General features: G+C 35.2%; 48 protein-coding genes, 2 long non-coding RNA genes, 6 other non-coding genes and 4 pseudogenes across 129 annotated transcripts in view; 36 read left to right on the top strand and 24 right to left on the bottom strand.

Moving 5' to 3' along the window:
* Positions 1-2999, bottom strand: part of LOC102618775 (serine/threonine-protein kinase EDR1) — a 7106-nt gene extending 4107 nt beyond the window's left edge. For both annotated transcript variants that reach the window (XM_006471710.4, XM_006471711.4), the window contains exons 1-4: positions 2430-2999; positions 1357-1779; positions 512-615; positions 1-241 (exon numbers count right to left, since the gene is read on the bottom strand). The exon at positions 1-241 is cut by the window's left edge and continues 889 nt beyond it. In XM_006471710.4, coding sequence (XP_006471773.2) covers positions 1-241; positions 512-615; positions 1357-1779; positions 2430-2831 — 1170 coding nt within the window. In that variant the 5' untranslated portion in view covers positions 2832-2999. The remainder of the gene's footprint in view (positions 242-511; positions 616-1356; positions 1780-2429) is intronic.
* LOC102619574 (probable RNA helicase SDE3) overlaps positions 1-80729 on the top strand; it is a 90884-nt gene extending 10155 nt beyond the window's left edge. The window contains exon 6 of the transcript XR_008054921.1: positions 80660-80729. The gene's annotated coding sequence lies outside the window, so the exon portion shown is untranslated. The remainder of the gene's footprint in view (positions 1-80659) is intronic.
* LOC102618309 (UDP-glycosyltransferase TURAN) lies at positions 6016-27583 on the top strand. 6 transcript variants are annotated; one of them, XR_008054922.1, is made up of 17 exons: positions 6017-6368; positions 6802-6835; positions 7075-7130; positions 7220-7360; positions 7525-7673; positions 7757-7846; positions 7945-8011; positions 8094-8157; positions 8247-8355; positions 8677-8843; positions 8925-9035; positions 9202-9263; positions 9397-9449; positions 9570-9645; positions 9792-9920; positions 10072-10207; positions 25596-27583. XR_008054922.1 is itself a non-coding variant. In XM_052441919.1 (17 exons), the coding sequence occupies exons 1-16, from the start codon at positions 6276-6278 to the stop codon at positions 10160-10162; spliced, it is 1425 nt and encodes a 474-aa protein (XP_052297879.1). In that variant the 5' UTR covers positions 6018-6275; the 3' UTR covers positions 10163-10207; positions 25596-27579. The 6 variants fall into 6 exon arrangements, 4 of the variants coding, with proteins under 4 accessions (XP_024952286.2, XP_052297879.1, XP_024952287.2 ...); XM_052441919.1 differs by having other exon boundaries at positions 6018-6368; positions 10139-10207; positions 25596-27579; XM_025096518.2 differs by lacking the exon at positions 25596-27583 and having other exon boundaries at positions 10072-10456.
* Positions 29885-31852, bottom strand: LOC102618310 (aldehyde oxidase GLOX). The gene has a single exon (XM_006471790.4). The coding sequence runs from the start codon at positions 31556-31558 to the stop codon at positions 29885-29887; it is 1674 nt and encodes a 557-aa protein (XP_006471853.2). The 5' UTR covers positions 31559-31852.
* Positions 32307-34273, bottom strand: LOC102617835 (pre-rRNA-processing protein TSR2). 2 transcript variants are annotated; one of them, XM_006471707.4, is made up of 4 exons: positions 33956-34273; positions 33517-33563; positions 32964-33077; positions 32307-32783 (listed from the first exon to the last, which is right to left on the bottom strand). In XM_006471707.4, the coding sequence occupies exons 1-4, from the start codon at positions 34167-34169 to the stop codon at positions 32583-32585; spliced, it is 576 nt and encodes a 191-aa protein (XP_006471770.2). In that variant the 5' UTR covers positions 34170-34273; the 3' UTR covers positions 32307-32582. The 2 variants fall into 2 exon arrangements, with proteins under 2 accessions (XP_006471770.2, XP_006471769.2); XM_006471706.4 differs by having other exon boundaries at positions 33517-33605; positions 33956-34268.
* On the top strand, positions 35267-38370 carry LOC102618025 (late embryogenesis abundant protein D-34). The gene is made up of 3 exons (XM_006471789.4): positions 35267-35904; positions 37429-37728; positions 38020-38370. The coding sequence occupies exons 1-3, from the start codon at positions 35599-35601 to the stop codon at positions 38182-38184; spliced, it is 771 nt and encodes a 256-aa protein (XP_006471852.2). The 5' UTR covers positions 35267-35598; the 3' UTR covers positions 38185-38370.
* LOC102616955 (uncharacterized) lies at positions 38891-57494 on the bottom strand. 10 transcript variants are annotated; one of them, XM_006471702.4, is made up of 44 exons: positions 57290-57494; positions 56613-56798; positions 56409-56498; positions 55526-55599; positions 55241-55396; positions 54912-55032; positions 54670-54725; positions 54185-54239; positions 54034-54090; positions 53825-53926; positions 53147-53227; positions 52973-53025; positions 51790-51859; positions 51296-51359; positions 50806-50954; positions 50598-50725; positions 50455-50512; positions 50061-50158; positions 49836-49923; positions 49629-49694; positions 49491-49550; positions 48668-48754; positions 48123-48309; positions 47554-47597; positions 47344-47472; positions 47135-47266; positions 46986-47038; positions 46804-46852; positions 46572-46630; positions 45853-45992; positions 45585-45757; positions 45056-45184; positions 44885-44970; positions 44601-44716; positions 44376-44488; positions 44111-44234; positions 43720-43841; positions 42276-42462; positions 41976-42195; positions 41107-41434; positions 40874-41013; positions 40272-40396; positions 39982-40186; positions 38891-39314 (listed from the first exon to the last, which is right to left on the bottom strand). In XM_006471702.4, the coding sequence occupies exons 1-44, from the start codon at positions 57392-57394 to the stop codon at positions 39221-39223; spliced, it is 4959 nt and encodes a 1652-aa protein (XP_006471765.2). In that variant the 5' UTR covers positions 57395-57494; the 3' UTR covers positions 38891-39220. The 10 variants fall into 10 exon arrangements, with proteins under 10 accessions (XP_006471765.2, XP_024951722.2, XP_024951723.2 ...); XM_025095954.2 differs by lacking the exons at positions 47135-47266; positions 47344-47472; XM_025095955.2 differs by lacking the exons at positions 55241-55396; positions 55526-55599; positions 56409-56498; positions 56613-56798; positions 57290-57494 and having other exon boundaries at positions 54920-54992.
* LOC102615302 (cysteine synthase-like) lies at positions 58668-61658 on the bottom strand (annotated as a pseudogene).
* Positions 62386-66123, bottom strand: LOC102612435 (cysteine synthase-like). 10 transcript variants are annotated; one of them, XM_052441920.1, is made up of 12 exons: positions 65816-66123; positions 65054-65140; positions 64848-64957; positions 64671-64728; positions 64159-64422; positions 63944-64081; positions 63797-63848; positions 63440-63604; positions 63270-63349; positions 63064-63123; positions 62867-62947; positions 62386-62746 (listed from the first exon to the last, which is right to left on the bottom strand). In XM_052441920.1, the coding sequence occupies exons 2-12, from the start codon at positions 65090-65092 to the stop codon at positions 62657-62659; spliced, it is 1137 nt and encodes a 378-aa protein (XP_052297880.1). In that variant the 5' UTR covers positions 65093-65140; positions 65816-66123; the 3' UTR covers positions 62386-62656. The 10 variants fall into 10 exon arrangements, 9 of the variants coding, with proteins under 9 accessions (XP_052297880.1, XP_052297882.1, XP_052297883.1 ...); XM_052441922.1 differs by having other exon boundaries at positions 65054-65134; positions 65816-66122; XM_052441923.1 differs by having other exon boundaries at positions 65712-65821.
* LOC102612737 (bifunctional L-3-cyanoalanine synthase/cysteine synthase D2) lies at positions 69608-73025 on the bottom strand. 5 transcript variants are annotated; one of them, XM_006471684.4, is made up of 11 exons: positions 72879-73025; positions 72245-72361; positions 72040-72149; positions 71863-71920; positions 71393-71656; positions 71178-71315; positions 71031-71082; positions 70504-70583; positions 70299-70358; positions 70102-70182; positions 69608-69986 (listed from the first exon to the last, which is right to left on the bottom strand). In XM_006471684.4, the coding sequence occupies exons 2-11, from the start codon at positions 72281-72283 to the stop codon at positions 69897-69899; spliced, it is 972 nt and encodes a 323-aa protein (XP_006471747.1). In that variant the 5' UTR covers positions 72284-72361; positions 72879-73025; the 3' UTR covers positions 69608-69896. The 5 variants fall into 5 exon arrangements, with proteins under 5 accessions (XP_006471747.1, XP_006471748.1, XP_052297892.1 ...); XM_006471685.4 differs by having other exon boundaries at positions 70102-70160; XM_052441932.1 differs by lacking the exon at positions 72879-73025 and adding an exon at positions 72492-72852.
* LOC102611751 (bifunctional L-3-cyanoalanine synthase/cysteine synthase D2-like) lies at positions 76315-80703 on the bottom strand. 7 transcript variants are annotated; one of them, XM_052441931.1, is made up of 11 exons: positions 80576-80703; positions 79177-79257; positions 78977-79086; positions 78828-78885; positions 78274-78537; positions 78061-78198; positions 77909-77960; positions 77642-77721; positions 77293-77352; positions 77111-77191; positions 76315-76951 (listed from the first exon to the last, which is right to left on the bottom strand). In XM_052441931.1, the coding sequence occupies exons 2-11, from the start codon at positions 79213-79215 to the stop codon at positions 76862-76864; spliced, it is 972 nt and encodes a 323-aa protein (XP_052297891.1). In that variant the 5' UTR covers positions 79216-79257; positions 80576-80703; the 3' UTR covers positions 76315-76861. The 7 variants fall into 7 exon arrangements, 6 of the variants coding, with proteins under 6 accessions (XP_052297891.1, XP_052297890.1, XP_006471743.4 ...); XM_052441930.1 differs by lacking the exon at positions 80576-80703 and adding an exon at positions 80019-80546; XM_006471680.4 differs by lacking the exon at positions 80576-80703 and adding an exon at positions 79713-79993.
* LOC112497806 (U1 spliceosomal RNA) lies at positions 80568-80729 on the top strand. Its single transcript, XR_003064788.2, has one exon. It is a non-coding gene; the product is annotated as a U1 spliceosomal RNA (small nuclear RNA).
* A 178-nt stretch (positions 80730-80907) lies between these two features.
* On the bottom strand, positions 80908-83927 carry LOC102611272 (bifunctional L-3-cyanoalanine synthase/cysteine synthase D1-like). Of its 3 annotated transcripts, none has more exons than XM_006471677.4 (11): positions 83691-83923; positions 83462-83529; positions 83221-83330; positions 82829-82886; positions 82456-82719; positions 82225-82362; positions 82030-82081; positions 81753-81832; positions 81542-81601; positions 81337-81417; positions 80908-81154 (listed from the first exon to the last, which is right to left on the bottom strand). In XM_006471677.4, the coding sequence occupies exons 2-11, from the start codon at positions 83525-83527 to the stop codon at positions 81065-81067; spliced, it is 999 nt and encodes a 332-aa protein (XP_006471740.2). In that variant the 5' UTR covers positions 83528-83529; positions 83691-83923; the 3' UTR covers positions 80908-81064. The 3 variants fall into 3 exon arrangements, 2 of the variants coding, with proteins under 2 accessions (XP_006471740.2, XP_006471741.2); XM_006471678.4 differs by having other exon boundaries at positions 83221-83275; positions 83691-83922; XR_008054926.1 differs by lacking the exons at positions 80908-81154; positions 82030-82081 and having other exon boundaries at positions 83691-83927.
* Positions 83928-85404: 1477 nt separating this feature from the next.
* Positions 85405-86190, top strand: LOC127902366 (uncharacterized). The gene has a single exon (XM_052441274.1). The coding sequence runs from the start codon at positions 85405-85407 to the stop codon at positions 86188-86190; it is 786 nt and encodes a 261-aa protein (XP_052297234.1).
* An 8883-nt stretch (positions 86191-95073) lies between these two features.
* LOC127902365 (uncharacterized) lies at positions 95074-97856 on the top strand. Its single transcript, XM_052441273.1, has 4 exons — positions 95074-96180; positions 96286-96804; positions 97505-97566; positions 97625-97856. The coding sequence occupies exons 1-4, from the start codon at positions 95074-95076 to the stop codon at positions 97854-97856; spliced, it is 1920 nt and encodes a 639-aa protein (XP_052297233.1).
* A 6977-nt stretch (positions 97857-104833) lies between these two features.
* On the bottom strand, positions 104834-105977 carry LOC127902364 (putative inactive cysteine synthase 2; annotated as a pseudogene).
* A 987-nt stretch (positions 105978-106964) lies between these two features.
* LOC127902547 (uncharacterized) lies at positions 106965-109961 on the top strand. Its single transcript, XR_008054927.1, has 2 exons — positions 106965-108390; positions 108492-109961. It is a non-coding gene; the product is annotated as an uncharacterized LOC127902547 (long non-coding RNA).
* Positions 107264-107380, top strand: LOC112497788 (U5 spliceosomal RNA). The gene has a single exon (XR_003064770.2). It is a non-coding gene; the product is annotated as a U5 spliceosomal RNA (small nuclear RNA).
* Positions 109800-109961, top strand: LOC112497759 (U1 spliceosomal RNA). Its single transcript, XR_008055562.1, has one exon. It is a non-coding gene; the product is annotated as a U1 spliceosomal RNA (small nuclear RNA).
* Positions 109962-110686: 725 nt separating this feature from the next.
* On the bottom strand, positions 110687-113398 carry LOC102617743 (cysteine synthase-like; annotated as a pseudogene).
* On the top strand, positions 110693-110854 carry LOC112497770 (U1 spliceosomal RNA). Its single transcript, XR_003064753.2, has one exon. It is a non-coding gene; the product is annotated as a U1 spliceosomal RNA (small nuclear RNA).
* LOC112497781 (U1 spliceosomal RNA) lies at positions 113189-113349 on the top strand. The gene has a single exon (XR_003064764.2). It is a non-coding gene; the product is annotated as a U1 spliceosomal RNA (small nuclear RNA).
* Positions 113399-113874: 476 nt separating the features above from the next.
* On the bottom strand, positions 113875-117917 carry LOC102610969 (cysteine synthase). Its single transcript, XM_006471676.3, has 11 exons — positions 117726-117917; positions 117188-117252; positions 116974-117083; positions 116603-116660; positions 116110-116373; positions 115874-116011; positions 115705-115756; positions 115316-115395; positions 114633-114692; positions 114386-114466; positions 113875-114230 (listed from the first exon to the last, which is right to left on the bottom strand). Exons 2-11 carry the CDS (start codon positions 117227-117229, stop codon positions 114138-114140), a joined length of 978 nt encoding a protein of 325 aa, XP_006471739.2. The 5' UTR covers positions 117230-117252; positions 117726-117917; the 3' UTR covers positions 113875-114137.
* A 6076-nt stretch (positions 117918-123993) lies between these two features.
* On the top strand, positions 123994-133301 carry LOC102610368 (5'-3' exoribonuclease 4). The gene is made up of 22 exons (XM_006471675.4): positions 123994-124443; positions 125314-125416; positions 125495-125571; positions 125662-125853; positions 126027-126146; positions 126302-126364; positions 126455-126601; positions 126710-126874; positions 127029-127106; positions 127292-127378; positions 128458-128547; positions 129015-129110; positions 129294-129364; positions 129737-129865; positions 129985-130061; positions 130147-130187; positions 130288-130362; positions 130685-130836; positions 130924-131028; positions 131120-131195; positions 131684-131763; positions 132126-133301. Exons 1-22 carry the CDS (start codon positions 124237-124239, stop codon positions 132772-132774), a joined length of 2880 nt encoding a protein of 959 aa, XP_006471738.2. The 5' UTR covers positions 123994-124236; the 3' UTR covers positions 132775-133301.
* Positions 133302-133982: 681 nt separating this feature from the next.
* On the top strand, positions 133983-135846 carry LOC102610045 (probable transcription factor At3g04930). Its single transcript, XM_006471674.4, has one exon. The coding sequence runs from the start codon at positions 134246-134248 to the stop codon at positions 135506-135508; it is 1263 nt and encodes a 420-aa protein (XP_006471737.2). The 5' UTR covers positions 133983-134245; the 3' UTR covers positions 135509-135846.
* Positions 135847-139428: 3582 nt separating this feature from the next.
* LOC102617454 (plant UBX domain-containing protein 1-like) lies at positions 139429-140676 on the top strand. Its single transcript, XM_025096626.2, has one exon. The coding sequence runs from the start codon at positions 139576-139578 to the stop codon at positions 140278-140280; it is 705 nt and encodes a 234-aa protein (XP_024952394.2). The 5' UTR covers positions 139429-139575; the 3' UTR covers positions 140281-140676.
* A 706-nt stretch (positions 140677-141382) lies between these two features.
* On the top strand, positions 141383-142344 carry LOC102609732 (uncharacterized). The gene has a single exon (XM_006471673.4). The coding sequence runs from the start codon at positions 141572-141574 to the stop codon at positions 142175-142177; it is 606 nt and encodes a 201-aa protein (XP_006471736.2). The 5' UTR covers positions 141383-141571; the 3' UTR covers positions 142178-142344.
* Positions 142345-144801: 2457 nt separating this feature from the next.
* LOC102609457 (protein transport protein Sec24-like At4g32640) lies at positions 144802-158930 on the top strand. 2 transcript variants are annotated; one of them, XM_052440737.1, is made up of 26 exons: positions 144802-144982; positions 145055-145084; positions 145387-146398; positions 147206-147436; positions 147586-147660; positions 147782-147880; positions 148397-148508; positions 149105-149232; positions 149688-149807; positions 150471-150551; positions 151085-151162; positions 151322-151414; positions 151882-151936; positions 152126-152202; positions 153506-153577; positions 153713-153796; positions 154199-154318; positions 154459-154527; positions 154991-155068; positions 155242-155380; positions 155694-155858; positions 156458-156600; positions 156686-156865; positions 157480-157568; positions 157726-157757; positions 158366-158930. In XM_052440737.1, the coding sequence occupies exons 3-26, from the start codon at positions 145463-145465 to the stop codon at positions 158473-158475; spliced, it is 3366 nt and encodes a 1121-aa protein (XP_052296697.1). In that variant the 5' UTR covers positions 144802-144982; positions 145055-145084; positions 145387-145462; the 3' UTR covers positions 158476-158930. The 2 variants fall into 2 exon arrangements, with proteins under 2 accessions (XP_052296697.1, XP_006471735.2); XM_006471672.4 differs by having other exon boundaries at positions 144802-145084.
* Positions 158931-159034: 104 nt separating this feature from the next.
* Positions 159035-161182, bottom strand: LOC102609166 (guanosine deaminase-like). Its single transcript, XM_006471671.4, has 5 exons — positions 161017-161182; positions 160601-160660; positions 160148-160338; positions 159452-159556; positions 159035-159348 (listed from the first exon to the last, which is right to left on the bottom strand). Exons 1-5 carry the CDS (start codon positions 161030-161032, stop codon positions 159160-159162), a joined length of 561 nt encoding a protein of 186 aa, XP_006471734.2. The 5' UTR covers positions 161033-161182; the 3' UTR covers positions 159035-159159.
* Positions 161183-163704: 2522 nt separating this feature from the next.
* On the bottom strand, positions 163705-165801 carry LOC102608879 (40S ribosomal protein S24-1). The gene is made up of 5 exons (XM_006471670.2): positions 165624-165801; positions 165241-165282; positions 164959-165129; positions 164046-164132; positions 163705-163944 (listed from the first exon to the last, which is right to left on the bottom strand). Exons 1-5 carry the CDS (start codon positions 165693-165695, stop codon positions 163912-163914), a joined length of 405 nt encoding a protein of 134 aa, XP_006471733.1. The 5' UTR covers positions 165696-165801; the 3' UTR covers positions 163705-163911.
* Positions 165802-221237: 55436 nt separating this feature from the next.
* On the bottom strand, positions 221238-224085 carry LOC127902040 (putative UPF0481 protein At3g02645). Its single transcript, XM_052440421.1, has 3 exons — positions 223976-224085; positions 223610-223781; positions 221238-222679 (listed from the first exon to the last, which is right to left on the bottom strand). Exons 2-3 carry the CDS (start codon positions 223727-223729, stop codon positions 221384-221386), a joined length of 1416 nt encoding a protein of 471 aa, XP_052296381.1. The 5' UTR covers positions 223730-223781; positions 223976-224085; the 3' UTR covers positions 221238-221383.
* A 10433-nt stretch (positions 224086-234518) lies between these two features.
* LOC127902109 (putative UPF0481 protein At3g02645) lies at positions 234519-235702 on the bottom strand. Its single transcript, XM_052440646.1, has one exon. It carries the CDS (start codon positions 235601-235603, stop codon positions 234665-234667), a length of 939 nt encoding a protein of 312 aa, XP_052296606.1. The 5' UTR covers positions 235604-235702; the 3' UTR covers positions 234519-234664.
* Positions 235703-236810: 1108 nt separating this feature from the next.
* On the top strand, positions 236811-241597 carry LOC102608290 (uncharacterized). Its single transcript, XM_006471669.4, has 6 exons — positions 236811-237610; positions 238233-238335; positions 238425-238480; positions 240177-240341; positions 241028-241141; positions 241227-241597. The coding sequence occupies exons 1-6, from the start codon at positions 236948-236950 to the stop codon at positions 241317-241319; spliced, it is 1194 nt and encodes a 397-aa protein (XP_006471732.2). The 5' UTR covers positions 236811-236947; the 3' UTR covers positions 241320-241597.
* A 3048-nt stretch (positions 241598-244645) lies between these two features.
* LOC102607812 (probable serine/threonine-protein kinase WNK9) lies at positions 244646-248503 on the bottom strand. 2 transcript variants are annotated; one of them, XM_006471668.4, is made up of 8 exons: positions 248357-248503; positions 247853-248017; positions 247715-247752; positions 247287-247514; positions 246928-247148; positions 246576-246733; positions 246048-246486; positions 244646-245936 (listed from the first exon to the last, which is right to left on the bottom strand). In XM_006471668.4, the coding sequence occupies exons 2-8, from the start codon at positions 247925-247927 to the stop codon at positions 244858-244860; spliced, it is 2238 nt and encodes a 745-aa protein (XP_006471731.2). In that variant the 5' UTR covers positions 247928-248017; positions 248357-248503; the 3' UTR covers positions 244646-244857. The 2 variants fall into 2 exon arrangements, with proteins under 2 accessions (XP_006471731.2, XP_052297350.1); XM_052441390.1 differs by lacking the exon at positions 248357-248503 and having other exon boundaries at positions 247853-248350.
* A 10658-nt stretch (positions 248504-259161) lies between these two features.
* LOC102607516 (hypothetical protein) lies at positions 259162-260181 on the top strand. The gene has a single exon (XM_052442004.1). The coding sequence runs from the start codon at positions 259388-259390 to the stop codon at positions 259778-259780; it is 393 nt and encodes a 130-aa protein (XP_052297964.1). The 5' UTR covers positions 259162-259387; the 3' UTR covers positions 259781-260181.
* A 12196-nt stretch (positions 260182-272377) lies between these two features.
* Positions 272378-273406, top strand: LOC107176253 (uncharacterized). Its single transcript, XM_015528410.3, has one exon. The coding sequence runs from the start codon at positions 272378-272380 to the stop codon at positions 273404-273406; it is 1029 nt and encodes a 342-aa protein (XP_015383896.2).
* Positions 273407-274580: 1174 nt separating this feature from the next.
* Positions 274581-278201, bottom strand: LOC102607035 (uncharacterized). Of its 4 annotated transcripts, none has more exons than XM_052442584.1 (8): positions 277851-278201; positions 277582-277698; positions 277430-277495; positions 277180-277262; positions 276475-276521; positions 275211-275329; positions 275042-275136; positions 274581-274936 (listed from the first exon to the last, which is right to left on the bottom strand). In XM_052442584.1, the coding sequence occupies exons 1-8, from the start codon at positions 278038-278040 to the stop codon at positions 274856-274858; spliced, it is 798 nt and encodes a 265-aa protein (XP_052298544.1). In that variant the 5' UTR covers positions 278041-278201; the 3' UTR covers positions 274581-274855. The 4 variants fall into 4 exon arrangements, 3 of the variants coding, with proteins under 3 accessions (XP_052298544.1, XP_052298545.1, XP_024952783.2); XM_052442585.1 differs by having other exon boundaries at positions 277582-277688; positions 277847-278200; XR_008055282.1 differs by having other exon boundaries at positions 274874-274936; positions 275042-275120.
* A 530-nt stretch (positions 278202-278731) lies between these two features.
* On the top strand, positions 278732-279957 carry LOC102631332 (DNA damage-repair/toleration protein DRT102). Its single transcript, XM_006471662.2, has one exon. It carries the CDS (start codon positions 278819-278821, stop codon positions 279746-279748), a length of 930 nt encoding a protein of 309 aa, XP_006471725.2. The 5' UTR covers positions 278732-278818; the 3' UTR covers positions 279749-279957.
* Positions 279958-282469: 2512 nt separating this feature from the next.
* LOC102606738 (DNA damage-repair/toleration protein DRT102) lies at positions 282470-283685 on the top strand. The gene has a single exon (XM_025096767.2). The coding sequence runs from the start codon at positions 282549-282551 to the stop codon at positions 283476-283478; it is 930 nt and encodes a 309-aa protein (XP_024952535.2). The 5' UTR covers positions 282470-282548; the 3' UTR covers positions 283479-283685.
* Positions 283686-287243: 3558 nt separating this feature from the next.
* On the bottom strand, positions 287244-291087 carry LOC102631026 (protein NDL1-like). Of its 2 annotated transcripts, XM_006471661.4 has the most exons (11): positions 290864-291085; positions 290663-290762; positions 290260-290357; positions 290045-290133; positions 289645-289705; positions 289473-289559; positions 289141-289218; positions 289012-289068; positions 288812-288867; positions 288351-288486; positions 287244-287902 (listed from the first exon to the last, which is right to left on the bottom strand). In XM_006471661.4, exons 1-11 carry the CDS (start codon positions 290921-290923, stop codon positions 287663-287665), a joined length of 1062 nt encoding a protein of 353 aa, XP_006471724.2. In that variant the 5' UTR covers positions 290924-291085; the 3' UTR covers positions 287244-287662. The 2 variants fall into 2 exon arrangements, with proteins under 2 accessions (XP_006471724.2, XP_024952860.2); XM_025097092.2 differs by lacking the exon at positions 289141-289218 and having other exon boundaries at positions 290864-291087.
* A 4301-nt stretch (positions 291088-295388) lies between these two features.
* Positions 295389-297308, bottom strand: LOC102630723 (protein phosphatase 1 regulatory subunit INH3). Of its 2 annotated transcripts, none has more exons than XM_025096502.2 (2): positions 297153-297308; positions 295389-295925 (listed from the first exon to the last, which is right to left on the bottom strand). In XM_025096502.2, exon 2 carries the CDS (start codon positions 295901-295903, stop codon positions 295604-295606), a length of 300 nt encoding a protein of 99 aa, XP_024952270.2. In that variant the 5' UTR covers positions 295904-295925; positions 297153-297308; the 3' UTR covers positions 295389-295603. The 2 variants fall into 2 exon arrangements, with proteins under 2 accessions (XP_024952270.2, XP_006471723.2); XM_006471660.4 differs by having other exon boundaries at positions 295389-295972; positions 297153-297302.
* A 2512-nt stretch (positions 297309-299820) lies between these two features.
* LOC102630218 (hypothetical protein) lies at positions 299821-301661 on the bottom strand. 2 transcript variants are annotated; one of them, XM_025096501.2, is made up of 3 exons: positions 301412-301661; positions 301068-301155; positions 299821-300976 (listed from the first exon to the last, which is right to left on the bottom strand). In XM_025096501.2, exon 3 carries the CDS (start codon positions 300902-300904, stop codon positions 300005-300007), a length of 900 nt encoding a protein of 299 aa, XP_024952269.1. In that variant the 5' UTR covers positions 300905-300976; positions 301068-301155; positions 301412-301661; the 3' UTR covers positions 299821-300004. The 2 variants fall into 2 exon arrangements, with proteins under 2 accessions (XP_024952269.1, XP_006471721.1); XM_006471658.4 differs by lacking the exon at positions 301412-301661 and having other exon boundaries at positions 301068-301300.
* Positions 301662-306962: 5301 nt separating this feature from the next.
* Positions 306963-309162, top strand: LOC102629741 (uncharacterized). 2 transcript variants are annotated; one of them, XM_006471656.4, is made up of 5 exons: positions 306963-307440; positions 307729-307863; positions 308343-308407; positions 308667-308722; positions 308937-309162. In XM_006471656.4, the coding sequence occupies exons 1-5, from the start codon at positions 307217-307219 to the stop codon at positions 309057-309059; spliced, it is 603 nt and encodes a 200-aa protein (XP_006471719.2). In that variant the 5' UTR covers positions 306963-307216; the 3' UTR covers positions 309060-309162. The 2 variants fall into 2 exon arrangements, with proteins under 2 accessions (XP_006471719.2, XP_006471720.2); XM_006471657.4 differs by having other exon boundaries at positions 306989-307440; positions 307756-307863.
* A 3022-nt stretch (positions 309163-312184) lies between these two features.
* Positions 312185-329719, top strand: LOC102625339 (probable disease resistance protein At4g27220). Of its 2 annotated transcripts, XM_052442355.1 has the most exons (6): positions 312186-314841; positions 315886-315975; positions 316243-316671; positions 317236-318084; positions 318737-318808; positions 319238-319589. In XM_052442355.1, the coding sequence occupies exons 1-5, from the start codon at positions 312445-312447 to the stop codon at positions 318770-318772; spliced, it is 3801 nt and encodes a 1266-aa protein (XP_052298315.1). In that variant the 5' UTR covers positions 312186-312444; the 3' UTR covers positions 318773-318808; positions 319238-319589. The 2 variants fall into 2 exon arrangements, with proteins under 2 accessions (XP_052298316.1, XP_052298315.1); XM_052442356.1 differs by lacking the exons at positions 318737-318808; positions 319238-319589 and adding an exon at positions 329661-329719 and having other exon boundaries at positions 312185-314841.
* A 2448-nt stretch (positions 329720-332167) lies between these two features.
* LOC107174522 (L10-interacting MYB domain-containing protein-like) lies at positions 332168-335046 on the top strand. The gene is made up of 3 exons (XM_052441272.1): positions 332168-332372; positions 334296-334357; positions 334450-335046. The coding sequence occupies exons 1-3, from the start codon at positions 332168-332170 to the stop codon at positions 335044-335046; spliced, it is 864 nt and encodes a 287-aa protein (XP_052297232.1).
* Positions 335047-335606: 560 nt separating this feature from the next.
* Positions 335607-336553, top strand: LOC127902363 (protein ALP1-like). The gene is made up of 2 exons (XM_052441271.1): positions 335607-336009; positions 336093-336553. Exons 1-2 carry the CDS (start codon positions 335607-335609, stop codon positions 336551-336553), a joined length of 864 nt encoding a protein of 287 aa, XP_052297231.1.
* Positions 336554-336952: 399 nt separating this feature from the next.
* On the top strand, positions 336953-455421 carry LOC102616856 (disease resistance protein At4g27190-like). 9 transcript variants are annotated; one of them, XR_008055231.1, is made up of 6 exons: positions 336953-337581; positions 374994-377222; positions 378285-378374; positions 379078-379521; positions 379899-382170; positions 382270-382674. XR_008055231.1 is itself a non-coding variant. In XM_052442530.1 (5 exons), exons 1-5 carry the CDS (start codon positions 337414-337416, stop codon positions 355129-355131), a joined length of 5187 nt encoding a protein of 1728 aa, XP_052298490.1. In that variant the 5' UTR covers positions 336954-337413; the 3' UTR covers positions 355132-355146. The 9 variants fall into 9 exon arrangements, 2 of the variants coding, with proteins under 2 accessions (XP_052298490.1, XP_052298489.1); XR_008055229.1 differs by lacking the exons at positions 374994-377222; positions 378285-378374; positions 382270-382674 and adding exons at positions 340877-340966; positions 455404-455421 and having other exon boundaries at positions 336954-339810; XR_008055228.1 differs by lacking the exons at positions 374994-377222; positions 378285-378374; positions 382270-382674 and adding exons at positions 340877-340966; positions 442135-442299 and having other exon boundaries at positions 336954-339810.
* LOC112498237 (uncharacterized) lies at positions 397137-399343 on the bottom strand. The gene is made up of 5 exons (XM_052441270.1): positions 399084-399343; positions 398561-398612; positions 397709-398389; positions 397503-397615; positions 397137-397399 (listed from the first exon to the last, which is right to left on the bottom strand). Exons 1-5 carry the CDS (start codon positions 399341-399343, stop codon positions 397396-397398), a joined length of 1110 nt encoding a protein of 369 aa, XP_052297230.1. The 3' UTR covers positions 397137-397395.
* On the top strand, positions 410832-416635 carry LOC127902362 (disease resistance protein At4g27190-like). The gene is made up of 4 exons (XM_052441269.1): positions 410832-413210; positions 414449-414538; positions 415743-416531; positions 416618-416635. The coding sequence occupies exons 1-4, from the start codon at positions 410832-410834 to the stop codon at positions 416633-416635; spliced, it is 3276 nt and encodes a 1091-aa protein (XP_052297229.1).
* LOC127902709 (importin subunit alpha-1a-like) lies at positions 416637-442299 on the top strand. The gene is made up of 3 exons (XM_052442534.1): positions 416637-417276; positions 441313-442035; positions 442135-442299. Exons 1-3 carry the CDS (start codon positions 416652-416654, stop codon positions 442137-442139), a joined length of 1353 nt encoding a protein of 450 aa, XP_052298494.1. The 5' UTR covers positions 416637-416651; the 3' UTR covers positions 442140-442299.
* Positions 438318-544617, top strand: LOC102629151 (importin subunit alpha-1-like). 4 transcript variants are annotated; one of them, XM_052442528.1, is made up of 5 exons: positions 438318-438326; positions 479168-479257; positions 479939-480382; positions 480759-483030; positions 544449-544617. In XM_052442528.1, the coding sequence occupies exons 2-5, from the start codon at positions 479192-479194 to the stop codon at positions 544451-544453; spliced, it is 2787 nt and encodes a 928-aa protein (XP_052298488.1). In that variant the 5' UTR covers positions 438318-438326; positions 479168-479191; the 3' UTR covers positions 544454-544617. The 4 variants fall into 4 exon arrangements, with proteins under 4 accessions (XP_052298488.1, XP_052298487.1, XP_052298485.1 ...); XM_052442527.1 differs by lacking the exon at positions 438318-438326 and adding an exon at positions 460622-460630; XM_052442525.1 differs by lacking the exon at positions 438318-438326 and adding an exon at positions 475246-478108.
* Positions 445300-446882, bottom strand: LOC127902711 (uncharacterized). Its single transcript, XR_008055248.1, has 2 exons — positions 446193-446882; positions 445300-445787 (listed from the first exon to the last, which is right to left on the bottom strand). It is a non-coding gene; the product is annotated as an uncharacterized LOC127902711 (long non-coding RNA).
* On the top strand, positions 458257-463441 carry LOC127902361 (disease resistance protein At4g27190-like). Its single transcript, XM_052441268.1, has 4 exons — positions 458257-458502; positions 458576-460630; positions 462400-462639; positions 463292-463441. Exons 1-4 carry the CDS (start codon positions 458257-458259, stop codon positions 463439-463441), a joined length of 2691 nt encoding a protein of 896 aa, XP_052297228.1.
* LOC127902710 (uncharacterized) lies at positions 492555-495394 on the bottom strand. Its single transcript, XM_052442535.1, has 4 exons — positions 495243-495394; positions 494432-494544; positions 493804-494319; positions 492555-493710 (listed from the first exon to the last, which is right to left on the bottom strand). The coding sequence occupies exons 3-4, from the start codon at positions 494209-494211 to the stop codon at positions 493612-493614; spliced, it is 507 nt and encodes a 168-aa protein (XP_052298495.1). The 5' UTR covers positions 494212-494319; positions 494432-494544; positions 495243-495394; the 3' UTR covers positions 492555-493611.
* On the top strand, positions 516973-518400 carry LOC102609277 (importin subunit alpha-1a-like). The gene has a single exon (XM_052442533.1). It carries the CDS (start codon positions 516988-516990, stop codon positions 518278-518280), a length of 1293 nt encoding a protein of 430 aa, XP_052298493.1. The 5' UTR covers positions 516973-516987; the 3' UTR covers positions 518281-518400.
* Positions 520922-526434, top strand: LOC127902708 (uncharacterized). Of its 16 annotated transcripts, none has more exons than XR_008055243.1 (7): positions 520922-525100; positions 525194-525325; positions 525512-525525; positions 525620-525679; positions 525765-525860; positions 525949-526064; positions 526221-526434. XR_008055243.1 is itself a non-coding variant. In XM_052442531.1 (7 exons), the coding sequence occupies exons 2-6, from the start codon at positions 525060-525062 to the stop codon at positions 526036-526038; spliced, it is 429 nt and encodes a 142-aa protein (XP_052298491.1). In that variant the 5' UTR covers positions 520922-521258; positions 524995-525059; the 3' UTR covers positions 526039-526064; positions 526221-526434. The 16 variants fall into 16 exon arrangements, 2 of the variants coding, with proteins under 2 accessions (XP_052298491.1, XP_052298492.1); XR_008055241.1 differs by having other exon boundaries at positions 525610-525679; XM_052442531.1 differs by lacking the exon at positions 525512-525525 and having other exon boundaries at positions 520922-521258; positions 524995-525100; positions 525610-525679.
* Positions 528631-544363, top strand: LOC127902721 (importin subunit alpha-1a-like; annotated as a pseudogene).
* A 6143-nt stretch (positions 544618-550760) lies between the features above and the next one.
* On the top strand, positions 550761-553174 carry LOC127902360 (disease resistance protein At4g27190-like). Its single transcript, XM_052441267.1, has 2 exons — positions 550761-553055; positions 553103-553174. The coding sequence occupies exons 1-2, from the start codon at positions 551190-551192 to the stop codon at positions 553172-553174; spliced, it is 1938 nt and encodes a 645-aa protein (XP_052297227.1). The 5' UTR covers positions 550761-551189.
* Positions 553175-555863: 2689 nt separating this feature from the next.
* On the top strand, positions 555864-558397 carry LOC127898685 (importin subunit alpha-2-like). The gene is made up of 2 exons (XM_052442186.1): positions 555864-558104; positions 558204-558397. The coding sequence occupies exons 1-2, from the start codon at positions 556454-556456 to the stop codon at positions 558206-558208; spliced, it is 1656 nt and encodes a 551-aa protein (XP_052298146.1). The 5' UTR covers positions 555864-556453; the 3' UTR covers positions 558209-558397.
* A 14853-nt stretch (positions 558398-573250) lies between these two features.
* Positions 573251-573358, top strand: LOC112499401 (small nucleolar RNA R71). Its single transcript, XR_008055570.1, has one exon. It is a non-coding gene; the product is annotated as a small nucleolar RNA R71 (small nucleolar RNA).
* Positions 573359-574644: the final 1286 nt, after the last annotated feature.

Raw genomic sequence — 574644 nt, 5'->3', positions numbered from 1 at the left:
CTTTTCCGAAGTAGATCCTCCATTCAGAGGCAAGCTACCATCTACTGTAGAGTTTTGGCTACTGCCTTCAGCATGTAAAGGCTTTGGTTTGGAGTATACAGCTCCAGAGTCATTAGAGGTCCGGAGAATTGGGATTTTGCTTATTAATGGGTTATAGGGCTTGAAGGCAGTATCCTTTGCACTTAAAATATCTGCAGGAATAAGTGTCCCAGGAGCAGCCATGAGATCAACCAAAAATTCCCTGAAAGCAGAGAAAGTATATATTAGAAATGCACAGAAGAATAACATGGAAACATAAAGCCAAATAGCACATATTCATCTGCATAACTAAATTTAGAGAGGGGTTACATTTCTTATCTGGTAGCAAAGAACAATAAAATTATGTTGATAACATTATTTTACTTTCAAAATACTAAGCACATACCAAAAAGGATAAAAAGGCTTACAGAAATTAAAGAAATTAAAACATATGAATACTAGTTGTTGTATGTCAAGTGTAAGCAAGCAAAACCTTTCCTCCTCCAGCTTTATTATGTTGACAGCATCATCCTCCACACCAGTGTAATGGCTACCTTTTACAAGTCTGCAAGGTAACCTTATACTGTCAGCCAATACCTACATCCAAGTAAACAAATAAGTTAAATATCCAAAGATACGGTACACACATAAATATAGTCTCATAAAATAATAAGATTACCAAATAACCTAAGCAAAACTACCACTCCAGAAGTTCATAAAACAGAACTTAGACAAAATATATGCTTTCAGTGGATAGTTTTAATATCTTCATTCTAAACAGTTCCATACATAGAATGACAAATACTAGAGGAATGAAACGGATATTTACATAAGATATCAGAGCCACATAATATATCAAACCAATATTTTAAGATCTTCCAAATATTTTCAACCTTAAAACTTGTAAATTATCCCTAAACATACACAACATCGTGTTTTCAGATAGTGAAGGGACATTTGAGAGTGCCACACCATGCAAGAAATCCCCAAATCAAGACGAGGGACAATGGCTAGTTCAACACTCAAAGTTTAAAATTTCGAGCTCCTTAGAGGCTCGTCATAAACCCCCCACCCCTTCAAACAATAATAATAAAATAAATAAATAACACAATTTAAATGCTCACACCAAGCAACTGAAACGCCTTGCCACAAGCAACCAAGACATGCATTACTTAAGTAAAAATGGTTCAATAGCTCTGAGTGTTATATGCATTGGAAAATGAAATGATTTAAAAGAATACACATACTATTTTATGTAGATCATAACAATCTTGGCTCAATGAGGATGGCTCAAGAAGCTTGATTAAATTAAATATAACAAGTCAGTAAACAGCCGACCTTGAAAAGCAAAGCACGATGTCGGGAAAGGCCAATATTTATGGACCCAATTGGCAGCACACTTGTCTGAAGAGATCTCCTCAGCTCCGTGCTTCTTTCCATCCACCTGGCCAACATTATATTAGCATCCTTTACTGGCCCACCCATATGCCCGTTGACAAGGTCAGCAAGTTGTTGTACCAAGATACCTACATCGGTAGCAGGCAAATCCAATGCAATACACTGAGCAACTTGAACTAACTCTTCCAAGGCATGATCAATTGTTCGATTAACAATCACAACTTCAAAACCAGAATTCCCTAGATTTGACTCAAGATGTGCAAGAGATGGCAATTTCCCCTGGGTTGATGGATCTGTAGAGAGTCCATATATATCATAAAAACCATCCACAACCCTCTCCTCATAGTCAAGAACGTTGTATTCCTAGTGAAACAAAAAACCAACGGCAAGTCAAGCAATACAGAACTACAAGAGCATTAATCTTATTCCATATCAGCATACACTGGCAGAACACAACCAAGCACTAACACCAAGAAACATTTAAAGATTTTCATGACATCAGGCACTAATATCAGGAAACATTTAAAGAGTTTCATGACATAGGTGCGGCAAAAACTAAATTAACAAACACTTCCAAAAACTAAAACCATGTCAATTTATCATTTTTCCCCTAGTTAACTGTCAATTAAACTCTTAGTTTCAATAATCATCATCAACGTAAAATCAAAAAACTAGAGGCACAAAACCCACATATCCCACAATTCAACATCATTCACTACCTTTCACTGCATGGAGGGCTCAAGAAATTTCAATTGACCATATTGCTTCAAAATGAAAAAGGCAACCTAATTAATATCACTAGCCAATACATCAGCAAATACCGCAAATTCAAATTTATTCCAAACAATTAACAAATTTACCTTATTCAACAATTAATTAAAATGAGCAAAACCCAAGTTAAAAAGAAAAAAAAAAACCTGAATTCAAGTTAATAAGATAAAATGAATCACACTCAATAAAATTGAAAAAGGTAAACAGCTGAATTCACTCAAATTGAGCTCCAAAACTATTACCCAATACTGTCTTGACAAAACCTCAGCTGCCACGTCAGCCTTATCCCTCCCCAAATCACTCCTCCGATTATTCAAACTCAACAGCGTCGCAGCTCGGATCTGGTCCTTCTCTGAAAAATCCTCAGGATTCGACGACGACGCACTGATCGCCATCGCTAGCTGCACTTGAAACTCCTCCTCCGACGTCATGTAGTCTGTCCGACTGCCCGATGACACCACGGGAGCTGGCGATGATGCTGCCGTTGCCGCAGACGCCGACGGACTCGGCGGAGCGGCGTTTGATGACGACGATGAGGTACGGTTGTGATCAGTGGCGCACGAAGTCGTCGAGGCTAGGGTTTCGTTCGTCCGATTCGACTCATGGTTGCTTCCTATGTGTAGCTTCTTGAAAATGTTTCTCATTTCTCAATCTCTCTTTCTCTCTCTATACAGTTCCTCACTCACTGTCACTTCTTCTCTCTACTTTCTCACTGTCTCGCTGATTTTCTCTCACTTTCTCTCGCTCTCTTTCGTTTGGTTTCTGAGAGGTCAAGGGAGAGGAAGCACTAAGGGAGGGAAAAAACTTAACGCGGCCGGTATGAAACTATATAGGATTGACTTCTAACTTAATACCCCTTAAACTTCTTTTAATTATGAAACTACCATCGATGCTGACATGCGCTTGGTTTGATGGTGGACGTATAAACCCACCAATGAAAAGACCCAATGTGGCTGCTGAGGTGGAAGCATGTCGGATACGTGGCGATGGGAGGGTCCTATTGAAAGTGACACGTAGGATTGTTAAGGGCGTGTTTGTGCAGACCCCTTTAAAGTAAAACGTAAAATTAAGTTCGACTCTTGCATGTTTGAAACGTGTAATTAAATTCTTAGACGCGTGTGCTTTGAGAGTTTAATCGGGATTTATATTTATGACACAAGAATTTGTACGTATTGATCGTCGTCTGACATCACGGAAATGCATAATTATGATCTTAAAAAATTAGAAGTTGTTTTTATCTAAATTTGATGCGTTCAATTTATCAAGTATCGCGTTGTACGATAAAGAAATGAAAATTTAAATATGTAACACATGGATTGTAAAAAAAAACACATCATTTCATAACTAAATCGATTTTAATTTCATTGTTTAGAATTTAAATTAAGGTGTTCTCTAAATATTGAAGTGCATCCATAAATTAGATAAGAGTTGAGATAGCCCCACCATATCCAAACATTTTAGAATTTTAATTAACAACTAGGATTTGTTTAATTCTCCACCTAATAGGAAGAAAAGGTTGAAGATTGTCAAATGCAATGATCGTATCAATGAACGAAGAGAATCCTTGTTGCTGCAACGTCACTCTCTAATGATCATATAAATGTAAAACTCTTAATATTTACTGTCACCGCTACATATTTACTTACGGTTACTAATTTACTATTGTTGTTGCCATGACAATATGACATTATTGTTTAAACATTAAACTTATTACTAACACAACAATAATGAGCTATTATTGAAAAATTACAATAACAATAGAGTTTTCAATTACAAAAATTTTCTCTTCACAAGAGGAAAAAGCTTAGGTTACACAACAATAATTGTCAACTAACTAGATCGTAAGTAATTGTAACTAGAATTTTCCGAATTTAAACTCTGTAGGCTTTTACAAAATAAGCAATGAATTTCCATATTTGCATTCAATTCCATGACGACTTAAACCAGTAGAAAATTGAAAATAAGTCTAAATAGATTGAAGACATAAAAAAAAAATCATTTAAAATATTTCAAAGTATTAATTCTTTTGTTATTTATTACAAGGGATTTCATTATTATTATTTTAAAATTTAATGCAGTGTATTTATTATGTAGTGCAATTAATTAAAAAAAATGAAGGTGAGGAATATCACCACCCTAATCAAATTTAGCCCGGTAACTATTATCTTTTCATTAAAAAAAATTAAGCAAAAAATAATTCTTATTTAATAACCGAAGCTTTTTACTTTTGTGAAGAGAAAATTTTATTTTTCTCCCTAAAACATATATTACAAACACCTTAAACCAAAATTATGGTTATGGATAAGGCGGAAACATGGGCAAAAAGAAAAACTTGAAAAAGATAAAGAATAGTAGATGATATTTGGCTATGCAGCATAGATAATTTATGTTTTGGTCCTCTAAAATTTATAGTATAACAACCTATACTTTAATGAGAAAAGAAGGTATGAACCACTTAATCTAAAAGTGGTTGATACTTTTTAATCTATTATATTGTTCAGTGAATAAATGTCACCTCACATATATTTTTATTTTCAAACATTATACGACTGTTAATTTTATCCATTGTCCATTTTATAAATAGAATTTAAACTCAAGACCTCTTATATGAACTTAAAAAATTTTATTAACTGAACTAATGACATTCTCAAATACCTCATCCAATAAATGGGGTTGATATACTATTTAGAAAATATAGTGGTTCAGTTAGTATTATTAATGTTTAATTTCTTCTTTAAATTTGAGTGAACGTAATTTTTTCTCTTTCGAAATATAAGTGGAGTTGGTGTCCTGTGAATATTAGAGATGGTAACAATTTATGGGGTAATGCTATATAAAATTTAATAAAAATTAGTGCTAATAATTATTTGATTGTAAATATCAATTGTAGTCTCATATAATATGATTTAAAAAAAAAGCATTTTTCATTTTGGTGAAAAAGAATTTCAGCCAATGCACATGGAAATCAATTGTTTAAAAAGTTTGATAATGGGCTGCGGGCCTAAGTTTGGGTTTGGTTCTGAGGCCCTACTGACTACCAGACCAGCAGACCCAAGTGAATAGTTTCAAGATCCAAACACCGAACGGCGTCGAATGGCTATGCGGCCCTGCGGGCACGGACTAGAGAGCTACCGGCTGACGGGTGATGAGATGGCACACGCTCATAAGTCTTAACATGTTATCATATCACGCCCCTTCAATCGAACTTCTCCGGTATCCTTACATATTTTGAACGGAATATGTGTTTGACTTAATGGCATATTAAAATTTGTGGATGTGCATTGATATTTTGTCAAAACTTAGTGGTGGCGATGTAAATTGACTATTTTAACAATATTTAAATTAGGCCTTCATTTACTATTGAGGTTAAGAAATTGTAATTTAAAAATTATATCATTAAAATATTTAGTAAGTACTAATTATTATTGTTTGGAAGTTATGTTAAGTTAGTTTTATATTTGGATGTTATAAAACCTATAATATTTTTAATAATTTTATTAAAATTATTATTTAAAAATTAGATTTATTACACGCTATCAATTTTAATTTCGTAGTTATCTCTTTATTTACACAATATCAATTTTAATTTCGTAGTTACCTCTTTGTTTACACAATAATTCTATCTTAAAACTATGTCACGTTAATACCAAATAAGACTTAGGTTAATTTAAAGATTGAATTGAACATTACGTCTTTCGTGTGATGGTTGGGCATGTTTGATGACATGCAGAACCTTATGTGCGTATATCGATATTTATCAAAACTACTGGGCATATTAAAAATTAACCCAAAATTAAGGGAAAAAAAGAAACAAAAAAGAAAAACTAATCGCCAAACTAAACATAACTAACACCCCCACCACCGCACCAGGCCGCCACCACCATCACACCTTCACAGTTAGCGTGGCGATCACGACGACCTCAATCCTCATCGTCACCGTCGTCAGCCCCTTTCTTGAATCGCGACACCACCCGTACGTCACCATCGGTGGTTGCAGCACACTACCGCGCCGCCGCTCAAAACCTCACGCTCTATATTCTGCATTGCATGCAATTGCGGAGAAAGAAGGGCAAAAAAGAGAAACAAAAATGGGAAGACGCGGCAGAGCTTGCGTGGTGGTTCTAGGCGATCTCGGGCGCAGTCCTCGTATGCAGTATCAAGCTCTCTCTCTCGCTCGTCAGGTAATTTTATCACATACACAGATAGATACCATACATACATGTACACGTGTCGAAGATCTGATGGTTGTTATTGTTCTTTCAGTATTTTGTATGCTTAATTCGTTTGATTAAATGTAATTGTTGAATGATAGAGTTTTGCTTATGATATTAAACCCGGAGGAAGCTTCTTGTTCTAGTTCAGTACAACTTGGTCATAATGCTTACTATTTAGCTTATCTTTGATGAGATTCATTTCAGCATTAAGGGTTCAATTTGTAGTCACGTATGTGATTCATGTCCAATTCACTTTGAGCTTATGATTTGATAATACTAGTGAAGTTATTTTATAACGATTTCATGTCTCCTCTATGGCATTTTCTATGTTGTTTTCAGTCTATTACTCAAAGATTTTCGTATGATTGATCTTTGAGTTTTTTTTATTTATATATTGCAGATGTCTCTTGAAGTTGACGTTGTTGCTTATGGAGGTATATATTTCTAAACAAGATAATTTACGTAGAATTTCTTCTTTTCAATTCACCCATGGGCATGATGCAACAACATTACAGATGGTGCACCCTCATGTTTGTAGAATTGTTAATTTTGTTTCATCACTTGCAAGAACTGAATTTGGTTGGTAGATGCTGGGTCGAAGGGCTATTTGTAACTAGTTTATTTCTTTATGAGAGTGATAGAGTGTACTAATGCGATTTGAATTTTCGGATAGGTTCGAAGCCTCATGCTGCTATTCTTGAGCATCCATCTATTCATATTCACACAATGGTACTAACATGGTCAAATCTTGTGAGGATGAGATTTTTGGTTCATTAAATTTTGTATAATTTGTCTTTTCCTTCTAAAATAAATCGCAGACACAGTGGCCAACTATTCCTCGAGGCTTACCAAAGGTGCTTAAACCCGTACTGCTTCTGCTGAAGCCATTGATTCAGTTTTTCATGCTTCTTTGGTTTCTTTGCGTAAAAATTGCATCTCCTGATGTATTTTTGGTGCAGGTGAGCTTTTCATTTACTTAGAGGAAATTTGGTGTTTCTTTTACAATGCAGTTGTGATACTTATGACTGATTCTTTCATCATCTGCCCCTATCCTTGACCTGTCTCATTCCTATTAAGAAAGTCCTTTTTAACTTCTTGTCTTTCATGGTCTTTGCTTATGTAGAATCCCCCTTCTGTTCCAACCTTAGTGGCTGTAAAATGGGCAAGTTCACTTAGACGATCAGCATTTATCGTCGATTGGCATAATTTTGGATATACGTTGCTCAGTTTGTCCCTTGGAAGAAGAAGTCACTTTGTTTCAATATACCGATGGTACCAATATAGTTCACATTTACATATTTCTTTTCTTAATACAACTATCTTTAGCTGCTCTGATGTAGCTTTTCTGTGCTTAGGATTGAGAAGTATTATGGGAAGATGGCAAATGGTTGTCTTTGTGTAACACAAGCAATGCAACATGAATTGGCTCAAAACTGGGGAATTAAGTAAGAGGGTCAGCTCAAAGTCACAATTCTTTTCCACAATATAACTTTTTATGTAGTATTCTGATGATGAATTTTTTCTTTTTGGGTCAAATTGATAGAGCCACTGTATTGTATGATCAGCCTCCTGAATTCTTTCATCCTACATCACTTGAGGAGAAGCATGAGGTAAATTACATGTTTCAAAGCAAAGATCTGATCCAGAATAATTGATCCGAAAAAACATTTATAAATTGTGGATTACTTTTAGTTGTTCTGTAGATTGAACAAGATCCTACATCAGCCTCTGGGTGTTCAAGATTGTGTCAGTAATGGTGAGTTTGATCAACAAGTAATTCTGTATTTCTGTATTTCCCATATTTGATAATGATTAGCAATTCTTTGCTCTATCAATTTTCGCTAGCAGGAATGGAAGGCCAGAAGGCAGATGAGACTATATTCACTAGTCTGGCTGGCATTGATGTTTTCTTGAAGCCAAACAGACCTGCCCTTGTTGTAAGCAGCACAAGTTGGTGAGCTCATCTTTGCAAATTTTTTACTAGTGAAAACACTTGGCAAATGTATATGTTACACATTGCTTTGGTATTTCTTGTCAATGATGTTGATTCTTGCTTGTTGGTGCCTTTTTATTACTACTGCATATTGTGTCTTTATAGTGTCCACGGTTATATAGCATAAATGCCACTTTGTGCATTAGCATATTGGCGGCGATTTTTTTTTCTTCTTCTTATTGAATTTATTCTTCTTATTCACATAAATTCATTACAAATATTCTTCTTATTGAACTTTGGTGAGATTGGTGACTTAGTGTAGGTAATGACCTGTTTTTTCAGGACTCCAGATGAAGATTTTGGTATTCTTTTGGAAGCAGCACTAATGTATGATAGACGTGTTGCTGCAATACTGAATGAAGATGATTCAACTAATGACGAGGCTTTTTTGAAGGAAATTTCTGATGGAAAGCAATACCTATACCCTAGGTTGTTGTTCATAATTACAGGTAATAATTCTTCCGCTTCTTAAGCAATGACAATAACCACAAGGGCAACTATTTACTTTGGATTTGTCTTTCTCCATTAAGGCAAAGGGCCTGACAAGGAAAGGTATGAAGAGAAAATAAGGAGGTTACGCCTCAAACGAGTGGCATTCCGTACCATGTGGCTGTCAGCTGAAGACTATCCATTGCTTCTTGGTAGGTCATTTTCTTCTCACTTGAGTGCTCTTTTCTCTTTTCCATTTCTACTCTCCCCACCCATCCCCTTTCTTGTTCTTGGGTGTTCTCAGTCTGTATCCTGTTTTGCAGTTTCTTTACTTTTTCTTCGAGTAGTTTATTTAATTTATCTTTCCCATATTTATAGGGTCAGCAGACTTAGGAGTTTGTCTGCATACTTCATCATCAGGGCTGGACCTCCCCATGAAAGTGTGTTATTGTTGGCATTCCCGTTATAGCTTGAAGTTGTATGTTCATGTTAAAAAATGAAAAAGGAGTTGCAGCTATAAAAGGAATCTCTCACTTTACACCATTCACTGAAATTTCTGATATTGGCTTCCAGGTTGTGGACATGTTCGGTTGTGGACTGCCTGTTTGTGCTGTTTCTTACTCTTGGTAAATCCTTGTTTCTTATCTCTTCAGTAACTTCTGTATGATGGTCTCTTTAGTGATGCTATATTTTTTTTAATGCTGCATTCTCTTTGGCAATGACATTACTGCATTGACCGTATGCAGCATTGAAGAACTAGTTAAAGTGGAGAAAAATGGCCTTCTCTTTTCATCATCTTCAGAGCTAGCTGATCAACTTTTGGTAAGTTTGTCTGATGTGCACAATGTATGCTAATTCATCAATTTGAGAAATGACAGATTCAAGGTCTGTTACCTTATCATTAAGCCAAGTTCTTAGAAGATTCTTTAGGCTGATATTCTGATCTTTCCACTATTAAATCCGTGCAGATGCTCTTTAAGGGCTTTCCAGATGACTCTGATGTTCTAAAGAAGTTGAGGAATGGTACATTGGAAATGGGCTTGTCTGCAAGGTGGGCTACTGAATGGGAAGAGCATGCCAAGCCGCTGATAACAGAGGTAATTTCATTCTTGTAAGATGTCTGTAATTGTCTCTGTCATTTTTGCATAATGATAGTCATTAGGTCTATATAGGGCTGGCACATACACCATTCACTTATTGTACTATCTCTAATTCCTAGCTTTTTGTCACATCTCTTGCACCTTGAAGTGCCTTGTCTTCTTTTACATTGCATATGCTCGTGAAACTCCTCAACAAAAGGGATTTGAACCTGCAGGTTATTTCTCAATTTGATGATTGACATTGGGTCTTCAGAACAATCTAAAGTCTGATGACAGCAGATTCAGTGAGTTTATTCTGTACTGAATTATAGTAATATACATCACATGAAGTATGCGATAGTTCCCCCAATTTGCAACTGAAATAGTTTGTTTACAAATCATAATGAGTAAGTACTAAGGTGGTGTTTGGTTTGAAGAAAAATAAGGAAATGAGAGGAGAGGAAAGTGGAAGAAAGGAGAGGAAAATATATTGAAATTCTTTTCTTATGTTTGATTTGTTATAAAATTATACAAAGGAAATGTCTTATTTTTTATTTGGACAATTTCACCCTTTAGTGTTAAACTTTCAATATTTATCATAAATATAATTCAAAAAATCAAACAATAAATTTATTGAATATACTATATAAATAACTAATAAAAAAATTATTTTAAATAATATAATTATATTTATAAATAAACTTAATTTTAAAAGTTTATTAACATAATTTTATTTTATAATTAGTTTAATTTAATTTGTTTCTAAATAAATTATGACATAAAACAAACAATTTCTAAATTAATAGATTATAATTTTAAAATTTTGTTTGAAAAACAATAAAAAAAATAATATATATATATATATATATATAAATTATGTTCTCGATTTTTGCCCTAATATCAATAGGATGTCTAAACCTTTGCATGATAGGTTGAAAAAGAATCTTGTCGCATGGTCAGAAGAACATACCAAAGTTGTTAGATTAATAAAGCAATCTGTAAAAAATATTCCATGTTTATTTCTTGCAAATCCTGCATTACCTAAAATTGTTGAAACTGATGCATCTGACATAGGTTATGGAGGTATATTGAAACAAAAAGAAAATGATAAAGAACTGATAGTACAATAGAGCTTCTCTCTCTACTTCTCCCCCTTCTCTCTAAAAAACCTCTCTCTCCGAAGGGTTCCAAAGAAATTTTCTGTTTACACAATAGTTCTATCACAAGAGCTTTGGGTGATCAGACTAGTTCTTTACCTTCAATCTTCCCGTTTTTCAATCTTCCCTTCTGGAAAGATTTGAAAATTTGTAAAAGCCAGAAAGCAAAAATGTATGTTTAAATTCAGTTCTTTAAATTTCAATGTAATTGATACCAGAAGGAAATCGGATCGAAGGATGGATGTGCTTTCGTAGGATTTCAATATTAAAACTCTAATTAAACAATTAATGGATCGGCTTTTCCAAATTTTAAAATAATAAATTACCAGCTTTGATTATGGAGTTCTTTAGGTCATACAGTGATCAAACAAATTTGAACGTGGTTAGTCAGATTTTAATAACTAATTGGTACGTGGCGTTGTTAAACCAGATCGATGCTACACAAAGTGAAGCCTTTGGACCCAGATCTGACTTAGAACAGATCAATAGTCCGCACGTTCGGGTTTCCAGCCGATATACCAACTTAGTTTTATTTTACCAAATAAAGTTAAGCTACTTTAAACGTGGTTGATTCTTTTTATTGGGCTATTATCAGATTTAAATTAGGTTCTTTTAAAGGTTTGGGTACATACACAGTACCAGATCCGGATCCCGGAAATGGTGCTCTGAAGGAATGGAGGAAGAAGAGAAGATTTACAACTGAGGATCGAGATCCGGTCTCTTTGCCTCAGAGGAATGTAGAATTTATATGGCAGATCTGATACAGATCAGTCTGCAAACATGCTTTGAAAAGAAAAATGCTTTAAAATAAATTGCTGAAATTTAAATGTGCATAAAATTAAATTGCAGAAAAGTAAATGCTTTAAAGTAAATTGCAAAAATTTAAATTACATTGAAATTTAAAGAACTGAATTTAAACATACATTTTTGCTTTCTGGCTTTTACAAATTTTCAAATCTTTCCAGAAGGGAAGATTGAAAGACGGGAAGATTGAAGGTAAAGAACTAGTCTGATCACCCAAAGCTCTTGTGATAGAACTATTGTGTAAACAGAAAATTTTTTTGGAACCCTTCAGAGAGAGAGGTTTTTTAGAGAGAAGGGGGAGAAGTAGAGAGAGAAGCTCTGAAAAATGAGAAATGAAAAACCTGAGGAGTCTGAGTCTTCCTCTCGGTTTATATACAAAAATCTTTAAACTGTTCACTGTAGCGGGACTTTAAGTGCACAGTAACATCTGGAACTCTGCACTGTTCACTGTAGCGGGTTTTTAAGTGCACAGTAACAATTGGATCGTATCTTTGAATAGTAGATGCTTTGTACATATACAGAAATACAGACTGACGTACAATACGGGTGAAGAGACATGTGCGCTCTCACTTGTGTCCAGGGGACCACCCGAAAAAAAAAAACTTCTTTTCTTTTTCTTTTCTCTTTTTTTTTTTAAAGTAAATAATCAAATAATTATTTACAATGCTTTATCGGAGAGAAAATGCCAAAACAGTCATCTTCATTATCGTCTCCGAGAGAAATGAAAGGCTCTTCATCATCATCAACATCTTCATCTTCATCTTCAGAGGAATCTGCAGCTGAGGACTTTGATCGTGAGGCGAGGAGCTGTTCCATGGCTTTGAAATACTCATCTTCAGTTTTGGCGCTTGCCAAAAGAGACTGGGCTTTGGATTTTTGGGTTAGGAAGGTCTGTTGGGCTTTAGAGGCATCCAGGGTTGGTTGTAGGAGGTTTTTAGAGGAGAGCCAATCTTTGATCATGTTGACAGTCAATTTGGACTGTTCATCAAATTTTGACCACCATTTGACTTTAAAGGTTCTTTGAAGGATGACTTGGGATTCTTGGGTGTGGAAACGGAGGTTCCACGAACAGACCCATGGTAGGAAGAAATTTGCACAAAAGCAAAGAAAGGGGGGAAATCTTTTTTCTGAGACAGAGGGTAAATAATGGGCTTTGAAGAGGTTTAGGCAATTTGTAGCGTTTGGTGTTAGGATTTGTGGAATTGGGCCAAAAAGATTCCACCAATGCTGAAACCAATTTGGAAGGCTTTGAACGGTTATCTTTGTGTTGAAGAAAAATAACAAAGAATGAGATTTTTTAGGGTTTTGGATCAAAAAAGGTGTTATACCATGCTTGTTGGTAATCCCAGTAGGAAAAAGTCCGACAATGTGGTAAACGGGTTTCAAAATTTAGAGGGAAGGTTTTAAAATTGTGGAGTAGGTCACCCCACTGATTTGGGCTTAATACTTTTAGGATTGTGGCCGTGGAATAAGCCGGTTCTGTATGGGCTTTGTCAAGAAAGAAATGTTTGAATTTAACTGATTCAGTTATTTCCAAAATGCTTTGATAATAAGACTGAGGTTTTGTCAAATCCCATGGTTTGAAAAACCAGCCTTTGGGAAAAAACTTTGAAATACTTTGAAAAGGATCAGAATGGTAAAATCCATCTTCTAGAGAAAGAATGTTTTGAAAATGGGTTTTATCAAACCAATCGGAGGTTTTCTTTGAAGGTGTTGGCTGAGAAAGCACAATTTGGGAGGATGAGCTTTCAGCAGAGACAACAACATTTTGGGAAGAGGGTTTTGTAATTTCAATTTCTTTTTGTGGAGAAATTTGGCTTTGAGAAAGGTTTTGGAGGGCTAGCATGAGCTCAAGTGATTTTGTAATGGAACTCATCCATTGCTTTACTTGGTCATCAGAAGAAATAGATTTGTATTGGGCTCCATGTTCTTCAACCATTTCAATCCAAGATTTAATGGGCATGGCAGAAGAGAGTAGTTTTTCTTTAGAAGGGGTAGACTGGGGTTCTTTAGAAGGTTCTTGAGGACCAGAAACTTTGAGAACTGCTTTACCTTTGTCTTTCTTCTTTGGCGGCATTATCTGTTTTGAAGAAATTCTCTGGTTAGAAAATCAGGAACAAAATTTTTGTCACCTTTAATAAATTCAATATCAAAATCAAAAACACTTAAAATAGCTTGCCATCGTGCAAAAATCTGTTTTGATGCAATGTTTTGAACATCTTTTTCTAAAACATGTTTTGCAGCTTTGCAATCAATTCTAAGTAAAAATTTTTGATTTAGTAAATCACTTTGGAATTTAGATATGCATAAAACAATAGAAAGAATTTCTTTTTTGATAGTAGAATAATTTCTCTGGCAAGCATTCCAATGCGCAGAAACATATTGTACTATCTGTTCTTTATCATTTTCTTTTTGTTTCAATATACCTCCATAACCTATGTCAGATGCATCAGTTTCAATAATTTTAGGTAATGCATGATTTGCAAGAAATAAACATGGAATATTTTTTACAGATTGCTTTATTAATCTAACAACTTTGGTATGTTCTTCTGACCATGCGACAGGATTCTTTTTCAACCTATCATGCAAAGGTTTAGACATCCTATTGATATTAGGGCAAAAATCGAGAACATAATTTAGACTACTAAGAAATCTTTGTAATTGGGTTTTGTCCAAAATCTTGTCTGGGAATTTATCTGCAAACAAAAGAGATCTTTCAATTGGGGTGATAGTTCCTTTGGAAATATGATGACCTAGGAACCGGACTTTTGTTTGAAATAAAGAAATTTTTGAACTAGAAAGGGCTAACCCAGCTTTTTTAGTAACAAGGTGGAAAATCTTTAAATGTTTGAAATGTTGGTCAATACTTTGAGAAAAAATCAATACATCATCAATGTAAACAATGCAAAACTCAGAATAGGGATTATAAATATCGTTCATGATTCTTTGAAATTCTGAGGGTGCATTTTTCAAACCAAAAGGCATTACTGTCCATTCGTATTGTCCAAAAGGAACAGTAAAAGCTGTTTTATAACGATCTTTAGGATGGATTTGTATTTGCCAAAAACCAGACTTCATATCAAATTTAGAAAAAATGAAAGCTGAACAGAGTTTTTGGAGCAAATCTTTTTTATTAGGTATTGGGTACCTAATCCATTTTAAAGCTTTATTCAAAGGTTTGTAATTTATCACAAGTCTAGGAACGCCTCTTTCAATTTCAGAATTTTTGTTGACATAAAAAGCGGCACAAGACCATGGTGATCTGGATTTTACAATGAGTCCTTTATTTTCAAGATCATTAATCTCATCTTTACAATGTTGTTCCAAATCCATGTTCATTTGGATTGGACGTGCTTTGGTGGGTATTTGTTTTTCATCAAAAGAATTTTCATAAGGCAAATCTACCAAATGTTGTTTCCTGTTCCAAAAAGCAGATGGTAAATCAGCACATATTTCTTTTTCAATAAGGCTTTTGAAATCGAGGATTTTTCTTTGTATAAAATCACTTTGTAGTTGTCTTTCAACTCTTTGGAAATTTAAATCCTTTTGTAAACAAAATAAATCATCTTGTTTGGATTTAAGAATGGCATTGATTTTGTTTTGGTAAACAGAACAAGCTTTGACAATGTTTAGATTCCTAGTTTTTGGCTTTTCAATAAACGAGAAAACAAGGTCTCTGGATTTTGCTTTGAAATATATACCATCATAATTGACAGCATATGGGGTTATAAGATTTATAAAAGGGGTTCCTAAAATGATAGCATGGTGTATATCATTTGTAAGAACAAAAGAAGTTTTAAATTCAATTTTATTATTATAAATCGAGGCTTCAACTTTGGAACTAACATTCAATTTTGAATTGTTAGCGGCAGAAAGTCTTTCTTTTGTTTTTTCATGAAATCTTTTGGGGACGATCTCTTCTCTGATGCAATTTAAATCGGCGCCAGTATCAAAAAGGGCAATGGCGTCCATTGCAAAATCATCAGAAAAGATTAAAGTGACTTTAATCAAATACTTTCTTGTGGTGATTTGTTTCAAAACAAATAGGAAATCATTGGGTACTGACTCAATGTTTTCCACTTTTATTTCATCACCATTATCAGGATTAGATTCATTATCTGAATTATCCTGCAAATGTTTTTGTAAAAGAAGTTGGATAGTCTCAGCATCACTTTTTTGTTTTTCTTTTAAATCTCTGATTTCACATTTAATTTCTTTTATCTCTTTCTGAAGATCCTGGATATTAGGAACCATCTTTTTTGTTTTCTTTTTATCCAAAATTTGAGTAAGATCATACGAATTCTTTTTGATAATTGGAACTTTAGAAATCTCAGCAGAGGTTCCGGCTTTGTCGGAATCCATAGTTTTCAAAAGTTTATCAAGATAATCCTTTTGAAGATTTGGATCAGAAATATGCTTTACAAGTTCAAGAAAAATTTCTTGGTCTTTAGTTAAAACATTGATTTTCTTTAAATAGGAATCTGAATCAGAATCGCTGCTGCTAGATGCAGAGGTGTCTGAATCAAATAACTCATCTACTTGGAGGGGGTCACTATCTCCCGTCATGGAAGACTCAGAGTCTGAAGACTCTATAAGGAGGGGGGCTATTTTGGAAAGGATGTCTTCATTGAGGTCAAGCTCTTGGAGTCTTTTGTTCATTCTGCAAAATTTTACAGTATGACCTTTCATGCCACATTTAAAACATGTAGCATCTTTGAAATTGAATGGGGTTTTAGGTTTGGCTTTAAACTCTTTCTTTTTAGAAAAACTATGTTTCTTATAAGGCCTTGAAGGTTTCTTATAAGGAAGTTTCCTAAAATCATGAAAGGATTTCCTATGGCTCTTAGACTTGTAATGTTTCTTATACGGTTTCGAAGAACACTTACCATTACAAGTTTTGGAAGTAGAAGCTTTAAAGGGGTCATAGTTGAATTGCTTACAGAAACTACCTAACTCTTGCTTAGATCTCCTAAGCTCCTGCTTCAGACGTTTCTGTAATTTCAAATCTTGACAGATCTTTAAACCTTCTTTATTGACAAAACTGACTAGTTCACCATAAGTGAGCTCGTCATAAGGAATACGATTGTCATAAAGAGCTTTGATGGAATTCCTAACCTTTTCTCCCAATAGGGTAGGTAAACCTGCAAGGAATTTTTCCTTCCAAGTTACATGATTTGCATCATCCCTAAGGAAGAGTCTAGTAAAGAAAGTTGTTTTGTATTCTTGGAAATCACTGAGTTTTCTACACCTTAAATTGTGTAGTAACTCGGCGTTTTTGTCCCTAAGGTGAGAAGGGTCACCTATGAAATGAAGGGAAATGGTCAAAATCAGGGTGACAACAGCATCCTGAATTGGGTTATTGAATTCGTCAAGAATGGGAGCGCCATTCTCATCGGTTTGGATGGCATTTAAGATGTCTAATTGCTGCAATTTAGTGAGAAGATGATCCCACCATCCTTTAAGTTGACCAGTAAAACCTGCAATTAGGATTTCTGCAATGGCCTTGTCAGAAGTTCCTGATTGGGTTTTATAGGCATTGGCTGCTATGGTCATTTGCTGTAATACACCTAGAATGTTGTATTCAGACATTCCATCTATATTCCACTCATAGACAGAGGATGCATTATATCGAGCTTGATTTAATGCACTAGGCCTGTTGTCTATAGTCAAATCAGGTGGAGATTTGGAAGTAGGGATAGCAAGTTCCCAATGGATTTTATTGGCTTTTGAAACAGGTTCTTCGGTAAAGGCTTCTAAGTCAGAAGAGGCAATAGAAGTTTGGTCATCTTTCTCTAATACTCCAATCTTGCTAGATTGAGGAGTATCAGGGGCTATTTGAACTTTGCTAGATGAGGAAGAAGTAGCTGCTATCCTATCTAATTGTTCTCTGATGGCTTTGGTAAAATCCGATTTTGATTCATTGGCAAGCTTTTGGCTAGTTTTCGAAACCTGAAAGGGTTTGAAAATAGGTTCCTTAAGCTTTTTATCAAAATCTGACTTTAAAGGAATAGGCTTTGGACTAGGAGAAACAAATATGGTTGATTGTTGGAATTGGTTTTCTATCCTAGTCAACTGTTTTCCTATAGTATTTAAGTTAGTATTACAGAAATTATTCTGTTGAATAATACTACTTAAATTACTATCAGTATCATTAGGCTTAGGGATTTTGTAAGGTGAAGCCCTAATTTCTATAGGAGGTTCGCCGTGGTCAACGGTTACACTTCGGAGGGGTGGATGCTCAGAATCGACAGTTCTATTACTTTCGGAGAGTTTCCATTCAGTGGTCTTTTTCCTAATAGTAATAGGGTTTGACTCTTTGAAGGGGTAAGAGATGTTGTTATTAGAAGAATATATCTCGAACCAATCAAAAAACAATATATGAACTTGATGAAGATTCACAAATTCATAATAGGTTTGTTGGATTTCTTTCCTTTGATTTAAAAAGTGTTCGAAAAACCAAAGTCTTTTTTCTTTGTTTAAATCAGAATAAAAATCTTTATGCAGAAAAGCTTTATCCAATTCAAATTCCTTTTTAATGACATTAATTACATTTTCTGTAACGGCAGAAAATGTAGGGGAAGTTGGAGGAGAAGGTTCCTGCTCTTCCTGTCTTTGTTCATGTTGACTACTAGTGTAAATAGGGTGAGGAACACTAGTGGCATAGTCAACAGATCGTATAGAAGTGCTAGGTATATCTGAAGTTGAAAACTTGGGTTGACTTTGAAAAGGAAGATTTATAACGGAAGGGACTTTTGTAAATTTCCTTTCTGATGAAGGAATGCTTGAGCACGATGTTCTATCAGAAAATCTGGATAAGGTGGATCTTCTGAATGACAATTTAACTTTTCCATCGGAATACTGAGTCACATTTTGCAACTCTGTATTAGGCTCAAGTTGTTTTGGAATCGCTGGTGGAGCGGCTCCTTCAAGAATCCACTCTTCTGGAAGATGGACATCTTTCCATTGAATAGGCTTTGGGATGACTGTGTTGGCTCTAGACAAATCAGTCTGCAAGAGAAGAGTCTCATCTCTTTTTGATTGGAATTTATGTTGTGTACTGAATGCAGTGATCATTGCCTTATACGAGATTTTGAAAATTAAGGCAACTGGGATGGATCCCTCAATCATATTATAATTATGAGTTTTGATTTGTAGGATCATGCTTTTCAAAATATTTTTATCTTTAAGTGAAATTGTTATGTTTGGATAACAATCAAATGAAATTGGACATTTACAAAGACTGGATTCGATGCTACTTAGCAAAGAATCATCAAAAGAGATGAATTGCCCATCTCTTAGGACAGCAAGGATAGAAGTATCCAAGCCTTCTTTGGTTAAGGGTTTTATTCCGACTTGAATAAGACCGATGTGAACATAATTGAAATTCTTTTCTTTTAATTTCTTTAAAGAATGCTCAGAAAACAAGTGAATTGTTTCAAATGGATTTGAAAGAGTTATGTCACGTTCTTCAGTCTTTATAATATAATCATTCTTTAAAAAATCAAGCTTTTTTGTTTTGTAAATCTTTTCTTTAGAAATTTTTGGAAGTTCCCAACAATCAATTGCTTTATCAAAGTTCTCAATAAAGAATTCTTCTGAACTCACAACATGCTTTGAAGCACTAGTCTTCCCGGAAGAAGAGCTAGAAAAGGATGATGATCTACAGTGCATAGGGTCCATGAGTAAAAACCTATGGTCTATCTATGATTTTGTCAGGATGGCTACAGGTATGGTTTTACAACCCTAAACGGATGACCTTATCCTATGGTGGGACTTACTACCAGTAAGGATTCACCATACAACAAAACTTCAAAATAAAACACAAGTCTTTAAACACAGAACTATAAACTGTTGAACACTATCCTCCCCTTGGCTCTGATACCAGAAGGAAATAGTTCTGTGTAAAACTGTTGAACACTATTTCCTTCTGGTATCAGAGCCAAGGGGAGGATAGTGTAAAACAGTTTATAGTTATGTGTTTAAAGACTTGTGTTTTATTTTGAAGTTTTGTTGTATGGTGAATCCTTACTGGTAGTAAGTCCCGCCATAGGATAAGGTCATCCGTTTAGGGCTGTAAAACCATACCTGTAGCCATCCTGACAAAATCATAGATAGACCATAGGTTTTTACTCATGGACCCTATGCACTGTAGATCATCATCCTTTTCTAGCTCTTCTTCCGGGAAGACTAGTGCTTCAAAGCATGTTGTGAGTTCAGAAGAATTCTTTATTGAGAACTTTGATAAAGCAATTGATTGTTGGGAACTTCCAAAATTTTCTAAAGAAAAGATTTACAAAACAAAAAAGCTTGATTTTTTAAAGAATGATTATATTATAAAGACTGAAGAACGTGACATAACTCTTTCAAATCCATTTGAAACAATTCACTTGTTTTCTGAGCATTCTTTAAAGAAATTAAAAGAAAAGAATTTCAATTATGTTCACATCGGTCTTATTCAAGTCGGAATAAAACCCTTAACCAAAGAAGGCTTGGATACTTCTATCCTTGCTGTCCTAAGAGATGGGCAATTCATCTCTTTTGATGATTCTTTGCTAAGTAGCATCGAATCCAGTCTTTGTAAATGTCCAATTTCATTTGATTGTTATCCAAACATAACAATTTCACTTAAAGATAAAAATATTTTGAAAAGCATGATCCTACAAATCAAAACTCATAATTATAATATGATTGAGGGATCCATCCCAGTTGCCTTAATTTTCAAAATCTCGTATAAGGCAATGATCACTGCATTCAGTACACAACATAAATTCCAATCAAAAAGAGATGAGACTCTTCTCTTGCAGACTGATTTGTCTAGAGCCAACACAGTCATCCCAAAGCCTATTCAATGGAAAGATGTCCATCTTCCAGAAGAGTGGATTCTTGAAGGAGCCGCTCCACCAGCGATTCCAAAACAACTTGAGCCTAATACAGAGTTGCAAAATGTGACTCAGTATTCCGATGGAAAAGTTAAATTGTCATTCAGAAGATCCACCTTATCCAGATTTTCTGATAGAACATCGTGCTCAAGCATTCCTTCATCAGAAAGGAAATTTACAAAAGTCCCTTCCGTTATAAATCTTCCTTTTCAAAGTCAACCCAAGTTTTCAACTTCAGATATACCTAGCACTTCTATACGATCTGTTGACTATGCCACTAGTGTTCCTCACCCTATTTACACTAGTAGTCAACATGAACAAAGACAGGAAGAGAAGGAACCTTCTCCTCCAACTTCCCCTACATTTTCTGCCGTTACAGAAAATGTAATTAATGTCATTAAAAAGGAATTTGAATTGGATAAAGCTTTTCTGCATAAAGATTTTTATTCTGATTTAAACAAAGAAAAAAGACTTTGGTTTTTCGAACACTTTTTAAATCAAAGGAAAGAAATCCAACAAACCTATTATGAATTTGTGAATCTTCATCAAGTTCATATATTATTTTTTGATTGGTTCGAGATATATTCTTCTAATAACAACATCTCTTACCCCTTCAAAGAGTCAAACCCTATTACTATTAGGAAAAAGACCACTGAATGGAAACTCTCCGAAAGTAATAGAACTGTCGATTCTGAGCATCTACCCCTCCGAAGTGTAACCGTTGACCACGGCGAACCTCCTATAGAAATTAGGGCTTCACCTTACAAAATCCCTAAGCCTAATGATACTGATAGTAATTTAAGTAGTATTATTCAACAGAATAATTTATGTAATACTAACTTAAATACTATAGGAAAACAGTTGGCTAGGATAGAAAACCAATTCCAACAATCAACCATATTTGTTTCTCCTAGTCCAAAGCCTATTCCTTTAAAGTCAGATTTTGATAAAAAGCTTAAGGAACCTATTTTCAAACCCTTTCAGGTTTCGAAAACTAGCCAAAAGCTTGCCAATGAATCAAAATCGGATTTTACCAAAGCCATCAGAGAACAATTAGATAGGATAGCAGCTACTTCTTCCTCATCTAGCAAAGTTCAAATAGCCCCTGATACTCCTCAATCTAGCAAGATTGGAGTATTAGAGAAAGATGACCAAACTTCTATTGCCTCTTCTGACTTAGAAGCCTTTACCGAAGAACCTGTTTCAAAAGCCAATAAAATCCATTGGGAACTTGCTATCCCTACTTCCAAATCTCCACCTGATTTGACTATAGACAACAGGCCTAGTGCATTAAATCAAGCTCGATATAATGCATCCTCTGTCTATGAGTGGAATATAGATGGAATGTCTGAATACAACATTCTAGGTGTATTGCAGCAAATGACCATGGCAGCCAATGCCTATAAAACCCAATCAGGAACTTCTGACAAGGCCATTGCAGAAATCCTAATTGCAGGTTTTACTGGTCAACTTAAAGGATGGTGGGATCATCTTCTCACTAAATTGCAGCAATTAGACATCTTAAATGCCATCCAAACCGATGAGAATGGCGCTCCCATTCTTGACGAATTCAATAACCCAATTCAGGATGCTGTTGTCACCCTGATTTTGACCATTTCCCTTCATTTCATAGGTGACCCTTCTCACCTTAGGGACAAAAACGCCGAGTTACTACACAATTTAAGGTGTAGAAAACTCAGTGATTTCCAAGAATACAAAACCACTTTCTTTACTAGACTCTTCCTTAGGGATGATGCAAATCATGTAACTTGGAAGGAAAAATTCCTTGCAGGTTTACCTACCCTATTGGGAGAAAAGGTTAGGAATTCCATCAAAGCTCTTTATGACAATCGTATTCCTTATGACGAGCTCACTTATGGTGAACTAGTCAGTTTTGTCAATAAAGAAGGTTTAAAGATCTATCAAGATTTGAAATTACAGAAACGTCTGAAGCAGGAGTTTAGGAGATCTAAGCAAGAGTTAGGTAGTTTCTGTAAGCAATTCAACTATGACCCCTTTAAAGCTTCTACTTCCAAAACTTGTAATGGTAAGTGTTCTTCGAAACCGTATAAGAAACATTACAAGTCTAAGAGCCATAGGAAATCCTTTCATGATTTTAGGAAACTTCCTTATAAGAAACCTTCAAGACCTTATAAGAAACATAGTTTTTCTAAAAAGAAAGAGTTTAAAGCCAAACCTAAAACCCCATTCAATTTCAAAGATGCTACATGTTTTAAATGTGGCATGAAAGGTCATACTGTAAAATTTTACAGAATGAACAAAAGACTCCAAGAGCTTGACCTCAATGAAGACATCCTTTCCAAAATAGCCCCCCTCCTTATAGAGTCTTCAGACTCTGAGTCTTCCATGACGGGAGATAGTGACCCCCTCCAAGTAGATGAGTTATTTGATTCAGACACCTCTGCATCTAGCAGCAGCGATTCTGATTTAGATTCCTATTTAAAGAAAATCAATGTTTTGACTAAAGACCAAGAGATTTTTCTTGAACTTGTAAAGCATATTTCTGATCCAAATCTTTAAAAGGATTATCTTGATAAACTTTTGAAAACTATGGATTCCGACAAAGCCGGAACCTCTGCTGAGATTTCTAAAGTTCCAATTATCAAAAAGAATTCGTATGATCTTACTCAAATTTTGGATAAAAAGAAAACAAAAAAGATGGTTCCTAATATCCAGGATCTTCAGAAAGAGATAAAAGAAATTAAATGTGAAATCAGAGATTTAAAAGAAAAACAAAAAAGTGATGCTGAGACTATCCAACTTCTTTTACAAAAACATTTGCAGGATAATTCAGATAATGAATCTAATCCTGATAATGATGATGAAATAAAAGTGGAAAACATTGAGTCAGTACCCAATGATTTCCTATTTGTTTTGAAACAAATCACCACAAGAAAGTATTTGATTAAAGTCACTTTAATCTTTTCTGATGATTTTGCAATGGACGCCATTGCCCTTTTTGATACTGGCGCCGATTTAAATTGCATCAGAGAAGAGATCGTCCCCAAAAGATTTCATGAAAAAACAAAAGAAAGACTTTCTGCCGCTAACAATTCAAAATTGAATGTTAGTTCCAAAGTTGAAGCCTCGATTTATAATAATAAAATTGAATTTAAAACTTCTTTTGTTCTTACAAATGATATACACCATGCTATCATTTTAGGAACCCCTTTTATAAATCTTATAACCCCATATGCTGTCAATTATGATGGTATATATTTCAAAGCAAAATCCAGAGACCTTGTTTTCTCGTTTATTGAAAAGCCAAAAACTAGGAATCTAAACATTGTCAAAGCTTGTTCTGTTTACCAAAACAAAATCAATGCCATTCTTAAATCCAAACAAGATGATTTATTTTGTTTACAAAAGGATTTAAATTTCCAAAGAGTTGAAAGACAACTACAAAGTGATTTTATACAAAGAAAAATCCTCGATTTCAAAAGCCTTATTGAAAAAGAAATATGTGCTGATTTACCATCTGCTTTTTGGAACAGGAAACAACATTTGGTAGATTTGCCTTATGAAAATTCTTTTGATGAAAAACAAATACCCACCAAAGCACGTCCAATCCAAATGAACATGGATTTGGAACAACATTGTAAAGATGAGATTAATGATCTTGAAAATAAAGGACTCATTGTAAAATCCAGATCACCATGGTCTTGTGCCGCTTTTTATGTCAACAAAAATTCTGAAATTGAAAGAGGCGTTCCTAGACTTGTGATAAATTACAAACCTTTGAATAAAGCTTTAAAATGGATTAGGTACCCAATACCTAATAAAAAAGATTTGCTCCAAAAACTCTGTTCAGCTTTCATTTTTTCTAAATTTGATATGAAGTCTGGTTTTTGGCAAATACAAATCCATCCTAAAGATCGTTATAAAACAGCTTTTACTGTTCCCTTTGGACAATACGAATGGACAGTAATGCCTTTTGGTTTGAAAAATGCACCCTCAGAATTTCAAAGAATCATGAACGATATTTATAATCCCTATTCTGAGTTTTGCATTGTTTACATTGATGATGTATTGATTTTTTCTCAAAGTATTGACCAACATTTCAAACATTTAAAGACTTTCCACCTTGTTACTAAAAAAGCTGGGTTAGCCCTTTCTAGTTAAAAAATTTCTTTATTTCAAACAAAAGTCCGGTTCCTAGGTCATCATATTTCTAAAGGAACTATCACCCCAATTGAAAGATCTCTTTTGTTTGCAGATAAATTCCCAGACAAGATTCTGGACAAAACCCAATTACAAAGATTTCTTGGTAGTCTAAATTATGTTCTCGATTTTTGCCCTAATATCAATAGGATGTCTAAACCTTTGCATGATAGGTTGAAAAAGAATCATGTCGCATGGTCAGAAGAACATACCAAAGTTGTTAGATTAATAAAGCAATCTGTAAAAAATATTCCATGTTTATTTCTTGCAAATCCTGCATTACCTAAAATTGTTGAAACTGATGCATCTGACATAGGTTATGGAGGTATATTGAAACAAAAAGAAAATGATAAAGAACAGATAGTACAATATGTTTCTGCGCATTGGAATGATTGCCAGAGAAATTATTCTACTATCAAAAAAGAAATTCTTTCTATTGTTTTATGCATATCTAAATTCCAAAGTGATTTACTAAATCAAAAATTTTTACTTAGAATTGATTGCAAAGCTGCAAAACATGTTTTAGAAAAAGATGTTCAAAACATTGCATCAAAACAGATTTTTGCACGATGGCAAGCTATTTTAAGTGTTTTTGATTTTGATATTGAATTTATTAAAGGTGACAAAAATTCTGTTCCTGATTTTCTAACCAGAGAATTTCTTCAAAACAGATAATGCCGCCAAAGAAGAAAGACAAAGGTAAAGCAGTTCTCAAAGTTTCTGGTCCTCAAGAACCTTCTAAAGAACCCCAGTCTACCCCTTCTAAAGAAAAACTACTCTCTTCTGCCATGCCCATTAAATCTTGGATTGAAATGGTTGAAGAACATGGAGCCCAATACAAATCTATTTCTTCTGATGACCAAGTAAAGCAATGGATGAGTTCTATTACAAAATCACCTGAGCTCATGCTAGCCCTCCAAAACCTTTCTCAAAGCCAAATTTCTCCCCAAAAAGAAATTGAAATTACAAAACCCTCTTCCCAAAATGTTGTTGTCTCTGCTGAAAGCTCATCCTCCCAAATTGTGCTTTCTCAGCCAACACCTTCAAAGGAAACCTCCGATTGGTTTGATAAAACCCATTTTCAAAACATTCTTTCTCTAGAAGATGGATTTTACCATTCTGATCCTTTTCAAAGTATTTCAAAGTTTTTTCCCAAAGGCTGGTTTTTCAAACCATGGGATTTGACAAAACCTCAGTCTTATTATCAAAGCATTTTGGAAATAACTGAATCAGTTAAATTCAAACATTTCTTTCTTGACAAAGCCCATACAGAACCGGCTTATTCCACGGCCACAATCCTAAAAGTATTAAGCCCAAATCAGTGGGGTGACCTATTCCACAATTTTAAAACATTCCCTCTAAATTTTGAAACCCGTTTACCACATTGTCGGACTTTTTCCTACTGGGATTACCAACAAGCATGGTATAACACCTTTTTTGATCCAAAACCCTAAAAAATCCCATTCTTTGTTATTTTTCTTCAACACAAAGATAATCGTTCAAAGCCTTCCAAATTGGTTTCAGCATTGGTGGAATCTTTTTGGCCCAATTCCACAAATCCTAACACCAAACGCTACAAATTGCCTAAACCTCTTCAAAGCCCATTATTTACCCTCTGTCTCAGAAAAAAGATTTCTCCCCTTTCTTTGCTTTTGTGCAAATTTCTTCCTACCATGGGTCTGTTCGTGGAACCTCCGTTTCCACACCCAAGAATCCCAAGTCATCCTTCAAAGAACCTTTAAAGTCAAATGGTGGTCAAAATTTGATGAACAGTCCAAATTGACTGTCAACATGATCAAAGATTGGCTCTCCTCTAAAAACCTCCTACAACCAACCCTGGATGCCTCTAAAGCCCAACAGACCTTCCTAACCCAAAAATCCAAAGCCCAGTCTCTTTTGGCAAGCGCCAAAACTGAAGATGAGTATTTCAAAGCCATGGAACAGCTCCTCGCCTCACGATCAAAGTCCTCAGCTGCAGATTCCTCTGAAGATGAAGATGAAGATGTTGATGATGATGAAGAGCCTTTCATTTCTCTCGGAGACGATAATGAAGATGACTGTTTTGGCATTTTCTCTCCGATAAAGCATTGTAAATAATTATTTGATTATTTACTTTAAAAAAAAAAGAGAAAAGAAAAAGAAAAGAAGTTTTTTTTTTTCGGGTGGTCCCCTGGACACAAGTGAGAGCACACATGTCTCTTCACCCGTATTGTACGTCAGTCTGTATTTCTGTATATGTACAAAGCATCTATTATTCAAAGATACGATCCAATTGTTACTGTGCACTTAAAAACCCGCTACAGTGAATAGTGCAGAGTTCCAGATGTTACTGTGCACTTAAAGTCCCGCTACAGTGAACAGTTTAAAGATTTTTGTATATAAACCGAGAGGAAGACTCAGACTCCTCAGGTTTTTCATTTCTCATTTTTCAGAGCTTCTCTCTCTACTTCTCCCCCTTCTCTCTAAAAAACCTCTCTCTCCGAAGGGTTCCAAAGAAATTTTCTGTTTACACAATAGTTCTATCACAAGAGCTTTGGGTGATCAGACTAGTTCTTTACCTTCAATCTTCCCGTCTTTCAATCTTCCCTTCTGGAAAGATTTGAAAATTTGTAAAAGCCAGAAAGCAAAAATGTATGTTTAAATTCAGTTCTTTAAATTTCAATGTAATTTAAATTTTTGTAATTTACTTTAAAGCATTTACTTTTCTGCAATTTAATTTTATGCACATTTAAATTTCAGCAATTTATTTTAAAGCATTTTTCTTTTCAAAGCATGTTTGCAGACTGATCTGTATCAGATCTGCCATATAAATTCTACATTCCTCTGAGGCAAAGAGACCGGATCTCGATCCTCAGTTGTAAATCTTCTCTTCTTCCTCCATTCCTTCAGAGCACCATTTCCGGGATCCGGATCTGGTACTGTGTATGTACCCAAACCTTTAAAAGAACCTAATTTAAATCTGATAATAGCCCAATAAAAAGAATCAACCACGTTTAAAGTAGCTTAACTTTATTTGGTAAAATAAAACTAAGTTGGTATATCGGCTGGAAACCCGAACGTGCGGACTATTGATCTGTTCTAAGTCAGATCTGGGTCCAAAGGCTTCACTTTGTGTAGCATCGATCTGGTTTAACAACGCCACGTACCAATTAGTTATTAAAATCTGACTAACCACGTTCAAATTTGTTTGATCACTGTATGACCTAAAGAACTCCATAATCAAAGCTGGTAATTTATTATTTTAAAATTTGGAAAAGCCGATCCATTAATTGTTTAATTAGAGTTTTAATATTGAAATCCTACGAAAGCACATCCATCCTTCGATCCTATTTCCTTCTGGTATATATATAGTTGCCGCCATCGCCATTGATGCTACCGTGTCTCGCTGCCGACTACCATTGTACCGTGCTATTTTAACTCAAGAATTATATGAAAATTATCAGAAATTGACGATCTACAGATTAAAAAAAATTATTTGGTTGAAATTCTTGATGTTTGTCCGGATCTGGGAAAGTCAGAAAGTTTTCAAATTTCTTTTAATCGGATTTGAGGAAAATAAATTTATTTTTTCACTTGTATGATAGTATAATGATGTTGCTCATTGGCTGGCGACTCCAACGGTATCAGAGGCGACAGTGGAGGCAGTGGTTCGACAACGACTGCTTAGTTTGTATTTTTATTTTTTTTTAAATTTAATTAAATAAATAAAGTGATTTTATTAAATTATTTAAATCATTGCTTTAACTTTTACTAATGTAAAATTAATTATCTACAATATTAAATTGATAAAATAAAATTATAAATAATAATTATTTGATAACATTAAACAAGTTAATAAAAGATTGAAGGGGCAATTTTGGATATTTTAACTTCCAATAGAAGAGAAATTTAAATTCATCATTTTTTGGTGTGAAATATAAATTTTACATTATGATGTATATTAAATTTTAATGAAAATTAAATTTTTATAAATTATGATCAATTAAACAAAGGAAATAAGAAATGAATTTAAAATATTTTCCTTTCCCCTTCATCTCTTTCCAATTCATCACCACCTGAAGGAAGTTTTGATTACTGATAACAGTCGGTGAAAAAATTGCAAATTTTCATTTCTAATTATAGTTTGACGTCGACTGCTGAAATGTACAGTGAATCATCATCTGATCTCATGGGAAGTGCAAAAAGTTATCCAATGAAAATAGTTTTTGTTCAAGAAAATTTTCATCAAGTGACGGAGAGAATAAGTGACACAAATTGTAAGTTCAAACTTCTTGAACTACATTGAGATTAAAAATGAAGGTAGAGAGAGAGAGATGGAGAAGGAGGCAAAGTAACAGGATCATAAGTTTGCTATCTAGTTCAAAATCAACCAATCATTCAACCTGATGAAATTATCCAAACTAATTTTCAAAGCAATATCCTGCGGATGAACACTGTAAAAGATGAGTGAAAAATGTTGAAATGAGGGTTTCGTCTCTTCTATATGATTTAATTCAAAATCGTTACTCAACGCACTCTTAGGACAGAAACATTTCCAATTTTATCCTTTTAGGTCTTATTTAGTATTGAGGTGCTATAACTTTTTAAATTATATCTGTTGTGAAAAAAATTATAAATAATATATAATAAATATAATTTTTAAATAATAACTTTAACCAAATTAGTAAAGATATAACAAATGTTTTTGTCATAGAAGTGTAGAATTAAATTAACTTAGTTTTTAAATTACAACAATTAATGTTTATTAAATACTTTAGTGTTGCTCAAACGTTACCGTAATATCCCAGTCCTTATTTATTTATTTTCTTAAAATCTTTCGTTCTATTGGATAATCATCCCAAATTTGTGAGTATAATAGTACCTACCGTACTACATAAAATAAGTCAATGGAACTAAAACGATACTATAACCCACAACAAATATCACCCAATCTTTACTCACGTACCAGAAACTTGAAATCTCACTCCATCTTCACCCACATTCCAGAACTTGGTATCTCAGCATGCACAACAAACAGCAAATAGTACCCTGGAGGAGCAATCTCAGCTGTTGACGGCGCAACAGCGGCCAGATGATACACATAAGAAGTTACATGTGAAACCTCAAGGATCTTCAGCACCACCATTTTCTGATTCATTCCAAAAGAATGAGTCGTAAATGATGGTGCAATGAGTCTCACTGACACAACGCCCGCTGAAAGATACTCCTCTACCGAGAATCGCACCTGAAACGTTGCCTTGTATCCGATTGTTTCATTCAAAGACAGGATTTTTGGCCGTACTGTTGCATACTCGGCTGATAAATATGGCGGCGAGTAGGCCTCCAGGCTTAAGTCTGTTGGGTACACAACGTTTGTAAAGTTGTAATATATGTGAGGATTGCTGCCACCTATTAGTACACGGCCATCAGTTAACAAAATAGCAGATGAATGATACATTCTTGGCCTTGTTGATGGTTCCATTACCGAGAATCTGCGGCTAGTTTGTTCCGATGGACGGTAGATGATCGGCCGGGTCATTGGGCCCCGAGCTAGCTCCCATCCAGCAGTGCCCAATTGTGCCCCGTTGATGATGATCACGTCCCCGTTGGGGAGAAGAATCATGTCACCCATTACTCTAGGTAGTGGCATTTCTTCCATGACCCAGCTAGGGTTTGCATGGGAAACTACGAGCCTTCCGCATGTAGAAATTGCACGTATAAAGACTCCTTGTGTGGCTAGTGCAAATGAGGCGTTTTGCGCACCCCCACAGATCATGATCTCAGCTTGAACGCTGGTGCTGCCGTTTCTTTCATCTAATGGAAGCAGAACTGATGAGCCTGTGCTTGGGTAGTTACGTGGATCAGCCCCGGGGATTTCAGGATACTCTTTCAACACTTTGTTTTGCTTGTAATCAAACAATATTGATCTTGTATTAGCAAAAATGAACAAGTTCCCGTCCGGTAAAAGGTGTACAAATGGGTACAAATTATTTTCTGCATAATCTCTAGTCTCCAATAAGAAATGTAGCATGAAAGTTTGAGGAAAAGATAAATCTTCATCACTTTTTGGGTAAAATTCATAATTGAACTGTCTTCTTCCCCCAATAATAATTATGCGACCATCGGGTAAGATTTGGTTAGTAGCATACCATCTACGTTCTGATAAATGCTGTGGTAATTCGATCCAGTCGCATTGATCATCATCACATGGGGTGAATGTACGAACAACATGGTCTCCGTCATTGTACCCGCCGGATTGGACTAGGGTTCCATTGGGAAGAACCGAGCCAGAAGAGCACCAAGTGTCAGTTTGAACCATAAGAGGCCGATATGCGTTGGTCGCAACGTCATAGAGGATGGAGTGGGCGGTGCAATCAGTGTGGAGGACGGTGTCGTAAGGGTCGAAACGGCAACGGCCACCGGAGAGGGAGAGATTAGACTGGCCGAAGTCGGTACGGTCAAACATGATGACTCTGTTGTCATGTAGGAGTTGCATGTGCATGGCTGAAATGCCAATGCTTTCGTGTAAAAGGTTCCATTCACCTTGGCTGCCAGCGTATGGAGGAAGGACTTGGGATGGAATTAAAGGAACGAAAATGAAGTGGAATGAGAGTTGAAGGAAGAGACATTTGATGCAGAGGAAATTGATGAGCATGGTGGGTAGAGGAAAATAGAGATTTTGGAGGGCTGTAGTTGAATTACTAGGTTGCGCTGGTTGTAAGAGATGGGGTTGGTGGAAAGTGAGAGTTGATAATTAACATGAACTATATATTAGCTAATAATGATAATATTATAATTAGGAAAGCTTGGAGGAAACAGCTGGTGTTAATCTTGGAAATGTAGCCAAAATAGAAGGCTGCAGCAATTCTTGAGTGCATCAGAAGCTCAAGATTATGATAGAGATGCATGCCCCTTTTCAAGCTGACACATACATAGCAAGGTTTATGGCTTCTCCGCAATTAGGAAGCTTTAACGAAAGGGAAAGTAGGGGCAAGAAAAAAGAGTTATCTTACATAAGAGCTAAGAAGTAGTACATGCCCTTTAAGTTTGGTTTTCCTTTTTCATTTTCCCCGAATTTTTGGCCTGCAAATTAGACTCCATTGTTGGAAACAGCCAACGTATGTAAAAAATTCTCATTGACAAGGTCGTTTTATGGGCAAAATTTATTGCAATAGTAATGTTTGAATATTTTGCTCAGAACTTCCACAAGACAGCATGATTTCCCTGTAAACTTGATACCAGCACCAACTAACGATTTTATGAATTCACCATTTGCTCACTAGCAAGAAGTCTAAATATCATTATGGTTCTGAGATAGCTGCATTCAATAGCGATGATTTAATTAGGTCCAACTAGACCTGCCCCTAATCCTAAATGAAATGTAATGATGTAAGAGGCCCATGTAAACATAATAGGCTCGAATGGCCATTTCTTACAATGAGAATATATTTAATCCCTGGTCCAACAATATGGAACAAACTTACAATCATGGAATCAACTCGAACATCATAGTACACTCACCAAAATTTTTTAACAAAAATTTTTAATAGAAAGGTAAGGAAGACATAAATTAGGAGCAGAACAAAAATGGCCTAAGAAATATACAACAGATGAAAAGAGCAAGTTAAAAGAATTAAGTAAAAAAATCCCACGGTAGAGACTGGAAAGAGAGGTTCAATCTAATTCCTTTTACCCTTTCTTTTAGATGAAACTACCGTCCACCCATCTTCTGCTTCCGCCGCCACACTCGGCCTCACCTCACTGGCTTGAACATTAACTGAATTTGACTGCGAATTCGATTCTGGTGTATCCACCATCATGTTGGATGATTCATCATCGTCATCTGTGCTATCATCATCATCATTGTCACCGTTCACACTCTGGCATGTAGAAAAGATCCGAAACAAGAAAGGAGTAAGAAATTCTTCTGAAAATCCTGTTTGATTCATGTTAAAGTCGATACAGAGACTGCTTTCACTTGGAAGAGCAAAAATACATAACAAAATGAAATTTACTAAGCAGAAAAAAGGCTTTCATAAAAGGGACATGACAAAGCTTACCTGTCTGATATGTGAACCAGCAACTGCCTGCGGACGAGTTTCCCTCAGTTTTATAATAGACTCATAATTACCTTCCAAAAATTCTTCATGCATGACCATTAATCTTTCAGCCACCTGCAGAGATCCAGAGAAAACGCAACATCAAAAAAATCAATGGCAAAGCCTGCCTAGAAAAACAAACACACTACAAATGATTAGGGGAATAACATCTGCACGAACATGGTCATTGCAGAATAGATACTTAAGAGGTACAAGATCAATATAGTGCTAAAACAACAGAGCAATTGAGTAATCAGCTTGTCCCAGCATAAATGTGACTGGATATCACTAGCATTATTCACACTCAGAAAGTAACAATTTTGACCCAACTACCCCTACATAATTCATGGAGGAGCTACAAGGACTTGAATGAAGATTCATTGAAAAATTTCAAATACATTCACATAGAGGCATAGATGCAGCCCAAAATAATTACTACTGAATTTGACATACTACACATCCAACAAATGGGATTAGCTAATTGGGAATAAATGACAAGAGCAGGTCGGCATACCTCCTCAATACTTCCATCCTCAATCATTGCGTTGAGAGAAAGCATACCTTCATCGAGAATGTTCTCTAGATCATCAATATAAAGAGTCTCTGAAGGAAGAAAAAGAGACCAAAATAATAATAATAATAATAATAATAAATAAATAAATAAATAAACAGAAAATCAACAGTAACCCTATCTAAGATATTATTCAATGAATATCAATACTAAACATGTGAAATCTCAAAACCAATGTAAAAAAACTTAATTTCATCATAACAATCACAAAAGGGGGGAAAAATAAAAATCCCTTTCTAATAGCGTCATATAAACTATAAAAATCGAAACTTTAACTCAAATTTGCAATTTATATCAAAAACCAAGTCAGCTAATCAACCAAATTATCAAATTTCAATCACAAATTCTCTTAGCGCCAGAAATCAAACAATTTTCAATTTACCTTTAGACTGAGTGAACCAGGCGAAAATATCGGAGCCGAGCTGTTCGGCTAAGGCGCGAGAGCCGCGACCGCCCCACTCGTTCTTGATGGCCATCTGAAGAGCCGACCACCGGGAGAGAACTAAAGATATGCCTTCACTGAACAGGGGCGCCGATTCTGGAGATAACTGCGGCGGGGGCCCCTGTGCTCCAGCACTTGTGTTTGCGTTGGCCATTATTGTTGTCTTTATTCAAGCTCTTTGAGTGCTGGTCTCAATCATCAGTTGTCTGTAAAACCCTAGTGAGTGCGTTTGGTGATATAAGAGAAGGGACGTGTTTGGCTTCGTGGATTAGTGTATTCGAGAGTATGGGGAAAAAGATTCTATGCGACTAAATTTGTGAAAAGTACCCTATATTTGATAAAATTGTTTTAAATAACAAATATTTACATATTATGCACTTCAGTCCCATTGGTTTTTATTATACAATTATTCGTGTGGGGGAGCATGGACAGGCATGGGTTGGTAAATTATACTCCCATTATAAGCGAGATCTATCCTACCTTTATAAATATTTATCAGAGAGGGATTAATAGATAAAAAAAAATTAGAATTTGTAGCTTTCAAAATAGAGGTAGTGACTAGTGTTTCACTATTTTGTCAATAATTTGGGTGACTTCATTATCTTATTTATCTATTTTATCATGTGTTGGAAATTTTTTTGACAATATACCAAAAATTTAAGCTCTATTTTTTTTTAACATTCGTCATTTGAGAAATGAGATCCCTAGTTTTAAAATCCGTATTTTACTGTAATGAGATTTTTAGATTTAGATTTATTGACTTTTTTTTTTTTGCTTTATCCCATAGTTTTGATGGATTGGTTTTTGAAATAATTGATTTAGGTTTTACTCACCTCATTTTTTTTTTAAACAAATCATTATGCTTATCCTTTAATTTGCCTTTAGAGAAATTATACATATTTACATAAAATAATAATTGCAAATAATATGAGGTATAAAAAGCTTTTATATCCATAAACACACATATAAAAATGTTGTATATCCAAATTTATTATATAACAATCAATCAAACAATGACATTCGCATGCTTAGTAGTTTTTTTTAAACATTATACGAGTGATACTTTTATTGTACCAGTTAACCAATCACACATCAAAATGTTACATATGTTGAGACTTGTGCTTACTTATTTATAAACATAAATAACTTGTATTTAATAATAATGGTCATCCCCTAACTAAATTTTGTCCTTCAAAATGTTATTTTTTCAATTAATGAAACATTACACAAAAATGACCACAAATTTACAAGCTTAACTAGACCGAGTCCACAATCGATCTTCATGCGGAAAAACCGACCCGTCTTTTATCTTCATCCAAGAAGCTCTTTTGTGGATACAACAAAATCAACATATTATGGAGCCCAACGCAATCTGCCACGTGTCATAATGTGCTATAACTGGCTCACTGGGTTCGCGCCACGTTTCACTCTGTAAACTAACGTGTCCAAATATTGCATGTCCCATGCACGTATAATAACCCCCAAACTTTTCTTCTTCACGATTGAACAAATTAAAAAACACCAAATCTTTGTCCTAATTAATTAAATATAAACTAAATACCAAAAAGAAAAAAAAGGAAAAAATGAGCCAGGAACAACCACGAAGGCCGATCAAGTACGGTGATGTGTTCTCGGTTGAAGGTGAGATTGCGGAGATGGCGGTGGCGCCGAGAGACGCGGCATTGATGCAGACGGCGGAAAACGCGATGCTAGGGCAGATACAGAAGGGAACTGCAGCGTCGATGATGCAGTCGGCGGCTGAGAGGAATGAGAAGGGAGGCTTTGTGGGCCATGACGACATGGCTGATGTGGCTGCCGGTCAAGGTGTTAGCATCACCGAGACTAATCTTCCTGGAAGAAGAATTATTACTGAGGAAATTGGTGGACAGGTAGGCGCGCGCGCATATATATATATATAGCCCTTTTGTTGAGTGTGGGTGTTCCCATATATATTTTTTATTCATACGCACGATATAGTTTTGTCGTTTAATAAAGTATTTTTTAGTATTATTAAATCGTATAATTTTTATAATGTATTAAAAATTAATTTTATTAAGTCTATGGTTGGTAAATTGTGGGTTTAGAACGGGCTTTTTCAAACTGAGGCCTAAATCTACATTACTGAAAATAAGCCTAGGCTCCTAAAAAATCCAAATCAAATTTGGATGGCCCGAGGCGGTCTGGACCGGTTTGTGTTTTTTATTAATTATGAAATAATTTTTAATAAAAAAAATATTTAAATTAAAGATAATTATCTAATATATAATAAAATAATAACTCAAATACATAAAATATTAGTAACACAATATAATAAATCATAAATATTTGTATGAAAAAATCATATTATTTTTAAATTTTAAGTTTATTTATTTATTTAAAATTGATTTATTTTTTATTTATAAATTAAAAAAAAATATGGGCTCCTAAGTCTTTATCCAAGTTCAATTTATGTGAACTTTACATTTTTCGATCCATATCCAAGTCTAATTTATGCAGGCTGGACTTCAGACTCGCGATCTTGGAGCTTTTTTGCCAATCTTAATTAAGCCATCCATCTTATTAGTGATCCATCTTATTAGTGTGTCCACATTAGAAAATTTTGAGTGCATCCATACCTGAGGATGCTTTTATACACATATATAACACACACATATAGTGTTTCTTAGCTAGTATCTGATAATTGTTTTATTTTTAAAATAGTGTTTTTGGAGATGAAGAATCTAGCTTTTGAAACAGAATATGTATCTCATTTGCTATTATTTTTTAATAGTGCACGAGTCGACACCTAGTTAGGAATTTAGTTTAGGAGGCAGATAACCTCAAAATTTTAATAAATCATAAGTTTATCGAGAGTACTTAAAAAATTTAAAAATAATATCTGATTTAAAAAATTAAGAAATCAAATACATGCATTTGAAGTTGGACTGAGTTCTGATTTTATTTATGCTTGTTCATAATCCTCTATAATTAAAATCTAATTACCTATAAATATTATCAAAAAAGAAAAATAAAATAAAATAAAATCAGCAGCGAATGACATTTGGTTCTTTAGATGTCTCAAATGGGACATTTTGGTCTAATGTGGCTACCTCTTGAACTGAAAACCGTTACTCAATTGTTTGGTATTGTTTTCTAAAATAGATAAAATTAGAACTTTTAGAAACATTATTATTTTTTTTTGGATATTGGCCAATTAAATACGTTTTTTTTTTTTTTTGGTTCTTCCTGTTGTGAAGAGTTAAAGAATAGAAATAGATGACGAGAGCAGGCGCTCGAATTTATGCGGTGTTCTTTATTACCATTTTTGGTTCCTCTAACACTGTTTCCCAAAACAGAACCGAAGAATCATTTTTTTTTAATTTCTGAAAAGGGTTTCCACTTGATTTCCGTTCGTTATTGTCGAAAATTAACAGGTTGTTGGGCAGTATAGCCAACCGTCGTCGCTGCAGTCCTTGGCACCGCCATCTTCGCACGGAGAAGTTAAAGGTGGTGGAATCACAATTGGTGAGGCTCTTGAAGCGACGGCCCTTACAGCCGGAAAGAAGCCGGTTGAGTGGAGCGACGCCGCCGCCATTCAAGCAGCCGAAGTGAGAGCCACGGGCCGGATCAACATAACCCCCGGTGGCGTCGCCGCTGCGGCCCAGTCAGCTGCAACCATCAATGCAAGAACGACTCGAGATGAGGACAAGACAAAGCTTGCTGACATTTTAACAGTAATCACATTTCATCTATGAATAGAAGCAAAGCGATGCATATAGATGAAAAATTCACTATTGTTTGTATTCCATATATTATCTATCATTTAAAAAGAAAAATACTCTTACGTAACTTGAAAGAAGTTCTTTTGTGTAGAAGCACATTTAGGGCGATATTTTTGTTTGATAAATGACTGGTGAGAAGCGCTTTTAAAGTTGATTTTTCACTTCTTTTGTTACAAAAACATTGTTGGGGGTATGAAAGAAAAGAGAGCTGAGGTTCATTATTTAACATGAGTTTTGATCCAGGATGCCACGGCGAAGTTACCGGCGGACAAGCAAGTGACACGGAAGGATGCAGAAGGGGTGGCGGCCGCCGAGATGAGGAATGATCCGATGCTGACTACACACCCTGCCGGTGTGGCAGCGTCCGTGGCTGCGGCAGCTAGGCTCAACCAGAGTAATAAAAACTAAGTAGCCACCTTTGGCTACCAGTTTTTGGAAGTTGGCCACGTTCCTTTTTTTTTTTTTTTTTGGCCTTTTCCTTGGGGTTTTGCAATATTGCTACGTAACACACTATTTTTCCCAGCTTGTGATCACCTTTTGTATGTAATGAATAAGTTGGCAGTTTATTTAGAGTGCCTCTTCTTTCACATCGTTTCGCAATTTGGAGTTAAAATTTTCGTTGGCTTCTTTCAACATTACGCATGGGTATTTAGTTTCTTTGAGGAATAGTAGAAGAGAGAAATGAACCGCAACTTACAAGTAACACGAATTTTAGCATGCAATTTATAATAATTTTGTAAGGCTCCGGCTACAGGGAAAAGAATGAGGAGATGTAAATCTAGTATAGTGTTAAAAATTTAGCTCTTTTAACAAAATTTCTTTTTAACGTCCAAAAGCTGTCTGTTTGCAACCAATGGAATTAAAACCTAACCCTTCAGCTTCTCTTTTTGCATGTAAAGCATCTACTTCTTGTTTGGATATAGTAATGGATGCATCACGCACCCGTATTTTCTATTGATTAACAAAACTTGAAGTGCTTTGAAATTGATTTCCACACTCAAAAATTGCAATAAGTTAAGATTTTAGTCTCAAATAATCATTTCACAAGTCTGCGCACAGTCCTACCCCTACTGTCCAACAGGCTATTTATCTTAGTTGGATCACAACCAACTGGTGAACCAACACTCAAGAATATACTTTATATTCCGCTGAAATGAAATCTTATACATTGTTACATGACACGGCAGCAACAAGTCCAGTAAAAACTGGCATAAGCTCATGATTCACAAACTTGACGTGCAGAATCATGTTATGAATACAACAAGGATGATATTTTCCTATGATGTACAGCTACTAAAGAATATGACAGAAAAATGGACAGGAAGTACGAAGCAGGGGAGGGGAAAAAAAAGAGAAAAAAAAGAAACCTCCGCGCCTGAGACTTCCACAAAAAAGGGACAATTCGAAGGATATTAGTAAACTGATGTTGTCAAGAAGCATTACTCTATCGACCACCAGCCATGCTAGCCTTTTCAAGTGCTAGTTCTTTGGTGATAAGTCTCAGTAAAACTTGCACTAGCTCTCTTACTCTAGCTTCCCTGGCCATCAGAAGAATCAGGGTGTCAATATTTTATCAAGAAAGCAAACAATCTTCTGTAATTTTGTTTCTTTCACCTTTCTTCAAAAGTTGCACGATAAAATTAAAAAAAAAAAAAAATTCCACCACCATCCTGCTATTGATCAAGTAGTACCATTATTGAGGGTGATTTGAGGAGCAGTTCTCTCCTTTAATTTCCTCTCACACAAACCTTGGAAGAGGAAGGAGAGGGTGGGGTTTGGTGGTACCTAGTATACTGAAGAGAATATCTTATAGCTTCCGCATGCTTTTTGAGCCTACCAATTTATCCAACTAGTGCATATAATTTGAAGAATATCAAATTCTTAATGAAAGTAGAATGTCACTTGTATATTTCATATATGAAGCGCACCAATTCCAGTTGTTGCTTCAAACTTCTAATTATAGCATCATTATGTTGTGTTGCAACACAGGGATCCCCATTGGTCTCATTATTATACATCTCTTCAGTATTTGTGTACTTTCTGACACATTGCATACTTACTGACACATTGCCTGCTTCCAAGCATTAAATGAAGCAAACAATGGCTATACAACAACATAGAAAAAGTAACTGACTGTCCTATCCATCCTGCATGATTCAGTTTAAAAGAACAAACTGAAAGCACCCAAAAGTCTTATCACCTCACCTTGATATGACAAGTTCACAGAAGGAAGGGAATAGAACAAGAAGATGCGGACGCTTGTCACTGTTCTCGTCCATTGCTAGGCCACTTTTCAAAACAGGATGTAGTGGCAAAGCAGATGCGGTGTCCGGGTGAATTTTTAGACGGGCCAATTCTTGAAGAATAAAAATTATTTCTTCAAGCCTTGCAGCTGGGAAATTACGTTCACCTGCAGAAACAATCAGAGAGTTCAAAAATACAACATTTAACGTTGAATAGCAGTGATAAAATATTGGTAGAAAATAGAAACATACCCAAGTCATTCTCATCAATCAGAAACCTGTTCAAGATGTATTCACATCTGCCCATAAGTACTGTGATTGAAATCTTGCTGACTTCAGCTCTTGTCAAGTTCCATTTGCTGGCTTCATTGTCAGAACTGGAGAAAATGTCACTCGTATGTCAATTGTCAAATCTTTGAATTAACAGGTTTGCATAAACAGTTACAAAAGAATGTATACATCTCAAAATGAAGGTGGTTGCACAATTGCAGTTTCACAACAAATTTGATCATATTCTCCTAGAAAATTAGGAGTTCCTAGATTGACAGCTTTTCTAGTATTGGTATATACCATACCGATTATCATGTAGAACTACTTATACAAGTTGCAGCTTAAACATTCGGGCTTGATGTCTTCGTATGGTATTGCAGACCAAAAAGGTTATATTTATAACAGTTGAACTGTCAACCTAACAGCTTAAACTTCTAAGTGGCATTCTTTGAAATTTATAAGAATTTGATCAAGTTCTCTCCATTTCTAGGCATACATTGGAATACTGAAGATAGGGAACACAATTCTAAGAGTTAAAGCAAGAGCATACATGATCTGGAAAAAGATATGAAATAATTTATTACCTGCTCAGGGAAAATAATTTATGCAAGCACGCCAAGGAAAATTTGCTACAGTGGGCAGGCATTAGTTCCACTGTCTCAACGGGCAAAGAGCATGTGCGTGATGCACAACGGTCTATGGTGGAAATTAGCCGTTGCAGAACCTGTTAAATATTAGTAACACCAATAGAAAAATATCAAAATGAGTCTTCTTTAGGCAAGGGATGCTAGTTTGAACAATTTAGTCCATGGCTTACATCAAAAGGCGCATCAATTGGTGACTTGAGAATTTTATCACCAAGAATGTCTAATATGGACATCTCCAGTGACTCATCAGCACCACTAAGAGCTACAGCAGAGAGTGAATTGGAAGGTAGAGCACGGCCACAATAACCCACAAGGAATATTTCATAGACATCTGCGACTTCTTTCCAAACTCGTAATCTTGCAGGCCTACTAATTTTCATGTCTTGCCAAAAGTTCGCAGCTAATTTGGTGACATCATCAACGAGAATGTGGTTGAAGCCTTCAACGGCTAATCTCCAAAGAGAACTATCTGGATTGTCTCTTCTTGTTGTCATGCACCTGGACAATTAACTTGATTATTTTATTTCTGCCCTAAATAATTTCAACTCATAAAAACATAATTCCCAACATATGATTCAGTGATGACAAGAAGGTGCAAGAAAACATATTTTCTCTGCATGATTACATTACATCAAATTCTATTAAATATTGAACAGTGCACATAGCATCATGCACAATACAGAAATTACAAACAGGAAGAAATGTTGCCCTGTTTATCTATTAGAATCTTCTGCCACACATGATAAACAATGCCGTCCTTCTTGTGGAAAGATATCAGATATCCAAATCCCTCCCTCTTGTAGGCAGTGTTTAATTGTGACTACATTTTTTTTTATTATTATTATAACCTCATGCACGCATTGAAGCTCGGACCATGCAAAATGCGGAACATAACTTATTGTTTCCAGCATCTAACAACACAATGAATAGCATATTATAATCGGGCATTTGTCCTAGCAGATTGATATCTGATATAATTCTTTTAAATTGATTGCGGAGCATAATATATATTGCCAAAGAAAACTAAAGAAATCTGTACCTTCCAAGGTTTTGAATAATTTCTGGAAAGATGATACACTTTTCAACAGCTGGTGCCTTCAGGAAAAGATCAACCACTACAGGAATGAGCTTTTCTGCAAACAAATGGTTTGGGATGGCTGTTGTGACCGATCCAGAACTCTCAGATAAAGCGCTGGCATCTTTTGGGGTTGTGGGGGCAGTACCATTAGGCTTGTCATACTTCGTCCTCACATGAACGTCTATGAAATGACAGAAATTTCAAGCTTCTTGCTTCTTTAAGATACAATAAAAAAATGGGTGAAATGATACAATGGAGTACCATGAATATTGTCACTAGTGCTAGGTGGCTCTTCCTCATCTTCCTTCTTTTGCAGAGGAGAATCTGATCTTGGAAGATATTGCAAAATTTCCCTAAGGAGGACAAGCCACATTGAAGAAAGTTGCTCGGTTGGACTTAGAAGAGGAAGGATCTCCAGTATAGTTCGTAGCACTGGTGGAACATGTCCCTAGAGGAAGCAACATAAGTGTTATTCCAAAAGAAGTGAACTAGAAAATATAAATTGTTGGTATTGAATTCAGAAAATATTCATCAAAATTGCAATCCCCATGCCTAAAGGGTGCTCTGGGCTTCAATGTCTAAAGAGTACCAGGGTTAATCTTTTCTCTTCGTTCATCTAAACTGGGAGGGGGGTTTTGAGATAGTGTTAAAATTGGCATAGCATTATATGGGAGTGGTTAGGTATACTTTTATATAGCAGAAGAAGCTTTTCTTTTTTGCTTGCTTAGTGAACAGCTAGTCCACTCTCTGTTCTGATTTTTCTCCATTAATACATTTTTGAGTTTCATATATATAAATTAAAAAAAAAAAAATCCGATCCCCATGCCAACTGAAAAAGACAAAATGTTTATCTTCCATGATTTGCAAAAACGCACAATAATCGAAGAACCATATAAACTATGATACGAAAAGACAGAAAGAAGTGCTTGTAACAACTTATTGATGCTCCAAAATTGCAATCATGGCAAAATCTTGGTTTATTTAATCATTAGGGACTGCCAAGCAAACAAATTCCGCAGAAAGCGAGAATTAACCACATAATAATGCATCTACCCCTCTTCATCGACATTGCTTTTTTGACCGGAAGGCAGTAGACATTAGCAATTCCAAGGTAATTAAGGTAAGTGACAAGAGCTTTCTTGGAAGAGGCTGACTTGAAATCATGTCACTTTAGAATTCATTCATACCAATGACATAACGCCACATTTATTATTTTAACTTCTCTTCTGCTGGGAACACCAAATTAATTATATAATGATATCATGTGCCTTCTCTAAATTAACTATTATAATACTTAACACCAAATAAACAGTGGTGACTACCATTTAGACAGAAGATTTCTTTCTTTTTGGAAAATAGGAAAATAAAAATGCTACTTTGCTCAAATGGATAATATTAACAAAATTCCCAAAATTAGAAAAGATTTAATGCCCTCACATTTATTGCATGTTACTTATTCAATTTTGGGGGCATCTTTGGTCTTTTACGTCTGTAATAAATGCTAAAGAAAAAAGTGACGAGTGATTTAACTTTTTGTCTAGTTGTAATAGGACAAAAGGGTGTCTCAGTATTTTCCAGTGTTTGATAATCTCGGTGATATCTATTTTGGGGGCAAATTAGACTTACTCTTCGTTTCACAAAAAAAAAAAAAAAAGAATTACTCTTCGGAAAAATAAATAGGAAGAGAGTTCAATAACAAACTTACAAATTCAATTTCATAGTTATCATGGGTTATCATCGTCTGCCTAACAGCCAAGTCAATGATTGCTAGCAACTGTCCGTACATGCGATCATCAAACATCTTTTGAGCTTGTACGTATAGTTCTCCTGCAAGTGCCAACAGAAACAAAACATAAGTTCGCCAGAAAGGAGTTTCATTATTTCAAAAGCAGTAGCATTATAATATACAGCATTGATCAGCTTGCCATCAATCAAAACATAAAATTACCAAGCAATAGATGCTAATTTCTGGCAATTACAACTAGGCATCAAGGATGGTTATCTTAATCAATATTCTGTCATTTGGACACATTCATGTTTGCTAGTACACTCTCAAAATCTCATAAATAAAACGTATCTTGAACTAAATGCATTACCAAGACCATGCAAAATCTCCTGCTTCACCTTCCCAGCTGCATTATCACTATAGTTAGGTGATTTTTGAAGAGCATACTCATAAACATCAAGTACTGAATTGAGGTAAGCCACTGGCAAGTTTCCCTGTTTCATTAAATCATTTTAGAAGTTAGAAGATAACTATTAAATATGATAAGTGTTGATTATGACTTAATTCTATGGTTTCATTAGAACAATCATTTTAAATAAGTATAAATGTTATTGAACACAAGATGTGATTATTACCTTGGTACTATGAGATAGAACAGTTGTCTGCAGACAATTTATAGCAGCAAGAGAAACTTCTTTACTACCATTTAAAATACTATTCTTTACAAAATGAAGCAAAGATTCCCATCCTGCATCACAGGACATTATATAACACTCATATAGGTCCACAAGATGATAATAAGAAGATTTTTTTTTTAAAAAAAAAAGTTCAGACACATCAATATCCAATTTAGGGCCCACCTGTCCAGAAATTGCTTAAGTTTGCAAGGAATGGGAAGAAGGAGCGTAATAAACGGGCTATTCCACCAAGGACGAGTACTAGTGTCTCATCCCACTGTTTTTGAGCTGTGTTACGACTGCAATTTCATTATGAAAATGAGAATGGATGCACCAAGAAAAGGCAAAAAATTCAAAGGGAAAAAAAGTCAGAAGGAAAAAGAAAAAAAAAAACAACAAATGGAGGAAAGCACAGACATAGAAAGAGAGAGAGAGAGAGAGAGAGAGAGAGAGAGAGAAGAAAACACCTATGGTGTATAAGCATGTGAACTGCTTTTCCTCCTCGAGTACCAAGTTCTTTCCCTTGCCATTCATCTTTTGAGGAAGTCGCAGCCTAAATGCACATATTTCAAAGTCAATGAAAATAGGCCTGAAAGAAAAAAAAGGATCTTGATGCCTGCACGGTTGCTTATCCATACCATGTGTGAAGCACAATCTAGCATAGGGAAAACATAATTCCAAAGACAATCCTCCCACATGCTTTCTGAAAGTTTCTGCCCATGACTTCCAAGAGTTTGAAAGAGTGTTCGAATGGCTGAATTCCTTACCTGAAATACAGATTAGAGTTAGAAGTCTTTACAGTGGTCAAGGTTATTTAACACAATACAAGAGTTCCAAAATTAAGAAGGTGAACAGTAAGAATGGAACAAAAAGGAATCTCCCTGGCAGAAAACAAAGGATGTGACTAGCATTACATCAGATGATATCTTTACCAACCAATAGCTTAACCATAGTTTATCATCTAGATTTCAAGTATGAGCAAAAAAATGTATCATTTATCTACATGTCCACAAGCATCACCTTATCCTGAATAGGCTACATGTTCCAAAAGGAAAGAGCATAATTGGAAACTCCAAATGAAAAAGCATAATTGGGATGACGTTTGCCAGAAAGTAGTTCACATGAACTGGAAATAGGGAATTCCATCCAAAAAGCAAGCTATTATACCTCTGGCCTCTCATCAGCACCAAGCTTTTTAAGTAATGAGAAAACAGCAAATAGTAACTTGTCGCGATCCACCATGCTTATTGAGTGATTTTGATCATCCAAATTACTTAATGTCTTTTCTTCTCTCTTTTCACCATCCATTTGTTTTGGGACAGAACACAAATCCTGATTTGCTGTGGTGTCATAGAAAAGATAAAATATTACTTAGTTGCAAGAGTTCACTATTTTGATATTTAATGAGCTACTAGATCTGAAATGGCAATTTAACCTGCTTCCTTTTCCTCTGAAATGCCGTGGACAAGCCCCTTGGCAATAAAATCAGTGGTAGTCCACAAGAGGCCCACTGCTGTCAGGCTTATATTCAACTCAGTCTTCTGACTACTGTATGCTCCAGTAACATCCACACATCTGTAAAAGTCGTCTCATTAGTGGCACGAACCAACATAAGCAGTGGTGAAGATAGTCTTCTGTTGCAATTATGAACTCCACAAATACTAGGCTGAGAATTACTTATCAGGATGCCATCAGCCAAACATGCAAGAACTTATTACACAGTAACAACAGGAGGAGCCTTTTGTTAATTCTTTTAAGATCTACCCTAATTTCAAGGTCTACCTTTGTTTAGTTGTTAGCAAAATTAGAGGCACTTTGACAGAGAATTAACCACATCTTATTTTCCTTTTCCTACAACAAAATATCAAAACAAACTAAACATTCTCCGTCATCCATGATAAATGCATGCTTCAGGCTATTTATGAGATCAAATGGCAACATCATTTAGCATACTAAATTTCCATTTTTTACATGTATAATTGATAAATTGAATCTTCATTTAAATGAACCAGGAAAAGCTCGTGATTAAGAAAACTGTATCATATGTTCATACATGATAGACGGTATGCACATGGATGGTTAGAGAAGTAGAATATTACACAGCATGATTTGATAATTAGTTACCAAAAAAATTGCTGAATTTTGAGATCTTACTCATGGATGCAGTCTGTGGGTATGCTGGAAAGTCCATCATTCATAATGAAACGGAGGCTCTACAAGAAAACAGAGAAGTTAAAATGGGTTTGCAATACAAATCCAACCATTGTTCATATAACATACATGCAAGAATTTTTGCATATCAAAGAGCAGGGAAAATTAAAAAAGATACAAAAGTACGGTATGCATTTCCCTCGAAACAGAAAATCTTGCTAAGGTCTTCGCTGACCTGGAATCCCAAGGTGATGAGATCCTTCTCTGATGCATCTGCTACAGACCTAAATGGAAAAGAAAGTATGGACAAAAAAATCACACCACCAGAAAATAGTCATCCTTAAACTACTCTTCCCCTCTATGGTCCCAATACAAGTACTTACAAATGGCGAAAATACAAGCACGTGCACAGCATACCTCAACAATTCAAGTATACTTGGCCAACTATAATGCAATTTTTCTCCACATCTCTGCAGGGAAACATTGTGAGGAATATTATAAGTAAAGAGCAAAGGCAGTTAAAAAAGAAATTGATTTATGATCAGTTTCCATCAGTGACATATTACCTCTAAAACATGCAGAAGAATTTTCAAGGTTCCAGCACGAACATCAGTGCTTTGGGTAGAAAAATAAAGAACCCTTAGAGGGGATATAACAGCACATTCAATTGATCTCAAATCTCCATGCCTAGATTCAACCTAGAGATAGAATAATCAGTTTCTATTTTCCATAGGATATGGGTTATATTATCAATAAACCATGTTAAAATTCTCACTTCATCAGAGGTGCCACGTTGCCTAGATGCGCTATCCTGGAACTTTTCTGACCCTAAAACAGCACATATTGATTGATCTAATGCATCAAGTGCTATATTTCTTAAATGCTGATTAGAATTATCAGCAAGCTGCAAAAGAAACTGTAATGGTAAGAAAAAGCAATACATAGATAGCATAAGCATTATGCACAACATTTAAATCATGATCACCTCAAGAAAGTGGCCGACGACTTGGTCCCAGAGTGGCTCTACCCCTGTAATAGTAGATGATGGAGATTGAGGTAAAAGGAAAAAAGCTTAATTCAAAACACAAACAATATGCATACGTCCTACCTTTAGCAAAAGGTCTATCAGAGAGAAATAATATGTTAATGCTCGATTCCATATCAATATGATCCAAAAGCCATATTCTTGTGGAATTCCTACTATTTATTCCTTCTTTTTTAACATAGGTTTCTTGGTTTCCTAAAAGAATAAGAATAACTAAATAAAATGCAAGTCTATCAGGGACCACTTTTATAGTGGAGCTTAGGCTTTGGTGATATTATGGGGAAAAGTATATAAAAGACAGAATTCACCAAGCGTAACTCAAAGATATCAAATGACTTGTCCAAACCAAGGAAAACGGGAGATGGCAAAGGGTTAGTGGGTGTACAAAAACAACATCCATCATTAAATTTATTTTGTATTGAACTACTAAATAACATAGTAATAACTTAACAACACTGAACTCTATACAATTTATATTTTAACATCTGCAAAAAATTGACATTACGTACTATGAAGATTATTGACAAGGATAGATATCATTCTTTCCACTGAAAAGCTGATACTTCCTATTTTCTGACTTGATGTTGGTCCAAAACTACTTGAAGTCCCAATCATGCATTGATGTGATAGCTGATGTAGTGCAGAAAGCAGTGATTTAACAGCGGATATATGCATCAATGCTGAGCTCTCAAACAGCTATGCAGACAGAAAATACTAGGTTAGAACATGAAGCTTCTGTTGGAGTATAAAACACTCACGCACACATTAGAGAAAATAAAATGTTCTGCTAAGGAACTTCTCCATAGCAACCATAAAAACTGTTTAAAATGGTTCTGAAGAACAGAAAACATAAAAATTAAAAATTGGTAAGTTCTTACAAATTTCTATTCAGAAAGGTCAGAAAATTAGTCAATTTCAGAACACCATGGTATAAAATTCTTTATTCGTCCAAGGGGAATCGTAAATGTATGATATTTAGCTTTTTCCAGAGAGGAATTTCCACAGATACAGAAATCTAGTATTTGTTTGACACTAACCAAAAAACAAAGTTTACCTGAGAATTCAAGGAAGATAGAACATTGAAGTCGCTGTACTGGCCAGAAGATTCTCTTGCAAGCTTTGAGGAAGCTGTGGAGACCTCCTTTAGATACAAAACGGTATACTTGTAGCGTTATATGATGACTGATAATAAACAACTTTCTAAGATATTCATTTATTTTCCCACAAGAAACTGAGAAATTTAGAATAGGAAGAATAGTAAAGAGTTGCATCTGTGATGTCAATCAGTTGTCCAAAGGGTCATCCAAAAAGAGTTCCTCAAATATTTATTTAGAACATGAAGAAGCAAGATATGCAGAAAGCATCTATTTTAGCAAAGCTACATTTGTAGTGTTTTTCTTTTTATTACTTCAATAAGTTTACTTGTTTAGCACACAAACACACAAACACACAAACAGTCAAACACACAAAGCTAACCAGCTAAAACCAGAGGGTGACAAAATGATTTTGGCCAATTTCAAAACCACAATGTCTTGTAGTCTATCATTTTCCAGTGACTTAGAACCGTAGTACAAGTGATATCAGCTCTGCAATCAGGAAGTTTTAAATTCTGAATAAAATTGCCGGCAAAAAGATGTTTTTACTTGTGATTCGCTTAAATCCAAATATTGTGCAAGGGCAACTACATTTTAATCCCATGGATTTAAAAAATATATCCCACTCCTAGAGTTACACCATCAAATTCTTTTGGGCCACGACTTTCAACCCACTTCTGTTACCTGCTCAGGGACTGCTACCGAATTCTATCCTCACTTGCTACAATGATTTAAATCTCACAGGGAGGATATTGTATGCAGAGATGCTTTTTAAAAGGTTACCTGTGTGGTGGCATGAGGAGAATGGATAGCCCGGTCCAGAGCAGCCAAAGTTTCCAATACCTACATTCATTTGCGATAAAAATTATAAGGTATGAACTTTGTCTATTTCGGAACATAGGTAAAAGCAGATAAACATACCAACACCCAGGACGGGCCTAACACATTGTGCAGTCGATGAGCAATATTGAAGAGAGTCCTTAATGCCTAATGTGAAAGACGAATTGAATTAAAGGCATTTAATAGTTAGAAAACTAGATGTCCAAAATAAATGTGCAGGAAAATAATACCCAGTTAGGTTAAAAATATGAACTGAATCTAACAAACTCACTAAACCAAACACAATACCTGCACATTCTTGGGAGTAAGGACAATGTTATCCTTCTGATCAACTAAAGATTCGGATCGTTTTGAACCAGGAGACTGTAACACAGCACTGAAATATCAACTTTCGGTCAGGATTTCAGCATTGCCAGAGCTATATTTTCAAGTTTTAAAATAAGACAATTAAATGAGGCAAATCCATTTTAGAGACAGCCAAGAAAAAATTGTTAATCGATAGCAAAGAGTTACCTTCTTCTATCAGATTCATTGGGAATGTTGATAGTAAATTTGCAAAGGGACGCTAAAAACGAGTTTAAAGGTTCTACAGCATGAAGAACTCCACATGCCTGACAAAAACAAATAGATACCATAATCATCTATGCCATGTAAATAACATTAAATGTCATAAAATTGACAGCTAATATGGTAGAATTCTTGATTCTGTCACTGTAAGGCAACAGATAATAGAATATTTATTTATATAGGCCTTTTTTCATTAAAGAGAGAGAGAGAAAGAGAGAGGCCAACCATAAAATAGCTAAATCAACAGGCATGTTATCTCTTAGTAAAGTCAAGTGAAGTGACATAAAACCACCATAAGTTGCACTATAGTAGTATGATTCAGATTCAAAAATATTATTACCTGAGTGAATGCCTGATATCCCTTTAAAATCTCCAATATAATAGCCTCTCCATGTGACCTTTCAAAATAAATCTAGGTCAGATATACATATCCTCTTCTTTAACCTATCGCTTTTGAACACTACAACAGAAAATCTTACACACCTTGACAAAATAAGGGACAACGCGTCAAGTATGGTCAACCACAAAGAATCAACCATAGAGATGCAAAGAACTGCAGTTTCTCCCATGCATTTTGGCAAAGGATCATAGTCACATCTAGGAGATTCAAGCTAGAATAAAAAGATGTGATTTAGTAAGTACAAGCATCAAAGAAATGGAAATTCAAAAATATATATATATATATAACTACCTCCCCAACATCCACTGCTTCATCTGTCAACGTGGCTACAGTAAAGACAACACCTAATAAACCTTCAATTGCCAAAGTTATTGAATGGGCTTCACTAGCAACCAAGACTGCAGCATTGGATGCATCATTATCAAGAATCCACTCAATTCCTGCAGAAATTACAAGCTTTAAATTTCTGGGGTCATCAATACATGAGAATATGAAATGATTGTGTCCCTTCTTTAACAAAACTTCATTCCTTTTCAATCGAAAGGATAAAAGGTTAAGGATGTTTCCAACAAGAAGAAGATTCACAGAGTCAGAACAAGTTGTCAAATTAGACAAAAAAACAATAATTTTCATTTTCCCTTTTCCCATCCAAGGATGTCAAGAAAACCACAGCCTGTTGTAAATAAGTAATTTTAGACACATCATGATTTAAAATTACAAGACGACAAACACAAAGCCGCCGATTTCTTATCAAAGGTATAATTAATCAAAAAGTCATCACCTTTGGCTTTGCTGCTAAACATCCCAGCAACAGCTGAAAGGCTCTCCTCACTGGTCTCTTGAAACTAATGAATTAAACATTATATCAGATAAAGAAATAAAGTCAGGCTCAAATATATCTTGCTAAATTACAAATTTTTAATCAACTCTAAAAAACGATATCCACTTAGTAATTCAGTGTGGAAGGTAGAAATTGAACAAAAATTGGGGTAGTAAGGTACAGTAACTTCTGTAGTCTGGTTGAGACAACTGAAAATGATGGCATTGTATAGAATAACCTTAATGTTTTTATTAAGAATAACCTTGACATTCTTATCAAAAAAGAATGTCTTGATATAATTTTTTCACAAATCGATTTAAGGAACTATGGCCAGAGGGTAGTCTTGCTATAATCAAGACAATGGAAACTATATCAACTTTCTCCAGGACATACACAGATATAAACAATAAGGCTAATAGAAATGAATAGAGGATAAATTGAAAACATTCCTTCACCTGTACACTCGAAACAACTCGAGCAAGAGCTTTAACCATACCCTCCACAACATTTGTATTCTTGGGATTCCTGCAAGGCAGATATGAAGCAAATTTAAACATATTACAACCCAAAAGTTTATTTCATTTGTGGACAAAAGACAAAAGAACAAAAGGAAAAAGGTTATTCACCGAGAATAAACATTTTCTACAAAAATACCAAATTCTCGATTAACTACCAATGATGTATCAATCACACATCCATATTGTACTTTGCCATGAACGACTAGAGCCTAATATGAGAAGAGAATTGATTGGACCTCAATCAACAAACTACATTTTTAACTACTGAAATTTAGTCAAGGGTTTATCCCACTGCTAATCTCTTGAAATATGTTTAGTTAAAAAAACCAACTTCACAATCACAAAAACAACTTCATTTCGACAAGGTAAAAAGATATTATATCATTTCCACATGACAAAACGATATTATATACTGATTTATTGATTAGCACAAATGTGGCAGCCACCATAAGTAGTATTACCATAAATATCAAATAATTATTTTCTATAGTTGCATGTTTTCAATGCTTACTGATTTTTCCGTTGGAAGTGCAACACATTAAGAAAGTCATTGACAGATTTCAGAATGTTTAAGTTGCTCCTGAAGCCTCTAATTTGTACCATGCTAGGGTTACAGCTCAAGAATAATAGAAATTGATTTCTCTTCCACATGGCTACTGAACTAAAGGCCTTTGCAGCTGGTAAAATGGCTCTTGAATTTCAATTAGACGTAAATTAAAAGGCCTGAAAACTGCATTATCAAGATGACAGTGGTGTTGTGTACGCTAGAAAGATTGAATGGTCCTGAGCAACCCCTCCACAAATACAGCTCTCATGTTTATGTTCATTACATATCAGATTGGCCATTTCTCAAGCAACATTGCACCTTTGTACAAGCTGGTTGATTGCTATTAAGGACTACAGTTCTCTTTCCACACTGACCTCATTAAATATCATTAAAAGCAGAATGGTGCCAACTAAAAGGCCATAAATCCCTGAACTGGCTCGACTTAGTGTGTCATAATTAGCAAATATTCGAAATGAATTATGTGTGAACATCGTATCTCTTTCAGTTTTGTATACTATACGTGTACAACATACGCGCGGAAAGAAAATGTTCATCCAGAGCTATATAGCTTACATATCAAAGTTCTGGAAAAGAAGTCGCAATGTCCGTGCCTCCACGCAAAAACCCTGTCAAATTCCACCACCTCTTATTTCAGATAAAAGTTAGAAGCAACTAAGTAATCAGTCATTGTTTTATGTATATATTTAGGAATAAATACTGTAGCAACATCTAAGTTGTCGAGATTACCCTCAGGATCTCAAGAACCAGAATGCGATGCCACAGAGGCAGATCAAGAAATGTAACCTTCACCAACATACTAAGAAATACCTGCATATGAAAATAACTGTTGTTGAATCAGTAATAGAAAACTAACATATACAGAACAATGTGATGGCCGGGCATATAAGGGAAAAAGAGCGCTGAGAAATATGACTCAATTCAAAACCTTAAGACAACTCATGGGTGAGCATAAATGAAAGGTAAGAATAGAGCTTTTACTTTAACCTGTCATTTGAAAAAAAATATATATATATATATAGATACAGCACTTCTTTAAGTGGTCCACGTTGATGAACAATCATTCATAACATCCTCCTCAAAGGAAAGAAGTAAAACGTGGCATTACAACAAGGAAAACAGCATGTTTCCAAGCAATTTTAGTTAAATAGCATTCAAACAACAATTCACAAGCTGGTAAACTCCACATGGATTTGCATTTCAACTTTCTTTTGGCATTTTTAGAATTGAAAAGCAGAATTAGAGGCTTGCACGCTCAAAGCTAGAATATTGGAGCAAGATCATATTAATCAAAATAAGCAATTAACCACTCTAAAAACAGATTAGAAACTAAGGTCATGTGTTTACTTTTTCTATGATCTTTTCATGCCGATTGAAGTAAAAAAGTAAAATAAAAATTAGGCATACCTCACATTCAGTAATAAGCGATGAACTGTACAGCCTGATAATATGAGCAACTGACCGCAAGACCAAACGACGAAAATAAGGCTCCCCAGTCTCACCTTCATTCTGAATAAAATTAAACACAATAGAGAATGTTAAAACACCACAAGAAATAATGATTGACATAGTTAAAGAGGAAGTTTATTAAGTTACATATTTTCAAGAACAGATACCTCAACATTGGTGCGTAGTGAAGTCATTAAAAGGGAACAAATCTGGTGACGCAAAACCTGCTCCACAGATACTTTTCAACTACAAAAGTTTTACTAGCATGCTAACACAAAAGATAGATGAATGTTCTTACTCACTAATTTTTATAATCACCTGCTCATATGACACTAACATCCTGAAAAGAGAAACATGATTGGACAGAATGAACCTGCAACATGCAAGCATCAACAATTTTGTAAAACATACATAAGAACGACACAGTTGAATTCACTAGCAGAATACTTCTTACAAAGAACACAGACATCCTAGAAAATTTCATTGCTCCTGCCATGGCAGTGATAACAGAAAAATAGACTCTCATAGCCTTAAAAGTTGTTCTATAGCTGTTCTTTATCTAAAAGTACAAGTGTAAACCAGCCAATAAGTTTATGCAAGCCTTTCTATTGAATAATGAAGATATTGGAAGGAGCTGATATATTTGGATGAGTTAAAAACCTAGATTTAAAATTCCATAAGATGATTTTGTGTTGACTACACAGAGAAAAAATGAAGTTGGATCAGTAAGTGTTCAGGTCCTCTTGCATCAGCAGATCAAAGATAAACTAGAAATAAAGTCTTATGGTAGGCAGAGTTCTTACTCAAGAATATCAAGTACGAATGTCCGCTGAAGAGTATTGACGTGTAGCCAAGATGCCTGTAAGGTAAAAGCAATATATATCTGCCTTAACAAAGGGAAAAATAACAACTGAAAGCCATTCAATAAACTCTGAAAACTCAAAGTAACATTCGGCTAATAATGCCATTTGGTAGAAATTTTTTTTTTTTAATTTTTCTCCCCTTTTTCTTTGAAAAAATTTGGTAGTTTCAATCTAGCACATACAGATCCACCTGCAGCAAGAGCTGTCAGGTCTTCAAGCAACTGAAGCCCAAGCTTTCCTGCTTTAGTTAGAGTCTCCCTCCTTAATGATGGACCTTCAGAAGCAAATTCATGCTCCAATGACCTGTTCGTGCATAAGTTAGATAAGGGGAAGTACTAGAGTGCACATTTATGAGGCCTACAAATTTACACATATGATATTACATACTACTAACAATACAGATATACACAAAGGTAACATACATATAGGAAGGCAAATGTCAGTATACAAAATTATTTACCAGATTCACTGGTGCACAAAGTTTTGAGTGGATAAATCAACGAAAACATACTCTGAATGATTGATACTGCGACTGACATCACCAGTAACTGAATTGGTTCTAGTAATGTGAGCTCCAGAACCAAACTTCCCCATAGGAAGGGACTCAGCACGAACAACATGATCAAAGATCAGGGCTACTGCTTGTCTGAAGGTAGCTGCAGCAGTACTAGAACAGATTTACATGAAAGCAATCAGAGAAGGGTAACATCTCCAGAACAGAGTCAGAGTTGGTGAAGAACACAAGACTAAAAGAAGTTGGCGGTTAATAATGCTCTTGGCCGATGAGGTAACTTACTTCCTCACACTGTCAGAAGATCTGTTGTTCTCAAGAAGCCGAAGACAGATACCAAGAGCTTGGGCCATATTGTCCTGAAATTAATAAAAAGTAACAAAACTCAAAGCAAGAAATGTAAATTGTACAAAAGGGATGCAATGAATGGAATGTGTGCTTTAATAATCCTGGGCAGATATCTAATCAAAAAGTAGCTCTCATTCATACCATCAGGTGCACAAACAAAATGGGAACTTTTAAATGTTAATTAAGCATGTTTAATCACTTCTCCCAAGATGTCAATAACATGGTAAAGAATAAATTCATTAAGATGGCAATGCGATGTAAAATCAGGGGACGTATCATTATCTAGCAACGCTAATCTATGATTAGTTGTCTGAGCAATGAAATGAATTACAAAGGTATCATAAATAAGCAGGCTCCTGATTACTTTTCCTCAAATATATCAAACAATTATTTAAACCCAAGCAAATCCTATGGAAAAGACTAAGATAGATATGTATGATCTAGATTCAAAATAAATTAGTAAATCCCCAGAGTTTTCAGTTGTTATTGAAATAAATAAAAATTTCAGGGAAATATTTGTGAGGGAAGTAACTCTGCTTCTAATCAGGAGAATTTATATGCACTCCCAACTGGTAAACCTGATAACTAATTTCATGAATATGACTATCAAAAAGCAGAATGGAACCAGTGTTTGCTAGGTGAACCAAGAAATTTTTGACAGAATATTTTGAACTTGTGTTTTTCAGTAAAAATATTCTAGGTTAGAAACTGGAATCCAATATGTATATTGGGCTCTCTGCATTGATAATACATCCTGAAACCAATGGCCATTGCTTGCAAGCAAATAATAGGAATATAAGCTTCTAAAATGAATTGGCACCTCATTCTCAGGATGTAAACGTGACTGAAATATTATCAATATAGTCTGCAAGGTCTTCAGCTGAACACTCTCATCTGCCATGTCAGCATGCTGCAAGCAGTAAAAATAGCATAATTAGAATTATGAAGCAAATATTGTTCTAATGTATCAATGAAAATTTTTAGCAAAAAGCACATCGACATGCCAAATCAGGTGATCACTTACATTTTTTAACATAGAAAATATCTCCTTTAGTGCTGATGGAGCAACTGCATCATGAGATATAAGCTTTTGTATACATGAAAGTCCAATAACACTAAGTTTCACAGTTCTAACTTCACAAGCCATCAAAAATATCCGTAGTATGTCTTCACTCTGTCCAAGTTCACTTGGACTCGACAGCGATCGAAGCTGCAGTGATTACAAATCCATGTCAAATTGACATTAATTTACCAACTTCATAACTCATCAACATTGGCTATAATCATGCCAAAATTTCACCAATTTACAATAGTCTAGTTCAACATACTCTTAGCAACCGCAAAGATACAACAATTCTTTTCAAAACCTAACAGGCAACCAATTCCAATAACGTGAGTACGTGACTGTATCAAGCTGAGTCAGTAGAAAGTAATACTATCTAATCCAAAGCTTTCTTATTAACTAAACAAAAAAGACCACTGTTTTCCAAAACCGAAAAAGCAACTGAATAAAGTCAGGTGACTGTATCGAGCTAAGTCAATATTTGATAATTCAATGTAATTCACCAGTTTTTCAGTTTGCAACAAGATGCAGTGACTTTCTCAGATTTCTAAAACGCCGAATTTAATTTAAATACGAAAAAAAATAGCAGCATTTACTTTGTATTTCATTTAAAAACAAAAACAAGTGAGAATTGCGACCTTCAAGATCGCGTGCTCAGCTCCGTCCTTGACGGCGGGATAGCGACGGCGAGCTTCAGCTGAGAGAGCTCGAAGATCGGATTCTAATACGGCCATTAAAGCCATATTCCGAAGCTCTCTTAGATCCGTGCGTGTTTGGGTAAGAAACGGAAATGGAAATGGAATGTTGAGCCCTGTGCGCGCGAGAGGGAGATCTGTTGTGAGAGAAATTTGTCACTTGCCGTGCCACGTGTGAAGGAGAGGAAGCAGTTTTGTGGGCTCAGGCTCGGCCCCGTCCGCCAAAGTTGAGCCCGTGCTTGGAGTTGCCAATCCGACCCAGGCCCATTTTAAATCCCAGCCGTGGTATGTCTGCGAATGCTTGTATCAATAGGCTTTTTCAAGTTAAACAAAAACACTTCTGCAGAAGCATTTTTTTGTGAAACATGTGATCCTTTTTTGGAAAGCACTTCCAAGTATTTTTATACGGGTAATTTTTAAAAATTTCCCCTAAGGTTTGGGCTTGTTGCAAGTAGATGGCGAGAATTGATTTATTTGTAAAAAACCCCCTACCGTCAGTTAAGTTTAACATTGACCGTTAGTTGACCATGCAAAGACAATATTACCCTTAACAATAGTTTGTAAACGAAAATAACTAAAAAAAAACCAAAATTATTGGTGCAAAAAGCACAAACCCTATTTTTTGACAATTTTATCCTTGTCAATTCTAAAAATTTACAATATCATAGGTAAAGATTATGACTATTTCATTTTTAAATTTTTAATTTTATCTTTCTTGTAGGAATTTTAAGGAAATATCAATAATTTAAAAAGAATTTTTTAATTTTAACTTTTTTATAGGAACTTTAAGAAAATATCAATAATTTAAAAAGGGTAAAATAGCTAATAATTTTGGTTTTTTTTTTAGTTATTTTCGTTTATAAACTATTGTTAAGGGTAATATTGTCTTTGCACGGTCAACTAACGGTCAATGTTAAACTTAACTGACGGTAGGGGGTTTTTTACAAATAAATCAATTCTCACCATCTACTTGCAACAAACTCAAACCTCAGGGGAGGTTTTTAAAAATTACCCATTTTTATACTAAAAAAAGTGCTTTTCTACAATAACTGCAGGTGGTTTTTTGGACCCGGTAAAATCTTTTTTTATTTTTCTTGTCTTGTAAACACTACAAAACCAGTATAAAAGTGTCTTTAATTATTTTAAAATATGTTTGATGGTACTGAAAATTGGCAAATGCTAAGTTACAATAATTGTAACATACATCTCTCATGTGAACCACACAAATTATAGGTCCTACAATTTTGTGTGGTTCACATGAGAGATGTATGGTACAATTATTATAACTTAGAGGCTCCCCTGAAAATTAGCAAGCTGTAGCTATCGGTCAAATTTACTGATTTGATTAACATAGTTCAAGAAATGCATCACATTAAATGGAACCAACCAAATTGTCAATTGTGCATTAGAATTACAAACGCAGAAGCAAACACATCCTCTTTTTCACTGCAACTACTATTACAACTCAGGAGCATAACTTTATTTTGAGAGCATATTGGTTCCACTTGAGGTCTGAAACTCAAACATTAGGCAATATTTGAGACATAAGCCATGTTTTCAGCTGCCTGCCTCTCAGCATCAAACATCTCAGATGACAGATACCGCTCTCCTGAGCTCGGAAAGATCACCTGCAATGATTGAGAGAAGCAGTTGTTGAACTGAGTCAATGATGTTTATCTCAACAATGCTGAAGTTTGGAGTGGCATGATAAGGGCTTGTTAAATCATGTTGCAAAGTTGATTAAGAAAATGTTAGTTGATATAAGGATTATATAACAGCTAAATTTATGCTTTCTATGCGTCAAATTCAGTGGCTGTCCAAATGAACATGTCAAACATGTTAAGTAGGCAATATGAAATGAAAATGAATGCAACCAGCTCAAAGAATTTGAATGAGCTTACGACAATGAGTTTTCCAGCATTTTCAGCCCTTTTGGCTATCTTAATTGCAGCAGCTGCTGCAGCACCAGATGATATCCCTACCTGCAATATTTATAAACACAAACATCATCATCAATTAGATGCCATCATAAGCCTACGTCACAGCAGAACATATATTTAAGCTTACGTACTCGGAAAGTAATTTATTTCCTCAATTTTTTCCTAATGGTGATTTTACAGAGGGAGAAAGTACTAGAAATGCCTGGAAGATTGCACATACCAGCAAACCTTCTTTTGCGCCAAGAAGCTTAGCTGTTTGAATGGCTTCATTGCTTGTTACCTTAAAGATATGAAAGATTATCAGTCTGAAAGGCTAAGTAGAAAAAAGCATGAAAAAATACATAGAAGAAAATGGGCAGGCACAATGCTGTTATTATGTCAGAAATGGGAAATTTGTAATCAGAATCAGAATTACTATATGTGAACAAACACTTATTCTTCCAAATGTACTTTTCTTAACGAGCAAGTCAATTTACAAGGGTTCGGAAGCTTACTCAAACAACTTCATCAAGAATGCTGACATCTAAAACACTGGGGACAAACCCAACGCCGATTCCTTGAATCTTATGATGACCTATAACCACATTACAGTATGTTAAAATCAGTTTTGAACTGAAGTTGCTGCGGCACATTGATGCTGCCATGCATACAGGAAGACCAAGATCTTAGCATATTATTGATGCTGCAATATAACATTTCCAAAAAAATTGAATGAAATGAGTTTTCAGAACTCACCAGCCTTTCCACCATTCAGAATTGCACTTTCAGCCGGTTCAACGCCATAAACCTTAAGGCAGAACAAAAATCAAAACAAAAAGAAAGAATTCAAAATCAGGAACAGTTGCTTACACAAGAAAAGGTAATTCAACTATTTCAAAACTCAAGCATAAATAATACTACCTTGATCTCCGGATTTTTCTTTTTAAGGAAATTGCCAACACCAGATACTGTACCCCCAGTCCCTATTCCAGAAACAAAAATATCAACTTGCCCTCTTGTGCCTTCCCAGATTTCCGGGCCAGTAGTTTCATAATGAGTCTGCATAAACCGCTGATTAGTATATTTTATCAGTAGCCTTATGGCCAAGCAAAGCATACATACCTTTGGATTGGCAGGATTTTTGAATTGGTGGGGATTAAAACTGTTAGGTATCTTATTCAATAACTCTTCAACAATACGAAATTCCTCATCAATACCCATCTCTGCATTTGTGAGAATCAACTGAGCTCCATATGCTTGGAGAATTATTCTCTTCTCAAGGCTCATGAAAGCAGGCATGACAAGAATGAGCTTGTAACCCTCAGCTGCTGCAAAGCATGCCATCCCTATGCCGGTATTTCCACTTGTACATTCAATGAGGACAGTCTTTATTCATTCACGTGGAAAATTGATTAATCCCAAAACTACTTCCCAGTTCATTTTCATTCCAGTATGCTTACAAATCACAATAACTCTTAAAGAGACTTATGTTGATATTTTCTTGATAGACTTATGTTGATATTTTCTTGATAGAAGAAAAAACGAAAGTTAACAACCTTCCCTGGTGTGATAAGGCCCTTCTCTTCAGCATCTTTGATCATACTAAATGCAATCCTGCATATCAGTGATTGAAGCCAACTTGTATGAAGTGAACCCAAAAAATTTGGAGAAATAACAAAAATGAAAATTAGTACAAAGATAATTTTCAATATCAATTACTACTAAGATGTGCCAAAAAGAAAGATCAACAGAAGATTAAGGATAGGTTTCAAGTATTACCTGTCTTTGACACTAGAACAGGGTTCCATCATCTCTAGCTTAGCAGCAATACGTGCCTTGCAACCATCCACAATATTGTTGAGGTAAACCATTGGGGTATTGCCAATCAACTGATAATAAAATATGCAACAAAATGAGAAAATCTCAGAGCATATGAAAGGAAAAAAATGAAAAATCAGAATTAGATGAAGGCATTTTACTTCGGTTATATCGTTTGCAATGGCACACTTCTCTGATCCCATATTGCCCTCAGCTGAAAAAAGAGTTAAAGAGTGTTAGAAGTCAAAAGATTAATAAGCATAAAGTGGGGAAGTGAATTCAGTATTTGAAGAAACCGATCAAAGAATTCCAAACTTGGATTCAAGAAGGGTATAAGGTACCAAGAAATTACATGAATCATATGAGTAAGCCTGGGAAGAAAATTATAAACTAGTAACTTGAAATAATATACATCAGTAGAACAAAAATTAAATCAAACACAAAGAAAAGCTTCAAGTACCCGAATACAATGGCTTCAACAACTCAAGAACACTGAACGGTCAAATTTATGCAGCAATCACAGCTATTTATAGCTGACAAGCTAAAGAATAGGTGGCAGGTGACATGGAATCATTATTAATATGGCCTTAAAATTAAATGTAGGTGCATTAGATTTAATTAACGCACTGGCTTTTTGTCTATACTGCAGGAATTACTAAAAAGGAAGATAAAATGGCTTTTTGTCTATTCTGCAGGAGTTGCTAAGAGAGGAAGAAAATGTTGCTTATTTAGACAGTTAGAACAGAAGTTAGTAAAATGCTTTCTCAGAAATTAGTCAGATAAAGTTGGCAAGAGACAATTGTTTCTAGTGATGACAAAAGTCTCTAACTCAACCAAAAGCTTAAGCTTATAGGTAACGGCTAAACAATAGTATTTATTATACTCTTAACAATTTCATGCAGAAACAGTACAAAAGCTTTCGATCATTTTATATACATTAACTTCGTTTTGCAGAGCGATGGCATGATATGACCTGCCCAGTAATCGGTTCTCCGATTCTATTATCCGCATAAATTCTGCCGCGTCACTGAAGAAAGAGAGAGTGAAACTAGTTACTTGAGAATGCATTAACTGCTAACTTCTAGTTATGGAACTAAAACTGGTTGTTAATGCATAATAAATCCCCTGTATAATTATGGACTAATTAAAGTGCTTGAACAACTCATTTTACTTAGAACTGTCTTTAGTGATCATAAATGTTTCATTTGGTTTTCAAATTTTGGTATATTTAAGGTTTAATTTTCATTGCAGAATTAGGTTAGTTGGAAACAACAACAACTATCTGTCAAACTTATCCAAAACTTGAAAACAAAAGCAAGCAAATTTGAGATTATTTTACAATACATTGCTTCATTAACAGATTGATTATCTAAATTGCAATTGTACATACAGAATACATTGAATCTTCTTCTGTTGAAGGCTTAGTTCCATTCTCTAGAATCTAACCGTCACAGCTTCAGAAGAACTAAAATACGGTCGGATAATGGATAGGCGAACATAGGCTGGCTCGTGTGGAAAATACAGGGATGTTTGTCCTAAATTCAGGCAGCTGCTTCCTAAACTTTGTGACGTCTTAATCAATGGACATATTTTGCACTTCATTTCTAATGGATCCAAACAATGCTGTGGATAGATAACGCTCTCCAGCACTGGGGAAAATCACCTGCAAAGGAAGCCATAGAAATGGCATGGTTAATATAGTTTAGTACAAATTACGTAGTTAAAAACAAATTACACTCTGTGGAGTACAGTTTATATATGAAGCAAAGAAAATCTAACTTACAACAATGAGTTTCCCAGCATTTTCTGGCCTCTTTGCTACTCGTATGGCAGCGGCTGCTGCTGCACCAGAAGATATTCCAACCTGCCAAAAAATTGTCCAACAGTTAGCAACCTAAGGGACAAAATCTGGGACGGAAATTATAGAATGCAAAAGATGGAGCGTAAGAACTAAAAGCAATATTTAAATCACAAACACACCAGCAAACCTTCCTTCAGGGCAAGCAGCTTACTAGTTTCAATAGCTTCCTCACTTGATACCTGAAAAAGGATTTTTAAGGTCAATTATGAGTAAGTTTGTTTAAAATGTGAGAAAAAATGACAGAAATCTAGCACTGGAAAATAAATTTTACATGCCAATCACCCAAGCCAAAGTAACTAACCCACAATTGGATTTTAAGACTTACAGTTATAACTTCATCAAGCAAGGAAACGTCCAAAACAGGAAGGACAATACCAGCACCAATACCCTGGATCAGATGCTTCCCTATTACATGTTACAGCATGCAAAGCACGCCAATCAGGAAATGATACTCATCCCAGAAAGGTGTAGAAGAAAATATATGCAGCAACTTACCTAGAAAGTATTCATATGAAGTCTTCAAAACAGAACTTTGAATAAAAAAGGAAAAACAAGAATGTTCAATGAACCTTTCATATTCACGAAGAAAATACTGCCGAAAGTTTCTAGTCTTGTCAAATATGATAAGAGTCGTAAGACTGCTGGTGTTCCGACGAAATTCTGATACCAATGAAATTCTAAAAATGTGCAATTGCACAACGTGTTGATGCAATCACTCAGCTTTAAACCACACAAAATCTTTGAAATGTGAAATTATGCAATGTGGATACAAAAGAACATAAAGAGCAAAATATGGCATGAAATAAATAAATGATATTATATATACTCAAAGAAAAATTAAAAAATACTAACCAGGTTGTCCACCATTCAAAATTGCACTTTCAGATGGTTCTATACCATATACCTATAAAACAAAGCATTAGAATGAATAATCAGAACCTCTTTTTCTATCTTTTCCAGTCATGCTTGCACATACTCAAACAATACCCTCAAGGTAACCTTAATATTTGGGTTCTTTTCTTTAAGGAATCTCCCCGCACCAGTTACAGTACCACCAGTTCCTATCCCTGCTATAAAAGCAGCAACCTTCCCTCCTGAGTCATTCCATATCTCTGGGCCAGTTGTCTCGTAATGAATCTACACATTTGACAATAAACAGATTAATAAACCCTTTAAAATGCAGACCTGTATTGTAATATCAACGAAAAGAGTACCTCCGGATTCGCGGGATTTTCAAATTGTCCAAGAATATAACCATTAGGTGTTCTGTTTAGTATCTCCTCACCCTTTTTAACAAGCCCCTCAAAGCCCACTGCTGGGTCTGCAAGATAAACCTCAGCTCCCAAAGCTCTGAGAATTATTCTTCTCTCAATACTATATGTTGATGGCATTATAATGATAAGTTTGTAACCCCTTGATGCTGCAATGAAGGCCAATCCAATACCGGTGTTTCCACTAGTTATCTCAATGAGGACAGTCTTTAACCATCAACATTCCAACATATCCAGACGGCAAATTTGTTAGTTAACATGTTTATCAATCAGTTTGAGCAGTGTAAACCCAGTTTGAGCAGAAGTCTTGGAAAACACAAGAGACTCTTAAAATTTTAAGAAGCAGGATGGGCTTGGTTGAAGTTATTAACGTTGACTGAAAACAAAAACACTGAGTTCATAGCATAATTTTTATGATTAATCAACTTTAGAATTGGAGAGTTTCCATTGAATACCTTCCCTGGGGTTATTAAGCCCTTATCCTCTGCATCTTTGATCATACTATATGCAATTCTGCATGTCAAAACATTGAAAACCAAATCCATGACTTCCAATATAATATTAGCATCATACGCCCGCATACGCCAACAAATACAATCAATTAGTGATTAACGAATGAGAAAGTTGTTAACCTGTCTTTGACACTAGAGCAAGGTTGCATCATTTCTAGCTTGGCAGCAATACGTGCTACACAGCCATCCACAACATTATTGAGATACACCATCGGTGTATGGCCTATCAACTGAACAAGCCAAAATACAGCCAACCTGTAAGCAAGATCACAGTAACCAAAGACAGAAGGCAAGTTCAAAAGCATGAGCTGTGCAAAGAAAATTACTTCGGTAACATCTTTCTTAATTTCACACTTGTCCTCCATGGAGCTACTTCATCAAACACTTTCAAAAATCAAGCAGCAAGCCTAGCACTTGGCAGAACAACAGCAATGTTAATGTCTTTGAACGGAGAATGGAGAAACCAGTTGCCAAAGATCAAGATAGAGCAGAACTCAGTAGCAAATTCAGTTTCATTTATCATTTGCCTTTCAAGAGTAACACTATTCTTGCTCTTCAAAGATCTCAAGGCAAATTAAATTCTGTCAGGTAGCAGAATACTTTAAAGGAGCTAACCTAATCCCAAGCACCTTATATCTCCAACAGGTAAGGAGCGGATTCACAAAATTTACAATCCCAATTAAGGAATCGATTCCAAAATGTGCTATATTCTTGAGAAACTTGCCAATTGCTGAAAAAACCCATTTGGGAAATATGTCTCATATTTATAACCAAGATTGTAAATTAAGCACAGAACAGAGAAAAACTGTTGTGAGAAACTTGTATGTCTCAAGCAAGAATCAAAATAATGAACTTTTGATTACCCAGTACTGTTTCTGACTAGAATTTAAAGCAGCCTATACTAGAAACACTGAAAAATACAAAACTATATGCATGTCATCCAAAGAATGAACATAATCAGTACTTCAACCTAAAATAGAGTACCATCTGACAATCATGGACTGCAAGAAACAATCTAGAAATCCAGTATTGGTTCATTGGGAAATTCCCAGAGGAGAGAAACTATATAATTGGACCATTTTGCTTACCTGGTAATGTAACTTTTTCACTGCAATATTGTTATATACAATATATATAACACACTCGGAAGTAAACAAACATGAAAAATGAAAATATTTTATATATTAGAAAGTGGTCGTTGTCAGGTTAAGCTTTTACAAGATTGTCCTTAGTGATGAATAGAACCTGAACTTTCCCTTGACTGCGGAAATTAACATTATGACACCATTGAATGCTCAAAGTTTTTGGGAGGTAAAATCGTCAAACAAAACTTTTTAGATGTTACTTCATTATCTAAAGTTAGGGGCTCGTTTCTTTTGTGTTTTATTAATTCTTCTCAATTGCAAGTCTAACAACACCTAATTAATATTATTTTAATTGGAGCGTTTGATCAATGTGAGGGTTGTAGGACTTTGAAGAGAGAATTCAATAGGGAAGAGATGAAGAAGTAAGAATTTATAGAGAAAAGAGAAAAATAAATATGTGTTGGAATTAATTTTATTAATATCTACTCAAAAATAAAATGAGAACCACCTATTTATATTAGCTCAACACAATCTAAATTCTAATTTAATTAGAATCCTAAATTATAAAACTTAATTTTAGGGATGGTAATGGTACCTGCAAACTCATTCGTTGTAGATAATTTTATAAGTTGCAGATAGGTTTGGTATTACAAATCAAAATACGCACTAAGTGCTGGTGGGTATGATATTTATTAAATATTCAATGAATACTCACATGAGTATCCGCCAAACCTATATTTTTTTCAAATATTTTTTAAAAATTTTAATTAAAAATATGTAGACCTAAAAATATATAAAATGCGTAAACGTGCGCGCAGCTACAACGTGTAACCCATAAAGTCCATCTACTTCTTTAGTCGATCTCTCATCTAAAGTAAACTAAAGGAAACCGATTTGTCATTTACATTCAGTCGTGACCATGAGTCGCACACTACCCTGCTACCTAACTCCCTTCTCAATCCAAATAGCCAGTGCCCAACTCTCTTCTTTACTGACAATAGCACCATACTGTTGCAGCTATTGTAAGGGCTGTTAATTCTGTAGCCGCCGCTATCATTGATTTGGTAGCTATTTGTTGTTGTTGATGCCTCTACCGGTGATTCTAGAGCTACTGTCGTTGCTGAATATGTAGCCATTGTTGCTGCCTTTGCCATTGTTGTGTTTTTTTTTAATTAATTGAAAGCACTTTTGAATTTTAATGGACTTATGCATTTCATACTTAAATTTGATTTATTGTTGGATTTATGTTGAAATTTTCTTTTTTTTCATTTACATTGATTAAATTTAAAATTAAGTATTTTATGTTTAATTTTACTATTTCAGGTTATTGTTATAATTTTACACGTTGAACATTTGTAATTCTAAATATGAGAACCTGTAAAAAATATGTTCGGTGTCATTATTGGTTTGATAATAATCAAAATTTGCAGTAGGTGGTCTTTCTTAAAAAAAAATTAAAACTCACAGTGAATTGCGGTTAGGTTTAATAATTTAAATTTTGTACTGGTACGAGGTTTAGTATTACAAACCGATAGCAAGTAGTGCCTATTGTCATCCTAACCCTAATAGAAAAGAAATAAAAATAAACTATTAGGGTGGTAACATTTCCCATGCAAGCCTTCTGGCCAAGATCAATAACCAACTTTTTTCAATTCAAATAGTCGTTAGTGGCTTCCAATCGAAAAGTGTGCTGACAGAATGAAAACCACTGAGGTATTAGACTGATGATAAATGGAGACATCAGCTGCTAAAGGCAATAGTTGAAGTTGTTTGCAATAATGCTCCGGCTTAAGTTGCTCATCACAATTAAAACAAACCTCTGTAGAATGTCTCTCAGCTTGTATAGATGTTGATAAATGTTTGGGTAATGCAGAGGGTATTGGTCCCAATAAAGAAAGGACTGGCGGAGTGGGTGTCGGTTCTAGTCCAGGGTTGCGGAGGGCTAGAATTCAAGAGTGTGAATCCTTGATGAGAACATGAATTGTCTCCTCTCTGGAATGGTCACAATGCTGGCAAATAAAGAGTTTCGTGGAGTCCCTGCATTCTAACATGTGTGGACGAGGAGATGGTTGTGTTGCCTTGCACACAACTGGCCTAATCCTTTAAGAATGTCTTGTGGAAGTGCCTTGAGAGCGTTATTTTGAGCAGCTAAGACTCTAAATTTTTCATCAATTTGATATGGTTGCACTATTTTTTCTTTAAGTACGGTAAAGATAATGATGTCTAAAAAGAATTATCAAGAAAATTCGGGGTTGTGGTGTTGCTGGCTGATAGTTGATGGGTGGAGTCCCTGCATTCTAACATGCCAACTTCATGTGGACTTAGGAGATAGTTATGCTGCCTTGCACAACTGGCCTTCAAGAATGTCCCATAGAAGTACCTTGAGAGCGTTATTCTGGGCAGCTAAGGCTCTATTTAGTATTATTTTTCAAATGTTGTTTTTATGAAACAAAAATGAAAGTGAAAATGTTATTTTTAAAATTTAAAAATATGTTCGGTATTATTTTTAAAAATAATCTTGAAAATGAAAAAAACGTAAAATATGTTCGGTAGGAATATTTTAAAGAATTATTATTGAAATAATTTGCATAAACTTAAAATTAAGTAATGAATAATTATTTTTATTATTTAATCGGTTTGATTATTTTAATTTTAAGAATAAATTAGGCGATCTTATTGATCTCGTTAATTTTTTATTTAAAGAAAAATGATAAACTCTGCATATTTGATTTAATTAATATATGAAAACATAAATATTATAATGTATATAAAAAGAAAAGATTATTGTGAGGGAAATTGATTTTTTGGAAGAAATAATAATAATAATGATGATGATGATGATGATGATGATGATGATGATGATGATGATGTTATTATTATTTTGTGAGGTGATGGAAGAAAATTGTTCATTTTGAAACTTAATACTATATTAGAAAATAAGAAAAATAAGAAAAAGTTGTTTTCTTCTTTTGTTAAAAATGTAGAATGAATTTTATATTTTAAAAAACGAGCTACTGAACACGTATTTAGTGTTTTTTAAATTCAAAAAATAAAAAATAAAATTTGAAAACAATACCAAACACACTCTAAGACTGCAAATTTTTTACCAATTTGTGACGGTTGCGCAACATTTTCTTTACGGTAACGATCATGATGTCTAAAAAAATTATCAAGAAATTCGGTGTTGTGCTGTTGCTGGTCGACGGTTGATGATGGCAGTAGTTTAGGTGTGGTTGCTGGAGCTTGTTGAGGCTAATGGTGGGTCGGTTGATGGCTTATGGCCGTAACTCATAAAAGTCAAAATTAGTTGGTGGAATAAACTTGATTAAAGCAAGTAATTGACTTACGAAAAGGTAATAATAAAAATGAAGGGATATGTTCTGATGCCAGATGTTAGGGGAGAGAAGATTTTTTTAGTTGAACAGAAAAAGAAAAATTGGTGGCTGGGAAAAATATGTTCTGATGCCAGATGTTAGGGGAGAGAAGAGATAAAGAATTCAAAAATTTAGAAGGAAAAGAGAAAAATTAATATGGGTTGGAATTAATTTTATTACTATTTACTAAGACACATGTTAATAACCACTTATTTATAATAGTTCAACACAATCTTAATTCTAATAGAATTAGAACCCTAAATTGATAGAAAAATCTAATCGTAATGGGAAAGAAATTAAACTAAACTAAATTGTCATTAGTGATCATAATTGTTTCATTTGGTTTTCAAATTTAGGTGCGTTTAAAGTTTAATTTCATTGCAGAATTTAAGTTGCTTGCAAATAACAACAAACAACTATCTGTCAAACTTGTCCAAACCTTGCTAGCAAAGGGAAGCAAATTTGAGATTATTTTACAATGCATTGCTTTCTTAGCAGATTGGTTGTCTAAATTGCAATTTTACATACAAAATTTATTGAATCTTCTTGTGCTGAAGGCTTAGTTCCATTCTCTAGAATCTAGCCGTCACAGCATCAGAAGAACTAAAATACAGTCGATAAAGAGTAAGTAAATATAGGCTGGCACATACGGAAAATGCAGGGATGTTTGTCCCAAATTCAGGCAGCTGCTTACTAAACTTGGTGACGTCTTAATCAATGGGCATATTTTCCACTTCGTGTCTAATGGATTCGAACAATGCTGTGGATAGATAACGCTCTCCAGCACTGGGGAAAATCACCTGCACAGGAAGCCGAAGAAATGGCACGGTTAGTATAGTTTAGTACAAATTACAAAATTGTAAACTGTTTACACTAAGGACAGTTTATATATTTAGCAAAGAAAATCAAACTTACAACAATGAGTTTCCCTGCATTTTCAGGCCTCTTTGCTACTCGTATAGCAGCTGCCGCTGCTGCACCAGAAGATATTCCAACCTGTCAACGAATTGACTGACGGCTAGCAATCAAAGGGACAAAATCTGGAATAGAAATTATAGAATGGAAAAGATGGAGCATAAGAACTAAAAGCAATATTTAAAACATAAACGCACCAGCAAACCTTCCTTCAGGGCAAGCAGCTTACTAGTTTCAATAGCTTCCTCACTTGATACCTGAAAAGTATTTTTACAGTCAATTATGAGTAAGTTTATTTAAAATGCGAGAACAAATGACAGAAATCTAGCACTGCAAAATAAATTTTACGTGCCAATCACCCAATCTGAAGTAACTAACCCAAAATTGTATTTTAATACTTACTGTAATAACTTCATCGAGCATGGCAACGTCCAAAACAGGAGGGATGACACCAGCACCAATACCCTGGATCAGATGCTTCCCTATAACATGTTGCAGCATGCGATGTACACCAATCAGGAAATGATACTAATCTCAGAAATGTGTAGAAGAAAATATATGCAGCAGCTCAGGTGAAAGTATTCATATGAAGTCTTCAAAACAGAACTTGGAATAAAACAGGAAAAACAAGAATATTCAATGAACCTTTCGTATTCACAAAGAAAATACTGCCCAAAAGTTTCTAATCTTGTCAAATATGATAAGAGTCATAAGGCTGCTGGTGTTCTGACAAAATTCTGACACCAATGAGATTCTAAAAATGTGCTATCGCCCAATGTGCTGATGCAAGCACTCAGCTTTAAACCACATAAAATCTTTCAAATGTAAAATTATGCAATGTGGATACGAAAGAAAATAAACAACAAAATATGGCATGAAACAAATAAATGATATTATATATCTTAAAGAAAAGAAAAAGAGAAACTAACCAGGTTGTCCTCCATTCAAGACTGCACTTTCAGATGGTTCTATACCATATACCTAGAAAAGAAAGCATTAGAATGAATAATCAGAACCTCTTTTTCTATCTTTCCCAGTCATGCTTGCACATACTCAAACAATACCCTCAAGGTAACCTTAATATTTGGGTTCTTTTCTTTAAGGAATCTCCCCGCACCAGTTACAGTACCACCAGTTCCTATCCCTGCTATAAAAGCATCAACCTTCCCTCCTGAGTCGTTCCATATCTCTGGGCCAGTTGTCTCGTAATGAATCTACACATTTGACAATAAACAGATTAATAAACCCTTTAAAATGCAGGCCTATGTTGTAATATCAACGAAAAGAGTACCTCCGGATTCGCGGGATTTTCAAATTGTCCAAGAATATAACCATTAGGTGTTCTGTTTAGTATCTCCTCACCCTTTTTAACAAACCCCTCAAAGCCCACTGCTGGATCTGCAAGATAAACCTCAGCTCCCAAAGCTCTGAGAATTATTCTTCTCTCAATACTGTATGTTGATGGCATTATAATGATAAGTTTGTAACCCCTTGATGCTGCAATGAAGGCCAATCCAATGCCGGTGTTTCCACTAGTTAGCTCAATGAGGACAGTCTTTAACCATCAACATTCCAACATATCCAGACGGCAAATTTGTTAGTTAACAGAAGTCTTGGAAAACACAAGAGACTCTTAAAATTTTAAGAAGCAGGATGGGCTTGGTTGAAGTTATTAACGTTGACTGAAAACAAAAAAACTGAGTTCATAGCATAATTTTTATGATTAATCAACTTTAGAATTGGAGAATTTCCATCGAATACCTTCCCTGGGGTTATTAAGCCCTTATCCTCTGCATCTTTGATCATACTATATGCAATTCTGCATGTCAAAACATTGAAAACTAAATCTATGACTTCCAATATAATATTAGCATCATATGGCCACATATGCCAACAAATACAACCAATTAGCGATTAACAAATGAGAATGTTGTTAACCTGTCTTTGACGCTAGAGCAAGGTTGCATCATTTCTAGCTTGGCAGCAATACGGGCGACACAACCATCCACAACATTATTGAGATACACCATCGGTGTATGGCCTATTAACTGAACGAGCAAAATACAGCCAAATCGTAAGCAAGATCACAGTAATCACAGACAAAAGGCGAGATCAAAAGCATGAGTTATGTGAAGAAAATTACTTCCGTAACGTCTTTCTTAATTTCACACTTGTCCTCCATGGAGCTACTTCACCAAAAACTTTCAAAAAATCAAGCAGCCAGCCTAGCACTTGGCAGTTTGAATGGAGATACCAGTTCCTAAAGATCAAGATAGAGCAGAACTCAGCTGCAAATACAGTTTCAATCTCCATTTTCCTTTCAAGAGTACCACTATTCTTGCTCTTTAAAGGTCTTGAGGCAAATTAAATTTTGTCAAGTAGCCCAATACCTCAAAGGAGCTAACCGGATTCCAAGCACCTTATACCTCAAAATGGGTATTTAATATCGATAACCAAGATTATAAATTGAGCACCGAACAGAGAAAATATATTGTGAGAAACTTGTATGTCCCAAGCAAGAATCAAAATGCAGAACCATACCTTAAAACTTCTAATTACAAGAATTTAAAGCAGCCTATACTAGAAACACTAAAAAAAAAACAAAAAAACAAAAAAAAATGCAAACAATCCAAATAATGAACATAATCAGTACTTCAACCTAAAATAAAGTAAAATTTGAAAGTCATGGACTGCAAGAAACAATCTGGAAATCCAGTTTTGGTTCATAGGGAAATTCCCAGAGGAGAGAACATGTATAATTAGACCAGTTTACTTACCTGGTGTAATTTTTTCTCTGAAATACATTATGCATCAGACATTGAAGATAAACATATATACATATCCACACACACACACCCGGAAGAAAACAAACATGAAAAACAAAAAATTTTAAATATTAGAAAGTATTTGTTGTCTGGTTAGGCTTTTACAAGATTGTCCTCGGTGTCGAATGGAACCTGAACTTCCTCTTGACTGCAGAAGTTAACAACGTGACACACGGTGAAGGGTCAAAAGTTTAAGACTGTCTAACAAAACTTGTTGCGTGTCGCTTCATTATCTAATCTAAAGTCAGCCGAGACTCATTTGTTGCGTGTTTTATTTCATTCTTCTGAATTGCAAGTGTGACAACACCTTGTTAGCATTTAAAAAAAAAAAAAAATTATGGTTTCATTCATGCATTCAATTCAGATGATGTCATAATGGGGTAACAAGCATTTATATTTATTGATATTTTTATACAGAGTCTTTAGTAGACTTTGACCTTGTACTCACTGATGTTGAATACTAGGAATTAGACTTAATAAGGTGGAGGGTATAATTTAAATATTACTATTCAAAAGTTGAAATCTTTGGTAAAATATAGATTTTTTTTTTGAATACTTGATGGATAAAGTTGACAAGTTAATAGTAAGATTCTAATTTGTATCGTTTAAAAAAAAAAACTTATTGTCTTTTCATTTTTTATTTTAAAAAAAATCTCTCAAGTTTGTCAAGTGTCAAAAATTCAATAAAATATAAACTTTGAAATACACAGCCCCACAATTCAATTAATATTATTTATTTCAAAATCACCCTTATTAAAAAATAAAAGTAATTAAAAAATAAATATTTTTTCTTTCTTAAACTATCAATGGATTAACATCTCATATCTCACATCTCTCTCTCTCTCTTTTTAATTGATTCATAATTTGAATCAAAATATTAACTCTTAATCAAAACTCAAATTGGAATTAAACAAAATGTTAAGTTATTGCGCAAAATCAAAACCAATATCATCAATAATAGTAAAACTCACCACTCAGGTTTGGTACCATTTTGGAGCTAGTAGTGGCTAAGCCCTGGCTTGACTTTTGAAAATTTTTGAACCAATTTTGATATTTGTCAATTTTTAACTTGATTTACTATAAAAGCCCTTGCTAAATTTCAAAAATATAAAAAAAATATGAGATATTAAAGTTTAAAGACACGTTTTGGTTTGACTTTCTTTTCTTACAGCAACTCCATTCTATTATTTCCACTAACGACTTGCTTGTTGTTCGTTCCATGTTTTCTAATTGAAATTTTTAGGGTACCCAAAATAAATTGGATAAGTAAAACACATTTTATTTTTTCAAATAATATATTGTATAAAACAACATGTATTTAACGCCTTAAAATTTAATTGAATAAAGTATTTGAAATGAATGTAGTGAATGAATTGATATTCTAATCGGATGGGAGATAAGTGATTTAATGGTAGTATAACTATATAAATAAAAAATAATGCATTTTGTAGTGTTGATAATAAGATTATCCTTCAGCATTTTCAACGCATGCAAAATACTTTGTTGGCAATTGTAAATATATTGAATAAAATATTTTAATAAATATTGATTTTGATACTTGTTATTTATTGAAAATTTTTAAAATTATATTATGTTTGAACTAAGTTCTACTACATTTGAATTTCTAACACCGCCACTTCAACACCACTTATTTAAATTAAATTGAAACTCGATCATTTTTTGATGGTAGTAATGATGGTAATGAACTTCTTGTTGATAGAAATAGATGGTGAAGGTGATGCTTATGTTAGAAAGAGGGAAGAAGGAGTAAAATATAGTAAAAAATAATAATAATTTTTTTATTTTTAATAAGAGTAAGTTTTAAAAATAATAAAATAAATTGAAATTTGGGGCTAGGGAGACAATTTGAGGGGTATGAAGACTCAAATATAAAAAATAAAATTCTTTTCTCACCAAATTGTATTGGTTTAGTCATGACACAATTCATTCATACATAAAATTTTGGACAGATTTTATCATTCATGTTGTTTGGGTTGGATTTTATGGTAGTGTCTCGAAATATAGTCGATCCTAATCTACTCAGAATTTATTACTATTGAGCTAACCTCATAAGTACAACCTGGAGCCTATGTTGGTGACCTAGTTTACAAGTATGATATGAGGTCTATGTGAATGACCTAGTTTAAGAATACAACCTCAAGGCTATATGAGTGACTGAGAAATTTATTTGTCCGATCTGAAAGTAAAGTAATCAGACCTCAAAATTTTTTGTCCGACCTGAGAATTAGCTTGACATGGAAAATTGCTAGTCAAGAGAACATAGCCTAATTTCTAGGGAAGTTATGTGCCACGAAATATTTAAACCACCTCCAAACTGACAATCACTTGCAACTGCTGAAGAAAGTGAGCTGAAGTTAAGGAGGTAACTGTTCAGGACCAAAAGCCTATTTAAATTGAAGAGCGCATCAGGTGAAGGGGTTAGCAAAATCAACCAAAGCTTCTACAAGATTTTCAACCTCTCTACTGGAAAATTACTTGACTTTAACTCGTTCATAATTCTTCATTCTCATTTTTTTCTCCCTTTATACATAATTTATGACTTAAGCATTAGAGGGTTTACGTCGGAATATTCTAACCGTGTTTTCTGGTTGGCAGGTATAGAAAGTTGTGATCAGACTTGCGTTTGAGCTTAGATTTGCGCTGTAATTCCCAAAAAAAAAACAAATTCAGATGTTGAGTGTTGAGGTTGTTTTTCGACATCAACGCATGTAAATTCCAAAACATCACACATGACTGAAAGAAATAAATAAATTTTCTTTTTCTAAGATTTTGTATCCATAATGTACTGCACGCCACATTTTTTTTCCTCATTCCATATCATTTTTTTCTCTGATATTTCAATTTTAGTAAAAATTAAAATGAAAATATAAGATATTAGAGGAAACCAATAAAAAAATTTATTATTTCTTGGTGGTTTTGTTATCACGCTGTCTACATATTTATTTCGGGGCCAAAATGTCATATGATGCAAGGTGATTAAAGTAATGATTAATGTGTTACCATTGTGAGGAAAGATGTGATTATAAATATGAGGAACGACGTGAAAGATACCCATTTCCGGTAATCAAAAGGAGATGGTTTCTTTTTATTGAGCTAAACAGCAGGAAACCGTTAAAAATTTTAGAGGATATAATTATATTTGGATTCATTAATTTAAAAAAAAACAACAAATAAACACCTCCCTGTTTCTCATTGATGATACTCGCTTACGCAACCTGTTTAGTTAATAAATTAAATTAGCACTCTCAGGCAAGGTTGGGATCTATTAGTTGCTAACAGGAAAACTAATTCCAAAATTTAGTTGCAATCAGTAACTGAACAGCTATTAGATTTCATTTAAACTATCTAGTAACTATATACAAAGAGATTTAAAACATTAGCAAATAAATTTCAGTCACTTGTTCATTATCATTAACTCGGCATCAAGGCTATTGGCCCCAATACAGCTTTGGCTGGCTAATGAAAATAAAAAAACAATCAGCAAGATTCTATACACAGAGAACAACAAATTCAAAAGCAGCCATAAGCTAGCAAAACCCGCATTGTCAAACAGCAGTTGGTGGAATCTAATTCAAACAAATTTGAGGTTGGTTGCTGGTTGCTGGTTTAATTGTGTATGGCAGAACTGTTTCCACTATTTGGACATTACTGAAAAGATATTGGGAATGACCTTTTGGCAAGCTGTATAACTAAATATACTCAAAAGGAGAGGAAATGAGTAACCATAAGAAACAAACTAGTGTGAATGGATGGCTACAAAGACCATACACAATTTTTTTTATCAAAACACGTTCTAAACCTTAATCAGATTAAGCTTTCATTCCTAGTGCATTTTAAATAAACTTGCTTGATATCTCAGGTGGCAAAAGAGCATAAAGATATGCATTGCATTTTAAATAAACTTGCTTGATATCTCAATCAATGGACATGTTTTCTGCCTCATGTCTGATGGATTTAAACAGTGCTGTGGATAGATAACGCTCTCCAGCACTAGGGAAGATCACCTGCACAGGGAGCCAAAGACATGACATGGTTAATTTGGTTTAGATCAGATTATGAATTGAATAATATTTAAATTTAGAAAACTTTGCTGTTATAGAATCGAAGTCAAGTACAATATGGTTTCTAAGTATATGTAGCAACTAAAAGGAAATCAAACTTACAACAATGAGTTTCCCAGCCATTTGAGGCCTCTTTGCTAATCGTATAGCAGCTGCTGCTGCTGCACCGGAAGATATTCCAACCTGCCAAGTAATTATGCTTTAATGAGCTCTAGAGGCCCTAAAAGGATAGCAAAAGAGGGAGTGTAAGAACTTACGAGCAATCTTTAAGTTTTTGAACATACCAGCAAACCTTCTTTCAAGGCAAGCAGCCTAGCAGTTTCAATAGCTTCCTCACTTGATACCTGGAAATAATTTTTAGTGGCAGTGTAGCCGGTGAAAAAGAATTTAATTGTCTGGGAGCCTTATTTGCCCTCTTCACACCCAGAACTTGTTTATTTATCCCGATGTTGTCAGTGTCAAAGACAGAACTCAAGACAACGGTAGCAGGAAAAGCTCTTTAGTACTAGTCCTTTATAATTACTTCCCATTTTACAATGTAACCCCATTATAAGTAATTTTCTTTTGAAATGACAGAGTAGGAGAAGAACAACAGCAGAAATGTAGTAGGTGAAGATCAATTTTATGACTTACTGTGATAACTTCATCAAGTATGTCAATATCCAAAACAGAAGGGATGATACCAGCACCAATACCTTGGATCAGGTGCTTGCCTAGAACATGTAGCAGCATGCAGTGTACCCCAATCAAGAAATTGTACCCATACAGAAGGTTTGAGGAAAATTAATTAGCAAACTAATGTGAAGATATGCAATAGCAGATAGTTGTGCAAGTGCACCACAGCACCATCATCGACTAATACAAAAGAACGAAAAAGGTACGATATGAAAATAAACAAACCGCGTTGTCCTCCATTCAAGACTGCACTTTCAGATGGTTCAACACCATATACCTGTACATAGACATGAGAAAGCAAAGCATTAAAATGTTAAATCAGGAGCTTTGGTTCTCTGTGTTTCACACACTATCTAGAGCAATACCCTCAAGACAACCTTAATATCTGGGTTATTCTCTTTAAGGAATCTTCCAGCACCAGTCACCGTACCACCAGTCCCTATCCCTGAAATAAATGCATCAACCTTCCCTCCTGAGTCTTGCCATATCTCTGGGCCAGTGGTCTCATAATGAATCTACACATATGAAGACAGAGGTTCTTATACACTTTCAAAAACCAACCTACATTACCATATCAACCATCATAATACCTTCGGATTGGCAGGATTTTCAAATTGCCGTAACAAATAACCATCAGGTGTTTTCTTTAGTATCTCCTCACCCTTTTCAAGAATCTCCTCAAAGCGCAGAGCTGAATCAGCAAGAATAATCTCAGCTCCCAGAGCTCTGAGCACAATTCTTCTCTCCATGCTACATGTTGATGGCATTACAATGATAAGATTGTAACCTCTTGCTGCTGCTATGAAGGCCAATCCTACGCCAGTGTTACCACTTGTAACCTCAATGAGGGTAGTCTTTTAATCCATATCATTCAACATATTCAGAAGGGAGATTCGTTAGTTCATATGTCACTAATTTGAGCATCAGTAATGCATTGACAGTGACTTGTATATAAATTGATCATGTCAAACAAGCATTGTATTCTCAAAAACTGTATACAAAGCTACAAGAAAAATGCCACAACTGCTGAAAATCCCCTTTCCCAAGACATAAGTGGCTATCAATTTTTTAGAAATGCAATAGGTTGGATCCAAATTATTAATCTTGACTGAACATAAATAACTGGAAAGTTTATCTTGCATACTTTTCCCAGGGTAATTAAGCCCTTATCCTCTGCATCTTTGATCATACTATATGCAATCCTGCAAGTCAAACACGAAAAAAACAATATGAAGTGAAGTCCAATATAAAGATTAGCGTGATACGAAGAAAACAATACAGTATGTTGTATGCCTGTCTTTGACACTGGAGCAAGGTTCCATCGTTTCTAATTTGGCAGCTATACGGGCTACACAACCGTCCACAACATTGTTCAGATACACCATTGGCGTATTGCCTATCAACTGAACAAGCCCACATACCCCCACGTTATCAGCAAGATTATGGTAATCAAAGACAAAAGCACAATAATCATAAGAAGAAAAGAAATTTACTTCGGTAACGTCTCTCTTAATAGCATTATTGTCCTCCATGGAGCTACTTAGCAAACACTTATCCAAAATCAAACTGCCAACCTTGATATGCCACAGCAACAGAGATGTAAATTTCTTTGAATGGAGATTGCATTTCCTCAAGATCAAGCCCAATTCACAAATTTAACAACCCCAATTGAGGAATCACTCTAAATTATAGGCAGAGACAAAACAGACGGAGAAAAAATTTACTTCCAAGAAATCAGTATAAACAGAACTAAAGCTAAGATATCAGTACTGTCTTTTTCTAGAATTTCTAGCATCCAGAACCTGGAAGCTGTACGGTTACAGAAGTATAAGCAAGTCATCCGATGAATGACATGGTGAACAAAAAATTAAAAAACTTGGGGAAGATATTTGGAAAGCAATAGGCTTCTTGGAATTAAAAAAAAAAGAGTTTTATGCAGCATAAGAATGAGTCTTGGAGTGCAGTTTTCATCAAGGTGAAATCTGCAGTAGAAAAAAAAAATATGACCAGACACCATTATACTACTAACCTGGTAATGGAAAACTTTTCCCCACAATACGTGAACTATTGAGGAGATAATACATATGTACGTATACATATATATATTTGCAATGGAGACAAAAGAAAGCAGACAAGAAAAAGAAATATTTATAAATACAAAGCGGCTGTTGGCTTTCTATGCATGTACTATAGCGGGCAATGATATTCAGTCAAATAATAGTGAAATACATGTACTTTTACAAGATAGTCCTCAGTTTTCAATGGAAATTTCTCGGTTCACAGTTCACAACATTGACAGCTAGACAATTTGGTATGTCCTGGAATTCACACTCACTCTTGAGTTTGTGAAACGCCATTGAGAGTAAAGCTTTCGAAGGGCGAAATTGTCAGCAACATCTCATTCGTACTACTTCGTTCTCCATGTATATAGTCAGCAACCAAACTTTATATAACAATTGAGTAACAAGTATTTGAAATATTAAAAACCTTATGGAGTTATAATCCACCATCCATCTGAATTTTTAATTTGCATTTGATTAATTGGAATCAACTCAATTCACTCCTTCCAATCTTGCTCCACCTTAACCAAGAATCAATTTAATAATCTTTTTACTGTCGATGAGGAGATATTGATGTTGAGCTAGTTCTCATAATGAATCACATAATTTTTGCTTTACCCAGATCATAAGCATAACAAAGCATCCATACACAGGAAGTAATAGCGTGAAAAGTTACGAGAAAGAAAACTAATCATATTCTCTTCGCGACTGATTACTCTGACAAAGTATGACTGACAAAACCAATTTTATCCCACATCGAGAAGATATGACAGTAGCAGCTCTGACAGTAGATATAAATACGGAATGCAAAGCAACCTTCAAACATACTTACCTGGACGGGGTCAATGGGCGATCACCAAGGCTCATGGCCTAGGTTGGTGGCCTTCATTGCACTTGGGAGGTGCACCCGCCTAAGGTCAGCCCAAAGTGGCTGAGCCTACGTCATAATTTGTGGCAGTGGGGGCCTGCGTTCGCGCGGCCCCCTCCCAAGTATAGTTAAAGTTTTGTAGTAATGCTGCCTTATAATTTAACGACGATTTTTTGACGAGTTAAATTATGGAGTTCACTGCAGGCGCGCTCGCTGATCGAGCAATGTGCTAGAAAACAATCTTTGAAGCTGTGGAATAAAATTTGTATTGAGTGAAAAATTAAAAAACCTGAGAATTGTGTAGAGACTGTTTTGGATTCAATTCAACGGCAACCTCAACGCCGTTAAATGACAAATTTTTGTCGATGGCTTTTACACCACTATTCACTAAACACACATCAGCTTCTATCTTACATCACCTCACTCAATTGAGGCCGAAACTTGAGTGACATTTCAATCTATGGTCATGTTTTCTGCCTCAATTCTAATGGATTCAAACAATTCAGTCGATAGATAACGCTCTCCAGCACTGGGGAAAATCACCTGCTCAAGAAGCAAAAGAAATTAATGGCATGCTCAACATCGTTCGCACATACATGCATACAAACATATATATATATATATATATATATAAATATTGGAACAATGCCTTATTGTGGCTTAGCATAGACAACAGAATGAGAAATTGACTTAGATTGACCAATTTGTTATGAAATCAAACTTACGACGATGAGCTTCCCAGCATTTTCAGGCCTCTTTGCTACTTGTATAGCAGCTGCTGCTGCAGCACCAGAAGATATTCCAACCTGCCAAAGAGTTATATCAATCTACAATTAGCACCAAAATCAGAAGAGAAAAGGCCAAGAATACATGGCACAACTCATTAATTGGATGCGCATTCAGCAAAAGACAGAGCATGTGTATATGTACCAGCAACCCTTCTTTACGGGCAAGCAGCTTAGAGGTTTCAATAGCTTCCTCACTTGATACCTGGAATGAATTTTAATTTAGTGGCAGATAGCGTAATCAATGACAAGAATTCAAAGATAATGACAGGTGTAACTATAGTGCTAGAACATTAATTTTACATGTCAATTCAAAAATAAGTAATAGCAACATTCAACATGTTTTCTTGACTTACTGTAAGAACTTCATCAAGCATGTCAACATCCAAAACGCTAGAGATCATACCAGCACCAATACCTTGGATCAGATGATTTCCTATAACACGTCATGAGCTTTGAATATTACCCATCTCATCAACGCTTGAAAGGAAACCAAAGCAACCAAAAATGTACCCATCTTAAATGTATTGATCTAGAAAGACTATGCATGCATGCTTGTGGAAGCAGAGCAGAGCCCAATCATCTAAAAGGGCCAAAAGGAAAAAAAAAAAAACAGAAAAAACAAAAGCCGACCAGGTTGTCCTCCATTTAACATTGCACTTTCAGTTGGTTCCACTCCATATACCTAAACATAAGAAGAGTAAGTTTACAAAATAAGTTCAAGTAGAAGATTCATTCATTAAAATTACTCAATATAAGAAAAACAAGCATTCGTCTATGTAATCATTAGAACACACACAAACAAATTCCAGGAAGACAAATTATAACCTTAATATTTGGATTCTTCTCCTTGAGGAATCTCCCAGAGCCAGTCACGGTGCCACCAGTCCCGATCCCTGCAACTAAGATATCAACATCCCCTCCCGAGTCTTTCCATATCTCTGGGCCAGTGGTCTCATAGTGAATCTACAGTCATAAACAAAAGAGATTCATAAATGTAACCTTTTGAAACGCCTATCTAAATTAGCAAATATAACAGAACAGAATCATAAATGTAACCTTAGGATTGGCAGGATTTTCAAATTGCCGAAACATAAAACCATTGGGTGTATTGCTTAGTATCTCCTCTCCCTTTCTGAGAATCCCCTCAAAGCCCCCAGCTTGATCTGCAAGATAAACCTCAGCTCCCAGAGCTCTCAGCACAATCCTTCTCTCCATACTAGCTATTGACGGCATTACAATGATAAGTTTGTAACCCCTTAGTGCTGCAATGAAGGCCAATCCTATGCCCGTGTTACCACCCGTTGTCTCAATCAGGACAGACTTTACACGTAGCCAAAATGGAAAAAATTTGTTAGTTCACAAGTTTCACTGCAATGTGTAGTCCTATTGATACGCGCGACATTTGATATGAAGAATTTTGACCGCATACCTTTCCTGGGGTTATTAAGCCCTTTTCCTCTGCATCTTTGATCATGCTAAGCGCAATCCTGCATGTTGAGCATTAGAAATTAACGAAATTAGCATTGTGATACCATAAAAAATACAGTCAATTAGTGATTAAGCCATATTTGATATTGAGGGATTGTACCTTTTAAGACAGAAACGATATACGAAAAAAAAAATAGAACTATAAGATAAAAGTAGATAATGTATAGAAAATATGATTATTAAATAACAATTATGAAAAAAATAGTAGAGAATATTAACTTAACTTATAACGTGGGATCAAATTAGCTTAACTTTCAAGTTCTAACAGTTAGTGTTTACTAAACACTTCAGTGTTATAACTTCTGCCCAACTTCAATATGGAACAGGGCCTACCTATCTTTGACACTGCAGCAAGGTTCCATCATTTCTAGCTTGGCAGCAATACGCGCTACACAACCATCCACAACATTATTGAGATACACCATTGGCGTATTGCCTATTAACTGAACAAGTTCAGTTCACAGACAGCCACTTTATTAGCAAGCCTTTGATTTACTTCAAGTGTATATTGTTAAAGAGAAAATGGAAGATATATAGCTAAAAAGCATAAGCTAGCGTAATGAAGGAACTTTACTTGAGTTGCATCTTTCTTAATTGCACGCTTGTGGTGGTTGTCTTCCATGGAAGCTTCAAGCACCATAACTAACATAACAAGTGCCACACAACAAATTAGACAGGGTATAGATTTCTTGGAACCCAGATACAACTTAACAAAAATAAAGAATTTAACCAACTTCTCAACCAAGAATCAGCATAAACTAATACAAGCAGAAGCAAAGCTTAAAAAGTTCAAGTTAACCCACCACAGTTGCTTATGAGAAGCACACAAGCAGCCAGAGGCCAGAGTTACATTAAAAGCAGAGCAATTACGCACAAGCAAACTCATCTGTCGATAATATTAATTAATGCCATTTTATAGACGCGGTTAAAAAATATCTGGTAGCACAGTCTTGCAGATGTGGTCAAGGAACAAAGCGAATGTAAAATGTGCAGTTTTGCTAATAGCCGCATATTTCCGTCGTCGGATTGCCTTTTCTCTGGCCGTTATAGGTAGCGACTAGCGATATTGACACTCCATGTTGATAAATACAACCCCCATCAAAACATTTAAATTTTGGGTTATTGCTCCTTAGTCCCTATAGGTTAAACTAATTACCTAATTAGCCTTTGTATTTTCAGATACTTATTAAAACACCCTCGCAGTTACTTTCATAATTGTTAGATATAAATTTTTCAAGAGTGAAATAGAATTTTAGTTTGATATCGACTTGAAATTTAAACAAATCTAACTTGCAACATGCCAAAAATAGATGAGAAATTGGGTACATTTTAATAGAATATGCAATAAGAACGTTCTGAGTACTTTTTAAAAATAAACAAACGCTAATTGGATAATTGTCTCAAACTAAAGGATAAGTGAGGATTTACCCTTAAATTTAGGAAAATTCTATAATGCCGTAATTTTTAATATCGTGATAAATATAAATATTGTAAATTATACATAGAACTAGTAAATATAAAGTAAAATTAGTAAATTCATACAAGATTATTAATTATTTAAAAAATTAACATTGTTTCTACAAAATTTTAGTGAAAAATATTTTATTCATTTACACACAAAAATACTAGTTTTAAACAAAAGAAAATTACTCATCAATTAAACAAAAAAAATTATATTGAAAAAAGTGGAATAAGTTTTATTAAATTAGTTTAACCATATATTCTATATTTATTCTAGGATATTTTTATACTTTTTTTCATTTTTTATAATAATATCTATTTATTACACAAGTTAATTAAGCACAATTATTTATCTTGATATGGGTCAAGTAGATACAAAATTAAAAAAAATATTCTTATATTACTAGACACATATATGATAAATCAATAAAATTAGATCCAATTTTGAGTCTTATGCATACTTCATTTAGTTTCAAACTTTTTACCTTAGAGACCATTTAAGGTTGTTGTTTATGAAGTGTAGAAAAATGCAAAATAACCTCGTCTTACAACAACTATGAAAGATATTAAAATAATATTTTTTTAAAATCCAATTTTTTAAATAAGTTTCATCCTTAATAAACACATCACATGCATTAGATAAATGAAAAACTAGTATTATTCAATTTAAATAAAAAAATAATCAATATATAAGGTAATAAACGTTATAACAAGTTTTTGTTTTACAATTGCAATTTTTTTTTGCAGTAACTCTTATATTAATAATTATTTTACCTTTGTTTTGAAAAAAGTAGATCATGAACTAGAAAACAAAATAAAGGAATTGTTATCTCTATAATGAACGTTGAGAAGGAAGTCCCACCACCGCTAGCGGATGACTGATCTACCAAAAAGGCTAAATTCAGGGAACAAAGGGATGATGAGGATAATCCACCTCCTCCTTCTTATGCGGATATAGCCATGGGGATGTAAGTGCGATATGAAACTATCTCCTTTGATAAGCAAGATGATTGGGAATTGGAGGAAGGTGATGTTATCTTTAGGGAGGAGGAGCCCATGCCTTTTATTGCTTTTTCTGATAGGGTTCAGCAAAGATTGGTAAAACCGTATGTTCATTCTGTGGTGGTTAAGATTTTAGGATGGAATCTAGGCTATAGAGTCCTGATGGCACGTTTAAAATCAATTTGGAGTGTCACTAAAGGATTTTCAGTGGTGGATCTTTCTCATGATTATTATTTAGTTTGTTTTACCAATGCAGAAGCTGTTGAGTATGTCCTTATAGAGGGTCCTTGGACGGTTATGGGATATTATCTTGTTGTACAACAATGGACTCCCTCTTTTGATGTTTCGACAAACAGAATAGATAAGATTGTTGCATGGATTCGACTTGCTGAAATGAATATACACTATTATCATAAAAATATTATTCGACAACTGGGGGGAATTGTTGGCCCAGTGATTAGAATTGACTACAAAACAGTAGAAGCTCAGCAAGGGAAATATGCTCGGATGACAGTTGAGATAGACCTTCAGAAGCCTTTGGTATCCCGGTTTAACTTTAATGGGAGAGTCCAAAAAGTGGAATATGAGTATATGCCTACGATTTGTTTTGGATGTGGCAAGTTTGGCCATTATAGGGATGCTTGCATGGATGCTGATGATATTGATCCACGGGAAAAAGCTCTACCAATCCCTTACACAACCGTGGAGATTCAGGCGAATGAGGCAACTGAGAAGTTTGGGTCGTGGATGGTAGTTACCTGGAGACCCTGTACAAGGAAAGCCAATGAGAATTCTATCCCGAAAAATCAGAAGTCTTCCCAAAAGCAACCTATCTTCTAGAATTTAAGATTTGGTGTCCTGGAAGCAGAGATTGAAGAGGATTCTACCCCCAGTTATGCGGGGATTGCTATGGACATTAATCGTGGTAATGCTAAATCCACGTTGGGAAATATTCAGAATTTGGCACCTCAATCCAAAAATATGAAAAAGACGTTAAATAACATTCCCAACAGAAAATTCCCCACAAGATCGGAATCCAAGTCCATCATTCCCAAAAAAACCCTCCCCGAAAATTTGAACCCAAACTTTTAACCCCTCCCCAAAGAGTCGAATCCTCACGCTAGCCCCATAATGAACTCGAATGACATGCAAGGCATGCATGCCAATGGTTTTGACTCTCATGTACCCTTTGTACGTAGCCCAACTGCCACACCCATATCCATGCAAGGCATGCATGTTCACTTTAAAGCTGCGACTCCTATGCACGTCCTAACAACTTTAAATCCTAGTCACCACAGTGCTGTCTCTTTCCCTAAGCTTCCTAAACCTCCTAATTTAACGGCCGATCCTTCCTCATCTCAGTCAAATCCGTGTTCTTCTCATGCGGAGAGGAATAATATTTATATGGATGGGGACCCTCCTAATAATGGTGTGAATCAGCGGGAAGGTCAGGAGAATGTGAAAGTCTCTAATAATTTTCATATTGTAGACAGAACCGAAGATTCTTTATCTAATGGAGATGTGTCAGTTGTGGCTGACTCTGCTATGGAGTTTGATTCAGAGTCTTTGGAGCGCTCTCAGTAAAGTTTCGAGCTCTCATGTTTATCTCTTTCATGTTTATACAAACCATGTTTTGGAACACTCAGGGTGCTGCGTCCTCCTCTTTTTGTCGCACATTTTCTACTCTGGTAAAGAATTACAAGCCTACTATGGTGGTTCTAATGGAACCGTGAATAATTAAGACTAAAGCAGATGGTTTTATAAAAAATAATGGCTTTGATAAGTCTCATAGAGTGGAGGCTGAAGGTTTTTCAGGTGGAATTTGGGTCTTGTGGAAGGATATTTTTGAAGTGGAGATCATCTGGAATCATTCTCAATTCATTCATCTTAGGGTCTCTCGGAATAATAATCTGCTTTCTTGGATTATTGTCATCTATGCGAGCCCCAATCCAAGTCTCCGTAAGTATCTATAGAGTGAGCTAGGTTGTTTGGTCTTTTCAGTTCAAGGTCATTGGATGTTAGGTGGCGATTTCAATACTATTTTGTATGATTCAGAGAAAAAAATGGGGTCTCCAAATGGTGTCGATACATGCAGGTTGTTTCAGGCCTGGTTCCATACCCATTGTATGCATGACCTTCACTTCCATGGACCTCGCTTTACGTGGTCAAGGGTTAATCTTCTTAAATGACTGGATATAGTAATTTGTAATGATGATTGGGTTCAGAGATTTGCAGACTACAGTGTCCTCCACCTTCCTAAAGTCTCCTCTAATCATAGGCCTATTATGGTAAAGTGCACTAATCCGTCTCTACGAAATGTGGGCAACTATCTGTTTCGCTTTCAAGTGGCTTGGCTTACGAATAATAGCTTCAAGCAGTTTGTTAATGAAGCTTGGAATCAAGAAGTTTATTATATGGAGGCTGCTAATGTTTTCACGACTAAAGTATCGGCTTGGAACAAAGACGTGTTTGGTAATATATTTTGGAAGAAAAGACATCTTTTGGCTAGGTTGGGTGGCATTCAGAAGGCGTTAGAAGACTATTATTCTCATGGGCTTCTTGATCTTGAAAAACAACTTAGAGCATAACTGAAGGAGGTTTTGAGCTAGGAAGAAATTTTATGGCTTCCGAAGTCTCGTCAGGATTGGTTGCTTCTCGTGGATAGAAATATCTCTTATTTCCACCAGAAAACCCTCTCCCGTAGGAGACGCAATAATATTACTGCTATCCAAGATAGCTCAGGGGTTTGGATTTATGAGAATGACAAGATCAAAGACCATACTATACAATTTTTTTCTACTCTTTATTCGTGTGAGCATCGGGAGTTGAGGCCTTATCCTCCTCCGAACTATTTCTCCTTAGTTGATGATGCTCTTCTTACTATGCTCAAGGACATTGTGGATGATGCTGAGATTAAAAAAACCGTCTTCAATATACATCCTTTAAAGGCCCCTGGTCCTGATAGATTCTATGCAATTTTCTACTAAACCCAATGGGACACTGTGGGATCCTCCTTCTGCAAGTTAGTTAAGGATGTCTTCAAGAACATAAATCTCCCTAGTGATTTAAACTCCACGCTTTTGGTTCTTATTCCTAAGCTTGAGAACCCAACATCCTTAAGAATGTATCGTCATATTTCTTTATGTAATGTTACTTATAAGACAATCACAAAAATCATTGCAAACATACTCCAAACTATTCTTCATCAGTTGGTTGGGCCACATCAAACCAGCTTTGTCCCCGGAAGATACATTATGAAGAATATTGTGGTGGCTCAAGATATTGTCCATTCAATGCGTAAAAAGACTGGTCCTAGGGGTTTTATGGCCATCAAGGTAGATCTCGAGAAAGCTTATGATCGCCTTAGTTGGGAGTTTATCAACGAGACTCTGAGTGAAGCTCGCATTCCGCCGGAGTTAATTCAAGTCATTATGGCTTGCATCACGTCAACTTCCATGCGGGTTCTCTGGAAGGGGGAAACCACTGATACTTTTATTCCTTCAAGAGGGATCTGCCAGGGGGATCCTTTGTCACCTTACATTTTTGTGCTTTGCATTGAGCATCTTAGCCATGGTATCCTCAATGCGGTTGATGCTGGGAAGTGGCGACCTATTACCCTTGCTCGTAATGGTATTCTTTTATCCCATCTTTTTTTCGCTGACAACCTTTTGTTACTTACTGAAGCTTCTGCTGAGCAGGCTCAAGTTATCTCATTAGTTTTGGAATCATTTTGCTATAGCTCTGATTCGAAGGTTAACAAGAACAAAACCCTTCTTTATTTCTCCAAGAATGTGGATGCTAGTGAGGCGGCTGCTATCTCAGGCTTACTAGGTTTTTCGGTCACTGAAGATCTTGGCGTCCTTTTACAACATTCCAGGGTGTCTAATAGCATGTATAATGAGCTTGTTGAGAAGATGGAGAAAAGGCTTTCGGGCTGGACAACCTCACATATATCTCTGGCTGGTCATATTACCTTAACTCAATCGGTCCTGCAGGCCATCCCTATCTATGTTATGCAAATCGTGATGCTTCTAGATGGAGTAAGAGATAGAATTGACAGAGCTTGCAGGCGTTTTATTTAAAGTGGAGCTTCTCCACAACAGAAAATTAGCATGATCAGTTGGAGCACTGTTTGCAAGCCTAAAGAAAATGGCGGTCTTGGATTTAAATCTCTCGATGATTAACAAAGCTCTGCATATGAAGCTTGCTTGGGGGCTGATTTCCTCGACTGACAGCTTATGGGTTACAATTTTGAAAGCTAAGTATGGTGTTTCTGCCGATATACTTCCCCAAACCTTGTCAACTCGATATGGCTCCCATTTATGGAAATCAATTGGCGTAGTTTGGAGTGATGTTCTTGCTTGCCAGCGATGGTACTTGGGTAATGGGATATTTGTTCGTTTCTGGTGGGATCTCTGGGTTACTAAAGATTTGCCGCTTGCTACCTATGCCATTGGTAATGTCCCTACTCATATTCTTGATTGTAAAGTGGCTGATTGTTGCAAGGCTGATGGCTCTTGGTGGTGGGATCGTTTTGAGCAATTCCTCTCTAATCATATCATTCTACAGATTGCGGCTTTACAACCTCCCTCTCCCTCTCGTGGTTTGGATACTAGCTTTTGGGCCCACTCAAAAACAGGGGAGTTCATTACAAAGTCAGCCTACCTTTCTATTACTAGCTCTATCTCGACTGCTGAAGATTGTCGCTGGAAGTCTATTTGAAGGTGGAAAAGGCCCTCGAGTGTCAAAATTTTCTTGTTGCAAGTTTTGCATGATCGCTTGAAGACCAAGTCTGAGTTAACTCGGCATCACTTTCCCATCACAGTGAATTGTGATCGTTGTGGTGCTTTAAAGGAGGATGTTTTACATACTCTTCGCAATTGTGTGGGTACAAAGCTTTTTTGGCTCAATGTTGTCCCGACTGTAAAAAGGCAAGCTCTCTTTTCGTCCAATCTTACTAACTGGCTTTGTATGAATATTGAAGACAAAAGTGATGTTAATAATATAGCCAACTGGTCCGTTTTCTTTGGTATTGGTATGTGGAGGATTTGGTATTGGAGGAACCAATTTGTCTTTAATCAAATCTCTACAAGTTCTGGAGCTTTGATGGCTGATGTCTCTATGTGCACAGCTGAGATGTGTAAGATTCATAACCATGCTCTAGTCACGAGGAAGATTAAGGTTGCGCAATGGATTAGATGGATCCCCCCTACATGGCCTTGGTGTACTCTGAACACAGATGGGGCTCATAAGGCTAATGGAGTCTCGACAGTGGGTGGGGTGATTCGCGACTGGTCTGGTCGTTGGCTCTCAGGTTTTGGAATGATGATTAGTTCTTGTTCTGTTACGTTGGCTGAGTTGTGGGGCTTATATCAGGGCATCCTCCTTGCTTGGGACCTTGGCATCAGACGGCTCAGGATTGAAATGGATAGCTTGTGTGCAACCCAAATGTTGGCCAAACAGTTAGTGCTCACTAACGAGTTTTCCTATATTATTTATGCTATAAAGAAGTATCTCAACAAGGACTGGCAGGTTTTTATCTCCCACGTTTACAGAGAGGTGAACTCTGTTGCAGACTACATGACGATCCTTGTTTTTTCTTTGCCCATTGGTGTTACTTTGTACCCTAGTCATCCGATTGAGGCTAATTCCATTCTTTTGTATGATGCCTACAGGGTTGCTACTCCTCGTTATGTTGTTCTCTAGCTCTTGATTGAGCCCCAATTTATCAAAAAAAAAAAATTACCTTTAATTCATAAGTTTTAGGTATAATCTACAAAATTTATGTTTTATTTTGCATTTGTTGATTTAATAGTTTTATGTTGTATTTGTAAGTTTCGTTTTACTTACCAGTAATACATCAATTTACTGGCTTCATAGTAATTTACTTGTTTTACCTTCCTTTTACAAGTCTTATATTCTATTTTCAAAATTTATGTTTTATTTTACAGTTAGTGTTTATTTACTTATTTTATATTATAATTGCAAGTTTTTGTTTTGTTTACCATTAATACATTAATTTACTAGTTTTATATTAATTTACTTGTTTTACCTTCCATTTACAAGTCTTATGCTCGATTTTTAAAATTTATGTTTTATTTTGTGCTTAATGTTAATTTACTAATTTTATGTTATATTTGTAAGTTTTTATTTTATTTACCAGTAATATATCAATTTATCAACTTTATAGTAATTTACTTATTTTACCTTTTTGTTTACAAGTCTTTTGTTTTATTTCCAAAATTTATGTTTTAGTTTACAGTTAATGTTGATTTACTAGTTTTAATTTATATTTGCAAGTTTTTGTTTTGCTTACTAGTAATAAATCAATTTACTAATGTTATTTTAATTTACTTGTTTATCTTTTATTTACAATTCTTATGTTTAATTTCTAAAACTTATGTTTAATTTTGCACTTAATGGTAATTTATGAGTTTTATGTTATGTTTGCAAGTTTTTTGTTTTATTTACTAATAATACATCAATTTATTAATTTTATATTAATTTACTTGTTTTACCTTCTATTTATAAGTCTTATGTTTAATTTCTAAAATTTATATTTTATTTTACAGTTAATGTTGGTTTACAAGCTTTATGTTAAATTTACAAATTTTATATTTTATTTACATAATTTATATTTAGTTATGGTATTGATGCCTAACTTTAATCATAACATCATAGAATAACCCTTAAATTTATATTGTTTTACTAATTACTATTATAAAACTCAAAGAGGATGGTTATATCTTCTCCTTAAATTATGTAAAAATAATAATTACTAAAAAAATTCGTAATATTTTTAACAATTTCAAGTGAAAATGAAATTTGAATAATTAAAATCACTTGTCGCCCGTGCCTTCAAAAAATAGTGGTCACCCGCCAAAAGTAGAGTTCATATTTATTTCCCTGTCACCGATATGTACTTGGTTCTTGCGTCGGGTACTGGGGACGGACTTATTCACAAGAATATGGTTTTAATTTCAACCTTTTTATTTGGCTAGCAATTTAAATTCGTATTTACTAGAGTATACCAAGCTCTGTCCACCCCTTCGTTTTAATTAATGTTTGAGGGAAATACTCCGACGAGATCAGACGTGATGAGCAGATGTTTGGTGGCAGAAGTCTGCGAGCAGGTGTGTCCTGTAAGAGCCAGGGAGCAGGGGAACAGGGGCAGGAATATCCTGCTCATCCACGAGCACGTCATTCGCGAGGCCGAACCCTTGCTAGAGGCATAGGGTCACTCCCGCTAGAGTTCGAGGCGAGGAGACCCGGTCAACGGCAGTTGGCGAGACGTGCCTTCCTATCCGAGAATCAAGGCACGAGGTCCATCTCCATTCGCCCACCATGACGATAATGGGACATCCACATCCGAGGGTGGGGAGAACAACGGGCGTAAACTGCGGAAGACCGGGACTCAGAGGAAGCCTATAAAAAGGTAGCCAACGAAGGAAAAAGGGTTAGCGATTTTGAGATTAGAAGAGAGATAAAAGCAATTCTAAAAGAGAGAAAACTACCCAAAAGCCATAAGATTTGTGGCAAGCGTTCCCCGAACCTTCATATCTGACTTGAGCGTCGGAGGGTTTGCGCCGGGAAAACAACCGGCGTACTCTGACCTGTCTGTGTGCGCAGGAACCTCTGGAGAAGAAGCTTTACGAGGAGAGATCCTGGTCGTGGTGAAGTTGATCGAGCAGAGACCCTGGTCGTAGAACGAGGAGAACCAGAATCTCGCATCAATATTTTGGCGCCGTCTGTGGGGAGCTGAGCAAAAAGCTTCTGTTGATAACAAGAAGTGAGGGGAAGTAACTGAAAAGCAATGGAGGCAGGAGGAAGTAGTGCACAAGGGGGTGATATGAGGCTTAACGATTCCGTGACACTGAGGGAGATAGCCAGTGAGGCACGGGAAAAAGCCATGTTCGACCGGATGGAACGGATGGAAAAGCAGATGGAGTCCTTGACAACCATTCTGCATGAGCGGCGGAGCGAACGAAGGGTAACCCAGGAAGAAAGGGTGAGAGGAGGTGGAGTGGCACCAGATCCCGGTAGTACGAGGAGAAGTCAAACCACCGGGAGACTTGGTGGTGAGAGAGGTAACATACCCCTGCGGGGAAAATTCCATAGAGAGGAAGAACAGTCCCCGGCAAGGCAGATTTTTGACGAGGACGACGGGGTGGCGAATGCAGAGGAAACAGTGCTGTCCAACCACTATCTGGCTCTGAAGTACCGGGTAAATGTGGTAGTTGGAGTGGTACGAGGAGACCAGAGGATCGCAAGAAGTTGCTACTCCTCGGCAGCAAGGGAAACAATGCAGATAACATCCCTCGATACCCGAGTGGAAAACAAGAACGGCAGACAAGAACCTGTAGAGGATCTGGAAACAGTAAGCTTGGGACTAGAGAATCCGGGAAAGACGATGTGTTTGCTTGGACACACGAAGACATGCCTGGGATTGACCCTGAGGTAGCATGTCATAAGTTGGCAATAAATAAAGGCGCTCGGGCAGTAAGGCAGAAGATGAGGTGCTTCAACCAGGAGAGGTATGAGGCCATAAATGGCGAGGTGGAGAAGCTCTTGAGAGCAGGGTTCATTCGGGAAGTCAATTACCCTGAATGGATATCGAATGTGGTGTTGGTAAAGAAAACAAATGGCAAGTGGAGGATGTGTGTGGATTTCACAGACCTGAATAAGGCGTGCCCAAAAGACAGCTTCCCTTTACCAAAGATCGATCAGCTAGTAGATTCAACGGCTGGACACGGTCTGCTTAGTTTCATGGACGCGTTCTCGGGATACAACCAAATCCCCATGTACGAGCAGGATGAGGAGAGCACGGCTTTCATCACTAACCAGGGTTTGTTCTGTTACAGGGTAATGTCATTTGGTCTCAAAAATGCTGGGGCCATCTATCAGAGGCTGGTGAACAAAGTCTTTAAGCCGTTGATCGGGAAAACCATAGAGGTGTACGTGGATGACATGATCACCAAATCCAAAATCCCGAAGGAACATGTCAGACACCTCGAGGAGACCTTCGGGCTTTTGAGGAAGTATAAGATGAAGCTTAACCCGGAGAAGTGCGCTTTTGGGGTCGAGTCAGGGAAATTCCTTGGATTCATGGTGAGCCATAGAGGGATTGAGGCAAATCCCGAGAAAATCCAGGCGATTATGCAGATGAGGTCTCCTCGTAACCTGAAGGAAATGCAGAGCCTCACGGGGAGGTTGGCGGCGTTGAGCAGATTCATATCCAAGGCTACAGATAAGTGTCAGCCATTCTTTCAAGTGATAAGGAGGGGGAAGAAAACTGAATGGACACCAGAATGCGAGGAAGCCTTCCAGAACCTGAAGCAGTACTTGCAGCAAGCTCCACTGTTGTCCACACCGAGGGAATGGGATAAGTTATATCTGTATTTGACGGTATTGGATCGAGTCGCCAGTTCTGTTCTGGTGAGAGAGGAAGAAGGAGTTCAGCATCCGATATACTACACCAGCAAGGCCTTGCTCGACGCTGAGACCAGATACCCACCGTTGGAGAAATGGGCACTTGCCCTTGTAGTTGCGGCTCGAAAGTTGAGGCCATATTTTCAAGCATTCCCAGTCTCGGTAATAACAAACCAGCCATTGCGTCAAACTCTGCACAAGCCAGATGCTTCTGGTCGGCTCGTCAAGTGGGCTATAGAGCTGAGCGAGTTCGACATAGACTACAAACCCTGAGCAGCGGTAAAGGCTCAGGCAATGGCCGACTTCGTAGCAGAATTCACAGAGCCTGAAGTATGTTTAGACCAGCAAGATGTAGTTACAGACAGTGGCGAAGCTCAAGTATGGCAGATGTCTGTGAATGGGTCGCCAGGGGAGCAGGGTTCAGGAGCAGGGATTGTATTGGAAGGCCCTGAGGGAGAGGAGATCTCTTATGCTGTAAAGTTGGAATTTGCAGCCACAAATAACCAGGCAGAGTATGAAGCCTTGATCGCAGGTTTGGAATTGGCTAAGGCCGTGAAAGCAGACAGAGTTAAGATTAAGACTGATTCCCAGCTGGTTGCGAACCATGTCAGTGAAATATTTCAACCAAGAGAGGAGAAGATGGAACAGTACCTGAAGATAGTCAGGCAGATGATGGGGAAATTTGAAGCAGTGGAGGTGATACAAATCCCCAGGGAGCAGAATAGTCGAGCAGACATTTTGGACAGGATGGCAGCAGTAGCCGACCCAAAAATACCAAAGTCGGTCCCTTTGGAGGTGAAGTCCAGCCCTAGCATCGAGCAGAATTTGGGGGTGCTGCGGATAGAGCAAAAATGCTCATGGATGGACCCGATAATTTCATACCTCAGAGACGGGGTATTACCACCAGATAAGTTGCGAGCTCGGGAGGTTAGAGCCCAGGCCTCGAGATACACGATGATTGATGGGGTACTGTATCGGCGAGGGTATACACTACCTTTCCTTCGATGTTTAGATGAGGACGACGCGGATTACGTACTGAGAGAAGTACATGAAGGAATTTGCGGGAATCATTCTGGTGGGAGGTCACTGGCCCACAAGGTTCTAAGGCAGGGATATTTCTGGCCAACAATGTACCAGGATGCACAGGAGAAGACCAGGAGCTGTGTAAGCTGCCAGAGTTTTGCAAGTTTCTCCAACCAACCCCCAGAGAAACTCACCTCCATGGCCTCCCCTTGGCCATTTGCTCAATGGGGGATTGATCTGATCGGCCCGCTGCCAAAGGGACGAGGAGCAGCAACGCATGCAATAGTTGCTATAGATTACTTCATGAAGTGGATAGAGGTCGAAGCCCTTAGCAGGATTACAGAGAAGAAAACGACAGACTTCGTGTGGAGAAACCTGGTCTGTCGGTACGAGATCCCTTATGCCTTGGTAACGGATAATGGCAGGCAGTTCGATAATCACAGCTTCAGGGATTTCTGCCGGAACCTCGGGATAGAGCTGAAGTATTGCTCGCCTGCTCACCCCCAATCAAATGGACAAGTAGAAGCAGCCAACAAAACCATCAAGAGGCTTTTGAAAATCAGGCTTGGAGCAAAGAAAGGTGCTTGGGTTGATGAGCTATCAGGCGTACTATGGGCATACAGGACAACCCATAAGACAGCAACGGGAGAGACACCGTTCGCCTTGGCTTTCGGACATGAAGCGGTCATACCAGCTGAGATAAGAACGACCACACACCGAATAGATCATTTCAACGAGCAAGAAAACGACGAGCAGATGTGTTTGAATTTGGACTTGCTGACGGAAAAAATGGAGCAAGCAGCCGAGCGATCAGTCATTTACCAGCAGAGGGTTTCCCGGTATTATAACCAGAAGGTGACTGTACGGCAATTCAAGGTCGGAGATTGGGTGTTAAGGAGAGTAAATCAGAACACCAAAGACTCGACTCAAGGAGTGCTCGGTCCGAATTGGGAGGGACCATATAGAGTCAAGCAGCTAGTTGGACCAGGAGCGTATAAGCTGGTTCGCATGGACGGCCACGAAGTGAAGCGCCCATGAAACGCAGCACATCTCAGGAAATATTTCTAGTAAGAGTCGTTGATATTTTCAAGTTCTTTCTGTTAGTATTTGCCGTTATTTATTTTATGAAGAGATTCTAGTTATCTTCGTTCTACGACCAGGGTCTCTGCTCGATCAACTTCACTACGACCAGGATCTCTCCTCGTAAAGCTTCTACTCCAGAGGTTCCTGCGCACACAGACAGGTCAGAGTACGCCGGTTGTTTTTCCGGCGCAAACCCTCCGACGCTCAAGTCAAATATGAAGGTTCGGGGAACGCTTGCCACAAATCTTATGGCTGTTAGGTTGTTTTCTCTCTTTTCTTAGTTCAAATAGCAAAAAATCTAATCCTTTTATCTTCGTTGGCTACCTTTTTATAGGCTTCCTCTGAGTCCCGGTCTTCCGCAGTTTACGCCCGTTGTTCTCCCCACGCTCGGATGTGGATGTCCCATTATCTTCATGATGGGCGAATAGAGATAGACCTTCTGCCTTGATTCTCGGATAGGAAGGCACGTCTCGCCAACTGCCGTTGACCGGGTCTCCTCGCCTCGAACCCTAGCGGGAGTGACCCTATGCCTCTAGCAAGGGTTCCGCCTCGCGAATGGCATATTCGTGGACAAGCAGAATATTCCTGCTCCTGTTCCCTTGCTACCTGGCTCTTACAGGAGACACCTGCTCGCAGAATTCTGCCACCAAACATCTGCTCATCACGTCTGGTCTCACCGAAGTATTTCCCTCAAACACCGGTCCCCCAGTTTCTGGTGTTGGGTAATGTAATGGACCAGCAGTAGAAACTCAGTGGTTCTTGGTCGCGTGGGATTGGAAAAGGCTGCCAAGGAAAATGCCCAAGGGGTGGAGCCAATCGTGATTGAGGAGGAAAGCTCTCCTTCTCATGCAATCCCTGCTGATGTTGGCGAGGCGAGCACCCCCCCAGACGCAACTGGTGATACCCCCCCTGCACCTGAGGAGGCCCAGCCCGCCGACGCTGCTCGGCTTACTGATCCATCATCTTCTTGATGTATTTCTTGTCTTATAATGAACCATGTTTGTGAAGATTCTCTCCTCTGTTAATTATTAACAAATTAAAAAATATTTTTTGATTACTTTCTTGTGTTGTAATCATGAGTTATTTTTCGTTTGAGAATCTGCTCGTCTTCGTCTGATTGAGCAAGTTCTGGCTTGGCATATGGTTTCGCCACATGCCTTGGAAAATTCTTCAATGCTTGAGATTTTGCTCGACTTCGCGTGGTCGAGCAGATCCTGGCATGCTTGGCTTCTGTCTCGCCATAAAACAGGCTTTGAGACTTGGTGAGCCATTGCATGCCTTAGTGACTTCTTCGATGCTTGGGGATTCTGCTCGCCTTCACGTGGTCGAGCAGATCCTGGCATGCTTGGCTTCTGTCTCGCCATGAAACAGGCTTTGAGACTTGGTGAGCCTTTGCATGCCTTAGATGATTTCTTCAAAGCTTGGGATTCTGCTAGCCTTCTCGTGGCCGAGCAGATCCTGGCATGCTTGGCTTCTGTATCGCCATAAACAGGATTTGAGACTTGGTGAGCCTTTGCATGCCTTAGATGATTTCTTCAAAGCTTGGGATTCTGCTAGCCTTCTCGTGGCCGAGCAGATCCTGGCATGCTTGGCTTCTGTCTCGCCATAAAACAGGCTTTGAGACTTGTCGAGCCTTTGCATGCCTTAGGTAATTTCTTCAAAGCTTGGGATTTTGCTAGCCTTCTCGTGGCCGAGCAGATCCTGGCATGCTTGGCTTCTGTCTCGCCATAAACAGGCTTTGAGACTTGACGAGCCTTTGCATGCCTTAGATGATTTCTTCAAAGCTTGGGATTCTGCTAGCCTTCTCGTGGCCGAGCAGATCCTGGCATGCTTGGCTTCTGTCTCGCCATAAAACAGGCTTTGAGACTTGGTGAGCCTTTGCACGCCTTAGATGATTTCTTCAAAGCTTGGGATTCTGCTAGCCTTCTCGTGGCCGGGCAGATCCTGGCATGCTTGGCTTCTGTCTCGCCATAAACAGGCTTTGAGACTTGGTGAGCCTTTGCATGCCTTAGATGATTTCTTCAAAGCTTGGGATTCTGCTAGCCTTCTCGTGGCCGAGCAGATCCTGGCATGCTTGGCTTCTGTCTCGCCATAAAACAGGCTTTGAGACTTGGTGAGCCTTTGCATGCCTTAGATGATTTCTTCAAAGCTTGGGATTCTGCTCGTATGCGGCCGCATACGTCTGAATAACTCTGCTTCTTAAGTTGTACCACAGCCTTCCTATCTTCACCCCTTCTTTCAATCCCCTTAACGCCTGAAGGTGTTTGAAGGCCCCCAAGTCGAGGACTACATGATGAAACCTCTTGATGAATTCCCGAAGGGTTTCCTGCTCCCCATGTTTCATGTTTTTCAGCTCTATCATGTCATCTTCTGGTGCCATTGCCCCACTAAACTGCTCTGCGAATTCCTGGCACATCTGCTCGAAGGTTTTAATGCTGCCCCGAGGAAGTTTGTTGTACCACTCTCGTGCACGTCCCTCAAGGGATAGTGGGAACACCATGCACCTTTGGGATTGAGATAATCCTTGTACCCCAGTTATGTCGTTGAAGCGTTCTATGTGCACCAGCGGATCAGTTGTTCCCGAGTATCTGAGGTCTGGGAGGCGGAAATCTCTCGGAATAATTGCCCTCATGATCTCTGCTGCGAGCGGTGATTCTTCGTCCAGCATTATCCTTCAACCAGGAGCTTTGCTCCTTCCTTGCATGTTGTCAATTATCTGCGCTAGCCTGCGCACTTCCTCCTCCAGCTGCACTGCACGACCAGGGTCACGTGCTGCAACTTGATCCCGCTCTTGCTCTACATCATGCAAGTGTTGCCTCAACTCTGTTTCCTCTGCATTCACCACCCCGTCGTCCTCGTTAAAAATCTGTCTTGCCGGGGACTGGTCTTCCTCTCTATGAAATTCTCCCCGCAAAGGTATGTTACCTTTCTCACCACCAAATCTCCTAGTGGTTTGGCTTCTCCTCACACTATCAGGACCTGGTGCCACTCCACCACCTCTCACCCTTTCCTCTTCGGGTACCCTTGGCTCGCTCCGCAGTTCATGCAAGATGGTTGTCAATGTCTGCATCTGCTTTTCCATCCGTTCCATCCGGTCAAACATGGCTTTTTCCCGTGCTTCGCTGGCTATCTCCCTCAGCGTCACGGAATCGTTAAGCCTCCTATCCCCCCCTTGTGCGCTACTTCCTCCTATCTCCATTGCTTTTCAGTTGCTTTCCTTCTCTTCTTGCTATCAACAGAAGCTTTTTGCTCAACTCCCCACAGACGGTGCCAAAATGTTGATGCGAGATTCTGGTTATCCTCGTTCTACGACCAGGGTCTCTGCTCGATCAACTTCACCACGACCAGGATCTCTCCTCGTAAAGCTTCTTCTCCAGAGGTTCCTGCGCACACAGACAGGTCAGAGTACGCCGGTTGTTTTCCCGGTGCAAACCCTCTGACGCTCAAGTCAGATATGAAAGTTCGAGGAACGCTTGCCACAAATCTTATGGCTGTTAGGTTGTTTTCTCTATTTTCTTAGTTCAAATAGCAAAAAATCTAACCCTTTTACCTTCGTTGGCTACCTTTTTATAGGCTTCCTCTGAGTCCCGGTCTTCCGCAGTTTACACTCGTTGTTCTCCCCACGCTCGGATGTGGATGTCCCATTATCTTCATGATGGGCGAATGGAGATGGACCTCGTGCCTTGATTCTCGGATAGGAAGGCACGTCTCGCCAACTGCCGTTGACCGGGTCTCCTCGCCTCGAACCCTAGCGGGAGTGACCCTATGCCTCTAGCAAGGGTTCCGCCTCGCGAATGGCATATTCGTGGACGAGCAGAATATTCCTGCTCCAGTTCCCTTACTACCTGGCTCTTGCAGGAGACACCTGCTCGCAGAATTCTGCCACCAAACATCTGATCATCACGTCTGGTCTCACAGAAGTATTTCCCTCAAACAGAAACAATTCCATGTAAGTTGAATTCAGCATATGATAGAATGTCGAGGAAATTCAGTCACTAGGAACCGAAAAAATTTCTAAGGCATGCAAAGGCTCGACAAGTCTCAAAGCCTGTTTTATAGCGAGACAGAAGCCAAGCATGCCAGGATCTGCTCGGCCACTAGAAGGCTAGCAGAATCCCAAGCTTTGAAGAAATCATCTAAGGCATGCAAAGGCTTACCAAGTCTCAAAGCCTGTTTTATCGCGAGACAGAAGCCAAGCATGCCAGGATCTGCTCGGCCACGAGAAGGCTAGCAGAATCCCAAGCTTTGAAGAAATCATCTAAGGCATGCAAAGGCTCACCAAGTCTCAAAGCCTGTTTCATGGCGAGACAGAAGCCAAGCATGCCAGGATCTGCCCGGCCACGAGAAGGCTAGCAAAATCCCAAGCTTTGAAGAAATTACCTAAGGCATGCAAAGGCTCGACAAGTCTCAAAGCCTGTTTATGGCGAGACAGAAGCCAAGCATGCCAGGATCTGCCCGGCCACGAGAAGGCTAGCAGAATCCCAAGCTTTGAAGAAATCATCTAAGGCATGCAAAGGCTCACCAAGTCTCAAAGCCTGTTTTATGGCGAGACAGAAGCCAAGCATGCCAGGATCTGCTCGGCCGGGAGAAGGCTAGCAGAATCCCAAGCTTTGAAGAAATCATCTAAGGCATGCAAAGGCTCGTCAAGTCTCAAAGCCTGTTTATGGCGAGACAGAAGCCAAGCATGCCAGGATCTGCTCGGCCACGAGAAGGCTAGCAGAATCCCAAGCTTTGAAGAAATCATCTAAGGCATGCAAAGGCTCGTCAAGTCTCAAAGCCTGTTTATGGCGAGACAGAAGTCAAGCATGCCAGGATCTGCTCGGCCACGAGAAGGCTAGCAGAATCCCAAGCTTTGAAGAAATCATCTAAGGCATGCAAAGGCTCACCAAGTCTCAAAGCTTGTTTATGGCGAGACAGAAGCCAAGCATGCCAGGATATGCCCGGCCACGAGAAGGCTAGCAGAATCCCAAGCTTTGAAGAAATCATCTAAGGCATGCAAAGGCTCACCAAGTCTCAAAGCTTGTTTTATGATGAGACAGAAGCCAAGCATGCCAGGATCTGCTCGGCCACGAGAAGGCTAGCAGAATCCCAAGCTTTGAAGAAATCATCTAAGGCATGCAAAGGCTCACCAAGTCTCAAAGCCTGTTTTATGGCGAGACAGAAGCCAAGCATGCCAGGATCTGCTCGGCCACGAGAAGGCTAGCAGAATCCCAAGCTTTGAAGAAATCATCTAAGGCATGCAAAGGCTCGACAAGTCTCAAAGCCTGTTTATGGCGAGACCAGAAGCCAAGCGTGCCAGGATCTGCTCGCCCACGAGAAGGCGAGCAGAATCCCAAGCATTGAAGAATTTACTAAGGCATGCAAAGGCTCGTCAAGTCTCAAAGCCTGTTTTATGGCGGGACAGAAGCCAAGCCTGCCAGGATCTGCTCGACCATGCGAAGGCGAGCAGACTCCAAAGCATTCGAAAAATTTCCAAGGCATGCAAAGGCTCGTCAAGTCTCAAAGCCTGTTTTATGGCGGGACAGAAGCCAAGCATGCCAGGATCTGCTCGACCACGCGAAGGCGAGCAGACTCCAAAGCATTCGAAAAATTTCCAAGGCATGCAAAGGCTCGTCAAGTCTCAAAGCCTGTTTTATGGCGAGACAGAAGCCAAGCATGCCAGGATCTGCTCGACCACGTGAAGGCGAGCAGACTCCAAAGCATTCAAAAAATTTCCAAGGCATGCAAAGGCTCGTCAAGTCTCAAAGCTTGTTTTATGGCGAGACAGAAGCCAAGCATGCTAGGATCTGCTCGACCACGTGAAGGCGAGCAGACTCCAAAGCATTCGAAAAATTTTCAAAGGCATGCAAAGGCTCGCCAAGTCTCAAAGCCTGTTTATGGCGAGACCAGAAGCCAGGCGTGCCAGGATCTGCTCGACCAAGCGAAGGCGAGTAGACCACCAAAGTTTCCAGTCTTGATTCGTTTCACTCTCAACACTAGAAACTGGGGGACCGGTGTTTGAGGGAAATACTCCGACGAGACCAGACGTGATGAGCAGTGTTTGGTGGCAGAAGTCTGCGAGTAGGTGTGTCTTGTAAGAGCCAGGGAGCAAGGGAACAGGGGCAGGAATATCCTGCTCATCCAAAAGCACGTCATTCGCGAGGCCGAACCCCTGCTAGAGGCATAGGGTCACTCCCGCTAGGGTTCGAGGCGAGGAGACCCGGTCAACGGCAGTTGGCGAGACGTGCCTTCCTATCTGAGAATCAAGGCACGAGGTCCATCTCCATTCGCCCACCATGACGATAATGGGACATCCACATCCGAGGGTGGGGAGAACAACGGGCGTAAACTGCGGAAGACCGGGACTCAGAGGAAGCCTATAAAAAGGTAGCCAACGAAGGTAAAAGGGTTAGCGATTTTGAGATTAGAAGAGAGATAAAAATAATTCTAAAAGAGAGAAAACTACCCAAAAGCCATAAGATTTGTGGCAAGCGTTCCCCGAACCTTCATATCTGACTTGAGCGTCGGAGGGTTTGCACCGGGAAAACAACCGGCGTACTCTGACCTGTCTGTGTGCGCAGGAACCTCTGGAGAAGAAGCTTTACGAGGAGAGATCCTGGTCGTGGTGAAGTTGATCGAGCAGAGACCCTGGTCGTAAAACGAGGACAACCAGAATCTCGCATCAACAATTAAATTAATGCAAATTATACAACTGAATATCTATAATGAAAAATAATATTTACCATTGAAATATAAGAAATCAATAACATATTTCAAATCACTAAAGAAATTTGAGTTACTAATTAACATAAATCACATGTATATGTAACAAATTTTTATTTTAAATTCTCGGTAATAATTAGTTCACCATAAAAATCAAAATTTTGTTTCCCTATATTATTCCATGAATTCTATTTAACCTTTTAAAAAAAAAGAAAAAAAAAACAAATGCATCTAGATTTTTTCTAGGTAGTCATTGGTGGATAACAAAACAAAACTCGTCTCTATTTGGGAAGTAAAGTAACTAAAATCTCTGTGAGTACTTGTTTCTCTCTCATAAATATGAAAATATCTATAGGAGTAAGGTTTGATATCGCCCTTACTAAGGATAGATAATCGAGTTATGTTCGATAGATGATTAGGTTATAGTTTTAACATACTCCAAACTATACTATATTTAATTATACCTTTATTCATTTAGACCCTACATCGACCCAACCCCACTTCGAAAAAAGAAATCCTCTGATCAAAATTTACGAATCAAAAGTTGACAATATGGCATCATCATAGTAGCCAAACGAATTACCTATTATTTTTCTTAAGTGAATATAAAAATTCTCAAGTTTATCCAACGCTGGGACTACATTTATTTATTTATTTATTTTATTTCAAACACTTTACTTTAAAGAAAAATTTATTTTTATATTAGAGACATTGACAACATTAGCATGCGTAAGAAGAATACATGAGCCACATATGGACAGTTGGCATCTCTCTAGCTTGATTGAATAATGAATGAATAAAATACGGATAAGCTAAGCCGTATATTGATTGGTACATGAGCACGCGAAAGAACAAGTTGAAAATTAAGCAGCCATTGTTAGCTCACTTTAACATCACTGTCATATTTTTTTCATTGATCTTGTAGTGTGTGTCCAAAATTCATCTAATCCGCTTGACGGAGCAGCGGCTCCTTTAGTCGTATCAGTAGTGTTCACATTAACTTATATTATCCTAAAATCACCACCATCACCTGAATCATCACATCAACAATAATCCAACAACTTGATATTAATTTTAATTTTTTTTTTCCTTGTTTAGTCAAAGTTTCATGATAACACAATCGGGAAAACAATGGCTTCTATAAAAGTTCAAGAAAATGGCATTCTCTGTTGATTATTTGATTATGTGTACGGTATTTGAGTGACTTGAATCAACGGACATATTTTCTGCCTCTTGCCTTATAGAATCAAACAGTTCTGTGGATAGGTAACGTTCTCCACCACTTGGGAAAAATCCACCACTTGTCAGTCCCCTTTTTCTTTCCCAAATCCGAATACCCCAAGACAACTTTAATATTAGGATCCTTCTCTTTAAGGAATCTTCGAGCGCCAATCACAGTACCTCCAGTCCCTATTAAAGGCATCAACTTTCCCTCCCGAGTCCTCCCATATCACTGGGCCAGTGTAATTATAGTGAATCTAGACATCATAACAAAGAGATTCGTAAACCCTTCAAGTACACCAACCTACATTACTTACCATAAGAACCATGATAATACCTTAGGATTGGCAGGATTGTTAAATTGTTGAAGCAAAAAACCATTGGGTGTTTTCTTTACCATCTCTTCGGCAACTTTAAGAATCTCCTCAAAAACCCCAGCTTGCTCGAAAAGAAAAAATTTCTGCTCCCAGAGCTCTAAGCACAATTCTTTGTCAATATTAGCTACCGATGGGATTGCAATGAAAACTGCAGCAATGAAGGCCAATCGTATGCCAGTGTTACCGCCTGTTATCTCAATCAAGACACACTTTAAAAACATCCAGAAGGGAAATTGGTTAGTTCAGAAGTTCAACAATGTGCACTAGTTATATTGTCATATTATCATAGATATAAACTATCAATTTGAGCATTGTAACTCTATCGTTCGTACACTGAAAGTCTAAGAAATCAAAATTCAAAATGGAGAATTATATTTGGATTGCATACTTTTCCCGGGGAAAGTAAGCCCCTATGCTCTGCTTCTTTGATCATACTAAACGCAATCCTGCATGTCAAATATTATAAACAAATTAGCACTGTGATACGTACGAAGAAATATTTAATCAATTAAGGATTAAAAAGAAGGGTTAATAAAGTTGCATACCTTTCTTTGACACTAGAGCAAGGTTCCATCATTTCTAGCTTGGCAGCAATACGTGCTACACAACCATCCACAGCATGGTTGAGATGCACCATCAGTGCATTTCCTATTAACTGAACAAGTTCACACACACCCACTTTTGTTAGCAAGTCTATAGTTGTTCAAGAGGAAATGCAGGATAGAAAGCCTAAGTTATTGCGAGGAAACTTATTTCAGTGACATCTTTCTTTATTGCACAATTGACCTCCATGAGCTACTTCGTCAAACACCATCAAATATCATAGAGCCAACCTAGCATGTGCCGCGACAGCAGAGATGATTGAACAGTTATAGCACTTCCTCAAGATCAGGAGTTAAAACATATACTGGGACAGCACTTAGTACCAAACTCGGAAAGGCAGTTTCTTTTGCCTTTGGGCTTTGGTCAGTTAACAAAGAATTCAAGGCAATTTGTTATGTCGGAAGTAAGACACAACGCTCAAAGGAGCTAACCAAAGTCCAGACACCCTAAATCACCCACGAGAAGGAACAAATTCACAAAATTTCAATCCCAGTTAGGAAAAATAGTCCAATAATACAAAAGCAATATGCTTCAACAAAAACAACAAAGTAACAGCTAACAAATAAGATTAATTTACCCAGCACAAGAACGAGGATATGAAGATTTGACTAGACAATTGTACTAAACTAGTAATGGAACTTTTTCTTTACATTACAAAACTTTCAGGGATGAGATAACATTATTTATTAAGTAAATATCTGAAAATTTGCAGTGTTACACCATTTAATAATCAAACCTTTTTAAAATTATCCGCAAAAATTTTCATATTACTACATTTTCCATGGTCAGCCTAGACTGCTTCTTATATTTTATTTTGTAATGAATTAGAAGACTAAGAAGTAACAGCTTAAAGTATATCAAGCACAAGGTGATACATGGCAATCACAACAGTAGAGATAAGAAGCTAAAAGCTAACTATAGAACATGCTTACTTGGACTGTGTCAATGGGTGATCAAGAAGGTCTATGGCCTAGCTTGGTGGCTTCTACTGCACTTATGAGGGGTGCCCATCTATGGTCAGTCCATAGTGACTGTGGGGGGCTCAACTACAAACCAAATTTTAAAAGCAGGAAGAAAAATGAGGAATCATTGTTTGAACTAGTCTCTTACAATTATATTCATTACCCAATGCACTGATTGAAGGACGCGACCTTGCTTGAACAGATGATCTGTCGTAGAAAATAGGTAAAGCCATGTTAACAATTGATATTCCCACATGTTTATTAAAGTATTTCGAAACCTTCAAATGTATGTTTAGATAACGAAATGCACTTGATAATGATAATCTTTCAGTTTGAGCAAAAAAATGAAGCTGGTTAAGTTCAGAATCGAAGTTGGAATGTCTACCTAACTAACAATCGTTTAAAGAGTTCAAAACGCCTGGTTCAGTTATTCCCACATCGAGAGCGAGAGCTTTAACAGTAAGCACCTCCCACTACAAAAACAAACTCCTTACAATCATAAAATCTTCACGGAGCCGTGCGGTGAGCACAGAGCGAACTATTCTTTCGCCTTTTACTAAAGAATACCGTGTGCTCGCCGCTTTAAGCGGCATACGCCAATTTTTGGAGGTGCATTTCTTTAGAAATGCTCCCAACAAATTAAGTTTAAAGTTTTACTCTATTGGCTACGGGGATGATTATATTATATAAATTTTTTTTTCTTGTAATACGATAATTTGATGTAGAATTTGCCAGCTTAGTCACTTTCCAACTTCCGTCTGCTTTACTTGACTATACGCCTTACTTTGAGAGTTGAGCTCAAATGTCGAATATGCGCGTTTGGTGTTTGGTCAAAGGGCTGTGTGATGTGGTCCGATGAAGTTGATGATTTCTCGGTTTTGTGGGTACTAATCAGATGTCGAGGATGGACATTTTGGTGTTCGATAAAATGTCTGATTTAGTTTGACCGAGTTTCTCGGTATTGTCACAATGTATATAAAGGTGAGACATCAGCTTCTTTTAATTTGATGCATTATTTAGGGATAAAGCCAAATAGGATCAGTATTTTGATTGTACTTGAGGCAAACTTGGAGCATTGAGAAAAGCGGAGTGGTTTCATAACTGGGTGAAGGCAAATATGTCTTTTATTGGAGTGCTATGATTGCTAGCTACGGATTTCACGGGGCAAGGAAGGGAGGCCATTGATCTCTTTGATAACTCTGTAGAAGCTGGGGTGAGGTCAAATTATATACCATTCACTTGTGTTTTATCAGCTTGCAGTCATTTTTGGTTACTGGAAGGTAGCAAGAGTTGTTTTGAATCAATGGAAGTAGTTGAGGATTGCACAGAAACTTAACAATTACCCTGTGTATGGCATGTATACCTGGTTTGAGGACAACTTTCTGGAGCAGAGAAACTACTTGTGAGTATGCCGCTGGATGAGTGGAACCTGATGCAAGCAAATTGAGATCTTTGCCTGGGTGCATGCCCAATTTATGGTAGTAACTTAAATATAGCCGGAGAACTGCAGACAGTTTTTTCAGCTGCATCCCTTAAATGCTAACTACCATGTTTTACTCTCAAATATCTATGTTGCTAATGTCTGGCAAAGGAGCCAATTTTGTCTGATTGAGTCCACTAATGTTGTTTACGATTTCAGGGTAGGAGACACGTATCATCCTTAATCTGATATCATTTATTTTGCACTTGAGTTAGCTACTCTGATGAAATGATTATGAGGTAGGTTATATTCTCATGACAGGTTCTGTGCTTTCATGATACTCAAGAGGAGACAAAAGTTGAGAAAGTCCAAAAGTACATAACTTGCAGTATGATTTTAAAACAACGTGATAAGTTTAACAAGTACCAAGTCAATATCCAAAACAATGGGCATGATACCAATGTCAAGACCCTAGTTCAGATGCTTGCCTAATACATATTGCAGCAGCAGGCAGTGTAAATCAATCAGGAAACGTTATTGATCTTGTAAATATTTTATAATGAAGCCAATTTAGTAACTTCATAATAAAGACATGGTTTTCGAAGCAGAGCTTTAAACCAAATTTGTGTAGCAGCAGCAGCATCTACTAAGACAAAGAACAAAATAAATGGAAGTTTGTTCTTAATTTAGGCCTCCAGTGAGCAGAAACGATGCTTGTATTGTACTTTCTAAACTTGAGTATTATATCTAAATCAATGGTCATGTTTTCTGCCTCCTGTCTAATTGATTCAAGGGGAACCGTGGATAGATAACGCTATTCTTCAAGCCAAAGAAAAGGTTTACATTGTTACTGCAGTTTAATACAGATTAAAATAAAAATTAAACAGCAGTTTTATGCAGAGCAAAAAATGATAGAAGATAGTGAAATAGACTAGATTTTTCTAGCTTGGCAGCAATATCCGTTACAGATCCGTCAAAAATATTGTTGAGATACACCATTGGTGTATTGCCTATTAACTGAACAAGTTAAAACATACCTGCATTCATAAGCAAGATTACTGCAGTTAAGAGGTAAGGCAAGAGGGAGCTCAAATCCTGTGAAGAAAATTTACTTTAGGTAAGGCGAGAGAGAGCTCGAATCCTGTGAAGAAAATTTACTTTAGTGACATTTTCTTTCTTTTGATTGCAGTGTGGTTTTAACACCAAGAACATCAAGCAGCAAATTTAGCAAACAGAAGCCTAAATATTATGAACATGGATTTGAACAACTGGTGATATCATAACTCAAAAGCAATTAGCTATTAAACAATAAAAAACTTCGGGACACGGCAGATGTTTTACGTTCATTTGGTAGATTTAACCATTTAGGACGATGGCTAGAGTTGTTGACACGCAATCTCCAATCAAATATAGTATCATTTCAACAATTTTATCAATGAACGTACTAGTGTATGTTGACTAGATCACCATTAAACTATTCAAATTAAGGAATCAATGTCCAGTACTTTTAGTAGTCTCTGATTTCCATTAGTAATCACTTGTTTTGCTAACGTTATCCCACATTGAAAGAGCACAACCGAGAGATGCAAGCAAGCTTGTATAACTAGGGACTACGAAGGAAGTGTAGACATACTTACCTGGACGGGGTCAATGGGCGATCATGAAGGCCCATGGCCTAGGTTGGTGGCCTTCATTGCACTTGGGAGGTGCACCCGCCTAAGGTCAGCCCAAAGTGGCTGAGCCTACGTCATAATTTGTGGCAGTGGGGGCCTGCGTTCGCGCGGCCCCCTATCAATTCGCGGTCGAAAACATTGATTTTGCAAATATGGATTATGAACTATTATGTAACAAACAAAACAATAGCAGTAACGTAATGCCAGACTCTGCTTTCTCGACATTGTCCTTGGTAATGAAACCTCTCTTGCCATCTTGCATCCGGCTTTTGTCCTGGATCAAAGACTCTTGGATACTCTTGTTAAGACTGATATACCAAGTAAATATGGATTTGTACTGTCTGTGTTTGTCAAGGGTTCTAGTAATTAACTATCAAACCCTTAATAAATCTGACATGTGAAGTGAACCGAAGAAAGCGGATACGTTAATTGTAAAGAGTGATTAGTGAATGTGAACTGAGCTGTAACCGAAGAAATATTTAACATTCAATCGGCGCAGAGGGTATGAACCATCAAAAATTGTTTTTGTAACTGATACACTTAACCAGCCTCCGACGATCAATCTAAATATACAATTATGTGGATATTGTCTTAAAGTAACCAGCAGATTACTAAAGCTGGGGGGGGGAGGAGGAAGAAGAAAATTTAGTGTGATTGTATTGTTGCACAGCAAGTCTCTTTTAACAAAGTATCTAATTAAGGCTTCAGCTTCACAATGTCTTACATTGATGTTACATAATTCGATTCTCATCCCAATCCCTTTCTTTATAGAATATCCCACATCGGTGACACAAAGGGACAGAAGCAGACAAGCTCTTATAAATAAGGAGCTAAGAACAGCCTGAAAACTTACTTACCTGGACGGGGTCGATGGGCGATCAAACAGGCCCATGGCCTAGGTTGGTGGTCTCCATTGCACGTGGGAGATGCACCCACCTAAGGTCAGCCCATAGTGGCTGAGCCTACGTCATAATTTGTGGCAGTGGGGGCCTGCGTTCGCGCGGCCCCCTCCCAATTCTCATTTGAAAACGTTCCGGAATTGATTTTCTATGTTGCTTGCTCGGTGAGTTTCTTGCATGGGACTCTTCTTTGGAAGAATGACTTCTTGAGTTTTTCCCTACTTTCATCGCTAACTGAGGAGAAAATATTATGCCTCTTCTTGAAAGAAGGATTTTAGATTATGGTGTACAATCGTTGGGTTCGGCTCAATCCTTTTTGTAAAAGATTGGGCCGAGTTAAACTGAAATTCAACTAATAAACCAAATGTTAATTACTGAATTACAAAGTATCCACTGCATCAAATCCTTCCATACTTCAAAAGCAGCAGCCAGTTCAGGACTTCACTTGCTAACCAGCAAACCTCCTTTCAAGGCGAGACGCTTGGTAGTCTCTGTCACCACATGGCATAACAAAACGGCTGCTTAATGACATGGTTTTGGGACTTGACTTGAACAAAGCTTGGCAGTCTCGGTCACATGCATAACAATTCAAAACAGATGCTTAATGACATGGTTTTTAGACTTTTAACTTCATCGAGCATTTTGATATCCAAGACAGTGGGGATGATACCAATACCAATTCCTTGGATTAGATGTAGGCCTGTGAAAATGCATATAATGCAAAATCTTCAAGTTAACCGATACTGCATCATAATTAAGGCCATGTATTGAGATTGTAACTCACCAGGCTTTCCACCATTCAAGACTGCACTTTCTACAGATTCTATACCATAAACCTGTGCAGAAACAAGGCTACTGTTAAAATAAACCTTCACAACACAAATATTGCACAAGGACAAAGAAAACAACCTTCATCTCTAGGTTTTTCTCTTTCAGGAATTTTTCGGCTCCAGTTATTGTCCCACCAGTCCTAATACCTGCAACTAGGGCGTCAAATTTTCCTCCTGAGTCTTTCCATATCTCTGGACCAGTGGTTTCATAATGGATTTATACGGTTTATTAAAAAAGAGAATCAGAAATCATTTTCAACCTGAAAACATGCATGCTACAAGATAACAAAAGGAATACCTTTGGATTGGCAGGATTTTCATGTTGCTGAAGCAGATAAGCATTCGGTATTTTACTTAATTGTCTCCTCAACCTTATCAACAACTGCCTTATAGCCCCTTTCTGCATCTGTTATATGAACCTCATTCTTCTCTGAATACTATATGTGTTTGGCATTTTAACTATAATTTTGTAGCCCCTTGATGCTGCAATGGATGCCAATCCAATGCCAGCATTAGCACTGGTGATCTCAACAAGAACATTGTTTTGCTAATATCATTTGAAAATGAATAGAAGGAAATTTGTAAGTCAACACAAATAATTGAGAAGTTCTAGCATTTCAAATACAGACAAGGGAAATTTCCTTGGCGTATACCTTTCCAGGAGATATCGAGCCTTTATCTTCTGCATCTTTGATCATACTACATGCAATCCTAGAGTGTCAAAAAATGAAAAACAGAATGAGTAAAATTCCCAGATTAAAATTTCTGTGATGACTTGTGTATCACATTGTTGTACTTTGCAACCTATGCATACTCCGAGCAGACAAGATTACATTGTGCATACACTGACTATAGTTTTCTTGTAATTGTCGAGGGGGCTTACTTAGTTGGCCTCGCATTTGAAAGTCAATGTACTTAAAATATCTAGTCCCGTAGTCTCCTAATCACCACCCCATTCAGTATCCAATTAAATTATCGAAAGCCATGTCCAAAAGTACTTGTACAAGAGATATTTTTAGTTTGAATCTGTGTTGCTAAAGGCGTAAAACCTCAGGCTTATCTTTCTGTCCTCAGCCTGAACTTTAAACAAAATGCTGATTTGTGAATTTGTGTTGACTTTCTTCAAGAAGATATACCTTTATTTATTGGTTAAGACTTAAGAATACACGTAGGAAGTGCTTTTTTCATCATCAAAAACACTTTCCAACTAATATTTGAGTGAATAGAAAATTCATCTTTTCATATAAACAGAACATTTTGGAAGTACGATGAGCTATAGAAAAAGTATCTATAGATTGTTCTCCACGAAGCACTTTCGATAACACTTTTTGAAAGCAATTATAAAATACCCTATGATGCATTACCAGAAATTTCCTTCACCCGCAATTAAGCTCTCGCATTTCATAAGAAACACTTCCAAATTCATCCTGAATAAATCGTTATAAAAACTAAAATATAGCTAATGATAATCTTGCACTGTACTCTAGTTTGAGAAGTGAAAATAGCTTGTGCTAGTACAAGCAGCAGTGCTGGTAATTTTATCCCACATTGAGAAAGTATAGACAAGCGATGTGGGCACTAGAAGATAAATACAATGAAAGGCATCTGGTGCAAAATTACATACCTGGACGGGGTCGATGGGTGATCAAGAAGGCCCATGGCCTAGGCTTGTGGCTTCCATTGCACTCAAGGGAGGTGCACTAGCCTAACATCTCCCTCTGAGGAGACTGTACGTCATAATTTGTGGTAGTGGGGACTGCGTTCGCGCAATCCCCTCGCAACTCGCTTCTGAAACTTATCACTAATTGCCTAATAGTGTTGGTTACACTACGGCGACCGCTTTTACGACTACCACGTGTCATGTATTTACATTGACGAGTGTTTGTAACTGGATAATAATATGTATTTACGTTGACAAGTGCATGTAACTGGATGGACATTTGTATGATGCGTCAGTAAGGTGTTAGTTCCGACGACGCCCCCAGCAACAGCTAATTTATCCATTGAGCTTCACAAATTTTCTGTCAGACACCATAAATTAATACATAAATAATACTGAATGTGACAAATTATGAACGACCACCAAAATTTTGTCGCGGCTGTGACACTGTGTTACATATAAGACTGTGTCATCCAAAGGCGTATGAGTACTTGTGGCTGTGATTGAAGAGCAGAATAACCTTTCATTCCAAGATCACGTATTGACATGTCATTCTCAAGCCATGGATTTACTGTTTTCGTTTCTAAGTTTCCCTCGTGATTATTGATTTAGTGATTCCTAAATAAATAAAGATTATAAAACTATTCTCTACAACACCTAATTCCAAACTTTATTCATTCTCAAGCGCAGTATAGACTACAGAACTTTAACCCATATAAGTTTCCACAGATTTTTACACAAACAGTGAAACCTCCTCCACAGGGTAAGGAATTGCAAAGATTTGTAGTTGTTTATAAGAAAACATGAAGATGCGAAAGCATCCAACCAAAATGAAATTCTGACTAGAAAAGCAAGTTAGTCCCCACAGAATACGGGACTGGTGACTCAAAAGGTTTGGGCATATCTCACGGCTCAAACACCATGCTCTCTGCCTCCTTTTTCACAGATTCAAATAAAACAGAAGAGAGGTATCGCTCTCCGAAGCTGGGGAAGACCACCTGTTAAGGGTTCAAATTACACAGATTAGCAAGCTTATTTGTTGCTTGACCAAATGATTATGCCAACTAAGCATTTATTTTGATATCCGGACTAATAACAATAACCAAAACGGTGTGTTTAAGTATACAAGGATTAGTGAGATTGTTAAACTTACCACAATGAGTTTTCCAGCATTTTCCGGCCTCTTTGCTATCTGAATTGCAGCTGCAGTAGCAGCTCCGGATGATATCCCAACCTGCAATACGTATGCTCAGATTAGCACAAAACTCACAGAAAAGCAAAAAGAACTCTGAAGTCACAACCACAAACTAACAAATGCTACGATAAGATTTGAAGTGATGACAAAATGTCAAAATCTCAAAGGTTCCCTTATTGAAACAGCTTAGAAAACTCAGACTTACCAACAATCCTTCTTTAAGTGCAAGAAGCTTCGCAGTCTCAATAGCTTCTTCACTTGATATCTGCAAAGGCATAAAGTTATCATGGTTCAGTTTTTGCTATGATTTGTTAACTTTACACCATGGTGATTAAAAAAAAATAGAAATGGATTCACGGGAAGAGGAAAGAAGAATAATTCATAACTATCAGAATTATATACTGTCTGTCATTCAAGAGGTTACAGATTTTAAAATCTCTTAAAATCTCAGATAACTCCACTGTCTCTGACTTAATTGTTGTAGCACTAGGTAATTTGTGCATCTATGCAACACCCTCATAGAAAGACTTAAAAGACTACTACTGGATCTCCCACCAAAGGATATCTAACCATAGATTTTTTACTAGATGTTCTGATACTTTCCGTACAAATTAAATGAACCATTAAAAAGCAATCCTGTCCCAAGCTTATAGGCATTCGATGTAATTTGACAGCCCCCCCAGTGAGGCCGGAAATGCTACCATGTTACTGTTGAGAACGAGGTCCATTAAATTATTGCAAGGCAAATACATTTGTTTACATGGTTTCTCATTGTATGTGCTTTACCAACGGCAACTGGATAAAGTAATGATAGCACTTATATTTAACAGATGTATAGGTTCACATGCTGAATGAAAGACCTATCACGTCAGAAGCTTTGAGGCTTACTTGAACAGTTTCATCTAGTAAATTGACGTCCAAAACTCCAGGGATGAAGCCAGCACCTATTCCTTGGATCTTATGGGGACCTTACACATTTAAAAGCATGTAATTCATCGCATTAGCACAAGAATTAACAAGATATTGTTCACTTTAGACAAATACAAGCAACATTGATAGAAGGGCTTTAATATTACAGGAATACTAATAGGCATAGACTCATCGTTGTGGGATGGCACCAAACATGCTGCAGTTAATTAACTTCTTTCTTTTTTTTCTTTGTAAAAAATAATCCCTCCTACGGTAGAATATTTATGTAGAACGTGCAATTGCAACTAAGCAAATATAACAAATGAGCAAGAAAACTTTAAATAAACTTGTCAAATATCATAACCCACCAGGTTTCCCTCCAGACAGCACAGCACTTTCAACTGGTTCAACGCCATAGAGCTGAACACAAAACAGGGACGGAAACAGCAACATCAGAAACCAGAACAAAGGCAAACACAATCAACAAATTTAATCTTAACAACTTTTCCATCTAAATCATGAACAGCAAAAGCTGACCTTAATTTCAGGATTATGCTCTTTGAGATACTTCCCTGCACCAGTGACAGTACCACCAGTCCCTATACCAGAAACAAGGGCATCAATCTTACCACCGGTGCCTTTCCAGATCTCTGGTCCGGTAGTCTCGTAGTGGATCTAAAAGTAAGAAAAATTAGATTGCAAATCTTTCCAACAAGTAATTGACGTATACAGGAAATATTTTAAAATTATTAAATAACTGATTCAAATGTTACCTTTGGGTTTGCTGGGTTTTCAAACTGCTGAAGGACATAGGAATTCGGTGTCTTGTCCCTTATCTCTTCTGCCTTCTGAACAGCTCCCTTCATGCCCCTGGCAGGATCAGTGAGCACAAGCTCAGCTCCAAAAGCTAGGAGAACCATTCTTCTTTCAAGACTCATTGAAGCAGGCATGGTAATTATAAGTCTGTAACCCTTAGCAGCTGCCATGAATGCCAACCCTATACCAGTATTACCGCTGGTAGGCTCAATCAGGACACTCTGAACCACATAAGAATCAACAATTTTTTTGTCAAAATGAAAGCTTTCTTGTCATTCTAAAGCATCTTCTACTACCCAACCGGAGTTACAGTACTATAATCACCAAATTATCAATATTAAAAGAATAATATATCGAAACAGATAGAAGGTGGTGGACTATATATAAAAGTTACAGATCAGCACAAGCATTCATAAACTCTGACTGAACAAGAATGATTGAATCACTGACCTCGCCTGGTCTAATGAGACCCTTCTCCTCTGCATCAGCGATCATACTGTATCCAATTCTGCAAGCACTCAAAAAATGAGCATATCATATCTACTAAGCCAATCCCAAGTCAATATTAAAGAAATCCAAATTTTATTATAGACAATATTAAGAATACAGACATATAATCTTGTCAAGGATGACATTTTGCATGACCAAAATCCTTGAATAACAATATATGATATACTCAATAATCTTGGATCTGTCAGAAACTATATCAGGACTCTATGCAACCAACTACAGCCTACTAATATTATGAATATGGTCAAACTTACTGCGAATATCTTACTTCATATTCTATTCATGCAGAACAAAGTAAATGTAACTAATACCTATCTTTGACGCTAGAGCAGGGTTCCATCATCTCCAGCTTGGCAGCAATTCTAGCAACGCAACCATCCACAATGCGGTTGAGATACACCAATGGTGTTTTACCAATCAACTACAAAAGTCAACCAGAAAAGGAAACACAAAATGAGCAAAACCAAAACATCTTCAACCCAGCAAACAATCATGATTACAAAAAAGGTAATGAGAACAGCTTACTTCAGTGACATCTTTCGCAATCACGGACTTCTCCTCCACCATTTTTTTTTCTTTTTTTCAAGTTACTGCAGAAGCATTTAAAAGAGAATGGATCAGAGAAAACAATATGTAACGGTATCCAAACAGTAGTTGATTCATTCAAACTTCAAAACTTAAATGAAAAAACCATTTTGGTAGCCGAGAAAATGAACACGATAACTTCTTCTTTTTTTCTTTTTGCCATTGAAGAAAAACCTAGAGATTTTCAACTAAACTAAGATTAGCCCCCAATAGAAAACACTCAACAAAACTGAAGAAAGATTAAAACTTTTTGAGTGATATAAACCCACCCAGATAACAAAATAATACACAAACGTCAAACTCGAGATTTCAAGTACAAAATCTTGAAGCAATGGAGATAAAAACCGAAACTTTAATAGCTTACATAGAAAATCTTATCTGGGCAGAACCCAAAAAAATGAAAATAAAAAGCTGACTTTAAACGAAAGCTGGGATTTATGAAACGACAAAGAGATAGTCTGAAGCTTCAACTACTTACCAAGCGAACGTGAAAGCTTTCTCTGGGAAGAATCGTAAACAATGTCAAGGCAGCTGGAAAACAGTAGAAAATTGAAAAACAACTAAATCTCCTGATAATAATTATGTTTATGCGTTACGATGATTTTGCTTATATAATATTCTTCAGGCGGCCAAATGAGAAATATAGAACAAAACAAAAAATAAAAATGAATAAATAAATAAACATACCTGGTTACTTGATTTTATACTTTTATTCAATGGGAGATTGATAATTTTTCCCTATGGTAATTAATATATATTATTTTTTTTATATTATTTTTATAATGGTCAAAAACTCTATTGATGGTATAAATTTATAATATTATCTTTATTTTTAATTATTTTTTTATTTATATTTATTATAAATTAAATAAATAGTGTGAATATAAACTAAATAAAAAATTAAACATTAAAAATAAGAAATATATGTTTTGATATGAGAAAAAAATTAATAATAAAATTTTTTTCTTGTACTTATTTATTTTGTGCAAATTTCTTATAATAAATATATAAGAAAGTTATTATAAAATGATAAAAAATTATAATAAGAAAATTTGAATGACAAATAAAAATTTATTATAAGATAAATAATAAAATATTTTGCCTATACTTTTTAAATTTAATTTTAAAATATTACAAAATATTTATTATAAGAAAATATTCACAAAATAAATAATTACAAAAAAAAAGTATTATTAATTTTTTTACTCATATCAAAACATATATTTCTTTTTTTAATACTTAATTTTTTTATTTAGTTTTTATTCATGTAATTTATTTAATTTATAATAAATATAAATAAAATAGTAATTAAAAATAAGGGTAATATTATAAATTTATATTATCAGGGGAGTTTTTGGTCATTATAAAAATAAAAAGAGAGTAAATGGTATATGTAAATTAGTGTAGTGGGGAAGGTGACAATCCTCCTTTATTCAATATATGAAAGTTGCTTTCTTGACTTTTATTTTTTAATGGGTCATCATTGTGTTATTTTTCGTCTTTCAAAGTTGTATCAACTTTGGGTAAAAAATACATATGCATATATCCATACATACATACATACATACAAACATATATATATATATATATATATAGGATTCTTCTATCTTACATGTATGTAAGATACATTCCTCTCACATGAATAGTATATGGGTCCCATACATATACTATTCATATAAGAGGGATGTATCTTACATGCATGTAAGATAGGGATTGCCATATATATATATATGAGAAAATTTATGGTACAAATGTGGTACTGTGCTACAGTTTCATCCAATCGTTAGATGCCCATGGACTCTACTCATTTAAGTGCATCAAACGGTTGGATGCAAGTTGCACCCCGGACCCTCTATATATATATATATATATATATATAATGAAAGCCCATTTGGAAAATTTTTGTTAGAGATCAGCTTCTGATAAACATGATAGTGGATGAAAGGTGAGCTTTCCGGTCAGGGAGAAATTCCTTATCTTGTTCAAGAGATTTCTGAAAATAGGAATATATAACTTAAAATGAAAAGTATGTTAGAAATAAATTTTTTAATGTTTACTTGTCAGAAACATACTACAAAAGTTAACTCCAAGAGTAAAATTCATTTCATTATTTTTTTTAAAATTTTTTTTTTTTGATTGGAGTCTTCGTTTTTTTTTTTTGGGGGAGGGGTCCATACCTTTTGTCTTTGTTTTTGCCTTTGGCTTGTATGTTTGTGTTTCACATGATGAGTAATAATATATCCATAAATTTATGTATAAATTTATTTTATATAAATTAATGTGGTATGATAAAATTGATTGAATTAAATATTTTTAATCTACATAATTTATTTTTATTATTTTATATTTTTATTTAACCAATAAATTAATGTCACATTAATTTATATAAGATAAATTTGTACAAAAATTTATGATTGTATTATCACTCGTATATTATATGGATCCGTCTGCGGTACCACAGTGGTACCGTGCCACTTCTTTTTGTCTTTTGTGATAAATTTTCATATAACCCCTTTCACTCTTTTTTATTTAAACTTTACTTTACAAATATTAAGTTAATTTCAACTGTATCCATGTAAACATTACCGAAATGCCCATGCCGACCAACGGTGACCGGATTTCAACTAACGGCGATTGGAAACTCGAGTTAGACACTTCTGGCCGAGCTGAGTCCAACGGTGGCGGTGGTGACCTCCCACGCGTGGTGATGGCGCTGGATTGAGGTCCCAAAGCCGTGAATCCTTCAACAACCGATCAACGGCAAATCGGCTCCCCCGGTGGCTATGATTGGTCAGAAAATACAGAGGGAATCGTGGGGAGCAAAACCCAAGTGATATCGTCACCGGAAACCGGAGAAATCACGGCGAATTGAAGTGGCGGTTCCGCAGCTTTTCACGACTTCAATCGGCAGCTTTCCGAACGCTTTTCGGCGACAAGATTGGCATGGAGATGACCGGCATCACATGATCTTCTGATCGGTACCAACCTTGGCCGGTGAAGTGGCCAGAAATGAAAATAACATCCGGGTCGGGTTTGTGGGTTCGGCATGGACATTTCGGTTCACAGAGGGGGTATTGTGATATAAGTGCAATATAGAATAAGAATTTGTAAATAATAAATAGTATAATGTGCTAACTAAAATGTTCATATGAATGCAATAGATATTAACTTAATATTTGTGAATCAAAGTTTAAATAAAAACGAGTAACATGGAGTTATATGAAAATTTACAATATTGCTGCCACAAAAGACAAAGGATGCGGCACGATACTACTGTGGTACCGCATGCGGATCCATATTATATATATTTCTACAAGAAGCCAATTACTAATTGAGCTACTGGATAAGACATGTCACAGTGTTAGCAGCCTAGCAGTTCAATGTATATTTATGTGACTCTTGGTGTATTTGAAAAGCCAACTTCTATTTTTTAATGTTATAAGAGATAACATTTGAGAAAATCGACCAGTTCAATGATGGGCTGGTGTTCTTAGAATTATTTAGAGTTCGCTTAATTTTTTATAATAATATAAAATATGAGTAGTTTTTTTAAAAAATATTATTAGTAATCGTAGATTATGGAATTGTATTTTTTATTTATTGTCTTGTAATTATGTGGGTTAATAATGCCGGACATTATCAATATAATTCCGTCAAAATTCAAATAAACAACAGACGGGAGCAAAAACAGCTATTGGATTGGGGGTTGCCAAAATGCATAAGAAAAAAATATTGCAATAAATAAATAAATAAATAAATGTCATTCAAATCTTGAATTAATCACAGTACATAAATTATAGAATGTATAATCTAATTCAATCATATATAAAAAATAAATTGTATGTCCTTTGTTATCTCGAAACTCATTTATGATTGACTCTATAGTAATCTTCTTGGTAATATCTCTCTTCATGTACGTTAGCAATGTGTTTGTGAGAAAATCATTACCCATTTCGTTGCAAAGTCTATTCTTGACAATGCACATAGCCAAAAAAGATAGCACTCGAAATTGAAAGAGTAAGTACTAACAAAATTATTCAGTAGATAAGTGGATACATTGTTGATCTTCTAGTTCATATCAACCATCAACATAAATAAAAAATAGATGATAAATTTATAAACCCCGGGTTCTCGAACTACATTATGATTATAATTTTCAAATTCCACTCTCAAATGCATCTTCTCTTATTCTGACTTGTGAAGTCGTCTTGATAAAATTAATTAACCAACTCACAAATATTATTAAAGTTACGTGGCAATTACCTATTGGTTTACTTTTAATTTAATATATTAAAACTTTTTAGTTTTGGCTTAATATATTAAGATCTTTTAAAATTTCGGGGGGGGGGGGGGGGTTGCTAAGCATGTGAATGGTTCCGTCGTGTACCACATAGTATAAACCTATAAAATATCTAATTAATTGTGATTGTATTGAATAAATATGTACAAAACATATTTTTTTGTAAATCAAAATTAATATTTTCATATAGGCTATAACTACCTTGGAGTTGCTCTAAGGTAGAGCACGAATCGTAATCGTACACGTAAAGTGATAAATAGTAAAAAAAAACTCATTATAATTTTGATCGCGTAATTATAAAATGATGTTCTACCTTAAAGTGGTTCTAATATAATCGAACCCTTTTATATATCATTGATTTTTTAGCTTGCAATGAGTTGGTGCTCTCAACATTGAGCATATATGAGAGTTCATTATCTTTTCATAAAATATTATCATGTTTATATTTAATGTTGCTAGTAGGAGTAGATTTTCGAGCTAATTTTGTTAGTTTTTTTCTAACAATCTTTTTTTCTTATCAATACATGCACATTAGCGAGGCTTAAACTTAGGATTTGAGTCCAAAGGTGGTAGCTCTTTATTACTGAAGCGAGACCTTGGGGGCACTATCCTTATTGAGTTCTTAAACGTGTCTTAGATTTTTGAATTTATAATCACAATAGATCCAAATTGTAATATATTTGTAGATTGTAATTATTTAACAAAAAAAGAAAAAAGAAAAAAGAAAAAAGGAAAAACTAATATTTCCATGCAATTGCACATTCATTAAAGAATAATAAATTAGCGAGAAGATGTGATGTGAAGAGTATGGTAATCAAAGTTGACTTTCCCTTTTCTTGTGTGTGCTGGAAATAAGAGTTATAATTAAATTAATTAGCTGTAATGATAAGGTTCCGATCCAAAAGACTTGGTGGGATTTCTTATGATTTCTTTCATTTGAAAGTGTGATTAAGGTTTGACCATGCGTTATTATTAAGTATTAACGTTCTTATTGAAAAGTATCTTTTACATCAAAATTCAACTCATTCTGTTGCTTGGTATGAAGTTGTAAAAAATTTAACCCTTTCCGTTGGTATAACGTATTTCAGAATACTTCTAGCCTACTTTTTTATATAAACCCTTTTATTCATCTTTACACAATTGGAACATATTAGATTTTTTTTTTTTTTTGGTTAAAAGAGGACTTAAGAGAATTCTTTGGGACAAAATACTCAATTCTCTATATGATTGGTCATATAATCGTGCTTATATAGATGCTTTTTACACAAAATCCTTAGATCATTAGACTTAAGGCAATAGGTATTTTATAGTTACTCTAAGATAAAGTACAAATTACAGCCACATATGTAAATTGATAAATAATAAAAAATATGTTATAACTTTTATCGTATAATTATGAAGGCGTGTTTAGCCTTATAGTGGTTCCAACATATCTAGACCCTTACACTTCATATTTTAAATCAATATATTTAATTCTCCATACCTGATTATTGAACTTGATTATTTAATTATAATGAGTTTCAAGTTCTTGTATCACCCCAAAAAGCTTTTTCATTTTTTTCCCATACTAGATAAAAAAAATGGAAACCTCTATTATATTTCTTCGTCTTTTTTAAACACTAGTCGACAAAATGTAACCAAACATTTTTTTCCATATTTAATTAACAAGAATTTACAAGATTCAAGATTAATTAATCATAATTTTTTTTATTTATGTAACACCAATATTAAATTATTGAAGAAAATAATAAGTTCTATAATTTTTTATTTTTATTTTTTGATATTTAAAGAATAAAAAATAAAAAAATTAGATTTTATAGTTTAAGAAATAATATATTCAATAGAGATATTTTTACTATATAATTTTTATTTTTCATTCAGATTTTTTTATTTAGATAAAAATAATAAATTTTTTATTTAGATAAAAGAAAAAAAAATTATTTTTCTACTCAGATATAAGTATCCGAAAATCATGAATAAATTAAAAAAATAAGTTAAGCAAATAAAAAAAAATCTGAAATTAATAAAATTTCAGGTTTTAAAGGCATTTAATAAACGAGTAATGATACAGCCACAAACTCTTGTACAAACTTATTTTGTACAAACTGATGTGGCATGATAAGATTGGTTGAATTAAATATCACTTGGCCCACATGATTTGTTTTTATTAATTTATATTTTCATTCAACCAATGAATTAATGCCACGTCAGTTTGTACAAAATAAATTTGTACAAGAGTTTGTGGCTGTATTATTACTCTTAATAAACGAGCCTGCAGCGCCATGGCGGCTTGTCAATTACCAGTTTACCACCCGTAAACTTATCGTTGTATCCAAACATCCTCGATTGGAAATGGAATTGATTCATCATCGCGTCCAAACATTCCTCAATTGAGTCAAACTTTCCCCAACCTCCTTCTTCAGACAATTAAGTAATTTCAACTCCGCTTCAAGTCCGCACGTAATCCAAGGGCATTTTCGTCAAATCGTCAACCACCTACTTCTGCCGCCTCCGTAGGCCCACCGTTTACCTGTCCATACACAGATCTCCAACGGAGCTGATTTTCTATTTTCCGTCGCTAGTACACTCATCTTCCTATTTTCTAAATTTCTAATTTAATTTTAGTTTCATTAAAAAAAATTATTATTTCAACCGAACCGTACGGATCCGGACCAAAGAACTCTGAGCCATGGGAGTGCCGGCGTTTTACCGGTGGTTAGCGGATCGCTATCCGCTGTCGATTGTTGACGTCGTGGAGGAGGATCCTCAAGTTGACGGCGAAGGAGTCGCCAGACCTGTTGACGTTTCGAAACCTAACCCTAACGGCATGGAATTCGATAATTTGTATTTGGATATGAACGGAATTATTCATCCTTGTTTTCACCCCGATGGCAAGGTATTAGCTTCTTACGATAGTTTTTATCGCTTGAATTTTCATAATTCTTTAATATATGCATTTGTTTATTTATCTTTCTTGGCTCTGAATTGATGAAAATTGCTGGATTTTTTTTTTTTGGCCTGTAATACATTTTCGAGAATTGCTGTTAATTTTAGTCAATTTTTTTTTCTTGGTATATTTATGGGATGTTGGTTTTAGGGTTTAATTATTAGGAAATTGTTAAATGCTATTAGGTATTTATTTGGTAGTACCTCTTTAACATGAAGAGACTGAGAGACATGCCTAGAGACATTTGAACTATTGTGCTAGAGTTTTCAAGGTGATTTTCTGTTACTGTTCTAGAGTTTTAATCTAGTGCTGGAATTTGAAGTTTTTTTATGGCGATGAGTGTTTTGTTGGCCTCTTTAACCTTAACTGCATTTGTATTAGCCAATACCTGTCTTAAATTGTTGGATTTTTTTTGGAATTGTTATTGATCTTGGTTAAAATGTACTGTTGTTTTACTGGCTTGTTGCTTTGAGGTTTAATTATTGGGAATTGTTAAATGGTTGGGCTATTCTAACTCAAAATTTTCAAGTAAGATTTTTACATAAATTTTGAGTCATGGATCTAATGCAATTCAATGTTTGGTATCCAAAGTCAAAAGTTGTATTTACCGATGTCAATTCATCCTCCATCTCGACCATTCAATTGAATTAGATCAATGGCTTATAATTTGTGTCAAAATTTTAAGTTAAAATAGCCCCACGCATTGTTAAATGTCATTTGGTTTTATGTTCAGTAGTATTTATTCATGTTCCTTATGCTCTTGACTTTTGATCTTCTGCTTGTGAACTGTACCCTGATGATAATTTTCTATTTCTGTAGCCTGCCCCTACCTCGTATGATGATGTATTTAAATCTATCTTTGATTACATTGATCATATTTTCTTATTGGTTCGTCCGAGAAAGCTTCTCTATTTGGCAATTGGTAAGTCTTATTTCAGATATGATATCTATATTTATTCTTGTCTCTAGAATTAGATTTGCTTACTACAGATTTTTGTAGATGGGGTGGCGCCTAGAGCTAAAATGAATCAGCAACGTACTCGACGTTTCAGAGCTGCAAAAGATGCTGCTGAGGCTGTAAGATTTTTCTTATGTTATGTTAGTGGGTTATAGTCAATACAAGCAATTTATTCATTGTTTTTGTTTATTGTCGTGATGATATCTTAGGAAGCTGAAGAGGAAAGGCTGAGGAAAGAATTTGAAGAAGCAGGGAAACTCTTATCTGCTAAAGAAAAACCTGAAACATGTGATTCAAATGTTATTACTCCAGGCACTCAATTTATGGCAGTGCTTTCGGCCGCACTTCAGTATTTTATACAAGCTAGGTTAAACCAAATCCCAGGCTGGCAGTTTACAAAGGTGTGATGGACATTGTCTTAATGGTCATTGTCTACTTTTGTACATTAAGATCGGATGATTCCTTGCCTATGGAGTAATCCCTTCTGTATCTTTTCTCCGTATACTTTTTGACTTTCAGGATACTTTGTCTCTCTAAATTTATTCACGCGGCTGCATTGGGTGGTTATTTGAAGGTTATACTTTCTGATGCGAATGTCCCTGGCGAAGGAGAGCACAAAATCATGTCATACATACGATTACAGCGTAACCTTCCTGGTTTTGATCCAAACACCCGGCATTGTCTGTATGGTCTGGTGAGTTGCATTTAATTTTTAGGCTTTCTGTGATCCCTCATATTTCGATTGTTTTCTTATTTATGCATAATTGAGTTCCTAAAATTTGTATTTTTGAGTTCCTAAAATTTGTATTTTACATATTCCTTGATTCTCTTTTGGGTTGTTTTGATCAGGATGCAGATTTAATAATGCTGTCTTTGGCCACACATGAGATTCACTTTTCGATATTGAGAGAGGTTATTTGCGCACCTTGTGAATACTCGTCACAGTTCCTACTCCTTTGTTGCTAATGTTGGATCTCATAGTAACTTCTGATGATTCTGTAGGTAATCACTTTACCTGGGCAACAGGAAAAATGTTTTGTTTGTGGCCAAGTTGGCCATCTAGCAGCTGAGTGTCATGGTAAGCCAGGTGACAATCCTGCAGATTGGAATGGAGTGGATGATACTCCAATTCACAAGAAGAAATACCAGGTTCAAGAATTGACATCCTGCCAGAGTGGCTTCCAATTTGTTTCTCTCTTGCCCCTTCTTTTTCTTTTTCTTACTAATGTTTCTGATTTTGGTTGAGTTATTATACAGTTTCTAAACATCTGGGTGCTGCGAGAATATTTGCAATATGAGTTGGACATACCCAATCCACCATTTCCAATAAACTTTGAAAGAATTGTGGATGATTTTGTATTTCTATGTTTCTTTGTTGGGAATGACTTCCTCCCACATATGCCAACACTGGAAATCAGGGAGGTACGCACAATGTTCCTTTAATTAAATATCACCTATTTGTTTATGCCATTACTTCGTTCGCAAATTGCAATTTCTTTTTCCAATGCTTTTTTTGTTTTCTACTTCTGAATTTTCCTGTAGCTTGTTATATAACTGACCTTTTCTGTTTCTGCAGGGTGCTATAAATTTGTTGATGCATGTTTATAGAAGGGAGTTTACTGCCATGGGTGGTTATCTTACTGATGCGGGTGAGGTAATTTCTCTGTTTTACTCGGCACATCAAATCTATGCATCATTCTCTCTGTTTGTTTATTCTTATGTACTGTTTGAAAAAGGCTTGCTCCCAGTCTTTAATTCATGTCATGAATCCTCCTTTTCGTTTGGCTATCATAGATGCCAGTGTAACAAATACTGAACAAGCTCAAATTATAATTTCAGGTTTTATTGGATAGAGTAGAGAAATTTATCCAGTCCGTTGCCGTATATGAAGATCAAATCTTTCAGAAGAGGACACGTATACAGCAGGTATGTTAGCTTCCTCCTGTTTCTGAGTCATTTTTCACTTTGTAATGGCATTGATTGTATTTACTGTATATAGTTGGATGAAAATAGAAATATGTGCATAAATGCCCAAATAAATAAGTTGTTTTTTCTACTAAAGTACAAAAGATAGCTAAACCTGGAAATGTAATTCAAAATATGAGTTCCTGGGGAAATACACAAAGAAAGATGCATGATACCTTTCCATGTTACTGACCTGGCTTGAAAAAATGCCTTTAGGAATACTTCCCCGACTTTGCAGTAGGAATCACCTGGCCAAGGCACACAATACATATCAGAAACATTGTTCTTTATAAGACCATGATTGAAGTTATAAGCTTATAAGGATCAATGTTTGTAATAGGCCTTTTGAAGTCATAACACATTGTTTATTCTGGTCATCATAGAATATTTTTTATTTTCTTTTGGAAATGTTCTCTTAATTGTAAATTCTCAGAGTGCTTTTGGGGCTAGTGGACGTGTTCACCTTTTGTAAATCTTTTTCTGTAGCATACAATCTTTTATTAACACCCCCCCGGGGGGGGGGGGGGGGCTGTGATTGAAGTCAAATCTACAAGAAGTCTTAACTGTTTATAGAGTGTGCATAGCAGGGTAATAAAGGACATGTTCTTCCAGGCATATGGTAACTATACAATTGAACACTTGATATATCCCTCCAAACTGTTCAAACTGTTGCATGCTAAAGAAAGTAAAGACAACTATCTAGATGAGTTTCCTGGGGTAAAAATGGTAATTATCTAGATGACTTAATAATGGACTCCTGGCAAACTAGCGTGGCTGTTCTTAGTGGACTGTCTACACCAAGAACCTTTTGCTCATTGATCAATGTTGCATTGCTTGCCATTTGTCAATTCTTGGGTTGAGGGTGGGTTGGGGAGGGGGGTTTTGGTGGTTACTATTTCCTGTTTTGTTGAATAATTTTTCAGTTTCTTAGCAAAAGAAAAGGATACGTGGAAGTTTGGTCTTTTGGACTCTTTTCTGGTTTAATTAAATTTCATATTGTTAAGTAATGTGCTGATGGTTATGATGGTGATGTTTTCCAGGCTTACGAGTATAATGAAGCGATGAAACTTAATGCAAGAAGAGAATCCTCTGAAGAGCTATTACAAGCACCAGTTGCAGTCACAGACACGGTATGAGATTTAACTATTTGTTTTTGTATTCTAATTTTTTCTTGTGGTGCATACAATGAATCTGCAAGTAAGTTGAACTGTTTGTATTAAACATAATTGGTGCTGTCAGTAATCCCTTGATGATCACTTATTAGACATGTTTTACTATTTTGCATATTCTCGAGCCAAGAAAATTTCCTCGTTCCATTTAAAATATTTTAGATGAAGCAAAAATCGTTGCTGGGAGTCTCTTCCTTTTATTTTTTGAAAGAGCATATACTTCTTCATTATGTAAAGATTACTTTTTTTTACTGATAAGTTTGGAAAATCTTTCTGATCGTAAGGAGACTCTGAAGTTAACCTAAAATCTTTGTTTATAAAATGTTCACAAATAGTGTAGGATAATCAAGGATTAGGTGATCCATCTGGAATTTAGTTTTCATGCTGAATTACTATCTAAATTGAGCCATACTTTTTTTTTCTCTCAGGTTAAATTGGGGGAGCCCGGATACAAAGAAAGGTATTATGCCGATAAGTTTGAAATATCAAACCCAGAAGAGATTGATAAAGTTAAAAAGGATGTAGTAAGTTCTTTATCTTGTGTCTAGTGGCATGTCTTTGATCTCTGATTTCTTTAGGAAATGTTTTTCTGGATGCTAGATGTTGGTATATATCATGACACAGTTTGTTTTTCCTCACATTGTGGGTTTTTAATTAATTGGGTATCCAATTGAAAGATAAATGATGATTGTAAGTTATACTTACAGGTTTTGAAGTATGTGGAAGGTTTATGCTGGGTCTGCCGCTATTACTATCAAGATGTTTGCTCTTGGCAATGGTAAGCCTAATTCTGTTTGAATGTAAACTTGGTTAAATCTATGTGTTTACGTGCATATATGGATTTATTATGAAACGCCTCTATAAAAAACGTTCAAGGTGCTGGACTGGAAAATGATGGAAACAAAAGTGGACCTTGGTTTATGTTCTACTGCCACACTAGCTTATCCCTTGAAAATTGAAAAAACACCTGAGAGAAAAGTAAATATAAGGCTCTGTTTCTACTAGGAGTGAGTCCCTGAGCCATGCATTTGTTATCAACTACATGCAGTGCTGCAATTAAGGATTTCCAACTTCCTCATAATGTATATGGGATCTTTTATGATTCTTTCCTATTGTTGTTAAAAGCTGTTTCTGGCTACTATTTTTTCAGGTTTTATCCATACCATTATGCTCCATTTGCTTCAGATCTTAAAGATTTATCCGACCTTGAAATAACGTTTTTCTTGGGAGAACCATTTAGACCCTTTGATCAGCTAATGGGAACTCTACCAGCTGCAAGGTATATTTTTGAAAAATAATTTCTGCTTCCTTAAGATAAAATTATTAAAGATTGAGATTATGTCCTGCTATTTAATATTCAACTCTTTTGATGGGAAAATTGTCTCTTGCGTGTTACAGTTCTAGTGCTTTGCCTGAAAAATACAGAAATTTGATGACTGATCCATCATCACCTATCTACAAATTCTATCCTCCTGGTAAAATCTCAGTGACTCTTTATGATCAATTTCCTTTATGAAAATCACCTCCTTAGCAAGCTTCGTTGGATATTCCTGTGAACAGATTTTCAGATTGATATGAATGGAAAACGCTTTGCATGGCAGGTGATCCTTGTCTATTAATGTCAGAATAAATAATGTCACTCTTAGAATTTCTTCTCGTGAAACTAACAGTAACCTTATTGGTTTGTATGTTGCAAGACAGGGCGTTGTCAAGTTGCCATTTATTGATGAGAAGTTGTTGCTGCGTCAAACAAAGAAGCTTGAGGTGTTTTTAACGGTATGGAATTTGTTATGATTCTGTAGTGTTACTCTTGAATCCGCTGGCCTTGGGTCCTAGTGAGGGGTAATTAGGGATTTGGCATTTGGATACTTGTCTCTCAGAGAGAGAATATAAAAGAAAAAGCATTGCCTTTATTCTTGGTTTCTGTTTTCTTCGATTTATATTTCTAATTTCTTAACCCGCAGTAGTAGGTTGCATTGCTTTGATTTATTGGGAATTTCTACAGTTCAAAAAGTTTTGGGCCATGATTTTGGCAGGAAGGTCCTTTTCTTCTATGTTTTTCAATGCTACATATGGTAATTCTCAATTTAATTTGCAGGAAGAAGAGCTGTTTCGAAATAGTGTGATGCTTGATTTACTTTATGTTCATCCACAGCATCCTTTGTATCAACAGATTACTTTGTACTGCCAGCTCTACCATCAGTTGCCTCCTCAAGACAGATTCGCTTGGGAAATTGATGTAAATGCCAGGTAGGCATATATTCTTGTTTAATGATCAAATCCTGAGACTTCCAGTAGTTAGCTTTACTCTTTTCATTCATTGCTGGCCTTTTTCAGTGGGCGAATGAATGGATACATTTGGTTATGTGAGAGAAATGGTTTGAGAAGCATCATCCCTTCACCTGTCAAGGGGCTGCCAGACATTGAGCGTAACCAAGCCATGTAAATTTCATTTTTTACTAATGTTTTTTCCTGCATGATTCTTTGTCTTCTGAGAGCTAATTTTGTAGTTGTTTATCTTATTGTTTTGCAGAAATGTTACGTATCTTAACCCTCAAAAACATAGACACATCCCAGAACCTCCCAAGGGCGCAACCATACCTGCTAAGGTATGTGAGCAGTGTATTTTCACACACATATATATATTTTAAGTTTGTTTCTTGTCAGTGAACTTAAAAAGTGAAGTGAAATAACTGTCCATATCATATCAACATTGCTGCAATCTATCAACTTCTGAAAGAGTATGAAACATCTGTTGTTGGTTTGTGAGTAATTGTTATTCTTAATGTTTGAAGATCTGTTCTTGTAACCATTCATCAAGGGTATTTTGATTTGTTCTTATGAACATGTTATGATTTTCTCATTAGCTGCAAATATGTGACTCTGTTACAAAATATTGGAAGGGGTCTAGAATACCTACATATGGGATAAAAGTTGAAATTCAGAAGCTCATATTTTTTCTGCTGGTGCTGGGATTGCTATGTCTATTGTTTCTTTTTGTTGATTCATGGTTGGTTTATGCTTTATATACCATTAATAGTGGGAACATCACTCAGTAAATGGTTAAGCATTATTGTGGTTGTTCTTATCTTTGCAGACCCTAAAACCAATAGACATTAAACCATTTCCTACTCTTTGGCATGAAGACAATAGTCGGCGCCAGCAAGGCAGGGAGAGGTAAGAACAATTCATTTACAAGTTTTGTCAATGGTAAACAATGAGTTCTCTTACCATCTTGGTTATTGCATTCAATAATCAATATCCTTGGGATGAAAGTTCAAATTAGGTTTCGGCCTATATTTTTGTTGAGAAATAATGCTAGCAAATGTGTGTGAAGTAGAAAAGGTGGAAAACAACATTAAAGTTTTGCATCAGTTTCTAAAGTTTAGTGTTGGGAAGTTTTTAACTTGAAGGTGAACTTGTGTTGAATGGAATTAGGCATTTTTCTTTTGCCTCATCCTTTTTATTAAAAAAAAAAAAAGGGGGAAAAAACAAAGCAGTGATGTCTGTCGATTGATTATTGTGCATCTATTTTGCAGGCCACAAGTGCCTGGAGCCATAGCTGGCCCTGTATTGGGAGAAGCAGCACATCGTCTTATCAAGAATACACTTAATTATAAACCTAATGGTTCTCCTGGATTCTTCGAGCAACCATCATATCACAATTTCCAAGGCAACTATGCAAATGCAGTCACCAGACTGAGACCAGCTGCACCTTCTGGGCATGAAAGGGGCTATGGTGATGAATCAAGATATAATTATGGAAATTACAATTATCCTCAAGGCATGAGAGGTAACTCTAGATTTCCAGTCCCATCAAATGGTATGCAAGGAAACAAACACCACGCTAGGATGCAGGAGAGATTTCAACACCAGGACTTGGGGACTGGGATGTCTGCCTTGGCAATTGAAGAAAGCACCAGAAGCAGGCCTCCTATTGTGATGTTATCCAGGGTGCAGAATTCTGGATACTCAGGGAACCCTAGCCAGCAGTTTCTGCCGAACATGGGTCCTCTTCCACCACCACCCAATAACTGGATCAACAGAGCAGCAGCTGGAGAGCCTGCAATGTATAATGGACACGAAAGTGCATCTGGTGGGGCTTATGAGAAGCAGCAGGTGAAGAAGGTTTATCAGATTAAGACACGACTGCCTTATGAAACATCAGATCCCTTGAACCAAAAATGACTTCTGATTTGATCAAACCCTTCCTGTTTTGTGCTTGGAATACCCCACTGTTGCAGTTTGAGCTCTCCATTGAATCTGTGTTATATAAGGCTCAAGAAACATGCCTGACCTGATGCTTGGGGCGAATGCAAGTTGTCATTTCACGGTGCAAGTTAATGTTCCTGCCCTTTCCCTCTGCTCCAAAAGTCTGATATCTGTGTGGAAACTACATACAAAGAGAAGTTGAGTTTGGAAGGTGAGTTTCTGTAATTACACCGGGACAATTCTCATTTCAACCTAGCTTTTTTAGATCTTCTATTCCTTGTTATTAAGGATGGCTGTACAATACACATATGCTACAGTTTGGTTTAGGATCACAGGAAATTTACTTCACCCCCTTCAATACTGTTCCAACTTCATTGTGAGCAATCGGCAAAATAGCTGATTTGTGTTGGAGAAATGGACAGAATGTAACCTATGTATTTTATTCAATCTCAGCTTAAATTCTAGTTACCAGATGTTTAAACAATACAAACTTTTTCTTATAATTTCTGGATTTAAGATTGGTCATTCGTTTCAGCACTCAAAGATAAGCTCTCATCTGAGATTCATGAACTGAATGGTTTTGAGTTGAGTGGATGCCATGTGCTGGATATCAGAAACCTAAAGTGGTTTAGCTGTATGCATGTACAGTCTGTTTCGGTTGTGATTTCACATTCACGGTTGGTTTAATTTCGAATTGGATTTGTATTACTTGAGTTCGTTACTTGTGGCGGGCTGTATTTGGTTGGATTATTATAAAACAGTAATCCAGTACCGAACTGTCGGTAAATTGTTTTCTGGTTAGACAATGATTGACGTGGACTCTCTCTCTCTCTTTAAATTAAATCTTTTCAATGAGGCCAGTGCTACGTTACATTAAACGTAACATACACGCACTCACCGCACATAGAGTGATCCGTTTAATTATTACATTCGGAGCACTTAACCATCATCGCTGACTTGGACACAGTTGGCAAACGTTTTACTTGTGCTGGTTCATAGGTTTCCTCATTTCCTCGTACGTGTAAAAACACAGACACAGAATATAGCACCCGGAAACCAGCGTGACTCTCTGTGAGCCGTCATCATCGTAATCATCCACGTGGCAAAACCACCCCTGTTATTTTATTACAGTCCCTATCCAGAGTTGGAGTTAACTTATCCTCGAGTGCAAACAGACGGCCATTAAGTTGAAAAGAGGAATTCTTATTTCAAATAAAAAAATATCGCGCACCATCGATGCCACATAGGCCGGTGGGCCCACTTGCTAGACCAAGTCGTAGTTCCAATACGCAATGACAGAGGAAAAACAAAACCAATTCTCGTGAGCCACAAGCATAACCTGAGTGTCGCTGAGCCCCAATTCTGTCGAACCAAATTAACTAAACCAAACCACTCGGTTAACTCTCTCCCTGTCTAGATCCCCTCGCTCACTTTCTCTATCTGTTTAATGGCCTCGGAGCAGCACGACACCGTTTTACCAGAGGAAGACCAAGACCTCGAAGAAGACGAGGAATCCTCCGAAGAGGACGACCTGGAGGAAAACGACGACGTACTACCCGACGAAGAAGAGGAAGACGACGAAGAGGACCTCAATTCCGCCTCCACCGCCACCGTTCCCTCCGCCGCCGCCGCCGAAACGCCTACCGTAACCGTTGCCTTCCCTTCCTCCTCCGCCTCTGCCGCAACCGTCACCCTCGCTTTGCCACCAGCCGCGATCGACGAGACCGATCCTAAACGGCAACGTGTCGCCGAAAGCGTTACCGTACACGAGGAGAAGAAGCCGTTGCCGCAGCAATTGGACGAATCCAGACGTCTGTTTCAACGGCTGTGGACGGACGAGGATGAGATCGAGCTGTTGCAAGGGTTCCTCGACTACACGACGCAGCGGGGAAACGCGCATCACCACGACACGGCGTTGTTCTACGACCAGATAAAGTCAAAGCTCCAGCTTGACTTCAACAAGAATCAATTGGTCGAGAAGCTAAGGCGGTTGAAGAAGAAGTACCGAAACGTGATGAATAAGATCACCTCAGGTAAGGATTTCTCTTTCAAAACGGCTCATGATCAGGCCACGTTTGAAATCTCTCGTAAGATTTGGAGTAGTACCCCCAATGTTAGTGTTTTAGATGATGAGGATGCTAATAACAGCAATAATCATCTTGTTATTAGTCACGAAATGAGGAATAATAATAATAATAACAGTAACTACAATAATAATTATGGATTTGTTGGCGGAAATGCTAATGAGGAAAAGGTTACGCCAAGGCCTAGGAAGAGGTCTAGGTCAAAAGCAGGAGGTAATGATAATGTTAGTTCAGGAACCATGAATAATTGTGAGAATATGAATGTAAATAGCGGTGGTGGTGTCGGTGGTGGTAGTGGGATTGCTGGGGTGGTGGAGGAGACAGTGAGGAGTTGTTTGTCACCGTTGTTTAGAGAATTGCTGAGCAATGTGATGGGAGGGATGGGTGGGAGAGGGATTGGGGGGTTGGCAATGAACGCCATCATGCCAATGGGGTTTGGTGGGGCTGGGATCGGAATGGGGATGATGGGGTTTGGTGGGAGTGGAGTAGGAGGAGGAAGTGAGGTGGTGGATGAGAAGTGGAGGAAACAGCAGATTTTGGAGTTGGAAGTGTACTCAAAGCGGTTGGAGTTGGTGCAGGATCAGATTAAGGTTGCATTGGAGGAGTTGCGGTCCATGGGAGGGTAAAGGACTGAATCCTGATTGAAGATTGGATGGTGGAGTATTTGGGTTTTCATCAATCACGTGATTCATCAGTGGTTGGTTGACAGCATAGGGATTAGCTTCATTTGAGTTTGATTCTGTCTTTGGCCTTTTCTTCTTCCTATAGAACAGATGTTGAATAATGAATTTTTAGTTTTTATGTATTTACTCTTGCGGTTGATTGGATAGGTGTAAATAACTGTTTTATTTATACATAGATTAAATTCTCCCTTGGATAAAGATACAGTCATTATATTTAAATTCTCCGTTGGATAAAGATATAGTCATTATATAAATACAATGTTTCTTTATTTTGAGCCTCACATTACTGGGTTTTTGAGATTGCTATCTTGATTCATTGTTGTCAAAATATACTTTTGGTTAATGAAATTTTTTTGTGTGTATTAATGGTGGCAAGGGGAAAATGGGGAAGGGGAATGAATGCAAATTGCCTATGTATTTTCCTTTGATTTGACGTCAAAACTCCTGATCTATGATGATGCAGAAAATACTTCCTTTTGCTATGTATTTCAAAACAATATCATTTGGTCTATTTGATGTCGTACATTTGGTAGACTTGTACATGGCTATTGATATTGATAAGCAATTGGGCACTGAAGAGTGGCTGTAATATAATGGTTTCGGGGTAGATAATTCATTTCTTTTATTTAATCTGGAAAAGCAATAAAGTACATAGGCACAGCATTAGCTATTAGGTGCCTTGTTAGAGCTGAAATCTGCTGAATATTTGCACATAGCTTGTAGTGATGTGCGTTAAGTTAGAACTTGTGGGATTACTTCTAAATTAATAGATCTTATGGAATAAAATCATCTTTTAGGGTGTTGTGCCTCTCCGGCAGATGAATTGTTTTTTACCATATGGATTGAGCCTGTGGTGTTACGAAAGTTTAGAACTTCTTAGATCATCACTGAGTTAAAAAGGGCTTATAAAGCATAATTATACTTTGGGGTTTAGGTGTTGTCTCATTGATAGACATGCGTGCTTCTATTTACCAAAGCTTTGGTTTTTCTTTCAGTTCCAGCTTGAATCCACCAGATGTGAGTGAAAATTTAAGGTTTATTTTATTTTATTTTTTTTTATTTTTGGGAAACAAGGTTTGATAAAACTTGGAGCTTATAAGCTTTGATGATTTAATTTTTAGCCTAGGTCATGAGTACTATGGTTACAGCCTAGAGGTATCCTAAGCTTATAGACTTTAACCAAAGAATTAGGGTTCATCTCGATAACCATTGAAAATGTCATCAACTTTAGTAATTTTGGGTGCTTCTATTGTCAATTTTGGATTGGCGTTTTATGTGATATTTCGGTGGATATTGCTACATCGTAGCTGAAGGTTTCTAAATGGCAGAGGGCATGGAATATAGTAAGTTAAATCTTCTCTTGTTGAAGGCCAAATGGCGAAATTAAATCGTAAGACATCCGCAACTTACAATTGGATCATACTTGCACAAAAGGCTTATTTATTGGTCCACCAAGGCGCCAATGCATATTCTTTTACGTGAAGCAATAACCAAAAGGTTCTTGAAACTGTGACAAATGACATTGGAACGCCAGAGTCTAGTTGTCTCCTTGCCACACTGATATGCACCAAGCCTAGCTATGTGGAAAAATTATTATTATTATTATTATTTTTCCTTAAGAAACTCAAAACTGTATCAATAATGAAGATGTCAAAACAGATAGTGGACCAGCCGTTCGCTCAAAAAATAAAGACTAGCATTATTTGTGCTGTGGAAAAGTATACTCAATCGCCCATATACAAGGTTAGAATCAGTATGACTCCTTATCTCAAAATTCCATTCCAATTTATATATATATATGAAGAAAAAGGAAGAATTTTGAAACTCCTTAAAAACTGAAGTTCAAAGTAAAGCAAAAAGACGAACTTTATTGCATAGTTCTTCAGTATTATACTATTATCTACACTTTTCTCCTTAAAGATGGGAACATTTCTTTCCTCCCATATTATCCAAAACAGTGCTGCCAGTGCACATTTACAAAGACTTTTAGCCTTTGCTCCTCTACCCAAAACAAAGGAATTCTCTGTAAGAATCGAATCACAAGAACCTGGAAGAAAAATACGACGTGAAGTTTCTGCGCTTCTCTTACACATGACACACCAATAAGGAGAGAGACAAAAATTAAGAAATTTTCTTTGCATCACTTCTTCATAATTTAATGAGCAGAGAGCTATGCTAAAGAGAATTGAGATATTCCTACAAAGGCATAACCTGTACGAGTGGGGGAATTTCTCACACAACGAACCACTACCCCTCCACTTATCCCCAAAAACGAATAGCCTTCCCATTACCCACTTCTAAGGCAAAAAAACTAAGAAAAGTGGGATACTCTTTAGGTATAGCCTTTCCTTAACCATGTTTTCATCCCATCCATTTGGATACTTGCTGCGAATAATGGAGTGCCAAAGAGAGGTCCTCTCCAAGGGAAACCTCCAGAGCCATTTTGCTAAGAGAACTCTACTTTTCTTTTCCACATTGCCAATTCCTAATCCACCTCTCGTTTTAGGCCTCGCTACCTTATCCCACTTCACAAGATGAGATCCATTGTCATTTTCATAAACTTTCCCCCCCAAAAAAAAGTCTCTCATCATCTTCTCAATTCTCATCATCATCAGAAATTGGAAAAGAGAAAGAAAATAAATCGGAATAGCTCACGATATGAATTGTCGGAAATACATAGAGGGAAGAGACAATGATTAACAAATCTAAAATTTTGTTAATCACTTTGAATTCACTAATTTAAGATGGGTGGGGCTATTTATATTTTAAAATTATTTTGGATACTCTAATACTGAATTAAAAATTTTAGTTTTTAATTTACACACTCTCTCAACTGCAAAAAGATCCCCCACTTAAACTGCAACAATTATGAAATATTCAACTCACCTAAAACAACGAATAACAAAAACAAAACAAAAGAACATGAAATACCTAAACTACATAGTTTAGCATAAAATCTCCTTATATCCTTATGCCAAGCCAGTTAGTGAAGTATAAGGTGAATGCACTCAAATCTCCGTCTTAAAGCCAATTTGTTTTGTTTCTTCCCTATTGATCACGCCCTGGCTAAACCACAAGATGCCCCACGTTGAGACCGATTTGTTTTGTTTCTTCCCTTCTCACCACGCCCTGGCTCAATGCACTACTTTCAAAGTTCGAGAAAGAAATTAGATATATCCATACGTGAAAAATTAAGTATTTTGGACAATGTAATTTTGTTTTATCAGAGATTGAAACTGATCTAAACAAGATATGAAAGCCATCGACCAAGGGTGAAAGATTAACTCTTTCAACGAGCTGTTTTAATTTCCTCCAACATTTTATCACATATGTTTATTAAATCTTTTTAAAAAATATATTAAGAGGTCGTAAGGAGTAATCATTCAGTTTAGAAAGAAAATATGATTGAACTAGAGGTTAGAAAAAATAAAATGTGTGAAACTAGATTTTTTTTTAAATTTTATTTCATGCATGCACAATAAATGTGATGTTTGTGAGTGACAGAATCTCACATAGACTCCATGTTTTACAAAGAAAAAAAATTTTAAAATTTAAAATAAATTTTAAAGTGCATAAAATCTCACCCCAATTACGACATAAATTTTGCTCATAAACATTCAAAAGGAACTTAGTGCGACGTCTCTTGATTGATGCTAGATAATTATCGCATCCATGAATTGCATACAAAGCTAACTTCAATTCTTGATTAATATAAGTACAACCGAAACCATGTCAATTTTAACAATAAATAAATAAATATTGTAATTGAAGATTTAAATTTTTTTAACTTTTCATTTTTATTTTGATGATGTAATATAATTTAAAATTTCCATTTATATGTCTATTTCCATTTATTGTCATAATCAGATTTGGATTGGGAATTGTTTCCTAGTTATCTATAAAAGCCGTGCGTCTTTTCAGCACATTGCACAACAATTATTTTCCAAAAATTCTCGCATTCTCTCTGCAATCTTCTTTTAATTCGAGTGGCATTAAAAGAAGAAAAAAAAATGTCTGTTGAGAGTTCATCGCCAAAGCTTGAACTTGCTGCTGCTACAAAAGAAAAGTTTGGACGAGAAATCCGAGTTTTTGAAACATCTGGGCAGTTTTCATCATCACCAAGAATCGACGAGACAGATGATGATAATGATGATGATGATGATGAATTCTATGAGTTCACTGCAGAAGATTACTATCGAATACTCGCAGCCAATAAGAAAAAGGAAGATAATAAATTCCTGAAGACAAAAGGAATTCGAGAAGCAGAGGAGGCAGCTGGCACTGGCAGGTCAAAATTCAGAAAGGCAGTAATTATCAGAGTCAGGTTTCCTGATAATCACACGTTAGAGGTCAATTTCCATCCGTCCGAGACAATGCAGAGCCTGGTTGATTTTCTCAGGATGAGGGTGCTTTCTCGGACAGACGTACCGTTCTATTTATACACTGCTCCTCCCAAGAGGATAATAAAAGACATGTCTCAGGATTTTTACTCGGCTGGTTTTATTCCTGGTGCCATTGTCTATTTTTCTTATGATGATGCTTATGCTACTGTTGCTGCTGCTGCTAATTCAGGCCCATTCCTTCGAGAAGACGTCATGTCTTTGAAAGGTTGTTTGCAAGTTATTGCTGATCATCAGCAGCAGCCTCATGATGATCCTAAACCTGCTGCTGAGAAAAAGTCTGTCAAGCTCAGGCCTAAGTGGCTGAAAATATGATGATCTCTTTGTATCAATGTTGCTTCTTTTGATATATTGTTTTTAATTTTAAGCCATTTTCTTCTGTTCCGCCTTGCTCTATTAACCCCATTACAGTAGTAACAAAGAACTTCAATCAATTTAAGGAACTCAGTTTAAATTAGAGATTGGACTGTATAGACTTTTGTTCCAAAATTAATTAATTAAGATCAAATTTTATCAAAATCGGTGAATGAATTTTTTAGAGATGCAAAAATTTTACCCATCAGATTTAAGGATTGAGGAAGCTTCATTTGTTTCCAAATGATGTCCCACGTCAAACTGCAAGTATCAATCTCCATAAGAAACCTTTCCAAGCTAGGATTCGGACTAAAAAAATAAAACAAAATAAAAAAGCTACATAAATACAAGCCAAAATAAGCAGTTAGCCCTCTGTCTGTTACTCATACTATATAGCTCTCTGTTCTTCTTGTTCATCCTCAAAGCATATGGCCTTTATTATTTCTATGTGATTGGCTACATATGCGGGTTGGCGACGTATATGGGTGGCCTTTATTCTACCCTATACCGCTCAGTGCTTCCTTTCCCCAAATCCAATCGTTTAATAAGCTTTGGCTGGCCTTAATCAGTCTCACAATTTTTGTCAATGGTTTTACATACTAGCTAGACAGGCAGGATTATCAAATTAATTAATTTTGTATTAATTAGCTTCTAATTCCAGAATATTCCTTTGCATTTCAGTGAAGAAAATAAGATTCTCTTTTGATCTGAGCAGTCATGATCTTTTACCCATCTTGTGCTATTTGTATTTTAATATTAGTGTATGATTATGATATAACTATTTTTATTTTTTTATTTATTAACTGGTAATAATAAAATTTATTAAAAAAATCGGATTTGGACAGGATATTAGTCCGGAAGTGAAAGGTTTAATGTGCGCTTATCATCAATCTATTTAAAGTCTTGGAAGTTGAACACTTTGAAGCATACAAGTGTTTTTGATCTTGATGTTTAATTAGCGCGCTTATCATCAAACCCCAGTTTTAAAATCCGATCCAGGCCCACTGACTATAACCCGGCCCATAATCAAAGTGCACCAGCACCACGTTCCAAATCTCTAACACATGCTCACCTTATCCAACTCTCTTCCAGAAAGAAGCATATTCTCTTCTTCCATGGATCCTATTCATTTCCCCTCCGCAACCCAGAATCACAACAACAACAACAGAGCCTGAACTCCAAATTTCGGTCCTTTCATTTTCAAAATACCAAACATTTTGCAGCCATACACAGAAAACAAAACTCATCATTTATGGCTTCTGCAACAGCAAGACCCACCTTCTCTTTTCACCTCTCCCAAGCTTCTCCTTCAAAACCACCGAAACCCCACTTCATCTCCCCTCTTGTCTTCCCAAAGAAATCCTCAAAACTCCATTTTGTCACTCTCTCCATTGATGTTTCGAAAGAAGACAAGCCCACTTCTGAGCAGCAGCAGCAGCAACAACTGTCCAATGCCTCTGCTCCTCCTCCTCCTCCTCCCCCAGCTCCTGCTGCACAAGAAGTGCAAGAAGAAAAGTTTGATAAACGTCGATTAGAAGAGAAATTTGCAGTCTTGAATACGGGTATATATGAGTGTAGGTCTTGTGGGTATAAATATGATGAAGCAGTTGGTGACCCTTCGTATCCAATACCACCTGGCTTCCAGTTTGATAAGTTGCCTGATGATTGGAGGTGCCCTACTTGTGGTGCTGCTCAGAGCTTTTTCGAGAGTAAGAGTGTTGAGATTGCGGGGTTTGCTGAGAATCAGCAGTTTGGACTTGGTGGCAATGCCCTCACCTCTGGCCAGAAGGCTGTGTTGATATATGGTAGCTTGTTGTTTTTCTTCTTATTGTTCTTGGGTGGTTACTTTTTGCAATGAGAAGTTGGCCCCTTTTTGGTCTATTTGTGCGTCGTATGATTAGTTTAATGTTGATGTATATATATTGACTCTAAAAACTCTAATATTCACCATGGTATTTGGTGGTATTTTATTTTCTATGATTTGTTTTATCCAAATTGCAATTCAAGTGATCTAGATTTGATTTATTGCGCATACACGTTGCTGTTCATTGCAAAATGCAGAATAATCAATGCAGAATGGTCAAGTTAGTAATAACTCAAATTTCAAATTTCAAGATTAAAAAAAAAAAAAACTTGATTCAACTGTATTGGGTTAGCATTTGATTTCTATTTTACTAAGTTTGTGTCACTTATGGCCTGATATTAGTTTAAAATCTTAAAGGGAATGCTAGCTATCTTTGTTGGTAAAAGCTTTCAATTGTTATGCTACTGACTTGAGATTAAGAAAAATTTACCCTGTTGTATAGCTTCACATCGGCAAGTATATTCATAGACAAGTAATGAGCATATATATTTTTCAGCAAACCATGAAAAAGAGCTTTTGCCGATATTTGTATGTCACGCATAAATGAAATTTTGCCGGGTCAATTTAATAAGTTTTTCAGAGTGTTCATTTCATTTTACCTACCTTGTTCTTCATTCTAGTTGTCATTCACTCTCTCCATCTTTAACTTGTAATTTGAGACAGTGCTTATGTTTATTGTTTGTATTCAGGAATTTCTATGCCCTGCTATCTTGACTAGTCACTAGTCAGTATACTGTTAGAAGTAAGGAAGTGAATCTCATAATGTTTGTTAATTTTGTCTTCTGATGTGTAGTTTCGAATTGCTATCATATAAACTTAAATCTTGGAACATTATTTATTTAGATGATTCAATTAGAAGATAAAATGAGAAAGTAATTGTAACTTTGTTGCAGTTCAATCATAAATTGAGTTCTATATGATTGATACAAACTAAACCTATGCTGTATACTGTATAATATTTCTGCGTTCAGCTAGATGTACTTCGCTATGGAATTGTCTAATGACTAGAAATCTATGTGGTAAGTTGGCTATGTTTGCTTTATTAGTTATTCAATGTACTATCTTACATGACAGCTTGCACCTGAAAGCTTGGAAAAGCTTGAAGGCTGTTTGTCTCACAACTCGGAAACTTTAGGTTGAGTTATCAATACAATAAATCACTACATTTTCCCAAGTGTCGTGTTAGATTTCAACCTCTATGTTAGATTTTACAAGTTATCTACTGTATTCTAATTTCTATTCATATTAGATTTGTCAAGTTCATGTCGTGGCAGCGGGTTTATTATTACAACTTACCACTGCCATGCATTAGCTTTATGCAGCCTGAAACTTGTGGATTATGAAATTTTGATGAACCTATGAGATATATGATATATTTGTTTCTGGCATTCGAGATAATAAAGGACTATGTACTGTTTGTCTTTGCTCACTTTATAATGGGTTGAAAAGCAAAGAAAACCAAAGATCAAATGCCATTATCTAAAGTGTGTGCAGCTGCAAAACATGTAAAAGTGTGTGCAGCAGATGATAAGAAGTATTTTTTCTTTTTGTTTTTCATTGTTATACATATTCACATTTACAATTGAAAATGTGCTGATATGATCTCTTTGAAGTTTGAACAATTCTATAGCGGCGCAGTTTGGATATGTGGGCTTAAGAAAATCTTTTCTCGATAACACACATGGAGACTCGAACTCCTTTCCACACGTGAGATGTGCGACAACAAGAACAAAAATAGTTATATCAAATAGCAAGGAACTAAATTATCCAATTTACTTTCTTGTCCTGTTGACACCCTCATTTGCCTTGGACCAAAGATACAAGAACGAGTATAATTTAGTACATAAAATTTACATTCAATTCTATCCGATTAAAGTTAAAAATTTAAAAATTAAAAAGTAAATCCATAATTTCTTAATTCAATCCCACCCTTCAATGCATTTGCTCCTATATTAACCTCATTTGTGGTTAATTTTTCTTTTTATAATAAAGAATCTCAGATTTGTAACGTTGACTCATTCTTGACAGTTTCAAAATATATTGTATAAATTATTCATATATTATTGCACAAATATACAATAAATCCCTCTTACCTCTTGATTGGGGTGGGATTGGAAGCCCACATTTCTTAAACCACCCCACAAACGTAAGTATTTTTTTTAATAAATATTAATAAATATAAGCCAAATGTCTGTCTGGACTAGAGTTGAAAAACTCATGCTAAGTAATCAAATAATATATGTTATTTGCAAGTCACTATGTTTATTTAAAAATTATCTCATCTTAGATATTTTTTACCTTATAAAAAATTAACAAAAATTATGTAAAACAAATTTAGTCAACCTCATCCGGTCATCCCTTCCATTTCATTCATATTTATCAAAATTTATTAAATTATCGTATTCAAAAATTCAATCGAGATAAACGAAGAAAAGGATAAAGAAACCCCAAAAAAAAAACAAAAAAGGCACACGCTGACGTGGAAAACAAAAGCTTACGTGTTAAACTCTGAGTGGATTAAACAACAAGCCCTTTTACACTCCGATAAATTTAATGACACAACTGTTACAGAGTCACGCATGTTACACACAGTGCACTTCGCTCAGGAAAAAGGAAAGAAATAAAAATTTAACCATTATCATTATTTAAAAAAAAAAAAAAAACCAAATTTAGGACAACACATCGAAACCCGCAACTGTTAATAGACAAACCCGCCCTTCTTCTTCTGCTTCTTCTTCTTCAATCGTAAATCGCAGAATACCCACTTGTGTGATCTCTCATTGCCGATCCAAAACTGAGGTACCTTTTTTCTTCCCAAATCTTCTCACATCAGTTGTTACAGATCTGTAATACTACCTTCACTCCTCGCAGATTAGCAGATCCAAGCTCAACCCATCAAAGGTTTTTCTCTCTTCTACATCTCTCTCCTAAAAGTTTTTATTTTTTAATTGTTTTGAGTTTTAGATTAATGAAAGCATTAAGAATTCTGTTTTGTGCATGTGAATTTCGATTAATTCGAGTGGTATGTTTATTTCGCTGATCGGTTGATTTTTGTTTGGATATAAAGTTTGTTGCTTTATTGATTATTCTTGGGATATTCTGCTTGTGATATATGTGTTTTTGTAAAATTTTGAGAAAAAAATTAAATTGTTAGGTGTGATTGATTACTGATGATGGTGGGTTTGGATTCTCGTTGTTGGTAGGTTGATAAAGTGGTTTCAGAAGGTTTTATTAGTTAAACAAGGAGAAGTTTAAAGTTTAGCTTGATAGATCACAAGAATGGCAGCTTCTGTGCCTCCAGGGGCACCAAGGCAACAACCACCACCACCGCCGCCAAACTACAATCCTAATTTACAACAAAGCCCTAATTCATTATCTGATAATTTCCAGAATTTAAATCTAAACAGACCTGTTTCGATGCCCAATTCAGGCCCTAGACCGACCCCATTTGCTCAATCACCACAATTTCCGGTGACAGCACCTTCACCACCAATGTCCCGCCCTGGCCCACCACCACCTGGTGCATTTTCAAGACCTGCAGGAACCCCGCAACAGTCATTTCCTCCAAATGTGGCTCCAGTGCGACCGTTCGGGCCACCTGTGGGCCAATCTTTGCCTTTCGGTTCCAGACCTCCTCCTGGGTCTTTTCCCTCTTTGATGGGTGGCGGCGGCCCTGTGAGGGTTCCTACTTCTGGAGTGCCTCCATCCAGTGCTTTCCCATCTTCAGGTTCATTGACTCGACCAGTTGGTGCACCCACAGGAGCTAGACCGTTTCCTCTTGCATCTTCTTCGCCTTTCAGTAGTGGTTTGAATGTTCCCCCTTCTGGCGCTTCTGATGGTGTGACAAGTAATGGGCCTATGGCATTTGCTGCTTCTGGTGGACCACGTTTTCCTCCAGCTGGTAGTGGTGCACAGCAAACCCAGACACCACCTGCTGGTCCTCCATCAATGCTGACATCAGCTCGATCTCCTCAGCAGTCTCCAAGTATGCGGTTCCCTCCAGTGCAGCAGTCCCCATTCTCGGCAGCTCCTCAAAATGCACCACCTTTCTCAAGTGCACCACCATTCTCAGCAGCTCCTCAGAGCGCACCACCATTCTCAGCAGCTCCTCAAAGCACACCACCATTTTCAGGTGCACCATCATTTCCTGCACCATCTCCTCAAGGACCGCCTCAAGTTTCGCCTTTTGGGGCACATACATGGTCAGCTCAGCCGGTAAGCTTTAAAAATTCATGTTTCTTTTCTTTGGACTTCTAAAATAAAGTTATGGTTGTTGAATTACAGATCATGTTGTGGTAAGGCTGTCTTACCTAAGCGATATGTAGCTATGTAAGTTTGCTGACGTCAATTGCTGTTAGTTTTTCTGTTCTTTAATTTAAAATGAGTATTCTGAACTTCTAATTGATTTTTGAAAAAATATTAAGATAAAATTTATAGTGTAAGAAAATTGAGTTAGAATATTTGCATTATGTTTGGTATTTTTTCAGAATTAGTTTGTAGTCTTTATGCATGGTCACATTAAATGGTGACACAAGAAGGCAAGTGATATTCTTTGAAAGACGGGAAAAAATTCAATCCATGACACATAAATTAGAAGATGTCATAGATAATTATTTTCTTCTACAGAAAATAGGGAATTTTCTTACAAGAAATAGTTACAGAAGGAAGGAGAGTGCTTGCATCTGGTTACAACCTATTGCTCTATATCCAGAGATCTTTGTCCTAGTGGTTCCCTGCATTAAAATTTTTCTCATTGTTTTACTCAAACCCAAACTTGCTTCTGGACTCTATTTGGATTTTGAGAATTTATGTGTTATGATCAGTTTCCCTCGTGATGAGTTGCATTTATGTTTGCTCTGTCATACTAGTTAGGGTTGTTTACCTGTTTAACATATATAACATTTTGGCAAAACTACATGAGCATTTGTTGCATATAATTAAGTACAAAATGTATGAGACTCTGCATTTGTTTCTTTTCTCTTTGATCAATGATCTGGATTTAGAACTTTTGAGTTGCTTTAGGTTGGCCCATCATCATCAATTCCTGGTTCAGTCCAACCATCTAGAATGTTTGGTATGCCTCCGCCATTACAAACTCAAACTATGACGAATATGCCTCCTGCAATGGGTCAAACTGGAGCCCCTGTGCCAGCATCATCGAAAATTGATCCTCAACAAATTCCACGGCCTGTTCCCAGTTCTACGGTGATCCTGTATGACACTCGTGAAGGAAATCAGGCTAATCCTCCTCCGGTACATAATTTGGTTTTGAATTTTAAGAAGAAATAATTGCTAATTTTTTCTTGGTTTTGCTTTATTTCTTATTCAAAATTGTTTTGCTCTCTCTATTTAAATTAATTAAATACGTCTCTTTGCTAATTATTTCTATGATATTTGTAAAGCCTGCAACAAGTGAATACATTGTTAGAGACATGGGGAATTGCAGTCCACGCTACATGAGATGCACCATTAGCCAGGTTAGAATCTAGTTTTGAGTATTTAAATGAATTCATTTTGTATTGAATAATATATTTATGAACTACTATTTTACATCATTGAATGACACTATGGACTAATAAGGATTTATTTCTCTAACAGATTCCATGCACTAATGACCTTCTGACAACATCCGGCATGCAGTTGGCTTTATTGGTCCAACCTTTGGCTCTTCCTCATCCATCTGAGGAGCCCATCCAAGTAATGCTTGATACATTTCTTCTCCTACACTTGTAAATCTGATAGCTTCAGTTAATTTTTTATTTTTTCCTCTTTTGAGAAAAAGAAATATATTCATTCATTGGTTAGTGAATCAAAATTTACGTGTGAAGTCCATGGTTTTCCTGAGCCTTTTTCTTCAAATTTGGGGGTTAGTGCTGGGCAATTTGGGGAGAACCTGACGTTTTCTATGCAAAGTTTTTGCAGTTATTTTGCTCCTGGGAATGTTAGGCTTTCAATAACTGAATTGTTTGCTAGGGAAAAATTGCTTCTCATAGTAACTATTATTTTGTTTATTTCCTTTTGAGGAGGGGTGTTCAATGAATACACCACTCTTTTAATGAGGGGATAATTATTGTCTCTTTAAAATTATGCCAAGTCACTCACCCCTCTTGTAAGTTCCGACAAGTGATTGCATCTGCAGATCTGCTTGCTAATATTTTATATTCAAAAAAAGGAATCTGTTTCCTGCAGCTTATATATTTTTTCTTGTCATAGATCGTAGATTTTGGAGACATGGGTCCTGTTCGATGTTCTCGCTGCAAAGCCTACATAAATCCTTTCATGAAGTTCATTGATCAGGGAAGGAGGTTCATCTGCAGTTTATGTGGTCAGTTTTATAATCGCTGCATTTTGCATTTTATCATTTCTATCCTGTGTCCTTAGAAGGTTGTTTGTATTCAGCATAATCCTGTTTATGGGGTTGGGATTGGTCATTGTCTTCTCCTTTTCTCCACATTCCCCAAATGGAAAAAGTTTTAATTATATAATGGGCATTCTTGCTTTGTGTTAGGACTTATTATTGTTGCGCATTCTTCCTTTCCTTTTGAAAATCTACCCTTTCTTCTTGGTTTATTATTCATTCTTCACATTGGTTTGTTAGTTTTAGGTCTGATATCTATGATTGAAATGTTAGCTTATAAAGACCTTGTAGTATGGACCTAGAAAAGTTGATTGGATCCTCATTATCTCTAATAATGTTCTATAGATTGCCTGATGGCATGAGGAGGTTCTTGATGATTGTGCAAAATAAAGTTCCTATTGTAGTTGTTGTCTTCTAAGAGTCTCTGTAAATATGTCAAATTCTTCTCATCATATTTAGGCCTCTGTAGTATTTCGATTTGGCAGTATTCTGCCATCTGAACACTTGCTTGACGGTTGGAGGGGTGTGACTTTCTTTCCTCACTTTTCATTATCTTTTTGCAGGTTTTACCGATGAGACTCCCCGTGATTATCACTGCAATCTAGGTCCAGATGGTAGGCGTAGAGATGCTGATGACAGGCCCGAGCTATGTAGGGGGACGGTTGAATTTGTTGCCACAAAGGAATATATGGTTGGTTAATGTTTTCAAATCTATGCGCCTTCAAGAAAAGATGATTTCTTACTGTATTCCTCTCATAACATTTTTGTTATATTCTATTACATGGGAGTCATTAATGGTAAGCATAGTGGGTGATTGTGAACATGCATCCTTTTGGATGCTTATGAATGTCCACCTTTTGTTACTTGTCCTACTTCTGTAGAAGAGTCTTTTTAATTTGTGAGTACATAGGTCATGATTGGCAACTCTCTGGTCATTCTTTGCCATAATTTTTGACTCCCACAGAAAATGATTAGTTAATATGACATACTTTCATAAATTATCAGTGTCCAATTGTAGGTGCCATGTGTGGTTCTGTATGAGACTTCTCTAATTATTGCATGATCAAAGTAATTTATGACAGTATTCTCTTCTCTAGGCCACTAGAAATCTCATTTTTTTCCCCTCTTCTTTTTATGTTGTACCAGGTTCGTGATCCCATGCCAGCTGTGTTTTTCTTCCTTATTGATGTATCCATGAATGCCTTACAGACTGGTGCGACTGCCGCAGCTTGCAGTGCAATCAGTCAAGTTATTTCAGATCTGCCTGTAAGTTTTTGTCTATTTCCATTGCATTTGACCATTTCAATAAGTCTGTTTCAAAAAGCACATTGGAATTCATAATCATACAATTGCTCTCTACATTAGTTTTGTACATTGGAATTCATATCTGATTATCTAAATGGAGGAAGAAAACTCAATATGGATTTGAACTTATCTCTTGCTCTTCTTTCTTGGATGGTGTGAACCTAATTGGAGCCGTGGAGCCCTAATTCTTTTCTAGAACTGTGTCAAATCATAGCTAAGATAGAATCTTAACTTGGCAGTGACTTGAGGCCACATTTGTCCCTTTTAGAAAACTTCCATGCAGAAACATTAGTTGAGATATGGCCTTGGCCGTTTTGCCAGACTACATGCGATATTAAGCTGACGATGGAAATTAATCACTAGCTGGTAATAACTAATAGTATCGTGTTGTTTTTCTCATAGCATGTCTTATTTGACTTTCGTTTGTTTATGTACTCGAAATGTGAATAAAGTTTGCAGTTATTTTTGTTCACTAATCAGTCATTCTCTTCTGCTTGTAATTGAATTCTTTTACTTAAGAAGAGAATCTATCCTTATTAGCTTTTTCCGAGGGCTGTTGACTCGTAAATATGAAAAACTTAAGGGCAATTTAACAACTGGTATTTGATGTTTCTGCTGCTGCAGGAAGGTCCTCGAACAATGGTGGGAATTGCAACATTTGACTCCACAATCCATTTCTACAATTTGAAACGTGCGCTACAGCAGGTCTGACCCATTTTGCGCTATTTCTCTTTAAAACTTTTAATTTGATGTTTTTCTTTCAGAAATGAAATACAATGAAATATTATTTTTATTCCTCTAGATTAAGCAGTTTGATGTTTGAATTACCTGGATGTATAGTAATACACCTTTTATGTTTGCTTTACACTATTTTCCAGTCCGCTTTGGTGCACAAGTGTGAACTCTATCATTTGTTGTTATTATATAAGATGACTCCACATAAAACAAATGTTGAAATCTTCATTTGGATATTCAATATGCTATTTGGTAATACCTATATAAAACTCAACTTTTTCACTCTTCTATGACTGGAAACTAACTCATGTGAGCGGGGTTTGAACCCTAAAGCTCCTGTATCACCCCCGAAAAGGTTTTACCTATTGAACCAACTAGCTCCGACAACCTCAACTTGTTGATCGGTCCTGATACCTATCTATTAAACTTTTGTTTGTTTAGTATTTGGTTGTGCCATGTAAAATTTGTTTCTGGCTCATTTTGATTTTGATATATTTTTGCAGCCATTGATGCTCATTGTCCCTGATGTAGAAGATGTTTATACTCCTTTACAATCTGATATTATTGTTCCAGTTTCTGAGGTGAGATTTCTAGATTTTTGGGTCATTTCATTCTGTTTGGTTGTATCTTTAGAAGTTTTTAAGTCTAATTTAATAAAATTATAATTTGTTATATGTTTGTTGTTTGAGAAATTTTCAACTAACTTCCACTAATATTGGTTTGTTCTTGTATGGATATAGTGCCGTCAACATTTAGAGCTATTGCTGGAAAGCATTCCTAGCATGTTTCAGAACAACAGAACTGCCGAGTCAGCCTTCGGTGCAGCAGTCAAGGTATCCCAATTTCTTCCCTTTTTTCTTTCTTATTCTTTTCCCATAAGAGTGTCTGAGTGTGTTTGTGTGTGCAATCTCAAACAGGTAGATCATTGTTTAGATGTCACCTGAAAACAGGCTACATCAGAAAAAACTTTTAGATAATTAATTTTAGAGATCGCATTTTAGAATTATTACTGTGTCTTTATGTTATTGCTGGGTCTCCAAGAGTGGAAAAATGATTTTGGATCACTATGCAGGAAAAGAAAAAATATGTTACATAAAATATTTTGCTTTTGTCGAGTTTTTTGTTTAATCTTTTTAAGACTTGATCTTCATGTATCAATATATATGCCCTTTCACGTATGTGGCTCTCTGGCATGGTCATATATGTCAGATAAATCAGAACCTTGAATATTCTATGCAACATGCATATACATAAATTCTACAAATCTCAGATACTTTGAGGCTTTTTCTTCCTATTTCAGGCAGCTTTCTTGGCTCTGAAGAGTACTGGAGGGAAACTTCTGGTCTTTCAATCAGGCAAGCCCATATGTTTTTTTCCCAAGTTTCCTGATGTTGTTCCATTCAAATGCATGATTGTTGCAACATGGTTCAGTTATATGGAGGAGTTGTTATGGGCAGCTTATTCACTTTCTTTTGGGATCTTTTACTGAAATCCTGTGGCTTGGAATGGTTTGTAATTTCTAATAATGCTCTGTATTTTAACAGTCTTGCCTTCAGTTGGTATTGGAGCCCTTTCTGCTAGAGAGGCTGAAGGAAGAAGCAATATCTCATCAGGAGAAAAGGTATGAATTTATTTGTTATATTCTCCTGCCATCCGTGTGTTCTTGAGTTATAGTACAGCATATGATATCTCCTTGTGCATGTAATATTGTTATTATTTAGATGAGAATGGGTGACCGTAAGTCAATACTCAATTGTGCGCATTCCACTAAGTTCTCCTAAGCATAGAGCATTGTATAGTTGTCATTGACTTGATGTGATTACCAGAAACTGTTATGTCCTTTCTTTCCTCCAAAGATCACCAAAGTATGTGTTGTCCGACCATTAGGAGGATGTTAATTGCACAAGAAATTGAGGAGAAAAATGTTCATATTTTGGAGTGGAAAAGTGCAGAATGAAGAACTGTGGGATACAATCCATCTTTTTGCTTCACTTTGGGCTTTAGTTTCTAAGCAGTTTCAAGATTCATCCTTTTTCTACGTAAATTTTACTGGGATGGGGTTTTGAGATAAGAGAGTTATATCTGATTCTAGCAAATAGTCCTAGTTTTTGCTTTCGTAGTGGACAGTTGTTCCATTATCTGTTTCACATCTTCTTCCTTTTTCTACATACATTTTAACTGGGATGGGGTTTTGAGATAGGGAGTTATATCTGGTTCTAGCCTTGTATGGAGGTGATTGGGTATACTTTTGTATAGCACAAATAGTCCTAGTTTCTGTTTTCTTAGTGGACAGCTGGTCCACTATCTGTTTTAAATCTTCTTCATTAATACATCTTTGAGTTTCTTATCCAAAAAAAAGGGGCACAAGAAATTGATTTATTGAGGCCCTACCAGAGCTTTTCTATGATTCTGCTTGCAGAGATGCTTGAAGATATGCCAAATACAGATGACCTCAGAAGTCATGATCAAAAACCAATACTGTTTTTCAAAATTGGCTAGAACTACTTTGCTACCTACTTTCTTTTTTATTTCTTTTTGTTTTTTTAAATCATTTTAAGGTTTAACTTGTGCATCTTTTACGGTTATGTGCTGGCTGCCTGGCTTCTAGTTTTTGTTTCAAAGAAGTTAAGAAGTTTATTGTGTCATGATGTGAATTGTGAATTGGAAGAAAATGAGAAGGAACCAATGAAAAAATTGCTATACGTAAATTACTTGAGAGATCTTTTCTCTGATTTTCCCCTAATTCCTAGATCTATTAAGGTTTTCATTTCTGTTTATGTAACTTTTTTGGTTAAGCAGTTAATTTTGTTTTCTCGTTGATTATTCTGTATCAACAGCATAAATTGTCTTCCGGTTTATATGCAACAGCAGATTTTAATCATATGATTGCAGGTTGAAGTAACATTTCATTTGTTGGATTTCAGGAGACGCATAAGTTACTTCAACCAGCTGATAAAACTTTGAAGGCAATGGCAATTGAATTTGCAGAGTATCAGGTGAAGTCCTGAGTCATTTTTTATTTCTTAATTGTGATCTTAGACTTACAAAAATTTTGACGTAGGTATTATCTGATATTTGAACTGAGCATAATTTATGTGTTTTTTTTTTTTTTTGGTTTCAACATGTTCCAGGTCTGTGTTGATGTTTTTATCACTACCCAGACTTATGTAGACATTGCTTCCATCTCTGTTATCCCGAAAACTACTGGAGGACAGGTAATGGCTCTTCTAGCCCTGGTGTCTTTTCTGAGAAATTGACTTGAATTATTTGTCCTATGTTCTCAGTGCTGTGTCCTAAAATAATTGGCTTTTAAGTTCTAATCACTGTATGAGCTGATGCTGCTAGTCTTTGCCACATTAGTATGCTAATGAAAGGAACATGGAAAGTACTGGGTTGTTTACTTATTTCGTATCTTACTTGTGCTAAAATAAGCGTGCTCTCATAGGTTGTAGAATAAGTAGACATGTGAGTGGAAAAAGGGTTAAAAGAAAAAGGAAAAATGAAGCATTTAAATATGTTTGTTTTTTTCTGCCTTTTTCCCCCTCTCCCCTCTAAAAAAAAAAATTTCTTGTGCTTTTGGGTTATTTTTCATATAACATGTTTCATTCTTTTTCCAGGTTTATTATTACTACCCATTTTCAGCGCTTTCTGATCCTGCAAAATTGTACAATGACCTTAGATGGAACATCACAAGGCCCCAAGGATTTGAGGCAGTAATGCGCGTCAGATGCAGCCAGGTATTGATCTGAACTTTTCTTCTTTTTTTCTTTTTTTTAATTTCCTCCCCCCCCCCCCTTTCATTACAATCATGAACATGAAAATTGTCATTTTCAGAATGCCTTTTGTTGTAGATTAATTTTCTTATATTCTTTTATAGGGTATCCAAGTCCAAGAATACCATGGGAACTTCTGCAAACGGATTCCAACAGACATTGACCTACCTGCGGTTTGTATATTCTGTCAAACTGTTGACTTTCATTATGTTTTGTGGTGATAAAGTCAATCCCTTTTCTCCATGAATGCTTAGTGTCACTAAGCATTGGCTTTTCATAGATCATGCAACCCTAATTTGGGCCATCCTGCAAACTGATTTAGTTAGAATTTGAAAGTATGTTAGTGACATGATGTATCACTATTGTTATTGTTATTGTTATTGCTATTATTTTTAGAGATATCCTTAATCTGATTTAGTGGGTGTTAAGATGATATTTGGGATCTCTTCTTTTTGTGACAGTCTCAGTGCAGCCGATGCACTGTATTAATGACACTTCACCTTGCCTTTTTCATTCTTTTTCCTGATTTCAATTCTCCAACTACAGTTACTCATATGTTATAGTGACACAGCATATTTTGCTAGCTATTTTAATGTTCGAGTTTTTAACCAATAAGTTGTCCTTTTTACTTTGCAGATTGACTGTAACAAAGCTATAATGGTAACCTTAAAGCATGATGATAAATTGCAGGATGGCTCAGAATGTGCTTTTCAGGTATTAACTTTTTCTCCCCTCTAAGTCAGAATGTTAAGGCTTAAATTTTCACAAGCTAACACTGGTTTCTAATCCTTACATTGCTTATTAGCATATGAAGCTTTTTGTAAGGTCTGTTAGCATCTTGTAATCAGCGTTTCTAATTGGATGATTATGTTATTTTCATTTGTCAGTGCGCCCTTCTTTATACCACTGTTTATGGCCAAAGACGAATTCGAGTTACAACTTTATCTTTGCCATGCACCAGTAATTTAAGTAATCTGTACCGTTCAGCTGACTTGGATACTCAATTTACATGTTTTATGAAGCAAGGTATATCTATTTGTGTATTTATCTTTGCCGTCTTATTTCTACTTTCTATACAATTTTCCTAATCTCATTAGCAGCATAATCATTTTTCTTAGTTTTCAACATCTACGATATAAGTGTGATTGTTCTAATATTTCTTATTTTCTTTTATCAATATTTGATGGCATCATCACATGCTTTTTTTGCTTGTGCATGAGCTTCTGCCTAGCTATGTGAATATTTATCTCCTAAAAGATGTAGAGCTTTTCTAGTTATTCAATATGATAAAGTTTCACAATGCTTATCCTTTTCCTTCTTCATTGTACTCTGTTTGTAGCGGCAAGTGAAATTCCTTCAACCCCACTAGCAAATGTCCGGGAACAAATGATGAACCTTTGCGTAAATGCTCTGGTTTCATATCGTAAATTTTGTGCGACAGTATCATCATCTGGGCAGCTTATTCTTCCAGAGGCTCTGAAGCTTTTGCCTTTGTACACCCTTGGTAAATACTATAATGTTCATTCGTTTTGTGCTTAGCTGTTTGAATATATTATGGTGCTTGGCACTTGCGTAAAGCTAACATCTTTTATATATTCTGTTTGTTTTCTGATACTTGTACGTGAGCTATTGACATGGTAACTGAACATCCATTCCTGCATTATTTTTTCCTCACTATTGTCATTCATTATCATTAATGTTGCAGGATTGTTTAGGAATGTGTTAGGAGGATTGAAAGTATCTACATATGTTTAATTTTTAGTAGGTTTGGCATCTACAAAATTGGTTGAGATGACATATGTAACATTGTGCTGGTTAGAGATGCCTTACATGCTTTAGTATGTAAACTGAGTTTACTGAAATTATTTGAAGATTACTGATTACTGTTTCCTAAGTTTTTACTGTCTTTCAGTAGTTTGAGGTCTTCACGTTTTTGGTTGCTAGGGTATTTCTTGTCCTAATTAATCTCATTATTCTCAAACATAATCTCAATATGGGGGAGTTACAATTTGTGGGAAGTAGTTTAGTTCAGTATTTTTTGTTAAGAGCATTTGTTAAAGGATAACGTGGGTTGACATAATACTTTCTTTTGTGGATCTTCAGCATTAATTAAAAGTACAGGATTGCGAACTGATGGCAGAATAGATGATCGATCTTTTTGGATAACTTATGTTTCTTCTGTTTCTATTCCTTTTGCGGTTCCATTTGTGTACCCAAGGATGGTGGCTATCCATGACCTTGACAAGGTATTCGTCTCTGAAGCTTCTTTTTATGCTTTATGGTCTTCTAAATATGTTCATGAAACCTTTGTTAACTTTCTGTAATTGGCAGGGAGAAGATGGGTCTATTATTCCTCCATTCCTTCCTCTTTCTAGTGAACACGTGAGTGATGAGGGAATCTATCTTCTTGAGAATGGGGAGGATGCTTTAATATATATTGGGAGCTCTGTGGATTCAAGTATCTTGCATCAACTGTTCGGCATATCCTCGGTTGATGAAGTTCCAACTCAGGTAGTTTGATGATAATAATGCCCGGGAAATATTTTACATTTCACAGGTATTATTGTTGTCATTTTAGAGTAGGTTGTATTCTCACCAACTCCAAAGTCTGAGCACCAGAACTTGGAAATATTCCGTTTAGTACTGTCCCAATAGAGGACTATTAGGAGACTACAGCATAAATTTAAGACTGAATGATTACATATTATTTAGTTTGAAAAGTTTCTAGCTTTTCTTATTTGGCTAAGTTAACATTTTATAGGTAAAAGTTGGACATTGTACGGTAGCAAAACTTGACCAGATTTATTTGAGGCCGTGAACTTTTCATTTGCAGGCTCATGTGGTAGATATTGATGCCAGTAGTTGCTGGTGCTCAGATTTAGTCCATCCTTAATCTTGATAATTGTGTGTTATAGCATCCCCGATACTTGATTTTGTGTGATTGTTGGATAAACTCTGTAATAAAACGACTTTTTCTGGCCAATCTTTATCTGGATGATAGACTTGCTGGGCTAGCTTTCTTCTTTTCCTCTTCCACCTTCCATCAATCATTTTCTGTTACCTCTTACCTCTTTGGTAATGCAACTTGTCATTTTGTGACTAATAAGTATAATTTGTTTATGCAGTTTGTGCTACAGCAATATGACAATCCACTATCAAAGAAATTGAATGACGTAGTAAATGAGATAAGACGCCAAAGATGTTCCTATCTACGGTAGAACGAGTTTTTTTCTTTATTTATTGTTTATTATTATTAATTTTTTTTAGGGGTTCTTGAACATATAAGTACAGTTTGTTTGTACTCTATATTAGATTTTCTAGTGATTTCTCAATTAGTCAGTACTTGGTAACTCTGTTTCATCTTCTCACAGGTTAAAGCTGTGCAAGAAAGGAGATCCTTCAGGTCAGTGCATTAGAATACTCTTTTGTCCTAATTAGGGAATTATCTATCTTGCAAGGCTACTACTACGTGTTTACAATAATGCCATGTTATCCCTGTTACATAATTACCAGGACCTTGTATTTTCATGGCCACCAGATCTACTCAGATCTACTTGCATGTCTTTCTTCTCTCTTCTTCCTCTTTTTTTCTTAAATTTCTCTCTTTTTGGAAATTAAATCTTTATCATATGACTTGCATAGTCCAGTGGCAATCCCAAAAATTTGGAATGGTCAACAAGATATGATTGAATGTCCACTTTGATTGGACTCTCATTACATAATAGATCAGGCTCAGTAGATGTCCCTTCATGCCTACGCTTCTGTACTCTTTAACTTGTAAAGCAATTGATTACAATAAAAATAATTAGAAAGAATTGCAGTACCACAGGCTTATATGCAACTTAATTTAGTTGTACATAATTGATTCCTTCCTGTAACCTCAAAGTTCAACTATAGTCTGTAAGATGGTGACAATAAATTTGTTGAACAAAAGCATTGCTTTAATTGTTCCTCATTGATCATGCAAAGTTATTCTGACATCCATTTACATTTATTTCATTTAAATTGCAGGGATGGTGTTCTTCTCATATTTGGTTGAAGACAAGATTCCTACTGGCGGGCAATCTTATGTCGAGTTCCTAATAAACATCCATCGACAAATTCAACTTAAGATGTCTTGATCATTTTATGCTTTACTTGTTTAGTGGACAAAGTTTTGATCGCATCTGCAGAGGCCGAAATTGACTCATACAGGAGGAAAGTCCATTTTTTTAATTGTTCCTGTACCTGGGATCAGCACTATCCTATATATTCCGAGAAGCAAGATCAGCAGGTTTTTGTGACGAGAGGTTCTACTAGCGTAGCTGGCCTAGCCGGCCTAGCCAAGCATATATTTGTAAGATCAGTGACAGTAATAAATATTAAAGTTTTTTTTGTTTTATTTATTTTGTTTGTTATTTTCCTTTTAGTTCCCTACAGAAAACAGTGGGCAAGGAACAATATGCAAATTTTTTTTTTTTAACCCTCCGAGATGGACCTCGTGTCTTGTTGATTTTTTAAAATACATTTTTGTGAAGTACATACATACAGTAATTGAATAATATGATAAATCAATCAGTGTTGCGGTCCTACGAAACATGGTTTGCACTTGATTTTCCTTTTAGTGTTTGCATTATGAAAATTCTGTAAATGCAGTATCGTTTGCATTTGTTTGCATTTGTTGCGGTCCTACGAAATTCATTACCATGAAAATTCTGTCAGATGATCAAATTCAGAATGTGACCAATGTACAGAGAGATTAAGAAGTTTCTACATACTGCATCCACTGTCTTGTCTTTTAATCACACAGTTTTAAGTGAAGGAAATTAGTACAGTTGAAATTTGGCCTTTGTCTTCTCAAATACTTGTTCTGCAATGGCGGCCCCGGTGCCGTCCGCCTTTTTTATCTCCAACTGAGCCTTCTGATAAAAACCAGTGCCTCTTAATGCATCAGCAATGAAATCATCAAATCCAATTGCTATAGCTGCTTCAGCTTTGGCTCCATAAACCAACCTCTGCAAGCAAAATGTAAAAGAATGATCAAAAGCTTTGTTTGAGAGGAAGAAGGTAGTGCATCTTGAGAGTAAAAGGAAAATGAATTGAAACTAGATGACTGACCTTGATTCTTGAAAGATGAATGGCACCAAAGCACATGGGGCAAGGCTCACAGGAAGCATATATCTCACAGTCTGAGAGCTCAATTTGATTAAGCTTCTTGCATGCCTGAGACACAGATCATTTCAACCATTAGAACCACATGCATGCCCTTTGAAGAATATTCGTTTTGCGATGCTGACTCTAAAATTAAAAAAAAAACAAGCTGTATACTCTAGCATTAGAGATGTGTCTTCACAGGAACAGCTTGAATCACGGGATCAATTCAGAGATGAAGGAACTGTGCTTACAACCAGATTTACACAATAAAAAACTCACACCTCATTTGAGAATTCCACCAATGCAATTATGTACGCACTGTATATGCTTGATGTTGAAGATGAATAAAAGATAAAGTAAATAATAATGTAGTAAAAGGGTTTACAAGACGAACTGGTAGAAGTTCTCCATAAACTCAAACTTCTAAACAATTACTTTCACAAGGCCATATCAGATAAGCAGTGAAATTTCGTAACTAACTTACCCAACAAACAGAAGGAAAGAGCTACTAAGAGTTAAATAGTCAAAACAAAAAATAACTTATGCCAAGCCATGTAGTTCAGGAAACAGGAAACTCACAAGTGCATGAGCACAACTGCAGAAAGACAGCTCCTCAAGAAGAACAAGAACATGAAGAAGAAACAAATTTTTTAATCTAACCTCTCGAATAGCTGTAACTTCCGCATGTGCAGTTGGATCAGTGCTTTTCAATACCATGTTGTGACAGCTGACAACTACTTCATCATTACGAACAACTACTGCACCAAACGGTCCACCATCTCCATATTCAACCCCCTTATATGCTTCTTCAACAGCTCTTGTTAAGAATTTATGGTCCCTATCCTTTACAGCTGATCAAACAATGACCAAAAATGAAATGGTGGTAGCTGATAGGACTAAGAAAAACAAAAGAACTTGTAGCAGTCGAAATTAGACTTGAGACCCCACAATGGGAACCAGAATATGATCTACCGAATACAAACGAAAACAATTCAATAATGAGGATCAATACATTGACAATAAACCATTCAAAATCCAGGAAGATATACAAACAGGCTTGAACCTGAAATACTTTAAACATCTTTATCATATAGACATAAATCTTGGCATTACCTTCCTGATGACCTGGAAATGCAGGAGCAACAGCAATAGCTCCGTCTTTAGTTTCCACCGCTGTTGAACAAAACAGAAATATAATATCATCATATCAATCACTCAGATTCTTTGAAGTTTAAAAACAATAGTAATAAGAAAAGTCTCCACTTAACTTTGGAAAACAAAAGAAACACAACCCCAGATTCTAACTTTAATGACTTAGCAGCAAGCCAGCTATAAATGGAGTCCATTTGCAAAGAACAGTATCAAAGGCTAAACAAGGCAAATGCATAATTGCATACACACAAATATATTGATTTATAAACTACCAAAATCAAGCAAGAATTAAAAGATTGAAAGATACGACCCCCGTCAGCAAAAATAAAGAAGAAAGAAATGGAAAGAAACATGAAACAAGAACATCAAGAACATACAGTTAGCATCTTCCATGGTGGGAATTTGAGATGAATGGGAGAGAAATGAGAGCAAACAAGGAAATGCTTAGTCAAGAAATGGCTGCGAAAGAAAGAAGAAAAGCGTGTAGGGAGAAGAAGAAACTCGGAAAAGCAGAGCCACGAGTCAAAGTTCTATAAATGCTAATAAAACGTTATGTGAAAAACAAAAATCGAAAATGGAAGTTTTCAACTGCCCACGCAAATTTTTAGAAAAGGACAAGAAGGAATCTTCCTCTACCGATTCACTCTTTTGTTTTGTTTTCTTTCTCCTTTTTCAATGAATTGACATGTCAATTTGACAACATGAAAAATATAAACTCTTGTAAAATTTGCGATTGTTATTATTATTATTAAACAATATTAATTATAACTAAAAATTTATTGAGGAGTAATAATATAATCATAAATTCTTATATAATTTATTTTGTACAAACTGATGTGGTATAATAAAATTTGTTGAATTAAATATCTCTTGCCCCACATGATTTATTTTTATTATTTTATATTTTCATTCAACCAATGAATTAATACCAAATCAGTTTGTATAAAATAAATTTGTACAAGAGTTTATGGCTGTATCATCACTCTTTGTTGAGATCTTGTCTGGATATTTATGATATAGTGCAATTAAAGTATTTGGGGTTTGAACAAATTAAGGGTACATTTGGGATTGAGGTTGGATAGCTGTATTTTTTAAGTTACAATAATAAAGTATTTGGTAAACACTAACTGTTGTAATTTGGAAGATATGTTGATATGATTTTTCACTTATATAATAGAAAATCTATTATTTGTTTAATAATTTTATCAAAATTATTATTTAAAATTTATATTTACTACATATTATTAACTTTTGTTTTATAGTTATAGTTTTTTTTTCCACGGCAATTGTAACTTAAAAGTTAGAAAACCTCAATTGCAAACAGGATCTAAATCTGCCTCCAAATATTATTGAGAATCTCACGCATACATACAAGAGAATTAAATAATTTAATGTAGGTTAAAGTTGACAAAATAATAAAAGATTAATTTAGTGAAAAAAAATATGATGGAACAATATTGTATCATCAAGTGATCTGGGTAATTAATCTAGTTAAAATAAATACATTTTTTTTATCATATTAAGTTATAGTATGATGTAACTGACATTAACCCCATAGTTATTACTAGAAACTCAAATATAATATAATTGATTCTACTTTTATATTATTGATTACACAACTTTAAGGTTGATATAAATTGTATCATAATGTAACCTAACAAATTTTTTTTTTTTTTTTTTTTGTGATCATCCCAAAATTTATCTTGATTTTTTGTTTTAAGAGAACTAAAAGTGCTTTCATACTTGAGGGTGGGTTGGTAAGGTTGATCTATGAGCATGACCTAACAAATCTATTTTTCACATTGTTGGTTACCTAGCAATGCTTGTTAAATTTAGGGCCACGGAACTTGGTAGTTGGGCAAGTTGCTTGTGATCTGGTTTTTTACATAATGTTAACCAAAGGTTTGTCAGATTTTTGTTACTCCTCTCAGATTTGGTTACTTTAGATAAGGAGATGGAATCGCTTGTGATTGAGGTAACGGATAACTGAAGTAATAAGATCTTTTAAAAGTAATTTTAAGAAAATAAACCTCGGTATTGAGAGGTTAATGTTAAAGAAGGAAAAATATTCAATGAGTTTATAAATCTAGCTAGTAAAAATGATTCTCTTGTGATATGGTGTGATTCATATGAACAAAATTGATGCAATGAATGCTTGGGATTAAGAAATCATTTTCATTAAAGTAGAAATGATGCAACAGACAACTCCATCAATCTTGTGGCGGACAATTAAATATATGGCCCAAAGATGTGATACTTTTTGAATGATACTGAAATTTAACTGAATAGTATCATATAACAATGTTACAATAACATACGAGAAACGTCACTCATTAAATTATTACTCGTCATTCGAGCAGCTAAAAGAGACGGCGACTCCTTCAAAGTTTAAACCGACAAAACTTAGGCCCCTAAATCCACGGAAATTTTTTTTTTCTACCACCCTTCAGAAGTAAAACCTCTTGGATAGGTTGAAGTTTTGCCAAAATTTACTCTTTTGACTAGTGGCCCAATTAACATGGAATTAAACCGCTCAAAATCACCCCCACCCCGAAACAAAACCCATCCCTGACCTGTTGGGTGGATTAAAATGTTAGCCCGAATTTACTGTTTTACTAGGAATCAAATTTAGTTGAACATACACTCGCTGTGAACCGATAAAAATTCATTGCAGAGTTACAAACACCACCACCTCAGTTTTCCAAATCTTTACCCTAATTTCTCAACCCACAATCTTTTTAGAATAAAATTGCAGCCTACCCATTCACTTGTTCAGTTTACATAATACGCTTGATCTTTTCTGAACTTCGGGTGAGACCTCAATATTGTCCGGCAAAAATACTTGATAAGCATTTTTAAGATCTAGGTTTTTTGGCTAAACAGCCATCCTCTTGGCAAGTTAAAACAAAAAAGTGAAAAACACAGAATCCCAAACGCTAGATAAAAGTTGAATTGAATCCATTTTCAACCAAAGCTTGATAGTTTTCAATTATGATGCTTAGGTGCACTTGGCAGAAGGAGCTTTCAACCAATACTCAAAACAGCAGAAGCATTTAAACACAGGGTTAAAGTCGAATGTATTGCCATTCAATACTCAAAAATGTCTTTCGGGGAGTACTCAAAATCTGCAAATATAACTAAACATCCAATGGCACCAAAATCCACAACACACTAGATTTCATTTCAGGAACTAAACCAAAAAAAAAAAAGACTATTATAGAAACTCCATCACAGAAAATTGGCTTCGAGACTACAGAAGAATCTCCAATTGCTCACTTCTTCTTGGCAGCATCTGAGGCCTTGGTCTGCAAAACATTAAAATTAGGTAAGTAATAAAGCCATCATCAAATATTTACATCGGATGTGAATGCCATTATCATGAAACCATTGGGAGCACTTGGCTTACCTTCTTTACACCACGGATCTTCTTAGCCCTGTTCTTCCTTTCCTTCATCTGCTTCCTTGACTTCTCTACCTTGGTATCAAGTCCATTCTGCATTGCAAGACAACATATAATCATAAGAACTAGTTAAAGAAACATCAATGCACAAAACTCAATTCAAGTAAAACCACCACAGGAACAAGTAACTTGTGGACATGCAAATAGAACAGAAGAGATATCCACAACAGTCTCCCCATCATTCAAAAGATAAAAAAGAAGACTTTTAAACTAAATCAGTTGCTTAGATCAATCAAGTACAGCAGTTTCTTAAATGGGTCCGATGGCACAAACAGAATGGCAACCTACCAGGCCCTAACCACTCAAAGATTGATCATATGAGATTTCTATTGGGTAATCAGACAACTTTACAACAGAAGGGAAGTGTGTAAATAGCTCAATCAGAGAATGTATGCTATATGACGGCCACATACAAGAGTCTCAATTAGTTAAATAAGAGACATGTCATCAAAATGAAACAAAGAAAGAAGATTTTAGCAACGTGTTCCACTCCACTATCAAGTTGTCAGAAAGACTATAATTAGAAAACCAAATCATGAGAACAAAAATAATAAACTATCAAGAGTGAAATCTGTAGTTAAGTTTTTAATGTCTACCCAACGGAAGCATGTATAAATCAACTACACCTATTATAATATATGAATAATTAGCTTCTGTTATGTTCCTTTTTTCCCCTTTTGAGGAATAATTGGCCAATAATTCTTATAAAAAAAAAGAATAATTGGCTTCTAATTAAACTCACAAGTTATCTAAAGGATTTTCACAGAATAACCAAAATTGAATAATAAAACAATGCAAGAACATATAAACATAGTGACAATCTGCAGTCCCATAAGAACGATGAGCACTTAAAACTTACCCTGATAAGCCTGTACTTGGGCTCAAACTTCTTAGCACTGTCAACTGAATCATAGATCAGACCAAAGCCGGTAGATTTCCCACCTCCAAAGTGAGTTCGGAACTTAAAAACAAAGATTGAGTTGGGGTCCTTCACATCATACATCCTTGCCAACTTCTCCTTCAACTCAGCCTTCACACCAATGAAGAACCAAATTAACAAACCATTGTCAATAGATCAAACAATTAAGACCTGCAAAGTCAAAGAAAGACATGAAACAACCAATTGCAAGACAAGATATACCTTGGAAACATTGGCCCTGCCAGGATGAAGAACATCAATAACCTACATTCAGCAACAATAACCAGGCATTTTAAATTTGTTAGTCACCAAAAAAATGAAACGTATCGAAATTTAAAAAAAAAATTATCAACTGAAAAGCTAACAGCGTTTAAACAAAGTTAAATCATGATCTGCATTTTTCTACACTAAAAAACCCAAGTCCTAGCTAAAGCTTTTTCTCTCCTGTTTAGCAAACATACAGAACGATAAGAAAGAAAAAAAAGCCAGTAACTTTATACGAGTTAGCTCAAGATCTCAGACATCCAGATAGCAAAACAACTAAAACAAACAAACCCATGTTTGTTTCTTGAGAAAAGAAGAGAAAAATGAAAATTGAAGCTTACGAATTGCTTCCTGGAAAGGAGACGGTTGGTCATGAACTTCCTAGTTCGAATGGTGACAGCCTTGTCCGCCATTGTTGGTTGGTTAAAAGTCTGCTGAATCCTCGACAAAGATATAGCACGAGAGGCGCGACTAGGCAATGAAGCGAGTTAACAGCAGCTCAGAAAGAAAAAGAACGGAGAAAACCCTAGATCTTATAGTGGCAATGTGACTTAGGGTTCCGTTTGTGCCCTATATTGGGCCGGGTTTTCTGGTGACTTTCCGGGCCAGGTTTTCATTAAGATTCATGCTTTTCTTTTGGGCCAACTGCTCTTTATTTTGGGCCTATCAATAATACAATGAAATACATTTTCTTTAAAATTTCGGTATTTTTTAAATTAAAAAAAAGTTATATTGGAAATAATAAATCAGGAAAGTATAAGCAAAACATGAATGACATCCTTGAAATAAAAAAAAAATTTATATAATTAGCTATAAGATAATCTACATTGACTTAAGCTCTATTTAATATTGATATGCCACCTCATAAAAAGCCACAACCACAGTTGTTGTGAAAAAAAAAAGGTTTCGCAATAAAAATTTAGTGTATGTGATATTTATGATTTTTAAATAATAATTTTTTTAAAAATAATAAAGATATTATAGGTTTTTTATTTTATAAATGTATGATCAAATCAACTAATTAGCTTCAACACCAAGAAACCATAGTAGTAAATATTTACCAAACACTTTAATATAATAAATTTTAAATTATATCTGCCTAACCACACAAACAAATTTACCAATTCTAATTAACTTTTAAATTCTATTTAATTTAGAATTTCTTTTAAGAATTTATTTCTTTGTAGGTTTATTATTTCTTTTATAGCCATATAAAAATAGTAATGCCCTACTCTACATAAGGGAGAGAGTAAATCTTTTTTTTTTTTTGATTGAGAAGGATTGTAAATCTACTTAAGTGTTCGAGAATTTAACATTATCGTTGCCTTACTTTGGTGTATGTATGGTTTGTGTTATTTTATGTACAAATTTTATTTTAACATTAGTAAATTTTTTTAGTCTCAACTATTTGTGGCCTTTATTATTCACTATCATCTCGCGAGGACTACGGTGAAAAGTTTGTCATGCGAATTTTATAATGTCCTAAAACATACGGTATTAATGTCATAAAACATACAAAATTAAATGTCCTAAAACATGCAGTATTAATGTCTAAATTTTAGTGAAGAACTGTGTATATATTCATTGCGAGGAAAATTTTCAAATGTGTGGTGTGATTTTGATGTCATTGGATGTCTTATTACATCATATTAATTTAGTTAAGGACTATCTATTTATAAGTAGCTTCCGTTTGGTATTGAGGCACTACGGGATTAAAAGTCGTAGTTGTTGTGAGAAAAAGGTTGTAATTATAAAATAAAAATTTTATTGGGCTTCAGTTGTATTGAACTTTGATTATATTAATATTTTAAAAATTACTATTAACACTCATTTTTATTCCAAAAATATGCCGGTGAATAACCAAAAAAAGAAAAAAAAATCTCAATTGCGTGTAAAGGACACAGCCTCAATTTATTTATTTTATACAAAAAGACATTGGGCTTTTGTAAATGGCCATGTCTGGTCTAATGTGGCCGTATCCCGCTCATGGGCTTTATTCCACAAGTTTAATGAATTGGGCTTATTAGCGCGAAGCGCCCCTCCATAATCCTTCTTTTTCTCTTTTCTATATTTACCCCATCCCAAATGCTTAAAAATACTTCAAAATTTCTCTTAACCTCTCTTTTGATAACAAAATTAACCTTAATTAGAGCTACCACCGGAATTCTTTGTCTACGTTGTTCACAGAAATTTAAGTAAAAAAGTAGTTTTCTTTTACTCTTCCAACAAAATAAAGTTTCTTAAATATTCCAAAAACATTATGTGGAACCTTAATTAATTTGGGTAAAAAGGTATTTTCCTTTTTTACTCTTCCCTATTTTCAGCTCTAAAAAAAAATTCCAACAAAATTAAGTTTCCAAGTATTCATCAAAGTTCCAAAAAGGCAAAGAGCATTACATGAAACCTTTCGCTTTATTTGTGTATTATTTATTGTCTCTAAATCAATCTGCATCTCACAAGCTCCTGCCTTGATACCATTGATTTTTTTCCCAGTTGACTTTACTTCCAGCCAATGACTCAGACGAATGCGGATAGCAAACTCAATTAACGCCTTAGGATTGGCAAAAAAGCTCGGCCCGTAAGGTTTGGATTGGATATGGGTCCAAAAAATGTAAAGTCCGCATAAGCATGAAAACGACTTAGTAAAAAAGCCCGGGCCAAAAGTCAGGCTTTTTTAATTTATAAATAAAAAATAAATTTAATTTAAATAAAAAAAACTCAAACTACTAAATTAGTTTAGTTTTTTATATTAGTACTTGTTATTTATTAGGTTGTATTACAAATATTTTATGCATTGGACTATTATTCTATTATGTATTCAATAATTATCTTTAATTTAAATATTTTTTCTTAATTATAAAACATTTTATAATTAATAAAAAAAGCCTAGGCCCAGCCCGAGCCCACAAATTGCCAACCCTAATTAACAGTGATAGTTTTCATATAATAAATTTTGAGATGCAATTATAATACATATATAATATGTTGGTATAACTAGATTTTAACAAATGAATTTTTTTTGTGTTTACCGTAGGTTTAGTTAGATATGTTCTTTTCTTCAATTTTTTTTTTGTTATAGAGAGAGTTTTTCATATGTTTAAAAGATTGAAAACGTTTCAACATTGAATGTAAAGTACAAGGAATCAGGAGATTTTAGTGGCGCAAATCACAAATGGCATAAAAGATTCAAGACTTAATTACTTGTTCCTTTATGTATCATTTGACTGATTACAAATTGCATATCATGTTACAAATTGTTGAATTAGTGTCCATAATTGAGAAAAAAGAGTGAAACTCTCTAATTACTTGACAAAATTAATAAAAATGCTTATGATATTTTAAAATACATCCATGATCTTACCAATTTACCCTTAGTGATTGTTTGCTATTGGGAATATGAATACCTTTAATCATTTAATTAATTAAAAAATTTAATCAATTAATTAAATGATAAAACGAACCTCTTTAATTCTCTCAATTAATTGACAATCCTCTTTTATAAACAAAATTAACCAAACATTAAATAAGAAGGACATTGAACAATAAAATAAAATAAGAGACAAACAGAAAAACAAGATAAATTAATTGAAGAATATTTAACAGACTCATTATGTCCAATAAAATTCAATTATTTGCCATAACATTTTATCTAAGCCCATGATCAAAACCGCAACCATGATGTCTCAAACAAATCCAAAGTAATCTAAATCTTGTCTATCAATCATCTACCACACATGAACATATAATTAATTAGATTCTTACTTCATATTAATAAATATCAATATATTGAAATATATTTATAGTTATGTTAAAGGCCATATACCTGTAGAGGAAGAACTTCCATCATAAATAAAGATGACGTACATGAGGTAAAAATGGAGAAAAGAATTACTATAGGAAAAAATGTTGCACATTAATTATATATTAAGTTCAACATGTTTACCGATTTTTGAGCATTGGACAATTTCTTTTATCATGTGATCGTCAAATTTTAGATATATATAAATTCTAGGAATTCCTTACTTTTTTTGGCATAATTTTTCAATCAATTATCATTAAAAAGTACAATTAATAAAATAATTATAATATTCATATATACACAGAGTACAAATTCCGCATTTTGAATAAAATGTGGTCAAACCAAATAGCTTTTGCTTGTAGGGCAAGCTTACATTACATTTGGTGTAAGAAACATAATAAGAAACAAAATTGACATGACCAATTAATAGACATAAGAGCAACACATGGCAGTAGGGGTAGTATGAAAAACATGTTAAAATCAGTTGGAAACCAATTGCAAAATGGGTCAACGGTAAAACCGTAATTAATTCTTTCGTTTTTCTTATCGTATGCACTGTTTTCAGCCTTTACTTTCTTCTCTTCACAAAAAAATGCCCCTTAATTTAAATTCAATTCACCTGTTAATACATTAACGCAATTTTCACAGAAACCTTCTTCTCTTTGCTCTGTCATTTCTTTCCATCTGCTTAACATTTTCCCTTTCCACAGAAACAAACAAACCAATTTCCTACTTTCATCTTTTCATTCCTAACCCTTGATATGCACTCTTCACTAAGCTTTGATTACAACTGTAACCCATGCTCTTTAATTTGGGCTTTTATTAAGATCAATTCCGAGAATTTTCCAAATAAAGATGTTCAAATAATAACGAGCCACCCATAACAATGAATGATGTGAGGGAAATTATATGGTGAAGACAACTTGACAAGATGAGGTTTGAAATTTTAGCATTTCAGTGACATTCAAGTGCCTCTAGCTTCGATTTTACTGTTCTGCAATTTTTTTGGTTTCCCTAATTTGTGATTATGCAAAATTGAACTAGTAAATTGGTAATATGTTTGGTGCTTCTCTTACTTTCCTCTCTTTGAAAATTAATTACTGTACTTTTTCCGTCTTGAATTTTTCGCATACCCAGAGTACTACTCGTGACTCATCTTTTCGCTCTATAATTTTCATTACCGAATAACCCCTTAACTACATTATTCCACAACTGTTTTAGGAGGTTGCCCTTCTTTTGTTTTTAATAATCAATTTTCCACCTATAATTGTACCTAATTTTGTGTTAAATTTCATTACATCTGTTAGATCTGAAAAATGATGAATACAACGATTCATTTTATTGTGATGTTACTTGCAGCAAATGTAACTTAAGCGTTGCCTTGCTTGTAATATGTATAATTAACTTCAGACACAAATGGACACGGCATCGTTTCAAAGGACGTGTGCGTGGTGGAAGATGAGGCAACTTTTGTTGGAATTTCCAAGGCACTGTAACAAGCATTGTGGACTGGTTGATTCAATTTTGAATTTCCAGTAGTTGGTGAATATAAAGCATCACTATGGCAAGGAGAATATATTGTAACTGATTGATTCTTTATTATTATTATGGAATATGGTTGATTCCTTATTTGGTGAAAAAAAAATATTTTTTGCTTATTATCATTTGCAAAAGAAAAGTTTGATTATGGCTTCTAGAAAAACAATGTTGTTTCAAACTCATGGGCCGGAAGTGTGGTGTCGATTCATAAGTCTTTTCATCTCAACAGAACCTGTTAAGTACAACGTCATGCATCAAATGATTCAATCATTGAAACTCTGATACTTGGGTTTGGGCCACCAATGTGTCTGATCTTTTCCTTCAACATCTAACACTCTTGTTCAATCTTGGGCTCGATCTCACCACGACAAGTGGCAGGCCATTCGCCGAGTTCGTTCGGGTGGTCAAGACTCGAACTGGCGAACTCTCTTATGCACTCAATGACTATCTTCTTGGCGATTGACACACACATTAGTTGTTCGAGTCTAGGAACAAATCGACCAGTTCTTTGTGACTCAGGTAGGGGTGGGTGTTTGGTTTGGGTTAACCTGTGCAAGCCGAACTGATTCAAACTATCAACTCATTTGGGTTAAAATTCGGTTCGGGTTGAACCCAAATTGAATTTCAACCCAAACGAGTTGAATTTTTTTTTTAAGTTTTGTCTTTTAATATGTATGTATGTATGTATGTATGTATGTATGTATGTATGTATGTATTAAACAAAAAAAGAATCTCTTTAACTACATGTTTTATGTTTTATTAACTTTAAAAAGACTTGTTGAAATATTGTTAAAGATGTTTGGATTTGAGATTTTTGGATTTTAAGTAGTTTTTGGTGGAATTTGTGGATTAAATTATTCCAACCCGTTCTAACCCAAATTTTTAGATTGAATTGTTCTAACCCAAACTAACCCAAATTAACCCAAACCGAACTTCTAACCCGAATTACCAACCCAATCCGATTTGAATTACGAACCCGAACTGAATTTAATTAGGTTCGGTTCGAGTTAGCGTTTTCAACCCGATTGAGTTCAATTCTCCAACCCGATCGGGTTGAAACTCAAACTGAAACCCAAACAACCCGAACCAAAACCCGATATGCCCACCCCTAGACTCAGGTTGATATTGATAATGATAGTATGGGTTTACCATGCTAACAACGATCGGCACCATGGCAATTTTGAGTTAGTTGAGCCAGTCAAGACCTAATGATTGATTTTTATTATTAAAAAATGAATTCAAAAAAAAAGAAAAAAAAGAAAGGAAGAAAAAGAAAAAGATTTTCCTACCAAAGAGGTTCTCGAGATCAGACATGTTCTCGACGTTAAGGCCAATTTGTCTTTTGGTTGTTTCGGTGGTATTTACTGCATTCTTTTCAATTTAGCCAATTGAATTATCTCTTCCTTCAATTTCTATATCACCTCCTTCATTTTTTCTTTGAATTTCTCCTCTTCTAATTCTCTTTCATTCAAGGCTTCTTCTAGTTGCTCTATTACTAACAATGACACCATATTTTCTTTGTTTTCTTGATGGAACTTTCTCTTTTTTTTTTTTTTTTTTCAGAATTGTGGTGGGGTGAGTGATGAAGATTATAGAATCCAAGAAAATGAAGAAATGGGTTAAGAATGTGAACATGTTTTTTAGCTAGGCTTCTTCTTGGGTTGTTTCAGAGACATTGTGAAAGAAGAAGAAAACGATAAATATGTAGATGAAGTAACAAAAATGTGGGTGTTTTAAGTTTTGGAATTTGGGTGGGGTTGTATGATTAAAATTGAAGATTGAAGAAGAAGATGATGATGAAGTAAAGGGAATTTGGGTAGGGTTCATGATGAAAAAGAAGATAAAGATGATGAAAGGGGAATTTGTGTGTTTATTATTAGTTTTCTTGGAATCTTTGTAGCTTTTTATATTAACATCGTAGAGAACTGTGTGACAAAGTATTTAACTACTCTTTATATAAGAGTGATAGTGATCGGTAAGTTGCAGCTTCTGAGGAAAAATAACAATTTTTATGTTTTTTGTTTCTTTGCATTTTTTGTTTCTACTTATTTATTTTTAAATAGCCTGACGATTTTTCCTGTTTTAAAATTTTTTTTATAAAGCCTTTTTTTCCTTTTAGGCTCTAGCAGTCTTTGGCTTGTTACTTGCTATTTACTTTTCTTTTCAATAAGTCACGTGTTAGTTCTATTTACTTATGTTGTAGATTGTTAATTCTATTGTTAATTGTTATTATAATTTAGTATTAAAGACAATAATATTTTAACAATAGTAATAATAAACAAATGAAAGAAAAATGATACTTTTTAGCAATGAAGATTTCTAGGTAAACGTGTACTTTTGGTGATCAAATATGATTCATTGCTAAATGTGTACTTTTAGCGGTAAAATTTAAAAATTTAACACTTAGAACCTAACGCTTCCTATACAGCATAATTTTTTTTTGTCGCTATAGCTTTTAACGACGAATATTGCATGTTTTAGCAACAAAATTGTTTATTGTTAAAGGCCTTTTTGTTATAGTGCCCCTCAATGCATGAAGTGGACAATTGAAATTACTTCACTGTTGCATTGTTTCTAAGATAAAGAAAGATATATTTTGTGTTGGGATATAGGATATTAAGATTATTGAATTATTGTGCTTTTGATTATTGTCATCAATCATGGGAAAAGATGTTAAAACCATTTCAACATTTCATGCACATTTCTATGGATCCTAAAAGGTTGCTTGATGATAATACCTCCTGAAGAAGTTGGTCATCTTGATATTCTTATGAATGAGGAATCCAAGAGTCTTGTATACAAATTATATAATTTTCTACAATTTTGCTTCGCTTGAATGCTTAAAAAATGTTATTTAATTATGAAAGAAATTGCTAAAATACATTGTACTCTTCGCACTAGAGTATAAAAACTTTCTTGATGGTTTTCTAAAACAAAATCCTTGTACAATGGTGAAATATTAAATTAGTCAAGTTTGGCCTTGGGTAGGTTGGTCGGGTTGAGCCATCAGGATTTTGGTGATATCAGCATAGGACTTAACAAGTAAATCCACAAGTTTATGACTTATATCAAATTCATTCAACCTTAACATTTCTTCATTGATAAAAATTAAACACATTTATTTTCCTTTAATATTTTTTTTGGATTTTAAGGCATAAAATATTTACTAAATGAGTTGATAGCCCATACATTATCGAGTGTTTTCAACCAACTTTATTTAAATAGTCTTCGTTAAAAGAGATAGAGAGTTGAAATTTACTTTGAGCTTTGTCCACCCCTCTACCATTCAAAAAATATTGAAAAAAAAGCATGATAAAATAATGAACCCTTAAATAACTTACATTAGATACATGTACTAACTATTTACAGAAACTATTGTGACATATTTTGTTGAATGAAAACACAAAAATAAAATAAAAAATCATGTGAGCATTGCACTCATTATTATGTCACATTAGGTAAAAATTTGTTGATGTAACATTGCTAACAACTCTTTGTATGATTAATTTCTTACTAACAGAGTTTAAGCATGAACTTGGTATTGGTGGTGGCTTTTAGCAAATTGTATTAGAACTAAGAGTAATTAATTTGAAACATAAAATAAATATGGAGACTATAATTTTTCACTTTTGCAAATCATGTGAACAGTCATTGCCCGGGGTGGGTGGAAGACTAGAATCTAATACAGTTTCGGGACTCATGCATGTGGGATGAGGATCAATACGACTATCACTATCGGAAGTCTAGAACTAAAATTCTAACTTTGAAAAAACTCTCAATACTTGTATATATAAAAAGCTATTATACTATATATAGTGTAATAGTTTAACAAAAATTATATTATTACATTATATAACATAATAACTTTTAATTATAACATAATAACTTTCTTGCATTGTAATAAAGTGTGAGAATTTTTACGCAGGAAATTTTCCATATAAACATGATATTATAGAAAAACATGATTTTAATTACTATAAATAACAAACTAAAAAAATTAATGTCCCATAACATATTATTAAATATATTTTTTTCTCATAAATTAATGAGTGTGATATACGTACATATATACAAAATATACATTAACTTCATAATTGCTGATGAGAGAAGGCGAAGCATGGCTAAAAAACAAAAGATTAAAGGCTAGTCGCCACCAAGTTCATCGTCCTAGTACAGTCTCGATGAAGACACAATATACTCGATCATGAACAACCTCCATTACGTGGATCAACTCTGTTTCCGAGTTGTATGCAAGAATTGGCAGGAAGCAAACCTTGAAGGCGTCAAATACGTAGCCAAATCACCATAGATGATGGCCTTCAATCCAGGATTGGGCTCATGCCACCTCTACGACCTTTTTTACAAACGAAAACACACCATCACATAAAAAAGAATCTTTATCGAAGCATCAATTCTTGCTTCAAAACACGGATGGGTTCTGATAGATCAAGAAACCGACCATTCTGGACTACTCTTCTTCTACAATCATTTTTGTGATAAAATCATTCATTTGTCGAAACTTCACCATCAGTAATATCTCAGAATGATGTTTACGAAGAGTCCAATTTGCTCAGATTGTGAGATATTTGTACTAGATGTAGATCACGAAAAAAAAAAAATTCAAATCAACACGTGGAAAGTTGGTGATCCTAAATGGTTGTGTTTTTTTCTTTTTAATCATTTAATACATATGTTTGCCACCTCACTGTGGATGACAAGACATTATTTGTGATTGTAAAGTGTAAGATTACTCTTTAAATCGGTAATGACAGACAATCTAAAAGCTAATTGTAAATTTCATTGTAAATATGTTCTAAAATTATCAACTATTTCTTCAACAATACTTTTCAATTTAAGTTACAACTAATAGATTGTGAGACATACATTACATATTTCTTTAATTTGGTTTCCTCTTTCCCTGCCATTGATCTTTTGGTTTAGGTAGATTTGTAACTTAACCGTTAACGGGGTTTTAATATTATAATTTCACATTCATCCAATTTTGTTTATGCTTTCTTGTTGTACATGTATGTACACTAGAATAACTTGTATCTAACTATTCTCTATAATTCAATGAGGAATTAATGTCTTTTAAGAAAAATAAATGGATTTGAATTTAATATTGAAACTATAACTAGTAATTATTGCATAAAAAGAACACATGAGAGCTAATTAAATTATAACCGCATGTTTTTATAAATTTACATATTGTAAAACATTATTAAAATTAGTTCACTTCAGCAGTAGGTTTAAATTCAAAATTAAAAGTCCATTTTTGTGCATCTACATTTTACCTTCTCAATTACCTTTTTTTTAAACACAATTTCATTAGAAAAATTAAAAATTAATCACTAAGGCTCCGTTTTCCACAATCGTTCCCTTGCTCATTGCCTCATTCAAAGGTTATAAGATTAAACTTAAACACATCATTTAATTTCTCTCTTCCTCAGAATTTTCCTTCTCTTTTAAGGAATTAGTCAACTTATTATGTCCATAATCATCATTCTCTCATAAAAAGTTTTTAAATTACCAGTGTTTAGGTAGTTACATCATCATCAATACACTTTGAATAATTATAAATTAATCTTTGATAAATGGATACTCCATGAACGTCCAAGGCATATTAATTTTTTACTCAGCAAATGAAGTGAAATAATATTGTTAAAAAAGGAAAAAATACAACTAGCAAACAAAGAAGCAATTTTAAAGTATCCATGATCTTGATCATCTCTTTATTAATTACTCAACAAAGATGAATTCGATGAAAAAAAGAAAAAATATGTATGTTATCCCTTGAACAACTCAATCATTGAAACCCGGATAGTTGGACTGCCAATGGGCCTAGCCTTTTCCTTCAGTATTTGAAACTCTCGTTCCACCTTGGCCTCAATGTTGCTTCTCAAGATGACAGTCCATTGGTGGACATCCGTCAGAAAGTCACCACCCGAAACAGTAAACTCTCACGTGCACTTGATTACAATCTTCTTAATGGTGACCTAGAACGTCGCTATTTCGAATTCAGGAACACACTTATCAGTACACTGCGATTTAGGCAAGACTTATTCATGGTAGCACGGTTCCAGTATGCTAATGACTAAAGGTGCCAAGGCAATTTTTAATTGATTGAAACGGTCAAGACCAAAAGATTGACTATTATTGTGAAGGAAAAGAAAATGGACTTTCTTACCAAAGAGATTCTGAAGATCGAAAGTATCTTCCACATTCAGATCGATTTGTAGTATGGGCTGTTTAATTAGCCTAGGCTGTATCTTTTTCAATTTCCCAACCGTCTTAATATAATTGTCATTCTCTTCCTTTAATTTCTTCACGACTTCCTTCATTTTTTCTTCAAATTTTTGCTCTGCTTCCATTAATGATTGCAAGCTTTCAGCCACAACTGATTTTCTTTCATTTAGTGCTTCCTTCAATTGCTTTACTCTTGAAATCATCCTTTTTTGCTCTTCTTAGTGGGATTTTTGGTCTTTTTTTTCATTTTTATCGAGCCTTGGAATTTTTAATGACGAGAGTAATGAAGATTTTAGAATCAAGAAGATGAAGAAGATTTTAGGGTGAGTGGTTACTCTTTATATAGAGATGGTTGTAGCTTATGAAGTATAAAAAACGCAGCCTAATTTTCCGTTTTGCAAAACAAAATAGATGAAGCCTCGACACGTGTCTATCAACTAGTTCAAATGGCTGTTAAGGTCATTATATGAGCGGGAATCTTCTGGGGTTTGACAACAAACCTAGAATCAAGAAGATGAAAAAGATTTTAGAGTGAGTGGCTACTCTTTTTATAGAGATGGTTATAACTTCTGGGGAATCCAAAACAATATCCTCATTTGCTGTATTGCAAAACAAAATAGATGAATCCTTGACACGTGTCTGTCAACTGGTTCAAATAGTTGTTAAGGTCGTTATATAAGTAGGAATCTTATAGGATTTGACAACAAACCCATAATCAAGAAGATGAAGAAGATTTTAGAGTGAGTAGCTACTCTTTTTATAGAGATGGTTGTACCTTTTAAGGTATCAAAAACGACATCCTCACTTGCCGTATTGCAAAACAAAATGGATGAAGTCTTGACACGTGTCTATTAGCTGGTTTAAATGGTTGTTAAAGTCATTATATGAGCGGGAATCTTCTGGGTTTGAAAACAAACCCAAAATAAAAAAAGATGAAAAAGATTTTAGAGTGTGGCTACTTTTTTATATAGAGATGGTTGTAGCTTCTAAGGTATCAAAAACGACATCCTCATTTGCCGTATTGCAAAACAAAGTGGATGAAGCCTTAACATATGTCTATCAGCTAGTTCAAATGGATGTTAAGGTTGTTATATAACCGAGAATCTTTTGGGATTTGACAACAAACTCAGAAATATGTAACCTGGCTGGTATATGATCCTTCTAGATCGATCTCTCTATGTATAAAAAGGTCTCATGAGTGATTAGATATGGTGATTTAGTTACACACTTTTAGCAACATTGTATCTTGGAAAAGTCAGATTATTGAAATATTGTTTCTCTTTTGACAGTGGATGTAGGCTTGCTTGAAGCTGAACCACTATAAATATCTGCCATCAATTGCTTGCTTCTGATCTTATTCTTGTTGTTCTGTTTGTTCTCTTTATTAATTAAGAATTAATTACATCGAGCTTGTTTATTATCGGTGTAATTCTGAAATTAAATTATTTAAGAGTGGATCCTGAGGAATTAAGCTTAGTTTGGTTTCAACATGTTCCTTGCCTTTTATTTTTATACTGAAACATGGATGGTACAAAAGAAAATTTTATTTCATTAAATTTTGTCAACTTTCAAGTGCAATCACAGATATGGGCGTTGCACTTGCAATTGCATTCAGGGCAGATCATTTTACAATCAGTGTCAATGGGGCATTCAACATTAACTGGCTGGCTTGGCCTAATTTGACATTTCCATTACTTCGGTTCCATGTCCTAAACCTATACATGCATTACATAAACGTATGAGCATCAATATTCACATAAAAAATAATAATAAAGAAAAAATACTGACAAAAATAGTGTGAAACCCGATCGGGTTTAAGCAATTCCCGATTGAGTATACGTTTCCTTTTCTTGATGTACCTAGTTTTCTTTTTCTTTTTTCTTCCTTTTCTTGCAGATTCTTTTGATTCAATAGATTGCTTGCTATATACACACGGCTTTATTTGCTACTTATAATTCAAAATTCATCCAAAAGATATGGTGAATTTATTTCAAATTACATTCCAAATTTGCAGCCAATGTGAAAAAATATAGAACACATGCGTCCATTTAAGTTCCCTCAACTTTATTTTCTTTTTACATTTTCCATTAGAATTATTGCGTGTTAGGTGGCACTCACTCATAGATGACCAATTTCATGACCAGTAAAATTATTTATTTACCTATTTAATCATCTAATACAAATGACTACCACCTCACTTTAGCTAACGAGACACTACTTGTGATTGTAAAATGTAACATCACTCTTTGAATTGAGTGATAGGTATCCCAAAAATTAATTCCAAATTTCCTTACAATTTACAAACATGTTTTAAATTTTTCAACTATTCTTCTAACAGTGCTTTTCAGTTTAGGTTACCACTAATAGATTGAAAGACATACATTGCATATTTCTATAATTTAGTTTCCTCTTTCCTTTTCCATTGATCTTTTGGTTTAGGCAGATTTGTAACCTAACGGTTAACAGGCTTTACTACTATAATTCCAAATTCATCCAGTTTTGTTTATGTTCTCTCATTGTATATGTATTTATCTTAGAATAGCCTCTGTCTACACATTCACTGTTATTCGACGAGGAATTATTGTATTTTAAGGATTGAAATAAATTGATTTAAATCCAGTGTTGAAACTATAACTGATAATTATTACATACGAGGAATACTTAAGAGATAATTAAATTATAACTGCACATTCTTATAAATGTACGCATGGTAAAAAATTATTAAAAATGAGCACAATTCAACGATAGATTTAAATTCAAAACTTTAGAAGTTCAAGGGCTTTTGCTTGCACATTTTTGTGCATACATTTTACTCTCTCAAATACGGTTTTTTTTAGCAATTTCATGAGAAGAACCAAGAATAATTCCCTTGTTCATTGCCTCATTCATCGAGTAATAAGGTCAATCTTAAGCACACCATTTAATTTCTCCCTTCCTCAAAATTTTCTCTTTCTTCCTAGGAATTAGCCAACATGTTTATGTCTAGAATCATCAATCATGCTCTCATAAAAACTTTTTAAACTGTTTAGATTGTTACATCATCGTCAACACACTTTTAACAATTATACAATAATATCCTTGATAAATTAATACTCTATGAACATCCAAGACATACTAATTTTTTATTCAAGAAATAAATTAAAACAATATCGTAGAAAAAGCGAGTAAAAAATACAACGGGCAAACAAAAAAACAATTTTAATAATTAGTCTTTTTGTGGTTGTCAAGTAATTGATATTCCTAACAAAGCCACTTGAAAATGACCAAATTCCTGAAGGCGATCTTGATATTAAGTTTATGCTATCCTATATTTCTTTAATCAATAATATTATATTTGCTTAAGTTGGGATAATACTAATGACTGAGGATTGAAATTAATGAATTTGGAATTCAATCTTCAACCTAGAATTGGTAATTATAACAATGTTTGGATCCTTACATCATCATCGATATGCTTTATCAATTATATATACAATAATCTTCAATAAATTAATACTCCACGAGGACCTAATTAATACATACTAAATTTTTATTCATGAATAAATGAATTGAAACGATGTTGTAAAAAGCAAAAAAATTACAAACAATAAGCAACACACAGAAGCAATTAATTCATTATTATTATCTTGGAATACTATTGATTCTTTATTTCGTGACAAAATACAATTCATTTTTGCTTATCATTGGCAAAACAAGGAGGTGTCAAAAGTAAACTATGGCTTCTGCGAAAACGAGGTCGTTCTAAACTCGCGGGCACAAAAAGATGGTTGTAGCATGCATGACATATATATAAGACTTGCTTTCTTACAGCTTAAAATTCGTATACCTAGCTAATGCACAATACAGATTCAGGTTTGCTATTTGCATTTGGGGTGAAACTACCCATGCATCTCAAGAATCAGAGGGGCATAAAATTGGTGGTGATGGATTCATTGGGAAATGAGCGCTGTGGTTGCAAAGGATCTTTCTTTCCCAGACCAAAGGTTCGTTGGCGTGAAACTACTACTACTACTACTACTAATAATAATAATAATAATAATAATAATAATAATAATAATAATAATAATTATTATTATTATTATTATTAAGTTGCGGAAATTAAATACTTTAATCTTAAAGTTATGCCTATTAAATCTTGGATAGAAATGGTTGAAGAACATGGTGTCCATTACAAAACCACTTCTTCTGATGACCAAGTAAAACAATGGATGAGTTCCATTACAAAGTCCCCTGAGCTTATGCTCGCCTTACAAAACCTTTCCCAAAGCCAGATTTCCTCAAAAGAAGAAAAAGAAAACCCTATCTCCAAAGAAATCTCAAAACCCTCTTCTCAAAATGTGATTGTCTCTAGTGAAAGCTCTTCTTCCCAAATTGTGCTTTCCCAACCATCACCTTCAAAGAAAACCTCCGATTGGTTTGATAAAACCCATTTTCAAAATATTATTTCTTTAGAAGATGGATTTTACCATGCTGATCCTTTCCAAGCAATTTCAAAGTTTTTCCCTAAGGGCTGGTTTTTTAAACCATGGGATTTAACAAAACCCCAGTCCTACTATCAAAGCATTTTAGAAATCACTGATTCAGTTAAGTTCAAACATTTCTTTCTCAGTGAATCACATTCAGAACCAGCCTATTCCACGGCTACTATTTTAAAAGTTTTGAGCCCAAACCAATGAGGTGACCTACTCCATAATTTTAAAACTTTCCCTTTAAATTTTCAAACACGTTTACCAAATGAAAAACCTGAGGAGTCTGAGTCTTCCTCTCGGTTTATATACAAAGATCTTTAAATTGTTCACTGTAGCGGGATTTTAAGTGCACAGTAAACTCTGGAAATCTGCACTGTTCACTGTAGCGGAGCTTTAAGTGCACAGTAACATTTGGATCGTATCTTTGAATAGTTGATTCTTTGTACAAAAATACGATACGGGTGAAGAGACATGTGCGCTCTCACTTGTGTCCAGAGAACCACCCGAAGATACAATTTTTTTTTTTAAGTAAATAACTAAATAGTTATTTACAATGCTTTAAAGGAGAAAAAATTCCAAAACAATCATCTTCATTCTCGTCTCCAAGAGAAATGAATGGTTCTTCATCTTCATCTTCATCTTCGTCTTCGTCTTCAGAGGTGTCAGCTACTGATGACTTTGACCGGGAGAGGAGGAGCTGTTCCATGGCTTTGAAGTATTCTTATTCTGTTTTGGCACTTGCCAATAGCGATTGGGCTTTGGACTTTTGGGTCAAAAAGGTTTGTTGGGCTTTGGAATGTGTTATGGTGGGTTGAAGAAGGCCTTTGGCAGAGAGCCAATCTACTCAGATGACTCTGTATCTAGCAGTAGTGAATCAAGCTTTTTTTTCATCCTGCAATAATTTACAGTATGACCTTTCATGCCACATTTATGACATATAGCTTCTTTGTAATTGAAAGGGGTCTTTGGTTTGGCTCTAAACTCTTTTCTTTTAGAGAATTTGGGTTTCTTATAAGGTCTCGAAGGTTTCTTATAAGGAAGTTCTCTAAAATTACGAAAGGGTTTCCTAAAATTTTTTGATTTGTAATGTTTCCTGCGGGGTTTAGTAGAACACTCGGCATTACAATCTTTGGAATAAGAAGTTTTAAAGGGGTCATAATTGAATTGTTTACAGAAACCGCCTAACTCTTGTTTAGACTTTTTAAGTTCCCACTTAAGACGTTTCTGTAATTTCAAATCTTGACAAATCTTTAAACCTTCTTTATTGACGAAACTGACAAGTTCACCATAGGTAAGCTCGTCATAAGGAATACGATTATCATAAAGGGCTTTAATGGAATTTCTTACTTTTTCACCCAGAAGGGTAGGTAATCCAGCAAGGAATTTTTCTTTCCAAGTTATATGATTTGCATCATCTCTTAGAAATAGTCTGGTAAAAAATGAGGTTTTGTAGCTTTGAAATTCACTAAGTTTCCTACATCTTAAGTTATGTAGTAACTCAGCGTTTTTATCACGAAGGTGTGAAGGGTCACCAATGAAATGGAGGGAAATTGTCAAAATAAGAGTAGCAACAGCATCCAGAAGGAAATGGGATCGAAGGATGGATGTGCTTTCAAAATAATTCTTTATGGATTGCTTTGATTAAAATGAAATTGAATTGCGGTTGATTTGTTTTATACAGAGTGCTTTACCGAATAATGTTTAGATTCTTTAAATGAAATTGCTTTGCTTTGGATGTAACACGGCTAGTCAAAATTTTAAACTTGATATGGTACGTAGCGTTGTTATCTGAGAGATGGTTCCGGCTTAGTTATTTTAAAGCCGATTTTTAATAACCCTTTGGACCAGTAGCCCGCACTCTCGAGTATTCCAGCTGATATACCAAATCACTTTTGCTTTACCGGATAATAATTAAGTTCTTTAAACGCAGTTGTCAGATTTTAAATAATTTACCAGATCTTTGTTAAATTGTTTAGCAAGCCTAGCAACACATACATCTAAAGGCTTGGGTGCAAACACAGTACTAGATCCGGTTCCCGGAAATGGTGCTCTGAAGGAATGGAGGGAGAAGAGAAGATTTTACAACTGAGGATCGAGATCTGGTCTCTTTGCCTCAGAGGAACGTATAATTTATACGGCAGATCTGATACAGATCAGTCTGCAGAGCATGCATAGAAAGCTTTAAAAGACTGAAATTTAAATGCTTTAAATGTAAATTGCGGAAATTTAAATGTTTCATAAAATTAAATTGCAGAAATTTAAATTGCTGAAATTTAAAGTGCGGAAATTAAAATGCTTTAAATAACATTACAAATGCTTTAATAAAACTGGAATGAAATGCTTACATCGGTTGGTTTTCTTTGTAGAGAAGAAAGGGAAATAATAGGAAATTAATCTGAAGACAGGAGAAATTCCTTTTTGTCTTCGGATTCCAGATTCCTATTCCCAGAGAGAGAGAGAGAGAGAGAGAATTCTAGAGAGAAGGGAGAGAGAATTCTAGGGAGAGAGGAAGAGAGAGAGAAGTTCTAAACTTAGAAATGAAAAACCTGAGGAGTCTGAGTCTTCCTCTCGGTTTATATACAAAGATCTTTAAATTGTTCACTGTAGCGGGATTTTAAGTACATAGTAAACTCTGGAAATCTGCACTGTTCACTGTAGTGGAGCTTTAAGTGCACAGTAACATTTGGATCGTATCTTTGAATAGTCGATTCTTTGTACAAAAATACGATACGGGTGAAGAGACATGTGCGCTCTCACTTGTGTCCAGAGGACCACCCGAAGATACAATTTTTTTTTTTAAGTAAATAACTAAATAGTTATTTACAATGCTTTAAAGGAGAAAAAATTCCAAAACAATAATCTTCATTCTCGTCTCCAAGAGAAATGAATGGTTCTTCATCTTCATCTTCATCTTCGTCTTCGTCTTCAGAGGTGTCAGCTACTGATGACTTTGACCGGGAGGCGAGGAGCTGTTCCATGGCTTTGAAGTATTCTTATTCTGTTTTGGCACTTGCCAATAGCGATTGGGCTTTGGACTTTTGGGTCAAAAAGGTTTGTTGGGCTTTGGAATGTGTTATGGTGGGTTGAAGAAGGCCTTTGGCAGAGAGCCAATCTCGGACCAAATTTTCAGTCAATTTTGATTGTTCATCAAATTTGGACCACCATTTTACTTTAAAGGTTCTTTGAAGGATGAGTTGGGAATCTTGGGTATGAAGCCTAAGGTTCCACATCCATACCCATAGAAGGAAGAAATTTGTACAGAAACAGAGAAAGGGGGGAAACCTTTTCTCGGATTCAGAAGGAGTATAATGGGCTTTGAAGAGGTTTAAACAATGGGTGGCATTCGGGGTTAAAATTTGTGGTATTGGGCCAAAAGTATTCCACCAATGATGGAACCAGTTTGGAAGGCTTTGGACGGTTATCTTTGGGTTGAAGAAAAATAACCAAGAATGGGATTTTTTGGGATTTTGGATAAAAAAGGTGTTATACCAGGCTTGTTGGTAATCCTAGTAGGAATAAGTCCGACAATGAGGTAAACGTGTTTGAAAATTTAAAGGGAAAGTTTTAAAATTATGGAGTAGGTCACCCCATTGGTTTGAGCTCAAAACTTTTAAAATAGTAGCCGTGGAATAGGCTGGTTCTGAATGTGATTCACTGAGAAAGAAATGTTTGAACTTAACTGAATCAGTGATTTCTAAAATGTTTTGATAGTAGGACTGGGGTTTTGTTAAATCCCATGGTTTAAAAAACCAGCCCTTAGGGAAAAACTTTGAAATTGCTTGGAAAGGATCAGTATGGTAAAATCCATCTTCTAAAGAAAGAATATTTTGAAAATGGGTTTTATCAAACCAATCGGAGGTTTTCTTTGAAGGTGATGGTTGGGAAAGCACAATTTGGGAAGAAGAGCTTTCACCAGAGACAATCACATTTTGAGAAGAGGGTTTTGAGATTTCTTTGGAGATAGGGTTTTCTTTTTCTTCTTTTGAGGAAATATGGCTTTGGGAAAGGTTTTGTAAGGCGAGCATAAGCTCAGGGGACTTTGTAATGGAACTCATCCATTGTTTTACTTGGTCATCAGAAGAAGTGGTTTTGTAATGGGCACCATGTTCTTCAACCATTTCTATCCAAGATTTAATAGGCATGGCTGAAGAAAGTAATTTTTCTTTAGAAGGGGTAGCTTGGGGTTCTTTAGAGATTGCTCTAGATTCAGAATCTTTAAGAACAGCTTTACCTTTGTCTTTCTTCTTCGGCGGCATTATCTGTTTTGAAGAAATTCCCGAGTTAGAAAATCAGGAATAAAATTTGTATCACCTTTAATATATTCAATATCAAAATCAAAAACACTTAAAATGGCTTGCCATCGTGCAAAAATCTGTTTTGATGCAATATTTTGAACATTTTTTTCCAAAACATGTTTTGCAGCTTTGCAATCAATTCTAAGTAGAAATTTTTGATTTAATAAATCACTTTGAAATTTTGTAATGCATAAAACAATGGAAATGATTTCTTTTTTGATAGTAGAATAATTTTTCTGGCAATCATTCCAATGTGCAGAAACATATTGTACTATCTGTTCTTTATCATTTTCTTTTTGCTTTAATATGCCTCCATAACCTAAATTAGATGCATCAGTTTCAACAATTTTAGGTAATGTAGGATTAGCAAGATATAAACATGGGATGCTTTTCACAGAATTCTTTATAAGCTTTACAACCTTGGTATGTTCATCTGTCCAAGGAACATGTTTTTTCTTTAATCTATCATGCAAGGGTTTAGACATCCTATTAATGTTAGGACAAAAATCAAAAACATAATTTAAACTTCCAAGAAATCTTTGTAATTGGGTTTTGTCAAGAATTTTATCAGGAAATTTATCAGCAAACAAAAGAGATCTCTCGATTGGAGTGATTGTTCCTTTAGAAATATGATGACCAAGGAATCTGACTTTTGTTTGAAATAAAGAAACTTTAGAACTGGAAATTGCCAATCCAGCCTTTCTGGTGGCAAAATAAAAAGTCTTTAAATGTTTGAAATGTTGATCGATAGAATTTGAAAATATCAATACATCGTCAATGTAAACAATGCAAAAATCAGAATAAGGATTATAAATATCATTCATAATTCTTTGAAATTCTGAGGGTGCATTCTTTAAACCAAAGGGCATAACAGTCCACTCATACTGTCCAAATGGAACAGTAAAAGCAGTTTTGTAACGATCATTAGGATGAATTTGAATTTACCAAAAACCAGATTTCATGTCGAATTTTGAAAAAATAAGAGCAGAACATAGTTTTTGAAGTAAATCCTTTTTATTAGGTATTGGATACCTAATCCATTTTAGAGCGTTATTAAGAGGTTTGTAGTTTATAACTAATCTAGGAGTGCCTCTTTCAATTTCAGAGTTTTTATTAACATAAAAAGCGGCACAAGACCATGGGGACCTTGACTTAACAATGAGTCCTTTTGACTCTAAATCTTTGATTTCATTTTTGCAATGTTGTTCCAATTCCATGTTCATCTGGATTGGACGTGCTTTAGTGGGGATCTGTCTTTCATTAAAAGAAGTTTCATAAGGTAGATCTACCATGTGTTGTTTTCTGTCCCAAAAAGCAGAAGGTAGATCAGCACACATTTCTTTTTCAATGAGGGTTTTGAAATCAGAAATCTTTCTTTTAATGAAATTACTTTGCAATTGGCTTTCAATTCTTTTTAAGTTTAAATCCTTTTGTAAAAATATTAAATCACACTGTTTTGATTTAAGTAGGTTATTTATTCTGTTTTGATAAACAGAACAGGCTTTAACAATATTCAAATTCCTTGTTTTAGGTTTTTCAATAAAAGGGAAAACAAGTCTCTTGTTTGTTGCTTTGAAGGATATACTATCATAATTGACAGTATATGGAGTTATAAGATTTATAAAAGGAGTTCCCAAAATGATGGCATGATGAATATCATTTGTGAGGACAAAAGAAGTTTTAAAATCAAAACCATTATTATGGATTGAGGCTTCAACCTTGGAACTAACATTCAGTTTTGAATTATTAGCGGCAGAAAGTCTTTCTTTTGTTTTTTCATGAAATCTTTTGGGGACGATGTCTTCTCTAATGCAATTTAAATCGGCGCCAGTATCAAAAAGGGCAATGGCGTCCATTGCAAAATCATCAGAAAAGATTAAAGTGAGTTTAATCAAATACTTTCTTGTGGTGATTTGCTTTAAAACAAATAGGAAATCATTGGGTACTGACTCAATGTTTTCTACTTTAATATCATCACCATCATCAGGATTAGATTCATTGTCTGAATTATCCTGCAATTGTTTTTGTAAAAGAAGTTGGATAGTATCAGAATCACTTTTTTGTTTTTCTTTTAAATCTCTGATTTCACATTTGATTTCTTTTATCGTTTTCTGAAGATCTTGGATATTAGGAACCGTCTTCTTTGTTTTCTTTTTATCCAAAATTTGAGTGAGATCATAAGAATTCTTTATAACAATTGGGACTTTAGAAGTCTCGGCTTTATTAAAATCCAAAGTTTTCAAAAGTTTATCAAGATATTCTTTTTGAAGATTTGGATAAGAAATATGCTTTACAAGTTCAAGAAATGTTTCTTAGTCTTTAGTCAAAACATTAATTTTCTTTAAACATGAATCAGATTCAGATTCACTACTGCTAGATACAGAGTCATCTGAGTCAAAAAGCTCATCAACTTGATATGGATCACTGTCTCCCGACATGGAAGCTTCGGAATCAGAAGATTCGACAAGAAGGGGGGCTAATTTGGAAAGGATCTCTTCATTGAGGTCAAGTTCATAAAGCTTTTTGTTCATCCTGCAATAATTTGCAGTATGACCTTTCATGCCACATTTATGACATATAGCTTCTTTGTAATTGAAAGGGGTCTTTGGTTTGGCTCTAAACTCTTTTCTTTTAAAGAATTTGGGTTTCTTTTAAAGAATTTGGGTTTCTTATAAGGCCTCGAAGGTTTCTTATAAGGAAGTTCTCTAAAATTACGAAAGGGTTTCCTAAAATTTTTTGATTTGTAATGTTTCCTGCGGGGTTTAGTAGAACACTCGGCATTACAATCTTTGGAATAAGAAGTTTTAAAGGGGTCATAATTGAATTGTTTACAGAAACCGCCTAACTCTTGTTTAGACTTTTTAAGTTCCCACTTAAGACGTTTCTGTAATTTCAAATCTTGACAAATCTTTAAACCTTCTTTATTGACGAAACTGACAAGTTCACCAGAGGTAAGCTCGTCATAAGGAATACGATTATCATAAAGGGCTTTAATGGAATTTCTTACTTTTTCACCCAGAAGGGTAGGTAATCCAGCAAGGAATTTTTCTTTCCAAGTTATATGATTTGCATCATCTCTTAGAAATAGTCTGGTAAAAAATGAGGTTTTGTAGCTTTGAAATTCACTAAGTTTCCTACATCTTAAGTTATGTAGTAACTCAGCGTTTTTATCACGAAGGTGTGAAGGGTCACCAATGAAATGGAGGGAAATTGTCAAAATAAGAGTAGCAACAGCATCCTGAATAGGGTTGTTGAACTCATCAAAAATAGGGGCTCCATTTTCATCGACTTGAATGGAATTTAGAATGTCTAATTGTTGCTGATTAGTGAGAAGATGATCCCACCAACCTTTTAGTTGACCAGTAAAACCGGCAATTATGATTTTTGATATAGCACGATCAGAGGTTCCTGCTTGGGTTTTATAGGCATTGGCTGCCATTGTCATATGTTGCAACAATCCTAGGATATTGTGTTCGGACATACCGTCAATATTCCACTCATAGACTGAAGATGCATTATATCGGGATTGATTTAATGCACTTGGTCTATTATCTATCGCTAGATCTGGTGGAGTCTTGACAGTGGGAAGGGCTAATTCCCAATGAATTTTGTTTGCTTTAGGAGTGGGTTCCTCTTGGAAGGCTTCTACGTCCGAAGAGGCTATAGAAGTTTGGTCATCTTTTTCTAATACTCCAATCTTGCTAGATTGAGGAGTATCAGGGGCTATCTGAACTTTGCTAGATGAGGAAGAAGCAGCTTCTATCCTATCTAATTGTTCTCTAATGGCTTTAGCAAAATCTGATTTTGACTCTTGAACAAGCTTTTGGCTAGTTTTCGAAACCTGAAAGGGTTTGAAAATAGGTTCCTTAAGCTTTTTGTCAGAATCCGATTTTGTTGGAATATGAGAAATTGATGGAACAGTAATGGTTGACTTCTGGATTTGGTTTTCTATCCTAGTCAACTGCTTTCCGATTGTATTTAAATTAGTATTACAGAAATTATTCTGTTGGATAATACTACTTAAATTTACCTCAGAATCATTTGGTTTTGGTATTTTGTAAGGTGAAGCTCGAATTTGGACAGAAGGTTCACCGTGATCAACGGTTACACTCCGAAGAGGTGGGTGTTCAGACTCTATAGTTCTATCACTATCAAGATGTTTCCATTCGGAAACTTTCTTCTTAATAGTAATAAGGTTTGACTCTTTAAAAGGATAAGAGATGTTGTTATCAGAAGAATATATTTCGAACCAATCAAAAAACAATATATGAACTTTATGAAGATTCACAAATTCATAATAAGTTTGTTGGATTTCTTTTCTTTGGTTTAAAAAGTGTTTGAAAAACCAAAGTCTTTTTTCTTTGTTTAAATCAGAATAAAAATCTTCATGTAGAAAAGTTTTATCCAATTCAAATTCTTTTTCAATGACATTAATAACATTTTCTGTAACAGCAGAAAACGTTGAGGAAGTTGGAGGAGAAGGTTCTTTCTCTTCCTGACTTTGTACATGTTGATTACTAGTGTAGATCGGATGAGGAACACTAGTGGTGTAATCAACTGATCGAATGGAGGTACTAGGTATATCTGAAGTAGAAAACCTAGGTTGACTTTTTATGGACTGATAAGGGAGATTTATAACAGAGGGTATTTTTATAAATTTCCTTTCTAATGAAGGAATGCTTGAGCACGACGCTTTATCAAAAAATTTGGATGAGGTAGATCTCCTGAATGATAGTTTGACTTTACCATCAGAATACTGAGTCACATTTTGCAACTCTGTATTGGGCTCAAGTTGTTTCGGAATCGCTGGTGGAGCGGCTCCTTCAAGGATCCATTCCTCTAAAAGATTGACATCTTTCCATTGGATTGGTTTAGGAATGACTGTGTTTGCTTTGGACAAATCAGTCTGTAAGAGAAGGGTTTCATCTCTTTTCGACTGGTATTTATGCTGTGTGCTAAATGCAGAAACCATGGCTTTGTAAGAGATTTTAAAAATTAATGCAACTGGGATAGATCCCTTAATCATATTATAATTATGGGTTTTGATTTGCAAAATCATGCTCTTTAAAATATTTTTGTCTTTAAGAGAAATCGTTATATTTGGATAACAATCAAAAGATATGGGACCTTTACATAAACTAGATTCGATACTACTTAGTAAAGAATCATCAAAAGAGATGAATCGCCCATCTCTAAGGACAACAAAGATAGAAGTATCCAAGCCTTCTTTGGTCAAAGGTTTTATTCCTACTTGGATTAAACTAATGTGAATATATTTGAAATTCTTTTCTTTTAATTTCTTTAAAGATTTTTCTGAAAACAAATAAATTGTTTCAAAAGGCTCTGAAAGAGTTATATCACGTTCTTCAGTTTTTATAATATAATCATGTTTTAAAAGATCAAGCATTTTTGTTTTGTAAATCTTTTCTTTGGAAATTTTTGGAAGTTCCCAACAATCAATTGCTTTATCAAAGTTCTCAATAATGAATTCTTCTGAACTCACAACATGCTTTGACTCACTAGTCTTCCCGAAAGAAGAGCTAGAAAAGGACGATGTTCTACAGATCGGAGGATCCATGGTCAAGACCTTATAGTCTATTTTTTGTTTGGTCTATATGGCTACAGGTATGGATTTACAGCCCTCAGCGGAATCCTTATCCTAAAACGGGACTTACAACCAATAAGAATTCACCACAAAACAAAACTTTAAAATAAAACACAAGATTTTAAACACGAAACTCTTAAACAATAAAACACTTTCCTCCCCTCGGCTCTGATACCAGAAGGAAATGGGATCGAAGGATGGATGTGCTTTCAAAATAGTTCTTTATGGATTGCTTTGATTAAAATGAAATTGAATTGCGGTTGATTTGTTTTATACAAAGTGCTTTACCGAATAATGTTTAGATTCTTTAAATGAAATTGCTTTGCTTTGGATGTAACACGGCTAGTCAAAATTTTAAACTTGATATGGTACGTAGCGTTGTTATCTGAGAGATGGTTCCGGCTTAGTTATTTTAAAGCCGATTTTTAATAACCCTTTGGACCAGTAGCCCGCACTCTCGAGTATTCCAGCTGATATACCAAATCACTTTTGCTTTACCGGATAATAATTAAGTTCTTTAAACGCGGTTGTCAGATTTTAAATAATTTACCAGATCTTTGTTAAATTGTTTAGCAAGCCTAGCAACACATACATCTATTTTTAATAACCCTTTGGACCAGTAGCCCGCACTCTGGAAGAAATTTGTACAGAAACAGAGAAAGGGGGGAAACCTTTTCTCGGATTCAGAAGGAGTATAATGGGCTTTGAAGAGGTTTAAACAATGGGTGGCATTCGGGGTTAAAATTTGTGGTATTGAGCCAAAAGTATTCCACCAATGATGGAACCAGTTTGGAAGGCTTTGGACGGTTATCTTTGGGTTGAAGAAAAATAACCAAGAATGAGATTTTTTGGGATTTTGGATAAAAAAGGTGTTATACCAGGCTTGTTGGTAATCCCAGTAGGAATAAGTCCGACAATGAGGTAACAACTTTACCTTTGTCTTTCTTCTTCGGCGACATTATCTGTTTTGAAGAAATTCCCGAGTTAGAAAATCATGAATAAAATTTGTATCACCTTTAATATATTCAATATCAAAATCAAAATCTAGAGCAATCTCTAAAGAACCCCAAGCTACCCCTTCTAAAGAAAAGGTTTCCCCCCTTTCTCTGTTTCTGTACAAATTTCTTCTTTCCATGGGTATGGATGTGGAACCTTAGGCTTCATACCCAAGATTCCCAACTCATCCTTCAAAGAACCTTTAAAGTAAAATGGTGGTCCAAATTTGACGAACAATCAAAATTGACTGAAAATTTGGTCCGAGATTGGCTCTCTGCCAAAGGCCTTCTTCAACCCACCATAACACATTCCAAAGCCCAACAAACCTTTTTGACATTATTATTATTCACATTATTATTATTATTATTATTATTAACTATTTAATTTATATTTAAATATTAATTCCTCCTAAGAGTAGGGAATCAGTTCGATTCTTGTAATTGCCAATCCGAGCAAAATCGGAGCAGTTTTCACCTAAAATAATGAAAGTATTTTGCTTTAATTATTAGTATTAAAAATCTTAAAAACTGTTTACACAGCCTCAAAAATCTTAGTATCAGATTTTTTTTACTTACAAACCTCCCAATATCCCAAAATTAACAATATTCCATATTATTTTAATCTCCTTTCATTTTACTCTCCCTTGTTTGTTATTCTTTATTCGACTTTCTTATATTTATGTTGCAGATCTAGTATATTTCAAAGCCATTTGCTTGTTTCTTTGTGTTGAGAAACATGGTTAATTTCGCGACCCAAAAAGATATTAGTTCATCTAATATCTCCATTTGATAAGCACTTTTATTTTTTTTTTTCATTTTGGGAAGATTGATAAGCAACTTAATTTTATTGAAGTTTGAAAGCTAAGCGCTCACTAAATCCACTCTCGCAAAGCCATCCGTACGCTAGTTTGAAACTTCGAACATAAACGGTGAAAAAGATAATAATAAAAAGAAAGTTTAATTTAACGTGAAAGTCTTCTAGGGAGGGTTAGAGTTTATGGTGGGTGCAATAATATGGTTAATTCATTTATTTATTCTTTTTGGTAATTTTGTATAAGGCTGTTTTTGTTATTCAAATTTTTATTAAAAGATGGGCCTAAAAAATATTATTACTGATCAAACAATCTCATCCCAAAACTAAAGGCATACATATGGGCATGTCGCATGTATGTTTTTTTTTTGTTATTTAAATTATTATTAAATGATGGGTCTAAAAATTATTTTTACGCATCAAACAGTCTCGTCCCGAAACTAAAGGCATACATATTAGTATACCTAATATGTTATTTATTTATTTTCCTAATAACATTTTCTTGATAATATGAATTGTGACAACACCATAGTAAAATTATAGCATATTATATGGATATTCAATTTTGAAAAGAATATAGTTATGTGTATCATTTTTTTTAGAACAAAAATGTAATGTTTTTTAACTTAAAATCTAGGATTGGTCTCAGTCGGGCTACATTCTAGAAAACTGAGTTCTGTCCAAGCTCGATTCGGGCCCAAAATTCATTGTAAGCCTACCATGATATGCTGTCCATAGTCTTTATGGCGCGTTTATGATAGGTTTGAATGCATTGTAACAAAGCTGTGGAATATTTAGTAAACAAACTTGTGACTTGTGAGACGCAGATTGATTTAGAGACATATTATAAAAAGGACCTTACTTTGGTAGCATTTTGTCTAAATTAAAAAAATTGTTAGGGTTACGGGATTCACAGTTGGTATTCAAATCATTATCATAATAGTCTCTCATATTTATATTTTTTTATTTCTTTCACTAGTTCAAATATTATATAGCTTATTCTTAACTAATCATTATATGGATGAATATGGGATTAAGTGCATAATGTGCTATAGTCGTATTGAAATGTGTTAACATATATGTTTCCATAATATTGATTTTGATGATAATTGGCAAATTGTAAAAGAAGATTATATTTAGGGGGAGCAATTTGTGGAATCATTCTTTAAATACATGAAATGTTTGTCATCATCAAAAAGGGGGAGATTGTTAACATATATGTTTCCATAATATTGATTTTGATGATAACAAACAAAGTTAAGAATAATTAATCTTTTAAGCCCAAATTATTTAATATTCTTTTTAAATAAAATCATTATTTTCACATTATAAATGTTTTATATTTAATGGAAAAAAGATTTTATGAAATTGATTGTTTTTATTCTTTTTAAATAAATCATTATTTTCACATTATAAATGTTTCATATTTAATGGAAAAATGATTTTATGAAATTGGTTGTTCTTCAAAGTTTATGGTTTAATTGAAAGAATTTTGAAAACTTTGAAATAAACAAGTATTGCTTGAATTTTTGGTTTTGGACCTCTTTGAAACTATTTAAATGTTTTTGGGTCATTCTGTAATTTCAAAAAATTTGGGCAAAGTCATAATTTCAGAAAGTTTTGGGATTAACGAAGCATTATTTAAAAATTCTGAAATTAGACCTATTTGCAAAGTTTCATAACGTTTTGGGCCATACTACAGTTTTTATAAAGTTTTGGGGTCAAACTGAAAATATGAGAAATATTTCACTGTAGCATGTTACTGTAGCAAGCGGCTTACCGGTTACTGATAAACGGCAAGCCGAATTCGGGGCAGTAAGCACCAGAACGAAAACGGCTTACCGGATTCCGAATCCGGCAAGCCGGTTAGGCAAAATTTTGAATTTTGCCTTAACGGTAACATAAATCCGGCTTACCGGATTCCATAAAACGGCAAACCGGATATCCCAGAATGTGAGTAACGGCTAGTTTTCGAGCTCAAGCTATAAGAACTCAAATCCAACTCATTTTGAATCTCTCCAACAAGCAACAACAAAAGGCACACATGATATCTTGAGCTTACAACTTGCAAAACACAAAATATTGAATCATTCATTGCTCTTCATCTTTGAATATCTACTCATTGAGTGAGTTTGATTGTAACTTTCATTTCTTCATTTCATTTGTAAGAGTTTGAGTGTGTGAGACACTTGAGTGAAGAGATTGGGAGATAATCTCTTTGTTGTAAAGGTTTATTGACACCTCGAAGTCAATTGTAATCGTTGAAGCCTTGGAAAGGCTTGGATAGTGAAATCCTCAAGCCCGGTGTGCTTGGAGGCGTGGACGTAGGCGGGGATTGCCGAACCACGTAAAAATCCTTGAGTTTGTTCTCTTCTCCCTTACTCTTTAATTATTGTGCCATTATTGAACTTATTGTTTTCAATTATTGTTAAGACATTAGATTGCTTGTTGTGTGGATTTGTTGGGATAATTTTTAAAAATCCAATTCACCCCCCCTCTTGGGTTGCACACTTGTATTTCATTTGGTATCAGAGCGAGGTGCTCTTGTTTAGACTTAACCGTCTAGAGCTAAAGATCAATGGCAACCCAATATGACTCAACATTTAGGGAAGGACAATCCACAATTAGACCACCTTACTTTGATGGAAACGATTACCCATATTGGAAAATTAGGATGAGAATTTACTTGCAAGCCTTAGATTATGAAATTTGGGAAATCATTAATGATGGTCCTTTCATGCCTTTGACTAAAAATGAAGTCGGAGAAGATATTCCAAAACCTTCACGGGATTGGAATGAATTCGAAAAGAGAAAAGCTTCTCTAAATTCCAAGGCCATGAATGCCTTGTTTTGTGCATTAGATAAGAAAGAGTTTCATAGAGTGTCTAGTTGCGAAAGTGCTAATGAGATTTGGCACAAACTTGAAGTTGTCTATGAAGGCACAAATCAAGTGAAAGAATCTAAAATAAGTAGATACACTCGACAATACGAAATGTTCCAAATGGAACAAAATGAAAATGTGTACTCTATGTATACTAGATTTACGGACATAGTGAACACTCTAAGAGCCCTAGGGAAAACTTTTTCAAATAACGAGAAAGTCAAGAAAATCATTAGGTCACTTCCTAAGGAATGGAGACAAAAAAGGATTGCCATTGAGGAAGCCAAGGATTTAAATGTATTACCTATTGATGATTTAATTGGCTCTCTTATTTCTTATGAGGAAGACTTGGCAGCCGAAAGAGGCAATGAGGAGAAGAAGAAAAACATTGCTCTCAAAGCCTCGAAACATGAGAGTGATGAGGAAAGCAAACTGGATGAGGAAGAGATGGATATGCTGGCTAGGAGGTTCAGAAAACTTTTTAAGAAATCCGGTGAGCGAAGAAAATTTAGAGACCTCAAGAACCGAAAGGAGAAGAATGAATTAATCAAATGTTATGAGTGCAAGAAGCTTGGCCATATAAGAACGGAATGTCCTCTTCTCAACAAGCTCAAGAAGAAAGCAATGGTAGCCACATGGGATGATAGCGATGAGGAAACAAGTGATGATGAAGAGCATCAAGAAATGACAAATCTAGCTCTCATGGCAATTGGAGATGAATCGGATGATGATCTTGATGAGGTAAATGATCTTTTTACTTATGATGAATTATATGATGCTTTTAATGAATTGCATGATAATTGGATAAAAATTGGTAAAAAGAATGCATGTCTTAAAAAGAAAATGGTAGAGCTCAAAAAATGAAAATGAATCTCTATGTGCAAAGATTACATGCCTAGAATTAGAGAACAAAACATTGCATCATAGAGTTGAATTATCAAATGAGAAATCTAGCACTTCACATGAGCATCTAAAATATCACATAGATGACTTGAAAAAGGAAAATGAAATGCTTAAGAAGAAGAGCAATGAATTAAATGAGATTGTCTTAAAATTTACAAATGGGCAAAAGATGTTGGATAACTTGATTAATTCACAAAAATGTGTGTTTGATAAAGGAGGACTTGGGTATAAGCCTTACTTGAAACAAAAATATTATAAGAATTATTTTGTTAAGGCTACCTCCACAAATGATCAAATTGTATGTCATTATTGCAATCAAAATGGTCATATGAAGAATAGATGTCCAATTAAAAGAAAAGTATATTATGGAGTAAAATGTGTTTGGGTTCCAAAAGGAACCATTGCTAACACTCAAGGACCCAAGAGCATTTGGGTACCAAAGGGCACAACTTGAATATTCTTTTGTATGTACCACAAACAAGGAATGGTGGAGAGTTCCTTGATGAAGCTTGTGAGGATAATCACTTGAGTATGAGCTAGGAGAAAAAGATGAGGCAAGATGATTTAATTATTTTGGTAACAATTCTTGCCATATTAATTTTGTTGAATGAATCATGATAAATGAAATTGCGAAAGTATGCTTGTATGTTTACATGATGGAATTATCATTGTGTATAATATTGAGTGATTTATCATGATGTCTTTGTTTGATTTTGATGATTGCATAGTCTATGATTTCATCTTCTTAATTGTCTATCATCATTGTCCATCTCTTATATATGTGTGAATTCATATGCCATTAATTGTGTTATATCATCATTCATTTATAAAATTAACATCATTGTTTGATACGATTTCATATGCTTGGTCTTGTATGCATTTATGTCTCTTGTATTAAATGGCTTATTGAAAAGTTTTAAATCTCAAAATGATTTAAAATTAATCAAATTTTAAGGCCATAAATAAAATGGTGTGAGTAGTACAAGCATAGGAGCTAGCAAACATTCCCTTTCTATTCATCCGGAAAAACATTCTTTCTTATTAATTTCTCTCGGAACAAATTCCGGATAACCGGATTTTCAATCCGGAAAACCGGATTAGCTTTGGGTGCTCTCGGGACAACTTTCGGATAACCGGATTTTCAATTCGGTAAACCGGTTTTGCTTTGCTTCATCTCTGCCTCACAACCGGCCTACTGGTTCTCCAAAACCGGCAAGCCGTTTTCGCGTTATGTCTCTCGGCTCCATATCCGGTCTACCGGATGTTGTGTTTCGGCAAGCCGTTTTCGGATTTCAACTCTCTGACCTAGAACCGGATTTCCGGATTTTTGTTTCCCAAGCGAACCGGCAAGCCGTTTATGAAATGGTGAGTTGCTGCCCATTAACTGGCAAGCCGGTTAGCAAGATCCGGCAAGCCGGATTCGTGACCCTTTTAAGCTATTCATCTTCTTCCTCCTCCATTCGGCAAACCGTTTCTTGTCTCTCTCTAAAACCCGTTTACTCCTCACTTGATTTCATGCCAAAATCCATCATTCTCATTCTTTTTCAATCCAAATTGATTCATATAAATTATCCACATCCATTCTTGTGTCTAAAATCATCTTTAAAATCTATTTTCATTATAAAACTCACAAGTAATCTTTTATACTTGTATTTGGACACACCAACATTTCATTTACTATTTTATTTTTCTTTTATTTTGCATTTTGGATTATATGGATGTTTGCTATGATTTTGAATTATATGTTTCTTCTCACCTTAAAAACTTAATTTTGGAAGATCCATCACAAGGAGTAACTACTAGATCATCACTTAAAAATATATGTGAGCATTTGTAATAACGGATTTGATCACTTGTTCTTTAGTTCATAATGATGGCTTTTTAGCTATGTTGATTTTGATGATCTATAATGGCATATATTGATTTTGATTATTTATATATTGCCATTATGTACTTATGTTGTACTTAAGTTTTGATAATAAAGAATGTGCTTTGATGATTATATTGTATTTGATGAAGTTTGATCTTATGCAATCTATGATTGGTGAATGGATGCATTTTTTGTACTTTATTGATGTATTGTCAAATATGCATTACTTGCTTTAAATAATATCAAAAAGGAGAGAAATACATATACTTCGAGAATTTTAAGCATATAAAATTTTTTTTTTTTGAAATGTCACATTAGATATTTGATGAGTTTAGTTGTCTTTATTTATAAAATGTGATTGATAATTATGGAGCTTGAATATTTGATAATATGCATGCCAATTTGGTAAAGAAATCAAAACCCCTTTGCGAAGAAGAATTTCAAAAATTCGGCATAAACTTGGAATGATTTGATTTCTTGATGATTTTGGTAATTGATGATTATATGTGCGTTGCTTGATGAATTGAAGAAGTTGTTGGTTGGTTATTATTGTTTAAGCTTATATGGGAGTGTTTTTAACCATGTTGTGTATTTGAAAATTTGTTCATTTTTTAAGGGGAGATAAATATGATTTGTTTTTGGATAAAATCATTTTGGTTATATTTTTAAATTAGCCATATATTTAGGGGGAGCATATAATATGTTTTTGAATAATATGCATTTTGAACTTTTTGGTTGTCCAAAGGGGGAGACAAAGGATATATCATTTCTATGTTGTCAAAAGGACGAGAATAATATGCATTTTGAGTAATTGTTTTGATAATTGATATTTGATTATGATGATGATTTTGATGATTTTTAAGATATGATGATGATTTGATTACAATGTTTTATATGATATTTTGGAAGTGATATCACTAATCTTGTATTTGAGGTGATGCTTGTTGTTAGGGGGAGATTCTTTCAAAATTTCTACTCAAACAACATGGGTAACAAATTTGCTATTTTTTATTCTTTTCCTTAACTTTTTTTTTATGATGAAGGGGGAGAAGAATACATGTTTTCAAATCTATAAAAATTTGCTACTTTTGTCTTTGCCAATTAAGTTTTTCTTTTTGATGATGAGGGGGAGAAAAATCCATGTATTTAAATCATTAATTTAGCTAATTGGCAAATTGTAAAAGAAGATTATATTTAAGGGGAGCAATTTGTGGAATCATTCTTTAAATACATGAAATGTTTGTCATCATCAAAAAGGAGGAGATTGTTAACATATATGTTTCCATAATATTGATTTTGATGATAATTGGCAAATTGTAAAAGAAGATTATATTTAGGGGGAGCAATTTGTGGAATCATTCTTTAAATACATGAAATGTTTGTCATCATCAAAAAGGGGGAGATTGTTAACATATATGTTTCCATAATATTGATTTTGATGATAACAAACAAAGTTAAGAATAATTAATCTTTTAAGCCCAAATTATTTAATATTCTTTTTAAATAAAATCATTATTTTCACATTATAAATGTTTTATATTTAATGGAAAAAAGATTTTATGAAATTGATTGTTTTTATTCTTTTTAAATAAATCATTATTTTCACATTATAAATGTTTCATATTTAATGGAAAAATGATTTTATGAAATTGGTTGTTCTTCAAAGTTTATGGTTTAATTGAAAGAATTTTGAAAACTTTGAAATAAACAAGTATTGCTTGAATTTTTGGTTTTGGACCTCTTTGAAACTATTTAAATGTTTTTGGGTCATTCTGTAATTTCAAAAAATTTGGGCAAAGTCATAATTTCAGAAAGTTTTGGGATTAACGAAGCATTATTTAAAAATTCTGAAATTAGACCTATTTGCAAAGTTTCATAACGTTTTGGGCCATACTACAGTTTTTATAAAGTTTTGGGGTCAAACTGAAAATATGAGAAATATTTCACTGTAGCATGTTACTGTAGCAAGCGGCTTACCGGTTACTGATAAACGGCAAGCCGAATTCGGGGCAGTAAGCACCAGAACGAAAACGGCTTACCGGATTCCGAATCCGGCAAGCCGGTTAGGCAAAATTTTGAATTTTGCCTTAACGGTAACATAAATCCGGCTTACCGGATTCCATAAAACGGCAAACCGGATATCCCAGAATGTGAGTAACGGCTAGTTTTCGAGCTCAAGCTATAAGAACTCAAATCCAACTCATTTTGAATCTCTCCAACAAGCAACAACAAAAGGCACACATGATATCTTGAGCTTACAACTTGCAAAACACAAAATATTGAATCATTCATTGCTCTTCATCTTTGAATATCTACTCATTGAGTGAGTTTGATTGTAACTTTCATTTCTTCATTTCATTTGTAAGAGTTTGAGTGTGTGAGACACTTGAGTGAAGAGATTGGGAGATAATCTCTTTGTTGTAAAGGTTTATTGACACCTCGAAGTCAATTGTAATCGTTGAAGCCTTGGAAAGGCTTGGATAGTGAAATCCTCAAGCCCGGTGTGCTTGGAGGCGTGGACGTAGGCGGGGATTGCCGAACCACGTAAAAATCCTTGAGTTTGTTCTCTTCTCCCTTACTCTTTAATTATTGTGCCATTATTGAACTTATTGTTTTCAATTATTGTTAAGACATTAGATTGCTTGTTGTGTGGATTTGTTGGGATAATTTTTAAAAATCCAATTCACCCCCCCTCTTGGGTTGCACACTTGTATTTCAAAATGTTGTCATTATAATATTGGTGTGTCAACATTATGTCTAGATACTCACATAAATTTAAAGGGGATCTCGATCTATAAATTAACATGCAATGAAAACAATTGGTAGAAAATATAACTTATAACTATGTAAATAAAAACAATAAACTTAAAACTTACTTAAGCTTGGTAAAAAAAAAAAAAATGGATGGTAAAGTCCTTATGTTGATGGCATTTGACAGCATGTTGTTTTTCATGAATATAGTGGAGAAGAAGTGCAAAAGATAAAATTAAACGATGGTAGTGCTTGTATCATGAAAGAGATGAGTTGGAGTGTAAAAGGCTCTGGTAACATGTTTCATGTATAGTTTGATCTGGAAAACTTATCTTAGGTAAGAATCAATATTGTATTAAGTAGTAAATAAACGATCCTTTTTTTTATTGGAACCCTAGTTTATTAGTATTTTAGAATAATAATAGGCTAAGGGGAAACGACTAGTTTATTAGTACAAAGCTAGCTATTCCCAAAGGAGCAGAAGAATGAAATAAAATAATCAAGAAATCACTCTGAATGGAAATCAGAGCCACGTTTGGAAACCCCGTGAAATGGGAAGAAGTCATTCAACCGAGAGAAGAGCGCAAGGTATTTTTCATTGTTAAATAATTAAATTTTCTTTTTAAATGGAGAGATAAAGAATTTAATGATTTCTTTAAAAAATAATAATTGATGAACTGATTAGACAATATTACAATTATAGCCCTCTAACATTAAGATTATTAAATATAGAATTTGTATAAAAGTTTTTTTGTTGTAGGATAGTCATTACTTTCTGGGTGTAATAAAAAAATTATTAATTCAAGTCTTATTATGAAAACACTAGAAAATGAAGCCTTTCAATGATATGAGACATGAGGTGGCTGTTTAGTTTGCCAATACTTGAAGACACTCCTACTTCTTAATTGGATTAGATTCTATTAATTATAAATAAAATTAATCAAAAAAACAAGTATTCAATATGTCAGTTGTGCAAAACTATAACACTATTAAGAAGAAGATAATTGATGAATTTGATGACTTCAGAACTGAGATGTTCCTAGGGAAAAGACAAAGTCAGCTTACTGTTCGCCATTTAAATTACAAGTTTCATGTATATATGAAACGTATCTGTCTTTAAAATGATCTTCCTTTTTTTTTTTTTTGGTTAATCATGCATAATTTAAATAATTCAAAATGATTTATATCGTTTATTTGAATTATCTAAATTTTTCAAGGATAAAGTCTGTCAAATTGAGCCAAAAAAAACTTGAAAAGCAAAGATGTAATGAGATATTTTACAAACTATATGATCTAAAGAACATTTATCCTATATATAATACAAATAGGAATAATGTTGTACAAATGCAAACGCAGTCGCAAATAACCGCTAATTTTCAGCGCTACCCAAAAGTCCTTTTAAGCATACCAAAGGCGTTATTATCTCGGCTAATTCATCAAAATCAAAATTATCATCAATATACACTATGTCATCGATCAGTTCAACTGCGTTAGGAGCAAAATGTTTCTCTATTGCTAAGTAATCACGAGCCATTCTTGCGAGGGTCGGAAAAGATGGAGCATTGCTACGCCACCATGCCAGTATGTCAAACTGTTTATCTCTAGGAACTTTAAGCAAATTGAAATAGCGATCAAGCTCTGATTTTGGTGATGAAGGCCTCCCCATGGCGTCTAGCATTTCATATGACTTTGAATTGCTGGAGTCGGTGGCTGCATATTCGTCATAAACGTCTCTAAAATCTTTATTCATTTTCTCAAGGTATCTATCAGCGTCACTGCCATAAATCTCTTTGTAATGGAGTTGCAGCCTTGCAGACCATCCATTTTGAACCGTGGGTCAAGAATTACTGCAATGACTCTAACCAAATAATATTTGCTAAAAAATATATCAATAGCTTTCTTCATCACTTTTTCGCAAAAAGGACAATCTTCAATAGGGTGGTTGCATCGATCCTTTAATGTCTTATGCACGTAAGGAAGATCTACAATTATGGGAGTATCACATGTCCCCCACATGAAGCTGATAGTAAGACGCTTCAAGAATTTCAAATGCTCGAACGTGGCAGTTGCCTCATCCCATTTTTGTTTACTTAAATTAATTGACCTAAAATCGGAATCTAATTGCTCCATCTCTAAAAATACTTCTTTCAAGCCCACTGCATTCCCAAAGTAATCAAAAAAGCCAGAGGCTAAAAGACCTTGTTCAAGCTTGGAAATTGCTGCTTCTACGGCCCCATCCAACTGAATTAGTTTATCTGATGTTGACTTGTTATGCACATACTGAGCACACTCCGTTAAGGATTGTATCTCATCCCTCAAATAATCTTCGGAATGCAATATACCATGAATATAACCCATTAACTAAAAACTATCACTTAGGCAGCCGGCAAAAGGAAGTGAAAGTCGTTGACTAAACCAAGTTTCCACCTTTCCAATTTGGTTATCCCAATCGTCTGCTGGATCAATTTCACGAGGAAGTAGAGAGCATATATTCGTGTCAATCTTCCAATCCAAACATGATTGTTTCACATCTTCTATCAAATTCTCGATATGATCACGACGACGTTGGCAAAAACTAATAATCTTGCTCTAACGTTCCCAACTATTATCAATATAGTTTACTACCAAGCAACGTCCAAAAACAAGTTGTAGGCTGAAACGACAAGAGAGGTTATTAAGAAATTGACAAAGTTTTTCCTTCTCTTCTTGGTAGAGTTGGAGTTTTTCACCTTTTCTCGACTTTATCACCCATGGGTCTCTATCCCCCCATATGGCCATATCTTAGCACTAATATCTCCTTCCATATTGGACAAGTGTCTGATCAGATCACGAACAAATTTTCCTTTAATAAGACTGGCTAACTCTTTTGTTTTGATTGATGGGGACAGTGATATATCTCGATCATCCACATAACGGCCACCGGTTCTTTTTCTTTTAGGGTTAGCTGGGCATCTCTCTAAATGATTCTTGAGATGTGTGGTTCATTTCTTGCCTGAACCGTCAAACATCTTCTTACAATGTTTGCATTCGGCCTTGACATTTCCATCCGCGTCTCTGTACTTTCTGTTGACTTCAACAAATTTTCTCCAGTAAAGTACGATTCATATGCTCAGCCACACCGTTCTGTTGCGGAGTATGTCTCACCGTTAAATGTCTCTTAATACACTTGTTCTGGCATACTTGCAAGAATGGATCAGAAGTATATTCACCCCCATTATCAAATCGTAATACTTTGATCTTTCTGCCAGTTTGAGTCTCCACCAATTTCTTCCATTTCACGAAAATCTCTAAAACCTCATCCTTTGCTCGCATGGTGTACACCCACACACGTCTAGAGAAATCATCAATAAATGTAACAAAATAATGGCTTCCACCAATTGATGCAGTCTTGGTTGGTCCCCATACATCACTATGAATATATTCAAGAATCTCACGAGTATCGTAATTAGTTGTACCAAACTTGACCATTGTTTTCTTGCCTACTACACAATGCTCACAGAAATTTAATTTACAGATTTTGGTACCTTTTAAGAGTCCATGCTTCATCAGAGTTTGCAAAGACTTATCTGCAACATGTCACAGTCGTACATGCCATAGCTTGGTGGTGTCACTGTGCGCCTCAACAATATTTGCTTCATCAGTTGTACCTCACTTCAAATAGTACAGATTGTGACGCCGAACCCCTTACAGAATCACCATAGCCCCATGTGAAAACTTCATTATACCATCTTCAATGGTAACCTTGTAGCCTTTAACTTCCAAAGCACCCACAGAAATTAGATTTTTCTTTAAAGCTGGAACAAATCTAACCTCTTTGAGTTCTCTGATCATTCCATCAAATATTTTGAGCTGAATTGTTCCTATCTCTATTGTGCGACAAGGTTGATCATTCCCCATCACAACTGCACCGGATTCCAGACTACGAAAATCCGTAAACCATTCCTTAATAGGACACAAATGATAGGTTACTCAAGTATCAAGTATCTACTCTCTCGAACTAGCCACGTATGCTGCAGGAGTAATACTTAGTGAATAATCAGAGTCTTCATCTTTTCGTGACATGTTTGCTGTTGCTGGTTTCTTCTCATCTCTCTTTTGAGTTTTTGGACAATCTTTCCTCCAATGGCCCTTTTCATGACAAAAGGTACACTCGTCTCGAGCTATATTTCTGCTTCTCGATTTGGATCGAAAATTCTTTCCACCACGCTTTTTCTCTTTCTCCATCGACCAATCTCTGCTCACCAAAGCTTCAGACGATGCTCGTTCAGAATTTTTATCATTATTCCGAATCTCTAAGCTAGTCAATGTTGTGCAAATATATTTAATGACAATCACACTCTTCCCATATATCAAAGTAGTCACAAAATGGCTATATTCCTCTGGTAGTGAGTGTAACAGAATCATAGCTTTGACTTCATCCTTAATATCTTCATCAAGATTCTTCAAATCAGCAAGTAACTTTTCAAATCTTGAGACATGATTGTGCATTGACACCCCGGTCTTCATTCGAAAACCATATACTTGGCTCATTGCATGAAGGCGATTTTCAGGACTTTTCATTAGATACTTCTCTCCAATGTACGCCAAAAAGTCATCGCACACTCCTCATCTTTCACCAAGTATTTCACCTCCTTAGTCAAACAAAATCTGATCTGACCACAAGTTTTCTTGTTCATACGATCTTAAATTTCTTCATCATACAAATGTCTTTTATTTTTCAGAACAATATCGAGATCAATTTGAATAAAGGCATCCATAACTTCGCACCTCCACATGCCGAAGTTGATTTTCCTATCAAACTTTTCAACATCGATCTTTTGGCCTCCTATAATAGGTGCGGAATAGCATTTTGACAAATCTCGCCTCCCACCTAAGTGTCTCCTAAAATAGTCTCGGTAGATCTCTCCCCAATTCTGAAAGTTTCACCTTCTACCATTTTATCAACGAACTATTTTCACTTGAAAAACAGCCTCTATGATGTTAATTTCGCATGAATAAATGCATCAGGAACGTTTCCAGGAGACTTAACGGGAACTCGGTCCCAATTAAAAACCAGAATCCTTAGACTCTTATCGCCTTTTTTGACAGAATTTTCCTAGACATGCAAAAATACACACTACTTACAATAGACTGTCTCTCAAGTACAAATGGCCGTCTCCACTGTATTCGTGAACAATACCGTATACATGAATAATACCATATATATGAACAGTATCGTATAGGGAATACGTGAACAGTACCATATCCCCCCAAGTACGAATCGTCGGCTCTGATACCACTTGTTGTGCGCGGAATACGGAATCAAGTGCACCAAATAATTATAGAAAAATAAATGACACAAGAATTTAACGTGGTTCGGTAATTAAATCTACATCTACAGAGGCAAGAAAAATAATTATTGTTTATTTAACAATTAATAAAGTACAAATATTTGAGTAACGAATCTCACTTCCCAGAAACCCAAATATACCCAGTACTTTCATACTCTGCAGGAAAGATAAATTTTCCAGACACATTTCTCTCACTTCTCTCAAAAGCTCAGAAACTTATAAGCTTAACAATTTTGGGATGATTTCAAATGAATGAAATCTTTAATTATTTATACGAGAAATGAATTATTATGGAAAGAATAAAATAATTAAAAATATAATTTTTAATTATTATTATTTTTCAAATTCATCCCCTTTGAGAATTCTTTCTTTTCGGCTACAAAATCAATTTTGATTTTGCTTCTCTACAATTGTTGGTGCAACCAACAATTTGTTGACTTCAACAAATCTGATGAAGCAAATGTTGTTGAGACGCACAGTAACACCACCAAGCTATGACATGTACGACTGGGACATGCTGGAGAGAAGTCTTTGCAAACTCTGATGAGGTATGGACTCTTAAAAGATACCAAAACCTGTAAATTAAATTTCTGTGAGCATTGTGTAGTAGGCAAGAAAACAAGGGTCAAGTTTGGTACAGCAAATCACGATACTCGTGAGATCCTTAAATATATTCATAGTGATGTATGGGGACCAACCAAGAATGCATCAATTGGTGGAAGCTATTATTTTATTACATTTGTTGATGATTTCTCTAGACGTGTGTGGATGTACACCATGCGAGCAAAGGATGAGGTTCTAGAGATTTTCATGAAATGGAAGAAATTGGTGGAGACTCAAAGTGGTAGAAAGATCAAAGTATTACGATCTGATAATGGGGGTAAATATACTTCTGATCCATTCTTGCAAATATGCCAAAACGAGGGTATTAAAAGACATTTCACTGTGAGATATACTGCGCAACAGAACGGTATGGCTGAGCGTGTGAATCGTACTTTACTGGAGAAAGTACGGTGTATGTTATCTAATGTTGGTGTAAATAAAAAGTTTTGGGATGAAGCTATGAGTTATGCAAGCCACTTGGTAAAACGGCTGCCTTTTGCTACAATTGGAGGTAAAACTCATATGGAAATGTGGTCTGGAAAGCATGCACAAGACTATGATTCCCTTCGTATATTCGGGTGTCCAGTTTATTATCATATCAAAGATGGTAAACTGGATCCTCGTGCTTGAAAAGCTATCTTTGTGGAATTCAAAGGTGGAGTAAAGGGCTTCAAGCTTTGGAATCTCGAAGACAAAAAGTTTGTGTGTAGCAGAGATGTCACATTTGATGAAACTTCAATGATGAAGGCTTCAAGTTCTCAGCAGGTGGAGAACAAGACCAAAGAGGTATTGCAGCGGGTGGAGTTTGATGCAACTCCATATGTACCAGTTAGTTCTACATCAAAGAATGGTTCAACTATAGAGGTGACAACTAGAGTTGAAGAAGAGGTTGTTTCTTCTGACGTCCCACAAAATAAAGAAACAATTGATAATGCAAATAATGATGATTTTATAGCAACAAGGAGACCAAGAAGAGAGATAAAGAAACCCAGATGACTTACTAAAGATATGGTGGTAGCCTATGCACTTCTAGTTATTGATGATGACGTCCCCAACACTTTCGGTGAAGCATTACATAGCAGTGAAAGTGATCAGTGGAAGTTAGCCATGGACAAACAGATGAAATCTCTCCATCAAAACCAGACTTGAGAACTTGTAAAGTTACTAAAGGGGAAAAGGGCTATTGGTAATAAATGGGTCTACATTAAAAAATAAGGATATCCGAATCAATCAACTCCTCGATACAAGGTAAGGCTCGTGGCAAAAGGTTTTGCTCAAAAGGAAGGTATTGACTATAATGATGTTTTATCTCCAGTTGTAAAACATACTTCCATTCGTATCCTACTTGCCTTAGTTGCAGAATATGAGTTAGAGTTAGCTCAATTGGATGTTAAGACGACATTCTTACATGGAGATTTGGAGGAGAAAATCTATATGACTCAGCCTTGTGGTTTCAAAGTTGCTGGAAAGGAGAATCATGTGTGTAGGTTGATTAAATCTTTGTACGGACAGAAGCAATCGCCAAGGCAGTGGTATAAAAGATTTGATCAATTTATACAAGGGCATAAATTCACCAGAAGTGAACACGATCATTGTGTTTACTTTAGAAGACTACTAGATGGAGCTTTCATCTATTTGTTACTCTATGTCGACGATATACTTATAGCTTTAAAGAATAAAGATAAGATCGAAAGATTAAAGAAGCAGCTGGTTTCTGAGTTCGAGATGAAAGACTTGGGTGATGCACATAGAATACTTGGGATGTAGATTCATAGAGACAAGAAGAATGGGAGCGTATGGTTGACTCAAAAGTCTTATTTGAAGAAAGTGCTAGAATGATTCAGTATGGATGACAAAACGAAACCAGTATGTACACCTCTAACTCCTCATTTCAAATTAAGCTCTTCTCCATGTCATTTATCTCAAGAGGAGCGCGATTACATGGCTCGTGTTCCATATACTAGTGTTGTGGGTAGTCTTATGTATGCTATGGTATGCACAATGCCCGATATATCTCAAGCAGTGAGCATGGTTAGTAGATACATGCACAATCCAGGTAAAAATCACTGGCTTGCGGTAAAGTGGATTCTCCAATATCTGTATGGGACAGTTGATGTTGGGTTATTATTCAAGAAGGATTGTGGTCAACAATGTGTTGGATATTGTGATTCTGATTTCGCTGGAGACTTTGACAAGCGAAGATCAACAACGGGCTACGTATTCACATTGGGTGGAGGTCCGGTTAGCTGGAGGTCGATTTTGCAATCGACAATTGCTCTGCCCACTACAGAAGCAAAGTACATGGCAGCAACTGAAGCTATAAAGGAAGTTATCTGGTTGAAAGGCTTGTTAGGTGATTTAGAAGTAATCCAGGAGAACATTGCGTCTTCTGTGATAATCAAAGTGCGATATTCCTTGCGAAGAATCAAACATATCACGCTCGGATGAAACACATAGATGTGAAATATCATTATGTGAGAGAGATTATCGAGAGCGGTGTTGTATTGTTGAGAAAGATCGATACCAAAGATAATCCATCAGATATGTTGACGAATGTAGTTTCTGGAGTTAAGTTTCAACATTACTTGAAACTAATTCAAATCCTTCGATTATATTAAGATATGTCCTTCGGGAATTTTGAACTACGGTTAGCTTGATCCTAAGTTTTGGGTACGTAGGCAGTTATAGAAATGCATCCACTTTGGGGATGATGGCTCGTTGATAGTCGGCTCAGATTTGAAAAAAATTTCGCCGAGGTGGAGATTTGTTGAAGTCAACAAATTGTTGGTTGCACCAACAATTGTAGAGAAGCAAAATCAAAATTGATTTTATAGCCGAAAAGAAAGAATTGACAAAGGGGATGAATTTGAAAAATAATAATAATTAAAAATTATATTTTTAATTATTTTATTCTTTGTATAGTAATTCATTTCTCCTATAAATAGCTAAAGATTTCATTCATTTGAAATCATCCCAAAATTGTTAAGCTTATAAGTTTCTAAACTTTTGAGAGAAGTGAGATAAGTGTGTCTGAGAAATTTATTTTTCATGCAGAGTGTGAGAGTACTGAGTATATTTGGGTTTTTGGGAAGTGAGATTCGTTACTCAAATATTTATACTCTATTAATTGTTAGATAAATAATTATTCTTTCTTGCCTCCGTGGATGTAAGTTTAATTACCGAACCGCGTTAAATTCTTGTGTCTTTTATTTTTCTATAATTATTTGGTGCGCTTGATTCCGCATTCCGCGCACAACACTTTCTCATCTCATCCCAAACCTTTTTTCCTTTTCTTAATAGCTGATGATGATGAGCTTCCTACATTCGGATCTCCCTACGTAGTTAACAATTCTCAAATAAGATAAGGATTCATTGCATTAACTTTAATCAATCAATTAAGCTTACCAATTTAATTATCTGATGCGTGGACGTACAGAGGTAAAACAAAACATATCAATTAATCCGCACTTGAGATTTTAATTTTTGATTTGTCAAAGATACATACAACTAATTGGATAATTTTGAATCAATTGTACGCTAAGACGTGATCTAAATGAAATTGAATATATGACTTATTATTGGATTTTTAGCAAAGTTTTGTGAAAAATCTAAAGTTGCGTTTGTTTTTTTATCTGAAATTTGAATATGTCTGAATTTAGCTGAAGTCTAAATAGGTTTAAATGAAAATATTTGAATGAAAATGTCTGAATGACCTTTTTTTTTTAAACACCTGAAGAGAAAAACTTAAAAGCTAATAGTTTGACGTAAATATCTTTTTAAGTGGTGCATGTATTTGTTCTTCACAATTTATAATTTTCATATGTTGATTAGTTTGGTAACATTAAAAAAAATATTATTATTGTTGATGTTAATTTAATTTTTTAATGAAAGATGTAATTATAACATCAAATTTATTATAAAATCAACATTGTTATATTTATTTTTGATTCATTACAATTGACATAATTTGATTTGTTCAATATTTCAGTTTAGTTAATGTTATGATGTGAATAAAAATTTAAAGCAATTAAAAAAAATAACTTAAAAAATAATACAAAAATATAAGGTTTATACATAATATTGGAAATACATGAATTGTTAAGGGTATTTTTGAAATTTGAAATTAAAATTTTCCATTTAGACTTCAAACTTAAGATAAAGGTAAATTTTTTCTACTTTCCTATTTAGATAAAATTGTCTGATAATAAGTGATAAGTTAAAAAAACAAACAATATAAAATAAACATATGTGTGAAAAAAAATTAAATTCAGACCTCAAATTAAAAAATAAACAAACCTAATTTTAACGACTGATCCAAACAATAAATTCGCGCGCCTGCAAACCAAAATCTTATAATCCACTGCTCAAAATTCAAATTTACAATTTGTTCAGGGAATGAAAAACAGAGCAAAAATTTGATTTAGATTTCACTCTCAATTTTTCTCGCCATGCTAATGCTATTAATTTTTCCACACCAACAAACAAATAAATAAATAAAGGAATGAAAGAAAATAAGATATAAGCTGAAATTATATTTAATTAAACATTCTCTGTTTACTTATTTTTATTTTTAGAACTAATTAATTATTTTTTACTTTTATTTTTAGACAAACAGATAACATACCAGTCGCCACATCAAATTCACTCTTTTTTAATTCAATTAAATAAACCGAAGTGTGGGTATATAACTCAATAATAATAATAAAACAATTAGCGATAAGACAAAATTAATACAAAATGCTTACTTGAAAATTCTTGGTTGCTGATAGAATTGAATAAGAGCTGCAGATCCTGCTTTATTATTTTTCTTTCTCCTTCCAAGTTCCAATCTCTATCTCTGCATTCAGAGAACTGGTTCTATCTTGTGAGTTATCAATGTGTATGTAGATACGGATATGGAAGGCGTCTATTATATCTATAATGAATTCTGGCTGCGAAAGGTTGACTAAAATGAGGTCACTTGTTCTTTATTTTTTTATTTTTTTATTTTTTAACTTTCCTTATCTTTGTCCAGCCCCTCCCCCGCCGCCGCCGCCGCCGCCGCCCTCTTTCCAAAATTCAAAGTAATCATTTTTTTTATAAACTAATACGTGTGATAACAGCATTAATTGAATAAATAACATATGATTAATATAATTATTTTTATTAATTGGATTTTTTATTCAAAATTTTAATATTATATTAATTTATACAAACAATTTGTGGTTCTGCCATTATTTAAGAATTAATTATGAAATGACTTGATTGAAAACTTATGTAAAGTCACATATCTATATATTGAACAAGAGAATGGACTAAATACTACTAAAATAATTTAGACAACTTCAACTAAGCTACAAAAATGTATTTATAAGATGTGAGGAATTAAGAATTTTTAAATTTTATTTAAAACATATTATGTTATAAAATATAAAACTAAATAACTAAACTATTAGTTATAGTAATATATATTTCTTAGAGTAATTTAGTCCTTTTTATATTATAAGGGTAAAATATTTAAACTAAACTTATCTGAAAGTAATCTTAAATGGCCAAAGATTATTAAAAGACTTGAGATAGAAAAAGGGAAGAAAGCATTATAAGAATAATTGAATTAATTAGTTGTTCACACTTATTGTTAATTTGTAATTTATAAAATAATATGAATTTATTGTAATTATCTTATTCTAATGATTTGTACTGGGAAGTGGCAATCTAGCTGTCTTTATTATTTCTTCGAATATTGTGCTTAAAAAGATAATACTCACAACTAAATTAATTAAACTGCAAGGTCTAATTAAGGGTTGTGAGAAAAATTCTTAACCATTACCTTGTACACATTTACAAGTGTCAAATCTTCATTTTAGTGTTATTTTGGTCTTCTACTCACTGTGCTTCAATTAATAAATCATTATTGGACATCACTTGATAAATTCGGAGGTTTTTATTAAAAAAATTATAAAATATATATTATTTTATATTTTATATTTATTTGACTCATTTATTACACATATATAAAGTTTTAAACACTTAAAATTCATATTTTTATGTCAAATTTTATTAAAATAAAGTTAAAACTTATACAATTACCAAAAAATTAAAAAAATACACATATAATATTAAAAAATATAAAATCCGAGTACCCGGATTAAAGTCTAGCACAACCCGACCCGAGCATCTATGCATCCGAGTCGGGTCCGGTCATTGCGATACCCGGACCCAGCCCGAAATTTTACCAACCCTATTACTAAGTTACATTACAATGTAATTTAGATGAATCATTAAATTGTAATTAATCACTTACAAATAGAATTAATTAAATTACTTTTCAGATCACTAAATAATAAATACACATTTTGAGTCAATTACGTTATCACCTAACTTAACAACACACAAAATTATAAAAATTATAATATGTTTATTTATTGGAGTTGAAGCGGGAATCAATATCTACGTAGGAGAGAGTATATGGGCTTGTTTGGTATTGTTTTTGATTTTTTATTTTCTGAGAATAAAAATGAAAATAAAAATGGTGTTTTGCAGTTGCTGTATTTTGAATTTAAATATGCGTCTGGTATTATTTTCTATATCCTGTATTTTAAAACTAAAAACAGTAATATGCGTTTGGTAGACAATTGAAAATGATAAAAATAGAGAATATTTATTGTTAACATATATGTTTTCATAATATTGATTTTGATGATAACAAACAAGATTAAGAATGATTAATCTTTTAAGATCAAATTATTTTTTATATATTTTAAATAAATCATTATTTTCACATTATAAATGTTTTATATTTAATGGAAAAATGATTTTTAAGAAAAATGATTGTTAAAATACATGAAATGTTTGTCATCATCAAAAAGGGGGAGATTGTTAACATATATGTTTCCATAATATTGATTTTGATGATAACAAACAAGATTAAGAATGATTAATCTTTTAAGCCCAAATTATTTAATATTCTTTTTAAATAAAATCATTATTTTTACATTATAAAGGTTTCATGTTTAATGGAAAAATGATTTTATGAAATTGATTGTTTTTCAAAGTTTATAGTTTAATTGAAAGAATTTTGAAAATTTTGAAATAAACAAGTATTGCTTGAAATTTTAGTAAAGGATTTATTTGAAAAGTGTCATAGTATTTTTGGCTATAACATAATTTCAGAAAGTTTTGGGATTAACAAAGCATTCCTTAGAAATTCTGAAATTGGACTTATTTGTAAAATTTCATAACGTTTTGGGCTATAGTGAAGTTTTGCAAAGTTTTGGGGTCAAACTGTAATTTCAGAAAATAGTGCACTATGCAGGTACTGTAGCATCCGGCTTACCGGATACTGATAACCGGCAAGCCGGTTACGAGCAGAATGTTTCCAATTCGAATCCGGCTTACCAGATTCCAAATCCGGCAAACCGGATAGGCAAAATTTTGAATTTTGCCTTAACGGTAACAAAAATCCGGCTTACCGGATTCCATAAAACGGCAAACCGGATAGCCCAAAATGTGAGTAACGGCTAGTTTTCGAGCTCAAGCTATAAGAACTCAAATCCAACTCATTTTGAAGCTCTCCAACAATCTCCAACAAGCAAGAACAAGTGCACACAACATATATTGAGCTTCCATTTCGTAAATCATCATTTGTTGAATCATCATTGAGCTATAATTTGTATATCCACTCTTAAAGAGAGATTCATTGTTGTATTTATCATTTCTCATCAAATTGTGAGAGTACAAGTGTGAGAAACACTTAGAGTGAAGAGATTGGAGAGATAATCTCTTGTTGTAAAGGTTTATTGACACCTCGAAGTCAATTGTAATCGTTGAAGCCTTGGAAAGGCTTGGATAGTGAAATCCTCAAGCGGGTGAGCTTGGAGGCGTGGACGTAGGCGGGGATAGCCGAACCACGTAAAAATCCTTGTGTTCGTTTTCTCTTCCCTTACTCTTTTAATATTGTGTTTATTTGAATTTATTGTTTTCGAATTGATTAAGGCATTAGATTGAATTGTTGTTTGGTTTGCCTAGGATAATTTTTAAAATTCCAATTCACCCCCCCTCTTGGGTTGCACACTTATATTTCATTTATTTGGTAATACTTTTTTCAAAAACAATTTTTATTAAGCATTTACATTATATTTATAGTTATAAAATAATTATTTAGCTAATACATACATAAATTCAACAAAATAATTTAAATAAATTTATTATGCATATCTCTTAAAATTATACATAAAATTATGTAAAGCGCAATATGCAATTAAAATTAAACGTTGCTTACGTAAACTATAATTATGCATATCCCTTAAAATAAAAAAATTGCGCTTTTAAAACACCAAAGTATCGCTGCTGTTATATATTCATAGATTATAAATTACACAAGCCAATTTAAATTAAGGCCGAGCTCTCGTTAAAATTTTTTAACTCTTTTTTTTTTCAGGGCACAATAAAAAAATGGATTTTTCTTTTTTGTTCTCACTTCTACAAGTTGCAGATTGAAGTGAATTTCCAGACAATAATTTCAAAGTGACAGGCAATAAATTCAAATTGTGAATTCCATCCAAAGCAATAAATTGAAATTACAAATTGTTTAACTGAATTCTATCCGAGGCAAAACTTCTTTATTTCTGTCAAATAACAAAAGCCCAATTAAAAGATAACCGTGGTCAATGAGCTTCAATCTTTACATAGTAAGCAACACTCTACCAATCGGAGGAGGCGCAGCCAAGCGCTTGAAGGAGGCTCAAGTTCTTGAAACATCAAGAAGACGTGAAGAAATGATAGCTCTTGGTTCAAGTTTCCAATATGTTCAATTTTCCTATACTCCTATGTACATGTGACAATTAGGATTATTTTTTAATTCTCACAAGGGGTTTTCATTCCCGGGGATTAAGGTCTATCAATCATTAATTAATATTCTAAATTATTAATATTATCTATGTTTGTGGATCTATATTCTCAAATTCGCAGGCCTCTATTCATGGAATATAATATGAAACTAAATTGGAAAAATTTTCCAAATTAGTCAATATTTTAGTACTAAAAAAGAAAAAACTTCAAAAAGATGCTACTGCTTATCACTTACTGCTATCCTTGCTTCATAAGCAATCTACAAAAATTTAAAATTAATAAACCAAAGTTTGAATTCAAATTATAAGGCTAACTCTTGTATAAATTTTGAATCTTGTGACCAGTAAACAACAAATCGTTCACTATTCATTTGAGTAAAACAATAATATTTCAACAACTAGATCAATTTTATTTTTTTGGGATTGTTGTCCAATGTTTGTTTACTTTTATTTGTAAGTTTTTCTCAGCTTAGGACACCTAAGTGGGTCCTAAACTTATCTTCTTAGTTTATCATAATCTTATATTTACATTTAATTTTATATACCGTTGGTCTTAAACATCAAAATGTCTTATTATTTTCATGCTAGACAACTGCATCTTGTGCTGATTATTAAGGCCACTGCCTATAATTTTATTTATCTAGTTTTCTTTTTTGTTAATCTATAGGATGGCTCATTTGTTAGCAAGAAGGAAAAGAGTCTTGGTAGTTATACAAGAATTAGTTGTTATGTTGCAAATGATTACGGCTGTGTGCCTGCTGTGTTCCTATGTTTACTTATCTTATGCACCTGTTTATGAGAATGAAAGTGCTCCAAGTAAATCAAGCCACCCCAAGAAGAAAAGAAGAACCAATGACAAGACATTTGACAATATGTGCTCAAATATACGGGCAATGTCGAAGTCCATTTCAACCCTGATATCCAAGCTAGATGAGCTGATTAGTGTACTTTCTACTACTGATAAGGAATTATCTAATTTACAAGTTAAGTTGTAAGATGAAATACGTAAGATTGATGGCTTAAGCGAAAAAGAAATATTAGATGCGATTGATATTATAGCCACTAAACATGATATGCTACGTGTGTTCTTCAACTTGCCCAATGAGCTGAAAAAGGGGTATATCTTTCGAATGATTGATCGTGATTCATGAGATATAACCCTTCTATTATTTTGGAAATTTGGATTGTGTTTTGTCCAGTAAACACATCATTTTAGAACTTTGGAAATGTGTTCTTATGTAATATTTTTTTGGAACTTTGGAGTTGTGGTGCCATGTAAAATATTTTGGGTGTAAATATTTGTAGTAGGATGAGCTATGGATTTTTTCATATTTGCTATCGACGGCATTCTCAATGATGAGGTTGTTTTTGACTTTTGTGTCACTTGGGCATGAATTAAACATGCTTAGTTTTTCAATTGAACAAAGGAGGAATGTTGGCAATGGCCTCCCCATGGCAAAATCTAATAATATAATCCAACATTTCAAATTTTGTCATTTGTTTATGCAGATGAATATTATTAATAATTTTTAATTTTAAATAATTAAAATAAAATTCATAAAAACTTTTAATTTACAATATTAATAATTATTATTAAAATTAACAATAAATTAGGTTATTGTACAAATACATTTTCTTATTTATTTTCAAATTAAAAGCTATATATATTTTACATAAAGATAAAATTATAATTTGTAATAATCCACTTTCAGACTAAGGTGGCATTTGTTTTTTTTTTTGTCTGAAATTTGAATAGACCTGAATTAGTCTGAATCTAAATGACATGTTTGCTTTTTTAAGATAAAAAATATGGAAACTAATATTTTTACATTTATGCCCTTACAAATTATAATGTTAAACAAATAATAAATATCTCAAAGAATATAAATAAGTTAATAAATTATAATAATATAAATCAAGTTGTACTAAATGGAGCTTTACACCGGAGTAGAAATTAGACGTGGCGATTAAAAGTTTGAAAGCGCCCTAATCCACTGTTTAAACTATTTCTGTTGGCGCCAAAGAAAACAATCTCTAAATCCTTCTTCTTGGATTACAATTTCACAGTCACAGACATGAGTCATGGGCAAAGTCTCCAAAGTTGCACCAACATGAGTATAGCATCTGAAAAAATGGATCGATAGCTAGTCATGTGCAAAGCAAACATGGATTTAGAGATGATGCACAGAAGTTGTTTGTGGAAATTCCTCGATTTGATTTGACCCTGTGGAAGACTTTAAGGTGTTAGGAAATTGGTTGGTGAAGCAGGACCGCAGCTAAAATAAAATTGGAAGAAAATAAAGAACAAGCACAAAGTGGACACCAAGAAATTACGTGGTTCGGCTTTTAGCCTACGTCCACGGGCAAAAACAGAAGGAAAATATTTCACTAGTGATATGAGGATTACAAGTATTGTAATATTTTAACTTACTACCCAAAACCCCAATACACTCAATCTCTCACTCACTAGACTCTCAAGAGTTTTATAATTTTAAGCTCTTAAAATCTCTCAAGCTCTCTCCTTGTTATTCTCTCACAAATTGAATGAAAAAACAAAATGGGGAGCTCTCCCTTTTTATAGCCAAAATTGGCTATTAAAATTTTTTTTTTCTCACCACCATTATCTTCTTCATTCTTTTTTTTCCTTATTTTCTTTGGGCGGCACCAAATCCTTCTAGATTGGTGGCTGTCAAAGCCAATTTGAATTTGGCTTGTTAAGACCACCGGCTTTGACATTTCTCCAACTTGGAGATTTGATTGAGAACCAATCAATCTCCACATCATCATTTCTGCTTCGCCATAATCATGTTGCCTACGTTTCTGTTAGGCCATAAGAGAATCTATTCCAGACAAACTTGTCAGTATTGATTGGCTTGGTCAAAACTTCTGCTAGGTTCTCCTTCGTATGGATTTTTTGTAAATCCACACTTCCGTCTTCTACTACTTCTCGAACGAAGTGATACTGAACTCCTATGTGCTTTGTCCTTGAATGAAAGACTGGATTCCTTACAATGTGCAAGGCACTCTGACTGTCACAATACACAGAAATTTTCTCTTGTTTGTGCCCGAGCTCCTCCAATAACCTTTGTATCCAAATAGCTTCTTTGCAAGCTTGTGTAGCTGCCATGTATTTTGCTTCTGTTGTAGATAAAGCCACAACGGTCTGCAGTTTAGAAACCCAGCTTACAGCTGCTCCCGCAAGTGTAAACACATAGCCAGTAGTGAATTTCCTTTTATCAGGGTCTCCTGCAAAATCTGAATCCACATAGCCCCTAACAGTAAACTCTGAGCCTCCATAACATAATGCAACATCAGAGGTTCCTCTGATGTACCTCAGAATCCTCTTTACAGCTATCCAATGCTCTCCACCAGGATTCGCTATGTATCGACTGACTGCTCTCACTACTTGTGTAATTTCCGGTCTAGTACATATCATAGCGGACATCAAACTTCCCAGATCCCATTGCTGATGCATACGGTACTCGAGACATCTCCTTCCTCTCTGCTTCATTGCCAGGACACATACTTGAGGATAATTTGAAATTAACAGGAAGTGGGGTAGAAATTGACTTACAATCTAGCATGTTGAAGCGCCGCAAGATTTTCTTCAAGTAGTTCTTCTATGAAAGCCAAATCTTCCTGTTATTTCTATCTCGGTGAATTTGCATCCCTAGAATCTTGTTTACTGGTCCCAAGTCCTTCATTTCAAACTCTCCAGCCAATTGTGCCACACTGGATAATACTTCATCCGCAAGTGCCAAGTGTAGATCAGAAATGGCGTTGCCATCTATCTCGTTCCACTTGTCATTAGTTATCTCCATGGACCTTTCTCCAATTGCTGCCAAGCAATTATTTTTTCTCAATACAACTTTCATCTTCATTTTCCACAACGAAAAATTATTTCCATTAAACTTCTCAATTTCATACTTTGCCGCCATTTTGTTGATAAATACTATATACAAACTAGTGTACCACCCTAAATAGTTGTGAGTATATATGAGAATGCAAACTAGGAAAGTTCTTAGGAAAGACTGGAGAGGTCACAATGGTCCCACTTAAAACTCAGACTCCTTAAGCTCTTGTCGCCTTTGTGACAGAACTTTCCTAAACATGTACAAAACCACACAGTTGCTTTACTCACATCACTATTCCCTGCTTTGCACCGCAAAATTCTTGGATCGCTCTCACTGTTTCTCATAACAGTACCGTATATATGAATAGTGTCGTGTACGTGAACAGTACCGTATCCGTGAATTATATCGTATACGTGAACAGTACCCCTTACGTGAACAGTACCCGACTCTAAAAAAAAATACAACCAATAACTCTGATACCACTATTAGGAAATTGGTGGATGAAGTAGGACCGCAGCTAAAATCAAATTGGAAGAAAATAAAGAACAAACACAAAGTGGACACCAGGAAATTACGTGGTTCGGCTTTTAGTCTACGTCCACGGGCGAAGACAAAAAGAAAATATTTCACTAGTGATTTGAGGATTACAAGTATTGTAATATTTTATCTCACTATCCAGAACCTCAATACACCCAATCTCTCACTCACTAAACTCTCAAGAGTTTTATAATTTAAAACTCTTAAAATCTCTCAAGCTCTCTCCTTGTTATTCTCTCACAAATTGAATGCAAAAACGAAATGGAGAGCTCTCCCTTTTTATAGCCAAAATTGGCTATTAAAATATATTTTTTTTTTTATCACTGCCATTATCTTCTTCATTCTCTTTTTCTTTATTTTCTTTGGGCATCACTAAATCCTTCTAGATTGGTGGATGTCAAAACCAATTTGAATTTGGCTTGTTAAGGGCACCGGCTTTGACATAAGGAATGTAAAAGATCCTAGAATTGTTTTATGGATATCGATCGTTTTCTTAAAAAGCACCAATTTTCAATAATTTCACTTCACACGACTTTTTATTTTCCAAAAAGATGCGATACAAAAATAAAAACAATAACAAAGCTTATTTCCGGAAATCAAAGTGATTTCGTTTTGAGTTCATATTCAAATGCCAGAAAAGACCCTGCAAATGGAAATGGTTGAACGTATTTCCCGGAAAATACATAACCTTATTTATAGTATTACAAGACCAAGTAGTTCAAGCGTGAAAGCAAAAGTACATCCTAGTATTAAAAAGCACACCTTCTAATTATACAAATTGGAAATCACGCAAATGCAGATATGATCGACCATATGGCTTGTATAAGATTGAAAACAAGGAGCAGAAGCGCAGCAACAGTCCCAGTTCCTTTCCAAAGATTGCTGAAGTAAGTCCTTTTAAGTGTTGCCTTTGCGTGGTTCCAAGAGTCGACGTAGTGATTTTTCAGCTTCTCGATAGTTCCAGCGTAATTGGAGTTACTGAAAGTAATTTCTAGGCAAAGGTCATTAAACATCTTTGCTACTCTAGCACTTTCACCCAGATAATTGGATATAATTCCCACTTCAGCAAGCTTATTTACATCTTCGTCTGTGTCGATAAGCGTATCCATAAAATCAACGTAATTGCATACAATTGTTTCCTGTGGATAGTGACACTGCTCCAAGGCCATCAAGTTTCGCATCAAGCTTTCCATGTGGTCATCTACTTGAATGCCTGGAATTTGCAGCTCAGCTACTTTCAAGCACGGGATCCCTAACCATTTTCTCTTTTCAAAGTTTATGTCAAGCAAGCATTCTCCTTCAATACCCTTAAACTGCACTCCTGACCCTTGCAGTTTGGCTGCACAAGGTAAATCTCTCAATGGTTCTCCTTGTTCTGGGGACTTTTGTCGGTACTTCTCTGTCTTAAAATATCTGCTCAAATGAGTGAAGTGTAATATATCTTCCGCTTTGACATCTATTTTTTCACTGCGCTTACAATGTCCAAGGAACACACAAGAAAGTGAAATGAAGGAAGGATCGCCGCTTTCGGGGTCAAGATTGGGGAAGGTTGACTTATATAATCCATCAAGGACGAAGAACGGAAGCTGGTTTTCGAGTAATTGCAAGTCCAACCAGACAGTGTTTGCTAGGCATGCTCTATCTAGTAGAAAATCATCATCACTTCTCTTTGTAGGCCATCTCAAGAAGAGTTCAATGATAAACACAGCATCATATAGAATCATGGTTATGAACTCAAGTTTTTCGAGCTTAGAGTTTTCTTCATAACTATTGCGGATTCGTTTTTCGTTTTCCTCTATGAAGTTTATAAGTTGTTGCCATTTCTCCGGTCTAATTCTTTTACGAAATTCTCTTTTATATCTTATTTTCTGCTTTTCCATATCAGCAAATTCATCTTTACCGTGATGGAGTGGGCCTATTGATATCACCTTGGGAGTGTAGGCTTCTTCATTCTTTCTGCGGAGAGCTCTAGGGACCCTATAAATGCAACACTCTGCTTGGGGCTCTAAGTTCTCATCAAAGTCAATTATCCACTCTTTTTGTTCTTCAACGACATCAATTGATATTGACTTGTTCTTTTCCTAAACATAACAAATTTAACATCGGTTATTTATAATAAAATCATTTTCAGGAGATTAAAGCTAAAATTAAAGCTGGTGTGTATATATATATATATGTTTTTATATGAATGATACTAAAATTTATTTGAGAGAGAGAGAGAGAGAAAGAGCAAAGAATTACAAGATCGTTTACATAAATTAATGGTTTGGAAGACCCAAGAGTCCTCAAGTAAATCATTCCTTATAGAAATAGGTGGCTAATACCACGGGATAAAATCATTAAAAGACCGAAGATGATATTTATAGTTAATTTGGTTAATAAAAATTAGAATGGAGTTATGGAAGGCTTGGTTTAAGGTGGATAGTAGTAACTTCAAAAGTTTAATCATTAATTTAGTAAAAATATTAATTATATAAAGCACCAACTCAAATAAACTTATGAGAATTGGATTAGAATGGGCTTACTACTATTTACAAATCGAGACAGTTAACAAAATAAAATACTTTGTTAAAATAATGCTGGAAGCATTTTTAGAAGAAGTAATGGTATTTCACTTTATATTAATTGTTACAATTTGTGAAAAAAAAATTATCTCCTGATCTTTTAAAAAATTTATTTAGTAAAAAATATAATTTTATAGAGTTGTTAAAATTTAGGGGATGCTAAATTTTGAAAGTACATTGACTATACGTATATATTTATACTAAAAAATATGAATATTATTTCTCATTTTTTGAGAGCCAATAAGCTAAAATATTTTTACATTCAAAATTGTATTGATAAAGAGTTCAATGATAAAGACAGCATCATATTATAAACCCAAGTTTTTAAAGCTTTGACGTCTCTTCATTACAATTGCGTACTTATTTTTTGTGATTTTGTATGAAGGTCACAAATTTCTGTCATATATATATATATATTGCATTTTCATGTAGACTTAGTGAATTTACCTTAGGAGTGGAAGCGCGGGTAACTTGAGGAATCCTGTCAATACTGCAACTCTCAGATGATGTACCTATCGGCTCCAAGTTTTCCTCCTTGCCAATTAGCGGTTCCTTGAGTTCTTCCATGGAAACAAATGCTAAGTTTTTTTCTTTCCAATTTGAAGAGTTGCGTCAGGTCCTATATAAGTAGTAACAAACATATGGAATCAACCCTCAAAAGAAACATAGCAAACTGCTATTAAAACTTAAAATTGATAAACCACATAAGTACATTATAAACTATTCTAAAACTGACGACTCAATAAGAAAAAATATGTGCAAGTGGTTAATTAAAAATTTACAATGATTGAAATTTGAATATCATGAGGCTACCTGAATAATTTTCTGGACAGAATCGGAAGCAAATACTGATGCGGTTGTGAGCACCGGACTTGGATATCGATGTTATTTAATTATTTCACTTCCCTCTTTTCAGTTTTGATAATGTCTCCTCTCTGCCAGTTGCGCTATTTATAGGCGACCTATAAGTAATACATCGCAATCAACGGCAATTAATGAAGAGCCAATGCAATGTTAACAGCTGTAAAAGATTCCAAATCATGGACTATATTAGTTGAGAAAATTAAGTGTTCATCCCGACAATTAACGGTGACCCCTTTATTGATGTTCAGCTAGTATTGGCATAGTAAAATAGATATTTATTATTTTCAAGTATAGTACTCTTAACTTTTTCTGCTTTCACTTATTAGAATTAATAGGATGTTTGGCGAGTAAGAAAGTAAAAGAAAATTAACAAAGAAACTTTATCAGAATTGATTCTTATTGATTAAAACTCAAGCATTAACACTGAAAATGTGTTAGCCAGTATTTATAGTTACACTCAAAACTAACTACCAAAACAGAGCTCAACGTTTGCTATATTAACAAACTAATCTGACTTCCAATCATATCAAGCCAGCTGGATAATCTGTTACAACTTAGTTAGTGTGAACCACAACCCAATCCAGCACAGCAGGTTCAGTTTATACATGTCACCAGCCAGCCAGCTCAACAGCTTCAGTAGCAGCTTATACACGTCACCAGCTAGCTAGCTCAGCAGCAGCTTCAGCTATACTTATCATCACTTAACTACGTATTTGCAGCACTTTATTTGAATACAGATTAGTTTCTAACCATGTATAGATGTAAGAAATTAGTAGCGCAGGTGATTTATTTATGACATTGACCCGCGTTGATACACTTAAGAGGTCGAATAGAATAGGGATATAGATTGAAAGTGAAGTTTATTTCTTAATAAGACTTAACTTTCATGCATGGGAAGTGAGTAATAATATTATCGATACAGGAAATTTGGGTCATTTCTGTGCATATACAAAGCAGCATATTAGGGTAGCACCCAAAATCTTTTGCGTCACGTTTAAAGAGTTCAAGAAAGAAACACAATTTTCTTTTGAAGGATCTGAAATTCTACCTTGGGACTTATTTGTCGATTGTGTAGAACTTATCAAGATCTATTGACTTTGAAGTCATGGTGGGGCCGGATATTTGGAAAAGACACTCTGACACCTAAATTTGTGTTTACGTAAGGTCAAAGAAAAAAAAGGGAAAATAGTACTTGTATTTCTTCTTTTTGAATGGTAGTATCATTAAAATGGCCAAAGACCCCTTCAATTAGAGATAGACTTATATTTTTAGAAAATCTATGACATGAAATTAGGGTTTTGTTCTAAACCTTAACTCCAAAGACAGGTGTCGCCTGTTCTGATCTGTTTGCCTTGGTCTCGTTATGGAGAATATGTACATTTATTCCCTGTACATCTGTTGTCTCTCTTTTCTTATGTCTTTGACAGTGATTTCCCAGGACAATGGATATGGAATCCGGATCCTTATGCTATACCATTGTTTTTCCTCATAAATTCCTCGTGAATCCTATTCCGAATATCTTATCTGGAATGGCTCCCTCTATATTTCAACAGAAGGACACGTGTCATGGTCTAGTCTCCTTGGAAATAAGTCATCTAGTTTTCGCAAGGATTCAGATCCTCTTCTAAATATTTCCTCTGCTGGTCCTCCTAAACTTTCAAGTATCCATTGATACGTGTCTTTAATGAAATTAAATGATTAAAATTTTATTTTTAATTAATTTTTATTAAATAAACATCCAAACTCATGTGTGACTCTTGTCAAATTTTTTTTCATAAATTCATTCCCTTTGAACACATATCTTGCTTATTAAAGTACAACATCTAGAAATCCAACAAAAAGTACGGCGGCTAAAGAATTCAAGATCACATTTACTTTTATTTTTCCCGAAACAACACCAATAGAATCCAAAAACAGCAAACAACATCTGCTAACTCGGAAAAAAATAAATAAAACAACAGAACAGCAACTATAAACCAAGAAAAATAGCTAAACAGAGCAAAATTGTAGCAGTAGAATTATATGCCCAATAACAACAGTTTATGAAGTAGCAATACTAATTTAGTTAATTGAATTGCAATGAGAGTGAAAACAACAATTATTGAACCAAACCAAAAAAAAAAAAAGCAACCATAGGAAAAAAATTTGAAATTAAGATGCAAACCTACTTATCGATCACTTTTCTCTAATTTGTGCCTTTTTTTTTTAACAATTTGCTGGAAATAGGCATCAAAGTATAAAGAGTTGAGAGGGAAATAATTTGCGTGAAAAATTTTGACAAGAGTCGTACCTGAGTTTGGATGTCTATTTAGGTAAAAATTAATTAAGACAAAATCTTAGTCATTTAATTTCATTAAAGAAACATGTCAATGGATTCATGAAAATTTAGGAGGATTAGAGAGAAAATGCTTTGGAGAGGATCTGGATCCTTTCATAAATGATTTAAAGCTTTGGATTATTAAATGTATGACATAATATGTTTTATTAATGTGAAAAAATCATGAAAATTGAATTTCCCGTATATGTTTATGCATAATTATTTGATTCATTTTACATCTGTGGTATTGGAGCATGGTTGTGAGAATTCATGATTTTTTCATTAAAATTATGTATTTACTCTCTCGTAATCATGTTTATTTCTGCTATTTGCATAAGAAAAAAACCGATTATACGGCCTTCACGGTTCTTTTTTCTGTTTTTTTTTTTTAACTGAAAGATCTTTTTGTTAAAACTTAGATTTTGCTTCTTTCTGAATTTAAATATGTGAATATGATATTAAAGAATTTAAACCTCTTCATTCGAAAAGAAAAAAAGAAAATTAAATCTGTGTGAATGATATGAAAGAATTTAATATGGCAGTGCGACCCTTAAATCGATAAGATATGATTATCTGACATTTGTTATGTACTACGTACTATTATGTTACTATTATATTTATTAGGATACTGTTAAATTACAGCTGTAACTTATAGTGTTTTTAAAATAATGTAAAAAATTAAAACTGTTGATGGAATCTGTATATATATATATAGCAAATGCTATGTTACAATTAACGTAACATACACACTCAACAACAATCAATAAATTATGTGGGTCTATTATTTATGTGGTTGTTGTTGAGTGTGTATGTTACATTAATTGTAACATAGGAACTCCCTATATATATATATATATATATATATATATATATATGTATATGTATATATATAATACAACCACGAGCGGTCGCTTTAATTCTCTTTATTATTTTAGGTGAGTGGGATTTATTACTGTCGAAAATGATTTTGTCACGTGAAAAACGGAAGGTAACCGCGGCCCACGAAAATAAGTAAACAAAGACAGTCAACATTCCATTCCATCCTATTCTATTCCAATTTATAGACACCTGTATGATAGTCATTAAAATAATAATATACGTGTTAAAAAAATCCTTAGTAAAATCGTTTGTCGTTGTCTTCGTACAGAACTTTTGAAAATATAATGTGAAATCGCGAATCAATGGACGCAAACATGAAATCGATGGGTGGGTTGGTGTATCTACCATGAACTCGTCGTTTCTATAGAAAACTAATCCTCAACTACAGCAGTTATCTATTGTTTGCTCTTTTTATATTCAATTATTTCACGGCAAATAATGATAAACAAAGGGTGGCAACATCTTTTTCTTTCATTTAAACTGTTAAAATTTTGTAAATTTGTAATCAGTAGTACCTCATTTCAAAATTTCAACTTTAATAATATTGCATTTATCAAGTCAGCGATAATATAATATATTTAATTCACTTGAAACTAGAGGTGGTAATTTGTGTAATTGTGTCGCATTCATGTCGTGTTAATAGAGCACTTTGAATTTGCAACTGATGCTTCAACAACTTTCAAGCAGTACGGGATCCATATTAGCTTCTTTACGAATCCTGTGTATGGCAAGTGAGCATTCTCCTTCATTGAACTTCACTCCTGCTCTTGCGGTAATTGACCGCCCGACGTAATTAAACCCACGAAATATTTTGCTAATTGTGGTTATTGGAACCTGTTCGAAGCTTATACAAGATCATTATTGTTAAAAACTCATGTTCTTTAAGCTTACACCTCTCCGCATTACAGTTTCGGATAAGTTGTCCTATGAAGTTTAACTACTTCTTGCTATTTTTATGAAAGATGACAAGTCGTATATTAAGCAACGACATAACATCCGCGTATCATACACACATCCGACATGACATCTAAAAGTTCTAAACCAACGACGATAATACATACTTTTAGTATCTGTTTGGTATGACTTATTTAATGATTATAAGCACTTATTTAATCATATAAACTCTTATCATAATTTTTGTTATTATTTAGTTATTTTTCTAATAGAGTTTTTGTAGCAAAAGCTTAAATTTTAAGATTTTGTAAGTAGAGGTTGAAAAGTTATTTTTAAATATTAAAATATCTTTTACTTATTTAACAATCTTATTTTATATTTTCATAACAAAACTTTAAAAAGTTTACCTATTAAAGTAATTTCATAAATTTTTAACAAAAACTCTTATGACAACCAAACAATTAAAATTTTTTGGATAAAATCTCTTTTTACAAAAACTCTACTTAAATAAGTTTTACTTAAAAAGCTGTACTAAATGGAGCTTTACACCGGAGTAGAAATTAGACGTGGCGATTAAAAGTTTGAAAGCGCCCTAAACCACTGTTTAAACTATTTCTGTTGGCGCCAAAGAAAACAATCTCTAAATCCTTCTTCTTGGATTACAATTTCACAGTCACAGACATGAGTCATGGGCAAAGTCTCCAAAGTTGCACCAACATGAGTATAGCATATGAAAAAATGGAGTTTTGTTGTGGGATCGATAGCTAGTCATGTGCAAAGCAAACATGGATTTAGAGATGATGCACGAAAGTTGTTTGTGGAAATTCCTCGATTTGATTTGACCATGTGGAAGACTTTAAGGTGTTAGGAAATTGATGGGTGAAGTAGGATCGCAGCTAAAATAAAATTGGAAGAAAATAAAGAACAAGCACAAAGTGGACACCAAGAAATTACGTGGTTCGGCTTTTAGCCTACGTCCACGGGCGAAAACAGAAGGAAAATATTTCACTAGTGATATGAGGATTACAAGTATTGTAATATTTTAGCTCACTACCCAGAACCCCAATACACTCAATCTCTCACTCACTAGACTCTCATGAGTTTTATAATTTTAAGCTCTTAAAATCTCTCAAGCTCTCTCCTTGTTATTCTCTCACAAATTGAATGAAAAAACAAAATGAGGAGCTCTCCCTTTTTATAGCCAAAATTGGCTATTAAAATATTTTTTTTTCTCATCGCCATTATCTTTTTCATTCTTCTTTTTCCTTATTTTCTTTGGGCGGCACCAAATCCTTCTAGATTGGTGGCTGTCAAAGCCAATTTGAATTTGGCTTGTTAAGACCACCGGCTTTGACATTTCTCCCACTTGGAGATTTGATTGAGAACCAATCAATCTCCACATTATCCTTTCTGCTTCACCATAATCATGTTGCCTATGTTTCTGCTAGGCCACAAGAGGATCTACTCTAGACAAACTTGTCAGTATTAATTGGCTTGGTCAAAACATCTGCTAGGTTCTCCTTCGTATGAATTTTCTGTAAATCCACACTTCCGTCTTCTACTACTTCTCGAACGAAATGATACTGAACTCCTATGTGCTTTGTCCTAGAATGAAAGGCTGGATTCCTTACAATGTGCAAGGCACTCTGACTGTCACAATACACAGAAATTTTCTCTTGTTTGTGCCCGAGCTCCTCCAATAACCTTTGTATCCAAATAGCTTCCTTGCAAGCTTGTGTAACTGCCATGTATTCTACTTCTGTTGTAGATAAAGCCACAACGGTCTGCAGTTTAGAAACCCAGCTTACAGCTGCTCCCGCAAGTGTAAACACATAACCAGTAGTGGATTTCCTTTTATCAAGGTCTCCTGCAAAATCTGAATCCACATAACCCCTGACAGTAAATTCTGATCCTCCATAATATAATGCAACATCGGAGGTTCCTCTGATGCACCTCAGAATCCTCTTCACACCTATCCAATGCTCTCTACCAAGATTCGGTATGTATCGACTGACTGCTCTCACTGCTTGTGCAATGTCCGGTCTAGTACATATCATAGCGAACATTAAACTTCCCAGTTCCCACTGCTGATGCATACGGTACTCGAGACATCTCCTTCTTCTCTACTTCATTGCTAGGACACTTACTTGAGGATAATTTGAAATTAACAGGAAGTGAGGTAGAAATTGACTTACAATCTTGCATGTTGAAGCACCGCAAGATTTTCTTCAAGTAGTTCTTCTATAAAAGTCAAATCTTCTTGTTATTTCTATCTCGGTGAATTTGCATCTCTAAAATCTTATTTACTGATCCCAAGTCCTTCATTTCAAACTCCCCAGCCAATTATGCCTTCAATTCTTGGATTCGATCTTTGTTGGGGACTGCTACCAACATGTCATCCACATATAACAACAAAATGATGAAATCACTATCTTCAAATCTCTTGTAATATGCACAATTGTCCGAACTGAGTCTGTTGTATCCAAGATTTATGATGAGGGAATCAAATCTCTTATACCAACACCTCGGCGCCTGTTTGAGACCGTATATAGATTTGTTCAATCTGCAAACTAAGTTCTCCTTTCCTGTTTTTGTAAAACCTTCTGGTTGGAGCATATAAATTTCCTCTTCAAGTTCTCTATGAAGAAATGCAGTTTTCACATCTAATTGTTCTAGATGTAGGTCAAGTATAGCACACATTGCCAAGACTACTCTGACTGTTGTGAGTCGAACTACCGGAGAAAATATCTCGTTAAAGTCAATACCTTCTTTCTAAGCATATCCTTTCACCACTAGTCTTGCACGATACCGCTCCACTTGGTCATTGCCATCACGTTTGATCTTATAGACCCATTTGTTACCAATGGCTTTTCTTCCACGTGGTAGTGATACAAGTTCTCATGTCTTGTTCTTGTATAGAGCCTCAATTTCTTCCTGCATTGCTGTCATCCACAAAGCAACATCTGAGCTGTTTAAAGTTTCATGGAATGTTGAAGGCTCTCCATCATCTGTTAGAAGACAGTATGCCACGTTGGCGGTCGTCTCTCACGAGTTGACTTACAAACTTCTGGAGCCTCAGACTCGACTGGTTCTTGTTCCCCGTGCTCTGGTGCTGCTTCCGAAGAATTTGAATCTTCTGAATTATTTTCCACATATACCGGCACAGTCTCTGACTTTTCTTTTACAATGTCATCATCTTCATCTTTCCTTTGCAGTTGATCTTTTACAAAAATAACATCTCTACTGATAACGATCTTGTGGGCAGTAGGGTCCCACAGACGATACCCTTTTACTCCATCAGCATATCCTAAAAAGATACATCTTCTAGATTTTGGATTCAGCTTTGTTCTTTCTTGGGCATTGTACATCACGTACATAAGACATCCAAATACATGTAGGTAAGAGTAATCAGCTGGCTTTCCAGTCCATATCTCCATCGTTGTCTTCAGCCTAATTGTTGTAGATGGCGACCGATTTACTATATAACAGGCAGTTTTGGCTACTTCTGCCCAGAATGAATTGGGTAGACCAGCAGTCCTCAATATAACTCTTATTCTTTCTGTAAGAGTTCTGTTCATCCGCTCCGCCACTTCATTTTGTTAAGGAGTGTATACTACCGTGAACTGCCTCTGAATATCTTCTTGCTTACAGAAAGTAAGAAACTCGCCGTCTGTATACTCTCCACCATTATCTGTCCTCAAGCACTTGATCCTTTTACCAGATTCAAGTTCCACCCGCGCTTTGTATTCTTTAAACACTGAAAATACTTCTAACTTTTTTCTTAATTGGATACACCCAACATCTCCTGGAATAATCATCAATGAAAGTCACCATATAATTTGCACCTCCTATGGACATATTTGGTGATTCCCAAATATCATAATGAACTAAGTCTAGAATGTATTTATTTCTAACAATAGATCTACTGAACTTTAATATATACTGCTTACTTGTAACACAATGCTTGTAAAATGGTAAACTTACCGATTTGAGCTCCGGAAGCAATTTTCGCTCAGAGAATCTTCAAACCTTGTTCTGACATGTGGCCAAGTTTGAGATGCCACATCATTATTGACTCTTCTCCATTTGATATGACACATGCATCAGCCTCATATAGTGTTTCTCCTTTAAGCATGAATAGATTAGCACCGATCTTTTCTGCCTTCATCAATACAAGCGCGCCTTTAACAATCTTCATAATTTCATTGTCCACATGAGTTTTGTACCCATGACTATCCATTTGTCCCCAAGACAATAGATTTTTCTTCAAGCCGTTGACATGTCGTACCTCCCCAATTGTGCGAATTGTACCATCAAACATTTTTATTTTGATAGTACTAATACCAGCGATCTCCAACGCATGATCATTGTCCATATAGACAGATCCTCCTTAGATAGGTTCATATATGTAGAACTATTCTCTTCGAAAGGTCATGTGCCAGGTAGCTCATGAGTTTATAAGTCAGACATCAAATAGTCGTTTTCTGCCTTCTGAAACAGTTGTTGCCTCGCTGTAGTGAATTTCGCCATCATTTGAGGTACTTGCTACACACCCCTCAGCATTTGATGACTCAAGTTCTTTACTCTTTTTTCTTTTCTGATTACTCCAACACTCTTTTTTTACCTGTCCTTTCTTGCCACAGTTGTAGTATTTAATATTCTTCTTACTTTTGGATTTTGATCTACCATGATTGTGACTCCCACTAGGGCCACGTTCCGTTGATCTCCCTCTTGTCACCGATAGCGCGAACTTGCTTGTTTGTTTTCCTTATTTTTTCATCTGCTCTCCTAATTTAATACGGAGGCTACATCATCATCGAAAACTAGACTATCCCCTGGATTGTTGTTCGTCAGGTTGATGATGAGTTGATCATACGAATCTGGTAGACTTTGAAGCAGAAGCTCTGCACGTTCATTCTCCTCTATATTATGACCCAACGTTGTGAGTTGTGAAAATAGAGTTTTCAAGGTGTTGATGTGGTCGGTCACCATTGTAGATTCCATCATTCGAAGAGTATAGAGTTTCCTCTTCAAAAAGATTTTGTTGTGTAGTGACTTGGCCTCGTATAATTTTGTGAGAGTATCCCATATTTCTTTTGTTGTATTTTTCTCTGCCACACTGGATAATACTCCATCTGCAAGTGCCAAGTATAGATCAGAAATGACATTGCCATCTATCTCGTTCCACTTGTCATCAGTTATCTTCATGGGCATTTCTCCAATTGCTGCCAAGCAATTATTTTTCCTCAATACAGCTTTCATCTACATTTTCCACAACAAAAAATTATTTCCGTTAAACTTCTCAATTTCATACTTTGTCACCATTTTGTTGATAAATACTACATACAAACTAGTGTACCACCCTGAATAGTTATGAGTATAAGTGAGAATGCACACCAGAAAAGTTCCCAGGAAAGACTGAAAGGGTCACAATAGTCCCACTTAAAACCCAGACTCCTTAAGCTCTTATCGCCTTTGTGATAGAACTTTCCTAGACATGTGCAAAATCACACAGTTGCTTTACTCACACCACTATTCCCTACTTTGCACCGCAAAATTCTTGGATCGCTCTCACAATTTCTCATAAACAGTACCGTATTTATGAATAGTATCGTGTACGTGAATAATACCGCATCCGTGAATAGTATCGTATACGTGAACAGTACCCGACTCCAAAAAAAAATACAACCAATAGCTCTGATACCATTGTTAGGAATTTGGTGGAGGAAGCAAGGCCGCAGCTAAAATAAAATTGGAAGAAAATAAAGAACAAGCACAAAGTGGACACCAGGAAATTACGTGGTTCGGCTTTTAGCCTACGTCTACGGGTGAAGACAGAAAGAAAATATTTCACTAGTGATATGAGGATTACAAGTATTGTAATATTTTAGCTCAATACCCAGAACCCCAATACACCTAATCTCTCACTCACTAGACTTTCAAGAGTTTTATAATTTTAAGCTCTTAAAATCTCTCAAGCTCTCTCCTTGTTATTCTCTCACAAATTAAATGTAAAAATGAAATGGGGAGCTCTCCCTTTTTATAACCAAAATTGGCTATTAAAATAATATTATTATTTTTTCTCACTGCCATTATCTTCTTCATTCTTCTTTTTCCTTATTTTCTTTGGGCGTCACCAAATCCTTCTAGATTGGTGGATGTCAAAGCCAATTTGAATTTGGCTTGTTAAGGGCACCGGCTTTGACATAAGGAATGTAAAAGATCCTAGAATTTTTTTATGGATATCGATCGTTTTCTTAAAAGCACCAATTTTCAATAATTTCACTTCACACGACTTTTTATTTTCCAAAAAGATGCGATACAAAAATAAAAACAATAACAATGCTTATTTCCGAAAATCAAAGTGATTTCGTTTTGAGTTCATATTCAAATGCCAAAAAAGACCCTGCAAATGGAAATGGTTGAACGTATTTCCCGGAAAATACATAACCTTATTTATAGTATTACAAGACCAAGTAGTTCAAGCGTGAAAGCAAAAGTACATCCTAGTATTAAAAAGCACACCTTCTAATTATACAAATTGGAAATCACGCAAATGCAGATATGATCGACCATATGGCTTGTATAAGATTGAAAACAAGGAGCAGAAGCGCAGCAACAGTCCCAGTTCCTTTCCAAAGATTGCTGAAGTAAGTCCTTTTAAGTGTTGCCTTTGCGTGGTTCCAAGAGTCGACGTAGTGATTTTTCAGCTTCTCGATAGTTCCAGCGTAATTGGAGTTACTGAAAGTAATTTCTAGGCAAAGGTCATTAAACATCTTTGCTACTCTAGCACTTTCACCCAGATAATTGGATATAATTCCTACTTCAGCAAGCTTATTTACATCTTCGTCTGTGTCGATAAGCGTATCCATAAAATCAACGTAATTGCATACAATTGTTTCCTGTGGATAGTGACACTGCTCCAAGGCCATCAAGTTTCGCATCAAGCTTTCCATGTGGTCATCTACTTGAATGCCTGGAATTTGCAGCTCAGCTACTTTCAAGCACGGGATCCCTAACCATTTTCTCTTTTCAAAGTTTATGTCAAGCAAGCATTCTCCTTCAATACACTTAAACTGCACTCCTGACCCTTGCAGTTTGGCTGCACAAGGTAAATCTCTCAATGGTTCTCCTTGTTCTGGGGACTTTTGTCGGTACTTCTCTGTCTTAAAATATCTGCTCAAATGAGTGAAGTGTAATATATCTTCCGCTTTGACATCTATTTTTTCACTGCGCTTACAATGTCCAAAGAACACACAAGAAAGTGAAATGAAGGAAGGATTGCCGCTTTCGGGGTCAAGATTGGGGAAGGTTGACTTATATAATCCATCAAGGACGAAGAACGGAAGCTGGTTTTCGAGTAATTGCAAGTCCAACCAGACAGTGTTTGCTAGGCATGCTCTATCTAGTAGAAAATCATCATCACTTCTCTCTGTAGGCCATCTCAAGAAGAGTTCAATGATAAACACAGCATCATATAGAATCATGGTTATGAACTCAGGCTTTTCGAGCTTAGAGTTTTCTTCATAACTATTACAGATTCTTTTTTCGTTTTCCTCTATGAAGTTTACAAGTTGTTGCCATTTCTCCGGTCTAATTCTTTTATCAAATTCTATTATACAATTGAGTACAACTCTTTAATATTTTATATCACATATGTTAATCAATTTTATTACAATTTGTGATGTTTTTATATGAAAAATATTTATAAAAAATTACGAAGATAAATAATGCTAATTTGAACAAAATAAAAAGATAAAAATAATAATAGTTTACCACTATATATTATCACAAGTTATATACAAATGGGTAATAATGCTAATTATTAAAGTTTATTACCTAAGGATGAAAATTAATTAATTAAATATGGATATTTTAGAAAATATCTTTTAATGATAGCATTCAAACTTTTTAGATTAAGTAAAAAGCTAAAAAAATTAACTTAATGACTTAATTGTTAAAAATCTTCATTAAGTTGAAAAAAAAAAAATAGGCTTAATGACTTAACTGGTTAAAATTAAGTCAATTAAGTCATTAAATAAAAAAAAACAAACAACCCTTAAGATAAAATAAACACATAATTGAGATTTTGATTAACAATCCACACGCTACCTTAGTAACACAAAACAAATAAAGAGCAAGAGTACTGTGTGAGCTGTACGTTACAGACCAAAAAAAAAGTTTCATAAAATGTCTTTTTGGAAACTTTATTTTGTTGGAATTTTTTTTGAGAGCTGAAAATAAAGAAGAGTAAAACAAAGTTACCTTTTAACCCAAATTCTGTGAGCAGCGAAGACAAGAACTCCAACGTTATCGGGTTTGAATAATAAGAAAATAATTAATGACTGAGTTTTATGAGTATAGTCTTGTTTAAGGTTAATCTTGTTATTAAAATAAATGTTAAGAGAAATTCATAGTATTTTCAAATATTTGAAATGGGGTAAATAAAGAAAAGAGATTTTAAAAGGATCATGGACGGTGCTAATGGTCCAACTAACAAAACTTTTGGAATAAAGGCCCAAGAGAGGGAAACGGCGTGATTAGACCTGATATGGCCCTTTTAACAAAAGCCCAATATCTTTTTGTATTAAAAAAAAAAAAAGCAAACCTGTAAGTTTTATTATTAAAAAAAAAAATAAAAAAAATAAGTAGGCTCATTTAAATAACATTTCGATTTGTGGCCAAAACTCCCTCCATTTCACAGTCACTCAGATTGCCCTCATCTCTAACTTAAATTTAAAAAAAAAAAAGGGGAGAGAAAAAAAAAATCTCGCAACAGAGTCGCAATAAGAATTCCCGGAGATCAAATCAAATTTCACTCTCTGCAATCCATGGCGGCAGCCACTTCGTTGTTAGAATTGAATGCATTTAAATGGACACAATTGCGCCCCAATCCCCGCCTGTTCCCTCACAGACCCGCCAAATTCAGCGCAAATTTGAACAATTTTCGAACCCTTCAACGCACCACCACCGCCCGCAATTTCAATGGAGTCAAATGCTTCTGCAGGCCCCAAACCATCGAATCTTCATCCACTTCGAGCGCTAATCCAGATCGATTTTTCGACCCAGTTGAGATTTTAACCAACGCCCTCTCTAAATCAATTCAGGCGCTAAAGAAACCAGCAGTTATTGCGGTTGTGTTAGGGTTTCTGTTAACTTGGGATCCCAATTTAGCTTTTGCAGCTTCGGGTGGGAGAATGGGGGGAAGGTCATTTTCGTCGCATTCTTCCTCCTCGTCGTCGAGGACTTACATGGTGGAGCCGAGGGTTGGGTTCTCTGCTTCGGCGCCGTATTATGCTCCGTCCCCGTTTGGTGGGGCCGGTGGGGGGATTTACGTGGGTCCCGCAGTTGGGGTTGGGGTGGGTGCCGGGTCGAGTTTGTTCTTGATACTGATGGGTTTTGCAGCTTTTGTTTTGGTTTCGGGGATTTTATCGGACCGGTCGGATGGGAGTGTGTTGACTGCTACTGAAAAAACTAGTGTTATTAAGCTTCAGGTATTGGATTTGCGTCTTTGATTATATAAGTTGATTAGATGTTGTAAGTTTGATAATATGCATTACAGTTGTTTTTTACGATTTTGTATGATAGTTCAATATGAGGTTTCTGTTTGTGGATCGATGATATAATAGGTTCTTTTGGTGGTTAAGTAATTGATTATTGTGCCTTGCGTGAGCTTCCATTTCATTTTAGTATGAAGTTTGTGGTTACGCAGAGAGTGTGTGGGGAATGACCATGGTGATTTTCTGAGAAGGTTTTTTCGGAATGCCAATAATATAGTACGTGACTAGCATCTAATAAAGGTGGACATTGGCTTGTTTCCGTAAGTATTTTAGCAAGAATATTAGAGATTCAAGGGTTGAGTGAAGTAAGAGGTTTGACTGCTTGGGAAAATGGTATTTGTCTCATGGGTGCAATACTTCAATTTGAGATTTCATGTAATCAATTTAAGTTTTCATGTAATCAGAAACACTCATATTATTTGGAACTGAAGCTTTCTAACAAGATACTTTTTGGCTGCTGTATGATTTTGGTGGATTGACAGCTCTTTTAAATTGAATTGGAGGGCTCTAGAATTTAGTTGAATATCCGGAAATCATTGTCCTTTTCTGTTTTCAGGTTGGGCTGCTGGGCATGGGGCGTTCTCTTCAGAAGGATCTTAATCGAATTGCTGAAGTTGCAGATACATCAACCACGGAGGGTCTGAGTTATGTACTGACAGGTAAGCTTAATATATGTTGAATACCTTTCTCATTGTTACGCTTGTTCTCTATCTAAATGTTGTTTCTTATAGTCTTCTTTTGATTGCAGAGACAACACTATCTTTGCTTCGGCATCCTGACTATTGCATCTCTGGTTATTCCTCTGTAAGTGTAACTGCCATCTTTGAGTGAATGTGTGGGCTGTTTGTCTAAATGATTGAATTAAAGTTAACAGTTAGCTCAGTTTTGTAGCTTATTTCTTTTTCTTTGTTTACTTTCTTACCAAGAAAAATAAATAGATAAATAGCAATTAGGGTTTTTGCTATTACACAGATAGTCATGCGTGTATTCCTCTAATTTGGAAGTAGCATTTACATGCATACATCTGTCTTGTGTTTTCTTGTACATGTATGCATGTGATTGGCACAGTATATGAGAATGCATATTCTTTCTAAGTGCATGTTTGCTATGCTTGGTTGAACCAGATAGAATTGGGTTGGAGTAGAGATTATATTTAGTAGTGCTTGAGTTCATGCAGTACATCTATTTGTTCTTTTACTTATTAAATATTTTAATTTATAATTGAAACATTCATCTCCATAACATATCCCAAAAATGGAGGTAAACACAGTTTATTTTTCACTCCACATCTATATTTTAATTTGTAATTGAAGCATTCATCTCCATAGCTTATCCCCAAATGGAGGTAAACATAGTTAATTTTCACTCCATATATCATCCAATTCTCAATATCCCAAAAGATGGATCCAATCCCATGTTTTATACAGTGACCAAAAATGTTCCAATTGTGCATTACAAAATCGTATCAACATGGCTGCAAGTATATTCCTAAAATAATTTATGATATTTAGGGCATGTTTGGTCGTAGGATAAATTAAAAAATGGGGATTATATCATTTGTGCAAAACTATTTTTGGAAACACCAAGGAGACGAGAATAAATTCGGTGGGCCCACCCACCATTTTTTTTAATACTCTTTTCATGGGCTACTCATAGGATAACTTATCCAATGAATGGGGATAAATATTTTTATTATAAATGATAATTATTAGTTATTGCAGTAATAAAGGAAAGATTATTTTTTGTAGCTGAAATACTATATTATTTATTAGCCTATAAATAAAATATTCATGAGTTATTTGAATTGAAAATCTTCAAAATTATAAATAATAATTTTCATTCACATTGATTTGAATAATTATTAATAAAAATTACAATACATAATCTATTATAATCTTATCATATTTATATTTAAATCTTATTATTATAAATTATTAAAATGTTTAATAATTAAATTGAATTATCGTTCAAATATTTTAATTAGTTTTCAGTTGAATTAAGTAAATAGTTAAACAATTTTCTAAAACGTTAAAATTATTTTATTTAATTTCTCAAAAAAATTAAATGATTAAATGTAAAATCCTATCCAACTGAATCATGTACTACTCAAAACATAAGTCCAGTCTTATCCAATTTAGTCCACAGGTCATGTAAGGCACATAGTTTTGTATGTCTCGCTTGAAACTTTGGTGTAAGAAAGAATAAACAGAACATAGGCCGCTTACTCTTTAATTCTGTCAACTTCAATCAACAGCATTCATTCGAGATCTTGGTCTTTCTAATGTACATATTTGAGAATATTTGTTCTTTCTACTGTTCATATCAGAGAATGTATTGGATTGAGCATTGTCTAGAGTACTGTACCTTCATTGCTATTTCGTGTCTATAACACTTTCTCTGTCAAGGCTTGTTATTTTTTTCTTTCTGATTGTTGTATTATGAATTTTTTTAATTTGATATTGGGATTATTATGCTCATTCCCGTGCACTTTTCTTTTAAGGTGGATGTGAAGCGAAGTGTAGAGGAGGGGGAAAAACGCTTCAATATGTTTTCTATTGAAGAACGAGGGAAATTTGATGAAGAGACACTTGTTAATGTTAACAGCATTAGAAGGAAAAGCACAAGCAGCCAGAGAGCTAATGGATTTAGCAATGAGTACATAGTGGTAAGGTTCCTTCTCTGGAGTTGCACATATTGTAGAGGCATGTTAAATGTACCCTCGGGAACTTTCATGTGGAAAAACATTCTGGATCATTGAGCTTTTGCATTGTTTTAAGATTGGAGTGATCAATATATTCTGTTTGTTGGGTAGGGAGCTGTTGTTTAGGATTTCTTAATTATTGAAAGGTTGTACTAGGTGGAAAAAGTGATACCAAGTTGCCTTCGCGAAAATCATTTAAATGAGTGTTTTAGTTTAACAAAGAATTAAAACTATTGCTGTGACTCAGCTATAGTGAAAATCGCTCATTAAAAACTTTGAAATTTATTGACATGGACCTGTTATTCCTATAAATCACTCATTAAAAACGAATAAGATAGGAAAACAATTGAATGGTAAGTTCTCTGTTCTCTGTGTCAGAAGACTTTTCTTTAATTAGCTATTTTGAAAATTTGTGGGAGACTTGGGTTCATGCTTTTATCCTTGAATTGTCAAACTTTCGTGTGCTTGATTAGAAAAATTCAATGCATTAGTACTATGTTGTCTACAAATTCCAAAAATTTTAACTTATTATCTTTCTTAAGTGCGTTGACTGATGGTAAAGAACTAGAAATTTGACTTTACCCTTTGGCTCTCTTGAGTTTTTCATTTTGTTCTTTTTTCTACATCAAACATAAATCTTGGATTTGCAGATAACAATCTTGGTGGCTGCTGAAGGGGTGCATAAGCTACCGAGCATCAATGGCAGTGGAGACTTGAATGAAGCCTTGCAAAAGCTCGCATCAATCCCCTCAAGCAAAATCATGGTAAAAATAGAAACATTCCTTAAAATCGTGACGTTGTAAATTTCGTTAAATTTCATCATTTAATGTTGCTTTGAATACTATACAGGCAGTAGAGGTGTTGTGGACACCACAGAACGAAAATGACACACTGTCAGAGAGGGAACTACTGGAAGATTACCCACTATTGAGGCCTTTATAATAAGATTTTATGGATCTGGGTATTGTGAATAGTAGTGAATACAGTCAAAATTGTTTATAGTTGTATAAAGATGCAACTTCTCTTACAATTGGTTTGGGGGTGTTCTGTTGTGACGAAATAAACAGAGGCTAAATATTTACTTCACAAAAGAAACTAATTTCCTTATTATTTGTGACGGCTACCCATACTTTGTTGGGAGTACAGAAGAGTATAAGAGGATGATACCATGAGGTGCAATTTTGTAAATTTCTGGTGTTTAATCCGAATAAAGTATATCCCATCGCCCCTACCAAACATTGCAGTTTCACATTTAATGAAATAGTTAATATGCATTTAGTCACTTGTTTAAAATTGGCTCTGATGGAGGCATGGTAATTTATTTTGTTTTCTTTTTATTTAATATATTTTCTTATGGAGATATATTGTCATCTGAATCTTGAGCCACTCTTTTTCCCATTCACGCATCATAGCATTGGTTCAGCAGAAGTTACTAGACACTATTGTCTCTTAAATATTTTCTTTATCTGACGATAATCTTGTCGGTAGAGAGTACAAAAGAGGTATAATTCATGTATTTAATTATTGAAAAATTATCATTCGTATATTATAAATTTGTACTTTTATCAAAAATACTACAACACTTTAAGGGTGTATTAATCGTCCACCTTAAATTGACAAAAGTTATCTATCGTCCACTAAACCGTTAGTTGTCGTTTGAAAGTTAACGGAATAGTAACGAATCGATGATTTTACCCTTAAAAATTATCACTTGTATACTCTTAAAATCTCTTGTTGTAACTTATATATCCTTAAATTATCACTTGTATCATATGAAAAGATTATATTACTCCTCTGACGTCATCATATTTAAATGACAACTAACGATTTGGTGGACGGCATATATATTTTGTCAACTTATGGTAGATAACTGATACACCCTGAAAGTATTATAATAAATTTGATAACGGAATAAACTAAGGGTATACAATTGATAATTTTTCTTAATTATTTTAAAAAAATTATATTAAATTTAATTATACATACCATACATTTAATAATTTGCTACATCACCGTTGACGTACCATTGACTTTCTCTTCTCTTCTAACAAGTGTTGTCGTGATGACCCCTAATAGTGGAATTAAGCCAAACTAACGTGGCCAGGAACTTGGTTGATGGTCACAAGAAGTTTTGTGCACTTTGTTTTTATTTAATCCTGTTCTTTCCTCCTGGCCTTGAAGCCAGAGATGTGGACACTGATGGTGAAGGATTCTAGTTGTTTCTGATACTTTTCACATTGCAATGGCAATCAGTTCTTGATTATTTGGTTAGGTGCACCAAACTTGGGCTGTATAGCAAACTTTTTAAGGCTTTCCTCAAGTTCAAATTGAGAAATTTATGGGTTTGGTCCAAGAACAAGACCATTCACTTGTATCAATCAAAATTAGGTTGTTTCTCTTGAAATTTTTTTATTGCAACGTCTACTAAATTTTGGAGATTTTGGGGGTTGGAGAAATGAAATTCAATTGAGAATATTTTTATTGCATCCAACCGTGAGGTCTAGTCAAGGCAATCTTTTTCAGAAAGTAGTTAACGAATATGACATTACCCAGGTGTAAAAATCACTTCAAAAGACAAAAAAAAATTAAAAATAAAAAAGCAACTTCTTTATGACTCAAGTCTTTCCACTTTCCATATATGCTTCTGTGGATGTTTATTCACATATCACAATCTTAATTAAAAGGAAAGGGGAAACTTTCTTTCTTTCATTGTCATGATCACACTATCAATACGAGAAAGCAAAAACATGAAAAAAGTTCTCAATCATTCAAAAGGTAATAAACCCAAAAGCACCCATAGCCTCACAAACTATCTGTAAAATAGATACTATCCCTATTCCACGTATATATATACACACAAAGCTAGTCACTAACATAATGATAATGTTTGTTACTTCTGATGAACAAATTGGAATGATCATGCAAGGCAAGCCATGCATTTAATCTTATTTCCGGTAGCATCCATGTGTTGGGATAGAATAAATTTAGTTCTTCTTTTGTGGGCATCGACTAGTTTAGCTTGAAACATCTTTAATATCTACCGAGACTTTGTCTAAATCTTGCCTGAATTAATTTTATTTTTATAGTCTGAATATCAGAGCCTATTTTGGACGATGATGAATAAAATTTACTCAAATATTAAGGAAGGTTCCCGCGAATATTCAAGCTCTAGATCTCAAACCATGGAGCATGTGTCTAGTCATTAGTCTTGCTTCCCACCAGCACTTGGTTGAAAGTTCGAAGTTAAGTTCATATGAACTTGGCTTCGATCATGATCCCATATTTTATTAGTGAACATTTTACCTGATCTTTTTCTTGAGAAGGCGACAAAATCCTTGGTAAAGCTAAAGAATCAGTCATCTCTATTACTGACATTGACGATTTATCTTCTTTTTTTTTTTCCAGTATTGGAGAAGGCAACAAATCTTTGGTAAAGTAGAATTTAGAAAATATCAATCATGCCCACTTGGCTCATAAAATAATTTAGAATAAACTTTTCTAGATGATTAATGGACAATTCCGAGTGAAAGACTAATCGCATTTCTTAATTAACAATATAAAACTTGATGTGATTTGAATTGACTGTGAAAAGTTGGAATCCAAGTGCGGAAAAGAGTACAATATATGTACAAAAAATCTAGTATGCATGAGGTGACTACCCTGCATTTTCTGAATTTTAATTATTTATTTGCCTTAAAAGTCAAAAGCCGACTGATCGATGATGTGTTTATGTAGTCCACATTTTGGACCATTTTCCATTAAAGAAACCGATCTTGATCATGTGGGTAAATCCAGACCCAGTTGATTAGCATACGTGGATGGGAATATGATGTTTTTGGTGGGGTCATAAATTTACTTTCATTTTGAAATATCCTCAATAATTTGACAGAAAATTCGAGGGGTCTGGAATATAAATATAGCTTAGCAGGATTTTCTTAGGGAAATTTCTCATTGGCCAGCTAGAACTGACACACCATGTCACCAATAATTCACCTCTTCAGCAAATCAGCCATCTAACTTAATGATAAGATTCATAACTCTCCCTTCTCTCCCTCAATAATGGCTTCATGAATCATGGGCATGGACATAAGTATATGACTTCATATAAAGCAAGCAATAACACATGGATACCCCACAAGCCTCAACTGGTAGCATTTCCGCTTATTAAGGCCATGGTTACTGGAGCAAGAGCGATGCAGCTGCTCTAATAACTCTTTTCTAAATTGACGTGACAATGTAAATAATATGGGCAATGAGAGCAGTCAAGCTGCCAAAACTGCACCACCACGTGGAGAACTAACATTGCTTTTTGAATTTCAGTAATATGCATGCATGTTTTGAGAAGAATAAGCTAGCTAACAGCAGTGAAGAACATTCAGGTGTGCACTGAATATAACCTGCCCAAAAAGGATGGATTGATAATTACACAGACTCTATTAGGTTTATGAACGTTTCAAAAGAATCAGGGAGCGCGAATGGCTTATAAATCAATAGCATCAACAGGGAGGGATGTTGTCCTGTGAAGAGAGGGAGGAAGCAATGATCCGGAGGGAAAACAAGTGGCTGTGACTGTATCCTCTGTTCTAAGAGATTCCTTTATCGCCCCACAATATCGGGCCATTGGGGGATCCAAACTGGGGCAGCTCTTATTGATACGATCAGAGCAGTTTGAACTAAAATGCTTCTTGTCCATGGGTAAGTTCAAGTGAAATCCATTTCTGTCTCTTTGAGTGGGGCTTGATATGGGATATGACAAACGGCCATTAGTTGTATTGTTTTCTTTGTTGCTGTAACTTGAAGTATTTGATGCCACGCCTAATTGTTGTTCTCTAAGTTCACTTAGTTCCATCATGTACTTTGCCTTGAGCCATCTCAGTTCTTGCTGGATTTCTTTCTCATGATTGTCCGACTGGTCACAATCCACTGAAGGAATCTCAGAATAAGAATGAGAATTCACTAAGTGTCTGGTTGAATTTCTGGCATTTAGAGCAGTTTCACTCTCCACCTTTGTTTCTTTATTATCCTCAGTTGCAAATGACTGATCCAATTTTTCATATTCTTCATCAGAATGGCTGTGTCCAGAGTCCACTGAACTAAGCTCTCGGCTTTCAAGTTGACCCCAAATTTCCTGGTAATGTAAGCAGTCTGATTGGCTTGATTCATTTGGTGCACCGTCAGTCACATGATGCTCAGATTCATCAACATCAAATGTAATCTCTCCAAACCGGCCATGCATTGAAGCACATCCATTTCTACAGCATTGAAGGAGTTGCAGATTGGTGCCATAAGGATTTGAAAAATATTCCATGAGGGAACCAGTGGAGGTACGGTTGGAAGCACAATTGCTACAGAAGCCTTGATTTGCAAATCGAGGAGTTTCCTCTATTCCTGGCCCTGGCCTCCATTCAGGTACTAGTGAAGCAATCTCCCCATCAATCATGTCTGCTATTTTAGTCACATCCTGGTCAGTAATATCGAGCTCTGCAACCATTTCGGTTGCCACGCTCAACGCTGTATCAGTTTCAACATCAAATGGGAAATATATGTTTCGGATTCGACCTGAAAAGAAATTTTTTAAAAAAACTTGTGCATTGAATTCCCCTACAAAGGAAAACCTCTTAATCCAATGGAATTTCACAGAAAGGAGAGAGAAAGAAAATCCTGTCTAACCTTCTTTGTCAGCAATTCTGAGTCTTAAAAAGATTCCGCCATCATCTCTCCTCTTCCCTTTGATACTGATGTCAACATCTGAAGAATGATCATCATCATGATACCCAAAAAGTTCAATCCCATTTGATTCAACCTCAACAGGAGAATACCCCCATTCATGTGGTGTGTCATAGCCATACCCATTAGCACAGCCATTACTAAAGGAATTGTCAATGTGATGAAAATCAATATAAGGTTGCCTTATGAGAGGATCCATATCATCAAGTTCTCTACTGTAGTCAAGTGATCTCAAATTGGACTCGCAATCATCAATTTGGAGAAAAGGGTCATTCAACAACTCCCTAGCAGAAAGCCTAAGAGACACAGTTGCAAGACATTTCTCAACAAATCGTCGAACTTCAGGATCCTTCACTTTGTACAAAGAATCTGGTTTTTTACCCTACATTAATAAAGCATGTTAATGGAATTCAGCCTGTTCATCTGAGGCATAGAGCATATCAGTTACAAAAGGGCTAAGAGTGCTCTTACAGACACAACTTTCTTGTAAATTTGAGCAGGATGAGTGCATTCGCTATATGGATATTCAAAAGTGACCATTTCCAAAATGCACATGCCAAATGAATATATGTCCACTAACTCATTATATGCCTCTTCATACACTTCGGGAGCCATGAACTCTGGTGTCCCTGTAGAAAGAATAGCACCGTGATATATACTTCAACCTACCTAAATTAATTCCCATATACCCAATCAAAATCCATAAAGATCAGAAATCTATGATTAACATTTACTTCATGTTAAGGAAAAATCAGCAAAAATATAATGTCCCTGCTCATTTCCAGTTAATTTGATTCCATTTTTCTGAGTCAGAGAGACATACCAACACAGTGAGCAGCATGAGATTTTCTGAGAATTGCTGCAAGCCCCAGATCGCCAATCTTCACTTCTCCTTGATTTCCATTAACAAAAATGTTGTCACACTTGAGATCTCTATGAATCACAGGAGGGTCATGGCTATGGAGGTAGAGAAGTCCTCTTAAAATCTGCCTACACCAAAGCTTCACTGCTCTAATGTTGACTCTCTTGTGCTTTAGCCTATACCTGCATAAAGCCATTCAGCAATCTGATCATCAGTAACCCAACACAAAATTAGCAAAAAATTTTCCTTTTGATAATGCAAAATTAGCATTTGAAGAAGACAAGAATCATGAAGTATTATACAAATCTGACAAATCTTACTGTCTCAAAGTCCCAGAAGTGAACATTTCAGTTACAAAGTTGATGTTCCTATTAGCAGTATCAACCCAAGAAGTGTAGAATTTCATAATGTTCTTGTGCTTCAGTGTCTTAAGGAGATGAATTTCACAGTAGAGTCTTTCAAGATCTTCAGGGCTTTGTAAGAAATCATAGAGCTTGACCTGGTTCCAAGCAACTTCAATCCCCTCATACTCATCAAATGCTCTATACCTGCTTTCACAAAAACACCAATCACAAATCTCACAAATCAATCAACAATCCCATTTGTTCAAAGCTCAAATTTTTCTCAAAAAAATCTGAAACGGGTATCCATCAAAACAATCAAAACAAGCTCAAGATGCAAAAATCCTGAAGAAATCTCAAATGGGTATACAAAAAACACAATAAAAGCTTAAAATTTTGAACCATACACAGTCTTTGAAGCTCCTTTGCCAAGAATCTCATTATACTGCAACAACCAAAACACAATAAAGAAATAAATAAACCCAAAAAAGAAAATGAAACATTAATCTCAAAGATATGTAGAGGGAAAGGCAAATTGTAAGTACTCTTCCATATCTTCCAGTTGGATCAACTTCAACAAATTCAGAGCAATCAGGCTCAAGATGTGTGAGACCATTCATTCTTTCAACAAAAAGCTCTTAATTGGTAACAAAAGATTTCCTTTTGTGTGGCCTATCCTTTAATCATTTTATGTCTTCCTGGTTTGAGTTCTGACACAAGAGTGTGCGAGAGAGAGAATAAAGATGATGAGGAAGATGAATATTTATCATAAATAAAAAAGGAAAAATTGTAAGAGAAACAAAAAATGAAATGAGAAATGGGAAATAATGAAGATGAACTGTTGTTATATTATTGATTATTTATTGAATGGTAACATGAATGATGGAGAGAGAGAGGGAGAGAGAGTTAAGTTAAAAAGACAAAAAGTTTTATAATAGAGACGCTTTGTTTGTTGCCACAACCCAAATATTTTTGAAGAGAGGAAAAAAATATTTTAAAAAAAGCATTACAGAACAAAACTATTGAAACCAAAACAACTCAAATCTCACCAAAAGAACATGACTGACAGAGAGAGTTTGAAAGAGAGAGAGAGAGAGAGTTATTGGGGTGCTTTCTCTCTCCCCTTTCCCTCCGTTCTCTCACTCTAGCCTCAAAATTGCAAAGTTATTGAAGTAAAAGACTAAAGAGAGAGGCCTGCAAATTTGTGAATATTTGATTTTTTTTTTTTTTGTAAAACTGGGGTCAAACATGGACCCCACTTCAGTTTCATGCTCAACTCTTGACAACTTTATTACATAAACAAGTTTTAATAATTTTTCTGTCTTTTTACTTTTCACTTACATTTTCGGCTTTCACTACCGTGTCAGTGGGATCATACTGGTAACGTACCCCCCCACGTATGGGTCGATCAAGATTTTATTAACTTTTTAATTCTTTATACTTTATAGCGTTGGTAAGAATAATCTAAGCAAACCCTTCATTTTCTTCGTGTCTTTGTAGAAAAATAACAATGATAACCAAAGAAGATGCATGTCTAATTTGAAAAATGATAAATATCCTAGCAGCGACACAACATCAACGAAAGTAATTATAAAATTTTATAAAAAAAATGTGATAATTTTTTACTTAATACTATAATTTTTTACTTAATACTATTACACCGCATAATTTTATAATTATTTTATCGTCATATTGTCAAATTTTTCACTTTAAAATTTGGTACGTACCTATTCTTTACAAAATAAGTTCATTCAGCCAACACTGCAATCCATTAATTGATTGGTAGAAAAACAGTACGATGAATTTAGACACCCCATTATAGCAGACAATCGATCAGACGATTAAATTTTTATTAAGGATTAAGTGAATATTATACACTTACCTCTAGTTTAATGTTGATTTTTTTTTTTTTTTTTACATTTTTGTCTTCTCACATTGGAATTTTTTATAATGAAAATTTAGTGTAATTCATTTAAGATTGGTGTGAAGTGATCAATTCAAAAAAAAAAATTATCCATTAAATCGAGTGTCATTTCCTTAAAGACGAGTTATTGAGAGTTAAATTGAATACAATGTCTAATCACAATTGAGATATATGATTACTATAGGAAAAATAAGTGATAGACTTTTAAATTTCATACTAAAATTTTTTTCTCAAATGCAATCGCATTTATCAAGTTGGTAGGTGATATGTTGTAAGAAATTCCCTTGATAACACGTCATTTAAAGTAGAATTTTAAACGTCTAGCAAATAATACTAACTCAACCTAAACATGTGGCTCATGACAAATTTAGATGTTTTGAATTACAACTTTATTTGTGAAAATCGAAACATACTTTATTTGCATAATCTTAATTGAAGACAATGAAATGATAACTATAAATCAAAGAAAGATTATTCAATAAGAAGTTTCTTAGAGGTAAGTTTTTCTTTGTAATTTGTTTACTTCATGATTACGAAATTGTTATTACCAACTTCATAGAATGTGAGGGCTAAGGATATGTTTGGTATGAATTTTTTAAATACAGTTTATTTTAAGTAAAATTTTTATTAATAGAGCTTTTACAAACAAAAAAAAGAGTTAGTTGTTTGGTTCTCAACGAGGACTTTTATTAAGAATTATAAATTATTTTAATAGACAAGTTTTTAAAATAATATTATAAAAAGAATAAAATAAGATTGTGAAATAAATAATTGACATTTTAGACAATTTAACTTTTTGAAAAATCTCTCCAATCTCCACTTCTATAAATATAAAATTTGAGTTAGTAAAGTCAAAATAACTTATGTAATCCCCAAAACTATACTCAAAATACAACCAAATAACAACAATTTTTTTTTAAAAATTTGGGATTAAATAAATTCTTATGACTATTTAATAAGTCAAATCAACACAACACATTAAAATTGGTAGGAGCCTATAAATTACATAAATCCCTTATTTTTATTTTTATGAAAGATCAAGGATATGCATTTAATTACTATGTTTAAAAATGTTTTTTTGCACCACCAAAAATACATTTGGGGAGTTAAATATATAAACTAAGATTAATTATTTAGAAATAATTGTCATCATGCCGTTCTACTGAGTACTGATAATACATTTTGCCAGACGATTAAGATGATGAAAGGGCCCTTATTGCAGGAATCTTGGAAAGCTTATTCAAATTTCAACCAATGCATTAATATTAGATGCCAAAATCTGAAGGCTTTTGAAGAGATTCTTTTTGTTTTTTTTTCTTTATTTTCAGTCAATGCATTATATTAATACTGTGAGATTTTTTCCCCCCAAAATAAAGTAAAGATGCAGGCAAAGACTCATTCTGCTTTATTTAGTTTTATTTTGACAATTCAAAGCAAGCAGGCGAGGCCTCATATAAAATTGAAACCTGCGGGCTTGCAATTTGAGAAAATCACAAAGCAAGACTCTAATCAGAATAATTTGAATATGGATTATTGAAGGCTAAGGATTAATGAAGCTTCCTGAATTTATTTTCAAAGAAATAAAATTAAAATAATCATTTATAAAGGAGGACGATTTGGCCTTTTACTCTATATTAGATTGTGCAATTAATCCTTTTGGTTAAGAGTTTCATTCTATTGATTTTGTTTAATTAATAGCGTGTTGGAGAGTTTATCTTATTAGAAAAATAACGGATTATTTGTAATCCATACAATTCAGATGAACTATTACACATTAAAAAATGTATGTGCGAAAAATTTTGGTGGGTAATTTTTTTTTTTTTTACCAATTTGAAATTGATTCTCCTATTTTACAAATAATTTAACATATTTTGATCTTTATTTATATTATTGTTAAATGTTACTTTTTGGAGACATGAATGTTTTCTTTTTTTCATCGAAAAATAGTTTTTCAATCTTTAAAATATAACATTCAACACTAACATAAGTAAGGATAAAGATATCTCACGTTATTTTTAACCTTAGAGGCTAAAAGAGAATCAAGGGGTGAGCATGGTTCGGTTTTTAGATTGGACCAAATTGAATTGCTTTGATTCACATCAATTTTTTTTAAGGAAAAAAAAAACCTAAAAATGGAATCAATTGGTTCAGCATTTTGGTTTTTTATTTTGGTTTATTGACTTTTTAACCTACCAACGAAAACACGACATATGTTGAACCTGTAGAATTACAAAAAAAAAGTCAAATTTTTTGTTTCTAAGATTAAGAACCAAAAATCGAACTGATTTTCTTTAGTTATAATGAAGGAATAAACCAATCAGAACTAAAAAAATTAAATTGAAACGATTATTTTTTCGGTCTCGGCTTAGATCTATCCACCCCGAGGAATTAACTCAAATTTACCACTTAACCAAATCCAACCCTTTCATTATATTTACTGTGTCTATTATCTAATTCATTTGCTTATAACATTTATTCATAAATTTTCACAGGGATGACAATTTCTAAAGAGAAATCGTGATCATTCACTAATTACTGAAATAAGTTAGTCGAATAGTTAGAAATTTTATTAATGATAACTGATAAAGAAACTTTGATTAAAGAATACGAATAAATGTGTGGTTCAGAGAAATGTAAATGTACTAAGGTGATGTTTGGTTGAGAGGAGAGAATAGAGAAGAGTAAAATAATTCAAATTCTACTTTTATTTCTATTGTTTGGTTGCACAAAATATATAAAAAATTAATTTACATTAGAATTTATAATATAAAATTTGAATTACACACCAAAACGTGAAGAATTTAAATTCCTCTTATGTTAAAAACCCAAGCTTCCAAAATTGCCCTTCAACATTTTAACTTGTTTAATGTTATTAATTATTATTATTTATAGTTTTATTTTATCAATTTAATATTATAAATAATTTTATATTAATCAAATTTAATGAATGATTTAAAAAAATTTAATAAAATAAATAAACTTATTTATTTATTTAATATGAAAATATATAAATATAAATTAACTATCCCGGATTTTTGCCGGAATGTCGCCGGAAGCTGCCGAAATTTTGCCAGAAAGTCACTGGCTGGTGTTGACCGTCGTTGACTTTTGTTGACCTGTGTTGACTTAGGTTGACTGGCTTTTATTTATATTAAATTATATTAAATAGTTTAGTATATTAAAATATTTTATATTAAATTAAAATAAATATAAATCATGAATTGTTTTAGAACTTTTTGAAATTAAAAAAGTTTGGTATTAATATTAAGTTATATTTTATTACTAATAAGATAATTTGGTATTTAAGGCAAATGATAAATTTGTCCAAAGAAAAAAATTATAATTCTTTTCTCTATCAAATTTTATATCAAACCAAATAATGAAATTTAATTTCACTATTCTATTACACTCCTCTCTTCTTCTTTCCCCTCCATTTCACTCTTTTTCTCTCCTCCCCTTTCTTAAAACCAAACACCGCCTAAGAAATCAGGTGCTGTCGATCGTACACTTAAATGACCTAATTACACAATTATAGAAATTGTATATGTTCTCTCTTTTATCGACTTAATTAATTCTTTGTTACCTCAAAATTAAACCAATCATCTTTTTCGATATCTTTTTGTCTTTTGAAACATCCCTTTCTCATCAAGGGATATTGTTTCTACTTAATTCGTGAAAAAAAATATACGTTAGGTAGAACAGCTTATTACACACTTATTAATGAAACCACACCACATGTTTTAATTATCACCTGTTTAGTCCACGCTTATTTCGTGAATGCATGAGTTATTTTTATAAAAAAAAAAAAAAAATTGTTACCAATAACTGAAAATACCTTAACCGCATTATTTGACCTAAGACTTTCCATGGTATGGTTGTTGGTTGATTTGATAAAACCTCACAGTAATAATGTCCATGAGATGCAACTATTGTAATAAATAAAATACAACGGCATCGCATTGGGAATTAATTACGGTTATCATATAGTAAGTCTCTCTCAGAACAGACCTAATTTGAGTAAATTAAAAATTGTATATGAATCATTGTAACTTTTAGGATTATTATATGCATAGAAGTTGGGTTGATACATAAAAAAAGTGGTTGTTTTTAAACTTATCTTAAATCATTTTAAAGAATTAAAAACGAATTTAAAGTCGAAAGGGGGAAAAATCTAAAAGGAGTTTCTTGTTTAACTTTGATCAAATTCAGAATAGATAAGGGTAAGTTTTTTAATCACACACGGTGGACCATAGACAAGACGAGCATCATGGGTGACATGTGAGCGCACGTGCTTTGTTAGGAGAAGAGTTCTTGATTTGCATGCTCCATGCAACTTTGATAATTGTCAAAAGAATTAGTTTCAGATAAAAATAAAAAATAAAAAATTGGCAACATTACCAATTACTTGTAATTGATACCGAATTATATATATAATATGCCCGAAATTTTCCCCAAAAAATCAAATCGACGTAAACTTTTGACGTTGTTTAATTTGGTAGCATTTCAACGATGTTTTGCAATTAATCACACGTGTATAAAGAATATTAAAAAGCTTCTTTTTTTTTTTTAAAGTAAGATCTGCTTGAAATTCTTACACGAAGAAATTACGTGCAAAAGACTAAAAAAGAAAAAGAAAAAAAAAGAGAATATGTGCTGTTGAAAGTTGAAATTTTGCACATTCCGTACAAAAGATTTAATCAAAGTCATGAGTTCATCTTACTTTGGTATCAAAGTAGAGTAAAGACGTGATTGAGGAGGATGAAAAATAAGTAAGTGGAAAGCAAATAAAGCGATCAAGGGGGGTCATGGGTGTGTTGAAAAGTTACTTGATGAAATAGTTGATTATTAATTATTAATTATTAATTTTGGATCTTACCCTGGCTAATAATATTCAATAAACACCCTCTCATCACATTTGAGCTTTGAAGGATCTTTTAACAAATATATACTTTTATTTATGTATAATCAAAATTTACTCAATTTTTATATTCTCATGTATTAACCACCAATATATAAATTTACTAGCTTAAATAAAGTATTAGATCATGAGAGAATCTTGATTTCCAAAAAAAAAAAAGTAATAAATGCTACTACATTGTTTTTCTTACTTTTATAAATAATATTTTTAAAACATAAAATGAAGATCTTACAAGTGGCTTTTAAGAAATGTTATTATTTTTGTCATGGGATTGGTTTTCCATTCATAATTAAAAAAGTTCAATATAATATGTATTCACTTCTTTAATTATTTTGTCAAAATAATTTATCACTACATATAGTTCTTCTTTTTTCTAGATGTTCAAAGTTTATAAAATACATCGTTGAACAATACCACCAGTGGCGAAGCTAAGAGTGGGCTAACCCGGGCTGCAGCCCGGGTTAGCTTTTTGGAAAAAAAAAATTAATTAATTATAATTTATGAATTTGTCTTCATTAATACTTATTAAAAAATAAAAAAAATGTAATAGCCCACCCCAAAATATGGTGCTAGCTTCGCCACTGAATACCACATTACTTTTGTCAAGCGAATAATCTTATATCAGATAAAAATAATATACGATGAGTTAGATTAATGAGCTTCGCAATTTTGCAACAAATTAAAGAAGTCACAATTACATTTTTCGAATATATCTTTGTAAAGTACGAAGATCTGTATGGGAGATATTTTGTTAACATTTATAGTAAGTACGGATAATTAAAATGGAAAAATGTAAGATTTTCCAAGCATTAATAGATATAATATCTAGTTTAAATGTCCCTAAAAGGCTAACAAAATGAAACAAAATAGCCAGCTGGCCATGTGTCGAGAGTGGAGGTTAGGCTTGCACTCGTAACAATTTAATTTGCATGGTTTTGGGGAAAAAAAAAAAAAAAATCTCCATGCACAAGATATCTCTCTGACTGGACTTATTCATTCACGGCCGAAAGCACTTCCCTAGACAGCAATTTATGGTAAGGATTTGTTTGTTTGGTGGGGTATCCTCTCTAATCAATTAAGGCGTTGCAGCTAGCTTTAGCTTTCTCAGCTGATTAAGCTTCTGTACAGAACGTTGAGTCTTAATAAATTGATAACGATGTGTCGTATGCACCCGTCGCCCCTAACATGGCAGAGGCTTATCCGTGGAGCTCAAGGTCTCGTTTGGGGGCCCTTTGAAATAAATTAATAATCTAGCTTAGCTTTTTCTTTAAGCACTTTTTTGAAAGTCCGTTTTCTGTAGCAATTAATGGATTTTGATTTGATTTGATGTGTATATCGTGAATCGTGATAAATGAATTCTAAGTCGTCCAACAATTCTTCGTAGGAAATGCCCTCCGTGCTTCCTTATCTGAATATCGTGATTCATGATGAATTAATGAAACATAAATCATGGTTCAATTCAGCCCTCTCGCCTCTTGGTGATTTAATAACCAACATTTAAAATGGAAAAAAAAAAGAAGAATTGAGTAAAATTCTTGAAAACAAAAATTCATTTAGTCAAAACGCAAACTAATTTCGATAATTTTTTTCTGTTCTGTTCTGTTTTAGATTAGGTTTTCTATTCTAGCTGGGGTAAATTTGTTCAATAAATCATATAAAATTACTAAAGTTTCTTATCTTGGTTTTGTTAAATAGTACATGACTTTTTAGCTTTCTTCAATGATGAATTAGAGGGTTATTCATAATGATTATACATGATGATGTGTTGGAATATAATTCCTTGTTTGACTAGCTGCCATTCGATTCCGTGAATGCCGTACGCAGGAGTCAATAATATACAAAAGCATGATCCCAAATCGAAGGACATCGCCAAACAAGTTCTTAGGATACTCCAAACTACTACAGTTAATTAAACTTTGCTTTGGGGTTAAATAAATTTATGTAAAAACAAAAGACTAATTATATTTTAATACTATTTTAAAAAATGTTAATCAGAACTTACTTATTTTTTTAATATTGGAGACTGCTTCATGGGGTGCAATGATAGTGAAGATTAAATTAATTAATTTTAGATGAAGATTAAGCCAAAGCATCACACACGTGCGTGGATTAAAACGACACCGTTAGCTTCTAATGTAACTTGTTTTGTAATTAGTTTAATATTTTTAACCGGTAATTTAGCACTTAACATGATTGATGTAGTTTTTTAAACAATAAATAAATGAAAAGTAATTAATTCCTCCTACTAATATTATTATTTTTGTATTAGTTAGATTCTAATATTAAAGTACTAAACTCTCCTCGAACCCTAATACGAGTGAGTTCTAATTTCACACCTCTCATACCGTCTCAAAATCGTCTTATAAATTAAATTAATCTCATCCATGTTTGAATAATATATTTGTTTATATATTTAATTAAACTTGTAATTTATTTAAATAAGATTGTTTTCCTTTTTTTCAGATAGACTTTATCTTTATATATATATATATATATATACACACGCACACGCAATCTCAAATAAATTTTCATGCTTTCAATATTTATAAACACTTTTGTGTTGTTTTAAAATTTTCGGAGTCATGAATTTATATTCTTCAAAAACAATGTTAACGTGTTAAACAACAAGGTGATTTATTTCGTTTTGCCAGGCTAACACATTAGATCTTTCTATTACAATGTGATAATTATTTAAGTAAATAATAAAGCAGTTGCTTTCTTCTTTTACTCAATTACGGCCATTATTCTGACTAATTCAAAAGGCCAATGAAATCAACTAGTCGCAGTGGAGTAACGCGTTCAATGATTAACACATCAAACATTTGACTGGATTATATATATATATATATATATATATATATAAATTCATTCGTATAAATAGTATTAATTAAATCTCGGTTTCAACTTTCAACGATGGACTTGTGCCGTGGACTTGCCATTGCAATTGACACCGACGCTTTTCAATTTTATTTTATTTTATTTTATTTCCCTTCATTTCTAGCTATTAATAATTGCTCGTGCATTTTACTTGCATAAGAATATACGGTAATTAGGTCACAAGTCTTTATCAATTCTCTTTGATCTTTCCTATCAATCTTTTTCTTCAAACTAGGGTTTCTAGAGCAGTATATACACCCGATTAGCATGTTGATAATTATAAGAGCATTGATCATATTAGCATGTTGAATATTACAAATTTGATATCTGAAATTACAAGTTTCAAGTTTGTGAAAACGAACCTCATCTCAATATTTTTTTTAAAAATAGATTTAAAAACAAATCCACATGTAGATGATGGATGAAGATAATTTAAGCATGAGCATGTGTGGTGTTTGGAAGTTAGGATGCATTGATAATCAAAGGTGCACATGGAGTACGATTACAAACAACACAAGTGGGATCCAATGCTCTCTATCTAGCTATGTGATTGTTCACACTATTTGCTTAGGTTTAGTTCTCTTTCATCAATCCCCTACTTGCCTAACAGCACGTTTCTTTCTTCTTCTTCTTCTTCTCTCTCTCTCTCTTTTCTTTTTTTTTTTTTTTTTTGGTGCACAAATATTAGAAACTTAGATGGTCACGGCAAGATATTTGTATTTGTGTAATTGTTGTGATTCAATTTTAATTTTAAAAACACGTCGTTTGCGTAAGTGAGCACTGATGTTTTATTAATATTTTGTCATCGGATCATCTCGGGCCTTCGTGTATGTATCCATCTGCAACAGAAAAGCCCAATTCATATTGGGTTCAAAATGATAGATATTAATGGCCCATTAAATGCCTCTTTATCCATTCCAGTTCTTTTGATTTCCATGGGCTGTGTAAAAAGTGTTTAAAACAAATCAAAAGTGCGATATGAATTTTACAATTTTCAATAGCATTTTGGATTTTGATCCACAAAACATGCTGTTCACAGTCTTGTCGCATTGTATGGGAACAATCCAACCAGAGATCAAGGGCTTGATCCATCATAATAAGCGGGACGTTGAATCTTAATTCAATTAGATCGTGGGAGTGAGAGAACGTCTAATGGTTAAAACCCAATTACTATTAATTAATGTAGATTTAATCTGATTATTGATTTATTACTACTAGATCGATTACTAGTAGTATTCAATTAGATTACGGGAAAATTAAAACTCAATAGCAAATAAAATTATTATATCTTTTGTAGTTATTACTCAAACAAATCTCATTTGATTGAAAATCTAATTTTGAACCTTTTTTTTCATATATTATTAAAAACTAGCAGCATAAATAAAAATTTTAACTGTGGAAATTTTTTTAGCTGAAATTAAAAAATAGTTTCCTTTAAAAAAAATTATCCATTACAATGTCGAAGAAGACTCGAACAAAGTTATGATTCATTTAATCTTAATCACAAAATAACATAACACAGTTAACATTAAATTCAATCACTAACTATTTCAACTCGATCTCGATGTTGAGGATTTAATTCATCACAAAATAACATAACATAGTTAACATTAAATTCAATCACTAATTATTTCAACTCGATCTTGATGTTGAGGATTTAATTTTTATTTTTTGATGATGGGATTAATTACAAGAACGAATTTCCATCCTTGATAACACTTGAAAATGATGGGATTAATTACAAGAACGAATTTTCATCCTTGATAACACTTGAAGAGGCAGTTGGCGTAGTCGTCATTTTAAAACCTTCAATCTGAAATATTTTAGTTTCCCCTAACCTCCTAAATCATAACACTTACAAATAGTGATACCTAATTTTTTTCGGTAAGCTAATTTTCATTTGATCATACATGCAAATAACAATTATAGGCAACTATTTTGCCAATCTTTCCCCCTTTCCTTTTTTATACAAATAATTAATAAATAATAAGAAGCCAAAGGTCATGCAGAACACATCAGTGTTTTGTATCGACTGGGTCGTTCGTAAAAAGTGTGACTTGAAGAAAGTGATTCATGCAACTACGCAGGAAGAACTTATTCGTGTACAAATGCTAAAATCATGGCCACACCATCGAAAAGCTATGACAAACGTTTCCAACAGCATAAATTTTTAGACGCTTTCGGCTCCACCAATTTTCAAATTAACCACAAACAGTAGAAGGAACCCTCTAAATTAAATCCCCATCAATGCTTAGTAGTCAACTATTTTTGGGGCTAATGCCTCTATATATATAAAATAATTTTTTTACGAAAATTTTCAACCAAGTCAATTGTCTACAGAAGAATAGGGAGAAAAAAAGGATGAGTATCGCTGTTCTTAATGGCTCTACGGTGACGAAATTTGTCGATGATAAAGCCAAGTTCGAGAACTGCGTCGACGAATGCTTCGAAAAGCTTGATTTCGTTAAGAACGGAGGGCTTTCGCGTAGCACGTTGCGCGAGAGGTTTCACAGGTTCTTCGACATGGAAGACGAGGCTCAGCCTGTAGAAGAGATCGATCGTCTTTATAACAACATCTTCGAGAGGTTCGATGAGGATCGTAATGGGAATATCGACCGCAGCGAGTTCAGGTCTCTGATGGAGGAGATCATGCTCGCCATGGCGCGAGGCATCGGTGATTCTCTTGTTCTGGTCGCTTTGGATCAAGATAGCTTGCTTAACAAGGCTGTTCAACACGAATCTGCCACAAAGTAAATCAAAATTCCCCCCCCCCCTCCCCCCCCCCCCCCCTTTTTTTTAATTTAGTCTTTATAGTAGTAAATAAAAATATTTTTGGGGTTCAGGTTTCAAATATCAAAAAGGATAGTTTTTAAATTATCAATTTGTTGTTTTAAATTTTTGTTCCTGCCCAAAAAAAAAAAATTGAGATGAATTTTCTTTTCCTGTTATTATATATTTGAAGATAGGGTCCATTTATGGTACTACAGTGGTACCATATCACATATAAATACAATCATTAGATCCAATTATGGGATCACTTTAGCCTGGATCCAGCTGTGGTATGGTACTACTGTAGTACTATAGTTTTGTCCTAAAAGATATGTATAATTTTATAATTTTGTATCGATTTGAGGAATTTGATTGACGATTTTTCATATTTTTGGGTATGTGCATGAATCGTGTTTGATCCCAAAGTTAAATTGATCTTGAAAATCGAAGCTTTGGTCTTTAGCTAAGAAACCGGGATTTGTCAAAGGTGTGTTTAAAAATTGAGCAACATAAAGCAACATCAAATGAGGGAAATTACACCAACAAAATCATTGCCAATATCCAATAATATTTTTCGAATGATGCAAAAATGTCAGCCACAAAGAAATGCCCCTTAATTTTTTTTTTAAAATAATTGATAAGCATGAGACAAAAACAAATCCACTCTAGGAGAGTGATTAGAATTGATACGAGACAAAAACAAATCTGCTCTGAGTGAGTGAATCCATTAGGCTTGCGGACGAATCCATTAGTCACGACTCACGATGTGAAATTAGTTTTACTTGATCTTTTTATTCTCTTGCAACGGATTTCAATTAGTTATAGTTTTTCACGTTACGTTGGGCTTCATAAAAGGGGAAGCCCTAATCTCTTCGATGCACTAACTTTTTTAAAAGTTTTTTGTTTGTGGTAAAGAGTTTTGGTATCATATTATATCAATAAAATTTGATCATATAATTTGTTCCGCTGGATTAGTTTATCACTTGATTAAGAGCACAACCTGATTGTTTGGATTCTTGTAGAGAAATAAAATTAAAAAAAAAAAAAGAATTTATTGAAAATATCAAAATCTCTTTTGAGATTATAGCCCTATTCGGTTCCAAATATAAATAAGTTCAAATTATAATAAAAATGAAATAACTGACTCAAAATAAAGAAAATTTAAAGACTATATATTATTCTATATTTTTGTACATAATCATAAACTTAAAAAGTAAAGTAATCAGTTAATAAAAATTAGCAAAAAATTAAAACCGCCAAGGCCGGGCAATTGTTCTCTCCTCAAGATTTATATATAGTATCTAAATGATGAAATTCTATTAATGACACATCGGGTAAGATAGCAAGTATAGGATTACTTAAAAATAAATCTGATAACTTATCTTCAGAGTTTTATTCTAGGTTGTTAAGTCCTTAAAAGGATATTTGTCTGAATTCTTGCCCACATAGAAATAAACAATCTAGTAGAAAAAAAAAGAGGATTTTTATTGAAAATTAGATATCAAAATATTAAGAGATAATAAATTAACAATCCCTTTCTAATCCAGATCTAAACCCAAATAAGTAGAAATTTAAAATTGTAATAAAATTAAAATAACTAATTATCTCAAGTCGGTTTTACATATTCAACAAAAATAATTAATGACATGTTGTTTATGTCAACAATTTAAAGATGACATGACTTTCAATAATAATATTAATCAACGACATGTCATCTCTATAAAAATAATGGATGACAAGTCCTACAGAGGATATACTCGCGCATACTTTGCCGGACATTTCGTTTACCATCTAATGCCAATACGACATATCGTACTAAGAATACATAGCTAGAAGACGTGTCCTTCAAATACCTAATTTCATCAAAATTTTATGAATTAGATACTATTGTATAAGATAAAAGAAAACTCTACCCTACTACCTTTTTTAGACTCTAATATCTTTGTTACGTAACAAACACTAAGGAAAATGGGAATTGAAAAGTTAAAAACTAATTCATTGTGAATCCACCATACCTTTTATTCTTTTTTCACTAAGTATCTTGAATGGAACATAATAACCTGTCAATGAATGTACAATTCAAACCAGTGACACATTTTCTATATATCTACAACAAGAAGACTCTTCCTTAAATATTTAAAAATTATTTTCCTCATCATATTTCATCGGGAAAAAACCATTCACATCCCTAGGGTTTCATGTAATAATCAATTTTATCCTTACTTTTTAAACAATAACCCAAAACATCATTTCGTTAACTTATCGTTAATTGAATGTCGTTTGTTACTAATTCATTAAGGGTAAAAAATGATTTTCCATCAAAGAGAAAATTAGAAAAAGAAATAAAAGTTGACATATAACTAAAAATTATTTTATCTAATCCCACTAAATAGGAAATACCGAAAAATATGAAAAACTTCTATTTCAAGCAATTCTTTTTTCACTTTTTTTCTATTTTGGTGGCATGAAAGCCCTATAAACCCTAGATCTAAGTGCTAAAAATATCACAATTTTCTTATTCATATAAATATATTCTCTAATTGCACTGTAAAATGGCTTGAATTGTGTTGAAGATAAAGAAGATATTCAGCATATGCAAGCACATAAAAATTGGTGGTATTTTTGAGTTTTTCTTTCAATGATTTAAAAATATTGTGTTAATTACAGTTTGTTTCTTATGGCAATTATTCAATGGCTATATCAAACTATATAATCGTTGATTTCATTTAAGAAAAAGTTAATGAATTTTGCATACTTTGTAGTATTATTTAATTGTGTAAAAAAATTATTTTAATATAGTTTGCATCACTTTAATGAAAAATCATATTTTACCCTCAATGAATTACTAGTTAACGGCTTTATACTAACGGTGAGTTAACGGAAGGATATTTTAGGCTATTATTTGAAAAATAGGGATGAAATGAGCTATAGCATTAAACCTTAAGGATGAAAATGACTTTTTCCCTATTTCATCATCTAATTTTATAAGGATGCATTGATTCCATCAGTTGCTTAAAATATCCAATAATTATTCTAAATTTAAGATTGACAACTTAATAAAACTATTTAGTTATTTGATTGAAACTAAATAGGAAAATAGGTTTTTCAGAAGTTAAAAAGACTTGAAAATTCGATGAATCATCTTATAAAAAATATTCAAACGACCTTCAAAAATCAAATGAACATTAATATCGCTATATACCAAGTAGCTTAAGAATTTCATGGAAATGTATGTAAGATTTAAACTCAAAAGAAAGAATGAATAAATAAATAAATAAATAAATATTACATCTATATATGAATAGAACATAAAAATTTCATGTACTCATAATTCCTAAAGTGATGAACACTTGTGAATTCATCGTTAGTTGCCTATACCATTTGTTTGATTAAACAAACAAGTAATGGCAGGTTTCACCATTGCTTAAATTTTCATCTTTTTTCTTATGGCAATTATTCAAGGCTATATCAAACTATATAATTGTTGATTTCATTTAAGAAAAAGTTAATGAATTTTGCATATTTTGTAGTATTATTTAATTGTGTAAAAAAATTATTTTAATATAGTTTGTATCACTTTAATGAAAAATCATATTTTACCCTCAATGAATTACTAGTTAATGGCTTTATACTAACGGTGAGTTAACGGAAGGATATTTTAGACTATTATTTGAAAAATAGGGATGAAATGAGTTATAACATTAAACCTTAGGGATGCAAATGACTTTTTTCCTATTTCATCATCTAATTTTATAAGGATGCATTGATTCCATCAGTTGCTTAAAATATCCGATAATTATTCTAAATTTAAGATTGACAACTTAATAAAACTATTTAGTTGTTTGATTGAAACTAAATAGGAAAATGGGTTTGTCAAAGTTAAAAGACTTGAAAATTCGATGAATCATCTTATAAAAAATATTCAAATAACCTTTAAAAATCAGATGAACATTAATATCGTTGTATACCAAGTAGCTTAAGAATTTCATGGAAATGTATTTAAGATTTAAACTCAAAAGAAAGAAAGAATGAATGAATAAATAAATATTACATCTATATATGAATATTGAATAGAACATAAAAATTTCATTTACTCATAATTCTTAAAGTGACGAACACTCATGAATTCATCGTTAGCTGCCTATACCACTTGTTTGATTAAACAAACAAGTAATGGCAGGTTTCACCATTGCTTAAATTTTCATCTTTTTTCTTTAGCACATGCTATGCATATTTATATACAATGAATTGTTTAGTTAAATAGGTTGTTTGTGAGTGTACATATTTGCATTTTTCTAGTAAAGCACATATTCAAATAATTTAATTTTGGGCATCAATTTAGTGAGATCTGTCCGTCTAACCACCAACCCACAACATTTGAAATTATTTGAAGAGCGACTAATTCATCACGATGACATGCATATCAAAACAAGTCAAATGAGAGAAACTGATCTTGATAAATATAATCTTGATATTTTAGTAAAAAAAAAAATATGTCTTATTTTTTTAAAACCCTATTATGCAAATAGGAGACAATTTAAACTTGTGTATATTTAGATGTTATATAATAAAACAACACTTTCGTAGTAAAATTTTCCAAAAGCGTGTACTGTCGTCCTCTTAATCTTCATAACATCCATATTAAATTACTGAGAAATACGAAAGCGGAAGCGTACCTGAATCCATGGTGATTCGTAGTGGTTCTTGAGTGTGGAAGATGAACTTCCAATCTTCTCTTTTTCTTGAGTTTAGAATTCTCTTTGAGAGGATTAGAGAATTACAAAAGATTATTCGAGAGATTGGGGACCATAACCCCTTTTTATATAAATATCGTGACTATTAGTTTTTTTTTAGAAAACCCAACAGTCACGTATTTATGATAATAATCACTTCAGCCCCTCATTAAAGTGATGATTAAATTCTGGTATCTATGCATTCAATCCACAATAATTATACCCTTAACCATTTAATGAACTTCAATTAGATCACTTAATTCTTGGCTTATTAAATAATAGCACACACATTTTATTTATTTCATGTGTGGCCCCAAATATATTAGATTAATATAAAATTAATCTAACAATATCTCCCACTGGGCCACAAATGAAAAACTGAAATGTGTCCAACTTAATGAGCTCATGAAATTGCTATTATGTCCGTAGGGTATATATGAACAATCTAGTTCAATAACTACATCGGTATAGGATCATAGCGGCCTTTGTTACATTAATCGTAACGCAACCATCCATGGTCACATATATCAATATAGTTACATAACATAGATCAATTGTGGATGCATAGCATGGAAATTACATGCAATGTGATCTAAACATGTCTATTCCCAACTGGTCCTAATTCACTTTATTGAGATCTAAACTTAAGTTAGTCCAACAGAGTGTAAAGAATCAAAATACTGTATTTCTGCAGAAAATAATCTGAATAATATAATAAAAAATCTAAAAGTCGCACTTAGTAATAATACAAACTCCCATTAAATCTGAATATCTTCAAGTAAAATCACACCCATACGAGCAGTGTGCTCATGAAAGACTTTAGGTGGTAATCCTTTAGTGAGCGGATCCGCTATCATGGAGTTTGTCCCAATGTGCTCTATAGATATTTGTCCACTCTGTACTCTTTCCTTCACAACAAGGAACTTGATGTCAATGTGTTTTGACTTTGTAGAGCTACTGTTGTTGTTGGAATATAAAACTGATGACTTATTGTCACAAAATATCTTGAGCGGTTTTTCTACACCCTCTAGAATGCGCAGCCCAGTGACAAAATTACGCAACTATATGCCTTGATTAGACGCCTCATAACATGCTATAAACTCTGCTGCCATAGTCGATGAAGCTACAAGTGTCTGCTTGGCAGATCTCCAAGAAATTGCTCCACCAGCTAACATGTAAATATAGCCTGATGTGGATCTTCGGCTATCTTGGCATCCAGCAAAATCAGAGTCGGAATACCCAATGATCTCTAACTGATCCGACCTCCTATATGTGTGCATGTACTCTTTTGTTCTCTGTAAGTACCTCATAACCCGTTTGGCTGCTTTCCAATGATCCATCCCGGGATTGCTCAAATATTTGCCCAACATGCCAACCATGAACGCAATATCTGGACGCGTACATACTTGAGCATACATAAGACTCCCTATAGCTGAAGAATAAGGAATCTTCTCCATTTCCTGGATTTCAAGATTGGTCTTAGGGCATTGACTAAGGCTGAATTTATCTCCTTTGGCGATAGGGGTGTCACCTGGTTTACTGTTTTGCATGCCAAACTTCTTTAAAACTTTATCGATATAGTTCCTTTGTGACAATCCCAGAATACCCCGAGAACGATCCCGATGTATCTCGATTCCTAAAACAAAGGAGGCATCACCAAGATCTTTCATTTCAAAATGTTTTGATAGAAAACTCTTGGTGTCGTGTAGTATGCCTATATCATTTGTGGCAAGCAATATGTCATCAACATACAAAACCAGGAATATATGTTTACTCCCACTGAACTTGTGATACACACATTCATCAATAACATTTGCCTCAAAACCATATGAGATAATTATTTGATGAAACTTAAAGTACCATTGATGAGAAGCTTGTTTGAGCTCATAGATGGATTTGGTTAGCTTACAAACCATTTTCTTTGGGTCTCCCAACACAAAGTTTTCTGGTTGTACCATATAAATTGTTTCCTCAATGTCACCATTAAGGAAAGCAGTCTTAACATCCATCTGATGTAACTCAAGATCAAAATGTGCAACAAGTGACATAATTGTCCTAAAAGAGTCTTTCGTAGAAACCGGAGAGAAAGTCTCTTTATAGTCAATTCCTTCCTTTTGAGTAAAGCCTTTAGCTACCAGACGTGCTTTATATCTTTCCACATTACCTTTTGAATCCCTTTTGGTTTTAAATATCCATTTACAACCAATGGGCTTCGCACCGGAAGGTAATGAGATGAGTTCCCAAACTTTATTGTCTTGCATTGACTTGTACTCTTCATTCATGACTTCGATCCATTTATGAGAATTGGAGCTTTGCATGGCTTGATGAAAGTTAATTGGGTCATATTCCATCACTCCAGTTTCATCCTCATGTTCCTGAAGAAATACTATATAATCATCCGGAATAGCATTTCTCCTTTCTCTTGTGGATCGTCTTAATTGCACAGGCTCTTGAGGTTGTTGAGTTTGTTCCTCAGGAACAATCATTTCATGCTGATGCTGGGGTTGATCAATATTGTCAGATGGTTGAGGATCTGAATTTACTTCATGATCAATGACAGGTATTAAAACTTGTACATTGTCAAAATCAACAGTGGATCCCTCTTCATCTTCAAAGACAATGTTTGTTCCTCAGGAACAATCATTTCATGTTGATGCTGAGGTTGATCAACATTGTCAGATGGTTGAGGATATGAATTTACTTCATGATCAATGACAGGTATTAAAACTTGTACATTGTCACAAGCAACAGTGGATCCCTCTTCATCTTCAAAGACAATGTTTCTTACTGGATTTCTCCCCCCAAACTCAACATCCTCAAAGAATGTAGCAGTTCCCGTCTCAAAAATTGACCTTGTACTGGGATCATAAAACTTAAAACCCCTGGATCGTTCTGCATAGCCAACAAAGTAGCTGCTTACAGTTTTGGAATCCAATGTCCTTTCATGAGGTCTATAAGGCCTCGCCTCAGCTAGACAGCTCCAAATATGTAAATGGTTTAGACTAGGCTTGCGACCCGTCCAAAGCTCATAAGGTGTTTTAGCAGCCGCTTTAGTTGGCACTCGATTTAGGATATAAGCTACTGTTTTTAGTGCTTCACCCCAGAGTGATTCTGGTAAAGTAGAATGACTGATCATACTTCTTACCATATCCTTAAGAGTGCGGTTTCGTCTCTCAGATACACCATTCATGTTAGGCGATCCTGGCATAGTATATTGAGGGACAATTCCACGTTCCGCTAAGTATTTAGCAAACGGTCCTAGACGTTGTTCTCCTGAACCATCATATCTACCGTAGTATTCACCACCACGGTCAGACCTGACATTTTTAATCCTTTTGTTGAGTTGTAACTCAACTTCGGCTTTAAACGTTTTGAACACATCCAAAGACTGTGATTTTTCATGAATCATGAATATATAGCCATATCTCGAATAGTCGTCTATGAAGGTAATGAAATATTGTTGACCATTCCAAGTAGCTGTAGGGAATGGTCCACAGATATCTGTATGAATTAATTCTAAGACGGCTGATGTTCTGTAGGCTCCTAATTTCTTACTTTTTGTTTGTTTTCCCTTGATACACTCAATACAAACATCAAGGTCTGTAAAATCAATAGATCTTAAAATCTCATCAGACACTAATCGCTCAAGTCGAGCTTTAGAGATGTGACCTAAGCGTTTGTGCCATAATGAGGCTGAATTTTCTTTTTCTAATTTACGCTTTATACCTCTGGAACTAAAATGCAGGTTTTCATTATAACGTGAAACAGTGTCTAGCAAATATAGATTGTTATAAGCATTAAGTAAACCGGTTCCAATAACATTAGAATTGAGAGATAAACTAAATTGTCTGTTTACAAATGAACAGGAATAACCAGATTTGTCCAAAACAGAAACTGAAATCAAATTCCGTCTAAAAGACGGAACAACAAAAGTATCTAACAAATCCAAATAACAACCAGTTTTCATAAGTAATCTAAAATGCCCAATTGCTTAAACTTCTACCGTCTTGCCATCTCCTACATAAATGCATCTTTCAGCATCACTTGGCGGCCGGTAGCTCAGGCAACCCTGCAATGAAACACAAATGTGAGTAGTAGCACCCGAATCTATCCACCATGTGTTTCTTGGGACTGAAGCTAAATTAGTTTCAGAACAAACCAAAGTAAGAAATGTACCTTTCTTTACGCGCCATGCGTGATATTTTTTACACTCCTTCTTCATATGTCCAGGCTTGCCGCAGAAGAAACAACCATGCTCGGCCTTTGGTTTCTTTGGCTCTGGACCCTTACAAGCAGCAGCTTCACCTTTTTTCGTTCTTTTGCCCTTATCTTTAGAAGTGCTTACCATATGTGCATATTCGGATTTTTCTTGCTTCAGTCTCTCTTCTTCTTGTACACAAAAGGAAATCAGTTCATTGAGATTCCATTTTTCTTTCTGACAATTGTAACTGACTTTGAACTGATTAAAATGTGTTGGGAGAGAGATAAGGACCAAATGCACAACCAAATCATCAGATAGGTCGAGCCCTAATGCCTTAAGCTTAGAAGCAAGATGAGACATCTCCATGATGTACTCCCGAACGTTTCCCTTGCCTTTATACTTCATTGAAATCAAGCTTGCTAAATGCGTACTTGTTTCAGCCTTATCGTTTTTTGTAAAACGTTTCTGAATTTCGGTAAGAAACTCACTAGCACTTGTAACCTCATCAGTTATAGCACTCCTAAATACTTCTGGAATACCGCGCTTCATGATCATAAGACTCATCCTGTTAGATCGATCTCACTTCTCATAGTATAACACATCCTCAGATGTACTATCATCAGTGAGTTCGTCCGGCTTAGGGTGTCTGAATGATAAGTCTAGATCCATGCAGCCTAAGAGAATCATCATATTCTCTTTCCAGTCCTTAAAATTAGTTTCATTTAGAACCGGGACACTATTCATGTTTGCAGATATAGAAGTAGCAGACAGAAAAGCTGAATAGAGAAAAAAAATAATGCTCACATTAAATAACTCAAGTAATAATCTTTAAAAATTAAAAAAAAAACAAATTATAACATTTTAAGATACCTAGCACAACATTAGTAACAAGTCTTTGGACTATAATACTAATTGTAAATGGTACTCTTGTTGCAATGATCAAATTTTGACAATAAATTATGTCAAGTAATGAACCAATCTTTGGATTAGTAAATTACTCACATTAAGTTATCTTAATAATCGTCACAAATTTACCATCACAAGTGTGTGTGTAATTAGGCCAAATATTAACCTTCCTTTGGGTCGATTAACATCCGTAGGAATTACACAAACACAAACATCTAACACTTCAAATAAACTACTCTACACAAGAGATATCACTTTGGTAACTTCTTGTTTTAATTAGCATATCATCAATGTTAGACCAATAATAAACTTATGTTATAAATCATTTTAATTTAAAGATTATAAAACAATAACCGAAGTAATTGATAAAACCGAAACCGAAACGTGGTCTAACCACAACAATTACAAAATTCCAAGCAAAATGATATTAATAACTCAATAATCTAATCATGGATGTGGCTCTGATACCACTTGTCGTCCTCTTAATCTTCATAACATCCATATTAAATTACTGAGAAATACGAAAGCGGAAGCGTACTTGAATCCATGGTGATTCGTAGTGGTTCTTGAGTGTAGGAGATAGACTTCCAATCTTCTCTTTTTCTTGAGTTTAGAATTCTCTTTGAGAGGATTAGAGAATTACAAAAGATTATTCGAGAGATTGGGGACCATAACCCCTTTTTATATAAATATCGTGACTATTAGTTTTTTTTTAGAAAACCCAACAGTCACGTATTTATGATAATAATCACTTCAACCCCTCATTAAAGTGATGATTAAATTCTGGTATCTATGCATTTAATCCACAATAATTATACCCTTAACCATTTAATGAACTTCAATTAGATCACTTAATTCTTGGCTTATTAAATAATAGCACACACATTTTATTTATTTCATGTGTGGCCCCAAATATATTAGATTAATATAAAATTAATCTAACATGTACAATATTATGAAACCTACAACAATCACAACAACACAATTTATCAAAAGTCAAATAATTTTTTAATTTAACAACTTATTTCATCCACACATCATAAATAACTTATTTATCAGTCCTTGCAATTCTAAATTGACTACCTAATATAACTTTTACGAATACATTTTCTTCAAATAAATCCATAATTAATAGGACTATTACAAGCAAAACTTCCAACCCAGAAAAAAAGAAAAAGAAAAAGTTTTTAATCGTTTGGTTCTCAACAAGAGTTTTGAGCCTTGAAAATCAGAAAGAGTCTTTAAAGTCATTAAGAACTTCAATGAAAAAGAGAAAACTAATTGGAAATAAGAAAGAAATTCTTTAGCTTTGAGCATGCGTTGCATTCATATACTGTCTCTTAGGCAAGTTTGACTGTTCAGAGTTCAGAATTTGCTGAAGGCACACGGCATGAGCAGTATTCTAAGCCCGAAAATGATCCATACTTGTGTAGGTCCTACTTTATTTGAATTAAAAATAACCGACGAATCATTCATATGCTTTGAGCCAAATTGGCATGTCGTAAGTAAAATCGTGCAGAGTCTAGCCAAAGGATTGTTACTTGTTAGACAAGTTGGAAATAAAATTAATTCATTAAAAAAGTCCAAAAGTATCTGGAGGGCAATGCTGCAGTTAATTTCAATGTTTACTTGTGACTTCGGACTTCAGAAAATAATAAATAAAGGACCAAAAGACTAAAAGAGGAAATTCAATTTTAATTTAATTTGAATGAAGACTTCGTTGCACTTGTTACCTATATAAACAAATAAAAGAAAGCTAATGTGGGTGCTAGTTAATTACAAATATATATTTTTTTTTCAATGACGATACAATAAATCAAGAATTTGAATCTCGTTCATATTAAAGATTATTATTGAACAGAAGTATGAATGAAGATTAATGTGAATGATGAGATAATACGTTTATAATTCGAACCCCACTCGTATCAAGACTATTGAGGTTGATTGTTATCTAAATGATTATTTGGATAGTCCTTTGAGAGTCACATCCAATGCTAATCCAACTAGAAATGAAAACTACTCAAAAAGTTCATAAATCTAAAACCTAATTGATGGCCCAAGTGAAGCAAAAAAGAAAAAGAAAAATAAAAAGAACCCTACAAAATAAAGTGGTTGAGTCTCTTCTTTTTCCAAGGCCCCATCTCCCATTTCTCCAATCCCTTTTGATGAGATGGCAAAGTGATTATTGAAAAAAAGGGGGTTAGATCCTTTTTAAAGTAATATAAAATGGAAGATGAGAGAGTCGTGGCTCTAAACTTGTGACTCACACACACAAGCAGTCTCATCCCAAGTGCAACACAGCTAGCTAAGCTTAGCGCATATTATTTTTTTTCATTGAAAAAAGCCATGTCAGAGGCGCAAATCAAGGGGAGAAAACATGAATATTGAACTTTAAGGCTTTGTGCCAAAAGAGCAGACTGCAACTGCTGCTGATGATTGTGATGATGAATCAACCCCTTGTGTCCTCATCATTCAAGATTCAAAGCACCCACCTCATTGCCTCTTCCCCTACAGATTATATTAGAAAATCATCTCTTTAAAAGAAAATTGAAAAAACTACCCATCAAAACAATCAATACAAAAACCAACCTCAAATGCCTCCAAAATCCACATTCATTTTCCATCTCATCAACACACACAAACCCTGTAAGCAAACCCGCATGCAAATTCTCCTACTAAATGCTTTTGAATGCACCCACACGCCCACACACACAAAAGATTGAAGACTGAGATTTGAACACTATGATTCCGGCATGCTTTAGCCATCCCAGCACAGTTTCATCAAGCGGCAGCTCTCATCATCATCATCAGGTGCCTCAAAATCTCATTACATGCATTTACCAAACTCAAATATGCAAGTCACCAACTTACCTCACACTCACTTGGTCTAAAAATCTCTTCTCTCATTCGTTAACCATCTATGCAGCTGACATTTTCTCCCTCACCATCTCCCTCCACCCTTCAACCTTCTCATCATTCTTTCGGAGCCGGCCTGGCTCCGGCTCCAAATCCATCTACTTAACCCAACAACATTACCAAAGAATCAAGCTCCATTGGGACTTCACTAGGGCTCAATTCACCCAAAACTCAGCTGAGCCTGACTCTGGCTTTTACATTGCCATTTCTTGCAATGCAAGGCTAGAGTTCTTCCTAGGCGATCTTCAAGAAGAGTTTGTAAAACGGTCCGGATTGATCATGAGTCGCCAAGTAGCAGAGCATGCTCTGTTGTCAAGGAGAGAGCATGTGTTTGGAAGCAAGAGTTACATGTCTAGGGCACATTTCTTGGGATCCAAGCATGAAATTGTCATTGAGTGTAGTGATGGCGGTGTGCTCAAAGTTAAAGTTGATGGTGAAACAAGCCTCGTTATCAAACGGCTCGCATGGAAGTTCAGAGGCCATGAAAGAATCTATGTTGATGGCATTGAAGTAGAATTCTTCTGGGACGTTTTCAACTGGATCAACAACAATGGCTCTGCTGCTGCTGCTGGTACTGGTAATGGGCATGGAGTGTTTATTTTTCAAGTTGGTGAAGGTGGGGTTTGGCCTGAGATGGTTGGTCCTGAAAAGAGGCTGATGAAGAAGAACTTGTCCTCCTTGGGGTCAGCATCGGCGCCGTCCACTTCACTGTCACCGTCGCCGTCGTGCTCTAGTGTGTTGCAGTGGGCGGAGGAGAGCAGTGATGGTGGGAGAAGCTCATGTTCTTCATCTACTAGGTCTTGTGGGAGCAATGGGGGGTTCTCTTTGTTGTTGTATGCATGGAGGAAGGATTGAAATCAATTACTAGAAGTTCATTTTGGATGAAAAATGTGCTTTCTTTTTGTGATTCCTGATCAAATTTTTTTTTGGGTGATATATAATATATTGTCTGATCTCCAAGACGATTCTTTAAATTTTGTGATTATGATGTATTTTTATTAAATTTCCAGAGATTGATGCTTGTAAATGTGCATTTGGGCAATGGATAAAATTATTGAAGGAAGGTAAAAGTGCAGTCTCTCCCAAATTCAAATTAAGGAGTTGTTGAAGAAATTAAGTGTTATGGGGCACTTAAAACTGAAGCGTTAGACCCTTTGAAATTTGAGATTTAAAATGAATATTAAAATTATGAGCTAAATAATTTTATAATCAAAAGTCATGAAACAAGAACAAATCTAGACGGCTAGATTTTGTAAGGACAGTTCAAAATTCAATCCAGTCTATTTAAAACAACCCATTTGTCCCTTTACTTGTCAAACAATTCAGCATCTTACACGAACAATAGGTACAAAGTCTAGAAGTTCATCAAAAAGGGAAAAATTTTTCCACACAAAAAACCCCTGAGAAGGAAATGTTAAGAAGCCAAGAAAAGTTCAAACGCCTATTGATTGGGCCCACAATGCCACACAATTTAAAAGCAATAAACTACACAATCAATTGCGCGCATGCTCAACAAATACTGCCACTACCTACCAGCACATCGGATTCTCATTTCTCAAATAAACAATCAAATGATATAAACAAGTATTGAAAAAACACTAGACCAAAATATTACTTTGCTTTTCTAGCAAAAGTTGTAGACTTTCTGCGCCATAACACGAGGAGCTCTCATTGCCACTTTACAAAGCAAAAACATTCTTATTTCTATTTAATGGCAATGTGCCCCGTAATCCCATATCATCATTACACTGAGAGGCATCTGCGCTTTAATAAGAACATAGTATGGGTTTAGCAGTTTTAAGTATTATTTGATCTGGGGTTCCACTATTTTAATGTAAAAAGTAAGCCATCACTATGTATTTCAAAATTGATCACCTAAAGCAATCTTTAGAGAAATCTTTTAAGTTTGATGCGGGAAGTCATTAAACCTAAAAGCAGCTATGAAATGCTTAGTTGACCATAAAGTTAGCTGGTTCATGACTCTGTCCGAAAAGGATGATCATACTTCTAAGCAATGAACACAGCAAGCTCATGACAGATATCTCTTTTACAAGAATCTAATTCCCCAGGGAGCATTTTATTCCAGTAAATGAGCATCCTGTTGGCTTACAGTTGGAATGTATTAGGTTAGTTTTCTGCATACAGAATGATGGTTTGGTGGCCCTCTGACCTGTAGATTAAAAGCAACGAGTAAGAAGATTTACATATTTTACCATATCAGTTTTATCCTGGCAGTCCCAATTAACAATGGGAACGATATTAGCCATGCATGAATTTGGGCGGCATCATATTTTAGGAGACTTGCTAGTTTCGATCACCAGGGGTAAATATCTGGCCAACTGCTTCAAGTGCAGAAACATTCCAACTCTCAGCATGCCGTGTAATCTGTTAAATTCATAGAGACAAGCACCTGTAAGTAGCAGCACTTGTGATATGCAATACTTTAGTTTAAACATACAAAAGAGTGGAGAAACATTGATTCTTCCTTACTTTTAACTCATCATTTAGTTCATACACAGTGCTTCCATCAATGGAGATGAGTGGCTTCCATGGAAGTTTTAGGTAGGTTCTGCAAATCAGAGAAACTAGCAATTGGTTAACAAATTGAAGAGGCAGTATCAGAAACATCCCATACTCGTTAATAAATATATGTTTTTACTTCGTAGGAGATAAGGCAGTAGAAAAATGTGGCCCCCTAAGGCAGTAGAATTATGTAGCCCCCTCATCCTTCCTTCTCTCCTTCCAACCATTAAAGACACAAGAAAGACAAACTGCAGCCTGGATGTGAGCTTTTTCAGCAAGAAGGCATGCATCTGAAAATGGCTTCTTAGCCTTCTTATCTAATTAGTGACTTAGATTTACATATTCCTGCATCACCTAGCCAAATTAAGAGTTTTAATTTAATCAATGGTGATTCTTCCAATTTTAAATATAGGCCCGATTCACCTCAAAACAGTGAAGCACCTAAATACTAATTGATATTGACTGCAACGTTCTCACACAACCAAAACCATATCAAGTAGCTCCATCTCCATAATATCTGATTAGGCACATTATATTAAATAAAAATTGATCTCCTATAGAACAGTCAACTTAAAATAACCATATGTATTAACAGATAATCCTTGTGGCATTTGAACTTTAGGTTTACCTAAATTGAAGAATTGAGTGTTGAGTGATATATTTCTCTTGACAACTCAATCGGTGCACATTACTGGCTGTTATATAGCATGTTATAAATAATAACTTAAGGATACAAACAGCAAGTAAATGAGAAGGTACTGCAAAGCAAATATAGAGAAAGGGAAGGGGCTCCTTTTATTTTACTGCTCAAGCTTTTATAAAAGTTATTTGGCATGAATCAGTTTACAAAGCCAATGCCTATATTTATAATCCAAAAACACTGTCCATTTGTAAGTTTGATTTCCATCATTTACAGATGGCATACATAAGGCTTTACAAGAAAATTCATTGGCATTTTGAATGGTGGACAGATGCTAAATACACCACTGGGTTTTACTGGCTAAGATGTTTAAGGAGACTGTTCTGAAGCATGATCACCACCACTTTATGATTGATAAAGTTATATTTCTTTCGCACTTTTTTTTTTTAAAAAAAAATTCCAGTGGGTTTATCCCTATGCAAAAAGCACATAAAATACAAAAGTGAGTGCTGTGAGTATTCAGTGGCTATCCACCATTCAAAGTTACACAAGTTTCTTATGAAGCCTCATGTCCTGCCACGAGTCAAATGCATGCTGATCAACCTTTCAAATGGCCGCTGGATTTTGCACCATAAGAAGCAAAAGAAAGACTGAAAAAAGTTTTAATCATCACTTCAAGCAGTGGACAAATATAAAATTTCAGATGTGTACGATTTTGCCAAGTGCAAGGAAAAAAAGACAGTATACTCAGTAGAAGTACCTTAGTTTCCATGTAGCCAGCAAAAAATTTCTATCTGAGTTGAAACCCTGTTTATGAAGTCATAAATACTTTGTACTCAAAATAGGGAGTAATGTGATCAATGATTAAATACCACACCATGTACATGAAAATACAGGTTTCAAACAACTATAGTTCCAACATGATCCAAAAGAAACCTATATAATAATCATTTACAAAGGAATATTGCCTATGATATCTAGCAGGATGCTCAACATGCCATAAAACTAAGTCTAGTCATTTTCAACAGCATGAGCAAAAAGTCAGCTGGAAAGCCCAGGCCAGCATCACCTGCATACATACAAGTTAAAAGTTCTGAACTACAGCTAAGTTTTTCTGGCCCACTTCCCCTTCTTCCCAAAGAAACCTTGTAATGATACTCTATATTGTTGAAAAATTACCGAAAATTTGATTAAATTTTCCACTCAAAAGTTGCTCAGAAACAATGACAAAACCAAATCTGTCTCATCAATTCTAGCATTTTCTACTGGTTTCCACTGCCATGTTTTCAGTAGGACATTAGCAAAGGTGCTGAGTGCTGACCTCATAACTTGACCAATCATGGTTAATCCAAAACAATTGCATTTTAGCATATCATTTTGGACAATCATTCAACAGAATTTATGTGCATATCCAACTAATATTTATTAACTGAAAGACAATATCAATTTGTAGAAAGTACCTTACCTTCTTGATATTTTGTAATCCAATTGATGGATATTCAAAGAAAGGAACAAGCAGTCTCAAGTTGCGAGAATACAACTCTGTACCTGGATAACCAAAGACCGTAAAAATTAGTTGAATTTAGGCACATTATGTTGGATAACACAATCTTTGAACTAAATGACAAAGATACGACATAAGACGTAAACATAACTGAACAAATTAAATCTAATTCTACAGTTCTTATGTCAAGGACATACTAAAATCTTCTCACCTCGAAATCTAATAGTAGGATCTTCAAAGATACAATCTTCAGCATAAATTTCAGATGTGAAAATCCCTTTCCATTGGAAATAAAGAAAATTATATTAGCTAAAAATATTAGCAAAATAACTATGATAATCAAACATTGCAAATAGTAGCTACCTGTGACAAAATAAGCATTCTCATAATCAGACCTCAGGATGGTTACTATATCATCAATACCCGAAACCAAAATCTCATCTTTTTGTTTATAACTCACTCTATCCAACCTGCAAACACCTAACAGAAACAAAAAATATTAAATATGCAAACTAGACTGATGAATTTTATCAATTATGCAATATTTTCCCTTATCTTTCTAGTGGGTATTCCAGCATTTTCTTGGCAACCAAACGGAACGGAGATGATAGCTTCATAAGTAAATTACCTGCCTTTATCGAAGGATGAGAATAGCCTTAGAAGCTCAGTGACCCCACTGACTGCAAATTTCAGAAACTGGGGAGTTGCAGTTTTGTTGTTGGTCTTCTTGTTGCCGTCGTTCACTGTGCCTTGGATACTCCCCAAGATCGAACGGCGATTAACGCTTTGATGGGTTTGCCCGAACCAACGGATTCCCGCCATTTCTGATCTTATCCTCCGCCGCTTATCCTTGAATTTTGTGTGGGATATATTTTTTAATTTTTTTAAAAAATTGTTTTCCGAAATTAATTTCTTTATTTGAAACAATAATTTTAATACGGAAATGTATCCGGCCAATAATAAGCACAATGTTAATTTGCTCTCATTTTTTTCCTCTAATAAAAAAACTATATAAAACAATAATTTTTACGTAATTGGAAAATTTACATGCAGGTACTCGTTGTTTTACAAACTTGACAAGTAAGTCCCTTGAATAAGTTTGACCAACTATTAAAGGACTAGTTGATCACTCTAGTTAGACAAAGAAAAAAAAAATTTATTCGAGCTGTGATTTAATTATTGATAATTAAAAAACTTACTTACATTTAGAATATGTAAATAATTATAAGAGCAAGTAATTTATTTTGAAATAATTATAACTAAATTAATAAATGTAAATATTCTGATTGATTAATGATTTGATATAAAATTAACAAATGAATAAATAAAGAACATTACCTAAATATAGGTAGAACATTCACAAAAGCAATTATGTTTTAGGGAATTTCAAAAAGAAATTTTTTTAATTGATTTAAAAATTTTGTTTGATAATTTTAAATTTTCTTAAACGACAAGGACCGAGTGTAAATTATCCATTTCCGCATGAAAATCGATAATTGATATCCCACGACCCCTCATCCACCCAGAAAGTAGACTCAGTAACTGGCTCTCCACTGAACTCATCCGGTCATCCCTCAGAATAGTCAACTCATAGTCAACCATGGCTGAAAACGCTGACGCCGCTGCTCCTCACCCTCTCAAAATCATCGCCGGCGCCGACTCCTTTGGTGCTGAATTGAAAGACGCTTTGGTCTCCCACCTTCGGTCACTCAACATAGACGTGGAAGATCTCGGCACTTCTGATTACTACTCCATCGGCGCCGAGGTCGGCCGCCGTGTCTCCTCTTCCGATTCCTCCGAAACCACCACTCGCGGCCTCGTCGCCTGCGGAACCGGAGTCGGCGTCGCAATCTTCGCCAACAAAAACCCCGGCGTCTTCGCCACGACGTGTCTCACTCCCGCCGACGCCCTCAACACCCGCTCCATCAACAACTGCAACGTCCTCGCTGTCTCAGGTATGTCCACTTCCAAAGAATCCGCCGTCGAAATCCTCGACACGTGGCTTAAAACCCCTTTTAAGGCCCCATGCCCCGCGTCGGGTTTGAAGCCATGGGATGAGAAATTGTCGTGTTTTTTCGACAAGTCGATGACCGAAATGCCCCTTATTGGTAAAAATGATAAATTAGATAGTGATTCTAGTGGCAGCACTTGTAGCATATGTTGTTTAGTGAAGAACAGGGAATTGAATCCTGTGGAAATGATTCCCGGTGGGTCGATGAAGATTATTAGGGAGAGTCCGACATCGGCCATTGTGAGGTTTAAGGCGGGGAGTGTGGAGCCCGCGCATCACCATACATTTGGGCATGATCTGGTGGTGCTGGAAGGGAAGAAGAGTGTGTGGAATCTGACCAAAGGGGAAAGGTTCGATTTGACTGTTGGGGATTACTTGTTTACGCCGGCTGGTGATGTGCATAGAGTGAAGTATTACGAAGAGACTGAGTTTTTCATCAAGTGGGATGGGCGCTGGGATATGTTCTTTGATGAGGATCTTGAGACTGCAAAGAAGGCGGTTGAGAAGGAAACTGCTTGATCAGTTTCTATGGGGAAGATTCAGATTAAGTTTGGGTAATAATGGGTTTGCTTTTGAATAATGTATGAGTTGTTTGCTTGTTGTGCAAGAGATTGTGTATTGTGAAGTATGAACATACTTGTATATTGAATTGTGTATTGTGTAGTATGAACATACTTGTATATTGAATTGTGTATCGTGTAGTGTGCATATACTTGTATTTTGGATAATCTTGATGCTCTTTGTTCTCAGATTGTTGATTGTGTTGCCGTCGTTATTATTATTTTGATTGTTTGTTCGTGTTAGTTTGATACATGTTTAGTGTTTGTCTGGCACCCTCATTACCCATTACTTTAAACAAATTGTAACCGAGTTATAGGTGCTCCCTTTATAGTGTTTAATTTGTAGATACTATAATCTGGAGTCTCTACTTTCTTCTTGTGAAATGTATTCTGCAATACTTTGAACTCGTGACATTGGGATTTTCAAGATCTCCTTGATGTGAACTCATATGTGCATGCAGCCTGATCTTTTTTTTTTTTTTTAAATATTGAAAAACTCATTTATGTCATTTTAATGTTAAGGCATTTGAAAGCTGTAAACCTAACGAGTGTTTTTTGGTCAAGTAATATAATATTATCGAACTCTTGCCGAATTTGTAATGATCTCCTTTCCTGTATTTTTATTATGTATTGCCATTTTAGTTGATACTTGGATGTGGCAATTGCTCCAATTATGTGTGTGATTATATGCATTGTGAATTGGCAATCGAAATTTCTAATCTTGGCGCAAGTGTGTAATTCATATGCATTTGGATATCAGTGTTTTACTCAAACTCGAGGAGAATAACTGTAGTAGCATCCCTCTTTCCAAATTGGCTCTAAGAAGAACACTAGTTTCTACCCTACATATCATGTTTAGCCATAAATTTCTACTAATATTTCTTCCCTGTTTTACTTGAACCATATGCAAGTTGAATGGTAACTTGACATTAGGGACCTGGCCAAGTGGATTTCAAGCAACATTATTTGGCTGGCCAGTCGAGTTTAAATTCTCCTAGGTGAAAAAATTGGTTGATTTTACCCACCTCTCAACCTTAAATTCTAGATGTTAGGATCCCTTCTAGTTTCGAAATTCTTATGAAATTATGTAATGAAAATATTAAAATTTAATGTTCATCTAAGTACACTTTGTATCTCCCTATTAGTAACTTTTTTATTTCTCTACTAACTCCTATTATCTCCAAAGACGTTAATTGTAATTCAATCCATGATGTCTTTGTGTTTGTGTGCATGTTACTTCGGTGACAAGCAATGGTTTTGATCGCTATTTAATTTCTAAAGTGAACCTGATCTTGGCTCTATTTCAATTGATTTTCGTGCGGAATTTTAAATAAAATCTAGGGGGATTGCCACTTTCCCCCTATAGTAATCAACATGTACTATTTACTCTCCTGTTATTTTTATAATGACCAAAAATCTTCCTTACAGTATAAGTTTACATTATTACCCTTATTTTCAATTATTCTTTTATTTACATTTATTATAAATTAAATAAATTACATGAATAGAAATTAAATAAAAATATTAAGTATTAAAAATAAGAAATATATGTTTTGATATGAGAAAAAAATTTATAATTATTTATTTTGTGAATATTTTCTTATAATAACATTTTGTAATATTTTAAAACTAAATGTAAAAAGATAGGCAAAATATTTTATAATTTATCTTATAATAAATTTTTATTTGTCATTCAAGTTTTCTTATAATAATTTTTTTATCATTTTATAATAATTTTCTTATATATTTATTATAAGAAAATTTTCACAAAATAAATAAGTACAAGAAAAAAATTTTATTATTAATTTTTTTGTTCATATCAAAACATATATTTCTTGTTTTTAATGCTTAATTTCTTATTTAGTTTCTATTCATGTGATTTATTTAATTTATAATAAATATAAATAAAAGAGTAGTTGAAAATAAGGATAATATTGTAAACGTATGCTATCAGGGGGGTTTTTGGATATTATAAAACTAATAAAGGAGAAAATAATATATGTTGATTACTGTAGGGGGAAAATTGACAATTTCCCTAAATTCTATTATAAATTCTGACAAATCCCAAACTGGCCCTCCAGTGCACGTACGCACGGGCACTTTAAGTTGTCGTAGATAAATTATTTAATTGGGCAGAATTTAATTTTTGTTTTTATCTTTTGTAGCTTAATTATTTAACCAAAATCTCATCTTTTTGTTTATAACTCACTCTATCCGACCTGCAAACACCTAACAGAAACAAAAAATATTAAATATGCAAACTAAACTATTAAAGACAGATAATCACTGTAATTAGAAAAAAGAAAATATATATTTGTTCGAGCTATGATGTAATTGTTGATAATTAAAAAACTTACTTACATTAAGAATATATAAATACTAACAAAAATAATTATAACGAAATTAAAAAATATACACATTCTGATTAATTAATAATTTGATATAAAATTAACAAATAAATAAATAAATAAATTTTGATCGAATTAATATTGATAACGATAATGAGTTACTTTAAGTATATAATCGGTTTAACATTACAAAAGCCACTGTTTTTTAGCGAATTTCACAAAGAAAAGTTTTTTTGATTGATTTAAAATTTTCTTTGATTATTTTAAATTTGGTCAAAAGACAAGGACATGGAGTAAATTATCCATTTCTGCATGAAAATCGATAATTGACATCGCACCATTCGCCCAGAATGTCGACTTACTGACTCTCCACTGAACTCATCCCTCGGAATAGTCAACTCGTAGTGAACCATGGCTGAAAACGCCGCCGCCGCCGCTCCCAGCCCTCTCAAGATCATCGCAGGCGCCGACTCCTTCGGCGCCGAATTGAAAGACGCTCTGGTCTCCCACCTCCGGTCACTCAACATAGACGTGGAAGATCTCGGCACCTCCGATTACTACTCCATCGGCGCCGAGGTCGGCCGCCGCGTCTCCTCCTCTGATTCCTCCGACATCACCACACGCGGCGTCGTCGCCTGCGGAACCGGAGTGGGCGTCGCAATCTTCGCCAACAAAAACCCCGGCGTCTTCGCCGCCACGTGTCTCACCCCCGCCGACGCCCTGAACGCCCGCTCCATCAACAACTGCAACGTCCTCGCTGTCTCAGGTATGTCCACTTCCAAAGAATCCGCCGTCGAAATCCTGGACACGTGGCTTAAAACCCCTTTTAAGGCCCCATGCCCCGCGTCGGGTTTTAAGCCATGGGAAGAGAACTTGTCGTGTTTTCTCGACAAGTCAATGATCGAAATGCCCCTGATTGGTAAAAATGATAAATTAGATAATGATTCTAGTGGCAGTACTTGTAGCATATGTTGTTTAGTTAAGAACAGGGAATTGAATCCTGTGGAAATGATTCCGGGTGGATCAATGAAGATTGTTAGGGAGAGTCCAACGTCGGCCATTGTGAGATTTAAGGCCGGGAGTGTGGAGCCTGCGCATCACCATACATTTGGGCATGATCTGGTGGTGCTGGAAGGGAAGAAGAGTGTGTGGAATTTGACTAAAGGGGAAAGGTTCGATTTGACTGTTGGCGATTACTTGTTTACGCCGGCTGGCGATGTGCATAGAGTGAAGTATTACAAAGAGACTGAGTTTTTCATCAAGTGGGACGGGCGTTGTGATATGTTCTTTGATGAGGATCTTGAGACTGCAGAGAAGGCTGTTGAGAAGGAAACTGCTTGATCAGTTTCTGTGGGGAAGGTTCAGATTGAGGTTGGGTAATAATGGCGTTGCTTTTGAATAATGTATGATTTGTTTGCTTGTGTTGCTTGTTGTGCAAGAGATTTTGTTTTGCGGCGTGTGAACATACTTGTATATTGAATTGCGTATTGTGTATTGTGAACATACTTGTATTTTGAATAATCATGTGATGCTCTTTGTTCGCAGATAGTTGATTGTGTTGTGATCTTTGTTATTATTTTGATTGTTTGTTAATATTAGTTGGGCAAATGTTTGGAGTTCGTCCGCCACCCTCATTACCCATTGCTTTAAACAAAGTGATACTGAGTTATAGGTTCTCCCGTTATAGTGATTAATTTGTAGATACTATAATCCGGAATCTGTGCTTTCTTCTCATAGAATATATTCTGCAATGCTTTGAACTCGCGACACCGGCATTTTCAAAATCTCCTTGATGTGTATTCGTACATGCATGCAGCCTGATTTTATTTTATTTTATTTTTAAAATCATTTGTCATTTTAATGTTAAGGCATTTGAAAGGGGTAACCTAACAAATGATTTTTATGCCAGGTAATAACATCTTATCAATCTCTTTCCGAGGTTGTAACGATCTCTTTTCCTGTATTGTTGTTATGTATTGCCATTTTAGTTGATACTTGGATGTGGCAATTGCTCCAATTTATGTGTGTGATTATATGGAATCGAAATTTCTAATCTTGGCGCAAGGGTGTGATTCATAGCATTCTGATATTAGTGTTTAACTCAAACTTGAGGAGAATAACTGTAGTTACATCTCTGTTTCCAAATTGGCTAAAAAAAAAAAACACTAGTTTCTACCCTACATATCATGTTTAGCAATAAATTTCTACTAATATTTCTACCCGGTTTTACTTAAACCATATGCAAGTTGAATGGTAACTTGACCTTAGGGACCTGGCCAGTCGAGTTTAAATTCTCCTAGATAACAAAATTGGTTGATTTTACCCACCTCTCAACTTTAAATTCCAAAATGTTAGGATCCCTTCTAGTTTTGAAATTCTTATAAGATTATAGTAGGGGTGGGCAAAAAAACCGTGCACTAGCGAAAACCAAACCGAACCGTACCGTTTAAAACGGTTTTAATTTAAAAAAAAAAAACTGAAATATAGGTTCGGTATTTGGTTCACTCAGTTGAACCGAAAAACCTAACTGAAAAACCAGATTATTTTTGAAATTTTATTTAAATAGACACGTGTTAAATTTTAATTGGTTGAGTAACATAACTAAAATAGGCATGCACACACACGATTATAGTGTATATATATATATATGTGTTACAATTTTTATTTTGTGTTGTAAGTTGTAATTGTTGTTATTTTTATTTGTCTTTACAACATTATGATTATGTTTATGTAGATGGAGTATTGGAGTTTGGTTATGTATTTTGAAATCTTAATATTTCATATTTTGTGAGTACCTTTTTAATAGTTAGTAAGATATTAGTGATAAAATATATTTTGAATACTTTGTATTTATTGTTAATTTTGTAATGAAATTAGGATGAACTAATTGTTGAAAAGAATTATTATATTTATGAGGTCGAATGGGCTAAAAATTTGAAAATTCAAAATAAGCTCAATAAGCCCAGAACCGAAAAAACCGAATTGAACCAAACCGAACCGAAAAGATCCGTTTGAGTTCGGTTCTTATTTGGTTCTTTTTTATAAAATAACCGATTTAAATCGATTCTGCTTAATTTCGATCCTAACCGAACTAAACCGAACCGTGCCCACCCCTAGATTATAGGGTAAAAGTCTATTTAGTCCCCGTATTTTAAGATTAGTATCTATTTAGTCCCTTTATTTTTTAAAATATCTCGAAACATTACTGTTGTTAAAATATTGATACTACTACCGTTACTTTTTATTTTCTTTTGACTTACTTTTACAATATTACTAATTTAATAATTTTTTTGGACATCAATAAAAAGAAAATAATTAAATTACTAATTTAATCCTAAAAAATAAAAAAATTATATTAATTTTTTTGCAAGCACTAGTTGCACATTTGGTAGTTTGCATACAATTTTTGACAATTAAAAATTAATATAATTTTTTAGGGTTAAATTGGTAATATAATTATTTTTTTATTAATGTCCAAATAAAAAAATATTATAAAAAGATAATATTGTAAAAGTAAGACAAAAGAAATAAAAAATAATAGTAGGGGTATAATACTTTAATGGTAGAGATATTTTGAGATATTTTTAAATTTGCATGAACTAAATTAACTTTTACCCCTGAAATTATATAATGAAAATGTTAAAATTTAATGTGGACGTTCATCTAATTACTCTTTGTATCTACCTATTAGTAACTTTTTTTTATTTCTCTACTAACTCCTATTATCTCCAAAGAAGTTAATTGCAATCCAATCCATGATGTCTTTGTGTTTGTGTGCATGTTACTTTGGGGGCAAGCAATCGTTTTGGTCGCTATTTAATTTCTAAAGTGAACCTGATCTTGGCTCTATTTCAATTGATTTTCGTGTGGAATTTTAAGCAAAATCTTATATAAATTCTGGCAAATCCCAAACTGGCCCTCCAGTGCACGTACGCACGTGAAATTTAAGCTGTCTTTGATAAATTAATTTAAATTATTTAATTGGGCAGAATTTAATTTTTGTTTTTATCTTTTGTAGCTTAATTAATTATTGGAAACCTTTTTCTTTTATTATTTGTTGTTACCGCGATATTGCAAATTCTCATGCAATTAGGAAACTAAAGTGAATACTGATCAGAATAGGAAAGGTTTCCGTGTAGCGTCAGGAAAAAATTAACGTAGCTCTATAAATACAACCATGGTTCATTAATAGAATGCACATTAACAAGATTAGAAACAGAGGAAGAAGAATTAAAAAGATCCTAAAAATGGTGATGAAAATTAAGATAACGTTGAAGCGGCCTTCATTATGTGGTACTGTTGAGGAAGCCATTAGAACAAGTGATGTTCTTCACATACCCAGAAAGCCAAGAAGCAGCAGGAAAGTGAATGTGAGAGTGAAGAAGCCTAACAATATTAATTCTGAAGCCGAAGCCCTAATAAGAAACCAGAAAATAGCAAGTGTCAAGTACTCTCGAGATTACTCTTTCTTGGACAATGGCGAGCCCGTTGTTCGTAAGTCACCTGCCCCACCATTACCGTTATTACAATTAAACAAAGACAAAGAGAGAGAGATTAAGGAGGTTCAACAAATTTACAAGGAAATTCAAATTAAGGACAGACACGTTGATCAAATTTTCAAAGACACTCAAGTTCAAGAGCTAGAGCTTGAACAGAAGTTATGTGATCATTATCGTTACTACCAAGACTACAAGAAGAAAAGTAGAAAAAGTTCAAGCTCCAAGAAGCAAGACAAAATGATGAAAGCACCTGCCAATGATCTTGACCTTCCATGGATTAAGGAGAGATTTGAGGTTCAAAAAATGTTCAAAGAAATTCAATTTATGGATAGACAGGTTGAAAAAATGTTCAAAGATGCACAAATTGAGGAGAGACAGCTTCAAGCAAATTTGGCATCGATGATACACAAATTGAGGAGGGACGGCTTCAAGCAAAACTGGCATTGATCATGGCGTGTTAGCGCAGAGAGAGTCTTTGGTGCTCCGAGAGCATTCACGCATCTTCATTAATTGCTTTGTATCATTTCAACTTTCAAGAATCAGATTGAACAAATTAAGTAGTTCCTATACTTTGTATCTTCTATTCCACTTAATGTAATCCCAAGAATCTGAAACTGTTACCACTTCATTATTTTGTAATGCATAATTCTTAATGCTTCTTCGAAATGATATTGCATCAACATGCGTGTCCAAATATCAATCTCTTGGTCAGTCTCTGAGTCTAAGCTGCCGCAAAAAAAAATCATCAGTACAAAAGTGGTAATAATGTGTACGATTCGTGCTTTCAGATAATACAGAAAAAGAATCCTCCCTTTCTAAAGAATATGCCTAGCTACTCTCAACTACTATATACTATGTACTATAGGTTATCTACACTCAAAAATAGCAACTCTGCTGGTTCGATCTCCTTGGGGAAAGAATACATCCGCCAACACAATGAAAGAATATGCTAACCCTTCAAACATTATTCACTTCTTGCGGCTGTAGTATTATAGGTACTTTCACAGGTGAATACTTGCTCCACTGTCAAATGTTGATATCTGCTCGAGTTTTGATGGGTTTTAGCTTGATTCCCAGACTTTCAGGGGAGAGAAGTTCAGGTGCTATGCAAGAGTGGTTCAAGGGGCTGGTTGGGTATGGGCCATTGCTTGAAGAAGAAGGAAAGTTTGGTTGCTTACAATAACCGAAACCCATTAGAAATGACTCTATTGGAATCAGCATGGCTAACGGGTACTCTTCAGTTACCAACGAGCCACATGCCTGGACCTGTCAAAGACATAAACAAGCTCATTAATACAATCATCTAAATTATCTTTTACTTTTTCTTAGTTATTATTCACAAGTTCTCCACTCAGTCAGCTAATTTAGATTTGTCCTGCTTGTAGATATGTTAGCATAATATGCATGTATACTTGCAGAGGTCTTCTCCTTTATTTTAAAACGCATACACTATCTTACCATTTATTTCCCTGTCTCTGCCATGTTATTGCAAAATAAGATCAAAATCAACTTGTTTGCATTCCTCCCTTTTCTATATTTCTTTCATAGAAGCTTGGAGTTATAAAATAATCAGCATTTATCTGTGAATTATTCAAATCTCAAGCCATCTATATAACTAATTTGATGGTTGAGATCATAGGATTGAACTTACAATGAAAGTTACTCTACATGACCAATTAATAAGAATCATTCAACAATATGAAAAACATTATACCTCAACAAGACCACAGTTTTTGCTACCCATTGTGGCACTCATATGCAGAGATTCAGTATGGAATGGACTACTTTCACCCACAAAAATAAGCGTTTTACACTGCAGTTCCTTCAAGCCTTTTGTAAGGTCATGCCTCCTGTAAAGAAGCTGAGTAGTCAATTTATGAAAGCATTATCACAACATATGAACCTTCACCCACTTTTATAAAATTCCATTGAACAGATGTAGAAAGATTCAAAGAGGCGAAACCATATGTCTAGCCTACCAATTCTCAAACAGTCCAGATTAGCTATGTCAAGATGTGAATATGTAATGTGTTTCAGAATAGCAGATGCCAATCTTTTTTAAACCATTCAGAGGAAAGGAAGAAAAAATTTGTTACGATGATAGATTTGAGCCTTCATGAGTTGAAGAAGCTAAGCTTTAGAAAACAGGCACAGAAAAGAGTAAGATGAACTTACTCATTAATTGCTTGAAGAAAGTGCATGACATTCAAACTTTGCCCTTGATCCAGAACCTGAATACGCACGAAGCAAAGCGGTTCAATTTGTACTCATGTATTGTTTTAACATACAATAGAGATAAATAGAGGGAAAGCCTTCCCAAACATTTAAAGACGCACAGACTGAACGATTGCATCTAAAGAAATCAGAGTTCTTACCCTTCGGCAAGCTTGAATGATGTCTGATTCTGCACCATGTTCGCCACTCCTAAATTCCTGCCAGAAGAACTTGAAAATGATGAGATATGCAAGATTAAATACATCCAAAAATAGGGCAATCTAGACTACCTTACTAAAGTAACGCTGGAGAAGGCATTCTTTCAACACTCCACACATACCATAGAAGTATAGCAAGTTCATTAACACCTGAAAGAAGAATTCTAAAAAATTTTAAAATTCCTCAATAGATCATGCTAATTTCAGTTTTGGTTATTATACTACAACACATCCACATACTAATTCGCTACCCACATTGCAGTTTAGCTTTATCAGCTTCCCATCTCACACCCGTTTTAATACAGACAAAAGCAAGTGTTTATATTTATACCATTACGTGAGTTATGCCCCATATAAGTTTTCTCATGACAAGTGCTGCTGATTTAAATTATGTTGCCCAGTACCTTGTTGTAAAGCCATTCTGTCCACGAGGGTGCTTTGCAAATAGGGGAAACAAGGATTAGCCCAAGCACCCGCTCTTGATATTTCATCTGCCAAATGGTGAAACTCATGAATCCGATAGCAGAACCTAAATTTAAGAATGACAGAAAGGGCTGCCAACTCTCATGAACTTACCGCAAAAAGTGTGAGGATATAAGCGCCAGCAGTCACTCCCAAGCACAGTACTTTTTCCAGCCTGATTCAGGTACATGAGCCAATAAATATGTCATGCTCTTCAGAAATAGAGCCAAGGGTCAATTCATAACACACTATTATCAGGAAAATTAGCTTCAAATGGAGTTTCAACAAGAAAGCAATAGTAAGATTTTTGAGCTGAAGCTACAACAGCATTTGCAGTCAAGTGGCAAAAAAATCAATAATTAAAATATAATATGAACAGGCAAAAGATGCAAATTGATACAACAAGAACTTCATATTCAAATTTCCCAAGAGACATGAAACAGTCAATCAAAACGAAAATTGGAACTTACTACTTAGTAAAATCACAAGTACAAAAGGACAAGCATTTACATACCCAAAAAAATCGAGCACCTCAGCAACTTGCTCTGCCAAGTCGTCCACATTAAGCAGTGGAAAATCTGAATAAATCTCATCAGCTCCCAACTGCAGGAACTCTTAAACAAATGGGGAAACAGTACTTTATTAATATCACTCAAACTAAAGCACAAAATAAACAGTTAAACCGCACCTATCCCCAAAGAAGACAAGAAGTCCAATTCTAATACTGACCTCATGCCCTGAAGCATCAATATGATAAATGCAGAAGTTATGAAGCAGCAATGAAGCTGCATCTGGGCCAAAAAAGAGTCCTTGGAAACAAAATGAATCTGTACAGCCCAGAAAGCCAAAACAACCAAAATTATTTCACATTTAAGTAGGAACTCAAAAATCCAAAACTGAAGCGATTATTTAAATCAAATAAAGATGAACCGTTTCATATACTAAATCCAATAAATTCAATCTTTCCAAACACATTTGCATTAACATACAGCAATGCAATCAAATTACCACCAAAACTCAAACAAACAACAACCCAGAAACAACCCTCAATCAAGAAAGAAGCAGCATTCATATTAGAAGCCATTCGGCTAGAAAATAAAAAAAAAATGAAAAAATGAAAAAAAAAACATACAGTTGAGAGCAACATCTGGGTATGTTATCAAAGCAGGCTTCTCTTGATCACCACACACAAACACACTCACTGAACCTCTGCTTGTCTTCACCACGCATTCCTGCACGCACAACACGAATACAATTAATCAAAGACTTTAAATAAATGTAGAAAATTATAAATAAATAAAATGGGTGGTGGCTTGATGGGTAGTTTGGTCACCTTCCCTCCCAAAGGAACCATGTCAATATCTATTGAGACAGAGTCACTTGACTCGCCCATGACTCGGTTCTTTAAAAATTCTCACAGTAATGCAGCTAAAAGGCTGAGGCTGAGCTTGAGCTAATAACAAAAACAAATCACTGAGTTAGATTCCCTAGTTCTTGTTCTGTTTCAGCAGTTGTTCTTGTTACTGTTCTTGTGGCTCCCCTTGATTTTGGCTAAATTACCGAAATGCCCTCGGAATTTTCCAATTTGACGAATGTCCGTGTACATAATACGCTGCTTGATACGAAATGACGGATTCGGGCTTGGGTCAGCGGGTTGACTGTTTGTCTTATTGTTTGTTTTTAGTTGAGCCAAGTGACCGTTAGGGCTTTTCTGAGAAAACGGTCGGTCGAGGGCATTTTTGACTCGGAAGATTTGAATACCAGAAACGGTGGCGTATTGAGGACGTATCGCACAGCTGTATGACACCTGGAAGCCGCAAAAAGGCTGGCATTAGATATTGCGCCAGCTCATCATCAGTGTTCGCGCTCAGTTGCTTCCAGTAAACACATCATCCATCAAGTTACGTAAATTAACAAAAAGATCTCAATTGTTCTGACATTTCTCTCCTTAGGGTTTTGATTAGTTAAAACTAATTTTAGTATTGTAATTTAATTTATTTTTTTTAACAAAATCTCCTCATCTTAGTAATGATAGACAAATCCCTAAATTTCGGGATAGAATAGACTTTAAAGAATAAGAAATGAGGATCTTTTAAAATTTTAATTTTTGAAATTTATTTTATCTTTAATACAATCCACATATATCCTTACATCTCTTTACGTGGACAAAATTTTTTACTTCTTTATCCTTAATTCTTTTTATGATAATAAAAAATTATTAAGTACAATTACCGTTTCTTTAACTAATTATTATACACAACCAAAAGAAATTTATATATACATATTTATATACGGATAAATATAATTCATTCAACATTATACTTATAATAACCATTTGCATTTTTACAATAATTCAATAGTAAGATTTATCAAACACTTGGACGATTCTCTTTCCCTCAACATTATGAAATAGCAGAGTACTTGCACCTAAAATGGATCATATTTATTTATGAATAACAAAATTTTTTCCACGAGTCTATAAAAAGACAAGTGATAAAGAAAGTGATTTTATTAACCTCATAATACTGTCAGTGAGAGTAGATTTTCGAGTTAATTTGAGTCCCTAAGAGTACTCTTCCCCTCTTTACAAAGTAATAATAATAATAAATTATGATATACTGATAAGACTTCTTTCAAATATTGCATGTGAGAGTAGATTTTCGAGCTAATATTGATAGATTTTTAGATTTTATTGTAAATACGTGCTCTTCACTATTTAGTATTTTTTTTCATATAAATAAATTCAGTTTGCATAGTTATTGAAATTTGAAATAAAGATGAAAATAAAAAATTCAAAAGGCGAGAACAAAATTACTTTAGATAACAAGATTACCCTTGAAAGTTAATAATTATTAGAGTGCAGAGGGAGCCTTTTATTTCGGTACATGCAAAAAAGGCAAAAACGGGCGCCTCAGTTTACGGATTAAATGACGCCGAATGAATTAACAATAAAACGTGCAAAGAGGCAGCAAAGTACTGAGGTTAAAATTTCATCGTAAATGGGGAAGTGACGACACGCGAATTTGTCGCGCACGTAGGCGACGCGCCGATCATATTTATTGCACGTGCATAGGAAAGAGCAACACAAGGAGAGGGCTAACTTACAGATTCTGTAAGTAACAGCCCTCACATGAATAGTGTTAAATAGTGTTTGGTTGTGGGCCCGAGTGGGACCCACAACCAAATTTGTGACTGAGCTGTAACTTACAGAATCTGTAAGTTAGCAAGCTCCGCAACACAATTCTAAAAAACTGCATTTATAAATTGTACGAACAGAATTGCTGCTTTGAAAACACAGACTGGCTTCAAGAATTTAAGGGCAAGGCAATGTCTGGCAGCTGGATAGCTGCATACTTTTGACCATATTTACTCAATTATGCTAAAGCTATGAAACACGGACACGCCACTCAATTATGTCACATGTCCAAAACATAATGCATGCATGAGAGAATGCATTGACCTGTTTCAATATGAAGGGAAAAGAAGGAAACGGCAGTGGCTTTTGCCTGCAATTACTTGTGTCGGTTTACTTAAAAGCAGTCGTGAAAAGATGACACAATCGCAGTACATAGGGGTGGGCATCAGATCGGATTCGGATTTGAAGGCAAATATGATTGGATGAAATTTGTGCGATCCGATCGGATTTAGTTCGAATTGGATCGAATTGGATTCGGATCAATCCGAATCATCCGATCGGATTTGCACTGTAAAAAAATTTGAAAATTAAAAAAATAAGCTAAATGACTAAATGTTTTTGGATGATAATTTTTATTTTGGTTTATTTTATTGTTGGATGATATAATGATAATATTTATTTTGTGATTTTGTGTTGTTTATTTATTTGGAGACTTTGAGTAATGTTTGATTGTTTATTTTGTGTTGTTTACTTGGAGTTGGAGCAAAGTTTATTTTGTATTATTCATTTGGACTTTGGAGAGTTGGAGCAATGTTTATTTTGTGTTGCTTATTTGGAGGCTTGGACTTGGAGTAATGTTTATGCACCTAGCTTGTAAGAGAATTACTAATTAAATTAAATGGGAGTGTTTGTATAAAATGAATGTATATGAGAATATAAATGGGCCGTTGATTATAGATTATTAGATTTGATTGTTTAAATGTTTTCATTTTAATGGATTATATTTTTTAATTTTTGTGAATGAAAACTTTGTATCGGCTTGTTTTCTTGGTATATGTCAATGCCATATTGTCAAGGAAATAATACATTGTCATTTGTCAACTTGTTTTGGTTTTCTTTTTTTTTTTTAATGGTTAGTAAGTTTTCATTAATTATATATTTCATAAATTTTTTGTGAGAATTGTTAAAAATGTCCAAATCCGATTTCAATCCGAATCCAAAATATAATCCGAATTCGAAATATAATCCAAAATCTAAACTCATCCGATCCGATCTGAATCCGAGTAATCTGAAATTTTCATCTGATCCAAATCCGATCCGAATAATTCGGATTGGATTCGGATAGGATTTAAAGTCGGATTGAATTCGGATGAATTTTTTTCAATCCGAATTATCCGAAATCCGATCGGATTCATCCGAATCCGAAATTGCCCACCCCTAGCAATACATATAACAGCATGTCGTAAAGAAACCCGCCTAGTGACAGGGTTCATCATACAATTATGCATACCATAAGAAAAAAATTAAACTGTCGAATTAATTACAGCCGCTAGGACAAATCAATTACAGCCTTGGCCAGTTTGGGATTACGGAGACTGATGAAATAAATTATTTGTACTGTATTAAAATAAGTTGTTAATTAAAAAAATAATTTAGTATTTAGTATATTGTGTTATTGTAGTTATTGTAAGTTTAAAAAAAAGAATACATGCGTTTAGTAAATTTTATTATAAAAGTATTGTTTTATTATATAATGACTAAAATAGACATAAAGTCTTAATTGTTCGTTATTTTTAGAATATCTTTAATAAATTGTTTAGACATATATTTTTTTTCTCAAATATGTAAAATTACATTAAAAAACTCAATTAAAAAAACTAAAAAACTGCATAATCTGTTACATAAAATATAATAAAAATTCATACTTATACATAATCCAAATAAAATAAAAAGTAATATGTATTACATTCATAATAAATTGGAATTTTCTTTTGAAAATAGGTTGCCAATGGATTTGAAAGAATTAATTAATAAAAATATAAATATATAAAGATTAAACTTTAAAAGCCATAATTATGAAATTAGAATATAAACTTATTGGATCAAAATTGGAGAGAATGTACGTGGTTATAGCGGTAATTAAATTATAACAATAATATGATATCTGATGATTTATATATTAGGATTTATAGATAAGTAAAATAGAATTGTCTTTTTATTAAAATATATGATTATATTAAAATGTGCAGTAACTTATTAAATAAGTTGCTTATGAAAAACAACCCCTTACATTCTTTTAAAAGCTGTTGACAAAATGAAAAAAATTATGAAATGGGTGGATTTTACAACAGTTACCGAACACTTTTTTTTTTATAAAAAATTATGAAATAAGCAGCTTATTGAATTTCAACCGCAATCCTACAGCCGCTAGGATTTTTTCGGAAACAAAAAAAAATCTATATTCGACTGCCAAGTATGCAACTACTCCTGCTTTTGCTGCTCAGTAATGGTAGATGGGAAAACGTTTTTCCCACACCGCCAACCCAATGTTTCTATAGTATGTAACAACACGAGGATTGTATTTTGCCAAGAAGATCCAAAATATTCTCATTCTTCAAATGATATTTTTTATGGGTAAGAATCTCAGAAACAGATGCCTTATTGTATGGGCTAGATTCGAACCCATACAGAACTCTGGCTTCGACTCCTAAGATACAAACCATGAGGCTAATTCTGTATGATTTCATATCAGTAAAAAGATATTACACAAATTTTGTCAAATGTTAAGCACTTAGACAGAGAATATCAAATTCCCAAATTCAGCAATTTTCCCCTAATTTTACATAAACAAATCCAATGGCTTCTTGTACACTTACATGGATCCTGATGAATCAATCAATTGCTTCTTGTACACTTACATGGATCCTGATGAATCAATCAATTGCTGGTCGATGGCTCACCAGCGTCCTTACATTTGTGGTCATGATGATGATGATGGTGATCGTGATCTTCTTCATCACTGTTATCTTCATCAAAGGGCTTCTCTTTGTGGAAGATGCAGCACTTCTTGGAACTCTTCTTTCCCATGAATTCGTTGTCTACAGTTCCCTCTTTCCACGTTACCTTCTTCTTCCTTGGATTAAGCCGCAAGACCAGAGTTTGTTGGCTGCTCCCTGGCTCTCGTAATGTTATGGTGTTGCTCACCGAGGATGACGGTCTTGTGTTGGTTGTGCTCATGGTCAGCTATTCGCTTGTTGAGCTATGAAATGAATACTAGCTTTCATATATATTATTGACTTCTTTTCTCTAAATTAAAATAAATTAATAAGTAAAACCAACATGATAACACATCACAAAGTACAAATCTGAGTTGCTGAACATAAAGCATCTCATTTTCCATTAAGTTTGCTCTGTAATTATCCTAAGATGTTATAACATAACAATCAACTTTCAACAAAGCAAGTATAATAATTATGCAAATTATAAAAAGTCCAAGACTCCATTTGTATTGCCGTCTAGCATCTTCAACCCTAAAGTGACTGGTAAATATTTGCAACTATAGTTTGGAATTACAAGCGATTTTACCCCAATTGTTGGATTAAGAAACCAATATTAATTTTTACTATTTTGGTTAAAGCTAATATTTAAAAATCATATTTACCAAGCACTATCAATATTTTATTTCATAATGTGCGTCACAGTACCAAATGGAGCCAAAATATACCAAATTGAAAGTGAAAGAGGAGTTCAAAGGATATTTGCAAAACCAGAACCAAACCACTGTGAAGCTAAACGAACACAGCATTATAACGGCATGAGAGCAAGTTCACTTGTGGTGATTTAACGGTCACTTAACCATTTTCATTCGCTAGAATCAAATAATATCGAAAAGCTGGAAAAAAGGATCGGAACAAAAGGGCTTTGAACTCTCTCCTCCTTTTTTTGCTAATTGTTCTGGGGAGGGGAGAGGGGAAACAACAATCAAATACTTCTAAAAAAAGTACATCAAATATTTTATCGCTCAAAAAGCATCCACAACGTTCTTTGCAGAAAACATTCATACGACCCTTTTGTTCCCGAACAACAATTTCCTATAATTAAGCCAAAAACTACGAAACAGAAAAGCACCTTCAACTATTCGAAAGCAGTTTCAACGATGCAAAATCCCTCCTTCAACACACCATAATTCAAGTTGACTTACAATCTTTCTATCAAATATACCATTACCAAATAAAAAATAAAAAAATTCCATATTTCACCATACACGAAAATCTCTTGCCAAAATTTCAACTCATTTGCAGGATCAGAAGCAGCAAATTGTTCGTGAAAACTATTTTTCAATCGAGGCTAAAAACTTCTATCAATTATTTTTAATGCATTAACAACAAACACAATAAAATGCCCTAAAATCCAAACAAGGGGATAGCACGAGCCAATCATGCCCCCAAAAAAAATAAAGAAAAATTAAAAAAAATATATAAATTACCTCTGCTGTGATGAAGGAGAGATCGAGGTCTATGAAGAGAAATCGCCAGAGCGCGTCGGAGACGACCTTCAGCTTCGGAAATTAACAGAGAGTTGGGAATTGGGCTTATATAGACTATAGTTCTATTTTAAATTGGACCAAAAGAGTCGGTATAAATTGAGCTGGCCCAAATGATTTATGACGATTTAAATATATTTGCTGCGTTCTTTAGTATATTTTTTTAAGTTACAATTTTTGACCCATTTTTTTATTATTATTATTGTAGTATCAAATTAAGGGTGTTTAATTTAGAAGATCTTTTGATTAAACTATTATCTTTTTCTTTTTAATAAGCGGCAAACAATACATCATACAAGAAAGTGTTTGATCTTATGTAGAAAATCTTGGCATATTTTTTTATCTCATAATCGATAATTAAGAGAGAATATTAGATGTGTTCTGTCATATTATAGATGATACTATTAATTTTATAAATCCCATATTTTTGATTTATGATTTGATTAAAAATTCATCTTATTTTTTATTCACGATTTGATTAGAAATGCATCTACCTATTTTTTCTTTATTCTTATGATTTGATAGAACTTGTCTACTAGCTGTAAGAGCATTGGATGGAAATTGACATTTAAAGTAGCTATCACAAAAATTGATAATTTCTATTAGGCTTTTGTAAAAGCAACAAGACAAAGTAAGCAAATGACTGGAAAGTAAAGAATAGATTAATTACATGATAATAAAAGATTACTCCTCCAAATTCTTCTTTCAGAGAATTTGCAACAGATGCATTTTTTTTTTTTTTCCTTTTCTTCTCTTAAAGGATAACTGAGGATGATGCTTGTTCACCATGCCAGTCAGCAGATAAACAGCTTGTAATACACGGTTAAGTAAAAGCTTTTGACTATGAAATGGGAGAAGAGGATCAAAAGAATATGAACCAAAAATAAGAATTCCAAACAAACAGGGTTAAACCCTCCTGCGGCAAGTCAACCAGAGAGGAGACGCAAACAATGAAGTTGACAGGTGATGCATTCATGGTTGGTGAACAACTCATAAGCAGTGCAGATCATAATTCTTCTTACTCTGTGACAAAGCTTGAGTTCTAAAACAAATACGAAATGAATCTTCTTCACCAGCACAGGGATCATTAAACACATAGTTTGCGGGTATAAGGAGGAGCTGTGGGTAACTTCGTCCTTAAACACTATTTCACCAATCACAAAGCATAGGAGAATATGTTCTATTTGAAGCTAAATGTAGAAGTTGTACATAATGCTTCTATTGTTATTACCAACCAAGCTCGCTTTATGCATGAGAGTTTCAAATATGATAAAAGGTGGGAAGGTGAGGAAACTAAATTAAGAAGTAAAGATTCAAGAACTTAGAGCACCGGAGTTGATGGGGTGGACATTCCCTGACATAAAAGTAGGTTCCAAACAAAATGTAAATTGAAAATGACATTGCAGTGCATCAAATTCGAAAAACATGCTTAAACTGTAAACAAAAGGACATACTCACGAAAAGGACAAAGTGACAGAGGTAATATATGTAGCTGAAGGCTTCAAAAATTGCTGCAGGCCTTTGCCAGCCAAGTCAAAATGTAAAGTAGCTGTCTCATTTTCTTTTGCCAAGGAACATTGTTTATGTCTACGTTTTTATTTTTACATCATAAATTATTCTTCACAATCATTTTATTCCCTTTAAATATGCTTCCTATAATCTCTAGTTACATAACTAATATATGGTACTTACATCTTATTAGACTGCTCACCTGTCCTCCAAAACATAAGCAGCGATTCAGAGATGCAGCAAAGTTGAGTTGGGACATATCACACCACTCCAAAATTGTCTTAATCTTATCAAACTAACTATTTATACGAGACTAAGGGAGCAAAAGAAAACGATGTGTATAAAAAACAATGAAAAAAATGGCTGAGTGAAATGCTCAAAGCTACAAAATTGAAAAGGTAGAGAGAAAGTAAAAGAATTCTCTTTTGTCCTCTTTTTTTAAAAGGAAGGAAATAAAGATGAATCCATAGCTTTTGTGGTTCCTGAGGCTTAATTTGTGAAAATGGCAGAATAGAAATGCATTCTGTGATAATAAAAGTAAAACAGTCCAAACGTTAAGGTGCAACCATTTCCAAACAAGCATCAAACAAAGATAAGCCAAGGCATACTAAGTCCCAATATTTGTCAGGTTACGTACTTGAAAACATCAATTAAATACAATAATAGTTTATATTTCAAGTAGTTATTACTCACTGACGTGACAAAATGAACAGAAAGAATTTCATACCAAAGTCCATGGATCATCAGAAGTCTTTCTGCTGCTCAAGGTAGGTTTTCATTTACTCAGAGGTGTCTGCGCAACATCATTAAGCACCTCCAGTAACTCAGCTCCTGCACAGAAGGAAATCAAACCCGACTAATAGAAAATGATTAAGAGACCGATTGATTAACTTAGCTGAGTTGGCTTTATAAAAGAAGGCATATTTACATTGAGAACATACCATGCTCAAATATTGATAATTAAAGGATATTTCAACTCAACAAGACATTATGTGCTAAAGAAAATCAAACTGCAACAGCATAGCTATTCACTTTTTATGAATCTTCAATGTAGAAGACAGAATGAAATTAATAATTAATGTATTCAGGATATACAGCGGACTAAGAACAACAAAATCGTCTCAAATCCATTCAATTACTCTGGTTGCTCAAGAGGAAAGCACATGAGAAAAATACAAATGGACTCATTTTTAATCAATTTAATTGTGAATAAATAACATAGTTCGAAAAAAAATACCACTCACTAAAACTTTTTGTTAGCATTCAAAGAAAATTCCTAGATATCTCTATTCATTCTTCCAAGCATACAAAATCAGTGAAAACCCAAGACTTTGAGATTTGGAATCTAGGAATCTCTGCGAGAATGACCATGGCAGTGTGTTTGGATCAGAAAGGGGTCCACTAGCCCACAGCTTCTCAGCTGAGAGGCATGTCTTGAACATGAAAACAGCATTCCCAACTGATGCACCAAAAAGCCAATTGTGAACATCCCAGAAAACTTCCACCGGCAGCCCATCGACCAAGATAGTATGATTTCCCCTGAACTTCCACCTGAGATGCTTCACCTTCATCACACTTTTTCCATCTACACGAACCATGAGGCATGGATCATTCATTCCATGTGTGTCACATTCAATCACAAGATCATGGATTTGCCCACCATTGCAAAACTGTGCCTTGGTAAAAAACACCTTCTTGCCAAAAAGATGCTCCCTTTTAGCAACGAAAACGGCATTTGAAGGAACAGGGGTCGCATTAGTCTTCTTAAAAGCTTCTTTTCTCATATCTCCAAGAAGCAAAACCATTTGCCTATCAACAACAACACTCACATAAAATCCCTCCAATGGTTCAGGCCCAGAACCAAATTTTGCCGAGGAAAGGTCCCAATAGATGTCAATTATACAAGAATAAGCTTCTAAACTCTTTGACCCTTTCCTTTTTGAGAACAACCAAGGTTTAATATCAACTTTACAAAGACATTGGTTTGAAGCATCATCAATCCCCACAGAAAGGCCTTGACCCATCAAATTCTTGCTCCATGTAATAGTAATCAAGCAAGACCTGCCTCGAATACGAGCTTGATAAACAGAAGTAACCAAATTCTGTGCATTTTTAGCAGCGTTTGAAGATGAAGAATCTGCTACTTGTACCCCATTTTCCCCAAAACAAGATGGAAAATCTCTCATTTTTAACCCAGTAAATTCAATTCACTTTTACAAACTCTCTATACAAGCCTTTTAACAACCCTTTTTTGAAACCTAAATTGCCAAAATTAAAACTAAATCAGAAATTTAAAAACCAAACAGTAGCAGAACAGAAAGTAAAGAAGAGAAACAAACAAACCCTTACCTCCACTTACAAGAGACAAAGCTGAAAACCCATCTCAGAAATGCTCCAAAATCTGCTCGTCAAGCTTGATTTGATCTGGATATAAAATCTGAAACATTTTTTCCACAAAAAGCCCATGAAATAAAAGTTAAAGAAAACATGAGAGACGCACATATATACTCAAAGACAAAACTGGAGAATGTATGTAGTGAAAATTAAGTAATAAACTTAATTAGAGAAGCAGACAAAAAGTAGACTAGTTGTTTCATTGTCAACACAAAAAATTAAAATTTGAAAAAAAAAATCCTATGACATCAAAATAAAAATAATTAAAAAAAGGGGCTAATGTATAAGTGTAAATATACCTCAAGATTGTGACAGCTTAAAAAATACGACCAAATGAAAATGAAGGATAATATTTTTAGCAACTGGATATTGCTGTAAAGACTGGAATTTGAAGATTACTCAACACCAAGAAAGGGCTAAAAAAAGAATCTTTCTTTGTCTGATGATTTTGCTTTAGCTGACATGCCCACATGAAAATGAAATTTTTTTTTTTAAACAAAACTGAAATTGAGAGAGAAGCTTCAAAATGAAGAGTTATTATTAAGGAATAAAGGAACTTCAATGGGAGAAGAATGATGATAATAAATAAATAGAGAGTTTAAAATTAAAATTGGATGAATTAGTAAATTAAAAAAAATTAAATTTTCATGTGGGTTCATTTTTGCATGTATTTATAAAAGGAGGAGAAAATGCATGACATGATCCATGAGTGGCCAAAAAGAAAAACGGTTTCTTTTTCTACTTCTTGTGTGGGGACCACTCACCCATGTAAAGGCTTGCACGATGTATCGTTTTAAAATACTTTTTGTTTTTTACTTAAAATAATTATACGTATTTCTAATAATAACTAATTATGGACAATAATTCGTTTAAAGATTTTTAGAGATAAATATATATATATACAAAAAATTAAAAGAAAAATTTGTTTAGAAATACTTTTGATATTATCAATAGCTTTTTAAAAAGTGAAAAAGATTTTAGTGTACGATAAATTAAAATTATCTTCGATTCAATAATTTTTAGATTGTAATGTCATTTGATTGTAATTTAATATTATAAAGACTTTTATTTCAATTAACATGCAATGTTGTAATTTTTAAATTATTATTTTAATAAGCATACGTGTAAAAAAAATTTATTAAGTGTGTGTTTAATTAGGCTCAAAATACTAAATAATTTTCAAAGGTTATAAGTGGATTTGACCAATATTTGGTCACCAACAAAGACTCAGTAGTTGCCAGCCTGGTCAATAATAATCATCACTCTCTTTCTAAATCTTTCTTCGTGTAAAATAAGTCTTTCATTTTTTTTTATTACTAATTAGCTGATTTATATAATCTTCATTGGTTGTGTCTTAATCTTATTAATATTAAATTCTTTTGTATGTGGATTTGATTCTAAGTGGTTGTTAGCTAAATATTAGATTAAGATTTTTTCTCTTTTTTTTTGCCCTTTTGCCAATTTATTCCTTTTTCTATTCTTCTAGAAATTAAATATTCCTTTTACATGAGTTTTAATTTAATTGAATTAAAACATTTCCATATACTCTCTCTCTCTCTCTCTCTCTCTCTATATATACATGTAATAAACTTGATTGTATATATTTCCCACCACTCCCATTGCTTTGGCGCGTGCAGTTCATAATTCTATTTCTAGAATAAAAAAATAATAAGCTTGCTTTAAGTTGGGGAAAAAAATGTGTTGTTTATTTTTAACACTTAATCTTGATGATGATGACACTTAAATTATGTCAACTATCTTATCTAAGTACTTATCATTTGCAATGAATAGACTCTATTAAAAAATTATTTAAATTTTAATAATATTTAGATTAATACCACATATGTATAATAACTTTGTATAAATTATAGAATACAATTTAATGTGATGCTACTATATGTGTGTCACATAATACATATTATTTAAATACACAGTACATATTATTTACTTTTAGTCTTAAAGATGGTGATATTTAATATTCTTTTAACTATTAAATTAAAAATAATTTTATTTTATAAAGAATTTAAAATGATATAAATATCAAATTACTAATTTTTACTTTTCATATGTTTTTAAATAATAAAAACAATGAACTTCACGGTTATATTCAAAGTTTTAAGAAAATAAAAATAAGTTTATATAATATTTACACATATGCATTTAGGTTCATTTAAACTTTCAGCTCAGTTCATAATTATTGAATTTTTAGATTGATTATTTTATTTTTTTAAGAAGTTAGATCGATTATTTAAATCATTGGTTGAAGGAATTTTTTTTTGTGATGTGTGATGCACGCGCTACTATGGCATGTGGGGAAGATAAGTTCTTACTAAGAAGACGTGGTACTCACGTCCGTAGTCGGTTGATAAGCGTTACCTTCCAAATTGGGCTCATTTTGTATTATCTTCTTTCCTTATAACTTCATGGGCCTTTGTAGCCCAACTAATTATTTTTAAAAAATAAATAAATAAACAAGTAAATTGAGGGACAAAACTTATTATAATGATGCGTTTGTTCGTTTATAATTAATTAATTTTGATAAAAAAAATTTAACTCTTTGTTCAAACTACGATATAAAAATTGACGTGACATTTTTATATGAATGCCATATGACACATACTATTGAGTCTAGTGTTTTTCAGTTAATTAATACTTTGATGTAACATAATTTTTAGGAGATATTTGTATATCTAGTGTTATTGCTAAACAGTCAAATATGAGACCAAAATTATGCAAATAGTACAAATTACTATAGATGATTCTCTATTTAATAGATAAAATTGAATCAGTTTCTTTATATGACCATGAAAGAGGGAAAAATAAGTTTTTGTTTTATAACCAAAAAAAATAAAAATAAAGTAGAGATGGGTCAATTTGGTGATAGAAAACAAAAACTAAGCATGCAAAGTTGGACTATTTCAAAAACTCACATGTGTAAAACAAAGATAACGTCTTGGCAAGTTTCAAAAATAACATTTGCAAAAAGTCAAGCAACAATCATTTTCAAAAGGCATTAAAAAAAAATCAGGAAAAAGAAAGAGATTTTCACAAAATTGCATTGTAATCTCATTAATGAAATATGTGCCATGTGGGTCTACCTAACCATCAAGTTAATCATGGGTTAGGCATGGACAAAAAAGTTTTTAAGTACCATGGGCTCCATGTCCATCTTAATCACTTATCAAATTTTATTTTTTTCAAATTTATTTTATTACTTTAGTTAGTAAATTATTTTGGGTGTGTTGCCCTTAATGAAGTGCCTTAAATTACATGCGTATTAATTAGAAATACTTAGCTTATACCACATGCAACGTGTCATAATTGGACCGACATAGGCCCAATCATCATAACAAAAAAAGTAATAAATTAAAATTTAAACCATATCACATTCATTGCACACTACTAAAATATTCTACGCTCTCTTGTATAATTGATTTTATATCACATTTTGTCAACTTTTGTTCAATTTGTCTTGTGCTTGCCCAATTTTTAAGCATCTTTTGAACCAATTGTTACAAGTAGACTTTGGATAAATTTAAGAGTATTTTTAGAAGAACCCTTATTACATCAAGGTGAAAGTTTTATACTGTCTTATAAAAATACCTAGCAATATTTAGAAATTAAAGGTGCATTATTGGGCATTTTATTTGATCTTGTTTAATCTAACTTATAAAACAAGAAAACAAAATGTTTGATTATCTAGAATGGAACTAAAATCGCTTTGAATTTTGACTGAATTCATTTTTTTTATTTAATATTTTGCTACTAGTACCGTATAATATAATTCACTTATAGAGATCCTACTGAATTTTCATCATTGATCTTTTAATGAGTAAATTGACAATAAAAAAGATCTTGTTAATTTTGAGAAAAGTTAAGATAAACTTATTTGGAAATAATAAAAAATATATAAGACTTTAATGACCTCAATCTTAGATTAAAATACTTCTAAATTATCGATCAAAAGTGTTTGTATGTGTATAAATAAATAATAAAGATCTAGTGGATAATATTTCTCACACTACAATGAGCGATGTTATCATATAAAAGTATTTATATAATCCCCAACTTTAAAATCCTTAAAAAAGAGTTATATAATTAGATTGGTACAATGTGAGTGTGAAATAGCCGAAATTACTTATAAGTTTAATTTTACACATATTATTCAATTAAGGATAATTGACAAAATACAAATTAGCATGTCTTCAAGTACCAAAAAGAAAGGAAAGGGTGATGTGATGAATGCAAAGCAGCTTTCTCAACTTTTTGTCCAAGAGAAATGCCATTCCTTACTTCCTTTTTTATTTTTATTTTTTTTAAATGATTATCTATCATTTCTATCTTCTTTTTCTTCCCATTGCTGCAATGATGTCTGATCTAGTACATTTGATGGCTATTTATAACTTTTTACATTTAAGAAAAAGAAAGTAAAACAGTCAACTCTGTAGTCTTTTTTTTAATTTTATATTTTTTAATGAGATTAAATTAATTTTAGCTATTGTTTGGTATGGAGGTGCAGTATTTTTTAAACCACATTTGTTGAAAAAAATATTATCGTAAAATAAAAATTAATAATGTATAATAAATATTATTTAAATAATAATTATAATAAAATAGTAAATATATTGTTAGAAAATTGAGCTTTCTCCTAAGATCACTCCAAGTAATTTGTCAAGCAACAAATTAATAGAAAAAGTAAATGGAGAATGCATCAATCACACAATACAAGATTTATGTGGAAAACTCCAAATTTAGAGAAAAATCTCTACCGTTGTCAAAAGATAACCAGAGAAAAATATTTACTATGTAAAAAATTTTTATAACCATATTCTTAAAAATAATTTTCTCTCACCCAAGTCCCAAATGCATAATCTAAATCTTGAAAAATATCCCTTAACAAAGCAAACCCATAATACCCATATTGGAAAGCCAAATAATTTTTCAATATAATTATATGCTTAAGAACATTTCTCTCATCTCAATTTGGATTACTTTTTTAAGATGATGAAAATTTATGAAAGACTCTCCTATTTATAACCAAACAGATAATACTATTTAAATTGCATTACTATTCATGCCGCGTTACTGTTCAAGTCACGTGGTCAAACCGTCTTACTGTTTATCACCTTTTTCTCTCTGTCTCTTTTTTTTTAATCAATTTTCAATAGATATTACATATTTTTCACTATCTAAGAGTGAGATCAAATTAATTAATTTTTAAACCACAACACTTAGTGCTTATATAATACTATAGTATTGTAACTTTTAAGATACAACATCTAACTTCAATACTAGAGGATCATTAAGTTGGTCGTTGAAAATTTTTAAATCTTGATTATAAATTCGGCTTGCAACCCAGCCCATATGGTTAAATAATAGCAATTTCTTCATTACAAAATCCTCTAACTACTATTATTATTTTAGTTTCTTTTTCAAAGTCAAGGAAGATTGTAGAGTTAATTATACTTATACATATTAATTTGAAGTTAATCAAGATTTATTTGTCACAAAATAAATATTTCAAGTTAATCTTGATTATTTGTCACAAAATGAATGGTTGTTATTCAATCATACTTTCGTACTTCCATAGAAAATTGTTTTGTACGTAATTAGATAATAGACCTTACATATCATTGTCATCATCTAATCTATCTATAAATAAATAAAATTATCTTTATCATATGACAAATCTTATTAACAAATTAAACGATTACAAATTCTTAGCAAATTTTAAGTTGAATTTGCTTCTCATGTGCAAAATGACTCCATCCCACCCGATGAAGGCTAAAGAACAAAATGAACAAATCATTTTCATTGCCGAATCTATTAGCAGCTGGAAATTAATTATGGTAACTCCACATTAAAAATCATACCACAAATATGTCTTGAGGATTTTACAGCTTAAGAAACTCCTTAATATGTATGCATGTGTGTGTGTGTGTGTATACATATATATCGAAATAATTAATAATTAGTTACTGGACATTAATTTGTGTAGCAAGCGCAACTGAGACAGAGATTCATGCAACAACTGTTGTTTGTTTGTTTGCGCTTTGTTCATTTATCTTACAAGTACAGAGTCAGACAGTGAGTTCTGTTTTGTGATGGCCAATAAGCAGTATCTAGTTGTAGATGCATGGTTAAGAGAAGCTCAAGAGGCTGAAAAGTTGGTGGAAGAGATAGATGGCAGAGTCAAGAACAAAAGCCAAGAACAGCAGCAACAAAGTCTCAGCGATGACATAATTGCTAGATCCAAGCTTTTGGAAGTTGGAGTGAAGCTTGATCGCCTTGAATCACTTCTTCGTAACCCACCTTCAAAACCCATCTTGTATGTTCCTTATTTTGATTGATTTTGTTTTATTTTATTTTTTGTTTCACTTGGTGACTGTTAAAATTAATTTGTTTGTTTTAGTTTCTGCATCATGGTTTTGGTGCTGAATTTTTGTTAGATTAGACAGAGATTGTTTATTATGATAATTGATTCTGAACAGAAAAGGGGATTCTTGATTTCGTTTTGTATGAATCCCGATCTTGTGTTGAAGTTCATCTGTTTATGGACCAGAATGCATTGCATTTAGATGGTGTTTGCAATTGCATAGTGATATTGCTTGGATAGTAATCTGGTGTTGCAGTGCATTTACAGAACGAATGAAGATTTGGAATCGCGATGGAAAATGCTGTCGGATATCCAGCTGAGAATGAAAGCACTTGCCGTCAGACTCTATGCAATGCCATATCCGATGCCAAAGAGGTTTGGAACTTGTTGGCATGTTCTTATTCATCATATGCTTCTTGAAAACTAGCTGAGCCAAGTACTGTCTTATGGCTGATATATGCTTCTTGTAAGGTGTATCATCTAACCACGGAAATTTTGTTTTTGTCCATTCTACGTAGCTTTTATGACAGTACGAAATTGGCATGAAAGAAACCAAATTTTTACTGCCTTATGTATGGGATGCAAATGGTGAAAATATGATACAACTTTTGACAGAAGCTTAAATCTAGTCCTGAATTTCTATCTTCTATATTACTGCTATATATTACAAATCCTCGCTTGGTTTTTCACCATTTTGCGGTTATCATCAAGAATCAAAGCCAGGAAGGACTTCGACGTGAAAGTGTCATTCTATTATGATTAGGCTGGCATTTCACTATGGTTGGTGTAATTAGTATTCATGCTGTGTGATTGGATGTGAAAGATCTTAGCATTTGCATCTCTACTCTTTTTAGGCAAGGAGGGTTACCTGCTGCAGATACCAGGGAAACAGATATAAATGCCAACAGCTATGACCAAGGTACCACTCTATAGTCACAACAGTTACGGATACAAATATTCTATCAAATGAATTGCAGCCTATGTGAGAAAAATACATAGAGCATCAAGAGGGTTACTTTTCTGGAAAGAACATAAGGCATGTAGAAGGGGCTTAGATCCTGTAATCATTCCCTTCATAAGTACACAATGCCCATTAATTCACTTCTGTGTTGCTAAAGAAAAGAGAAAGACTTGAAATTCTTATAAAGTGCTAAAGAGCTTGCTGTGTTGTGCTGCAGGTCAAATGAGGGCCTCATTCGCCAAAGATGAGTCAGAGCTGCTGCAACCTCTTGTGGTAAGTCTCTGAAGCTAAGCTGCTTAAGTTGTTGAATGTAAAATTGTTACTGTAAGTCATCCGACCATCCCAAATGATGTTTCTGCCCCATGCAATCAGAAGATGCTACCCAAAGCCATATGCAGGCATTGAGTTTAGATATAACTGAACTATTTTATCACTCAAGCATATTCCTGACTTCCATCTTTTTGATCTTATTTGATTGAATGAGCAGGCCATACGACGAAGTTCTTTCATTTCAATGACTTTGCTATGGAAGATTTGCTGGACCATTGGCATAATTCTTGGAGCCGCTGCATTTCTGTTTATCTTGTTTATCCTCTGTGCAGTCATATAAATGCACACTCAGCCTATTATTATTACATGTTTAATTCCCATTGTAAAGTTTCATTATTGAATCCTAGCCTACTATAAATACCCTGCCATGTGTTTTGAGCCAATTTTGTGGAGAGTGATTTTGTAAAGATTGTTTACTGAATTTTGGGGTCCTTTTTCTGCTGGGAAAGATTCACCATCGTCAAAAAAATGGCACCTTACATTTCTTTTTAAAAGTGACTCTGAAACACAAGTGGGATGAGTTGTACCAGTTTAACAAACTCTATCAGATTAATGTAATATCTGGTAACAGCTACAATAGCTTTTTAGTTTTTACCACAAAATGTAACTCTACGCATTGAATAACCTTTACACTGAGGCTGTAGCTCATCATTATCAATCAGATTTCTTGTTGCCTTATTTTATGCAACTTTTCATCTCATAGTCTGGTATGAACTTCACATTTCCCCACCGAATAAACTAAATCCCATTCTGTTTAGATCATAGAACAGAGATGGACCACAAATATAAAACAAACAACAATCATGGTACTGTCAATCAAATGATACAATAATCTGAAATTGTAGCTTGATGTACAAAGGCAGCAGAAAATGTAGGAGAGCAATAGATACTTAGAAGAGTACATACAAGTTTTGTTACTGTCTCAAGAGGGTTCCCTCTTACACTTGTAAAAGGACAGAAAATAACATGACACCATAAACTAAAATAGTTTAAACAACCTTTCGGCTGCAAATAATTGAAATGCTGCTACAAATAGTAATCTGTAATTCACCACTGTCTAAGCAAAGCAACAACAACAACAGTTATTCTCCCCGCTCTCTATATTCTTGTTCCATTCTTTCACCTACCATGAAGCACTTTCTTCCCTAATATTTCAAATGGGGTTGCTGCAATCCCTCTTCTCTCCATTGAAGAAGCTTTGGTTTCGCCTGCATTCGACTCAGAGAAAGAGTACTTAATTGCTCCCTACAACTTATGCTTGATTTCAACTCTCTTCCTGTTTTGTTTGTTCAAAATGTGTTTGTTGATGCATTGCATGACATATATACAAAATGCATCATCATTTGCAGCTTGTGCATATTTCACCAATGTGTTTTAGTTTCAGCTTGTGAAATCTTCGCCTTCTTTCTCTTTTCGGCCAAATTTTTGATCATCTGTTTTGTGATTTTTCAGATAGAGGGATATACATTTTGTATGATGATGTGAAATCTTGCCAATGTGAAGATGTGCATGTCCTCTGGTCAATCCTTGTTGAGTCCCAGACACCCTCCATGGCATCACAAAACACTGAAGTCTAGCTTTGAAGATGAAAATTAAATTTTCTTGTTACATATGCACATATAATTAATAAATCATTATCTTTCTGTCTTGTGAAATCTTAGCTACCATGTTAAGCACATTGATGTATTCTAGAAGGTGTAATGTGTTGAAGTAAGTTGCTTTGTCTATTTTGTGGCAGTTGGGACTTGGAGTTGCCATTTTTTTTTAAACTTTTCAATGCTGTGATGACTGAAGAGACATATATATTGTGGAGGTTGATATAATTTGATCTGAAATTGATGGCAGAACTTACGCATGTTCTTATTGTATCTTTCAAATAATTCTAGGATTCATTTCATTGATAGTGATGGTAAGTCAAATTTCAATTCTAGTTTAAGCAATCAAACAGGAGATGAGAGGCAATTGTTTTAGCAATCCAGCAATTTGCGGGCTTCATGAATACACAATACAATTAAAAGACAAATGGATGAGATTAAGTTTATATATTATCCATAAATAAAAATAACTCAAATTCCAATTTATTCAATAAAAAAATTGATACAATTATGAATTATTATAAAAGGTGAATCATTTTTTTGGGTGGATTATTTATGAATCTTTTGAAAAATGTGAGCATCTCTAAATGGGCCTCACTTATTTTTCTCTCTGCAAATGTTTCATAGTGTTACTAAATACACTCCAAATTCTTCTAGATACATCCGAGCAATGATGCTGCTTTGGTGGCAAGTTACACAAACTCGTGGTGCAAAAGAGTAAAGAGTTGGATTATTGGGCACCCGTTTATAATTTATAAATCTCTTAAAACCCATACTTCTTATTGCACCGTTGAATGTCAAATTTAACTTTAATTAAATCATAAACTCTAATTTTCAATTTTATTTTTTTATTGTGCACGTCTCATCTCCGTATAATTTTTTTCTTTTCCAAAAAAAGTTTTTTAAATTTGTAATTGAAACATTTTTTTGGGCAGATTTTTTAATTATAAAATTTATTCTTCTTACTTTCTCACCTCTTATATAAAAAATAAAATAAAAAATTTAATTTAGGTTTTAAAACATAAAAAGAGATTTTTTTTAAGAGAGCAATAATCTATGTCATCGTCTCCATTAATCTCCACCACAAATGTACCATTACTTCAATGGTTCAAAAATATTTCAAATCTTGTACAAAGTTAAGAGGCCATGAATCCGTGCCCTTAATCAATAATCATAGTCCAAAATTATTCAAAATTTTTCATTTCAATCGGTTGTGAGATGGGTATAACAAATACATTAATCTATGAGGTTACCCAAGTTCCTTGAGTTAAAGTCTCTTGGGATAGAAGATCTTGAAAAGATCACAAGTGTCTCAAAGATTTGCATTTTGAATTTCCATCCTTCGATTACATCGCAGATTCTTCTGTTCAGGTTGAATAAGAAAAATGATGTTTAGCCATCAAAAAGACATCGTCTTGATAGAAACGACAATACTGTAATCTGAACAATGTGTACAGTGGTTCGTTAACATAAATAGTTCTTCATTTATTTTATTTTTGTGTTTGACAAGCTGAAGAGAGCCGAGGGGCTGGTGCTTTAGTTACAAGATTATTCTTGCGGTACACACCGATGGCTCAGATTGAGCCAGATACTTGTTCAAGGAGCGCATCCGGTAGCATTCAAATATCACTACTTTTTTAATAATAAAGGCACTAATCATGGCTTCATAGTAGAACTGTCCTCCTTCCATGATCACTTTCCCTACCTTTAAATGAAATTGGAAGAAAAATATCAACTTCGCATTCACGAGATTAGTAGGGGGAAGAAATTTGAGCTGTTACCACAAGAGTCGTGACGCCCAGGTTTTATGTCAATGAACTTTATTTGACTTAGACACAAACCAATATTATAGACACAATTCATTGTGGTTGTTGTTGTTATTCAGCATTGACCCATTTTGCCATCTACTCCATTGACTTTTCTCAAAAGGATCAAGAAGCCCACTTCTTCAATCTTCTGCCCTCAACAACACTAATTAACCCATTGTTCAGTCGTTGTCTCTGCTGTGTCTCTATTTGCTCTTCAAAAATTCATTAAAAAAAAGAAAAAAAAGAGAGGAAAAGATTGAAGATGGCGGATATCATTCTTTCTGTTATTGTAGAAGCTGCAAAGTGCTTGGCTCCTCCTATATATCGCCAAATGAGCTATCTGCGTAAGAGCAAGTACACTAGCAATTTGCAGAATGTGAAGACTGAAGTTGGGAATCTGGAGGCTGAGAGGGTAAGTAAACAGCGTGAGGTTGATGAGGCTAAAAGAAGAGGGGAAGAGATTGAAAAGTACGTTGAGAAGTGGCTCGCAAGCGTGAATGGGGTCATTGATGAGGCGGAGAAATTTACAGGCGTTGATGCTAGAGCAAACAAGCGCTGCTTCAAGGGGTTGTGTCCTAATTTGAAGATCCGCCGTCGACTTAGTAAGGAAGCAGAGAGGCAGAAGGAGGCTATTGTCAAAGTCCGGGAAGCTGGAAGGTTTGATAGAATTTCCTACAACATCATTCCGGATGATTCATTGCTTCTGTCCAACAAAGACTACGAGGCATTTGAATCAAGAATGTCCACTTTGAATGATATACTTGATGCATTAAAAAATCCTGATGTCAACATGCTTGGAATTTATGGAATGGGCGGCATTGGAAAGACAACGCTAGCGAAGGAAGTTGCAAGAAAAGCCGAGAATGAGAAGCTCTTTGATCAGGTGATTTTTGTCGAGGTGTCCCAAATTCAAGACATAAGAAAGATTCAAGGAGAATTTGCTGATAAATTAGGCCTAACACTTCATGAGGAGACCGAATCGGGAAGAGCAAGAAGTCTTTGTAACCGACTGAAGAAAGAGAAGAGGATCCTTGTAATCTTAGATAATATTTGGGAAAATCTTGATTTCCAGGCTGTAGGAATTCCTCACGGAGATGGTCACAAGGGAAGTAAAGTATTGTTGACGGCCAGAAGTCTAGATGTATTGTCAAGAAAGATGGATTCCCAACAAAATTTCTCGTTTGACGTTTTAAAAGAAGATGAAGCTTGGAGTCTTTTCAAGAAGATGGCAGGTGATTATATTGAAGGTAGTGAATTCAAATGGGTAGCAAGGGAGGTGGCAAAGGAATGTGCAGGTCTACCAGTTTCCATTGTGACGGTTGCAAGGGCCTTAAGGAACAAGAGATTATTTGAATGGAAGGACGCATTGGAACAGCTGAGGAGGCCTTCTTCAACTAACTTTAAAGATATACAACCAACTGCATATAAAGCTATAGAGTTGAGTTACGTTAAATTGGAAGGGGATGAGCTCAAGAACATCTTTTTGCTAATAGGGTATACAGCCATAGCATCCATTGATGACTTGTTAATGTATGGTATGGGATTGGGTTTATTTCAAGGTATCAAAAGGATGGAAGCAGCACGAGCTCGAGTGCAGACATTGGTGCACAAACTCAAGGCTTCTTGTATGTTGCTTGATGATATGACAAGCAGCAACGAAGACTACTTTTCCATGCATGACGTTGTTCGCGACGTTGCCATATCAATTGCATCTAGAGAACTAAATGTGTTTACGGCAATAGATGAGGTGGTTGATAGGGAATGGTCAGAAGCAAGTGCAATAAAACTTTACACTTCAATCGTCTTACCTGATATCAAAACTAATGTGCTTCCTGAAGTACGGGAATGTCCTCAATTGAAACTTTTTCATATACGTGTTGATAGGGAATCTTCAACGTTAGCAATTTCAGACAATTTTTTCTCGAGAATGACACAGGTCAGAGTTATAGACATGACTTGCATGAATCTATTGTCACTGCCTTCATCACTTGGTCTCCTAACAAACCTTCAAACGTTGTGTTTTTATTACTGCAAATTGCAAGATACAAGTGTCGTAGGGGACTTGAAGAATCTAGAAATCCTTTGCTTAAGAGGTTGTGATATTACGCAGTTGGCTGTGCAAGTAGGTCAACTGACGCAGTTAAAGTTGCTTGATTTGAGAAATTGTTTCTTCCTAAAAGTTATTCCGCCAAATGTTCTATCAAAGTTATCACGTTTAGAAGAACTGTATATAGGTGGCGACAGCTTTAACAAATGGGAAGTGGAGGTGGTTGATGGGGTCAAGAATGCAAGCCTTGATGAGTTGAAGCATTTGCCTAACTTGACCTCTTTAGAATTACAAATCAAAGATGTCGACACCCTACCGAGAGGCTTGTTCTTCAAGAAGCTGGAGAGGTTCAGAATACATATTGGAGGCTGGCTTTGGCGGGCTGTACAAAAGAGTTGTAGGGAATTCAGACTCAAGCTGAACACCAAGATTTGCCTAAAAGATGGGCTGATCGTGCAACTGCAAGGAATTGAAGACCTTGAATTATCTGGATTGCTAGAGCAGGATGTCAATTATTTAGTTAATGAATTAGCTAAAGCGGGTTCTTCACAACTCAAGCATCTCTCGGTGCGGGGTCTTCGCGCCCCTGCCCCCAATCCGACAGAGTCAGAGGTACGGATCTTCCCAAATTTTTTGCATACCAAAAATTTGTCAAATACTAGAACAATTCTACCCTACCACAGTATAGGTTCTTAGCCTTAGGCTTAAAACTAGAAATTTCCAGTGCATCAGTGTTAACTTTGAAAAGTCATAAAAAATTATTTTTATACTCATTCTCGAAAGTAATAAATTTTGAAAGATGTCCTGGCCTACCGTTTTTCAAACAGCTTAATTTTACTGGTCACCAGAGTTTGGATCCTGGGAATAAGATGGTGAATCAAGTTTTAACATCAATTGAGATGACGAAAGGGTGGAGAAAGTTAAGGATTCTGATAAACAAGGGGGCTCACAAAGTTTTGCAGCTTCTGAATCGAGGAGTATTGAAGGCGATGACTTTAGTTCTAAGGATTCAGATGGAGCGAATGAAGTTCCTTGTTTAATAACTTGGAGAGATTTCCGGTTGATGTGAATATGGACATAGTGGGGTCACCGAAAACACTTAAACGCAAGACCTAATTATTGCCTTATGGCAATTCAGTTGTCGATTTGACGATTCAGGAGCTAACTCATAAGTTCTTGTGTTGATGGTTCTTCCAACTAGAATGTGGCGGAAATCGCCCTCCCAAGTTGTATTGAGCAGGAACTCAAAATTGCTTGAGAATAATGATCAAAGCTCTAAAGAGAAGGAATGAGAATCTTGATAATAAGTGTGAGGCAAAAAAAAAAGAAAAAAAGGGTGCAAGGGCAGCTCCAACTCCAATATTTTCTAGAGGACGTAGTAAATCTATCATTATTCTGCTGAGGTTAATTAGAAAAAAATTAAGAGAATATCCGTTTTTATCTAATTTATATCAGTTACTAAGTTTAATTTTTCATATTTAAATTAACTATTAATTTTTTAAATTTCTTAATTAAGGAATATAAAATAGTAAATTTAGATCTAGTATTGATTTGAGTTGCATTAATAATTTATTGATCTTGTGCCATTATGCATCCAAGTTTATATTCACAATTAGCTCATGCTCTAAACTCAAAATGCTTTCAATGTCACAACAGAGACATAAGGAGTCGACAAATAATATGCGGTTAAATGGAATCATTGTGGAGGACAATATCAATATTTCTAAGGCACTTTTTCTTGAGAAGGTTAGTTATTAATAAGTCTCAATGGTTTTATTAATTCTTTACTTTTTTTTTTGTTCTGTATTATTCTAGTTTGTTAGCAGTAAATATGGACAAGAGTAGTTAATAATCATATTCCGTTTTCCAAAATTGTTCTAAATTTTTCATCCGAGAGTTGTAAGGTCCAGCAAATACTTATTACTATTATTATTATTAATTGTCAGTAAATACTAGTAGTATGGCGTTATATAAAACAAATATTAACCGGAAGTTAACTTTGTGATGGCGCAGGTTGCATTACTGAAGTTGGAGACCTTGTACTTGTCTTCAATAAGTATTGAAAGGATTTGGCAAAACCAAGTTGCAGCCATGTCCTGTGGTTTTCAGAATTTAAAGCGCCTGATTCTGTTCAACTGTTGGGATTTAACCTGTCTATTTACATCTTCTATAATTGGCAGCTTTGTTGGACTCCAATGCCTTGAGATATGTGAGTGCCCTGTCTTGAAAGAGATAATAGTCATCGACCAAGAAGAGAGCAAGAATAATATTGTTATGTTCCCTAAGTTACAATATCTAAAGATAATAGATCTTAGAAAGCTCACAAGCTTCTGCACAGGAGATCTGCCTATTGAATTTCCATTCTTGAAAGAATTACAAATACTAAGATGTCCTGAATTCTTGTTTAACAATAAAAGAGCTGCTCATGAATCGACAAAAAAGGTACGTACAAGATTTTTATAATTAATTGTTCAATTTTTATTACATATGTGAACATATTTCTCTAGTTTTACAGGGTTTGGAGTTTTAATATAAGCTATGAACAACTTTGTTTTTGTTTTCATTTTCTTCACGTTGGTTCCTTAATTACTAGCAAAATTAAGCTGTCCACAACTCTGTTTTTGTTTTTGTTTTTTTTTTTAAAGGTATGAGCGTGTGGGAAAAATTGGACATAATTTTTTACGCTGTTATCTTTTCTAATATTTAAATTCGGGTGACCAGTAAGTGAAAACATATTGAAAATTACTTAGCTGGGCCTTGGGGGCAATCAACAATTTTATTGTATACATAACAATTGTTGATAGTTAAATGCCTCACTAGTGTGGATGTACTCTTAACTAATAGTGTTATTAATTTCTAAAAAGATGGTGTTTATTGGATAAACTAGTGGTATACTTCAAACTGATTCTATTATGTTTTGTTAAATTTTCTCTGTAAAAAATAGTTGGTGAAAGAAAGAACATCAACTCCATTTTGGCTTTTTTTTTTTTTTGATTGATCACCCAGATATTCCCTACTTTAGAAGGTTTGAGAGTTGACGCAAAGCACATGGCAACAATATGTCAGCTTCCAGAGGACTTCATTTGCAAACTTAAATGTCTTGAGGTCATGTTTGATGGGTCGACTACTACTTCATCACTTGATTTCCTCCAAAGATTTCATACCATTAAAATTCTCCATATAGCAGGAGGTCAATATTCTGTTGCGTACTCAGTATTTGAAAAGGTTGAAAATGGGATGAAGGCAATCATAAGTGAAGTAAACAAGTGCTATCGTTTGAAGCACATTTTGAAACAACAAGATCCCTCCTCCATTATGGGAAATTTGGAATGGTTGGAAGTAATCCAGTTTGATAATTTGGTTAATCTAGTACCATCCTCGACATCATTTCGAAATCTAACAACTTTGATGTTATGGAGATGCAAAGGATTGAGAAACGTATTAACATCCTCAACAGCAAAGACTCTAGTGCGGCTACGACGCATGAGTATAGGATCATGCCATAGGGTAGCAGAAATAGTGGTTGATGATGATGAGGGGGATAAAGATAATGCAGCAGCAGCAAATGGTGAAATTGTGTTCAGTGAATTGAAGGAGTTGGAGCTTCGTTCTTTAAACGATCTCAGAAGCTTCTACTCAGGCATAAATTGCGCCTTCAAATTCCCTTCTTTGGATGTATTAACTGTGAGCTTTTGCCCCAATATGAGGATTTTCTCCGGAGGAGAATTAACCACGCCCATTTTACGCAAAGTATTACATGAAGATTTTGTTAGGGACTGTTGGGACATTAAAGAACGTTGGATTTGGGAGCACGACCTTAACACAACCATACAAATGCTATATCTTCAGAATAAGGTACGTATTCGTTTAGTAATTGATTAAGAAATATTATTGATTTCACTCAAAAGTAATGTGTTGTTGAAAACAGAGGAGGACTACAAGTGCATAAAATTGAGATTATGTGAGCAATTGTATGATTTACTAAACATAAAGGATTTTATTGATATTTCACGAGAAATGCTACACGTAGCTTACGCTACTTATTTTTCTCTTATTCTTCGCATTTCACTTGATGCCTTTTAAGAAAGAGTCAAAGTACTTATTGTAAGTTAAAACTAATACAAACCATGTAAATATTAAATTATAAAAATAAGACAACCACATTTTACAAATCTCACCAAGTATTCAAGAAATTTCTAAATTTAGATATTTTCACCACCATTTGATAGTTTTTTATTAAAGTCATCTTCTATTCTCTACACAATTCTTGAATCTTCCATCTATTGAGCTTTGAACTTAGGCTTGGACAAGTGTAATTGAATTGAATCATAAAATTTGGCGTTAGACTTTTAACACGTACTAATCATTTTGAAACACAATTTCTATTTTGATTCTTGTGCTGCATGTGCACGCATTTATCAACTTTTTACTAATTAACTTCATTTTTAATCTGATTTTTTGTTTGATCATTTCCATATCTTTTTTTTTTTAAATGTGGAAATACTAGGAAGACAACAAAGAAGAGTATGACAATGAAGTGTAGGACGAGGAGGAAGATGTAGAAGAGCAATGATAACTGGTAATAAGTTTTATCCGGGATGTTCTAATTTTTGTGATGACTAAGGTTCTCTTTAGTATTGAAGTGTTATAGATTTTACGGTACAATAGTTATGAAAAAAAAACTGTAGTTATGAAATAAAAATAATAAAAAGTAATAAATATAATTTTTAAATAATTATTTTTACAAAAATAATAAATATATTTTATGCGTTTCATCATATAACTGTAGAATTAAGTCAACTTAACTTTCAAGTCATAACAGTTAGAGTTTACCAAATATAAATTGGTGATAAATAAATATATATATTAATTTATGTCGAAATTTGTGCTTATCATTAATTGATAATTAATGTCTCTTTAGGCATTTCAGAGGGTCTGCCTTCCTTTAACCTAATTTGGTGTTCCAATTTTCAAGGGCTGTCCTATCCTAAACATTTCTCATTTACAGGCCCTAACTGACAAAGCTAGATCGAAGCTAAATGGTTGCAAAGGAAAGCTATTATCCTTTGCAGGGAGGGATAGTCAATTTTGCAGCTAGTGATGCGGTTTTTGTGTTGTAATTAAAGGACCTTATATTGGCGGTTTGGGATGTTCTTAGGTATTCAAACAGCTTTTTATGCTGAGCTCATGGCGTTGATTTGGGTATTGCACTTGCAGCGTGCTTTCAGTAAATGTGATTTTTTGTTGGTCATTAATTACGCTCCTTTCTAATCCTCCACTTGGATACTCCTTAAATGCTACGTAATCTTTGGTACAATTGTAGTAACCTTTTTTCACCGTATGAATTTTCATTTTTCTCACACCTATCCGAAAAATAATAGTATGACTGACCTCTTGATTAGTAAATATGGAGGTTCGTTTATTGTCTTTGTGAGGTGGGTAAAGTTTAGATGATTTGAATTTGGATAAATAATTAAATAAACCTGCTTGAAAATCACTTGATCATGCTTTTGAGACATATTATGGGTATTAAGCACACCCTAAGTTATACATAAAGTACAGGTGAGCAGGTGGGACAAAGAACGTCGGACTTTGGGACCACGACCTTAGTAAAAACCATACAACAGCTCAACCCGGGGGGGGGGGGGGGGGGAATACAATTAAGTGACAGACATTGATTGAAACATACAATTTCTGTTTTAATTTGAATTTGTTTTCTCGTCTACTCTCCTATGTCTACAAATAGAATTAAGATTTATGAGCTTGCTAAATAATTGAATGTGCTCAAAGTATAAAGCTTCTTAATTTGGACGATAAATTTGATCGTGGGTGAGTGATTGTTTAACTTCTTGAATTTTGTTAGTATCATAATTGCGAATGTAATTTTATTATTTACTATTAGTTGTTCTTTCTTTACCATTTCATGCCTTTGGAATGATTTGTAATAATACATTTATAATTTAAAGGACAAAAAACTATTAAAAAACTATTAAAAAAATTATAAAGGTTGAAGCCAGGGTTTCAGTATTAAATCATGACTGATAAAAGGTTAGCAAAGGCCGTGAGCCCGTGAAAGAAAAATGATAAGGGAAATTGTGATAATTAGCTTACTAAGTGTATTTTGGGTATTAACATAAGTCTATTAAGTAAAATATTAGATTTTAAAATTTAATAATGTATTTATTGAGTAGATAAATTTAATAAGGATGGGGCTATTTGAACCCAGCAATGTACTCTCTACATTCTCTTTTTAGTTAAGAATTTTATTATATATATAATTTTTTGAAAAATAATTAATCTCTTCTTCTGTGTCTCTTTTCAATTTAACAAATTCTCATTAATTCATTCAGATATGTTCTTTTAGCTACAAATAATTGATATCACTAACTAAGAGGAGCATAATCCACTATTTAAAAATATACATCAACAAGTTTTTATCAGCCAAGAAATTTAATAAATATAGAAATTAATTATTACGAAACATAAAAGCTAATGAAAAAATAATTCTTATAAATAGAAAGCATGAAATAAAGATCATGGTATACTAGGAAAGACCCAAAAAAAAGGATTAAAAAAAGTGAATTTGAATGTTTAGTTTGTAGAATATAAGAGTAAAGAGAGAGTACATAATTATAAGGTAGTGAGAAAGAGATTAGTGAGGGTAATTTAGAGATTTTCAAAATTTTAATTTTTAATAAATGAATTTATTTTTTTAAAATGGGTGTAGAGAGGAATTTGGTGGGTTGAAATAGCTTTACCTATTTAATAAATATTTTGGTGTTCAAATAGTCCCCTTTTTAGAATGATAATTTTGCCCTTTCGTATTTTAATGAATTTATATTATTGAGTTTAGTTTATGTACGAAGACATTTTCCCCTTTATTACACTAGCACGAAGTCAAGGGAGAACTAACTGTCTTGATCTTTTTTTTTTTTTTTTTGATGGGAAAGTAAAGCTTTCGATTAAAGAAACTTTGAAAGAGTCAACAAGATTCTTGCTGGAAAATCTTCCAGCCATAGAACTGGGTGCTCATATTCTAAAGCAACTTTTGCTATAGAATGGGCAATGGAATTACACAGTCTTGGAACAAACTGAATTGAGGATTGACTCTGGTTCTTCAGGCTTGATTGTATTTCTTTGATTGTCTAGCTTATTTCGGCCAAGCTTCTCTTCCTGTTCTTTGATAGATCCACCACTTCCAGCGAGTCAGATTCAATAATGAAAGGCACACACTTTGCCTGATGAGCAGCTTGAATGCCAAATAGAATAGCTTCAGCCTCCATACAGGCTACGTTTCCTCTAAAACAAATTCTCTGGACTGCTACGCTTACAATTTTGCCGCTTGAATCTCTGATCACAACTCCCAAACCAGCTTGCAAATCTGACATTTTAACAGCAGCATCAACATTTACCTTGAACCAATTCTTTGGGGGAGGTTTCCAGTTCTTATTCTCTGATTGCCTCTGTGTGAGCATGGCTGGGTTTTTTGGCTGCTTGATCCTCCTATAAGATTCCACAATGGCTGATGCTCTTGCAGCTGTTATTTGTGGGCTATTTTGATTACCTTCCAAAACTGAAAGATTTCTCTCATGCCAAATTGCCCAGCAAACCGCAATAAACTGTGCCAAGTCCTCCTTCCCCTTGCTTAAGGCTAGTTCTTGGAGCGCACTTAACATGTCTTGGTGAGCCATCTGTTTCACATCATCATAAAATGTTGTCAGCTTCCAAACTTTGCGCGCAGCTTTGCAGTCCATCAGTGCATGGCAGGGGTCTTCACTTTTGCAAAAACATCGTTGACATATGGGGGATGGCACCACTTTTTTCTTCCATAGGTTGTTGGCGGTTGGAAGCAAATTTTTGGCAGCCCTCCACATAAAGATCTTAACCTTTTCTGGAATTTCGGTTGACCAAATGACTTTCCACTGAGATTTAGAAGCATCAGAGCAACTTGGATTTTCAGGAAACTTAAGTTGGACTGCCAATTGATAGCCACTTTTAACCGAATAGGTACCGTGCTTATCAAATCTCCAAATCAGAATATCTTCTTGAGGGGTTTTCGGGAGAGGGAGCTTTACAATCCTTTCTGAGATCTCCTTGGGATAGAGTTGGGCAATCTTATCTTCTTTCCACTGGTTTATGTCATTAATGAGATCAGCCACCACAACATCTTTGATTGAGTTTGAAAGGGGTATTGAAGTACAGCTGCCTACATTCCTCAACCAAATTTTGCTGCAGGCTGAGATTTTGGTTCCCTGGCCTATTCTCCATCTCAATCCCTCCTGAAGCAGCTCCCTGCCCCATATAATGCTTCTCCACACAAACGAAGGTTTTGACCCGAGCTTAGCCTCCATGAAACCACTGTGGCTGAAGTATTTAGCTTTTAGGATTTTGGCCATTAAAGATTCTGGATTGTGTAGTAACCTCCAGCCCTGTTTTGCTAGAAGAGCATGATTAAAACTCGAAAAATCCCTGAAGCCCAATCCCCCTATAATCTTTACGTGGCACATCATTTTCCACCTAGCCCAGTGTATGCCCTTGTGTTTATTAGAGGAGCCCGACCAGAACTTAGCTATAGCTTTTTCAATGTCATCACAGAGACCTTGGGGAATTATGAACACGCTCATTGCGTAAGCTGGCACGGCTTGTGCCACTGCTTTGATAAGGACTTCCTTGCCCCCGCTGGAGAAGCATTTGTGCTGCCAACTGGACAGCTTGCCTACCACTCTTAATTTTATGTCGTTGAAGAAGCTAATTTTTTTCCTCCCCACCATAGAAGGTAAACCCAAATATCTCTCATGTTTTGACACAACATTCAGCCCAAAGATGCTTTTGATCTCCTCCCTTTGATTCTGACTTGTGCTCGAGCTAAAAAGCACGGAAGATTTATCGTAGTTAAACTCCTGACTCGAGGCTGCCGCATAGCAATCAAAGATCTTCTTCAAGTTTTTACAATTAGTGGTTGAGGCCCTTGAAAATACCAAACTGTCGTCAGCGAACAGGAGATGGGAAACTGAAATGTCTCTGCTGAATTTCAACCCATGGATGAGGCTCTGGTTTTCTGTTTGCTTCAACATGTTAGAAAAAACTTCTGCGCACATAATGAAAAGGTAAGGCGAAAGGGGGCATCCTTGTCTCAATCCTCTTTGGGGAAGGATGAGACCTTTCGCCGCTTCGTTTATTAGCACAGAGAACCTTACTGTAGAGATACATGACATGATCAAACTCACCCATTTTTCTGAGAAGCCTAGTTTGTGCATTGTGCATTTGACAAAATCCCACTCCACCCTATCATAAGCTTTACTTATGTCTAATTTCAGAGCTACAAGCCCTTTCTTTTTACCCTTACTTTGTCTAATCTTGTTCAAACACTCATATCCTATGATAACATTATCGGTAATGAGCCTATTGGGGACAAAAGCACTCTGGGTGGGTGATATGATGTCATTTAACACATGTTTAAGTCTATTAGCCAATGTTTTTGCAATAAGTTTATAGATGACATTGCATAAACTAATGAGCCTAAATTCAGACACTTTCTTAAGCTTATTCACCTTTGGGATTAAAGCAATGTAAGTATGATTAAGAGGGGCTAGGTTACCTCCCTCATTCAGGATGTGCATACATGTTCTGATTACTCATTCTTTCACTAAGCTCCAGTGTTTTTGGAAGAAGGCTGCTGGGAAACCATCTAGACCGGGGGCTTTCGTCGGACCCATTTGAGCTAGAGCCTCCACTAATTCCTCCTCTGTGAAGGGTTGGTCCATAGAGTTTGTCATTTCCACTGTGACCTTTGAGTTCAGCCCGGACACTGCTGCCTCTATTTAGTTAGATGAAGGGTTTGATGATGTAAACATGTTCGTGAAGTGAATGCCAATCATCTGTTCAATCTTTTCAGCATCTTCTATCCACTTTCCTGTTTCATCTTCTAGGCCACTGATTCTGTTTTTTCGCTTTCTTGCCGAAACTTTTGAATGAAAAAACTTTGTGTTTTTATCCCCCTCTTTCAACCACTCTGCCCTCGATCTTTGCCTCCAGAAAATTTCCTCATCTAAAAGGATGTTATCAATCTGGTTTTCCATGTTTTGTACCTCATCTCTCCCGCTAGATTGCCCGAGCCCCTTCTTTATCTCTTCTAGCTTATTCGTCAGTTGCTTCAGCTTCCTCCTCCTTCCTTCGAATTCGTTTTTACTCCAGATCTTCAGCTCTGCCAGGGAATCTTTTAATTTATTTTTTAGCATTTCAGCTGGATTGCCTTCCTCCCAACGGCTCGATTTCGACCACTCATGCATAACAATTTCTTTGCACTTCTCATATGAGCTCCACATATCTTCGTAGTGGACTCTAGAAAAAGTCCTTTTTGTGTATCTTCTTTCTTCACCCTTCTCTATTACCTCTATCAGAATTGGGTTGTGGTCCGAGCTCCAGGAGATCAAATTTTTTGCTGCCTTATCCTGAAAACAGCTTCCCCATCTACTATTACAGAGGAATCTATCGAGTCTCTCCTCTATAAAGTTAGATCCGAATCTCCGGTTAGACCATGTATAAGGATACCCTATGCTTCCCAAATCCCTTAAGTCACTATCCTTCATTGCCTCCCGAAAATCATTCACCGAGTTCACTCTCTTATCCTTCCCCCCTGATTTTTCGATTGGGTCCAGCACCTCATTGAAGTCACCAAAACACAACCAAGGCAAAGAAGAAAGAGCAACTAACCTTCTTAATAACTCCCACGTATGCTTTTTTTGTTCTGCTTCCGGGTGGCCGTACACTCCCGTACATCTCCAGTATCTGCCATTCTCGCCGTAAATAACTGCATCCACATGGTGCTTGCTGTAGGACTTTATATCCACGGTTACCTCAGAGCTCCACAATAAGGCCAAACCACCTCCCAAACCTTCTCTACTAACAGCAAAGCAATTATGAAAATTTAACTTATTCGCTTTCTCTTGCATTTGCTTCACCGTCATCTTTGTTTCACTAAGAAAAAGGATTTTCGGCTTATGCTCTTGCAAGAGGTGCTGGGCTTCACGGAACGTTCGGTCTTTCTCCAGCCCCCGAACGTTCCAACTCAAGAGATTCATGGTTGTCGGCGGGGCTGTTTCACAGCCACCGTCGATAACTCGTTTACATGGTGAAGCTCCTCCCTGCCTTCTCCATTCTCACTTTCGAAGTTCAGTTTTGAAGCTATGTTTTTTGCTTTCCGAAGTTGAGGTGAGAGGTATGGTTTTGTTGAGCTAATAATTTTGCACCTCTTTGTCTTTGGGCTTTCCCATTCTATAGCACTGCAAGGCCTTTTCAGTTTAAGGGGTCCCTCATTTATCTCCATCTTAGCTTCCACATTTCGTGCTTGGCTTTTCCACTTCTTTTGCTTTGGCTTTGTATTCTCCATTCTCGGCCCATTGACTATTTCTTCTACTTCTGATTCAATTTGGGTTGAATTCTGGCAAGGTATTTGTTGCTGGCCCATATTAATTATAAACCCCTTTTGGTCTTTTTCTCCCTGCTTTAAATCTCCCGCGTTTTGTGAACCCGGAAGCTTTGGTTTTTCCAATTTTTTCCCTTCTGTGTTTGTTTCCCTCTCTTTTCCTTTCCCGCCCTTAATTCCTGCTCCTATGACCACTTCCCGATGAACTGTACCGTCAGTTTCTGCTTTGTTTTGTTCTTTACGTTTTGCCTCTAGCTCGCTGCAGCCTGTCACCCCTTACATTAAATGCGGCTCAACCACCCTCTGACTCTGGTCCGTTGCTTCCCTCGAGTTATCCAAACCCGGATCCAACAAGTGTCGGTTGGACCCTTCATCACAGCCCGGATCATCTGCTCTGTCTTTCCCCCTCTCCTCTACACCACTGTTGTTTCTATTTCTTGGAGGGGTTGGGAAATTTGTGTGTGGTTTATTATGAGCTGAATCCCATCGGTCTTTCCCTCTACTTTGTTTTAACCGCTCTGTGATGGTTGATGCTTTAAGCCAAGGACCATAGGCTAGTTCATCCTTGGATTGGGATTTGTAGTGGGCACACTCCCTATACTGGTGTCCTATTCTTCCACAGCAAAAACAGAAATCTGGCAATCGTTCGTACATTACTCGCATGGGGATGTCTTCTTCCGCTTGCCCCTCTTGTTCTAGCTCTAAAGTTTTCTTCAACGGTCTTGTTATGTCCACTGAAATTCTCAATCTAAAAAATTGTCCGAAACATTCACCTGCTGCATCTGTCTCAACTTTTTCAACCTTTCCAATCGCCTCACCCAAGGCTGTTGCCATTTCTTTGGTCATACACATAATGGGGACATCATGAATTTGAACCCAGAATGAGGTGTGGCTAAAATCTTGCTTTTTTACATCCCCTATTCCGACTGGTTCAATGAGCACGATGAGAGCTCTATCAAAGTGCCACGGACCCCCTACTAGAATGCTCCTTTTGTCTGCCTCCGAGCCGAATTTAAAGATGAATATGTTATCACCAAGGCTTTCTATCTTGACTTCCCTGGTAGTTTTCCACACTCTTTGCATGGCCATTTTTAATCCCTCGATACTAACTCCCCTTGTATTGATCACTTTTCCTATCAAGCAGCCCGCAACAATCTTTTCCCCCTTATCTTTCATTTTGCTCTTGAATGAAACTCTTCCCCCTTCCTCATCACTTAGCTTTATGGCTCTACATCTCCTTATTAACTCTTCTGGCTCCATCTCGGAAACTCGAGCTCTCAATAATTCAGGATTGTTTGATAGCCTAGTTTTAACTATTCTGCCATTAAAGCCCTGGCAGAGAATATTGGTGAGAAGAATACAGTGAATAACAGGAACCTTAAAAAAAGAGGAATCAACACCCACTTTGGGGCGACTTTCAAGAGTCATGACGGCTCTACTGTATTCTCCCATCTTTCTAAGTTTTCAGAGAAAACTTCGAAAGAGAGAACTTAGTTAGCCCAAAACATAAGAAAATATAAGATTTTGTAATTCTTTTAGTAATAAAGCTTTAGGATACACTACATAGTATTTGTTGCACCACATTGTTATTTTACAATAACTTAAAGTTGTGAGATTAGTATTAAAATCTTGACAAAAATACCTAACCATTAATTTTGTCATCGTTATTGTTATTATTATTATTAACAACAATTACAAAAATAAGAACAATAACAATAACAATAATATAATATATTAATATTTTAATAGAGAATAAGAGTGAAATTATGAAATTTGAGTGGGTTAAAATAGAGAGTTTAAGGAATGAGAACTTGATTCCTAATTCTTTATCTTAAAAATATGTGGATCCTGTATATTTCATTCTCATTCTCACCTTTTATTTTAATAAGTAAATATTATAAATTATTTTTATTCCAGATTTTGACTCTGCAATGTAGGAAGTAAATGCACCATAATAGCAAGGTAGGTAGCTAAGTTGACAACTTTTTCATTTAAAAATATCTACCATACTTACCTGAGATATTTACCATCACATGCAATCATCAATAGAGTCACAAATAATCATAATTAAAGTTAGGGTCTTGCTTTCGAATTTGATTCAGCAAGTGATCTCCACCATTTGGATCGTTGTTTCCTAATCCGATGGACAACGATTAAACGGCCATAAAGCTAAGAAGATTAATTAATTCCAAAAGACATGACCAACATTGGCTTTCCAGCGGCACTTAAAAATGCAGAGGGGTCACTTTTAGTGAAAATAATACGACAAACCACTATTCTTCAAAGTTTACCCATTCTTGAGATCAATTTTTAATATCAGTCTTTCTTTGCATTCATTAATTTTCAATCAACAAACCCTTTCCTTATTTCCATCTTTTGATCAAAGCCACACTTTGCGTCTGTCTATTTTATTCATTGTTGTTTTGTTATTTAGCCCTTTGCCGTCAAATCTTTTGAATTTTCAATCTCAACTTTGATGTTATGGAGATGCAAAGGATTGAGAAACGTATTAACTTCCTCATCAACAACAAAGACTGTAGTGTTGCTACGACAAATGAGTATAGGATCATGCCATATGGTAGCAGAAATAGTGGCAGATGATGATGAGGGAGCTACAGAACCAACACAACTCGAGTTTGGCATATCCTGTAAACTAGAGCACACACAAACGTTAGAGGTGGAGCCAGTGGTGGCCGGCGACCACACTTTCACGCTCAAGTAAGATTTTGCACAATAAGAGATTGTCTCAAGGTCAAAAATGGACCTTCAAACTGATAAAAAAATTGGTGAAAATACTCTCCGCGTGTGCTCTGAGGAAGAAGATGAGAGCAATATTTTTGGGTGAATGAAAGTTGGTTACCGTTGGAGAGTGTGACTTGAGCATTTTAGGAGTTGCCTGAGGGTCTTTCCGTAATTTCGGATACATATCGCTAATTGATTTGGTTTCCCTCCCTCGGGTGAGGGTATTTTAGAGACTGTAATTGTGGTCCCGAGATGGTGATGTACTCAAACAAGGGAGACAAAAAAACTAATAGCCACCCTCTTGCTTCTTAGTTTCTACGCGTGGACTTTCCTCCAACCAGTGGTCCTGCTGGTTTTTTGACCGCTGCAAGGGATAACTGAGGTGGCAGCTCTCTTATTCCCTTTTTTGCTTTCTTTTCCCTCATTGGTTCCTTGCCTTCAGCAGAAGTAAGATATTTTCGATTTGGTATATGAAGCACGTACTGTTCACGCGTGATCTTATCCACCAAGGACATCGATTCTGACTTTGCCCCTCAATTGCATATGTTTTTACCAAAGCTACGGGAAGCTTATCTCCTATCTTGGCTTAAGCTTCCCAGCCTTCTCAATCTAGCTGTCTGGTTTCACTAATTTAACCCCACTAATGCCATGTGTCGGCATTTCATTACCTCATGTTTGCACCCATAATTCCTCCCAAACAATAGTAATGTAACAGCAACGAATGATGAAATTGTGTTCAGTGAATTGAAGGATTTGTAGCTTCATTCTCTAAAAGATCTCACAAGCTTCTATTTAGGCATATATTGCACCATGAAATTCCCTTCTTTGGATGTATTAACTGTGAGTTTTTGCCCCAGTCTGAAGATTTTCTCAGGAGGAGAATAAAGCACACCCATTTTACACAGAGTATGGCATGAAGATTTTGTTAGGGACTGCTGGGACATTAAAGAACGTCGGATTTGGGAGCAAGGCCTTAATACGACCATACAACATCTATGTCTTTAGAAAAAGGACCTTAATACAACCATGCAACAACTATATCTTCAGAAAAAGGTACATATTCGCTTAACAATTAATAAAGAAGTATCATTGATTTCACACAAGAGTAACGTACTCATCATTCCGAAACATATAGTTTCTCTTTTGATTCTTGTGCTGCATATGCATGCATTTAATTATCAAATTTTTGCTAATCAACTTCATTTTTAATCTGATTTGTTTAACGATCATTGCCATATCTTTGTTTCTAATGGCTAAACACTAGGAAGACAACAAAGAAGAGTAGGATAATGAAGTGTAGGACGAGGAGGAAGATGCAGAAGGCAATGATAACTGGTAACAAGCTGTATTTCAGATGTTCTCATTTTTCGTGGTCGCTATCAAATTATATAGAATGACGTTAACTTGGGTGACATGAAATATTTTAAAGTTAGCAGTGGCACTTTTATCACTTAATAATTCAACTGAGATGCTCTCATAAATAATAAATAAAATATATTATTTAAAAAAAAATCATCAAAATTTTTCAAAAGCTAGCTGGGACACGAGCCTCAACGGGTCCTATGCTAGATCCGTCCAATCTTTTACATGATATGAATCTTCATTTCTCTAACACTTACTGAGAAAACAGTAATATGACTAATCTCTTGACTAATATGGGGTTCACTGCCAAGACTTCTTTTGTCGAGGTTTTATATAAAAAGTTAGTATTCATTGGATAAATAATATTAGCTGGTGGTAACTAACTTTAAATTAATTCTCTTCTATTTTGTGAAATTTACTCCCAAAAAAATAAAAGTACTTTATGAAATTGTTTGAAAGAACATTCAACTCCATCTTTAAATTCTTTTTGTTCTGATTGATCACCCAAGGCCAAGTACTAATAAAAAGGTTGAAAATGGGATGAAGGCAATCATATGAGAAGTAAATAAGTGTTATGATCTGACGTACATTTTGAAACAACCAGCATAGTCCTCTATTGCCATTGCAGACAAGCCACAAAAGTTCTACTGTTTACTGTCATCTTCAAGCCATATCTGAATTCGTTCAGTGTACAGTACTTGTATTTTTTTGAATTTGTTTTTCCTCATCTACACCTCTAGCAATGTAAATCTTCATTTGCTCAAAAATTTTATTGTTGGTAAAGCTTCTTAATTTGATTCCACCGACAATTTTTTTCTTCTGAAACTTCTTTAAATTCGACAATAAATTTTATCGTTGGTTAATCATTGTATATCCATCAACAAAAGAGCTTATATGAGACCTGTTTAATTACTTGAATTAGGTTAGTAATCTAATTATGAATGTAATTTTATTATTAGTTGCTCTTTCTTCAACATTTCACGCGTTTCGAATAATTTGTAACAATATATTTATAATTTAACGGCAAAAACGTACTGAAAAAAATTAAAAAGGCTGGGTTTCAAAATCATGACTAATAAAGGTTAGAAAAGGTGTTGAAGGAAAAAGGATAAGAGAAATTATGATATTTAGTTTACTAAGGGTATTTTTGGGTATTAATGTGTATTTATACAATAAAATTTTAGATTAATGATGTTTTTATCGAGTAAGTGGGTCTAATACATATTTTGATGTTCAAATATTTTTTTAGAATAATAATTTGGCCCTTCATATTTCAATGAATATACATGAGTTTAGTTTGCGTAACGGTCAACTAGCAGTCTTGGTGTTAGGATATAGTATTTACACATAGTCTCAAGTTGTTTTACAATAACTTCAAGGTGAGGTTATTTTAATTTAAAGTTTTGAATTAAAATCTTAATACAAATTTATAACCATTGATCTTATTAACTCGTGATAGTAGAGAAGGTGGATGAGTTGGCAACTTAAATAATAAAAGAATAATAAGCCTAGGGAAAAGATGAAATAAGAAAGCAAAGCAATGGTAAAGGCTCCATTTTTCACTTTTTTTCACTTCAAAATATCTACCATATCTATCTGGTTTATTTATCATCACATGGAAATCATCATTAAGGTAACAAAGGGTCATGCTCTCAGCAAGTGATCTCCCACCGTTTGGATATCTGTTCCCTAATACGACGGACAACGGTTAACCGGCTAAGATGATTAATTAATCAGCACTGATGTTTTGTCCCGGGTCAAACCCCGAAACGGCTGCAAAGGTCGTCGTTTCAGCTCTTGTTTTTTTTTTTTTTGTTCTGATTTGTTGTTAACGACCCCGTTTCTGTTAAACGACACCGCTTCTGATTTGTTGAGAATGAAGTCGTTTTGGTTAGGACACATCAGCTTCTTCTTCCTCTTCGTTTAACTCAGCTGCAGAAACCTTGCTTCTTCCTCTTCATTCCCTTAACCCACCTGTAGAACCCTTAGATTGAGATGAATAAATTTTCTACGCCCTGATCTTAAGCATGAGAATTTTACCGATGAAGAAGATGAACTCATTATCAAGCTTCATAGTTTGCTAGGAAACAAGTAATTAATCAAGCTTCTCCTCTCTTTTTTCTTTTTAAAATTTTTATTTGTTTAGGGGTGGGTTAATTTTAATTATTAGATCTAAAAAAAACTTTTTTTTTTTTTGGGTGGGGGGTGTTTTGAATTTGTGTAATGTGGTCGTTGATAGCTGGAAGATTACCAGGAAGCACAGGTAATAAAATAAAGAATTATTGGAATACACACATCAAGCAGAAGTTACTTAACCGTGGCCTTGACCCTCAAACTCACCGCCCTCTCAACCAAATTCATAACCATAGTAATTTCAACAAATACACTGTTAATAATAATGAAGAAATAATGCATAGCAGCACCCATTATCAAGAAAATCTCGACTTAGAGCTATCCATTGGACTTGCTTCTTCTGAATCTGCAGACTCAATACCACTGCAGCAACGACAACAGCCGCAGCAACAGAAGCAAGTTGTTGATTACAACAAATTTTTTGAAGTGAAGCAAGCAGTTTGTTTGTGTTGGCAACTGGGTTTTGGGAGAAGTGAACTGGGTAAGAATTGTACTCAAAATTCTAGTGTGGTGAAATGAAGAGGAAGAGAAAGCAGATGGGTTCTGGCGTTGCTTTTGCCTTAGTGTGACGGCGTCGTTTTACCGAGAATGAAAACAAAAACAAAATAATAGATGAAACGACATCATTTTAGAGCCCTTTCGGGATTTGACCCAAAGCAAACATCATTTTCCTTAATTAATTCCAAAAGACATCCGGCTAAGATGATTAATTAATTCCAAAAGACATAGAGGGGTCGCTTTTAGTTTTTAATCTCATCCTTGAGCCTGTTTGGTATGGCTTATTTAAGAGTTATAAGTGTTTATTTAATTCTATAAGCACTTTTTAAAATTTTTTTATAGTGTTTGGTTATTTTTTTAGTAGAGTTTTTTTAAATTAAATAAGCTAATTTATCTCTACTAATAAAAGCCCAAAATTTGAACTTTTGGGAATAGAGATTAAAGAGCTTTTCTAAAAAATATATAATATCAAAAATATCCTTGACATATTTCATTAATTACATAATACCTTTTGTATAAAATCTACCCAATAAAAATTATTACCGCTATATAAATATACTGTTGCCGCCACTTCACTTTATCTCTCTCTTTTACCGCCACTCCACTTTATCTCTCTCTCTCTTTTTTTGTTAATAACCGGCACTTGTGCAAACCAACAATTGAGAAAGCAAAGCCAAAGCCGTGAGAGAGGAGTGAGGCATGTCAGGTAATGTTTCCTGCTACTTTTTCTTTTTTGTCTTTATCATATTATTCTAATTTTTTTCTCCTTTGTCTTTGTCATGTACTTGATATGTATTTAAGGCTCGTGTTGTTAAAACAGAAAGAAAACTATAATATATTTACCTTAAACTAAGAATTAAGTTCATGGAAAGTCATCTATAATTATGAAGTAAGCCGGGATTTAACAATGAACTATCAATTTATTTACTCTAATCTATGACACATTAGACAACTCTAATTTTCTTTCTCGATTAATTGTAAGTCAAATCAAATTAAACCCTTTACACACCGGACACTAGCTAGTACCAATTTCATGCATTATCTCAAGAAGCTTCATATATATTATCGTTTCAATTAAAAAAAAATAAAAATGACCGATTGTATTTCAAAAATAAAAAAATGAGCACGGTACATGATTATTACGACTGCTATTATGATAAAATCAAATTAGTACTGCTACCAATGAATCTACCATAGTCTACCAATGAATCACCTGTTTCACATGAACACGCTTAAATATGTAATTATCTTTTCAAGCTTTGACTTAGTAGTATGATTTACAAATGAACTGCTGATCCCCATTCTAAATTGCCACTGTTTATCCTTTTTAATTATATTATTCAATATAAATTCACTAACATTTTTTAACTCCCCATTTTCAACCCGTATATTCTTTGTTCTGGAAACACTCCTGTCATACTTGCTACTCTTTTATCTTTTTTTTTATATTATATTATTCATTATAAATTAAATTATTGGCACCATTTGCTACTGTTTCATCTTTCTTTTTATTGTATTATTCAATAATGCATGCCAATTACTATTTTATATTTAAAATTCATTTCATCTTTTTTTTTTTGTATTTGTGCGTTATTTTTTTATATAATAATATTAGATATCCTTTGTCTAGAATGACAACTACTACAGAAGAAAAGAGAAAAAAATCAAAGGCAGATTGGAATGATGTTACCACTGATGCTTTTGTTAAGATCTGCGTGAATGAAACATTAGCTGGGAATCGACCAAATGGTCACTTTAATAAGATTGGATGGAAAAATCTTATTGCTAAGTTTTCATTCAATGATTGGTAGAGATTATGAACAAAAGCAATTGAAAAACAAGTGGGACATCCTAAAAAAAGATTGGCAACTTTGGACAAACTTGCTGAGAAATGAAACTGGTTTAGGATGGGATCCTGTAAAACAGACAATTACTGGTAGCGATGAATGGTGGGAGAGAAAATTGAAGGTGCAAATTTCTAACCTTTTTATTTTATAGTGTAATAGGAAATTATTTTGGGGGCAACTTAGATTAACATATAATCCTTTTGCATATTGTAGGAGATACCTGAAGCAATTAAATTTCGTTTTAAAGGCTTGAGAAATGCTGACCAACTAGAAATTTTATTCAAAGATGTTGCTGCTACAGGAGAAGGATCATGGGCGCCATCTATGGGTTTTGTACCAAATGATGGTGAGGGTGGACCATCTAATGATTATATTGGTGATGATAATAATATGTATTTTCAAGAGGAGAATGTCAATATTGAACTAAATAATTTTGACGGACTAGAGAATATTGAGACTGACATTGATAATGGTACTCCCATAGCATCTACACATGATAATGGAAGGAAAAGAAAATTACCAATTCGAAAGCGAGATGGAGCTGCAGTTAGATTTTCTAAACAATTGGATCGCTTATGTCAAGCAGTAGAGAGTAGACCATCTATAGCTATAAGAAATGGTGAAAATGGATGTAGCATTGTGGAAGTAATGGAAGTGCTACATAGTATGCCTGAGATTGAGATAAAAAGTGAGCTATATTTGAATGCCACTAAAATTTTTCTTAAGCAGGAGAATAGAGAGATGTTTGTTGCAATCAAGAATCGCGATGTTCAAATTGAGTGGTTGAAGTTCATGAAAGACTCTTTATAGTTCTATTTTATAGCTTGTTCTTATATTCAAGACTATTGTTTACTTTATCTTATTTTATTTATGCTCTTATATTAAGAATTTTGTTTTGAACCAATTGGAATATTTTTATTTTATTTTATTTTGAGCTACGTTAGATTTATTTTTATTTTTTCTTTTCTTTTCAAATAATGATGATTTTTATTATATATGTGTTTACAGATATGGAATTCTCAGAAAATGACAATGATAGCGAGCATAATTACATTGATGAAAGTGATGCTGAGTACAAATTATTACAAATGGTACAAACTGGAGTTGCATTGTATGTTAATCATTTTATGAAGCATAGTTTAAAGGAACCGTGCAGAACATCCCATCATTTAGGTCATTCTTTTGTACTAGAGGTGCTAAAAGGACATAAAGATAGATGTCACCAACAATTTAGAATGGAAAAACATGTATTTATAAAATTATGCCAAGTTTTGAGTGAATCATATGGTCTTAAAAGAGGCAAGAATGTATCTATAATTGAGTCAGTAGCTATGTTTTTTATTACATTTGGTCATGCATTTGGGAATAGAATGGCTCAAGAAAGATTTCAACATTCAGGTGAAACTATATCGAGGTGGTTTGGAATAGTGTTAGATGCTGTTTGTCATATGGCAATTGATTTTTTGAAACCATCTGACCCACAATTTAAAGAAATTCCCAAAAAAATTAGGAATGATGATCGATATTGGCCATATTTTAAAGATTGTATTGGGGCAATTGATGGGACACATATACCAGTCATAGTGCCTACATCGAAGCAAATACCGTATATTGGAAGAAAAGGGATTCCTACCCAAAATGTGATGGCCGCATGTGATTTTAATATGTGTTTTACATTTGCATGGGCTGGATGGGAAGGCACTGCCCATGATACTCGTATATTTTTAGAGGCCTTACGCAGAGAGAATTTGCACTTTCCTCATCCACCTACAGGTTAGTTATAATATATTATTTATGATACATTTCTATATAAGTTTGTTTAATTCTTTTTCAATTATAGAATTTCTATTTTGCAGGTAAGTATTACCTAGTTGATGCTGGATATCCTCACATGACAGGTTATTTAGGTCCTTATAAAGGTGAACGATATCATCTTCCAGATTTTCGACGTGGAAGTCAACCAAGAGGAAAAAAAGAAATATTTAATCATGCCCACTCTTCTTTGAGATGCACAATTGAGAGGACTTTTGGTGTTTGGAAAAATAGATGGAAAATTTTGCGACAAATGCCTAGTTTCCCTTTTAGTAAGCAAGTGAAAATTGTGATTGCTTCAATGGTTCTTCACAATTTTATAAGAAGATATGCAGATAATGACCAAGAGTTTCAACCTTTCGATAATGATGACGAATTGCTTCCAACAAGTGAAAGTGAGAATCAAAGGGAAGAGAACAATGAAGAACAAAGTACAAGTTCATTCAATGTACGTGACATGGACCAAGAACGTGAACAAATTGCGACACTTCTCATGTTCCGTTAACATTTTAGTTATATTATTGATTATCATTTTAATTTAGATAATATTATTTGTTTGGGAGAATATATCAATGATGTAATTTTTAATTTTGAAAATTAAAGAAATGATTGAACTGATTTTTTCTTATTAATTGATAGCTTGGATGCATTTTGTTACATATTATATAATTATGAATACATATCCTTTTTGGTAATTTAATTGCATAAAAGCACTTTTAGTTTTACAGAACCAAACAGTTTAATAGTTCAAAAATATTTTTTTTATTGACAACCAAACACCCAATAACTTTTTATCCAAAAACTCTATTGGTATAAACTCTACTCCTATAAACTCTATTGTTATAAGCTCTATTTAATAATGTACCAAACGGAGCCTTATTCTCCGTTGTCTGCCACAACAAGAAGTTAAAAGGAAGTTGTTAAAAAGAATACGACAAAGCTTTACTCTTCAGAGTTGAATCACTCCTCCATTATTGAGATCATTTTTTAATATCAGTCTTTCTTTGCATTCATTCCCAGTCAACAAAACAAACCCTTCCTTACTATTTTCATCCTTTGATCAGAAACACACTTGGCTTCTGTTTATTGTGTTCATTGTTGTTCTTGTATTCCGCTTTTGCCGTCAACTCTTTCGAATTTTCAATCTTCTGATCTCAACAATATTTGGCCTCTGTTTGTTGTAATCTTCAGTCTTGTTATCTGGTTTTGCTCTGTTCTATATCTAGTCTCTGTTCTTTGTATTTTCTTCTTACTCTGCCCCATCTTGTTGTAGTCACTGGTGTTTAATCACTTAGTTTGCTTCATTATTGGGTCAATTGTTTTTCAAAAATTCAGAAAAGGAGAGAGAGAGGAAAAGGACTGAAGATGGCTGAAATCATTCTTACTATTGTTGTAGAAGTTGTAAAGTGCTTGGCTCCTCCCGCATATCGCCAAATTAGCTATTTGCGTGAGAGCAAGTACATGAACAACTTACAGAATCTCAAGATTGAAGTTGACGATCTGAAGTCTGAGAGGGTGCGTACAGAGCACCAGGTTGATGAGGCTAAAAGAAAAGGAGAAGAGATTGAAGAGAACGTTGAGAATTGGCTTGCAACGGCAAATAATGTCATTGTTGAGGCAGTTAAGTTTACAGATGATGAAGCCATTGCAAATAAGCGTTGTTTCAAGGGGTTATGTCCTAATTTGAAGACCCGCCGTCGACTTAGCAAGGAAGTAGAGAGGCAGAAGGAGGCTGTTGTCAAAGTCCGAGAAGCTCGAAGATTTGATAGAATTTCCTACTGTACTGCTCCAGAGGATATACGGCTTATCTCTAACAAAGATTACGAGCCCTTTGAATCAAGAATGTTCACTTTGAGGAATATACTCAGTGCACTAGAAGATCCCGATGTCAATATGCTTGGGATTTATGGGATGGGCGGCATCGGAAAGACGATGCTGGCGGAAGAAATTGCTAGGAAAGTCAAGAGCGACAAACTCTTTGATCAGGTGGTTTTTGTTGAGGTGTCCCAGAATCAAGACATACGAAAGATTCAAGGAGAAATCGGAGATAAACTTGGCCTGAAGTTTCATGAGGAGAGTGAATCAGGAAGGGCGAACAGATTATTTACACGTATAAAAGCAGAGAAGAAGATCCTGATAATTCTAGACAACATTTGGGAAAATCTTGATTGGCGGGTTGTCGGAATTCCACATCGAGATGGTCATAAAGGTTGTAAAGTACTGTTGACGGCCAGAAGTCAAGATGTATTGTCTGGGAAGATGGATTCTCGACCAAATTTCTCAATTGGTGTTCTAAACGAAGAAGAAGCTTGGAGTCTATTCAAGAAGATGGCAGGTGATTATATTGAAGATAGTGAATTCCAATCGATAGCAAGGGATGTGGCAAAGGAATGTGCAGGTTTGCCTGTTTCCATTGTGACGATAGCGAGGGCATTAAGGAACAAGAGATTATTTGAATGGAAGGATGCGTTGGAACAACTAAGAAGGCCATCCTCAACGAATTTCAAAGACATACAGCCAACTGCATATAAAGCAATAGAGTTGAGTTACAACAAATTAGAAGGGGAGGAGCTCAAGAACATCTTTTTGCTAATAGGATATACAGCCATATCATCCATTGATGCCTTGTTAATGTGTGGTATGGGATTGGGTTTATTTCAAGGTGTCAATAAGATGGAAGTAGCACGAGCTCGAGTACTGACATTGGTGCACAAACTCAAAGCTTCTTGCATGTTGCTAGACCATATAAGCAAGAAGGAAGAGTTCTTTTCCATGCATGATGTCGTCCGCGATGTTGCCATATCAATTGCATCTAGAGAGCAAAATGCGTTGACGGCGACAAATGAGCAGGTTGATGGTTTCAGGGAATGGTCAGACGAAAGTGCAGTAAAGCGTTACACTTCGATCGTCTTACATGATGTCAGGACTAATGTGCTTCCAGAAGTAGTGGAATGTCCTCAACTCAAACTTCTTTTTATAAGTGCGGATAAGGAATCTTCATCATTAACCATTCCAAACAATTTTTTCAAGAGGATGATACAGGTCAGAGTTATAAACTTGACTTACATGAATCTACTGTCACTGCCTTCAACACTTGGTTTTCTGTTAAACCTTCGAGCACTGAGTTTGTGTTATTGCAAATTGCTAGATATAAGTGTTATAGGAGGCTTGAAGAAACTAGAAATCCTTTGTTTAAGAGGCTCTGACATTAAGCAGCTGCCAACAGAAGTAGGTCAATTGACTTGGCTAACCTTGCTTGATTTGAGAGAATGTAGGAAACTAGAAGTTATCCCACCAAATTTTTTATCAAGTTTATCCCATTTAGAAGAACTATACATAAGTTGTAGAAGCTTTCAAAAATGGGAGGTGGAGGTGGAAGGGGTTAAGAATGCTAGCGTTGAGGAGTTGAAGCATTTGCCTAACTTGACCTCTTTAGAATTAGACATCCATGATGTCAACACTCTGCCCAGAGGCTTGTTCTTGGAGAAGCTGGAAAAGTACAGAATACGTATTGGAGATTGGTATTGGGAGAGCACCGACATTTGGCGTAGAGAATTCAGACTCAGGCTGAACAACAAGATTTGCTTGAAGGATTGGCTGATCGTGCAACTGCAGGGAATTGAAGACCTTGAATTACGTGAATTGCAAGAGCAAGATGTCAATTATTTTGCTAATGAATTAGCCAAAGTGGGTTCTTCAGAACTCAAGTTTCTCAGGATCCATGGTTGCAGCGACGCCCTCAATCCGCCGGCAGAGTCAAAGGTATGATAATTCCTAATTGAAATAATTGGTATGAAGGAATTTTTCACTTGGGATCTAATATTCAAAATAATATAATAATAACATCAAGTACTTTTTTACTGTAATCATAAAATTTACTTATAATAGCTTAATAACTTTTTACTATTCCCCAACAACAAAATCTTGTTGACATCAGACTTGGATGACATAAAATAAACCTTTAATAAAGAAGCTCAAATAAAATCGTAATTGTACTTTATTCTATGTGTAGAGTTCTCAAATTTAGATCGGTAATTTTATTTTAAATTAAAACTTTGGTCATTCTTTCCTAGCTTAATTGATCTAACCCTTGAATTTAAACCATTTTTCAGACCTTAAATCGTGTCCAAATATCATAAGACATGTATGTAGCATCATAGAAATGTTTCAATTCGGAATTTTAAAGTGCGGGAACGTCCGAGAAAATGCATAAACCATGCGGTTTAAACATTTCAAGTTGTAAGCCTTTAAAACCCCGTGAATTTAAAGTTTTCTTTTCCCACACTTTAAGATCTTAGACCAGAAAACTACTATGTAGCATCATATTTATAAAAATTATGACATCGTTTTGTCAGATTATAAGTTACAATAAAAATAGAAGTTTCTTGTGCATCAAAGTTAATTTTTAAAAATCATCAAATGTTATGTTCATGCTCATTTCCAAAGTAACCAATTTTGCTAAGTCTTTAATGTTTGCAACTAAATTAATATTTAAATCTTTTAGCTTCAGGATAAAACCACAAATATATATATATATATATATAATTAATTGTCTTATATTTTCCGTACTCTTAGAATAATCATATTAAGAGAATATTCATTGTTTATCTAATCTAAATAGGTAACAAGTTTAATTTTTTATATTAACTCTGTTATTATTATTATGTTTTCTATCGAAATCTCAAACATGCAATCCAAAATATCGAATTTCGATCTAGTACCAAATTAAGTTGTACTAATTTTTAAAGGTCTTGTGTCACGTTGTATTAAAGATTGTGCTCACAATTAAATTTATACTCTAAAATCAAGACGCCTTCAATGATGACAGAGACAGGAGGAATCAACAAATGATATGCAGTCGAATGAAATCATTTTGGAGGACAATGTTAATATTTCTAATACACTTTTCATTGAGAAGGTTGGTTACTAATAACCCAATGGCCTTTTTAATTCTCTGATTTTTGCTTTTTCATCCTTCGATATTCTTGTTTTTTTGCAGATATAATTATATGATTTTTAATATCAACTGTTGTAGGTGTAACAAATACATTCTCAGAGAAAATAATTGGTACTCTTGACAAACTAAATGAATTGATAATAATAATAATAATGATGATGATGATCATAATAATAATAATAATGATAATAATAATAATAAAATAATAATAATAATAATAATAATAAACCTATGTATTAGGGAATACCAAATATGTTGCAAGGAAAATGTTATTTTGACCTAAAAAAGTGGGTTTTTAAATTTTGACAAAAGCATGAAAATACTAAAATGTCTTGACAAAAAACAAGTTGATTGATAACTACCCAGATATTGACAATCTTTTTTTGTTTTTGTGAAAATTTTGTAACTCAATTTTTTGTCAATATAGCATTGTTGATCTTGTAATTCCTAATAATGAAAATGTATTTTGACTGATAAACTGATTAGCATTTATGACTTCACATTTTCTTGAATATACATCTTTAGAGTACCTATCAAATTAGTGAGGAATAATTTGGAAAATTCGATTGATGCTTGTTTGTATGAAAGACTGAAGAGAACTGTAACATGACAGAGATTAATTTTATTGATTTGTCCGTCACGCAAGAAGTTAATTTTTTGATCGATCAGGTTGCGTTACCAAAGTTGGAGAAGTTGGAGTTGCGTTCAATAAATATTGAGAGAATTTGGCAAAACCAAGTTGCAGCCATGACTTGTGGTATTCAGAATTTAACGCACTTGACCTTTTACAACTGTATGAATTTAAGATGTCTATTTTCATCTTCTACGGTTAGCAATAGCAGCTTTGTTCGACTTCAATACATTGAGATAGAAAAATGTCATGTCTTGGAAGAGTTAATAGTCATGGACAACCAAGAAGAAGATAGGAATAATATTGTAATATTTCCTCGGTTACAATATCTAAAGATGTATGATCTTGAAAAACTCACAAGCTTCAGCACAGGAGATGTACATATGCTTGAATTTCCATCCTTGAAAGAATTATGGATATCTCGATGTCCTGGATTCATGGTGAAATTTAAAAGAACTACTAATGACTTGACAAAAAAGGTACGCACATGAAATTTAAAATTAATTTTTCAACTCTTGTATGTACTTTCTGCATGTTAGGTGTATTATTATTATTTTCTAAAAGGTTAAAATTTATTGGATAAACATATTGTATTAAGTAGGTAAATGAAATTTAAAATTAATTTTTCAATTCTTGTATATACTTTCTGCATGTTAGGTGTATTATTAGATGGACATATTGTGTTAGCTAGTGGTAGCTTCTAATTCTTTTCTATTTTGTTAAATTTCCTCCAAAAAGCACCGTACTAATTTTGTGAAATTGTTAGAAAGGACATCAACTTATCCATTTTGCATTTTTTTTTTGTTTGTTCTGATTGATCATCCAGGTGTTCCCCAATTTGGAAGAGTTGATAGTGGATGCAAAGTATATAACAACAAATAAATTTCTATTTTCAAAAGACTTGCTCTGCAAACTTAAATGCCTTGATGTTGAGTTTGTTGATGAGTTGACTACTATTTTATCACTTGATGATTTCCTCCAGAGATTTCACACCCTGAAAGTTCTCCAAATAGAGGGATATAATTATTGGTTGCCAAAAGAAAAGGTTGAAAATGGGGTGGAGGTAATTATAAGAGAAGCTTACAACTGTTATGACATGAAGTACATCTTGAAACATGAGTCCTCCTCTATTATGGACAATTTGGTTATTCTACGTGTGTCGTCGTGTCACCATTTGATCAATCTAGTGCCATCCTCGACATCCTTTCAGAATCTTACAACTTTGGAGATATCACATTGCAACGGATTGAAAAACGTATTAACATTCTTAATTGCAAAGACTCTGGTGCGACTCAGAGAAATGAAGATAGAATCATGTGCTATGATAACAGAAATAGTACTGGCAGATGATGACGATGATCATGATGCAGCGAAAGATGAGGTTATTGCTTTCAGCAAATTGAACGAGTTGAGGCTTTTAAATTTAGAAAGTCTGAGAAGCTTCTACTCTGGATATTGTGCCTTGAATTTTCCATCTTTGGAAAGATTACTGGTGGATGATTGCACCAATATGGAAATTTTCTCTAGAGGAGAATTAAGCACACCCATGTTACACAAAGTGCAGCTGAATATGTGGGATGAAGCATGTTGGGCTTGGAAGGAGGGCTTAAATACAACCATAGAACAGGTAAATCTTAAAAAGGAAAGCTTCCTCAAGAAGCGTCGTGGAGCTCCTCCATCCCAACAATTTCTTTCCTTCGCTTCTGCCCCCAATCTCAATCTCCAAACTAGCTTGGAAATTTTGCCCGCGATGGTTGCTGGCGTTTGGTCAGATGACAACAACATGCAGCTGGAAGCAACTACTCATATCCGAAAACTGCTTTCAAATGCGAGGAGTGCACCAACTGAGGAAGTCATACCATTTGGCGTTGTCCCGCGCTTTGTTGAGTTTCTTATGAGGGAAGACTATCCGCAACTTCAGTTTGAGGCTGCTTGGGCTCTTAAAAACATTGTTTCTGGAACTTCGGAGGACACGAAGGTGGTGATTGACCACGGTGCTGTTCCAATATTTGTGAAACTACTTGCTTCTCCAAGTGATGATATCCGGGAGCAGGCTGTTTGCGCATTGGGAAATGTTGCTGCTGACTCAGCTAGATGCCGTGATCTTGTGCTTAGTGAAGAAGCTCTAATTCCATTGCTAACACAGTTAAATAAGCATGCAAAGCTTTCAATGCTACGCATAGCCACATGGACGTTGTCTAATTTCTGCGCGGGCAAGCCAAAGCCAATATTTGATCAGGTGAGACCAGCGCTTCCCGCGCTTGCGCAACTTGTTCATTCAAATGATAAAGAGGTCATGACCGATGCCTGCCGGGCACTCTTCTATCTCTCTGAGGGTACGAATGACGAAATTCAAGCTGTGATTGAGGCAGGTGTCTGTCCACGACTTGTTGAGCTCCTTGGTCATCCATCACCCTCAGTGCTTACTCGTGCCCTGCAGACTGTTGTAAATATTGCGGCGGGAGATGATTTCCAGACTCAGTGTATAATTAACTGTGGTGCACTGCCGTACCTTTTGGGCCTGTTGATCCATAATCATAAAAAGAGCATTAAGACGGATGCATGCTGGACTATTTCAAATATTACAGCTGGAAACAGTGAACATATTCAGGCGGTAATTGATGCTGGCTTAATTGGTCCCCTTGTCAATCTGCTTCAAAATGCTGAATTTGATATAAAGAACTGGGCTGCACGGGCAATTTCGAATGCCACCTTTGGTGGCACTCATGAGCAAATCAAATACCTCGTGAGAGAGGGGTGTATTAAACCGTTGTGTGATCTCCTTCTATGCGCTGATCCAGAGATCGTTACTGTTTTCTTAAAAGGATTAGAGAAAATTTTGAAGGTCGGGGAAGCTGAAAAGAATATGGACATAGCCATTGGAGATGTTAATCAATATGCCCAGTTGGTTGAAGAGGCTGAGGGATTAGAAAAGATAGAAAATCTGCGAAGTCATGACAACGACGAGATCCATGAGAAGTCAGTAAAGATTCTCGAGACATACTGGTGTGGCCGTGTGGCTGGTCCTCAGCCAGGGAATGAGGGGGAAGATGCACTGGGCAGTAATGTGATAACCGATGGTAAGGTCTATTAATTATTATTATTTTTATTACTTCGAATCTGCTTTCAGATTTTAAAACAATGCTCATGATCTTGTTTCTTTTACTTGATGATTTCAGGTTGAATGGTGGAACAGTCCTTTATCCATGTCGTTGCAGGATATACGGTAGCCAGATTCATTTCTTAGCATTAATTGTGTTACCAAATTTCAATTTCTAGGCACCCCCAAAGACTTCTCAAGTACCTTATTTTAGTTAATTAATTAAAGACGAATGTGTGAATCAATAATCATGCTTGTGTGTGCGTGCCAAGCATGATTATTATATGATGAAATAATATTTTCGGACTTTAAGAGAGTCCAAGATTTTGAAATGGATAATTTCTCATATATGATGTTACTTGTAAAATAATTATTTTTATTTTTATTTTCTAGATACATTAGTCTTTTTTATTTTAAATGAACCAATTTACGACTAAGGTCTAATCTAAAAGGTTACTGAAAAAATTAAAAACTTATTCCTTTATTAACTATTAAAAAATATCTGTTTTTTTCCCAAAAAAAAAAATTGGGCTTGAAGTAGATCAATCATGTTATAGACTTAGATATCTAAGTTTATGGTTCTAAAGTTGATATAAGAGGTTTTGAGTTCTAACGACGTTGATTAATAATAATAGATTTGGTTGGGAAAAAAAAATCTCATACTCAATAGATTGTCTTTGCACATTTCCAAATAATGAAAGCGAAATGCCAAAGACATGAATAATCCCAGGCCACAGTTTTTATCTTATTTACTTTTTTTTTTCTTTTACATTTACTTTTGACAAAAAGATTCAGATTGAGCTTGCATGTTTGAAAATCAGGTGGTGACCGTTTAAAGTTGGATTGCTCTTCAATGATCTGTTTGATTGTTTTCTTAGATTGAATTAGGGTTTATACATATTGTGTTCATTCTTGAGTGCAAGTTCTTGGTCTTGGGGGTTCCATTTGTGTGTATGATCAATTGGATTTTGAAACCCAGCAGGGTCGTTTATGTTTTTTTGGGTTTTTTTTTAAAAGAATATGAGTGTTCCTTATGTCAGAGTTGCTTACCTCAATCACTCGATGAAATGGCCAAAATATTGTACGCGGAATGCGGAATCAAGCGCACTGAATAATCACAGAAAAATAAAGGACACAAGAATTTACGTGGTTCGGCAATATGCCTACGTCCACGAGAGCAAGAGAAAATAATTGTATTATTAACAATTATTTGAGTAAAGAAATCTCATTTTCCCATAACCCAAATACACCCAGTACTCTCTCACACACTCTCCAATTGTTCACACTCTCAAAACTCTCAAAAGCTTAGAAACTTATAAGCTTAACAAATTTAGGGATGCTCTCAAGTTTTTGGGATGCAATTTGCTCTCTGAATGAAGCTCTATTTTATAGTTGAGCTTCACTGCAAAAAGTCTTAAAGTAGTTGGCAAAAGTCTTGGCAAATTTGGTGCCGACTTGAAAAACAAAAGAAATGCATGCATGTGGCTCACCTTTTCTTTTTCAACCAATTTGAATAAACTCACCAAAAATCTATGACTTTTCAACAATTCTCCACTCCGGCGAAGATTTGTTCAAATCTGAGCCGACTACCAATAAACCATCATCCTCAAAGTGATCCTTCAATAAGGATCCAAAATGGCTGTGTCGCTTCAACTTGGTACTCCCAAAGCAACATTGTGTAGAGCACTTTCATGAGAAGCAATTTATCCACTTTATTTTCTGCTTCTCTCGCCCAACATGGAGCTATGCAAAATTAATGTTGAAAAGATTTGGGATAATCAACTTCCAGATATGTTTTCTCGTTTTCAAAGTCTAACACGATTGATTCAAAAATTGGCATCCTTTGATCTCCATTCTTGTTATTTAGAATTGCTCTGCTCCCTATCTAACTGTCCTGTTGTTGTCCCTGTTTTGTTCTGCTCTGTACCCACTCTTGTAATTTCTTTTGATTGTTGTAGTCACTTCACTTGTGTTTAATCTCTCAGTATCTGTTTGCTCCATAACTCGTCAATTGATCAATCATGTTATACATTTCTGCGGAGGATAAAACCATACAACAGTAGTCTCAAATTTTCAACAGTAGTTCATTATGATATAATGAATGGAAAAGATATAGTTTATGGTGTTTTTTTTTTCCCCTTCAAGTTGGAATGATAGTTGCTGTTGATGAATCAATATTCAAGACCAGAACCAATACGCTGTGTTTGGGAGTGTCCCACTTTTGGAATTCCTCATTTGGGTCCTCACGTGCTTGCATTACCTGCATCACGTATTCTGACCAAGTCAAAGGTCAGTTAAGTTCTTTACAAAGGGGCGGGAAACAGCAGTCTTGCTGCTTCCCTGACTTTAACCAAAAAGTATATGTTTGATACATCTCGTGTTTAGTCATGGTCAAGATTAAATTTTAAATTTTGATATTGACAGTCACCCTAACTCTTTTCACTTTATTTATAATTAAGCTAATTTTTTAATTAGATTTAAAAAAATAGTTCAACTCATTATATTACCGTGAAGGGTGTGGTTTTTTGCACTTTATCATATACTCTGTTGCTTTGTATATCCTTCCAAGTACCAAAATAAATCTTAGCTAAATGCTTTACTTTTATTAAAAAAAAAACATTTTTACCTCGGTATAGTTCCTTCATTGTTGTACATTATTTTCGTATGAATATTGATAATTAGTATAATAATTAGTACAAAATCTATAAGAGACCAAAAACAATTTGTCTTATCATTTAAATTTCTTTTGTTTTGTAGTAAATTTTTTTTATCCAGTAGTAATGGTGTACTAAGTACTAACGGCAATATTAATCGTAGTAAGTATATCATTACTGTTTTTTTTATTGGCTTAGCGATTATCTCTATTTTTGTAACACATATATAACAAAACAAATGCAATAACATATTTTGTACTTTGTCGTTGATTTGATTAATCGTGTAGAAAACTAGCAATTCGTGCCACAAAAGGTTCGAATGCCTTGGAATTTGTTGAACGTATCAATAAAAACTAATTTCATCTTTGAAGAATTGTCTTAAATCTTAAAAGAAAAAAAATACATTAACTTTCTTTGGCTAATTATGATTTTTGCAAACATTAATTTGCTTCTGTAGAAGTGAATGTTCATCAATTTTTTTGGCAAGTATGATTGACCATTTATGCGTACCAAGTATTTGGTGAAATGCTCGCAAGAAATTAAACACTGTTGTAGCATTGCTTCATCTTCCACGTTAACTTTGTAAAAAATGTGGGCTTTATTCTTTCTAGAAGAGATGAAATTCTAGAAGAGATGGATTTGCACGGTCAAAAAGAAAGAAAAAAGAAAAATTGAATTTGGTTGCAGCAAAGTTTGAAGGAAGCAAACAACTTTGACAAGGAAGAAGAAAAAGGAAGAGTTGAAGAAGATAATGGCGGTGGAAAATATAATAATATTTTAATAGTCAATTTGGGCTATAAAAAGGGGTGCTGCTCATTTGGTTTGTGCATCCAGTTTTGTGAAGAAACAAAGTTGAGAGCTTGAGTAATTTTAAGGAATTAAAATTATAAAGTTCTTGAGGGTGAGAGAAAATTATTTCTGAGAGTGTGGTTGTAATAATTTTCTACATAGTGAATATTTTTCTCTGGTTGTCTTTTTGACAGCGGCCGTGGTTTTTCTCTGGATTTGGAGTTTTCCACGTAAATCTTGTGTTGTGGGATTGATATTATTTTTCATTTAATTTTTCTTGTTAATTTGTTACTTGACAAATTGCTTGGAGAGATCCTGGGAGGAAGCTCAATTTCCTAACAGTGGTATCAGAGCCATTGATTTAAGTTTTGGTGTCGGGCACTGTTCACGTATACGGTACTGTTCACGTATATGGTACTATTCACGTGAAGCAGTGGGAGCCAATCCAAACAGTCCGTGGTGAAGAGTAAAAGCTGATCTGCAAAGCAAATATGTCAGGATTGAAATTTTCAAGTCCGGTGAAATTTAAAATAGAAAAATTCGATGGGAGAATTAACTTTGGCTTGTGGCAAGTTCAAGTCAAAGATGTGTTGATTCAATCTGGGTTACACAAGGCATTGAAGGGGAAGCCATCCCCTGCTTCCAGTAGTGGCTCTGGAAAAGCTAGTATAAGTGATGAAGATTGGGAAGAATTAGATGATAGAGCTGCAAGTGCCATACGACTATGTCTAGCAAAGAATGTTCTTGCAAATGTAGGAAAAATTCCTACAGCGAAAGAACTTTGGGAGAAGCTAGAAAAGTTGTATCAGACAAAGAGCATCTCAAATCGATTGTACCTGAAGGAGCGATTTCACACACTGTGAATGGCTGAAGGTACAAAAATTTCCAATCACCTCAGTGTTCTCAATGGTATTGTGTCAGAACTAGAAGCCATTGGAGTTAAAATTGAAGATGAGGACAAGGCGCTTAGGTTACTATGGTCACTTCCAACTTCCTACTAACACTTGTTACCTACTTTGATGTACGGGAAGGAGACAGTAGATCTTGAAGAAGTTACTAGTACTTTACTCTCAGAAGAAAGAAGACTGGGTGGTGAAAGTACTAAAATTACAGATGTCTCGACTTTGGTAGTTGTAGGCAATTGACAGAAAGATAAATCTAAGAAGAAAGGAGTCTGCTGGGGGTGTGGACAATCGGGGCACTTAAAAAGAGATTGTCATAGTAGAAATGGAGCAGGATCGGCAAGTGGCTCCAGATCAGACACTGATAGTATTGCTAGTGGTAAGTCTCTCATCATCGTGGGAGACGATGATCCCTTGTAAAATGGATGATGATGACATCCTCATGGTATACCGCTAGTACCATGAAAGGGGATATGTTACTACTAGCGGGTCCACAAGATTTACACACAAGGCATGGTTGGCATTGATGCAGGGTGTGTGGTGGAATTTATGTCGATGGCTGACAAACTTCCAGGAAGGCCAACATGGAAGTTGCACCATAAATTTCAGCAGGATATTTCGACATGTGCCAATGTAAAATTCTTAGAATTGGTAATTAATTCTAAGTGGTATATTCTTTATGGTGGAGTATGATAATTCTCTATGACGAGGATTATGACTTAGGTGAAAACAGTAAGGACGGTGTGGAGATTGATAGGTTCTTAATCAAATCTCCAAGTGGGAGAATGTAAAAAATGTGGGCTTTATTCTTTCTAGAAGAGATGAAATTCTAGAAGAGATGGATTTGCACGGTCAAAAAGAAAGAAAAAAGAAAAATTGAATTTGGTTGCAACAAAGTTTGAAGGAAGCAAACAACTTTGACAAGGAAGAAGAAAAAGGAAGAGTTGAAGAAGATAATGGCGGTGGAAAATATAATAATATTTTAATAGTCAATTTGGGCTATAAAAAGGGGTGCTGCTCATTTGGTTTGTGCATCCAGTTTTGTGAAGAAACAAAGTTGAGAGCTTGAGTAATTTTAAGGAATTAAAATTATAAAGTTCTTGAGGGTGAGAGAAAATTATTTCTGAGAGTGTGGTTGTAATAATTTTCTACATAGTGAATATTTTTCTCTGGTTGTCTTTTTGACAGCGGCCGTGGTTTTTCTCCGGATTTGGAGTTTTCCACGTAAATCTTATGTTGTGGGATTGATATTATTTTTCATTTAATTTTTCTTGTTAATTTATTACTTGACAAATTGCTTGGAGAGATCCTGAGAGGAAGCTCAATTTCCTAACAAACTTTTCCTCGGAGTGAAGAAATGGACATTTAAAGATTCACATTGCGGAAACTTTACTAATGATTATTATATGTATATTCAACACAACAGCCTTAATCGAAGCATAATTACGAATATGATGGCTTTATTTTTAATTAACATTAAATTATACAAGGTTGAATCAGGCATTATTGTTCCTGGATTTTCTTCAATGATCGGAAAGGAATGTCACTCCTTGAACCTTTAGCGAGCCATTGTTCTCCTTTGTATATATATTTTTTTGTCTTAACCACGAGGTATTCTGAGGAGGGCCCCAACTGTGAGAGGTACCTTTAAGCCTGTACCACATCCCAGACTAGAAGTCTCTGCTCAAACCGAGAGGCACATGTTCTCCCAACAAAGGCGACTCCCCTGCGACTCGAACTGGGGAGCAAATCTAGTCAAGCCACTTAAGGGGACTCCATTACCAATGGAGCCAATACTTTGTTGGTGTTCTCCTTTGTATATTTTGATATTTAATTTAGCTGTTAACTACTCAGGCATTCAGGATTTTAGTACCAAGTAGCAACTGACATCACAAATATTCTGTTTTGTATTTTAACATTTATACTTGGTCTATCATCACTGGGCTAACAAATAATCACAGTTAAGGCTATCACCTTCTCATCCTTTATCTTCATTTATTCATTCTTTTTCTTCAATTCTAAATTGAATTAGCCAAGGAACTTTGGCTTTACAGCATTGCATGCACTTAATAAAAAGGCTCACTTTCAACTTTTGATCCTTTCTTGATGTGGAGCGTCATTGTTAAAAACTTATGGCAAAAACCATTATCGTCTAATATCAGTCATTCATTGCAATCCACAAAATGGTTTCCTTACTTCCATTATTTTTCTACCCCTCTTCCATTAAAGAAATCATCTTTTAATATCGGTCATTATCCTTGCATTCATTCCCAAAATTCAACAAAACCTTTCCTTATTATTTCCATCTTTTGATCAGAGACGCACTATGCTTCGGTTTTATTGTGTTCATTGTTGATTTGTTATTCCGATTTTGCCAACAATCCTTTGTTATTTTCAATCCTCTGATCTCCACAATACTTGGCCTCTGTTTGAGATGACTTGACAGAAAAGGTTCGTGTATGAAACTTATAATTAATTATTCAATTCTTATATATACTTTCTGCATGTTAGGTGTATTGTTGTTATTTTCTAAAAGGTAAAAATTTATTGGATAAATACACTACAAGAAATATTATCTTTTACAACCATTCAAAAATGTTGCGAAAACACAATTACAACATTTATAAAAATGTCCTAACGAAGGATGCAGTAAATAACATCAAACTTTTGTAGCCTTTTTCAACTGCAGTAAGAAACGCTGCCTAAAATAATAATGACGACATTATTAAAACACTATTTTCTAGGCCATTTGCTATAAGAGTAAATTGCTGCAAAAATTAGTAAATAAATATGGAAATCTACTGCAAGTAAAATTGATAACAGTTCAATCAATTAAAAATAATCTCCATAAAATCATTTGAACTTGGTATCCATACAATAAAAATTTAGTTGAAAATTGTTAAATCTCTACACTAAATATAATACTCAAAGTGTAAACTGAATCTCTTACCCAGGTTAATGTTTTTTCCCCCCTGACTTGTAAGATTCAAGTATATGTATGAAGAAAATTAGAAACTATAAGGGTACTCCAACAAGATGTAGTTTTTTGGCCAAGCAATTGTGCTTCCAATTGCATCACTAAGAACATAAAACTCAGATGTAGCACGATATAAGGGAGTATCTTCAACCAGTGCGATTGTCACCCAAACTTTCCAGCAATCTGGTCCAAGACATATATGATGTACTTTGGCAAGTGGATCTCTTGATGCAATTGTTCCTTCTCCTACAACTTTTCATGTTCCCATCCAATCTAGTAATCTACATAGAGCATTTTCAGTATTTGTGAAAGTGCTTCCACATGTTTTAGCTTTCTAAGTTTCTATAATAACAAATAAAAAATCTGATTAGAGGCAAACAAATAATATGAATAAATTCAAACGGTTTTTCCAAGCTCAAAATTCTAATCATTTTTTTTCATAAAGAGAATGGTTCTTTATCACAAACAACTCAAAAATCTATTCATTTTAGTGTTAAACAGAGATTTGAGGATCAACAATAAATGATGGATAACATTTATTAAAACTCATAAAAATCACCACTTACTTTCGCATGTGAAGTGTCTTCAGAACATTTCCTCTTGTGGCTTGTCTCATTGTGATCCTGAAAATATCATAAAGAAAAAACTATTATTAATCAAGCATTGCTTCTAACTATATTGAACATAAATTTTCTTAATCATATTGATAACGAGGGTCATGGTATAACTAAGTGCTCATAAACTATATTAACATGTTGATAACAAAGGTTTCAACATTTTTCACAAGGACATATGATATAATCAACATTCCTTGCACTTTCTTTAGCCTTGTTGACAAATGTTTAAGCCCCATTTCTATACTTCTCAGAAAATCTACAAATAAATATCATATTTTATCCCAAGAAATTAACCAATAGATTTAATTAAATTTAGTAAAATTAACTAACAAATATCATATTTTTTCCCAAGAAAATTAACTAACAAATTTAATTAAATTTAGAAAAAGGTTATGGAAAAACCTTGAAAGAGACAGCCATGATTTATCCATGAAGAGCCTTTTTTCGCTAATCTCTATAGTTAATCTGCATTTGACAATTATAAAAATAATAAGAACTAGGCTACAAAGAATAATAAAAAAATTATGTAAAACTGCCTCTCAGCATGACTTTAAATGCATTTTCATGACTGTTCTATTTCCTCAGCATGACTTCTTGAAGCATCAATAACAACAACATATCCTTAAAAGGTAAAAGTTTGAGATGAACCAATTAGTCAGACGAAAGAAATTTTAAATTAGAATTTCAAATCAAGTATAAGAATTGATCAACAATAACAATTGAAGAGTCAGATCAAAAGTTTCTAATCTCAACGTAGTCGATTTAATCAAAGATCTCAAAAATAAAAAAAGAACATAGTAATTTAACCAAATTAAAACAATTAAACAACTAGAACAATCTCGTTGAAATCAAATAAATTGAAATATGAAGATCGAGATTAAGATATTACCAGAATAGGAAATTGCAATCAATTTTTGCTACGGTAAAATCAAAGCCCAAGCTGAAATAAATTTAGATCTTAAGAAATTGAGGGGAAAAAATCTTAAAAGATTAAGAAATTAACATACGCAGCTAAGACAAAGAGAGAAGACTTACAAGAAATTTCAAATAATAATGAAGCAAATTTTAGTACCGTGTGTTGAGAAGTGAATTAAATTGAGAAGCGAATTAAACTGAGTTGAAAATGAGACTAAGGATTGTGGTGAGTGCTAGTTCTGAATTTGGGTGAGCTTTGCTGCGCATTGGTTCTAAATTTTGTTTGATTTGAAAAAATGATAATAATAAGCTTTTGGCTTGGGTTTTGTAATAAGCAAAATATATAGAATGGAGTAATTGAGGGTGCATGGAGTTTAGCATGGGCTGGCTAATAATAAATAAATTCTTTTGTCTGAACTTTATTTAATTCTTTAAACACGTTTCTAACTTTAACGCTATAGTCAATCAAAACTTAAGATTTTTTCACAACTTTTTTTAAATAAAACCTGTCTATATTACTTGTTACAACATTTCTTCAAAGAATGTTGTATATGTGATGTCGTAAATAATAAGAACTCTTGTAGTGATATATTGTTTTAGCTAGTCGTATGTCACGGGATGAGTGTTTTGCGCAACAAACCCGTGCGGCATTTAGTTGCTAAGTAAGCCTTGAACTTCTTGACTAGTTAAGCCTAGAGGTTTTCGAAGAGTTAGAGAGAAGAGAGCAATGGAGCCGAATAAGGAAAATTGTGTTACTCAAAGAATGTTTACAAGAGAGCTTACAAGAATGCTTGAGTTGCTTGCTTTAAGCTTGTTGCTCAAATGCTAAATGCCATGCCCTATTTATAGGGGAGGCTTGCCAAGCTCTACAATTATAGAGAATTCTACCACTTGCCTAGAATTCTAGATATTTACATGTGCTAGAGTTGTGTAGAGAATTCTAGATATGTACAAGCTCAAATGTGCTAGAGTTGCCTAGAAATTTTTGGAATCGGGTCAAGCTAGCACTCTTGGCCTTGTCTTGGGCTCTTGGCCTGGAATTGTGGGCAATTGGGCTAGCAACTTAGGCGGTCGGTAACACGTAGCTTATGATTCTTTTTTTTGGGTTAAATTTCCTCTAAAAGTTACAATACTAATTTTGTGAAATTGTTAGAAAGTGCATCAACTAATCCATTTTGCAATTTTTTTTGCTTTGTTCTGATTGGCCAAATAAATGTCTATTTTTAGAAGACTTGCTATGCGGACTTAAAATGTCCTGATGTGGAGTTTGTTGATGAGTGGACTACTATTTTATCACTTGATGATTTCCTCAAAAGATATCCTACCATGAAAGTTCTCCAAATAGAAGGGTATGATGAATGGCTGTCAAAAGAAAAGGTCGAAAATGGGATGGAGGTAATCATAAGAAAAGCAAACTAAATTTTGTGATGGGAAGCACATTTTGAAAAAAGAGTCCCCTAACATGAACAATTTGGTTATTCTACATGTAAGGAGGTGTCAGAATTTGATCTTGTTTCTTTCACTTGATGATTTCAGGTTGAATGGTGGAACAGTCCAAATATCAATTTGTAGGCACCCGCAAAGACTTTTCAAGTACCATATTTTAGTTAACTAATTAAATATGCATGTGTGAATCAATAATCATGCTTGTGTGTGCGTGCATTTTGTTAAATGTATTGGATTGCTGGAGTGTTTCGGTTGTTATATAATGATATGAAACTAACCATTGAATGAGCTTATAATCATTGCAATTTTTTTTTAAATGATACCCATTACATATATCTTTTAAAAAATTATTTCTTTCCAGCGATTTTTTTATATAAATTATGATTTAGGATATATTAATTAAAAATTTATTATGATTTAGGATATATTAATTAAAAATTTATCTAAACACTAATATTTTTCTTTCATCTATTAATTTGGAACATTATTATAAGCATGAACTGGAAACTAAAAAAATTATTAGATGTTATATTATTTTGCATTTAATTAAATAATATACTTTCGATATAGACTCGAAATAAAAAAGATGTTTTGCTAAGAATTTATTGGAGTATATATGATGGAGTACTCATCTGATCCAGGATTCTAAACTTTCTTAAAATTTAGGAAAATTGTTACGCCACATAATTACAACATATAACGAAATGTCTTTTTTGGACTTTAAGAACAAGATCGTGGACTAATTTCTAATATATGATGTTACTTACAAAGCACACTACAAGAAAATAGTATAAAAGCACACTACAAGAAAATAGGCAATAGATGATGGTAAATAACTGTCACAAAAGAGGGTGTATAACAGACAATTTATCCGTCATCTCACTATCATTAATTTATGAAAGAATATTTTCCATCATTAATTCATTACGGTTTTCACAATCATATATTTGTCACTCAATCTTTTAAGGGGAAATTAAAATTATTAAATTTTTGGTTTTTTTAAAAATTTTGGCCGAAAATTGATATTATTTCAATATTAAAATTACTCAAAAGCATTGTTATTTTGCATTATACTGTTATTATTATTTGTATTGAATTAATATTAACGTTGTCGTCATCGTTGTTGTTGTTGCTACTATTAGAATTCTTAAATTCTACAAATTTTTTTAAGAATAAATTTATAAATCTAGAATAAATATTAAATATGATACAAAAAATTAAAAAATCCAGTTAATAAAACCTGGATATCCATTTAACCATACAATCCAAATCATTGAAGTATTCAAACTACAACAATCCAAAATTTCACAAAATATCCTAAATATCCTACAATTGTTGGCCTCAAGAATACTAGTCCCATAACTCCTAGTCCCATAACTCCACATCTTATTCCTGTTCAAGAAAATAATTAGAGCAATAACCAATGTAGCTATGAACAAACATGGATACCTTAATAATAGTTTACATTCTAATAATTACACATAGCTATTTTTTTATAAGCTAAACTATCCAAATGAAAATATCTATCGTACCTGCAAAGAAAAAGAGAACATAGAAGCTAAAAGAAAGCAAAATTGACAATTCAATTTGCCTAATTTAAGAAAAGGAGAAAAAAGTTCATCACATGCTACTATAATGCCAATATATGTTATCATCGATTCACATATTCATAAGAACTCTGTCTCCACTATATTTTAAATTAGCAATTTTACCACAAGCCAGCACATAAAAATTAGAAAACCATTTTCAAAAATGAAGTATTTGTAGCAGCAATTGTTGGAATATTTTATAGTGGCCCACATGCCACATTTTTAAATTAGTAATAATTTAGAATTTAAATTATAAAATACATTATGGGCTGAAATCCTATTCAATTTGGGAAAAAACTAACTACCCACTTTGATGGAAAGTGGGAATTAGGATTTTATTAAAATTGGTCTTCTCTCCACCCAATATAAAAAGGGATATCACATTAATTTTCTCTCCATCAGAAAGTGAGTCACTTTAGAGGGGTCAAGAGAGAGAAATCAAATTTGCTAATTTTTAATGGTTTATTGCAGTGAGATTTGATCAAGAAAAATTACTATGGATCAAGGTATGTTTTATCTCAATTATGATGATGTGAAAATCATGATATTCTATGATGTTAGGGATTAAAGTTTATGTAAATTAGGGTTTATTTGCTTTATGGGAATTGTAAAAATTCCAACAACAATCAAATTCTGTCAGTTGCAATAGGGGTATCCATCTCAAAACTAGTTCTAAAATAGAAGAAAGCAAAGCATTAGAAAGATTATAACTTAATGAAACCCATGAAAACATCAAGAAAATATAATAAAACATGAAATAAAAATTCACGGGGTTCAAGCAAACGACAGATATCTAACCATTTATTCAAATACCTAATTACAAATTTCTAAAGTAATCCAATTCGGCCGCCTTGAATAAAATCATTAATGGCACTACCTTACGTAAAATAAAGCACTTCATAATTGGAGGACCGAATGTGTAGCAAGACCATTTACCCCACTTTGATCAAACATCGTGAAAAACCACACAACATCATATTCTAAATTCTCAACAATATTTACTAATAATCCCTTCAACATTTTAGTTTTAGGATTATCGAGCTGTCTAGAGGAAAACTAGCATCAACAAAACTCAAACATAAACAAAACAATCTAATTCTTTCACGTTCAAGCAAATAAAAAAAAAAAACTATAAAAGATATAAGATTCACAATCTTTGTGGATTTAATTCTTTATTCCAACTAGACCAAGGCCATTCACATCAACATAAGTTTTCTAAAACAAAAGTTAAAGCAATAAAGAAAATGATTAACCAGCGAACTTGGGGATTAAGAATTCTTGCTAAGAGAAACGAGCTATAGAAGCAGCTTTTAGGGATTTGATTTCCCAGTGTGTGAGTGTTTAACAAATAGAGAAGAAAAACAAAAGGAGTGTTAAGTACCAAAAAATGGAAGCATCTTGCTAGTGTATGTTTTTTTCAATTATTAAAATGCACCTTTTGTTTTTTAAATAAAATAATACATCAAAATTGGGTCAAACATAGTGAAGATCATTTTTCTATCTCAATTTCTTGATAGATCAAATTTCCATCACAATTTTATCATAAATCCATGATAAATGATAATTCTATCATAAAACTATCATAAATTTGTGATAGAAAATATTTCTATCACAAAACCACCATCATTGATCTGTGATAGATTGAAATTTCTATCACGAATCCATCATAGTGTTATAATTTAAGTTATTTTGCCTAGAATTTGTCACAAACTGTCTGTCATCTATTATATGTTTTCTTGTAGTGCCATTATTTTTACAATTCAATTTAAGCTAAACAATAGATGTACAAAATATGCGAGAAAACACAATTGTGGTCTATTTGTTATTTTGACTGGAGCTTTTCACAACCGTCAAAAATCTTGATAAAAACCTATATAAAGTTTACAATTTTAACTTGAATGAAAAATTAAAATTTTCTGGATCTGTGCTTTTTGTTCTAATTAAACTAATCTTGAAGGCAAGTAAGAGGTGGAGGTGTTGATCCTAGCCCCCGCAAATTTATTAGAAAGAAAAGAAAAAGTAGAGGAATATATGTGGAGGGTAGTTTTGGAATTGTTCTTGTGCTATTAGATTTGTTACAATTTTTTAATATTTTTTATGGGGTACTTCAAGAGAGGGGTTTTATAAGGGATATATATAATCAAAGATCTCTGACTATATTAAAGTCAGTAATAAACAAAAAAAAAAAAGAGTCTTCAATACACTATATTTTGTCATTTAGTGTATTGAAATAAGTTTTTTTTTATAATCTTATTCTTAACTTTAATAAAGTGAGGGATCCTTAATTGGATAAACCCACTCTACATACACACATGAACACATACACACCCTTAGCCAGCCACTCACCCACACACACACATGTACGAGTACGCCTTTCTATACTTCTTAAAATTCCTTTTGAAACTCCCTTTTTATTGAAATTACCTAAATAACCAAAGACTAATTAATTTATTTTTTATTTTGAGTGAAAATTCAATTAAACACTGAAATAAAATATTCTTTTAAAAAAATTTTTTACACCCACCCCATTTCATAATTTATATTTATATTTTAAATTTTAATTTGATTTTTTTAAAAAGATGAAAAGTTTTTTGAATTATGGAGATATAAGTATAATAATAAAAAGAAAATAATTAAAGAATTTTAGGATTTATATGTATTTATAATTAAAACTTCAAATAGACTTTTTTTAGGATGACATTTTGTGGGAATATGGTCAGTTTTTTTTATAGGGATTTCTACTTTATAAATTAAAACTAAGATATTTTAAGAAATAAAATTCGAAAGAGGTGTTGTAAGGATTTTAACGAAGGTGTTAAAAGCTAAACTATATATATATATATATATATATATATATATATAAACAGCATATGAATGGAACGTGCAGTCCGGCAGTTGGTGGTAGAGATGGACCTATGCCTGAAATTTTTAGGCCCCGACCGGGCCGAGTCTAGGTCCAGTTATTAATCTCATGTTTTTATTTTCTAAATATATTAATTTTTAATTTTAAACGATCCATTTAATGATTTTCAAGGCCCAATCTAAAAGGCTACTAAAAAATTTAAAAATTTATTCCTTTATTAACTGATAAATTTTTTTTATGTTTTTCAAAAAAAAAAAAAAAAAACTTTGGGCTTGAAGTAGATCAATCATTTTATAAACTTAGATATCTAAGTATGTTATTCTAAAGTTGATATAATTTAAAGTTGACCTAAGTGGTTGTAAGGTTCAATTACGTCCAATAATATTAATATACAGGGTGAAAAAAAATTCAATAATATTAACAGATTGGGTGAAAAAAAAATTAATCATACTCAATCGATTGTTTTTACATATTTACAAATCCCAAAGACATGAATGATCGCCACAGTTTTTGGTCTCACTTACATTTTTTTCTTTTTCATTTACAGTTGACAAAAGGGAATTTAGATTGACCCAATACCCGGCATTTACTCGACCTGGTCATGAGAAGGTGTTTATTCACACAGTTTTTGACCAATGCAGTTGTTACCTGAGACTACATATTGATATTTGCGGTTATATTGTGAGTTCATGGCTTTAACCCTGTAAATGAGTATATTTTGATGTTATAAAGTCAAACTAGTTACACTGATATTCATGAGGATCTTGGAGGACTTTGGACTAGTTTGGTAATGCTGTAACTTTTAAAATAATAATTATTAGTTGTATTGTAAAAATAATCAACTATGAAGAGAATCAATTAAACATTTGGTAAAATTTATTTTAAAGGTATTGTAAGTTTTAAAATTAATCACATGTGTTCAGTAAATATTACTCTTAAACTACTATAAGAATGTAAATCAGTGAATTGGACAAAATGTTGAATAAAATTTATTTACATATTTAAAAAATGTATATAATTTTTTTTAGTGTGTATATATATAATAATTGATAGTTAAAATAAGTATTTTATATTTATATTTATATTTTATTTTATTTTATATCTCAATATAATTGTTAATAATAATAATCTCTTTAAAGTTAATAATTTTATTTCCTATATAAGGATATGCATGGAATTATATTGAGTATAAAATTTATTCTCAAAATTAGATGTTGAAAAGCTACTCCTTGCTTTTCAACATCTGCTATAAGATATGATAATTTTACCAAAAGTGATTTATAAAAAATTTATCAAACACTAAAATTAATTTTTAACTTTTTAAAATTACTTTTGAGCCTCCTAAAAAATAATTCCAAATGGCCCTTAGATGTTTGTACCTTGGAATGCATACTAGTGGCAAGCATTAAAAAAGTTGTTGGCGTCTTTCTTGGGAACTTTCCTGGTGTTCATTCTCACACATACTCACAACTATTCAATGTGGTATACTAGCTTGTGTGCGGTATTTATCAACAAAATGGCTGCAAAGTATGAAATTGAGAAGTTTAACGGAAATAATTTTTCGTTATGGAAAATGAAGATGAAAGCTGTATTGAGGAAAAATAATTGCTTGGCAGCAATTGGAGAAAGGCCCATGGAGATAACCGATGACAAGTGGAACGAGATAGATGGTAACGCCATTTCTGATCTACACTTGGCACTTGCAGACGGAGTATTATCCAGTGTGGCAGAGAAAAATACAGTGAAGGAAATTTGGGATACTCTCACAAAATTGTACGAGGCCAAGTCACTACACAACAAAATCTTCTTGAAGAGGAAACTCTATACTCTTTAAATGACGGAATCTACAATGGTGACCGACCACATCAACACCTTGAAGACTCTATTTTCACAACTCACAATGTTGGGTCATAATATAGAGGAGAATGAACGTGCAGAGCTTCTACTTCAAAGTCTACCAGATTCGTATGATCAACTCATCATCAACCTGACAAACAACAATCCAGTTGATTGTCTAGTTTTCAACGATGTTGCATCCTCCGTATTAAATGAGGAGAGCAGGTGGAAAAATAAGGAAAACAGACAAGCAAGTTCGCAGCAAGCGGAGGCGCTATTGGTGACGAGAGGGAGATCAACGGAATGTGGCCCCAGTGAGAGTCAAAATCATGGTAGATCAAAATCCAGAGGTAAGAAGAATGTTAAATGCTACAACTGTGGCAAGAAAGGGCACGTCAAGAAAGAGTGTTGGAGTAACCAAAAGAGAAGAGAGGGCAAAGAACCTGAGTCATCAAATGCTCAGGGTTTTGTAACAAGTACCTCAGATGATGGCGAAATTCTTTACAGCGAGGCAACAACTTTTTCAGAAGGCAGAAAACGACTATCTGATGTCTGGCTTATAGACTTAGGAGCTACCTGGTACATGACCTCTTGGAGAGAATGGTTCCACACATATGAACCTATCTCAGGAGGATCTGTATATAAGGGAGATGATCATACCTTGGAGATCGCTGGTATTGGTACTATCAAAATAAAAATGTTTGATAGTACAATTCGTACAATTGGAGAGGTACGACATGTCAACGGCCTAAAGAAAAATCTATTGTCTTTGGGACAAATGGATAGTCATGGGTATAAAACTCATGTGGAGAATGGAATTATGACGATTGTTAAAGGAGCGCTTGTATTGATGAAGGTAGAAAAGATCGGTGCTAATCTATTCATGCTTAAAGGAGAAACACTACAGGAGGTTGATGCGTGTGTCGCATCGAATGGAGAAGAATCAACGATGATGTGGCATCTCAAACTTGGCCACATGTCAGAATAAGGTTTGAAGATTCTCTCTGAGCGAAAATTGCTTCGGGGGCTCAAATCGGTAAGTTTACCATTTTACGAGCATTGTGTTACAAGTAAGCAGCATAGATTAAAATTCAGTAGATCTATTGTTAGAAGTAAATGCATTCTAGACTTCATTCATTCTGATGTTTGGGAATCACCGGATATATCCATGGGAGGTGCAAAGTACATGGTGACTTTCATTGATAATTATTCCAGAAGATGTTGGGTGTATCCAATTAAGAAAAAGTCAGATGTATTTCTAGTGTTTAAAGAATACAAAGCGCGGGTGGAACTTGAATCTGGTAAAAAGATCAAGTGCTTGAGGACGGATAATGGTGGAGAGTATACAGACGGCGAGTTTCTTGCTTTCTGTAAGCAAGAAGGTATTCAGAGGCAGTTCACGGTAGCATACACTCCTCAACAAAATGGAGTGGCAGAGCGAATGAACATAACTCTTACAGAAAGAATAAGAGCTATATTGAGGACTGCTGGTCTACCCAATTCATTTTGGGCAGAAGCAGCTAAAACTGCATGTTATATAGTAAATCGATCACCATCTACAACTATTGGGCTGAAGACAACGATAGAGATGTGGACTGGAAAGCCAACTGATACAACCGCTTCATGTCTGACTGGTACAACCGCTTCATGTCCGAAGGCCAAGGCAAACGGAGTTTCGCCAGTTGCTGTTTTGTGGGTTGTCCTGTATGCCCATAATACACCTGATAGCTCATCAACCCATGCACCATTTTTGCTCCAAGCCTGGTTTTCAAAAGCCTCTTGATTATCTTGTTGGCTGCTTCTACTGGTTCGTTGGACTGAGGGTGAGTAGGCGAGCAATACTTCAACTCTATCCCGAGGTTCTGACAGAAATCCCTGAAGTTATTGTTATCAAACTGCCTGCCATTATCTGTTATCAAGGCATAAGAGATCCCGTACCAACAGACTAGGTTTCTCCATACGAAGTTAGTTGTCTTTTTTTATGTGATCCTGCTGAGGGCTTCTATCTCTATCCACTTCGTGAAATAGTCTATTGCTACTATTGCATGTGTTGCTACTCCTCGTCCCTTTGGCAACGACCCAATCAAATCAATTCCCCATTGAGCAAATGGCCATGGGGAGGCCATAGAAGTGAGCTTCTCTAGAGGTTGGGTAGAGAAATTTACAAAACTTTGACAACTTACGCAGCTCCTGGTCTTCTCCTATACATCCTGGTGCATTGTCGGCTAGAAATATCTCTGCCTTAGAACCTTGTGGGCAAGGGATCTGACACCAGAATGGTTTCCGCAAACTCTTTCATGTATTTCTCTCAGTACGTAATCCGCGTCGTCCTCATCCAAACACCGAAGGAACGGTAGAGTATATCCTCGCCGATATAGCACCCCATCAATCATCATGTACCTTGAGGCATGGGCTCTGATCTTCCGAGCTCGTAACTTATCTGGTGGTAATACCCCGTCTCTAATGTACGAGATTATCGGGTCCATCCACGAGCATTTCTGTTCTATCCGCATCACCTCCAAATTCTGTTCAATGCTAGGGCTGGTCTTCACCTCCAAAGGGATCGACTTAGGCATTTTTGGGTCTGCTACAGCTGCCATCCTGGCCAGAATATCTGCTCTACTATTCTGCTCCCTTGGGATTTGTATCACCTCAACCGCCACAAACTTCCCAATCATCTGCTTGACTTTCTTCAAGTATTGTTCTATCTTCCCATCTCTCGGCTGAAACTTTTCACTGACATGATTTGCAACTAATTGGGAATTAATTCGGATTTTCACCCTATCTGCTTTCATTGCCTTAGCCAATTCCAAACCCGCTATTATGGCCTCATGTTCTGCCTGGTTATTTGTGGTTGCGAACTCCAACTTTACAGCATAAGACATCTCCTCCCCTTCTGGCCCTTCCAAAACAATCCATGCTCCAGACCCCTGCTCCTCTGAGGATTCATCCACTGACACCTGCCATACCCGGTCTTCATTGCTGACTGTTGCAGCATCCAGTTGGTCGAAACCTACTTCGGGTTCTGTGAATTCTGCCATGAAATCGGCCATTGCCTGGGCCTTTATTGCTGTTCGGGGTTTGTAATCTATGTCGAACTCACTCAACTCTATGGCCCACTTCACGAGCCGACCAGAAGCATCCAGCTTGTGTAGAGTTTGCCGTAATAGTTGGTTTGTTATTACCGAGACGGAGAATGCTTGAAAGTATGGCCTCAACTTCCGAGCAGCAACCACAAGGGCGAGTGCCCATTTCTCCAACGGTGGGTATCTGGTCTCGGCATCGAGCAAGGCCTTGCTGGTGTAGTATATCGGATATTGAACCCCTTCTTCATCTCTCACTAGAACAGAACTTATGGCATGATCCGATACCGCCATATATAGGAATAGCACGTCCCCATCCCGCGGTGTGGACAACAGAGGTGCTTGCTGCAAATATTGCTTCAAATTCTAAAAGGCTTCTTCGCATTCTGGGGTCCATTCTGTCTTATTTCCTCTCCTTATCACTTGAAAGAATAGCTGGCACTTATCTGTCGCCTTGGATATGAACCGGCTTAATGCCGCCAATCTCCCCGTAAGGCTCTGTATTTCCTTCAGGTTACGAGGAGATCTCATCTGTACGATCGCTTGGATCTTCTCGGGATTCGCCTTGATCCCCCTATGACTCACCATGAACCCGAGGAATTTGCCCGACTCGACCCCAAAAGCGTACTTCTCCGGGTTGAGCTTCATCTTATACTTCCTCAAAAGCCCAAATGTCTCCTCGAGGTGCTTGACATGTTCCTTCGAGATTTTTGACTTTGTTATCATGTCGTCCACATACACATCTATTGTTTTCCTAATCAGCGGCTTAAAGATTTTGTTCGCCAGCCTCTGGTACGTGGCCCCCGTATTTTTAAGACCGAACGGCATTACCCTGTAACAGAATAAACTCTGGTTAGTAATAAATGTCGTGCTCTCCTCATCCTGCTCGAACATGGGGATTTGGTTGTATCCCGAGAATACGTCCATGAAGCTGAGCAGGCCATGTCCGGCTGTTGAGTCTACCAACTGATCGATCTTGGGTAAGGGAAAACTGTCTTTCGGGCATGCCTTATTGAGATCCGTGAAATCTACACACATCCTCCATTTGCCATTAACCTTTTTCACTAACACCACGTTCGATATCCATTCAGGGTAGTTAACTTCCCGAATGAACCCTGCCTTCAAGAGATTCTCCACCTCGCCATTTATAGCCTTATACCTCTCCTGGTTGAAGCACCTCCTTTTTTGTCTTACTGCCCGAGCACCTTTCTTTATTGCCAGCCTATGACATGCGACCTCAGGGTCGATTCCCGGCATGTCTTCATGCGTCTAAGTAAACACATCTGCATGAGCTCGCAGGCATTGCACCAACTCCTGCTTTTGCTCTTCTTTAAGCCTCGACCCGATTCAAATCATTTTTTCTGGATCATCCTGTCCCAGGCTTACTGTCTCCAGCTCCTCTATAGGTTCCTGTCTGCCATTCTTGGCTCCCACTTGTGTATCAAGGGATGTAATCTGCATTGCTTCCCTTGCTGCTGTGGAGTAACAGCTTCGGGCGATTCTCTAGTCTCCTCGTACCACTCCAACTACCCCATTCACCCGGTACTTGAGAGCTAGATAATGGTTGGAAAGTGCCGCTTTGCTCATCCTCAGAAAAGGACGACCTAGGATCATCTGGTAATAACCCTCTTCATCGACCACCACAAAATCCAGTATCATAGTCTTTTCTGTCGGGGAGCTAACAATTGTGATGGGCAGCTCGACCACGCCTAGAGAAACCAGCTTTCCTCCTCTAAATCTCTTCAAGGAGGTATTGGTATGCTCCAACTTCAAGTCCGCTATCCCTATCTCCTCTAGAGTTGACTTGAACAAAACATCGACTGAGCTTCCCGTGTCTACCAGAACTCGGTCAAACTTCTTACTAGCAGCGGTGACTTTAATAACTAAAGCATCCTCATGTGGATATAGAATCCCTTCTTCATCCTTATCTGTCCACATGAATGGAACTTGCCTGACTCTTGCTCGCTTGGCTGCTGGGGTATTGAAAAATATTTCTTTACTAGTCATGGCATACTTGGCGTAGTTCTTCTTCGACCTGTTGGAATCTCCTGCCAATGTTGGGCCCCCATCAATCACTCGTACTATAGGCTGCTTGTGGCTCAAGTTTCTATCACTCTGCTCCCCTTCACCTAAAGAGGCCACCATCGGGAAAGTCCCATCGATAAACTCGTGCAGGTATCGATTTCTCACCGAATCTTCAACCTGGGTCTTGAGATCTCTGCATTTTGTTGTGGTATGGCCATGAGTGCCATGGAACTTGCAATGGCGTCCCCTATCCCTCATACTGGGTAACTTTGTTATTGGGGCAGGAAGGTACAGTAATCCTCGGTCTTTTATGGCCTCGTACACCTCGTCCAAGGGCATCTTCAAGGAAGTATACCGTCTATAGTCCTGGTTCTGGTCGATCATGTGCACCGCTTTTTCCCCGTTTGTGCCTGTCTGAACTGGAGGAGGTGGCAGCGCTTCTGGTCTGCCTCATCTACCTCCATGGGGGTGTGGATGAGGATGACTATAGGTCGAGTCATGCCTTTTCCAAGACTCCCTGGCTGGTGAACGAGGAGGTTGCGCCCTGCTGCGCTGATATTGTGGTGGCCTCTGATGAGGCTGGTAAGCGGTGACCCGACCTCCTGCACCGCTACCTGTGGCATGGTGGTCCTTCCTCTTAATCAACCCACTTCCTGGTAGAGCTTTCTTCTCTTTCCTCCTCAACCCTTCTTGCTGGTCTGTCTTAATCTATGTTATTTTTTCCTCCTCGATCTCTATGTCTCTCTTAGCCTGCTCGTAAGCGGCTGAATATGTCTGAATAGCTGGGCTTCTCAAGTTGTACCACAGTCGTCCTATCTTCACCTCTTCTTTTAATCCCCTTAATGCCTGAGGATGGTTGAAGGCTCCTAAGTCGAGGACAGTACGGTGGAACCTTTTGATGAATTCCCGAAGGGTTTCCTCCTCTCTCTGCTTCATGCTTGTCAGCTCCATCATATCATCTTCCAGTGCCATTGCCCCACGAAATTGCTCTGCAAATTGCTGGCACATCTGCTCGAAGGATTTAACGCTCCCCCGAGGGAGTTTCCTGTACCACTCGCGTGCTCGTCCCTCTAGAGATAGTGGGAACACTCTGCATCTTTGAGCTTGGGATAATCCTTGCACCCCAGTTATGTCGTTAAAGCGCTCTATGTACACCAATTGATCTGTTCACCCCGAATATCTGAAGTCTGGGAGGCGAAAATCCCTCGGAATGACTGCCTTCATGATTTCTGCCGAGAGCGGGGATTCTCCGTCCAGCATGATCCTCCAACCTGGTGTTCTGCTTCGTCCTTGCATGTCATATATTATCTGCACTAATCTGCGCACTTCTTCTTCCAGCTGTACAACACGACTAGGGTCACGTGTTGCGACCTGATCTCGCTCTTGCTCAACATCATGCAGGTGTTGCCGGAGTTCTCTTTCCTCTGCATTCGCCACTCCATCATCGTTATCTAAGGTCTGTCTCCCTGGGGATTGATCTTCTTCTCTATGGCTTTCCCCTCGTAGAGACGAGTTACCCCCCTCACCACCAAATCTTCTGGTGGTCCGACCTCTCATCATATTATCGTGCCCTAGTGTCATTCCACCATTTCTCACCCCTTCCTCATGAACTCCCCTTCGCTCACTCCTCATTTCGTGTAAGATGGTTGTCAGGGTCTCCATCTGCTTTTCCATCCGTTCCATTCGCTCATACATGGCTTTTTCCCGCGCTTCATTGGCTATCTCCCTCAACGTCACAGACTCGTTAAGCCTCAAGTCACCTCCTTGTGCACTGCTTCCTCCTACATCCATTGTTTCTTCACTTGCTTTACTCATCTTCTTTCTATCAACAGAAGCTTTTTGATCAGGTCCCCACAGACGGCGCCAAAATGTTGATGCGAGATTCTGGTTCTTTGCTCGACCACGACCAGGATCTCTCCTCAACTAACTCTACCGCGACCAAGACCCCTTCTCGTAAGACTTCTTCTCTACAGACTCCTGCGTACACAGAAACAAGTCAGAGCACGCCGGGTGTTTTCCCGGCGTAAACCCTCCGACGCTCAAGTCAGAAATGTAGGTTTCGGATTCCTGGGAAAATCAGCCACTAATCTTATGGCTCATTTTCAGTATCAGTTATCCAGAGCTCTTTTTATCTCTGTTTCAATGTCAAAAAATCTAACCCTTTTACCTTCGTTGGCTACCTTTTTAAAGGCTCTCTCTGAATCCCAGCTTTCCACAACCCACGTCCATTACCTCCCCCCAACTCTTGGAAGTGGACGCTCCGTTTTCGTAGTCGTGGCTTGATGAACTTCGTGCCTTGATTCTCGGATAGGAGTGCACGTGCGTCTTGCCAACCGTCATTGATCGGGTCTCCTCACCTCGACCTCTAGCAGGAATGATTTTATGCTCCTGGTAGGAAGCCGGCTCCCGTTGTAGCCCCGTGGATGGTACATTCGTGAACAAGCAGAATATTTCTGCTCGTGCTCCCTTGCTACCAGACTTCTGCGGAATATACCTGTTCGTGAAATTTCTACTACCAGGTATCTGCTCATCATGGCTTGGTCTTGTCGAAGTCTATCCCCCAAACAAAGGCCATCCTCAACGAACTTCAAACATATACAACCAGAAGCATATAAAGCTATAGCGTTGAGTTACGACAAATTAGAAGGGGATGAGCTCAAGAACCTCTTTTTGCTAATAGGATATGCTTATGTGGAATCCATTGATGAATTGTTAAGGTACGGTGTGTGATTGGGTTTATTTCAAGGTATCAGTAAGTTGGAAGAAGCACGAGATCGAGTAAGTACGTTGGTCTACGAACTTAAAGCTTCTTGTATGTTGCTAGATGAAGGCCTTTCTATGCACGATGTTATTCGCGATGTTGCGACATCAATTGCATCTGCAGAAAAAAAAGTGTTTACGGCGACAGGTGAGCTGTTTGATGGTTGCATGGAATGGTCAGACGAAAATGCGGTAAAACTTTACACTTCAATCGTCTTACGTGATATCAAGATTAATGTGCTTCCAGCTGATCGAGTACTACTAGAATGTCCTCGGCTAAAACTTTTTTCTGTACGTGCTGATCATCAGGAATCTTCATTATTAACAATTCCAAACAATTTTTTCGAGAGGATGATACAGGTTAGAGTTATAAACTTGACTTACATGAATCTACTGCCACTGCCTTCATCACTTGGTCTCCTATCAAACCTTAGAACATTGAGTTTGTGTTATTGCAAATTGCTAGATATAAGTGTTACTGGAGAGTTGAAGAAACTAGAAATCCTTTGCTTTAGGGGTAGTGATATTCAGCAGTTGCCTGTAGAATTAGGTCAATTGACTTGGCTGAAGTTGCTTGATTTGAGAGATTGTAGCAAACTAGAAGTTATTCCACCAAATATATTGTCAAATTTATCCCATTTAGAAGATCTAAATATAGGTGATAATAGCTTTGATAAATGGGATGTGGAGGTGGACGGGGTCAAGAATGCTAACCTTGATGAGTTGAAGCATTTGACCTCTTTAGAACTACAAATAAGAGATGTCAACGGTCTCCCGAGAGGCTTGTTCTTCGAGAAGCTGGAGAGGTACAGAATACTTATTGGAGATTCCTGGAATTGGAAGTACAACATTTGCAGTAGAGATTTCAGAATCGAGCTGAATTCCAAGATTTCCTTGAAGGATGGGCTGATCGTGCAACTGCAGGGAATTGAACATCTTGGATTGTATGGACTGCAAGAGCAAGATGTCCATAATTTTGTTAATGAACTAGTCAAAGTGGGCTCTTCACAACTCAAGCATCTCTGGATCGAAGGTTGCCACGACGCCCTTAATCCGGCAGAGTCAAAGGTATGATCAATTTAGCAAATTATAGTTATTATGAAATTCATTTTGTTAATTTATACGTATGCTAAAACTAGAAACTTCTAGTGTATCAAAGTTAATTTTGAAAAGTCGCCAAATATCATATTTATACTCATTTTCAAAGTAAACAATTTAGCAAAAATCATTAATGCTTGCAATTAAATAATATTTTAATCTTTTAGCTTCAGAGTTAAATCACCGTAAAAAAAAAAACATAATAGCTTTATATTGTATGTGCTTTATCCTTGTAATATTATTCTTCTTCTCTTACTTTCAATAACATTCACAATATTCATATGAAAAATGTGAAATTAACCGTCTTATATTTTCAATAATCTTACAATGATCATATTTAGAGAATATTCACTATTTATCTAATCTAAATCGGTAACAAGTTTAATTCTTCATATTTTTGTTTCAATTAACCCGGATAAATTTTTTATTAAAAAAATTCTCGATTATGGAATCTTACATATCAAATTTAGATCTAGTCCTAAACTAAGTTTTACAAATGCACATTACGCTCACAATTAAGTTTATACTCTAAACTCATAACACCTTCAATGTCAACAGAGACAAGAGGAATCGTTAAATGATATTCAGTCAAACCAAATCATTTTGGAGGACAATGTCAGTATTTCTAATGCACTATTCATTGAGAAGGTTAGTTATTGTTAAGCCAGTATAGTCTTATTAATTCTCTATGACTTTTGTATTTTTGTTCTTTGTTATTCTTGTCTGTTAGCAAATATGCAAGAGTAACTAATAATTTGAAAACTGTCATTTTTTGACTAATAAATTGATTCACATTCATAACTTGTCATTTTTATTTAATGTGTCGTCAGAATACATATAAAATTAGCAAGGAATAGTTTGAAAACTTGAATGGTGCTTGTTTGTATGAAAGACTGAAGAGAACTATAACAAGAGAAACAGATTAACAATTTTATTGATTTGTCTATCTGTAGAAATGATTATTACTTGTAATTAACAAGAAGTTAATTTTTTAATCGAATAGGTTGCGTACCAAAGTTGGAGAACTTGGAGTTGCGTTCAATTAATGTTGAGAGGATTTGGCAAAACCAATTTTCAGCCATATCTTCCGGTGTTCAGAATTTAATGCACTTGACCTTATACAGATGTAGGAATTTAAGCTGTCTATTTTCGTCTTCTATAGTTAGCAATGACATCTTTGTTCGACTCCAACACCTTGAGATATTGGGATGCCCTGTCTTGGAAGAGATAATAACTGTGGACCAAGAAAAAAGGAATAATAATATTGTAATGTTTCCCCAGTTACAATATTTAAAGATGTATGATCTTAAAAAACTTACAAGCTTCTGCACAGGAGATATAAACATCATTAAATTTCCATCATCTATAGATGTCCTGAATTCATGGTGAGACATAAAAAAACTACGGGTGACTTGATAAAAAAAGGTACGTACAAGAATTTTATAATTAACTTTTCAATTCTCATAGAGCTTAAAGTTATATTGATATTGTCTTCATGACTTGGTTAATTTTTTACTAACAAAAAGTTATCATTTTCTGAAAAGTTAAAATTTATTGAATAAGTATTTTTACTAGCTAGTGGTAGTCAATTTCAAATTTATTCTCTTCTATTTTGTTAAATTTCTTTAAAATAAATATATCAACTAATCTGTGCATCTCGCAAATTTTTCTTTATTTTGGTTGTGATTAATCACCCAGTTATTCCCCAACTTGGAAGAATTGAGAGCTGATGCGAAGCAGATAGCAACAAATAACAGTCTATTTCCAGAAGACTTGATTTGCAAACTTAAATGTCTTGAAGCCGAGTTTGGTGCTGAGTCGCCTACTATTTTCTCACTTGATGATATCCTACAGAGATTTCACGCCATGAAAGTTCTTCGTATAGGAGGAGGGCGTCATGCTCAGGAGGCAAAAGAAAAGGCTGAAAATGGGATGGAGGTATTCATAAGAGAAGTAAACAAGTGTTTTGATCTCAAGCACTTCTTGAAACAAGGATCTGCCATTATGGATAATTTGGAACAGCTGAACATATCCGAGTGTAGTCATTGCTGATGAATTTCTCCACTTCAAACTTTGCATTAGTCGCAGTAGTCATTGCTGATGAAGACGACGACGATGCCTCTGCCATCCTTTTTATCTCAAATGATCAGTTTCTTCAACAACTATTTACACTTAAAAAACAGCCTCTATGATGTTTATTTCGCGTGAATAAATGCACTAGGAAAGTTCCTAGGAGACTGGATGGGAACTCGATCCCAATTAAAAACCAGAATCCTTAGACTCTTATCGCCTTTGTTGACAGAACTTTCCTAGACATGCAAAAATACACACTACTTACAATAGACTGTCTCCCAAGTATAAATGGTCGTCTCCACCGTATTTATGAACAGTATCGTATATGGAAATAGTACCGTATACGTGAATAGTACGTATCCCCCAAGTACGAACCGTTGGCTCTGATACCACTTGTTGTGGAAACGCGGGTTGAGCAATTACTAATACTGCAACTTTTGGAGAAATATAAAAGTTGTGTTAAACAAATGTAAAGAAAAATAAGACACAATAATTTACGTGGTTCGGCGTAATGCCTACGGCCACGAGCAAAAAACTAGAAGATAATTTTACTAACAAATGAGAATTTACAAAAGTTGGAAAAACTCACAAAACCCACAACCTCCATACACCCAAATAGAACCTCACTAGAACACTCAAGTGGAAGCGCTCACAAATTCTCTCAAAGAACTCACTTGCAATTGCTCTCTACTTCTCTCAAATTCGGAATGCTTACATTTGCAAAATGCTTCTCTATTTATAAAGTGCATTCTGCTCCAAGTTGGGTTCAATTTGTCAAAACGTTGAGTTGGATCTTGTATTGCATGCACAAGTTTTTCAACACCTAACTTTGTCTTTGAAATTAGCAAGCCGACCATCTTTGCTTTTTTGAATTTGGCAAACCCACCAATTTTGCCTTTTGAAATTGAAAAGTAATTCTTTGACTTTTCAACAACCTCTTTAACTGCTTGAATTTGGTTAGTATCCTAATTAGGAATGTAATTTTATTATTAGTTGTTCTTTCTTCGGCATTTCATGCGTTTGGAATAATTTTTAACAATATATTTAGAATTCAAGGGCAAAAACCTACTGAAAAAAATTAAAAAGGATGAACCTAGGGTTTGGGTTCAAATCATAACTAATAAAAGGTTAGAAAAGGTGGTGAAGGAAAAAGGATAAGAGAGATTATGATAATTAACTTATTAAGGGTATTTAGGGTATTAATGTGTATTTATACGGTAAAATTTTAGATTAATGATGTTTTTATGGAGTAATGGGGTTTAATACATATTTTGGTGTTCAAAGTTTTTTAGAATAATAATTTGGCACTCCATATTCCAATGAATATACATGAGTTGTGTAAAAAGACGCTTCCCCTCTACTACACTGGCATGATGCTAACGGTCAATTCCCGAGACATTTCTTACATAGTTACATGTGACAAAGGGTCATGCTTCAGCAAGTGATCTCCACCGTTTGGATTTCTGTTCTCTAATCCGACGGACAACGGTTAACCGGCCATAAAACTAAGATGATTAATTAATTCCAAAAGACATAGACGGGTCACTTATTAGTTTTTAATCTCATCCTTATTCTCCGTTCTCTGCCACAACAAAAAGTTAACAAGAATACGACAAAACTTTATTATCCGGAGTTGAATCACTCCTCCATTATTGAGATCATTTTTTAATATCAGCCTTTCTTTGCATTCATTTCCAGTCAACTTAAATAATAAAAGAGTAATAAGCCCAGGGAAAAGATGAATAAGAAAGCAAACCATCGGTAAAGGCTCCGTTTTTCACTTTTTATACTTCAAAATATCTACCATATCTACCTGGTTTATTTATCATCACTTAGAAATTTTCATTAAAGTAACAAAGGGTCATGGTTTCAGCAAGTGATCTCCACCGTTTGGATTTCTGTTCCCTAATCCGACGGACAAAGGTTAGCCGGCCATAAAACTAAGATGATTAATTAATTCCAAAAGACATAGAGGGGTCACTTTTAGTTTTTAATCTCATCCTTATTCTCCGTTCTCTACCACAACAAAAAGTTAAAAAGAATACAACAAAACTTTGTTTTTCAGAGTTGAGTCACTCCTCCATTATTGAGATCATTTTTTAATATCAGTCTTTCTTTGCATTCATTTCCAGCAACAAAACAAACCCTTCCTTAGTATTTTCATCCTTTGATCAGAAACACACTTTGCTTCTGTTTATTGTGTTCATTGTTGTTTTTTTATTCAGCTTTTGCCATCAACTCTTTCGAATTTGGCCTCTGTTTGTTGTAATCTTCAGTCTTGTTACCTGGTTTTGTTTTGTTCTTTGTCTAGTCTCTGTTTTATTCTGTATCTACTCTTTCTATTGTCTTCTTACTCTGCCCCATCTTGTTGTAGTCACTTGTGTTTAATCACTTAGTTTGCTTCATAACTGGGTCAATTATTTTTCAAAAATTCACAAAAAGAAAGAGGAAAAGGACAGAAGATGGCTGAAATCATTCTTACTATTGTTGTAGAAGTTGTAAAGCGCGTGGCTCCTCCCGCATATCGCCGAATTTGCTATTGGCGCAAGAGTAAGTACACCAGTAACTTACAGAATCTCAAGACTGAAGTTGACAATCTGAAGTCTGAGAGGGTGCGTACAGAGCACCAGGTTGATGAGGCTAAAAGAAAAGGAGAAGAGATTGAAGAGAACGTTGAGAATTGGCTTGCAAGGGCCAACAATGTCATTGAAGCGGCAGATACTTTTACAAAAGACGAAGCCACTGCAAATAAGCGTTGTTTCAAGGGGTTATGTCCTGATTTGAAGACCCGCCGTCGACTTAGCAAGGAAGCAGAGAGGCAGAAGGAGGCTGTTGTCAATGTCCGAGATGCTCGAAGATTTGATAGAATTTCCTACTGTACTGCTCCAGAGGATATACGGCTTGTCTCTAACAAAGACTACGAGCCCTTTGAATCAAGAATGTTCACTTTGAGGAATATACTCAGTGCACTAGAAGATCCTGATGTCGACATGCTTGGGATTTATGGGATGGGTGGCATCGGAAAGACGATGCTGGCGGAAGAAATTGCTAGGAAAGTCAAGAGTGACAAACTCTTTGATCTGGTGGTTTTTGTTGAGGTGTCCCAGAATCAAGACATACGAAAGATTCAAGGAGAAATAGCAGATAAATTAGGCCTGAAGTTTCATGAGGAAAGTGAATCAGGAAGGGCAAACAGCTTATTTAAACGTATAAAAGCAGAGAAGAAGATCCTGATAATTTTAGACAACATTTGGGAAAATCTTAATTTGCGGGTTGTCGGAATTCCTCATGGAGATGGTCATAAAGGTTGTAAAGTACTGTTGACGGCCAGAAGTCTAGATGTATTGTCTGGGAAGATGGATTCTCGATCAAATTTCTCAATTGGTGTTTTAAACGAAGAAGAAGCTTGGAATCTATTCAAGAAGATGGCAGGTGATTATATTGAGGGTAGTGAATTCCAATCGGTGGCAAGGGATGTGGCAAAGGAATGTGCAGGTTTGCCTGTTTCCGTTGTGACGATAGCGAGGGCATTAAGGAACAAGAGATTATTTGAATGGAAGGATGCGTTGGAACAACTAAGAAGGCCATACGCAACGAACTTCAAAGACATACAGCCAACTGCGTGTAAAGCTATAGAGTTGAGTTACAACAAATTAGCAGGGGAGGAGCTCAAGAACATATTTTTGCTAATAGGATATACAGCCATATCATCCATTGATGCCTTGTTAATGTGTGGTATGGGATTGGGTTTATTTCAAGGTGTCAATAAGATGGAAGTAGCACGAGCTCGAGTGCGGACGTTGGTGCACAAACTCAAAGCTTCTTGTATGTTGGTAGACCATATAAGCAAGAGTGAAGAGTTCTTTTCCAAGCATTATGTTGTTCGCGATGTTGCCATATCAATTGCATCTACAGAGAAAATTGCGTTGACAGCGACAAATGAGCAGGTTGATGGTTTCAGGGTGTGGTCAGACGAAAGTGCAGTAAAGCGTTACACTTCGATCGTCTTACAAGATATCAAGACTAATGTGCTTCCTGAAGTGGTGGAATGTCCTCAACTCAAACTTCTTTTTATATGTGCGGATAAGGAATCTTCATCATTAACCATTCCAAACAATTTTTTCAAGGGGATGATACAGGTCAGAGTTATAAACTTGACTTACATGAATCTACTGTCACTGCCTTCAACACTTGGTTTTCTGTTAAACCTTCGAGCACTGAGTTTGTGTTATTGCAAATTGGTAGATATAAGTGTCATAGGAGGCTTGAAGAAACTAGAAATCCTTTGTTTAAGAGGCTCTGACATTAAGCAGCTGCCAACAGAAGTAGGTCAATTGACTTGGCTAACCTTGCTTGATTTGAGAGAATGTAGGAAACTAGAAGTTATCCCACCAAATGTTTTATCAAATTTATCCCATTTAGAAGAACTATACATAAGTTGTAGAAGCTTTCAAAAATGGGAGGTGGAGGTGGAAGGGGTTAAGAATGCTAGCGTTGAGGAGTTGAAGCATTTGCCTAACTTGACCTCTTTAGAATTAGACATCCATGATGTCAACACTCTGCCCAGAGGCTTGTTCTTGGAGAAGCTGGAAAAGTACAGAATACGTATTGGAGATTGGTATTGGGAGAGCACCGACATTTGGCGTAGAGAATTCAGACTCAGGCTGAACAACAAGATTTGCTTGAAGGATTGGCTGATCGTGCAACTGCAGGGAATTGAAGACCTTGAATTACGTGAATTGCAAGAGCAAGATGTCAATTATTTTGCTAATGAATTAGCCAAAGTTGGTTCTTCAGAACTCAAGTTTCTCAGGATCCATGGTTGCAGCGACGCCCTCAATCCGCCGGCAGAGTCAAAGGTATGATCATTCCTAATTGAAATAATTGTTATGAAGGAATTTTTCACTTGGGATCTAATATTCAAAATAATATAATAATAACATCAAGTACTTTTTTACTGTAATCATAAAATTTACTTATAATAGCTTAATAACTTTTTACTATTCCCCAACAACAAAATCTTGTTGACATCAGACTTGGATGACATAAAATAAACCTTTAATAAAGAAGCTCAAATAAAATCGTAATTGTTCTTTATTCTATGTGTAGAGTTCTCAAATTTAGATCGGTAATTTTATTTTAAATTAAAACTTTGGTCATTCTTTCCTAGCTTAATTGATCTAACCCTTGAATTTAAACCATTTTTCAGACCTTAAATCGTATCCAAATATCATAAGACATGTATGTAGCATCATAGAAATGTTTCAATCCGGAATTTTAAAGTGCGGGAACGTCCGAGAAAATGCATAAACCATGCGGTTTAAGCATTTCAAGTTGTAAGCCTTTAAAACCCCACGATTTTAAAGTTTTTTTTTCCCACACTTTTAAGATCTTAGACCAGAAAACTACTATGTAGCATCATATTTATAAAAAATATGACATCATTTTGTCATATTATAAGTTACAATAAAAATAGAAGTTTCTTGTGCATCAAAGTTCATTTTTAAAAATCATCAAATGTTATGTTCATGCTCATTTGCAAAGTAACCAATTTTGCTAAGTCTTTAATGTTTGCAACTAAATTAATATTTAAATCTTTTAGCTTTAGGATAAAACCACAAATATATATATATAAAATTAATTGTCTTATATTTTCCGTACTCTTCGAATAATCATATTAAGAGAATATTCATTGTTTATCTAATCTAAATAGGTAACAAGTTTAATTTTTTTATATTAACTCTGTTATTATTATTATGTTTTCTAACGAAATCTCAAACATGCAATCCAAAATATCGAATTTCGATCTAGTACCAAATTAAGTTGTACTAATTTTTAAAGGTCTTGTGTCACGTTGTATTAAAGATTGTGCTCACAATTAAATTTATTCTCTAAAATCAAGACGCCTTCAATGTTGACAGAGACAGGAGGAATCATCAAATGATATGCAGTCGAATGAAATCATTTTGGAGGACAATGTTAATATTTCTAATACACTTTTCATTAAGAAGGTTGGTTACTAATAACCCAATGGCCTTTTTAATTCTCTGATTTTTGCTTTTTCATCCTTCGATATATTTGTTTTTTTGCAGATATGGCAAGAGTAATTAATAATTATATGATTTTTAATATCAACTGTTGTAGGTGTAACAAATACATTCTCAGAGAAAATAATTGGTACTCTTGACAAACTAAATGAATTGATAATAATAATAATAATAATAATAATAATAATAATAATAATAATAATAATAATAATAATAATAATAAACATATGTATTAGGGAATACCAAATATGTTGTAAGGAAAATGTTATTTTGACCCAAAAAAGTGGGTTTTTAAATTTTGACAAAAGCATGAAAATACTAAAATGTCTTGACAAGAAACAAGTTGATTGATAACTACCCAGATATTGACAATCTTTTTTTGTTTTTGTGAAAATTTTGTAACTCAATTTTTTATCAATATAGCATTGTTGATATTGTAATTCCTAATAATGAAAATGTATTTTGACTGATAAACTGATTAGCATTTATGACTTCACATTTTCTTGAATATACATCTTTAGAGTAACTATCAAATTAGTGAGGAATAATTTGGAAAATTCGATTGATGCTTGTTTGTATGAAAGACTGAAGAGAACTGTAACATGACAAAGAGATGAATTTTATTGATTTGTCCATCAAGCAAGAAGTTAATTTTTTGATCGACCAGGTTGCGTTACCAAAGTTGGAGAAGTTGGCGGTGCGTTCAATAAATATTGAGAGAATTTGGCAAAACCAAGTTGCAGCCATGACTTGTGGTATTGAGAATTTAATGCACTTGACCCTGTACAACTGTATGAATTTAAGATGTCTATTTTCATCTTCTACGGTTAGCGATAACATCTTTGTTCGACTCCAATACATTGAGATAGAAAAATGTCATGTCTTGGAAGAGTTAATAGTCATGGACAACCAAGAAGAAGAAAGGAAGAATAATATTGTAATGTTTCCTCAGTTACAATATCTGAAGATGTATGATCTTGAAAAACTCACAAGCTTCAGCACAGGAGATGTACATATGCTTGAATTTCCATCCTTGAAAGAATTATGGATATCTCGGTGTCCTGAGTTCATGGTGAGATTTAAAAGAACTACTAATGACTTGACAAAAAACGTACGCACATGAAATTTAAAATTAATTTTTCAACTCTTATATATACTTTCTGCATGTTAGGTGTATTATTATTACTATTTTCCAAAAGGTTAATATTTATTGGATAAACATATCGTATTAGATAGGTACGTGAAATTTAAAATTAATTTTTCAATTCTTGTATATACTTTCTGCATGTTAGGTGTATTATTATTATTTTCTAAAAGGTTAAAATTTATTAGATTGACATATTGTATTAGCTAGTGGTAACTTCTAATTCTTTTCTATTTTGTTAAATTTCCTCCAAAAAAGCACCGTACTAATTTTGTGAAATTGTTAGAAAGGATATAAACTTATCCATTTTGCATTTTCTTTGTTTGTTCTGATTGATCACGCAGGTGTTTCCCAATTTGGAAGAGTTGATAGTAGATGCAAAGTATATAATAACAAATAAATTTATATTTTCAGAAGACTTGCTGTGCAAACTTAAATGCCTTGATGTTGTGTTTGTTGATGAGTTGACTACTATTTTATCGCTTGATGATTTCCTCCAGAGATTTCACACCCTGAAAGTTCTCCAAATAGAAGGAAATAATGATTGTTTGCCAAAAGAAAAGGCTGAAAATGGGATGGAGGTAATCATAAGAAAAGCGTTCAAGTGTTATGATCTGAAGTACATCTTGAGACAAGAGTCCTCCTCTATTATGAACAATTTGGTTATTCTACATGTAACGAAGTGTCACCGTTTGATCAATCTAGTGCCATCCTCGACATCCTTTCAGAATCTTAAAACTTTGAAGATATCGTATTGCGACGGATTGAAAAACGTATTAACATTCTCAATTGCAAAGACTCTGGTGCGACTCAGAGAAATGAAGATAGAATCATGTGTTATGATAACAGAAATAGTATTGGCAGATGATGACGATGATCATGATGCAGCGAAAGATGAGGATATTGCTTTCAGCGAATTGAAAGAGTTGAAGCTTTTAAATTTAAAAAGTCTGAGAAGCTTCTACTCTGGCAGTCGTGCCTTGAACTTCCCATCTTTGGAAAGATTACTGGTGGATGATTGCACCAATATGAAAATTTTCTCTAGAGGAGAATTAAGCACACCCGTGTTACACAAAGTGCAGCTGAATATGTGGGATGAAGCATGTTGGGCTTGGAAGGAGGGCTTAAATACAACCATAGAACAGGTAAATCTTAATGAGGAAAGCTTCCTCAAGAAGCGACGTGAAGCTCCTCCATCCCAGCAATTTCTTTCTTTCGCTCCTGCCCCCAATCTCAATCTCCAAACTAGGTTGGAAATTTTGCCCGCGATGGTTGCTGGCGTTTGGTCAGATGACAACAACTTGCAGCTGGAAGCTACTACTCAGTTCCGAAAACTGCTTTCAAATGAGAGGAGTCTACCAATTGAGGAAGTCATAAAATCTGGCGTTGTCCCGCGCTTTGTTGAGTTTCTTATGCGGGAAGACTATCCGCAAATTCAGTATGAGGCTGCTTGGGTTCTTACAAACATTGCTTGTGGAACTTCGGAGGACACTAAGGTGGTGATTGACCACGGTGCTGTTCCAATATTTGTGAAACTACTTGCTTCTCCAAGCGATAATATCCGGGAGAAGGCTGCTTCGGCATTGGGAAATGTTGCTATTGACTCGCCTAGATTCCGTGATCTTGTGCTTAGTGAAGAAGCTCTAATTCCATTGTTAACACTGTTAAATAACCATGCAAACCTTTCAATGAAGAGAAGAGCCACACGGACGTTGTCTAATTTATGCAACGGCAATCCACGACCAATATTTGAACAGGTGAGACCAGCTCTTCCGGCGCTTGCGCAGCTTGTTCATTCAAATGATGAACAGGTCTTGACTGATGCTTGCCGGGCACTCTTCTGTCTTTCTAGTGATCGTAAGAATGACAAAATTCAAGCTGTGATTGAGGCAGGTGTCTGTCCACGACTTGTTGAGCTCCTTGGTCATCCATCACCCTCAGTGCTTACTGCTGCCCTGCAGATTGTTACAAATATTGTGTGGGGAGATGATATCCAGACTCAGTGTATAATTAACTGTGGTGCACTGCCGTACCTTTTGGGCCTGTTGATCCATGATCATGCAAAGAGCATTAAGAAGTTTGCATGCGGGATTATTTCAAATATCACAGCTGGAAACAAGGAACAGATTCAGGCGGTAATTGATGCTGGCTTTATTGGTCCCCTTGTCAATCTGCTTCAAAATGCTGAATTTGATATAAAGGAGTGGGCCGCACGGGCAATTTCAAATGCCACCAAGGTTGACACTCATGAGCAAATCAACTACCTCGTGAGAGAGGGGTGTATAAAACCATTGTGTGATCTCCTTCTTTGCGCTGATCCAAAGATCGTCACTGTTTGCTTACAAGGATTAGAGAACATTTTGAAGGTCGGGGAAGCTGAAAAGAATATGGACACAGCCATTGGAGATGTTAATCAGTATGCCCAGTTGGTTGAAGAGGCTGAGGGATTAGAAAAGATAGAAAATCTACGAAGTCATGACAACAACAAGATCCATGAGAAGTCAGTAAAGATTCTCGAGACATACTGGTGTGGCCGTGTGGTTGGTCCTCAGCTTGGTTAACTGTATGCAGGGAATGGGGAGGAAGATGCACTGGACAATAATGTGATAACCAATGGTAAGGTCTATTAATTATTATTATTATTACTTCGAGTCGGCTTTCACAATATAAAAAAATAACGCTCATGATCTTGTTTCTTTCACTTGATGATTTCAGGTTGAATGGTGGAACAGACCTTTATCCATGTCGTTGCAGGATATACGGTAGACAGATTCTTTTCTTAGCATTCATTATGTTACCAAATTTCAATTTGTAGGCACCCCCAAAGACTTTTCAAGTACCATATTTTAGTTAATTAATTAAAGATGCATGTGTGAATCAGTAATCATGCTTGTGCGTGTGTGCCTTGAGTTAAAATGCATTGGAATGCTCGAGTGTTTTGGTTGTTATAATGATGAAACTAGCCATTAAATGCGAACATTATTATTTAACATTGTTATAATTTTAACATTATTATTTAACTATTACGCCACACTCATACACCATATGTTGTAACAAGTTTTTTGGACATTTAAGAGAGTCCAAGATCTTGAACTGGATAATTTCTCATCTATGATGTTACTTGCAAAAGAATTATTTTTATTTTTATTTTTATTTTCTAAGTACATTAGTCTTTTTTATTTTAAATGAACCAATTTATGACTAAGGTCCAATCTAAAAGGTTACTGAAAAAATTAAAAATTTATTCCTTTATTAACTATTAAAAAATATTTATTTTTTCCAAAAAAAATTAAAAAAAAAAAACTTCGGGCTTGAAGTAGATCAATCATGTTATAGACTTAGATATCTAAGTTTATGGTTCTAAAGTTGAGATAAGAGGTTACGAGTTCTAACGACGTTGATTAATAAAAAAAATCTCATACTCAAAAGATTGTCTTTGCACATTTACAAATACTGAATGTGAAATGCCAAACAGAGCAGGTACTTGGTACTCCCAAAGCAACATTCTGTAGAGCACTTTCATGAGAAGCAATTTATCCACTTTATTTTCTGCTTCTCTTGCCCAAGATGGAGCTGTACAAAATTAATGTTGAAAAGATTTGGGATAATCAACTTCCAGATATGTTTTCTCGTTTTCAAAGTCTTAACACAATTGATTCAAAAATTGAAATATATATTTTCAGCTTCGGCGATCAGAAGCTTTCAGCAGCTCCAGCACCTAGAGATATGCAATTATAGCACAACACATCAAAATAAAATGGGTCACTTTCAACTTTCGTTGCTTTCTTGACAATTTGAATTTGTGGAATGTCATTCTTAAAACTTTTGGTAAAAACCATCGTCGTTTAGTATCATTCATTCATTACAATCAACAAAGTCCTTCCCTTGTTTACATCCTTTGATCTCAATTACAATTCGCTCCTGTTTATTGTGCTCACTATTGCGCAGTTTGTTTCGCAGTTTTTGCCATAAACTCTCTTGAACTTTCAATCTTTTAATCTCAACAGCACTTGGCATCCTTTGATCTCCAGCTTGTTATTTAGAATTGCTCTGCTCCCTATCTAATTGTCCTGCTGTTGTCTCTGTTTTGTACTGACTCTTGTAATTTTCTTTTTTCTTTTTTTTTAAAAACTTTTTTCTACCCAAAATTGTTGTAGTCACTTGTGTTTTGAAACTACCCGTCCCGCACCCCCAGAACTAGTCTATCTAAACTCGTCTAATCAAATCGATAATAAATCTAATATTTAAAAATTTTACCAAAAATTCGGCAGTCTCCCCTATAAGTATAACAACCTCAAACCTGCAATTTACAAAATAACACTCCCAAAATAATTCAATATCCAACCATCCTCCATAACCAACTTCTCAAATCAACATACCAAATATCACCCACATCATTCTAATATTAAAATACAATGGTTTTCCTTAATTACAAAATATAACAAATAATACAATTCACGATATCCCGAATATAAAAGAAATTTACAACTTCTAGCACCATCACGTGGCCATAATATCTAAATAACTATTGTTACTGGGTCGACTAATGTACCTGCAAATCTCTTGTTTGGGGAGGGGGGGATATAATAAAAATAGAATGAGTATAAAAACTAAATGAGCTCAGTGAATGGATAGTAGTTTTTAAAAATAAATAATTTTAAAAAAATAATTTAATCTTTTTCTAAACAATCTCATCAAAATATCATAAGAACTTAAATAAAACTTATTAATTCAAACCATGTACTTGAACAACAATGTCACATAAATCCGCATAAAATCAATGAAATCATAACACTTGTAATATCAAATACTGAATATTGATAACTATTACCAAACAAGTACCCAGGGGAATAATCTCATCATATCCGAACCTCGACGGACGGGCAATCAGGGAACCATCATGCCCCGGAGCTACAACGGATAGACGGGGAAATGCCATCTCATATCTCATATATCTCATCATATCTGTGCACTCATAATCTGGTTCCCAAAAGACAAGACACCCAAGTACATGGCCCAAAGCCTCTGTGTGTACTCAGACGGGCCCCAAAGGCCTAAATCACATCTGTATCATCTATATCTCTGTAATCATCATACTGCATGCATATACCCCCAAAAGGCAAAAGCGCCCAAACATACGGCCCAAAGCCTCTATCTATGTTCAGACAGACCCCAAAGACCTCTCATCTCATATCATCTGTATCATTGTATTCATCTCATATCATTTGTATTACTGTATCTGAAGGGGAAGGGTACCGTCTAATGATTTTCCAAACAACCTTTAATACACATGTACATAAACATATAATCACATATGAAATCTCATTTTATTTCCACGTTACATACTTCAAATCCACTTTATTCTCTTTAAAAGTATTACCATGCATTTACTCAAAAACGATAATAAAATCATCAATCAAATTCATTTTTAATAATGATAAATATCAGCACGTAGAATAAAATCCATTTCTAAAAAATATTAAATCAGAACATTATATACTTATTCATCAAAACATGTTGTACTGTATCGTAAAATCAGAATATATAATGAAAATAAATTTTGTATATTCCACCCACAGTGACGGTGTCTAGACTCGGTATCACCAACATTCGCAGGTTGATTCTCGCTCGCGGGTCCTCCTAATCAAGTAAACAACAAAATCATTTTCTGTAAACATGAAATACAACTAATTTTATGCAATAGAGCTCAAAACCAAATATTCATTTATAATCAACTATTCTTGTATGCATCAAATTACCAAAATACCCTTGCATGCCAAAATTACCAAAATATCCCCGACATCAATATTTACCAAATTATCTTCAGAATCTTCAATTACCAAATTGTCCACAATTCAGATCACAAAAATAAGCACAATGTCATAATTTAGAAAATTACCCTCGAAATCTCAAATTACCTCACTGCCCTAATATAAAATTACCAAATTAGCGACCATTTCCATAAATTACAAATTTACCCCTAAGTTTTTGTGAAATTACCGAATTGCCCCTGCCGGTCAACGATGACTGGACTTCAGTCAATGACGACGGAAAGCTCAGGTCTGATAGTTCAGAACTCGGTGGGTCCAATGGTGCCGGCGTTGACAACCCACGCGCGGCGACGGCGGGGGTTGAAGCTCCAAAATCCGTGAGTTTCCTGGTGGTCGTTAGCGGCCAAGACGGCGTCTGCGGTGGTCGTGGTAGGTCAGAAAGTGATGAGCGTGAGTTGAGGAACAAGATCCAGGCGGTGGAACGGCTAAAATCCGGCGAGATTGACGGCGACAAAAACGGGTTGAGCGGCAGGGTTTTTCAAGCTAAATTGCCGGCCTTCTGGCCGTTTTCCGGAGACGAGGACGGCTGGGGTATGACGGCCGGCTTTCAAGCTTCATATTGGTACGTTGCTCGGCTGGTGAGGTGGCCGAAATAGCGAGATCTGACCGGGTCAAGGTCGCGGGTCAGATCCGGGTCGGGTCAAACCCAGTCAACTTCTTCCTCTCTCTCTCTCTCCTTCCTCCCCTCTCTCTCACAATTTATAGAGCCGGCCCCTTTTTTTTTCCCTTCTCACTTAAGCTTAATACAAATTACGCGAATACCGAACCCGTGACGACAATAAAATCTGACTACTTGAGTTTTTAATTGCGCTCGATTTGTCTCGATTTAATGTTGTGACAATTTTAAAATAATTCAAACATGATCTAATTAATAAACGCATCAAAATTACTCGTAACAAGTTGCAACTAATTTAATCACTTAAAGCGAATGTCGAAAGAAAAAATATAATACACTCAATTAAAGAAATCGAGGTGCATATATTACCAGCTGCTGCTTTTGCAGCCACCAGCTGCTAGCATTCCAGCAGCAGCTGTTGCCGCATAAGCAGCTACAACAGTAAAAATAATTGCATTCATTCTTGCTGTTGCTGCTAGCTGCCAACAGCTGCTGCCTTACGACAGCAACAGCAACAGCAGTTGCTGTCATAAACACCCAGCAGCTGTTGTTATTGCTACAATAAGCAGCAGCCATCCGAACATATAAAATAAACTTCCGAACATGTAAAACAAACTTGTGAACTCTTTAAATCCATATCTGAACATGTAAAACAACCATCCGAACACATAAAACAACCATCCAAACAAATAAAACAAATTTTCAAACATATAAAACAAACTTCCGAACTTGTCAAACAAACTTCCGAACATATAAAACAACCATCCGAACAAATAAAACAAATTTTCAAACATATAAAACAAACTTCCGAACTTGTCAAACAAACTTCCGAACATATAAAACAACCATCCGAACATATAAAACAATCATCCGAACATAAAACTAACATCCAAACATACATAATGGCATAAAGAAATGAAAACTACTGAGGCGGCGGGGATGGTGGTGGTGGAGGTGGAAACGGATAACGAATGCCAAAGTGCTCGAACAGGAGGTGTTGTCCGTGGAGGAGCTGCTGATGCTGCTCTGAGATATATCGGTGCTCCTCCAGAACGTGATGCTAAAAGCTAGTCTGCTGTACAGAAAGTGTCCTCACCTCGTCCATAAGTTGTTGAAGAGTAACTTCGCCGGAGTCATGTGGATCTGCAGGTGGTACAGCAGATGCAGAAGCATCATGATCAGGTTCACAGGTAGGAGGGTCCTCACGTCTATGCTGACCCCAGAAAGGAAGTGAAAAATCAGGCAGTTGATCAGCAGGAACCACAGAATTCAAAGGACGATCATCACTCGGAGCAAGCATTGTGTACTTAGCTTCAGTATACTTCACCCATGCTCCATTACGCCACTCAAATCCTAAGGCATACACGGCCTCATCTTCTATACTCCTACAAGGTTTACAAGACGGTTCGTTTATGGGCACCCTAAAGTATTTAAGGATATACGTGATGAAATTTCCATATGGAAGAGCACGACTAATCAAGATAGGTATGGAAAGCATGGTGCGTATAATAGTGTATCCAAGGCTAACCGGACGATACCTGAGGATAGAATCAATCAAAGCAACATCCATGTGGGTAACATCATCTAAGTGGCCCGACCGAGGAAGGACAATATTCTGAATTATACGATGTAAAATACGCGATTGAAGGCATAGACATTGAGCACGAAAATGGATTGTACAGACCTTATCAGAAAGATCAATGCGCTACAAATGTTTCTAACGGCATCAACATGAAAAAAGTTATCAATCGTAGGAACTTTCCTAGCAGAATATATTTCTAATCCATCTTCAGAGATTTGTAGGATAGAGTTCAATTCAGTATCATCAAATTCAATCAAAACTCTTCCAACATTGGTGATTACTCGATTTTCTTTCTCCGCGGAAGTATCCATATTCGAGTAAAAAACTTTCACCAAGTCAGGATATACATTCTCATTAATCGTAAGGGCATTAATCCAACCAACTTCCTCCAACAATTGCAACAAATTTCCTGTAACGCCACAAATTCCCATATATATTAAATTATGGAAATTGGGCTTTCATTGAGAATTATGAGTGGCCTATAACCCTTATTAAGAGGTTATTTATGAGATAATTTTGGGAAAAGGGTTATTTTTCCTAATTAAATAGGGTTTCTTAAGACTCCCTATAAATTCATACTTTTTCTCTCCCATAACCCTAAATTCACAACGTTTATTCTTTTTCTCTGCTGCTCTTTACGCTCTTACCCAAATCTTAGGATTCAAACCTTTGTTTAGGAGAGAATCAAAGCGACGGGGTAAGTTATTCTCCTTATTCTCAACAGATTTCTAATCACTCTATCTAGCTAGGGTTTATATTGGCACGATTCTAATGGTTGTAGATCATAATGCATGATTTAGAATCTATTTAGGCTTTGTTTAGGGTTTTGATTAAGTATGAGTTTAGTTAATCAATCCTTGACGTATTAAGCACAGGATAATTCTGGACAGCATGAGTATCTCGAATTTAAAGCTATATTTTCTGAACGAATTTTCTTATAAAATTTATATTTCTGGAAACTAGACATGTAGGGCTTCTTGATTAAATTTTATTTCATTAAATTCGACTTCGTTTTGAATTTTATATGTATTTTCGAAATAGAAACCACTGCACTGGAAAACTGCGATTCCAGCATTGCGATCGGATTCACAAGACTATTTGTACCATCAAATGAACTCGGAAAATTCTGAAATTTTATATGTAGGTTAATATATGTGTTTATGATTCCCAGTTTTAATTTCATAATTTTCTGATTAGTATTTTATTTTATAAAAATCACGGAACCCGTTCTGTTTGGTTTAGATTATGTGAAAACAGTTTCGAATTTGCTGAGAGGTAAATAGTTTTTAAAATGTTTTTGATATCGGATCCTCTTGTAAATTTTACATGGGGTACTCATGGATGTCCAGAATAGTTCCATTGGATATTATATCATTCTGAGTTTTAGATTAAGAGTTAAAATTCTGAGAACCAGACCTGTATGGGTATGAATTAGAAAATCAGATTCTTAGAATAAGTTATTAATTGTCATATCTTGTATTTGTTTAAGGTATTGAAGGTGATTGAGGCTCTTAGAAGCTTAGAGGTGTGTTAATTGAAATTCATTTGTCGAGGTAAGTAACTTCATTCCTAGTATACTGGATATGTATAAGTATTTTGATATTATTATTCAAAGTATAAATGTTTTTATACTACTTAAAGGATTAATTGGTTTTGATAATAAAATTAGTTTTATGTAAATGTTTTAAAGCTAAATTCTTTTTAACAAAGTATTTTATAAATGCTTTTGAATATGTAAGTTATTTTGTTACATGCCTACTTTTATGATTTTATTTATAAAGTGTTATGCAAGCCTAAATCATTGATATGAGCTTTTATGAAACTGATACGAGTGTTTTGTACCTGTTTGATTTCAATTATTGATGATTGTATGAGATTCTTAATGTTTTGGCTCATTGTCCATAGTTATTCTGATTCTGATTCTGATTGTAATATACGATATATCTGTCTGGACCAGTACTGGGTTTCTGTTTGAGTGTGCACACGATATTCTGATTCTGTTTCTGGCCGGGTCACCGGGACTATAGGTGACACTATGTGACATGAGCTAACCTTTTGTTTTCTGTATACGTATTATATGATTTACTTCGTAAGTAATTATGCTTTTGGATATTCTGAATTATTAAGAATTTATCTTATGTTATCGTGATAAATCGTTTTATGAAAATTATGGATTATGGTATATGTTTTAATCAAAAGAAGGCTTGCAATATTTTTATATCGATAGGCCTAGTATGTTAGAAATGGCTTTACTTACCGAGTTGACGGCTCACCCCTCGTCATTACTTTTTGCAGATTAAGTTTCTTTTGAGAGGTGCGCTTAGCTTTGGAGTTAGAAATTTTCCATTTCCGTTGCCATTTGAATAAGCGGAGAGATAAACTCGTGTTTTTTTTATTTAGTTATTTCTATTATGAACGTGTAATTTGGAGTTTGAGACTTTTAAAGGCTAGCCTTGTATTTTTAAAGGCTAGCCGTTTAATGTCCAGAGAGCCCAAAAAGCAAAAACAGCTAGCCTTTTCTTTTTAGAGGCTAGACGTTTAATGTCCAGAGAGCACCAAAACAAAAAAACGGCTAGTTTTAAATTTTACAAGCTAGCCGTTTTCGCTAATGGTGATCACCAAAATAAAAAACGGGTAGCCTCAACAATTTTAGAGACTAGCCGTTTCCCCTCCAGTTAGCACTCATACACTAATGGCTAGCCTCCACAATTTTAGGCTAGCCTCTACAATTTTAGAGGCTAGCCGTTTTCGAACCAATGAGCCCTAATGCGAAAAAGGGTAGCCTCTTAAATTTTAGAGGCTACCCGTTTCCCCTCCAGTGAGCACCCATACTCAAACGGGTAGCCTCTAAAATTTTAGAGGCTAGCCGTTTCCCCTCCAATGAGCACCCATACACAAACGGCTAGCCTCTACAATTTTAGAGGTTAGCCGTTTCCCCTCCACTGAACATCAAATCAATAAAGGCTGGCCGCATGAGTTTAAGAGGCTAGCCGTTTAATGTCCAGAGAGTACAAATGCGAAACCGGCTAGCCTTTATAGGTAATAGGCTAGCCGTTTAAAGGATGTATCCACCAACCCAAGCACCAACCAAACCCATCATTTAATGAAGACATTGAATGTCAAACAAACATAACCCACGCAGTACTCTTCTAAGTCTTCAAGTAGGTCCTTTTGATGGTCTTGAAATGGTAGAATCTTGAGAGAAGATAACTAGAGAGCATGACAACATCTTCAGACGTGGGAAGCATTTCTGCATGGGTGTTAGACCTCAATAATAACCAGCCATTAGAACAGAAAACAAGTGGAGCCCAAGATAACCCATCATATGATAATGGGATGGAAATTTGTGCAAGTGCAGGTACGTCATTACCCCCACAAACTAGCGAAAGCAATGAATATTTTGGGGACAAATCTGCTACAATATCATCTGGTCATACAACCTACAGTTTGGCTAAAAAAAGTGAACTCATTGAAGTGGGTGTCGGATCATGTTTTGATACTGTCAATGATGCCCACATTATTAGCCTAAAGGGCTACACATAATGTAATTTTGATGATAACAAACATGTGTCTTAAGTAAAAATAATAAATATTGTATTTCACATTTTCACTAGCTTTTGAAGGATAATATTTATGCAAGTGAATCAAGTGAAATCAAGATTGAAGACACTCAATGGACAACGGCGACATCAAGAAAATAGTTTAGAGCTCAACGAACAAATTAGTGCGATAAATTCTTGTAAAGCCGGTATGATTTAATTGATGCATGGTTTATCATTTGAGAAGCTCAAGAGATTAATTTAATTAAATACTTTTCATAAACTAAAAGGTTTTATTTTTATAAAGTAAAGTATTTTGTGGATTTAAGTAATTTAGACTTAAATGCTAAGATTTGAAATCTTTGATTTTAAATAAGTATTAAATTTCGGAGTTGGACGTTTTTATAAACATTTGAAATGTTTTGGGCCATACTATAATTTATGAATATTTTGGACTAAAGTGCAAAGTTTTGAGAACTTTGAAAAATATGGGTATTATGTTGAAAAGGACCTTTGTACGACATAATAAAATATTTGGGGCCATATCATAATTTCAGAAAGTTTGGGAAAGACAACTATTCTTAGGAAGTTCTGAAATTGGACCTATTTGTAAAGTTTTATGATGTTTTGGGCCATAGTATAATTATATAAAGTTTTAGGTCAAAGTGTAATTTTAGTGAATATCACTGTTCAAAAATAACGGTAATATCACTGTTCCTAAGCGGCTGGCCGGATAATCAAGCGGCTAACCGCTTGAGCGCGGGAATTTGCCTATAACGGCTAGTTTTTGGGCTTTTACTATAAAAACTCAACTCAAACTTCATTCTAAGAACTAATGCACGCAAATATAAGATCATACAACATATATTGAGCTTCCAAAATGAAAATCATCATTGATTGAATCATTTTTGAGCTCTTAGTTTCATATCCACTCTTAAAGAGAGTTTTTGTTGTAATTTTTATTTCTTATCAAATTGTGAGTGTGTAAGTGTGGGAAACACTTGGGGTGAAGAGATTGAGGAGATAATCTCTTGGTTGTAAAGGTTCATTGACACCTTGGAAGTCAATTGTAAAAACGTGAAGCCTTGGGAGGATTAGATAGTGAAATCCTCGAGCTTGGTTGGCTTGGAGGCGTGGAAGTAGGCGGGGATTGCCGAACTACGTAAAAATCCACATGTTTGTTTTTCTCTTCCCTTGCTCTTTTATTTTTATGCTTGTTTGAATTTATTGTTCTATATTTCATTAAGGCGTTAGATTGATTTATTGTATCGTATTGCATTATTTTTAAAAACCCAATTCACCCCCCTCTTGGGTTGCGTTACTTGCATTTCACACATATGGTATAAAAATTATGCTATGTCGGTTGGATTCTCTGTGACAAAAGATAAACTCCGTCGTGACTGCAAAAGTGGTGAAGTAGCAAGTCGGCGATGGGTTTGCTCAGGGCAAGGATACATGCTAAAAAAATGGATGGAGAAAACAAACAGAATCAGGGAACCGAGGGGCATTACTCGTAATGGGTGCAAGGCGGAACTTCGCGTGAACTATGATAAGTTGAAAGGGAAGTACGTGGTAACTAAATTCATTTTTGACCACACTCATCGGTTGGTTGAACCGCACGAGAAACAATTTCTTCGTTCGCATAGACTTGTCAACGAAGTTGATTTGGCTCACGCAAAGGCATTGCGACAAGTTGGGGTGAAAGTGTGCCAATTCATGAATTACAAGTCTGACCAAGTATGAGGGTTCCATCATGTTGGGTATATGGGTAAGGACATGCAGAATAGAATAGACGCAGATCACCGTGCACAAATTATGATGCTGGAGTGTACTTCGAGTATACACTTGATGAGGAAAATCGATTGCGAAACTTGTTCTGGACCGACACTGTTGCTCGGTACGACTGTGAACAATTTGGAGATGTTTTAGCTTTTGATGCAACGTACAAGAAAAATGCATACAACAAACCTTTGGTCACATTTGTTGGTGTAAATCATCATAAAAGAACTACTATTTTTGGATTTGCGATACTGATTGACGAAACTGTTGAATCATATGTGTAGCTGCTACAGACTTTCTTATCAGCAACGAAACAACAAAAACCCATAAGTGTCATAACAGATGGTGATAAAGCTATGTAAAGCTATTAAAACGGTTATGTCTGGATGTGTACATCGACTCTGCTGCTGGCATCTTGAGCGGAATGCACAAGCAAATGTGAAGAGAAATGAGTTCACGTCGAAGTTTCGGCAGTTAATGTTGAATCCAATGTCCATGGAGAAGTTTGATCGAGATTGGTTCTCTGTTGTCTATGATCTGGGATTGGAACAAAATCCTTGGGTGGAAAAAATGTATGCAAAACATAGAAAATGGACAGAGGCTTATTTGAAAGGAACCTTTTTCGCCGGAATGCGAACCACACAAAGGTGTCAGAGCTTGAATTCTTACTTGCGTCGTTTTGTTGAGCAGAAACTAAAACTATATGATTTCATTAGACAAATTCATCGTGCAATGTATTGCATACGGTACAAAGAAGTCCAAGATGAGTATGAGACAAACCACACAGCCCCAGTTCTTACAACACATCTGCAAAGCATTGAAAAACATGCATCCGAAATATATACAAGGAATGTATTGAAGTGGGTTCGGATGGAGATCCTCGGAGAAGCCACGCTGATTATGCTCAGGTGTGCCAAGACAGCTAATTCCAACATCTATATTTTGACGAAATTTCAGCATCCAGAACAAAAATGGACAGTAGTACTTTATAATAAAGAAGTTGCAATTAGTTGTTCATGTAAGATGATGGAATCAACAGGTATTCCATGTAGGCATATATTTCACGTCATGAAGTTCGAGCAACTAGTTCGCATACCACCAACATTGATTCTTGGTCACTGAACCAAATCAGCAAAGGTGAATAAAGTGATGAAAATGACCGCTGCAGCGTCACACCTTGATAAGGAAGTGTTAGAAACATCAAAGTTTGGCTCGCTTTCAATGGCATGTACGGATCTTTGTCTTTTTGCTACAAAGAATGAACAAAGTTATATGATAGCGTTAGACGAGATTCAACGGCTGACGCTTTGCGTTGAACAGATGGTTGCCAATGATGAATCAGCTAAACAAGCCAGGAATTGTGTACTTCAAGCAGGTATGAAGTTGAAAGACTCGGTTACAGTTAACAGTAAAGGTAGCTCTAAAACCGTTAAACATGATGAGGCTAAAAATCGCAAATGCAGTAAGTGTTTTTAGTCTGGCCATACTAAACGAACTTGCCCGCTATATCCGCCAAAGGACATGCAGCCTAATGACCTTCATTGCAACGTTGGTGGTACTGGTTGTGTTTTGACTGACGATCAGTCAAGGCATTGTTCTTATAATGTGTTAACACCACCTATTTCGATGGAATCAGGCTCGCCAAGTTCCCCAACATTTGCGTTCGAGACAACTTGTCCTTCGAGGCATGACATCTCAGAAGGAATTGACGGCCATTACGACAGCAGTAACACAATTGGTATAACCTATGAAACCGATGCAAGCACATACTATAATTGGTGGCCTCATAATAACTTGTAAGTGATATCCCATGATATATGAATTTGCTTGGCAAACTTTCTTAGGTTGTTTAACTAACTCAGATTTATATTATGCTTAGTTGACGACGGTACACATACTTGGAGGATGGAGGATGATCGCTAATGATGCACTTTTTGGATCTGAACCGAGGGGGTAGAATGAACTTTTTGGAAATCATTGAGTTATATTATCATGTAAGAAGTGAACAATGGCAATGTAATAACATATTTTGCGTACTTAGTGATAATAGCAACATTTACAGCAATTATCTTCATTTCAACATGTATTAATTAAGACAACCGATTGACGAAGGAAAAAATTATAATTGCCCCATTAATCCCTCTACGGCTTCGGATCATCAAAACAATTTACATGACTCATACGTCAACGCCAGTTACAAGGTAAATTTAGCAAAAGTTTAGAGTTGTGAATGAAGTTAGCAAAAAATTATCATAATCTATATTCACAACAATCTCAGCCCTTTCGCCTGAAACGATGTTTTGTGCAACTGTTCTTATGACCTTTTCTGGTGGACACATTACGAAGCTTTACTGTTGATGCAAGCTTCGATTCATTTATGTACGTTGCAGCATTACTGTAGTGTGCATTAGCCAACGCCAATAATTGATCGCATTGTTCGTTGAACGGAGAGTCTATAAGTTGTAACGCAAGTTGCGCCTGAACATTCTGTGAGTCATGCTGCGGAAATAATCATGCACTTTCATCATGTCAATGGCCCAACAACAGTAGTAAAATCAACCAAGAAACCACATAAGGCAAATAAGGGAGCGTACCACATATGATTTGTTGGTGATGATTCCAGGAGTATCTATAAATTTGATGACGTAAACTCCACAATTAAAACCGTTAGGTTGCTGTGGAACTCCTTCCCCATGGGTCACTACAAATGACAAGAAACTCCAAGTTACTGAATATGTAGCATCCACGACGCCATGAAGTATAGCATCCAAGGAGTGTAACTATTTTCAAATGCAAAAATACATCACATGTATTAATAACACAATACACATAAAACTAAACTCATTTTTTTTATCAAAAATTAGTTGGGCTTACAATACTATTCACTTAGATTTCTCAATCTCGTGTCTGTCGTGCATCCGGTAGTGAATCCCAGATCTCTGCTTGTTTGTCTTTAATTTTAACCAACAGCATAAACCAATGGTGGCCACCATCATGCATGGGAACAAAGATCTATTCAAGAACAACTTGGGGTCACTTTTACCATACATAATATCGATCATAATGAAAAACCATTTCACCAAACACACACGCTACCTGATGGCACCGGTGCAGGTCATACATGTAACGTTTGCGGTATTGGGAGGTAGCCTTGAAACCATCTAAATGTGCATTTGGCATTGTAGCAATTGCTACATATTCATCACATCAAATTCATATAAAATACAACTGAAATTACCGTAGTTAATGATGAGAAAAAGGATATGAAAAAAAAAGACAGGAATGGATCAGTAACTACATATCTTGTTGGTAGGAACCAGCTGATTGGTTGTCCGTGGCTTTTGTACGACTCACGTCGTGTAAAGTAATCACTCATCATCCAAATAATCTAAACACAAGAACAATTATAATTGGTTTTATTAACTACAATTTCATCATTAAAGTCAAATTACGAGCAAACCTCCTCATCTGGTGATGCATCGGGCAAAAGTGATAACAAGCCTCGCCGAGTGATATCCTCGTGACTTGATCGCATAATTATTTCACTGTACGTAAATCACATGATATATTAACAAAATCAAATAACTATGACAACATATTAAACGAAAACAACTTGATGAGTGAGCATGAAGGCATTGTTACTCTAGGCTAGCGCTTTTGTCAAATCCATACTGGAGCATCTTCAATTGATCGAGGGTCACCGGCTCATTCATGAAAAAGGGCCTGCTCGATATTTTGGCTTTGGACCATGTGAGACTTGATCATACGGGGACAACTGGTACCGTCCCGGCTTTCGATTTCTGTATGGCTAAGGAGGGCCTAAAGACAGCGGATTAAAATCTTGCGGCTGTTGACATTTCTTCTCTTGTTGCGCGGAAGACTACATATTTATTTAACACAAAGAAAGAAGAAAGATTAGACTAAATCATATATAGTTTAGACAAAAGTTAATAAATTATTACTCTATGTATACCTCATCTTCAAGTTTCGGCACCAATTAAGGCTTTATCGCATCTTGCAATACTTCTACCAACTTTTCTTTTAGGACAACCTCTTCATCAGTGGATGTGCTGAGGTACACAACTTTGCGTTCTTTAACTTCGATGGGCGTATGCTTTTCCCGTACTAGATCTGAAAGCGTGACAATTGCAGGGATAGGTGGGTGCATCTCCATATCCGGAGAGGAAAAGATTGGACCATCAGTTGCCTCGGCACCAGTATATGTAGGAAGTGATTGACTATCATCAGCGACATTCGCTCCTTCTTGACGAAAATATGCTCGTTCTAACTTTTCAACCTTTTCAGTAAGAGAATCCATTTTCAAGCCCATTTTTTGTAGTAAATCATTATTTCTTTTCATATGTTCCTCCATTCTACCCATTACTGCTAATATAGCATGAAATGGATGCTGCCTTGCGGCGTTACCATCGTCAATTTGTCCGTCACTTTAAGCACATGATGTGCCGCAACTGGTTTCTCGCATCGAAACCTGCATTAACTACAAATATACATAAATAATCTATTCAATTTAATAACATAACTACAAAATACTTTACAATTATGGAAGGGAACAAACCGCATTGCTCTCAAAGTCACCATACTTTTGTCGCCACTTGAGGAATCTTTTTATTTCACTATCAGTCCATGCACTAAGAGGACATCCATTCTCGGCAACAGAAGAAAGCTGAAACTTAGTTGATGACATGTAGAACAGCTGCAAACAACAAATCGGTTAATACGAAAATAATGATCGATAATACCATAATCTTTTAACTAACGAGAATACAAATTACTAAATAAATCATACCATTAAAAATATAACGCATCCGTTCATCGAGGAAATTTTATTTTTGTTGAACTTTGAAACTTCATCCCATAAAAAATTGAAAGACCAGTTGGCCCAATTTTTGCCGCGAATGTTACTCACGTCTTTTAAAGCATAAATGTATAATGGGTTGATGTATGCAGCTGTAGGTGGACACAAAATAGTTCCAATCACAAATAGACTAAATAGAATACATAAATCTTCATCTGCACAACTATTTGTCTTTAATTTGTCATCTAAACTACCTATTGGGATGCCTTTCTTTCCTGAGCAATACTTGGCTCGTAAGTAAGTAATTTCACTATCTTCACCACCAAGCACAATCGGTGTTCCTCCGTCACCAACACCCATCACACTTGTAAAAGTTTTCGGAGTAAGCTTGTATTCCATTCCATGGACTGTTATCGACCGCTTATCTACGTTACATTGCTTAACTAACAATCTACATAAATCTTGCCTAAGTCGCCCACATTTTAAACCTAACAAGCTTCCAAAACCAATTTCTCTCATAGCATCTTGCTGTTCAATAGATAACGAAGAAACAATGTTGGAGAACCGCAAAACACTACATCGAGACAGGTGATTACCCTTATCAGAATTGTTCTCCATTGTTGGAATCAGTTCACTTAACAATCCACTGGCCAATCTCGAGTTCATTTCAACCTTTTTCATTATAATTGTTGATGAATTCGGCTTTATCTTTCGCGCTGAGTTTCAACCATTTGTCACGTATACGCCCCTTAACCTACACTAAAAAAAAAAAAAAATTCATTGGCCAATCATCAACGAAACTATTAGTTAGTAGACTGTAACATAGAAAAGTTGTCTACAAACCGTTTCGTCCACATTCACACCTTCTTCCTTTAACTTTTGGGATTCTATCTTTCTGTAGATAGAAAAATAATATCAAATATCAGTTCTTTATATGTCAATTAAAATTATTGCATTATTAAACTGAAATGACTACAGAATGTCAAGAATAAAATTCAACAATGAATTAGTTTCTTACAAGTAGTATATGTACGAATGCTTGCCCGGCCTCGGAGGATCCAGCTTCTCAGACTGAATATTAATGTCATCTGCGACATTGGCCTTACGCTTAACCATTATACTGTGTACACTAAAAATTATGTCCCTTGTCAATACACATTGATAATGTCATCAAACTCTGTCCACGAATTCTAAATCTATGTAAATTATTACATAACCCAACAATACGCACTAATAAACTTACATGGTAAAAGTTGTAATTTTTAAATATGAGAGGCAAATGATTCTTCTTACCACATCAAATAAAACACTCAATCAACAAATATAATGATACCAAGCAAAACCCATGATACCCATGTCTCATTACCGTAGGTGGACTGCAGAGATGGCCTGACAACGACTCAGAATGGGTTGACGGGAACTGAGTGGGTTGTGAATCTGTAGCTGTGGATCCTTGCCGCCAATGGAGATCAACCTCTGTGTGTCGTCGCCGGATAGCGCCGTCGTTGGTGGCCTTGATGAGGCGTCTCGTGAGGGACTGCAGGTGAGAGAGTGAATGATGAGGGAGAGGGAGAGGGAACCGTGAGGGTGATTGAAGAGGGAGAGGGAGAGGGAGCCGTGAGCCATGAGCCGTGAGTGAGGAGGGAGGGAAGAAGAAATTGATTTCCCGCGTGAGGTGAGAGCCTTTTGTTTTTTTTTTTTCCAACAAATATATATGCCTGGGTTTGATCAGGGGTGGCTTTAGGTATAGGCGAACAAGGCAGTCGCCTAAGGCCTCATATTTTTAGTATTTCTTTAATAATTCTCTAATTAATAAAAAATTTTAATATGCATTTTAAGAAATCAAAAAGTTTATTAAATATCTATCTATTCTTAATTATCCTACAATTAAGAAATATTTTTGATAAAAAAAATCTATATTTGGGAACCTTAATTTTAAAGAAATATAATTAATAATATGATTTAACCATTAGTTCATGCATTATTAATATTTCCAAAAAATAATTTACCTTTTTAATTATTCAATGTTAGAATCTTGACTTTTAGTATTTCTTTTAATTTTTATTAAAAACCTTATAATCTCAAGAATTAGTAAATGAAAAAAATTTCTTGTTCTTTTCTCTACAAAGAAAATTATTATATTCATTAGTTCATTTAAAATAATTAGTTTCTTAATTATTATTTCAAATGTCTGTTTTTATTTTTGAACATCAATTTATCATTTCAAATTTTTATATTCTATCATTCTAAATATTCTATTTGAAAATAATATTGTCTTTATTTATTTGTTTGTTTGTTTTTAACGGTTTTAATAGAATACAAAAATATATTTTCTTGACTATTTTTTAGGTTCTATTTTTAAATTTTTTATCTTTTTTTAATTATTGTTGAAATTCAAGAATAAAAGATGAAATAAATTTTGATCCTTTTTATATATCTTTGAGTATTAAAATTGTAAAATAAATAAAGGCCTCATAAAAAAATTCCGCCTAAGACCCCTCTGACTCTAAAGCCGGCCCTGGGTTTGATGTGTGTTGAGACCGATTCTATAGGTTCCAAGTTTTTTATATTTTTTTAATTATTTATTGTTTAAATTCATTTATGGCCGTTGGATTCAATACAATGAATCCAACGGCCATAAAACCTGCATGTATCAGATACATGCAGGTATTGTAGCATCAGCCCTGAAATATTATCACTTTTTGACGAGCACGAGTGCGGCCAACTGCTCTTGTAAATCCACGCTGGGCTCGGTGGTGGCCGTGATCGACTCTCCAATGGGAGCTCTGTGGCTTAGCTTCTACAGTCCGTAACTTCTGGCCCAATAGGAACCCGCCGCCTATCCCCCCTTTTTCTCTTCGGAACTTTTTAGTATTATTATTATAAAGATTGACGTGGATATACAAAATTGGTATAATGCTCTGGTTGCGTGGTCTTCCCGTAATGGAACGACGGATGGAATTTACATTGATAATATTGAAGGGGACGAAATCATAATTTCTTAAAATGGCTAAATTAGCCTTTGTTGTCTTGAGTTTCCAAAGGTCTAAAATGTCGGTCTGATATTCGTCAAAGACACTATAATGACTATATAAAGGGAACTTTTCATTCAGAAAGGGATTCTCTCTTTCAATTTCTTATATACACAACTGAGGGACAATAGTGCTCCTGCAAAATCTCTTATGTGTCTCTCTCTCATTTTTTTTTCCTTTAATTTTCTCATTTTTTTCCTTTAATTTTCTATATCTCTCTTCAGTTGTGTGTATATGAAATTGAAAGAGATGAAAAGTTCCCTTTTTATGTAATTGTAGTTGTTTCTGGAGGAAAATAACTATCTTTCTCTTGAATGTCCAAGTGCAGCTGCATCGCGCTCACCACAATTTCTTTTCTTTTTTCAGTTTGTTTAATTTGTATAATTTTTTATTTTGTCAAACTATAACAATTTCATTGTTTCAGTGGTGTATATATTGGCTTCAGTTTTTATTGATTGTCACTTAAATTTGATATTGTTAATCATTGTATTCTTATGATATAATGAATGGAAAAGGTATAGTTTATGGTATCCCCCCCCCCCCCAAAGTTGGAATGATATTTGTTGTTGATGAATCAATATTCAAGACCAGAACCAAAACGCTGAGTTTGGGAGTGTCCAACTTTTGGAATTCCTCATTTGGGTCCTCATGTGCTTGCATTGCGTGCATCACGTATTCTGACCAAGTCAAAGGTCAGTTAAGTTCGTTACAAAGGGGCGGGAAAGAGCAGTCTTGCAGCTCCCCTGACTTCACCAAAAGTATCTGTTTGATACATCTTGCGTTTATTCATGGGACAAAGATCTTCTCTTAGTTTTCTTTCCTCTCTTAATCTCTTCTAGTTAAATGGGTGATCAAAATTAAATTTTAAATTTTGATATTGACAATCAATCTAGCTCTTTTCACTTTATTTACAATTAAGCTAAAATTTTAACTAGATTTAAAAAATAATTCAACTCATTATATTACCATGAAGGGTGTGGTTTTTTGCACTTTATCATATACTCTTTTGCTTTGTATATCCTTCCAAGTACCAAAATAAATCTTAGCCAAATGCTTTACTTTCATTAAAAAAATAAAAAAAATGTTTTTACCTCTATATAGTTCCTTCATTGTTGTACATTATTTTCTTATGAATATTGATAATTAGTATAATAATTAGTACAAAATCTATAAGAGACCAAAAACAATTTGTATTATCATTTAATTTTCTTTTGTTTTGTAGTAAATTGTTTTTTTATCCAGTAGTAATGGTGTACAAACTACTAACGGCAATATTAATGGTAGTGAGTATATCATTACTGTTTTTTTATTGGCATAGCGATTATCTCTATTTTTGTAACACACATATATAACAAAACAAATGCAATAACATATTTTGTACTTTGTCGTTGATTTGATTAATTGTGTAGAAAACTAGCAATTTTTGCCACAAAAGGTTCGAATGCCTTCGAATTTGTTGAACGTATCAATAAAAACTGATTTCATCTTTGAAGAATTTTCGTGAATCTTAAAAGAAAAAAAAATACATGAACTTTCTTTGGCTAATTATGATTTTTACAAGCATTGATTTGCTTCTGTAGGAGTGAATGTTCATCAATTTTTTTGACAAGTATGATTGACCATTTATGCCTACCAAGTATTTGGTGAAATGCTCGCAAGAAATTAAACACTGTTATAGCATTGCTTCATCTTCCACGTTAACATCTCCTCAGAGTGGAGAAATGGACATTTAAAGATTCACATTTCGGAAACTTGAGCAATGATTATTATATGTATATTCAACACAACAGCTTTAATCGAAGCATATTTACGAATATGATGGCTTTAACTTTAATTAACATTAAATTATACATGGTTGAATCAGCATTATTGTTCCTGGATTTTCTTCAATGAGCGGAAAGGAATTTCTCTCCTTGAGCTTTTAGGAAACTATTATTCTCCTCTGTAGATTTTAATATTTAATTTTGTTTTTAACTACTCAGGTATTCAGGATTTTTGGTACCAACTGACATCACAAATATTCTGTTCTGAATTTAACATTTATACTTGGTCTATCATCCCTAGGCTAACAAATAATCATAATTAAAGCCATCACCTTCTCATCCTTTATCTTCATTTATTCATTCTTTTTCTTCAATTCTAAATTAAATTGAACTTTGGCTTTACAGCGTAGCATGCACTTAAAAAATAAAAAGGCTCACTTTCAAATTTTTGATCCTTTCTTGATGTGGAGTGTCATTGCAATCCACAAAATCCTTTCCTTATTTACGTCCATTATTCTTCTACCTCTCTTCCATTAATGAAATAATTTTTAGTATCGGTCATTCTCTTTGCATTCATTCCTAAAAATCAACAAACCCTTTCCTTATTATTTCCATCTTTTGATCAGAGACACACTTTGCTTCGGTTTTGTTGTTCCGCTTTTGCCAACAATCTTTTGTTATTATCAATCTCTCTGATCTCAACAATACTTGGCCTCTGTTTGAGATGACTTGACAGAAAAGGTACGTATATGAAATTTATAATTAATGATTCAATTCTTATATATATACTTTCTGCATGTTAGGTGTATTGTTATTATTTTCTAAAAGGTAGTTTTTTTTTTGGATAAATATATTGTTTTAGCTAGCCGTAGCTTCTAATTCGTTTCTTTTTTGTTAAATTTCCTCTAAAAATTACAATATTAATTTTGTGAAATTGTTAGAAAGAAAATCAACTAATCCATTTTGCAATTTTTTTTTTGTTCTGATTGATCAAATAAATGTCTATTTTCGGAAGACTTGCTGTGCGAACTTAAAATGTCCTAATGTGGAGTTTGTTGATGAGTGGACTACTATTTTATTACTCGATGATTTCCTCAAGAGATATCCTACCATGAAAGTTCTCCAAATAGAAGGATATGATAAATGGCTGTCAAAAGAAAAGGTTGAAAATGGGATGGAGGTAATCATAAGAAAAGCAAACAAGTTTTGTGACCTGAAGCACATTTTGGAACAGGAGTCATCCAATATGAACAATTTGGCTATTCTGCATGTAAGGAGGTGTCACAATTTGATTAATCTAGTGCCATCTTCGCTATCCTTTCAAAATCTAACAACACGCATGATCTTGTTTCTTTCACTTGATGATTTCAGGTTGAATGGCGGAACAGTCCAAATATCAATTTGTAGGCACCCGCAAAGACTTTTCAAGTACCATGTTTTAGTTAATTAATTAAATATGCATGTGTGAATCAATTGTCATGCTTGTGTGCGCGTGCCTTTTGTTAAATGCATTGGATTTCTGGAGTGTTTCGGTTGTTATAATGATGAAACTAGCCATTGAATGAGCTTATAATCATTGTAATCATGCAATTTTTTTTTTTTCAAATGATACCCATTACATATATTTTTAAAAAAAAGTTTCATTTCTTTCCAGCGATTTTTTATATAAATTATGATTTAGAATATATGAATTAAATTTAAAAAACTAATATTTTTCTTTCATCTATTAATTTCGAACATTATTATAAGCATGAACTAGTAACTAAAAAAAATTATTAGATTTTATATTATTTTGCATTTAATTAAATAAAATCCTTTTGATATAGACTCGAAATAAAAAAGATGTGTTGCTAAGAATTTATTGGAGTATATATGATGGAGTACTCGTCTGATCTAGGATTCTGAACTTTCTTAAAGCTTGGGAAAACTGTTACGCCACATAATTACACCATATGACAATATCTTTTTTGGACTTTAAAAACAAGATCGTGGACTGATTTCTAATATATGATGTTACTTACAAAAGCACACTTCAAGAAAATAGACAATAGATGATAGTAAATAATTGTCATAAAAGAGAGTGCATTGTAGATAATTTATCCGTCACCTATATCAATATCACTAATTTATGATAGAATATTTTCCATCATGAATTCATGACAGTTTTTCACAGTCATATATATGTTACTCAATCTTTTAATGGGAAATAAAAATTATTAAAATTATTGGAATTTTTTTGAAATTTTTGGCTGAAATTTGATATTATTTCAATATTAAAATTAATTAAAAGCATTATTATTTTGAATTACATTGTTATCATTATTTGTATTGAATTAATATTAACATCGTCGTCGTCGTTGATCCTGCTGCTATTAGAATTCTCAAATTCTATAAATTTGTTTCTAGAATAAATTTATAAATCTAAAATAAATATTAAATATGATACAAAAAATTAAAAACCCCAATTAATACAACCTGGATATCCATTAAACCATACAATCCACACCATTGAAGTATTCAAACTACAACAATCCAAAATTTCACAACTTATCTTAAATAGCCTGCAATTGTTGGCCTTAAGAATACTAGTCTCTTAACTCCGAGTCCCATAACTCTGCATCTTATTCCTGCCCAAGAAAAGAATTAGAGCAATAACTAGTGTAACTATGAACAAACATGCATACCTTAATAATAGTTTACAGTCTAATAATTGCACAGAGCTGTTTTTTCACATAAGCTGAACTATCCAAATGAAAACATCCACTGTACCTCCAAAGAAAAAGAGAATATAGAAGCTAAAAGAAAGCAAAATTGACATTTCAATTGCCTAATTTAAGGACAGGAGAAAAAAAGCTCATCACATGCTACTATAATGCCAATATATGTTATCATCGATTCAATTCTCATAAGAACTTTGTCTTCGCTATATTTTAAATCAGCAATTTTACTGCAAGCCAACACATAAAAATTAGAAAACCATTTTCACAAATGAAGTATTTGTAGCAGCAATCAAATTCTGCCGTTTGCAATAGGGGTATCCATCTCAAAACTAGTTCTAAAATAGAAAAAAAGTGAAGCATTAGAAAGATTATAACTTAATGAAACCCATGAAAACATCAAGAAAATATAATAAGACATGAAATAAAAATTCACAGAGTTCAAGCAAAAGATAGATATCTAACCATTTATTCAAATGCCTAATAATAAATTTCTAAAATAATCCAATACGGCCGCCTTGAACAAAATCATTAATGGCACTACGTTATGTAAAATGAAGCACTTCATAATCGGAGGACCAAATGTGTAGCAAGAGCATTTATCCCACTTTGGTCAACCGTCATAAAAAACCACACAATACCAGATTCTAAATTCTCAACAATATTTACTAATAATCCCTTCAACATTTCAATTTTAGAATTATCGAGTTGCCTAGAGGAAAAATAGCATCAACAAAACTCAAACATACATAAAACAATTTAGTTCTTTCTAGTTCAAGCTAATTAAAGAAAAAAACTATGAAAGATACAAGATTCACAATCTTTGTGGATTTAATTCTTTATTTCAACTAGACCAAGGCCATTCACATAAAACAAGTTTTCTAAAACAAAAGTTAAAGCAATAAAGAAAATGATTAACCAGCGAACTTGGGGATTAAGAATTCTCGCAAGGAGAAACGAGCTACAAATGTAGCTTTCATGGATTTTGATTTCCAAGTGTGTGAGTGTTTAACACTTAGAGAAGAAAAAGAAAAGGAGTGTTAAGTACCAAAACGGTAGCATTTGGCTAGCGTTTTCTTTCTTTTTTTTTTCAATTATTAAAATGTACCATTTGTTTTCTTAAATAAAATAATACATCAAATTTGAGTCAAACGTGGTCAAAATCATTATTCTATCACAATTTCTTGGTAGATCAAATGTCCATCACAATTCTATCATAAATTTGTGATAAACAATAATTCTATCACAAAACCATCATATATTCATGATAAAAAAATATTTCTATTACAAAACTATCATTGATCTGTGATAGATTGAAATTTCTATTACAAATCCTTCATAGTGCTATGATTTAAGTTATTTTGTCTAGAATCTATCACAAATTGTCTATCATCTATTGTCTGTTTTCTTCTAGTGGCATTATTTTTTACAATTCAATTTAAACCAATTAGTAGAATTACAAAATATACGAGAAAACACATTGTGGTCTATTGGTTATACACGAGTGAAGCTTTTCACACCCCTCAAAAATCTTGATAAAAACATATATAAAGTTTAAAATTTTAACTTGAATGAAAAATTAAAATTTTCTAGATATGTGTTTTTTGTTCTAATTAAACTAATCTTGACAGCAAGTAAGAGATGGAGGTACTGGTCCTAGCCCTCGCGAATTTATTAGAAAGAAAAGAAAAAGTAGAGGAATATATGTGGAGGGTAGTTTTGGAATTGTTGTTGTGCTATTAGATTTATTATAATTTTTAATATTTTTTATGGGGTACTTCAAGAGAGGGGTTTTATAAGGGATATATTAAATCAGGAATAAACTAAAAAATAAAATAAAAAATATAAACTCCAATACACGAATCGGTGTTTTTTTATTTTATTTTTATCTTATTCCTAAATTTAATAAAGCTAGGGATCCCCTATTGGATAAACCCACTCCACACACACAAAAAAACACAACTCCCCCCCCCCCCCCCCCCCCCCCCCCTACAAAAAAAAAAACACACACACACACATGTATGACATACAAGTATGTCTTTCTCAAAATTCCTCATGAAACCCCTTTGTTATTGAAATTACCTGTATAACCAAAGACAAATTAATTTATTTTTATTTTGACTGAAAATTCAATTAAACACCTAAATAAAATATTCTTTTAACAAAATTTTTACACGCACCACATTTCATAATTTATATTTATATTTTAAATTTTAATTTGATTTTTTAAAAATATTAAAAGTGTTTTGAATTATGGAGATATAAGTAAAATAATAAAAAGAAAATAATTAAAAAATTTTAGGATTTATATGTATTTTATAATTAAAACTTCAAAGAGACTTTTTCGAGGATGACATTTTGTGGGAATATGGTTTTTTTTTTATCGGGATTTATACTTTCTAAATTAAAACTAAGATATTTTAAGAAATAAAATACAAAAGAGGTGTCGTAAGAATTTTCATAAGGGCGCTAAAAGCTAAACTATATATATATCAACAGCATATGAATGGAACGTCCAGTCCAGCAGTTGGTGGGAGTGATGGACCTAGGCTTGAAATTTTTAGACCCGGACCGGGCTGAGTCTAGGTCCAGTTATTAATCTTTATATTTAATTTATAAGAGTTGGACTATTGGCATCCCTCCAAAATTCTTCTAAACCCCTTTTTTAATAATGCTAAGCTTAATGTCAAAAATACCCTTATTTCTAAATAAACACATTTAATTTGTGAATCTTTTAATTTTCTATTATTTTCTCACTCCTCACAAACAAACTTTTATGGGTGATAAACTTCTTGATAAAAATCAATTAATTAAATAAAATATTTGTAAAATTATGATGTAAAAAAATTTATTATGAGCCTTAAAAAAAGGCAGATAATTTTGTCAGAATGTATTTTGTTTATTATCAATAGATTGTCTTAGTAATTGAAGAAACATTTATAGAGAATTTGAGAAAAAAATTACATGCGTGAGTTTGGTAGCAGAGAAAATACAAGAGTTTTTTTTTTTTTAAGAGAGAAAATACAAAAGTTTAAAGTGAGATAAAATATATGTGAGATATATTAAAGTATTTGTTCTTAAATGTAATTGTAACATAAGAGGGGTTTTAAAAGGACTTTGGAGGGGTGCCAATAGTCCAACTCAATTTATAAATAAACCATTTTATGATTTCAAGGCCCAATCTAGAAGGCTACTAAAAAGTTTAAAATTTATTCCTTTATTAACTGATAATTTTTTTTATTTTTTTCAAAAAAATAAAAAACTTTGGGCTTGAAGTAGATCAATCATTTTATAAACTTAGATATCGAAGTGTGTCATTCTAAAGTTGATATAATTTAAAGTTGACATAAGTGGTTCTAAGTTCCAATTACATCCGATAATATTAGTAGATTGGGTGAAAAAGAAAATTCGATAACATTAACATATTAGATGAAAAAGAAAAATTAAGAATCTCTTACTCAATAGTTTGTTTTTACATATTTACAAATATCAAATGTGAAATGCCAAAAGACATGAATGATCGCCACAATTTTTGGTCTCGCTTATCTTTTTTTTTTTTTGGTCTGAACCACGAGTTGGTCTTGAGTGGGCCCCAACTGTAGGAGGTACCTTTAAGTCCGTACCACAATTCAGACTAATCACCGCTCGCACTGGGTCGACTCGTAAGGGGTAAAGTGCTGGCCAAAGTAGTGACTCCATACGAGAGTGAGACTTGAACCACTGACCTCTCTTAAGGAGTGAAAGTGCCGAACCACTCACACCAACCAACTTTGGTTACCTTTTTTTCTTTTTCATTTACATTTGACAAGCGAGAATTTAGATTGAGTTAACACCAGCGGCATTTACTTGACATGGTCGTGAAAAGATGTTTTACCTGAGACTACATATTGATATTTACCGTTATATTGTGAGTTCATTGCTTTAACTCTGTAAATGAGTATATTTTGATGTTATAAATTCAAACTAATTACATTAATACTTGTGAAGATCTTGGAGGACTTTGGCCTAGTTTGGTAATGCTATATCTTTTAAAATAATAACTACAGAAATAATCAACTATGAAGAAAATTAATTAAACATTTAATAAAATTTATTTTAAAGGTGCTACGAGTTTTAAAAAGTTATCATATGTGTTCGATAAATGTTACTCTTAAACTACTATAAGAATGTAAATGATTAAATTGGATATAATGTTGAATAAAATTTATTTATATATTTATAAAAATGTGTATACCTTTTTAAGTGTGTGTATATATAAAAATGTGTATACCTTTTTATAAAAATGTTTATACCTTGGAATGCATACTAGTGGCCAGCATTAAAAAAGTTGTTGGCGTCTTCTTGTGACAAAGTAAATGTAATTAGATAATCTTACATGTGGTAAAATGTGAAGCTGATCAGAACAATGACAGAAGCGGTAAAAAGTGGTGGAATATTTTAGTAAAGTTTATTGAAGTGGCATTCAACATAAATGCCATTATGCACTAGAACTTCAACGTATATGATACCAAACATCATCATTACTCCCAAATTAATTGGGTTCAAGCCAAGCCATGTCCTCCCCTGCGTATACATATTATAGTTTTATATGAAACTTTGACTAAGAAATGCTCGCAAGAAATTGGTCCACAATACAAACACTGTTATAGCATATTAGCCATGCTTCATCTTCCGAGATAACTTTTCGTCAGAGTGAAGAAACGGACATTTAAAAGATTTGCATTTCTCAAATTTATCTTTAATTAACATTAAATTCCACATGATGGAATCAGCATTCATGGATTTTCTTCAATGATCGGAAATGAATGTCATTCCTTGAACTTTTAGCAAACCATTATTCTCCCTTTGTAGCTTTTCATATTTAGGAAATGAAATAAATAAATAAGTTGATAAACTTATCAAGTATTTGGTGAAAATGCTCAAACACTGTTTATAGTAGTATAGCTTCATCTCCAATATTAACGTTTCCGCAGAGGGAAGAGATGGACATTTAAAGGATTCACATTTACGAAACTTTACCAACAATTATTATATGTATATTCACACAACAACTTTAATCAAAGCATATTTACGAATATTAACTTTAATTAATTTAAATTATACATGGTTGAATCAGCATCATTCCTAATTTTCTTTGATTAGAGGGAAGGAATGTACCTCAAACTTTTAGCGAGCCTTAATGCTTCCTTGTAGATTTTAATATTTTATTACAGGAATTAAATAACTAAATTGATAAACTTGCTAAAATTGTTTGTCTTATTTTTTCTTAAGTTTTGTGCTTCTGTTCTCTCTCACTTTTCGCCATAAACTCTACTGATTTTTGAATCTTATGATCTCAACGACACTTGGCACTCTTTGATCTCCAGTCTTGTTGTTTAGAATTGCGCTGCTCCCTATATTTGTTCTGTTCTGTATCCACTCTTGTTTTTTTTCCATTTTACTCCGCCCCATATTGCTGTAGTCACTTCACTTGCGTTTAATCTCTCAGTGTCAATTTGCTTCCTAACTAATCAATTGTTCTGTGCTTCAGTTCTTGTTTCTGTTCTGTTTCCCAATTTCTTTTTTTAAAAAAAAAAAAAAGAGTGAGCGAAAAGGATTAAAGATGGTGGAAATCATAGTTTCTGTTGTTATAGAAGTTGCAAAGTGCTTGGCTCCTTCCATAGAACGCCAATTTAGTTATGTGCGCGACTACACTAGAAACTTTAAGAATCTCAATAATCAAGTTGAGAAGCTGGAGGGTGAGATCGTGAGTATGGAGAACGCGGTTAATTATGCAGAAAGAAAAGGTGAAGAGATTGAACAGAACGTTCAGAATTGGCTTGCAAGCGCAAACAAGGCCACTGTTGAGGGAAAGAAATTTGTAGGTGATGAAGCTACAGCAAATAAGCATAGTTTCAAGGGTTGTTGTCCTAATTTAAAGATGCGCCGTAGACTTAGCAAGGAAGCAGCGAAGCAGCTGGACGCTATAGTTAAGCTCCGGGAAGATGGGAGATTTGAAAGAATTTCCCACAGTATCATTCCTGAGGATACATTGCTTATGTCTAACAAAGGCTACGAGGCCTTTAAATCAAGGATGTCCACTCTGAATGATATTCTTGGTGCATTAAGAAATCCCGATATCAGCATGCTCGGGATTTGTGGAATGGGCGGCATTGGAAAGACGATGCTGGCGAAAGAAGTTACAAGAAAAGCCAAAAATGACAAGCTCTTTGATCTTGTGGTTTTTTCCGAGGTGTCCCAGAGCCCAGACATAAGAAAGATTCAAGGAGAAATCGCAGACAAATTAGGTCTAACATTTCGTGAGGAGAGCGAATCGGGAAGGCCAAGACGTCTTTTTAGCCGACTGAAGAAAGAGAAGAGGATCCTTGTCATCTTAGATAATATTTGGGAATATCTCGATTTGCAGGTGGTGGGAATTCCCCACGGAGATGGTGACAAGGGATGTAAAGTACTGTTGACGGCAAGAAGTCTAGAGGTGCTGTCAAGGAAGATGGATTCTCAACAAAATTTCGTAGTTGGTGCTTTAGCAGAAGAAGAAGCTTGGAGTCTATTCAAGAAGATGGCAGGCGATTATGTTGAAGGTAGTGAATTGAAATGCGTTGCAAGGGATGTGGCAAAGGAATGTGCAGGTTTGCCTGTTTCCATTGTGGCGGTAGCAAGGGCATTAAGGAGCGCGAGTATATTTAAATGGAAGGATGCGTTGAAACAACTAAGGAGGCCATCCTCAACGAACTTCAAACATATACAACCAGCATATAAAGCTATAGAGTTGAGCTATAACAAATTAGAAGGGGAGGAGCTCAAGAACCTCTTTTTGCTAATAGGATATGCTTACGTGGACTCCATTGATGAATTGTTAAGATACGGTGTGGGATTGGGTTTATTTCAAGGTATCAGTAAGTTGGAAGAAGCACGAGATCGAGTAAGTACGTTGGTCTACGAACTTAAAGCTTCATGTATGTTGCTAGATGAAGGCCTTTCTATGCACGATGTTATTCGCGATGTTGCAGTATCAATTGCATCTGCAGAAAAAAATGTGTTTACAGCGACAGGTGAGCTGTTTGACGGTTGCAGGGAATGGTCAGACCAAAGTGCAGTAAAACTTTACACTTCAATCGTCTTACGTGACATCAGGACTAATGTGCTTCCAGATGGAGTACAAATGGAATATCCTCAGCTAAAATTTTTTTCTGTACGTGCTGATCATCAGGAGTCTTCGCCATTAACAATTCCAAACAACTTTTTCGAGAGGATGATACAGGTTAGAGTTATAAACTTGACTCACATGAATCTACTGTCACTGCCTTCATCACTTGGTCTCCTGTTAAACCTTCGAACACTGAGTTTGTATTACTGCAAATTGCTTGATATAAGTGTTATAGGAGACTTGAAGAAACTAGTAATCCTTTGCTTAAGCGGTTGTGGTATTAAGCACTTGCCAGTAGAAGTAGGTCAATTGACTTGGCTAAAGTTGCTTGATTTGAGAGATTGTGGGGAACTAGAAGTTATTCCACCAAATATTTTGTCAAATTTATCCCATTTGGAAGAACTGTATATGGGTGATAATAGCTTTTATAAATGGGAGGTGGAGGTGGGTGGGGTCAAGAACGCTAGCCTTCAGGAGTTGAAGCATTTGCATAATTTGACCTCTTTGGATTTACACATCAAAGATGTCAACAATCTCCCGAGAGGCTTGTTCTTCGAGAAGCTGGAAAGGTACAGAATACTTATCGGATATTTCTGGAATCGGAAGTACAACATTTACAGTAGAGATTTCAGAATCGAGCTGAATACCAAGGTTTGCTTGAAAGATGTGCTCATCGTGCAGCTACGGGGAATTGAACACCTTGGATTAGAGGGACTGCAAGAGCAAGATGTCCAGAATTTTGTCAATGAATTAGTCAAACTGCAGGGTTCTTCACAACTCAAGCATCTCTACATCTCCGGTTCCCGCCTCGCCCTCAATCCGGAAGAATCAGAGGTATGATCAATGTGAAAATTTGCAAATACAAATAACACATGACAAAAAAACAATACTATCTTTTTTTTTTTTTTGGGTGATCGAAATTGGTTAAAAACAAAAGTCTAGTTTGCTTACCTTTTAGTGTCCTAAACCGACAAAAATCTTATTGATGTCAAATTTGGATGGCATAAATTAAACCTCTAATAAAGAAGCTCGAATTAGGATCAGCAATTTTATTGTAAATGAAAGCTTTTTGATCATTCTTTACTCGCTTAATTAATCTAACCTTCAAGTTTTAAATATTTTTCCGAACCTTAAATCGTATACAAATGTCGTAACACTTGCATATTTATAAAAACTTATACAATTAATGTCCATCATTTTTAACTCCACTAATCAAGATTAATCCTTAGCCTAAAATTACTAGCAAACTATTCTTTTATCAAAACTATCTGAAATTGTTAGGAAGAAAATACAGGCATGTACTACTTTGAATCGTAATGTTTATTCTCACCAATTTAAGTTTAAGAAATGTCATAAATCATTTTATCAATAAGCATTTGATTGGGATGTTGAAAAGAAAAAAAAAAGTTATCCTTAATTTATGAAATTACGAAATTTTGTTGAAATAAATTAGACATATATGTAAGAAGGTTATTGAAACTTCCTAAATTTTGCAAATTATAGTTATTATGAAAATCATTCTGTTAATTTATAAGTTAGACTAAAACTAGAAATTTCTACAGTATCAAAGTTAATTTTGAAAATTCGTCAGGTATCATATTTATATAATGAATTTAGGAGAAATCTTTAATGTTTGCAATTTAATTAATATTTTAATCTTTTAGCTTCGCTGTCACACCACCGTAACAACTAACATAATATTAATCTTTAATGTTGAGCATTATGCTTCGTGATATTATTCTTCTTCGCTTTACTATCAATAAAATTCGCAATATTCATATAAAAAAATGTGAAATTAATCTTCATATATTTTCGGCACTCTTATAATGATCATATTTAGAGAATATTCACTATTTACTTAATGCACGAGTTTAATTTTTCATATTTTGGTCAAATTAACTCAATTAAATTTTTTATTAAAAAATTTTTTGATTATCAAATCTAACATATCAGATTTGGATCTAGTGCTAAACTATATTGTACTAATTTTTGAATATCTTAAGTCAGTATGCATTAAGATCGCTCATAATTAAGTTTATAAGCTAAACTCAAGATGGCTTCAATGTCAACAGAGACCGGAGAAGTTGTCATATGATATTCCGTCGAACGAAATCATTTTGGAGGACGATATCAGTATTGCTAAATCACTTTTCATTGAGAAGGTAGGTTATTATTAACCCAATAGTCTTATTAATTCTCTATGATTTTTGTATTTTTGTTCTTTGTTATTCTCGTTTGTTAGAAAAAATGCAAGAGTAATTAATAATTATATATTATTCTAAATTTTTCATCCCACGAGTGTTGTAGCGTGCAGCGAATACATTCTCAGAGGAAAGAAAAGGTATTGCAGACACACGAATTGAATTAGTGATAATAATAAAACATCCGCTAGAAATTACTATGTTGTAATTACTAAATAGAAAAATTTATTGACTAATAATTATTGATTCACATCTATAGCTTGTTATTTTCTTTAATATGTGTCCTTAGAATATATGTAAATTAGCAACAAATAATTTGAAAACTTGATTAGTGCTATTTTGTATGAAAGACTCAAGAGAACTATAACATGAGAAAGAGATTAATAAGTTTATTGATTTGTCCATCTGCAGAAATGATTATTACTTGTAGTTAACAAGAAATTATTTTGATGGAGTAGGTTGCGTTACCAAAGTTGGAGAAGTTGGAGTTGCGTTCAATAAATGTTGAGAGGATTTGGCAAAACCAAGTTTCAGCTCTATTTTGTGGTTTTCAGAATTTAATACACTTGACCCTATACAAGTGTAGGAATTTAAGATGTCTATTTTCATCTTCTATCCTTAGCAATAGCATCTTTGTTCGACTGCAGCACCTTGAGATATGGGGTTGCCCTGTCTTGGAAGAGATAATAATCGTGGACCAAGAAAAATGGAATAATAATATTGTAATGTTTCCTCAATTACAATATTTAAAGCTGCATGATCTTGAAAAACTCACACGCTTCTGCACAAGAGATGTACATATTATTACATTTCCATCCTTGAGAAAGTTATGGATATCTAGATGTCCTGAATTCATGGTGAGCCATAAAAGAACTACTAGTGACTTGCCAGAAAAGGTACGTAAAGGAATTATATAATCAATTTTTCAATTCTTGTAGAGCTTAAATTTATATTTCCATTGCCTTCACGACTTGGTTAATTTTTTACGAATAAAAAGTTATTATTTTCTAAAAGGTTAAAATTTATTGGATAAATATTTTGTATTAGCTAGTGGTAATTAAGTTCAAATTCATTCTCTTCTATTTTGTTAAATTTCTTTGATATAAATATATCAAATAATCCATGCATTTTATTTTTTTATTTTGGGTTATGATTGATCACCCAGTTATTCCCCAATTTGGAAGAATTGAGAGCTGATGCGAAGCACATAGCAACAAATAATAGTCTGTTTCCAGAGGACTTGCTTTGCAAACTTAAATGTCTTGAAGCTGAGTTTGGTGATGAGTCGACTACTATTTTCTCACTTGATGATTTCCTTCGGAGATTTCACGCCATCAAAGTTCTCTGTATAGGAGGAGGAAGTTATGGTTGGGAGGCAAAAGAAACGGTTGAAAATGGGATGAAGGTAATCGTAAGAGAAGTAAACAAGTGCTATGATTTGAAGCACTTCTTGAAACAAGAGTCCCCCATTGCGGACAATTTGGAACAGCTGAAGATATCCGAGTGCAGCCATTTGATTAATCTTGTGCCATCTTCGTCATCCTTTCAAAATCTAACAACTTTGGTGGTATCGTATTGCAAAGGATTGAAAAATGTATTAACATCCTCAGCAGCAAAGACTCTGGTGAGACTCAGAGAAATGAAAATAAGTGGATGCAATATGATAACAGAAATTGTGGCAGATGATGATGATGCGGCAAAAGATGAGATAATTGTTTTCAACGAATTGAAGAAGTTGACGCTTTCTTATTTAAAAAGTCTGACAAGCTTTTGCTCTGGCAGTTGTGCCATCAAATTCCCATCTCTGGAAGTATTAGTGGTGGATGATTGTCACAATATGATGATTTTCTCAAGAGGAGAATTAAGCGCACCCATGTTGCACAAAGTGCAGCTTAAGACGTGGGATAAAGAACATTCGGCATGGAAGGACGACCTTAATACAACCATACAACAGGTAAATCTTAAAAGGGAAAGCTTCATCAAGAAGCGACGAGAAGGTCTCCAATCCCAGTCATATCTTCCTTCTGCTCTTGCCCCCAGTATCAATCTCCATACTAAGTTGGAAATTTTGCCCATGATGGTTGCTGGGGTTTGGTCAGATGACAACAACTTGCAGCTGGAAGCAACTACTCAGTTCCAAAAACTGCTTTCAATTGAGAGTATGCCAATTGAGGAAGTCATAGAATCTGGCGTCGTCCCGCGCTTTGTTGAGTTCCTTATGAGGGAAGACTATCCCCAACTTCAGTTTCAGGCTGCTTGGGCTCTTACGAACATTGCTTCTGGAACATCGGAGAACACTAAAGTGGTGATTGAACACGATGCTGTTCCAATATTTGTGAAGCTACTTGCTTCTCCAAGCGATGATGTCCGCGAGCAGGCTGTTTGGGCATTGGGAAATGTTGCTGCTGACTCATCTGGATGCCGTGATCTTGTGCTTAGTGAAGGAGCTTTGATTCCATTGCTGGCACAGTTAAATGAGCATACAGAGCTTTCAATGCTGAGAATTGCCACAACGACATTGTCTAATCTATGCAGGGGCAAGCCACGACCACTATTTGATCAGGTAAGGCCAGCTCTTCCGGCACTTGCACAGCTTATTCATTCAAATGATGAACAGGTCTTGACTGATGCCTGCTGGGCACTCTTCGGTCTTTCTGGTGATCGTAACAATGACAAAATTCAAGCTGTGATCGAGGCAGGTGTCTGTGGACGACTTGTTGAGCTCCTTGGTCATCCATCACCCTCAGTGCTCACTCCTGCCCTGTGGACTGTCGGAAATATTGTGATGGGAGATGATTTCCAGACTCAGTGTATAATTAACCATGGTGCAGTGCCGTGCCTTTTGGCCCTGTTGATCCATAATCATAAAAACAGCATCAAGAAGGAAGTCAGCTGGATTATTTCAAATATCGCATGTGGAAACAGGGAACAGATTCAGGCGGTAATTGATGCTGGCTTAATTGGTCCCCTTGTCAATCTGCTTCAAAATGCTGAATTTGATATAAAGGAGGAGGCTGCTTGGGCAATTTCGAATGCCAGCTCGCGTGGCACTCATGATCAAATCAAGTACCTCGTGACAGAGGGATGTATAAAACCATTGTGTGATCTCCTTCAATGTGCTGATCCAAAGATCGTCACTGTTTGCTTAGAAGGATTAGAGAACATTTTGAAGGTCGGGGAAGCTGAAAAGAATACGGACTCAGACATTGGAGATATTAATCAGTTTGCCCAGTTGGTTGAAGAGGCTGAGGGATTAGAAAAGATAGAAAATCTGCAAAGTCATGACAATAACGAGATCCATGAGAAGTCAGTGAAGATTCTCGAGACATACTGGTGTGGCCGTGTGGTTGGTCCTCAGCTTGATTTATGTTAAGGAAGCTCATCATGATTGCTGTACAATAGGAAAAGCAGGAGATAAAGCAGGGGATTACAGCAAGAATAATAGCATACGGTTGAAAGTTGATGATCTGGATGTCCAGCTGGCACCTGTTGGTTACATAGTTACAAACACACGTGAAGACTAGCTTAATCCGTTTTAACTAGCTATTGTTAATCAGTAGTTAGTTACAACAATGAGCTGTTAATTCAGCTGAGTATATAAGTAGCATTGTATCTCATTCTGTATTAAGTTCAGATTGATTGAATAATGATTCCAGAACATTCATAATTCCTTTGTTTTCTTAGCTTTTGTTTTAACTTTCTCACTTGCCAAACACTCAATAAACATTTCTAACTGTTTACCGCATGCAGGGAAGTCGGTAAAGATTCTAAAATATTTTTTTAATGAATGCGTCTTAAAAATATCCGATGTTTTATTTGGTAGCATGTGCGAGTGTAACTAAAGTTGGGTTTACATATTCAACGGTTGCTCAAACAACCAACCCAACTAACTGTCGTTTAGTATCTCGTACAAAGAAATTATATATTAAAAAATACAGAGTAGGCAAATTGCTGCTGTTTAAAAATTATGTATTGAGGTGATGAGTTGATTGTATAAGGTAATGTCGATGACTCTATTAAATGATAGGGAAGTTTAAAATTTCAATAATGTCGCGCTGCATTAGCGTACGGTTTTGTTTCCTTACCATATGACATTGTGATAACCAATGGTAAGGTCTTTCACTTGATGATTTCAGGTTGAAGGGTGGAACAGTCCTTTATCCATGTGGTTGCAGGCACTCCCAAATTTCACCTATTAAATGCCAACATTATTATTATAAGTATTAACTAAAAATTCAAAAAAATTATTAGATGTTATATTATTTTGCATTTGATTAAATACAATCCTTATGATACAGACTCGAAATAAAAAGATTTGTTGATAGGAATTTATTGGAGCATGCATGATGGAGTGCTCATCTAGTTCAAGATTCTGAACTTTCTTAAAGTTTGAGAAAACTATTACGCCACACTCATACACCATATGTTGTGACAACCTTTTTGGACATTTAAGAGAGTCCAAGATCTTGAACTGGATAATTTCTCATCTATGATGTTACTTGCAAAAGAATTATTTTTATTTTTTAAGTACATTAGTCTTTTTTATTTTAAATGAACCAATTTATGACTAAGGTCCAATCTAAAAGGCTACCGAAAAAATTAAAAACTAATTCCTTTATTAACTATTAAAAAAAATCAATTTTTTCCAAAAAAAATTTTAAAAAAAACTTCGGGCTTGAAGTAGATCAATCATGTTATAGACTTAGATATCTAAGTTTATGGTTCTAAAGTTGAGAAAGAGGTTATGAGTTCTAACGACGTTGATTAATACTAATACAGTTGGTTTAAAAAAAAAAATAATCTCAGACTCAATAGATTGTCTTTGCATATTTACAAATACTGAATGCGAAATGCCAAACAGAGCAGGTACTTGGTACTCCCAAACCAGCATTGTGTAGAGCACTTTCATGAGAAGCAATTTATCCACTTTATTTTCTGCTTCTCTTGCCCAACACAAAATTATTGTTGAAAAGATTTGGGATAATCAACTTCCAGCTATGTTTTCTCGTTTTCAAAGTATAACACGATTGATTCAAAAATTGAAATATATATTTTCAGCTTCTGCGATCAGAAGCTTTGAGCAGCTCCAGCACCTAGAGTATGCAATTATAGCACAACACATCGAAGAATAAAATGGGTCACTTTCAACTTTCGTTCCTTTCTTGACTTCTTGAATTTGTGGAATGAACTTTTGGCAAAAACCATTATCGTTTAATATCATTCGTTCATTATAATCAACAGTCCTTCCCTTGTTTACATACTTTGACCTCAATTACAATTCGCTCCTGTTTATTGTGCTCACTATTGCGCTGTTTGTTTCGCAGGTTTTGCCATAAACTCTTTTGAACTTTCAATCTTTTAATGTCAACAGCACTTGGCATCCTTTGATCTCCAGCTTGTTATTTAGAATTGCTCTGCTCCCTATCTAATTGTCCTGCTGTTGTCTCTGTTTTGTTCTGTTCTGTACTCACACTTGTAATTTACTTTTCTTTTCTTTTCTTTTTTTAACTTTTTTCTACCCAAAATTGTTGTAGTCACTTCACTTGTGTTTAATCTCTCAATGTCAGTTTGCTTCCTAACTAGTCAATTGTTCAGTGTTCCACTTCTTGTATCTGAGGTTCTGTTTCGGTGTTATTAGTTGTTCTGTTTCTGTGCTTTTTAGCTTTCGGATGTATAACTCCTATTTTAATCTGAATGAATGTACGTGTGTTTTAGACTTGAAAATTCTGACATGCTTCTACTATGGCAATTATGCCTTCAAATTCCCATCTTTGGAAAGATTAGTGATGGATGGTTGCCCCAGGCCCATTGTGAAGATTTCTGTGGAGGAGAATTGAACAAAAACCCAAATTGGACGTTGGACTTGGGAGTGTGACCTCAATAAGCCATACAAAAGAAGTCTTAAAACAAAAGGTACATATTCGTTAATTTACTAACTATTAATTAAGAGATATTGATTGAAATGTACAATTTCTTTTTTGTTTTCAGTTTGTTTAATTTATATTAATTTTTTTAACTAGATTTAAAAAATAGTTCAACTCATTATATTATCATGGAGGGTGTGGTTTGTTTTTTGCACTTTATCATATTCTCTTTTGCTTTGTACATCCTTCCAAATGCCAAAATAAATCTTAGCTAAATGTTTTACTTTTATTAAAAAAATAAAATAACTTTTTTACCTCTGCATGGTCCCTTCATTGTTGTACATTATTTTTTTATGAATATTGATAATTAGTATAATAATTAGTACAAAATCTATAAGAGACCAAAAATAGTTTGTTTTGTTTTGTAGTAATTTTTTTGTAATATGTAGTAATGGTGTACTAACTGCAATATTAATTGTAATAAGTATATCATTACTGTTTTTTTTATTGGCATAGCGATCATCTCCATTTTCAAAACACATATATAACAAACACAAATGCAATCACATATTTTGTACTTTGTCGTGGATTTGATTAGTTGTGCAGAAAATTAGCAATTCGTGCCACAGAAGGTTCGAATGCCTTCGAATTTGTTGAACGTATCAATAAAAACTGATTTCATCTTTGAAGAATTGTCTTGAATCTTAAAAGAAAAAAAAAACACATGAATTTTCTTTGGCTAATTATGATTTTTACAAGAAAACTAATTAATTTGCTTCTTTAGAAGTGAATGTTCATCAATTTTTTTGGCAAGTATGATTGACCATTTATGCATGTTAAGGAACATACTCTGGAATATATTCTTTAGATGCTTCAGTTCGTTAAGTTTGTTAGATAACTAAACTGGTGATCTGGCAGTCTGGGCAGCAAGTTTGTTACTTGTAATTAACTTTAGCTCAAGCATATGATTTTGATGTTTGTAGAATGTTCCAGAGACTGATATAAAAGGACTTGTAATTAGATTTAATATGTAATGAAAATGATCATGATCATCTGATCTGAAAATTTTCTTTCAATGCTTAACTTTCTTTTACTCTTTCTCAGTAACCAAACGTTACAAACAGGTTAAATAAACTTTGATTATGCGTACCAAGTATTTGGTGAAATGCTCGCAAGAAATTAAACACTGTTATACCATTGTTTCGTCTTCCACGTTTAACTTTTCCTCAAAGTGAAGAAATGGAACATTTAAAGATTCACATTTCGGAAACCTTACCAATGATTATTATATGTACATTCAACACAACAGCTTTAATCGAAGCATATTTACGAATATGATGGCTTTAACTTTAATTAACATTAAATTATACATGGTTGAATCAGCATCATTGTTCCTGGATTTTCTTCAATGAGCGGAAAGGAATTTCTCTCCTTGAACTTTTAGCAAACTATTATTCTCCTCTGTAGAATTTAATATTTAATTTTGTTTTTAACTACTCAGGTATCCAGGATTTTAGGTACCAACTCACATCACAAATATTCTGTTCTGTATTATGATGAAGGTGTGGCTATTTCCACTCTATCATATACTCTTTTACTTTGCACACCCTTCCAAATGCCAAAATAACCCTTAACTAAGCACCTTACTTTTATTAAAAAGAGTGAAAAAAAAAAAACAAAACATTTTTACCTCTGTATAGTCCCTTCATTGTTGTACGTTATTTTCTTATGAATAATGATACATGTACAATGATTAGTACAAAATCGGAATGCAACAAAAAAAGTTTTGCCTTATAGGCTAATTTTCTTCTATCTTGTAGTGAATTTTTTTTTTTTTTTTTATCATAAAATGATAGTGTACTAATTGTAGTACTAATTGTAATAAATATATCATTACTGTTTTCTTATTGGGATAGCGATAATCTCTACTTTCGTAACAGATATATGACAAAACAAATGCAATAACATATATTTTGTACTTTGACTGTGTCATTAGTTTGATTAATTGTGCAGAAAATTAGCAGTTCATGCCACAGAAGGTTCGAATGCCTTCTGTTGATGCGAGATTCCGGTACTCCTCGTTCTACGACCAGGATCTCTGCTCGATCAACTTCATCACGACCAGGGGGTCTCCTCGCGAGGCTTCTTCTCCAAAGGTTCCTGCGCACACAGACAAGTCAGGGTACGCCTGTTGTTTTCCCGGCGCAAACCCTCCGACGCTCAAGTCAGATATGAAGGTTCGGGGAACGCTTGCCACCAATGTTATGGCTGTTGGGTTGTTATTTTTCCCTTTTAGAATCAAAATTGCTTCTTGTTTTTATCAGAAAAATGCCAACCCTTTTACCTTCGTTGGTTACCTTTTTATAGGCTTCCCCTGAATTCCAGTCTTCCGCTTTTTCCTAGACAGCATGGGGCTCTCACTGCTGCGTTATGGGCAAACGCGGAATCTTGCGTGTTACGCCACGGTTCTGGGGAAAGCGTGGCTGTCGTGGTTCTGTGAGATCTTGCGTGTTACGCCACGGTTCTGGGGAAAGCGTGGCTGTCGTGGTTCTGTGAGATCTTGCGTGTTACGCCACGGTTCTGGGGAAAGCGTGGCTGTCGTGGTTCTGTGAGATCTTGCGTGTTGCGCCACGGTTCTGGGAAAAGCGTGGCTGTCGTACCTAGATTCTCGGGCTGGGGAGCCCGTCTTGCCCACTGTCGTCGACCGGGTCTCCTCGCCTCTCGACCTCTAGCCGGAATGGCCTTATGCCTCTTACAGGAAATTGGCCTCGTGGATGACGTGCTCGTGGGTGAGCAGGATATTTCTGTTCCTGTTCCCCCGCGCACCAGGCTTTTACGGGACATACCGGTTCGCAGAACTCTGCCATCAGATATCCGCTCACCATGCCTGGTCTCGTCGACGTATTTCTCCTAAACACCGGTCCCCCAGTTTCTGGTGTTGGGTAATGTAGTGGACCAGCAGTAGAAACTCGTTAGTACTCGCTCGCGTGGGATCGGAAAAGGCTGCCAAGAGTCGTGTCGCATTTAATTGCGGACGAGGTGACGTGGCGGGAATCAGCCCCTCCATTTGAATTTCAGATCTACGGTTGCAAGATTCTCGGGATATGTGTCATTAAATACTGGCAGCCCAAGAGTTTGCTTCTCAGTAAGAAAAACCCAAAATCCTCAAACACGAATTCGCCTTTTTCTCTCCTCTCGTCTCCCCGGCGAACGAAACTCGGCACTACAGCTTTCACCGCTCTCTCTCTCTGACCGAGTCCCGGCTTCAGGTATTTCTTCTATTTTCTCGGTATTGGTTAGTTGTAGATAATTTCCTTTCTCTCTGCTTTGCTCGAGGTTGTAGTTGGCGTTGGTGTTTTGGTTAGAACTTAGGATATGTCGAAGGGTAAGGAGAAAGTCGTTGAGGTTGGTGACGACGAACTAGGTTTCTTGCCTAGTCTGCTCGCTGATTCTGCTTTTGACCCTGGGGCCCCCTTAGAACCCACTAGGACTAGTGTCGGGACTAGCGCTAGGAGGATGTCCCCCCACACGACCTCCACGAGCGGAAGTAGTGGTGAAGAGGGATCTTCTGGCTCGGAAGACACCCTAAGTGAGGATCAAGGAGGTGATTCTGGGGAGGGATCTTCACCAGGAGCGCCGTGACCAGAGAGGCGCAGTACAGTAGGAGGTAGAGCCTCGTTGCGGGATTATACTATTGATTACATGACCTGCACGACCACATTCAACGAGCTGGATGACCTCCGGCTCAGGTATAGCATTCCTGGTGAAATTTCTCTCAAGATCCCAGGGAAGAAGGATACACCTAGCCGGCCTCCTAGGGGATATGTTACCCTGTTTCTGGAAAGCTTTAAGTTTGGGCTAAGGTGTCCCTTACAACCCTATATTGCCCGTATACTTAACGGGCTGAATCTGGCTCCTGGTCAGCTGAACCCCAATGGGTGGAGAGTGCTCTCTGGTCTGTTCATATTGTGGGACAGATGTTGCCAGAGCGAGCCCACGATTGATGAGGTGAAGCACCTATACCAGCTAAAGAGCAGCCCTAAAGATGCCGGTTGGTACTACTTCCAATCTAGTACTAAGAGCAGGAAACCCATAACTGATCTTCCAACTGGTGGTGGTGGGACTTGGAAGAAAAATTCTTTTTTGCTGGGGGTCCTTGGGGTCAAGTTGCACGGATTGACGGGAACGATTATCGCGTCCCACCCCGTTTCGTGGTCCTAGGTTGTCTGCTCGCTTTAGATGTCTTGTATCCATAATTGTTCTTACTTTATTGGCTTGTCTCTAACCAAGTGTCCATTTCCAATCTGCTCGTTTGTGTTGTAGTTTCCTGGGGTGTTCATTTCCCACTCCAACCTGGTCAGCTTAAACGGGTCGAGGCTGTGCTGGCCAATTCCTGCTCGAGCCGAGAACTGCTATCTACATACAACTTCCTCGAGTCTCGGTTGATACTTCCTGGCCATAAGATGGAGGACGCAGTGATTGGAGCTTTGACCAGGAAACGCTCTCAGCCCCCAACAACCAACAGGGACCAGAACAAAGATGCTCCTGCTGCGAAGCGAAAGAACATCGTGCAGCAGGTTCCTCCCTTGCAGGCTCTTCCTCCTGCTCTCGCTAAAGTCGGGGAGTCTAGTGGAGCAGCCACTGATCCTGCTTCCTCTTCTCCACCTGTTGTGCCTCGGTCTCGCTTACCCGACAGCCGACCAGAACACTTGGTTCCCTATCTCAATGAGTTGTCTAAACTCGTGAGCAAGAAGGACCTGGAGGACTTTGATGGTTGTACCCTGGGCGAGCTGGTGGGAGCCATGCAGTATAGCGCTTTCCATCTCAGCTGCATGACCACCTACTATAAGGCCAAGGTTGGCCGTTACGACAGGAAGATGAAGGAGGACATTCAATCGGCGACGACCAGAGCTGACGTTGCCGAGAAGAAAGCGGGGGAGCTAAACGTTGAGAACCTCAAGCTGATAGAGCAAGAGTCTCTTGCTCAAGCAAAAGCCATTACCCTCGAGGAGGAGTTGACCAAGGTTAAGGAGGATCTGCAAAGGCAGAGGGCTATGTATGAGGCTCAGCTCGAATCTCTCCGCGATTCCCACCGAGCTCAGGTCGAGAACTTGGAGAGGGAGGCCGACAACCAGTACGACCAGGGACTTCGGCATTCCTATCGTTGCATCATGGCCGTCCTCGGGAAGCAACACCCTGATCTGAAGATGGATGACCTTGCAGCTGGTGTTGCTCAACATATGGACGAGGAGGCGGCCAAGGAAGATGCCGAAGGGGTAGAGCCGATCGTGATTGAGGAGGAAAACTCTCCTCCTCGTGCAGTCCCTGCTGTTGTTGGCGAGGCGAGCACCCCCCCGAATGCAACTGGTGATACCCTTCCTGCACCTGTAGAGGTCCAGCTAACCGACGTTGCTGGGCTGACTGATCCACGATCTTCTTGATATATTTCTTGTATTGTAATGAACAATATTTGTGAAGATTATCTGCTTTGTTAATTATTTAACAAATTAATAAAAATATTTTTGATTACTCTCTTGTGTTATAATTACGAGAGTCTGCTCGTCTTCGTCTGGTCGAGCTGGCTACGACTTGGTATATGGTTTTGCCACCTGCCTTAGAAAATTTTTCGATGTTTGGGATTCTGCTCGCCTTTTCGTGGTCGAGCAGATCCTGGCACGCTTGGCTTCTGTCTCGCCATAAGACAGGCTTTTGAGACTTTGGTGAGCCTTTGCGTGCCTTTGATTCTTCAAGGATTGGGATTCTGCTCGCCTTCTCGTGGTCGAGCAGATCCTGGCACGCTTGGCTTCTGTCTCGCCATAAGACAGACTTTGAGACTTTGAGACTTTGGTGAGCCTTTGCGTGCCTTTGATTCTTCAAGGACTGGGATTCTGCTCGCCTTCTCGTGGTCGAGCAGATCCTGGCACGCTTGGCTTCTGTCTCGCCATAAGACAGGCTTTGAGACTTTGGTGAGCCTTTGCGTGCCTTTGATTCTTCGAGGATTGGGATTCTGCTCGCCTTCTCGTGGTCGAGCAGATCCTGGCACGCTTGGCTTCTGTCTCGCCATAAAACAGGCTTTGAGACTTTGGTGAGCCTTTGCGTGCCTCTGATTCTTCGAGGATTGGGATTCTGCTCGCCTTCTCGTGATCGGGCAGACCCTGGCCTGCTTGGCATCTGTCTCGACCCAAGACAGGCGTTGAGTCTTTGGTGAGCCTTTGCGTGCCTCTGATTCTTCAAGGATTGGGATTCTGCTCGCCTTCTCGTGGTCGAGCAGATCCTGGCACGCTTGGCTTCTGTCTCGCCATAAGACAGGCTTTGAGACTTTGGTGAGCCTTTGCGTGCCTTTGATTCTTCAAGGACTGGGATTCTGCTCGCCTTCTCGTGGTCGAGCAGATCCTGGCACGCTTGGCTTCTGTCTCGCCATAAGACAGGCTTTGAGACTTTGGTGAGCCTTTGCGTGCCTTTGATTCTTCAAGGACTGGGATTCTGCTCCGCTTCTCGTGGTCGAGCAGATCCTGGCACGCTTGGCTTCTGTCTCGCCATAAGACAGGCTTTGAGACTTTGGTGAGCCTTTGCGTGCCTCTGATTCTTCGAGGATTGGGATTCTGCTCGCCTTCTCGTGGTCGAGCAGATCCTGGCACGCTTGGCTTCTGTCTCGCCATAAGACAGGCTTTGAGACTTTGGTGAGCCTTTGCGTGCCTTTGATTCTTCAAGGACTGGGATTCTGCTCGCCTTCTCGTGGTCGAGCAGATCCTGGCACGCTTGGCTTCTGTCTCGCCATAAGACAGGCTTTGAGACTTTGATGAGCCTTTGCGTGCCTCTGATTCTTCGAGGATTGGGATTCTGCTCGCCTTCTCGTGGTCAAGCAGATCCTGGCACGCTTGGCTTCTGTCTCGCCATAAGACAGGCTTTGAGACTTTGGTGAGCCTTTGCGTGCCTTTGATTCTTCAAGGACTGGGATTCTGCTCGCCTTCTCGTGGTCGAGCAGATCCTGGCACGCTTGGCTTCTGTCTCGCCATAAGACAGGCTTTGAGACTTTGGTGAGCCTTTGCGTGCCTTGGGTTATTTCTTCGGTTTCAAGCGAAAGAAATTCCTCGACGTTCTATTGATGGCCGGATTCGGCTTACATGAAATTGTTTGGACATAAAGCGTGAGAGATAAACGGCAATGAACATGAGTAAAAATAGCTTTCAAATGTCAACAAGTCTCACTGGAAGTATTTTCGGAGGTGTGCTGCGTTCCATGGGCGTTTCACCTTGTGGCCGTCCGTGCGAACCAGCTTGTAAGCTCCGGGTCCCGCTATCTGCTTGACTCTATATGGCCCTTCCCAATTCGGTCCCAGCACTCCTTGAGTCGGATCTTTGGTGCTCTGGTTCACTCTTCTCAGTACCCAGTCTCCGACCCCGAATTGCCGTATGTTCACCTTCTGGTTATAATATCGAGCAACCCTCTGTTGGTAAATGACTGATCGCTCGGCTGCTTGCTCCCTCCTTTCCGTTAGCAGATCAAGATTCAAACACATCTGCTCGTCGTTCTCCTGCTCATTGAAATGACCTGTCCGGTGTGTGGTCGTCCCTATCTCAGCCGGTACGACCGCTTCATGTCCGAAAGCCAAAGCGAACGGCGTCTCCCCAGTTTCGGTTTTGTGGGTTGTTCTGTATGCCCATAGCACACCTGACAGCTCGTCAACCCACGCACCCTTTTTTGTTCCAAGCCTGGTTTTCAAAAGTCTCTTGATGGTCTTGTTGGCCGCTTCTACTTGTCCATTCGATTGAGGGTGAGCAGGCGAGCAATACTTCAGCTCTATCCCGAGGTTCTGGCAGAACTCCCTGAAGCTGTGATTATCGAACTGCCTGCCATTATCCGTTACCAAGGCATAAGGGATCCCGTATCGACAGACCAGGTTTCTCCACACGAAGTCTGTTGTTTTCTTCTCTGTGATCCTGCTAAGGGCTTCTACCTCTACCCACTTCGTGAAGTAATCTATAGCAACTATTGCATGTGTTGCAGCTCCTCGTGCCTTTGGCAATGGGCCGATCAGATCAATTCCCCATTGAGCAAATGGCCAGGGGGAGGTCATGGAGGTGAGCTTCTCTGGTGGTTGGCTAGAGAAATTTGCAAAACTCTGGCAGCTTACACAACTCCTGGTCTTTTCTTGGGCATCCCGGTGCATTGTCGGCCAGAAATATCCCTGCCTTAGAACCTTGTGGGCCAGGGATCTCCCGCCAGAATGATTTCCGCAAATTCCTTCATGTACTTCTCTCAGTACGTAATCCGCGTCGTCCTCGTCCAGACACCGAAGGAACGGTAGTGTATATCCTCGCCGATACAGTACCCCATCAATCATCGTGTATCTCGAGGCCTGGGCTCTAATCTTGCGAGCTTGCAGCTTATCTGGTGGTAATACCCCGTCTCTAAGGTATGAAACTATCGGGTCCCTCCACGAGCGTTTTTGTTCTATCTGTAACACCCCCAAATTCTGATCGATACTTGGGCTGGACTTCACCTCCAGAGGGACCGACTTGGGCATTTTAGGGTCGGCTACTGCTGCCATCCTAGCCAAAATGTCTGCTCGACTATTCTGCCCCCTGGGGATTTGTATCACCTCCACGGTTTCGAACTTCCCCATCATCTGCCTGACTATCTTCAGGTACTGCTCCATCTTGTCATCCCTTGGTTGGAATCTTTCACTGACATGATTCGCAACCAACTGGGAATCAGTTCTGATCTTAACTCTGTCTGCTTTCACGGCCATAGCCAATTCCAGACCTGCTATCAAGGCTTCATACTCTGCCTGGTTATTCGTAGCTGCAAACTCCAACTTTATAGCATAAGAGATCTCCTCCCCCTCGGGGCCTTCCAAGACAATCCCTGCTCCTGAACCCCGCTCCCCTGATGACCCATCCACAGACACCTGCCATACTTGAGTTTCGTCATTGCCTATAACCGCCTCTTGTTGATCTAAGCATACTTCAGGCTCTGTGAATTCAGCTATGAAATCGGCCATTGCCTGGGCTTTTAGCGCTGCGCGGGGTTTATAGTCTACGTCGAACTCGCTCAGCTCTACGGCCCACTTGACGAGCCGACCAGAGGCATCCGGCTTGTGCAGAGTCTGACGCAATGGCTGGTTTGTTATTACCGAGACTGGGAATGCTTGAAAATATGGCCTCAACTTCCGACCAGCAACCACAAGGGCAAGTGCCCATTTTTCCATCGGCGGGTATCTGGTCTCAGCGTCGAGCAGGGCCTTGCTGGTGTAGTATATCGGATACTGAACTCCTTCTTCCTCTCTCACCAGAACAGAACTGGCGGCCCGATCCGATATTGCCAAATACAGATATAACTTGTCCCCATCCCTTGGTGTGGACAGCAGCGGAGCTTGCTGCAAGTATTGTTTCAAGTTCCGGAAGGCTTCCTCGCATTCTGGGGTCCATTCTGTTTTCTTTCCCCTCCTTATCACTTGAAAGAATGGCTGACACTTATCTGTAGCCTTGGAGATGAATCTGCTCAACGCTGCCAACCTCCCCGTGAGGCTCTGCATCTCCTTCAGGTTACGAGGAGACGTCATTTGCACGATCGCCTGGATTTTCTCGGGATTTGCTTCAATCCCCCTATGGCTCACCATGAATCCAAGGAATTTCCCTGACTCGACCCCAAAAGCACACTTCTCCGGGTTGAGCTTCATCTTATACTTCCTCAAAAGCTCGAATGTCTCCTCGAGGTGTCCGACATGTTCCTTCGGGATTTTGGATTTGGTGATCATGTCATCCACGTACACCTCCATGGTTTTCCCAATCAACGGCTTAAAGACTTTGTTCACCAGCCTTTGATAGGTGGCCCCAGCATTTTTGAGACCGAATGGCATTACCCTGTAACAGAACAAACCTTGGTTAGTGATGAAGGCCGTGCTCTCCTCATCCTGCTCGTACATGGGGATCTGGTTGTATCCCGAGAACGCGTCCATGAAGCTAAGCAGACCATGTCCAGCAGTTGAATCTACTAGCTGATCGATCTTTGGTAAAGGGAAGCTGTCTTTTGGGCACGCCTTATTGAGGTCTGTGAAATCCACACACATCCTCCACTTGCTGTTTGCCTTCTTTACCAGCACCACATTCGATATCCACTCAGGGTAACTGACTTCTCGAATGAACCCTGCTCTCAAGAGCTTCTCCACCTCGTCATTTATAGCCTCATACCTCTCCTGGTTGAAGCACCTCCTCTTCTGCCTTACTGCCCGAGCACCTTTCTTTATTGCCAGCTTATGACATGCTACCTCAGGGTCAATCCCTGGCATGTCTTCATGTGTCCAAGCGAACACATCAGCATGAGCCTCTAAGCATTTCACCAACTCCTGCTTTTGCTCTCCCTTAAGTCTCGACCCGATTCTGATCGTCTTTCCCGGGTTCTCTGGTCCCAGGCTCACTGTTTCCAGATCCTCTACAGGTTCTTGTCTGCCCTTCTTATTTTCCACTCGGGTATCGAGGGATGTTATCTGCATGGCTTCCCTTGCTGCCGAGGAGTAGCAGCTTCTTGCGATCCTCTGGTCTCCTCGTACCACTCCTACTACCCCATTCACCCGGTACTTCAGAGCCAGATAATGGTTGGACAACACCGCTTTGCTCATCCTTAAAAATGGCCGACCTAGGATCATCTGGTAAGGACTTTCTTCATCCACTACGACGAAGTCCAGTATCATTGTTCTTTCTGTCGGGGAGCTCTCAATTGTGATAGGCAGCTCGACCACGCCCAGAGGGACCAGCTTCCCTCCTCCGAACCCCTTCAAGGAGGTATTGGTGTATTCCAACTTCCGGTCGGCTATTCCCATCTCTTCCAGGGTTGACTTAAATAACACATCAACTGAGCTCCCCGTATCAATCAGTATCCGATCAAACTCCTTGCTCGCGACAGTAGCCTTGATGACTAGAGCATCCTCGTGGGGGTATAGAATCCCTTCCTCATCCTCATCCGTCCACATGATCGGCACTTGCCTGACTCTTGCTCGTTTGGCTGCTGGGGTGCTGAAGAGTACCTCTTTACTGGTCATGGCGTACCTCGCATAATTTTTTCTCGATCTGTTGGAGTCTCCGGCCAATGTTGGGCCCCCAGCTATCATCCTTACTGCGGGCTGCTCGCGCCTCAAGTTTCTACCACCCTGCTCCCCTTCACCTGTTGTGGCCTCCATCGGGAAGGTCCCATCTATAAACTCGTCCAGGTACCGATTTCTCACCAAATCTTCGACCTGGGTCTTGAGATCTCTACACTCTGCTGTGGTATGGCCATGAGTGCCATGGAACTTACAATAACGTCCTCTATCCCTCCTGTTGGGTAGCTTTGTTATTGGTGTAGGGGGGTGCAGCAGCCCTCGATCCTTTATGGCCTCGTACACCTCATCCAGGGACATCTTCAAGGAAGTGTACCGCCCATAGTCCGGGTTCTGGTCGATCAGGTGCACTGCTCTTTCTTTGTTTGCCCCGCTCTGAGTTGGGGGCGGTGGAAGTACTCCTGGTCTACTCGCTCTGCTATCGTGGGGAAGACCACCAGATGCCGACTCATGTCTTCTCCAAGGCTCCCTAGCTGGGGAACGGGGAGGTTGCGCCCTGCTGCGCTGATATTGTGGTGGCCTCTGATGAGGCTGGTAAGCAGTCATCAGACCTCCTGTTCCACCACCGGAGGCCTGGTGGTCCCTCCTCCTGATCGGCCCATTCCCCGGTAATGCTTTCTTCTCTTTCCTCCCCAACCCTTCTAATTGGTCTGTCTTAATCCGTGCAGCCTTCTCCTCTTCGATCTCGATGTCTCTCTTTGCCTGTTCGTATGGGGCTGCATACGTTTGAATCGCTGGGCTTCTCAGATTATACCACAGCCTTCCTATCTTCACCCCTTCCTTCAATCCCCTTAACGCCTGAGGGTGGTTGAAGGCCCCCAAGTCGAGGACAGCCCGATGAAACCTCTTGATGAATTCCCGAAGGGTTTCTTGCTCCCCCTGTTTCATGCTTTTCAGCTCCATCATGTCATCCTCCGGTGCCATTGCCCCACTAAACTGCTCCGCGAATTCCTGGCACATCTGCTCGAAGGTTTTAATGCTGCCCCGAGGAAGTTTCCTGTACCATTCTCGTGCACGTCCCTCAAGGGAGAGTGGGAACACCCTGCACCTTTGGGGTCGAGATAATCCTTGTACCCCGGTTATGTCGTTGAAGCGCTCTATGTGCACCAGCGGATCAGTTCTTCCCGAGTATCTGAGGTCTGGGAGGCGGAAATCTCTCGGAATAACTGCCCTCATGATCTCTGCTGCGAGCGGTGATTCTCCGTCCAGCATTATTCTCCAACCAGGGGCTCTGTTCCTTCCTTGCATGTCGTCAATTATCTGCGCTAGTCTGCGCACTTCCTCCTTCAGCTGCACTGCACGACCAGGGTCACGTGCTGCAACTTGATCCCGCTCTTGCTCTACATCATGCACGTGTTGCCTCAACTCTGTTTCCTCCGCATTCACCACCCCGTCGTCCTCGTCACTAGTCTGTCTTGCCGGGGACTGCTCTCGTTCTCTATGAAATTCTCCCCGCAGAGGTACATTACCCCTCTCACCACCGAATCTCCCGGTGGTTTGACTTCTCCCCGCACTATCGGGACCTGGTGCCACTCCACCGCCTCTCACCCTTCCCTCTCGGGTTACCCCTCGCTCGCTCCGCAGCTCATGCAAGATGGTTGTCAAGGTTTCCATCTGCTTTTCCATCCGTTCCATCCGGTCGAACATGACTTTTTCCCGTGCCTCACTGACTATCTCCCTCAGCGTCACGGAATCGTTAAGCCTCCTATCACCCCCTTGTGCACTACTTCCTCCTGTCTCCATCGCTTTTCACTTGCTTCACCCCTCTCCTTGTTATCAACAGAAGCTTTTTGCTCTCTCCTCCCCACAGACGGCGCCAAAATGTTGATGCGAGATTCCGGTACTCCTCGTTCTATGACAAGGATCTCTGCTCGATCAACTTCATCATGACCAGGGGGTCTCCTCGCGAGGCTTCTTCTCCAAAGGTTCCTGCGCACACAGACAAGTCAGGGTACGCCGGTTGTTTTCCCGGCGCAAACCCTCCGACGCTCAAGTCAGATATGAAGGTTCGGGGAACGCTTGCCACCAATGTTATGGCTGTTGGGTTGTTTTTTTTCCCTTTTAGAATCAAAATTGCTTCTTGTTTTTATCAGAAAAATGCCAACCCTTTTACCTTCGTTGGTTACCTTTTTATAGGCTTCCCCTGAATTCCAGTCTTCCGCTTTTTCCTAGACAGCATGGGGCTCTCACTGCTGCGTTATGGGCAAACGCGGAATCTTGCGTGTTACGCCACGGTTCTGGGGAAAGCGTGGCTGTCGTGGTTCTGTGAGATCTTGCGTGTTACGCCACGGTTCTGGGGAAAGCGTGGCTGTCGTGGTTCTGTGAGATCTTGCGTGTTGCGCCACGGTTCTGGGAAAAGCGTGGTTGTCGTACCTAGATTCTCGGGCTGGGGAGCCCGTCTTGCCCACTGTCGTCGACCGGGTCTCCTCGCCTCTCGACCTCTAGCCGGAATGGCCTTATGCCTCTTACAGGAAATTGGCCTCGTGGATGACGTGCTCGTGGGTGAGCAGGATATTTCTATTCCTGTTCCCCCGCGCACCAGGCTTTTACGGGACATACCGGTTCGCAGAACTCTGCCATCAGATATCCGCTCACCATGCCTGGTCTCGTCGACGTATTTCTCCTAAACACCTTCGAATTAGAATTGTCTTGAACCTTAAAAAGGTAAAAAATACATGAACATCTTTTGGCTAATTATTATTTCTACAAACAATAATTTGCTTCTCTAGAAGTGAATGTTCGTCAATTTTTTTGGCAATTGACCATTTATGCATACCACGTATCTGGTGTAATGCTAGCAAGAAATTAAACCCTGTTATAGCGTTGCTTCATCTTCGCTGTTAACTTTTTCTTAGAAGGAAGGAATGAACAATTAAAAGATTCGCGTTTCTGGAACTTTACCAAAGATTGCTATATGTATATCCAACACAACAACTTTAATCAAAGCATATTTAGAAAAATGAATATGATCATCGCTTTTACTTTAATTAACATTAAATTATACATGTTGGAATCAGCATTATTATCCATGGATTTACTTCAATGAGCGGAAAGGAAAATGGAAGAGGAAAAATAATAAGTTAAATCAGCACAGTGTTTCCGCGTTTCAACAAAAAAGGGCACCCAAATTGTGTATTTTGCTTGATCAATGGCACAGTCGCGAAAAATGAAAGACTTTAACTCCAATTAACTAAAATTATTTGGAAACTAAATCTACATCATTTTCTTTCTATTCCTTAAAAATAAATTGCAACTACTAATTATTTGAGAAATACAATTGAGCATTATTCAAAACAAAATTGTAACTACTAATTATTTGAGAAATGCAATTGAGCATTATTCAAAACAAAATGTTAGGATTCGGTAAATTCTAATTAAAAATCCAAATAGTTTAATCCGAAACCGAATCCAACCACCCGGTTCGATTTTTGGTTCAAAATTTCAGAACCGAAACCAAACCAATTTCCAATAGCATTTTTATTACTCTGCAACCAGGTAAAGTTAACACACACAACATATATTTGAACCCTAATTTCTATTATCAAAAGTTTATTATTTGTAGAGTCCTCTAAAAATTGGATAATAATGCTTAGTTAATTCGGTAAATTCTAACACCTTCTCATCCTTTATCTTTAGTTCTTCATTCTTTTTCATCGATTCTAAATTAAATTAGCCAAGGAACTTTGGTTTTGCGGCGTAGCATGCAGTTCAAAAATAAAATGGGTCACTTTCAAATTTTGTTCCTTTCTTGACTTGTTGAATTTGTGGAGCGTCGCACTTTAAAACTTTTGGCAAACCATTATCGCTCAATATCAGTCATTCATTCATTGCACTCAACAAAATCCTTTCTTTATTTATACTCTTTGATCTCAAATACATTTTGCTCCTGTTTATTGTGCTCACTTTTGTTGTTTTGTTTGTTATTCAGCTTTTTGCCATCAACTCTTTTGAACTTTTAATCTCATTATTCTTCAACCACTCCACTATTGAAATCATTTTTTAATATCTGTCATTCTTTGTAATTGCATTCATTCCCAACATCAAACAAACCCTTTCCTTATTATTTCCATCTTTTAATCACAGACACAATTTGCTTCTGTTTATTGTGTTCATTGTTGTTTTCTTATTCCGCTTTTGCCATCAACTCTTTTGAATTTTCAATCTTCTGATCTCAACAATTCTTGGCCCCTGTTTGTTGTAATCTACAATCCTGTTATTTGATTTTGCTCTGTTCCGTGTTCTCTCTCTATATACTTGTCCTGCTTCTGTCTCTGTTTCATTCTATATCTACTCACTGCTTCATCATTTTATAGTCACTTGTGTGCAGTCACTCAGTTTGCTTCCTATCGAGTCAATTGATTTTTCAAAATTCTGAAAAAAAAAAAAAGAGAAAAGAAAAAGTTTCAATAAAATGGCAGAAATCATTGTTACTATTGTTGTAGAAGTTATAAAGTGCTTGGCTCCTCCAGCATATCGCCAAATTAGCTATTTGCGTGAGAGCAAGTACGCTAGCAACTTACAGATTCTCAGGACTGAAGTTGAGAATCTGAAGTCTGAGAGGGTGAGTACACAGCATAAGGTTGATGAGGCTGAAAGAAAAGGGGAAGAGATTGAAGAGATCGTTAAGAATTGGCTTGCAAGGTCCAACAATGTCATCGAAGAGGCAGATAAATTTACAAACGATGAAGCCACTGCGAATAAGCATTGTTTCAAGGGGTTGTGTCCTAATTTGAAGACCCGTCTTCGGCTTAGCAAGGAAGCAGTGAGGCTGACGGAGGCTATTGTCAAAGTCCGGGAAGCTGGAAGATTTGATAATATTTCCTACAGCATCATTCCGGAAGATACCTTGCTTATGTCTAACAAAGATTACGAGGCCTTTGAATCAAGAATGTCCATTCTCAATGAAATAATTGATGCATTAAAAAATCCTGACGTCAGCATGCTTGGGATTTACGGAATGGGCGGCATCGGAAAGACGACGCTAGCTAAAGAAGTTGCTAAAAGAGCAGAGAATGACAAGCTCTTCGATCAGGTGGTTTTCTCTGAGGTGTCTGAGAGTCAAGACATAAGAAAGATTCAAGGAGAAATCGCAGATAAACTAGGTCTAAAGTTTGCTGAGGAGAGTGAATCGGGTAGGGCAAGAAGACTTTATGATCGACTGAAGAAAGAGAAGAGGATACTTGTAATCTTAGATAACATTTGGGAAAATCTTGATTTGAAGGCGGTGGGAATTCCTCACGGAGATTATCACAAGGGATGTAAAGTGCTGTTGACGGCAAGAAGCATAGATACATTGTCAAAGAAGATGGATTCTCAACAGAATTTCCTAATTGGTGCCTTAGGAGAAGAAGAAGCTTGGAGTCTGTTCAAGAAGATGGCAGGCGATTATGTTGAAGGTAGTGAATTGAAATGGGTAGCAAGGGATGTGGCGAAGGAATGTGCAGGTTTGCCTGTTTCCATTGTGACAGTAGCAAGGGCATTAAGGGACAATAATAGTTTATTTGATTGGAGAGATGCATTGGAACAGCTAAGACGGCCTTCGTCAACGAATTTTATGAATATACAGCCAGCTGCATATAAAGCCATAAAGTTGAGTTACGACAAATTGGCAGGGGAGGAGCTCAAGAACACCTTTTTGCTAATAGGATATACAGCAATAGCATCCATTGATGATTTGTTAATGTGTAGTATGGGATTGGGTTTATTTCAAGGTGTGAGTAAGATGGAAGTAGCACGAGCTCGAGTACACGCATTGGTGCACAAACTCAAAGCTTCTTGTATGCTGCTCAACCATATAAGCCAGAAGAAAGAGTTGTTTTCTATGCATGATGTTGTTCGCGATGTTGCCATATCAATTGCATCTACCGAACAAAATGTTTTTTCGGCGACAAATGAGCAGGTTGAAGGTTACCGGGAATGGTCAGACGAAAGTGCAATAAAGCTTTACACTTCAATCGTCTTACATGATATCAGGACTAATTTGCTTCCTGAAGTAGTGGAATCTCCTCAACTCAAACTTCTTTTTATATGCGCTGATCAGGAATCTTCGTCATTAACAATTCCAAACAAATTTTTCGAGAGGATGATGCAGGTCAGAGTTATAAACTTGACTAACATGAATCTAATGTCACTGCCCTCATCACTTGGTCTTCTGTCAAACCTTCGAACATTGAGTTTGGATAATTGCAAACTGCTTGATATAACTGTTATACGAGACTTGAAGAAACTAGAGATTCTTTGCCTACGAGGTTCTAATATTAAGATGTTGCCTGTAGAAGTAAGTGAATTGGCTCGGCTAAGGTTGCTTGATTTGCGAGATTGTAGGGAACTAGAAGTTATTCCAGCAAATGTTTTATCAAATTTATCCCATTTAGAAGAACTGTATATAGGTTATAATAGCTTTGGTAAATGGGAGGTGGAGATGGAAGGGGTCAAGAATGCTAGCCTTCACGAGTTGAAGCATTTGACCTCTTTAGAATTACATGTCAAAGATGTCAACACTCTCCCAAGAGGCTTGTTCTTCCCGAAGCTCGAAAGGTACAAAATACATATCGGGGGTTATTATTACGCTGGCGTTTGGCGTAGAGAACTCAAAATCTGTCCGGATTCCAAGATTCGCTTGAAGGATGGACTGATCGTGCAACTACAGGGGATTGAAGACCTGGGATTATCTAAATTGCCAGAGCAAGATGTCGATTATTTTGTTAATGAATTAGCCAAAGTCGGTCCTTCACAACTCAAGCATCTCAATATCTGGAACCACCCCCCAAATCCGGCAGAGTCAAAGGTATGGTCGGTTCTTTTCACTTGGGATCTTGTATGTGTGTGTATATGAAAATAGTTGGTATTATCATTCCTAATGCTAAACTTATTGTACTAAGATTTAAAGATCTTGTATCTAGGCATTAAGATTGTGCTTACAATTAAGATTGTACCTAAAATCGAGACACCTTCAATGTCAACAGAGACGGGAGGAATCAACAGATGTTATGCAGTCACACGAAATCATTTTGAAGGTCAATGTCAATGCACTTTTCGTTGAGAAGGTTGGTTATTCTAAATTTTTGTCTGAAGTGTTGTGCAGTGTAAAAAATACATTCTCAGAGAAAAGAAAAGATACTGGACACTATAAGTATATTAATAATAATAATAAACATCATGTTACGAAATACTAAATATGTTTTGATTACTAAATTAAAAAAAATTAACCAATAAATTGATTCACATTATGACTTGTCATTTTCTTTAATATATGTCTTTGGAACACATGTGTCAATTCCGTAAGGAATAATTTGGAAACATGATTAATAGTTGTTTGTATGAAAGACTGAAAAGAACTATAGCAAGAGAAAGAGTAATTTTATTGATTTGTCTATCAACAAAATTGCAAGTTAATTTTTTTGGAGCAGGTTACGTTACCGAAGTTGGAGAACTTGGAGTTGGATTCAATAAATGTTGAGAGGATTTGGCAAAGCCATGTTGCTGTCATGTCTTGTGGTAGTCAGAATTTAACGCACTTGACCCTATACAACTGTATGAATTTAAGATGTCTATTTTCATCTTCTACAGTTAGTAATAACACCTTTGTTCGACTCCAACGCATTGAGATAAAAAACTGCCGTGTCCTGGAAGAATTAATAGTTGTGGAGAACCAGGAAGAAAGGAAGAATAGTATTGTAATATTTCCTCAGTTACAATATCTAAAGATGGATGATCTTGAAAAGCTCCGAAATTTCTGCACAGGAGATGTAGATATTCTCGAATTTCCATCCTTAAAGGAATTAATTATAAATCGATGTCCTGAATTCTTGATGAGATATAAAAGAACTACTAATGTCTTGACAGAAAAGGTACGTACATAAATTTCATAATCGATATTTCAATTTTTATGTATGTTCCTTCAAAATTTATATTGAAGAGCTTAGAGTTATACTGCCATTGCCTTCATCACTTCGTTTTGTTACAAAAAGTCAAGCTGTCAGCAGCGTAACTCTCTTACAGATTTGTATATAACATTCATTCATAATTATTCTGCATATTATGTGCATTATTATTATTATTTTACAAAAGGTAAAATTTATTGAATAAATATATTGCGTAGGCTTGTGATAACTTATAATTCTCTTCTATTTTTTAAAATTTCCTCATGCGTTCACAGTATTTAATTTTGTGAAATGGTTAGAATGAACATCAACTGATCCATCTTGTTCCCCTTTTTTTTTTTTTGTGGTTCTGATCGATTACTCAGGTATTCCCTAATTTGGAAGAATTGATAGTAGATGCAAAGCATATAATAACAAATACATGTTTATTTTCGGAAGACTTGCTTTGCAAACTTAAATGCCTTCATGTGGAGTCTGATGATGAGTCAACTACTATGTTATCACTTGATGATTTTCTCCAGAGATTTCACACCATGAAAGTCGTCCAAATAGGAGGACGTCCTAAGAGGTTCTCAAAAGAAAAGGCTGAAAATGGGATGTAGGTAATCATAAGAGATGCAAACAAGTATTGTGATCTGAAGCACATTTTGAAACAAGAGTCCTCCATTACGAACAACTTGGTTATTCTACGCGTGTCATCGTGTCAGCATTTGATCAATCTAGTGCCATCCTCGACAACCTTTCAGAATCTTACAACTCTAGCGGTATCACATTGCGGAAGACTGAAAAACGTGTTAACATCCTCAATAGCAAAGACTCTAGTGCGACTCAGAGAAATGACGATACAATCATGCGTTATGATAACAGAAATAATAGTGGCAGATGATAATGTTGCAGCAAAGGATGAGGTCATTGCTTTCAGCAAATTGAAGGAGTTGAAGCTTTTATACTTAGAAAGTCTGACAAGCTTCTGCTCTAGCAATTGTGCCTTCAAATTCCCATCTTTAGAAATATTACTCGTGAATAAGTGCCCCAACATGAAGATTTTCTCTGAAGGAGAATTAAGCACACCCAAGTTACACAAAGTGCAGCTGTGGTATGAAGCATGTTGGTTTTGGAAGGGCGACCTTAATACAACCATACAGCAGGTACATACTTATCTACAATCAACTTTTTCCCTCTCTTGCTTTTTCTCACTCCAAACCCCTAACTTAATTTCCTCCTGCTCCTGCCCCCAATCTCAAACTAAGTTGGGAAGCTTTCCCGCGTTGGTTGCTGGGGTTTGGTCAGATGACAACAGCTTGCAGCTGGAAGCAACTACTCTGTTCCGAAACTTGCTTTCATTTGACAGGAATCCACCAATTGAGAAAGTCATACAATCTGGCGTTGTCCCGTGCTTTGTTGAGTTTCTTATGAGGGAAGACTATCCCCAACTTCAGTATGAGGCTGCTTGGGTTCTTATAAACATTGCTTCTGGAACTTCGGAGAACACTAATGTGGTGATTGACCACGGCGCTGTTCCAATATTTGTGAAGCTACTTTCTTCTCCAAGTGATGATGTCCGCGAGCAGGCTGTTTGGGCATTGGGAAATGTTGCTGGTGACTCACCTAGATGCCGTGATCTTGTGCTTAGTCAAGGGGCTTTGATTCCATTGCTGGCAGAGTTAAATGAGCATGCTAAGCTTTCAATGCTAAGAAATGCCACACGGACATTGTCCAATTTCTGCAGGGGCAAGCCAGAGCCACCTTTTGATCAGGTGAGGCCAGCTCTTCCGGCGCTTGCGCAGCTTGTTCATTCAAACGATGAAGATGTCTTGACTTATGCCTGCTGGTCACTCTCCTATCTTGCTGATGGTACGAATGACAAAATTCAGGCTGTGATCGAGGCAGGTGTCTGTCCACGACTTGTTGAGCTCCTTGGCCATCCATCACCCTCGGTGCTCACTCCTGCCCTGCGGACTGTTGGAAATATTGTGACGGGAGATGATTTCCAGACTCAATGTATAATTAACCATGGTGCAGTGCCATACCTTTTGGACATGTTGGTCCACAATCATGAAGAGATCATCAAGAGGGAAATCAGCTGGATTATTTCAAATATTACAGCTGGAAACAGGGAACAGATTCAGGCAGTAATTGATGCTGGCTTAATTCGTCCCATTGTCAATCTGCTTCAAAATGCTGAATTTGATACAAAGAAGGAGGCCGCTTGGGCAATTTCAAATGCCACCTCGCGTGGCACTCATGATCAAATCAAGTACCTCGTGACAGAGGGTTGTATAAAACCATTGTGTGATCTCCTTCAATGTGCTGATCCAAAGATCGTCACTGTTTGCTTGGAAGGATTAGAGAACATTTTGAAGGTCGGGGAAGCTGAAAAGAATACGGACTCAGACATTGGAGATCTTAATCAGTTTGCCCAGTTGGTTGAAGAGGCCGAGGGATTAGAAAAGATAGAAAATCTGCAAAGTCATGACAACGACGAGATCCATGAGAAGTCAGTAACGATTTTCGAGACATACTGGCGTGGCCGTGTGGTTGGTCCTCAGCCTGGTTTGCCGCATGCAGGGAATGAGGAGGAAGATGCACTGGGCAGTAATGTGATAACTAATGGTAAGGTCTATTAATTGTTATTATTGTTACTACTTCGAGTCGGCTTTCAGATTTTAAAACAACGCTCATGATCTTGTTTCTTTCACTTGATGATTTCAGGTTGAATGGCGGAACAGTCCTTTATCCATGTCGTTGCAGGATATACGGTAGCCAGATTAATTTCTTAGCATTAATTGTGTTACCAAATTTCAATTTGTAGGCACCCCCAAAGACTTTTCAAGTGCCATATTTTAGTTAATTAATTAAAGATGCATGTGTGAATCAGTAATCATGCTTGTGCGTGCGTGCCTTGAGTTAAAATGCATTGGAATGCTCGAGTGTTTTGGTTGTTATAATGATGAAACTAGCCATTAAATGCGAACATTGTTATTTAACATTTTACTAGTGATGCAATTTTAAATGCTCGAGTGCCTTGAGTTAATCATTCTAATCATGCAATTTTTTCATGAAGATAATTTAATATTTTAGTAGTGAAATTCATTGGAGTAGCTTCAACGTGCATGAATGATACCCATTACACATATATTTTTTTGAAAAAAGATTAATTTTTTCCCGCGATTTTTTTTTATAAATTATGATTTAGAATATAAGAGTTAAAATTTAACACTTAAAAACTAATATATTTCTTTCACCTATTAAATGCGAACATTATTATTATAAGTATGAACTAAAAATTAAAAAAATTATTAGATGTTATATTATTTTGCATTTGATTAAATACAATCCTTATGATACAGACTCGAAATAAAAAAAGATTTGTTGATAGAAATTTATTGGAGCATGCATGATGGAGTGCTCATCTAGTTCAAGATTCTGAACTTTCTTAAAGTTCAAGAAAACTATTATGCCACACTCATACACCATATGTTGTAACAGTTTTTTTGGACATTTAAGAGAGTCCAAGATCTTGAACTGGATAATTTCTCATATATGATGTTACTTGCAAAAGAATTATTTTTATTTTCTAAGTACATTAGTCTTTTTTATTTTAAATGAACCAATTTATGACTAAGGTCCAATCTAAAAGGTTACTGAAAAAATTAAAAATTTATTCCTTTATTAACTATTAAAAAATATCTATTTTTTCCAAAAAAAATTAAAAAAAAAACTTCGGGCTTGAAGTAGATCAATCATGTTGTAGACTTAGGTATCTAAGTTTATGTTTCTAAAGTTGAGATAAGAGGTTATGAGTTCTAACGACGTTGATTAATACTAATACAGTTGGTTTAAAAAAAAAAATCTCATACTCAAAAGATTGTCTTTGCACATTTACAAATACTGAATGTGAAATGCCAAACAGAGCAGGTACTTGGTACTCCGAAAGCAACATTGTGTAGAGCACTTTCATGAGAAGCCATTTATCCACTTTATTTTCTGCTTCTCTTGCCCAAGACGGAGCTGTACAAAATTAATGTTGAAAAGATTTGGGATAATCAACTTCCAGATATGTTTTCTCGTTTTCAAAGTCTTAACACAATTGATTCAAAAATTGAAATATATATTTTCAGCTTCGGCGATCAGAAGCTTTCAGCAGCTCCAGCACCTAGAGATATGCAATTATAGCACAACACCTAGAGATATGCAATTATAGCAGAACACATCAAAATAAAATGGGTCACTTTCAACTTTCGTTGCTTTCTTGACATTTTGAATTTGTCAATCAACAAAGTCCTTTTGAATTTGTTAAAACTTTTGGTAAAAACCATCGTCGTTTAGTATCATTCATTCATTACAATCAACAAAGTCCTTCCCTTGTTTACATCCTTTGATCTCAATTACAATTCGCTCCTGTTTATTGTGCTCACTATTGCGCAGTTTGTTTCGCAGTTTTTGCCATAAACTCTCTTGAACTTTCAATCTTTTAATCTCAACAGCACTTGGCATCCTTTGATCTCCAGCTTGTTATTTAGAATTGCTCTGCTCCCTATCTAATTGTCCTGCTGTTGTCTCTGTTTTGTTCTGTTCTGTACTGACTCTTGTAATTTTCTTTTTTCTACCAAAAATTGTTGTAGTCACTTCACTTGTGTTTTGAAACTACCCGTCCCGCACCCTTAGGACAAGTCTATCTAAACTCGTCTAATCAAATCGATAATAAATCTAATATTTAAAAAATTTACAAAAAATTCGGCAGAGTCTCCCCCATAAGTATAACAACCTCAAACCTGCAATTTACAAAATAACACTCACAAAATAATTCAATATCCAACCATCCTCCATAACCCACTTCTCAAATCAATATACCAAATATCACCCACATCATTCTAATATTAAAATACAATAGTTTTCTTAATTACAAAATATAACAAATAATACAATTCGCGATATCCCAAATATAAAAGAAATTTACGACTTCTAGCACCATCACGTGGCCATAATATCTAAATAACTATTTTTACTAGGTCGACTAATATACCTGCAAATCTCTTGTTGGGGGGGGGGATATAATAAAAATAAAGTGAGTATAAAAACTCAATGAACTCAGTGAGTGGATAGTAGTTTTTGAAAATAAACAATTTTTAAAAAATAATTTAATCTTTTTCTAAACAATCTCATCAAAATATCATAAGAACTTAAATAAAACTTATTAATTCAAACCATGTACTCGAACAACAATGTCACATAAATCTGCATAAAATCAATGAAATCATAACACTTGTAATATCAAATACTGAATATTGATAACTATCACCAAACAAGTACTCAGGGAAATAATCTCATCATATCCGGACGTCGACGGATGGGCAATTAGGGAACCATCATGCCTCGGAGCTACAACGGATAGACAGGGAAATGCCATCTCATATCTTATATATCTTATCATATCTGTGCACGCATAATCTGGTCTCCAAAAGACAAGACACCCAAGTACATGGCCCAAAGCCTCTGTGTGTACTCAGACGGGCCCCAAAGGCCTAAATCACATATGTATCATCTGTATCTCTGTAATCATCATACTGCATGCATATACCCCTAAAAGGTAAAAGCACCCAAACATACGGCCCAAAGCCTCTATGTGTGTTCAGACAGACCCTAAAGGCCTGTCATCTCATATCATCTGTATCATTGTATTCATCTCATATCATTTGTATCACTGTATCTGAAGGAGAAGGGTACTGTCTAATGATTTTCCAAACAACCTTTAATACACATGTACATAAACATATAATCACATGTGAAATCTCATTTTATTTCCACGTTACATACTTCAAATCCACTTTATTCTCTTAAAAAGTATTACCATGCATTTACTCAAAAACGATAATAAAATCATCAATCAAATTCATTTTTAATAATGATAAATATCAACACGTAGAATAAAATTCATTTCTAAAAAATATTAATCAGAACATTAAATACTTATTCATCAAAACATGTTGTACTGTATCGTAAAATCAGAATATATAATGAAAATAAATTTTGTATATTCCACCCAAAATTGGTGCTATCGGGTCGGGTGAATTCAATAATAGACGCATGTTGGCATCCCAGCCTTCCTTCTCCTTTCAGGACCTATCCGAAAGAGAATCCAGTACTTTTTCTTCTTGGTCGTGAATATCTAAATAGGGCGAACCACCCGGTGGATATCTTTCCTTCGGAACAAAAGAATTCGAATTATGCTTGGTCAACTGGAATGTGTATTATCCATATAGGAGATCTTCCAATTGAGAAGATCCATTGACCTGAGACGAACAGAAGGGTCTATCTATTGGTATCACCAACATTCGCAGGTTGATTCTCGCTCGCGGGTCCTCCTAATCAAGTAAACTATAAAATCATTTTCCGTAAACATGAAATACAACTAATTTTATGCAATAGAGCTCAAAAACAAATATTCATTTATAATCAAGTATTCCGTATGCATCAAATTACCAAAATACCCTTGCATGCCAAAATTACCAAAATGTCCCCGACATCAATATTTACCAAATTATCTTCAGAATCTTCAATTACCAAATTGTCCTCAATTCAAATCACAAAAATAAGCACAATGTCAAAATTGCCCTCGGAGTGTAAAATTACCAAAATGCCCTTAATAACTTAAATCACTGAATTACCCTCCAAATCTCAAATTATCTCACTACCCTAATCTGAAATTACCAAATTATTGACCATTTCCATAAATTACAAATTTACCCCTAAGTTTTTTGTGAAATTACCGAATTGCCCCTGCCGGTCAACGATGACCGGACTTCAGTCAACGACGACAGAAAGCTCAGGTCGGATAGTTCAGACCTCGGTGAGTCCAACGGTGCCGCCGGTGACAATCCACGCGCGGCGATGGCGGCGGATCGAAGCTCCAAAATCCGCGAGTTTCCCGGTGGTCGTTCGCGGCCAAGAAGGCGTCCCCGGTGGTCGTGGTAGGTCGGAAAGTGATGAGCGTAAGTTGAGGAACAAGATCCAGGCGGTGGCGTGGCTACAATCCGGCGAGATCGACGGCGAAAAAAGGGGTTGAGCGGCGGGCTTTTCCAAGCTAAATTTCCGGTGTTCCGGAGACGATGACGGCTGGCTATGACGGCCGGCTTTCAAGCTTCATATCGGTACCTTTCTCGGCCGGTGAGGTGGCCGGAATAGCGAGATCTGACCGGGTCAAGATCGCGGTCGGATCCGGGTCGGGTCAAACCCGGTCAACTTCTTCCTCTCTCTCTCTCTCTCACAATTTATAGAACCGGCCTTTTTTTTTTTTTTTTTTCCTTCTCACTTAAGTTGAATACAAATTAAGCTAATACCGAACCCATGACGAAAATAAAATCCGACTACCCGAGTTTTTAATCGCGCTCGATTTGTCTCGATTGAATGTTGTGACAATTTTAAAATAATTCAAACATGATCTAATTAATAAACGCATCAAAATTACTTGTAACAAGTTGCAACCAATTTGATGACTTACAGCGAATGTCGAAATAAAAAATATAATACACTCAATTAAAGAAATCGAGGTGCATATATTACAATCCTCTCCCCTTATAAAAATTTCGCCCTCAAAATTTACAATTAATTTGATAACTTAAAGCGAATGTCGAAATAAAAACTATAATCCACTCAATTAAAGAAATCGAGGTGCATATATTACATGTTTAATCTCTCAATGTCAGTTTGCTCCCTAACTAGTCAATTGTTCAGTGTTCCACTTCTTGTATCCGAGGTTCTGTTTCTGTGTTATTAGTTGTTCTGTTTCTGTGCTTTTAGCTTTCAGATGTATAACTCCTATTTTAATCTAATTGAATGTCCGTGTGTTTTAGACTTAAAAAGTCTGACAACCTTCTGCTATGGCAATTATGCCTTCAAATTCCCATCTTTGGAAAGATTATTGATGGATGGTTGCCCCATTGTGAAGATTTCTGTGGAGGAGAATCGAACAAAAACCCAAATTGGACAAAGTAACGCTGAACTGCGTTGATAAAGCCTAAAGGACATTGGACTTGGGAGTGTCTTTTAGAGTAATTGGTAATTCATGAGTATCAGATAATTTGTATTCTCAGAGTAATTGTAATTCTCTGTTGCGTTATTATACGCGTGTCAAGATGAAAGAGAGAGTTGTAGGCTCCATAGGACACTTGTGTTACGCGACTCTGAATGTCCAATTGCTGCTGCTTCGCGCTCACCACAATTTCTTTTCTTTTTTCAGTTTGTTTAATTTGTATAATTTTTTATTTTGTCAAACTGTAACAAGTTCATTGTTTCAGTGTTGTGTATATATTGGCTTCAGTTTTTATTGATTGTCACTTAAATTTGATATTGTTAATCATTGTATTCTTATGATATAATGAATGGAAAAGATATAGTTTATGGCGTTTTTTTTTTCCCCCAAGTTGGAATGATATTTGTTGTTGACGAATCAATATTCAAGACCAGAACCAAAACGCTGCGTTTGGGAGTGTCCAACTTTTGGAATTCCTCATTTGGGTCCTCACGTGCTTGCATTGCGTGCATCACGTATTCCGACCAAGTCAAAGGTCAGTTAAGTTCGTTACAAAGGGGCGGGAAAGAGCAGTCTTGCAGCTCCCCTGACTTCACCAAAAGTATCTGTTTGATACATCTTGAGTTTGTTCATGGGACAAAGATCTTCTCTTAGTTTTCTTTCCTCTCTTAATCTCATCTAGTTAAATGGGTTATCAAAATTAAATTTTAAATTTTAATATTGACAATCAATCTAGCTCTTTTCACTTTATTTACAATTAAGCTAAATTTTTAACTAGATTTAAAAAATAGTTCAACTCATTATATTACCATGAAGGGTGTGGTTTTTTACACTTTATCATATACTCTTTTGCTTTGTATATCCTTCCAAGTACCAAAATAAATCTTACCCAAATGCTTTACTTTCATTAAAAAAATTAAAACAAAAAACATTTTGACCTCTGTATAGTTCCTTTATTGTTGTACATTATTTTCTTATGAATATTGATAATTAGTATGATAATTAGTACAAAATCTATAAGAGACCAAAAACAATTTGTCTTATCATTTAATTTTCTTTTGTTTTGTAGTAAATTTTTTTTTTATTCAGTAGTAATGGTGTACAAACTACTAACGGCAATATTAATGGTAGTAAGTATATCATTACTGTTTTTTTATTGGCATAGCGATTATCTCTATTTTTGTAGCACACATATATAACAAATCAAATGCAATAACATATTTTGTACTTTGTCGTTGATTTGATTAATTGTGTAGAAAACTAGCAATTCGTGCCACAAAAGGTTCGAATGCCTTCGAATTTGTTGAACGTATCAATAAAAACTGATTTCATCTTTGAAGAATTGTCTTGAATCTTAAAAGAAAAAAAAAACACACATGAACTTTCTTTGGCTAATTATGATTTTTACAAACATTACATGAACTTTCTTTGGCTAATTATGATTTTTACAAACATTGATTTGCTTCTGTAGGAGTGAATGTTCATCAATTTTTTTGACAAGTATGATTGACCATTTCTGCGTACCAAGTATTTGGTGAAATGCTCGCAAGAAATTAAACACTGTTATAGCATTGCTTCATCTTCCACTTTAACATCTCCTCAGAGTGAAGAAATGGACATTTAAAGATTCACATTTCGGAAACTTGAGCAATGATTATTATATGTATATTCAACACAACAGCTTTAATCGAAGCATATTTACGAATATGATGGCTTTAACTTTAATTAACATTAAATTATACATGGTTGAATCGGCATTATTGTTCCTGGATTTTCTTCAATGAGCGGAAAGGAATCTCACTCCTTAAACCTTTAGCAAACCATTGTTCTCCTTTGTATATTTTAATATTTAATTTTGGCTTTTAACTACTCAAGTATTCATGATTTTAGTACCAAGTACCAACTGACATCATAAATATTCTGTTCTGAATTTAACATTTATACTTGGTCTATCATCCCTAGGCTAACAAATAATCATAATTAAAGCTATCACCTTCTCATCCTTTATCTTCATTTATTCATTCTTTTTTCTTCAATTCTAAATTAAATTGAACTTTGGCTTTACAGCGTAGCATGCACTTAAAAAATAAAAAGGCTCACTTTCAAATTTTTAATCCTTTCTTGATGTGGAGTGTCATTGCAATCCACAAAATCCTTTCCTTATTTACGTCCATTATTCTTCTACCTCTCTTCCATTAATGAAATAATTTTTAGTATCGGTCATTCTCTTTGCATTCATTCCTAAAAATCAACAAACCCTTTCCTTATTATTTCCATCTTTTGATCAAAGACACACTTTGGTTCGGTTTTGTTGTGTTCATTGTTGATTTGTTATTCCGCTTTTGCCAACAATCCTTTCTTATTTTCATTACTCTGATCTCAACAATACTTGGCCTCTGTTTGAGATGACTTGACAGAAAATGTACGTATATGAAATTTATAATTCATTATTCAATTCTTATATATATACCTTCTGCATGTTAGGTGTATTGTTATTATTTTCTAAAAGGTAGTTTTTTTTGGATAAATATATTGTTTTTGCTAGCCGTATGTTGTAGACTGCCCAATTTGCTAGCCCAATTTGCCCACCAAGAGCCCGACACAAGGCCAAGAGTGCTAGCTTTGCCCAATTCCGAACAGTTCTAGGCAACTCTAGCACATGTGAGCTTGTAAATACTCTAAAATTCTCTATACAATTTCAGCACATGTAAATAGCTAGGAAATGGTAGAATTCTCTAGAATCTCTAGAGTTTGGCAAGCCTCCCCTATAAATATGGGATGACATTAGGCATTTGTACACAACAAACACAATAACAAGCATTGTAAGCAACTCAAGCATTGTAATCTCTTTTGTGCAATACAAGTTTTCTCATTTGGTTCCATTGCTCTCTTCTCTAGTTCGAGAGGCTCTAGGCTTACTTAGCAACATTTGGCAAAGTTGCCACAAATCATCTACACATCCCAGCCCCTTCCTAGAGGCATCACTGTAAATAACAAAGCCACTACCGCTAGAAGGGACTGTCAAGACAGGAGCAGAAACCAACCTTTTCTTCAACTCCTAAAAGCTTTTCTCACATTCATCACTCCATTCAAACTTTGCATTCTTTCTGGTCAATCTTGTTAATGGGGCTGCGAGTCTAGAGAACCCATCCACAAATCTTCTGTAATAACCAACTAAACCTAGGAAGCTCCTGATCTCAGTAACATTAGTTGGTCTTGACCAATTCATCACAGCCTCAATCTTGGCTGGATCAATAGAAATGCCATTTTTAGTAACAACATACCCCAAAAAGACTACTTGGTCAAGCCAAAACTCACACTTCTTAAACTTCGCATAGAGCTTCTTCTCACGAAGTGTTTAAAGGACCATCCTCAAATGCTCCTCATGCTCCTCAATGGTCTTAGAGTATACCAGAATATCATCAATGAAGACAATGACGAAACGGTCAAGGAAAGGCTGGAAGACCCTGTTCATCAAGTCCATAAAAGCTGCAGGAGCATTAGTTAACCCGAAGGGCATTACAAGGAACTCATAGTGCCCATATTGAGTTCTAAAGGCTGTCTTAGGTACATCTTCACCTTTCACCTTAAGTTGATGATACCCGGACCGTAATTCAATCTTTAAGAATACAACTGCACCTTGCAACTGATAAAAAAGGTCATCTATGCAGGGTAGAGGATATCTATTTTTTTATGGTAACTGAGTTCAACTGTCAGTAGTCAATGCATAACCGCATAGAACCGTCTCTCTTCTTCACAAACAACACAGGTGCTCCCCAAGGAGACACACTGGGGCGGATAAAGCCCTTATCAAGAAGTTCTTGTAATTGAACTTTCAATTCTTTTAACTCAATAGGCGCCATACGATAAGGTGCTTTTGAAACAGGTACAGTGCCTGGCAATAAGTCAATGGAGAATTCAATCTCTCGATCCAGAGGCAAACCAGACAAATCCTCTGGAAACACATCAGGAAACTCCCTAACAACACTAATGTCTCCAAGAGAAACCTCACCATTCCCATCAGCCACTACACAAGCTAGAAATGCCTCACATCCTTTCGCCAACATCTTTCTAGCCTTAAGTGCAGATATCAATCCTCCAATACTACTTCGTCTACCTTGAAATCGAAATTCCTTCTCTCCAGGATTGTAAACACAATCTCCTTAGAGAAACATTCAATACTAGCATGATAAGTGCTCAACCAATTCATCCCCAAAATAACATCAAAATCATGCATCTCTATCGGTAACAAATCAACAAGAAAGTCTCTACTACCCAAACTAATCAAGCAAGACTTATACACTTGATTCATCATCATACTATCACCCATGGGAGTTGCAATAGATAAATAATATCCTAGTGGCTTAGCATTTTTACTTGCATAACAAGCACATGTCATAGATATGAAAGAGTGAGTAGCTCCAGAATCAAACAATACTTTAGCATATACGTGTGAAAAAAAAAAAATTCCATTGAAGCATTTCTTTCAAAATAATAGGCAAAATCATAGACATATACATAAACATATTTATCAAGAAGCTTTAACAAGCATTTCATTTAAAAGCACAAACAATGCAACATTGCAATCATTCAAGCAAACATATAATAAAAGTATGGTTTTCCGACATATCTAAAATCAGCTTTTGACTATACTAAATCATAGTTTAGGCACTAAAATATTTATTACCTCACTTGCATTAAAATCATAATCTTACCCTATGGATTTTTAACCTCATGTGTCTACAGAATCCTAACCTTCGCTCTGATACCACAAATGTAACACCCCAAAAATTACCCAAGAAAATACAAGGGTAAAGTTGGAATGAAAACCTCACATCTTTTATCCTTCTTAATAAATCTCAAGATAAACAATCATTATTCATACTCCAACTGAATCCTTACATAAAACATATGAAATAAAGTCTCCAAAGTAAAGTCTCTAATCCAAAATAAAAAGTCTAGCCAAATTTAATATTTAAAGCAACTCCAAAGATCCACTAAGAAAAATTCTCCATCTAAGCACCCAAGCCACATTTCTAATCAATCTGCAAAATATTAGAGACGAGGGGTGAGCCGTCAACTCGGTAAGCAAATCCATGCACAATATTTGAAAACCTTTGTCATGTATCGTTAAACATTTTATAACAACATCTTCATTTAGCATAAGGGGTGGATTCATATAAAAACATTAAAACATTTATAAAAACATTAAAGCGTTAAACATTGGTAGCTCATGCCTCGTAGTCATCATCATTCATCATTCATCATTCATCATTTAGGGTGTTATACCCCGCATTGTTCCTCATTCAGGGTACTATACCCCACATTGTTCGTAACATCCTTGTGCACAAGATCATCATCATACCAGCAAGCTGGTCATAGCATTACGTAACATCATAACATTTGCATTGTATACATTACTACGGACTATGAGCCAAAACATTTTTGAATCCACCTTACATCCTTTCATAAATAGCATTTAAAATCTTCTAAAACATTTAAGAAACTTTCTTTGAACATTTAATTCTTTTAGAAAATTCTTTAAGAAAACATTTAGTTTAAGAAAAACTAATTTCTTAAGAAAAATTCATTTTAAAATACATTTATATAAACTCATTTAAAAACGTTTTTATTTTACAAAATTCATTTAAATATTTTCGAAATCAGTTTTGTAAAAATTTCCATTTAAACATAATTCTTATAACAAAAATTGCATTTATTATAAAGCATATTATACATGAATATACTTATCTCGATCCGTAGCAATCAATTCAATACCTCAAGAACAACCAACGAGTTCACCCTCGTCCTATAATCATCATAAAAATATTCTTATCAATATCAACTCTAACCTTAAACATAATCCCAATCATCCTTAAATCATAGACACTAATACTACCTTAATACTTACACATATTCTAAACATATCATGTACTTATGAGTATCCTGCACATGCTGATTTTTAATAACCTATACACATGTCGGAAAACCATGAAAATTTACAGAGGCACTGTGAACATGCATAGCATTGCATACAATATTTTACAAAAATCAGCACAAGTCAAAATCAAGTAAGAATATTGACCTTTCACCAAAGTAACAAAAATTGTCCAGCACTGACCAAAACAGACCTTTTCCACTTAGAAAATTCATTAAATATTCTTTGGTACTCGAAATAATATGCTTCTTTTTTTCTAATTACAGAAGACACATTCAAAAAGCATATAATTAAAATTCATAATTTTTGGACTCCTGAAACTATTTTAAAACGTTTTATTTCTGAGAACATCTAACCCGTCCAGAAAATTCCAGATTTGAAAACAGAATTTCAAAAATTCGTATCTTTTATTTTACATGCCCAAAAACAGTTTCCAGATTTGCAGCAGCCATATGTTACGATTTTTAGTAATTCAACCATAAAGAATAAAACTACGAAATTAAACATGCAAGCATAGGAGACACAGATCTGTTGGCACAAAAATCGGCATAATTTTAAAGGGTGTGTAACCTTATACAAAAATTTCCACAGTTCAGAACCACTGCTGAAAATCGGAATTTTCCAGCACCAGTAACCCAACTACGAAAACCCATAACAATTTGCATACTTAGACGATTTCAACACAAAACCTGTCGATGGAAAGCCTAGGATGTCTAGTTCCATGATATGTAAGATATTCACGTGATTCTAAATAAAGAAAACGATTTCAAGCAAGGAATAGAGACTGTTCATATCATCACAACATTACAAACACACATATATTACCCAAATCATACTACAAGTAATTAAAGGCAAACAATTCCATAAAAATAAATCATATAAGTCGAAGAAATACTTAATACCTTAAGGCAAACACTAAGAAAGGAAGTGATAAAACTTTCTTTTCCTTCTCCAAAGACTTATATTTCCTTCTTTTCTTTCTAGGGTTTGCAACGGTGTAAAAATAAAAGACGGCTTCTTAAAAAGGTGGGTTTCTCTTAAATACTTGGTAATTAATAAATATTTAAAAAAAATTAATAACTTAAGTAACTTTAAAAAAACAATCCGATAAATTTTACTCACACACAAATACTCAATAATAACATCCTACTCAATTTAATAAGGGCAAAAGAGGAAAATAAATAAATAAAAGCGGGTTTTACATAAATACTCTAGAATTCTCTATACAATTCTAGCACATGTAAGTAGCTAGGAAATGGTAGAATTCTCTAGAATCTCTAGAGCTTGGCAAGCCTCCCCTATAAATATGGGATGGCATTAGGCATTTGTACACAACAAACACAACAACAAGCATTGTAAGCAACTCAAGCATTGTAATCTCTTTTGTGCAATACAAGTTTTCTCATTCGGTTCCATTGCTCTCTTCTCTAGTTCGAGAGGCTCTAGGCTTACTTAGCAACATTTGGCAAAGTTGTTTAAGTGCTGCACGGGTTAGCTGCGCAAAATACTCATCCCGTGACACGTAGCTTCTAATTCGTTTCTTTTTTGTTAAATTCCCTCTAAAAATTACAATTCTAATTTTGTGAAATTGTTAGAAAGAACATCAACTAATCCATTTTGAAATTTGTTTTGTCTTTTTTTTTGTTCTGATTGATCAAATAAATGTTTATTTTCGGAAGACTTGCTATGCAAACTTCAAATGTCCTAATGTGGAGTTTGTTGATGAGTGGACTACTATTTTATCACTTGATGATTTCCTACCATGAAAGTTCTCCTAATAGAAGGATATGATGAATGGCCGTCCAAATAAAAGGTTGAAAATGGGATGGAAGTTATCATAAGAAAAACAAATAAGTTTGGTGATCTGAAGCACATTTTGGAACAAGAGTCCTCTAATATGAATTCTACATGTAAGTAGGTGTCACAATTTGACTAATCTAGTGCCATCTTGGCTATCCTTTCAAAATCTAACAACACTCATGATCTTGTTTCTTTCACTTGATGATTTCAGGTTGAATGGTGGAACAGTTCAAATATCAATTTGTAGGCACCCGCAAAGACTTTTCAAGTACCATGTTTTAGTTAATTAATTAAATATGCATGTGTGAATCAATAATCATGCTTGTGTGTGCGTGCCTTTTGTTAAATGCATTGGATTGCTGGAGTGTTTCGGTTGTTTATAATGATGAAACTAGCCATTGAATGAGCTTATAATCATTGTAATCATGCAATTTTTTTTCAAATGATACCCATTACATATATTTTATTAAAAAAATTATTTCTTTTCAGGGATTTTTTTTATATAAATTATGATTTAGAATATATGAATTAATTTTTTTTAAAAACTAATATTTTTTTTTCATCTATTCATTTCGAACATTATTATAAGCATGACTAGAAATTTTAAAAAATTATTAGATGCTTTATTATTTTGCGTTTAATTAAATAAAATCCTTTCGAAAAAGGCTTGAAATAAAAAAAGATGTGCTGCTAAGAATTTATTGGAGTATATATGATAGAGTACTCATCTGATCTAGGATTCTGAACTTTCTTAAAGTTTGGGAAAACTATTACGCCACATAATTACACCATATGACATAATTTCTTTTTTGGACTTTAAGAACAAGATCGTGGACTGATTTCTAATATATGATGTTACTTACAAAAGCACACTACAAGAAAATAGGCAATAGATAATGGTAAATAATTGTCATAAAAGAAATGACATACAATTTATCCATCATCTATATCACTATAATTAATTTATGATATAATATTTTCCGTCATGAAGACACTTTTTCACAATCATATATCTGTTACTCAATCTTTTAATGGGAAATTAAAATTATTTAAAAATTTTGATTTTTTTTGAATTTTTTGGTTGAAAATTGATATTATTTCAATATTAAAATTAATTCAAAGAATTATTATTTTGAATTACATTGTTATCATTATTTGTATTGAATTAATATTAACATCGTCGTCGTCGTTGCTGCTGCTACTAGAATTCTCAAATTCTACAAATTTGTTTCTAGAATAAATTTATAAATCTAAAATAAAAGCTAAATATGATACAAAAGATTAAAAACCCCAATTAATACAACCTGGATATCCATTTAACCATACAATCATATCATTGAAGTATTCAAACTACAACAATCCAAAATTTCACAACTTATACTAAATAGCCTGCAATTGTTGGCCTCAAGAATACTAGTCCTGTAACTCCAAGTCCCATAACTCCGAATCTTATTCCTGCTCAAGAAAAGAATTAGAGCAGTAACCAGTGTAACTATAAACAAACATGCATACCTTAATAATAGTTTATAGTCTAATAATTGCACATAGCTATTTTTTTATAAGCTGAACTATCCAAATGAAAACATCTATTGTACCTCCAAAGAAAAAGAGAACATAGAAGCTAAAAGAAAGCAAAATTGACAATTCAATTGCCTAATTTAAGAAAAGGAGAAAAAAGCTCATCACATGCTACTATAATGCCAATATATGTTATCATCGATTCACATTTTCATAAGAACTTTGTCTCTGCTATATTTTAAATCAGCAATTTTACCGCAACCCAGCACATAAAAATTGAAAAACCATTTTCACAGATGAAGTATTTGTAGCAGCAATCAAATTCTGACAGTTGCAATAGGGGTATCCATCTCAAAACTAGTTCTAAAAAAGAAAAAAAGAAAGCATTAGAAATATTATAACTTAATGAAACCCATGAAAACATCAAGAAAATATAATAAAACATGAAATAAAAATTCACAGAGTTCAAGCAAAAGATAGATATCTAACCATTTATTCAAATACCTAATTATAAATTTCTAAAGTAATCCAATTCGGCCGCCTTGAACAAAATCATTAATGGTACCTTATGTAAAATGAAGCACTTCATAATTGGAGGACCAAATGTGTAGCAAGAGCATTTACCCCACTTTGATCAAACGTCATAAAAAACCACACAACACCAGATTCTAAATTCTCAACAATATTTACTAATAATCCCTTCAACATTTCAATTTCAGAATTATCGAGCTGCCTAGAGGAAAACTAGCATCAACAAAACTCAAACATACACAAAAACAATTTAGTTCTTTCCAATTCAAGCAAATTGAAATAAATAAATAAGTTTATAAACTTATCAAGTACTTGGTGAAAATGCTCAAACACTTTTATACTAGTATAGCTTCATCTCCCATGTTAACGTTTCCTCAAGGGGAAGAGATGGACATTTAAAGGAGTTACATTTCAGAAACTTTACCGACAATTATTATATGTATATTCAGACAACAACTTTAATCAAAGCATATTTACGAATACTAACTTTAATTAATTTAAATTATACATGGTTGAATCAGCATTATTCCTAGTTTTCTTTGATCGGAGGGAAGGAATGTACCTCAAACTTTTAGAAAGCCATAATGCTCCCTTGTAGATTTTAATATTTTATTACATGAATTAAATAACTAAATTGATAAACTTCTGAAGTTGTTTGCTGATATGCCTTATTTTTTCTTAAGTTTTGTGCTTCTGTTTCTTTCTCAGTTTTTGCCATAAACCCTTTTGAATTTTCAATATTTTAATCTCAACGACACTTGGCATTCTTTGATCTCTAGACTTGTTATTTAGAATTGCGCAGCTCCCTATATTTGTTCTGTTCTGTTCTGTTTTCACTCTTGTTTGTTTTCCTTTTTTACTCTGCCCCATATTGCCGTGGTCACTTCACATGCGTTTAATCTCTCAGTGTCAGTTTGCTTCCTAACTAATCAATTGTTCAGTGTTTCAGTTCTTGTCTCTGTTCTATTTCCCTTTTTTTTTTTAAAAAAAAAAGAGTGAGTGAAAAGAATTAAAGATGGTGGAAATAATAGTTTCTGTTGTTATAGAAGTCGGAAAGTGCTTGGCTCCTTCTACAGAACGCCAATTTAGTTATGTGCGCGACTACACTAGCAACTTTGAGAATCTCAATACTCAAGTTGAGAAGCTGGAGGGTGAGATCGTAAGTATACAGCACGCGGTTGATGAGGCTGAAAGAAAAAGGGAAGAGATTGAAGAGAACGTTCAAAATTGGCTTGCAGGTGCTAACAAGGCCATTGTTGAGGCAAAGAAATTTGTAGGCGATGAAGCTACAGCAAATAAGCATAGTTTCAAGGGTTTTTTGTCCTAATTTGAAGATCCGCCATAGACTTAGCAAGGAAGCAGTGAGGCAGCTGGACGCTATAGTCAAGCTCCGGAAAGATGGGAGATTTGAAAGAATTTCCCACAGTATCATTCCTGAGGATACACTGCTTATGTCTAACAAAGGCTACGAGGCCTTTGAATCAAGGATGTCCACTCTGAATGATATTCTTGGTGCATTGAGAAATCCCGATATCAGCATGCTCGGGATTTGTGGAATGGGCGGCATTGGAAAGACGATGCTGGAGAAAGAAGTTGCAAGGAAAGCAAAAAACCACAAGCTCTTTGATCTTGTGGTTTTTTCCGAGATGTCCCAGAGCCCAGACATAAGAAAGGTTCAAGGAGAAATCGCAGATAAATTAGGTCTAACATTTCGTGAGGAGAGCGAATCGGGAAGGGCAAGGAGTCTTTTTAGCCGACTGAACAGAGAGAAGAGGATCCTTGTCATCTTAGATAATATTTGGGAACATCTTGATTTGCAGGTGGTAGGAATTCCTCACGGAGATGATCATAAGGGATGCAAAGTACTGTTCACAGCAAGAAGTCTAGATGTGTTGTCAAGGAAGATGGATTCTCAACAAAATTTCTTAGTTGGTGCTTTAGAAGAAGAAGAAGCTTGGCGTCTATTCAAGAAGATGGCAGGTGATTATGTTGAAGGTAGTGAATTGAAATGCGTAGCAAGGGATGTGGCGAAGGAATGTGCGGGTTTGCCTGTTTCCATTGTGGCGGTAGCAAGGGCATTAAGGAGCGCGGGTATATTTAAATGGAAGGATGCGTTGAAACAACTAAGAAGGCCATCCTCAGCGAACTTCAAACATATACAACCAGAAGCATATAAAGCTATAGCGTTGAGTTACGACAAATTAGAAGGGGAGGAGCTCAAGAACCTCTATTTGCTAATAGGATTTGCTTATGTGGAATCCATTGATGAATTGTTAAGGTACAGAGTGGGATTGGGTTTATTTCAAGGTATCAGTAAGTTGGAAGAAGCACGAGATCGAGTAAGTACGTTGGTCTACGAACTTCAAGCTTCTTGTATGTTGCTAGATGAAGGCCTTTCTATGCACGATGTTATTCGCGATGTTGCGATATCAATTGCATCTGCAGAAAAAAATGTCTTTACGGCGACAGGTGAGCTGTTTGATGGTTGCATGGAATGGTCAGACGAAAATGCGGTAAAACTTTACACTTCAATCGTCTTACGTGATATCAAGACTAATGTGCTTCCAGCTGATCGAGTTCTACTGGAATGTCCTCAGCTAAAACTTTTTTCTGTACGTGCTGATCATCAGGAATCTTCATTATTAACAATTCCAAACAACTTTTTCGAGAGGATGATACAGGTTAGAGTTATAAACTTGACTTACATGAATCTACTGCCACTGCCTTCATCACTTGGTCTCCTATCAAACCTTAGAACATTGAGTTTGTGTTATTGCAAATTGCTAGATATAAGTGTTACAGGAGAGTTGAAGAAACTAGAAATCCTTTGCTTAAGGGGTAGTGATATTCAGCAGTTGCCTGTAGAATTAGGTCAATTGACTAGGCTGAAGTTGCTTGATTTGAGAGATTGTAGCAAACTAGAAGTTATTCCACCAAATATATTGTCAAATTTATCCCATTTAGAAGATCTAAATATAGGTGATAATAGCTTTGATAAATGGGATGTGGAGGTGGACGGGGTCAAGTATGCTAGCCTTGATGAGTTGAAGCATTTGACCTCTTTTGAACTACAAATAAGAGATGTCAACGGTCTTCCGAGAGGCTTTTTCTTCGAGAAGCTGGAGAGGTACAGAATACTTATTGGAGATTCCTGGAATTGGAAGTACAACATTTGCAGTAGAGATTTCAGAATCGAGCTGAATTCCAAGATTTCCTTGAAGGATGGGCTGAGCGTGCAACTGCAGGGAATTGAACATCTTGGATTGTATGGACTGCATGAGCAAGATGTCCATAATTTTGTTAATGAACTAGTCAAAGTGGGCTCTTCACAACTCAAGCATCTCTGGATCGAAGGTTGCCACGACGCCCTTAATCCGGCAGAGTCAAAGGTATAATCAATTTAGCAAATTATAGTTATTATGAAATTCATTTTGTTAATTTATACGTATGCTAAAACTAGAAACTTCTAGTGTATCAAAGTTAATTTTGAAAAGTCGTCAAATATCATATTTATACTCATTTTCAAAGTAATCAATTTAGCAAAAATCATTAATGCTTGCAATTAAATAATATTTTAATCTTTTAGCTTCGGAGTTACATCACCGTAAAAAAAATAACATAATAGCTTTATATTGTATGTGCTTTATCCTTGTAATATTATTCTTCTTCTCTTACTTTCAATAACATTCACAATATTCATATGAAAAATGTGAAATTAACTGTCTTATATTTTCAATGATCTTACAATGATCATATTTAGAGAATATTCACTATTTATCTAATCTAAATCGATAACAAGTTTAATTCTTCATATTTTTGTTTAAATTAACCCAGATAAATTTTTTATTAAAAAAATTCTCGATTATGGAATCTTACATATCAAATTTAGATATAGTCCTAAACTAAACTTTACAAATGCACATTACGCTCACAATTAAGTTTATACTCTAAACTCATAACACCTTCAATGTCAACAGAGACAAGAGGAATCGTTAAATGATATTTAGTCAAACCAAATCATTTTGGAGGACAATGTCAGTATTTCTAATGCACTATTCATTGAGAAGGTCAGTTATTGTTAAGCCAGTATAATCTTATTAATTCTCTATGACTTTTGTATTTTTGTTCTTTGTTATTCTTGTCTGTTAGCAAATATGCAAGAGTAACTAATAATTTGAAAACTGTCATTTTTTGACTAATAAATTGATTCACATTCATAACTTGTCATTTTTATTTAATGTGTCGTCAGAATACATGTAAAATTAGCAAGGAATAGTTTGAAAACTTGAATGGTGCTTGTTTGTATGAAAGACTGAAGAGAACTATAACAAGAGAAACAGATTAATAATTTTATTGATTTGTCCATCTGTAGAAATGATTATTACTTGTAATTAACAAGAAGTTAATATTTTAATCGAATAGGTTGCGTTACCAAAGTTGGAGAACTTGGAGTTGCGTTCAATTAATGTTGAGAGGATTTGGCAAAACCAATTTTCAGCCATATCTTCCGGTGTTCAGAATTTAATGCACTTGACCTTATACAGATGTAGGAATTTAAGATGTCTATTTTCGTCTTCTATAGTTAGCAATGACATCTTTGTTCGACTCCAACACCTTGAGATATTGGGATGCCCTGTCTTGGAAGAGATAATAACTGTGGACCAAGAAAAAAGGAATAATAATATTGTAATGTTTCCCCAGTTACAATATTTAAAGATGTATGATCTTAAAAAACTTTCAAGCTTCTGCACAGGAGATGTAAACATCATTAAATTTCCATCATTGAAAAAGTTATGGATATCTAGATGTCCTGAATTCATGGTGAGACATAAAAAAACTACGGGTGACTTGATAAAAAAAAAGGTACGTACAAGAATTTTATAATTAACTTTTCAATTCTCATAGAGCTTAAAGTTATATTGATATTGTCTTAAAGTTATATTGATATTGTCTTCATGACTTGGTTAATTTTTTACTAACAAAAAGTTATCATTTTCTGAAAAGTTAAAATTTATTGAATAAGTATTTTTACTAGCTAGTGGTAGTTAATTTCAAATTTAATCTCTTCTATTTTGTTAAATTTCTTTAAAATAAATATATCAACTAATCTCTAAATCTCGCCAATTTTTCTTTATTTTGGTTGTGATTAATCACCCAGTTATTACCCAACTTCGAAGAATTGAGAGCTGATGCGAAGCACATAGCAACAAATAACAGTCTATTTCCAGAAGACTTGATTTGCAAACTTAAATGTCTTGAAGCCGAGTTTGGTGCTGAGTCGCCTACTATTTTCTCACTTGATGATTTCCAACAGAGATTTCACGCCATGAAAGTTCTTCGTATAGGAGGAGGGCGTCATGCTCAGGAGGCAAAAGAAAAGGCTGAAAATGGGATGGAGGTAATCATAAGAGAAGTGAACAAGTGTTTTCATCTCAAGCACTTCTTGAAACAAGGATCTGTTGAAAAGTCAGCAACCAAAGCCAACTTTTCAACAGCTGGCATGCAAGCCTTGGAGAAAATACAAAACATGTTGAAATAATTGGCCAAAGTTGGCACCGGCCCTTAGAAATTGAAACCAAATAAATTGGTGAAGCATGTGACAGTTTGACAAATTCACAACTACCTTGACAAATTGGCAAATTGTTGGTGAGCGTTGAATTTGTAATAGTGCAAAATACTTCCTATAAATAGAGGGAGATTTTCATTTGTTTAGTATCTCAAAATTGTTAAGCTTATAAGTTTCTAAGCTTTTGAGAGAAGTGAGAGAAGTGTGTATGGGAAATTTATCTTTCCTGCAGAGTGTGAGAGTATTGGGTATATTTGGGTTTCTAGGAAGTGAGATTCGTTACTCAAATATTGTACTTTATTAATTGTTAAATAAACAATTATTCTTTCTTGCCTCCGTGGATGTAGGTTTAATTACCGAACCATGTAAATTCTTGTGTCCTTTATTTTTCTGTAATTATTTGGTGCGCTTGATTCCCCATTCCGCGCACAACAGGATCTGCCATTATGGATAATTTGGAACAGCTGAACATATCTGAGTGTAGTCATTGCTGATGAATTTCTCAACTTCAAACTTTGCATTAGTCGCAGTAGTCATTGTTGATAAAGACGACGACGATGTCTCTGCCATCCTTTTTATCTCAAATGATCAGTTTCTTCAACAACTATTTACACTTAAAAAACAGCCTCTATGATGTTTATTTCACGTGAATAAATGCACTAGGAAAGTTCCTAAGAGGCTGGATGGGAACTCGATCCCAATTAAAAACCAGAATCCTTAAACTCTTATCGCCTTTGTTGACAGAACTTTCCTAGACATGCAAAAATACACACTACTTATAATAGACTGTCTCCTAAGTATAAATGGTAGTCTCCACCGTATTTATGAACAGTACCGTATATGGGAATAGTATCGTATACATGAACAGTATATATACATGAATAGTACCGTATCCCCCAAGTACGAACCATCAGCTCTGATACCACTTGTTGTGGAAACGCGGGTTGAGCAATTACTAATACTGTAACTTTTGGAGAAATATAAATGTTGTGTTAAACAAATGTAAAGAAAAATAAGACACAATAATTTACGTGGTTCGGCATAATGCCTACGGCCACGAGCAAAAAACTAGAAGATAATTTTACTAACAAATGGGAATTTACAAAAGTTGGAAAAACTCACAAAACCCACAACCCCCATACACCCAAATAGAACTTCACTAGAACACTCAAGTGGAAACTCTCACAAATTCTCTCAAAGAACTCACTTGCAATTGCTCTCTACTTCTGTGAAATATGAACTAAATACAGTATCTCGACATGTCATATGTTGAGTCTGTAGCAGCCCGACTTGTCGTCTGATAGGCATTTGAGTAAAAACCGACATGAGCCATTGTGTCGTTCTTTGTTTAAGTAGCTCACATGTTTGGCACGTGAGCTGAACAAGACCCTTTACTTGTGAAACGACTAAACCAGAAGCCGTTTTGAACATGCTTAATGAAGGCACGTTGCAAGCACGTGACTCAGTTTCAGCTTAGCGGGAAAAGCCGTTGAGTGAGGAAAACCCAGAATCTGTTTATAAAGAGCTGAAGGTCTGGGTTTTGGTAATCGATCTGAAAATCAAGAGAGGGCAAGAAAGAAGGGAATGAGAGAGAGAGTTTAAGCAAAACTTGTAATCTCCATTTGTGATTGTTCTCTGTAAACTCTTGAAAGCAATAAAGTGAAACCACAGAGCTTGTTTCCAGTGGATGTAGGCATCATTCATTTGGTGCTGAACCACTTTAATCCGTGTGTAATTTTGTGCTTGATCTTTTGTTATTCTTGAATCTCAGTAGCTTGATTTCTTCTTGGTTAGTTCTTGATCATAACCAGTGAGTTAAGTGTTCTTGGGGTGGGTTTAGTCTTGATAGATAGGGCTTAAAACACAACAAATTGGTATCAGAGCTACTGCTCTCTGGTTTAAAGATTCAAGAAATGGGTACCAAGATTGATCTGGAAAAATTTACAGGGCAAAATGATTTCAACATGTGGAAGATCAAGATGGAGGCTTTGTTGATCACTCAAGGTCTGGGAAATGCCATCGAACCAGATTTCAAGAAAGAAGGGCTGGAGGGCTCTTCTTCTACTACTCCTGAACAAGCAGCTGAGATTGATAAGAAGGCAAGAAGCACGATCATTCTCAGCCTAGGGGATTCTGTGATAAGGGAGGTGGCAAAAGAAAGAACTGTTGCAGGGCTATGGACAAAATTAGAAAATCTGTATATGACAAAATCTCTTGCAAATAGGTTGTACATCAAAAGGAAAATGTTCTCGTTAAGGATGATGGAGGGATCATCTCTTGATGAGCACATTGATGAGTTCAACAAGGTTTGTGATGCTCTGGAGACAATTGATGAAGGCTTGAAAGATGAAAGTAAAGCACTATTGTTAATTAGCTCATTGCCTAAATCATATGAACATTTTGTTGATGCCCTTTTGTATGGAAGACAAACACTTTCTTTAGAAGAGGTTAAATCAGCTCTTGGCACAAAGAAACTGAAAGACAAGCAAGAGAAGGCTGACAGTGAGTCTGGTGAGGGTTTAATGGCCAGAGGCAGACCTGAAAAGAGGGAAGGCAAAGGGAAGAAGCAGGGAAGATCTAAGTCAAAACAAAAGCAACTTAAATGCTTCCATTGTCACAAGGAAGGGCATTTCAAGAGGGACTTCCCTGAGAGGAAGTCCAAGATTAAAGATCCAAAGGATAAAGTAGGGAATGCAGCAATTGCCACAGATGAATCCAGTTATGAAACAGCTGAAGTACTCATAGCTTCCAAAGAAAAGATTCAAGGTGAGTGGGTTCTTGACTCAGGATGCACCTTCCATATGTGTCCAAATAGAAACTATTTTACATCATATCAATCCTGTGATGGTGGTATGGTATTAATGGGGAATAATTCCATATGTAAAGTAATTGGTATAGGAACTGTGAGTCTGAAAATGTTTGATGGTGTAGTGAGGGAAATCACACAAGTCAGACATGTCCCTGACCTTAAAAGAAATCTAATCTCTGTGGGGATGTTAGATCAGATGGGATGTATTGTGAAGGCTGAAAAAGGTGTACTGAGAGTGATAAAGGGCTCCATGGTCATAATGAAGGGTAATAAAAACAATGGCTTGTATGTTTTGAATGGACAAACAGTCATTGGGGAAGCAAGTATAACTGAGAGTGGTGAGGATAAATCCAATCTTTGGCACTTGAGGTTAGGACATATGAGTGAAAAGGGACTGAAGGAACTGGAAAAGAAAGGGGTGTTTGGGAAAGATCAGCTGAACTCTTTGGGATTCTGTGAAGACTGTATACTAGGGAAGGCTTCCAGGATAAAGTTTGAATCTGCAGTTCACACTACCAAAGAAAAGCTTGGTTACATACACTCAGATATGTGGGGACCTGCACAGGTAACCTCTCTAGGTGGCTGTAAATTTTTCTTGACCTTTATAGATGATTTTTCTAGGATGGTGTGGGTTTATACTCTAAAAACTAAAGATGAAGTCCTTGAAAAGTTCAAAAGGTGGAAAGTTTTGGTTGAAAACCAAACAAATCTGAAGGTGAAAGCATTAAGAACAGACAATGGGCTGGAATACTGTAATAAGTTGTTTGAGGATTACTGTGAGAAGAATGGTATTTTGAGGCATAAGACAGTAACATATACTCCTCAGCAAAATGGTCTTGCTGAGAGAATGAATAGAACATTAATGGAGAAAGTGAGATGTCTGCTGATCCACTCAAAATTACCAAAAACTCTTTGGGCAGAAGCCTTAAACACAGCCTGCTATCTGGTTAATAGAAGTCCATCAACAGCTATAGGCTGTAAGACACCAATGGAAATGTGGCTAGAAAGGGTAGCTGATTACTCTAAGCTCAGGATTTTCGGCTGTGAAGCATATGCACATGTGAAGCAGGGAAAGTTGGAAGCAAGAGCTTTGAAGTGCAGATTTCTGGGCTATCCTGAAGGGGTCAAAGGCTACAGATTATGGTGTACTGACTTCAAACCTCCAAAGTGCATAATCAGCAGGGATGTTACCTTCAATGAAGCTGTAATGTTGAATAAAAGGAGTTCTGAGTTTAGAGAAAAGAAACCAGAAGCTGAAGATGATAAGATTCAGTTTGAGGTGGAGCATGCTGAAGATAAGAAGTCTGAATCACCCACAACAGAAGAATCAGGAGAGTTGGATGATGGATCTTATGATGAAGGAGGATCAGAATCAACTGAGAGTGGTAGTAACACTTACCAACTAGCAAGGGACAGGAAAAGGAGAACAATCAGACCACCAAAGAGGTATGCAGTTGCAGATTTAATTGCTTATGCTTTATCAGCTGCTCATGAGATCAATGATGATGAACCAAAGACTTATCAAGAGGCAATCACAAGCAAGGATAGCTTGAAATGGAAAAAGGCAATGGATGAGGAAGTTGAATCCCTCATGAAGAATGAAACATGGAAATTGATTAAGAAACCAGAAAAGAAGAGGGTTGTAAGCTGCCAATGGATATACAAAATCAAGGAAGGGATACCTGGAATAGAACCTAGGAGGTTTAAGGCTAGGTTAGTGGCTAGAGGCTTCACACAAAGGGAGGGTGTAGACTTTACTGAAGTATTCTCTCCAGTGGTGAGGCATGCATCCATAAGAGTCATCCTTGCACTTGTGGCTGTGCAAAACATGCATCTTGAACAGATGGATGTCAAAACAGCTTTCCTGCATGGAAAATTACAAGAGGAGATTATTATGGATCAGCCTGAAGGGTATGAAGTACCTGGTAAAAGGGATTATGTCTGTTTGCTTAAGAAGTCTCTTTATGGCTTAAAACAGTCACCTAGGCAATGGTACCTAAGGTTTGACAGTTTCATGCTGAAACATTCCTACAACAGAAGTAGCTATGATTGCTGTGTGTATTACAGGGAGATAAGTGAGAAAAGGAACATATACCTACTACTGTATGTTGATGATATGCTCATTGCATGTCATGACATGGCAGAGATTGATCAGTTAAAAAGATTATTGAACAGTGAATTTGAGATGAAGGATATTGGGTCTGCAAAGAAGATTCTTGGGGTAGAAATCATCAGAAACAGGAAGGCTGGAACAATGTTTCTGACTCAAAAGGATTACATTGAGAAAGTACTGGTCAGGTTTGGTATGGATAAATCAAAACCTGTCCAAACACCATTGGCAAGCCACTTCAAGCTTTCTGCAACTATGTGTCCCCAAACAGCAGCAGAACAGCAAGAAATGTCAAAAGTCCCTTACTCAAATGCTGTAGGGAGTCTCATGTATGCAATGGTGCTAACCAGGCCAGACATTTCACATGCTCTCAGTGTGGTGAGTAGGTTTATGTCAAACCCAGGGACTGACCACTGGAGGGCAGTAAAATGGGTAATGAGGTATCTAAGGGGCACTACAGAGTATAGACTGTTATATGGTGGAACTGGAAACAAAGGAAATATCTTGGTGGGCTATGTAGACTCAGACTTTGCTGGGGATCTCGATAAGAGAAGGTCATTGACAGGATATTTGTTCACCTTTGGGGGATGTACAGTCAACTGGAAAGCTACATTACAGAATGTAGTTGCTCTGTCAACTACAGAAGCTGAGTATACAGCAGCTGCAGAAGCTCTCAAGGAAGCCATTTGGCTAAAGGGAATGATTACTGAATTTGGAGCTGAACAAGACTCAGTTGAGGTTTATTGTGATAGCCAGAGTGCAATTCATCTCAGCGAAAACCAGACACATCATGAGAAGACAAAACATATTGATGTGAAGCTCCATTTTGTAAGGCTTGAAGTTTCCAGAGGAGCTGTAAAGCTTCTAAAGATAAATACAGAGGAGAATCCAGCTGACATGCTGACCAAGGCAGTACCCTCTGCTAAGTTCAATCTATGCATGAACTTAGCAGGGATTTGTAGGAACTGAAACTGCAAATCGTGAGGAAGAAAGCCCTGTGGAGTAGCTTGAAGTATTGAGTTCAAGGTGGAGATTGTGAAATATGAACTAAATACAGTATCTCGACATGTCATATGTTGAGTCTGTAGCAGCCCGACTTGTCGTCTGATAGGCATTTGAGTAAAAACCGACATGAGCCATTGTGTCGTTCTTTGTTTAAGTAGCTCACATGTTTGGCACGTGAGCTGAACAAGACCCTTTACTTGTGAAACGACTAAACCAGAAGCCGTTTTGAACATGCTTAATGAAGGCACGTTGCAAGCACGTGACTCAGTTTCAGCTTAGCGGGAAAAGCCGTTGAGTGAGGAAAACCCAGAATCTGTTTATAAAGAGCTGAAGGTCTGGGTTTTGGTAATCGATCTGAAAATCAAGAGAGGGCAAGAAAGAAGGGAATGAGAGAGAGAGTTTAAGCAAAACTTGTAATCTCCATTTGTGATTGTTCTCTGTAAACTCTTGAAAGCAATAAAGTGAAACCACAGAGCTTGTTTCCAGTGGATGTAGGCATCATTCATTTGGTGCTGAACCACTTTAATCCGTGTGTAATTTTGTGCTTGATCTTTTGTTATTCTTGAATCTCAGTAGCTTGATTTCTTCTTGGTTAGTTCTTGATCATAACCAGTGAGTTAAGTGTTCTTGGGGTGGGTTTAGTCTTGATAGATAGGGCTTAAAACACAACAAATTGGTATCAGAGCTACTGCTCTCTGGTTTAAAGATTCAAGAAATGGGTACCAAGATTGATCTGGAAAAATTTACAGGGCAAAATGATTTCAACATGTGGAAGATCAAGATGGAGGCTTTGTTGATCACTCAAGGTCTGGGAAATGCCATCGAACCAGATTTCAAGAAAGAAGGGCTGGAGGGCTCTTCTTCTACTACTCCTGAACAAGCAGCTGAGATTGATAAGAAGGCAAGAAGCACGATCATTCTCAGCCTAGGGGATTCTGTGATAAGGGAGGTGGCAAAAGAAAGAACTGTTGCAGGGCTATGGACAAAATTAGAAAATCTGTATATGACAAAATCTCTTGCAAATAGGTTGTACATCAAAAGGAAAATGTTCTCGTTAAGGATGATGGAGGGATCATCTCTTGATGAGCACATTGATGAGTTCAACAAGGTTTGTGATGCTCTGGAGACAATTGATGAAGGCTTGAAAGATGAAAGTAAAGCACTATTGTTAATTAGCTCATTGCCTAAATCATATGAACATTTTGTTGATGCCCTTTTGTATGGAAGACAAACACTTTCTTTAGAAGAGGTTAAATCAGCTCTTGGCACAAAGAAACTGAAAGACAAGCAAGAGAAGGCTGACAGTGAGTCTGGTGAGGGTTTAATGGCCAGAGGCAGACCTGAAAAGAGGGAAGGCAAAGGGAAGAAGCAGGGAAGATCTAAGTCAAAACAAAAGCAACTTAAATGCTTCCATTGTCACAAGGAAGGGCATTTCAAGAGGGACTTCCCTGAGAGGAAGTCCAAGATTAAAGATCCAAAGGATAAAGTAGGGAATGCAGCAATTGCCACAGATGAATCCAGTTATGAAACAGCTGAAGTACTCATAGCTTCCAAAGAAAAGATTCAAGGTGAGTGGGTTCTTGACTCAGGATGCACCTTCCATATGTGTCCAAATAGAAACTATTTTACATCATATCAATCCTGTGATGGTGGTATGGTATTAATGGGGAATAATTCCATATGTAAAGTAATTGGTATAGGAACTGTGAGTCTGAAAATGTTTGATGGTGTAGTGAGGGAAATCACACAAGTCAGACATGTCCCTGACCTTAAAAGAAATCTAATCTCTGTGGGGATGTTAGATCAGATGGGATGTATTGTGAAGGCTGAAAAAGGTGTACTGAGAGTGATAAAGGGCTCCATGGTCATAATGAAGGGTAATAAAAACAATGGCTTGTATGTTTTGAATGGACAAACAGTCATTGGGGAAGCAAGTATAACTGAGAGTGGTGAGGATAAATCCAATCTTTGGCACTTGAGGTTAGGACATATGAGTGAAAAGGGACTGAAGGAACTGGAAAAGAAAGGGGTGTTTGGGAAAGATCAGCTGAACTCTTTGGGATTCTGTGAAGACTGTATACTAGGGAAGGCTTCCAGGATAAAGTTTGAATCTGCAGTTCACACTACCAAAGAAAAGCTTGGTTACATACACTCAGATATGTGGGGACCTGTACAGGTAACCTCTCTAGGTGGCTGTAAATTTTTCTTGACCTTTATAGATGATTTTTCTAGGATGGTGTGGGTTTATACTCTAAAAACTAAAGATGAAGTCCTTGAAAAGTTCAAAAGGTGGAAAGTTTTGGTTGAAAACCAAACAAATCTGAAGGTGAAAGCATTAAGAACAGACAATGGGCTGGAATACTGTAATAAGTTGTTTGAGGATTACTGTGAGAAGAATGGTATTTTGAGGCATAAGACAGTAACATATACTCCTCAGCAAAATGGTCTTGCTGAGAGAATGAATAGAACATTAATGGAGAAAGTGAGATGTCTGCTGATCCACTCAAAATTACCAAAAACTCTTTGGGCAGAAGCCTTAAACACAGCCTGCTATCTGGTTAATAGAAGTCCATCAACAGCTATAGGCTGTAAGACACCAATGGAAATGTGGCTAGAAAGGGTAGCTGATTACTCTAAGCTCAGGATTTTCGGCTGTGAAGCATATGCACATGTGAAGCAGGGAAAGTTGGAAGCAAGAGCTTTGAAGTGCAGATTTCTGGGCTATCCTGAAGGGGTCAAAGGCTACAGATTATGGTGTACTGACTTCAAACCTCCAAAGTGCATAATCAGCAGGGATGTTACCTTCAATGAAGCTGTAATGTTGAATAAAAGGAGTTCTGAGTTTAGAGAAAAGAAACCAGAAGCTGAAGATGATAAGATTCAGTTTGAGGTGGAGCATGCTGAAGATAAGAAGTCTGAATCACCCACAACAGAAGAATCAGGAGAGTTGGATGATGGATCTTATGATGAAGGAGGATCAGAATCAACTGAGAGTGGTAGTAACACTTACCAACTAGCAAGGGACAGGAAAAGGAGAACAATCAGACCACCAAAGAGGTATGCAGTTGCAGATTTAATTGCTTATGCTTTATCAGCTGCTCATGAGATCAATGATGATGAACCAAAGACTTATCAAGAGGCAATCACAAGCAAGGATAGCTTGAAATGGAAAAAGGCAATGGATGAGGAAGTTGAATCCCTCATGAAGAATGAAACATGGAAATTGATTAAGAAACCAGAAAAGAAGAGGGTTGTAAGCTGCAAATGGATATACAAAATCAAGGAAGGGATACCTGGAATAGAACCTAGGAGGTTTAAGGCTAGGTTAGTGGCTAGAGGCTTCACACAAAGGGAGGGTGTAGACTTTACTGAAGTATTCTCTCCAGTGGTGAGGCATGCATCCATAAGAGTCATCCTTGCACTTGTGGCTGTGCAAAACATGCATCTTGAACAGATGGATGTCAAAACAGCTTTCCTGCATGGAAAATTACAAGAGGAGATTATTATGGATCAGCCTGAAGGGTATGAAGTACCTGGTAAAAGGGATTATGTCTGTTTGCTTAAGAAGTCTCTTTATGGCTTAAAACAGTCACCTAGGCAATGGTACCTAAGGTTTGACAGTTTCATGCTGAAACATTCCTACAACAGAAGTAGCTATGATTGCTGTGTGTATTACAGGGAGATAAGTGAGAAAAGGAACATATACCTACTACTGTATGTTGATGATATGCTCATTGCATGTCATGACATGGCAGAGATTGATCAGTTAAAAAGATTATTGAACAGTGAATTTGAGATGAAGGATATTGGGTCTGCAAAGAAGATTCTTGGGGTAGAAATCATCAGAAACAGGAAGGCTGGAACAATGTTTCTGACTCAAAAGGATTACATTGAGAAAGTACTGGTCAGGTTTGGTATGGATAAATCAAAACCTGTCCAAACACCATTGGCAAGCCACTTCAAGCTTTCTGCAGCTATGTGTCCCCAAACAGCAGCAGAACAGCAAGAAATGTCAAAAGTCCCTTACTCAAATGCTGTAGGGAGTCTCATGTATGCAATGGTGCTAACCAGGCCAGACATTTCACATGCTCTCAGTGTGGTGAGTAGGTTTATGTCAAACCCAGGGACTGACCACTGGAGGGCAGTAAAATGGGTAATGAGGTATCTAAGGGGCACTACAGAGTATAGACTGTTATATGGTGGAACTGGAAACAAAGGAAATATCTTGGTGGGCTATGTAGACTCAGACTTTGCTGGGGATCTCGATAAGAGAAGGTCATTGACAGGATATTTGTTCACCTTTGGGGGATGTACAGTCAACTGGAAAGCTACATTACAGAATGTAGTTGCTCTGTCAACTACAGAAGCTGAGTATACAGCAGCTGCAGAAGCTCTCAAGGAAGCCATTTGGCTAAAGGGAATGATTACTGAATTTGGAGCTGAACAAGACTCAGTTGAGGTTTATTGTGATAGCCAGAGTGCAATTCATCTCAGCAAAAACCAGACACATCATGAGAAGACAAAACATATTGATGTGAAGCTCCATTTTGTAAGGCTTGAAGTTTCCAGAGGAGCTGTAAAGCTTCTAAAGATAAATACAGAGGAGAATCCAGCTGACATGCTGACCAAGGCAGTACCCTCTGCTAAGTTCAATCTATGCATGAACTTAGCAGGGATTTGTAGGAACTGAAACTGCAAATCGTGAGGAAGAAAGCCCTGTGGAGTAGCTTGAAGTATTGAGTTCAAGGTGGAGATTGTGAAATATGAACTAAATACAGTATCTCGACATGTCATATGTTGAGTCTGTAGCAGCCCGACTTGTCGTCTGATAGGCATTTGAGTAAAAACCGACATGAGCCATTGTGTCGTTCTTTGTTTAAGTAGCTCACATGTTTGGCACGTGAGCTGAACAAGACCCTTTACTTGTGAAACGACTAAACCAGAAGCCGTTTTGAACATGCTTAATGAAGGCACGTTGCAAGCACGTGACTCAGTTTCAGCTTAGCGGGAAAAGCCGTTGAGTGAGGAAAACCCAGAATCTGTTTATAAAGAGCTGAAGGTCTGGGTTTTGGTAATCGATCTGAAAATCAAGAGAGGGCAAGAAAGAAGGGAATGAGAGAGAGAGTTTAAGCAAAACTTGTAATCTCCATTTGTGATTGTTCTCTGTAAACTCTTGAAAGCAATAAAGTGAAACCACAGAGCTTGTTTCCAGTGGATGTAGGCATCATTCATTTGGTGCTGAACCACTTTAATCCGTGTGTAATTTTGTGCTTGATCTTTTGTTATTCTTGAATCTCAGTAGCTTGATTTCTTCTTGGTTAGTTCTTGATCATAACCAGTGAGTTAAGTGTTCTTGGGGTGGGTTTAGTCTTGATAGATAGGGCTTAAAACACAACAACTTCTCTCAAATTCGAGATGCTTACAATTGCAAAATGCTTCTCTATTTATAAAGTGCATTCTGCTCCAAGTTGGGTTCAATTGGTCAAAACGTTGAGCTGGATCTTGTATTGCATGCACAAGTTTTTCTAACACCTAACTTTGTCTTTTGAAATTAGCAAGCCGACCATCTTTGTTTTTTTGAATTTGGCAAACCCACCAACTTTGCCTTTTGAAATTGGAAAGTAAGTCTTTGACTTTTCAACAACCTCTTTAACTGCTTGAATTTGGTTAGTATCCTAATTAGGAATGTAATTTTATTATTAGGGTAATAATGTGTATTTATACGGTAAAATTTTAGATTAATGATGTTTTTATCGAGTAATGGGGTTTAATACATATTTTGGTGTTCAAAGTTTTTTAGAATAATAATTTGACACTCCATATTCCAATGAATATACATGAGTTGTGTAAAAAGACGCTTCCCCTCTACTACTCTGGCATGATGCTAACCGTCAATTACCGGTCTTGGACATTTCTTACATAGTTACATGTGACAAAGGGTCATGCTTCAGCAAGTGATCTCCACCGTTTGGATTTCTGCTCTCTAATCCGACGGACAACGGTTAACCGGCCATAAAACTAAGATGATTAATTAATTCCAAAAGACATAGACGGGTCACTTATTAGTTTTTAATCTCATCCTTATTCTCCGTTCTCTGCCACAACAAAAAGTTAACAAGAATACGACAAAATTTTATTATCCAGAGTTGAATCACTCCTCCATTATTGAGATCATTTTTTAATATCAGCCTTTCTTTGCATTCATTTCCAGTCAACTTAAATAATAAAAGAGTAATAAGCCCAGGGAAAGAATGAATAAGAAAGCAAAGCATGGGTAAAGGCTCCGTTTTTCACTTTTTATACTTCAAAATATCTACCATATCTACCTGGTTTATTTATCATCACTTAGAAATTTATATTAAAGTAACAAAGGGTCATGGTTTCAGCAAGTGATCTCCACCGTTTGGATTTCTGTTCCCTAATCCGACGGACAAAGGTTAGCCGGCCATAAAACTAAGATGATTAATTAATTCCAAAAGACATAGAGGGGTCACTTTTAGTTTTTAATCTCATCCTTAGTCTCCGTTCTCTACCACAACAAAAAGTTAAAAAGAATACAACAAAACTTTTTTTTTCAGAGTTGAGTCACTCCTCCATTATTGAGATCATTTTTTAATATCAGTCTTTCTTTGCATTCATTTCCAGACAACAAAACAAACCCTTCCTTAGTATTTTCATCCTTTGATCAGAAACACACTTTGCTTCTGTTTATTGTGTCCATTGTTGTTTTTTTATTCAGCTTTTGCCATCAACTCTTTCGAATTTGGCCTCTGTTTGTTGTAATCTTCAGTCTTGTTACCCGGTTTTGCTTTGTTCTTTGTCTAGTCTCTGTTTTATTCTGTATCTACTCTTTCTATTGTCTTCTTACTCTGCCCCATCTTGTTGTAGTCACTTGTGTTTAATCACTTAGTTTGCTTCATAACTGGGTCAATTATTTTTCAAAAATTCACAAAAAGAAAGAGAGAGGAAAAGGACAGAAGATGGCAGAAATCATTCTTACTATTGTTGTAGAAGTTGTAAAGCGCGTGGCTCCTCCCGCATATCGCCGAATTTGCTATTGGCGCAAGAGTAAGTACACCAGTAACTTACAGAATCTCAAGACTGAAGTTTACAATCTGAAGTCTGAGAGGGTGCGTACAGAGCACCAGGTTGATGAGGCTAAAAGAAAAGGAGAAGAGATTGAAGAGAACGTTGAGAATTGGCTTGCAAGGGCCAACAATGTCATTGAAGCGGCAGATAATTTTACAAAAGACGAAGCCACTGCAAATAAGCGTTGTTTCAAGGGGTTATGTCCTGATTTGAAGACCCGCCGTCGACTTAGCAAGGAAGCAGAGAGGCAGAAGGAGGCTGTTGTCAATGTCCGAGATGCTCGAAGATTTGATAGAATTTCCTACTGTACTGCTCCAGAGGATATACGGCTTATCTCTAACAAAAACTACGAGCCCTTTGAATCAAGAATGTTCACTTTGAGGAATATACTCAGTGCACTAGAAGATCCTGATGTCGACATGCTTGGGATTTATGGGATGGGTGGCATCGGAAAGACGATGCTGGCGGAAGAAATTGCTAGGAAAGTCAAGAGTGACAAACTCTTTGATCTGGTGGTTTTTGTTGAGGTGTCCCAGAATCAAGACATACGAAAGATTCAAGGAGAAATAGCAGATAAATTAGGCCTGAAGTTTCATGAGGAAAGTGAATCAGGAAGGGCAAACAGCTTATTTAAACGTATAAAAGCAGAGAAGAAGATCCTGATAATTTTAGACAACATTTGGGAAAATCTTAATTCGCGGGTTGTCGGAATTCCTCATGGAGATGGTCATAAAGGTTGTAAAGTACTGTTGACGGCCAGAAGTCTAGATGTATTGTCTGGGAAGATGGATTCTCGATCAAATTTCTCAATTGGTGTTTTAAACGAAGAAGAAGCTTGGAATCTATTCAAGAAGATGGCAGGTGATTATATTGAGGGTAGTGAATTCCAATCGGTGGCAAGGGATGTGGCAAAGGAATGTGCAGGTTTGCCTGTTTCCGTTGTGACGATAGCGAGGGCATTAAGGAACAAGAGATTATTTGAATGGAAGGATGCGTTGGAACAACTAAGAAGGCCATACGCAACGAACTTCAAAGACATACAGCCAACTGCGTGTAAAGCTATAGAGTTGAGTTACAACAAATTAGCAGGGGAGGAGCTCAAGAACATATTTTTGCTAATAGGATATACAGCCATATCATCCATTGATGCCTTGTTAATGTGTGGTATGGGATTGGGTTTATTTCAAGGTGTCAATAAGATGGAAGTAGCACGAGCTCGAGTGCGGACGTTGGTGCACAAACTCAAAGCTTCTTGTATGTTGCTAGACCATATAAGCAAGAGTGAAGAGTTCTTTTCCATGCATGATGTTGTTCGCGATGTTGCCATATCAATTGCATCTACAGAGAAAATTGCGTTGACAGCGACAAATGAGCAGGTTGATGGTTTCAGGGTGTGGTCAGACGAAAGTGCAGTAAAGCGTTACACTTCGATCGTCTTACAAGATATCAAGACTAATGTGCTTCCTGAAGTGGTGGAATGTCCTCAACTCAAACTTCTTTTTATATGTGCGGATAAGGAATCTTCATCATTAACCATTCCAAACAATTTTTTCAAGGGGATGATACAGGTCAGAGTTATAAACTTGACTTACATGAATCTACTGTCACTGCCTTCAACACTTGGTTTTCTGCTAAACCTTCGAGCACTGAGTTTGTGTTATTGCAAATTGGTAGATATAAGTGTCATAGGAGGCTTGAAGAAACTAGAAATCCTTTGTTTAAGAGGCTCTGACATTAAGCAGCTGCCAACAGAAGTAGGTCAATTGACTTGGCTAACCTTGCTTGATTTGAGAGAATGTAGGAAACTAGAAGTTATCCCACCAAATGTTTTATCAAATTTATCCCATTTAGAAGAACTATACATAAGTTGTAGAAGCTTTCAAAAATGGGAGGTGGAGGTGGAAGGGGTTAAGAATGCTAGCGTTGAGGAGTTGAAGCATTTGCCTAACTTGACCTCTTTAGAATTAGACATCCATGATGTCAACACTCTGCCCAGAGGCTTGTTCTTGGAGAAGCTGGAAAAGTACAGAATACGTATTGGAGATTGGTATTGGGAGAGCACCGACATTTGGCGTAGAGAATTCAGACTCAGGCTGAACAACAAGATTTGCTTGAAGGATTGGCTGATCGTGCAACTGCAGGGAATTGAAGACCTTGAATTACGTGAATTGCAAGAGCAAGATGTCAATTATTTTGCTAATGAATTAGCCAAAGTTGGTTCTTCAGAACTCAAGTTTCTCAGGATCCATGGTTGCAGCGACGCCCTCAATCCGCCGGGAGAGTCAAAGGTATGATCATTCCTAATTGAAATAATTGTTATGAAGGAATTTTTCACTTGGGATCTAATATTCAAAATAATATAATAATAACATCAAGTACTTTTTTACTGTAATCATAAAATTTACTTATAATAGCTTAATAACTTTTTACTATTCCCCAACAACAAAATCTTGTTGACATCAGACTTGGATGACATAAAATAAACCTTTAATAAAGAAGCTCAAATAAAATCGTAATTGTTCTTTATTCTGTGTGTAGAGTTCTCAAATTTAGATCGGTAATTTTATTTTAAATTAAAACTTTGGTCATTCTTTCCTAGCTTAATTGATCTAACCCTTGAATTTAAACCATTTATCAGACCTTAAATCGTATCCAAATATCATAAGACATGTATGTAGCATCATAGAAATGTTTCAATCTAGAATTTTAAAGTGCGGGAACGTCAGAGAAAATGCATAAACCGTGCAGTTTAAGCATTTCAAGTTGTAAGCCTTTAAAACCCCACGATTTTAAAGTTTTCTTTTCCCACACCTTAAGATCTTAGACCAGAAAACTACTATGTAGCATCATATTTATAAAAATTATGACATCATTTTGTCATATTATAAGTTACAATAAAAATAGAAGTTTCTTGTGCATCAAAGTTCATTTTTAAAAATCATCAAATGTTATGTTCATGCCCATTTCCAAAGTAACCAATTTTGCTAAGTCTTTAATGTTTGCAACTAAATTAATATTTAAATCTTTTAGCTTCAGGATAAAACCACAAATATATATATATATATAATTGTCTTATATTTTCCGTACTCTTAGAATAATCATATTAAGAGAATATTCATTGTTTATCTAATCTAAATAGGTAACAAGTTTAATTTTTTTATATTAACTCTGTTATTATTATTATGTTTTCTAACGAAATCTCAAACATGCAATCCAAAATATCGAATTTTGATCTAGTACCAAATTAAGTTGTACTAATTTTTAAAGGTCTTGTGTCACATTGTATTAAAGATTGTGCTCACAATTAAATTTATTCTCTAAAATCAAGACGCCTTCAATGTTGACAGAGACAGGAGGAATCAGCAAATGATATGCAGTCGAATGAAATCATTTTGGAGGACAATGTTAATATTTCTAATACACTTTTCATTAAGAAGGTTGGTTACTAATAACCCAATGGCCTTTTTAATTCTCTGATTTTTGCTTTTTCATCCTTCGATATTCTTGTTTTTTTGCAGATATGGCAAGAGTAATTAATAATTATATAATTTTTAATATCAACTGTTGTAGGTGTAACAAATACATTCTCAGAGAAAATAACTGGTACTCTTGACAAACTAAATGAATTGATAATGATAATAATAATAATAATAATAATAATAATAATAATAATAAACATATGTATTAGGGAATACCAAATATGTTGTAAGGAAAATGTTATTTTGACCCAAAAAAGTGGGTTTTTAAATTTTGACAAAAGCATGAAAATACTAAAATGTCTTGACAAGAAACAAGTTGATTGATAACTACCCAGATATTGACAATCTTTTTTTGTTTTTGTGAAAATTTTGTAACTCAATTTTTTGTCAATATAGCATTGTTGATATTGTAATTCTAATAATGAAAATTTATTTTGACTGATAAACTGATTAGCATTTATGACTTCACATTTTCTTGAATATACATCTTTAGAGTACCTATCAAATTAGTGAGGAATAATTTGGAAAATTCGATTGATGCTTGTTTGTATGAAAGACTGAAGGGAACTGTAACATGACAAAGAGATGAATTTTATTGATTTGTCCATCAAGCAAGAAGTTAATTTTTTGATCGACCAGGTTGCGTTACCAAAGTTGGAGAAGTTGGCGGTGCGTTCAATAAATATTGAGAGAATTTGGCAAAACCAAGTTGCAGCCATGACTTGTGGTATTGAGAATTTAATGCACTTGACCCTGTACAACTGTATGAATTTAAGATGTCTATTTTCATCTTCTACGGTTAGCGATAACATCTTTGTTCGACTCCAATACATTGAGATAGAAAAATGTCATGTCTTGGAAGAGTTAATAGTCATGGACAACCAAGAAGAAGAAAGGAAGAATAATATTGTAATGTTTCCTCAGTTACAATATCTGAAGATGTATGATCTTGAAAAACTCACAAGCTTCAGCACAGGAGATGTACATATGCTTGAATTTCCATCCTTGAAAGAATTATGGATATCTCGGTGTCCTAAGTTCATGGTGAAATTTAAAAGAACTACTAATGACTTGACAAAAAAGGTACGCACATGAAATTTAAAATTAATTTTTCAACTCTTATATATACTTTCAGCATGTTGGGTGTATTATTATTACTATTTACCAAAAGGTTAATATTTATTGGATAAACATATCGTATTAGATAGGTACGTGAAATTTAAAATAAAATTTTCAATTCTTGTATATACTTTCTGCATGTTAGGTGTATTATTATTATTTTCTAAAAGGTTAAAATTTATTAGATGGACATGTTGTATTAGCTAGTGGTAACTTCTAATTCTTTTCTATTTTGTTAAATTTCCTCCAAAAAGCACCATACTAATTTTGTGAAATTGTTAGAAAGGATATAAACTTATCCATTTTGCATTTTCTTTGTTTGTTCTGATTGATCACGCAGGTGTTTCCCAATTTGGAAGAGTTGATAGTAGATGCAAAGTATATAATAACAAATAAATTTATATTTTCAGAAGACTTGCTGTGCAAACTTAAATGCCTTGATGTTGTGTTTGTTGATGAGTTGACTACTATTTTATCGCTTGATGATTTCCTCCAGAGATTTCACAACCTGAAAGTTCTCCAAATAGAAGGAAATAATGATTGTTTGCCAAAAGAAAAGGCTGAAAATGGGATGGAGGTAATCATAAGAAAAGCGTTCAAGTGTTATGATCTGAAGTACATCTTGAGACAAGAGTCCTCCTCTATTATGAACAATTTGGTTATTCTACATGTAACGAAGTGTCACCGTTTGATCAATCTAGTGCCATCCTCGACATCCTTTCAGAATCTTAAAACTTTGAAGATATCGTATTGCGACGGATTGAAAAACGTATTAACAGTCTCGATTGCAAAGACTCTGGTGCGACTCAGAGAAATGAAGATAGAATCATGTGTTATGATAACAGAAATAGTATTGGCAGATGATGACGATGATCATGATGCAGCGAAAGATGAGGATATTGCTTTCAGCGAATTGAAAGAGTTGAAGCTTTTAAATTTAAAAAGTCTGAGAAGCTTCTACTCTGGCAGTCGTGCCTTGAACTTCCCATCTTTGGAAAGATTACTGGTGGATGATTGCACCAATATGAAAATTTTCTCTAGAGGAGAATTAAGCACACCCGTGTTACACAAAGTGCAGCTAAATATGTGGGATGAAGCATGTTGGGCTTGGAAGGAGGGCTTAAATACAACCATAGAACAGGTAAATCTTAATGAGGAAAGCTTCCTCAAGAAGCGACGTGAAGCTCCTCCATCCCAGCAATTTCTTTCTTTCGCTCCTGCCCCCAATCTCAATCTCCAAACTAGGTTGGAAATTTTGCCCGCGATGGTTGCTGGCGTTTGGTCTGATGACAACAACTTGCAGCTGGAAGCAACTACTCAGTTCCGAAAACTGCTTTCAAATGAGAGGAGTCTACCAATTGAGGAAGTCATAAAATCTGGCGTTGTCCCGCGCTTTGTTGAGTTTCTTATGAGGGAAGACTATCCGCAAATTCAGTATGAGGCTGCTTTGGTTCTTACAAACATTGCTTATGGAACTTCGGAGGACACTAAGGTGGTGATTGACCACGGTGCTGTTCCAATATTTGTGAAACTACTTGCTTCTCCAAGAGATAATATCCGGGAGAAGGCTGCTTCGGCATTGGGAAATGTTGCTATTGACTCGCCTAGATTCCATGATCTTGTGCTTAGTGAAGAAGCTCTAATTCCATTGTTAACACTGTTAAATAACCATGCAAACCTTTCAATGAAGAGAAGAGCCACACGGACGTTGTCTAATTTATGCAGCGGCAATCCACGACCAATATTTGAACAGGTGAGACCAGCTCTTCCGGCGCTTGCGCAGCTTGTTCATTCAAATGATGAACAGGTCTTGACTGATGCTTGCCGGGCACTCTTCTGTCTTTCTAGTGATCGTAAGAATGACAAAATTAAAGCTGTGATTGAGACAGGTGTCTGTCCACGACTTGTTGAGCTCCTTGGTCATCCATCACCCTCAGTGCTTACTGCTGCCCTGCAGACTGTTACAAATATTGTGAGGGGAGATGATTTCCAGACTCAGTGTATAATTAACTGTGGTGCACTGCCGTACCTTTTGGGCCTGTTGATCCATGATCATGAAAAGAGCATTAAGAAGTTTGCATGCGGGATTATTTCCAATATCACAGCTGGAAACAAGGAACAGATTCAGGCGGTAATTGATGCTGGCTTTATTGGTCCCCTTGTCAATCTGCTTCAAAATGCTGAATTTGATATAAAGGAGTGGGCCGCACGGGCAATTTCAAATGCCACCAAGGTTGACACTCATGAGCAAATCAAGTACCTCGTGAGAGAGGGGTGTATAAAACCATTGTGTGATCTCCTTCTTTGCGCTGATCCAAAGATCGCCACTGTTTGCTTACAAGGATTAGAGAACATTTTGAAGGTCGGGGAAGCTGAAAAGAATATGGACACAGCCATTGGAGATGTTAATCAATATGCCCAGTTGGTTGAAGAGGCTGAGGGATTAGTAAAGATAGAAAATCTACGAAGTCATGACAACAACAAGATCCATGACAAGTCAGTAAAGATTCTCGAGACATACTGGTGTGGCCGTGTGGTTGGTCCTCAGCTTGGTTTACTGTATGCAGGGAATGGGGAGGAAGATGCACGGGGCAATAATGTGATAACCAATGGTAAGGTCTATTAATTATTATTACTATTACTTCGAGTCGGCTTTCACAATATAAAAAAACAACGCTCATGATCTTGTTTCTTTCACTTGATGATTTCAGGTTGAATGGTGGAACAGTACTTTATCCATGTCGTTGCAGGATATGCCGTAGCCAGATTCATTTCTTAGCGTTAATTGTGGTACCAAATTTCAATTTGTAGGCACTCCCAAAGACTTTTCAAGTACCATATTTTAGTTAATTAATTAAAGATGCGTGTGTGAATCAGTAATCATGCTTGTGCGTGCGTGCCTTGAGTTAAAATGCATTGGAATGCTCGAGTGTTTTGGTTGTTATAATGATGAAACTAGCCATTAAATGCGAACATTATTAATTAACATTTTAGTAGTGATGCAATTTTAAATGCTCGAGTGCCTTGAGTTAATCATTCTAATCATGCAATTTTTTCATGAAGATAATTTAATATTTTAGTAGTGAAATTCATTGGAGTGGCTTCAACGTGCATGAATGATACCCATTACACATATATTTTTTTGAAAAAAGATTAATTTTTTCCCGCGATTTTTTTTTATAAATTATGATTTAGAATATAAGAGTTAAAATTTAACACTTAAAAACTAATATATTTCTTTCACCTATTAAATGCGAACATTATTATTATAAGTATGAACTAAAAATTAAAAAAATTATTAGATGTTATATTATTTTGCATTTGATTAAATACAATCCTTATGATACAGACTCGAAATAAAAAAAGATTTGTTGATAGAAATTTATTGGAGCATGCATGATGGAGTGCTCATCTAGTTCAAGATTCTGAACTTTCTTAAAGTTCAAGAAAACTATTATGCCACACTCATACACCATATGTTGTAACAGTTTTTTTGGACATTTAAGAGAGTCCAAGATCTTGAACTGGATAATTTCTCATATATGATGTTACTTGCAAAAGAATTATTTTTATTTTCTAAGTACATTAGTCTTTTTTAATTTAAATGAACCAATTTATGACTAATTAAGGTCCAATCTAAAAGGTTACTGAAAAAATTAAAAATTTATTCCTTTATTAACTATTAAATAATATCTATTTTTTCCAAAAAAAAAAACTTCGGGCTTGAAGTAGATCAATCATGTTATAGACTTAGATATCTAAGTTTATGGTTCTAAAGTTGAGATAAGAGGTTACGAGTTCTAACGACGTTGATTAATAAAAAAATCTCATACTCAAAAGATTGTCTTTGCACATTTACAAATACTGAATGTGAAATGCCAAACAGAGCAGGTACTTGGTACTCCCAAAGTAACATTGTGTAGAGCACTTTCACGAGAAGCAATTTATAGACTTTCATGAGAAGCAATTTATCCACTTTATTTTCTGCTTCTCTTGCCCAAGATGGAGCTGTACAAAATTAATGTTGAAAAGATTTGGGATAATCAACTTCCAGATATGTTTTCTCGTTTTCAAAGTCTAACACAATTGATTCAAAAATTGAAATATATATTTTCAGCTTCAGCGATCAGAAGCTTTCAGCAGCTCCAGCACCTAGAGATATGCAATTATAGCACAACACATCAAAATAAAACGGGTAACTTTCAACTTTCGTTGCTTTCTTGACATTTTGAATTTGTGGAATGTCATTCTTAAAACTTTTGGTAAAAACCATCGTCGTTTAGTATCATTCATTCATTACAATCAACAAAGTCCTTCCCTTGTTTACATCCTTTGATCTCAATTACAATTCGCTCCTGTTTATTGTGCTCACTATTGCGCAGTTTGTTTCGCAGTTTTTGCTCTCTTGAACTTTCAATCTTTTAATCTCAACAGCACTTGGCATCCTTTGATCTCCAGCTTGTTATTTAGAATTGCTCTGCTCCCTATCTAATTGTCTTGCTGTTGTCTCTGTTTTGTTCTGTTTTGTACTGACTCTTGTAATTTTCTTTTTTCTACCCAAAATTGTTGTAGTAACTTCACTTGTGTTTTGAAACTACCCGTCCCGCACCCCCAGGACAAGTCTATCTAAACTCGTCTAATCAAATCGATAATAAATCTAATATTTAAAAATTTTACCAAAAATTCGGTAGTCTCCCCTATAAGTATAACAACCTCAAACTTGCAATTTATAAAATAACACTCCCAAAATAATTCAATATCCAACCATCCTCCATAACCAACTTCTCAAATTAACATATCAAATATCACCCACATCATTCAAATATTAAAATACAATGGTTTTCCTTAATTACAAAATATAACAAATAATACAATTCGCGATATCCCGAATATAAAAGAAATTTACGACTTCTAGCACCATCATGTGACCATAATATCTAAATAACAATTGTTACTGGGTCGACTAATGTACTTGCAAATCTCTTGTTTGGGGGGGGGGCAATATAATAAAAATAGAGTGAGTAAAAAAACTAAATGAGCTCAGTGAATGGATAGTAGCTTTTGAAAATAAACAATTTTTAAAAAATAATTTAATCTTTTTCTAAACAATCTCATCAAAATATCATAACTTAAATAAAACTTATTAATTCAAACCATGTACTTGAACAACAATGTCACATAAATCCACATAAAATCAATGAAATCATAACACTTGTAATATAAAATATTGAATATTGATAACTATCACCAAACAAGTACCCAAGGTAACAATCTCATCATATTCAGACCTCGACGGACAGGCAATCAGGGAACCATCATGCCCCAGAGCTACAACGGATAGACGGGGAAATGCCATCTCATATCTCATATATCTCATCATATCTGTGAACGCATAATCTGGTTCTTAAAAGACAAGACATCCAAGTACATTGCCCAAAGCCTCTGTGTGTACTTAGATGGACCCAAAGGCCTAAATCACATCTGTATCATCTGTATCTCAATATCTGTATCTATGTAATCATCATACTGCATGCATATACACCCAAAAGGCAAAAGCGCCCAAACATACGGGCCAAAGCCTCTATGTATGTTCAGATAGACCCCAAAGGCCTCTCATCTCATATCATTTGTATCATTGTATTTGTTGATGCTGAAATCTGCTAGCCCTTTGCCCGACCAGATCTTTACAGCAACGCTTATGTGGTCGGTAGTGAGGATGTCAATTTCTTCTTGCTTCAACGATCGCTCAAGTCACTGAAGTTGGAATTGTCCTTCCTTCTCCTACTAAGCCTGCGTTCATAAAAGTGGATCAGAGACGCCGGTGGTTTTACCGGCGTAAACCCTCTGATGCCTAAGTTAGCAGAAGGTGTTTACGGGAAAATGATGCAATTTAGGCTCGATAATTTGCTTACGATTTGCTCACAGTTTGTATAGAAAGTGGTCTGATTTTAATTTGGCAGAGTTTTCCCTTCTCTCAATTTTTTCTCCTTTTCTTCATTGGTTTCTTCCTCTTTTATAGCCGCTGTCCCACGTTTCCGCTCACCCTTCATCTCCCCCTTTCTCGGGTAGTGGCAGCCCCTTATGGGACTCCAACTGCTACATTGTGGGTAAACGTGGGACACCGTGTCTCCCTTAACGGTTCTGGGCATAGCGCAACTATCGTGATTTCGTGAGATCGTGTTCCCGCTCTTTGGGGAATGGGTATCTGCTTGGTATATGTCTCTGGTCGGTATATTCCTCTAGCTAATACTCGTCTCTGGTTGGCCCATGTTCGTAGAAGGCTCATTATCAGTGTTCTGCTCGTACCATTTAGCTAAGGTGATCCATGCCGGGGTGGGGATGATGGCATGGCTGAGCTGATGCTTAACAGTATTCATCTCATATCATTTGTATTACTGTATCTGAAGGGGAAGGGTACTGTCTAATGATTTTCCAAACAACCTTTAATACACATGTACATAAACATATAATCACATATGAAATCATATTTTATTTCCAAGTTACATACTTCAAATCCACTTTATTCTCTTTAAAAGTATTACCATGCATTTACTCAAAAATGATAATAAAATCATCAATCAAATTCATTTTTAATAATGATAGATATCAGTACGTAGAATAAAATCCATTTCTAAAAAATATTAAATCAAAACATTATATTCTTATTCATCAAAACATGTTGTACTGTATCGTAAAATCAGAATATATAATGAAAATAAATTTTGTATATTCCACCCACAGTGACGGTGTCCAGACTCGATATCACCAATATTCACAGGTTGATTCTCACTCGCGGGTCCTCCTAATTAAGTAAACAACAAAATCATTTTCTGTAAACATGAAATACAACTAATTTTATGCAATAGAGCTCAAAACCAAATATTCATTTATAATAAACTATTCTCGTATGCATCAAATTACCAAAATACCCTTGATGCCAAAATTAATGTCCCCGACATCAATATTTACCAAATTATCTTCAAAATCTTCAATTACCAAATTGTCCACAATTCAGATCACAAAATAAGCACAATGTCATAATTTAGAAAATTGCCATCGGAATGTAAAATTTCCAAAATTCCCTTAATAACTTAAATCACTGAATTACCCTCGAAATCTCAAATTAACTCACTGCCCTAATCTAAAATTACCAAATTATCGACCATTTCCATAAATTATAAATTTACCCCTAAGTTTTTATGAAATTACCGAATTGCCCCTATCGGTCAACAATGGCCGGACTTCAGTCAACGACGACGGAAAGCTCAGGTCTGATAGTTCAGACCTTGGTGAGTCCCACGGTACCGGCGTTGACAACCCAAGAGTGGCGACGACGGCGGATTGAAGCTCCAAAATCCGTGAGTTTCCCGATGGTCGTTCGCGGCCAAGACGGCGTCCGCAGTGGTCGTGGTAGGTCAGAAAGTGATGAGCGTGAGTTGAGGAACAAGACCCAAGTGGTGGAACGGCTAAAATCCAGCGAGATTGACGGCGACAAAAACGGGTTGAGCGGCAGGTTTTTTCAAGCTAAACTGCCGGCGTTCTGACCGTTTTTTAGAGACGAGGACGACTGGGGTATGATGGCCGACTTTCAAGCTTCATATCGGTATGTTGCTCGGCTGGTGAGGTGGCCGGAATAGTGAGATCTGATCGGGTCAAGGTCGTGGGTCAGATCCAGGACGGGTCAAACTCGGTCAACTTCTTCCTCTCTCTCTCTCTCTCTCCTTCCCCCTCAGTTCTTACAACACATCTGCAAAGCATTGAAAACTATGCGTCCGAAATATATACAAGGAATGTATTAAAGTGGGTTCGGATGGAGATCATCGGAGAAGCCACGCTGATTATGCTCGGGTGTGCCAAGATAGCTAATTCCAACATCTATATTTTGACGAAATTTAAGCATCTAGAACAAAAATGGACAGTAGTATTTTATAATAAAGAAGTTGCAATTACTTGTTCATGTAAGATGATGGAATCAACAGGTATTCTATGTAGGCATATATTTCACGTCATGAAGTTCGAGCAACTAGTTCGCATACCACCAACATTGATTATTGGTCACTGGACCAAATCAGCGAAGGTGAGTAAAGTGATGAAAATGACTGCTGCAACATCATACCTTGATAAACAAGTGTTAGAAATAGTAAAGTTTGGCTCGCGTTCAACGGCATGTACTAATCTTTGTCTTTTCACTGCAAAGAATGAACAAAGTTATATGATAGCATTAGACGAGATTCAACAGTTGATGCTTCTCGTTGAACAGATGGTTGCTGATGATGAATCAGCTAAACGAGCCAAGAATTGTGTACTTCAAGCTGGTATGAAGTTGAAAGACTCGGTTACAGTTAACAGTAAAGGTAGCTCTAAAACCGTTAAACACGATGGGGCTAAAAATCGCAAATGCAGTAAGTGTTTTTAGTTTGGCTATACTAAACGGACTTGCCCGCTATATCCGCCAAAGGACATGCAGCCTAATGACCTTTATTGCAATGTTGGCGGTACTGGTTGTGTTTCGACTGACGATCAGCCAAGGCATTGTTCTTATAATGTGTTAACACCACTTGTTTCGATGGAATCAGGCTCACCAAGTTCCCCAACATTTACATTCGAGACAACTTGTCCTTGGAGGCATGACATCTCAGAAGGAATTGACGGCCATTACGACAGCAATAACACATTTGGTATAACCTATGAAACCGATGCAAGCACATACTATAATTGGTGGCCTCATAATAACTTGTAAGTGATATCCCATGATATATGAATTTGCCTGGCAAACTTTCTTAGGTTGTTTAACTAACTCGAATTTATATTATGCTTAGTTGATGACGGTACACATACTTGGAGGATGGGGGATGATCGCTAATGATGCACTTTTTGGATTTGAACCGAGGGGGCCGAACGAACTTTTTGGAAATCATTGAGTTATATTATCATGTAAGAAGTTAACAATGGCAATGTAATAACATATTTTGCGTACTTAGTGATAATAGCAACATTTACAACAATTATCTTCATTTCAACGTGTATTAATTAAGATAACCGGTTGACGAAGGAAAAAATCATAATTGCCTCATTAATCCCTCAACGGCTTCGGATCATTAAAACAATTTACATGACTCGTACGTCAACGCCGGTTACAACGTAAATTTAGCAAAAATTTAGAGTTGTGAGTGAAGTCAGCAAAAAATTATCATAATCTATATTCACAACAATCTCAGCCCTTCTGCCTGAAACGACATTTTGTGCAACTGTTCTTATGAACTTTTCTGGTGGACACATTACGAGGCTTCACTGTTGATGCAAGCTTCGATTCATTTATGTACGTTGCAGCGTTACTGTAGTGTGCATTAGCCAACGCCAATAATTGATCGCATTGTTCGTTGAATGGAGAGTCTATAAGTTGTAACGCAAGTTGTGCCTGAACATTATGTGAGTCATGCTACAGAAATAATCATGCACTTTCATCATGTCAATGGCCCAACAACAGTAGTAAAATCAACCAAGAAACCACATAAGGCAATATAAGGGAGCGTACCACATACGATTTGTTGGTGATGATTCTAGGAGTATCCATAAATTTGATGACGTAAACTCCACAATCAAAACTGTTAGGTTGCCGTGGAACTCCTTCCCCATGGGTCACTACAAATGATAAGAAACTTCAAGTTACTGAATATGTAGCATCCACGAAGCCATGAAGTATAGCATCCAACGAGTGTAACTATTTTCAAGTGCAAAAATACATCACATGTATTAATAACACAATACACAGAAAACTAAACTCATCCTTTTATCAAAAATTAATTGGGCTTACAATACTATTCACTTAGATTTCTCTATCTCGTGTCCGTCGTGCATCTGGTGGTGGATCCCAGATCTCCGCTTGTTTGTCTTTAATTTTAACCAACAGTATAAGCCAATAGTGGCCACCATCATACATGGGAACAAAGATCTATTCAAGAACAACTTGGGGTCACTTTTACCATACATAATATCGATCATAACGAAAAACCATTTCACCAAACACACACGCTACCTGATGGCACCAGTGCAGGTCATACATGTAACGTTTGCGGTATTGGGAGGCAACCTTGAAACCATCTAAATGTGCATTTGGTATTGTAGCAAATTGCTACATATTCATCACATCAAATTCATATAAAATACAACTGAAATTACCGTAGTTAATGATGAGAAAAAGGATATGAAAAAAAACAGACAGGAACGAATCAATAACTACATATCTTGTTGGTAGGAACCAGCTAATTAGTTGTCTGTGGCTTTTGCACAACTCACGTCGTGTAAGGTAATCACTCATCATCCAAATAATCTAAACACAAGAACAATTATAATTAGTTTTATTAACTACAATTTTATCATTAAAGTCAAATTACGAGCAAACCTCCTCGTCTGGTGATGCATGGGGCAAAAGTGATAACAAGCCTCGCCGAGTGATATCCTCATGACTTGATCGCATAATTATTTCACTGTATGTAAATCACATGATATATTAACAAAATCAAATAACTATGACAACATATTAAACGAAAACAGCTTGTTGAGTGAGCATGTAACACCCCAAAAATTACCCATGAAAACACAAGGGTAAAATTGGAATGAAACCTCACATCATTTATTCTTATTAATAAATCTCAAGATAAACAATCATTATTCATACTACAACTGAATCCTTACATAAAACATATGAAATAAAGTCTCCAAAGTAAAGTCTCTAATCTAAAATAAAACGTCTAGCCCAAATTTAATCTTTAAAGCAACTCCAAAGATCCACTAAGGAAAATTCTCCATCTAAGCACGCAAGCCACATTTCTAATCAATTTGCAAAATATTGGAGACGAGGGATGAGCCGTCAACTCTGTAAGAAAATCCATGCACAATATTTGAAAACCTTTGTCATGTATTGTTAAACATTTTATAACAACATCTTCATTTAGCATAAGGGGCGGATTCATATAAAAAACATTAAAACATTTATAAAAACATTAAAGCGTAAACATTGGTAGCTCATGCCTCGTAGTCATCATCATTCATCATTCATCATTCATCATTTAGAGTCTTATACCCCACATTGTTCGTAACATCCTTGTGCACAAGATCATCATCATACCAGCAAGCTGGCCATAACATTTCATAACATCATAACATTAACATAATATACATTACTATGGACTATGAGCCAAAACATTTTTTAATCCACCATACATTCTTTCATAAATAGCAGTTAAAGTCTTCTAAAACATTTAAGAACATTTCTTTGATCATTTACTTCTTTTAGAAAATTCTTTAAGAAAACATTTTGTTTAAGAAAACTAATTTCTTAAGAAAAATTCATTTTAAAATACATTTATATAAATTCATTTAGAAGCGTTTTTATTTTACAAAATTCATTTAAATATTTTAGAAATTAGTTTTGTAAAAATTTCCATTTAAACATAATTTTTGTAACGTAAATTGCATTTATTATAAAGCACATTATGCATGAATCTACTTACCTCAATCCGTAGCAATCAATTCAATACCTCAAGAACAACCAACGAGCTCACCCACGTTCTATAATCATCATTAAAAATATTCTTATCAATATCAACTCTAACCTTAAACATAATCTCAATCATCCTTAAATCATATACACTAATACTACCTTAATACTTATACATATTCTAAACATATCCTATACTTATGAGTATCCTGCACATGCTGATTTTTAATAACCTATACACATGTCGGAAAACCATGAAAATTTACAGAGGCACTGTGAACATGCATAGCATTGCATACAATATTTCACAAAAAATCAGCACAAGTCAAAATCGAGTCAGAATATTGACCTTTCACCAAAGTAACAAAAACTGTCCAGCATTGAGCAAAACAGACCTTTTCCACTTAGAAAATTCATAAAATATTCTTTGGTACTCGAAATAATATGCTTCTTTTCTTCTAATTACAGAAGACACATTCAAAAAGCATATAATTAAAATTCATAATTTTTGGATTCCTGAAACTATTTTAAAACGTTTTATTTCCGAGAACATCTAACCCATCCAGAAAATTCCAGATTTGAAAACAAAATTTCAAAAATTCGTGTCTTTTATTTTACATGCCCAAAAATCGTGATTCCAGTTTTCAAGACAGAGGAAAGATTGAAATTTCATTATAAAATCCTAACATGGCCAGTAATATTCATAAACTAGCCCAACTGTTACACGTTTCAGCTTCTGAAATTCTGGAAAACAGTTTCCAGATTTGCAGCAGCCATATGTTACGATTTTTAGTAATTCAACCATAAAGAATAAAACTACGAAATTAAACATGCAAGCATAGGAGACATAGATCTGTTGGCAAAAAAATCGGCATAATTTTAAAGGATGTGTAACCTTATAGAAAAATTTCCAGAGTTGAGAACCGCTGCTGAAAATCGGAATTTTCCAGCACCAGTAACCCAACTTCGAAAACCCATAACAATTTGCATACTCAGACGATTTCAACACAAAACCCATCAATGGAAAGCCTAGGATGTCTAGTTCCATGATATGTAAGATATTCACGTGATTCTAAATAAAGAAAACGATTTCAAGCAAGGAATTGAGACTGTTCATATCATCACAACATTACAAACACACATATATTACCCAAATCATACTACAAGTATTTAAAGGCAAACAATTCCATAAAAATAAATCATATAAATCGAAGAAATACTTAATACCTTAAGGCAAACACTAAGAAAAGAAGTGATAAAACTTTCTTTTCCTTCTCCAAAGACTTATATTTCCTTCTTTTCTTTCTAGGGTTTGTAACGGTGTAAAAATAAAAGACGGCTTCTTAAAAAGATGGTTTTCTCTTAAAATACTTGGTAATTAATAAATATTAAAAAAAACTAATAACTTAAGTAACTTATTTAAAACAATCCGATAAATTTTACTCACACGCAAACACTTAATAATAACTATCCTACTCAATTTCATAAGGGCAAAAAAAGAAAATAAATAAATAAATAAAAGCGGGTGTTACAGAGCATGAAGGCATTGTTACTCTAGGCTAGCGCTTTTGTCAAATCCATACTGGAGCATCTTCAATTGATCGAGGGTCACCGGCTCATTCACGAAAAAAGGGCCTGCTCGATATTTTGGCTTTGGACCACGTGAGACTTGATCATACGGGGACAACTAGTATTACCCTGGCTTTCGATTTCTGTATGGCTGAGGAGGGCCTAAAGACAGCGGATTAAAATCTTGCGGCTGTTGACATTTCTTCTCTTGTTGCGCGAAAGACTACATATTTATTCAACACAAAGAAAGAAGAAAGATTAGACTAAATCATATATAGTTTAGACAAAAGTTAATAAATTATTACTCTATGTATACCTCATCTTCAAGTTCCGGCACCAATTTAGGCTTTATTGCATCTTGCAATACTTCTGCCAACTTTTCTTTTAGGACAGCCTCTTCATCAGTGGATGTGCTGAGATACACAACTTTGCGTTCTTTAACTTCGATGGGCGTATGCTTTTCCCGTACTATATCTGAAAGCGTGACAACTGCAGAGATAGGTGGGTGCATCTCCATATTCGGAGAGGAAAAGATTGGACCATCAGTTGCCTCGACACCAGTATATGTAGGAGGTGATTGACTATCATCAGCGACATTCGCTCCTTCTTGACAAAAATATGCTTGTTCTAACGTTTCAACCTTTTCAGTAAGAGAATCCATTTTCAAGCCCATTTTTTGTAGTAAATCATTATTTCTTCTCATATGTTCCTCCATTCTACCCATTACTGCTAATATAGCATGAAATGGATGCTGCCTTGCGGCGTCACCATCGTCAATTTGTCCATCACTTTAAGCACCTGATGTGCCGCAACTGATTTCTCGCATCGGAACCTGCATTAACTACAAATATCCATAAATAATCTATTCAATTTAATAACATAACTACAATACACTATACAATTATGGAAGGGAACAAACCGCATTGCTCTCAAAGTCACCATACTTTTGTCGCCACTTGAGGAATCTTTTTATTTCACTATCAATCCATGCACTAAGAGGACATCCATTCTCGACAACAGAAGAAAGCTGAAACTTAGTTGATGACATGTAGAACAGCTGCAAACAACAAATTTGTTAATACGAAAATAATGATTGATAATACCATAATCTTTTAACTAACGAGAATACAAATTACTAAATAAATCATACCATTAAAAATATAACGCATCCGTTCATCGAGAAAATTTTATTTTCGTTGAACTTTGAAACTTCATCCCGTAAAAAATTGAAAGACCAGTTGGCCCAATTTTTGCCGCGAATGTTACTCACGTCTTTTAAAGCATAAAGGTATGATGGGTTGATGTATGCAGCTGTAGTTGGACACAAAATAGTTCCAATCGCAAATATACTAAATAGAATACATAAATCTTCATCTGCACAACTATTTATCTTTAATTTGTCATCTAAACTACCTATTGGGATGCCTTTCTTTCCTGAGCAATACTTGGCTCGTAAGTCAGTAATTTCACTATCTTCACTACCAAGCACAATCGGTGTTCCTCCGTCACCAACACCCATCACGCTTGTAAAAGTTTCTGGAGTAAGCTTGTATTCCATTCCATGGACTGTTATCGACCGCTTATCTATGTTACATTGCTTAACTAACAATCTACATAAATCTTGCCTAAGTCGCCCACATTTTAAACCTAACAAGCTTCTGAAACCAATTTCTCTCACTGCATCTTGCTGTTCAATAGATAACGAAGAAACAATGTTGGAGAACCGCAAAACATTACATCGAGATAGGTGATTACCCTTATCAGAATTGTTCTCCATTGTTGGAATCGGTTCACTTAACAATCCACTGGCCAATCTCGAGTTCATTTCAGCCTTTTCATTATAATTGTTGATGAATTCAGCTTTATCTTTCGTGCTGAGTTTCAACCATTTGTCACGTATACACCCCTTAACCTACACTAAAAAAAAAAATTCATTGGCCAATCATCAACGAAACTATTAGTTAGTAGACTGTAACATAGAAAAATTTTCTACAAACCGTTTCATCCACCTTCACACCTTCTTCCTTTAACTTTTGGGATTCTATCTTGCTGTAGATAGACAAATAATATCAAATATCAGTTCTTTATATGTCAATTAAAATTATTGCACTGTTAAACTGAAATGACTACAGAATGGCAAGAATAAAATTCAACAATGAATTAGTTTCTTACAAGTAGTATATGTACGAATGCTTGCCCGGCCTCGGAAGATCCAGCTTCTTAGACTGAATATTAATGTCATCTGCGACATTGGCCTTACGCTTAACCATTATACTATGTACACTAAAAATTATGTCCCTTGTCAATACACATTGATAATGTCATCAAACTCTCTCCACGAATTCTAAATCCATGTAAATTATTACATAACCCAACAATACGCACTAATAAACTTACATGGTAAAAGTTGTAATTTTTAAATATGAGAGGTGAATGATTCTTCTTACCACATCAAATAAAACACTCAATCAACAAATACAATGATACCAAGCAAAACCCATGATACCCATGTCTCATTACTGTAGGTGGACTGCAGAGATGGCCTGACAACGACTCAGAATGGGCTGACGGGAACTGAGTGGGTTGTGAATCTGTAGCTGCGGATCCTTGCCGCCAATGGAGACAACCTCCATGTGTCGTCGCCGGATAGCGCCGTCGTTGGTGGCCTTGATGAGGCGTCTCGTGAGGGACTGCAGGCGAGAGAGTGAATGATGAGGGAGAGGGAGAAGGAGAGGGAGCCGTGAGGGTGAGTGAAGAGGGAGAGGGAGAGGGAGCCGTGAGCCGTGAGCCGTGAGTGAGGAGGGAGGGAAGAAGAAATTGATTTCCCGCGTGAGGTGAGAGCCTTTTGTTTTTTTTTTTTTCAACAAATAAATATGCCTGGGTTTGATGTGTGTTGAGGGGGTTTGATGTGTGTTGAGACAGATTCTATAGGTTTCAAGTTTTTTATATTTTTTTAATTATTTATTGTTTAAATTCATTTATGGCCGTTGGATTCAATACAATGAATCCAACGGCCATAAAACCTGCATGTATCAGATACATGCAGGTATTGTAGCATCAGCCCTGAAATATTATCACTTTTTGACGAGCACGAGTGCGGCCAACTGCTCTTGTAAATCCACGCTGGGCTCGGTGGTGGCCGTGATCGACTCTCCAATGGGAGCTCTGTGGCTTAGCTTCTACAGTCCGTAACTTCTGGCCCAATAGGAACCCGCCGCCTATCCCCCCTTTTTCTCTTCGGAACTTTTTAGTATTATTATTATAAAGATTGACTTGGATATACAAAATTGGAATAATGCTCTGGTTGCGTGGTCTTCCCGTAATGGAACGACGGATGGAATTTACATTGATAATATAAGAAGAGTTTAAACAATTGTAATATTGAAGGGGACGAAATCATAATTTTTTAAAATGGCTAAATTAGCCTTTGTTGTCTTGAGTTTCCAAAGGTCTAAAATGTCGGTCTGATATTCGTCAAAGACACTATAACGACTCTATAAAGGGAACTTTTCATTCAGAAAGGGATTCTCTCTTTCAATTTCTTATATACACAACTGAGGGACAATAGTGCTCCTGCAAAATCTATTATGTGTCTCTCTCTCTTTTTTTTTTCCTTAAATTTTCTCATTTTTTTCCTTTAATTTTCTATATCTCTCTTCAGTTGTGTGTATAAGAAATTGAAAGAGATGAAAAGTTCCCTTTTTATGTACTTGTAGTTGTTTCTGGAGGAAAATAACTATCTTTCTCTTGAATGTCCAAGTGCAGCTGCTTCGAGGTCACCATAATGTGATGAAATAGGATTTGTTGGTGTAAATCTATGCACCTACAACTATAAAAAGTAAAATGGTGTTTTTGAGTTAATATTTCTATATAACCCAGACATTAATTTTGTATTTAAATGACATCACATAAACTTAAAAGATCATTCTTTCGTAAAACAAAAGGTACATATTCGTTAATTTACTAACTATTAATTAAGAGATATTGATTGAAATGTACAATTTTTTTTCTTTTTTCAGTTTGTTTAATTTGTATAATTTTTTATTTTGTCAAACTATAACAATTTCATTGTTTTAGTGTTGTGTATATATTGGCTTCAGTTTTTATTGATTGTCACTTAAATTTGATATTGTTAATCATTGTATTCTTATGATATAATGAATGGAAAAGATATAGTTTATAGTGTTTTTTTTTCCCCAAGTTGGAATGATATTTGTTGTTGATGAATCAATATTCAAGACCAGAACAAAACGCTGCGTTTGGGAGTGTCCAACTTTTGGAATTCCTCATTTGGGTCCTCACGTGCTTGCATTGCGTGCATCACGTATTCCGACCAAGTCAAAGGTCAGTTAAGTTCGTTACAAAGGGGCGGGAAAGAGCAGTCTTGCAGCTTCCCTGACTTCACCAAAAATATCTGTTTGATACATCTTGAGTTTATTCATAGGACAAAGATCTTCTCTTAGTTTTCTTTCCTCTCTTAATCTCTTCTAGTTAAATGGGTGATCAAAATTAAATTTAAAATTTAAATATTGACAATCAATCTAGCTTTCTTTACTTTATTTACAATTAAGCTAAATTTTTAACTAGATTTAAAAAATAGTTCAACTCATTATATTACCATGAAGGGTTTGGTTTTTTGCAGTTTATCATATACTCTTTTGCTTTGTATATCCTTCCAAGTACCAAAATAAATCTTACCCAAATGCTTTACTTTCATTAAAAAATTAAAAAAAAAACATTTTTACCTCTGTATAGTTCCTTCATTGTTGTACATTATTTTCTTATGAATATTGATTATTAGTATAATAATTAGTATAAAATCTATAAGAGACCAAAAACAATTTGTCTTATCATTTAATTTTCTTTTGTTTTGTAGTAAATTTTTTTTTATTCAGTAGTAATGGTGTACAAACTACTAACGGCAATATTAATGGTAGTAAGTATATCATTACTGTTATTTTATTGGCATAGCGATTATCTCTATTTTTGTAACACACATATATAACAAAACAAATGCAATAACATATTTTGTACTTTGTCGTTGATTTGATTAATTGTGTAGAAAACTAGCAATTCGTGCCACCAAAGGTTCGAATGCCTTCGAATTTGTTGAACGTATCAATAAAAACTGATTTCATCTTTGAAGAATTGTCTTGAATCTTAAAAGAAAAAAAATACTTGAACTTTCTTTGGCTAATTATGATTTTTACAAACATTACATGAACTTTCTTTGGCTAATTATGATTTTTATAAACATTGATTTGCTTCTGTAGGAGTGAATGTTCATCAATTTTTTTGACAAGTATGACTGACCATTTATGCGTACCAAGTATTTGGTGAAATGCTCGCAAGAAATTAAACACTGTTAAAGCATTGCTTCATCTTCCACGTTAACACCTCCTCAGAGTGAAGAAATGGACATTTAAAGATTCACATTTCGGAAACTTGAGCAATGATTATTATATGTATATTCAACACAACAGCTTTAATCCAAGCATATTTACGAATATGATGGCTTTAACTTTAATTAAAATTAAATTATACCTGGATTTTCTTCAATGAGGGGAAAGGAATCTCACTCCTTAAACCTTTAGCAAACCATTGTTCTCCTTATTGTTCCTGGATTTTCTTCAATGAGGGGAAAGGAATCAGCATTATTGTTCCTGGATTTTCTTCAATGAGGGGAAAGGAATCTCACTCCTTAAACCTTTAGCAAACCATTGTTCTCCTTTGTCTATTTTAATATTTAATTTAGCTTTTAACTACTCAAGTATTCAGGATTTTAGTACCAAGTACCGACATCACAGATACTCTGTTCTGTATTTTAACATTTATGCTTGGTCTACCATCAGTTGGATAACAAATAATCATAATTAAAGCTATCACCTTCTCATCCTTTATCTTCATTTACTCATTATTTTTCTTCAATCCTAAATTATATTGAACTTTTGCTTTACAGCGTAGCATGCAATTAAAAAATAAAAAGGCTCACTTTCAAATTTTTTATCCTTTCTTGATGTGGAGTGTCATTGCAATCCACAAATTCCTTTCCTTATTTACGTCCATTATTCTTCTACCTCTCTTCCATTAACGAAATAATTTTTAGTATCGGTCATTCTCTTTGCATTCATTCCTAAAATTATTAAAATTATTGGAATTTTTTTGAAATTTTTGGCTGAAAATTGATATTATTGCAATATTAAAATTAATTAAAAGCATTATTATTTTGAATTACATTGTTATCATTATTTGTATTGAATTAATATTAACGTCGTCGTCGTCGTTGATCCTGCTGCTATTAGAATTCTCAAATTCTACAAATTTGTTTCTAGAATAAATTTATAAATCTACAATAAATATTAAATATGATACAAAAAATTAAAAAACCCAATTAATACAACCTGGATATCCATTTAACCATACAATCCACACCATTGAAGTATTCAAACTACAACAATCCAAAATTTCACAACTTATCTTAAATAGCCTGCAATTGTTGGCCTCAAGAATACTAGTCTCTTAACTCCGAGTCCCATGACTCTGCATCTTATTCCTACCCAAGAAAAGAATTAGAGCAATAACTAGTGTAACTATGAACAAACATGCATACCTTAATAATAGTTTACAGTCTAATAATTGCACAGGGCTATTTTTTCATAAGCTGAACTATCCAAATGAAAGCATCCATTGTACCTCCAAAGAAGAAGAGAATATAGAAGCTAAAAGAAAGCAAAATTGACAGTTCAATTGCCTAATTTAAGGAAAGGAGAAAAAAAGCTCATCACATGCTACTATAATGCCAATATATGTCATCATCGATTCACATTCTCATAAGAACTTTGTCTTCGCTATATTTTAAATCAGCAATTTTACCGCAAGCCAACACATAAAAATTAGAAAACCATTTTCACAAATGAAGTATTTGTAGCAGCAATCAAATTCTGTCGTTTGCAATAGGGGTATCCATCTCAAAACTAGTTCTAAAATAGAAAAAAGCGAAGCATTAGAAAGATTATAACTTAATGAAACCCATGAAAACATCAAGAAAATATAATAAGACATGAAATAAAAATTCACAGAGTTCAAGCAAAAGATAGATATCTAACCATTTATTCAAAAACCTAATAATAAATTTCTAAAATAATCCAATACGGCCAATTTGAACAAAATCATTAATGGCACTACGTTATGTAAAATGAAGCACTTCATAATCGGAGGACCAAATGTGTAGCAAGAGCATTTATCCCACTTTGGTCAAACGTCATAAAAAACCACACAACACCAGATTCTAAATTCTCAACAATATTTACTAATAATCCCTTCAACATTTCAATTTCAGAATTATTGAGTTGCCTAGAGGAAAAATAGCATCAACAAAACTCAAACATACATAAAACAATTTAGTTCTTTCTAGTTCAAGCTAATTAAAGAAAAAAACTATGAAAGATACAAGATTCACAATCTTTGTGGATTTAATTCTTTATTTCAACTAGACCAAGGCCATTCACATCAAACAAGTTTTCTAAAACAAAAGTTAAAGCAATAAAGAAAATGATTAACCAGCGAACTTGGGGATTAAGAATTCTCGCAAGGAGAAACGAGCTACAAGTAACTTTCATGGATTTTGATTTCCAAGTGTGTGAGTGTTTAACACTCAGAGAAGAAAAAGAAAAGGAGTGTTAAGTACCAAAACGGTAGCATTTGGCTAGCGTTTTCTTTCTTTGTTTTGTTCAATTATTAAAATGTACCTTTTCTTTTCTTAAATAAAATAATACATCAAATTTGAGTCAAACGTGGTCAAAATCATTATTCTATCACAATTTCTTGGTAGATCAAATTTCCATCACAATTCTATCATAAATTCGTGATAAATGATTATTCTATCACAAAACCATCGTAGATTCATGATAAAAAATATTTATATTACAAAACTATCATTGATCTGTGATAGATTGAAATTTCTATTACAAATCCTTCATAGTGCTATGATTTAAGTTATTTTGTCTAGAATCTGTCACAAATTGTCTATCATCTATTGTCTGTTTTCTTCTAGTGGCATTATTTTTTACAATTCAATTTAAGCCAATTCAGAAGAATTACAAAATATACGAGAAAACACATTGTGGTCTATTGGTTATACACGAGTGAAGCTTTTCACACCCCTAAAAAATCTTGATAAAAACCTATATAAAGTTTAAAATTTTAACTTGAATGAAAAATTAAAATTTATGTGTTTTTTGTTCTAATTAAACTAATCTTGACAGCAAGTAAGAGGTGGAGGTACTGATCCTAGCCCTCGCGAATTTATTAGAAAGAAAAGAAAAAGTAGAGGAATATATGTGGAGGGTAGTTTTGGAATTGGTGTTGTGCTATTAGGGATCCCCTATTGGATAAACCCACTCCACACACAAACAAAAAAACACAACCCCCCCCCCCCCAACACACACACACACACACACGCGCGTGTGACGTACGAGTACGAGTATGCCTTTCTCAAAATTCCTCATGAAACCCCTTTGTTATTGAAATTACCTATATAACCAAAGACAAATTAATTTTATTTTATTTTGACTGAAAATTCAATTAAACACCTAAATAAAATATTCTTTTAACAAAATTTTTACACCCACCCCATTTCATAATTTATATTTATATTTTAAATTTTAAATTGATTTTTTTAAAAAATTAAAAGTGTTTTGAATTATGGAGATATAAGTAAAATAATAAAAAGAAAATAATTAAAAAAAATTAGGATTTATATGTATTTTATAATTAAAACTCCAAAGAGACTTTTTCTAGGATGACATTTTGTGGAAATATGGTTTTTTTTAATCAGGATTTATACTTTATAAATTAAAACTAAGATATTTTAAAAAATAAAATACAAAAGAGGTCTCGTAAGAATTTTCATAAGGGTACTAAAAGCTAAACTATATATATATATATATCAACAACATATGAATGGAACGTCCAGTCCAGCAGTTGGTGGGAGTGATGGACCTAGGCTTGAAATTTTTAGACCCGGACCAGGCTGAGTCTAGGTCCAGTTATTCATCTTTATATTTAATTTGTAAGAGTTGGACTATTGGCACCCCTCCAAAATTCTTCTAAACCCCTTTTTCAATAATGCTAAGCTTAATGCCAAAAATACCCTTATTTCTAAATAAACACATTTAATTTGTGAATCTTTTAATTTTCTATTATTTACTCACTCCTCACAAACAAACTTTTATGGGTGATAAACTTCTTGAAAAAAATCAATTAATTAAATAAAATATCTGTAAAATTATGATAAAAAATTATTATGAGCCATAAAAAAGACAGATAATTTTGTCAGAATGTATTTTGTTTATTATCAATAGATTGTCTTAGTAATTGAAGAAACATTTATAGAGAATTTGAGAAAAAAATTACATGTGTGAGTTTGATAGCAGAGAAAATATAAGAGTTTTTATTTTTTAAGAGAGAAAATACAAAAGTTTAAAGTGAGATAAATAGATGTGAGATATATTAAAGTATTTGTTCTTAAATGTAATTGTAACAGAAGAGTGGTTTTAAAAGGATTTTGGACGGGTGCCAATAGTCCGACTCAATTTATAAATAAACCATTTTTATGATTTCAAGGCCCAATCTAGAAGGCTACTAAAAAGTTTAAAATTTATTCCTTTATTAACTGATAATTCTTTTATTTTTTTCAAAAAAAAAACTTTGGGCTTGAAGTAGATCAATCATTTTATAAACTTAGATATCGAAGTGTGTCATTCTAAAGTTGATTTAATTTAAAGTTGACATAAGTGGTTCTAAGTTCCAATTGCGTCCGATAATATTAGTAGATTGGGTGAAAAAGAAAATTCAATAATATTAACAGATTAGATGAAAAAGAAAAATTAAGAATCTCATACTCAATAGATTGTTTTTACATATTTACAAATATCAAATGTGAAATGCCAAAAGACATGAATGATCGCCACAGTTTTTGGTCTCGCTTATCTTTTTTTTTTTTTTTTTGGTTTGAACCACAAGGTGGTCGTGAGTGGGCCCCAACTGTAGGAGGTACCTTTAAGTTCGTACCACAATTCAGAAAAATCCTCACTCGCACCGGGTCGGCTCGTAAGGGGTAAAGTGTTGGCCAAAGTGGTGACTCCATACGAGAGTGAGACTTGAACCACTGCCCTCTCTTAAGGAGTGAGAGTGCCGAACCACTCACACCAACCAACTTTAGTTACCTTTTTTTCTTTTTCATTTACATTTGACAAGCGAGAATTTAGATTGACTTAACACCAGCGGCATTTACTCGACGTGGTCGTGAGAAGATGTTTTACCTGAGACTACATATTGATATTTACCGTTATATTGTGAGTTCATGGCTTTAACTCTGTAAATTAGTATAATTTGATGTTATAGATTCAAACTAATTACATTAATACTCGTGCAGATCTTGGAGGACTTTGGGCTAGTTTGGTAATACTATATCTTTTAAAATAATAACTACAGAAATAATCAACTATGAAGAAAATTAATTAAACATTTAATAAAATTTATTTTAAAGGTGCTACGAGTTTTAAAAAGTAATCATATGTGTTCGATAAATATTACTCTTAAACTACTATAAGAATGTAAATGATTGAATTGGATATAATGTTGAATAAAATTTATTTATATATTTATAAAAATGTGTATACTTTTTTTAGTGTGTGTATATATAATAAGTGATAGTTAAAATAAATATTTTATATTATTAATTTTAATTTATTTTTATCTCAATATAATTGTTACTAATAATAATCTCTTTAAAGTTAATAATTTTATTTCTTATGTAAGGATATATATGGTATGAAATTATATTGAGTATAAAATTTATTCTCAAAATTAGATGTTGAAAGACTACTCCTTACTTTTCAAAATTTGCTATAAAATAAGGTAATTTTTCCAAAAGTAATTTCTAAAAAAATTTATCAAACACAAAAATTAATTTTTAACTTTTCAAAATCATTTTTTAACCTCCAAAAAAATATCCCAAACAGCCCTTATATGTTTATAACTTGGAATGCATACTAGTGGCCAGCATCAAAAAAGTTGTTGGTGTCTTCTTATGACAAAGTAAATGTAATTAGATAATCTTACATGTGGTAATATGTGAGGCTGATCAAAACAATGACAGAAGAGGTTAAATGTTAGTAAATTGGTGGGCGAAGCAGAACTGCAGTTAAAATAAAATTGGAAGAAAAATAAAGAATAAGCACAAAAGAGAATACCAGAAATTACGTGGTTCGGCTTTTAGCCTACGTCCACGGGTAAAGACAAAAGGAAATATTTTACTGGTAAAAATGAGTTATAAGTTTACTTCCCAAAACCTCAATACACCCAAACTCTCAAATTACTATAACAAGAGCTTATAATTTCAAGCTCTCTAAACTCTCTCTCAAAAAATGCTAAATTGCTCTCTCTTAATGGAATGAATTTGCTCATTCTCTTCATTTCTATTTATAGAGAAAGGTTTGGCACTATTCATCAATTATATATTATTTTTATTATTATTTTATTTTTTTCTTAGGGCGGCACCTCCCATTTTTCTTTCTTCTTTCTTTATTCTTTTTCTTATTTCTCTTTTGTTTCTTTTTTTGGGTGGCTGTCAAAGCCAATTTGAATTTGGCTTGTGGCCACCGGCTTTGACATTTCTCCCACTTGGAGATTTGCTTGAGAATCAATCAATCATCACACCATCCTTTCTGCTTCGCCATAATCATGTTGCCTATGTTTCTGCTAGACCACAAGAGGATATACTCCAGACAAACTTATCAGTATTTATCGGCTTGGTCAAAACATTTGCTAGGTTCTTCTTTGTATGGATTTTCTGTAAATCCACATTTCTGTCTTCCACTACTTCTCGAACGAAGTGATACTGAACTCCTATGTGCTTTGTCCTGGAATGAAAGGCTGGATTCCTTGCAATGTGCAAGGCACTCTGACTGTGACAAAACACAGAAATTTTCTCTTGTTTGTGCCCGAGCTCCTCCAATAACCTTTGTATCCAAATAGCTTCCTTGCAAGCTTGTGTAGCTGCCATGTACTCTGCTTCTGTTGTAGATAAAGCCACAACGGTCTGCAGTTTTGAAACCTAGCTTACAGATGCTCTCGCAAGTGTAAACACATAACCAGTAGTGGATTTTCTTTTATCAAGATCTCCTACAAAATCTGAATCTATATAACCCCTGACAATAAACTATGATCCTCCATAACATAAAGCAACATCTGAGATTCCTCTTATGTATCTCAGAATCCTCTTCACAGCTATCCAATGCTCTCCACCAGGATTCGACATGTATTGACTAACTGCTCCCACTGCTTGTGCAATGTCCGGTCTAGTACATATCATAGCAAACATCAAACTTCCCACTGCTGATGCATACGGTACTCGAGACATCTCCTTCATCTCTGCTTCATTGCTAGGACACATACTTGAGGATAATTTGAAATTAACAGGAAGTGGGGTAGAAATTGACTTAGAATCTTGCATGTTGAAGTGTCGCAAGATTTTTTTCAAGTAATTCTTCTGCGAAAGCCAAATTTTCCTGTTATTTCTGTCTCGATGAATTTGCATCCTTAGAATCTTGTTTGCTGGTCCCAAGTCCTTCATTTCAAACTCCCTAGGCAATTGTGCCTTCAATTCTTGGACTCGATCTTTGTTGAGGCCTACTACTAACATGTCATCTACGTACAATAGTAAAATGATGAAATCATTATCTTCAAACCTCTTGTAATATGCACAACGATCTTAATTGAGTCTATTGTATCCAAGGCTCATAATGAAGGAACCAAATCTCTTATACCAATACCTTGGTGCCTGTTTGAGACCGTATAGAGATTTATTCAACCTGCAAACCAAGTTCTCCTTTTATGTTTCTGCAAAACCTTCTAGTTGGAGCATATATATTTCTTCTTCAAGTTCTCCATGAATAAATGCATTTTTCACATCTAACTGCTCTAGATGTAAGTCAAATGTAGCACACATCGCCAAGATTATTCTGACTGTTGTGAGTCGAACCACCGGAGAAAATATCTCGTTGAAGTCAATACCTTCTTTCTGAGCATATTCTTTCACCACAAATCTTGCACAATACCTTTCCACTTGATCATTACCATCACGTTTAATCTTGTAGACCCATTTGTTTCCAATGGCTTTTCTTTCGTGTGGTAGTGGTATAAGTTCTCATGTCTTATTCTTGTGTAAAGCTTCAATTTCTTCCTGCATTGATGTCATCCACAAAGTAACATCTATTAGAAGATAGTACGCAACATTGATCTCTATGACATACTCCGAGTGCCACGTTGGTGGTCGTCTCACACGAGTTGACCGACGAACTTCTGGACCCTCGGACTCGACTGGTTCTTGTTCCTCGTGCTCTGGTGCTACTTCAGAAGAATCTGAATCTTCTGGATTATTTTCGACATATACCGGCACAGTCTCTAACTTTTTTTTTAGTGCCATTATCCTCATCACTCTTTTGCAGTTGATCTTCTACAAAGATAACATCTTTGCTGATGACGATCTTGTGGGCAGTGAGGTCCCACAGACGATACCCCTTTACTCCATCAGCATATCCCAAGAAAATACATCTTCTAGATTTTGCATCCAGCTTTATTCTTTCTTAGGCATTGTACATCACGTACACAAGACATTCAAATGCATGTAGGTAGGAATAATCAGCTGGCTTTCCAGTCCATATCTCTATCGCTGACTTCAGCCCAATAGTTATAGATGGCGATCGATTTACTATATAACAAGTAGTTTTGGCTGCTTCTGCCCATAATGAATTGGGTAGACCAGCAGTCCTAAATATAGCTCTTATTCTTTCTGTAAGAGTTCTATTCATCCGTTCCGTCACTCCGTTTTGTTGAGGAGTGTATGCTACCGTGAACTACCTTTGAATACCTTCTTACTTACAGAAAGCAAGAAACTCGCTGTCTGTATACTCTCCACCATTATCTGTCCTCAAGCACTTGATTTTTTTACCAAATTCAAGTTCCACCCGCGCTTTGTATTCTTTTAACACTAGAAATACATCTGATTTTTTTTTTAATTGGATACACCCAACATCTTCTAGAATAATCATCAGTAAAAGTCACCATGTACTTTGCACCTCCCATGGATATATCCGGCGATTCTCAAACATCAGAATGAATCAAGTCTAGAATGCATTTATTTCTAGCAATAGATCTATTGAATTTTAATCTATGCTGCTTACTTGTAACACAATGCTCGCAAAATGGTAAACTTACCGATTTGAGCCCCGGAAGCAATTTTCGCTCAGAGAGAATCTTCAAACCTTGTTCTGACATGTGGCCAAGTTTGAGATGCCACATTATCGTTGCCTCTTCTCCATTTGACACGACACGCGAATAAGCCTCCTGTAGTATTTCTCCTTCAAGTATGAATAAATTAGCACCGATCTTTTCTGCCTCCATTAATACAAGCGCACCTTTAACGATCTTCATTGTTCCATTCTCCACATGAGTTTTGTACCCATGACTATCCATTTGTCCTAAAGACAATAGATTTTTCTTCAGGCCATTGACATGTCGTACCTCCCCAATTGTGCGAATTGTACCATCAAACATTTTTATTTTGACAGTACCAATACCAGTGATCTCCAAGGCATGAACATCTCCCATACATACAGATCCTCCTGAGATAGGTTCATATGCGTGGAACCATTCTCTCCTAGAGGTTATGTGCCAGGTATAAGCCAGACATCATATAATCGTTTTCTGCCTTCTAAAACAATTGTTGCCTCATTGTGCCATCATCTGAGGTACTTGCTACACACCCCTGAGTATTTGATGACTTAGGTTCTTTGCCCTCTCTTCTCTTCTAATTACTCCAACACTCTTTCTTGACATGCCCTTTCTTGCCACAGTTGTAGCATTTAACATTCTTCTTACTTCTGGATTTTGATCTACTATTATTGTGACTCCCACTGGGGTCACATTTCGTTGATCTCCCTCTCGTCAGCGATAGCGCCTCCACTTGCTGCGAACTTGCTTGTCTGTTTTCCTTATTTTTTCGCCTGCTCTCCTCATTTAATACGGAGGCTACAACATTATCGAAAACTAGATTGTCCGCTAGATTGTTGTTCATGAGGTTGATAATGAGTTGATCATACGAATCTGGTAGACTTTGAAGTAGAAGCTCTGCACGTTCATTCTCCTCTATATTATAACCCAACGTTGTGAGTTATGAAAATAGAGTCTTCAATGTGTTGATGTGGTCGGTCACCATTGTAGATTCCGCCATTCGAAAAGTATAAAGTTTCCTCTTCAAGAAGATTTTGTTATGTAGTGATTTAGCCTCGTACAATTTTGTGAGAGTATCTCATATTTCTTTCGCTGTATTTTTTTCTGCCACACTGGATAATACTCCATCCGCAAGTGCCCAGAGTAGATCAGAAATGGCGTTGCCGTCTACCTCGTTCCACTTGTCATCATTTATCTCCATGGGCCTTTCTCCAATTGCTGCCAAACAATTATTTTTTCTCAATACAGCTTTCATCTTCATTTTCCACAACGAAATATTATTTCCGTTAAACTTCTCAATTTTATACTTTGTCGTCATTTTGTTGATAAATACCGCACACAAGCTAGTGTACCACCTTGAATAGTTGTGAGTATGTGTGAGAATGCACACCAGGAAAATTCACAGGAAAGACTGGAGGGGTCACAATGGTCTCACTTAAAACCCAGACTCCTTAAGCTTTTATCGCTTTTGTGACAGAATTTTCCTAGATATGTACAAAACCACACAGTTGCTTTACTCACACCACTATTCCCTGCTTTGCACCGCAAAATTCTTGAATTGCTCCCACCGTTTCAGGTGAATAGTACCGTATACGTGAATAGTATCATATACGTGAATAGTACCCCTTACGTGAACAGTACCCGACTCTAAAAATACAACCAATAGCTATGATACCACTATTAGTAAATTGGTAGGTGAAGTAGAGCTGCAGCTAAAATAAAATTGGAAGAAAAATAAAGAACAAGCACAAAAGAGAATACCAGAAATTACGTGGTTCGGCTTTTAGCCTACGTCCACGGGCGAAGACAGAAGGAAATATTTTACCAGTAAAAAGGAGTTACAAGTATTGTAGTATTTTAGCTCACTTCCCAAAACCCCAATACACCCAAACTCTCAAATTACTATAACAAGAACTTATAATTTCAAGCTCTCTAAACTCTCTCTCAAAAAATGCTAAATTGCTCTCTTTTAATGGAATAAATTTGCTCATTCTCTTCGTTTCTATTTATAGAGAAAGCTTTGGCACTATTCATCAATTATATATTATTTTTATTATTATTATTATTTTTCTTTGGGCGGCACCTCGCATTTTTTTTTCTTCTTTCTTTCTTCCTTTTCTTCTTTCTCTTTTGTTTCTTTCTTTAGGCGGCTATCAAAGCCAATTTGAATTTGGCTGTTTGTGGCCACTGGCTTTGACATAAAAAGTGGTGGACTATTTTAGTAAAGTTTATTGAAGTGGCATTCAACATAAATGCCATTATGCACTAGAACTTCAACGTATATGATACCAAACATCATCATTACGCCCAAATTAATTGGGTTCAAGCCAAGCCATGGCCTCCCCTGCGTATAGATATTATAGTTTTATATGAAACTTTGACTAAGAAATGCTCGCATGAAATTGTCCCACAATACAAACACTGTTATAGCATATTAGCCACGCTTCATCTTCCAAGATAACTTTTCCTCAGAGTGAAGAAACGGACATTTAAAAGATTTGCATTTCTGAAATTTATCTTTAATTAACATTAAATTCCACATGATGGAATCAGCATTCATGGATTTTCTTCAATGATCGGAAATGAATGTCATTCCTTGAACTTTTAGCAAACCATTATTCTCCCTTTGTAGCTTTTCATATTTAGGAAATGAAATAAATAAATAAGTTGATAAACTTATCAAGTATTTGGTGAAAATGCTCAAACACTGTTTATAGTAGTATAGCTTCATCTCCCATATTAACGTTTCGTCAGAGGGAAGAGATGGACATTTAAAGGATTCACATTCACGAAACTTTACCAACAATTATTATATGTATATTCACACAACAACTTTAATCAAAGCATATTTACGAATATTAACTTTCATTAATTTAAATTTAACATGGCTGAATCAGCATTATTCCTAGTTTTCTTTAATTAGAGGAAAGGAATGCACCTCAAACTTTTAGCGAGCCATAATGCTCCCTTGTAGATTTTAATATTTTATTACATGAATTAAATAACTAAATCGATAAACTTGCTGAAGTTGTTTGTCTTATTTTTTCTTAAGTTTTGTGCTTCTGTTTTCTCTAACTTTTCGCCATGAACTCTATTGATTTTTGAATCTTATGATCTCAACGACACTTGGCACTCTTTGATCTCCAGTCTTTTTATTTAGAATTGCGCTGCTCCCCATATTTGTTCTGTTCTGTATCCACTCTTGTTTTTTTTCCATTTTTACTCAGCCCCATATTGCTGTAGTCACTTCACTTGCGTTTAATCTCTCAGTGTCAGTTTGCTTTCCTAACTAATCAATTGTTCTGTGCTTCAGTTCTTGTCTCTGTTCTGTTTCCCAATTTCTTTTTTTCTTAAAAAAAAAAAAAGAGTGAGCGAAAAGGATTAAAGATGGTGGAAATCATAGTTTCTGTTGTTATAGAAGTTGCAAAGTGCTTGGCTCCTTCCATAGAACGCCAATTTAGTTATGTGCGCGACTACACTAGAAACTTTAAGAATCTCAATAATCAAGTTGAGAAGCTGGAGGGTGAGATCGTGAGTATGGAGAACGCGGTTAATGATGCAGAAAGAAAAGGTGAAGAGATTGAACAGAACGTTCAGAATTGGCTTGCAAGCGCAAACAAGGCCATTGTTGAGGGAAAGAAATTTGTAGGTGATGAAGCTACAGAAAATAAGCATAGTTTCAAGGGTTGTTGTCCTAATTTGAAGATGCGCCGTAGACTTAGCAAGGAAGCAGTGAGGCAGCTGGACGCTATAGTCAAGCTCCGGGAAGATGGGAGATTTGAAAGAATTTCCCACAGTATCATTCCTGAGGATACATTGCTTATGTCTAACAAAGGCTACGAGGCCTTTAAATCAAGGATATCCACTCTGAATGATATTCTTGGTGCATTGAGAAATCCCGATATCAGCATGCTCGGGATTTGTGGAATGGGCGGCATTGGAAAGACGATGCTGGCGAAAGAAGTTGCAAGGAAAGCAAAAAATAACAAGCTCTTTGATCTTGTGGTTTTTTCCGAGATGTCCCAGAGCCCAGACATAAGAAAGATTCAAGGAGAAATCGCAGATAAATTAGGTCTAACATTTCGTGAGGAGAGCGAATCGGGAAGGGCAAGGAGTCTTTTTAGCCGACTGAAGAAAAAGAAGAGGATCCTTGTCATCTTAGATAATATTTGGGAACATCTTGATTTGCAGGTGGTAGGAATTCCTCACGGAGATGATCATAGGGGATGCAAAGTACTGTTCACAGCAAGAAGTCTAGATGTGTTGTCAAGGAAAATGGATTCTCAACAAAATTTCTTAGTTGGTGCTTTAGAAGAAGAAGAAGCTTGGAGTCTATTCAAGAAGATGGCAGGTGATTATGTTGAAGGTAGTGAATTGAAATGCGTAGCAAGGGATGTGGCGAAGGAATGTGCGGGTTTGCCTGTTTCCATTGTGGCGGTAGCAAGGGCATTAAGGAGCGCGGGTATATTTAAATGGAAGGATGCGTTGAAACAACTAAGAAGGCCATCCTCAACGAACTTCAAACATATACAACCAGAAGCATATAAAGCTATAGCGTTGAGTTACGACAAATTAGAAGGGGAGGAGCTCAAGAACCTCTTTTTGCTAATAGGATATGCTTATGTGGAATCCATTGATGAATTGTTAAGATACGGTGTGGGATTGGGTTTATTTCAAGGTATCAGTAAGTTGGAAGAAGCACGAGATCGAGTAAGTACGTTGGTCTACGAACTTAAAGCTTCTTGTATGTTGCTAGATGAAGGCCTTTCTATGCACGATGTTATTCGCGATGTTGCGATATCAATTGCATCTGCAGAAATAAATGTCTTTACAGCGACAGGTGAGCTGTTTGACGGTTTCAAGGAATGGTCAGACGAAAGTGCAGTAAAACCTTACACTTCAATCGTCTTACGTGACATCAAGACTAATGTGCTTCCTAATGGAGTACAACTGGAATATCCTCAGCTAAAACTTTTTTCTGTACGTGCTGATCATCAGGAATCGTCGTCATTAACAATTCCAAACAACTTTTTCGAGAGGATGATACAGGTCAGAGTTGTAAACTTGACTTACATGAATCTACTGCCACTGCCTTCATCACTTGGTCTCCTGTTAAACCTTCGAACACTGAGTTTGTATTACTGCAAATTGCTTGATATAAGTGTTATAGGAGACTTGAAGAAACTAGAAATCCTTTGCTTAAGCGGTTGTGGTATTAAGCACTTGCCAGTAGAAGTAGGTCAATTGACTTGGCTAAAGTTGCTTGATTTGAGAGATTGTGGGGAACTAGAAGTTATTCCACCAAATATTTTGCCAAATTTATCCCATTTGGAAGAACTGTATATAGGTACTAGCTTTTATAAATGGGAGGTGGAAGTAGGTGGGGTCAAGAACGCTAGCCTTCTGGAATTGAAGCATTTGCATAATTTGACCTCTTTGGATTTACACATCAAAGATGTCAACAGTCTCCCAAGAGGCTTGTTCTTCGAGAAGCTGGAAAGGTACAGAATACTCATCGGATATTTCTGGAATCGGAAGTACAACATTTACAGTAGAGATTTCAGGATCGAGCTGAATACCAAGGTTTGCTTGAAGGATGTGCTGATCGTGCAGCTACAGGGAATTGAACACCTTGGATTAGAGGGACTGCAAGAGCAAGATGTCCAGAATTTTGTCAATGAATTAGTCAAACTGCAGGGTTCTTCACAACTCAAGCATCTCTATATCTCCGGTTCCCGCCTCGCCCTCAATCCGGAAGAATCAGAGGTATGATCAATGTGAAAATTTGCAAATACAAATAACACATGACAAAAAAACAATACTATCTTTTTTTTTTTGGGTGATCGAAATTGGTTAAAAACAAAAGTCTAGTTTGCTTACCTCCTAAACCGACAAAAATCTTACTGATGTCAGATTTGGATGGCATAAATTAAACCTCTAATAAAGAAGCTCGAATTAGGATCAGCAATTTTATTGTAAATGAAAGCTTTTTGGTCATTCTTTACTCGCTTAATTAATCTAACCTTCAAGTTTTAAATATTTTTCCGAACCTTAAATCGTATACAAATGTCGTAACACCTGCATATTTATAAAACTTATAAAATTAATGTCCATCATTTTTAACTCCACTAATCAAGATTAATCCTTAGCCTAAAATTACTAGCAAGCTATTCTTTTATCAAAACTATCTGAAATTGTTAGAAAGAAAATACAGGCATGTACTACTTTGAATCGTAATGCATATTCTCATCAATCTAAGTTTAAGAAATGTTATAAATCATTTTATCAATAAGCATTTGATTGGGACGTTGAAAAGAAAAAAAAAGTTATCCTTAATTTATGAAATTACGAAATTTTGTTGAAATAAATTAGACATATATGTAAGAAGGTTATTGAAACTTCCTAAATTTTGCAAATTATAGTTATTATGAAAATCATTCTGTTAATTTATACGTTAGACTAAAACTAGAAATTTCTACAGTATCAAAGTTAACTTTGAAAAATCTTTAATCTTTAATGTTTAGGAGAAATCTTTAATGTTTGCAATTTAATTAATTTATTCTCGTTAGGTATCATATTTATATAATCAATTTAGGAGAAATCTTTAATGTTTGCAATTTAATTAATATTTTAATCTTTTAGCTTCGCTGTCACAGCACCGTAACAACTAACATAATATTAATCTTTAATGTTGAGCATTATGCTTCGTAATATTATTCTTCTTCCCTTTACTATCAATAAAATTCGCAATATTCATATAAAAAAATGTGAAATTAATCTTCCTATATTTTCGGCACTCTTATAATGATCATATTTAGAGAATATTCACTATTTACTTAATGCACGAGTTTAATTTTTTATATTTTGGTCAAATTAACTCAATTAAATTTTTTATTAAAAAATTTTTTTATTGATTATCAAATCTAACATATCAGATTTGGATCTAGTGCTAAACTAAATTGTACTAATTTTTTAATATCTTATGCCAATATGCATTAAGATCGATCATAATTAAGTTTATAAGCTAAACTCAAGATGGCTTCAATATCAACAGAGACCGGAGAAGTCGTCATATGATATTCCGTCAAACGAAATCATTTTGGAGGACGATATCAATATTGCCAAATCACTTTTCATTGAGAAGGTAGGTTATTATTAACCCAATAATCTTATTAATTCTCTATGATTTTTGTATTTTTGTTCTTTGTTATTCTCGTTTGTTAGAAAATATGCAAGAGTAATTAATAATTATATATTATTCGAAAATTTTCATTCCACAAGTGTTGTAGCGTGTAGCAAATACATTCTTAGAGGAAAGAAAAGGTACTGTAGACACATGAATTGAATCAGTGATAATAATAAAGCATCTGCTAGGAAATACTAAGTATGTTGTAATTACTAAATAAAAAATAATTTGACAAATAAATTATTGATTCACATCTATAGCTTGTTATTTTCTTTAATATGTGTCCTTAGAATATATGTAAATTAGCAACGAATAATTTGAAAACTTGATTAGTGCTTGTTTGTATGAGAGACTCAAGAGAACTATAACATGAGAAAGAGATTAATAAGTTTATTGATTTGTCCATCTGCAGAAATGATTATTACTTGTAGTTAACAAGAAGTTATTATTTTGATCGAGTAGGTTGCGTTACCAAAGTTGGAGAACTTGGAGTTGCGTTCAATAAATGTTGAGAGGATTTGGCAAAACCAAGTTTCAGCCCTGTCTTGTGGTGTTCAGAATTTAATACACTTGACCCTATACAAGTGTAGGAATTTAAGATGTCTATTTTCATCTTCTATCCTTAGCAATAGCATCTTTGTTCGACTGCAGCACCTTGAGATATGGGGTTGCCCTGTCTTGGAAGAGATAATAATTGTGGACCAAGAAAAAAGGAATAATAATATTGTAATGTTTCCTCAATTACAATATTTAAAGATGTATGATCTTAAAAAACTCACAAGCTTCTGCACAAGAGATGTACATATTATTAAATTTCCATCCTTGAGAAAGCTATGGATATCTAGATGTCCTGAATTCATGGTGAGCCATAAACGAACAACTAGTGACTTGGCAGAAAAGGTACGTACAGGGATTTTATACTCAATTTTTCAATTCTTATAGAGCTTAAAGTTATATTTCCATTGCCTTCACGACTTGGTTAATTTTTTACGAACAAAAAGTCATTATTTTCTAAAAGGTTAAAATTTATTGGATAAATATTTTGTATTAGCTGGTGGTAATTAAGTTCAAATTCATTCTCTTCTATTTTATTTTTTTATTTTTGGGTTATGATTGATCACCCAGTTATTCCCCAATTTGGAAGAATTGAGAGCTGATGCGAAGCACATAGCAACAAATAATAGTCTGTTTCCAGAGGACTTGCTTTGCAAACTTAAATGTCTTGAAGCTGAGTCTATTTTCTCACTTGATGATTTCCTTCGGAGATTTCACACCATCAAAGTTCTATGTATAGGAGGAGGAAGTTATGGTTGGGAGGCAAAAGAAAACGTTGAAAATGGGATGGTGGTAATCATAAGAGATCTAAACAAGTGTAGTGATTTGAAGCACTTCTTGAAACAAGAGTCTTCCGTTATGGACAATTTGGAACAGCTGAAGATATCCGAGTGCAGCCATTTGATTAATCTCGTGCCATCTTCGTCATCCTTTCAAAATTTAACAACTTTGGTGGTATCATATTGCAAGGGATTGAAAAATGTATTAACATCCTCAACAGCAAAGACTCTGGTGAGACTTAGAGAAATGAAAATAAGTGGATGCAATATGATAACAGAAATAGTGGCAGATGATGATGATGCAGCAAAAGATGAGATTATTGTTTTCAACGAATTGAAGAAGTTGACGCTTTCTTATTTAAAAAGTCTGACAAGTTTCTGCTCTGGCAGTTGTGCCTTCAGATTCCCATCTTTGGAAATATTAGTGGTGGATGATTGTCACAATATGAAGATTTTCTCAAGAGGAGAATTAAGCACACCCGTGTTACTCAGAGTGCAGCTGAAGACGTGGGATAAAGAACAGTCGGCATGGAAGGACGACCTTAATACAACCATACAACAGGTAAATCTTAAAAAGGAAAGCTTCCTCAAGAAGCGACGAGAAGGTCTCCAATCCCAACTATTTCTTCCTTCTGCTCCTGTCTCCAGTCTCAATCTTCAAACTAAGTTGGAAATTTTTCCCGCGATGGTTGCTGCGATATGGTCAGATGACAACAGCTTGCAGCTGGAGGCAATTGATCAGTTTAGCAAACTGCTTTCGGCTGAGACGAGTCCACAAATTGAGGAAGTCATACAATCTGGTATTGTCCCGCGCTTTGTTGAGTTTCTTATGAGGGAAGACTACCCACGACTTCAGTATGAGGCTGCTGGGGCTCTTTCCAACGTTGCTTCTGGAAATTCGGAGAACACTAAGGTGGTGATTGACCACGGTGCTGTTCCAATATTAGTGAAGCTACTTGCTTCTTCAAGTGATGATGTCCGTGAGCCGGCTGTTTGGGCATTGGCAAATGTTGCTGGTGACTCGCCTGCATGCCGTGATCTTGTGCTTAGTGAAGAAGCTTTGATTCCATTGCTGGCACAAGTAAATGAGTATCCTAAGCTTTCAATGATGAGAATCACCGCATGGACATTGTCCAATTTCTGCAGGGGCAAGCCACAGCCACCATTTAATCAAATAAGGCCAGCTCTTCCGGTGCTTGCACAGCTTATTCGTTCAAACGATGAAGAGGTCTTGACTGATGCCTGCTGGGCACTCTCCTATCTTTCTGATGGTACGAATGAGAAAGTTCAAGCTGTGATCGAGGCAGGTGTCTGTCCACGACTTGTCCAGCTCCTTGGTCATTCATCATCCTCAGTGCTCACTCCTGCCCTGCGGACTGTCGGAAATATTGTGACAGGGGATGATTTCCACACTCAGTGTATAATTGACTCTGGTGCACTGCCAAATCTTTTGGGTCTGCTGATCCAAAATCATGAAGAGAACATCAAGAAGGGAGTCAGCTGGATTGTTTCAAATATCGCATGTGGAAACAGGGAACAGATTCAGGCGGTAATTGATGCTGGCTTAATTGGTCCCCTTGTCAGTCTGCTTCAAAATGCTGAATTTGATATAGAGGAGGCTGCATGGGCAATTTCAAATGCCACCTGTCGTGGCACTCATGATCAAATCAAGTACCTCGTGACAGAGGGATGTATAAAACCATTGTGTGATCTCCTTCAATGCCCTGATCCAAAGATCGTCACTGTTTGCTTAGAAGGATTAGAGAACATTTTGAAGGTCGGGGAAGCTGAAAAGAATACGGACTCAGACATTGGAGATCTTAATCAGTTTGCCCAGTTGGTTGAAGAGGCCGAGGGATTAGAAAAGATAGAAAATCTGCAAAGTCATGATAACTTCGAGATCCATGAGAAGTCAGTAAAGATTCTCGAGACATACTGGTGTGGCCGTGTGGTTGGTCCTCAGCTTGGTTTATGTTAAGGAAGCTCATCATGCTTGCTGTACAATAGGAAAAGCAGGAGATAAAGCAGAGGATTACAGTAAGAATAATAGCATACGGTTGAAAGTTGATGATCTGGATGTCCAGTGGCACCTGGTGGTTACATAGTTACAAACACAGGTGAAGACTAGCTTAATCTGTTTTAACTAGCTATTGTTAATCAGTAGTTAGTTACAACAATGAGCTGTTAATTCAAAATATATATTAAATGATAGGGAAGTTTAAAATTTCAATAATGTCGCGCTGCATTAGCGTACGGTTTTGTTTCCTTACCATATGACATTGTGATAACCAATGGTAAAGGTCTTTCACTTGTTTATTTCAGGTTGAAGGGTGGAACAGTCCTTTATCCATGTCGTTGCAGGATATACGGTAGCCAGATTCTTTTCTTAGCATTCATTATGTTACCAAATTTCAATTTGTAGGCACCCCCAAAGACTTTTCAAGTACCATATTTTAGTTGATTAATCAAAGATGCATGTGCGAATCAATAATCATGCTTGTGTGTGCGTGCCTTGAGTTAAAATGCATTGGAATGCTGGAGTGTTTCGGTTGTTATAACGATGAAACTAGCCATTAAATCAGCTTATAATCATTGTAATCATGCAATTTTTTCATGAAGATAATTTAATTTAATATTTTTTTTAATGAACCAATTTATGACTAAGGTCCAATCTAAAAGGTTACTGAAAAAATTAAAAAATTATTCCTTTATTAACTATTAAAAAATATCTATTTTTTCCCAAAAAAAAAAAAAATTCGGGCTTGAAGTAGATCAATCATGTTATAGACTAAGATATCTAAGTTTATGGTTCTAAAGTTGAGATAAGAGGTTATGAGTTCTAACGACGTTGATTAATACTAATACAGTTTGTTTAAAAAAAAAAAATCTCATACTCAAAAGATTGTCTTTGTACATTTACAAATACCGAATGTGAAATGCCAAACAGAGCAGGTACTTGGTACTCCCAAAGCAACATTGTGTAGAGCACTTTCATGAGAAGCAATCCACTTTATTTTCTGCTTCTCTTGCCCAACATGGAGCTGTACAAAATTAATGTTGAAAAGATTTGGAATAATCAACTTCCAGATATGTTTTCTCGTTTTCAAAGTCTAACACAATTGATTCAAAAATTGAAATATATATTTTCAGCTTCGGCGATCAGAAGTTTTCAGCAGCTCCAGCACCTAGAGATATGCAATTATAGCACAATAAATCAAAAAATAAAATGGGTCACTTTCAACTTTCGTTGCTTTATTGACTTCTTGAATTTTTGGAATGTCATTCTTAAAACTTTTGGCAAAAACCATCGTCGTTTAGTATCATTCATTCATTACAATTCGCTCCTGTTTATTGTGCTCACTATTGCGCTGTTTGTTTGGCAGTTTTTGCCATAAACTATTTTGAACCTTCAATCTTTTAATCTCAACAGCACTTGGCATCCTTTGATCTCCAGCTTGTTATTTAGAATTGCTCTGCTCCCTATCTAATTGTCCTGCTGTTGTCTCTGTTTTGTTCTGTTCTGTACTGACTCTTGTAATTTTCTTTTCTTTTCTTTTTTTTAACTTTTTTCTATCCTAGATTGTTGTAGTCACTTCACTTGTGTTTAATCTGTCAATGTCAGTTTGCTTCCTAACTAGTCAATTGTTCAGTGTTCCACTTCTTGTATCTGAGGTTCTGTTTCTGTGTTTTTTTTTTTTTTTTTGAGAAGAGATTTCCATTAAACTAAAGAAGAAAAGATACATCACTTGTGAAGGTTATGACCCTATCACTTGTGAAGGGTATGACCCTTTCCACACAATAGTCTCGCACTTCTCTAAAGCTAGCTTAGCTAAAGAGTGGGCAATAACATTACAAGATCTAGTCGTGTACTTAAAACTAACACGTTCGAAGCTTTCCGCTAGTTTCTGAATTTCTGACACAACCCAATAGATCTCAGATCTGCTGCCCTGCTTGTTGTTGACTAAATTGACCACACCTTGAGAATCTGATTCCATGATGACAGCTTTCATTTTGGCCTCTCTCGCCATTAACAAACCCCATTCCATGGCTTCTGCTTCCGCATAAGAAACATCTCCATGAAACTTAGAAACCTTGATAGCAGCTGCTGTAACATGCCCCAAAACATCTCTGATTACTGCCCCCAGCCCTACAATGTTCTTTTCAAAGCAAATGGCTGCATCAGTGTTTACTTTTACAAAACCAGCTTGAGGGGGATTCCATGTCTGGGGAGGTGCTTTCTGCTCTGTTTCACTGCAGGCCTCAGCTGGAGAATGCACCCTCTTATAAGCAGCAATCAAAGCTTCAGCTTTTGCTACCATGATCTGGGGGGTTTCCCTTTTCCCTTTGAAGATCATCTGATTTCTAGCATTCCATTCACTACTACAAAACAGGACAAAGATGACATGTAATACATGACAAACATACTATTAATTGTCATCTATTAGTTTAGATGACTTTTATTTACTTTTAGAAGTCATATATTATAAAATTTTTTTTATTTATGACATAAAAATGACTCACTACTAAATAAGAAGTCATCTTTAATTCATTAAAAGGTGACTCTTCTTTTAAAAATGTGTCATTTAATTTGTAGTATAAAAAGCCACTTTCCCTCTTTATTTTCTTTGTCTACCGCGAAATATCAGTCTCTTTGTCTCAGCCTCCATTCTTCTATGACTTTCTTTCTCTGTAAAATTCCCCTTTGCCCATACAAAACATCTTCCTATCTTCTATTTCCAAGTTCCAAACTCTTAATTTCACCCATTATTTATATAGACCCAAAATCGTAAACCCTAATTGTTCACACATAGTGGAAGTGAAGACAAATTGGGAAGAAATCTGGAAGCTCTGGACCACACATGTTGGCAAAAAGATTGTAAAGCTTGGGACCACATCACTATCAAGGAAATTGTTGAAGCATTCGGCTACCTTGTATATTGGATTTTAAAAGTTTCGGTCAGGTGCTTTCTTTCCTTTTGTTTAATCATGTTTGAGAAAGAAAATGATAGATTGTTTGATTGTGGGTGGCGTACATGTGTTGTTTTTTCTTTTCTTTTCTTTGTCTAATTTACTCTATTTGAATAGCAAATGTTGAAAAGATAGATGAACAGTAAAAAATTTTCTGGGGATTAATATTTTAGGAAAGTTACAAATTTGGTCGAATCATGTCATGCTCCTTTGAAATTTAATCAGTTATCAATCTCAGAACCTCACGACTTCTATTCTTTTCCTTCATAATCGTCAACTTAACCTCTCCTCTTTCTTTTAATTGGATTATCTTTCTTTTCTTTTCCCCTTCTCTTTTCTTTCATCTTATCTTTTACGAAACTAGGAAACCAAGAACGACAAGCGCCATGTGGGATTTGTTGCAAAATTATAAATATTTCAAATTCTTCAAATAACTTAAAATTAATTTATATACACACATACTTTCTTATTAAAAAAATTAATAAAAAATAAAAACTAATGGAGAATTAATAGAATAAGCATTTATATAATATTATTTGATATTACAATATTAATTAATCATTTCATCCTCTTTCCTTTAGCATCATATAGAATATTGTAAAATCTACCTATAATTATAATCATATTATTAGAATCAAAATAATTTTATTACTATAAAGTGATTATAATTTAATAGAGTATATAATTATAAAAATTATTATTTTAACTTATTTATTTTTAATACAAGTAATATAGAAATAAAGACATAAAGTATGCAATTTAATAATTAATTAATAAAACATCTTGAATCTAATATATGAACAAATATTAATAAGAGAAATAATGTTAGTTTCAGAAACTGATACGTATTTTAAAAAAATTCAGATGTTTATACTTGTCATCATATATATGCTTAGCACTTAATACAAATGCTCTCCACCGTAGCAATCCATTTTGTTGTGCTTTTGTGTTTAGTCCCTGACACTTCATGTCCATTAAGCTTTGGTCAATTTATTATGTTATGTGCTTTAGTAAATTAATGTTTTTATTGATATTATTTTGATAGAATAATAATATTAAGGTCCTATGTTTTACTTTTTCTCAAATTAGGACATAGATACTTAGAAGGAAATTATGGAAAATATTTTAGAATGATATATTTATATTTTACATTCAGAATGGACAAATCTTGGATGTCTATGGATCGAAGATCAAAAGATTATGAGATTGGTGTTGAAAGATTTATAGATTTTGCAATGATTCATGCAACAAATTCTAATCACATACTATGTCCATGTATGAAATGTGGAAATGTGAAACATCAGAGTATGGATGAGATTAGGGATCATTTGTATTTGAATGGTATAGACCAAAGTTACAATAATTGGATTTTGCATGGAGAAAAGGTTGTTAAGAAGCTATCAACTACTAGCAACACTCAATCTACAAGAGAATTTGAAACAAGAGCCTTTGAAACCGAATCTGTGGCCAGCATCGTAGAGATGATTCAAGGAGCTTATGATCATTTTGAAAACAACCCTAAACAATTTGAGAATTTATTGGCTGATGCTGAGAAAACGTTATACCCAGGTTGTAGTAAGTTCACAAAATTATCTGCATTGGTAAAATTGTACAGCCTAAAAGCAAGAAATGGGTGGTCAGACCGAGGCTTTTCAGATTTGTTGAAATTGTTAAGAGAAATGTTGCCTGACAATAATGAAATGCCTTGTTCAATGTATGAGGCAAAAAAAACCTTAAATGCATTAGGGATGGAGTATGAGAAGATACATGCATGTCCAAATGACTGTATACTTTATAGAAAGGACTATGAAGATGTTGTTATATGTCCTAATTGTGGTGCAGCAAGGTGGAAGTTGAAAAAAAATTCAACTGAGATGAAGATTGGTGTTCCAGCAAAGGTTTTATGGTATTTCCCACCAATCCCAAGGTTTAAAAGAATGTTTCGAAGTGTTGAAACTTCGAAAAATCTAACATGGCATGCCACTCAAAGGGAAACTGATGGACTATTACGTCATCCTGCAGATACCCCGGCATGGAAACTAATAGATCACTTATGGCCTGATTTTGGAGCTGAACCAAGGAACTTGCGACTTGCATTATCTGCAGACGGGATTAATCCATATAATTCTCGTAGTAGTAGGTATAGTTGTTGGCCCGTGATAGTAGTGACATACAATCTTCCTCCATGGCTTTGTATGAAGAGGAAATTAATGATGTTGACATTATTAATTTCAGGTCTCAAACAACCTGGTAATGATATTGATGTCTACTTAGCTCCATCAATTGATGATCTTAAAATATTGTGGGAGGTAGGCAATAAAGCTTATGATGCTTATCGTCAAGAGTCTTTCACATTGAAAGCCATTTTAATGTGGACGATAAATGATTTTCCTGCTTATGGAAACTTGGCTGGTTGCACTGTAAAATGATATAAAGCATGTCCAATTTGTAATGAAAAAGCATGTGCAGTTCGGCTCAGCCATAGTAAAAAAATGTCTTATATCGGTCATAGAAGATTTTTACTACGATATCATCCATATCAATTTCAGAAGAAGGCATTTAATAATGAAGAGGAAATTGAAATTGCTCCGGAACCGCTGAAAGGAGAGGAAATCTTGGCACGAGTTCAAAGATTAAATTTCTCGTTAGGGAAAAAAAAAGCAAATAGTCGTGCAACTGATATCAATGAAAGAGTTTGCTGGAAGAAAAAATCTATTTTTTTTAGCTTGATTATTGGAAGTCTTTATATGTTAGACACACCCTTGATGTTATGCATATTGAAAAGAATGTGTGTGAAAGTCTTGTGGAGACTTTACTTGACATTCCAAGGAAATCAAAATATGGTTTTGGAGCTCGTATGGATCTAGATGAAATGGGTGTAAGGAAAGAATTACTACCAAGAGTTGGCCAAAATGGAACAAAATTACCTCCTGCGTGTTATACTTTGTCAAGGGAAGAAAAGAAAAAATTTTGTAAGACATTGTTTGAACTTAAGGTTCCTGATGGCTATTGTTCAAATTTTAGAAATCTAATCTTATTGCAAGATTTGAAACTCTATGGCTGGAAATCTCATGATTGTCATGCTTTGATGCAACAATTGCTTCCTTTAGCAATACGATCCTTGTTACCAAAACATGTTAGATATGTAATAACAAGATTTTGTGCTTTTTTTGGCAACCTGTGCAGCAAAGTAGTGGATGTGTAAAAATTGGATCAAATGCAAGCAGATTTGGTGAATACTATATGCTTGTTAGAAAAATATTTCTTGCCAGCTTTATTTGATATTATGATTCACTTACCAGTGCACCTTGTTAGAGAAGTCAAACTCTGTGGACCTGTTTACCTCCGATGGATGTATCCATTTAAGAGGCAAATGAAAATATTGAAGGATTATGTACGAAATCGAGATAAACCAGAGGGTTACATTGCTGAATCATATATAGCTAAAGAGGCTATTGAGTTCTGCATAGAATACTTATCTGAAGTTGATGCAATTGGCATTCCATCGAAAAAATACAGATCTGATGTTGGATTACCTTTACCAGGAGGATGTGTTGTTAGAATAGATCGTAAATTATAGGTGCAGGCACATAGATATGTACTGGAAAATACAAATGAAGTTCAGTTGTATATCATATTAGTAACTATTTCCTTTATCTTATATATATTAGTTATATTTTATGTGATAGTTATAATCATTCTTATTTCATCTTTGATATCTTAGAGAGCATATGGAGTTGTTGAAGAAGAAATATCCAGCAAAGTCAAAGAAGAAAAAGTGCCTACAGGATGAACATAATAGGACTTTCTTATATTGGTTGCATCAAAAAGTAATTAACTATATAGTTCATCCATAAACAGATTTTTTGTTATTCTAATATATTTGTATATTATTTATATACATTTTTATTACTATCATATAGGTTGAAATTTGGTAATCCTTCAATCTTTTGTGATGAAACCGGAAATAATGATAAGACTAGAGCTCGTGCAATGGTATCAAGAATGGAAATACTTGATCCACAACAGCTTCTGATGTTTCCTTACAATACCAGGTTTGTTATTTTATTAATTGTATATAGCATTTGGAGTTTATTCTCTTTTTCTTTTACAAAAATATGCAAGGTTGATATTTATCATTATATATAGCAAACATTGGATGTTGATTGTTATGGATTCGCACAAATTTATAGTATATTTTTTTTTATTCACTCGGTCATGAACCTCGCCCTGATTTGAAGAACTTTGTATCACTGTAAGTTATTGTCATTTTTTGTCAATTATAATGCATTTATTAAAACATGCTTGACTAAATGTGTATTTAATTATGTATCTTAAGTGCTTTCAAGATTTTTGTAGCAAAAATGGGAAATGCGAATCGAAAATCCTTTGTTTGGAAAAGGGTTAAGGTATATGAAATTGTACATATGTATGTTCAATTTAAATTTATTTATATATGTAAATGACATTAATTAGTTCAAAATTTATGTGTAGTGTCCTCAACAAACTACAAATACTGAATGTGGATATTATGTCATGAGATTTATGAAGAAAATCATTGAAAACCAGGCTGATTCTATAAAAAACTTGGTAGTTATCTCTTTATCCTTTAAAAATTTATAGATTTCATAAGGTTGATGCATGTATTAATGTTGACGATTTTGTGCATAATATATAGTTTGTTGGACGAGATAGTTTCACCCAAAAAGATATTGATAAAGTAAGAGTGGAGTGGGCAGAGTACATATGGCAGAACATTTTTCGCTAAATTTTGTAGCACAATGACTTTGTGAGGTTAGTAAATGAATAGGATTATTATTTTTATCTACATCTTTGTTATTATCTTTGTTTCGAATAAGATATTAAAAAGTTTATAAAATTATTTCAATTATTTTCATTTTGTAATTAAGGAAGGTTCATCTTAAGGTTTCACTCTCCAACTCCCTTTAGGTTTGGCATGATTATTGGAGTAGCCAACTGGAGGGGAAGCTGCATTTTGTTGTTCTTGTGAAGAATGTAATACGGTTCTATTTTAAGAAAAAAGAGTTATGGATATCTAGTTACTTTCATTTGGAAATTGTAAACATAAAGAATATTTTTGGTATTGTTTGTCATGTACCAAATTTATATACGACTATTGCAATTGCTTGAATATTTATTTTTATATTGCAGCTTTTCAAAAAAAATTAACGCAATAATAATGATGATGATGATCATAATGATGATGATGATCATAATAATAATAATAATAATAATAATAATAATAATAATAATAATAATAATAATAAATGATTGTTTTTTTGAAAAGTAAGTCACCTATGTGCATAACTGTTATTATTATAGATGACTGATTTTTTGAAAAATAAGTCACCTATGTGCATATTGAACACCATGCTGCCGAAAATTAGAACAACATTAGACGACTGCTTTTTGAGAAATGAGTCATCTATGATACTTATTAGATGACTCTCTTTACGCGTCATCTTTTGTACCTCGTTTTAGATGACTGTTGCAAAGATGACTAATTTTACTTCGTCATCATAAGATTAATTTAAACGTCATCTATGTTCATTTTTGTAGTAGTGATTTAACCCAGAAAATTGTTACCAACAGCTCCAGGTCGTCTCTGCTTCTCATACTTTTCATAGCATGCAGTATGCTTAGAATGTCTTGACTGTGAGCTGCATGAATGTCATCATCAAAATGGATTAGCTTCCATACCTTCTCAGCCAATTTGCAGGCTACTAGAGCATGAAAGACATTTTCCGTTCCCATTTTACAGACTTGGCAAGTGGGATCCTGGATTATTCTTTTCCTCCACAGATTCTCAGCTGAGGGGAGTTGGTTTTTGGCTGCTCTCCAAGCAAAAATTCTGATCTTTTGAGGCAAAGCAAGGGACCAAATAATATTCCACTCATTTTTGGAAACCACTAAGCTTGAAGCCAGGGCTGGAAATTTCAATTGGAGAGCTGTCTGGTATCCACTTCTGTTTCTGTGCTTTTTAGCTTTCAGATGTATAACTCCTATTTTAATCTGAATGAATGTACGTGTGTTTTAGACTTGAAAATTCTAACAAGCTTCTGCTATGGCAATTATGCCTTCAAATTCCCATCTTTGGAAAGATTAGTGATGGATGGTTGCCCCAGTGTAAAGATTTCTGAGGAGGAGAAAGCCTAAAGGACATTGGACTTGGGAGTGTGACCTCAATGAGCCATACAAAAGAAGTCTTAAAACAAAAGGTACATATTCGTTAATTTACTAACTATTAATTAAGAGATATTGATTGAAATGTACAATTTCTTTTTTGTTTTCAGTTTGTTTAATTTATATTAATTTTTTTAACTAGATTTAAAAAATAGTTCAACTCATTATATTATCATGGAGGGTGTGGTTTGTTTTTTGCACTTTATCATATTCTCTTTGCCTTTGTACATTCTTCCAAATACCACAACAAATCTTAGCTAAATGTTTTACTTTTATTAAAATAATAAAATAACTTTTTTACCTCTGCATGGTCCCTTCATTGTTGTACATTATTTTCTTATGAATATTGAAAATTAGTATAATAATTAGTACAAAATCCACAAGAGACCAGAAATAGTTTGTCTTATTGTGTAATTTTCTTTTGTTTTGTTGTAAATTTGTCTTTTTTTTTACCCAGTAGTAATATTGTACAATTAAGCATTTTTGACTTATGCGTCGGAGGGTTTACGCCGGGAAAACAATCGGCGTGCTCTGACCTGTTTCTGTGTACGCAGGAACTTTTGAAGAAGAAACCTTACGAGAAGAGATCATGGTCGTGGTAGAATTGATTGAGGAGAGATCCTGGTCGTGATCGAAAGGGTAACCAGAATTTCGCATTAACAATTATATTGCAAGGGATTGAAAAATGTATTAACATCCTCAACAACAAAGACTCTGGTGAGACTTAGAGAAATGAAAATAAGTGGATGCAATATGATAACAGAAATAGTGGCAGATGATGATGATGTAGCAAAAGATGAGATTATTGTTTTCAACGAATTGAGGAAGTTGACGCTTTCTTCTTTAAAAAGTCTGACAAGTTTCTGCTCTGGCAATTGTGCCTTCAGATTCCCATCTTTGGAAATATTAGTGGTGGCTGATTGTCACAATATGAAGATTTTCTCAAGAGGAGAATTAAGCACACCCGTGTTACTCAAAGTGCAGCTGAAGACGTGGGATAAAGAACAGTCGGCATGGAAGGACGACCTTTATACAACCATACAACAGGTAAATCTTAAAAAGAAAAGCTTCCTCAATAAGCGACGAGAAGGTCTCCAATCCCAACTATTTCTTCCTTCTGCTTCTGTCTGCAGTCTCAATCTTCAAACTAAGTTGGAAAATTTTTCCCGCGATGGTTGCTGCGGTATGGTCAGATGACAACAGCTTGCAGCTGGAGGCAATTGATCAGTTTAGCAAACTGCTTTCGGTTGAGAGGAGGGCACCAATTGATGAAGTCACACAATCTAGCGTCGTCCCGCATTTTGTTGAGTTTCTTATGAGGGAAGGCTACCCATGACTTCAGTGTCAGGCTGCTTGGGCTCTTTCCAACGTTGCTTTTGGAAATTCGGAGAACACTAAGGTGGTGATTGACCACGGTGCTGTTCCAATATTTGTGAAGCTACTTGCTTCTTCAAGTGATGATGTCCGTGAGCAGGTTGTTTCGGCATTGGGAAATGTTGCTGGTGACTCACCTATATCCCGTGATCTTGCGCTTGGTGAAGGAGGTTTAATTCCATTGCTATCACAATTAAATGAGCATGCCAAGCTTTCAATGCTAAGAATTGCCACATGGGCATTGTCTAATCTGTCAATATTGGCTGCATCTAGAAGCTTTGAATGCATCTAGAAACTTTGAATAAACAAGCTTTCTTACACACGGCTTTGAAGATTGAAAATGGGCTGAAATGCTTGAAGAGGAAAATGGAAAAAAAGAAATGTTTGAATAAGAAAATGATGAACACGGTTTGGACTTTCTTGGCCATCATTTTGCTATAAATACATGTGCAAATGGAGAGCTTATTCATTTCATTCAAGAGAGCAATTTAGGGAGTTGAAAGAGAGTTCAAGAGCTTGCATTTATAAGCTCTTGTTACAGTGATTGAGAGAGTTTGGATGTATTGGGGTTTTGGGAATTGAGGTAAAATACTACAATACTTGTAACTCCTTTTCACTAGTAAAATATTTCCTTCTGTCTTCGCCCGTGGATGTAGGCTAAAAGCCGAACCACGTAATTTCAGGTGTCCTCTTTTGTGCTCGTTCTTTATTTTATTTCCAGTTTCACTTTAGCTGTGGTCCTGCTTCACCCATTAATTTCCTAACAGTGGCATCAGAGCTATTGGTTGTATTTTTGGAGTCAGGAACTGTTCACGTAAGGGGTACTATTCACGTATACGGTTTTTTCTATGTATACGGCACTATTCACTTGAAACGGTGGAAGCGATCCAAGAATTTTGCGGTGCAAAGCAGGGAATAGTGGTGTGAGTAAAGCAATTGTGTGATTTTGTACATGTCTAGGAAAGTTCTGTCACAAAGGCAATAAGAGCTTAAGGAGTCTGGGTTTTAAGTGGGACCATTGTGACCCCTCCAGTCTTTCTTAGGAACTTTCCTGGTGTGCAGTATTTATCAACAAAATGGCGGCAAAGTATGAAATTGAGAAGTTTAACGGAAATACTTTTTCGTTGTGGAAAATGAAGATGAAAGTTGTATTGAGGAAAAATAATTGTTTGGCAGCAGTTGGAGAAAGGCCTATGGAAATAACTGATGACAAGTGGAACGAGGTAGACGGCAACGTCATTTATGATCTACACTTGGCACTTGCAGATGGAGTATTATCCAGTGTGGCAGAGAAAAATACGGCGAAGGAAATATGGGATACTCTCACAAAATTATATGAGGCCGAGTCACTACACAACAAAATCTTCTTGAAGAAAAAACTATATAATCTTCGAATGGTGGAATCTACAATGGTGACCGACCACATCAACACATTGAAGACTTTATTTTCACAACTCACAACGTTGGGTCATAATATAGAGGAAAATGAACGTGCAGAGCTTCTACTTCAAAGTCTACCAGATTCGTATGATCAACTCATCATCAACCTGACGAACAACAATCTAATGGAGGGTCTAATTTTCGACGATGTTGCAGCCTCCGTATTAAATGAGGAGAGCAGGCGAAAAATAAGGAAAACAGACAAGCAAGTTCGCAACAAGCAGAAGCGCTATCGGTGACGAGAGGGAGATCAACAGAACGTGGCCCAGTGGGAGTCAAAATCAAGGTAGATCAAAATTCAGAAGTAAGAAGAATGTTAAATGCTACAAATGTGGCAAGAAAAGGCATGTCAAGAAAGAATGTTGGAGTAACCAGAAGAGAAAAGAGGGCAAAGAACCTGAGTCATCAAATGCTCAAGGTTGTGTAGCAAGTACCTCGGATGATGGCGAAATTCTTTACAGCGAGGCAACAACTATTTCAAAAGGCAGAAAACAACTTTATGATGTCTGACTTATAGACTCAGGAGCTACCTGGCACATGACCTCTAAGAGAGAATGGTTCCACACATATGAACCTATCTCAGGAGGATCTGTATATATGAGAGATGATCATGCCTTAGAGATCGTTGGTATTGGTACTATTAAAATAAAAATGTTTGATGGTACAATTCGAACAATTGGGGAGGTACGACATGTCAACGGCCTGAAGAAAAATCTATTGTCTTTGGGACAAATGGATAGTCATGGGTACAAAACTCATGTGGAGAATGGAATAATGAAGATCGTTAAAGGTGCGCTTGTATTGATGAAGGCAGAAAAGATCGGTGCTAATTTATTCATGCTTAAAGGAGAAACACTACAGGAGGCTGATGCGTGTGTCGCGTCAAATGGAGAAGAATCAACGATGATGTGGCATCTCAAACTTGGCCACATGTCAGAACAAGGCTTGAAGATTCTCTTTGAGCGAAAATTGCTTTCGGGGCTCAAATCAGTAAGTTTACCATTTTGCGAACATTGTGTTATAAGTAAGCAGCATATATTAAAATTCAGTAGATCTATTGCTAGAAGTAAATGCATTCTAGACTTGATTCATTCTGATGTTTGGAAATCACCGGATATATCCATGGGAGGTGCAAAGTACATGGTGACTTTCATTGATGATTATTCCAGAAGATGTTGGGTGTATCCAATTAAGAAAAATTTAGATGTATTTCCTGTGTTTAAAGAATATAAAGCGCGGGTGGAACTTGAATCTGGTAAAAAGACCAAGTGCTTGAGGACGGATAATAGTGGAGAATATACAGATGGCGAGTTTCTTGCTTTCTGTAAGCAAGAAGGTATTCAGAGGCAATTCACGGTGGCATACACTCCTCAACAAAACGGAGTGGCAGAGTAGGTGTTAGAGTGCAATTTATGCACTAGTTTTGCATTGTTTACTTCCCTTAATATCGATGTTTTGCACTTAATAATAATGTTTTACTTGTGTTTTACTTTTGTAGGTGCAATTCTATTGATTGATGATAAAATTGAGCCAAAAGATGATGTTTAAGGAGGATTGTTCTCTTGGAGAAATTATGAGCGTCAGAAGAACTTTGTTGATAAGGCGTGGGCACGTGCTGTCAACTGCGGACCTGCAGTTTTTAGTTTAACGTGTTTTGTATTTTTGGTTATTTTTGTAATTACGAATTTAATATTTCAGATATTAGTATTTTATTTTAAATAGAATTCTAAAAGAGAAGAGAGAGAGAGTATTTAAGGGAGGAATCTATTGTGAAAAAGGGGGATTTTTTTTGGATTGGAGAAACCCTAGATCTTAATTTTTCTCTTCTCTCTATGAAGAACTAAACCTATTTTTCTGGTTGAAGGATAACGAAGCTTTGATTCATCACTACTGTGAGATCTTTCTTGTGCTTTAATTGTTTTATTGCTTTTTGGGTATTTGTTTATTCTCTGAATTAGTTTCATGATTATGTTTGTTAATTAGGTAATTGGCCACTATTTAATTATCAACTTAATCTATTGTCAATTAAAGGATTCATCGTATGAAGAATTTAATGCTTGTGACAAATAACATAGCAGAGAGTTGTGTTGTGAGAATAAACAATCTAATTTAAATGAATCATCATATGTGTTGATTAGGATTTGGGTCTCTCTGGTTTTTCAGGCTGTCAATTGATTAAATTCTATGATCGTATCTAGGGTTGTCTATTGATTAGGGAAATAACCAACGGTCGTACCTTGGTTATCGACTAGTTAAGGAGAGATTGGCTATTAGAGGGTCTCAGTAGCTATAACCGGTCTATTCATGAGTAATAATAATCTATATTTTAATCAATGATCAGTAGTCGAATCAAGCTGAGTTAATTCCTTCAACCAGAGCTTTCTCCAATTTGAATTACAACTTTAATTTGCATTCTTGTTATTTTTATTTGATTTTTATTATTGTCTACAATTCCCTTATTTTACGTTTTACGTTTCAAAAGGATTTAAATAATTACCGATCTCTGTGGACACGACCCTGCTCAATCACTATACACAATTTATTTAGAGTAGGAATTTATTTTTGTTGGCTTCGACACCCATCAGTAGGTGAACAGAACCCTTACAGAAAGAATAAGAGCTATGTTGAGAACTACTGGTCTACCCAATTTATTCTGGGCAGAAGCAGCCAAAACTGCCTGTTATATAGTAAATCGATCGCCATCTACAGCTATTGGGCTGAAGACAGCGATGAAGATGTGGACTGGAAAGCCAGCTGATTATTCCTACCTACATGCATTTGGATGTCCTGTGTACGTGATGTACAATGCCCAAGAAAGAACAAAGCTGGATCCAAAATCTAGAAGATGTATCTTCTTGGGGTATGCTGATGGAGTAAAGGGGTATCGTCTGTGGGACCCCACTGCCCACAAGATCGTCATCAGCAGAGATGTTATCTTTGTAGAAGATCAACTACAAAGGAAAGATGAAGATGATGGCACTACAAAAGAAAAGTTAGAGACCGTGCCAGTATATGTGGAAAATGAAATATAAGTGTGCAACCCAAGAGGGGGGGTGAATTGGAATTTTAAAAATTATCCTAGTCAAACCACACAACAATTCAATCTAATGCCTTAATCAATTCGAAAATAATAAATTCAATGAAACATAATATTAAAAGAGTAAGGGAAGAGAAAACGAACTCAAGGATTTTTACGTGGTTCGGCTATCCCCGCCTACGTCCACGCCTCCAAGCTCACCCGCTTGAGGATTTCACTATCCAAGCCTTTCCAAGGCTTCAACAATTACAATTGACTTCGAGGTGTCAATAAACCTTTACAACAAGAGATTATATCCCCAATCTCTTCACCCCAAGTGTTTCCCACACTTGTACACTCACAATTTGATGAGAAATGATAAATACAACAAAAACTCTCTTTAAGAGTGGATTTACAAATGATAGCTCAATGAAGATTTAATCTATGAAGATCTTTGAATTTGAAGCTCAATATAAGTTGTGTGCACTTGTTTGTACTTGCTTGGATTGCTTCAAAATGAGTTGGATTGGAGTTTTTATAGTTTGAGCTCGAAAACTAGCCGTTACTCACATTTCTGGGGAATCCGGTCTGCCGGATTTGGGATCCGGTAAGCCGGATTTTTCTGACCGTTAAGGCAAAATTTTGAATTTTGCCTATCCGGTCTGCCGGATTTGGAATCCGGTAAGCCGAATTCGCAATGGAAACTCGCTGCCCTGTAACCGGTTTTCCGGATTTCATATCCGGTAAGCCGGAGTGCTACAGTATCGCTACAGTGAAATATTTTCTGTAATTACAGTTTGACCCCAAAACGTTACAAATCGATACGAAGGCCCAAAACGATATGACACTTTGCAAATAGGTCCAATTTTAGAATTTCTAAATAATACTTTATGAATCCCAACACTTTCTGAAATTATGATATAGCCCAAACCGCTATGACACTTTGCAAATAGGTCCTTTACCAAAATTTCAAGCAATATATGTTTATTTCAAAGTTTTCAAAATTCTTTCAATTAAACCATAAACTTTGAAAAACAACCAATTTCATAAAATCATTTTTCCATTAAACATGAAGCATTTATAATGTGAAAATAATGATTTATTCAAAAGGAATAAAAATAATCAATTGTATAAAATCATTTTTCCATTAAATATAAAACATTTATAATATGAAAATAATGATTTATTTAAAATATATTTTTCAATAATTTGAGCTTAAAACATTAATCATTCTTAATCTTGTTTGTTATCATCAAAATTAATATTGTGAAAACATAAATGTTAACAATCTCCCCCTTTTTGATGATGACAAACATTTCATGTATTTAAACAATCATTTTTCTTAAAATCATTTTTCCATTAAATATAAAACATTTATAATGTGAAAATAATGATTTATTTAAAATATATAAAAAATAATTTGATCTTAAAAGATTAATCATTCTTAATCTTGTTTGTTATCATCAAAATCAATATTATGAAAACATAAATGTTAACAATCTCCCCCTTTTTGATGATGACAAACATTTCATGTATTTAAAGAATGATTCCACAAATTGCTCCTCCTAAATATAATCTTTTCTTACAATTTGCCAATTAGCTAAATTAACAATTTAAATACATGGATTTTTCTCCCCCTCATCATCAAAAAGAAAAACTTAATTGGCAAAGATAAAAGTAGCAAATTTTGTAAAAATTTGAAAACATGTATTCTTCTCCCCCTTCATCAAAAAAAAGGAAATGTAAAGGAAAAGAATAATAGTAGGAAATTTGTTACCTATGTTGTTTGAGTAGAAATTTTGAAAGAATCTCCCCCTAACAACAAGCATCATCTCAAATACAAGATTAGTAATATCTCATCCAAATTATTATAGATCATGATAAAAGCCAACTCCATACACCAATAATCATACCAAAATATCATGAACCATTATTCCATTAATTACCAAATCAACAACTCAAAAAAAATAAAACCATCATATAAAACACTCATGTAATCAAATCATCATTATCTCAAATTCATCAAAATCATCATCATAATCAAATATCAATTATCAAAACAATTACTCAAAAATACATATTATTCTCATCTTTTTGATAACATCGAAATGATATATTATTTTATCTCCCCCTTTGAACAACAAAAAAAAAATTCAAAATGCATATTATCCAAAATTTATTATATGCTCCCCCTAAATATATGGCCAATTTAATAATTTAACCAAAATGATTTTACCCAAAAATATATCATGTTTATCTCCCCTTTCAAAAGAGTAGAAAAAAAAATGCAATCGAAACAAGAGCATAAAAAATAAGTCGATAAAGAAATTACTAATTTTGTGTGAGCAAAAATTTCGGTAAAATCTCCCCTTCAAAATGAACAAATCCTCAAATACACAACATGGTTAAAAAACAAGTAACACAAACCAACAACTTCATCAATTCATCAAGCAATGCACATATAATCATTAATCATCAAAATCAATATGAATTCTCCCAACACTTGTAATAATTAAATCCGAGAATTCCATAATCATATATCAACCATTAAAAGCATGCTCAAAATGCATGTTATTTCCCCCAATTTACATCATTAAAATGATTTATTACTTTGTCTTCCCCTTTGGACAATAAAAATGTTCAAAAAAGCATATTATCCAAAATGGAACAAGTAATAAGCTAAGCAAGGGAATGCAAAAGTCATAAGAGCATAATGTCAACAATTCAAAAGTCATATAATTACTAATCACATTTTAGAAATCAAGACAACTAAACTCATCAAAGATCTAATGTGACATTTTAATATAACAAACAAAAATCTCATATGCTTAAAAATATCGAAGTATATGAATTTCTCCCTTTTTTCGATATCATTTAAAGTAAGTTATGCATATTAACAATGCGTCAAGAAAGCACAAACAAAAGTGTATCCATTCACCAATCATAGATTCCATAAGATCAAACTTCATCAAATACAATGGAATCATCAAAGCACAAATATTATCATCAAAACTTAAGCAAAGCATAAGAACATAATGACAATATATAAATCATCAAAATCAACATATGCCATTATAGATCATCAAAATCAACATAGCTAAAAAGCCATCATTATGAGCTAAAGAACAAGTGCTCAAATCCATTATTACAAATGCTCACATATATTTTTAAGTGATGATCTAGTAGTTACACCTTGTGATGGATATTTCAAAATTAAGTTCTTAAGGTGAGAAGAAACATACCTCCACGCCTTGGGGAGTATTTGAGAAGTACCTTCATTTTACTTCGCATTTGTTTCTTCATATTGCTCATCTTGATTTTCAAGTGGTGCCTTCTTTTAGCTATCATTTGATAATTTTCTTGTAGCTCTTCATCTACATTATCATCAAAAACAAGAGAGAGGAAGAAGAAGCAATCTGGAACAAAATAGAAGGGCACGAATCCGGCTTGCCGGATTTGCTAACCGGCAAGCCGGTTATTGGACAGAATTGAGCAAAGCCGAAAACGGCTTACCGAATGTGAAATCCGGAAATCCGGAAATGAGCCCGAGAGCAACATGAAAAATTCGGCTTGCCGGTTTCCTTAACCGGCTGGCCGGTTTCGAGATCCTTCAAAAACAATCGGTTTTCCGGATGTCTTGAACCGGAAATCTGGTTTTGTTCCAGCAAATTCTCAAAGCAAATTCGGATTTTCAAGATATTGAGTAAAAAATAAGTTTGAATCAATTAAAACGATTTTAAACACAAGAATGGATGAGAAATAATTTATATGAATCAATTTAGATTGAAAACGAATGAGAATAATGGATTTTGGAATGAAATCAAGTGAGGAATAATCTAGAGAGAGAGTGAGAACCAGTTTGCCGAAATGAAGAAGAAGATGAACAGTTTAAAAGACCTTCGAATTCGGCTTGCCGGATGAGTGATCCGGTTGATCGGAAATTGACCCGAAAGCAAGAAGCATGAATTCGGCTTGCCTGTTTGCATAATCGGCTGGCCGGATTCGAGACAGATTTGTGACTCCACAAATTCGGCTTGCCGGATTTTGAAGAACCGGAAATCCGGTTTTGTTCCAGCAAGCTTCCATGCGAATTCGGCTTTCCGGTTTTGCTAACCGGTAGACCGGTTGTGAAGCAGAGAAGAAGCTTAGCAAATCCGGTTTTCCGGATTGAAAATCCGGTTATCCGAATTTCAACCCGAGAGCTCCAAAATGAAAAATAGCTTTCCGGTTGATTAGAAGTGGTATACCGGTTAAGCTTTGGAAATATTTTTTGAAATTTTGTAAGCTCTTAGACTTGTATTATAAACACAAATTTATTTTTGGCTTAGAAATTGATCAATGCTAAAAATCATTTAACTTTTCAATAAGCCAATTAGTGTATAAAACATATATACATACAAGACTAAACATATAAAATCGTATTAAACAATGATGTCAATTTTATAAATGAATGATGATATAACACAATTAACGACACAAGAATTCATGCATATAATTCATTCATCATATGTATATTTTACACAATCATGAAACATATAAGCATCCAAAACTTAAGAAAATGCAGAAAGGCAAACTTTGAAATAACAACTGTATTGATTGAGCAAGAACTAACATGCAAGCTATATATCGTTGGAAAGATAATTAAATTAACTTTCCAATAAATTTTACAGAGCTTGATTTGGAGTTCTCTACAAGAAGTTATGATCAATTCATTACAGCATGTGCAGACTCAAGATAAAATGCAGAAATGTCAAATTTGGAATAAAAACTGTATTGATTGATCAAGAAGCAACGTGCATGCTATATACCATTGGAAAGATAATTGAGTTAGCTTTCCAATAAATTTTACAGAGCTAGATTTGGAGTTCTCTAGAAGACGTTATGACTGATTCATTTCAGCATGTGAAGACTAAATATTTTCAACGACGATTAAACATATAATCATTCAAAAGATTAATAATTCAAGCATATCACTCATTTATCAAGCTTAGGCATTATATAATCATCAAAATCAAACAAAGCTATCATGATGAGTTGACAAGCTATCATCTTATATATATAACCATGCATCATGATAAAACACTCAATGTTACACACAATGATAATTCCATCATGTAAACATACAAGCATACTTTCGCAATTTCATTTATCATGATTCATTCAACAAAATTAATATGGCAAGAATTGTTACCAAAATAATTAAATTATCTTGCCTCATCTTTTTCTCCTAGATCATACTCAAGTGATTATCCTCACAAGCTTTCATCAAGGAACTTCTCCACCATTCCTTGATTGTGGTACCTACAAAGAAAACATTCACGTTGTGCCATTTGGTACCCAAATACGCTTGGGTCCTTGAGTGTTAGATTTAGTTCCTTTCGGAACCCAAATACATTTTGCTCCATAATATGCATTTCTCTTAACTGGACATCTAAAACTCATATGACCATTTTGATTGCAATAATGACATACAATTTTATGATCACTTGTGGAGGTAGCCTTAACAAAATAATTCTTATAATATTTTTGTTTCAAGTTAGGCTTATATCCAAGTCCTCCTTTATCAAATACACATTTTTGAGAGTTGAGCAATTTATCTAAGTTCTTTTGACCATTTGTGAATTTTAAGACAATCTCATTTAACTCATTGCTCCTTTTCTTAAGCGTTTCATTTTCATTTATTAATTCATCAACATGTGATTTTTCATGCTCATACGAAGTACTATGTTTACATGTGAATGATGCAATTCTATCATGTAACATTTCATTATTTAATTCCAATTCTTTGATCTTTTCATTTAATGAAACATTTGATTTTTGCAAGGCATCTTTTTCATTTTTCAAGTCATTTACATGTGATTCTAGATGCTTGTGTGAAGTGCTAGAATTCTCAAGTAATGCAATACTATCATGTAATGTCTTATTTTCTAATTCTAAACATGTAATCTTTGCACTAAATGATTCATTTTCATTCTTAAGCTCCATCATCTTCTTTTTAAGACATATATTCTTTTTACCAATCTTCATTAACTCATCATGCAAATCCTTAAAAGCATCATGCAATTCATCATATGTAGGAAGAGTACTTATCTCATCAAGTTCATCATCCGATTCATCTCCAATTGCCATAAGTGCCAAATTCGACACTTTGTGAAATTCCTCCTCGCTCGTAGTCTCCTCATACACAATTTCAAGCTTTCTCCAAATTTCATAAGCATTAGAACAATTTGAAACTCTATGAAATTCCTTTTTATCTAAGGCACAAAATAAAGCATTCATAGCCTTGGAATTTAAAGACATAGTTTTCTTATCCAATTCACTTAAAGCATTCTTCCTAGGAATGAGTAAATCATCACAAACAACTTCCCAAATTTCATAATCTAAAGCTTGTAAATAAATTCTCATCCTAGTTTTCCAATAAGGATAATCATTTCCATCGAAAAATGGAGGTCTAGTGATAGATTGTCCTTCCATGATGGTTGAGCTAATTTGGGTTGCTATAAATCTTTAACTCTAGACGGTTAAGTCTACACAAGAGCACCTCGCTCTGATACCAAATGAAATATAAGTGTGCAACCCAAGAGGGGGGGTGAATTGGAATTTTAAAAATTATCCTAGTCAAACCACACAACAATTCAATCTAATGCCTTAATCAATTCGAAAATAATAAATTCAATGAAACATAATATTAAAAGAGTAAGGGAAGAGAAAACGAACTCAATGATTTTTACGTGGTTCGGCTATCCCCGCCTACGTCCACGCCTCCAAGCTCACCCGCTTGAGGATTTCACTATCCAAGCCTTTCCAAGGCTTCAACAATTACAATTGACTTCGAGGTGTCAATAAACCTTTACAACAAGAGATTATATCCCCAATCTCTTCACCCCAAGTGTTTCCCACACTTGTACACTCACAATTTGATGAGAAATGATAAATACAACAAAAACTCTCTTTAAGAGTGGATTTACAAATGATAGCTCAATGAAGATTTAATCTATGAAGATCTTTGAATTTGAAGCTCAATATAAGTTGTGTGCACTTGTTTGTACTTGCTTGGATTGCTTCAAAATGAGTTGGATTGGAGTTTTTATAGTTTGAGCTCGAAAACTAGCCGTTACTCACATTTCTGGGGAATCCAGTCTGCCGGATTTGGGATCCGGTAAGCCGGATTTGGGATCCGGTAAGCCGGATTTGGGATCCGGTAAGCCGGATTTTTCTGACCGTTAAGGCAAAATTTTGAATTTTGCCTATCCGGTCTGCCGGATTTGGAATCCGGTAAGCCGAATTCGCAATGGAAACTCGCTGCCCCGTAACCGGTTTTCCGGATTTCATATCCGGTAAGCCGGAGTGCTACAGTATCGCTACAGTGAAATATTTTCTGTAATTACAGTTTGACCCCAAAACGTTACAAATCGATACGAAGGCCCAAAACGATATGACACTTTGCAAATAGGTCCAATTTTAGAATTTCTAAATAATACTTTATGAATCCCAACACTTTCTGAAATTATGATATAGCCCAAACCGCTATGACACTTTGCAAATAGGTCCTTTACCAAAATTTCAAGCAATATATGTTTATTTCAAAGTTTTCAAAATTCTTTCAATTAAACCATAAACTTTGAAAAACAACCAATTTCATAAAATCATTTTTCCATTAAACATGAAGCATTTATAATGTGAAAATAATGATTTATTCAAAAGGAATAAAAATAATCAATTGTATAAAATCATTTTTCCATTAAATATAAAACATTTATAATATGAAAATAATGATTTATTTAAAATATATTTTTCAATAATTTGAGCTTAAAACATTAATCATTCTTAATCTTGTTTGTTATCATCAAAATCAATATTGTGAAAACATAAATGTTAACAGAAAATAATCTAGAAGATTCAGATTCTTCTGAAGCAGCACCAGAGCACCAGAAGTTCGTCGGTCAACTCGTGAGAGACGACCACCAACGTGGCACTCGAAGTATGTCACAGAGATCAACGTTGCGTACTGTCTTCTAACGGAGGATGGAGAGCCATCAACTTTCCATGAAGCTTTAGAAAGCTCAGATATTGCTTTGTAGATGACAGCAATGCAGGAAGAAATAGAAGCTCTACACAAGAACAAGACATGAGAACTTGTACCACTACCACGTGGAAGAAAAACCATTGGAAACAAATGGGTCTACAAGATCAAGCGTGATGGCAATGACCAAGTAGAGCAGTATCGTGCAAGATTGGTGGTGAAAGGATATGCTCAGAAAGAAGGTATTGACTTCAACGAGATATTTTCTCCAGTGGTTCGACTCACAACAGTCAAAATAGTCTTGGCGATGTGTGCTACATTTGACCTACATCTTGAACAGTTAAATGTGAAAACTGCATTTCTTCATGGAGAACTTGAAGAAGAAATATATATACTCCAACCAGAAGGTTCTGCAGAAACAGGAAAGGAGAACTTGGTTTGCAGGTTGAACAAATCTCTTTATGGTCTCAAACAGGCGCCTAGGTGTTGGTATAAGAGATTTGATTCCTTCATCATGAGCCTTGGATACAACAGACTCAGTTCAGACCATTGTGCATATTACAAGAGGTTTGAAGATAATGATTTCATTATTTTGCTGTTGTATGTGGATGACATGTTGGTAGCAGGTCCCAACAAAGATCGAATCCAAGAATTGAAGGCACAGTTGGCTAGGGAGTTTGAAATGAAGGACTTGGGACCAGCAAACAAGATTCTAGGGATGCAAATTCACCGAGACAGAAATAACAGGAAGATTTGGCTTTCGCAGAAGAATTACTTGAAGAAAATCTTGCGACGCTTCAACATGCAAGATTGTAAGTCAATTTCTACCCCACTTCCTGTTAATTTCAAATTATCCTCAAGTATGCGTCCTAGTAATGAAGCAGAGAGGAATGATATGTCTCGAGTACCGTATGCATCAGCAGTGGGAAGTTTAATGTTCGCTATGATATGTACAAGACCGGACATTGCACAAGCAGTGGGAGTAGTCAGTCGATATATGGCGAATCCTGGTGGAGAGCATTGGATAGCTGTGAAGAGGGTTCTGAGATACATTAGAGGAACCTCAGATATTGCATTATGTTATGGAGTATCAGAGTTTACTGTCAGGGGTTAAGTGGATTCAAATTTTGCAGGAGATCTTGATAAAAGGAAATCAACTACTGGTTATGTGTTTACACTTGCGGGAGCGGCTGTAAGCTGGGTTTCGAAACTGCAGACCGTTGTGTCTTTATCTACAACAGAAGCAGAGTACATTGGATACAAAGGTTATTGGAGGAGCTCGGGCACGGACAAGAGAAAATTTATGTATTGTGTGACAGTCAGAGTGCCTTGCACATTGCAAGGAATCCAGCCTTTCATTCCAGGACAAAGCACATAGGAGTCCAGTATCACTTCGTTCGTGAAGTAGTGGAAGATGGAAGTGTGGATTTGCAGAAAATCCATACCAAAGAGAACCTAGCAGATGTTTTGACCAAGCCGATAAATACTGATAAGTTTATCTAGAGTAGATCCTCTTGTGGCCTAGCAGAAACGTAGGCAATATGATTATAGCGAAGCAGAAAGAATGGTGTGGAGATTGATTGATTTTCAATTTAATCTCCAAGTGGGAGAATGTCAATATTGGCTGCATCTAGAAGCTTTGAATGCATCTAGAAACTTTGAATAAACAAGCTTTCTTACACACGGCTTTGAAGATTGAAAATGGGCCAAAATGCTTGAAGAGGAAAATGGAAAAAAAGAAATGTTTGAATAAGAAAATGATGAACACGGTTTGGACTTTCATGGCCATCATTTTGCTATAAATACATGTGCAAATGGAGAGCTTATTCATTCCATTCAAGAGAGCAATTTAGGGAGTTGAGAGAGAGTTCAAGAGCTTGCATTTATAAGCTCTTGTTACAGTGATTGAGAGAGTTTGGGTGTATTGGGGTTTTGGGAAGTGAGCTAAAATACTACAATACTTGTAACTCATTTTCACTAGTAACATATTTCCTTCTGTCTTCGCCCGTGGATGTAGACTAAAAGTCGAACCACCTAATTTCAGGTGTCCTCTTTTGTGCTTGTTCTTTATTTTATTTCCAATTTCACTTTAGCTGTGGTCCTGCTTCACCCATTAATTTCCTAACATAATCTATGCAGGAGCAAGCCACAACCACTATTTGATCAAGTAAGGCCAGCTCTTCCGGCACTTGCACAGCTTATTCATTCAAATGATGAAGAGGTCCTGAGTGACACCTGCTGGTCACTCTCCTATCTTGCTGATGGTACGAGTGACAAAATTCAAGCTGTGATCGAGGCAGGTGTCTGTCCACGACTTGTTGAGCTCCTTGGTCATCCATCACCCTCAGTGCTCACTCCTGCCCTGTGGACTGTCGGAAATATTGTGACGGGAGATGATTTCCAGACTCAGTGTATAATTAACCATGGTGCAGTGCCGTGCCTTTTGGCCCTGTTGGTCCATAATCATGAAGAGAGCATCAAGAAGGAAGTCAGCTGGATTATTTCAAATATCGCATGTGGAAACAGGGAACAGATTCAGGCGGTAATTGATGCTGGCTTAATTGGTCCCCTTGTCAATCTGCTTCAAAATGCTGACTTTTATATAAAGAAGGAGGCTGCATGGGCAATTTCAAATGCCAGCTCGCGTGGCACTCATGATCAAATCAAGCACCTTGTGAGAGAGGGGTGTGTAAAACCATTGTGTGATCTCCTTCAATGTGCTGATCCAAAGATCGTCACTGTTTGCTTAAGAGGATTAGAGAACATTTTGAAGGTCGGGGAAGCTGAAAAGAATATGGACACAGCCATTGGAGATGTTAATCAATATGCCCAATTGGTTGAAGAGGCTCAGGGATTAGAAAAGATAGAAAATCTACAAGTCATGACAACGACGAGATCCATGAGAAGTCAGTAACGATTCTCGAGACGTACAGGCGTGGCCGTGTGGTTGGTCCTCAGCTTGGTTTACTGTATGCAGGGGATGAGGAGGAAGATGCAGTGGGCAATAATGTGATAACCAATGGTAAGGTCTATTAATTATTATTATTATTACTTCGAGTCGGCTTTCACAATATAAAAAAACAACGCTCATGATCGTGTTTCTCTCACTTGATGATTTCAGGTTGAATGGTGGAACAGTCCTTTATCCATGTCGTTGCAGGATATGCCGTAGCCAGATTCATTTCTTAGCGTTAATTGTGGTACCAAATTTCAATTTGTAGGCACTCCCAAAGACTTTTCAAGTACCAAATTTTAGTTAATTAATTAAAGATGCATGTGTGAATCAGTAATCATGCTTGTGCGTGCGTGCCTTGAGTTAAAATGCATTGGAATGCTCAGTGTTTTGGTTGTTATTTTTATTTTTATTTTCTAAATGCATTAGTCTTTTTTATGTTAAATGAACCAATTTATGACTAACATCTAATCTAAAAGGTTACTGAAAAAATTAAAAAATTATTCGTTTATTAACTATGAAAAATTTCTATTTTTTCCAAAAAAAAATTTAAAAAAAAAAACTTCGGGCTTGAAATAGATCAATCATGTTATAAAGTTGAATATTAATCATAGATTGTTGAAATAGATCAAAGTTTATGGTTCTAAAGTTGATATAAGAGGTTATGAGTTCTAACGACGTTGATTAATATTATTACATTTGGTTTTAAAAAAAAAAATTCTCAGACTCAATAGATTGTCTTTGCACATTTACAAATACTGAATGTGAAATGCCAAACAGAAACCAACATTGTGTAGAGCACTTTCATGAGAAGCAATTTGTCCACTTTATTTTATGCTTCTCTTGCCCAACATGGAGCTGTACAAAATTAATGTTGAAAAGATTTGGGACAATCAACTTCCAGATATGTTTTCTCGCTTTCAAAGTCTAATACAACTAATACAATTCTTTCGTTACAATCAACAAAGTCCTTCCCTTGTTTACATCCTTTGATCTCAATTACAATTCGCTCCTGTTTATTGTGCTCACCATTGCGCTGTTTGTTTCGCAGTTTTTGCCATAAACTCTTTTGAACTTTCAATCTTTTAATCTCAACAGCGCTTGGCATCCTTTGATCTCCAGCTTGTTATTTAGAATTGCTCTGCTCCCTATCTAATCGTCCTGCTGTTGTCTCTGTTTTGTTCTGTTCTGTACTGATTCTTGTAATTTTCTTTTTCTTTTTTAACTTTTTTCTACCCTAGATTGTTGTAGTCGCTTCACTTGTGTTTAATCTCTCAATGTCAGTTTGCTTCCTAACTAGTCAATTGTTCAGTGTTCCACTTCTTGTATCTGAGGTTCTGTTTCTGTGTTATTAGTTGTTCTGTTTCTGTGCTTTTAGCCTTCAGATGTATAACTCCTATTTTAATATGAATGAATGTACGTGTGTTTTAGACTTGAAAATTCTGAGAAGCTTCTGCTATGGCAATTATGCCTTCAAATTCCCATCTTTGGAAAGATTAGTGATGGATGGTTGCCCCAGGCCCATTGTGAAGATTTCTGTGGAGGAGAATTGAACAAAAACCCAAATTGGACGTTGGACTTGGGAGTGTGACCTCAATAAGCCATACAAAAGAAGTCTTAAAACAAAAGGTACATATTCGTTAATTTACTAACTATTAATTAAGAGATATTGATTGAAATGTACAATTTCTTTTTTTCTTTTTTTTCAGTTTGTTTAATTTGTATAATTTTTTATTTTGTCAAACTGTAACAATTTCATTGTTTTAGTGTTGTGTATATATTGGCTTCAGTTTTTATTGATTGTCACTTGAATTTGATATTGTTAATCATTGTATTCTTCTGATATAATGAATGGAAAAGATATAGTTTATAGTGTTTTTTTCTTTTTTCCCCCAAGTCGGCATGATATTTGCTGTTGATGAATCAATATTCAAGACCAGAAAAAAAAAAAAAAAAAAAACGCTGCGTTTGCTTTTGGAATTCCTCATTTGGGTCCTCACGTGTTTGCACCACGTGCATCACGTATTCTGACCAAGTCAAAGGTCAATTAAGTTCGTATTCTGACCATGTTTATTCATGGGGTAAAGATCTTCTCTTAGTTTTATTTTCTCTCTCAATCTCTTCTAGTCAAATGAGTGGTCAAAATTAAATTTTAAATTTTAATATTGACAATCATCCTAATTCTTTTCACTTTATTTACAATTAAGCTAATTTTTTAACTAGATTTAAAAGAAATAGTTCAACTCATTATATTGTCATGGAGGGTGTGGTTTGTTTTTTGCACTTTATCATATTCTCTTTTGCTTTGTACATCCTTCCAAATACCAAAATAAATCTTAGCTAAATGTTTTACTTTTATTAAAAAAATAAAATAACTTTTTTTACCTCTGCATGGTCCCTTCATTGTTGCACATTATTTTCTTATGAATATTGAAAATTAGTATATTAATTAGTACACAAGAGACCTGAAATAGTTTGTCTTATCGTGTAATTTTCTTTTGTTTTGTAGTAAATTTGTCTTTTTTTTAACCCAGTAGTAATGGTGTACTAACTACTAACTGCCATATTAATTGTAGTAAGTATATCATTACTGTTTTTTTTATTGGCATAGCGATCATCTCCATTTTCAAAACAGATATATAACAATATAAACTGATTTCATCTTTGAAGAATTGTCTTGAATCTTAAAAGGAAAAAAAAAACATTAACTTTGGCTAATTATGATTTTCACAAATATTAGTTTGCTTCTTTATAAGTGAATGTTCATCAATTTTTTTGGCAAGTATGATTGACCATTTATGCATGTTAAGGAATATAATATATTCTTTAGATGCTTCAGTTCGTTAAGTTTGTTAGATAACTAAACTGGTGATCTGGCAGCAAGTTTGTTACTTGTAATTAACTTTAGCCCAAGTATATGATTTTGATGCTTGTAGAATGTTCCAGAGACTGATATAAAAGGACTTGTAATTAGACTTAATATGTAATGAAAACGATCATGATCATCTGATCTGAAAATTTTCTTTCAATGCTTAACTTTCTTTTTACTCTTTCTCAGTAACCAAACGTTACAAACTGGTTAAATAAACTTTGATTATGCATACCAAGTATTTGGTGAAATGCTCGCAAGAATTTAAAGACTGTTATACCATTGCTTCGTCTTCCACGTTTAACTTTTCCTCAAAGTGAAGAAATGGAACATTTAAAGATTCACATTTCGGAAACCTTACCAATGATTATTATATGTACATTCAACACAACAGCTTTAATCGAAGCATGTTTACGAATATGATGGCTTTAACTTTAATTAACATTAAATTATACATGGTTGAATCAGCATTATTGTTCCTGGATTTTCTTCAATGGGCGGAAAGGAATTTCTCTCCTTGAACTTTTAGCAAACTATTATTCTTCTTTGTAGATTTTAATATTTAATTTTGCTTTTTAACCACTCAAGTATTCAGGATTTTAGGTACCAACTCACATCACAAATATTCCGTTCTGTATTTCAACATTTATAATCTTTGGGCAATTCTGTGGAGATGACAAAAGACATCGAGAACTGGACCAACTTCAGTCACCAATTTATTTCATTCTTTTATCTTTTATTTAATTATTCTTTGCTTCACATCTAAATTTAGCCAGGGGACTTTGGCTTTTCAGCAGAGCACTTAAAAAAAAAAAAATGGGTCGCTTTTAACTTTTGTTCTCATCCTTGAATGATGTTCATTGCCCGCCACAGTAAAAAGGTTAAAGAAGATGACAATTGTCCATCATGTATCTTCACTTTAACAAAGCTTATTAAGTGTGGATATTTTATTCCTTCATTGATTCTTTGTTGTAATTGTCGAATGTCATTCTTAATTAAAACATTGGCAAAGAATTAATTTTCTCCTGCCTCTTCTCCATTTTGTAAATCATTTAATATCAGTCATTAATTCTTTGCTGTCACTCTCAATCAACAAAACCCTTTGCTTTATTTACATCCTGTAATTTCAAAGACACTTTGCTTCTTTAAGTTGATATACATTCACAAATATTGAACGTGAAACGCCAAAAGACATAAAATGAATGACCCACGCCGCAGGTTAATTTTAGTCTCATTTACATTTTTTTTCTTTTTTTCTTTTTCATTTACTTTTGACAAAAAGGAATTCAGATAGAATCAATTGTTTGAAACTTAGATGAAGACTGTTCAAAGTTGGAATGATTCGAATTATTAATTCAAATTGAGTGAAATTTATTGTTAGTAAGTTCTTACTAAAGATATTTGATATAGAGACTAATTTTCAATTGACTGAAGATTGTCCATCAAAATATTTTTCATTTGCAGAACATTTTGTTAATTATATAAACTTACAATATTATAATGGAAAATATCAACATGTAGTCTTAACAACGGCAAAGTGGTTAGGATTACAAACACGAATTTTTCATTTTGAACCAAATTAATTATACAAATGAATACATAGGCTGATAGGCTCTTTAGCACTTGGAATTCGTCATTTGGGTCCTCACGTGTTAGCATCACTTATACTGAGCAAGTCAAACGGCAGTTAATTTCGTTATACAAAGAGGGCGCGAGAAAGAGCTGGATTCTGTTTTATGGGGGCCAACTCAACTTGTTAGAGAAATTGTGGTTGGTTTAATTTTTTCTCAAGTTTTGTTCTTTATAGAGTGATATACATCTTCTAACCTTGAATTGGATAATCAGAAATGGAGTTAGTTTAATTCTTGGATGGAAAGTAGGTCACATCGTGAGCGAACCAACAAAATTCTTATGTTGTGATTGTCCTTCACTGATCTGTTTGATTGCTTTCTACTATTGAATTAGAGTTTATACAACTTGTGCTCATTCTTGAGTGTAAGTTTTTGGTCTTGGGGTTTCCGTTTGTGTGTATGATCAATTGAAACCCAACATTGGTATTTATGTTAGAGCGGTGTATATCATCAAAATTTTTCAAAAACAATATAAAAAATATAAATTTCACTCTTATTAATTCATGAGCACGAAGACTCAATTTATACAAGTTATTTAGAATATGGAAAAGGAAATGATACAGTTAGCATAATTTGAGAATAATGATTGATTATCAAAGATTGAGTCAATCAATCTTTCTTAATAACTAATTAAGATAGAGACAATTAATCATTTGATTAATTGTTTTGATTCCATCAATATTGCTTGATTCTTATCATATCAAGCATTGGATGAAATGCCCAAAAGACATGAAAGACCATCCTCCTCTACTACCGATTTATATCCTATTATTTTATTGAGGTACTATAACTTTTGAGTTGCAGTTACTGTAACTATAAAATAAAAGTTAATAGTATGTGGTAAAATATAATTTCTAAGTAATAATTTTAACAAAAATAATAAATATGTTATACATTTCTCATCATAGAAGTGATTGATCAAATCAACTTAACTTCTAAACCACAAAACTAGTGTTTGACAGACAGGGCCATAGTCTTATTCCTATATAGACCTTTTTTTATTGTTTTGATTTGGTTAAAATCAAACATAAATGGTTCATTGATCAGCAATTCATGCAGCTGTGTTGATCAGTTGACCAAACAGAGTTTCCACGTCCTCCCCCCCGTATAAATATTACAGATATATACAAAGCTTTTTGACTAAGAAATGCTTGCAAGAAATCGACCCACAATACAAACACGGTTTTAGCATATTAGCCTGCTTCATCTTCCACGCTTACTTTTCCTCAGAGGGAAGCAATGGACATTTAAAGTTTCGCGTTTGGACAAGACAACTTCACCGATGCGTGTTGTATGTATATTCAGCACAACAGCTTTAATCGAAGCATATTTACGAATATGATGGCTTTAACTTTAATTAACATTAAATTATACATGGTTGAATCAGCATTATTGTTCCTGGATTTTCTTCAATGAGCGGAAAGGAACTTTTAGCAAACTATTATTCTCCTCTGTAGATTTTAATATTTAATTTTGTTTTTAACTACTCAGGTATTCAGGTTTTTGGTACCAACTGACATCACAAATATTCTGTTCTGTCTTTCAACATTTATACTTGGTCTATCATTACTAGCATAACAAATTATCGTAATTAAAGCTATCACCTTCTAATCGTTTGTCTTTATTTACTCATTCTTTCTCTTCAATTCTAAATTAAATTAGCCAAGGAACTTTGGCTTTACGGCATAGCATGCACTTCAAAAATAAAATGGGTCACTTTCAACTTTTGTTCCTTTCTTGACTTGTTGAATTTGTGGAGTGTCATTCTTAAAACTTTTCGCAAACCATTATCGCTTAATACCAGTCATTCGACTGTTGAAATCAACAAAATCCTTTCCTTATTTATACCCTTGTGATCTCATATATATTTCGCTCCTGATTATTGTGCTCATTGTCTGTTGCTTTGTTTGTTATTCAGCTTTCTACCATCAACTCCTTCGAATTTTTAGTCTCATCCATAATCTCTGTTGCCCGCCTTGGTAAAAAGTAGAAGAAGACCACAAACCATTATTCAACCAACCCTTTCCTTATTATATCCACTTTTCAATCAGAGACACACTTTGCTTCTGTTTATTATGTTCATTGTTGTTTTGTTGTTCCGATGTTTCCATCAACTCTTTTGAATCTTCAATCTTCTGATCTCAACAACACTTGTCCTCTGTTTGTTGTAATCTTTAACCTTGTTATTTGATTTTGCTCTGTTCTGCGTTCTCCATCTATACACTTGTCCTGCTGCTCTCTCTGTTTTATTCGGTACCTGCTCTTTCTGTTCTGTGTTCTCCATCTATACTCTGCCCCATTATTTCATAGTCACTCGTGTGCGATCACTCAGTTTGCTTCCTATCGAGTCAATTGTTTTTCCAAAGTTCTATACAGAGAGCGAGAGAGAAAGGAAAAGGCTTCAACAGAATGGCAGAAATCATTCTCGATATTGTTGCAGAAGTTGTAAAGTGCTTGGCTCCTCCTGCATATCGCCAAATTGGCAATTTGCGTGACAGTGAATACACTAGCATCTTACAGAATCTCAAGACTGAAGTTGAGAATCTGAAGTCTGAGAGGGTGAATACAGAGCGTAAGGTTGATGAGGCTGAAAGAAAAGGGGAAGAGATTGAAGAGAACGTTGAGAATTGGCTTGCAAGGGCCAACAATGTCATTGAAGATGCAGATGAATTTACAAACGATGAAGCCACTGCAAATAAGCATTGTTTCAAGGGGTTGTGTCCTAATTTGAAGACCCGCTGTCAACTTAGCAAGGAAGCAGTGAGGCTGATGGAGGCTATTGTCAAAGTCCGGGAAGCTGGAAGATTTGATAATATTTCTTACAGTATCATTCCGGAGGATAACTTGCTTATGCCTAACAAAGACTACGAGGCCTTTGAATCAAGAATGTCCATTCTGAATGAAATAACTGATGCACTAAAAAATGGGGATGTTAACACGCTCGGGATTTATGGAATCGGCGGCATCGGAAAGACGACGCTAGCTAAAGAAGTTGCTAGGAGAGCAGAGAATGACAAGCTCTTCGATCAGGTGGTTTTTTCTGAGGTGTCTGAGAGTCAAGACATAAGAAAGATCCAAAGAGAAATCGCAGATAAATTAGGTCTCAAATTTGATGAGGAGAGTGAATCGGGTCGGGCAAGAAGGCTTCATGATCGACTGAAGAAAGAGAAGAGGATCCTTGTAATATTGGATAATATTTGGGGAAATCTTGATTTGAAGGCGGCGGGAATTCCTCATGGAGATGATCACAGGGGATGTAAAGTGCTGTTGACGGCAAGAAGTCTAGATACATTGTCAACGAAGATGGATTCTCAAAAAAATTTCTCAGTTAGCTTTTTAAAAGAAGAAGAAGCTTGGAGTCTATTCAAGAAGATGGCAGGTGATTATGTTGAAGGTAATGAATTGAAAGAGGTAGCAAGGGATGTGGCAAAGGAATGTGCAGGTTTGCCTGTTGCCATTGTGACTGTAGCAACGGCGCTAAGGGACAATAATAGCTTATTTGATTGGAAGGATGCATTGGAACAGCCAAGAAGGCCTTCCTCAACGAATCTTATGAATGTACAGCCAACTGCATATAAAGCCATAAAGTTGAGTTACGACAAATTGGCTGGGGAGGAGCTCAAGAACATCTTTTTGCTAATAGGATATACAGCAATAGCATCCATTGATGATTTGTTAATGTATGGTATGGGAATGGGATTATTTCAAGGTGTGAATAAGATGCAAGTAGCACGAGCTCGAGCACACGCATTGGTGCACAAACTCAAAGCTTGTTGCATGTTGCTCGACCATATAAGCCAGAAGAAAGGGTTGTTTTCCATGCATGACGTCGTTCGCGATGTTGCCATTTCAATTGCATCTACTGAACAAAATGTTTTTTCGGCGACAGAAGATCAGGTTAGTGGTTGCAGGGAATGGTCGGACGAAAGTGCAATAAAGCTATACACTTCAATAGTCTTACATGATGTCAAGACTAATTTGCTTCCTGAAGCAGTGGAATGTCCTCAACTCGAACTTCTTTATATACGTGCTGATAAGGAATCTTCATCATTAACAATTCCAAACAATTTTTTCGAGAGGATGATACAGGTCAGAGTTATAAACGTGAGTTACATGAATCTACTGTCACTGCCTTCATCACTTGGTCTCCTGTCAAACCTTCAAACCCTGAGTTTGTATAATTGCAAATTGCTTGATATAACTGTTATTAGAGACTTGAAGAAACTAGAGGTTCTTTGCCTACGAGGTTCTGATATTAAGAGGTTGCCTGTAGAAGTAGGTGAATTGACTTTGCTAAGGTTGCTTGATCTGAGAGATTGTAGGGAGCTAGAAATTATCCCACCAAACGTTTTATCAAAGTTATCCCATTTAGAAGAACTATATATGGGTCCTAGAAGCTTTGACAAATGGGAGGTGGAGGTGGAAGGGGTCAAGAATGCTAGCCTACATGAGTTGAAGCATTTGATCTCTTTAGAATTACAAATCCAAGATGCCAACACTCTTCCGAGAGGCTTGTTCTTGGAGAAGCTGGAAAGGTACAAAATACTTATTGGAGGTGATTGGGGATGGGAGTACGCCGACATCTGGTGTAGAGAATTCAAAATCGATCTGGATTCCAAGATTCGGTTGAAGGATGGGCTGATCCTGAAACTGCAGGGAATTGAAGATCTTTGGTTATCTGATTTGGAAGAGCAAGATGTCAATTATTTCGTTAATGAATTAGACAAAGTGGGTCCTTCACAACTCAAGCATCTCTATATCAGGGGTTCCCACCTCACCCTCAATCCGGCAGAGTCAAAGGTATGATCATTCCTAATTTAAATAATTGATATGAGAGGATTCTTTTGGTGTGTGTGTAGATAAATGTGTGAGTGAGTGTCTGTGTCCGTCTGTGTGTGTGTGTCTGTGTGTGTGTCTGTGTTTGTGTCCGTCTGTCTGTCTGTATGTACGTACGTTAGGCTAAAGCTAGAAATTTCTAGTGCATCACAGTATTTACTAGTAATTAACTTTGAAAAGTCTTCAAATATTACATCATCCTCATTTTCAAAGTAAACAATTTTGCAAAAATCTTTAATGTTCGCAATTTAATTAATATTTTAATTTTTTAGCTTCATAATCATACCATTTTAATCTTTTAGCTTCAGAATCTACCTCCCTAAAAATAACATAATGGCCCTTGTACTGCATGAGCTTCATGCTTTATAATATCCTTCTTCTCTTTTCTCTCAATAAAAATATATCTATATCTAAAATTAATATTAAGAAAAAGTGAAATTAATGGTCTAATATATTCTCAGCACTCTTACAATGTCATATTAAAGAGCATGGCCAAGTAGTTTTCAAATAGCTGTGTTTGCGTAACCACCTCAATCTGAATCTTAAGGAAAGAAACAGAGTACTTAAAAATAAATAAATTTAGGCTTTGCCCATTCCCTTGCCTTGAAAAAATTATTAAGAGAATATTTATTATTTATCTAATTTAAATCCATAGTTAGAGGTTTAATTTTTCATATTTAATTTTTATTTTGAAATTAACTCTATTAAAGTTTTATTAAAAAATCTGAATTATGAAATCCAAAATATCAAATTTGAATCTAATGCTAAACTAATTGAGCTAAGTTTTAAAGATCTTCTGTCTATCCTTTAAGATTGTGCTCACAATTAAGTTTATGCCTAAAATTGAGACACCTTCAATGTCAACAGAGACAAGAAGAATCAGCAAATGATATGCGGTCCCATGAAATCACCTTGGAGGACAATGTCAATAGTTCTAATACACTTTTCATTGAGAAGGTCAGTTATTAATAATCCAATGGTTTTAATAATTCTCTATAACTTTTTTGTTTGGTATATTCCTGTTTGTCAGCAAATATGACAAGAGTGATTAATAATTATATTTCACAATTATTCAAAAGTTTTCTTCAAAGTGTTGTAGGGTGTAACAAATACATTCTCAAAGAAAAGTAAAGGTACTTGACGCAACAAGTGAATTAATAATAATAACAACAACATCATCATCATGTTACGAAATACTAAACATGTTGTAATTAAATAAAAAAACTTTGGCCAGTAAATTCATTCATACTATGACTTGTCATTTTCTTTAATATATATGTCTTTAGAATACATATGTCGATTTAGTGAGGAATAATTTGGAAAACTTGATTAACGGTTGTTTGTACGAAAGACTGAAAAGAACTTTGACAAGAGAAAGAGTAATTTTATTGATTTGTATATCAACAGAAATGATTGTTACTTGTAATTAACGAGTTAATTTTTTTGATCGAGTAGGTTACATTACCAAATTTGGAGAACTTGGAGTTGCATTCAATAAATGTTGAAAGGATTTGGCAAAACCAAGTTGCAGGCATGTCTTGTGGTATTCAGAATTTAATGCACTTGACCCTATACAACTGTGTAATTTTAAGATGTCTATTTTCACCTTCTATAGTTAGCAGCTTTGTTCGACTCCAGCGCATTGAGATAGAAAAATGTCGCGTCTTGGAAGAGTTAATAGTCATGGACAACCAAGAAGAAAGGAAGAACAATACTGTAATATTTCCTCAGTTACAATATCTGAAGATGTATGATCTTGAAAAGCTCACAAGCTTCTGCACAGGAGATTTAGATATTCTTGAATTTCCATCCTTGAAAGAATTACGGATATCTAGATGTCCTGAATTCATGGTGAGATGTACTAATATCTTGACAAAAAAGGTACGTACAAGAATCTTATAATCAATTTTTCAATTCTTATGCACGTACGGTGAAAATTTATGTTATATAGCTGAAGAGTTAAATTGCCCATTGTCTTCATCACATGGTTTCTTCCTAAAAGTCAATTTCTCAGCAACGTAACTCTCAGATTAGTATACAACATTCATTCATGATTTTAATTATTCTGCATGTTAGGTGTATTATTATTATTAATTTGTAAAAGGTAAAATTTATTGAATAAATATATTGCATAAGCTAGTTGCAACCTATAATTCCCTTCTATTTTGTTAAATTTCCTTCAAAGTGTATTGTATTAATTTTCTGAACTGATCCATCTTCTTCTTCTTTTTTTCCTCGGTACGGATTGATTGCCCAGGTTTTCTCCAATTTAGAAGAATTGATAGTTGATGCAAAGCATATAGTAACAAACAAAAGTGTATTTTCAGAAGACTTACTTTGCAAACTTAAATGTCTGGATGTGGAGTTTGTTGATGAGTCAACTACTATTTTATCACTTGATGATTTCCTCCAAAGACTTCACACCATGAGAGTCCTCCAAATAGAAGGATCTGACGCTTGGTTGTCAAAAGAAGAGGTTGAAAATGGGATAGAGGTAATCATAAGAGAAGCAAACAAGTGTTGTGATCTGAAGCACATTTGGAAACAAGAGTCCTCCATTTTGAACAACTTGCTTATTCTACGTGTAAAGTCGTGTCACCATTTGATCAATCTAGTGCCATCCTCGACTTCCTTTCAGAATCTTGCAACTTTGGAGATATCGTATTGCAATGGATTGAAAAACCTATTAACATCCTCAATAGCTAAGACTCTGGTGAGACTCAGAGAAATGACAATAGAATCATGCGTTACGATAGCAGAAATTGTACTGGCAGAAGATGCCGCAAAAGATGAGGTTGTTGCTTTCAGTGAATTGAGGGAGTTGAAGCTTTTAAAAAATGCAAAATCTGACAAGCTTCTGCTCTAGCAATTGTGCCTTCAAATTCCCATCTTTGGAAAGATTACTGGTGGATGATTGCCCCAGTATGAAGATTTTCTCAGGAGAAGAATTGAGCACACCCATGTTACACAAAGTGCAGTTGAGCAGTTGGTACGAAAAACATTGGATTTGGGTGCACGACTTGAATACAACCATAAAATACCTATATCTCAAGAAGCTAGGTGAATTTCTTCAGTCCCAGCAATTTCAAATTTCTGCTCCTGCGCTAAGTCTAAATCTCCAATCTAAGTTCGAAATTTTGCCCACGATGGTTGCTGGGGTTTGGTCAGATGACAACAAGGTGCAGCTGGAAGCAACTACTCTGTTCCGAAAAATGCTTTCATTTGATAGGAATTCACCAATTGAGAAAGTCATACAATCTGGCGTTGTCCCGCGCTTTGTTGAGTTTCTTATGAGGGAAGACTATCCGCAACTGCAGTTTGAGGCTGCTAGGGCTCTTACAAACATTGCTTCTGGAACTTCGGAGAATACGAAGGTGGCGATCGACCACGGTGCTGTTCCAATATTTGTGAAGCTACTTGCTTCTCCAAGTGATGATGTCCGCGAGCAGGCTGTTTGGGCATTGGGAAATGTTGCTGGTGACTCGTCTAGATGCCGTGATTTTGTGCTTAGTCAAGGGGCTTTGATTCCATTGCTGGCAGAGTTAAATGAGCATGCTAAGCTTTCAATGCTAAGAACTGCCACATGGACATTGTCTAATTTCTGCAGGGGCAAGCCACAGCCACCATTTAATCAAATAAGGCCAGCTCTTCGGGTGCTTGCACAGCTTATTCGTTCAAACGACGAAAAGGTCTTGACTGATGCCTGCCGGGCACTCGCGTATCTTGCTGATGGTACGAATGACAAAATTCAAGCTGTGATCGAGGCAGGTGTCTGTCCACGACTTGTTAAGCTCCTTGGTCATCGATCACGCTTAGTGCTCACTGCTGCCCTGCGGACTATTGGAAATATTGTGACGGGGGATGATTTCCAGACTCAGTGTATAATTAACTGTGGTGCACTGCGGTACCTTTTGGGCCTGTTGATCCATAATCATAACAAAAGCATCAAGAAGGAAGTATGCTGGATTATTTCAAATATTACAGCTGGAAACAGGGAACAGATTCAGGCGGTAATTGATGCTGGCTTAATTGGTCCCATTGTCAATCTGCTTCAAGATGCTGAATTTGGTACAAAGAAGGAGGCCGCTTGGGTAATTTCAAATGCCACCTCGGGTGGTACTCACGAGCAAATCAAGCACCTTGTGAGAGAGGGGTGTGTAAAACCATTGTGTGATCTCCTTCCATGCCCTGATCCACAGATCGTCACTGTTTGCCTTATAGGATTAGAGAACATTTTGAAGGTCGGGGAAGCTGAAAAGAATACGGACAACATTGGGGATGTTAATCAGTATGCCCAGTTGGTTGAAGAGGCTGAGGGATTAGAAAAGATAGAAAATCTACAAAGTCATGACAACAACGATATCCATGAGATGTCAGTAAAGATTCTCGAGACATACTGGTGTGGCCGTGTGGTTGGTCCTCAGCCTGGTTTAACGTATGCAGGGAATGAGGGGGAAGATGCACTGGGCAGTAATGTGATAGCCAATGGTAAGGTCTATTAATTATTATTATTATTACTACTTCGAATCGGCTTTCAGATTTTAAAACAACGCTCATGATCTTGTTTCTTTCACTTGATGATTTCAGGGTGAATGGTGGAACAGTCCTTTATCCATGTCGTTGCAGGATATACGGTAGCCAGATTCATTTCTTAGCATTAACTGTGTTAATTATTAAAGATGCTTGTGTGAATCAATAATCATGCTTTTGTGAGCGTGCCTTGAGTTAAAATGCATAGGAATGCTGGAGTGTTTGGGTTGTTATAATGATGAAACTAGCCATTAAATGAGCATATAATCATTCTAATCATGCAGATAATTTAGTATTTTAGTAGTAAAATTCATTGGAGTAGCGTTCGAACAATATTCGCGTCATTCCTGCGGAAATTCAATGTACATGAATGATACCCATTGCATTTATTTTTTTTTTAAAAAAAGATTAATTTCTCTGCAGAGATTTTTTTTATATACATTATGATTTAGAATATAAGAGTTAAAAATTAGCACTTAAAAACTAATATATTTCTTTCACCTATTAAATGCGAACATTATTATAAGCATGAACTAAAAACTAAAAAATATTAGATGTTATATTATTTTGCATTGATTAAATAAAATGCTTATGATACAGACTTGAAACAAAAATATTTGTTGATGGGAACTTTTTGGAGCATGTATGATGGAGTGCTCATCTAGTCTAAGATTTTGAACTTTCTTAAAGTTTGAGAAAGCTGTTACGCCACACATATATATCATATGATGTAACAACTTTTTTGAACTTTAAGAGAGTCCAAGATCTTGAATTGGATAATTTCTCATATATGATGTTACTTGCAAAAGAATTATTTTTATTTTTATTTTCTAAATACATTAATTTTTTATTTTAAATGAACCAGATTATGACTAAGGTCCAATCTAGAAGGTTACTGACAAAATTAAAAATTTATTCTGTTATTAACTATTAAAAAATAACTATTTTTTTTCCAAAAAAGTAAAGTAACTTTGGGCTTGAATTAGATAAATCATGTTATAGACTTAGATACCTAAGTTTATTGTTCTAAAGTTGATATAACAGGTTTTGAGTTCTAACTGTTAAGGATAAATTAAAAGTCAGCTCAACGTCAGCTCAAGTCAGCAATAGCTCAGCATTAACATCAGCTCTACGTTAGTTCAGAATAACAAACTTTGATGATGTGGCTGCTGAGTTAGCAAGTTAGTTAGAATTAAGCAGAGCTGTATTTTCATTCTGTTAGTTAGTTTGTTTACTTGAGCTTGATTAAAGCACATGCTATGTGCGTGAGTAGAAAGTTCCAGATAGATGTATAAATAGGTTTGTAAATCAGTTTTCATCAGAATGAATATACGTTAAGCTCAGTAAAATTTTCTCTTTCAAGTCAACACTTTCTTTCAACTTTCTCAATAGCCCAACAACTTTGTTCTACAAATTAAACTTTGTTTTGGTATCAGAGCCTGAGATCACTCATTCTCGTGGCTTCATCAAGCTTAAGTACAAATGTTTCATCTTCATTTTCATCTTTCACGTTCACAACTCCGATCAAACTTGATAGATCCAACTACACGATATGGAAATCACAAATTTTGTCTTCATGAGTACGAGTAATGAGCTGGAGAATCTTCTTGATGGTTGACGACCTTGTCCTAATCAATTTCTTGCCATTGATTCAACAAATCCTGATACTGTTGCACAAGAAAATCCTGCCTATGCTGCATGGAAGAAGCAAGATCAAATACTTATGAGTTGGCTCTTATCCTGCATCAGTGTTGAGATCCTTAGCCCTGTGGTAACCTCTAAAACTTCTCACGAACTTTGGACTAGCTTAGAACAACAATTTGGCTCAGAATCTGCTGCTAAAAAGGTTCATCTAAAAATGATGCCGAATAATCTCAAGAAAGGTTCTATATCTATGATTGAATATTTTAGCAAATTAAGATTTGTGACTGATGAATGAGTTGTTGGAAGTCCAGTCAGCTCATTAGATTTTATCACACACTTAATCTCTGGATTAGGTCAACAATATTATCCTGTTGTGGTGTATATTGAAGCCAATATTCTTAAGATGAGTGTTAATGAAGCATACTCTATGTTGTTGACTCATGAAGATAGATTAGAGAATGCTCAATCTAATGCTAATAAAGAGGCAAAGTTCAACTATGCAGCTAATATAGCTCAAACTGGAAATGTTCAAAAGAAGTAAGGAAATAATGCAAACTGGAATGGAAATTATGCAAATAAGAATGGAAATGGTAACTGGAATGGGAACAGAGGAGGCAGAGGTGGATACATGGGACAAAATTCTAGAAGATGATGGAATAATAATCAAGGCAGAGGTGGCTATTTTGGTAACTTCAACAATGGCTATAATGGTGACTTTAACAATAATAATGTTGGTTTTCCTGGTGGCTTTTTTGGATTTGGAAGAGGAAATGGCAGAGGATTTATCATCTGTCAAATTTGCTTTAAGCACAATCATTCTGCAGCTGAGTGTAGGGATAGGTTCAACAAGAAATTTGTTCCAAACTTCCCAGTGAATAATAATTTTCCTCATTAGAATCAAGCTCCTAAGGCTGCTTACATGGCTACCTCAGAGGGAGTAGCAGATCAGGGTTGGTATTTAAATAGTGGAGCAACTCACCACCTTACAAACAATGTTTAGAATCTGGATGAAGGTAAATCCTACATTGGCTCTCAACTACTACTAGTTGGTAATGGTCAAGGTCTTGATATTGTACACACTAGTTGCATGTGCTTTTGCACATCATTAGGAAATACTTTAAGCCTAAATAATGTCGTGTGTACCTAAAATCACAAAGAACCTTGTTTGTATTTCCAAACTTCTTTCTGATAACAATGTCTTCATTGAATTTTCTTCTAATATGTGTTTTGTCAAGTACAAAATGGAGGGAATTTTGCTAGCACAAGCGATTGCTAAAGATGGCCTTTACAAACTATTGTCTCAAGATGATTCTAATTATCTCATTCTTTCTGAAAATCAAAGTTCAAAGCTGATAACTCTAGGAAATGAGAGTTATTACATCCTTTATAGACTTAAATTAAGGTCACTTAGAGATCAAATAAAGCGTGTTATTACATTTTGGTTATATTTTGCATAAACATTCATTTTAGTTGAGTCTTAATAAGTTTTGTTTAAATCAAAGTAATTTGTGCTAAAAACAGGTGCATAATTGTTGGGTTTCAGACAGTATTAATTCATGAGGGGATGTTGAGACATTAGATGAGCAAGAAGAGGAAAGAAGATGGCCGCAAAAGAAGTAAAACACAATCGGGAATAGTGCAGTGTGGTTGCGGATGTTGGAGCACCCAGTGCTGTAGCAATCTGGGAGTAATGTGGGAGAAAACTTAGGCGCTGGTCAGCCACAGAATTACAATCTGCATGTTTCCTAATTTAACGCATGCACACTTATGAGCTTTTGTTTACCCTAATTTGCAATATAAAATGGACGCATGCACTACATAGAAAGGCGGCAAGGGAATTATCATTAGAATAATTACAAAGGAAAGAGAAGAATATCAGAATTGGAGAGTGCTGTTTCGGCAACATTGAAGAATCGTGCAGAATTATTTGGATTTGTCTTTCACCGTGCTCAACTTATAATTATCTTATTCGTTTAATTGTTTTGATATATCCCGTGATCCCTATATTTATGTTTATTTTTCTTATTCAGAATATGAACTAGATTTGTTTGTAGTTGAGTGACAAACAATCCAATGGGTTCTCGACTGTTCTTATATGTTGTTATGTCATTGCTGTAACATTTTACTCTATTAGCTTTTATGAATATAACTGTTATTTCTGTTGACCACCCATTTAATAGTTTCAGTTAAGATAGAGCAGCAAAAGGGCATGTCTTAGCGGATATAGTTAGAGTATTACTTGATCTTAAGTTAAGTTTCTTGGATTAAGTTACCTTGAATCCCATACGGGCAATACTTGAAGTTAAGATTTGTGACACACTAGACATAGGTGTTCACCTTGTAGGGTGGAGAGACTAAAGATCATAATGCCATGCCATAAGTAGATTAGCAACTTGTCATTGTTAATAGATTTAAGGGTATGAGACTTCCAATATGCGATAACTGAGGATGCAAATTAATTTTGCCCAGTGCTGCAACACTTGCCGTAACAACTGGTGCTAACTTGATGAAAAACAGTCAGCTCATAAGGAGAGTTTGATCATTCAACTACCATAATCTCAATTGAATCTTAGACACATTTTATCTAGTATTTTATTACGGTATTGTTTTATTTAATTCTCTTACAATCATCAATTACGATAGAACTTAATTTACAATTGTTAACCTTAGCCTTAAGTTGATTTGCACTATTGTGATTGCTATAGCATTTCGAGTAACATCAATCTCTGTGGAGACGATCTTGAATATTCATCACTTTATTACTTGTTGTGTATACTTGCACATTGGCATTGGTAGTAATTGCTTATAAAAATAACCAACAAAAGCCTAGCTCAATGTTGTCAGTGTTTTAAAATAAAGATATTTTAAACTCTTTGCAAAAATCAAGTGGTCTCATGTTTGATAGTTCAGTTTTTCTTAATTCCAATTGTAAAGAGTCAAGTTCTTCCAGTCTTGTAAGCTTTCTTACTTCAACAAATTTGTTGCATTAAAGGTTTGGACATCCAAATAAGCATGTTTTGCAAACAATAATAAGAAAGCTTTCTTTGCATTAAGTTTCAAATCAATCTCCTGTTTTTTGTGATGCTTGCAAGTATGGAATGATGCATCAATTTCATTTTCCTCTTATAGAAATCAAATCTAAGTCTCCACTTGAACTTATACACACTGATCTATGAGGACCAACCCCTGAATATTCTTTGGATGGTTACAAATATTACATTTCATTTATTGATGATTTTACAAGATACAGTTGGATATCTTCTCTTACTTTTAAATCAGAAGCATTTGATACCTTTAAACGTTTCAAAGTTCTGGTTGAAAAACAATTCTCTTTACCTATTAAAGCTTTACAATCAGACATGGGAGGTGAATTTCTAAGTTTCAAGTCATTTCTTCAACAATAAGGGGTTCAACTTAGATTTAGTTGTCCACATACTCACCATCAAAATGGTGTTGTTGAAAGAAAGCATAAGCACATTGTTGAAACTGGCCTTACTCTTCTTGCTCAGTTTTATTTGCCTCTCTCTTTTTTGTGGGAAGCATTCCATACAACCTCTTACTTAATCAATAGAATGCCAACGCCAGTTCTAAGCAACCTATCTCCTTTCCAGAAATTACATAACCAAAATACTGATTATAAATTTCTTAAAGTCTTTGGTTGCTCTTGTTTCCCTTTACTCAGACCATACAATTGGCATAAACTTGATTTTCATACTCACAAATGTGTTTTCATTTGATACAGTTGATGATTAATTTTTACTCAATTGCTATTGATGCCAATGTGCAAGTGTACACAACAAGTAATAAAGTGATGAATATTCTAGATCGTCTCCACATGGACTGATGTTACTAGAAATGCTACAACAATCACAATAGTGCAGTCTACCTTTATTTCAAGATGAACTTAGTTAACGTTGATTATTATCGAAATTAACAATTGCAAGAAAATAAAATAAATAATTGCAGTAATGAAATAGATTAGATAAATTGCATAAAAGAATCAAATGAGAATGAATTAGCCGAATGATCAAACTCTCTTCATGGGTTGACTGCTTTTCATCAAATTAAGACCAGTTGCTACAGCACTGGGCAGAATCATTTTGCATCATTAGCTGTCACGTGTTGGACTTCTCATACCCTTAAGTATCCTAAATGACCAATTGCTATTCTACCTAAGGCATGACATTATGAATATCTACTCTCTACCCTACAAGGTGAATGCCTATGTCTAAGTCTTCATAAATTTTAAATTTAAGTATAGCCCTTATGGGATTCAAGAAAAACTTAATCCAGAAAACTTAATTTAAGATCAAGTATTACTCTAATAATATCCACTAAGACAAGCCCTTTTGCGGCTCTATCTTAACTTGAACCATTAAATGAATGGTCAACCGAAATAACTATTATAATAATAGCTACTAGAGTAAAATGTCACAACAATCGTATAGCAACTCATAAGAACAGTCAAAAACCCATTTAGATTATTTGTCACTCAAGTACAATCAAATTTAGTTCATACTTTGAAAAAGACAAACAAACAACAAAATATTGGTCATGAAATACATCGATTTAATTGAAGAGTAAAGCAAAAAAAAGTAGAGAACGATGAAAATTGAATCGAAATAACTCTGCTGGATTCTTTACTGATGCAGACTTGGTTCTCTTGAATTTTGATTATTTTCTTCTTTTCCTCTCGATTTTTTCCAATGTTATTCCTTACGGCTATTTTATGTGATGCGCACCCCTTTTTATAACTGAAAACTAGGGTAAACCAAAGCTTAGGACGCTCATGAGTCAGATTAGGAAACTGCAGATCGTAATTTTGCAGATATCCCGAGCTAAGTTTCCTCTATCGTTGTTCCAGGATTGCTACATCAATATTGCTCCAATAACGGGTACAACACCACTACTCCAAATTTTGTTTTAATTCTTTTGTGGCCATATTCTTCCTCCTTCTTGCCAGCCTATTGCATCAGCATTTCTTCTATAAATTACAAGCTTCTGGAAACCTACAATTATGCATACTATTTGAGCATGAATTACTTTAAATCAAGCAAAACTTATTAAAACTATACTAAAATGAATATTCATGCAAAATGTAACAAAAATGCAATGAAAACACACCATTTGCTCTCTAATTATTATTGATTTAAGATCTAAAAGTACCATGATAACTCTAATTTCATAGAGTTATCACACCCCCAAACTTAAACCATTACTTGTCCTCAAGTAATGACAAGAACACTCATTCTTCAATCACACAATCATGTAACAAATAACTTAGCTCTGTCATCAAATTTGCAAGGATTCTTCCACCCTTCCACCCTTAGATCACAATCTTAATCATGCAAATTAGCCATAGCAGTTCAGTTCTAGACTTAAGCTTCCTTATGTCCAAAGTGCGTGCGTGCCACTTTGATCAAGTTCCAGAGGTGCTACAACATTACAAAGATATTGTATATAATTTAGAGGTAGAACACAAATATATTCATATAAAGGGGAGCAGAAATCACAGATATACTCAAACTGTGCTATAAATTTTTTTTATAGTAACATCTAACCCTCTTCACTGTAATATTTATTTTTCATGTGAATGTCGATCACTTTCAATGATGACACTTAATTACTTAATTAATGCGCAGATCATAGTTGTTGTGGTAGTATTCATAGCATAGTCTTATCTAAAGATATCTTTTAACTTAAGGCTGAACATGGGGCTCATGAACAGACCTGGCTATTCAATATCCTAGGCAGAGAACTTCCTCTTATTATTATTTTTTTTCATAACATAGATGCTACAACACTACTCATAACTCTTGTTGCCTCTGGACTCAAGTCTGCATATGGGGTACATACTCAGCCCTGGTTACTCAGCAACTTGAGCCATTGGAGCCAAATTTATTTCATAATGAGCACATTTCAACTAGATTTTTCCCCCAAACTTGAGACATTTTCTACTCCTTTTAGTTTTCTTGGCTTTGCTGTAGCACTCTCATAAAACTCAACCAAAGTTTAAGTGTCAAGATAGAATTTCACCATCCATTTATAACTATCTCTACTTGACATTCTCATAAACACTGAATAACACTCAATTTATCCTCATTAGGTTTTCAATTCATATACAAATATTAGATAACACAGCTTCACACAACCCATAACACAAGTATAAACACATGCACTCGGAAACACAACCCCCCAAACTTGAAGGTGTTGTGCCCTCAAAAACACACAAGATAGCAACCCATAAATTGAACATGCATACACGCAAAAGGACATGTAAAATGAATCAGAAATTTAAAACTAGATGCAAGCAAAGTTTTTCAGAAGAGAGGAAAAAAATAGAAATTAAAAGAAACTAGCAGGTATGGGGTACTCCCTCATTGTTGGGGAATTACTGCAGCAAGGTCTAGTGACTTCAGCACTTCTTGGATGCGCTCCTCAGCCGTTCTTTAAGGGATTCTTGCGGTGAGGTAGGTGGCAACGCTTTCTTCTTTTTCGATAACGGGGTAGTGGGAGGAGTTGTAGTTGGGGCAGTCTTCTTGGTGGAAACAGATCTGGTCTTTTTTTGTTCTAGGGAGGCTGCTGTAGCAACACCTCCAGAAGTGCCCCCCTTTCTTTTGCTGGGTCCTTTAGGACTAGCACGAATAGGTTTACTGGGAGTTTGTTGTGGAGGTATGTCCCTCAGCTGTGATGGCGGCAATGATATCAAGTAGCTGCTTTGTCTCTGTGGATGTACGAGTGACTCTGGCTGCTGCAGCTTTTAGCTCTGCATCAATTTGCTCGACTTCATCGTTAGAGGTAGGAGGGGTGATTACTTTTTCTTTGCCCTTTCTAAAAAGGACTGGAATGAGAGGCTCCTATGCAGGTTCATCTTCCTCTTTTTGTATGATGTGTTTTTCTGGATTTTGAAGAGGTCCTAACTGGGGGTTCCTCGAGTTGTCAAAGTGCTGCAAATAGCTCTAAAACTGATTGTTTTCCATCTGCTGAGCTTCAGCACATTGATTAATGCTGGTGCTTTGTGCTTGGATTCTCTATTTTAGCCCAATAACTCGTCTTGCCCTTGTTACTGTAGCTGGTTCAGATGGGGCTCCAGCAACTTCACCAGCAATTCTCTTGATAGTGCATGCAGTAAGGCACCATCATTCTTGACATACTCATATTTTGCATCAAGACGAACTCCCGATACCACACATATGCTGGTGATGAGTGAAGGAAATAGCAAGGCAGCTGCTTTGTGGTTTTTCATGGCACAGTTCCGCATTTCATTTTTGATAATGCTTCCCATATCTATGTGAAACCCTCTAACAATAACATACAATAGTACCAACCTTTCTTGTGAAATAGTAGTGGTGTGGGTGGTTGGCATAAGTATGGATTTTAGAAATTTCACTCACATCTTAGCAATGGGTTTTAAATATATTCTATTAATTACACGCCCTTCCTCATTAGCCCAAGATGCACCCTCTACTATAAGTGTTGTGAAAATTTTGTTCCATCTTTGTGGGGTTAATTTGTCAAGTAACTTGGCATACTCGCAATTAATTTCGGTAGGCAAATTATAGAAAGCATTTATAACTCAAGAATCTAATGGAACAAGCGAGTTTCTTACCCAAATATTGTGCTGACCAGGGCTTACCAAATTGGTATAAAATTCTTTCACTAATGGCAACGCATGGTCTCGAGGGTGGTTACAAAACTCTAGCCACCCGCGCTTTGCTGCAACATTGTATAATGATTGAACGATTCATGTGGATTGAGGTGGGAACTAAAACCTTTTTTCTTCCAGAATTTTTTGCTGTTCAATAAATTCGTCATATTTTTCTTCTGCATGGTAACTTTGGAATCGTGAGGGATCTTTTAGTCGGTTGGCTGTCCTTTTGTACCTTGGCATTGCTATAACAATAAGAATTCGATGGTAATATGCCCAACAGTAAAATGAGAAGAAGAGGTTATAGAGTACTAGAGTTGTAACTGCGAAGGGGAGAGAAAATAGTGTTAGAGAATAATATGCACAGTGAGGCCCTTATTTAGGTGGAATTAAATGAAAAAAATCCAGTAAAAAGAGATAAATTAGGGAAGAATGTTTTTTAAATTTATTAAGCATATCCCATAAAAATAGGCAAGAGAAATTAATGCATTAATTTAAGAGATATTATTCCTTAATTTCTATCCAAATCCATCCACCCATCTGTGACATATTATCTCTAACGGTAAGTGAGAGGCTCCATGATTAAATTACTATAACGGTAATATTGTTTGCTGCAGCACCCAAATGTGTGCTCTAGTAACAGTTACACACTCTCCTCAAATAGCTGTTGTCACGTGGCTTGACTCTGTACTCTGTTAACATTACAGCCCCAATTGTTAGTATTCTAACTTCAATAAGTGCATGACTTGGCACAAAAAAAAAATTATTAATTTTTTGTAAAGTCAAAATAAGAAAAGATAAAAGTTAAACATAATTAAAAGAAAATTAAAATAAAGTTCTTTGACAAAACCATGGAGGATCCATCTTATTTGAAATGACTACCTCAGCAATGGGTTGCCTCCCATCGAGTGCTTGATTTAAGATCCTTCAACCTGACCTTACTTGAGTGCTCATAAAGTCGGTTCTCTAAGGAGTAAGACCTCCTAACAATCTGTAGCTGAATGCATGTAATGCTTAACTCTATGCCTATTGACTTTGAATTCCTAGCCTGTCTTTTCATCTAAGAGATCAACAACCCATGAGGGTAGATTCTGAGCAGCTTGAAGGGTTCAGACCATCAAGATTTTAGTTTCCTGTGAAATAGTCTTAACCTCGTATTATGGAGCAGCACTAGTTGACCATGGATTAATTTCCTGTGTTGGATATGCTTATCATGCCGGTGTTTTGTTCTCTCTTTATAAATTCTTGCATTTTCATATGAGAACATATGTAATTCATCAAGTTCACATAATTGAAGTTTCCTTTGCTTTGTTGTAGCATGTATATCCCAATTTAATTGCTTCAGTGCCCGGTATGTTTTGTGCTCTAGCTCGAGTGGCAAGTGACAAGCTTTTCCATACACAATTTGGTAGGGAGACGTGCCGAGTGGTGTTTCGTATGTTGTTCTGTAAGCCCATAAGGAGTCATATAAGCGCAAGGACTAGTCCTTTTTTTATGGGTTCACTACTTTTTCTAAGATTTTCTTAATTTCCCTATTAGACACTTCTGCCTGGCCATTTGATTGTGGGTGATATGTTGTTGCTATTTTATGCTTGACTTCATATTTCACCATAGCTGTAGCAAATACTTTATTACAGAAGTGAGCACCTTCATCATTATTAATTGCTCGTGGAGTGCCAAACTTGGAAAATATGTTTTTCTAAAGGAAGTTCACCACTGCTCTAGCATCAATGATAGGTAATGTTGTAGTTTCTACCCATTTGGAGACATAATCCACATCAACCAAGATATATAAGTTCCTAAAGGACGGTGGAAAAGGACTTATGAAGTCTATTCCCCATACGTAAAAAATCTCCCCTTCCAAAATGTTCGTCAATGGCATTTCATGTCTTTGATTTATGTTTCCTGTCCTTTGACACCTGTCATAACATTTAGCAAACTCATAAGTATCTTTAAAAATAGAAGGCCAGTAATAACCTGATTGTAGAACCTTGGCAACTGTTCTGTGACTATCAAAATGTCCTCTATATACTGCAGCATGACAAGATTCCAGTATATGAGGAATTTCATCCTCTGAAGCACATTTTTGTATTACTTGATCTGAGCATAACTTATACAAATATGGATCATCCCACTAGTAGCTTTTAACATGATGAAGAACTTTCTTTTTTCTGCTGAAACTTCAACTCAGGTGGTAGCAATCCACTTACTAAGTAGTTAGCAAAATTTGCATACCATGGAGATCCTGTTTGCTGCAGCATCTTTGCTTGCTGTATTACTAACAATTGTTCATCAGGAAAAGTTTCAGTGATGTCTTTTTTTGTCAATGTGCTTGCGTCTCCTTCTAGCCTAGACAGATAGTCTACTACTTGATTTTCAGTCCCCTTTCTATCTTTAATTTCCAAATCAAACTCCTGAAGCAATAAGATCCATCTTATTAATCTCGATTTAGCATCATTCTTTGAGATTAGGTACTTGACAGCTGCATGATTTGTGTACACTGTCACTTTAGTACCCACCAAGTAAGCTCTAAACTTATTGAAAGCAAATACTATTGATAGCAACTCTTTCTCTGTAATGGTATAATTAATATGAGCTTAACTAAGAGTTTTGCTGGCGTAGTATATAAAGTGAGAAAGCTTATCCTTCTTCAGCCCCAACACTACCCCAATAGAATGGTCATTGGCACCACACATCAGTTCAAATGATAGAGTCCAATCTGGTGATATAACCACTAGTGCAGTGATCAAAGCTTTATTTAATTCTTTAAAGGCTTGAAGACAGTCTTTATCAAAATGAAAAGGCTTGTCATGTTCTAGCAATGAGCATAGTGGTTTAGCTACCTTGGAAAAGTCTTTTATGAATCTTCTGTAAAACCTAGCATTACTAAAAAAACTTCTAATCCCCTTGATTGAAGTGGGAGGTGGCAATTTATCTATCACTTCTATCTTTGCTTTATCTACCTCTATACTATTCTTAGACACCTTATGACCCAACATTATGCCTTCTTGCACCATAAAGTGGCATTTTTCCCAATTGAGTACTAAGTTAGTCATTTTACATCTTTTAAAAACTTCTTACAAGTTGTGTAAACAATCAGTATATGTCTTTCCAAAGACTAAGAATTCATCCATGAAGACTTCCAATGTTTGCTCCACCATATCTAAAAAAGTAGACATCATACATCTCTGAAAAGTTGTTGGAGCATTGCATAAACCAAAGGGCATCCTTCTGAAGGCAAAAGTTCGATAAGAATAGGTAAATGTAGTATTTTCCTGATCCTCTAGAGCTATAGTAATTTGATTGTAGCCTGAATACTCATCTAGGAAATAATAGTATTGTTTTCCTTCAAGACTGTCCAACATTTGATCTATGAATGGAAGTGGGAAGTGATCCTTCCGAGTGGCTTTGTTGAGTTTCTTGTAATCCATACATACCCTCCATCCAGTCACTATTCTTGTAGGAATAAGTTCATTCTTTTCATTTGCTATCACTGTTATTCCTCCATTGTTTGGAACATATTGAACTGGGCTCACCCATGAGCTGTTTGATATTGGGTAAATGATCCCAACATCAAACCAGTTGATGCGTTTTTTCTTCACAACTTCCTTCATAATGAGGTTTAGCCTTCTCTGTTGCTCCACTAAATTGTTGTAGCAGTATTCTAACAGAATTTTATGCATGCATATGGATGGGCTGATCCCTTTAATGTCTGTCATGGTCAATCCAATTATTTTTCTGTATTTCCCAAGCACATCTACCAAGCTCTTTTCTTGACCTGCATCCAAAGTAGATGAAATGATTACAGGGAATGTGTTATTATGACCAAGATAAGCATATTTCAAATGTAAGGGTAATAGTTTTAATTCAAGAGTATGAGATGATTCAATAGATAGTAAAGTTGTCTTTACTTCCTTGTCTGAAAGATTTAGATGTTCAACAAATCTGCTATGTCTGCTAGATTGCTTTTCTCCCATCCACTCTATTTGGTTTTGCTGCAACATCTTTTTCTTCAAGGCTCTTAAAGGTGGCAACTTTGATGACCTCATTACCGCAGTATCTGTCGACTCTGTCTGCTACAATAAAATCCACAACACTCAGGAAATTGCAATCTTCTGCCTCATCAGGGTTCTTCATAACCTCTAATACATTGAATGTGACTTGTTGGTCATTCACCCTCATTGTTAGCTCTCCTTTTTGCACATATATCAGAGTCTTCCCGATTACTAGGAAAGGTCTTCCAAGTATAATGGGTACCTCTTTATCAGCCTCAAAGTCTAATATAATGAAGTCCACTGGAAAGATGAATTTGTCAACCTTCACAAGTACATCCTCAATTTTTCCTTCAAGATATGCATGAGATTTGTCAGCTAATTGCAGAGTGACTGTTGTTAGCATGCATTCTCCTACTCCCAACTGCTTAAATACAGATAATAGCATCATACTAATACTGGCTCCTAAATCACAGAGTGCTCTGCCATTGTACCTAGTTCTAATGGAACATGGTATTGTGAAGCTTCCTGGATTCTTCAATTTTTTAGGAATCTTACTTTGGAGCATGTGACTGCTTTCCTATGTTAAAGCAACAGTTTCAAATTCTCCAAACCTTCTCTTTCTTACCAAGATGTCTTTTAGAAAGTTCACATAATTAGGCATTTGCTCCAATGCTTCCACAAAAGGTATGTTAATGTATAATTGCTTCAGCACTTCCAAGAATTTACTAAACTGCTTGTCTTGTTTTTGTTTCTCGAATCTCTGTGGAAAAGGAGGTGAATGCCCAAATTGCTGGGTAGCCTCAAGAGATACCAATCTCTGCTCATTTGGTTTATTATAAATTGTTACCACAGGTGTTGCAACTTCTTCTTTAGCATTTATTGGTTGATTCCCTTCCATGGTTGCTATAGGTTGACCACTAACACCACTATCTTGATGGCTGGGTTGTTGTAACATGCTCTCATCTTGAGCTGGTTCTTGTGAGGGGTTAAGTTCCAACATTTTTTTAGTCACATCAATAGGGATATCAACATTCTTTTTAGATCTTAAGTTAATTACTTTGCAATGTTCATTTCCCCCTCTTCTTGGATCTTCTATATTGCTAGGTAAGCTTCCCTGAGATATGCTACTCATTGTTGTAGCAAGCTGTCCAATTTGGTTTTTCAGGTTTCTTAGAGATACAGCTTGACTTTGCACGATTGCTTCATTCTTCACAATGTATTCCTTAATCAGTGTTTCCAATGAAGTTAGTGGATTATGGCTATTATGTTTTTGCCCTTAATTTTGCTGATGAAAACTAGGTGGTTGAGTATTTCTGTTCTGTCCACTCAGTGTTGGAGCATTTTGATTCTGATTACTCCATGAGAAATTTGGGTGTTGCTTCCATCCAAGGTTGTAAGTATTTAAGTACGAGTTGTTTTGAGGCTGTCGGTTGAAATTACCCATATAATTTACTCATGCTGGATTTCCAGGAAAATTGTCAAATACATGTTCTTTACCACAATACATGCAAGACAATTCAGCAACTTGCTTTATTACTGCTGAAGTAGAAGTCATGACTTTCACCATGTTAGTCAATGAGGTTACTTGTGCTGATAATACCATAATTGCATCTATATTATGTATCCCCATTGTTCCTCTTGCTGCCGTCTGTCTAGTTGATGGCCACTGATAATTATTGTTGGCAATTCTTTCTAAAATTTCATAAGCTTTAGTGTAAGATTTAGATAACAAAACTCCATTTGCTGAAACATCAACCATCAATCTCGTACTTGGATTCAATCTATTGTAGAAGGTTTCTAATTGTATGCAACAAGGAATGCCATGATTAGGACACCTTCTGAGCAGCTCTTAAAATCTCTCCCAAACCTCATACAAATTTTCATCTTCAAGTTGATGAAAAGAAGTGATCTCATTCCGTAATTTTTCATTATTGGTTGGTGGAAAATACTTCATTAAAAATTTGTCAGCCAACTCATTCCATGTAGTGATGGAATCAGATAGTAATGAGTTCAACCATGCTCTTACTCGATCTTTTAAGAAATAAGGAAAAAGTCTTAGTCTTAAAGCATCTTGTGTTGCTCCAACAATTTTAAGAGCATCACTTACTTTAAAAAAACAACTTAAGATGGAGGTGAGGATCTTCAGTTGATAGTCCATTGAATTGACCTATTGTTTGCAATATTTGAAACATTACTGGCTTAAGTTCAAAGTTTGCGGCTTCCACTTTCGGTCTAACTATTCCAGGATATACAACTTGAGGCGTTAACACAACATAATCTTTGATAGCCCTATCTCTGTCATCTGCCATGTAAATAATATTGTTGTTGCCTGGCTGTCTCTTATTAACATGCTCATTCTGCTCCTCTTGAATGTTGACAAGTTCTTGTGGCCCGTGAGGGTCCAAGTTTCCCACATCCTGCAAATTATCAATTTCTGAAATAGTTTTTGAATTTCTTTGTTCTCTTCGCAGTTTCCTTACGATCTTTTCAATCTCAGAATCAAATTGGAATACAATAGATTTGTCTTTGCGCATGCAAGTGTTGATCTATCAATAAAGAGAACAAATTAGATCAAGTTGGCACTATCAAGATTTACTTCACACTTCGAAAATAAACAATCAATCCCCGACAATAGCGCCAAAACTTGTTGGTTAATTTTTACTCAATTGTTATTGATGCCAATGTGCAAGTGTACACAACAAGTAATAAAGTGATGAATATTCTAGATCGTCTCCACAAGGACTGATGTTACTAGAAATGCTACAACAATCGTAATAGTGCAGTCTACCTTTATTTCAAGATGAACCTAGTTAAAGTTGATTATTACCGAAATTAACAATTGTAAGAAAATAAAACAAATAATCGCAGTAATGAAATAGATTAGATAAATTGCATAAAAGAATCAACTGAGAATGAAGTAGTTGAATGATCAAACTCTCTTAACGGGTTGACTGCTTTTCATCAAATTAAGACTAGTTGCTACAGCAATTCCTACAGCACTGGACAGAATCATTTTGCATCCTCAGCTATCGCGTGTTAGACTTCTCATACCCTTAAGTATCCTAACAATGACCAATTGTTATTCCACCTAAGGTATGGCATTATGAACATCTACTCTCTCTACCCTACAAGGTGAATGCCTATGTCTAAGTCTTCACAAATTTTAACTTCAAGTATAGCCTTTATAGGATTCAAGAAAAACTTAATCCAA

Source organism: Citrus sinensis, chromosome 5 (assembly GCF_022201045.2).
Source record: "Citrus sinensis cultivar Valencia sweet orange chromosome 5, DVS_A1.0, whole genome shotgun sequence".
Taxonomy (NCBI): Eukaryota; Viridiplantae; Streptophyta; class Magnoliopsida; order Sapindales; family Rutaceae; genus Citrus; species Citrus sinensis.
The sequence above is the reverse complement of the archived record's forward strand: the minus strand, read 5'-3'. Positions and strand labels throughout refer to the sequence as shown.

Excerpts from the sequence above, each read along its gene's own strand:
- LOC102618309 (XM_025096518.2), top strand. The coding sequence starts at position 6,276 with ATGGGAAGACGCGGCAGAGCTTGCGTGGTGGTTCTAGGCGATCTCGGG. Across the intron at positions 7,131-7,219 it reads CTATTCATATTCACACAATG|ACACAGTGGCCAACTATTCC; the intron begins GTACTAACATGG and ends AATAAATCGCAG. Across the intron at positions 7,847-7,944 it reads GCTCAAAACTGGGGAATTAA|AGCCACTGTATTGTATGATC; the intron begins GTAAGAGGGTCA and ends TCAAATTGATAG.
- LOC102618310 (XM_006471790.4), bottom strand. The coding sequence starts at position 31,558 with ATGCTCATCAATTTCCTCTGCATCAAATGTCTCTTCCTTCAACTCTCA.
- LOC102617835 (XM_006471706.4), bottom strand. The coding sequence starts at position 34,169 with ATGGCCAACGCAAACACAAGTGCTGGAGCACAGGGGCCCCCGCCGCAG. Across the intron at positions 33,606-33,955 it reads CTGGTTCACTCAGTCTAAAG|AGACTCTTTATATTGATGAT; the intron begins GTAAATTGAAAA and ends TTCTTCCTTCAG. Across the intron at positions 32,784-32,963 it reads CTGGTTCACATATCAGACAG|AGTGTGAACGGTGACAATGA; the intron begins GTAAGCTTTGTC and ends TCTACATGCCAG.
- LOC102618025 (XM_006471789.4), top strand. The coding sequence starts at position 35,599 with ATGAGCCAGGAACAACCACGAAGGCCGATCAAGTACGGTGATGTGTTC. Across the intron at positions 35,905-37,428 it reads CTGAGGAAATTGGTGGACAG|GTTGTTGGGCAGTATAGCCA; the intron begins GTAGGCGCGCGC and ends GAAAATTAACAG. Across the intron at positions 37,729-38,019 it reads AGCTTGCTGACATTTTAACA|GATGCCACGGCGAAGTTACC; the intron begins GTAATCACATTT and ends GTTTTGATCCAG.
- LOC102616955 (XM_006471702.4), bottom strand. The coding sequence starts at position 57,394 with ATGGCTTTAATGGCCGTATTAGAATCCGATCTTCGAGCTCTCTCAGCT. Across the intron at positions 42,196-42,275 it reads CACTAGTGACAATATTCATG|ACGTTCATGTGAGGACGAAG; the intron begins GTACTCCATTGT and ends GTCATTTCATAG. Across the intron at positions 40,187-40,271 it reads GATTGATGAGAATGACTTGG|GTGAACGTAATTTCCCAGCT; the intron begins GTATGTTTCTAT and ends TTGTTTCTGCAG.
- LOC102612435 (XM_052441920.1), bottom strand. The coding sequence starts at position 65,092 with ATGGAGGACAAGTGTGAAATTAAGAAAGATGTTACCGAA. Across the intron at positions 64,729-64,847 it reads TGCTCTAGTGTCAAAGACAG|AATTGCATATAGTATGATCA; the intron begins GTTAACAACTTT and ends TTTGACATGCAG. Across the intron at positions 63,849-63,943 it reads AAAAGAACCCAAATATTAAG|GTATATGGTATAGAACCATC; the intron begins GTTACCTTGAGG and ends TTTGTTTTATAG.
- LOC102612737 (XM_006471684.4), bottom strand. The coding sequence starts at position 72,283 with ATGGAGGACAAGTGTGAAATTAAGAAAGACGTTACGGAA. Across the intron at positions 71,921-72,039 it reads TGCTCTAGCGTCAAAGACAG|AATTGCATATAGTATGATCA; the intron begins GTTAACAACATT and ends TTTGACATGCAG. Across the intron at positions 70,183-70,298 it reads CCCTGAAGGAAGGTTTGCTG|GTTGGAATATCTTCTGGTGC; the intron begins GTGCGTTTATGT and ends ATTCGTTGACAG.
- LOC102611751 (XM_006471680.4), bottom strand. The coding sequence starts at position 79,781 with ATGTATACGTACATATGTATTATCTCCTCAATAGTTCACGTATTGTGG. Across the intron at positions 79,087-79,176 it reads TTAAGAGAGACGTTACCGAA|TTGATAGGCAATACGCCAAT; the intron begins GTAAATTTCTTT and ends GGGCTTGTTCAG. Across the intron at positions 77,722-77,908 it reads CTTGAATGGAGGACAACGCG|GCAAGCACCTGATCCAAGGT; the intron begins GTTTGTTTATTT and ends TACATGTTCTAG.
- LOC102611272 (XM_006471677.4), bottom strand. The coding sequence starts at position 83,527 with ATGGTGCTTGAAGCTTCCATGGAAGACAACCACCACAAGCGTGCAATT. Across the intron at positions 82,720-82,828 it reads GCTTAATAACCCCAGGAAAG|TCTGTCCTGATTGAGACAAC; the intron begins GTATGCGGTCAA and ends CTACGTGTAAAG. Across the intron at positions 81,833-82,029 it reads GTTAAATGGAGGACAACCTG|GAAATCATCTGATCCAAGGT; the intron begins GTCGGCTTTTGT and ends GACGTGTTATAG.
- LOC127902366 (XM_052441274.1), top strand. The coding sequence starts at position 85,405 with ATGCCTTTTATTGCTTTTTCTGATAGGGTTCAGCAAAGATTGGTAAAA.
- LOC127902365 (XM_052441273.1), top strand. The coding sequence starts at position 95,074 with ATGGCCGACTTCGTAGCAGAATTCACAGAGCCTGAAGTATGTTTAGAC. Across the intron at positions 96,805-97,504 it reads GACCAGGAGCGTATAAGCTG|GAGACACCTGCTCGCAGAAT; the intron begins GTTCGCATGGAC and ends TGGCTCTTACAG. Across the intron at positions 97,567-97,624 it reads TCACGTCTGGTCTCACCGAA|CAGTAGAAACTCAGTGGTTC; the intron begins GTATTTCCCTCA and ends GTAATGGACCAG.
- LOC102610969 (XM_006471676.3), bottom strand. The coding sequence starts at position 117,229 with ATGGTGGAGGAGAAGTCCGTGATTGCGAAAGATGTCACTGAA. Across the intron at positions 116,661-116,973 it reads TGCTCTAGCGTCAAAGATAG|AATTGGATACAGTATGATCG; the intron begins GTATTAGTTACA and ends GAGTGCTTGCAG. Across the intron at positions 115,396-115,704 it reads GCTGTCTGGAGGGAAACCTG|GTCCCCATAAGATCCAAGGA; the intron begins GTGGGTTATGAT and ends TAAATGTGTAAG.
- LOC102610368 (XM_006471675.4), top strand. The coding sequence starts at position 124,237 with ATGGGAGTGCCGGCGTTTTACCGGTGGTTAGCGGATCGCTATCCGCTG. Across the intron at positions 126,602-126,709 it reads TTCACAAGAAGAAATACCAG|TTTCTAAACATCTGGGTGCT; the intron begins GTTCAAGAATTG and ends GTTATTATACAG. Across the intron at positions 130,837-130,923 it reads GAAATTGATGTAAATGCCAG|TGGGCGAATGAATGGATACA; the intron begins GTAGGCATATAT and ends GGCCTTTTTCAG.
- LOC102610045 (XM_006471674.4), top strand. The coding sequence starts at position 134,246 with ATGGCCTCGGAGCAGCACGACACCGTTTTACCAGAGGAAGACCAAGAC.
- LOC102617454 (XM_025096626.2), top strand. The coding sequence starts at position 139,576 with ATGTCTGTTGAGAGTTCATCGCCAAAGCTTGAACTTGCTGCTGCTACA.
- LOC102609732 (XM_006471673.4), top strand. The coding sequence starts at position 141,572 with ATGGCTTCTGCAACAGCAAGACCCACCTTCTCTTTTCACCTCTCCCAA.
- LOC102609457 (XM_052440737.1), top strand. The coding sequence starts at position 145,463 with ATGGCAGCTTCTGTGCCTCCAGGGGCACCAAGGCAACAACCACCACCA. Across the intron at positions 151,937-152,125 it reads ACTTCTGGTCTTTCAATCAG|TCTTGCCTTCAGTTGGTATT; the intron begins GCAAGCCCATAT and ends GTATTTTAACAG. Across the intron at positions 153,578-153,712 it reads TTGAATTTGCAGAGTATCAG|GTCTGTGTTGATGTTTTTAT; the intron begins GTGAAGTCCTGA and ends AACATGTTCCAG.
- LOC102609166 (XM_006471671.4), bottom strand. Across the intron at positions 160,339-160,600 it reads ATTTCCAGGTCATCAGGAAG|CTGTAAAGGATAGGGACCAT; the intron begins GTAATGCCAAGA and ends TTGTTTGATCAG. Across the intron at positions 159,557-160,147 it reads AAGTTACAGCTATTCGAGAG|GCATGCAAGAAGCTTAATCA; the intron begins GTTAGATTAAAA and ends TCTGTGTCTCAG.
- LOC102608879 (XM_006471670.2), bottom strand. The coding sequence starts at position 165,695 with ATGGCGGACAAGGCTGTCACCATTCGAACTAGGAAGTTCATGACCAAC. Across the intron at positions 165,130-165,240 it reads GCAGGGCCAATGTTTCCAAG|GCTGAGTTGAAGGAGAAGTT; the intron begins GTATATCTTGTC and ends ATTGGTGTGAAG. Across the intron at positions 164,133-164,958 it reads CCAAGTACAGGCTTATCAGG|AATGGACTTGATACCAAGGT; the intron begins GTAAGTTTTAAG and ends CTTGCAATGCAG.
- LOC127902040 (XM_052440421.1), bottom strand. The coding sequence starts at position 223,729 with ATGGAAGAACTCAAGGAACCGCTAATTGGCAAGGAGGAAAACTTGGAG. Across the intron at positions 222,680-223,609 it reads CCCGCGCTTCCACTCCTAAG|GAAAAGAACAAGTCAATATC; the intron begins GTAAATTCACTA and ends TGTTATGTTTAG.
- LOC127902109 (XM_052440646.1), bottom strand. The coding sequence starts at position 235,603 with ATGATTCTATATGATGCTGTGTTTATCATTGAACTCTTCTTGAGATGG.
- LOC102608290 (XM_006471669.4), top strand. The coding sequence starts at position 236,948 with ATGGCGGCAGCCACTTCGTTGTTAGAATTGAATGCATTTAAATGGACA. Across the intron at positions 237,611-238,232 it reads CTAGTGTTATTAAGCTTCAG|GTTGGGCTGCTGGGCATGGG; the intron begins GTATTGGATTTG and ends TTCTGTTTTCAG. Across the intron at positions 240,342-241,027 it reads TTAGCAATGAGTACATAGTG|ATAACAATCTTGGTGGCTGC; the intron begins GTAAGGTTCCTT and ends TTGGATTTGCAG.
- LOC102607812 (XM_006471668.4), bottom strand. The coding sequence starts at position 247,927 with ATGAATGGTCTCACACATCTTGAGCCTGATTGCTCTGAATTTGTTGAA. Across the intron at positions 247,753-247,852 it reads CAACTGGAAGATATGGAAGA|TATAATGAGATTCTTGGCAA; the intron begins GTACTTACAATT and ends TGGTTGTTGCAG. Across the intron at positions 245,937-246,047 it reads CAGAATTGCTGACAAAGAAG|GTCGAATCCGAAACATATAT; the intron begins GTTAGACAGGAT and ends ATTTCTTTTCAG.
- LOC102607516 (XM_052442004.1), top strand. The coding sequence starts at position 259,388 with ATGAGTATCGCTGTTCTTAATGGCTCTACGGTGACGAAATTTGTCGAT.
- LOC107176253 (XM_015528410.3), top strand. The coding sequence starts at position 272,378 with ATGATTCCGGCATGCTTTAGCCATCCCAGCACAGTTTCATCAAGCGGC.
- LOC102607035 (XM_052442584.1), bottom strand. The coding sequence starts at position 278,040 with ATGGCGGGAATCCGTTGGTTCGGGCAAACCCATCAAAGCGTTAATCGC. Across the intron at positions 277,263-277,429 it reads TCCTACTATTAGATTTCGAG|GTACAGAGTTGTATTCTCGC; the intron begins GTGAGAAGATTT and ends TTGGTTATCCAG. Across the intron at positions 276,522-277,179 it reads GATTACAAAATATCAAGAAG|GGTTTCAACTCAGATAGAAA; the intron begins GTAAGGTACTTT and ends CTTCATAAACAG.
- LOC102631332 (XM_006471662.2), top strand. The coding sequence starts at position 278,819 with ATGGCTGAAAACGCTGACGCCGCTGCTCCTCACCCTCTCAAAATCATC.
- LOC102606738 (XM_025096767.2), top strand. The coding sequence starts at position 282,549 with ATGGCTGAAAACGCCGCCGCCGCCGCTCCCAGCCCTCTCAAGATCATC.
- LOC102631026 (XM_006471661.4), bottom strand. The coding sequence starts at position 290,923 with ATGGGCGAGTCAAGTGACTCTGTCTCAATAGATATTGACATGGTTCCT. Across the intron at positions 290,763-290,863 it reads TGGTTCCTTTGGGAGGGAAG|GAATGCGTGGTGAAGACAAG; the intron begins GTGACCAAACTA and ends TTGTGCGTGCAG. Across the intron at positions 289,219-289,472 it reads CAGAATGGCTTTACAACAAG|GTGTTAATGAACTTGCTATA; the intron begins GTACTGGGCAAC and ends TTCTTCTTTCAG.
- LOC102630723 (XM_025096502.2), bottom strand. The coding sequence starts at position 295,903 with ATGAGCACAACCAACACAAGACCGTCATCCTCGGTGAGCAACACCATA.
- LOC102630218 (XM_025096501.2), bottom strand. The coding sequence starts at position 300,904 with ATGAGAGATTTTCCATCTTGTTTTGGGGAAAATGGGGTACAAGTAGCA.
- LOC102629741 (XM_006471656.4), top strand. The coding sequence starts at position 307,217 with ATGGCCAATAAGCAGTATCTAGTTGTAGATGCATGGTTAAGAGAAGCT. Across the intron at positions 307,441-307,728 it reads CCACCTTCAAAACCCATCTT|TAATCTGGTGTTGCAGTGCA; the intron begins GTATGTTCCTTA and ends TTGCTTGGATAG. Across the intron at positions 307,864-308,342 it reads CCATATCCGATGCCAAAGAG|GCAAGGAGGGTTACCTGCTG; the intron begins GTTTGGAACTTG and ends TACTCTTTTTAG.
- LOC102625339 (XM_052442355.1), top strand. The coding sequence starts at position 312,445 with ATGGCGGATATCATTCTTTCTGTTATTGTAGAAGCTGCAAAGTGCTTG. Across the intron at positions 314,842-315,885 it reads CCAATCCGACAGAGTCAGAG|AGACATAAGGAGTCGACAAA; the intron begins GTACGGATCTTC and ends ATGTCACAACAG. Across the intron at positions 315,976-316,242 it reads AGGCACTTTTTCTTGAGAAG|GTTGCATTACTGAAGTTGGA; the intron begins GTTAGTTATTAA and ends GTGATGGCGCAG.
- LOC107174522 (XM_052441272.1), top strand. The coding sequence starts at position 332,168 with ATGCATAGCAGCACCCATTATCAAGAAAATCTCGACTTAGAGCTATCC. Across the intron at positions 332,373-334,295 it reads TTTTGGGAGAAGTGAACTGG|GATGGGATCCTGTAAAACAG; the intron begins GTAAGAATTGTA and ends AAACTGGTTTAG. Across the intron at positions 334,358-334,449 it reads GGTGGGAGAGAAAATTGAAG|GAGATACCTGAAGCAATTAA; the intron begins GTGCAAATTTCT and ends TGCATATTGTAG.
- LOC127902363 (XM_052441271.1), top strand. The coding sequence starts at position 335,607 with ATGGCTCAAGAAAGATTTCAACATTCAGGTGAAACTATATCGAGGTGG. Across the intron at positions 336,010-336,092 it reads CTTTCCTCATCCACCTACAG|GTAAGTATTACCTAGTTGAT; the intron begins GTTAGTTATAAT and ends TCTATTTTGCAG.
- LOC102616856 (XM_052442530.1), top strand. The coding sequence starts at position 337,414 with ATGGCTGAAATCATTCTTACTATTGTTGTAGAAGTTGTAAAGTGCTTG. Across the intron at positions 339,811-340,876 it reads ATCCGCCGGCAGAGTCAAAG|AGACAGGAGGAATCAACAAA; the intron begins GTATGATAATTC and ends CAATGATGACAG. Across the intron at positions 340,967-341,674 it reads ATACACTTTTCATTGAGAAG|GTTGCGTTACCAAAGTTGGA; the intron begins GTTGGTTACTAA and ends TTGATCGATCAG.
- LOC112498237 (XM_052441270.1), bottom strand. The coding sequence starts at position 399,343 with ATGGCTCACGGCTCCCTCTCCCTCTCCCTCTTCAATCACCCTCACGGT. Across the intron at positions 398,613-399,083 it reads ATCTCTGCAGTCCACCTACG|AAAGATAGAATCCCAAAAGT; the intron begins GTAATGAGACAT and ends TTCTATCTACAG. Across the intron at positions 398,390-398,560 it reads GTGTGAATGTGGACGAAACG|GTTGAAATGAACTCGAGATT; the intron begins GTTTGTAGACAA and ends ATAATGAAAAAG.
- LOC127902362 (XM_052441269.1), top strand. The coding sequence starts at position 410,832 with ATGGTGGAAATCATAGTTTCTGTTGTTATAGAAGTTGCAAAGTGCTTG. Across the intron at positions 413,211-414,448 it reads TCAATCCGGAAGAATCAGAG|AGACCGGAGAAGTTGTCATA; the intron begins GTATGATCAATG and ends CAATGTCAACAG. Across the intron at positions 414,539-415,742 it reads AATCACTTTTCATTGAGAAG|TTATTCCCCAATTTGGAAGA; the intron begins GTAGGTTATTAT and ends TTGATCACCCAG.
- LOC127902709 (XM_052442534.1), top strand. The coding sequence starts at position 416,652 with ATGATGGTTGCTGGGGTTTGGTCAGATGACAACAACTTGCAGCTGGAA. Across the intron at positions 417,277-441,312 it reads TCAAGCTGTGATCGAGGCAG|GTGTCTGTCCACGACTTGTT; the intron begins GTGTCTGTGGAC and ends TGATCGAGGCAG.
- LOC127902361 (XM_052441268.1), top strand. The coding sequence starts at position 458,257 with ATGGTGGAAATAATAGTTTCTGTTGTTATAGAAGTCGGAAAGTGCTTG. Across the intron at positions 458,503-458,575 it reads CTAACAAGGCCATTGTTGAG|ATCCGCCATAGACTTAGCAA; the intron begins GCAAAGAAATTT and ends CCTAATTTGAAG. Across the intron at positions 462,640-463,291 it reads AGGCTGAAAATGGGATGGAG|TCATTGCTGATGAATTTCTC; the intron begins GTAATCATAAGA and ends ATCTGAGTGTAG.
- LOC102629151 (XM_052442525.1), top strand. The coding sequence starts at position 475,712 with ATGGCAGAAATCATTCTTACTATTGTTGTAGAAGTTGTAAAGCGCGTG. Across the intron at positions 478,109-479,167 it reads ATCCGCCGGGAGAGTCAAAG|AGACAGGAGGAATCAGCAAA; the intron begins GTATGATCATTC and ends CAATGTTGACAG. Across the intron at positions 480,383-480,758 it reads CTAATGACTTGACAAAAAAG|GTGTTTCCCAATTTGGAAGA; the intron begins GTACGCACATGA and ends TTGATCACGCAG.
- LOC127902710 (XM_052442535.1), bottom strand. The coding sequence starts at position 494,211 with ATGGGTAGAATGGAGGAACATATGAGAAGAAATAATGATTTACTACAA. Across the intron at positions 493,711-493,803 it reads TGCCGGAACTTGAAGATGAG|TCTTTCGCGCAACAAGAGAA; the intron begins GTATACATAGAG and ends ATAAATATGTAG.
- LOC102609277 (XM_052442533.1), top strand. The coding sequence starts at position 516,988 with ATGGTTGCTGCGATATGGTCAGATGACAACAGCTTGCAGCTGGAGGCA.
- LOC127902708 (XM_052442531.1), top strand. The coding sequence starts at position 525,060 with ATGAACATAATAGGACTTTCTTATATTGGTTGCATCAAAAA. Across the intron at positions 525,326-525,609 it reads ATGTTTCCTTACAATACCAG|TGCTTTCAAGATTTTTGTAG; the intron begins GTTTGTTATTTT and ends ATGTATCTTAAG. Across the intron at positions 525,861-525,948 it reads CTGATTCTATAAAAAACTTG|TTTGTTGGACGAGATAGTTT; the intron begins GTAGTTATCTCT and ends CATAATATATAG.
- LOC127902360 (XM_052441267.1), top strand. The coding sequence starts at position 551,190 with ATGGCAGAAATCATTCTCGATATTGTTGCAGAAGTTGTAAAGTGCTTG. Across the intron at positions 553,056-553,102 it reads TTAAGAGGTTGCCTGTAGAA|GGAGCTAGAAATTATCCCAC; the intron begins GTAGGTGAATTG and ends GAGAGATTGTAG.
- LOC127898685 (XM_052442186.1), top strand. The coding sequence starts at position 556,454 with ATGCAAAATCTGACAAGCTTCTGCTCTAGCAATTGTGCCTTCAAATTC.